This window comes from Marmota flaviventris, chromosome 2, assembly GCF_047511675.1.
Source record: "Marmota flaviventris isolate mMarFla1 chromosome 2, mMarFla1.hap1, whole genome shotgun sequence".
Taxonomy (NCBI): Eukaryota; Metazoa; Chordata; class Mammalia; order Rodentia; family Sciuridae; genus Marmota; species Marmota flaviventris.
In genome coordinates this window covers 60,219,386-60,637,708 of record NC_092499.1, presented here as the reverse complement: position 1 = coordinate 60,637,708, position 418,323 = coordinate 60,219,386, and the positions used below count along the sequence as shown (strand labels likewise).

Genomic DNA, 418,323 nt, shown 5'->3' with positions numbered 1-418,323 from the left:
AGTAAATTACAACAAAAAAACTTGGTATGCAACTATTGATCTGGTGAATTCTTTTTTTCTCCATATCTGCCCATAAAGCCCATTAGAAGCACTTGTTTTCATCTAGAAAGTCCAGCAATACATTTTTACTGTCCTCTCTCAGAGTATGTTAACTCTCCAGTCTTGTCAGAATTTAGTTCACAGGGATCTTGATCACTTTTCTCTTCAGTAAGATATCACACTGGTCCATTGCATTGGTGACATTATATTGATTAGACCTAGTGAGTGTGAAGGAGTAAATACTCTGGACTTACTGGGCAAGACATTTTTGTCTCAAAGAGTAGGAAAGAAATGCAACTAAAATTCAGTAGTCTTTTATATCACTGAAATTTCTAGACGTCCAATCTAGACCTATGGGGTAGATTGAGATATTCCTTCTAAAATAAAACATATATTATTGCATATAGATCCTTCTTTAATCAAGAAATACCTACTAGGGGCTGAGGATATAGCTCAGTTGGTAGAGTGCTTGCCTCACATGCTCAAAGCCCTAGCACCACACACACACACACACACACACACACACACACACACGCATTCATACACACAAACAAAACAAAAACAAAACAAAACAAAACCCAGAAACCTACTAGGATTTTAAGGCAACACAATCTTCATTTGACTGTGTTATTCTGGTCTATCTACTGAGTGACCTGAAGAGCTTGAGAACCTATACATTTCTCCCCTGAAAAATCACATACAGGGCTGGGGATATAGCTCAGTTGGTAGAGTGCTTGCCTTGCATGCCCCAGCAACACACACACACACACACACACACACACACACACACACACAATCACATATATTATCAGAAAGCTCAACCCTAAGTTTATCACTTGTCTTTTCTTCTGAGAGGCAAGTGTTGCCCATACTCTTTCTTTGAGGTTCACTCCTTTCTGTCCTGAAATAAATATTTTCTTGTGCCTCACCTTCTGATGCATGCTGAAATTCTTTTCCAAAGTAACCATCAAAAACCTGCCTGGGCTAAGTTGAGGTCTCTTTCTCCTTTGGAGGGAACTCCTCAGACCCTGTCCAGTGATGGGAAATTATAACAACCTGATCTAGGCAGGATAACCCAGACCCTTCAGAAATAAAGTTTTGGATCATCCTCCAAGTTAAAGAACCATGACCCACTGATGAAGGCAAAGGGACTACAGAATGGGTGATAGACAAAAATACTAGTTACGATCATGTGACTCATTACAGAACAAAGTACTATAATTATTAAGAACTCCTTTGTCTGTATATATACATATATTAAGCAAATATCTTTGTTTTTATTCCTCTCATCACTTTACCATGTATCATAAGTTATACTGACTTTATACCAGTATTTAAGTATTGTTAATTTATATCATAGTATTTAAGTTATGGGATCCTCAGAGAAGATTAACATAACTCAAGGACTTTACTTCCTCTTCTGGAAAGGGGATTAATGCATTTTAAGTTGTATGAAGGATAATTATGTTAGGTAGGGCTACTATCTTGGTATTTTCCTTATTTGAGACTAAGTATGGTTTTAGGAGATGCATGTGAGTGTCAGGTCAACAAAAGGTGAACTTGTGATGTTTAGTTTTAGGTGTCAGTTTGACTGGATTAAGGACAAACTAGAGCACTGTTAAAGCATTATTTCTGGACATTTCTGTGAAGGTATTTTTGAAAGAGATTGGCATGTGAGTTGTTGGGCTGAGTGGGGAAGATCTGTTCTTAATAATGGTAGGCATCATCTAATTAGCTGGGAGCCTGAACAGAACAAAAAAGGAGAGGAAAAGATTTTCTTTTTTTCCTCCTGGGGCTGGAACACTTTTTTCTTCTTCCCATGGACATCTGAACTCCAGGATTTCCAGCATTTGGACTTCAGGACTTACATCAGTGACTCCTTGGGTTCTCAGGCCTTCTTCCTCAGACTGAGAGTTGCACCATTAGCTTCCCTGGTTCTGAGGTCTTTGGACTTGACTTATATGTTACCAGAATCCCAGGGTCTCCAACTTGCGGATGGCATAAGTCACAAGTTTCTTAGCCTCCATAATTATGTGAACCAATTCTCCTAATAAATTCCCTCTCATAAACCCATCTATATAATGTCTATATATCCTACTGGTTTTGTCCCTCTGGAGAACCCTAATAAATTATGTGCATGTGTGTGTATGTACACACATATATGTATATGTACACACAAATATATATATATCTTTATTTATACATAAAGAAATAAGAATCTAGGATAGTGGTGAACAAAATAGCTTTGAAACAAATATGAAGGTCAAAGTTTTTTTCTTTTCTTGCATATAAACTACAGAATTAGCAAGCTATTAAGAGAGTGGGCTTTGGACTCAAAGAAGTTCCCAGATAAAGATATATGGCTGGCTTATAAACATAGGAAAACATTTTCTGCCTTATCAAAAATCAAATTGAAATAGTGCTTCCCATTTCTAGGCTATGAGAAAGACAAATATGAGAAGTTTGTTAGTTCACACTACTGGGAGACTACAGGAAAACAGGCACTCTATAGGTAGGAGTTTGATTTATTATAATTTCTATGGGGCAAGCTGTATATATATGCCTGTGTTCTTTGGCATCACTTCCAGAATTTTTACTTATAGACTTGAAAAATACAGAGGTGGTGATTTTTCTATATATTTATATCTAGATAGCTACTTTATAAGACATGATTTTACATACATTCTTTGTAAGTCTAATTTCAGGCTGGTACAGTGGCACAGACTTGTAATCCTAGTGACTCAGGAGGCTGAAGCAGGAGAATCCTAAGTCTGAGTGCAGCCTCAGTAACTTAAATAGGCCCTACGCAATTAGCAAGACCCTGTCTCAAAATAAAAAGGGCTGGGGATGTGGCTCAGTGGTAAAGTAAAAGCACACCTGATTTAAATTCCAGTACCAAAAAAAAAAAAAAAAAAAAGGAAAAGAAAGAAAAAGTCTTATGTTTAATAGTATTTCTGTATCTATATCCATTTCAGCAAATGTTAATATTTTAATCAACTATTTATTTTAAGTAAAACATACATACATTAGATATATTTTTAACCCTGGGCCCCTATTTCTACCTGCAAACTAAGAAACCATGTGTTTTAAGTATTCCACTGAATGACTGGGGGTGTGCCTCAGTGGTAGAGTGTTACCTAGCATGTATGAGACCCCAGGTGTGTGTGTGTGTATGTGTGTGTGTGTGTATTACTTGTAATTACATGTATATATTGCATTTCTTTTCATTTACATGGTATATCTAATGCTTCTCACAAACAAATAGACAAAGCATCAGAAAGACGTAAAAATTATGGAGAAATATAAGAAAAATGAAGGAATGAAGGTGAATTCAAACCTCCTTGGGTGAACATTTCTTTGCATACTTTAACTTATGTCCATATACACAAAAATTCAGTCAAGTGCATTTAGAGATCAGATACATTATGGGCCATAAACTTGAATAATATTTTCTGGAATGGTGTGGGTGTATTTCTTGGAGAAAGGTGTCAACGGCCCCCCCCCAAAAAAAAAACCCAAACCAAACATCAACCCAAAATTCAATAACTACCACCAAACAACTGAAAATGTATTCAGTTTATTAGAACTTAAAGAAGCTCCTATCTTTGAATCCTAGTTAGTCGAGTTTAAGTTGTTTTAAAAATTCACGCCAGTAGGTGTCAGTGCTGAGTCGAGGTAAAAATTCTTATTTTAAATGTAAAATGGTAATGAAGAAATGGAAAAGTTTCAATCAATAAAGTCAATAAAGATACTATAACGTAAAAAGTTTCTTAAGGACTGAAATTCTACTTCATGAAAATTTAAAAGAGACGGGGTCTCGCTATGTTGCCCAGGCTGGAGTGCAGTGGCTATTCACAGGCGCGATCCCACTACTGATCAGCACGGGAGTTTTGACCTGCTCCGTTTCCGACCTGGGCCGGTTCACCCCTCCTTAGGCAACCTGGTGGCCCCCCGCTCCCGGGAGGTCACCATATTGATGCCGAACTTAGTGCGGACACCCGATCGGCATAGCGCACTACAGCCCAGAACTCCTGGGCTCAAGCGATCCTCCTGCCTCAGCCTCCCGAGTAGCTGGGACTACAGGCGCGCGCCACCGCGCCCGGCGATCAGACGCGGCGCAAAAGGAGATTATAGAGTTTGAGCGGTGGTGACGTCATCAACCGCGCCCGCCTAGAATGTTTAAAGAGAAACTTTTGGCCAAACAGCATTGCCACACTGCGCACGCGTCACTTTCAACAATGCATTCTGGGTAAGCTGTGTCCTGCCAAAAAAAAAAAAAAAAAACCCTGAAGAGCGCATGCGTGCCCGAGCTCGCTCCTTTTGCCTCATTGCACCCTTGAAAGCAAGATGGGTCATCAACAGCTCTATTGGAGCCACCCGCGAAAATTTGGCCAGGGTTCTCGCTCTTGGTAAGAAATAGGTTGTGGTTTGAGGGACGGGTTGCTTTGGATCAGCAGGCTGCTGATAAACCCCAGGTAGAGGAATCCGCGAGCAGCGCTTGGGCTAGACCGACTCCGAGCTTCTGCCGACGCCATTATGTGCTGGCGATGCGGCCGCGCTGGTGGCGGAGCGGGTGGTGGCCCTCAGAGTGCGGAATCGTAACTTTTTTTGACCTACAAAAAATGCTCTTTTTTCTTTTATAGCCGCGTGTGTTCAAACCGGCACGGTCTGATCCGGAAATACGGCCTCAACATGTGCCGGCAGTGTTTCCGTCAGTACGCGAAGGATATAGGCTTCATTAAGGTACGCGTCCCCGGACGCCGACTCCATGTTTCTGAGCTGAGAATGTGGTGGTAGTTCCTTAGTGAGATGAGCCCTAGGCTCTGTTCCTGCTTTAGGTAGGAGGGTTTCTGGTGGAGTTTGGTGCTTATCGGCCATATAAAGTACCCAGACGTGTTTTAATCGAATGTGTGTTAATCACCCCGAATGCTTTATACCTTTTTACGCTGGACTGACTGACCCGTAAGGTTGGAGGCCAGACAGACTTTGTAAGAGTGAGCAAGCAACTACTGAAGGTCTCTCATTTAATAGTTGTATGGCCTTGATCAAGTTAAACATAGATTCTGTGTTGGTGTGTTTAGCGGATATAAGTTGTTGGTGTGAGATCTGTGGTGCAGCAGAGATATAAAGTTGTTTCTAAACTCAAGACTTACAGTGTTGACCAAATAGGTTATCACTCTATGCCTAGTGTTACAGTGTAGAAGTTCAGATAACTCAGTAGGACCACGTATGTCACCAGTGAAAATGAAGCGGGGGTTGGGGATGTAGCCCTGTGTTGAAACTTACCCAGCATGCTCAAGGCACTGGGTTCCATACTGTAAAAAAAACCAAAACGTAATGAGAGAATGAACTAGCTCACCTACTTGCTCTGTGACCAAGTTTATCAACAGCCAAAATGAGCTGTATATTTACAGTAATAATCGTCCGGATCATTTTTTTTTTTTTTGGTAGTGTTTTGTATTGGGAAATATTTCTTTGAGGGAAGGAATGAGAATACTAGTACTAAAAACCACAGTCTGAGGCAAAGTGTATGGAGTAGCTTGTAGTAAATATTTGGTAAAGTGATTGCTTAGATTAAACAAGGTAAATCTTGGTAATTCATTCAGGTAGGCTGTATTTCCAGTTAAGTATTCTGTGAGGAGCCATTTTTTTGTATCAGGTTAAGATTTAAAGCATTTAAAAATAATTTCCTGTGTGCTTTCTTTTCAGTTGGACTAAGTGATCTTCCTTGAATGGATTACCCAAGACAGCCATCCAGTGAAGGAGAACATGCTCACTCTTTGTACATAAAATAAAAGTTCTAAAAAACTTCCAAAAATGTGTTTTAATGTGATTAGTATTGTTAATTGGTTGTAGAAATCTCTTCCAAAATTTTTTAAGGTGTATTATTTTTTATGAGTTGTGTGAAAGCATACTGAACTTGATAAAAAGTTTGTTTTTATTCTTTGAAAAACATGTTTCATTGAGACAAATAGTCTCAAATAATTGACTTACTGCAGGGAGCTGGAAATGAAAAACTGAAAAGTGATTTTGGGAAAGAAGGTCACAAACCTGCATTTGCCACAGGTTTTAGTCCTATTTTTAAGGTCATTTCATAGATGAAAGCTTGTTAAATTATATATTTGTATGTTGAAAGGAGCAGTGAGTAATTTGTTAATGTGTACAGATACATGGTTGAAGAAAGGAATAATCTTGGAGAATTTTAATGGGTGAGGGTGCCCGTTGTAATGGTGTTGAAGGCATTTACTGAGGACTCAAAGATGAAGGGTAGAGATTGTGTAGGTGAGGATTCTGGGAATGAAAGTAGGCTCTTACTGAAAGTTGTCTTTGGACTTGGCAAAAGAAAGTGTCGGTACCTGGGATCTGATTAGAAATGGAAAGTCTTATCTACTTAATCTAAACTTGAACAGGAGCCTATATATGCTTGCCTGCATGGGGCTAGGCTAATAGCTTGTTAGTCATAAATTCAATGCATAGATCCTGTTGTGAAGAGAGTTTCCAGATGGGGCCTTGTAAGAATAGTAAAGTGAGTTGGAGGTAAAACTTTGTCCTTGGGTATCAATGGTATCTTATATTTTAGGGCCTAAGCCTCAAAGTCTAGAGAGCAGATATACATGAAAGAAGTCTGCCTCGATCACTTGGAGGCTTCACAAGTGGGATGAAGAGAATTTAGCAAGGCTCTGAGGAAGCCAAGCAAGGAATCAACTTGGAGCAGTTATGAAAAAATGTTAGAAGGCACAATTGAGGGTGTAGGGAAGTTTTCTAATAATGCAATGAGCTGGGTGTTATAGATTGTGAGAGTAGATGAGAAGCTGTCAGCTGAGCAAATGTAGGAGAACTTGGGAGACTCAGTTCTTTGACAGACAACATTTAGTGGTGATTTAGGATGTGAGATGTGTTTTGTTGTGAGTCTCTGTTCTCTGGTCCAGTGTAAAGGCCTTAAAAGTTGGGTAAATGTCAGGGTTATGCAGTGCCTTAGGGAACAAGTGGGAGGGAAACTAAAGTTTCCACTCTAGCCCTTTTGTGTATGTGTTTGTAGTGGGAGGGAAGGCTGGTATGGTTTGGTGGTCTGGCTTCTCTACTAGGGGTTGAATAATACCTGATAAAGATTCTCTTTTAATATTTGTCATGTGGGGAGCTGAGGCAGGGGGATCCAGAGTTCAAAGCCAGTCTCGGCAACAGTGAGGCACTAATCAACTCAGAGCTTTTCTCTAAATTAAATATAAAATAGGCCTAAGGATGTGGCTCAGTGGGCCAGTACCCCTGAGTTCAATCTCCAGTACCAAAAAATAAAATATATGTCGTGCCAGATCTTACACTATGCTTTATATGTATTTCCTAGAGTATTTTTCAGTAGATATCATCCTTGTCATCTGAGGAAACTAGAGCTTAGAGATTTAGTAATTTCCCCAAGGTTTTCCAAAGATAAAACTGGACTAGAACTTTGGTCTGACAATAATGCTCATGCTTTTATCACCCACAGTATTATAAGGACTGTCTACCTTTTGTAACCAAACGTTAGTTATTTGAGGATTGGAGCTTTATTTTCATATTTATTACAAAAGTTTAATAAATGTTGTGGCAAAATACAATAGATGCTATTAAGATGCCAAAAAACTATCAGCGGGAGCATAGACTATATACTCTTAGGTTTGGGACTTGACTCAAGTCTGTTTGGGCTTATGTAACAGAACACTAGGTGGCTTCAGCAGTAGAGTTCTAGAGGCTGGGAAATCCAAGATCAAGCTGATGATTCTGTGGAGAAGGATATTTCTGAAAATGGTGCTTTCTTGCTATATCCTCACATGATAGGTGAATGCAAATAAGTTTTGGGGGGCTTATAAAGCCATTAATTTTATAGGGGTGGTGCTAATCACATCCCAAAGGCCTCATCTAAATCCATCCTTATGATGTAGGATTTCAACATGAATTGGGAAGGGTGGGGGGTCCAAGCATTTATGCTGTAGCAGCTCTTTAATAAAACAATTGTGAGATATAGTTCCTATTACAAATGAGGTGACTGTGGCAGAAAAAATAATTTTACCAGGATTGCGTTGTCAAGTTTATAGAGAAGCTGGGTGCTGTGGGACATGCCTATAATCCCAGCAACTCAGAAGTCCAAAGCAGGAGGATCACAAGTTCAAGGCCAATCTTTAGTGAGAGGACTATCTTTAAAAAAAAAAAAAAAAATGCTGGGGATATAGCTCAGAGGTAAGGTGTCCCTGGATTAAATCCTGAGTCTCCCCCCCCCAAAAAAAAAAAAAAACAACCACCCACATTAGGAGGTAGTATCTTGAAAACTCTAAACTATAAAATGTCTAGAAATAAGGGAAAGCATTAGTAAATATTGGTAGTGGCAAAATAGCATAGAGAAATAATTTTCGATAAAAAGAAAATTGTATATGTGGTACGATTTCACTATGATAAAAGTGCACAGGAAAAAGTGAAAATACACGAGTATGTTAGTAGCGATTGCCTTTGGGTGATAAAATTATAGGTGATGAGTTTTGAAGCACTGTCAGATTCCTGAGGTATCTAGTGACTGCAGTAGAGAGTACCTGGAACAAATATTGCTAGTCAGGCTTTTTTTTCCCTCTCAGACCAGTTTATTGTGTTTTAGATTGCTCTGATAGTTCTTACTGTCACCATGATTTCCTTCTGCTGATTTCAATTGCTACCCAATAATATTAATTCTATGTGATCCTGTACAAAACAAATTTGACTTCTTCTCTGCAGGAAAAAAGGTTACATATTTGAGCTGAGGACTCTTATGTTTTCCTAGAATCTTCAAGTTTCAGGATAACCATTCGAGATTATTTCACCTGTCTCTACGACAGAAGAGATTAGTGTTCTCTTAATTTCATTCCATCTAGCTCCTGATAGTACCTGATACAGCATCTTTTACAGGACAACTAAGCAGTAAAGAATTGAATGAATGAATGACCGACCAGATTTGGTAATTCTTGAATTTGTTTGGATATCATTGCTTCACTTTTTGTGAATCCTCTTTCACCATTACAGAAAGACCAGTGACATTGGCCTTCAGACAACAGCTGACAGGATGGCTGATATCCCAACAGTTTTAAAGCAGTCAGCTTTGTGTAACTGCTGCTAAAACATATTTCTTGCTGAAAACTATTTTTAATAGTAATTGGTGCCTTAGGGATATGACTTGGAGTAGGCAGAACAAAGTTGTTCTAGTATGATTAAGAAGGTTATAGCAATGTTTGATTTTCTTCAATATACAAAAATTGAAAAAAAAAAAGGAAGACTGAATTTTTTTCTTAGAGTTAACCTAGGGTTAATCTAGAATATAAAAGGTTTAATTTGCTGGTAAACTGTGTGTGTGTGTGTGTGTGTGTGTGTGTGTGTGTGTAGGAATCAAAGCTATTTTGAGGCCAAAAGATTATTGTTTGTGCTAGTTCCAGGTGTCCTGTGTTTTAGAGTTGTAAAAGTAAATCGGAAGCAACAAACTTAATCTAGATGCGTAAATTATCATTCACTGTCTTGAACTTAAAAGTTATTTGGTTAGAAAATATATTTAAAAAGCTAGAGCCTTTCCGGTGGTGACAACCTCCCCACGAGAACATGCCTCTCGCAAAGGATCTCCTTCATCCCTCTCTGGAAGAGGAGAAGCGGAAACACAAGAAGCGCCTGATGCAGAGTCCCCAACTCCTATTTCATGGATGTGAATTGCCCAGGATGCTATAAAATCACCACAGTTTTTAGCCATGCACAAACAGTAAGTTTTGTGTGTTGGCTGCTCCACTGTCCTCTGCCAGCCTACGGGAGGAAAAGCAAGGCTTCAGGAGGAAACAGCACTAAAAGCAGCCTAAATCAAGATGAGTGGGAAAACATCCCAAGAAACACATTTTGGATATAAATAAATAAATAAATAAATAAATAAATAGCTATAACTGGTTTTGTTTATTGAAAATCCTTTTGTTAAATTCAGCCTATTATGTATGTCAGTAGTGACCAGTCCTTTGATTCCAGACTGTACCTTCTGACTGCCTTAAACCAGTGTTGGATTCCCTGACAGATGTGTTGAAGGCCTGAGAACCACAATTCTCACCTACACTATTGTTTCTGTTAGGCTCCTTAGCCCCTGGACAGCCCCCTAACTGCTTACAAAGGCATCCCTGCTTGCCTATATAGTTTGAAAACTACTGATCTTAGGACATGGACTCAAAGTCTCTGGCTCTGGAAGCAGAATGAGTGGATCTTAAGTGGACCCTATCCCAGGAGTCTAAAGGACACATTTCAGGAAGCTGTGCTCTTGGCTAAAATGATGAACATTTACTTCACCTTTGTACATACACCATCTGGTTATGTACCTTCTAGGATTCCTATTCTTTCCGCAGAACCTCCTATTTCTGTATGGGTAACTTCTCCTGACCCAGTTTTTTTTTTTTTTTTTTTTTTGGTCCTGGGGATTGAACTTAGGGACACTCAATCACTGAGCCATATCCCCAGCCCTATTTTGTATTTTATGTAGAGACAGGGTCTCCAAAGTTGCCTAGCACCTTGCCATTGCTGAGGCTGGCTTTGAACTCAAGATCCTCCTGCTTCAGTCTCCTGACTGATCAGTGTTTTTGATGTTCTTGGTCAACTTAGACCTGGTATGCTCCAACTAAGGCTTATTGGAAAACATTTACTAATTTAGATAAGTCTGAAATACATAACATTAATAAACAGGAAAAGGAGTAAATTTCCATTGAAAGAGACTATATGGAGTTGCTGAGGTCTGGAAGAAAGGGGGGAGAGTATAGAAGAATCTGGGAAAATGGGAGTCGAATGAGAATGGTGTTCCAAGAAAAATTGTACCTTCTTTTTGTTTTATATATACTTTTTAGTTGTAGATGGACACAATACATTTATTTTTAAAAATATTTTGTTGTAAATGGATACAATATCTTTATTTTGTTTATTTATTTGTATGTGGTGCTGAGGATCGAACCCAATGCCTCACACATATGAGGCAAGCGCTCTACCGCTGAGCCACAGCCCCAGCTCCTACCTTTATTTTGATGTGGTGCTGATGATTGAACCCAATCCAGTGCCTTGTATATGCCAGGCAAGTGCTATACCACTGAGCCACACCCCAGCCCCAAATTGAACCATCTTTCTGCTTGTAAATTATAATGGTTCTGTCGCCAGGAATGCAGGATCCCAATGATCTCTGAACATGTCTTAATGCAGGCCGGTAGTCAGGAACTAACTTTGTAACTTCTTACTTTATATAACCTGGGTTCAGAAGGAGAGCACCAAAAGTATATACATGATTTTAGCTGTTGCAGCAGTGAGAGAAAAGAAGAGGAAGACTTAGTTTAATAACATTGTAAGAATGGAAGTACAAGTAACGTGATGCACACTGTGTTACCCAATAGTAAGTATGCTGATCGTGTAAGCAGCTCCCCTGTGTAGACTAGCTAAGACTCCACTGCCAGACATGAAGCTTTAACAGCAAGCACTAGAAAAGTCAACAAGCTTTTCCCCAGGGAACCAAAGATATGTGGGTTACTAAAATCCTTAAAGTTGACCATAAAAAATAATATCTCATTATATTAATGGTAAAGAAGCTTTGTATTTTGTTTCCTAAATAATAACAAGATGGCAAATTAAAGGAGTAGTTGACAGACTGATAAACATTCATGGCAGCACAGACAAAAGAATAGAATAAAAGAAATGGAATCCATTTCTTGGCAATCTAGTTAGCTGAATTTCATAGACTGAGTCTGGTTCATCTTGTGTTTACGTTTCACATACCCACAAATCCCAGTGCATGGTGACACTTGTGCATCTGTTCTTCCTTTGATGGTAATTAACTCTTATTAACATTCATGAAGATTAAGTGTGGATATCTAGTGTTGGTGATGTATTCAGTCAACCACAAAAGGATAAGTTTTGGAAAAACAGATTCATTTTTAGAACTGCAGCCAAAAGGTAGAGCTGGTACACTCCAACAGGCTGACAGGCTTGAGATATGCATGGAGTGTTTCACCCAGGGCATGAAGGATACAGAAACCATTTTGGATTTTACCCTAATAGGACTTTGTCTTAGGCCAGTTCTGTCAAATATCTTAGTTTCTGAAATTCTGAATAGTCCTTGCCTAGGGTGGTTCTGTTAGTGTTCAGTCAGGACTCCGGGAAAAAAACATCTTTTATATCATGGACTGAAAGTGAAGCATCCTTCTTTTTTAGACATTGCTGTTTTTCAGCTTTCACATTCCTCTGTCTTCTTGCCTTCTGTTGTCAGGGCAGAGGCATGCAGAGGCATTCACAGCCCTTGGAAAAACCACTGCTATTGTATATCTGAATTGTTATCTTTTGGATACTGCATTTGAAAGATGTCTTCAGATCTGAAATTTTATAACTCCAGGATTTTATATTTAGTTAGATTTTTATAGAATAGTTTGATATACATCGTCTCCATTGATCTTCACAACAGCTTTGCCAGACAATCAGATCAATGATTGTTGTACATGTTTTATGGATCATAAAACTGAGAATTGTAGGGATTAAGAGTGACTTAGTCAGACACACAAACACAACTGATAAGTTGTGGAGCCATAATTTGATTGACTTCAAGGCTAAGGATTTCTCTTTCATACTGGGTTGTTGATGCTACTTACCCTATTTTTGGGGGAGGGTATTTTTTGTGTTTTCTTTTGGTAATCTATTTAAACACAGTTTCCTTTAAAGTTTTCTATGTGGTCAGGAGCCCTCATCATCTTATTCCTGAGTCTTACAGCTTCTTTATTACCAAGGGAGCAAAATGTGGTAAAAGTGACTGCTTCTCAATTGGACCTTCATTATCAGTTTTCTAAATATACTTGGTCCTTGTTAATGATTTTAATTGATTCCTAAAAACACTACCAATAAGTTAAAAGATATTAAATGAAAAAAGTTTCATTAATTCTATTAGAAAAAATGATGTGTTCCAACTCATCACAAAGTACTGAAGTAATTTTCAGAAACCGGAAACTATATCAATTAAACAGTGGGAAAAAAAGCTTCTAAAAATAATGTGCAATAATTTCAAAGTATTCTGAAACCAACTGGTGTACTGAAATTCATATCTTGCACTTCTAGAGTTAGCACAGACCTCACAGGTTAAGTTAAAGGGCAAGGTCTACAGGGAGGCTACCATCCTTGAGTAGTTTGGGAACCTCCAGTCTACCTGCAGTGTTCAACAACTAGCTACAAAACCCTAATGGTTTCCACAAATCCTCTCAGGTTTCACAATTTGTCAGAACAACTCAGTTTTTCCTGGGAAAACACTCTATTTATAGTTATAGTTTTATTATAAAGAATACAAATTAGCTGGGCACAGTGGTGCGTGCCTATAATCCCAGTAGTTTGGGAGGCTGAGGCAGGAGGATTGTGAGTTCAAACACAGCTTCAGCAACTTAGCAAGACCCTAAGCAACTCAAGTGAGACCGTCTCTAATAAAATATAAAAAGGGCTGGAGATGTGTCTCAGTGGTTAAGTGCCCCTAGGTTCAATTCCTGGTACCAAAATAAATAAATAAATAAATAAATAAATATTTTTAAAAAGATATAAATCAGGACAGCCAAAAGAAGAGACATACAAGGTGAGGTCTGACAGGGTCCCACACATAAAGCTTCCATATCCTCTCCTCATGGGTTCAGAGTGTATCATTCTTCCAACACATTGATATGTTTGTCCACCCAGAAGCTCCAACCTTCTTCAGTGTCTATAGAGTTTTTATTGGGGCCTCACTATGCAGGTATGATTGAATCATTGATCAAGTGATGGAACTGAAACTCACCTGCGTACCAACTCCCCCACTCTGGAGGTCAGTTTGCCTCAAAGGTCCAACCTTCTAATTATATGGTTGGTATTTCTGGTTAATGACACCCATCCTGAATCATCATGTTCACATAAACTGAGATACGATCCAAGGGGCTCCTGAATAACAAAGACACTTCTATAATTCAGAAAAATCCAAGAATTTTGTCTTTCTCCTAGGAACCAATAACAAAGACCAGTCAAATTCTTTTTTTCCTAATATTTTTTAGTTGTAGATGGACACAATATTTATTTAATTTATTATTTTTTTAATGTGGTGCTGAGGATTGAACCCAGTGCCTTACACAAGCTAGGCAAGCGCTCTATCACTGAGCTATAACCCCAGTCCCTCAAATTCTTTATTAGATAACAAAGCATATGAAAACATTGTAAAATTATATTCTTATAATTTATGCATGTGTGAATATGAAACAACAAATCCCACAACTATGTACAACTATAATGCATCAATAAAAGCATGGAACAAAGCAAACGTTGTATGCACTATGTAACACAATGAATACAAGTTTATTGGAGTGTCCTTTGGTAGAAGAGAGGTCTGAGGGGTTTTCTTTGGAAGGTATTTTTTCTGCATCATTTTTTTTTCAGCTTTTTCAAGGCTTATTACTGTTTTGCACTTGGAGTTCTTTTACAAATAAACTTGTGCTGGGCATGGTGGTGCATACCTCTCAGTGGCTCAAGAGGTTGAGGCAGGAGGATCATGAGTTCAAAGCCAGCCTCAGCAATTTAGTGAGACCCTAAGCAATTCAGCAAGACCCTGTCTCTAAATAAAATATAAAAGGACTGGTGATGTGGCTCAGTGATTAAGCATCCCTGGGTTCAATCCTTGGTACCTATCTACTTAACTAATTAAGTAAATAAAATAAAGTCACAGTTCAGAAAAATATCTTTAGGGCATAATAAATGCTAAATTAGTGGAAATAGCACTCACACCCTGACTCAAGTGTCTCAAGATGTTTCTCTCTACTCATTTGGGGTATATATACTCAAACCAAGATGTTTTGGGTTCATCCAAACTTTGATCACAATACATGCTTGTTCCATATGAAAGTCTTGCTTTGCTATATTTGTTGGTGAGTATGTCTTTGCCTGAAGTTATATTGTTGAAAGATCAGTGCTCACAGTGTATTTATTTAGAGTGTTTAGAATAAAAGAAAAAGTTATTGTGTTTTTATGTTGGGGGTTCCTAAGACCATCACCCTCAGGCTCAGTGATTCACTTACAAGGTTTCACAGGACTCAGAAAAGCTGTTACTATCATGGTTTAGTTTAGTACAGCATAGGGGTAAACAGAAAACTTCCCAATCTCAAGGTTCACTGGAATTAACTGACAACAGATTAAATAGGAGACAAGACACACAAATTTATCAATGTGCACAGGGGAGAATCACATAAGTGTTATTGCTCAATAACCCAATGAAATCCAGATGCTTATGATAAAAGAAACATTCTGAGATGTCTTAAATTTAATTATAATGGCCAGAGGGTGAAGGGAAGAAGAGAGAAGGGAATTTCATCAGTTAACAGTTGCAGATGGACCCAACAAAAAGACTCCTTGTTTCGATATGAGATTTTGCTATGTTGCCCAGGCTGGCCTTGAACTCCTGAGCTGAAGTGATCCTCCTGTCTCAGGCTCCCAAGTAGCTGGGGCTATGGATGTGTGCCACCATGTTCAGCTTCAAAAAGACTCTCACATTCCTGAATGTATGCTGAAACCTTGACTTCAATCAAACTCTTATGGCCCACCACCAGGCCCACCTACCCTCTTATTCATAAACTTTTTGATTGTTAACCCCAACCAATCCCCAAAGCAACAGTCACTTCTCCGTATGGACTACCCTTCTATTCTAAAGCTTTCCTTGCTTATCTATAGCAAGTGTAGGTTCAGGGTAAACAATTTTGTTGAGAGCCACAGCCAAGGGGCCCCAGCAAACTTCCAGCTGCCAGCAAACTTCCAGCTGCCAGCTGATGATTGGCTCACAGCGGCCCCAGCAAACTTCCAGCTGCCAGCTGATGATTGGCTCACAGCGGCCCCAGCAAACTTCCAGCTGCCAGTTGATGATTGGCTCACAGCGGCCCCAGCAAACTTCTAGCTGCCAGCTGATTGGCTCCTCTTCAGTGATGTTCATTGGGCTGTTTCCCCGCCCTTTCAGAGGACGGAGCTGCTCATTGGGGGACTATAGCAAGTGTAGGTTCAGGGTAAACAATTTATAATTTCCTTCCCTAAACTTTATAAGAATACTCTCAGCTCTAGGTCTGGAAGTCACTTTCTAACTGTTACCTAGCCCTGCTGCTAGTACTTCTGGAATCATGTCTTAGGACCTGGTCCCTTTTACATTTTTTTTTGCTAGCATCTGCAATGGCTCAATAAACTCCTTTATTTCAGTGCTTCCTTAGTGAAAGGACACTCTCAGAGTCCATGCAAAATCCAAAGACCATGCCACACACCAGAATCTCACACAAGAGATTTATTATTGTTAACACCAGGCAAACCAACAAGGCTGTCCCTCAGAGGACAATAGCAGTGTGTGGGCACTCAGAGCAGCTTTACAGCCCACAAGAGGAATTTCATAAGCTGTTTAGGAGTTGTGTCATAAACTGGGGTGGGACTGATTCTAAGCTGCTTAGGAGTTTAAGCTGGGATGGGGTTGATTGTTTAGCAGGCACGTGTTCTTACAGGAAGTTAAGCAGCATTGCTTCAGAATCAAAACTTTGGAGCCTCTAGATAAAATGGCGAATCTGACGTCAGTATTGATCTGATGCTAATATTGATCTGACGCCAATACTTAGTCTCAAAAATTTTGGTATAACATTTATATGCCCTTTTTCATAGGGGAGAGGGAAATTGAGAATGTGACTTTTTTTCCCCCCCCTGGTACTGGGGATTGAACTCAGAGGTATTCTATCACTGAGCTACATTCCCAGCCCTTTTTATTTTTGATTTTGAGTCAGGATCTTACTAAGGTGCTCAGGCTGACCTTGAACTTGTGATCCTTTTGCTCCATTCTCCGAAGTTGCTGGGATTATGACCACTGTACCTGGCTGCATGTGACCATTTTGAGTGATCATAATTTCATTTATAGGAGAATGAATGGACCTATAGACAGAAATTATCTTGTGAAATGATTCTCCTCAGATATGAATGAATCCAAGGGATGCATGTTATAACAGTTATCCAAGTGTGATTACATTCTTCCGGTATTTCTTTCTTGATAGATAATGAGACTTCAGGGAGGAGACCAAAAATTTCTATTGGCAAAGATTCTTTACTTGACTAAAATTTAGTCAGTCTCCTGAACCTTCTCCTAGGCCTATCTGTGTACTTACTTATAAAAGTGCTTTTAGCAAGCACTCTGTTAAGTCAATTTAGCAAGAGCCCATTCTCATTATCTGATCACCTTCAATGTCTAATCCTCCACTGTCCCCCTGATCACCCTGGCCTGTCTTCAGCAAGAAGTTACCCAGACTCCCTCTTGCCCTTAATATTTTCTCTTAGTGATTTCTACCCCGACCCCCACCCTGCTCCTTGGCTATAAATTCCCATTTGCACTTGCTGTGTTTGAGGTTGAGCCCCATCTCTCTCCTACATGCAAAATCCCATTGTAGTGGCCCTTTATGCTTATCTCAGTGGTCCTCAATGAAGTCTGCCTTACCTAGGCTTTAACAGTATCTTTGGTGGAGGCTCTGCCAATTACTGCTTGGGACATACACAGACTATTAGAAAAAGTTTTCTCTTTTCAACTCAATTCATAAGATTGCATCACATGACAGAGGGGTGATTGCACAGTATTTTTTTCTGTTGGCCTTTCATATTAACCTCACTCAAAATCTGCATTCCAGATTCTTGAAAAGAAAGAATGCTATATAGTTGACCTTTATTTAATAAGAAGACACCTCAACTGGTGCAGAGGGGTCTCTTACAACATTATAGATTGACCTTTCAAATAAGGACTGCTTCCTGTTGTGGAGGAGCCACTGTGCTTCCTGTTGTTCAAGTGTGTGTGTGTGTGTGTGTGTGTGTGTTTAGCATTACTGAACATTTGTTAAATGTCCAAAAAAATCCATTTTAAATCAAAGCAGTGCTTCATCCTAATATGCCCCAGGAGAATCTCCAAACAGCTATATAGGCTTACGAAGCTAGATGGCAGAGTAATCACATACTTAAAAGGCATCATATGCAGTTGTAGAGAAGCTAAGCTTTTCTTCAGTTTTAAAAAATGAAATTCCTTATTTGTAAAAAATAAAAAAATGGATTTGATTTCTGAATTTAAAATAAATGGTAAAATATTTGTAAAAAATGAAATCCCTTGGGGCTGGGTGACAAAGCACTTGCCTAGCATGTGTGAGGCACTGGGTTTGATTCTCAGCACCACATATAAAGAAATAAAATAAAGGTCCATCAGCAACTTAAAAAAAAAAGAAAGAAAGAAAAAGAAATCGCTGCTTACCTGAGTGGTAAAAATGAGGTAATTTAATGTAATGATTTAAGAGAAACAATTTTTAAGATTAAAAAAAATCAGGAACATTTTCCTTATGTTAGAGTTTTGCTAATTATAACCAACTTCATGCATTAAGCTTCTTAGAGTGGTGAGGTGTACTAGAAATGTGGACTTGGCAGCAGCCTTGGTAAAGAGTCTCTTTTAAGCCCTGCACTGACCAGCCTGGTACCCGAGTATCTATTCATAATATTTCTTTCTCTTCCTCATGCTTTCATCTGTTAAGTGCACATCAACTCCTTTACATTACATGATAAGTGACAAATGCAGATGACTTGGAAGCAACTAAGATATTTGATTAAAAAGTTCCACAACTGTGAGAATATGGAATAGGGTAATAGGTATCTAAAAATTTGGAGTCAGACTATCAAGCTTCAAAATCTCAGTCCTGTGATCTTGGCCAACTTTTATAACTTCTTTGAGTCTTGCTTTTCTTATGGATAAAAATGAGCGTTAGAATAGTACCATGTCATAGGGTTGCTATTGTTATTGTGAGAATGGACCACTGTGATACTGTGATATTATAAGAAATATAAATAGTTTATGCCCCCAATTCTTAAGACTCTTGGAATCTCTTGAGTGATGTGTTTTATAAGCTAATGAGATGACTGGTGACTGGGAGCTCCTGAATAGTCTCAGGATGGAAAGCCAGTTACTGCAATGAGAGAGTTGGGACATTCCACCCCATTTCTCATCCTCCAGGAGAGGAGGGAAACTGAAGTCCATCGATGATCAATGGCCAATGAGTTATTCAACCATACTTACGTAAGGAAGCCTCTATTTAGAACCTCAAAGGACTGGGTTCCAAGAGCTTCCAGACAGCTGAACACATGGAGGTGCCCAGATGGCGGTTGTGCTAAGAGAGGACATGAAATCTCCCCTTTTCTTACCCTATATGTTACCCCATGAATCTCCTACATCTGGCTGTTCATAACACATCTGGTGTCAGAAGTATTGTGCTGAGTAAAGTGTTTAGTAAAGTGTATAGTAAAGTGTTTCCCTGAGTTCTGTGAGCTACTCTAGCACATTTATTGAACTTGAAAAGGGGGTTGTGGAAACCGATTTTCAGCCTGTCAGAAGTACAGAGCATAACCTGGGGCTTGCCACTAGCATCTCAAGTGAGGGGAGTCTTGTGGGGTGTGGGGTTGAGTCCTGCCCTTACCCTATGGGTCCTGACACCATCTCTTAGTAGATAGAGTCAGAATTGAATTAAATTCTAGGATGCTCAGTTGCTATCTGCTTGGTGTGTGAAATCCTCACACATCTGGTGTCAGAAGTATTGTGTTGAGTGTGTGAGATTAAGAAAAACACTTTATCTCTATGAATCTGTATCTCTATGAATCAGTTTCTGTGCATAGCCATCTGTACCTGTTAGTTACTATCACTACCATCTTTTATGTTTGCAGTTTTGCACTTAAATATACACACACATTCTCCACACATTCTGATGGGTAGACGTTATTGTCTATTTATGACGGAGACTGGGCCAGAAGGGTCATCCATTTGAAATGGAGAGCTGGAAATAGAGTCAGACCCAACTCCATGTTTAGGGCTTTTCCCAGTTACATGCTACTTCCCCCAAATGAAAGCAACTTCAAATGAGGCCGGTTTAGGATCTTTTTGAAATGCCAGTAATTCTAAACACTCCTTATTATGGTTTGGTTAGTGTCCCCCAAAGGCCCAGATGTTGAAGGCTTAGTCCCCAGTCAATAGAATTATTAAGATGTAGTGACATTTTTAAGAGTTAAGACTCTGTGGGAGGTCTTAGGTCAGTAAGGATATTTCCTCGAAGAGGACTGTGGGATACTGATCTCTTTTTCTCTTTGCTCCCTGGCTGCCATGAGGTGAGCAGCTTTCTCTACCTCTTACTCCCCATCATGATAGGCTGCCTTACCATAGGTCCAAAAGCAATAGGTTCACCTGCCCAGGCACTGAAACCTACAAAATTATGAGCAAAAGTAAACCTTTTCTCTATTTTAGCTTGATTATCTCAGTTTTTTTGTTATAGTCATAGAAAGCTAACATACTCCTAGGTCAAATATCTTAAAAGCTAGGCAGGATAGGAAAAATTGTCCACTGTGAAGCCACACAGAGAGCTGGGGATCTGGAGGCATATCTAGAGTTTAGGAACACAGTCTGCATTCCCTTGAGAGGGTGCACAGAGGATGACTAGGAAGAAAGAAGCATGTGCCTGCAGTCCCAGGGCATGGTGAGCCTGCAGTGAGGTCCTTGAAGCTAGATGTCTTCTTTGTATCCCATGTCCTAGTGCTCTGCATGATGTGTTCCTAATAAGTATTTACTGACATGTACGTATTAACACCCTAGGAAGGAATTTCTTTCTTTTATAACTGTGTTGAGGTAAAAAAAAAATTACTAATGTGAGAATATGTATGGCTCCATGCTGGAGCTCATCAAAAGAATTCTGCAAGGGACAGCTCAGGTCCTCTATCCCCCTCTCCAGTAGGAGGTGTCCCTGTGTGTGAGAGTATCACAGTCATAAATTAGGACCCTGCATTAGAGTGTTCAGGCTGTTATTATAGAATACCATAAAAGGTGGCCTAACCAACAGGAATTTATCTTCTCACTGTTCTGGAAGCTACAAGTCCAAGATCAATGTGCCAGCTGGGTTGGTTTCTGATGAGGCCTCTCTTCCTGACTTGTAGCTGGCCGACTTCTCTCTGTGTCCTCATGTGGCTGTTCCTCTGGGTACCTTCTTCTTCTTATAGACACCAGTCCTATTGGATCACCCATCTACCCTTGTGGCCATATTAAACCTTATTTACTTCTTTAAAGGTCTTGTCTCTAAATATAGTCAGGCTGGCTGCTGGGGATTTAATATATAGATTTGAGGGCAAGTGGAAGGGGATAAGGGGTGTTTGGTGGTGCACTATTCAGTGTAACAATCCCCTTCATTATTAATTGAGAAGCATGGAGGAAGTCTCTTAAAATGATCTTTATGGGCTGGGATTGTGGCTCAGGGGAAGAGCGCTCGCTTAGCATGGCTTGGACCCGGGTTAGATCCTTAGCACCACATAAAAATAAAGGCATTGTGTTGTGTCCATCTATACCTAAAAAATAAATATTAAAAAAGAAAAAAAGATCTTTACTATTAACTACTGTACTCTGTGGCACAGCTCCAGGTCTGGATCACGTGGGTATATAATCTTTGTATAATCCCAGGGATTCATAGAGGCAGAGCTGCCTATAAACACACCAGGATAGCTGGAAGAAGCTATCCTGGAATGCAAATTCTCTTTGGCTTTGAAATTGAAAGCTGGTTGATTCACATTGTCTCATTCCTCACTGGTCTTTTTGATTTCTTCCCATCCAAATAAAACTCAAGCAGGATTACTTAGCACGGTTTGTCAGCTGTTCAATCTATGAATTCCATTCCATGTTAAGCCTTCAATCTCTATTTGCAGAGGAAAAGCCTTTTCAGAAATCAGCTAACTGGTGAGGGAAGATTTCTTTGGGTAGGCACCCTCAAAATCATCCCAGGCCTCTTTTTAATATTGACCTTGGCCTTGAGAATAGCCTTGATTTAGTGTCTTTGGAGGGGGCCAAGAAGCGAGGCTGAGGGATGTCTCTTCTTTGGTGGGCACCCACGTTTGTGAGGTATGTTGGAAGTCCATTTCTGTATGCTAGGAATCCTGTTCATGCACAGATTATATGGTGGATTCTCTTTCCTGGCTCTCCCTCTTTGATGCTTAATGTTGGCCCTCTTTTTCAACTTGACCGTCTTAGTTTATTTTCTGTGCTATAATGGAATAATCTAGGCTGGTAATTTATAAAAAATAAAGATTTTAAAATTGTTATTGTCATCATCATCATCATCATCATCATTTATGGCACTAGAGATGGAATCCAGGGATGCTCTATCAGCCCTTTTATTTTTTATTTTGAGATAGGTCTCTGGCCTTGAATTGGTGATCCTCCTGTTTCAGCCTTCCAAATAGCTGGGATTACAGGTGTGTAGCACCATACCTGGCAAAAATCCAGGTTTATTCAGCTCTCAATTCTGTAGGCTGGGAAGTTCAAGGTTGAGGACCTGTATCCAGTGAGGAACTTCTTACTGGTAAGAAGTCTGTAGAGGACCAAGATGGCTTAGGGCATCACATGGAGAGAGGCCACATTCCAGAGACAGAGAAAATATGGCTTTTATAACAGACCTACTTGTGAGAGAACCCATTAATCCATCTAACCATTAATACACAATTAAGTTCTCATGACCCAATGACCTCCTAAAAGTCCCACTTCCAAATACCATTAAAAAATGACTTTTTGGATTAAGTTTCTAACACATGAATTGTGGGGGACAAACCTTCAAACTATAGCACTAACCTTACTCTACCTTTCCGTATTTTAAAGATCAAGACTCTCAGGTGCTCATTTGGCAATTTCCAACCAGTTGATCTTACCTTAATTAGAATTTAATGATATTCATCTAGAATCATCTCCTCACAAAGCCTATATCTCTTATGTTATTTCCATTTCTTTATTTTTTTTAAAGAGACACACACACACACACACACAGAGAGAGAGAGAGAGAGAGAGAGAGAGAGAGAGAGAGAATTTTTTAATATTTATTTTTTAGTTATTGGCAGACACAACATCATTGTTTGTACGTGGTGCTGAGAATCGAACCCAGGCCGCACGCACGCCAGGCGAGCGCGCTACCGCTTGAGCCACATCCCCAGCCCCTGTTATTTCCATTTCTGATAGTTTTATTGACAAAGCAGTGTTGGAATTATATCCTCCACATTAATGGGAACATCTGGAAAATACAAAGAGAGCTACAAGGAAAGCCTGGCTTTCTGTTGGACCCCCAAAATGGCATATTTCTCTTTTCACTGTTGTTCATACATACTAACATTGTTTTAAAATTCAATACTCAAACTTTACTGCACCTGGAGGCAGGTTTGTTTGGTAAAATACTTATACAAATAGTAATATTAAAAAAAAAAAACACCCCAGGAAAGGAAGCTAGCTTGGACTGAATCACACTACATATAGAAAGGTAATGAACAGAGGCCCAGTGGAGTAGTGCACACCTGTAATCCCAGCAGCTTGGGAGGCTGAGATAGGAGGATCATGGGTTCAAAGCCAGCCTTTGCAAAAGCGAGGCACTAAGCAACTCAGTGAGACCCTGTCTCTAAAAAAAAAAAAAAAAAAAAAAAGTAAATAAAAAATAGGACTGGGGGTGTGGCTCAGTGTTTGAGTGTCCCTGAGTTCCATCCCCAGTACCACCCCCACCCCCCAAAAAAAGAAAGGTAATGAATAGAGGAGGAAGAATGTACCATCTTCTAAACGAGTGGCAGAGGCAAAGGCTTTGAGGGTTACAATGAGGCAGGAAGACCTTCCTGTAGGCTGCGGTAGCATGAATGACTTTGGGGAGGAGACAGGCCCTGATGGGGCCTATCAGCAGAAGGAGGTGAGAAAGGGGTCCAAGCAATTCTAGGAGAAGAAGGGGATGTGGGGGCAGGAGGCTAGGATAGCTTGAGAGAGGGACGGAAACCCTGTGAACAGTACTGATGGCTTACTAGTTGACAATTTTGGAGTCCTTTTCTGTTCCTTGTACATTTTAACACACTTTACTTATGTTAACCTTTCTAATGCTTATCCATGACCTTGGGAAGTAGTTGACATTATATTCATGGCACAACTGAAGCTCAGAAAGGCTAGGTCACTTTCCTAGGGTATCCCAATCAGTTTTGAAACCCATGTTCTCAATTACCAACTATTTCCTGTGGACAAGGTATGTAGGCCAGGCTGGCAGGAGGTAAGATCTCTTGGCACTTAGAACACTGGGCAACTTGGGGGCCCTAGGAGAGTGAGAAGGTGTTGGTCATCATTTAAGTTTCCCTGGCTTTCAGGCAGTCCGCACTGCACTGACCCTGATAATTGAGGGCTGACATTTAGGATTGTGGCACAATGAAGAATGAGTGCTCACTTGCCAAGTATCTCTTTCTCTGGAAAATAAAACCAGAGTAACTCCACTGTGGTTTCCTCAAGGAGAGGGTAGAAGGATTTTTAACCACTGGGAAATGTTTCCCAGGTAAAGGAAAGCAGGGAGGGAGTGGAAAGGTAGTCTGAGAGCAGCCTCAGAGAAGGCAGAAATAATAAAGTGCACAATAGGAGAGGAAGGGAGGAGGACGTGGTTAGAAGTGAAACTGGAGTTTCTCTGCTTCTACTGTATGTGGGGTGTGTGTAAGCTGCAGGCCTCTGCAGCCTAGAAAGCCTGTCGTAGTGTTTGCAGCTAATGAAGGCAGGGATGCCTGCCAGCAGTATCTCTGAGGGTTGCAGCTAGCAAAGCCCAATTCTTCTATGCTACCATTGAGTGGTTTGCTGCTGCTCTTAATGACAGGCTGTGCCCTCCAGTGTTGCAGCAGACCCCAGAAGCTTTCTGCCAACTTCTTTCCAGGTTCTTGTCTCATGGATTCAAAGAATGAAATCCACAGATGATGAAAATGAGTGCAAAGAGTAGGAAGAAAAGACAGAACCTCTCACAGGGTGAGAGGGACCTGATAGGGGTTGCTGCTTGAGTGTGCTAGTCTAGGGGTTTATATAGCACTTGGGTCATGCTATTTATGCTAATTAGGGTTTGGAAAAATACTAATGCTATTGGTTAATCCATAAGTCTGAATTTCCATTCAGGTCTACCCTACTTCTAATTCCTTGCCGCTTGTCTGCAATTAAAGCTTCCCAAGAAGTTGAGGTTAAGGATCATAGATGATTGGGGATTCAGAGTTACCGCTGTATGTGGAGCAGGCATCTGCACTGGGCTCAGCCAGGCTGCTGCAGTGTGACAGGTCAGTGTACCCTGGCTTGCCTCAGCCTGGGATTGCTGAGACTCAGGCAACTAGATGTAAGCCAGGTTTTAAAATGAACAATGTATAAAAGACAGCACCTATTGTTTCTGTTGCCTATATTAGACCTATGTAAGCTCTCATTTTACAAACTTAGTTAGACAAAGCTAAACCATTTAGTTCTCAGGCATATACACATCTCTAGCCACAAATATTTATGGTGTCTACCTAAAATAATAGTTGTATATTTAACCAGTTACAGAGCAATTGTTTAAAAGACCTTAAAACAGGTACAAACCTTAATTTTTTAAAAATATTTTTAGTTGTCAATGGACCTTTATTTTTATTTTTTAATATTTAGTTTTTAATTATAGGTGGATACAATATCTTTATTTTATTTTATGTGGTGCTTAAGATGGAACCCAGTGCCTCACACATGCTAGGCAAGCGCTCTACCACTGAGCCACCATCCCAGCCCCCAAACCTTAATTTTTTAAGACTTAGTTTTCTTAAGTAATAAAACCTAACAGACACAGGGATTATCTTGATAGGTAAGCATTGAATATCTCTTTTAACAAACATTTGTGAAGAAAAGTTTAGCTTAAAAACTTCAAGTTAGGGCTGGGGTTGTAGCTCAGTGGAAGAGCACCTGCCTCGCATGCGTGGGGCACTGAGTTCATTCCTCAACACCACGTAAATAAATAAAATAAAGGTATTAAAAAAAAACTTCACGTTACCTATGAAAACCAAGATTTCAGACAAGCCTAGTTAATATTTTAAGCCAGTTATTTCTGGGGCTGCATAGATTCTGTGGTACACAAGTGAGAAAGGTGTTTTTAGCATAGGAGTAGATAAAGAAATGCTTGGCTCATGTTTTGGGGGTAAATGGGTTGTCTCTTTCCCAAAGACCTTGGATCAGACTGAGACTTCATCTCAGGATCCAAGATACATCAGGTGAGGCACCTTCCACCATTGAACTGGGTCAGTCTGAAAGTGAAAGAAAGTAGACACTTCAACAAGTTGGGTCAAACTGTTCTAATGAGAGAAGCGCAAGCAGAACTGGACCTGCATCTCTCTGTCAGCGAGGAGATTGATCAAGCTTCCTTCAGCAAGACTGTGTCTAACTGCTTTTAACTGGCCTACAGGTGCCTGGTATTTCTTTTTTGTACAGAGGTAGATTTTTCTGGAAGGAGTATAGAACTCCAGAAAAACAATGAAGAGTTCCATTGGTCTGTTTCACTCACCCTTCCAAAGGGCCCCATGTTGGGCACCAAAAGATGAAACCAAAGTTTCTCTGCTTCTACTGACACGTGGGGTCTCTGTAAGCTGCAGGCCTCTGCAGCCAGGAAAGCCTGCTGTGGTGTCAGCAGCTAATCAAGGCAAGGGAGACCTGCCAGCCTCCTATCTGAGGGTTGCAGCTGGCAAAGCCCAATCCCTCTCCACTACTATAGGGACATTGTGATTGCTACCCCCAAAGGAGGACAGAGGCTGGAGAGAAACAATTCCTGCTATTAAAGATCTAAAATGACAGAGGGGTTGACAGTAGCCGAGAGCAGCCTTCTTTGAAAAATGTGGCTGCTGAAAGGAATTCCTCTGTCTGTTTGCAATGCACTTTACAGTTTGCCAAGTGCTTTTTTTTTTTTTTTGACATCGACCCTTTTGACAAATCATTTTTATTTAACAGGTTAAGAGGAACTCTAATAAACAGGCCTTGGGATGTGGTGGTAAGGTGTAGGAGAGTTGGGATCACTCTGCAGTCCTATGGCCAGGTCTGTCTCTTGGTTGAGCCTGAGTCCTGGGGCTGTGAACTTCACTAGTGCCTCCCATACCCTGTAGGTGGGACAGGGTGGCTGGGGGTGCTGGGATTGGGCATTTCCTTTCCCTGGTTTGGCCAGGCTCTGGAATGTTAGAGTCTGTAAACAAGTCAAAATAACACCTGGCATTTTGCCAGGGGAATGTTAGAGTTCGTAAACAAGTCTGGATGGTGCCTGGCAAAATGCCAGAGGGAGTGGTTTGAGAAGTAACAAAAGGGAGCCATTAAGTGTGGAGATTCCTTATTGGTTGACTGATGTATCTAGTTTATGTTAATTAGATAAGCTGTGTGGAGTGTATAAATACCGCTCCTGTCCTGCAATAAACGGCTTCCACTCCTGCTGTATCAATCTACACAAGTTGTTCGTCACACCCCCCCCCACCCCCCGGTTATTTTGCTGCAGCCGGACTGCGGCAAATGTGCTTTGGTGAAGCAGTCCAGAGACCCCCACCCAGAAGACTCTTACCATAATTAAGCAGAAACCCACATCATATTTGTCACATGTAAGTCTCTCTTCTTATCAGAGAGCTTTTTGCATAGCGCATTAGCTATCTGCAAAAATCTGCAGAAGGCTTGTCATTTCCTCTTTTTGTTAATTGCCAGTTTTGCAGGAAAACAAACACACTTGTGAAACATCTATTTAGAGGACGGAAAGAAAAGCACTTGCTATTGTAAAGGTTAAATTTAAGTTTTGCTTTTCTGTAAGTTTAAGTTCTGTTTTCCTGGAACCCGAAACTTATGTCAAAAACAGTTACTTATGTCAAAATGTACCCTGACCCAACACCCCCTGACAAAACGCATGATTATTCTGTAATGGTTATTTTGTAACAATCCCACCCTCGCACCCTAACTGCCATATGAACTTCCCTGTTTAAACACTGCATAAAAACTCTGCTTAAGCTGTGCTCAGGGCTCCAGCTTCTCTCAGGAGAGCTCTGAGCCCCAGCATGCTGGTCCAATAAACCCCTTTGCTTTTGCATGAGATAGTCTCTTGGTGGTCCTTTCCTCAGACGTTTGCCCAACCCTAACACTATGTGAACCTCCTAGCTCCCCCACTCACCCCCCACACTGGATATAAAATTCAAAGAATTTCTCTACTCATGGTCCAGGGGAGAATTTTTAGGCAAGAGCTTCTATGGACCCTGCAATTAAGAAACCTGCTTCTCGAAAATTCCTCAGGTGTCCAGCCTCTTCTGTCCTATTTCACTGAGTACTCACGAAGGATCTGGCTACACCAAGCCCCACCCTCCGAACTTGCAGGCAGATAGATGTGACTAATGTTGCTTCCTGGTGGTGTCTCAGGCTGGGAACCCAAGATCCAAAAGGGTACCCACCACAGCTCAGGGGGCCCAAGGGAACTAGGAGTGGACTTCCTGGGGGCTGATTTGAGCTGAACCTTCAAAGGTTTAAGTAGCACTTGGGTGTTTCCTGGAGCATTCAGTCCATCCTGACTCCAAGTGCTCCTCTTCCTGCCCTTCCTCAGCCTTCTTAAAATTCCAGTTAGCAGATGATTCTCCATCTTCTCTCTTTTCAACTCCAGGGCCCAGGGTTCCTAGGACCCCTGGAACCAGCTCAGAAGACCCTCTCTCCCCCCATGCACCGTAGAATTCAAGTGGACCTGGCTCAGGAGACAGTGGTCTATGGAACCTTGCTCAGAAAGACCCTCCAAAGAATCAGGCCCAACCAGATCTTGTGAGGCTGAAGAGAATGTGGAGCTTTGAACTAATGGGAAGGGAGCTGGGTTTAAATGGGTCTTTGTAGAACCCCATAGGTCTCTGGGGAGGCTCATAGCTGCTCAAGCACATGCAAATCCCTGCCCTGAGAGGAGGGTATTGCAGCCCTGCTTATTTCTGGCACTCAGGCAGTCACTTCCAGACATCCTGGGAAGATAAGAGCTCTGGCCAATTATTCAAGGCAGAGGGGAACAATGCATTTAAAAACTGAACCTTAGCCTTCTATAGTCATTTGAGGGGATTAGGGATCATTTTTTTTTTTTTTTTAGTGGTCAATGGACTTTTGTTTTTTTATTTATATGCGGTGCTGAGAATCGAACCCAGTACCTCGCACATGCGAGGCAAGTGCTCTACCACTGAGCTACACAGCCTCATAGGGATCAATTTTTAAATGCATTATCAAATAGCTAAGGTGTACAGAGAGCACAAAAATAATAAATTAATCACTCATGTATCATGAGTAGTGTATAAATCATTCCTGTGAGCTATGTGAAACCCTGGAATTTGGTGCTGCTTCTTGGAACTCTTCTGGGTACCTTGCAAATGGGGCATGACTCATTCAATGAGTCATCAATGAAAGATGACTCCTGTTCCTAGGGGAAATTTCATGCTTGTCATAGAATTCTCTAGTTCTTTTAGCCATGAATTTAAATCCCAGGTGCCCAGAGATGGGTGTAACCTGATAAGTCCCAACCATGTAAGTTTTTCCCTTTTTTGATATTCACACTGAAACCCTGTGATGTTCCTACCTATAAAATAAACATGCAGGATTTTGTTCCTTTGTTACATCCAGTTTCTACCAGAACTGGTCGCCCACCAGACCTCCCTATTTCATCTATTTTTGTGTCTTTTGTCCTATTACTTAATAATACTCTGGGGGCTAGGGCAGTGGTACAATGAATGCCTAGCACGTGTAAGACACTGTGTTCCAACCTCAGCACCACATAAAAATAAATAAAATAAAGGTATTTTATGGATGTGCACCTCAGGAACTTCCGGATCTGGGAGCCTAAACATGGATGCCTGAGGCATTCTAGATCCTGGGGCCTAAACATGGACGCCTGAGGCACTTCCGGATCTGAGGGCCCAAAGATGGACGTGCACCCGAGGAACTTTCAGATCTGGGGGCCTAAACATGGACATGCACCTGAAGAACTTCCAGATGCTATGGCCTAAACATGGAGGACTGAGGAACTTCCGGATTCAAGGGCCCAAAGATGGACGTGCACCTGAGGAACTTCCGGATCCGGGGGCCTAAACATGGACACCTAAGGAACTTCCGGATCCTAGAGCCTAAATATGGATGTGCACCTGAGGCACTTCTGGATGCTACTGCCTAAACATGGATGTGCGCCCGAGGAACTTCCGGATCCGGGCACCTAAACATGGACGTGCACCTTTGAAACTTATGGATCTGGATCTGGGGGCCTAAACATGGACGCTTGAGGCACTTCTGGATCCGAGGGCCTAAACATGGACGTGTCCCTGGAACTTCTGGGTCCTTGTGCCTATAAAGGGCAGGGCGTGACTCTCAGAAGGGACGTGGCCCATGAAGGGGAGCTGAGTATGGGGCCTGTTGGGGGCAGACTGAGCTGTCCCACCCTGAACTTGAATGTGATGGTGGCTTCACATCCCCCGCCTTCCCCTGGGTGTCACTTCCTCCCCTTCCAGGCGGTGCCGGGGAGGAAATGAGACCAGGCGCAGGGACCAGGCCACTGTCTTTCTCCTCACTTAGGCAGGCACCCAGACTGGCTGGGGATGGGGACATCTTATGACACTAGCTGCCTCCTATATCCCTGCCCCAGGACCTCAGGGACCACAGGCAGGGAGTCGTTGACATGATTCTTTCCTGGCCATTGGCCCTCAGCCCCAGGGTCTGCCCAGGGAGAGCTCTGTCTCCCAGAGGGTCAGGGGGCCCCTGTGACCTGCTGCTCCTTACCCACTGTCATCCTGGGCGAGCACAGGTCAGGACACTAGACTACTGAGAGTGACATCTCCTGGATGGGCGGCTGGGGACTTTGCCTCTATCCCCAGGCCTCAGACACTGGATGATCCCTCCCAGAGACAGAAAATAACCCCACACTGCCCAAGACTTATTTTTAAGCTTTGGATTCTGAAATTTTCTTGCTGCCACCTTCTTTGTGAAGCCAGTTTTTCAACAGAGACAATATTCCAGGGGGGGGGGGGGGCAAACAACATGGAGTCAATCAAACCAAGCTGACACATCTGGTCCTCCAAGAGAAATCTGGTTTGGAGGGAAAACAGCCATTCTCAACTGGCGAAATAGTGAAGTTCCCTTGTCCTTATTTTGTGTAAGCAAAATAAATAATCTGATGTTAACTCATCAAACTATTTTTGATGAGTGCTTGGCTCATAGGAAAACTGATTCTGTTTTATGGAATGAAGTGTTACCTGATTTTAACATTGAAAATGAAGCCAATTTCGTTAAATTACACTGTCATAATCCTGTTCTTTGATAGCAGAAATAAATAAACCTTAAAAAAAAAGAAAAAAGAAAAGAAAGAACAGGGATAGTAAGCTCACTTTTGTTTTGAACCTAGGAAAGCATTAATTCAAGGATGCAACTTATTCTTGAGGGATGGATGGTATACTGCTTTGACAAAAGGGTGTGCCCCCAAGTACATCTCCCCTCTTTCTGGTGTAGGAATGGCAGTAGGCTGTTTTCTGTGTGAACAAGCAAACTTAATCACATTTTAGTGCTAATGGACAATTCAAATGCTTTCAATCTGTGGACCCATTCATGTAGAGCTCTGTGGTCATCATGCTCCTCCTCACAGCCCTCCAAGGGAAGACCAAACTGAAAATGACCACAGCTCTCAGCCCGACAGTGGGTTGAGGTCTATGGGCCAACTAACTGCTCCTGATGTTGGGTCACTGGAAAGTCATACCTTTGGCCTTACTGAGCAGGGGACTCTGCTGGAGACTGTAGCTGGGTAGGAGAGTTGACACTGTCATTGGCATGTGGCTGGAGGGGCAGTGTATTCTACGAGACCCCAAGGGAAGAACTTGGAGCCCCTCACACTTTCACACATTTACCTCCAGTTAGCACACCAGCTTTTCAGAGAAAGCTTCCCTCGTGTTTCCAGTAGGGAGAGAGGAAACCGAGGTGTGGGCATCTATGTCCACCTGGCTCTATTCTCCTTTTCATGAAAAGAATATCTGCTCTCAGGAGAAACCGTCTGAGCAGAGCCTAACAAGTTTGGGTTCCAACAAGTCTTCCTGGCCTGGGGGAAGGGAAGACTCCAAATCTAGCCACCTCTGGCCTTTTACCAGGGAGAAGGGGAATATCTACTTCCAGTTCCCTCTGCACTTCCAGTCACACCTGAGGGGGAGGAATGAGAAGGACTTGAGGAAGTCACAGCTCAGGGTCTCATCCCTTAAGATAAATAGGTTCTCTCATCAGTAAACATAAAAACAACACTGAAACTACCAGAGTATAAACACAGGAGTGAATAAACTGGCCAGATTTCAACGTGGAAAACAAGGTAGAAAATCTTGGGGAGAATTAAGACCCTAAGCCTGTTACCTTAGCAAGATCATTGACACAAAAGACACATGCTAAAGAGTTTCTAGAACCCAGTTCTCTTACTCTTCAATGAACTGCTTTGTGTCCATCGGAAAGATGTTGCATCCTTAATGACTTGTTGCCTCAGTCCCTTCAAAAGCTGTAAGTGCACAGGACAAAACACCTGCAAAGCGTAAGCCTGATCTCAAAGTCCATAAAGTCACTGATGAGGGGGAAGAATAGCCTCCTAGACCCACCTGTGCAAACCATGGCTGGAAAGTGTCCTGCCCAAAGCAGAAACAGCCTACAGCAAGTTTTATAAGAGTGGTGACTTGGTGTGCAAAGGTGCTCATTGGCTGGCTTTCTAAATACCTGTCCTTGCTCCTCAGAATACACTAAGGAGTTTATTTTGCACCTAGAAAAAAATAAAACATTTATAATTGCTACCAAAAGAGAGAAGGGAAATGCAGTGCCAAGGAGCAGCTCTCTGTTGGGTCATCACGTCGAGGTTTTCCAGCTCTCATTTAGCATGACTGCCATCCCTTCCCACATCTACCAGGACACTTAATTTACAGAGAGCCACATAGCCTGCCCCGGAAGGCTGCCGCTGGGTAATAAGCCCAGCACTGGTGATCCTTTTAGTGACTCCTCGGACTTCATCATACAAACACCTGTGGCCAGCCTCTCATCTTAAAGGGTAGGCTGATTGACACCCCATAACAGCAGTTCAGGATGAAATCTGACACCTGTTGGATTTAACAGCTGTCCCATCCCCAGGATTGTGGTTAGGATCAAACTGAAATTTCCTGGAAATCCTTATCTTTTCCCCATATTTTCACTGGTGCAGTATAGTTATACACAATGGTGGGACATGTTGTTAAAGACTCATACGTGCATGCAATATAGTAATATAATTTGGCCAATATCACTCCAGAGCACCCCAGCTCCGCAGGCTCTGTGCTGGGAGCAGGTTGGGCAAAGCAGAGAAGAAGTTCTTACCTGATGGTCGTTGTTTCGGCAAGGGAACCTAGAGAAGTGTGTTACTTCCTTTTGCTTCTCTAACACCTCGCCACAAACACAGTGGCCTGAAAAACACATTCGTTATCTTACAGCTCTGGAGGCTGGAAGTCAGAGCATCTGTCCCCCTGGGCTGAAGTCCAGGGGTCTGCAGGGTTGGCTCCTTCTGGAGTCTCTAGGGGAGAATCTTATTCCTTGACTTTTTCAACTTCTAGAGGCCACCTACATTCTTTGGTTGGGACCTTGAATTATTTCAACCTTTTCTGTTTTCACACCTCCTAGTATTAACCCTGAGCTTACTGTGCTGTGGTGACATCATGATTATTTGGGGCCTACCTACATTATATAGGATTATCTCCCCTTCCCCAGTTTCTTCACTTGATCATCTTGGCAAAGTCCCTTTTGTCATGTGAGGTTACACATTCTCAGGTTCTAGGGATTGGGCTGTGGTCATCTGGGAGGGCCATTAGTGAGCCTACCCTAAGAAGTCAGAAACATACCATCTGAAGTTCCAGTACAGATCTGCCTGGTGCCCAGGCCCCTTCTCCATTGCCAACTCTCCCATCCCCCAGGACAAGAAGGACTTTGTGGACATGCGGGTGAAGAGGCTCCTGAAGGCAGGTGTCATCTCCACTCTCTCCTGCATGGTGAGAGCAGACAGTGCCATCCTCACTGACCAGACCAAGGAGCTACTGGCCAGGTGCCACTGCAGGGGGCCAGGGGCTGGGCCTGAGGGGACTGGAGGGCAGGAGGCTGGACAGGGAGATGGAAATGGTGGGGGCCTACATGAGGGACCGAGTGAGCCACTGGGTGTCCCAGAGACTGAAGGGGACCAACAATGAAAAGTGACATGATGGGGCAGATGTGACAGGTGGAAGCTTGTGTCAGAAGGTGTTCATTCTGGTTGCCTTGTTCCCAGAGATCAAAGGCACAAAGTGCAGCCTACTGGGCATGATCAGATCCAGTGCAACAGGTGCCCTGTGGGGAGACACAGCGGGTGGGGACATGAACAATGGCACCCAAGCAGCCAGACTGGAGGGCCAGGGCTCGGCAGCCAGGAAGGCCTGGTGGAGGTGACAGCTGAGCCCTGATGGAAGAAAAGGAGCCACTCTAATGCGGGGGAGGGAAAGGCTTCAGGCCAGGAAACAGCATCTGCAGAGACACCAAGGACAGAGGAGATTCCTCTAGAGCATGGAGGCCCAGGAGGGAATCTTGCTCACAGGGAATTAGGAGACCGTGGAGGTGGAGTTTCTCTTGGGTGGCGAGGGGCACCAAGGAGCCCCTGGCAGTGCCCATAAACAGGAGTGGGGTGGCTCTTTGCAGCCTTGCTTGGCCTCACTTTCTTCCGTGCCACTTAACATCATCACAGCGTCTTCCCAAGGTGGCTCATCGTGCATTGTGGGGCAGGAGCACACGGGGTGCACTCTCCGGGCTTTCCCTGTTCACCCTGGGGCTTCCTGGGCTCTGGCTGCTGGTCTGCGATGGGAGAGGCTGCTGGCAGTTCAAATGCTCTCCTTTATCCTTGGCCCTGCAGGGTGTTCCTGGCGCTGTGTGACAACCCAAAGGACTGAGGCACCATTGTGGCTCAAGGTGGTGGCAAGGTAATTGTCAGGATAAAGTCTTTGCTTTCCTAGAAGGTGATCTGCTTCACAGGAGCACACAGACTGTGTGTGTGTGTGTGTGTGTGTGTGTGTGTGTGTGTGTGTGTACTTGTGTGGGTGTGCTCATGTACCTCTAACCTGGCCCAAGAATCCTGTATCCCCAACTCAACCCAACCTCCTCGAATACGGCAACTCAGTTATTTGCACTGTTTGTGCTCATGGCCCCAAACCAATTTCTGCTTGATTGGCTGGTGCCATGGATGTCCTTTGGAATGTCTTTATCTTCCTTGCTATTGGAAGGAAGCCTGGTACAAAGATGGAGACTGTGGACTTTCCTGTAGAATAGAGTTGAGTCTTGCTGTGCAACCTGGGGCAGATGCTTACTCTCACTGAGCCACAATTTCTTCATCTGTAAAATGGAGACAGGAACCACACACTCACATTTCAGAATGTCACCAGGATTACATAAAATACATGTAAAGTGCACCGTAGGTGGTCAATAAGTGTCTGCTGTTATGATTAGGCATGGCTTAGACAGTAAGGAATCCATTTATTATTTCTCCCAAAATTGAAGGAACCTGTGGATGGGTGGGCAGAAGTGGAGTTGAAGACCTTGATGATTGGGACCCAGGGGAGTGAATCTATGGCTGAGTAGTTGCTTTCCATGATGCTCAAGCGCTGATTATGTTACAGAGTCTCCGTGAACCTTTGATGGGACAGAGAGACAGCAGCTGGGGTGGGAAGATGGGAGAGGACTCTGGATCTGTGGCCTAGGTGACTGTGCCCTTTCTTGCAGGCTCTGATCCCACTGGCTTTGGAGGGCACGGATATGGGCAAGGTGAAGGCGGGCCATGCTCTGGCCAAGATCGCAGCTGTCTCTAACCCGGACATCGCCTTCCCTGGCGAGCGGGTGGGTATTTGGGATGAGTGGGGTAGGGCTGTGGGAGGAGTCTCCTCTGCTCTCATCACCCCAACCTGGGAGAGGGACCTGGTGCTGTCTCAGGGTGGGTGATGATTCTCCTGGATGCCTGGCCTGGCTGTGCCTGTGACATTCAGGACTGTCCCCTCAGAAATTCAGTCATCTCATTTACAAAGTAAAGGCAACATTCCTGCCTCTGAGGATCACTGTGCAGATGAGGTCCGACAAGACGTGTGGGAAAGTGCTTTGGAAATTTAAGGCTGGCCACCTATAAAAGCAGAGAATGGAGGGAGATGTGGCCCTTGCCCCACCTGATCCGCAACCTCTCCCCACAGGTCTATGAGGTGGTGCGGCCCCTTGTGCGTCTCCTGGACACACAGAGGGATGGGCTGCAGAACTATGAAGCTCTCCTGGGCCTCACAAACCTGTCTGGGCGGAGTGACAAACTCCGGTGAGTGGGGTGGGGTGGAAAGGGCAGGGGTGGGGAGAGGTGCCCCAAAAAGTTGGGTTGGAATTTCACAGGTCATGTGCTCAAGCTGCTGTGCTCAGAGGACAGCATCAGAGGCACTGGGTAGAAACCACAGCGGGAGGGGTTTGAGTTGGAGGAAGGAAAGACCACACAGAGACTGTGCAAAGCCCAAGGACTAGCAAAAGGGATCTCCAGTGGGGTGGCGTGTTCCTCCCAGGGCGCGGCCGTGCCCAGGATGCTAGGCCATTTAGTTTATACCCACTGGTGCCCCTCCTGGAGCCAGAGCAGCAGGTTCCATGCCACCCAGCTGGCTGATGGTGTGGGAGGGACACCATTAGGATGGAGGAATGGCCCCGGCGTGGCCAAATCCCCGCATGTTCACTACCAAGCACTCAGGGCCTCTCTTCCTCCACCCTCTTGCCCCAGACAGAACATCTTCAAGGAGAAGGCCTTGCCGGACATCGAGAACTACATGTTTGAGAATCATGACCAGCTGTGGCAGGCAGCCACAGAGTGCATGTGCAACATGGTGGACAACAAGGAAGTGAGGACTGGGCTCGGGGCGGTGGGGGGAGACCCAGGCAGGGAGGGTCCAGCCAGCAGTCAGGCCTGGTGTGAGATCAGGGGCTCCTAGGATGAGACTAAATTAGCGTTTTGACCAGAGAACCCAGGAATATCTAAATCTTTCCTACATTACAGCCCCTCTCCCTGTAGACACCCTGAGAAAAACATATTCACAACATCCTGTCAATCTAGGCTGGGTTTTTCACTCCAAAGCTTGTGTGGGATGAGGTGCAAGGTACCATTTTCCCAGTCTTCTTAGGCCTGAATATCATCATAGCAAAGCAGGATATGAAACCAGGGCCTTTTAGCCATCCAGAGAGGACAGACATGGGACTTCATTGTGTAGCAAACCTGGAAGGCCCAGTCCTTGGGAGAATCATTCCAAGCTTTCCCAAGGGGAAATGAAGCAGGTTCCTTGGGCATCAGCCCCTCCAGCCGTCCTGCCTGCCTCTTTTGCTGGTGCCAAGTTGAATGCAGAGGTGGTGCAGCCTGCTGGGTGTGGGGGGGATCCCTTATTCTCTTTGATCTTTTAATTGGAGGAATTTCACCCAACCAGTCAAGGAAGGCTTCCAGGGGGAGGCGGCATGGGCAAGCTGATAGAAGAAGGAGGAAAACTCCCAGGAATCCTGGGTCAGAGAACTTAGATGCAAGCCCCCTTCCCTCTTCCTCTGCCTCACCCCAGGAGGCACAGGTGGGGGGCATTTGTCTCTGAACCCTGCAGCTGTCTCCCACAGGTTCAGGAGAGGTTCCTGGCGGATGGGAATGACCGGCTGAAGCTGGTGGTCCTGCTCTGTGGGGAGGATGATGACAAGGTACAGAATGCAGCCGCTGGACCCCTGGCCATGCTGACAGCAGCGCACAAGAAACTGTGCATCAAGATGACCCAAGTGGTAAGTGTGGGTCCTGGGACAGGAAGAGGCTGGGCATGCGCCAGAGAATCTCCCCACGCTGTCCCAGATGATCCTCTGGGGAGGCCATTCCACAGGGCAATCCCTACCAGTCCCCATTTCTATTCCTCCTGCCTTAGGAGAGGAGGTCTGTATCCTTTGCCTTCTTCTGGTCATTGTGTGGACCTCCTGAATATGCTGGCTTAAATCCCCTCTGTGTAGTTTCATCCATTATCTTCCATGGTACATACAAGTCATTACTTAAGAACACAACAATACAGCTGGGCACCATGGTGCACACCTAGAATCCCAGTGACCCAGGAGGCCTCAGCCTCCTGCCTCAGCAGGATGATCACAAGTTCAAGGTCAGCACTGGCAACTTTGTAAGACCCTGTCTCCAAATTAATAAAAATAAATGGACTGGCGGTATAGCTCAGCGTAGAGCACTCGCCCAGCATGCTTAAGGCCCTGGGTTAGATCCCCAGAACTGAAAAAAAATAACAATAATACCAGCAATGCTCACTGCTGCTGGGCTCCTGAGCTCCCCAGAGAAGCATGGGAGTGGTTGGGCTGCTGCAGGGAGCTTATGGTTTGGTGAAAAGGCTGCAGGTTCCCTAAAGTGGCTATGATGAGCAGCTCCTAAGATGGGACTGGGGCCACCACAGCAGGTGCGATGGGACTGATGTGGACATAAAGATGGGTGCAAAATGCAGCTCTCCTTGTTTGACCAAACTGAGCCTGTGCACTCATGCCCGCTGGTGGCGAAAAACGTGAACGTCTCATGTCAAGTGTACTCACGTCTGGGTGAGGCAGGCGTTTCAAATAGATGATTTAAGGTATGTGTGTATGTGTGTACGTGCATGGGTGCAGGTGTGTGTGTGTGTCTGTGTTTCTCTATGTTCTAAAGGGCTTAAGCTCTCATGGTACCAGAGGTTCTCTGCTGGCATGGTCTTTGGGTTTCAGCCTCTTTCCCTACAGCAAACCTCTCAAAAATGTAATGTGTGTCAAAATCACCTGGAGAGCTTGTGAAAACAGTTTCCCCAGGTGTTTTGATTCAGTCGATTGGGGTTTGGAAGCTTCTGGTCTGTGCACCACACTTCGAAGCCATTGCATCAGTGAAGCTTCTGCTGGAACACCTGTGGAATACCCATGGATGCTGTCTGTCTCCTGGCACTTACTGTATGCCAGGTGTTGCTCTAAGCCTTTACATAGATGCATCATTTATTCCTCCCAACAATTCTGTGAAGTGAGTATTATTATTACCTTTCATATCCAGATGAGGAAACTGAGGTACAGAACATAACGAGCCCAAGAGCACAATTAGTTAGGAAGGACTTGAGTCCTTGGGGATTGCCAGACTACCCCTGGCACTTCTTCATTCTTCCCGAGGGGCTCAGTATTCTTGGCCATCTTCTTGTCCCATCATGGACATGCTGGGGGACTCATGAGACTTCCCAGGCCCATCTTTGGTACAACTCTGGGGCCTATTGAATGCTGGGCATCTCTAAGGTCTCACAGCAGCTGGGCTGTGCCCAGGGAAGCCAGGCTGCAGATCCTCCTGCCTGGGATTCTGATTGAATTTCTGTCATCCTTTCCCTTGATCACCCAGCGACATCCCAGAGGGACCCATTAGCAGATGTTCATCAGCATAGAAACTGTCCTTGAACCTTCCACAGATAGAGGGTTTTCATTTTCTTTCCTGGGGCAGAAGACCTAGTGTAGTGTGTCAAAAAATGTGCTTAGAAGCTTGAAAGGCAGGTACTTGTCTTTTCCTCTCTCTGCTTCCATCTCCCTATCTGAGAGCAGCACATGCAGGAAGCGATCCCTGCAGATGAAGGGTGGATGAAGACATGAGGGAGCCCAGGGAGAAACCTCTGGATTGGTGTCAGGTCAACAGGGCTTGTTGAGCCCCTGTGCTAAGCTCTTTCCAAGAATCATCTCATTACTCAGCGTGATGTTAGAGGAAGGTGGAGCAGAAGACAGGGGAGGCTCCTGAAGCTTAGAGAAGGTGAATAGCCTAACCAAGGCCATGTGGATGGTATAAATGCTGAGCTAGGACCGGAACACCGATTCTCTGACTGCAGAACCCATGCCAATGTGATGCCTATTCTGCTCTGCTGCCTGGGGTGTGTCTATTGAAGGCTAAAGGAATCAGTCTCCTGGTTCTACTCTCGGCTTTATCACTGTCTCCTAGGGTGATCAGAGTGGTCTAGAGTCCTGCTCCCCCATGCACAGTAATTGGACATCTTCATTACTGTGGATGGTGGATTGAGGAAGAATGGAGGAGAGGATTCACTCCAGACTCTGGTGTTGATTCTAGGCAAAGCCAAGGCTGGTGCAGAGCATGCCTCCCTGCATGGAGCTGTAGTGTGAAAGGGCACTTGGCTTGGCAGAAACAGGCATTGCCCATGAACCCAGAGTGAGAATTCTGATTTCTTTACTTTCTTTCTTTTTCTTTTCTTTTTATCCTTTCCTTCCTTCCTTCCTTCCTTCCTTCCTTCCTTCCTTCCTTCCTTCCTTCCTTCCTTCCTTTCTTTCTTTCTTTTTTTCTGTGCTGGGAATTGAACCCAGGGCCTTGAGCTTGGAAGGCAACCCTTTACCAACAGAGCTATATCCCCAGCCCAAGAATTCTCATTTCTGAACACTCCACATCCCCATTCTGCTCAGACATGCAGTGGGCCTATCTCTTTACTCTCAAGTTGCTTAAGATGTGAATAGATGGAGGATGTTAATCCTCTGTATTTCCAGATGTGTGGCCATAGCTAAGTTACTTGGCTGTAAGTGTGGCCAATGCTTTCCACTTATCTTGTCCCCAAATCTCCTCTCTCTGTCTCCCTCCTGATTCCTCGACTCCTTCCTTCCCTTTTCGGCCCTCTCCAGACATCCCAGTGGTTGGAGATCCTGCAGCAGCTTTGCCTGCATGACCAGCTGTCAGTCCAACACCGGGGCCTGGTCATCGCCTATAACCTGCTGGCAGCCGATGCTGAGCTGGCCAAGAAGCTGGTGGAGAGCGAGCTGCTGGAGATCCTGACCGTGGTGGGCAAACAGGAGCCGGACAAGAAGAAGGCGGCTGTGGTTCAGACGGCCCGGGAGTGTCTCATCAAGTGCATGGATTATGGCTTCATTAAGCCAGTGTCATAGACAAGGGCCCCCAGGGGTGCTGAGGCTGGTTCTGTATTGTGTCAAGTCCTGTGCTGGGTACTCCCAGACTGTCAGTTCATCTGGGGATCGTAGCAGTGACAATTAATTTTCAACATAAAGGAAAATGTTTGTTTCCTGAGTTGTTACCACTTGTCCTAAGAAAGTCTGGGTGTTTCTGGCTCTCTTGATCCCTGCCTCCTTACGTGTGTCATGATCTAGAAGTTCCTGGAATAATCTCCATCTGTAAGTAGAAGACAGATTGGATAATTTTTTTTTCTGCACCCATTCTGAAGGTCAGGATAATGGGCTGAAGTTCTTTCTATTTTGGAAAATGAATTGTGCGGTAGGTAGGAACTAACAGACGTGTGACTATGAGGATTAATGCTGTTGTATTTGGATTCTGGCTTGTGCTGGTTTTTATATACTCTCCCCACACTGTTGGATCAGGCTGTCCAGAAGTGCTTTTTCACCTGCAGTGCCCTGTCCCAGCCCTGTGCCCCTTCCCTTCACCCCCCGTTGATGGAAGTGTAGTTTATGTCGGGCACAGGGGCATCATCCTTGAGATTTGCTTGGCAAAGTCTTCCAAGCAAGATAGACACAGTGAATATAAATAAAACTCAAAGTACTTTAAGCCAAAATTAAATTTATCTTGGCCACCCAGGGAAAGGCCTGACATGGTTGTTAGATCCAGTGGTTCAACGTTGTCACCAATATTATTCTCTGGGGGGGGGGTGTCTTTTTCTCCCTCTCATCTCCCCACCCCATATCTTGTCTTGAATCCTCTGGGGTTTGACCTCATTCTCTGAGAGGCTCTCTCCATGCGGGAGGAATAATAAGTCTCCAGCAGCTCCAGACTTACATAGTTGTTATGGTTCAATACAGTAGAGAAGAAAAGGACCATTTTCAGTAACCCAGCAAAATTCCCAGCAATGAGTAGGATGTCCAGCTTGGGTTGTATTTCCGTCCGTGAGCCAATCCTATCCAGAGGTGACTGCTCATTGCCAGGCTCAGGTCATATCAGTGAGTCTGGGATGAGAAGGAGCTTCATTCCTGTCCAATTGACATGGATGGATCAGGGTTCCTATAGAATGGGAAGAGACGTGTCACCACAGAAGAATGTTATGATCAAAGAACGTGCTCTGGATGTCAGGCCTAGCCACAGAAGAATGACACAAGCAGGGTGCTTGTAGATGTGACTTTCTCTATGAATATTGCCTTCCCAGCATGGCTGAGACCACTGTGATGGAGTGCTGTCTTCCAGTATGTCCCAGATCCATCCACATTTATTGAAAGGTCAATGTTTCTGATAATCAGCATTGGGTAGAAGGTAGGGCTTTGAGATTTATGGCTCTTGATGAAAATTAAAATTACTTTGGTACAATAAATATAATTGTAAACATCTTTGGAAAATCACCTGAAAAAGATACAGACAGATTGCTGGAAAGTTGCACCATTAGGATTGGGTCAAATGTTAACATAATTTCACCTCCTAGAGAACAGGTGCAAACATCAGGAGAACTGAGACCTTCAGATCTTCTCTGTACTAACAACCCTCATGTACACCTTCCCCAGCGCTTACGTGAGCTTGCACAGCAGAAACCATTCTCGTCATGTCCTTCTTATTCTGACAGAGAATGGCAGTCATTGAGGTGTGGTCCTTTTGAAAATATATACAACATTTTTTAGTAATAAATGGTGTGATTTGACCTGTCTATCTTCTCCTTTCCCCACATTTAGGACTGAGTGGGTGTATTAAGTGCTTTAGAAAAATCTCTCAGAGATAGGGCCAAAGTCTTATTCATTTTCACTTTTGTGAGATTATTACCTATTAGCATGGTGTTAGTGCACACCTGTAATCCCAGTGAGTAAGAAGTCCGAGGCAGGGGAATTACAAATTTGAGGCCAGCCTTGGGAAATTAGTGAGAACTTGTCTCAAAAATAAAATAAAATAAAAAATGAATAAAATAAAATATAAACTAAACAAATACAATAAAACAAAACAAGACAAAAATACCTAAAACAAAACAATAGAATAAAATACAATATAATAAAGCAAAGCAATAAAATAAAATAAAATGGACTGGGGATGTAGCTCAGTGTGGAGCACTTGCCTAGCAGGGCCTGGATTCAATCCTCAGTACTACAACAAACAAAACCCACTGTAAGAAACTGCCTTTGCTTCCCACTCCTTAGTTACAGAAGCCATTGGCTTTTCCAACCTGGACTCAGTCATTTTTCTTTGCAGGACACAGGTAAGCACGCCCTTCCTAGCAATTTTCTTTCTTTTCGCGTATGCCTACAAATAGACCAATGCTAGCTTGGGATCATCTATTTATTGTGGTACCTCACTAAAAAACATCAAGGAGCAGCCAGTGTGTGCCAACTTCTTAACCATTTTCCTTAGAGCAAACCCATGAGTACATCTGAGGTATGCTTCTTAAATTTCAAATACTGGAGAAAGTCAGTATTGTTTTCATTACTTTCTAATTGAAATACATTATTGTCAGAGAACTTACCTATATAATATTCATCCTTCACATTTGAGGAGCATGGAATTTTAAATTTTATATCTCCAAAGTTATATTTTGTAAGAATTGAACTGAACCTCTTTTCCCCTTTGTCTTCCTGTTTGTTAAAAGTGAATGGCAGGGCTGGGGCTGTGGCTCAGTGGTAGCGCACTTGCCTGGCATGTGTGAGGCACTGGGTTCGATTCTCAGCACCACGTATAAATAAATAAAATAAAGATCTATCAACAAGTAAGAAAAAAATTTTTTAAAAAAGTGAATGGAAAACAACTTCTGTTTCTAACACTAGTATCATGGCTGTTGCAGACTATATATATATATATATATATATATATATATATATATATATATATATATATATTCTCTCTCTCTCTATATATATATATATATTTTTAATTATTATTAGTTGTTCAAAACATTACAAAGCTCTTGACATATCATATTTCATACATTTGATTCAAGTGGGTTATGAACTCCCATTTTTACCCTGTATACAGATTGCAGAATCACATCAGTTACACATCCACGTTTTTACATACTGCCATACTAGTGTCTGTTATATTCTGTTGCCTTTCCTATCCTCTACTATCCCCCCTCCCTTCCCCTCCCCTCCCATCACCTCTCTCTACCCCATCTACTGTAATTCATTTCTCCCCCTTGTTTTTTTCCCTTTCCCCTCATTTCCTCTTATATGTAATTTGGTATAACAATGAGGGTCTCTCTATATATTTTTTCCAAGAGAAAAAATATATAGAAATGTAGGCAAAATTTAATCTGTTTAAAAGCATCAAGGAGCAATTGAGGCAGTGAGGACTTGAGAGGTGAAGATCAGGGAAAAAAAAAAAAGCAGAGAAGGAACTTGATTTTTTTTTTTTTTGGCACTAGGATTGGAATGAGGGCACCATGCATGCTAGGCAAATGCTCCACCGTTGAACTATAACCCCAGCCCCAGAGAAACTGATTTAGGTGTAGGCTTTTTCATCAAGAAAGTTGAAGATGTAAGTGGTAGAGACCATTGATTATCAAAGAAGAAATAGATCTGGGTGTAGTAGCACATGCCTGTAATCCCAGGGACTTGGGAGGCTGAGGCAGAACATTGCAAATCCAAAAGCCAGCCTCAGCAACTTAACAAGACCCTAAACAACTTAGCAAGGCTCTGAATAAAAATAAGAAATAAAAAGGGCTGGGGATGTGGCTCAGTGGTTAAGTGCCCCCAAGTATAATTCCTGGTACCAAAGAAAAGAAGAAGAAAGAGGAAGAGGAAGGGGGGAGGAGAAGAAGAAAGAAAAGAAATAGAAAATACAAATGCAGTAATCTATTAAAATCCAAACCCCAATCAATACATCTGAATGCCAAGGTGATAGATTTCCTTGCAGTTGATACACATGAAATCTTTTGGAGGTATTAGGATTGACTTAGGCCTGAGCCTAAGCAACTCCATTTTAAAAACTCCAGTTTGAAACCTGCAGTCTCACCAGGCACACCCACAGAGCCCTCCAGTATGGCCTCAAACAAGTTACTTCCCCTCACCCTGATAAACAGAGTGAAGCCTCTGGCAGGCTATCCCGAGGGAAAGGCAAGAAGATCAGGATAGAGCCCACCAGACCAGATGTTTCTGACCCCAGAGTAAATGATGTCATGGAGAAATCTGGTGGTAGCTGATCAAGACTGAAAGTGGGGTCAAAAGCCCCCAAATTCAGTATAAATAATAGAATGGATACATAGGGATTCAGCCAGCCGAAACAAGGATGCACTTGAGCTAGAGAGCCTGATGAAAACCTGGACTGACATCCCAACACTTGTCATCATTTCCTGATTCTCTGCGTGATCCTCACTGCTCTCAAACTCTACCTGGACCTTGGTGAGGGTCGCAGCTTCTCCCTATGACGCTCTGCTCAACCAGTCTTCGACTCCACACCAGGAAAAGCCTGCCTTGGTTCTGGACCTGGTCACTGCGGTCTAAGTGAGTTTGCATCTGCTGGACATAAATCCTGAGGCTTGAGACTTTTGAACTTAGCATGGAGAGGGAATGTCTGTCATAAGCCTGTCATAATTGTGTTTTGCAGTGCTTAGAATTAATCTAGAATTGTTTGCTGTGAATTAATAAATCTAGATTTGTTTACTGTGAATGGATTATGTCTATCACAGTGCCTAGCATTAAGGATTGTCGTTTTCTTGATTAAGAACCTACAGAGTGAAATTATATTGAGTAATTTGAGTGAATAAAGCATTGAAAGGGGCAGAAGCGTATGGACATTCTTCATTTCTCCTCTTGACTGCATATGTCACAATTTTGCCCCCTCGCGACAGGAGGTAACAATCACACTATGAGCCACGTTTCTGGGATCCTACCTACCACACAATTCATTTTTCAAAATAGAAAGAACTTCAGCCCATTATCCTGACCTTCAGAACAGGTGCAGAAAAAATTATCCAATCTGGATTTTCTGGCTTCCATTTTCTGTCTTCTAATCACAGACAGAGATTATTCCTTTAGTTCCCTCAGCTGTAGGATAGGTTCAGAGTTTAACATTTCTTTTTTGAAAGAAGAATGGATGAGGGAAAAAATTTTCTAACTGCTCAGCTACAGGGTGGGTAGAAACTGTCATTCTGCTTTCTGAAGGTGACAGTGTTAGTTGTTAACAACAGGGTGAGTTGTGTCTGGTTTTATTCAAGGTATACTTTCCTGGTCAGAGAGTCCAGAGACTGGGTTGGGCTGCGATGCAGGATCGGGCCCCTCACCACCCCCCATTCCCCTGCCTCCCAGCCCGTATTTTTCTTCCTCAGCAGAAATTCTGGCTCAGGCTCAGCTGAGCGGGTGGTGCTCAGTCAGCACCCTGCAGCCATACAGGTGGGCAGCAGCTCTGTGGTCAGCTGAGCCTGCAGACTCCCGCAGCTCCTGACCACAGCATCCTCGCCCAACTTTCCCCTGTGGCTGTCGGGTTGAAGCTGAGGCAGATGGCTCTGGTCTTTAGTGAAGGCGGCAGTGGCCGCTCAGAGTTCAGGCTCTCACAGCTCCTGGATGAGGAGCTGCTCCTTCTGGAAGCTAAGAGAGTCTTGGCGGCGACCTCTGCTGGGGGCCTGGTGGTGTGTCTGCTGCTCAGTCTGAATCCAGAGCACGTGAAACTGTCCTTAGAGGGGTGCAGTGGCGCCCTGTCCTGGCGCCCAGCAGGGTTTTCCTGAGCTCGAGGGCTGTTCCAAGGCGCCTGCTGACAGGCAGTATCAGGAGGTGCTGGCCAGGTTGTCTTGGGGGACAGCGCAGCCTCACGTTTGCTGCTGTGCTGTGTTATATGGTGCGGTGGCCAAGGGCCAGTCTAGCAGAGGAATGGGGTTTCCATGGCTTCTGCCCCTCTGGTGTGGAGGCGTCTGTACCAGCTGCTCACTGTCCCTCCTTCCTGACCTGCGGGTGGGGGGCTCGTCTGTGCTCCAAGGGAGAGGACACCCAGGTGGGGGGGGCAGCAGCCTCTGAGGACTTGTTCGGTCTTCTCAAGAAAGACTTGAGACAGGGAAAAGGTGTCGCTCTCCCATGGAAATTGTCAGGTGTGGCAGCCTGGTGGAAGTCCTGAACGTGGTTGGGAGCAAACCCTCATCGTTCTGAATCTCACCCTGAATCCCTGTTAATCTCACATAGAAAAAGGTGCTAGGAGACAGCCAGGACCCATGGTGTGAGTGGCAGGGGCAGTTCTGGGTCCTTGCACTCTCCGCCAGTTTACATGCGGGTAGTGGGCTCAGGGTGAGCACTCTGGTTCCCCCCTCCCCCCCTCTCTGGGGTACTAGTGCAAAATGTCGATGAATTATGTCGTTTTCAAGGCTTTGACTCAGATTTGTACTTTGATAAATGAAAGTGAATATCAAGCTTGTTTGTACGGAAATAAGACTGTATATAAAAATGAGTCTGTGTTGTGTCTGGTGACATATATTTTATGTTTACCCAACGCTGTGCTAAACTTTGTGCTTGGCTTTGAATTATATATTTACACCTGACTTTAGATAAAAAGGAAAATTTAAAGGTTAAAAAAAACCCCAAAATTCAAAGAAAGCAGCCCAAACATGGGATTTTCTGGCTTCCATATGGAGAGAAAACACTGTGTACACAGGGTACTTGTCCCTCCCAGCCTGCCCTGTTGAAGCCAGGGAGACACTGGATTTTCAGTGACTGTCCCCTCCAGTGTTCCCAGAGGAAGTGCAGGAAGACACACAGGCCTGAATCCCAAAGCTGCCACCGCCTGCAGAAGCCGCTCAGTGGGGAAACTTGCTCCCCAGTAGTTCCCCTTGTGTCTGGCCAGGCCCCTGACAGACAGCAGACAGCCCTCAGACAGCTCTGGGGAGGGCACGGGCGGAGGGATTCCTGCCATTGCAGGAGCTCCTAGTGGTCAAACTCTCCACCGCCTGCCCCCACCTGAGCAAGACTAGACACAAATGCTAGCTCACACTCTCACTGCGACAGGGGAGGACAGAGTGTCGAGTGCCAGGCCCAGTGAGCGAGATCTTGGCAAGACTCACAGCTGCACACCTGCAGGACCAGTCCTGTGCTGGCCCACAGCCTATCACCTGTCATCGCTTCCCCCTTCAGAGGCCTGGGGGTGATTCCCCTCCGCCCCCAGCCCTGCCGTTCTGGCTCCACCCTCTGCCCTTCTCCACCCTTGGTGGCACCTGGGGTGCTCTTATTGTGGCCCAAGCCACAGCCCACTTTGTCAGAGATTACTACACCCTCCCCCACCACCACCGCCAGGAGGCATGGGCAGCATGTCCCTGTACTGGAGGTGCAGGTACCGCCAGTTGAACACTGTATGTGTACCCTAGTCCCCAACTGCTCCGAGCCCCAAGACCAGCCCTCTACTTGCCAGCCAGAGGCTGCTCAGCCCTCCACTGTCCTCGCCCCCCACGTCCACTGGACTCCAGCCCACTTGTGCAGCTATTATGACGCCTCTGGAGAGGAGCACAGCGGGGATGAGGGGGTGCTGCACCAGCTCGACAGGAGGGATCCCTGCCACTGCCATAGCTGCTGACCCTCAAACCCAATTTCTACAACCCTTCCCAGATGATTGGGCAACCTCACTGGGTCAGCTGGTGGACCAGCGGGATTTAGCTCTGCAGCCCCAGTGCCAGGGCTTCACAGTCGCCCCAGGACCCAGGCACACACCAAGTTCACAGTTCAAGGGCCTATCCCGCCTGCATGGGGGGCGGGGTGCGCACACAGCCATTGCATGTGCGTGCATCCCTTTGTGATGCAACCCTTTGTTGACGGTTTTCTGCACCTTTAAAAGCTGGGTCCTGGCCAAGGGTCTGACATTGCCCTTTCGCCTCAAGCCGCGCTGGCAGCAGAAGAAGGACCCTTTGTGCTCAGCTCTGGAATCCCTGAATCCCGTCGTCTTCCCTAACCCTTACTGCTGCCATGGGTACTTCTCAGGGTAAGCTTTGTCCCTCAACCCTGCCCCGGCCCTGGCGGGCATGGACCTGCCAGAAGTGTCCCGAATGAAGTCCAGTCACAGAGTCCCCTGACCTTACCTACAGTGGTTGGCCACTCTGGCCAGCCCCGCGGCACAACTCCCAGGTTGTCCTGCTGCCATCCTGGAACTGCACATCAGCAGTTGAGCAAAGTGCCTCCTTGCTGCTGGTCCCAGGTCCTGGGAGACCTGGACATAACCTCCATCCTCCACATGCCTGGTCTCCTAAGAAGATGATGCTGTCAGCTGCACCTTTCACTAACTCCTGCAGCCTAGACCACCCACTCGGCAAACAGATGCCTTGTATGGCATAGGAGCAGAGAGCCACTGCTTGCCAGCTTGTAGCACCATGGTATACCCGAGAGCCCTGCCCAGGGAAGACTGTGCTCAGTGCCCTTGGAGGCAGTGGCCAAGGGTGGATAAGCAAGTGGAAGCCCTGCATATAGAGAACATCAGAGGGGGAGCCCATATCACTGGAGGAGCACAATATGACTTTAGGCTCCTGGTGGCCCATAGCCACCTGCCTTCCTTTGTGCCCAGGCAGGGAATCTTCCGCACCCAGAGTTCCCAAGTCAGAGCTGAGATATCCTGGGCCTTCTGTATGAGCTCCTGCTCCAAGAGAAAGGCCATCAGAGCTCCTATAGCTCCACTAGAGGTCTCCAAACCCTGGAGAGGAGGGCTCCAGGCCCACCCAACAGCAAGCTGCCCCAGGGTACTCTTCATCCCCAGGGATGGCAGCCATTATGAAGTCAAACAACAATGAGTGCTGGCGAGGATTCAGGGGAAAAAGGTACACTCAATGGAATATTACTCAGCACTAAAAAATAATAAAATCATGGCATTTGCAGGCAAATGGATGGCATTAGAGCAGATTATGCTAAGTGAAGTTAGCCAGTCCCTAAAAACAAATGCTGAATGTCTTCTCTAAGGGGGGTGACTCAAAATGGGATAGGGAGGAAGAGCATGAGAAGAAGACTACCACTAAATAGGGAAGAGAGGTGGGAGGGAAAAAGAGGGAGAAGGGGAGTTGCACAGAAGATGGAAGGAGAACCTCATTGTTATACAGAATACATATATGATGTTGTAATGAGAAAAAGAAAAAAAAGTGTCACATTAGATTGGATAGAGAGAAAGGATGGGAGAGGAGGGGAGGAGTAGGGGGGATAGGAAGGGCAGCAGAATAGAATAGACAATATGATTGATGTATGTGCATTCCATGTATGTATTATACATCAAATTGCATTCTACTGTCATGTATGACTAAAAAATATAAGTAAAAATTAAAAAAAAGGTGGCAGACTGGAGCTGTCTACTGCTGAGGCCCTGTGAGTACTGTTGGGCTTTGGGCCCTGGTGAGAGAGTAGGAAGTTCCTACTGGAGTCAGATGGAAGCCCCAGATGTGGGGGAAGGGGGACTGTGAAGTCATAATGGTGTTCATGAGGGTGGCCCCCAAGGGAGCCCCTGGCTGCAGAGCCAAGCCTGCCAAGGTGCTGGGAGAGGGCCTGGGAGGAAGGGCCAAGCAACAGTTGGCAGGCTGTGGAAGAGGGGGACACAAAGTTTGGAGGTGGGAGGGTGTCTCTGGGAGGAGAGAGCAGCGCCCACCCACTTTGGGTGGGGAGGCAGTGCTGGGGTGGTAAGGCAAGGTCTGGCTGAGGCCCACTGATGCCAGAGGCTTGGCCCCTCCCCAGGTAGAGGGGGCCCACATATGGGCTGGGGTTGGGGGGCATGGTATAGCTGTCCCAGATGGCCTGGGACTCACCCATCAGAAGGCAGTGGATGTGCTGTGGAGCTTTCTGTTTCTCCCAGTTGAGGTCCTCAGTGGTGACTGGACAGGCCAGTTCCAGAAGTGGTGGCAGCCTCAGAGGTCCCCCTATTGATGTGATGGCAAAGGAAACTTTCATTTCTGTGGCCTACCTGTATTCCCCATGGATGAGCATTTCTTCCTTGGCAATGGCTGTCCCTCTCTGCCTACAGCCACCTTCTCACACTGGGCCTTCTTTGCCATCCATTTCCCTGCAAATGCCATGATCTTGTTATTTTTTAGTGCTGAGTAATATTTCATTGTGTATAAATGCCACATTTTTTAAAATCCATTCATCTATTGAAGGGCATCTAGGTTGGTTCCCCATTCTAGCTATTGTGAATTGTGCTGCTATAAACATTGATGTGGCTGTGTCCCTGTAGTATGCTCTTCTTAGGTCTTTTTGGGTATAGTCCGAGAAGGGGAATAGCTGGGTCAAATGGTGGTTCCATTCCCAGCTTTCCAAGGAATCTCCATACTGCTTTCCAAATTGGCTGCACCAATTTGCAGTCCCACCAGCAATGTATGAGTGTACCTTCCCCCCCCCCCCCCCGCATCCTCGCCAGCACTTATTGTTGTTTGACTTCATAATGGCTGCCTTTCTGACTGGAGTGAGATGGTATCTTAGGGTGGTTTTGATTTGCATTTCTCTGATTGCTAGAGATGGTTGCTAAGAGCCAAGTATATGATGCATGGCATTTTTAGTCTAAAGGTGACGCCAGCTAGCCATTGAGATGATATGATTATGTTAAGATTTGCATTCATATGGATATTGGACTCCTGCTGTTCACCTAGGCCGGCTACGGGACTCCTGGAGAGTTCCCATTGGTTGGGGAAATACAGTAGGAGGGAGTTCCGGGGGAGGAGCTCTCTCGGCGGTCCCAGAGGAGGCCGCGTGTGTGGAAAAAATCTTCCCGGGCGGTACCGGACATTGGCGGCAGTTTCAAAAAATAAACTTTGTTCCTGCTTGAGTGGCTCGTGATTTTGTGCCCAGCCAGACTGCGGCAGATGGTGAGCATTTTTTCATGTATTTGTTAATTTATTGTATGTCCTCTTCTGAGAAGTTTCTGTCCAAGTCCTTGGCCCATTTGTTGATTGGGTTATCTGCTTTTTTGTTGTTTAACTTTTTGAGTTCTTTGTATACTCTAGAGATTAGAGCTCTATCTGATGTTTGAGGGGTAAAAATTGGTTCCTAGGATGTAGGCTCCCTATTCACCTCGCATATTATTTCTCTTGCTGAGAAAAAACTTTTTCAGTTTGAATTCGTCCCATTTGTTGATTCTTGGTTTTAACTCTTGTGCTATAGGAGTCTTATTAAGGAATTTGGGGCCTGCCCCCACGAGATGAAGATGAGGACCAACTTTATCTTCTATTAGACGCAGAGTCTCTGGTCTGATTCCTCAGTCGGCCATCTTGAAAGGTAAAGAAACACGCTCCCCGTGGGAAGCAGCCCCTCATCCCTGGAGCCACCATCCCACCTGGGGTTTCTGACAGGAAGAAGCCCAGAGCCCCCACCTCTGCCAGCTGTCAGTAGTTTGGACACCTGGGAGCTCCAGGTCCAGGGGTAGCTCCATTCCCACCATTGATAGCAGGCCCCCAGCCTGGGCAGCCCAACCCACTCAGCCCTTGGTGCTGACAGACGTAGAAATCCCACCATGGGGGCCCGTGCCAGCACCCACACACATTCTGCTGGCAGCCAGGCTGCAAGTCCACTGGAGCAACTAGTCCATCAGCCTCTGCAGCTGCTACTCAGAGGCCAGGGCCTGGGACCAGTGTTTGTCCCAAGAACAGGCAGTCCCAGTCAGCATGGGACAACCAAGTTTCATCCCCCTTAATGCTGCCAGTGTCAGTTGCCTCAATTGCAACTTGGAGGACAGATTTGTCCCCAGTTCTTCCGTCTCCCATGGCAGAAATGGGCATCTGCTAAAAAAGTAGAGGGACCCCCAAAACCAGAGAACACCATGGGGCAAGCTTGGGACAGAACAGCTCCAGGGCCTGCCCCTAGGCAGAGCACCACCATGAGGACCAAGGGAGAGAAGGCAAAATACAAACCAGGGCAAGCAACCACTGATGTTTGTGCAATTAATGCCGTCCCCCAAAGCCTGACCGTGCAGAACCCCTGAAGCTCTCCTGGGAGGAACCATCACCACCTTCAGAAAGGCCACCTTGACTTGTAAGTTTGTCCCCATGCAATCCAGGAACCTGGGAGCCCAAACTAGCTCCCGGAGCTCATATCTGTCTTTGGGGTTCTGTTCATCTCCTCCCCAAGTGAAGGAAAGAGAAGCATGAGACAGCATTTACAGGGTAAATGGGGCTTCGACATATTCAGCGCCACTAACTAGACCATCCCTATAGTGGTCACTTTACAGGGGACAAAAACCAACCCTGTTCTTGGAGCCACGAGGGCCACTCCTTTAAGTGCCAAAAGGCGCCCCCTTACAGGAACCCTGAATTCCACCTCGGAGCATCAATACCTCCATGAACCAGGCTGCATATATTTACAGAGGGAATCATATCACCCATTTCCCTGGTGGTAAAGGTGAGGCTCTGGGAAAGGACATGAATTATGAGTTAGTCAAGGTCCTGCCTGGAAGAGCTGGGACTAGAATTCTGGAAATCTGGCTCCAGAGCCTCATGTGCAGAACCCTGCAGGGGAGGCCTGATGCCGGGAGCTTGGGAGGGGGAGACCCATCAAGTTGGGGTGGGGGGCTCAGAGAAGAATGAAGAGATGGGTGTGGCTGGGGAATTCGTCCAGAGGGGGAGACCAATAGGAGAGGGAGGGGATCGAGTGAGGGGACTGCATGAGCAAGGCCAGGCAGCGGGAGTGTGTGGGTCAGGCAGAGGAATGACCTGTGAGCAGCTGGGGGTGCAGGGATGGAGGGGGACAGGATTCAGAAGGAAAAGAAGGTTGGGCCACACCATGGAAAGAGCCAGGTCTGGTAGGGAGACACCACCCCTCCCTGCTCCATCCTCCAACTGTCTTTGAGTCTGTGCCTTGAACTTCCCCAAACCCTCCCTTCTCACCACCTCCACTGGCCCTATTCCACCCCTCCCAGCTCTCACCTCCTCCCTGCCTCGCCCATAACAAGACAAAAAGCTCAAAGCTGCTGGCCATTTCCATGTAGTTCTTTTCCCTGCACCTTGTCCCCACATCTGTCTTAACTTGAACTCCAGGTCGGCTCTGTAGGGGCAGTGGTGGGTGACACACAGGATCTCCCTGCTTTAGAGCTGGAGAAACTGAGGCCCAGAGAAGTAATTTCTACTTCTATTTCAGATCTTGGGCCATCACCCCCTTGAGGAAGCCCTCCCTGCACTCTCTACTACCCTGTCAGGCCTGGTTTTTGGTTATTTGTTCTCAGAGGACCAAGGATTTTTGCTGTAGAGAACTGGCCTCAGGTTGTCACTGTCTATTCATTCACATGGATTAGTTTATGTCTTTCTATGTCACTTGGCATGCAGGGGACACTGGAGAAACACTGAGCGACTGAATGACAGTTTGGGTTCTTGTGACAAGTAACAAGAAGAGGTGTTAGTAGAACATGGATGGGGCACCACATGGTCCCCACTTGGGGTATAAAAAGTCTAGGAAGCTTCTATAAGGGGGTGATGACCTGGTTGGAGCTTGAAACCTGAGTTGCTGGTAGCAGCTGGAACATGCAGGATGGTACCTGGCAGGAGGTGAGCCCCTGGCTCCTGTCACCTTCAGGAATCTGGGTTCAAGGTCCAGTGGTCTAGGTAGCTGGGAATGTGGGCCTGTGAAGGCCTCTGCCCCAAGCTCCATAACCCCAGGCGACGTTGAGGCAGGCAGGGTGGCACACCCTTCCTCTGCTCACTCCCCTTTGTCCAGTGGTAGCCAAGGGGCATCTGACTCACCTCCTCTTTGCCCCACTTCCCCACAGTGAGATTTATTTTAAAGTTACCTGAAAATCCCTCCAGCCTTCCTGATTCAGCCACCCTGTCCTCTGTGATTCTCTTGTGAAGGTCAACTGAGGGTCCTTGAAGGACTGCAGCCCATGCACCTCACTGGCTCAGCTCACCCACCCCACCCTGTGGCTCTCCACTCTCCCCCACCAGGTGGCAGAGGCTTCTGGAGGTCTTCCCACCAGGAGTCTAGAACAGGCTTATTTATGTAGAATAAAAAAATTACGTATTTCATCCCATTTTCCTGGTCTTTGACAAAACAATTCTATTTGCATAAGACTAATAATTCAGTGACCTCCTTAAAGGCCATTTTTCTCTTGATTCTGGCCCATACAGAGGCCATGCTCTGTTAGAGTGGGAAAATAATTTTTTCTTGGTCACAGATTTATAGCTATAAGCAGAGCACTCTGTGAAAATTCTTTCTAGTGAGTAGTCTGGGCTTAATATTTCCTATACTTACATATTATGAAGGAGACCTTCCAAACATTGTGGTTCCTCTGTGCACCTCATATCCCTTCTCATTATCTGGACCACAAGCCAATTTCAAATTTCCCCATCCAAGCAAATGGCCTAAGGACAGAGAACTCCCAGATGCTCAAACAACAAGGAAACCAGAGAGCCAGGACAGGGCCTCTGTAGTAGTGAGGAGCCTGACCAGAGAGCCAAGTAAAATGAAAGCCTCCTGCTACCCAACTCTGAGGGCAAAGCTGCCAGGAAGTGAGAGGGAAGGGGACATCATGTCTCTGAGCCTCCACTTTGCCCCAGGATCACAGAGGTCAGGGTGAGACCTGTGCTATGCATCTAAGCAGTCTGCCACCAGGTCCCATGTGGGAGAAGGTGGATGTCATCTTAGCAAAAGAGTTTTCTCTTGGACCCCACAGGAGTGGGTCCTGACCTGGAAGAGGATGGTCTGGTGGCTGGTCCAGCTGAGCTGCCAGGTTGAGAGGCCAGCACAGATGTGCACCTAGATGCAGCCTTGCTCATGGTGGTGCTGGTGCCCTGAGGCAAACTTGGGCATTTCTGCTTGGGTGGGCCCTTTGGGGATGGCACTGAAAGGAGGGGCCTAGGTGGCTCCAAGATCATGGTTGCTGTTTGTCCTGTGTAACTTGGTCACCATGGAAATACTCTGGTGGTGGGGGCCACAGAGAGTCAGGCCCAAGCTTGCCTCATAGGTCTGTCTGGTGCTCGAGGGTCCCTCCTCTTAGAAAGGAGATGCTCATTACCCACAGGCTGCTCCCAGGTTCTCTGCTCTCAGGTTCCACTGAGGACACTGCCAAGGGCATAGTCATGCAAGTTGGTCTTTCTGGGGTGGTGCTGGCCCCTCGATTTCTGCTTGGGTGGCCTTTGTGTCAAGCATTAAATGGAGGGGCATTGGTGACTCCCTGCTCATGTTTGCTGCTTGTCTTTTGTCCCTTGGTCACTGGAGGTATTCTGGTTAGAGGTGCTGCAGGTTTTCATGCTCCAGGCTTGCTGTCTGGGCTTGGAGTTTCTCTTCTTTTGGAGCAGATGCTCAGTGCTCCAAAGGCCAGTATCACATCTGGAGGGAGGTCTGTAGTCGTAGAAGCCAGTGATTCCACAGCATGGACTTTCAAGTGCCTTTCTGGAAATGGTGTTGGTCCCCTGCATTGATCGTAGGGGTTTCTGCTTCAGATGACTTTGGAGATGGCAGTAAAATTAGAAGCACCCATAGCTAGGGTGTCTTAGCAGGTCCTAAGCTGGACCCATGGTGCCCAAGTCCTGGAAAGTCCCACAAAGGAGAATAAGCCAGGGCAGTCCCTGCCAGAACCTGGACTCTCCAGCCTTTGAACCCAAAGGTGCAGGATGCCAGCCTTGCCTGCCTTGAGTGTAGTAGTTGTCAAGTGCTTCACAGTCGTTGCACAGGAGCATTGCTGGCACAGTCAGGCATTTCATTGAGATGAATCCAAACCAGGGGAACAGGTTTTTGAGCAGTATTGGATGTGGGAATATATAATGTGATTGGCTTTCTAGAAGGTAACCTCATCGCCATGGTTCCTGATGGGCACTGCTGAAAATACAGAACCATCCGGAGGACTGAAAATTTGATGTCATTCATTTATTTATTTTTATACCAGATATTGAACCTGGGGTTCTTAACCACTAAGACACATCCTCAGACTTTTTTTTAAAAATATGTTTATTTAGAGACAGAGTCTAGCTAAGTTGCTTCAGACCTCTCTAGCTTGCTGAGGCTAGTTTTGAACTCCATATTTTCCTGTCCCATCTTCCCCAATGCTTGGACTACGGGTGTGTGCCTCCAAGCCCTGCTGGGCCTTTCATTTTGGCCAGATCTGAGCCTCTTAGTACTTTTGTTAGGAAATGGCCAGGAGGAGGGAGAGTGGATCTTAAATGGATGGTTTGTTATTGTAAAGGGCTGGGGATTATAGTTTGAATTAATCTAACAGTCTTCTTAATATTGTCCTGAGCATTGAATTTACCCATATTGACCCTACCTCTCCCCCTGCCCAATGCCACTGTGGATCACTGAGGGTTCTCTATGGTCCGAGTTCAGCCACAACCCTTTTCTTGGTTACTTCTCATAATGACATACCCATGAACTGCATATCTTGACTGGTAACTAAAGCTTTCGTTGGTGGTGCTTTCAAATATGAAACTATAAATTTGTTATCAAGTGACTTGTCTAGAAATCATTTTCTTCCAAATTGTTCCAAAGAGGTCAGACTGGAAGAGGACCTAGTCACTTGCCAGGCTGACCTTCTTCAGGTGTTCCAGCCCCTCAGTGATTTCCATCAGTTCCCCCTCTTTGTAAAATCATGCAATAGACTTGTGTTTGGGGAAGCAGCAGGCTTAGGATTGAAGCAGGAGTTCAATAGAGGTTTTCAGCAGGAGGCTATGATAGGAGTCCTCAGTGCTTCCCCAGTGAGCTTGCCTTTTAATAGCAGGTAACCCTGGGAATGGGACAGATATCAACAACTAATAGATATCAGTACTCACATGAAACAGCTGATGTGCTGTGTTCAGCAGCCTATTCTTTTTTTTTTTTTTTTTGATATTGTTTTTTAGTTGTCAATGGACCTTTATTTTATTTATTTATATGTGGTGCTGAAAATTGAGCCCAGTGCCTCACACATGCTAGGCAAGCACTCTACCACTGACCCAAACCCCAGCACCATCAGCCTATTCTTTAAGAAGAAAGGATGTTCATAACCTGTTAGTGTCAGGAAGGCCAAAGGAGCACATGTACTAGTCTCTGGGGAGTAGTAGCCTTCTAGGGCAGGCTCCCTGACTGTGTGTTAATTAAGTGTCCTGGTCCATGTGGGCAAGATGAAAGTCAACCTCAGTGTGAACTGGGAAGCGCAGAGCTGATGACCAAAGAGAGCTGTTCTTTGACATTGCATTTCCTTCATCTATCGTGTTTAGCATGAGGAAGATTTTTTTTTTCCTTGTGGAAATTGAGTTAATAGGTGGTAAATAAATATCTTAGTTGCTTCTGATGTGGCTGAGGAGCACTTTCAAGTGTTTAAAAAACTGGTTTCTGTATATCATTGTATAGCTAATTGCAATTCTTATGAAACCTTCTCATAGGCTGTTTCTGGTTTTATTGGGATTTTTTTCAGCTGCATTGTGAATTGGATGAAGGACATTTTCCCTTCTTATAAATGGTTTTGTGGAATTTTGAGATTTGGGTTTTTATTCACATTTGAAGGGAATAAATCAACCAGCCTTAAGAACATGGCATCTTTCTGATGGATAGAAGCAATTCAAGGAAGAATAAGGATGATGTCTTTTAGAAATGCTATAGGAATATTTGTTTGGGGGTCAATAAATAACATGCTTAGAGTTTAATAAATATTTTGTTATGTCATCGTAGTTTCTACATTTTTGTATTCTAGTAGAATTTTATCTAGTTTTAATATTTGTTTTTGAGCAGACATCTTTATCTTGAGAGATATCATTTAGTGTTACTTTTCAAAATTTGCAGCTGTGTAAATCCAGATGCTTGGTGAAGCTGCTCTAGTGTGAGGAAATCCTCTCCTGTTAGGACAGGAGCCTGTAAGGCACCATCAGCACATATGAAACCTGCTATGTATTATAAGCAACAGGAAATAGCACAGCAGCTGCAAGTGCATTCAGGTCATTTGGAAGTTGAATTCTTGTCATATCTTTACTTTGCTTAACATATCTTCTCCCCTTTAGTTCTTTCTTATAGTAATTTGAAGCTGATGAATTTACTGGTATTTTCAGGAGAGCATATACAATTAAAATATTTTTCAATTCAGTATCAGTTCAAAGAACTTAGCATCACCTGCCTCTCACCTTTGGTGGGAAGGTAATGAGCAGCCACTTAGCTCTGTGTGCACAAGGATGATGGTCCTGAGTCTCCTGGGATGGCTAGCTAAATCTGGAAGTTCCTTAGGAGATGGAAAGACATCAGCTCCTCATGTTCCATTCAACAGTGAGCACAGGGCGCTCAGTGAACATGCATTAGGTTTGTGAGTGTCCCCTGCAGGGACTGGTCTCCTATTCCCTTTCCAGACCTCAAAGCTGAATTGTCTGTCCTTCTCTCTGCTCCAGTAGCCTCAGCTATTGAGTACTATTGCCTCTGAGATGCTTCTTTGTTCATACTACTGGGATCTTGCCTCCAAAGTTTAGTTGGAAGAATAGGAGGAAACTGTTGCTTTAAACTGCACACAAAACAAAAGGAAGTGGCTTTGCCTTTCCCTAAAGACATGGAGATAGAGAAGTCCGTTTCCGTGGTCGTGGCCATGCTATGGAACAAATTCTTGGCCATTCCACACCATCCTTGCTTCTTATATATTTTGTGCATCAGTGAATTTTTTAGCCCTAGCATTTTCACCTATGGGAGGCGTGTAGAAACGGAGGCACAGAAATGCCACCTCCTTGCCATTTCATGGGGTCCTCAGGTCTCTGCCTGCTGCCCCACCAACTTTCCCCACAAACCTCTGGAATTTCAGCAGTGCCCTCTGCTGTGGGCCTGTGGAGCCAGACTAAGTTAGACTTCCCGTGACTCAAACTTGGAAGTGATACCCCATGAGGCTTGTTGATTTCTGTTTCTTAGAAACCAGATGCTGATGTGGATCCACTGAGAGAGGAGGGAGCTACAGGCTTTGGGCACAGGATGCTGTGGTGTTTGAAATCCCCTGTAGTGTACCCCATCATACGATCGGAAGAGACATTGGGGCAATTTGATTTCGCACAGGAATTAGAATTCTATGGCAAAGGGGAGGCTATCTCTGAAAATAACCCTCCAGTGGTACAGAGTGGGGACCATGGCCAAGAGAGGAGCTGACTTTCCCTCTGTCACTGTGGGACTCAGGTCATGGTAAAGTTGGATGTCATCCTTTGTCCCTTAACTTCCCATGTCATGTGATCTGTATATTTGTGCATTAGAGACGCATGACTCCTGGATTAGGGTCTCTCAGGGAGTCCATGTATGTGTGGGCACATGTCCCTGATGACAACCTCTAAAGCAGATGCTAGAATGACCCCTGGGAACATGTCGAGAAGCTATGGAGGCCCTGCAAGGCACAATGACTTCCTCAGGGCCACACACATACCCACAAGAAGGGGAAGGGTCTCAACCAAGCTCTGTCTCCCCAAACCAAGGGAGCTGGCTACACCCGGGCCTGTCTGAGGGCCTGATCCAGGGTGTGTTGGTGTAACTGGGTCCACCTGTGCCTATGTCATGGGAAGACTGCAGCCCAGTGGGCCATTGGAACCATCTTGTGTAAGAAAGGGACTCAGCAAAGGACTTCCTGAGACAGTGACCTCACTTCCTTGGCCATGGAACTCACAGAACTTGGAACCCTGGTAGCTAGGCACTCACAGTCCACAAACAGTCCCAGTCTGCTCACTGGTGTTGAGACAGCAAGCCCAGAGCCATGAGTTCTTGTTGTCTACAGATCTGTGGGTGCTTAAGCCTCAGGGCTTTTCCTGAGTGTGGAGGTGCTGGGTCAGCGCTGTGTCCCAACGACTCTGGCAATTTTTCCCAAGGAGACCAGAAGTGAGACAGGACAGGGCACCACAGGTGTCCATAGTTTAACCCACATTCAGATTCCCCTTTCAAAAGTGCCAGATCTCACCAGGTGTGTGTGTGTGTGTGTGTGTGTGTGTGTGTGTGTGTGATGTCTCCTGAGAATATGGAGGGAAAATATTTTGATTTCCCCTGACGTATGGCCGTGATTCCTTTTGCAAATGGCTACCGTTTTCCTGTTGAAATGTCCCTCTTTGATTGCCCATCCTAGGGAGAAGATGACCAAGGCTCATCAGTGGATGTGTCCTGTCTTGTGGAAACCCTCACAGTACTTCTCTGGGAGCTCGAGGATGGCCTGGTGCCTGCCCTGCAGCAGGGTAACACCCCCTATGTCCATGGGGTTTTGTATTTGTACCAAGATTTGGCCAGTACCCAGAAGGCTCTGGAGCTGCTGGGTAAAAGGTGTGTATCACCTCCAAGCCCTGGCCCATGGCCATCTCCTGGCCTGGTGTTGGGAATGCCGGGCATCACTCTGAAACTCCGTCAGCTCTGAGGAAAGTAGGGTTTTTCAGAGGAGAACTCTGCCTGGGTGTTTAGAAATCCAAGTAGGATGAGCCCTAGGAGTGTTTGCCTCAGAGTGGTCCTGGGACACAGGCTGGCGATGGCTCTGGCCTTTCCCTGGGGGCCTGTCCCCTCCCTGAGAGGAAGTTCTCTGCCTCAGACCTCACTCTTCTGAGGCCTCAGGAAAAGCAGTTTCCACATTTGGGAAGGAGTCTGTGGGTTGCATCTGGGAGGGTTCCAACCTGCCTGTAGACAGAACAGGGACCCCTGGGGTCAACTGAGAGGGTCCTGGCCCTGAGGTATCCAGGCAGCAGGTGGTTGGGTTCATTCATGGCTCAAATATATATGAAGCACCTACCTTTGGCAGGCACTTGGCCTATCATTTAGGAATCCGTGCAGACAAACTCTCCCAGCCCTCCTGAGCTCCCGTTATTGTCAGTAAGTTAGTCAAGTCCACCAGGCATCTCGACAGATGAGGGACACAGGATATTAGAGGTCACAGCCTCCTGGTATTCTCTAGGTATGGACGCCTCCAGCCATATGTTGAGGAGGAGTACCTTCAAGACAAGAAGTGAGTGGTCTTTGGGCCAAGAGGGAGGGCTGCTGTCTCGAGAGTGGTCACTTGGGGGGCTGTTGTAGAGGATGGCTGGGCAGACCTCAGGGTCTACCCTGTTGTTTCCCAGCAGAGGACAGAGGTCTGGGGCTTACTCTGTAGAAGGAACAAAGCAAGCTGTGGTGGGATTCTGGGTACCCAAGGAAGAGAGGCGTGGCTGGAGCCCAGAGCCAGGCCCTGTGAGGATCCCTCTCCAGCACAGCCAATCCCAGCCTGGATTGCCCATGCTTTTTTGTATAGAGACTGGAGAGAAAGTGAGGGGAGAATCCTACCCACACGTGTGCCTCACAGTTTTGCCCCCTTTGCTCTGCTGCATGTGACCTGCTTGGACACTCTCTGGGAAGCTCCCCATGCAGGGGGCCTTGGGAGGTTCCAGCTGAAGGAGAGGCCCTTTACATCATTATCTTCCAGTTGGTACAGGTGGTGACCCAAGCTGCCATCCCATTCTTTCAAAGTCAGCCATCTTCCCTGGCAGCTACATAAAATTCACACACACACACAAATGCCAGAGGCAGGGGGTCAAGAAACGATTAGACCAGAAGCCTCCACTTCTCCTAGAATGTTTTCTCGCTGCCCTAGTTCTAAAGTCCTTGAGGGCACCTCCCACGTGTGAGCACCTGCGCATTGTGCCAGATGCCCCACCACAGCTATCCGCCTCCTCCCACTAAAACTGTCTATTTTATTTTTTGTGATGGTGGTTTTTTTTTTTAAATGTCTGGGATGGCATTGTAAGTATTTTAGTAACAAACATTTATGTTGATACAATAGTGCTCAATCCATTCACCAGGCTGTGCCACCCCCAGCACTGAATAGCTGAAGATGGAGCCCCCTTAGAGCACAGGGGACCTGTGGGGCCCCTGTGCATGGAGCAGAGATGACTGCCTAAAGGGTGGTGAGGATTTCAGGGCATTTTATCCCCTACTGTGTTCTGTGACGTTAACTAGGTTAGATGTCATGTGACACTACAAACCCTGTTCATATAAGACAGCAAACTTAATATGTGTCTTCTTATTGCTCCACAGATCATGACTCACCTTCTTCTCATTCCCTAAGAAACAATATTGAAGTTAGACCAGTTAATTACTCTGTAATGGACTGAACAGTTGGAATAAAAGGAAGAGTTCCATGTTTTGCATTCCAAATAGAAAGCTGTGCCTTGGGCTGGGCTGTAGCTCAGTGGCAGAGTGCTTGCCTAGAATGTATGAGGCACTGAGTTCAATCCTTAGCACTACAAAAAACAAAACAAAACAAAAAAACAAAACAAAACAAAACAAAACAACTAAACAAAGAAAGGCATGCTGTTGATCTAAAACTATTTAAAAGAGAAAGAAAGAAAGAAAAGAAAAAAAAAAAAAAGCTGTGCCTCTTGAATAGTTAGTCCCAATGAGAATGCAAGGGAAATGTTCATAAAGAAAATTAAAGTGCTGCTCCAGGGCATATGTGAATGATAAGAAAGCAAAACAGCTGATAGGGATAAAGTTTTCATAGTCTGGAGAACAGATGAAACAAGCCACATTCCCTTAAGCCAAAACCGCATCCAGATAAGGCCAAAACATTAGATTTTTCTGATGCCAAGAGAAGGGAGAAAGCTCCAGAAGAAGTCTGAAGGTGGCAGAATTTGGTTCATGATGTTCGAGGCAAGCGGCCCATCTCCATATAAGACAAGTGCAGGGTGAAGCAGCAAGTGCTGATGTAGAAGCTACAGCAAGTCATGAAGAAGATCTTGCTAAGCTATCTGATGAAGACGCGATATGGTTGAGTTTCTCGGTGTCCCCCAAAAGCTCATGGGTGAGACAATGCAAGAAGGTTTAGAGGGGAAATGATCCTGTTATGAGAGCCTAAAGCCAATTTGTGAATTAATCCCCTGGCAGGATGAACAGGTGGCACAGATAAAATGGGGTGCCCACACCCTCCCCAAGCCTGGAGGTGTAGGCGCCACCTATGGAGGAGTCCAGTTGCAGGGTGGAAGCGAACAGCAGTCATCCTCAACGTTCCACATTAGGGTTCCACATTGGAGGTTCCCAGCAACCAGCGGCATCCCTCTGCGGGCAGGGCATTCATCAGCGAGCCTAGGCGCCCTAAGGCCCTTTGGGGAGTCCAGTTGAATCGGTGGCTGCATGGAAATAGGCGTCCAAATAGGAGCATCCTCATCCATTGGCGGTGGCGGGAGTCTGCTTCCAGTGCAGTGGAGGTGTTGGCAGCATTTCTGGTGGCCAGGTCGGGACTCCAGTGGCCACAGTGTGGAGCGCTGGCTGTGGCGACAGCGACAGCGTAGGACAGCGGGCCTCAGAGTCAGAGGGCGACCAGAGGATGGGGTGCCCTGTGCTGTGGCTTCCCCAGGCCACTTGTCTTGCTCCTGGCAGGGCCTGCCTGCTCAGGAAGCAGGACACGGCAGGCGGCGGTACCCACACAGCCTCTGAGGACCTTATGCTGCGCACGCAGGTGGCGCCTGGCACCGGCCCTGAGCCCCCCGGGTGGCAGCTCGCCCCACCCCGGGTTCGCCCTGCCCCTCCCTGGGTTGCGGCCTCTGCGGGGGGAGTAGGCCCGCTGCCAGCCGGGGCAGCCTTTGGAGAGGACACCCACCCTCCCCAGCGACTCTCTCCAGGGCTGTGGCCACTGAGAGCAGAGGCAGTGGGGGGTGGGGCTACAAATCCTCCCCCTCAAAGCGCATCCCTGGGGCGGGACAAGAGTGGAGGGCATAGATGGCAGAGGGAACCCCAAGACGTGCCGTCCTTGGTCTTGGTCTTCTGCCACCCTTAGACAAAGAAATGTACTTTAAAAAAATTAATTAGCTCTAATTAGTTGTACATAACAGCAGAATTCACTCTGGTTCATTGTACAGAAATGGAGCACAGCTTTTCATTTCTCTGGTAGAACACGATGTAGAGTTGCACCATATGTGCAGTCCTGCATGTACCTAGGGTAATGATATCCCTCTCATTCCACCCTCTTTCCTACCCCATGCCCGTCCCTCCTATCCTTCCCCTTTGCCCCAAGTTCCTCCATTCTTCCCTTGCCCCCCTCATTATGGATCAGCATCCACTTATCAGGGAGAACATTCAGCCTGTTGTTTTTGAGGATTAGCTTTTTTCACTTACATAATATTCTCCAACTCCATCCACTTACCTGCAAGTGTCATAATTTTATTCTCTTTTAAAGCTAAGATTCCATTGTGCACATATACCACATTTTCTTTATCAGTTTAGCTCTTGAAGGACTTCTAGGTTGGTTCCACAGTTTACCTACTGTGACTTGAGCTGCTATAAACATTGATGTGGCTGCATTACTCTAGTATGCTGATTTTAAGTCTTTTGGGTATAGATTGAGGAGTGGAATTTCTGGGTCAAATGGAGGTTCCATTCCATGTTTTTTGAGGAAGCTCCATACTGCTTTCCAGAGTGGTTGCACCAATTTGCAATGCCACTAGCAATGTATGAGTATACCTTTCCCCCCCACATCCTCACCAACACTTATTGTTGCTTGTATTCTTGTTAACTGCCATTCTGGCTGGAGTAAGATGGTCTTAGAGTAGTTTTGACTTGCATTTCTCTAATTTCTGGTGAAGTTGAACATATTTTCATATATTTGTTTATCGACTGTGTATCTTCTTCTGTGAAGTGTCTGTCCATTTCCTTAGCCCATTTATTGATTGGGTTATTTATTCTTTGGGTGTTGAAGTTTTTGAGTTTTTTATATATCCTGGAAATTAGTGTTTTATCTAATGTGTGTGTAGTAAAGATGTTCTCCCACTCTGTGAGCTCTCTCTTCATATTATTGTTTCCTTTGCTGAGCAGAAGCTTTTAAGTTTGAATCCATCCCATTATTAATTCTTGATTTTATTTCTTAAGTACAGGGTCTCTGGTCTAATTCCTAGGTCCTTGATCTACTTTGAGTTTTGTGCAAGGTGAGAGATCGTGGTTTAATTTCAGTCTGCTACATATGGATTTACAGTTTCCCCAGCACCATTGTTGAAGAGGCTATCGTTTAGCTAATGTATGTTTTTGGCACCTTTGGCAAGAATGAGATAACTACATTTATGTGGGTTTTTCTCTGTATCTTCTATTTTGGACCATTGGTCTACATGTGTATTTTGGTGCCAATAGCATGCCGTTTTTGTTACTACAGATCTGTAGTATAGTTTAAGGTTTGATATTGTGATGTCTCCTACTTCACTCTTCTTGCTAAGGATTGCTTTGTCAATAAGGATTTCTCTGTGTCTATTTTTCCAAATGAATTTCATGATTACTTTTTCTATTTCTATGAGGAATGTTATTGGGATTTTAATTGGAATCACATTAAATCTGTATAAGGTTTTTGATAGTGTGGCCATTTTGACAATATTAATTCCATGAGGGAGGAATTGGAATCAGGTACCTGCTCAAAAGGGGACGGATCCGATAGCCACGCCCACCTCAAAATGGCAAGGAATGCTTTCCAAGATGTAGTCGGTGTGCTTCCAGAGCCGGGGTGTCTGGTGATGTCAGGGGAACCGATGGCCTTGTGCTGTGGGGAGGTAGCAGCTGAGTGACCTGCATGGGAGTGGAGCGGAGTCTCGGTGGTCTGCAGATGTGTTGGTAGGTGGTTCTGCTAAGGCGCTGGCCGAGTCTTAAGTGAACTGCAACTTTGGCTTTGGGTCCTGCTCAGACACTGAGGCCCAGAGTCTTGCGCAAGGTCACAGCGCTGGTCATTTCTGTAGAGAGAAAGCTGTACAGGGGCCTCTAACACTCTCAAGAGATGCAGAATTCCTACTAGGAGAGATCTGGGTCACAGAGCAACACAGATGCTGCTTCCCTCTGGTCCGCCATCTTGAAAGTCTTTTCAATTTCTTTCTTTAGTTTTCATTGTATAGGTCTTTCATCTCTTTTGTTAAATTTATACCCAAATATTTCATTTTTGAGGCTATTGTGAATGGGATAGTTTTCCTAATTTCTCTTTCAGAGGGTTCATCACTAATAGATAGAAATGCATTTGATTTATGGATATTGATTTCATATCCTGTGACATTGCTGAATTTGTTAATATTAGAAGTTTTCTGGTGGAGTTTTTTTGGATCCTCTATGTGTAGAATCATGTCATCAGCAAATAGGGATAGTTTGAGTTCTTCTTCCCCTATTCCTATCCCTTTAATTTCTTTCATCTACAGCTCTGTCATGTAGTCTAAGCTGTAGTGGAGTTTAAACAGCAGTATAGTTTAAACTCTGGCTAGAGTATCAGGGACTATGTAGAGTAGAAGGTGAGAGAGGGCATCCTTGTCCTGTTCCAGTTCTGAGAGGAAATGCTTCCAATCAGAAATGCACTTTGAGGATGAAGAGGTCCTAGTTCCTCTGCTCTCCCCCCTACAGCCCAGGTGGGATGTCTCTTAGGAAGGTGGGGGTCCTCTCCCAAGGCTGCCCCACCTGGCAGATGGCCTAGTTCCCCTGCAGAGGCCACATCGGGGATGGGGCGAGCAGCCACCCGGCGGGCTCATGGCCAGTGCCAGGCGAGGCAGGTGTGGGCAGCCTAAGGTCCTCAGCAGCTGCCTGGGTATTGCCACCCCCCTCGTGCTGCTTCCTGAACAGGCCGCTCAGCCAGGACCAAGACCCAGGGCCTGGAACAGCCACTGCAGAGGCCATTCCAGCCTCTCGTCACCCTTCCACTCTGAGGCTCACTGCCCTGCGCCCTCGCTGCCGCCGCCAGCCTCGAGCTCTTCACTGTAGCCATTGGACTCCCCACATGGTCGCCAGATGCCACTGCAGCAGGATTCCTGTTACCCCAGCAGGATGAAGATGCTCACCACTGGACGCCTCTGTGTCCTCAGCCCCGTTTCCAGACTCTACTGGTGCTGCCGCCACCGTGCAGCAACCAAACTCCCAAACCCCAGCTGGACTATGATGCTGCCCACCAAGGGCCCAACGTCAATGCCCTTCACCCCCCGCCATGATGCCTTACTCCAGTGCCCCATGCCGGCTCCCGGATGAAGCTGCATGTTGTTGCTGCCACCACCAGACTCCATCATGGACGCATGACAGCGATACGCAGCACTGGATGCCCACTTCACCCACTGCAGCCAGACTCCTGTGGCACTGCAGGACAGAAATGATCATGGCAACATCCCTCTGTTGTCACCACAGCAGCTTCTGGACTCTTCTGCTGCCACCGCCACTGTGAGTATGCAGCAAGGGATCTCCCAAACTGCAGCTGGATGCCAACACCTCAGCTGTTGCCACCCCCACGCCAACTCTCAACTCCGGACCTCCCTCGCCTGATGCCCTACGCCTGAAGCAGCTACATGTTGCTGCTGCTGCCACCAGATGCTACCACTCCATGAGGCCTCTTCAGTGATTCCATCCCAAAGATGCTGCTGTGCTGCCCAAGACCACAGAAGCTGGGAAGTTGGGTAGTCTCCATCGCAGTCGCCTTATCAGTGCCCACCGGTTGCTTCCTGCCTTTCCTCCCCCAGGACCACCCACCAGTCCTTCTGGGCCCTTGAGCAGGAGTTGTGCTGACTCAGGGAACTCATCCAAGGAAAACAAGTGAGTACTTTAAACAAAGGTTGCAGTCCTCACAACAGGCAGTGGGCGGGGCTAGGTGGGTCCAGCCTGCTGGTGAGGGGGCAAGGGTGGAGCTACTGGCCTCCTCTGGACCTTGACCCTGTGGGGCAAGCTGGAGAGGGATCTCTGGCTGCTCTGGGAGCCCAGCCTGGAAGCAGCTTCCTAACTCGCCCTCACACTCCTCTCTGAAGGGGACTCTGGATTCCAGAGAAAGCCATCTGGGCTCTTGGGTTCTGGGCAGTGGTATGAGCCAGACTGGACAGACTCCACCCACCTGGACTAGGGGAAAAGCCCCCTCTTGGGAAAATACCCTCCTAGATCTACCAAACTTAGCCTGACATTGACTTCTTCCATGAGATTATCAAGAAAGGAAAAATATGTTACCTAGTTTTGTCTTGCAAAGGGTAGTGTGGGGAGAGAATGCCGCAGTCTGGCTGGGCACAATCAGGAGCCACTTGTCAAAAGAAACTAACTTTATTTTTAGAACCACACACGCCAAACAAAACAGCCTCTCAGGAAAACCCCTCAGAGCCTCAACTGCCACCACCGGCTTTCCACAAGCCTCTCTCTCCCACACAAGCTTCTCTTTACCTCCCACAATCCTCCTGCTCTTGAGGCCGATTGGCTGGGTCACGTGGGCAGAGCCAAAAAAGTCCCCCAATGAGCAGCTCCGTGGTCTGAAAGGGCAGGGAAACAGTCCAATGAGCATCACCGCAGAGGAGCCAATCAGCTAGATGTTGCTGGGGCCGAGGAGCCAATCAGCTAGATGTTGCTGGGGCCGCTGTGAGCCAATCATCAGCCGGCAGCTGGAAGTTTGCTGGCAGCTGGAAGTTTGCTGGGGCCCCTTCGGCTGTGGCTCTCAACAAGAGGCAAAGGCATCAGAGTTGGTAGAGCTGAATTCACATCCCTTTTAACTGGGTGACCTTGTCCAGGGTCCAGAACTAGGTACAACCTTGGTTTTGCATCTGGTAAAACAATGATGGTGAGGATGATAAGCTATCACCATCTGTAATAGCTGGAGACCTCATGCGTGGTTCATAAATCTGACTATTCCAATAACTTAAGAAAATGACAAAGAAGGCACACAACCACAAAGAAGTACCTTTTCAATAATCCGGGGATGGCTCTGTGAACGTAAGGGCCCATGGAAAGACATAGAGCCACTGGAATTCTTTATTCTTACATAGGAGACACACAAGGGGAGTTTCCATAGAACATTTTATCCCCAAAAGGGCAAAGGGGTCGGAATACAAGGGAACAGATGAGTGTAACTCAACCCCAGTGGGTGATGCCTACACCTGGAGCCATGCCTTGTTATCTGAGCTGGGGTGACGCCCACATTACTGCAACCTGGCACTGCCCTGCCAGACTGAATGCAATAATTGTTCAGAACCCGGTGCATCAGGGCTTAAAGGCGTCTGCATCCAAGGCAGCTCCCGACAATAAGCCATGGGCAAATCAAGTTGTTCTGCACTACCTCACCTTGGGAGCCAGGTAGGCATTCAGCAATATTTCCATGCAGAAATATATTCTCAGACTAAAGGTGACACACCTAGAAGTGCACCTTTGGATGATAACTGACCTGTGAGGTAGGGAGTTGAAATTTACATCATGTTTTTAGAAGAAATAATAATATATGGAAGATCATAAACCAAAGCATGAAATGTTGGGTCAAGCTCATGGAATTAAAAGCTCTTTTCAAATTTATTTAATGTTCCATTGAGATAAATCTATGTAGTTCAAGCCTCCCGGGATATCCCCGACTTCTGCTGCACACACAGGGAGCAGTGTCCACAACTTTTTTACTCCTCTACACAGTATCACCAAATGTATGTGTTTGTGTGTATACACACACACACACACACACACACACACACACACACACACACATACACATATATATACTCGCACACATATACATGATGTATTATGTAATATTTTGTTCTTTTTGGTTTGTTTTTAGACTGTCTGTAATAGAATCTCATATACATTCTTTTGCTCCCCTTCAGCTGACCATCAGGAAGAAGGAAACACCAGAGAAGCTTGAGGATCAGAAGGACACTAGCCCTGCTCTGGTCACCCTGGAAGCTGGCTAGCCTGCACACACCAAAGTTGTCGAAACAGTAGCCCTGCTTCAGCCACTTGAGGACTGGCTTATCAATGCAAGGAGGAAAATAAACTAAGCAACAGGATAAATGGACTGTTTCATCCTGTAAGAGGGCTCTCATACTGTGGTGCATTGCCACCCCTTACTTCTGTCATATACACAGTCCTTTCCTTGGTCTTTACTACAGGACTGACAACCACCAAACACATAGCTAACCCATAATGGGGGGCGGGGCAAGGGAAGATGGGAGGGACTTTGGATTGGGCAGAGGGGAGTGTGGGAGGGGAGGGGATATGGGAGTGGGAAGGATGGTGGAATGAGGTGGATTGTATTAATCTATGTACATGTATGATTGCAGGAATGGGGTGACTGTGCACTGTGTCTAACCAGAGAAATGAAAAGTTGCCTCCATTTGTGTTTAATAGTCAAAATGCATTCTGCTGTTATATATAACTAATTGAAAAAAATTCATAAAGGTCTAAGGCTTAAAAGGAAGTTTAGACACTTTAATGGTCATAAAAATATGTATACTTTTCTTATATAAAATTTAAACTTATTAATTAAATTGAAAAAAAAAAAAAAAAAAAAAAAAAAAAAAACAACTAGCACATGTACTAGTTCAAACCTGAAAGGGCATTAAGGCTTGGGAACCAAGCTCACTCTTTGGAGGATGGTTTTTCTATTCTTGGTGGATTGAAAAGTTTAATTGACATAGTATGGATTATGCTATTCTTTATTGCTTTCATATTTGTCTCCCCTTTACAATGAAACTATTGGGTCAACTATAGAAGCAGCTGTTAGAGAGAGAGGGGGGGCGGGAGGAGGGAAACATGGAGGGAGAAATTAAGATTATGGCATTATATAAAATTTTAAGCCTAGAAGATGATGTTTTTTGATTTAAAGGGTTAAATAATGAGCATAGAGGGGGTAACGATGTATCACAAATACTCCAAATAGTCCAAATGATGTAGTGTCCAAAAGATCCCCACCTTAATTGTAATATATAAGCCTTTCTCCTAGTAAACAAGATTTTTTTTTTTTTTTTTGAAGTCAACAGGATTTCTAGAGAACTCATTGTGGTTTAGCTCCTCTTCATTGTGAAGGTCAGGTTTCTCTTTCTTGTAAAAGTTAGGTCTGCAGGGCTGGGGTTGTGGCTCAGTGTTAGAACACTTACCTAGCAGGTGTGAGGCACTGGGTTTGATTCTTACACCACATAAAAATAAAATAAGGTATTGTGCCCATCTACAACTTAAAAAAAAGTTATGTCAGCAATCAAACTTGTTGATGTACAAAAGTTACTCTTTCTCTTTTCTTAGTAAAATCTTGTGAAACCTCTGTCCAATCTAAGAACATGGAAGAAAAAGTAACTATTATGTTAGCCATTGTGTTGTGTAACCATTCACTGAGTAGAAATCCCAGAGAACTTCCATACCTGGGGTCCAGGGATTTTTTGGCATTAGCCCCTCTGGATTACACCAGCTTAAATAAACCTTGTTCCTGCACATTTCTCAAGTGTCCAGCCTCCTCTGTCCTACATCAATACCTGCTTGAAATGCTAGAATGTCCCCATTCTTGAAGGACACTCAGAGACAGTCTCTCTGGCTCTGCCACAGTATGAATTCTATCCAAAGATATTAATCACAAAAAACTAAAGGGAGATTACACTATAGTGACCTCCTGGGGGGAGATTCAGTGTTGCATGATGAAACTTGTATACATATATTGAATTGCTATGATATACCCTGAAAAGTATAGAAATGATACATCTGAATAAACATGTTTTGTGAGAAATTGAATGTCATGTTTGCATTTGGGGTTGTTTCTAATATTATGCTGTAATAATATTTAATGATGTGATTACATTTTTTTAAATCTGAAAATAAATCAGAATTTTGTACAGTAACATTGTTAGTAAAGGGGATATTTTGGTGATTAGAATTTTTGCTTTCCTGTTAAAGCTAACTTGTTGAATTAAAGCTTTGCAGCAGACACCAACTCCATTAGAACCTCAGTCTGGTGAAGCCACAGCGTGGTGCCTGACCAGGGAAGTGCCCATGTGTGCCTGGTTCTTTGCCACCTAGTAGATAGGAGCCCTGACCCAGGGGGGTGGGACCTGCATTCCTGCCCCCTTACTTTCTCATGTTGGGGCACGTTGACTGCTGTGCTCTGCTTTAATCTCTCATCTGTGAGAATATTTGTCCAATGTGCCATGGGGCTGTTGAAGATCCGTGATGAAATTTATGAAGTTTAACGAAGTCTGGCTGGTTTATAGCTGAGGAGTGGCGCACCCTGCCAAAGCTGCCTATGTGACTTCCCTCTACCTGCTTTCCTGTGTGGTCCCTGTGGAAGGCAGGGGCACTCCTGTTCATCTGCCATGCAGCCTGCCAGTTTCAAAGGGTGAGAGATGTTAAGTAGCAGTGAATTGTGAGAAATGAAATGGAAGCCAATATCAGGGCAAGGTCATGGGTTTTCCTTAAGTTACTTTTAAGGTTTTCTTTAAATTAATTTTAAGGCAAGTGGGTACTCAGATAATGCAGGAAAACAACAAGTATACAAATAAAGAGAACAAAAGGAGCCAAATAAGAAATACATCAAAGGTTTAATGGGGGCTATTCCTAACTCTTGACAGGGTCAGTTGAGGTCATTGTAAAGCTAGAATTGATGGACACAGGTGTCCCAATTCTCACATTAACATAGGATTGACTCGTAAATAACACTCCCCTCCCTAGGTGGACACCATGACAGTTCTGGAAAGGACCAACTAGAGCCCAAAACTCTACCACCTGACATGAAGGAGTTGAACCCTGATTGTCAAATAGTGCTGAAGGTGGACCCCATCTCTCAGGGCACCCCTAAAACACTAATCCATTTGGAGACAGCATTGTTCCATTTGTCGTTCTCGGCTGGGAGAAGACCCACTCAGGAGTGCTCTTTGTTTGAGCCTTACTCTACTTTTACTTATAATGAAGCTCTCCTGCATGGCTTTTTGAGTCTGTAATTTCTCTTTTTTTGGAACACAAACACTGAGGTTTGGAGCTTCAACTCCCCACTCTCCTGGAGTCCCTTGTCAACCCTAGCAACCTGCATCTTGGTGTACCATTGCAGTAAGATGAGTTCCTTGTTTGGAGCTAAAGTTTTATGGCAATAAACAAGGCATCCTATGAATCCATGAGTGGTGATAGTAGCAGAAGCTTTATGAATAGGGAAAGAACATTTACATTTTGAATTTGTATTTACTCCTGTGAACCACCATGTTTCTGCTAGTGTTTGTGAGCAACTCTGCCATCTCCAGGACTCTGTGTCAGCTTGTTATTAGCAGGAGGAACATGCACCAGTGGAGTAGCTAGGTCAATCCAGGTAGGAAGGGGCCCATGTTCTGCCCAGGCATACACTTCCTTTCGGAAATGTGGGGTGATAACGGGATTCCAGAATGTGGGTCCCCAGTTCTAGACCATACTTCCAATGGGAACTTAAAAATCTCTTCACACAGAAATCATTAGGCTCAAATGGTTTCACCAGCAAGTTTTATCAAACGTCTAAGGAGCAAATAATTTCATTCTTACACAAAATTCTCCAGGGTACTGAAAAAGGACATTCCTTATTTCACATGAACATTAGGCCACTCTAATAAACATGGGTGCAAAATTCTTCACTAAACATTAGCAAATCAAGTGCAGTGTAGCAAATGTGTTTTTTATCACTGGTCCCAGAAATGCTATACATAATTGTATCAAGGGGAAAATACATACACACATACATTTATCTGAGAATGAAAGATTTAATATGTGAAAATCAATGTGATCCTCCATCTCAATAGAGTGAAGGAGGAACATGATATGATTTTCTCACTAGAGGCAGAAAAGCACTTCATGCTAAGTGACATGCAGGGCATTAGAATAAAGAGCTACTTCCCTTTTCTGTTCCAGAGCAGCTTCAAAAGTGCTAACCACTCTTTTGTAAGGCTGGTGGATATTTTAGGGATGCAGGTTGGGCAGTATGAAGGGTTCATTCTTACAAATCCATACTAAATCGATATCACTTTGACATCTGTTTAAATCTGTTCACATAACTTGGAGGGAATCTGGTGATGTAACAAAATGTAGAAAAAAGAAATGCTTTGGAAAGGAGAGGGGGAGCTAGTCCTGGGTAGGCATCGGCATCCACATTTTGAACTGCTACAGCCCATCAGTCCCCCTGACTATCTTCAGCCTTGGCCTTTGGACGGGGCCAGCTCAGCAGCATGGGCAGGTGGGCAGGTCGACAGGGCACTGAGGCCAGGAGAATCTTCTCGAAGAAGAAGAACTTGGTCACAGGTCTCCATGGACAGGAGCAAGACAGAGAAGAACCAAGACAGTTTCTTCTCCAATGCAAATCCCAGCAGCCACTTCCTCTCAGGCTTCTCAGACCAGATCTTAATTGGAATCCTCTCTTTGCTGAATCCATGGGAACCCACAGACTTCATTTGGGGCAGGCTGCAAGCTGGGCTGAGGAATAAATCTGAGCTCTGGGACACACATTGGTACTATTTCCTGGGCAGGGATGGCAGTGTCCCCTCTGTTACCCAAGGAAGGACTATGGTCCCTGTGGGGCAACAAGTTCCAGACAGGAGTGGGGTCTCTGTAAGCTCTTTACACATCAACTTTGCTCAATTTATCTTAACCCTAAATTAAAGAATATATTTAACTCCTTAAAAAAAGGGAAATTCTCTTCTAAGTACCTGGAGAAGACCAGGGAGGCTGTGGTATTTGGTCCAGTGAGACTGTTGGCTTCAGAATCCTGCCCCGGGTTTCACTGGGGCCATAGGATGGAAGTGAAGATGTCAAAGGCCAGAAGAAACCCTAATATACACTTCCTAAGTAACAGAGTGCTTAAGTTGTTTTTCCAGAATCCACTTAAAGAAAATTTATAACCAGCTATTCAAAAATGGACCTATGCAGAAAGGCCAGCCCCATCAGCCAGTGACTTTTTTGAGGTTTAAAGCTTAACTTCCCTGCTACCCCACAGAACTTGATAACTACCTGGAAAAGAAATATACAACCTGTGAAGAGGCAGCATGACCATCTAGGCCTGTGCCCAAAACCCTAACTTTTCCCCTTCTCACCACCCAGCCAACAAACACCTTCTCCCTTTCTATAAATTCCACTTATCCCAACTGATCCCAGAGGCAGATCTGAACTTACTGCTCTGACTTCTTGCTGGCTGACCTCACAATAAGCCTCATTCTTTTTGCAAAAACCGATGCCGTAGTATTGGCCTCTATGTGCCTATGTAGCGAGCCTTTGGGCTGGCATCATTAGGAACACCCTCCAGTGCCCCAGGGATAAGATTGCCTCTCTGCTCCCAAGATTCCAACAGTTGGTGTGTTGGGACAAAGGAGATTAAGTGCTCAGGAAATTGTCCCAGCTCCTTGGCCTCCTCAGAGCCCCACCTTCTCCCACCAGGTTCTGGTCAGGTTCTGAATTTGCCAGACACTGGGAGAATGGGAAGAGAGAAAAATCCCTTCCATCAGGTCTGTAGCTTCCAGAGCTTTCCTCTCCAGCCTGGGAATCTGTATGTGCAATGGTAGCTTCCACAGACACTCTGGGCTGTGAAGGCCTGGGGAACACTGGGACAGAGAGGACTAGGATGCTAGGCAAGAGGGTTGGGGCAGATGTCCTACTTTCATGGGTCAGAATCAGTCAAAAGGAACCAGGATCCAGACCTAGGCATTTTGAGGTGATGCCAAGGCAGGAGCTGACCAAAATTCTGCTTAGGGAAGTCCTGAGGCTAGGGGTTGCTCTGTCAGGACTTGTGTTCTGAGTCCCCATGGGTTCCTTGTAGCTGTAGGCTCTTGGATTCCTGCAGGAGCACTAGACATTGTGATGTGTAGTCTAATTTTAGGAGCCAGAGAAGACAACTGAATTCAATTTCTGGGTGCATAGGTGCAGCCTAAATCCTTTCCCAGACCTAATAGTACTCCCCTAGTTCAGAGACATGAAGACTCTGAGTACATAGGACCGACTGTGGACACGGCTGCAAGGGTCTGCATGAGGACACGGAATTGTCACTCTGAGTACAAGAAAGCTGTGCTCCAGATGATGGTGCATACGTCCTTAGCTTGAAACTTGTCACAGCTGCCCTATGTGACAGCTTTGGAACACACAGACAGCTCCAGCACACCTGAACTAGACCTCCTGCAGTTTGGTCCCCCATTGGTTGACCCATGACTGTTTGAAAAGCAGTTCTTCTTTCTATTATAGGTGTGGGAAATTATTTCAGGTAATGCAGCAGCTGCTGGGCTGCATACCCCACTGTGAGGAAAAAGGGTCTAAAATAGTTCCTTTCCCCTAAAAATGGTTGGATCCCAAATCTACAGACTCAGAATCTGCATTGCAACAAGATCTCTCGGGTGACTGATATGCATTCTTGAGAAGGGCTGGCTAGGTGCAGCCTTTCCTGGATCCGGGCTGTTAACCTGGTGTACACCTGGGTGGGGGAGATATCGAAGTTGACTGAGTCAAAATGGCGTCCCTTGTGTCAACCCTAACAACAGAAACAAAAAGTAAATGCAGCTGGGAGATTTCGAAGGAAGCCTTTTTAGGCGTGTTTGCCTGGTAGTAACCACCACAGAAGACTCTGCCAGAACCTGAGACCTGACAAGGCCACCACAACCTCATTCGAAAAGTACTTCTGCCAGGATGCCTGCTCAGCCACCATCTGTGCCACCTCAGACTGGAGCTGTCCTTGTTATTAATCATTTGTGATCAAAGATTATTATTTCAAAATGTTTGATATAATCCTCATTTTGTATTTAAAAGCTTCACCTTCCCTCAACCTCTTTGAATATGCTCATAGTTTGCCATGGTACAAGTACTCCCACTGCTATACTTTGTTATTCCCAAATAAATATTATTTTTCTTTTTTCTTTTTGGTACCAGGCATTGAACTCAGGGACACTTGACCACTGAGCCACATCCCCAATGTTATTTTGTATTTAGAAAGTGGGTTTCACTGAGTTACTTAGCAACTCGCTTTTGCTGAGGCTGACTTTGAACTCATGATCCTCCTGCCTCAGCTTCCTGAACTGCTGGGATTACAGGTATGCGCCACCACACCCGGCCCCTACAACAAAATCATTATTCTTTAAGTGTTGAGAGCCACAGCCCGAAGGGGCCCCAGCAAACTTCCAGCTGCCAGCTGATGATTGGCTAACAGCGGCCCCAGCAAACTTCTAGCTGCCAATTGATTGGCTCCTCTGCGGTGATGCTCATTGGGTTGTTTCCCCGCCCTTTCAGACCACGGAGCTGCTCATTGGGGGACTTTTTTTGGCTCTGCCCATGCGACCCAGCCAATTGGTCTCAAGAGCAGGAGGAGTGGGGGAGGTTGAGAGGCTTGTGGGAAGCTGGTGGTGGCAGTTGGGCTCTGAAGGTTTTCCTGAAGAGCTGTGTGGTTTGGTGTGTGTGTTCTAAAAATAAAGTTTGTTTCTTTTGACAAGTGGCTCCTGAATTGTGCCCAGCCAGACTGAGGCATTTGAGAATCTTTCTGTCTCTGATTTCTATAAGATTGATACCTGTTTTGAATGATACTCTTCAATGTTCTCCATAAATTTAGGTGGTTGCTCCTTTCCCAGAAAGCACCTGAAGCCCAGACAGAAGGGCATCATCTAGGAACCCATCTGCATGGGTCCTTTCAGGTCAGCCTCACCATCAGGGGTTGGCTTGCAGGCACAGTTCCAATGCCACAACTATAATGTGAAAATTCAATTTTTTTTTCTCTTTTACTTCTAGATCCTCAAGCTAGGCAGGGTGACCAGAGGAAGGTAAAGAGAAGTCCTCCCCTCCAGGTCTCACACAGCAACAGTAACTGCATGTACATGGGAAAGGATTTCCCCTATTTTAGGGTCTTTCAGGTGGAGTTACTTTCTGTTGGGTATACCAATCAACTCTGATGGTAAAGAAAGCTGCGCTGTATAGCACAAAGCTGGGATTAAAACAGAGCTCTACAGAGGGACTTCTTATCTATCTTGGTCACCCTAGGCAGCAGTCAGCTATGGAACTTTCCATAAGTCCGTAGAAGCCTAGGCTATTGGCCAAGGCCTAATCACTTGGACAAAAGCGATAATAAAAAGCCCATCCTACATATGGTAGTATACATTTTAAGGTAATGAGGATAAAAATGCCAGTGAACATGCGGAGGAAATTTAGAAACTGCCTCTCACTAGCCTCCCCAGCCCAGCTAGAGGCCTCCTCACCAATATATGTCTTAATTGTTCCGGAGCAGTTGTATCCTCTGGGATCACTCAGGCATTATGGATAGTGCGTAGTCCCAAAGAAAGTAACACATAGCAGCCCCATTTCAGCAATCTCACTGAGTTTGGGGTTCCTTCTTCTGAAACAATGCTTCTCAAATTCTAATGTGTGATGTGCATATGAATATATGGCAATCTTACTAACATTCTGATCCAGAACATCTGGTGGTGGAGTGCTTGCCTGGCGTGGGTGAGGCCCTGGGATTAATCCTCAGCACTGCATATAACTAACTAACTAACTAAATAAATAAATAGATAAATAAATAAAAGATCCGTCAACAACTAAAAACATTAAAAAAAGAGAAGAAGGTCTGGATTTTGCCTTGAGATTCTGCAATTTAATGTCTCTCCCAGTGATGCAGATGCTGCTGGTTCACAGGCTACATTTTGAGTAGTGAGGCTCTACCAAGTGCCAAGGAATTTAGGGCTTTCAAAACATTAACTATACAGTCTGAGGTGAGGCCAGGCCTCAATTAGCCAAACCTAGAAAGATATTAACACTCCCAAGACAACTCACTGAATCCCAGCTGAGTGCCAGTGATTTTAGCCAGACCAAGCCTTGATTTAACCCTCCCTCATTTAAGGTCTTTAGTACACATTGCCATGCTTGTTCCCCAGGATCTGCCAATGCACACTGATGATGTGTGCAGCTTTTTAATGTACAGACTCCCTCCTTGCAGATGGCTTTTGCTTCTGCATCTGGGCTACTTGGGATCTAACTTCCTTGTCTGTGCTGGGGATTGAACCTGGGACCCTGGGCATGCTATGTGTGCACTCTACCATTGAGCTATACCCCCAGTCCCCAGGGTCTAACTCTTATTATGAGGTAAGGCTCTGAGTTCTGAGGAGGATCAATACCAGGTTATGAGACATCTGGCCTAAATGTAGAGTCACTCAGTCAATGGGAGGCCAGTCCCCTTAGGCACAAGTGTGGCTTCCTATTTAAAGATGTTCAGGGAACCAAAGTTCTCAGCATCTGCCCAAATGTCCTTATTCCAGGCCTCAAGGTTCCACTGCTTCCACATCAGTGTCCTTCCCTTGGAGTTAGTGACCTGGTATTGTCGTAAATTTAATTGACATAAAACTCAGCAGTATTTACATTCAGGTCCTTGGCTTGGTACTCAGCCCTATCTGCCCTGCGACTAGAGGAGATGAGGGGTTCCTTCAAGACTGACACCAAGGCATTCTGGTTCCATGGAAGTTCTCAGCTGGATAGTTGCACCTTTGATCTCAATTTGTTTTTCACTGGATTTGTTTCTTAGAGCTCTCAGAAAAAGTTCAAGAATCTTTATAATTTATATTGTTGCCATAGAAACCAAACGTCGCAGTCACTTGAACTCCAAGAAACTTGCCTTCCATCTTCAGTTCATTCTGATGGTAATTGGTGTGATCTGATGCCACCACATAGGTGTGTAAACTGCTAACAAATGATGTAAAAGGAATCTACCAAAGTCATATAGACCTCTTCCTGGAGGGAAGAGGAGAGAAATTGGATGTGAAAGAAGGAAGTAGAATTCCATTTAAGATGCAATGTTTTATGACTTTTATTTTTTAAAAAAGTTTGAAGGCAATATGAAAACAGCATTTATAAATTCTATATGGTAAAGATTTATTATGATATGATTGCATTTTCCATTTTTTTTTTCAAATTTTGACATACTTCATTCCCAACACAGAACTATATAACATTATGATATTGAAGGGTTTATCCAAGGATTCAGGTTGATCGAAAAATGAGAAAGGAATTCATAAAACCACTACAACAAGTAAAATACACATAGCAAAATCACTTCAAAATTACTACATGGTACAGAACCCAAACTCATAAAAAGCAAAAGGTGTCTTTTTCTCCCTCTGGCACCTATTTGTATTTCCCAAAACACTTCCTAGTCTTTTAGGTATACTTCCAAAGACACTTAATGCATTCACAAGTGCAAACATATATCAATTCTATAAGCATAAGATGGATATTATTGGGCATGTTGCATGTTCACTATACAATATACCTTAAAGATGATCCCACATTAATACATATACAAATCCCCCTTTTATGGCTTCTTAGTATTGATTTGTCATAATCTATTAGGCACTCTGGGTAGTTATTTACTATTTTGCTACTTTCTGTTACTAGAAATCAAGTGAAATTCCATACTTCTCTACAGAAGTCATTTTACCCATATTTGAGTATCTATACAGAATAAATTCCCCAAAGAGAAATTACTAGGTAAAGGGATATATACATTTAAATTTCTGACAACCACTGCCAGATTGTTCTCTACAGAAGTGGTATTAATTTCTAAAAAAATATGAAGATGCTTTTCTTCCTGTCAAGTAGTATGCTATCATTCTTAATTATTTTGTCAATTGGTATTTCTGCCATCATGAATGACTGTCTCCATATGTTTAGGAACTATTCTAAATTCCTTTTCCACCTGTCATTTTCTTTGCCCATTTTTCTTTTCAGGATCTTAGAATTTTTCTCTTCCATTTATAGGGATATTTTTTGTTTTGGGGTGGTACTGGGGAATGGGACCCAGAGGCACTCTACCCCTGGGCTAGATTCCCCAGCCCTTTTAATTTTGAGACATAGTCTCACTGATTTTTCCAGGCTGGCCTTGAACCTGGGATCCTCCTGCCTCAGCTTTCTGAGTCACAGGGACTGCAGGCATGTACCACTGCCCCCAGCTTAAGAAGTTTAAAATCAACAAGGAATTAACTATTTGTGACACTTGCTGCTGATATTTTCCCAGTGCATTGCTTCTTGCACTTTTTAATGGTATTATTTCCTACAAAGATAATTTTCTACTTGAAATAGTTATTATTTCCTATTCTAGTTTCTGGTGGGAGCCACAGACTTTTCCTATGCTGAAATTCTGGAGCAAGAGGTTAGTAATATATTCCAACTTAGCTGTAATTCATTCCATAATCACCTAAGTCCGTGTTTTCTTGTGAATGTGTCTGAAAAAAAATATTTTGGGGGGTACCAGGGATGGAACTCATGAGCACTTGACCACTGAGATGCATCTCCAGCACTATTTTGTATTTCATTTAGAGACAAGGTCTCATTGAGTTGCTTTGTGCCTCAGTTTGGCTGAGGCTGACTTTGAACTCAAGATCCTCCTGTGTGAGCCTCCTGAGCTGCAGGGATTACAAGCATGTGCCACTGCGCCTGGCTGTGTCTAAAATTCTTCAAAGTAAAGTTCTTAATATTGTAACTAGCTGCCAGAAATGAACCAATTGTAGCTTTAAGTTTATACTCGTACAATGAGAAATTTAGGTTTCCTTATTAGGAAATAAAAAGGTCTTATTATTCTTAATAGAAAATTAACTGAATTTTTTAGTTACTGTCTCTGAAAAAAAATGTGGATTTATTTGCCTTTAAATATTGGGAGAGTTTCCTAGAGACCCAGGACAAATGAGGGATTCACATTTTGTAGTAGTGGCCTTTCAAAAAATAAGGATATTAAATTTACTCTATAATTTCATTGGTTATTAAATTAAGTGGAAAACAAAATATAACCTTTGAGTTCAGTACATTCATTCCCCTTTAGTCTTCAATCATCTTAAACAAACAGTGCTTCCCTAGAGGACTGTGGCAATCTTTTCTTTCTTTTTTTTAATTGTTTCTTTTTAGTTATACCGGCAGCAGAATTCATTTCGATTCTAGTTAGAATCCCATTGTTATGGAGGTGGGATTCACTGTGCTGCCTTTATATTTGTACATGGGAAATTATGTCAGATTCATTCCACTGTCTTTCCTTTTCCTGTCCTCCCTTCTTTTCCCTCCATTCCACATTGCCTAATCCACTGAACTTCTGTTCTTCCCCTAAACACCCCCCCTCTTATTGTGGATTTAGTTCCCACATACCAGAGAACACATTCAACCTTTGGTTTTTAGAGACTGGGTTATTTCGCTTAGCACGAGAGTCTCCAGATCCATCCATTTGCTGGCAAATGTCATAAAGTCATTCTTTTTTATAGCTGAGTAACACTCCATTGTGTATATATACCACGTTTTCTTTAACCACTCATCTATTGAAGGGCACCTAGGTTAATTTCATAGCTTAGCTACTGTGAATTGAGCTGCTGTAAACAGTGATGTGACAATCTTACCTTACGTAGCAACAGAAGATTCACCACAGGGATAATATTAAAGCACATCTAAAAAGCAGAGGTTTCAAATAACCAAAAGGCATAAAAAAATTAAGATATTTTAAAAGACCGAGATCACAAACACTAAAACCATTAAAAGACAAAGGGGAAAATAATAAAGTAATATAACGCAGTCAAAACTTATAATTTGTAGCTTGTGGTCTTACATGTGGAAACACCCTGCCGGTTCCCAGCCTCCACAATGCCAGACACATTACCCCTCTCCACCTTTCACTTTCCCTGCACACCGTACTCAAGCATTTCTGCACATGACTGGGCTAAAAATAATGAAAATATCTGAATCTGCCTGGCACATGTGGCTTCGAGATCTTCCCATGATTACTTTTTCTCTCACTGAGAACTTCCCTAACATAAATATCCAACCCCTCCCTACACACACACACACACACACACACAATCTCTGAGTCTCAGGGTGCTCTCTCTGATATCCCCTATTAATATCTAAAATGCCTGGTACCTGCATTTATTTAGTGTCTGCCCCCAGGAAGAATCTTAGGGGTCTTATTTGCCACATTATCCCCAGCCCCCAATGCTGACAAGAACACAAGACTTAATGAATGAGTGCTTACTAAAGGTCTGATGCTTACACATTTAGATCAAGTAATTTCATAGTTAACTAGAGTTGAGGTCTATCTTAACTTAAGACCGGCATGCTCCCATCAGTTAAAAACTCTCAAAATATACAAATGCTTCCTTGCCCTGGAAGCCAGACAGAATAGAAGACTGTATAAAATGGCTGGCTCATTCTCTGGGAAATGATCCCAAACAGGATGTTTCTTACCAGGCCTGAAAATTGACGGACACCGTTGAACACAATGTTACCAGTCAGAATATCCATTGCATCACTGATCTGCACGAATGGATCCAATTCCTCATTGAGCTGAGATATTGTTCTCCTCATTGCCTTTAGAAATTTATCTTTATTATTATTATTATTTTTTTTTTGCTTCAGTTGTTTTGGTGAAAAGCACAGCAATGTCCCTGGGGACACTTCTCTGACACTTCTCTGCTAGGTAGATCACTGTCTCCTTCAAGCCCAAGAACTCAACAGTTTCTACACTACCTGGAACACCCCAAGTCCAGTTAGGTTCATGGAGCATCACCAGGGATCCAAGGGGGACATTAGGAGGAGGATTTTTCTCTGACTGTCTGCATCACTTCTTGTAGCTATTGAGCTATTTCATCTTCATGGAGGACTGTTCCTGTGAGCTCTTCTCTTGGAAACTGGTCTGAGAGAGCAGGGAGGCCACTGCAGCTCAATTGGTTGGTCTGAGAGTAGTCTAGAAAAATCCAGAGAATTCCTGGACAATCCTTTCTTCTCTGAGTGATGGTTTTGGCCTTCTTATACCAATCCCCATCTTTGGTGCAGAAATTCTGAGCTTCATCCACGACAATGTGTTGAATCTCTGCAAAGTCATGTTTCATGAAGTATTTCCGGGTTACTGCCTTGCATATTTTTTTATCGCTGGAAGTGTGAAAAACAAAACAAAACAACAACAACAACAAAAAACAAAACAACAACAACAAAAAAACCACAGTCAGATTTCTTCAATCAAACACAAAGGAAGCCTACTCTATTCTTAAACTCTCCTGGACCTGGTAAATGCAATAGACATCTTATCACATAAACTTAAAGCCACACCAAAGTTACTCAAGAAAAGAAAGTGAACATAGTCAGACTGAGTACCTCACAAACTTCTTCAGGGGCTGGTTCTCACAGACGTAGAGGATTTCATGTGGTTCACAATGGAACACATTCCTGATCTTCTGCATGACCTTCAGGGCCACGGTGGTCTTCCCTGACCCAGGTAAGCCATGAACAAACAGCTGTCTGGTCTTGTGAAGGTTCTTTGAAAGCAACTCATACTGTTGATCTGTGAGCAGGTTCCAAGTCTCAGAGCCCAGCTCTTCACTTACAAAGGATTTGAAGCCAAACAAGACTCTCACAAGGGACCGTAACAGAGTTTCCATGTGCTGGATGGTGGTAAGATTATAGGACTCTGGGTAAATTTGTGCTACTGAACTATGTGGTGTCACTGGTGTTCCGACCGGATTCAGCTGGAAGAACAAGGGAACAATGCACACTCTCCCAGTGTAGCCTCCTGTGTCCACCAGCCTCTGCTTCAAAGAAGAGGCAACCTTCATAGAATCATCCTTGAACCTCTCATCCCACTTCCTGAAAACAGTGTAGAGGATTGGGGTGTTGTTCTGGGAAATCAGAAGGGCATCACAGATAACACCCTGATTCTCTTTCAGACCCAAGTCCACAGCCCAGCTTTGAGAAAAAATCAGTATTCTCAGGAGACAGGGCTCATTTCTCTATCTATTAAGTCTCTAAGTCCTTTATGTTCTGAGCAGAGTTCCTGGTAGAGGCTTTCTGGAGTATACGCAACTCTGTGTGATGATACTAGACAAGGAAAGAACTAGAATAAGTTAGAGAATCCCAGACAAGGAATAATCACCAGCATATGTACCAGATCCAGCCATCACTTGGGCTCCATCATGTGGCAGTACTAGGTTCTACACTGGGAAGAAAAAGATGAACAGGGCTTAGGAGCTGATAAGTGGCTCTCCTAAATAGAGACAGCAATATTTATGACACAAAGTCATAAAGGCTACTGGAAAAGAGTCCACCAAATATTATGTGAGCATCAAGGACAGGGATACTTTCATATGAAAGTCTTCATGAAGAGGAAGACAGTTAAACTGATTCTCAAAGGGTGACTTCAGGTAAGCCATTTGAAAGGTGGAGAGCAGTGAGATGGTCAAAATGAGGTTCATGAACAAAACACGGGTCCAAGAAAGGAGTGCTTGTTTCAGGTACCCCTGAGGTACCTCCAAGCAGTCTCCATGTCAAAGAGGAGCAGGCAAGGACCGGGAGAGAGAGGGGGAGGCAAAGGTGGGGAGGAAGTCCTTCATGTGCCATCTTAATACCTGGCAAGCGTTGTACGCTCTATGGCTTCATTTAAGGACCTTCCATAAAGCAAAACTAGGTATGGAGAACAGATCCATGGTTGCGTTGGGTTAGGGTTGGGAGACTGTGACCACAAGGGGGCAGTATGAGGGAGCTTTATTTGCGCGGGGGGGGGGGGGGGATGGAGATTTTTGTATATTAACTGTGCCGATGGTTACGAAAACCTATACATATGTTAAAACTTTTAGAACTTAGTAACAAAAAATCTACTTTGTGTACATACATTTTTAAAATATCTTTTGAAAGTGGTATTTAAAAACACTTTTCCATAGGGCTGGGTTGTAGCTCAGTGGCAGAGCATTTGCCTTGCCCATGTGAGGCACTGGGTTGGATCCTCAGCACCACATAAAAATAAAATAAAGGTATTGTGACCACCTACAACTAAAAAACCAATGTTTAAAAAAGACTTGGATATATATGTATATATGTATGTGTTTAAGATAATATATTATTAAATACATAATTAATTTCAGGGGGAGGGTCACGTGCCCTAATTTGGAATCTAATCAAAATTGTGAACTCTTTTTTTTCTCTTCCAAAAAAAAGAAATCAATACACTCAAAATTTGAAGTTCAAATTTAAGGTAGAAGGAAGAGTCAGGGGTGAGTTCAGATTTCTGTGCTTGGCTAGAAGAGGACTTTCCAACAGATCATTTGGAACAAATAATATAAAAATGATATGTAATAATATGGAGACTGTACAGGAGAAATAGAAATAGAGGATTGTCAGAATGAGAGATAAATTTTGGAACTGCTTAGTTGGAGATATCTATGAAGCTGTCCAGAAAGCAATTGGACACACCCATAAAGTGTGTCTGGTTCAGAGAAGGGCTGTAGACATTTTCTATAAACGTGGACTAGCAGGGTACTGGGGGCACATGCCTGTAGCCTCAGCTACTCTGGAAGCTGAGGCAGGAAGACTGCTTGAGCCCAGTAGTTCAAGGCCAGCCTTGGTAACATAATGAGACCTCATCTCAATAAACCAAAAACAACAACAACTCAAAAAAACAATTTGACTAAACTAAGGGTATTGCCTACTACTAATGTGATTTAACATTGTTCTAGAACAATTAATCAATGAACTCCAACAAGGACAAAAATGCATAAATATAGGAAGGTTAAATTCAAAATTATCTTTGCTTTCTGCCTTTATAAGACCATTAAGTAAAATGTTTAGGAAGTGGCATAATGCATACCTTACTTTTATCACACAGTAACAGGCAGGAGCTGATCAGAGAAAATGAGATAAGTAAGTTAAATGCACACTACACGGTCCCTCTCTGGAGAGAATGGCATAGCTGCTACAGAGTCTGGGGTTTTTAAGGGCTTTGAGCCCCCTTTTTCTAGTCTTGGTTTCATAATGTATACTTTAATACTCCGAATGTATCCTACACATCAATAATTAACAATCAGAAATTACTATAAAAAATTTCTAGTCTAAGCTGAGCACAGTGGTGCAGGCCTGTAATCCCAATAGCTTGAGAGGCGGAGGCAGAAGGATCATGAGTTCAAAGCCAGCCTCAGCAACTTAGCGAGGGCCTGACTGTAAATAAAATATAAAAAGGGCTGGGAATGTGGATCAGTGGTTAAGTGCCCCTGGGTTCAAACACTGGTACAAAAAAAAGAAAAAGAAAACCTAGTCTAAGAATATGATTTAATAAGTAACAAAATGATTCTAATCTTCTTCTAAAAGAGAAAAACTCTGATGTGATTCTATGTTGCTGAAAGCATAGCTGGAGGTATGTTTTGGGTTACAATATGGCAATGGAAGTCTACATTTATAAGCAATCGTTACTACTTGGAATCTATCCTTAAAGAACACTTGAATTATTTGTGGAAAAATATATATCGGAGAGAATGTTTTTTAAAACAGAAAAAAAGGCCAGGTGTGCTTGCTCAGCAACTCAGAGGCTGAGGCAGGAGGATCACAAGTTCAAGGCCAGAATTGTCAATTTAGCAAGACCCTCAGCAACTTGCTGAGACCCTAATTCAAAATGGAAAATAAAAGGGGTTGGGGATATAGCTCAGTGCTAAAGCACTCCTGGGTTAGATTCCTCAGAACCAAAACAAAACAACAAGGAAAAAGTTAGATATCATCCTTTAGACACCATTTGAAAATCCATCGAAAAAGGGACTGTGGGGCTGGGGTTGTGGCTCATTGGAAGAGTGCCGCAGTCTGGCTGGGCACAATCAGGAGCCACTTGTCAAAAGAAACTAACTTTATTTTTAGAACCACACACGCCAAACAAAACAGCCTCTCAGGAAAAACCCTCAGAGCCTCAACTGCCACCACTGGCTTTCCACAAGCCTCTCTCTCCCACACAAGCTTCTCTTTACCTCCCACAATCCTCCTGCTCTTGAGGCCGATTGGCTGGGTCATGTGGGCGGAGCCAAAAAAGTCCCCCAATGAGCAGCTCCATGGTCTGAAAGGGCAGGGAAACAGCCCAATGAGCATCACCGCAGAGGAGCCAATCAGCTAGATGTTGCTGGGGCCGCTGTGAGCCAATCATCAGCCGGCAGCTGGAAGTTTGCTGGCAGCTGGAAGTTTGCTGGGGCCCCTTCGGCTGTGGCTCTCAACATCTCCCCCTCTCTGTTTAAACAACAAGCATGTGGCTTAGGGACCGTGCCTGCCTTAGGTTGTCCAATAGTACATATGGTCCTTTGGTACCATTGCAATTGGATCTTACCCGTCACTGACTACCAGTCCAGTATACAGCCACACCTGTGGAGAGGTCTTTGTACCAGCGGGGGGGTGAGGTTCTTTGCCTCACCTCTGTTGGCCCCCAAATTTTAGCTGGACGATCATGACAAGCAGAAGGGAGGAAGATACACCAAGCCAATTGACGGCTCCTTTTGGAAAAATTGTACCACCAATGACATCATCAGCAAAAATACCCCAACACTACCACAAGTCGCTGCACCAACAGATAGTTCACAATGCATACAGGTGAGCTTACAATGTGTCCAGGCAAGTTCTGCAAGCAGTTCAGTGATGGCTATTGTAGAAGCTGTAGATTGGTTTTATCTTTGACTTCACCAGCACTGGGATGAAGATAGGAATTCTGGCAATAATGGCTAAAGAAAAAATTATGTAACATTACAGAAGGCACTAAAAGAAAACAATTTTCTTAACAATTTACATTGTCTTCACCGGCACTGGGATGAAGATAGGAATTCTGGCAATAATGGCTAAAGAAAAAATTATGTAACATTACAGAAGGCACTAAAAGAAAATAATTTTCTTAACAATTTACATTATCTTTAAGAGAATTATTAAATATAATGAAAAGGAAAGGTGAAAGTAAACAAACAGATCTGTTAACCTTCTTTTTTGTTTACATATTAAAACAATCCTCAACAGTTGTTTACCCAATTTAAATTAAATCATATAAATCACGTGAAAAAAAATTTGGATCCATTTTATCATGAGCGCTCATCATATATGATATATGGACATACGTACATTCAAACATATAACACAAAACACAAGTGTGCACACATAATAGAATACATACAACACATAACATTATAGTAAAGGCCTTATTACTTTTTACAGGTGAAATCTCCATTGCAATGTTTAAAAACTCTATAGTCAAAAAATAGAACTGATCAGCAAAACATTAACCTAGGTCTGTATGAGCTCAAAAAACAAAATAGAACTTCATGATATGGCAAAGGGCAATAATAAAATAGATATTGAAAAAAGCATCCTGGTTCTGTTGCAGATGTAAGAATAGCCAAACTGGAGTTTTGGATATCAGTTGTTATGGATTTGAGCCAAATCATCTTCTTTTTGGTCTGTAGAAATCGTTTTAGTTAATCTTTCTGGAATCCAAATCGGCTGCTGTTCTCCCTGTGGAAACACACAAACAGACCCCCGACTCCAGACAATTACTGGGTCAGGACCTTTCCATTGTCCTGTTAGAATATCCTTCCAAAGTACCTTGGGCTTATGCACATTTTTTGGACACATATGCCTTTCCGCAGCACTAAGTCCTGATGAATCCAAATTTAAAAAGTTTAGAGTAAAAAAGGTTATTTTAAGTTTATCTTTGGGGAATATATACCCCTTCCCAATTCCTTCTTTTTGCTTTAATAAGTACATTTTAATAGTTTGATGAGCTCTTTCAACTATGCCTTGTCCCTGTGGATTGTATGGGATTCCTGTTATATGAGTAATGCCAAATGTTGAGCAAAATTGTTTAAAAGAGGTAGAAGTATAACCAGGGGCATTATCTGTTTTTAACTGTTTTGGAACACCCACAGTGGCAAAATTTTGTAAGCAATGAGCTATAACATCTTTAGTTTTTTCTCCGGCATGAAGGGAGCCCATCAAAAATCCAGAAGAAGTATCAACTGTAACATGCAAATATTTTAATTTTCCAAATTCTGGCAAGTGTGTGACGTCCATCTGCCAAATATGGTTAGGTATCAATCCTCTAGGATTGACTCCAAGATAAACTTGTGGTAAAATGGTCACACAATTTTGACATTGTTTTATTATTTGTCTAGCTTGTTCCTTAGTTATTTTAAAACACTTTTGTAAAGTATTAGCATTGACATGGAACTTTTTATGAAAATTTATAGCTTCTTCTAGTGTAGAGAAAATATGTATGTCATGTGTAGTTTTATCTGCTAAATCATTGCCCAAACTAAGGGCTCCAGGCAATCCTGTATGTGCCCTGATATGTCCTATAAAGAATGGATCTTTTCTGTCCCAGATTAGACTTTGTATAGTGGAAAGCAAAGAGAAAACAGTAGAAGAAGGGGAAATCCTACCAGCATCTTCAAGAGATACTATAGCATTAACTACATACTGACTATCAGAAAATAAATTAAATACAGAATCTTTAAACATCACAAAAGCTTCTAAAACTGCATTAAGCTCTACCTTTTGAGCTGATTGTTTGGGTACTAAAAATGTAAAAGTTTGATCAGGGGTAACTACTGCTGCTGTACCATTATTTGACCCATCAGTGAATATATTTGGAGCATTCATGATAGGTGTTTTTCTTGTCATTTTTGGAAAAATTACAGGATGCAATGACCAAAAAGACAATAAAGGATTAGATGGTAAGTGGTTATCAAATGAAACATTAGATTTGCACATGATTATTGCCCAAGTATTTAACTCATTAGCTAACTCATCAATTTGATTCATAGTATATGGAGTAATAATTTTATTGGGAGAAATTCCAAACACTCCCTTTGCTGCTTTTATTCCTTTGAGTATTAATTGTCCTACAGCCTCAGGATACCTAGTAAGAATAGTGTTAGGAGAATAAGATAAATGTATCCATAATAATGAACCTTCTTGCCAAAATACTCCTGTAGGAATATTTTTTGTTGGTAGTACAATAAATAATAAAGGCAAACTTATATCAATTCTATCCAAATGCATATTTTCCATATATGTTTCAATGATTTTTAATGCCTTTCTTGCTTCAGGCGTTAACATTCGGGGTGAATTTGGATCTGATGGACCTTTTAGGATATCAAATAAAGGTCCCAACTCTCCTGTTGGTATACCTAAATAAGGCCTTATCCAATTTATGTCTCCTAATAACTTTTGAAAGTCATTAAGTGATTTGAGTTGATCTACTCGTATTTGAATTTTTGGTGGACGGACCATGGTTGAGGATAATAGAACTCCTAAATAATTAATTGGAAAATTTAATTGTACTTTATCTATTGCTATCTCTAGATTATAATTTTTTAATAAGTTTGTAAGTGTGGCATAACATTCTAGCAATGTGTTTTTATCTTTGTGTGCTAATAATACATCATCCATATAGTGAAATATTTGTAGTTCAGGATTTTGATTTCTAAGTGGCTGGATTACTTTGTTAACATAAATTTGACACATAGTTGGGCTGTTAGCCATCCCTTGAGGGAGTACTTTCCATTCATATCTCTGATCAGGACCTTCATGATTCAGTGCAGGGGTAGTAAATGCAAAACGTGGACTATCCTCAGGATGAATTGGAATTGAAAAAAAACAATCTTTAATATCTATAACTAAAACATACCAGGTTTTTGGCAAAGCAGACAACTGAGGAATCCCTGATTGAGCAGGTCCCATAATAACCATCTCATTATTAATGGCTCTTAAATCTTGCAATAATCTCCATTTACCAGATTTCTTTTTGATGACAAAAATGGGAGTATTATGGGGAGATACAGAAGGTTGTATATGTCCTTCTGCTAATTGTTGTACATGATGTAGAGTTACGCCAATTGTGTAATCATATATGCACATAGGGTAATAATGTCCCGTTCATTCTACTATCCTTCTTACCCCCATACTTGCTTCCTTCCCTTCACTCCCCTTTGTCTAATTCCAAGTACCTCTATTCTTCCCTACCTGTGCCCCCCTTCCTAAGCAATTTGAATAGGGATACCAAAACTATAAATCCTTAGCTCCCAGAAACTCTTCCCCCAAGTTATAGCACAACCCACGTTTTATAATAGCCGTTTGGGATTCCAGATTCTCCTTTATTTAAGAGGGGAGGAAAAAACCTTGTATATAATTTCTTTGACTAGATGGGCCTCATAGGGTCCATGAACTCCCAGAAATCACACAAAATTTTATGTATGCCTAACTTCATTATCTCAGAGGGGTCTCTGCCACCTACCTCCAGATTGAGGAAGCCCAATTTTTTATAGCTTTTAAACAATAAAAACTAGTATCAAAATAGTATAACTTAGAAACCTTTGAAGTTAGTAAAAGATACATAAACTTAGAAATAATAACATTAATGTTTTCAATTTTAGGAAAATGAAACTATAAATCTGTCATTAATTTCTAATTCAAAATTATTTATTGAAGAATACTGACAATCTTCTAACAATTACTAGCTTGCATGAACATGTACTCTTTTCTAGTGAAATAGAGCAAGTTGACAGCTTTTGCTTTTTGCTGAAGACTGTCATCCCAGAAAACAAGCTGTTTAGGCAAACTTAAATTTCCATGACTTTTTTTCCTCTGTATGGTTGTTGCATAAATATATCAGCATGATAAAAATTCAGAGGTAAGGAAAACCTAAAATTTCCTTTGCTGAATGAAGGAGAAAAATTCGAATTTTAAAATCGAATGAGTTTTGTAAGCTGTCTCCTAAATTGGCTCAAATTTATTTTCAGACATTTTTAAGTGTATTTTTTGTTCTAATAGAGCATGAATATTATAGTTTTTCAGGTGCGGTGGCTGTGTATGATGGAAGAGGTCATAGAAATGCAAATGGGGGGATTTATAGTTAATTTTGGTTTTGACCTCCAGTTGTGGTGTCACTTGTGTGAAGCCCATAAAGAAATTCAGCAGATACTGAATTTAAAATTTCTGACATTCTCATTTGATGAGGTTCACCTCATTTCTCTTCTTACGATTCCTGTTTTTACTGGATCTAGCAGAAGAGAGAAAACCACAATTTGTATTTTGACTTCCCTAAAAACATAATGTATCTTCTGACTTTTTTCTTATTGATCCTTTTTAGGACCATAAACCTGTAATGTTTTATGTCCCAGTAAAATGTCTTCTAAGAAGGCAAAAACCCACTGTCTTAGAAACCTCACAGTGCTCTTCTGGTTATGTCATAAATCTCTTAAAAAAAAAATCCCTAAATGATCAAGGGATATTTGGGTTCACCATAATGTCTTATCTCTAATTGATCATAAAATTTTAAAAATAATTGATCATGCTTCGTAATAGAATCAGAAGTTGTATATTCGAAAAATTTGTGGAATTATAAGGAAAAATAAGTTTTAAAACAACTTCATTTGTGTTTTCTCCTAGGTCAGCTGCCTATAATCTTCTGTGTGCCTTAACTTGTACCTTTAATTTAAAAATCGAGGGACAGTTACTAGAGACATCAGGTTTATGTATCCCTGCCAACAACACCCTCTTTATTGTCTCTATTAGTAAGACACTGGCAGCCAATGAGCCACACCTCAAGTTAGAATTTTTGGAAGAGTGTATTTCTGGATTTAGCAAATCTAGTAAGTAATTATAATTTTCTTTAATACTAACAATAATTATTTAAAAATTCAGAGAATCCCCTTTTGTTTCAGAATTTACCAGTGAATTCTTTCACTTATTATATTTTACTCTTTTAACCTTTTCTAAATTTTTATCTATGGTACTCTGTAACTGAAAGAACTTTGAAGAAAATTCCTGATAGGACACATTAAGAAATCCACCAAGCCACTAGGCATGGTGGCACATGCCTATAATCCCAGCAGCTGAGGCAGAGGATGCAAGTTCAAAGCCAGCCTCAGCAAAAGCAAGGCACTAAGCAACTCATTGAGACCCTAAATAAAACACAAAATAGATCTAGGGATGTGGCTTAGTGGTTGAGTGTCCCGTTCAATCCCTGGGACAACCCCCCACCAAAAAAAAAAAAAGAAAGAAAGAAAAGAAATCCACCAAGCCTGGTATAGTGGCTCTAGCTGGTAACCCCAGAGATTTGGGAAGCTAAAACAGAAGGATCAAAGTTCAAGGCAAGTGTGGGCAATTTAGTGAGACCCTGTCTCAAAATTTAAAAAATAAAAAGGTCTGGGGATGTGGCTCAGTGGTGAAGCACCCCTGGGTTAAATCCCTAGTACCACAAAAGAAAAAAAAAGGAGAAAAAAAGAAATCCATCAAAATTCTGACAGTATAAATGAGGTGGTGAGATTTTTGGTATCTTACATGTCTCTGGGCCTCTTTAAAGTATTTTCTTCATTGTTTTAATTTGATGAGCTTTGACATTTTTTTTCTTAGCAGATAATTCCACATGAATAAAATATCCATGTGTCTCCTTTTTCAGAAAAAAAAAAAGTGATTTTATGGACATGTATGGTTCATGGAGAACGCAGTGACACAGGTCCAGAGTTAGTCCTGGTGTTGCTTTAATAAGTGTCATGAATTTGACATCCATTTCTTTTGTCTGTCCATCTTCATAACCCATAAATGTTGACCTTTCCCAGCTTAGTTCCTGACATTTTCTTCCCATTTATTTATTTAGCCTGGGAAATTTACCGCTAAGACACATCCTCACCCCTTTTTTCAGTTTGAAATGAGGTCTCACTGAGTTGCTTAAGACTTACTAAATTGCTGAGGCCGGCCTTGAACTTGTGATCCTCCTTCCTCAGCCTCCTTCACAAGTCGATGGAATTACAAGCATATGTGACCATGCCGAACTTCTTCCCTTTCTCTTTTCCTCATGATACATACAACTTTTCTTTTTTCTGTGTTTAAACACATTTCTTGACTTTATTAGGTAATTGAAAACTTTAACAATTTAATCAAGGCTAGATCACTATGTATGTTTTTTCAAGCAAGAAATGTAGGAGTAACCCTGATAAGAAAATGTATAATATTAACTAAACAGAAAAAGGATAAAGGTTTATTGATTAATATTAATATAAGAAAATATTTGAGTGAATGTACAGGCATAATGTATTCCTGTATGAACAGTTCTTCCTAGATGATTACAAATTTATTGTAGTCCCATGAAATTTGAGGAATGAGAATGGAAATTAAACTGTAAATGATCTTAAATTCTACTTGAAGGTTTAAGAATACTATTTATGAGGCTGAGACAGGAAGATCACAAGTTTGAGGCCAGTCTGGGCAACTTAGCAAGATCCACTCTAAAAAAAAAAAAAAATGTTAAAGGGCTGGGGGACGTACCAGAGGGTTTGGCTGTGGCAAATTGTGATTCTCTTCTCTGCCTGTCTGTCTCCAATTTTGGAGGCAACTGTTTGCCCTGTTGCTTTGCCTCTTTGACAGATCTAAGAAGAGTTGTTGATTTTTCAATTTGTTCACCTTTTTACTTGTGAGGATGGAGTGGCAGCTCCCAAGCGCCTTTTCACAAGCGAGGGGCTTTATAACATCGATTGCAGTGATCATATTCCTTTCTTTCTGGTCCATTTTCTGCTCAGACTAACTGAGCCACTAACATGTGTCAGAAGCTGTTCTAAGCTCTCCACCTGCATTATTAATAACCCCACAAGGGTAATTCAGACTTAGATTGGTTGCCTAGAAGCAGAGTATACATTAGTGTTTTGTGTACATGAAACTTCTAAAAAATATCACTTTTAGGAAAATCTAATAAGGGGAGGAGGAAAACAGAATATAGAAAAAAAGGTTCTAAACAGGATGGAATTTCAGCTGTAGTCTTAGCCTGATGCACGGGAGCTCTGGAGTGTGAATTGCACTGTTTCTTGTTGAGAAAGGGACTAGGGCTTTTGTACCCCAGCTACATTATTTACAAACCATAGTGAGGGCCTTACTACTTGTTCCATTTTACAGATGAAAAAACTGAGGCACAGAGAAAGCTCTACGAGGTAGTTGGGGTACCAGCGATCATTCTTATTTTTCAGATGAGGAAATTGAAGGTCAGATACAGTACTCGTCCTCCCCCCCCACCCAAGCCGGGTCTTGCTCTTCTTTTTCCTAAAATGTCTTTCTCTGTTAAATTAAGCAGAAGTTTTTTTTCACTGACCGTATGATATATAGCAGGGGTTGGGGGCCAGGGAAGCAATCACCTGATTTAGGAAATGTATAGGGTACTTACCTGAATTCTTTATTTTATTTTTAGTTATACATGACAGTAGAATGCATTTTGGCAAAGTATACAAACATGGAGTATAATTTATTCTATTTAGGTTCCCACTTTCAGAGTTGTACATGTGGAATTACCCTGATTGTGTATACAAATACAAGGCTAGAAAAGTTATCACCACTTAATTCTACTGTTTTTCTTATTCCCCTATATCCCCTTTGTTTCCCTTTGTCTAATCCAATGGATTTCTATTACTCCCTTCCACAACCTCCCTTGTTTTGGGTTAGTATCCACAAATCAAAGAGAACATTCAGCCTTTGGTTTTTTGGGATTGGCTTATTTCACTCAGCATGATATTCTCCAATTCCACCCATTTACTGGCAAATGCCACAACTTCATTCTTCTTCATGACTGAGTAATATTCTGCTAGGTATATATATCACATTTTTTAATCCATTCATCTGTTAAAGGACATCTGGGTTGCTTCCATAGCTTGGCTACTGTGAGTTGAGCTGCTGTAAACATTGATGTGGATGTATCACTGTAGCATGTAGTGTTTTTAAGTCCTTTGGGTATAGACTAAGGAGTGGGATAGCTGGGTCAAATGGTGGTTCCATTCCAAGATCTCTAAGAAATCTCCATACTGCTTTCCAAAATGGTTGCACCAATTTGCAGCCCCACTAACAATGTACGATAGTACCTTTCTCCCCACATCCTCGCCAACATTTATTGTTACTTGTATTCTTCATAACTGCCATTCTGACTGGAGTGGGATGGAATCTCAGTGTAGTTTTAATTTGCATATCTCTAATTGCTGAAGATGTTGAACATTTTTTTCATATAGTTTTTGACTATTCATATTTTTTCTTCTGTGAAGTGTTGGTTCAGTTCCTTTGCCCATTTATTGATTTTTCTGGTGTTAAGATTTTTGTGTCTTTATATATCCTAGAAATTAATGCTTTATCTGAGGTACTGGTGGTGAAGATTTTCTCCCAATCTGTAGGATCTCTGTACACATTCATGAGTGTTTCCTTTGCTGTGAAGAAGCTTTTCAGTTTGATACCATCTCATTTATTGATTCTTGATTTTACTTCTTGTGCTTTAGGAGTCTGTTGAGGAATTCTGTTCCCAAGCTGACATGTTGGAGAGTTAGGCCTACTTTTTCTTCTAGTAAGTACAGGGTCTCTGGTCTAATGCCTAGGTCTTTGATCCACTTAGAAATGAGTTTCATGCATGGTGAGATATAGGGGCTCAATTTCAATTCTGCTACATATGGATTTCCAGTTTTCCCAGCACCATTTGTTGAAGAGGCTATCTTTTCTCCAATGTACATTTATGGTGTTTTGTCTAGGATGAGATAACTGTAGTTATGTGGGTGAGTCTTGAAGTGTCTTATATTCTGTTCCATTGGTCTTCAGGACTGTTTTGGTGCCAATATCATGCTGTTTTTGTTACTGTAACTCTGTAGTATAATTTAAAGTCTGGTATTATGATGCCTCCTGCATCACTTTTCATGCTAAAAATTGCTTTGGCTATTCTTGGACTCTTATTTTTCCACAAGAATTTCATGATAGTTTTTTTTTCTATTTCTGTGAAGAATGTCATTGAGATTTTTATAGAAATTGCATTAAATATGTATAGCACTTTTGGTAGTATGGCCATTTTGATAATATTGATTCTGCCTATCCAGGAACATGGGAGATCTTTTCATTTGTTGAGGTCTTCTTCAATTTATTTCCTTAGTGTTCTGTAGTTTTCATTATAGAGGACTTTAACTTCTTTTTTTTTAGGTTGATTTTCAAATATTTTATTTTTTTAAGCTATTTTAAAGGAGATAGTTTCCCTGATTTCTTTTTCAGCTGATATATCCTTGGTGTATAGAAATGCAATTGATTTGTTAATATTGATTTTAAACCCTCCTACTTTGCTGAATTTGTTTATGAGTTCTAGAAGCTTTCTAGTAGACTTTTTTTTTGGGTCTTGTAAATATAGAACCAGGTCATCAGCAAGTAGGGATAGTTTGAGCTCTTCTTTTCCTATTCATATCCCTTTAATTTCTTTATTTTGTCTGATTGTTTTGGCTAGGGTTGCAAGGACTGTGTTGAATAGGAGTGGTGAAAGAGGGCCTCTTTGTCTTGTTCCATTTTTAGAGGGAATGCTTTCAGTTTTTCTCCATTTGGAATGATGTGGGCATGTTGAGGTATATTCCTACTATCCCTAGTTTTTTTTTTAGTGTTTTGATGTTTTGAGCATGAATCGATGCTGATTTTTTTTTTTTAACTGAGAATTGAACCCAAAGACACTTAGCCACTGAGCCACATCCCCAGCCTTTTTAATATTTATTTAGAGACATGGACTTGCTGAGTTGCTTAGGGCCTTGCTAAATTGTTGAGGCTGGCTTTGAACTCATGATCCTCCTGCCTCAGCTTCCTGGGCTGCTGTGATTATACCATTATACCATTCCCCGCTTGAATGCTGAATTTTTTCAAATGCTTTTTCTGTGTCTATTGAGATAATCATATGATTATTGTCTTTAAACCTATTGATGTGGTGAATTGTGATTATTAATTTCTGTATGTTGAACCAACCTTGCATTCCTGGGTTGAACCCCACTTGATCATGGTGCTCTGTCTTTTTAATATATTTTTGTATGTGATTTGCCAGTATTTTATTGAGGATTTTTGTGTCAATTTTCATCAGGGATATTGGTCTGAAGTTTTCTTTATTTGAGGAGTCTTTGTCTGGTTTTGGTGTCAGGGTAATACTAGTCTCACTTATCTGAATTCTTAAAAAAATATCATATGTCAAAATGGGAAAACTTATCTTGTTAATAGGGGAGTGGTCCTAGCTTTTACTTAGATATACTTTAAGTTACTGGCTGCATTTCTCTCAAGTGAATAGATTTACTGTTTTTTTTTTTTTTAATTGCAAAGTTGTGATAACAACATCCTGCCACTGAATTCCTACTTACAGAACAGTTAAGAATTCTATAGGGAGAGCTTATACATGGAAAGAATTCAGGTTGTTATTATGAAAAATCAGGCAATTATTTATTACCTTTATTAACATTCTGGAAGAAGCTATGTAGGAGGCTGAGGCAGGAGGATCACAAGTTTGAGGACAGGTAGAACAGTTTAGGAAGATCCTGTCTCAAAAAAAAAAATGAAATAGCTGGGGGTATAGTTTGATGGTAGGACACTTGCCTAACATGTGTGAGGCAATGGGTTTAATTTTTAGATCCATTAAAAAGAAAAGGTTCTGGAAGAAAAGGAATTACAAGTTAATGAAGAGGTTATAAACTTCAGCAGGAAAAGAAGGAGAAATGTGGGAAAAGTTATTGTTTTTTTTGGGGAAAATAACTTGAAATGGGGTTATATTTATTTATTTTTTCAGAGTGGGATTTTTGGAATTAGTTTCTTGAAAACTTTGGGAATATACTATGAACACAAACAAAAAACGTTTGCGTCGAAGCGGAAAATAGCTCAGACTACTAAAACATGTGGTCTACATTTGATACTTTTGTTTCTTATTCCCCAATTTCTACTAAATCCTCCTAAACCCTCATCTCTACCTAGTCGTTTGCTGGTTGCTTTCAGATTCATTCTCTATTCTTCCCATGCTCTGTCTGCATCGAACCTGGATTTCTGTTTTGTTTTTGTTTTCCTTTTGCAGTGCAAAGGATGGAACCAGGCCCCGTGTACACAAGGCAACTGCTCTACCATGGAGCCAAACCCCAGCCCTCAAACCAGGATTTTTGAGTAGGCTTAGCCCATGGGAAGAGTGGGTGGAAATGCCAGGTGGTTTTTCGTGGTGGCTCCATGTATAATCCTTGGTCCTATAGACTATGCTCTCTTCCTAAAGGTCCCCACCTCTGCCTTTGGGGTCCTAGACTCTGCACTTGTCCAAGTACCCACTGGTAGTCTTGGTATGGGCTTTGGCTTTGCCTCACCTTTTTGTGTCTCATTATTCCTAGCAGAGGCAGAACCTCTGGTATTGCTAATCTCAAATCATTGTTCATTTGGTTTTTTAGTTCTTCCATTGCATGGCTAACCATTTCCCTGTATTAAATTCCTCCTGCTTAAATTGCCTCCCCTCGATTTTTAATTATTTGTTCTGTTTATTATTACAGCTCTGTTCTCACCCTGTTTTTTTCCCCCACACTCTTTTAATTAGATGAATTAATCTACTCCCATTTCTTTAGCCTTCATCTTTGCCTCACATATCCTTGTGTTTAGTACCATTTTTCTGCTGTTCTAATGGATGCTCCCACCTGCAATGTTGCAAAACTTTTGAGATTTTGATGCCCTAAATTATTTAGAGAACTGAGAGGACAAAGCAGATAGTGGGGATCTCTTTTGCTCAGAGAAATATGAAGATTTAAATCAGTGGCAGGAAACAGCAGTAAGTATAATAAATACTGCGGGTAAGTCACAGAAAATTTAGATGATTTTTCTGCTTTCCACCTGTGTGGTCCAGAATCTCAAGCTGAAATGCTATAGACATCCAGGCAGGTAACATAATTGAGTGAAGTGAGCTGGGTAAAAGAAAAATGGTCTCTTAATTTATGTTCTTTTGACATAGAAATGCTTTGTGTGACTATAAAAACACAGGATTTTTTTTTTTCTTTTTTCGTGAGGGAAAAAATGCTCTCTTTCATTTTTTTTCAGGAAAAGTTCTACCCCTTTGACCACTTTTTGTTTTCCCACTTAGTAAAGTCATAAATATAGACAAATACATTTCTCTTATGAGAAACCACTCCTGCAAACCTAATGGTGATGGACAATTCAAAAGTGAAAACATGCCCTTCACCTCAGTGTTAGACATGTGTGGGAGGTGGAAGGGCCTGGAGGGGGTGAGCCCTGTTCATAGGGGTGCAGGTTCTCAGCTCCAGATGAGTGTTGTCCTATGGAAATGGATCTGGTGTTGCTACATTTTTCAGGTTTTAAAAGAAGCCAGAAATACATATTTTATGTGGTGTTTTCTGATTTGAAAATATTTGGGAATATTCCAATATCTGATATGAAAACATATATTTACACCTGTGTTGTATGGGCCAAACAAAACATGTCTACCTGTTGAATTTGTCTTGTGGGCTTACAATTTGTTTTGTGACTTCTGTTCTTGTTCTAGCCTGCGTGGTAAGCCTCAATTCTGTTTCTTTGAATCAGCGCCTCTGAGCTGAAGGCTTGCTGGGGTATTACTTGCTATGGTCTAAGTGTGTCACCCTTGAAATTCATAGGTTTAAACCTAATCGCCAATGAGATAGCCTTACGAAGTAGGATTGTTGGGACATGATTAGGTTATAAGGGCTTCGCCCTCTTGAAAGCCATCAGTGCCCTTTTAAAAGAGGTCCCAGAGATCACCTTGCTGCAACCATGTGGCCAAGCTAGCAGGTTCCAGTGAGTGGTGAAGGAGATCTCCCCATCACCTTTTCTCTCACCACATTAGGACACAGTGAGAAGCCATCCATAAACCAGGAAGAAGTTTCTCATCTGATATCAAATCTCTGATGCCATGATCTTGGACTTCCCAGTCTCCAGTAGGAAATACATTTCTGTTGTTTATAAGCTACACAGTCTAAGGCATTTTGTTACAGAAGCCCAAATGCACCAAGACACTGCCAGGGATTTCCCTTAATCCTCCTTAACTCTGTAGGATATTTGTTGTTTCTTCTGCCACATCCACTCTTCAGCCTTCCTCCTAATCTCTGTCCTGGGAGTCTGATCGAGATTCACTGCACCAATAGCCTTTCTATCTGGCTTCATATAGGGTTCAGTCAGCCAGAGGCACAGGTAGGACACAGGGGGAGAGTGACATCTTGAAGTCCTCTGTTCTCATGGCTGAATGGTGAAGATCATTGCTCTTGGACCAGGGCTGTGGCTGTCACTGACAAAATTACAGATGGACAAAATTACACACTCCTGTTTCAACCTGCCTTCCAAAAAAAGCTAAATCTACATTTCTTTTTTTTTTTTAAAGCGAGAGAGAGAGAGAGAGAGAGAGAGAGAATTTTAATATTTATTTTTTAGTTTTCGGAGGACACAACATCTTTGTTTGTATGTGGTGCTGAGGATCGAACCTGGGCCGCACGCATGCCAGGCAAGCGTGCTACCGCTTGAGCCACATCCCCAGCCCATAAATGTACATTTCTTCAGCCACTGTTTCCCCCCCCCCCCCCTTTGGTACTGGGGATTGAACTTAGGGGCACTTTTACCCAGCCCTTTTTATTTTTCATTTTGAGACAGGGTCTTGCTAAGTTGATGAGGCTTGTCTTGAGCTTGCAATACTTCTGCCTCAGCCTTCCCAGTCTCTGGGATTATTTGTGTGCACTAGTATACCTGGTAGTGAGAAACTGATGTGACTCCGTTTTTGAGAAACCAGCCTCTACCTCAGAGCAAAGCCTGTCCAAGGAAGGCGGCTTGACCCTTGTCCTTGGAAAAACCCACAGAGCACTCCTAAGCACATACCCACCTTGCTGAGTTGTTTGTCTGTGGGAGGCCATCCTCGCACTTGATTTGAGTTACCTCCCTGCCTAGGTGAGAGGCGCTCAAACACAGTTGTGTCAGAGCCATTCCCCACCCTTTCCCAGGTCCGAGGGCTTGTCCGTGCAGAGGCGTGCCTGGCCACTGACCTGAAAACCCAATCATTGTCCTTGACCTTGGGATGCTGCCCCCCTTAACCTTCATTGGAAGGGATTTTCCCTGGATTTTTTGTTCCCAATAAAACTCACTCCCTCGCGTGCTCTCCTTCTCTCACTAGTCTCTCCTGTAAACCTCACTACCACATTAGGTGGCTGGAGGCAGGAGCTAGGAGAAGCCTTCTTGGAGCTGGTGTGAAAGGTAATTCTTTAATTTAAAACTCACTAGCAATTTCTTATGAACCAAACCTTCTTTCATGAAGCTCCCGCTGGTCACGTGGCAGATTTGTCTGCAAATAACAGGAGAGATCTGCAGTGCCAGGTGTCCCTGACTCAGTTAGGCTAGGTGAGGACCCATAGCAACCCCCTAGCAACTACCAATCAGCATGAGACAGGGAAAATACCTGGGATGCTAGATGACCCCCCAGTAGTTTATGGTGGTTGATAACATGTTGGGAAACCATGTAGTTTAGCATGTACACCCCTCGTGGCCTAAACCAATCAGTTCAAAGGAATCCCCCTCTTGTACTAACCAATCACCCCTACCCAACTTTTTCCTGCCAGTGAATGTGCTAATCAATGTTAAGAGTTGTTGTTTGATTTTCTCGCGGTATCAAATGATTTGCTGTGTGATGTTGTGACACATAGAGTATCCCCCAAACCTGTAAAATCTCACTGGACAAAGGACTGGGGCTCACTCCCTGGGACCGCTGCGTTGGGAACGGTTGTGAGTCCAGGCTTGAGCTTGCAATAAAGACTCTTGTGTGCTTGCATCGGATTCAGCTCCTGAAGGTCTATTGGGGTCCCATGAATCTGGCATTACATTCTCAACCAATCTTGGTATAGAGTCTTCTGGTTGCAATTATTGTCAAAAATACAATTTTTTTCTTTTCATTGATCTCTCTTGCCTAGGATTGTCACATCAGAAGAAAGGACCTTATGTCTCATTGTCTTCACTTCCTATAGCTTTTTAAAAATGTAACAATGGTAAAAACTGGCATATTTTTTGCAGTTAGAAGTTCTAGATGAGTAGAAGTTTACTTTTACATCTTTAAAGTAGTGTCTGCATTTCATAAACACACTTGGTCTTTCCCCCTATTCCTTCATTTTCCCAAGGCAGGATAATCACAATCACAACATTTTGATTATGCTATTATGAAGCATAAGATCTGCCTCTTAATTCCTGTCTGCTTTCTCTCTTTGTGGTCATCTCCACTATCTCATCCCTTATTCTTCTACCATCCATCAGCCTGTTCCTGGTATTTTTCTTTATCATTCCAGATGAAATGTCACTGTGTATTCATCCTTAAGTCTCTTGCTAATATCCTTACTTCCTCTGTCTCCTCATCTTGTAGTAACACCTGCCCTACAACCTTAATCTTATATCTTCTTCTTCTTTCTTTCTTTCTTTATTTTTTTGTACCAGGGATTGAACCCAGTGGTGCTTAACCAGTGAGCCACATCCCCAGCCCTTTTTAATATTTTATCTAGAGACAGGGTCTCACTGAGTTGCTTTAGGACCTCACTAAGTTGCTGAGGCTGGCTTTGAACTTGAGATCCTCCTGCCTCAGCCTCCTGTGCCACTGGGATTACAGGCATGTGCCACCGTGCCTGGCATAGTTCATATCTTCTTTACATCTAAGGTACTCCATCTCCAAAATCTGAGATTTTGAGAGGTGCTGGAGGTAGTCACAATTGGGGGTACTGTGTAGATGTAGGTTAATGGAGTGCATATTTTCTTCAGTCCTCTCCTGTTTTTCCCAGGTTCCCATCTGCATTCCAGCCACCTCACTGTCTACAGGCAATCTTTCCAGGGAAGAGACAGACAGCCATTGTTCCATATACACATCAGCCTGCGTTGGCACCAGGCTGCCATTCCATCCTTATGCTTTGATGGTGAGTCTCAAGGCACAGCTCATCCTTGAGCTGAAGTGCTACCTCTCCAGTCTCCTCCTTACCTGTCTCCCTGGAATTTCTACCACTCCTTATTTCAGTGAAGTGCATTGTCAAAGCCCAAGTTCTGTGGGTAAAAAATCTGGGCATCATTCTAAATTCCTCCTTTAACTTTTCTGAGACTCTTCCAATTAGTCTTTTCTATTCTATTTTTAAAAAAATATCTCTGGTACTGATCACCTCCTCTCCACAACTATTGCTTTTTCTCTCTGAATTGAGATCCTCCTGCTTTTTCCATTAGAAGATTTCTAAAGCTGTGTGACTTGCCTCCCTGGGACTGCCAGGCCTGCTCAAAGCTTCAGGATTCCCTGCTGGGCGGACACACCCGCCAAAGCACAGTGTTCAAGGCTCCCAAGAAACCAGCCATGGAAAGCTTTCAAGAAAAGAAAAAATCCCTTCCTTGACTTATTCAGAGATCAAAGAGGCCAGTACAACCACAGACTGGAGAAAAAAAACCTGGCTCCATTGCTATTAAAATCCATTCAAAGGCTTAGTCTCCTTAAGCTCCCTGCAGGGTAATATTAGAATTTCCCCAGAGGTAGATCCGACTAGAGTCTTTCTGATAGTTCAGACTTTTACATTTCCCTATTTTCCTTTTAGAGGGGGAAACAGCTCATGAACATAACTTCTTTACTGTTTTTTCCCCCGCCCCCGCAGGTGTGTTAAATATTTTCCTGTTTCCCACCCTCTTTCAGCTGTCAGTGAGATCATTCCTATATTTAATTGGATTCTTTCCCTCTCAACTCCCATAGGCAGCACTTGGCCAAGAACATAAAGAGGAGGTGTGGGCCCTGGGTCCAGGCAAAGTGTTATGTGTAGTTTCTCCTGTTCAGACTTGAGGGCTCTGTCTTACCCATCCTCGTGCCATTAGGCAGAGCTCTAAGCTTCAGGTTTTGGCTCATGTGTCTCTTCTGTGACCCCCAGGTAGGTGTGCCCTCCAGTGTCCCCAGATGTTGTACAAGCCTCCTCTGCCCTCCAGCAATCACTGAATTCTTTTTCTTCATTGCCTGTGTTTCCTCAAGGCAGTGTAAGCTCTGTGAGGGCGGGGGTATGTCTGTTTGTCTCTATGTTCTCAGGGTCAGGCATATCCTAGGCACTTTGTTAGTTGTCAAATGAACGAGTCAAACTTCACATCCCTATCCATTTGCAATGCAAAAAATAATCCAACCCCAAAACTGGTTTTCTCATTTGGATGTATCAACGTCTGCCTCATCACCTGATTAGAAATGTTCAAACTTTCTTTTTCTTCATTTCCCAAGACCGAAAACTCAAAAGTCTTTATTTCCCCCACCTCTTTCTTAAATAGACTGAGATCTGCTCCCTATTGTCTATTACAACACTACCACATTTGTCCAGGTTCCTGTTTTCTCTTTCCAGGAATGAATGAATGAATTAATTATTGGTTATGCCCTCCTGTCTTAATCAGTTCAGGTTGTCACAGATTGGATGGCTTAAATAATAGACATTTATTCTCACAGAGCTAGAGTCTGGGAAGTCTAAGATCATTCTTGGATCACCTCCCCAAGTCCCTCCTTCTTAATACCATCCTATTAGGGGATGTACTAGTCCTCAGGCCATTAGAACTTCAGCATATGAATTTTGGGGGGACACATACATTCAGTTCCTAACAACTATTTTAGTGACCATTTTATACCACGTGCTGATTGGTTTTAAAATTCTACTCCAGGAATTTTTAACCTGGAGTTCAGGGATGCTCAGAGAGTCTTATGGATGGTTTAAAGTCCTGAAATATTATGCAAATTACTTAATATTTTTTTCTGGACAAAAGGTCTACCTTTTCTTTTGCTTTTTTTTGCTATTTCAATGACTTTATTAAAAAATTTTTAAAAAGTATATATATATATAACATATATTAATATATATATGAAAATAATGGAAAAAAAGGACCTCTATCAGGTGTATTATTTGTAATGATGTATGTTATAATTGTGTATTATAAATTAGATATAACATGAAATTATAACAAAAACTTTGATTTGGAAAAATGTTTTATTCAAGAATCACATCAGGGGCTGGGATTGTATATCAGAGGTAGAGCGCTCACCTAGCACGTGCGGGGTGCTGGGTTAAATCCCCAGCACCACATAAAAATTACAACTAAAACAAAACATTAAGAAAAAAAGAATCACATCATTTCAAATACCTTCCAAAATAGTTTTCTAGATCACTTCAAAAGAAAGCAAATCAGTAAGGCATTTAAATCATTATATATGTTTCACTAGTGTATCCACATAGAATGCCAAGCAATAATATTTAGCTTTGGAATGGGTACCATGTCTTTTTTCCTCAGTATAGACTCAGCCCAGCATTTTGTATAAGCTATGTCAATAGGCAAAGTTCCATGTACATGGGTTTGACATTAGCTGCCTAAATTTATAGCCGTGGTAGTTAATCCACTGGGCTGTCTAATTGAAGTCTGGGGTTTGAGGATAGCTGTAAGATGGTCTGATTGTAACATCAGCAACACCAGCAACATCTCCAATTTCATTTTGGGTCCTCTTCTTGGCCGACACCTGTGAGGTCATGTAAATAGCTGTTGCAGCTGCAGAGGTCAGGTTCCTCCAAGAACCAAGACCAAATTCCACAGCCTTATTATAGCTGCCATCTGTACTTGCTTTGAAAGTTCTAGGAACCCTTTTTGTCTTCTGCAGTATAAAGGCAAGCAGAAGCTATGGCGTTATTAATTCTTCAGGAGCTCTTTTGTTCATAACTTGCTTGAATAAATAATTTGTTTGATCAAATGTATTTTGAAGGAGGTTGATTGTTTCTGCTATAGTAGTGATTTCCTTGAATGAATTCATTGCTGCTTTCTCAGAACTACTCATTTTACCTGGATTCTGGTACTTAAAATTGCCAAACTCATCCAGACATGCAGCTCTTGTACCTTTGCCAATCATGGTAGACAAATCTATCACTCAAAAGAGGATTCTGAGGATCTCCAACTTGAGATGGATCTTTTGTTGCTTTGTCATTACTGAAAGGTCTCCATTCAGATTCCACAAAAGTAACTTGATCACCAACAACCAGGTCACCTTCAGGACAGATCATTTTGCCAGCTCAGCCGTCTTCTACTAAAAATGCAACTGAATGGCTTGGACATACAAATCTTGGAGGAAAATCAGAAAGACTGGTAGACATCATCATCACAAAACTGTTGTGTTGAAAACAGGAAGAAATTATGATCTCTGTTGACTTTCAGAGGGGTCTAGGCTGCCCTTCATTGGTCTTATCACCTCTGAATTCTTCTCATCCCCAAACGAGTGTACCTGGGCTGGGGTCCCCTCCTGAAGGACACTGCCTTTATCATGCCAGTCTCTAGTCCAGATGCGCCTGTCTCCTTCAACCCTCCTTTATCAGGTCCCATCCTAATTTTCCAGCCTTATGTTATACTCCCCTCTAGTTATGAAATCTTTGGTCTAGGAAGCCCTGATCCCTTCTGTCATAGTCCCAACTGTTTTGCACTCAGCCAGCACTCTGGGTACTAGGGCAGGGTGAGAGAATTCTCTTTTGAACACTGATAGAGAGCTATAGAGGGCTGGGCAGAAAGTGGAGGAAGCTAGGTACATGTTAAGAAGTGTACCCAACCCAGGATCCTTGTCTGACCCTGCAGAGGCAGAGTTTTATAGCAGGGGAATTATGGAATGTGTTTTCTGGAGAAGAATTCCTAGAGATCTTGTTTAATCAGCTGAGAGGATGGAAGCAAGTAGTGTTTTGGCTGATGTTTTGGACCTATCTGTTCATGGAGGATGACAGGAGCACTCAGATGTGGACGGTGAAAAAGCTGACACTGAGTCCAGGTGGAGAGAGCTCCGATGAGAATGCACAGGGAGCACCATTCCAGGGCAGCATCAAGAAGACTAGTAGAAGGTAACTGGTCAGACAATCAAAAAGTATTTTTGAGTAGCTACTTCAGACCTGGCAGAACTCCATTCATTTTAGGAGCTGGACTTTAGTCACAAGAAGGAGACCAAAGGGATGGAGTTGATAGTAGAATAATTGGACAATGGGTGGATTATTAAGGTAGAGTTAGTTACCAGAGTCCAGCTAGGAATCTCATTTATGTAGAATAAGGCAGGAGTACAATTGGACTTGGAATATGCAAGGCCAGCTCTCCCATCTTAATCCCAAGGAATAGTGCTAGAATTTCAGGCATCATGGAAGATGGATAATACATTCTATTTATTGAGTGCTAAGTATTATTCAAAGCACTTCATGTTTTATTTCCTTTAATCCTCACAATGACCCTATGTACTATCATCCTTTAAATTTTTTTTTAAAAAAGATGTTTTTTCTTTCACATTTTGTTTTTATTGTGTATTATAGTCCCAGTCCTTTATTTATTTATTTATTTACCTACATACATGACAATAGTGGAATGTATTACACTCATTATTATCCATTTACAGCACAAGTTTTCTTAACTCTTTTATTTTGAGACAGGGTCTCACTAAATTGCTGAAGGTCTTGCTAAGTTGCCGAGGCTGGCCCTGAACCTGCAATCCTCCTGCCTCAGTCTCCCAAATTGATAGGATTACGGGCATTATCCACCACACCTGGCTTCATTCTTACTTTTTAGAGGAAGAGACTGAGGAATGAAATGATTAGGGAATAACATACTCAAGGTCTCACACACATATTTAGTTAGTGATGGAGCTGGCCTTTGAACCCCAGCTAGCCATTTTGAGCAGATGACCTTACTTCAGGCCCCCAATTCAACTCACAGGCAGTTTCCACCTCTGTGCATCTGACTCCAGGGTGTGCCACAGCCTATGGGACACAGTGAATGTTGCTGCCTTACTAAATGTTATTTGTTTCTATTGCCCTGACTCCTCCATTGCTGCAGTCCTCGGCCCCCCACCTCTTACCCTGTGGATGGCCCTGACATTAAGCATTGGTAAGGCAGAGACAAAGTGGGGAAGGTTCAGAGAAAAACAACAAAAATGATTCAGGAAAGAAAGGGGTTGATGTATGTGGAAAGATAAAAAGAGAGATTTTCATCTGACTGGGCTGGAAAGGATGTGAACACCCGAGAGGGCAAAGAATGGGCTGAATCTGTCTTTGTTTAGGTACTTTACAGCTCCACCATCAATACTTCTCTTTCTGTGGTCTCATGCTCAAATCCAACAAAGATTTATTGGGTGTAGGGGACTTTGCTTTTAGATTCAATGTGTTTCCAGAGGCTGCGTCTTAAGTGGATCAATCGAGAGGTAAAAACCCGGGGGCACTGTTGCTAGTGTCTTCATCTGAGCTGACACATTTTGGCATCCTTGTTGAAAGTCATCAAGTGAGTGGGATAAGATAGCAGGGTATGATTTTTATGCCCGAAAGAGAACTTAAAGATCATAAAAAGGGGCTGGGATTGTGGCTCAGCGGTAGCGTGCTCGCCTAGCATGGGCGGGACCCGGGTTCGATCCTCAGCACCACATAAAAAATAAAGGCATTGTGTTGTGTCCATCTACACCTAAAAAATAAATATAAAAAAATCATAAAAAGCTTCATTTTATAGGTGTGAAAACTAAAGCTCTAAGTAATAAAGTGATCTGTGCAAAGTCTTACACAGAAGTTGGTGACAGGGAGGCAGGAAGGCATCCTGATGGGAAAGAACAGCTGGAACCAAAGCTGTGGAAAAGAGCCAGGTTCAACCACAACACAGATGTATCGAGGGACCCCTTTATAGGGGACCCAGCTCTAATCTCCAAGATTTAGCCACCAATCAGACTGACAAGGGTCCTGCCCTCTTAGTGCTTACCTCCTCACAGAGGCCAGAGGAAGGGATGAATCCATGGTTGTCATCCCTCCTGGATGTGGACTCAGGCAGCCCCAAATCAATGGACAAAAACAGAACTCTGCCAACTGGTCTCTCTAATGCATGACCATTTATCTCCAGTGAACCCCCAATGGAGCCTTATGCTTTATTTATTTATCAATCTCTCTGTAAATTCTCTAACATTTCTCAGTTAAGTGATAGGGTCTACCTTCCCTTCCCTTGAATCTGGATGGGACCTTCTAGTCTTCTATGGGTAGAACACAAATAGAATGGACACCACATGAATTCTGAGGCCAGTTTAGAAAAGGCCATGAAGATTCTACTGGTTTCTCTTGGTATGCTGGGAACCTTCAGCTGCTATGTGATTACACACACACACACACACACACACACATTGCTATACAAACAAAAGTTATTTATCTGTATGCATGTATACACACATACACACATGCATGCATATTTGTATAAATATGAACCTTGAGGTTATGAGGTGTGTCAGAGAGTTAAGGCTATGTGACTACATATATATATATATATATATATATATATATATATATATATATATATATATATCTTATACAAATTTAATTTTAATATTTATTTTTCAGTTTTCGGCGGACACAACATCTTTGTTTGTATGTGGTGCTAAGGATTGAACCCGGGCCGCACGCATGCTAGGCGAGGGCGCTACCGCTTGAGCCACGTCCCCAGCCCACACACACAAATTTAAATAAATAAAAATAAAGAGAAATCAAGATATCTCTAAGGATTATCTTCTCATCCCAGGAACCAGACTTGTGTGTGAATAACCTTGCAGGATGACCCCAGCCCCATCTACCATCCGAGTGCAGTCTTATGAGGGACCCTGAGTGAAAGCTACCTAGCTGGGGCACACTTGACCCCCAGATTCATGGGCAAAAGAAGTTATTGTTACTTTTCCAAGTTACTATTTTGGGGTGATTTATTATATAGCAGTAGATAATGGAAATACCACCCTTCAGAAGTACTATTTCATACTTTGTCTTTTCTCAAATCTCTAATATTGTTTCTTACTTGTCCCTCAGCTGATAATTCTTTGTCATAATCCATTGAGAAAAGAGAAGCAAGTGATCAGAGATTCCTTTACCACCCCACCATCCAAACCCACATCCCTGCCAGCAACTGTACCCAAACTATCTACCCTTCTGTTGCAGGGAGTAAAGAGTGAGGTGTCCATTATCCTACCCAAGGCCAAAACCTCTGCTTGGGCAGGTGTCCTCATCTGGGTTGACTGACTGCTCCTGTCCTGAACTTTTTTTTTTAATATTTTTTTTCAGTTATAGAAGGACACAATATCTTTATTTTTATGTGTCACCGAGGACCAAATCCAGCACCTCACTTGCGAGGCAAACACTCACTGCTGAGCTACAGCCCCAGTCCCCTGTCCTGAACTTTGAACCTTGAGGTTATGAGATGTGTCAGAGAGTTAAGGCTATGTGACTAAGTAGCAATGTCTATGGCAATGTCTGGGTGGTGTGGTCACCATGCTAATTTCCTGGGGCACCATGCTGCTAGTGTTCAGGGCTGCCTTGCACCCTGCCCAGTTTTTGATGGCTCCCAGCCTCCCCATCTACTTTGTGAGCTGTTTGATGCCTTCAGATGAATTCCTCTTCTGTTCAAAGAAGCTAGAATTTTTTTTTTCTTTTGACCAAGAACCCTGACTTATGAGTGATTACTCATTCTACAAAAGGACTTAAAGGATTTGCCATAGGTCTTCCTGCCTACCTTTTCTTTCTTTCTTTTTTTCCTACCTTTTCTTTCTAATGAGGATTTCTCTTAAAATGTTTATACAGAAAGTATAAAGGAAAACACAAAACTGTTTATGCTTCCTGGTAGGTAACTTTATATAGCTAGTCTCTAACTATTGAATAACTAACACTATTAATATGGTTAGAAATCCAAACTGTTCTCGTAGGTAGGTTCACATTGAAAAGGCCACCTTCTGTTCTACTCTCTTTCTCTAAAGGAAATCACATTTATGTCACCACACACAGACACATTATGTATGATTTATATGACACTATTTGCATGATTCATTTATTCAATTTGGGAGCTTAGGGTCCATTCTGGGGATACACTGGTGAGCAAGACAGACATAATTCTTATCTTCAAGGAATTTATGTTTGTGGGGCATATGGTCGCCTTCATGAGGCCCCTCAAAAGCATCCCTTTCCTTGTCCAAGTTCTGATCAAATTGAAATATAAAAGGAATGATAGGCAGATGGAGACCATTATTACCTTTATCATTGCTAAAGGATATGTTCAAACACACAGCCATGTTCAAACCAGATGGACTTAATGCCCATGTCCAGAGCTGGGCAGCTGTACCCACTCAGCCACAGGCAAGGTTGATCATAGTGGACTTCCCCACTGTGAAGATGGGGAACAACCTAGTGAAGATATTGCAAGGAGGAAAGAGCTCCTGAACCCTGTGGGCTGCTTTCTCCCAAGAGGTAAAAAGAGCTTGCTGAGCTGAGTATAGTCAGTTATTCTTCTTCAATTTACAGATCACATAAGTCCTATACCTTCCTTGGCTTGTATGCATAAGGGGCTGAGAGGGGCCTGTGGTGTGTCACTATCCAGGCTCCCTCCATCCACAAGGGCATTTTTAGGAAGGGGACAAGTATTCTTTCCTCACAAAGAAAAACTATAATAATAATCCAATAACCAAACAAATAAGGGTAAAATTCCTATTGTGACAAGTTCCATAAATGGAAGTGTATGGTAATTTACTTAAGCGTTTATTGAACATTTAAGTTGTCCTTTTCTTTTCCTTTTCTTCTTCTTTCTTTCTTTCTTTTTTTTTGGGGGGGGGGTACTGGGGGTTGAACTCAGGGACACTTGACCACTGAGCCACATCCCCAGCCCTATTTTGTATTTTATTTAGAGACAGGGTCTCACTGAGTTGCTTAGTGCCTCACAGTTGCTGAGGCTGGCTTTGAACTCGTAATTCTTCTGTCTCAGCCTCTGAAGCCGCTGGGATTATAGGCATATGCCACTGTGCCTGGCTTGTCCTTTTATTTTCTATTACAAAAATGCAGGAGTGAACATCCTGGGACACTGATCTAGGAACATGCTTGTCAACTAGCTAGTGATAGGTAAATCCCCAGGAGCACAGTTGCTGGATCAAAGGAAATGTGTATTTACAATTTCAATAGCTATAGCCAAATTATTCTCAAGAATAGGAATCCAATATAAATCCCCATGACAGGGTGTGAAAGTAGTTACAGGCTAAAACAATGGATGCCCAAGTCTAATTTAAATGATTCAGATGGCATGTTCATTTTATTCGAAATCATATAAAGTGATAACAACAGATATGTTTGTAGAAAGTTTTCTGAGAACTTTATTCATGTCATCTTATTTAACCCTCATTCTTGTCGGGAGAGTATTATGGTTTCCATTTCACAGATGATGATGTTGAGGCTAAAGAAGATTATACTGGCCCTGGGAACAGGTTGTAAATGGTGGAGTGTCTGAGCCCTGGAAGTTCTAGATCCTTGGGCACCACAATGTTGCACCGTAAAAGGCTGTAAAGAAGGAAAAATTGTAATAAAACGGTGGTGCTGTATAAAGATGAATTCTCTTAAGAAAAGGTGCTGTTTTCATGCAAATTCTGCTTATAATAAGGAGCATGAAAGAATCATCAACAATGTGTAGTGTACATAAGAACTGCTAAATAAAATGTTTTCCAAAGATTTGCATGAAACATCAGCTGGGTTTTGATGCTTGCTGGTTGTTTAAAATGTTTATTCATGTTGAACAATGTTTATTTATTGAATGTACCATCTATTTAAATCAAATTATCTCCATAACTGAATATTTATATGAATGCTTTATTGAATATTCCTAAACATTTGCCCAAACCACAAACGATTTATTCACAGTTATAAATGTTCACTTCTTTAGAGTAAAAAATTGCTTAAAAGGAACTTAAAAGCAAATTGACACTTCTGTAGTTTGTGAACATCTGCAATGCTTTCTGCATGCTAGCTGTTAGATATTTCTGCCTTAGAAAATGGCTGGATATTCTAATTATTTATGTTCAATAAAATATTTAAAATTTACATAGCATCTCTTTTATTGTGTCATATAACAGCAGCAGCTCTTGGCTCTAGGACAGGCCAGTGGATGGATTTTGAGATTTTTTCAGATACCTCAGCTTTGCGCCAGCATTTAATTAGCTGAGACCCCATTTATTTTGCTGTACACTCCAGGGCGATGAACATTAGGTCTTAAATAACCCTGGGCTGAACAGATGCCAGTATGAGCTGTGAAAAAAGCAATAAACAAAGTGATGTAGTGCCTCACAGTTTTATTCACTGTACTGATGGTTCCAAGGAACCAGATTTGGAAACTTTACTGAGGTGTGTAAGGGATCATTGACCCCTAATTAATGGATATAACTGTGGACTTGCTCAGAGGAAGTCAAGCAGTTCAGAAATCTGAAGGCCAAGGTGAGGAGCCTCGATGTTCTCATCTGTGGGATGGGTTCCAGGGAAGAGTGAGACCTGAGCGGTGGTCCTCTGGATGTTGATCTCTAGGATCCCTTTGGCTGTCTATGATTCAATGATTTGAATGGTTGAGTCCTAATGCTGAGAGAGACTTCTGTGCTCCTTCTCTTTTGAGTGTGCCAGTGACTTGTCCCAATGAGCACTGTTTTATGATTTTTGAACAGGTGTGGGCCCCAGTTTTCCAGGATTACCCCCTGTGTCCTTTCTCCCTGAGCACATGCATCCAGTCAGTGTCAGCCTTGACAGTGCCCTGACTTGGTTTCTACTGTTAAAGTCATAAACACATTGGGAAGGCTGAGAGTGAGTCGTCTGGGGGCAAAATGTGTACATACCTGCTCGCAAGGCGGTTGGGAAGCCTGACTAGATAACCTAACTAGCCATCCTCTCCTCCCCACTCCATTGGAGGGGATGAAAATTCTTGAGGTAAGGGGGAAAGTTACCCCAAGGTGAGGTCTGTTGCAATGAGAAAATAAATCAGAAAACAGGGCTGGGGTTGTGTCTCAGTGGTAGAGCGCTCGCCTAGCATGTGCAAGGCCCTGGGTTCAATCCTCAACACCACATAAAAATAAATAAATTTCTCAACTCTTAATTCTCTCCAGCATCCTTCCTCAAGGCCCTCTTTCTTGTCTTAATACTTCTCCCAGTGCAAGAACAATAAATGAAAAAAGAAAAAAGAATGTGGAATAGTTAATGACGGGGGAGAAGTAAATTAGACGACGTGAATTATCCCCAGGCAGGAATGCAATAGGGGTAGACCGGTGAGCGTGGACCTGGGTGGGGCTGTCTCTTACTCCCAGCACTCACTCACCATCCTAACAGGGCCATATTTTAGGAAAGTAGGAAGAGAAGTACAGATTCTATCCAATGTTTCCCTTCTCCTTCAATTTGGCTTTAAACTGCTCATATTGCTTCTCCTCTACTGTAAGGAAAAAGAAGTCATCAAATGTCCCCACATTCGTTGGTGATGGTGGAGGTGGCAGGAGCGTCCTGTGTGAATGGAAGCCAGGAGCTGCTATTCTTTGCCTTTCTTTGGCCAGGCTTTTATTTGTTCCTATCCATGTTCATGATTGCTGTAGACTCAAGGACCTGGGCCCTCTGCTCCTCTCTGCTCTTGCCTGTCCCTGCATCCTGTTAAGGTGGCTGGCAACAGAGGTCAAGCTCACCTTGCTGGGATGCATGACTTGGCTTGACCCCCACTTCTCTTTCTGGGATTGAGAAGGTCAAGTTCAGAAGGCTGATTGACTGGCTTTCCTAAGAGGGAACTTTTGCCAAATCGTGCCTTAGTCATTTGTTTTTCTTAGCTATAAGGGGGTTGTTAACTGTGTGCCCAGAGAGATATTTCTAGTCTGGGTTGAGGTTTGGGGATTTAGATTAGATAGGAAAAGTCACCTAATTGGATATATCCTCTTGATTTTAGCTCATGTTTTCCTTTGTTGTTGTCTTATTTAATTAAATGTTCACAAAAATTATATTATATACAAAAGTATGTCTAGGGGGCTGGGATTGTAGCTCAGAGGTAGAGCACTTGCCTCACACTTATGAGCTACCAGTTTCGATCTTCAGCACCACATAAAAATAAATAAAATAGAGGTTATTGAGCCCATCTGTAACTAAAAAATAAAATATTTTTTTTAATAAGTACGTGTATTAACAATTAAGATTCCCCCTCCTCAATTGCCTCTCCATAGTTTGTCTTGTATCATGCCTTGCTTTTTCAGCATATCAATAATTAAAAGTGATTTTAAGAAAATGATGATGTTTAATTTACTACTACCTGCTCAGTGAGCTTGAAATTGATGGTGGATCAAAAATAATGAATGACACTTGGGACAGAGTTAATAAACCAACACAAAGCTGTTTTTTTTTTTTTTTTTTGGACTGAGGAGTGAACAAGTATTTTAATTTTATTTTTCAGCTTTATTCAAGACATGATTATTAACTATAATTACCATGCTGTACATTAGGTCTCCAGAGCTTATTCATTGAGTAACTACAAGACTGTACCTTCTGTTGGGGCTGAGCATCTGGGGGTTCAAGACCTCTGTAGTCCTTCAGAGTCACTATTAGGAGGGCCTCAGGAAGAATTGCCATTTTCAGTGTAAAACAAGTGGTGCTTACTGATTGTGATAACCTTACACATTGGATCAGGATTTGCTGTACCTATCTTTATAGTCAGATACCAACTGCTTAAGAAATAACTATGTTTTAATTGCTCCATTTAACAGATATGAAGACTGTTTTAACAGGTACAATCTCTTTGAAAATTGCATCAAACTCTTGGACTCATAGCAAAACTGGATATGTTTGTAAATAAACTAATGACATGAAAAAAATAAAAAGATTGTACCTTCTGATCAACATCTCCAACCTCCAGCCCTGCCTACTCTTTTATTCTCTGTTTATTACTGAAGATTTTTTTAAAAAAAATTTTCTTAGTTATACATGGACACAATATCTTTATTTTGTTTATTTATTTTTATGTGGTGCTGAGGATCGAACCTGGTGCCTCACAGGTGCAAGGCAAGCGCTCTGCTACTAAGCCACAATCCCAGCCCCTACTGAAGAAATTTTGAAACATTTTTCATGTCAGACATTCAAACCCACCTTATTCTTAAACACTTGCTTAGACTTCCCAGCTTATGGGTGTGTCTATATATGTGTGTGTGTCTGATACACAAATAAATAAATATGGTTATTTTCAACTTTTAACTTTCCCAAACAGTGCCGCATTGAAGATCCTTGTATATATATTCTCATGTACAATTCTAAATGTTTCTTTCTGTAGGATGGGATTCTTATCTAAGGAATATTTATTGCTGATCAAGTTTGTTAATGTTCTTTGTTAAGAAGTTCTTATTTCCAGTCTAAGCAGTATGGAGATTCCTTGGAAAACTGGGAATGGAAGAATCATTTGACCCACTATCCTCAGTCTATACCCAAAGGACTTAAAAACAGCATACTACAGGGACATAGCCACATGAATGTTTATAGTAGCACAATTCACAATAGCTAAACTGTGGAAACAAATGAGATGCCCTTCAGTAGATGAATGGATAAAGAAAATGCAGTATATATACATAATGGAATATTATTCAGCATTAAAAGAGAATAAAATCATGGCATTTGCAGGAAAATGGATGGAGTTAGAGAATATAATGCTAAGTGAAACTAGCCAATCCCAAAAAGCCAAATGCCAAATGTTTTCTCTGATATAAGGATGCTGATTCATAATGGGGTTAGGGGGGAAGCATGGGAGGATTAGATGAACTCTAGATAGAGCAAAGGGTGGGAGGGGAAGGAAGGGGTATGGGGGTAGAAAAGACAGTGGAATGAGATGGACATCATTACCTTAAGTACATGTATAAAGACACAAATGGTGTGACTATACTTTGTGCACAACCAGAGATATGAAAAATTGTATTCTATATGTGTAATATGAATTGAAATGCATTCTGCTGTCATATATAACAAATTAGAATAAAAAATAAATAAATAAATTAAAAAAACAACAAGAAGAAAACACACACACACACAAAGAAGTTCTTATTTCCAGTCTAGAACTCTTTTAATAACTTAAACACATTTTTTTTCCCCTGCAGGTTGGGTGGTTTTACCTCCCATCATAAGATTAAGTGATGGTATGTACAACTTCAATTATGTCCTAAGACTAGGAGAGTTTTCATAATTTAAGAAAGAAAGATTTTTTTTTGTTGTTGTATTCTTTTTTTTTTTTTTTTTGTACCAGGGAATGAACCCAGGTGCCCTTAACCACTGAGCCATACCCCAGGCCCTCTGCCATCGTTTTTATCTTTACTTTTTATTTTGAGACAGTGTCTTGCTATGTCACTGAGGCTGGCTTTGAACTCACAATCCTCTTACCTTAGCCTCCTGTGCCACTGGGATTACAGGTGTGTTCTATGGTGCCCAGCAAGAAAGAATATTTCTGGTTTTCCTATTTTATCCCTTTTGGCAGGTATTACTAAGAACCTCCTCCCTGGCAGCCTGGTATTACCCTTTTCCATATTTCTTAATAACAACCCAGAACTTGCCAGGACAAGTATAGAACAGGGTAAAACTGGATCTCCCAGTTTCCTATGTATAGCCAGTATGACTTAAGTCCAGGAAAGCTATTTCTTCCCTGACATAAGGGGCAGATTCAGTAGCACACATCTCTTTCTGCTAGCTTTTTGCCTTTCCTTCTTCTTGGTAGAAAGACTCAATGATTTCAGAATAAACAGCTGTCTTGTGACTGTGAGGACAAAAGCCACAAGTTAAGGATGGAGGAGCAGGAAGTTAGAGAGAGGAAGCCTGGATCCTTGGAGATTTCCTTGAAAAAGCTGCTTGGGCCACAGTCTTTCTGCTTCTGGATTTTTGGTTTTTGGTTCTTATGCAGCCAAATGGTCTTAACAGAGTCCTATCTTAGTTCCTGAATGGACATAACTCTGGGGATGTAACTAAGTGGTAGAGTGCATGCTTAGCACACATGAGACCTGGGTTCAATCACCAGCACCACAAACAAAACAACCCAACTCAAATTACTCTTACAACTTTTTTTTTTGTTTTAATTCTAATTTGTTATATATGACAGCAGAATGCATATCAATTCATAGTACACATATAGAAACATTTTTTTCATATCTCTGGTTGTATACAAAGTATAGTCACACCATTTGTGTCTTCATACATGTACTTAGGGTAATGATGTCCATCTCATTCCATTATCTTTCCTACCCCCATGTCCCCTACTTTCCTCTCCCTCCCCTTTTCCCAATCCAAATTTCCTTCATTCCTCCCATGCTCTCCTCCCATCCCCTTTATGGATCGGCATCCTCATATCAGAGAAAAAATTTGGTATTTGTTTTTTTTGGGATTGGCATAATATTCTCCAACTTCATCCATTTACCTGCAAATGCCATGATTTTATTCTCTTTTAATACTGAGTAATATTCCATTGTGTATACATACCACAGTTTCTTTATCCATTCATCTACTGGAGGGTTGATTTCACAATTTAGCTATTGTGACTTATGCTGCTATAAACACTGATATGGCTGTGTCGCTGTAGTATGATGTTTTTAAGTCCTTTGGGTATGAACCAAGGAGTGGGATAGCTGGGTCAAATGGTGGTTCCATTCCAAACTTTCCAGGGAATCTCCATACTGCTTTCCATATTGGCTGCACCAATTTGTAGTTCCACCAGCAATGTATGAATGTGCCTTTTTCCCCACGTCCTCATCGACACTTATTGTTGTTTGTATTCTTGATAATTGACATTCTAACTAGAGTGAGATGAAATCGTAGAGTAGTTTGATTTGCATTTCTTTAATTGCTAAAGATATTGAACATCTTTCATATATTTGTTGATTGATTGTATGTCCTCTTCTTCAAAGTGTCTGTTCAGTTCCTTGGCCCATTTATTGATTGTTTTTTTTTTGGGGGGGTTTTTTTGCTGTTAAGATTTTTGAGTTCTTTTTATATCCTGGAGATTAGTGCTTATCTGATGTGCGTGTGGTAAAAATTTGCTCCCATTCTGTAGGCTCTCTGTCCACCTCACTGATTGTTTCTTTTGCTGAGAAAAAGCTTTTTAGTTTGAATCCATACCATTTATTGATTATTGATTTTACTTCTTGTGCTATAGGAGTTTTATTAAGAAAGTTGGGGCCTAATCCAACATGATGGAGATTTGGGCCTACTTTTTCTTCTGTTAGGAGCAGGGTCTCTGGTTTAATTCCTAGGTCCTTGATCCACCTTGAGTTGAGTTTTGTGCATGGTGAGAGATAGGGGCTTAATTTCAATCTGTTGCACATCTGACAACTTCTTATTCCCAACTTTCAAAATAGTATGTCCTATGTCGAAGACTAACATTTTTTTCCTGATAAAGTACTCTTATTGCTCATTTTATTTGTCTTTTTTTAAATACCTTTATCTTATTGTTTATTTTTATGTGATGCCGGGGATTGAACCCAGTGTCTCACACATGCTAGGCAAGCACTCTACCACTGAGCCACAACCCTGGCCCCATATTTGTCATTTTTTTACTAGTGTTTTTTGAAACAATTTTTCAGTTGCCAATGGAACTTTATTTATTTATTTTTGTGTGGTGCTGAGAATTTGAACCCAGTGCCTCATAAGTGAGCTGAGTGCTCTACCACTGAGCTACAAACCCAGCCCTATTTATTAGTCTTTGATGTTATTAGTTTTTGAATCATTATACAAAAATAAAAATATCCCAAGGATTGAAACAAGAATTTGTGCTTGTTTAAATTTTTTTTTTGCCTTTCTTTGTCTTTCACATTGGTCTTCTGACTTATGAGAAGCTGCATATAAAACTTCTAACATGTGGGACATCTTTTTATGAGGAGCCCAGGAGGAAGACTGTGTCAAATCAAGATTTGTTGTCAGTTTATTGTCTTTAGAGAATATAGAGTTGATTCTTTCCTCTTGGTGCCAGGTTTGAAAGGGGGCTGTCAAACAGCAATAATGTAATTGTGTAAATATTTTGTCAAAGTAAAAGCTTATGGGAAAAACGTCTTTCATTTTGTTGATGAGTCAAGTTTACTTTTTTTTAAGTTTGAATTTTTTTTGTTTAAGTACTTATTTTTTAGTTGTAGTTGGACACAATATGTTTATTTTATTTATTTATATGTGGTTCTGAGGATCGAACCCAGGGTCTCACATGTGCTAGGTGAGTGCTCTATGGCTGAGCCACAACCCCAGCCCCAAGTTTGAAAGTTATTGATGCTATACTTCGAAAGAATGAATCCACAGGAGCCATTTCATTCCAAGTCATGGAGAGAGGGGCGAGAGTGTGTCTGGTGGGGTAGGCATTGCTGGACGATGCTGTGGGAGCTAAAATGAGTATGTCTGGAAAAGTCTGGCATTATCATACATTTGGAAAACAGGGTGATTGAGTTCCTAGGGCTGCTGTAACAACAGACAATTGTTGTCTTTTAGATTTGGAAGCAAGAAGTCCAAAATCAGGGTGTAAAGATGTCCCTGTTCCCACTGAAACCTGCAGGGGAGAATCTTCCGTTGCCTCTTTCTAGCTGGTGGTGGTTGACGGTTAATCTTGGGCATTCCTGGCTTACAGATGTATCACTGCAGTGCTCAGTCTTCACACAGCATTCTCCCTGTCTGCACGTCATCCTCTCTCTGTGTATATCTCTTTATGTTTTCAGATTTCTCCTTTTTTACTTCTACAAAGACCCTATTTCCAAAATGGGTCACAATGTACTGGACAATTAGGGTTGCCGTGTATCTTTTTTGGGGTGGAGGCACAATTAAACTCATAACACAAATGTGTTAGTTAATTTTATGGGTTAACTCGACTGTGTTATGGATGCCTCAATAGTTGGTAAAACAATATTTCTGGGTGTGTCTGTGAGGGTATTTCTGGAAGAGATAGCATTTGAATAGTCAGACTGGGTAAAGAAGACACCCTCACTGATGTGCATGGCATCACACAATTGATTGAGTGCCATACAGAAGAAGAAGGTGGAGAAAGGGTGAATTCATTCTCTTTGTGCAGGGACCTCTATCGGCTCCTGCCTTGGATGTTGATGCCCCAGGTTCTCAGGCCTTTGGGTTTAAACTGGAGCTACAACACCAGCTTTCCTGGGCCTGCTTGCAGACACTAGGTTGTAGGACTCCTCAGCTTCCACAATTGCATGAATCAGTACCTTATAATAAATCTGTTTCTACATGTCTATATTCTATTGGTTCTGTTTTTCTGGATAACTCTGATTAATACACAGATTTTCCAAATATAACATAAATAATCAGGAAAGAGTTCCTCTTACGTATATTCCCTTACTAGAATTTTGGAGTAGAGGGGCAAAATGGTGTGTAAGAGTTTGTTTTGAGAGTGGTTAAGACTCTTTGAGCGTCTTTTAGGATTCCTTTCCTTGCTGTCATGTTCCATTAGGACCATTGTCTGGTCCCAGTTAAGTTCCATTCAGGCTTCTGTGTCTATTGATGCCTCTGTGTTCTTAGCCTCTCTGACTCCCTCCTTCCCACCAAGAGTGCTAGATATAAAAAGGCTCCACCTCTCTCCCCTTGGGTTGGAGTTCCAAGGGACTAAAGACCCTTCCAGTCACCATCGTCCATTCTCATACGGGGTCTTGACATCAATGGAGAGTTACTTCAAACCGCCATCTGCAACTTCTGGTTTTTTCTCTTAAGGCAACAACTCTTTTTATTTGGGTCTTTTTTTACATACAGTTACTGTAATGAACTATTACAAACTTGGTGGCTTAAAACAATATCAGTTTATTCTCTTTCAGTTCCAGAGGTCAGAAGTCCAAAATTAGTGTCCAAAATTTGGGGGCCCAAGTCAAGGTGTTAGCAGGGCTGTATTCCCTTTGGAAGCTCTTTCTCCCAGCTTCTGGCATTCCCTGGCTTGTGGCCTTATTGCTTCAGCCTTTTTCTTTGGTTATATTACATTCTCCTCTAAGCATCAAACCTTCTATCTGCCTCTCCTTCTTTGTGGGTTGCTGGAAATCGAACCCAGGGCCTCATGCATGCTAGACAAGCAATTTATTGCTGAGCTATTCCCCAAATCTCCCTTTGCCTCTTTACAATGGTACTTATGATTGTATTTAAGTCCACCCATAATTGAGGATAATTTTCTCATCTCAGGATTCTTAATCACACCGGCCGAGTCTTTGTCATGTAAGATTATAGATTTCAGGGATTCTGGCCTTATATCTTTGAGCATCATCCTTCAGCCCATCATAGTAGTACATGTGACAGCTATGAAGCTCCTTCAGACATCAGGGATCCTCTCTACACTTGGCTGCAGGTCTTGGATAGGACTTTGTCCCAGTGGGTGAATCCTCTCCTTGTTACCAAGGACCCTAGCACTCTCCCTGGCCATGGGTGAGTCAGCAGACTATGGAGACTGAACTTCATGCTGCCAGAAGCCTCTGATCTTTAAGAGAACCACAGTTAACAATAAATGGAGGACCAGAAGATCTTAGTTAATTGTTTTGGCCACAGAGGTGCACAGAGGTGTGTGTGTGTGTGTGTGTGTGTGTGTGTGTGTGTGTGACATGGGTGTCACTGTGCCTCTGTTAAAGAGCAACATACTGTATTCTGCACTCTTGGCTGTTGCTCTGGACTCAGGAACAGTAGAGTACTGACTGTTTGCAGGGGTGCATATATAAACCTCATCCTGACTGTGAAGTCCTTCTTCTCAACAATGGAGGGAAGCATGCTTTTCTTAAGTTTCTGGTATCCTTGGGAACCCACTGCTTGGAAGCCACGAAAAGGAGACTGGAGCCATAGACAGGGCTCAAGGTTCTTGCTCTTCTCAGTGAGGGACCATTAGTTCAGTGCTATTCTGTGTAGGGCTTTGAGGGAGGTGTGGCTTGGCTCTGAAGTTTTCCTTCAGGCCTGTGATGTCTTGTAGAAAGCCCCAGTGAACATGTTTTCCCCCATCTTTATCCCTGGGATTTGGCAATGCTGTTTGCTATTGATAAGGTTTTGGGAGAATGGTATATTTTAATAAAGGTTATTGGTTTTACTCCCCTGGTGCTTCTTTAATTAGGCTGCTGACACCTAGCAAGGCAGAGTTTTGACATTGAGAACAAGGGTTAAAGCTGTAGTTAGATCCAAACTTTAAGTCGCTAAGGACCTAGGAGGTAACTTTGCTGTATCCAATTAGCATTTAAATTTGAATTAATCAATTTGGCTCTTGGTATGCAGAACTTTCCCTTCATTTTACTGTTTCCAATCAGTAACCACAGTGGCACTGAGAGTTATCTATATAGGAACAAACATAGGTAGTAAAATATATCCTCCTTCTTGTCTTGTGTTAGTTTTTTAAAAAAAATATTTATTTTTAGTTGTAGGTGGACACAATACCTTTATTTTATTTTTATGTGGTGCTGATGATGGAACCCAGTGCCTAATGCATGCTAGGTGAGCGCTCTACCCCAGCCTCTTGTGCTAGTTCTTAATCTCCACATATATTCTTCTGTCCCAACTGGTTTTTCTGTCTCTCCTCTATCCCAGGAGGCTATTCCTAGTCTATGCTTAGGGTGTAGCTAATACCCCTTGATTCACTATGGAGAGAACAGATGTAGCTAGCATCTTCATCTCCTTAGGTATATCCCATTTAGGTTAATTATGGTGGGTCATCATCTTACTGCATTCTGGACATGGTCCCTACATGGGAAATGTAACAAATGACACTGGGGATGGTATATAATATCAGCTACTCTCAGGCTGTGACCCTGTGAGACCCTGGCACTTTACCTCTGACAAAAGGCAATGAGCACAATAAATAACTGAATAGAGCTATCTGTGTTTTATCTCTGTTTAAAGTTCTCACCCAATAGCTTTTAAATCATTGGCACCTATTATTACAAGAAAACTCTAGTACACAGCAAATTACAGACCAAGGAGCAGGTGAATGTTGGTGGGAAACTCTGACCCTGCTGATCTGACTTGAGGTTGAGAGTTGATTTTCCTGTGGACCACGGTAACTCAACAGAAGTAATGTTGCTGGATCACAAACACCTGGTATTTCAGGTGATCTTTTTTTTCCCCCTGTTGATATGATGGAGTAAATACATCATGGTGTCAAAAGGATTTGAGTGACTGGAAGAGAGATAGTAATGAAAGACTTTACTCAGCTGATGTGCATCAGGGAGCACTTAAGGAACAGGTGACCACCCCACCCCACCTCCCAATCCGGCCCTAGTTGGAGCAGAGTCAGAATTCTGACTGGGTAGGGGAAAGTTTATCAGAAAAATAGAGTTGTTAAAACTTCAGGTTGTCTGGCAGTGGTTTTAACAGAAACTTACAGTTAGGGGCCATTCTTATTTTCATGTCCCTTGTTTCAGCACATAACTATTTCAATAGTATTTAAGTATTCTCTGAGGCCCCTTTTGGGTGAGCTTATAGTTTATTGGCTAGTTGAAGTTCATGGGGGGTGAAAGAGGTAGTTGGAAAGGAGAAAAGAGAGCCAAGGTGGAGGACCCCATACTGTATTTGGCATTGGTTTGCCTTGGTCCCTTCCCTTCGTGGTCTTTGAAGGGCATGGAAGCTTCCAGCACCCTGCCACTTTAGTGTTTTTGAGAATAAGGAGGATGCATGATTGGCTTCACGTGAATCCGTTTGTAGAAAGCTATAAAGAAACTTGTTAGATCCAACTGTTAGGATTTAATCACTGGTTTTTGTTTTGCAGAACTGAGAGCCTCACATATGCTATGCATAGAGCTCTATCATCGAACTTTATCCCTAGCCCAATAATTTCATAATTTTAGACATACCCAGTCTTCTTGTAGTACCGGGGATTGAACACAGGGATGCTCTATCACTAAGCTCTGCCCCAAACCATTTTGAGATGGAGATCTTGTCATGTTGTCTAGGCTGGCTGTGAACTTGTGATCCTTCTGCCTCAACCTCCTGAATTGCTGGAATTTCAAGTGTGCACCACCGTGCCAGGCCGACTACTCAGGCTTTCTTTTTTTTTTTTTTTAATTTTTTATTGTTGGCTGTTCAAAACATTACATAGTTCTTGATATATCATATTTCACAATTTGATTCAAGTGGGTTATGAGCTCCCATTTTTACCCCATATACAGATTGCAGAATCACGTCAGTTACACATCCATTGATTTACATATTGCCATACTAGTGTCTGTTGTATTCTGCTGTCTTTCCTATCCTCTACTATCCCCCCTCCCCTCCCCTCCCCTCCCCTCCCCTCTTCTCTCTCTGCCCCCTATACTGACATTCGTTTGTCCCCCTTGTATTATTTTTCCCCTTCCCCTCACTTCCTCTTGTATGTACTTTTGTATACCTCTGAGGGTCTCCTTCCATTTCCATGCATTTTCCCTTCTCTCTCCCTTTCCCTCCCACCTCTCATCCCTGTTTAATGTTAATCTTCTTCTCATGCTCTTCGACCCTACTCTGTTCTTAACTACTCTCCTTATATCAAAGAAGACATTAGACATTTGTTTTTTAGGGATTGGCTAGCTTCACTTAGCATAATCTGCTCTAATGCCATCCATTTCCCTGTAAATTCTATGATTTTGTCATTTTTTAATGCAGAGTAATACTCCATTGTGTATAAATGCCACATTTTTTTTATCCATTCATCCATTGAAGGGCATCTAGGTTGGTTCCACAGTCTAGCTATTGTGAATTGTGCTGCTATGAACATCGATGTAGCAGTGTCCCTGTAGCATGCTCTTTTTAGGTCTTTAGGGAATAGACCGAGAAGGGGAATAGCTGGGTCAAATGGTGGCTCCATTCCCAGCTTTCCAAGAAATCTCCATACTGCTTTCCAAATTGGCTGCACCAATTTGCAGTCCCACCAGCAATGTACAAGTGTACCCTTTTCCCCACATCCTCGCCAGCACTTGTTGTTGTTTGACTTCATAATGGCTGCCAATCTAACTGGAGTGAGATGGTATCTTAGGGTGGTTTTGATTTGCATTTCTCTGACTGCTAGAGATGGTGAGCATTTTTTCATGTACTTGTTGATTGACTGTATGTCCTCCTCTGAGAAGTGTCTGTTCAGGTCCTTGGCCCATTTGTTGATTGGGTTGTTTGTTCTCTTATTGTCTAATTTTTTGAGCTCTTTGTATACTCTGGATATTAGGGCTCTATCTGAGGTGTGAGGAGTAAAGATTTGTTCCCAGGATGTAGGCTCTCTATTTACCTCTCTTATTGTATCTTTTGCTGAGAAAAAACTTTTTAGTTTGAGTAAGTCCCATTTGTTGATTCTAGTTATTAACTTTTGTGCTATGGGTGTCCTATTGAGGAATTTGGAGCCCGACCCCACCGACTGTAGATCGTAGCCAACTTTCTCTTCTATCAGACGGCGCGTCTCTGATTTGATATCAAGCTCCTTGATCCATTTTGAATTAACTTTTGTGCATGGCGAGAGAAAGGGATTCAGTTTCATTTTGTTGCATATGGATTTCCAGTTTTCCCAGCACCATTTGTTGAAGATGCTATCCTTCCTCCATTGCATGCTTTTAGCCCCTTTATCAAATATAAGATAGTTGTAGTTTTGTGGATTGGTTTCTGTGTCCTCTATTCTGTACCATTGGTCCACCCGCCTGTTTTGGTACCAGTACCATGCTGTTTTTGTTACTATTGCTCTGTAATATAGTTTGAAGTCTGGTATCGCTATACCGCCTGATTCACACTTCCTGCTTAGCATTGTTTTTGCTATTCTGGGTCTTTTATTTTTCCATATGAATTTCATGATTGCTTTCTCTATTTCTACAAGAAATGCCGTTGGGATTTTGATTGGCATTGCATTAAACCTATAGAGAACTTTTGGTAATATCGCCATTTTGATGATGTTAGTTCTGCCTATCCATGAACAGGGTATATTTTTCCATCTTCTAAGATCTTCTTCTATTTCTCTCTTTAGGGTTCTGTAGTTTTCATTGTATAAGTCTTTCACCTCTTTTGTTAGGTTGATTCCCAAGTATTTTATTTTTTTGAAGATATTGTGAATGGAGTGGTTGTCCTCATTTCCATTTCAGAGGATTTGTCGCTGATATACAGGAATGCCTTTGATTTATGCGTGTTGATTTTATATCCTGCCACTTTGCTGAATTCATTTATTAGCTCTAATAGTTTCTTTGTAGACCCTTTTGGGTCTGCTAGGTATAGAATCATGTCATCTGCAAATAGTGATAATTTAAGTTCTTCTTTTCCTATTTTGATGCCTTTAATTTCTTTCGTCTGTCTAATTGCTCCGGCCAGTGTTTCGAGAACTATGTTGAACAGAAGTGGTGAGAGAGGGCATCCCTGTCTTGTTCCAGATTTTAGAGGGAATGCCTTCAATTTTTCTCCATTCAGAATGATGCTAGCCTGAGGCTTAGCATAGATTGCTTTTACAATATTGAGGTATGTTCCTGTTATCCCTAGTTTTTCTAGAGTTTTGAACATAAAGGGATGCTGTACTTTGTCGAATGCTTTTTCCGCATCTATCGAGATGATCATATGGTTCTTATTTTTAAGTCTATTGATGTGGTGAATAACATTTATTGATTTCCTTATATTGAACCAGCCTTGCATCCCAGGGATGAATCCTACTTGATCATGGTGCACAATTTTTTTGATGTGCCTTTGTATCCGAGTGGCCAGAATTTTATTGAGGATTTTTGCATCTAGGTTCATTAGAGATATTGGTCTGTAGTTTTCTTTCTTTGAAGTGTCTTTGTCTGGTTTAGGTATCAGGGTGATGTTGGCCTCGTAGAATGAATTTGGAAGTTCTCCCTCTTTTTCTATTTCCCGAAGTAGCTTGAAAAGTATTGGTATTAGTTCCTCTTTAAAGGTTTTGTAAAACTCTGCTGTATACCCATCCGGTCCTGGGCTTTTCTTAGTTGGTAGTCTTTTGATGGTTTCTTCTATTTCCTCAATTGATATTGGTCTGTTTAGGTTGTCTATATCCTCCTGACTCAATCTGGGCAGATCATATGACTTAAGAAATTTATCTATGCCTTCACTATCTTCTAATTTATTGGAGTATAAGGATTCAAAATAATTTTTGATTATCTTCTGTATTTCTGAAGTGTCTGTTGTGATATTGCCTCTTTCATCCCGTATGTTAGTGATTTGAGATCTCTCTCTTCTTCTCTTCGCTAGCATGGCTAAGGGTCTGTCGATTTTGTTTATTTTTTCAAAGAACCAACTTTTAGTTTTGTCAATTTTTTCAATTGTTTCTTTTGTTTCGATTTCATTGATTTCAGCTCTGATTTTAATTATTTCTTGCCTTCTACTTCTTTTGCTGTTGTTTTGCTCTTCTTTTTCTAGGATTTTGAGATGAAGTATGAGATCATTTATTTGTTGGTTTTTTCTTTTTTTAAGGAATGAACTCCAAGCAATGAATTTTCCTCTTAGAACTGCTTTCAATGAGTCCCATAGATTCCGATATGTTGTGTCTGTGTTTTCATTAATCTCTAAGAATTTTTTAATTTCCTCCTTGATGTCTTCTATAACCCATTGATCATTCAGTAACCTATTGTTCATTCTCCAAGTGATATATTCTTTTTCCTTCCTTCTTTTATCGTTGATTTTCAGTTCCATTCCATTATGATCAGATAGGATGCATGGTATTATCTCTACTCCTTTGTATTGTCTAAGAGTTTCCCTGTGACATAATATATGATCTATTTTTGAGAAGGATCCATGTGCTGCTGAGAAAAAAGTGTAACTGTTTGATGTTGGGTGGTATATTCTATATATGTCAATTAAATCTAGGTTATTAATTGTGTTATTGAGTTCTATAGTTTCCTTATTCAACTTTTGTTTGGAAGATCTGTCCAGTGGTGAGAGAGGTGTGTTGAAGTCTCCCATGATTATTGTATGGTGGTCTATTAGACTCTTGAACTTGAGAAGAGTTTGTTTGATGAACATAGCTGCACCATTGTTTGGGGCATATATATTTATGATTGTTATGTCTTGTTGGTGTATGGTTCCCTTGAGCAGTATGTAGTGTCCCTCTTTATCCCTTTTGATTAACTTTGGCTTAAAATCTATTTTATTTGATATGAGTATGGATACTCCTGCTTGTTTCCGAAGTCCATATGAGTGATATGATTTTTCCCAACCTTTCACCTTCAGCCTATGTATGTCTTTTCCTATCAAATGCGTCTCCTGTAGGCAGCATATTGTTGGGTCTTGTTTTGTGATCCATTCTACTAGCCTGTGTCTCTTAATTGGTGAGTTTAAGCCATTAACATTTAGGGTTATTATTGAGATATGGGTTGTTCTTCCAGCCATATTTGTTTATTTATGTTACTAAACATGGTTTGTTTTCCACTTTGATTATTTTCCCCCCTTTAGTGTCCTACCTCCCACTGTTGGTTTTCATTGTTATTTTCCATTTCCTCTTCCTGTAATGTTTTGCCAAGGATGTTTTGAAGAGATGGTTTTCTAGCTGCAAATTCTTTTAACTTTTGTTTATCGTGGAAGGTTTTAATTTCATCTTCCATCCTGAAGCTTAATTTCGCTGGAAACACAATTCTTGGTTGGAACCCATTTTCTTTCAGTGTTTGAAATATGTTATTCCAGGATCTTCTAGCTTTCAGAGTCTGTGTTGAAAGATCAGCTGTTATCCTGATTGGCTTACCCCTAAATGTGATCTGCTTCCTTTCTCTTGTAGCTTTTAAAATTCTCTCCTTGTTCTGTATGTTGGGCATCTTCATTATAATGTGTCTAGGTGTGGGTCTCTTATGATTTTGCACATTCGGCGTCCTGTAGGCTTCTAGGATTTGGGGTTCTGTCTCATTCTTCAAGTCTGGGAAGTTTTCTCGAATTATTTCATTGAATAGATTGCTCATTCCTTTGGTTTGAAACTCTGTTCCTTCCTGTATCCCAATGACTCTTAAATTTGGTCTCTTGATGTTATCCCATATTTCTTGGATGTTCTGCTCATGGTTTCTTAACAGTCTTGCTGAGCTGTCTATGTTCTTTTCAAGTTGATATACTTTATCTTCATTGTCTGATGTTCTGTCTTCTAAGTGTTCTACTCTGCTGGTAGTATTCTCAATTGAGTTTTTAAGTTGGCTTATTGCTTCCTGCATTTCTAGGATTTCTGTTTGTTTGTTTTTTATAATCTCTATTTCCCTGTATAGTTGATCTTTTGCTTCTTGGATTTGTTTATGTAATTCATTGTTGAAGTGATCTTTCATTGTCTGATTTTGTTGTCTGATGTCTTCCTTGAGACTCCAGATCATCTGAAGCATGTATATCCTGAATTCTTTATCTGACATTCCATCAGCTGCAGCTATTACCTCTTCTAAAGTTGAGTTGACCTGCAATGCTTGTGGTCCTTTCTTTCCTTGTCTCTTCATACTGTTCGCGTTCCTTTCTTCTTGGTGAAACTGTTGTGCTATTGAATTTTCCCCCTATATATTTATATTGGTCTTGTATAGTTGCAAAGTCTCCCTCGCAGGCACGGGCGGCGGCTCTGCCCCTCCGCCAATTGGGGCAATGTGCCTACCACGCCGGCAGGCCGCTGGGCCTGCTCTGCCAGTTGGTAGCAGGTCCGCCGTCCTTGCAGGCGCGGGCGGCGGCTCTGTCCCTCTGCGGGCCGCTAGGCTTGTTCTGTCGGTGGTCGCAGTTCTGCCTACTTTGCAGGCGCAGGCAGCGGCACTGCCCCTCTGCAGGCCTCTGGGGCTGTACTGCCAGTGGGTCGCAGGTCCGCCTACTTTGCAGGCGTGTGGGGGGGGGGCGGCTCTACCCTTCCTCAGGCCACTGGGCCTGTTCTGTCTCTCGGTTGCAGGTCTGACCTGTTCTGATGGTGGTCTCAGTTCCGACTACCTTGCAGGCGCGGGGGGGAGGGGGCGGCTCTGCCTCCCAGCAGGCCGCTGCTCCTCTTCTGCCGGTGGGTCGCAGGCCCGCCTACCTTGCAGGAGTGATCGGAAGCTCTGTCTCGCCGCGGGCCACTGGGCCTTTTCTGTCGGTGGTCACCCTTCCCCTACCTGGCAGGCGAGGGGGGTGGGGGGCGGCTCTGCCCCTCAGCAGGCCGCTGGGCCTGCTCTGTGTTTGGTCCCAGTTCCCTCTACTATGCCGGCGCAGGGGGAGGGGGCGGCTCAGCCTCTCAGCAGGCGGCTGCTCCTCTTCTGCCAGTGGGTCGCAGGCCCGCCTACCTTGCAGGAGTGATTGGAAGCTCTGTCCCGCCCTGGGCCACTGGGCCTTTTCTGTCGGTGGTCACCCTTCCCCTACCTGGCAGGCGAGGGGGGTGGGGGGCGGCTCTGCCCCTCAGCAGGCCGCTGGGCCTGCTCTGTCTTTGGTCCCAGTTCCCTCTACTATGCCGGCGCAGGGGGAGGGGGCGGCTCAACCTCTCAGCAGGCGACTGCTCCTCTTCTGCCGGTGGGTCGCAGGCCCGCCTACCTTGCAGGAGTGATTGGAAGCTCTGTCCCGCCCTGGGCCACTGGGCCTTTTCTGTCGGTGGTCACCCTTCCCCTACCTGGCAGGCGAGGGGGGTGGGGGGCGGCTCTGCCCCTCAGCAGGCCGCTGGGCCTGCTCTGTCTTTGGTCCCAGTTCCCTCTACTATGCCGGCGCAGGGGGAGGGGGCGGCTCAGCCTCTCAGCAGGCGACTGCTCCTCTTCTGCCGGTGGGTCGCAGGCCCGCCTACCTTGCAGGAGTGATCGGAAGCTCTGTCCCGCCCTGGGCCACTGGGCCTTTTCTGTCGGTGGTCACCCTTCCCCTACCTGGCAGGCGAGGGGGGTGGGGGGCGGCTCTGCCCCTCAGCAGGCCGCTGGGCCTGCTCTGTCTTTGGTCCCAGTTCCCTCTACTATGCTGGCGCAGGGGGAGGGGGCGGCTCAGCCTCTCAGCAGGTGGCTGCTCCTCTTCTGCCAGTGGGTCGCAGGCCCGCCTACCTTGCAGGAGTGATTGGAAGCTCTGTCCCGCCGCGGGCCACTGGGCCTTTTCTGTCGGTGGTCACCCTTCCCCTACCTGGCAGGCGAGGGGGGTGGGGGGCGGCTCTGCCCCTCAGCAGGCCGCTGGGCCTGCTCTGTGTTTGGTCCCAGTTCCCTCTACTATGCCGGCGCAGGGGGAGGGGGCGGCTCAACCTCTCAGCAGGCGACTGCTCCTCTTCTGCCGGTGGGTCGCAGGCCCGCCTACCTTGCAGGAGTGATTGGAAGCTCTGTCCCGCCCTGGGCCACTGGGCCTTTTCTGTCGGTGGTCACCCTTCCCCTACCTGGCAGGCGAGGGGGGTGGGGGGCGGCTCTGCCCCTCAGCAGGCCGCTGGGCCTGCTCTGTGTTTGGTCCCAGTTCCCTCTACTATGCCGGCGCAGGGGGAGGGGGCGGCTCAGCCTCTCAGCAGGCGACTGCTCCTCTTCTGCCGGTGGGTTGCAGGCCCGCCTACCTTGCAGGAGTGATTGGAAGCTCTGTCCCGCCCTGGGCCACTGGGCCTTTTCTGTCGGTGGTCACCCTTCCCCTACCTGGCAGGCGAGGGGGGTGGGGGGCGGCTCTGCCCCTCAGCAGGCCGCTGGGCCTGCTCTGTCTTTGGTCCCAGTTCCCTCTACTATGCCGGCGCAGGGGGAGGGGGCGGCTCAGCCTCTCAGCAGGCGACTGCTCCTCTTCTGCCGGTGGGTCGCAGGCCCGCCTACCTTGCAGGAGTGATTGGAAGCTCTGTCCCGCCCTGGGCCACTGGGCCTTTTCTGTCGGTGGTCACCCTTCCCCTACCTGGCAGGCGAGGGGGGTGGGGGGCGGCTCTGCCCCTCAGCAGGCTGCTGGGCCTGCTCTGTCTTTGGTCCCAGTTCCCTCTACTATGCCGGCGCAGGGGGAGGGGGCGGCTCAGCCTCTCAGCAGGCGACTGCTCCTCTTCTGCCGGTGGGTCGCAGGCCCGCCTACCTTGCAGGAGTGATTGGAAGCTCTGTCCCGCCCTGGGCCACTGGGCCTTTTCTGTCGGTGGTCACCCTTCCCCTACCTGGCAGGCGAGGGGGGCGGGGGGCGGCTCTGCCCCTCAGCAGGCCGCTGGGCCTGCTCTGTCTTTGGTCCCAGTTCCCTCTACCTACTCAGGCTTTCTTATAGAGAAAGACTAATCTTAAGAAGAGTCAAGTGTGAGTGATAAGAACTTTAACAATATTTATTGAACACCTTTTTATTCCTGGTACTTTACATATGTCTTAAAGATGACTTACATCTACAAAGTGAAAAGCCTGATTTAAAAAATTTTAGGCAAATAGTCTACTCAGGTGTAAATGGAACAGATTGTTTTGAGTGATTGTAAATGGTAGTTTTGCCTCAAGATGGCGCTCATGGTTCTCATGACCCTTGTTTAAATTTTCTGTATCGTACAATAATTTCTATTACTCTATAAATTATTTCACAATTTATAGACTTATTTAAATGTATTTTTGACAATTCTATTGTATGTCTTATGGTTTTAAAAGTTATATTTCTCCTGTGTTTGGCAGGACACTATTTGTTGGTGGTCTGGGGATATAAATTTGGGGCCCTGATTCCCTCTTTTTATAACCTATACTTCTGATGTTATGCATTTTCTGGAAATTATCTATCTATCAAAGTGATTGTTGTCTTCTAAAGAGAGCCCCATGGGAGAGATAGTGCACATTTATTCTACTGCTATTGTTGCCTAAGGCATAATGGGAATTCTTTTCAGAACTAGTATTATGGGCTACACATATTTAAAAATTCAGTCTCATTGCTTTATGGTCATTTTGTATGAAAAAGTGGTTTTAATAAGTGCTATTGTTCACATTATTTACCTACTTTAACTGTGAATCCTACTTAGCTGTTCTCAGTTATAGAATTCTTACTTGAAAGGAAAAAAAAAAAGATTCCACTACTTAGGATAGACAAAAGGACATGCTACAAACCTTGAAGGTAATTGTAAAAAAGAATTTCCCATACGTTTTGTGCATCAGCATGTACTATTGTTTCAATAAGCAGACGGGCACATAAGGAGGCTACTTGGAAGGTCATGTGTTTGTTAAAAATGCGTAACTGGGGCTGGGGATGTGGCTCAAGTGGTAGCGTGCTCGCCTAGCATGCGTGAGGCACTGGGTTCGAGTCTCAGCACCACATACAAATAAAATAAAGATATTGTGTCCACCTAAAACTAAAAAATAAATATTTAAAAAAAATGCATAACTCTGCTAATCAGAGCGGTTGGGTCATAGAACAGAATCTTAAGTCCAGGAAGAAAGTACAATGGGTGGAATTACTGTCTGGTTATAGTAAAACTCTTGCTTTAGGAGAGGAGACATAGTGGAGAGGGGTCATAGAGAAAATGGGACGAAGAAGCACAATCACCTCTTAGGATTAAGACCATCTGGGCCTAACTATCATGGTTCAACACTGTATCTGCAAATTTGTGCATATATGCAGTGCCTCTATTTGCAGTTAAGAATGAAAGGGGCTATTCTGCCTGTTACAGTTTAGATATTAGGTGTTTCCCAAAAGCTCACGTGTGAGACAATACAAGAAAATTGAGAGGTGAAATGATTAGGTTATGAAAGCTTTAACCTAATCAGTGCATTAACCCACTGATTGGGATTACCTGAGTGGTAACTGTAAGTAGATAGGGTGTGGCTGGAGGAGGTGGGTCCTTGGGGGGTGTGTGTCTTTGGGGTATATATTTTGTCTGTGGGGAAGAGGAAGTTCTCTTTCTGCTTCCTAGATGTCACGTTCTCAGCTGCTCTCCTCAGCCACACTCTTCTGCCATGACATTCTGCCTCACCATGGGCCCCAAAGAATGAAGTTGGCCATCTGTGGACTAAGACTTCTGAAACTGTGAGCCACCAAACTTTTCCTCCTGTAATTGTTCTTGTCAGGTCTATCGGGCACAGCAGTGAAAAAGCTGACTAAAACCCTGCTTCACAGCAAAATTGATAGAATTACTTTTATAAAGCCTTTGTTTTTATTTCTAGAGCTCCAAAAGAAGTGAATCTCAGGCATAAAATCTGAATTGAAAAAAGAAATGTAGTTCAACCTTCTCAGGATAGGTCGCTTCTCAGAAACTTCTAGTTACATAGATCATAAAGAATGCTGACCTCCTGGGATAACATGACGTATCTGAACCTGAGGAAAAACTTCACATTTAGGAACTATTTCTGACTAATTAAAAGCATTTCTTTTCCCCACTGTCTTCAGACACTATTAGAAAATTGTACAAAAACCCAGTCTTCTTGAAAATCTACAGCTGTTTAAAAAAAATTGAACTGTGCACTGAAATAATTGAATTCATTCGGGAAATAATAAAGAGAAAGAGCACACGCACACCTAGAGTGCAGTTTGTCTAGCTTCTATCAAAGGTAACATTTTGCAAAACAATGGCATGCTATCACAATCCAGTTATTGACACTGCTTCAATCTACCTGGTCTTATTCTGATTTCTCCAGCTCTGCTTTTGCTGTACTAATTTGTGTCTATGTGTATGTCTAGAACTAAGCATTTTTTTCCCCCCACAACTTTCACCATTTTAAAGCTTACAATTTAGTGATTTTCACATATTTACAATATTTTGCAACCATCCCACTCCAGTTCTATGAAATTTTAGCAAATATGTACATTAGTGTGTCAACTACTGTGGTCAAGATGCTGAACCTGTGCCCGTTAACCACGTGTATCTTCCTTTCCTTCCTAACTCCTGGCCCCACCAAGGATCATTAGAACATTTTCATTGTTAAGAAGTGAAATCTGAATGACTAATACTATTTAAGAAAAAAATTGTTTAAACACTGGCTTTGTGGTTCTTGGGCACACACCTATCTGGGAACTGAAAGCATTGGGTCTCAGGAAGGCAATTTTAATAGGAGCATTTGTTTTTCCTTGGGGTCTAATTATTCACACCTCTTGGCTTTCATTGTTTTCTAACCACCTGCTGAGTACCAGTGAAGCTGCAAACCACATCTCAAGTTTGTGCAGGCTGGAGGTTGGGGGAGTAAATTGCAAATCAACCTAAAGTCCGCTACATGGGAAAGTAGCTTGTTGGAGTCAGGTTTGGTATCCCTCCCAGGTAGTTGAGTAACACCATAAACAATTACTACAATGTGGTTGACCCCTTTAAAAAAAATAATATATATATTGCCTTGTAAACTATAAGTTTCAGGATGTTAGGCACTGTATCTTAACACTTAGAACATAAAGTTAATAATAATTAGATCAACACTATGCAACCTTTATTGAGTTCCTATCATATATCAGATAGTGGGCTACCTATCATTTACTCATTCCATCATTGAGACCTCCCCCATATTCTGTAAGCTCTGTTTCGCATTTGCTGATTTTATATATTAGTAAGAAAACTAGGGCTCGGAGACTGTCACTTGACCAAAGTTACTTGGCAAATCAGTAAACGAACTAGAGTTCTGATTTTATTATTATTCACATGAATTCTATATGAAATACTTTTCTTTGGGCGGGGAGAGGAATTCACAAATATTTCTCTGGGGAACTAAAATTGTTCTTTAGCAATTACTACTGTTTTGGACAGTTAAAGCATAGTGTGATTAAGTAACAGTTAAAAAATTCTGTCAGTATTTTGTTAGAAATCATTTTCCTATTTAATATGCAATTTGCTGATTTTTTTTTTTTGGTGGGGTGGGAACGGGGGGATTGAACCCCACGGCCTCACACAGGCAAGTGCCCTACCACTGCACTACCCTCTTTGGTAGTGATCCTCCTACTTAAGTGGCTGGGATCACAGGTGTGTGCCACTGTGCTGTGTAGGATTGCTGACTTTTAAAGTGAGAGTTTTATTTCTCAGAACATTTAAGTATAAAAATAAGTTTAAAATACTATTGTAAATCAATGGGAATATGATTTTACTTGAAAAAACATATCCACATACGTACAATAACCTTTCATAGAATAAGGCTCTTCTGTGCCTCAATGTGTCCTTATTTTCATGGAAGAAAAATTATATGCAGTTCCACAAATAGACACTAGGGGATGCTCTTGTAAGGCAAACTTGGGCTTTCCTACTAAAAATAAATTTTGGGTTTTGCTGGTAAAGTGTAGGCACTAAGTTGATTCTCTCTCTCATTTAGTAGTGAGATGTTCAACCTGCTAGGCTTGAGAAATAGAGAAGAAATGATTTATTCAGATACTCTAAAAGAGACATTACAAGGAGCAATCTTGAGACCCTTAGGAATGTAGGACTTAATGGGGCACCATATTATGTAGAGTGGGCCCAGAACACACGAAATCATCAAGTGCTTTGGAAGTGGATAGTATTCAATCCTATTTTGAACATTTTAAGCTCAATGCATATATCTATATCTTTAAAATAATATTTTCTTGTTTCCAGAATATTCTACTGATGCTATTTGGAGCAAATAAAGGGTGCAAGAAGCAGTGGGAGAGGGAACATTTAGCAGTACAGTCTGAGAAGCTTCATTTTCACCTACACACAATGCATGCCACAATCCCTGTTTTTTTTTTTTAATATTTATTTTTTGGTTAGACACAATACCTTTATTTTGTTTGTTTATTTTTATGTGGTATTGAGGATTGAACCCAGGGCCTCCCACATGCTAGGTGAATGCTCTACCGCTGAGCTACAACCCCAGCCCCCCACTTTTTTTTAAAGATTTATTTATTTTTTTAGTTGTAGGTGGACACAATACCTTTATTTTATGTGGTGCTGAAGATCGAACCCAGTGCCTCACTCATGCTAGGCTAGTGTTCTAGCTCTGAGACACTACCCCAGCCCCACAATCCCTGTTTTTGCAAAAGTTTAGTGCTGTATGTTGCAGAGTGCTGCATAGAGTCAGGGGATCTGGATCCTTGCCCAGGTGTCCTTTGAGTTGTGGGTTATCTCGGGGCAGATGAAGGAGGTATTCATTTCTCCTTCCCTTCTCCTTCCCACTGGTCATGGCTATTCGTCCCTCTCATTCTCTGCTACCTCTCACATGTGCCTTAGGAGCTGTCTTCTATAGTTAAAGGGATTTGACTTTGATTTTTGTTAATGGTCATGGAAAAATTGTCAAATATTCTAACGATGTGAAAAGAGAAGAGGGAACTCATCCTACAGTAATTAAACTAATTCTCAAGTTTCTTTAACAATGTTGTTCTTAGGATTTAATTTAGTATGAGAGAGACTTTGGGGAGTCATTTCTGATAGGTAAATTTGATATTCAAAAAGAATTTCTCTTGATGGTAGGGGGACATATTCTTTTTTCTCTCCTCACCCTTTCTTCACATCTTATGTAGTCTGCTGAGGATGCTAGATCTGTTTTTACTTTCATTGCTATTTATCATCTATCCATTCATCCAACCATCTCCCTCATTCTAGCTGCTTTATTTCAATGGATAGACATGCCTTAGCATACCTTATGCCCCACTGTTTCAGTGACAGTTTATTGAATCAATAAGCTGTCCTCTGATTCTTTTTAACTTTGTACTCTAGTTTCTGCCTGAGTACAAGAAGAATGTGTCCCTTCCTCACCAAGTTAGATACTAAGAGACAGGATACGCATCTTTCCAGAATCAAAAGGAAAAAAAAAATAAAAAATATAGATGTGTATGTTTTATAAAGAATAATTTCAGGGCTGGGGTTGTGGTGGTTCAGTGGTGCAGTGCTTCCCTAGCATGTGTGAGGCACTGGGTTTGATCCCTGGCACCACATAAAAAGAAAAACAAAATGTATTGTGTCCATCTACAACTAAAGAAATATAAAAAAAAAAAATAATTTCAGCCTGGGCATGGTGGTGTACCTGGTAATCTGGGTGACTTGGGAGGCTGAGGCAGGAGGATCACAATTGAGGCCAGCTGCAGCAATCGAGTTAGGCCCTAAGCAACTTAGTGAGACCCTGTCTCAAAAAATGAAAAGGGCTGGGGATAAAGGTCAGTGGTAAAGTGCCCCTGGGTTCAATCCCCATACAAAAATTAAAAGAAACAAAAAGAATAATTTTAGAATGTGGAATATTAGCTTTGAAACCCACTGGCCAAATTCCTGCTCTTTTTTAGCTTGGGACGATTGAAGTGGCCATGTGGACCTTGCTGTGTTTGCCTTCTCCCCACTTCTGAGCTAGATTTGAGTCTGTGGGGGAGTTCCCCTGCTTCCCAAATAGACACGCCACTTGGAAGACAGGACTTGGATTGGAGTGACCAGGTAGCTTTACCACTTTGCTGGTCATGGCTTCTGAACTGTTTCTACCTAGGTTGAACTCATGAATCTTTCATTTTTACATTCCACAAGGTTTTGATATTATTTAGCTGCCACAAGGAAATGGGACTCGGTGATGTTCAGGGGACAGAAAGAACTGTGATCCAGGTTTACATTGAATCTACGATTCTGGCGACTGAGGGCACTGGTGCCAGTTTTCTCACTGCTTAGTCCTAGTAGGTAATTGCAATGCCAAGCATTTGAGCCGCAGGTTTTGATTGAGGCATTGAATCTGGAAGACTCTGTTAATATACAAATCTCTGAATTGAGGAAGTTATCTTCAGTACCCTCAATATCACTGTTAATAGAGGTTAGTTGATCAGAAAAGTTCATTGTCTGCGAGAAATACTGTTCTAGGTGTAAATTTGAACAGAAAAGAGGAAAATCTTTGGACTTGGGGTCTTAGAAGAAGATGGGCTCAGAAGTGAACCTACATAAAGATACTGAGGGTCTGGGGTATGGAGAAGGCCAAGAGAATCTGACAGGGAGAATAGACTGGGATCAAAGGCAAATCATATCTCCCCCACAGGGTACTGTGGCTCAGTCCCAGGGATGCCTAAGTTCTGGGCCAGGGCTGGGCAAGTGCTTAGTCTGTCCACAACACAGGCTTCTGGATTCCTTTCCAGGTCCACATGCCCTGTAAAATTCATACTTATTTCTCTGGGTGTGGTGGTGTGCACTTGTAATCCAGGATACTTGGGAGGCTGAGGCAGGAGGATCACAAGTTTAAGGCCAGCCTCAGCAACTCGGTGAGACACTGTCACAAAATAAAAAGGGCTTGGAATATAGCTCTGTGGTAAGGCATCCTGGGTTCAATCCCCAGTTCTGAAAACAAAAATCAAACAAAACTCAGCACTTCCCAACACTTTTGTGTACATCATCTCATGACTGAGACACTGTGGCAAAACTGAGGCAGGGATGTCCTGGCTGAGCCTGGCCATCGTGGATCCTCCAGAAATGCCTTTGGGTGCACGTATCTGTCTCCATCTCGGACCTTCCAACTGAAGTCGTTTCACATGTGATCTTCCAAGGAGGAATAACCTCCCATTCTCGAGGTTATTTTTCTTTTGCAATTCTCTCTCAAAGCTCTGTGACTGATTTGGTCCTGGGGTTCTTGGCTGGGCGAGACTTCTCCTGGGAGGTAAGGGAGAGTTTGATTAGAAAAAGATCTCTTGCCTATGGTGGCGATTATCATGCTTTATCAAGGGACACAGTCTTCACCTTAGACTGCTCCCCAGTTTTAGTGCTTTGCCGGAGAAGCCAGTCATCAAATCCCCATTGCTGGCAAAGCTTCCTTACCGCTGCTCTGCGGTTTGAAATGGAAAATCACCTCTCTCTCCACCTCTAACCCTTCAGCTAAACTAAATGGTTCTGAGGGAGGCTTTGCACAGGGCTTTGAAACTACTCTAGAGTGCTTCAGGTCAGGTCAGGGAGAGAGTTTTTAGTGAGGATTTTATTAGCACAAATTTGGAGGCTTTGGTTGCATTTACTGGGAAATAGGGCCCTTAGGAGCACATCCTCTGTGGGTACCTCTTAAGATTGTGGATGCTGAAATGCATGGAGCCAGGGGCCCAGAATTCTTTCTTCTGATGAAATTGTTTAGCCCTCAGCTAACTCCATTTAAAGAGATGCAGCTTGCGTGCTTTAAGAGTGAGGTTGGGCTGAACAGGATAGAGGTAAGGTCTGGGGGCCTAGGGAACAGGAAGTTATAGGTTCCCACCTCAATATTACTTCAGTGACTTCGATGTCAAGCACTTTGGCTTTTTAAAACAAATCTGAGGCCATGTACAGGATTGTTGCCAAGGAAACTCCCTGGCTGCTCATTGGCTCAAGTGAACTCCTCAAAGGCGGCTTAACTTCTGCATATGCGTTCTCCCTGCTCCAGAGACTGGATTACTGGGCCAGGGCTCCCTGGGGAAGGCTACCCTGCTGGGCCAGAGGCTGCTGAGGAAAGATCTCTCACTGACCCTCTGTATCTCTCCCTAACCTGTATAACCCAGTTCTGTAGCAAATCTCTCCATAGCGTTGTCCTGTTTTGCCCACATAGTTCTCTTCCAAACGAGAGAAGTGAAGGTGGGATGTATGTGCAGGCTTCAGTTTGTTCAAAAGTTCCTGATGTTCTAGATATCAGGACCAGAACTTCAATTAAAGAAAAAAAATAAATCTCTGTCATCCCATGCTATAGCTAGGGTCTACCTTTTCAAGGAAAGCACTGGCAGCCATCATTATTTTTAGAAGGGAGCTCCTTGACTAAAAGCATCTGTTTATCCTCCTCCCCATATAGGATCTTTTATTTGGGCAAAGTGATGGTTCACCCCAGAGACCCTTTTTAAAAAATTCTTACACCTCTAAGAGGTAAAAGACATACAGCTATTGTATTCCTTAACACTTTAGTCTGAAATAGTTTGGCTAATAACTTCCTAATGTAGCTAGCTGAGGGATAACAGGGTGAGGGGGTTGTAGGTGTATGTGTGTGTTGGGGGCATGGCAGTAGATGAAGAGCATCCTGGCATCTGAGCTGGTGAATGGGATGCTCCAAAAATAATTTCTTCCTTTGCTGCAGTTTTCCTCAAAGCACTGTTTCAATGACCTCCTCCCTTCCCATCTTTTTCTCTCTGCTGGTAATGCCAATCCAATTATTGAGCAATGTAGGCAAGTGGGCAAGTAATTAGAGAGAGGTCCAATGGGAAGCATTTCACTGTGCCTACTGTTTGTACTTTAAAGTGACCTTTAACGTTACTAATTATATTGTCTTCTCATAGCTTTTAATCTTTTTTCCCCTTGCTTGTAAATGAATCGGCTATTTTTTTTTTGGAGTTTTTTTTTTTTTTGGGGGGGGGGAGAAGACAGAAAAAAAACCCTCATATCTAGGAAAGACTTGAATATTTCTCTTCCTTGGGATGGTGCCTTAATTCTGGAATTCAGGTTGTAGATAGGCTGCTAACTGGTAACCACCAGCCTGGCTTTCCAGTTGTTAAAATACTGATGAACTCTTCATCCTGGTTGGAGCTAGCTGCTGTCTTGGAGCTCCTGGATGACCACTAGTACCTTTTCTGAAGGCCCCACCTCTCCACAATATAATTTAGTACTCAAAAAGACAGTCATCACTGGAAGCCTCCCCACTTGCTTTAGTTCCTTGGTCAGTAGAAGGCTTCTAGGGGCAGTGTGTGTGACCCTACTTTTCTTTGCCAAGCTCTATTTAAAGCCACCCATATCATAACCCAGGGGACTGTGGGACTCATCTGACACCTTTCCCATTTTTATAAAAAAGTTTTATTTGAACTTAGCCTCACTCGCACGGTGTGACATGGTGTTATGGCTGTGTCCATATGAAGAAAGGTGGAGCTGAGTATTTGCAACAGGGACCTGGTTGCTCCAAAGGCTTGAAAGATGTATTATCTGGCCCTCTGCTGAAGAGTTGACTGACCTCTGTTAATCCACTGTCCACACTGACATTGAGGAGATGTCTTGCTGAATATTCTGTAAACATGGCAACTGTAACTTTGGCTTCTCCCTTGACCCTCCTAGCATCTTGCATCCTCCCTACTTCTGATAATAAATGAAAAAGGCAACAAAGAAAGGGGGCTAGTTTTTTTTTTTTTTTTTAAACAAATGCCAAAAAAAAACCCCTATGAGTATTTCTGACATTTCAAAAAAAAAAAAAAATGTTGTTCGTTCCTTATTTGCATGGAGCTTTATGTGGTTCAGAAAGCCCATCTGTAATCCATTTGAGTTAAAGTCCCATTTGTCACTGCTGTCATGATGGTAAAATATATTTGAAACCTTTTTGCTTCAAGGAAAATAGAAGGCTTCACTGCACTTGACATTGAGCTGAGACTTTGCCACTCTCAGAGAAATGTCAATTCTGAGAAAGACTTGTGCAAAATGAGAGTCGGACAAAATAATTATCCTTGAGAAAGGGTTTTGCTTTTTGCTTAAACAGGATTCATTTTCATGAAAGCCTATAGGTTCCTAAAACAACAAGAAGCTGTGAGAGGGTTAGTGTTGGGGTCACCTCTACAGGCGGCCTGGACTTCACTCACCCGCTTAATGGCAGGATCAGTAGCACGGACAATGAGAGATGGCAGAGAAGTTCAGCTGCAGGTCCATATTTGTAGTCACTTTTAGAATAAAGACTTTATTTAGGTAAAAGATGGTGAGTGTTTTCTGGGGGCAGGGGACATCAGTAAAGCAAAATACAATGAAGAAACTTTTTTTAAAAGAGCATTTAAAATCCCTGTTTCACTTTTGAGAAAGTGTTTGGTGTTTTTGTGTTCTCCTAAATTGAAGCCCTTTTGAAGGTCTATGTTAGGAGGGTCAGGAACCTGGCCACTTTACCCAAGATCTCCTTGGCCACCGTCTGTGACTGTCACAGAAGTGGATTGAGCAGAAAAGGTGTCTCTCTTTACACTCTGGCTTTCCCTGAATCAGAGGAATGGTGTTTTCAACCTTTCTGTTTTAACAATTAAGACAAGTTCCCATTTAGGTCTGTTCAGAGGTTTAGTTACCCCAATCAGAAGATAATTAAAAGTAACCAGGTGACTTAGCAGTCATTTCCCACAGGGTTTACACTAGTGGCCAGCTTAGGCTGTCCAGGTGAAAATGCAAAGTTGACAAGGCCTTATGTGAGCTTGCTTTCAATTTACAGATGATCTGCATGTGCCTAAAACCCCCAGAGACTCTTCTCGGGCAGTTATCACATTATCATGTTATTGCTTCTCTAATGTTCCATGTCAGTCTCTTTCCCTCTTGCTCCCATCCACCCGCTCTTCTCCACTCCCATTTTCTACTCATATGTTAGAAAGAGAAGAAAATCAAGAAAAGATGGGTAGGAAAAACTAGGACACAAAAGAGAAGAAAGGAACAGTGACCGTAGAAACCTGAGTAGAAAAAGAACAAAGACAACACAACCACTGTCATTTCAAGAGGCAAAGGGAACATTAGAAATGCGTGTAATAGGACGTAATAGGCTTATGTCCTATTCTGAGAGAGTTCCACAGGGGCTGTCTCAAAGGGGATTGTTGAAGGCCTAAAGAGTCTTCAGGGAAATGTCAGAAATAGGCAATTTTTACAGGTCATTTTGTTTTGAATGGGTTTTTACATAGAAAAGAGTTTGCTTTTTTTTTTTCTTTTTTAGGTTGAGAGTATAAAAAGAGAATAAGGACTAGGTGTGTATGTACATGGTGTGCATGTGGGCTGTGTGTGTGTGTTTGTGTGTGTGAGGTGTGTCGGGGAGCAGAGGGTGGAGGCAGAGGAAAGGAAATAGAAATCATACTTCTATATAAGAGCAAGGCCTCAGGAAGAACAGGTCTGGATTCACATCCTGGCTTTTTTTTTTTTTTTTTTTTAACTGTATCATCGTTGAGTCTTAATTCTTTCACCTATGATATGGGACTAATAATAAACATCCCCTTAGCACAGGACATTGTACAGCTGTAATGAAATAAAACACTTAAAGTGCTTTAAAGTATCAGATCTGACAAATAATGTGTGTTTCCTCCCTTTTCTGTTTCCACCTAGGAATTCTGCTTGTTTTCCTTTCTTGTTCTCTCTCTCAGCACAGAGCAGACTGGCTCAGACCTCATTCATATCGCAGATCAAGTAAAACTTTCTCCGACACAGACAGAGCATATATTCTGTCTTTAGAAGAGATACCCAAAAAAGGAACTGGTGCTCTCCTTTTGATGAGAAGCCAGGAATACGCCTGGGGCACACAACCAGAACTGTGGAAAAGATGATTAGTTATCTGAGTGTGGGAAGAAAGCAGAAGCCGGGCTATCAGCTTTGAGCTGAGTTTAGTTGTGTGTTTAGTACTCCTGTGAGCTGGTTAGTTTTGCTTATAAACTCCCCTGAGGCTCTACTCTCTGGAAGTACAAACTAGTGAATAGGCCAGGCCAGTCTCTGCCCAGATAGGCCCTGGAGAGTGGGAGGCAATGGGGGGTGAGCCCACTAGGACCACTCCCATTTGCTGTCCTTGTCCCAGGGACCTCCTCTGGGCTTTGAAATCTACGGGAAAGAGCACACTTGGAAAAGGCAGTCTCCTTAGCTGATAATTCACCAGCTCTGGTGTTTGGAGGGGAAGGTGAATGCTTGTGGCAGCATAGTACTTGTTCTCTCCCTCCCAACCCCCCAATGGAGGCAACACCAATTTGTTAGAGGCCGTTAAAAAGCATCGTTGAGCCTGCACCATCATCTTTTGAAAAATGTGCTCTTTGCAGTGTTGATTTTAGGCTGAGTGGAAACAACTTGCCTTTTTGACTGAAGATTTGGAAGTTTATGAAATTGGGAGCGTAGAGGAGGCTGAAGAAATTATATCAGTTGAAAATGTGTTTGGTTGAAGGCAAGAAAACCCCAGCTCATAAGTGGCTTGAACAAATGGATGTTTGTTTATTTACCAGGGATTGAATTTAGAGTCACTCAACCACTGAACCACATCCCCAGACCTATTTTGTATTTTATTTAGTGACAGGGTCTCACTGAGTTGCTTAGCATCTCACCCTTGCTGGGTTGGCTTTGAACTCACGATCCTCCTGCCTCAGCCTCTCAAACTATTGGGATTAGAGGCGTGCACCACTGAGCCCAGCTGGGTGTTTATTTTTTTCACATAGGAGGTTTAAAAGTTGATGACTGCCATTTTTTTTTTTTCAAACATTTTTTAAACTTTATTTAATTTAATGTGGTGCTGAGGATCGAACCCAGGCCCTTGCACATGTGAGGTGAGTGCTCTACCACTGAGCCATAACCCCAGCCCCATGACTGCCACTCTTATTTCATGGACTCAGCAATGTCAGGCATCTCTGAGGGTCTCATAGCCCCCTTTTTTTTTAATTGTTTTTTGGGAGCAAGATTGGCCACCCCAACTCCAGAAACAATCAAGCAGAAAATAGAGTAAAGGGATAACGCCAGCTAGGCCTGTTGTATTTACCAGGGGAGCAGAACCCTTCCCTGCAGATGTCTTCTTGTATTTGATTGACTGGGCTGTGTTACACGGTTATCTCTAACACCCTAAGAGGCTAGGAAGGAAAGTAGAGGCAGGTGTCAAAACATAATTTTTGAAGAAATTAAAACATGACTTTCATACTGATAAAGAGTGAATATGTGCCAACATTTATATTAATCTATTAATGGGGCACTAGCAGGCTAGGTTGAGGTAGTTCAAAGGAGAGTTTGAGGAATAATTTGATGAAATAACTTTGCTAGATGGAGACAAAGTGTTTGCGTCCAAGAGGAGAGTAAAATATAACCGTTGGGGTCAACTTTTCAAATAGAAAAAAATCATTGGCTTCTGGACTGGACGCAAATACCTAAGTTAATGTGTAACATCACAGAACAGGGTCCTAATCAGCAATATAGCAAATCAAACAAAGATGTATTCTCCTAGAGAATTAAATAATCTAAGTGGTGCCCATTAGGCAATGCTCCACGGTGATATTACAAGAACAGGCAACCATCTTCCTATTTCAAGTTTTGGAAAAGTTTTCTCGAGACTAGTAAGGGTGTTGGTAATGGGTTTGTTGACTCACTGTAGGAGTAGCTATGCAGGGGGCATGGCAAAGACTCAAATTTGCCATTTGGATTTTTATGGTTAATTTTGGGTCATGAAACACTTTTGATAAGGTAGGACAGATACTTTAAATTCTATATATCCTTAAATTCCACAGATACTTTAAATTCCTCAGTACTTTAGATTCCACATATGCATGTTGCGCTTTTGGAAAACTGAGCATCCAAATCCAAACTTAAAACCATTAAATTGAAAGGTATATATTTTCATTAGAAATGGATCCTGTGCTTCACAGGAGGATTTGCCACCAGTATTACATCTATTAGTAACCACTTCTCTGAATTTATTTAACATGTTTGATTTAAAAAATTTTTGATTTACAGCAGCTTTGCAGAAATACATTGCTTGCATGGAGTATGCTTGAGATCCGAATTTTATTGTTGTCCAAAGATGCTTTTCTTTCTGTTGTAATTATGAAATTCTTTAAATTGCATTTGGAAAGCTTGTTTTGAAACCTCTGCAAATCTCTCAACCACAAAGGTCTTATGGAAAGAATTTCCCAGTGAAAGAAAGTGTCTTCATCTGATGTCTGCTGGTCTTTTTACATTGTTAAAATTTCAGTGAGAAATGGAAAGGCCTCCTCCCATCTAGGGGGAATAAAATAAATTGATTTATGATTTTTAACAAGCATGACTGAGTAAGGAATCATGCCTATATAATTTCAAAGTCATGAAAAGATATTAATCATAATTAAATTTCCTCTAAGCAGACATTTGAAACAGAGATCAGATGCCCAGCTAATTGATTACACAACTATAGGATAGTCAGCCAACAGAGGCAGGGTGGGACAGTTTAGACTCAGTGTCTAAAGATTTAATACCTGGTGGGAAGCAGGGAATTGGAACAAAGGTGGTAATGAGGGATAATAGAAATCAGCTAGAAAGGGCAATGGACATGTCCCTATTGATTATGTAGTATGTAAAGAGAAAAAGTGATTAATAGAAATGAGAAAAAGGAATGGCATCTTTTCCCCCCCCTTTTAGCTGTAGGTAGAAGCCACTCTCTTTTTTTTTTAATTTTTAAATATTTACTTATTTTTTAGTTTTTGGCGGACACAACGTTTTTGTTTGTATGTGGTAATGAGGATCGAACCCGGGCCGCGCACAAGCCAGGCAAGCGCGCTACCACTTGAGCCACATCCCCAGCCAGAAGCCACACTCTGGTAAAGGAAAGTCCATCCAGTTAGAAATAATACATAAAAAATAATAATACATAAAAAAGGCACAGTTGCTTTACAATGGAAATGCAAAAGTCTTAACGTTTGTTCTGCCAGATTTCTAAATTCATGTGTTCCTTTTAGTTATAAGTAAAATAACTTAAAATTCAGGCAGCTAAACTTTTCAGGATTAATACCAGGCTAGTTTTTTAGTATATCTAGCTTGGAATTGCTTAAAGGGAATAGTGGTTTTGATTTTTCTAGGTTATGTTTTAAGGCTCTTATGTGGAAATTCAGTGCCCACAGACTGGAGAGGAAATAGACAAAAGAAAGTGTTTTTTTTTTTTTTTCAGTTGGTGAGATGTCTGGATGGTCTGTAATGGGTGTCGAGGCAACTGAGAATTAACTCTAATTTACTTGAAGCTGGCTGAAGGACTTTTTTTTTTTTTTTTTGAGTGGTCTTCGTGTGCTGCCCACGTGGTTGGCATTTCCTTCTTTGATCTTTGTCCCACCATATTACACGCAGCATTATAAACGTGGGCGGGAAGGACAGGGGAGAGACTGCCCCGGCAGAGCCATCTGTTCCTGTTACACAGACCATCCATTTCTGCTGGTCGATGAATACTGCATTCATCTTTGGCAGTGACCTCTCTTGCACTCCATTACTGGATGGTGTGTTTAAAAGCTCTGGTACCTCGAACGGATGTTTCTGGAGAGATACACTTCTTAAACTAGCTCTCAGGGAGAGACTTTTGTTCCTGCCCAGTGTCCTTTTTTTTTTTTTTAACTTTCTCATTTCCTTTTTCTCTTTCCCATTCCTCTCTGGAGAGCTCGGAGCACATTTTTTTTTTTTCTCCTAAGGGCTTAATTATTCTGTCTTGTACTCCATGGCTGCTCTGTAGGTGGCTGTTGATTGTAGGATACCCCATTTGTCTTTTGTAGGCACTAGGCTGCCATTATTTCTTTATTACAGCTTAGGACTCTGAAATGCCCAAAGTCATGAGGCCAGACCAGAGCCTGAGGCCCCACAGAACTCATGTCTTTAGACTTAATTGACTGCATTTATGTTTCTATTGCTTCTGCAGAGAACACATACACATGTTGGATAATAGCACTTTGCTACCAACTCCCATGCCTGTCCAAAAAGAGAAGTTCTGAAAATAAATGAGGTGCTTACTGTGGATGCACGAAGGGCTCACTGTTTTGGTGGGAAGACATCACAGAGAAAGCCAAGTATGTAGAGGCTGCTAGTCAGTTCCTTAACATACAGTAGACAAAACTGGGGTTTATAATCTGTTTTAAAATGTGGACTTTTTCTGCGTTCTCTTCCAAACAAAAGGGTGGACTACACACACATCACACATTAAAACCACTTAAACACATATTGCTCCTTCAGGTGATGGCTTTAAATACTTAGGAACCTTAGCAGAGCAAGGGATCTGACCAAACTATGTGAACTGAGGAGTGTGAAAAGTAGTGAAAATATCTCTCAATTCAGGTATTCTACTTCAGTTACTATATTTTAAATTGTGGCTCCTTTGATTATCATGAGAATCACCATGAATGTAACGTCCATCAAGACCCATAGCTTATTTTCTCATAGATGAATACAAGTCCAGTTTCCCCTTGTCTTACTTTTTAAATTTATTTTTTATTTTTTAAATTTACAGTTGAAATGTTAAGCCCAAGGGCTGTATTTGCATATCCTTATTGCCTTTCATTTTTCTGAATATTACAGGTAATTTTGAATTCCTATTCTGTCATCCACGAAAATCTTGGGGTCATTCTTACAGATGGCTAACTTCTCACATTTATACCCATTCTTGGTTACCTCAGCCTTAAAAATATATTGAATGTGGAAATTGCTTCTCATGTGTTTGCTACTATCACTCTAGTGTAAGCCACTGTCATCTCTTGCTAGTGCTAATGTATAAACTGTACCTGGCCTTTTGGCTTCTACTCTTATTCCCTTCCTCTCCTGTTCTAGGTTAAGTACTTTCCTTCTGCGAGGAAGAGAAAGGACATAGACAGACAAAGAACTAGCAATTTCAGTCGTAGGTCAAAAATAAATACAAAGTCCAATTTGCCAGGTCTCAGCAACAACTCCCCAGTCAGCTGCACATGCCACTGGTGGAAGGAAGGGGCTCAGTGCATGTCAAGGTGTCCTCCTGGGGCTACTCCTTGCTCCAGACCTGGCTCTCTGTTTAGGAGGCACAGGAGTTCTTTTTTTTTCTTTTTTAATATTTTGAGTGATTTGAGCTCAAATAGCATGGGGATTTTACTGATAGAAATAATAATGGGTAAGCAGTGGTCAAGCTTGTGACTTGGGTGAGTTTTCAACACTGCCATTGAGACTGGACTATTATCTTACCAAATGATAGTTTGGTGACTTGGAGGTAAAGAGACCTTATTCAAATGCCAGGATGTGTCAGAAGGAGAAATGATCAATAACAAGGAGAAATATAAGGAAGCAGTCGGATTTCCTGGTGTCTAATGCCCAATGAAAATCCAGAGTTCAGAGCATATAACTGAGGGGATATAGCTCAGTTGGTAGAGTGAAACCTGTCTAGACTGAAACCTGTCTCCTGATTGTCACTGCTACCTACAGAGGGGGTAAAATAGCAGTTATGTGTAAAACAGAATCAGACCTGGCCAAGAACCAGGCTTAATCTGGAAACCCAAAGACAAACAGAAATCCAAATTGAGTTACCCATGGTAAAAGCTATAGATTTTATTCCAGGAGCTGAGAAAGGCAAATGAGGGTGGAAGAGATCTGAGTGGGTATTTCTCAGATAACATAACTTATTTAGCTCCAGTGGGTGAAAGAAAAACAGATAAAAGTAGTAAGAAACAAAAGAATTTTATTTTGCAAGGGAAGAACAGTGTGCAGAATTGGCTCTCCCAGTTAAAAAGCATGTGTTTAAGAAAAAACAAAATCCCAATTCCTCCAGGGTTACCACTAATTAGCTCTTCGTGATGGAGAACAACAGCAGTTTTCTGTGTAATTATTCCATTTGTAGGGTCATCACATATCTGTAGATGTTGGTGTTATAAAAGTCAAGGGTAAACACATCCTCGAGTTAGCCCTTTCTGGCAAAGGGCTGGAGGTCTTGTTTATTTTTGAGGATTAATGCTGAATAGGACATTCCTGTTTTTAAAGTTTATCTCAAGTTATAAAGTGTTTTCTTTTTTCTCCCGACTGTGTTATGTGGTGTATTGATAACAATGGTGGCAAGGCAAAGTTTTGGTTTTGCTTATTTATTATATTTATTAGTTTTTTGTTTAATGTTTATCTTCTGCCTTTAGAATGAAAACTCTATGACATAAAAACATTTTCTTTGGTATGTTTTTGTTCTCTGTTGTGTCTTAGTATTTAGAACAATGTCCTGGCACATAGTAGGTAATTATGTAATAAATATTGTTTGCGGTAGATGATCTTCATTTCACCTTTGGGTCATCCATAAATTTGAGAAACCTACTTTCTGAGTCTTTATTCCAGTTGTCGATAATGCCATTGAACCTCAAGGGCAAAGTCTTTGAATAGATCATCATTAATCCAATAATTGACAGCTCTTGGGGACAGTTAATGGAGCGATTTCTTTTACACCAATGTCCCCACATTCTTTGAATATTGAAAGCTTCACGGTAGATGAATTGGTCGAAGAGACATCACTTAGGGCTGTGAGACAATACGGAATGGTAATATCTGTTCAAGAAAAATCCCTACAAGGCAAGAGTTGATTCCCTCTCCTCCCACACATGGCAGTCTAGACAGCACTGTTCATTGTAGTGACAGTTACCAATATCTTATTAGAAAGTCAGATTAATGGAATTAATTTTTTTTAGAAAAACTTTCTAGAACATTTCTTTAACCACTGAAATTGGTGTATTCAATAATGAATCACCTATTATTCATAAACTATTAGGCTGGACATTAGGGATTATGGTTCTTGCCATGAAAGAACTACAGAGCACTATGGAAATAATCATGATATGTTGAAGGTGTCTACCATGTGCTATGAGAGTACGTGACAAGACTGGTTGAGAAACAAGGAAGGCCTCTGCTTAAATTACCCACATCCCTTGCAATAGGGGCTCTTATGAAGTCAGAGGTGGTAGGTAATGGAAGAGACAGAGATGCCAAATATTCAATATTTCCTGTCATTATTGAGCAGGTAAATAATCTTCTATATACTGGATTATAGAGATGAATGAAGTATAATCTTAAACTTTGAGGGACTTCAGTCTTTGTGGTAGATGGACATAAAAATAAGTGCTAAAATGGAGGTATATATACACATATAAATGCTATGAGATCAAAGGGGAGAGTGAGGCAGAAGGTGGTTAAATCTTGAGTTAAAGCTTTTTTTTTTTTTTTGTACTAGGGATCAAACCCAAGCACACTTAACCACTGATCCACATCCCCAGCACTTTTTTTTTTTGTATTTTATTTAGAGACAGGGTTGCTTAGGGTCTCCCTAAATTGCTGATGATGGCTTTGAACTCTCCATCCTCCTGTCTCAGCGTCCTCGAGTCTCTGGGATTACAGGCATGGGCCATCACACCCAGCCTGAGCTAAATCTTATTGTGTTTCCTAGGTAGACCAGGTGGGGAAGGCATCTCAGGAAGAGAATGTGCTTAGAGAAGGGTGTCTTTGTAAAAGCTAAAACGTGACTATGTGAGATGAGAATGAAGGCAATAAGCACAGGGAAAGATTTAGATGGGTCGATCATTTACTATTTCCTCTGTAACATCCCAACACAGAACTTAGTGACTTTAAAACAACTATTTCTCTCATGATTCTGTAGACCAGCATTTTAGGTTGGGCTCAGATGGATGGTTCTTTGGGTCTTAGCTGGGCTCCTTTATGTATATGCCATTGCTCATGGAGGGATGGGGTGCTGGCTAAGGGCTGAGCTAAGGTAGTCTTAGCTGGGATGACTTCTGCTCTATGTGGTATCCCATCATCCAGGGGGCTAGAGCTGGCTTGTTCATGTAGCAACCAAGCAGGATGCTGGGAAAGTGGACAGTATGTGCTTAATTAACCTTCTGAGCTTAGGATCTGAACTGGGATAGTATCATTTCTGCTGTATTTTGATAGATAAAGCAAGTCACAAGATTAGCCCAGGTTTATGGAGTGGGGAAATAGACTTCTTAATGGGAGAACCTCAAAAATTCACATTGCAAAGAATGTGGATTCAGGGAGCTTTGAACTGCTGTGAATTTTTTTTTCCTATTAACTACATTTGAAAATGGAGGAAAATCTGACAATTTCACTTCTTTGCAAATGAGGAATGGGGTAGAAAACTTAAGGAAAGCAATATGTTTGAAATATCAAGTATTAAATATTAGAATAGGGGCATGATCAGGCAAAAATGAATGAGGGTCCAGGTGAGAATAAAAAACATTGAGTTATAACCACACATTCTAAACCAATCCTGTTTAGGCTGATTTCCGCCCCCCCCCCATCAGTCTGTTGACTGTGAATAATAGAAAAGATTTGCCTACAATGCCATGACTAATAGTTTTTCTCATGACACACACAATACTGGCAAAGACTAGAGTTGTCTCTCGTAGCATTATTTATTGATTCATAAAAGACTTGACAGGAGATTTTGAATTTAAGTAATTTTATATCCAAGTATTATAGGAATGATTTTCACTTTTATTCATTCATTCACTCATTCAATAAATATTTATAGCATACCTACTCTATACCAGGTACTATTTAAATTATAGGAAACACTAGTAATCTGTTATGTGGATGTGAGGTGTTCCCCAAAACTCACGTGTGAGACAATGCAAAAAAGTTCAGAGAAGAAATGATTGGGTTGCGAGAGCCTTAACCCACTCAGTGATTTAATGTTTTGATGGAATTAACTGAGTGGTGATTGGAGGAGGTGGGGCATAGGGGGCGTGGCTTTGGGGTATATATTTGTATCTGGTGAGTGGAGTCTCTCTCTCTCTGCTTCCTGATCACCATGTGAGCTGCTTCCATCTGCCACACTTTTCTGCCATGTTGTTTAGCCTCACCTCAGCCCCAGGAATGGAGCCTGCTGTCCATGGGCTGAGACCTCTGAAACCGTAAGCCCCTCAAATTTTCCTCCTTTACAATTGTTCTGGTTGGGTCCTTTAGTCACAGCAGTGAAAAAAGCTGCCTAAAACATGATCCAAATGGAAGATGGCTTTTGTGGAGATTACATTTTAGTGAGAGGGGACATAGACTAATCAAGATAAATGAGAAAAACATGGTATGCTCATGAGAAGCATGAAAGAGACAAAGCAAGAAGTGGGAATATAAAAAAAAATTCAAATTGTTACTGTTTTAGAGGGAATGTCAAGGATGCCTTATTGTGAATATGCCATTTGAGTGAAAATCAGAAGGGAGTTGTGGAGTGGTGGGGACAGATCATAGGCGCCAGTGGTCGAGTAAGGGCTTGGTCTTTTCTCAGAGTTGAAGTAAAAGAGTGAAGTGAGCTGACAGAATATTTGAAGTCTTATGTGGCCGCTGTCTTGAGAATAACTTCACCCTTGAGATGTGGGTTAAGGGTTAAGAACATGGAGGACTGTTAGGAGCTGTGTCAGTAGTGCAGGAGAGAGATGTTGGAGGTGGCAATTGAATGGTGAGAAATGGTCAGATTCTGGACACACATTGATCACAAAGTCTGCGGTTTCTTTTTTCTCCAAGGGCTTTTTTTAAATTTTTGGTGGTGATGGGGATCAAACCCTGGGCCTCAAGCACAATAGGCATGTGTGCTACATCCTTACCTTCCTGTCTCTGTGACAAAATACCTCAGATAAACAAAAAGGAGGAAACATTTATTTTGGCTCATAGTTTCAGAGGTTTCAGTTCATGGTCACTTGGCTCCATGGCTTTGGCCTGTGGTGAGGCAGAACTTCATGTAAGAAAGCATGTGGTGGAGCAAAGCTGTTGACCTCAGGGCAGCCAGGAGGCAGAGGGAGAAGGAGAGGAAGAGGAGCCTAACTTCCTTCTGCAAGACTCTACCTCCTAAAGGCTGCTCCACTTTCACTAGGGCTACAAGCTGGCCGGTGATGCCTTTGGCATGGGGCCTTTGGAGGGACACTTTAGATCCAAACCATAGCACCAGCCCTTCCCATGAGCTATAAATACTTTGACCAAATTATTTTCAGGGCTCATCCACAAATGGTACCACCTTTTCCTTGATTTTTCTCAACAAACTTTTTTTTTTGGCAAGTATTTTAGGAGAGTATATTGAACAGGGTAAACGAATGATCCCTGAAGTTTTCATGGGATAAACAAGTCTATGAGGAAAGGAGTGAGGTGAGGATGAAGTGAAAAGGCAAGAGGGACATTCTTGAGCTGCTGACTTTGGGCCAGACCTTTGCCATTAGTTAAGGAAAATGGAACCTCTTGCCAAAAATATTGTTTTAGCAGTATGGAGATTCCTTAGATAAACTTGGAATGGAACCACCTTTTGACCCAGCTATCCCACTCCTCAGTCTATACCCAAAGGTCAGCATGGTATACTAACGCAGCCACATCAATGTTTACAGCAGCTCAATTCACAAAAGCTAAACTGTGGAAGCAACCTAGATGCCCTTCAACAGATGAACAGATAAAGAAACTGTGGTATATATACACAATGGAATATTACTCAGCATTAAATGAGAATAAAATTATGGCATTTGCAGGTAAATAAATGGATGGATTTGGAGAATATTATGCTAAGTGAAGTAAGCAATCCCATAAAACCAAAGGCCAAATGTTCTCTCTGATAAGTGAATGCTGATCCATAATGGGGGGGGCATGGGAAAAATGGGGGAATTTTGATTGGGTAAAGGGGAGGGGCTTGGGGAGGAGAGGGGAGATGGGGGCAGGAAAGATGGTGGAATGAGATGGACATCATTACCCTAGGTACATGTATGACTGCACATATGGTGCGATGCTTCATTGTGTACAAGCAGAGAAATGAAATTTTTGTGCAGCAATTGTGTACAATGAATCAAAACGCATTCTGCTGTCATATATACCCAATTAAAATAAATAAATTAGCCTAAAAAGCAAAGCAATATATTTTTTTATTATTTGGTTTTATCTTAGAGAAAGAAATAGGCAGTTTGGGAGACCACATCCTAAGATTTTCATGATTAGATTTTCATGAGAGTGGGCTGGTACTATTCATTGGCTAAGAGTAACTGAGTGTCATGTGCCTGGTACATTGTAGGTGCTGGGAATATAAGACACAGTAACAACCCTCGATGCCTTCATGCAGGTCATGCAGATGAGCATAGAGACGATTTTAATTACAGGGTTATGGGTGCATGTGGAATGAGCATTTAACTTGGCACCGAAATGCCAGAGAGGGCTCCCTGGAGAAAGAAAGTCAGAAAGATGAGTAGGAATTAAATATACATCTCAGAAAATAGTATTTTAGGCTGAGAACAGAACATGCAAAGGTTGGGAGAGGAGAAGGAAATGAATTCAGAGTGCCTCAGTGAAGGATGCTGGGAAGTGGTGCAAAATGAGGCCAGATTAGATAAATAGATCTTCATCAGGCACAGGATACACAATATAGCACTTCCATCGAGTTCCTATCCATTGGCCTGTTTTATTTAGTTTGAGCTGCTTGGTTTTTCCTGTTTTCTATTAATAAGGGTTTTAGAGATGAATTGAGAGTGAACCCGAGTGAATCCAGGTTTGCTAACAGTCACTGCAGATTTATTATTGATCTTAACAACCTCTCCTCTTTTTTTATTTATTAATTTTTAATTTATATATAACAATGGAATGCATTACAATTCATATTACACATATAGAGCACAATTTTTCATATCTCTGATTGTAAACAAAGTATATTCACACCAATTCCTGTCTTTGTACTTGGATAATAAGGTCCATCACATTCCACCATCATTTCTAACCCCATGCCCCCTCCCTTCCCCTCCCACCCCTCTGTCATATGTAGAGTTCATCTATTCCTCCCATGTTCCCTCTCTGTACCCCACTATGAATCAGCCTCCTTATATCAGAGAAAACATTCGGCATTTGTTTTTTTTGGGATTGGCTAACTTCACTTAGCATTATTTTCTCTAATTCCATCCATTTACCTGCAAATTCCATGATTTTATTCTCTTTTATTGCTGAGTAGTATTCCATTGTGTATATATGCCAATTTTTTTTTTCATCCATCTATTGAAGGGCATCTAGTTTGGTTGGTTTCACAGTTTAGCTCTTGTGAATTGTGCTGCTATAAACATTGACAATCTCCCCTCTTGCCTACTTTCGTGTTTGCTTCTGTTGTCTATTCTCTGAGCATGTAAAAATCTCCCAGAAACAAGGTCCTGCCACGGAGCTTCCACCTCGTAGTAGATAACAGGAAAACAAGACACATTTACACATTATTGGGGAGTATATTTTCTTGCCTTTTTTCTCTATTGTCTTATTCTTATTTTATCGGACTCCCTCTCTGGTGATCCGGGAAGAAATTATGCCTCCTGTCAGCCCCAGAAGCAAGAAAAGCCTGCTTCTAAAGACTCGTTCGGACTTGGAGAAGGAGGAAATGCAAGTATCAGTCAGGGAAACTTCTGCTGGAAGAAGTTTACTTTAATAACAGCACACTGTCTCCTCTCTGCAGAAAGCCTGTCCATCCTCTTGCTACCCTGTAGTGAGAATAGAGGTTTTAAATTACTTGTTTATTCCTAGAATTTTTGCATCTGAAAGCCATTTTAAAGATCATCTAAATCATTATTCCTCATCTCCAATTGTTCCTCATTCCCCAACTTCTATAAGGTAACAGCCCCAGGGAGGTTAAAGAACTTGCCTGAGAACAGAAGCCCCGTCCAGCATGGAGTCCAGGTGAACCCCAGGCTGACTTGGAGTTGAGGGTCCTTTCCTTTCATGTGTTGACACTCACCAGAGGCAGAAATCAAATGATAAAAAACAGCAGCCTCAAGATCCTGTGGGTTCTCACTTGACACAACTACTGGATTACTTGTTCATAGCACTTAGGCAGTTATGTGCCTTTGTTAAGGCAATTGTCTCTAGACACTTATGCAAGTTTACCAAATGGGGCAGTGGTATAAATCCTGACATTTACACAGGGATATTGGAAAATGATTAGTTACTGGGTGAAGTATTTTGCTATAAAAACTTGCTATTAAAAACAACAACAACAAATTATATAAGAAATATATTAGAAAACATGATATATATTATTTAAAATATCATTACATTATGAGTATAAATATTAGAAAGTATATAAATAAATCTATCTATGGATATCTATCATCTAACCATCCATCAATCATCTGTCTAGATTTACCTGCAATTTTTCTAGGAGCCTATTTCATCAAGCGAAGCCTGTTCATAGACTGGGATTTTATAACTCACTCTAGCTGTGTTAAAAGGCTCAATGAAAGTTTTTGATTTTCATGCTGAACTCCACAGCAATTTATGGCAGGTCAATTATGGCTTATCCCATAGAGTTCCAGCTGAGCGTTATGACTGAGCCAGCAAACATGGGACTTAGGTAGGAAATAGGAGATGCTCTGTTTTGTGGGGGTGAGAGTAGATATGACTTATTCCGTCATTATTGCACTCTGGCGAGCCTTTCTTATGAAAGGTTGCTTTGAATCTTTAGGCCAGGACCTATTCTGTGATCATTATAGCGTTTCAAGTCCTGATATCTACTTATCTCTTCAGTAGGCTCCTATGTGTTTTAGAATTTTTAACTCTTTATGATGCTGTGATAAGTAGATGAGCAGAGGGAGCTGCCATACTTTTTTTTTTTTTTTTTCTTGGAGAGTCAAAAAGATAAAGGCTTTTAGGTTATCCAGATAACCTAGACCCATTGCTAACAGGTAGAGATGATCTTAATGGTCAGATAACATCAAGTGTTCATACTGAAAGGTTATTAAACATGTCCAGCAGATTTTCAAGCCTGTAAAAATAAAGCGATGTTTCCAAAATAGGTTTTGATATTATTTACTATCAAAGAAATAGGAAGCCCCTAAAATTTGAATAAATAGATTCAGAGGCAGCTACTTACTGAAGAGTAGACTAGTGATATAAGCCAATCATATTTGTTATTTCTGACACTTAGCAGTTAAGTTGTTGAATTTCCATTCTGTGGGATTGGTGAGTTGAGTCAGTCTATAGCATAAACTCATTTTCTCTAAAACTTATCCTATTATTCTGTTAGGATAGGCCAAGTGAAGCAATAGTAACAAATAACCCTTACATTTCAGTAGCTAGAATAACTATTTTTTGCTCATGCTACAAGACCAGTGAGAATCGGCAGGAAGGCTCTGCTTTTTGTCCCTCAGAAATTTGGACTCATGGGGATTCCAACTCAATGTGAGCTTCTATGATCCCCAGGAAGGGGGACTGGAGTTGGGCAAGAGTCTCCCACTGGAAACTAAATGCTTCTGCGTGGAAGAGACACATAACACTTCTGCTTGTTCTTTTGGCCAAAGCAAGCCGCAGGTCCATACCAGCCAAGGGATCAGAGAAACACAATCTGTCAGGGCCTGAAAGAAGAAAACTACCAATGATACAAGTACACTACAGAACATATCAAGTTGGTAGGATGTAGTCTGTAACACTTTGTGTACTCTTCTGCATTTTCAATAAATAAGAGAATAATGTTTTTCTAGTGATGAGATTTTTATATAAAAGGCCAAGTAGTTATTTAAAAGAATGCTCAGTTATTGCTTCTATTAAGTTAAAATGCATGCTCTTTGGAACCCATGACCATTTAATTTATGTCATGCTCAGAAAACTGACTTACATATTGAATTGTTTTATAATTTCTGCAGTTTGAATTACTCTTTGTGCATTAGGTTTCTCTAGAATTTTTGTAGATTTAATACTTGAGTCTCTCACAGAAAAAAAAATATCCCCCCCCCACTTTTTAATGGGGATTGAACAAAGGGACTCTTTACTATTGAGGTGTATTCCAGTGTTTATTTTTTTGAGACAGGGTCTTGCTAAATGGCTGAGGGTCTCACTATCTTGCTGAGACTGGACTGGAACTTGGAAATCTCTTGCCTCAATTTCCCAAGTTACTGGGATTATAGGTGTGCGCCACCAACCAGCCAAGAAAAATACCTGTGTACAAAAAAAAAAAGTTACAGCCTTAAATCATGAAGGCTATGTTTGAATACTTACTATGTGAGAGACACATTACTAGGTACTTTACCTAAATTATCTCATTTAATCTCACCAGTAATTCTATGAAATAGGTCTCATGATTCCTGTTTTACAGATGTGGAAACAGAGACTCGTATTTAATCAACTAACCGAGGGACATAAAATTTATGGAGCTGAGATTTGATACAAGTCAGTTTTATTCTACATCCCAGCATCTATCTACTCAGTGTACTTTGCAGCTTCTATGTTCCCGTATCAATTCTATAGCAGAGCAACTTTTTTTCATCTATATGGGTCTATAAATTTGCTGATATGATTGTTCTTAATAACATACACAGAAACACCTTCTAGAACATCATAACTCTAATTAGGGCTCTTGAGTGATAAGGGAAGGCAGCATGACTTGACAGTTAAGAAAACAGACTAGGGAACTAGCCGGCTTGACAATTAACCTCTCCCAGCCTCAGTTTCCTTTTCTGTTAGATGGGGATCATAAAAGTGCCTTACTTATCTAATCACTTATGAGGATCATAAATTAACTGCTTAGAACAGTGCCTAGAACAGAGTAGATGAACTATTGTTTTACGTAAGTAAAATCGGTGGCTGTTGTCAAGGGGCACAAAGATGTAAAATGCTTAGTTTCTTCCTCTGTAAAATAGATATTACAACGGTACCTTATCAATCACTTATGAGGGTTAAATGAACTGTTATTTGTAAGTATGCTTAGAATGGTGCTTGGAACAGAGCAGGTGCTGTACAGTTTTATGTAAGTGAAATCTGATGCTCTTTGTCTTGGGGCACACAGAGATGCTGAGGTTCTTCTGGTTAAGGGTGCAGCCACAGAGGTTTGTGAATATGCTTTTCCTAGACTGGAGAAATGTTTTTTTTTTTTTTTTTCTGAGGAATCATATGGGTTCTTTGGGAGCATGGAAAGGGGCAGTGGCATGTGGTGGAGGCCATCTCTTTTGAAGAGGTTGAGTTTTGATTTGGGAGCTTCATTATTTCTTTTTGCTGAGGGAAAATTAAACAGCATTTCAGGGAGTGGGCAGGTGGCTCTCTGTTGCTGGGTGTCCTATGGTACAGGTGCTCCTTGGGCAGCAGGCCCCGCCAAGGTAGCATCTTCTCCAGTAAGCTCCTGGCCTCTGTTCTTTGTGTCTTTTCCCTTAAGGGCCACTACATGGATAAGTAATAAAAATGTGAACTTCTATACAAGGGAGGGTATGAACTTTTCTTATGCCAACTGGTAATTTTTTTTATAATTTATTTTACAGTAGAGTGCATTTTGACACATTGTACACAAATGGAGCACAGCTTCTCATTCCTCTGGCTGTACATGGTGCAGTCACTCCAGTAGTGTCCTCATATTTGTCTCTTTCTACCGTCCTCCACATCCCACAGCTTCACCCCTCGCTCCCCTCTATACAAACCAAAGTTCCTTTATTCTCAACTGGTAATTTTGAAAACAGTGAATGCTGGGCTGGTTTTGAGTACATGAGGATGATGGACATTTTGGAAATTGGGTTATGGTTTAGGCCAAGCTGCTGACAGCTTGGTATCCTCAGGGAAGGGAACTGGCGTTAAGTGATGACTTTGAGCAGACATGGTGCCGTTTACATACATTAGCTCTTCTATGAATCATCCTGTGGAATGTATCGATTTCCTCCATTTTTAGTGTGAAGAGTCTGAGATTGGGTGGTCAATGACTTGCTCTGGGTCACCTAGCTAGCAAGGAGAGCACAGGAGATAGTTTGAGCTCCTGTTCACCTTCCCACAGGAGAATGTGCGATTAAGCCTGGTTCATTTTTTTTGTATGTTTTTAAATCAGGTGTTGGAAAGTCAAAAACTTCCCTGAATTTAGAGTATGAGTCTCAGTAATGTGGAGGTGGTGAGATAGTTGCTACTTATTATTTTTTAAGCCAAAGAGTTAGAATCAATGAATAGGTTCTGTGATTATAAAACATTAAGATCCCGAATGAAGATTCACAAGAGAATATGGGCAGAAAATCAGGAGTATATCTTTTAGGTAGATGAAAGTGATGCAGGTTTTGACAAGATGAGGGCAAAATCTCCAACCTCCAGTTATACTTTGTAGAAGAGGTGATCTGTGGAAGGCCCCATGTATTTTTAGGTGGTTGGTTGGCCTTTCTCTTACTCATTTTCTTAAACTATTCTTTGGAAAAGGTGCTATCGAGTTCAAGATTAGTACCTAATCTAGACACTCATAGCTTGGAAGAAGGCTGGGCATGAACTCCTTGATAGCAGAACTCCTCGGGTCTCGTCCATCTAGTATAGACCTCATATGTAGCTGGGTCTTTTGAACAGATGGAACTGAAGGGGTGTCAAGCAATTCTTGATGGTCTGTGTTGAGTATTTCTCTAGATAAAACAGGATGTACCCTCATGTTTAAACTTATAACTTTTCTGTCTTTTTTTTTAAAAAATCATGGACAGGACAGATGTTAGGTAAAACTCATAGCTAAGCATATTCAGCAATGCAGTTTGAAAAATTTTTATTTAGTAGGGATGTTCTGATTTATGTTTTCATCTTTATATAGTGAAACTGAAGTCAATCTCTATATATGTACAAAAATAAATATAAATAAATATACATACATACAAAATTAGCATATGTATACACACATGTATATATACTTTTTATATATACTATTTTATTTATTTATTTTGGTGCTGGGGATCAGACCAAGGACATGGAGCATGAGTGTGTAAATACCTTACCACTGAACCACACCCCCAGCCCCTAAGTTTCTATATTTGATCTGTATTTGAACCTTTTCTTGCACTTTGTTTATATGATGATCACCCAGATTTTTGCTATTTTATTACAGTGGCTTAAACTGAAACATAACAGCCATTGTGAAGCTAAGTCACTAAGTAACAATGAAGACAGTGATAACACATAAGCTTTTCATTCTTCATTGTTTTATTTTTGTGCTAATGGAAACAATATCTGTTTTTTTTTTTTTTTTCAAAAAAAAATTTTTTTTTTCAAGTTGGGAATGACATTTCAGTATAATTGGTGAAATTTAATGTCCATTGCTAAATAATTGCCATTTTGTCCATTAAATTTTTATTTTTTATTTCTGAATTTAAATTTTATACCTGTTAAAGCATTATACAAACCCTTTCATTTTTTTAAAGTGTTAAATTTTTTTTTTAAATTTTAAAAAGTTGTGGCAAAATACACACAACTAAAATTTTGCCATCTTTTTTTTTAACTACACACTATTCCTGCTAAGTACATTCACATTGTTGTGCAGTTAATCTGCAAACCTCTTTTCAGCTGGCAAATAGTAACTCTGTACCCATTAAACAACTCCCAACTACTCCCCACTGCTCTGACCCAAGCACCATTCTACTTTGTTTCCATTAATTTGATTACTCCAAGTCCCTTGTATAGGTGGAATAATACAATATTTTTCCCTTTGTGACTGGCTTATTTCCTTTAAGCATAATGTCCTCAGGTTGGTCCATATTTTGGCCCATGTCAGAATTTCCTTCCTTTTTAAGACTGAGTAATATTCAATTATATGATATACCACATTTTATTTATCCATTCATGAGTGGACAGGTGAGTTGTTTCTACCTTTTGGCTGTTGCAAATAAAGCTGTTATAAACATGGGGATACACATCTTTCTAAAGCTCTCCTTTCATTTATTTTTGGTAGTGTTGGGAATTGAACCCAGGGCCTTGTGCATGCTATGCAAATACTTTACCATTGAGCTTCAGCCCCAGCACCTGCTCTCAGTTCTGTTGGATATATACCCAGAAGTATGATTGTTGGATTATATAATGATTCCATTTTTAATTGTTTTTAGGAAGCACCATTCTGTTTTCTATACCTTGCATTCACTTTTAAACTTTTACTTTTATCAAAATAGCTTGCACACATAAATAAACAGATAATACCGAAAGGATTTAGTTACCCTGCCCATTTGCCTAAAATAGTTATATCACAATTTTGAGTTAAATGATTAGCATTTACATTATTATGACTATTGTAAAATGTTTTACGTTGCTGAGCCAATATGAACCAAACCTAGTATGATAAGTTTCCTTTCTTCCACTAATTTTTCTTTTCAAGCTGACTATATCATTTCAGGATAATCAGTGAAATTTAAAGTCAATCATTAAATGTTGGAGATTTTTGAATGGTTCTTTTAATTATTCCTAGAATTATTCATATCTCACTTTTTATTTGTCTAAAGTCCCTAGAGCCATATTTCCCAAATGCTTCAATAGAGCTGTTCAATGCCCATTACTAATTTTTCTCCCTATGCTGAAACACTTCATCATTCTTAGTTCTCTTTCCCTCACTAGATCTCCTTTTTCAACTCCGTCGTCTTATTTCTTTCTGGCCTGGTTGGGTTCTAGGTTATAAGTACAGCTGATATCCTGGGCTTGCTCCTACCTGTCTTGTGTAGTAGATTCTGTGTGTCTGAGGTTTCCTGTCCTATGTAGACTTCTCCTGCCCTGCTTTTTCTTCCTGTAAACTTCCATAATTTTTATTCTAGGAGTGAGTCTTTCTTCATTATGCTTTAGACTCAGTGGGTTTTTAAAAATTTTTCATTGATAGTTCCCTCCGTGTTTATCTTTGTTCTCTCTTTTGGTGAAAGAGAGAAACTTATTAAATTTAATATTATTTAAAAAATTTTTAATTGACACATTTGCATACGTGAGTATGATACATGTGTGCAAGGTATGAGATCTCTGTTCTGTCATCTCTATTCTGTTGTAATGGAACTTAAATCATTTTTTTAAAAATTTTTGTTTTAGTTGTTGATGAACCTTTATTTTATTCATTTATTTATGTGGTGCTTAGAATCAAACCCAGTACCTCACACATGTGAGGCAAGCGCTTAACCACTAAGCCACAACCCCAGCCCCTTAAATCATTTTAATGTTATAACTCTAGAATGAATTCTATTTTCTTATTTGCCTCCTATTTTCCATTTTTTTTTGTCTTTTTGTTTTACTTGGAGAGATTCCTTGGCTGAGATCATATTCCAAACCTCACTGTTTTTCTTTTTGCTTTCATGTATATTTAAAAAATCCCAATAATGCCTCTTAACTCTAATTGCTATATAAAAAAAAGAGCCCTCATTTCTGTTTCATGGATGTACTATTTTCTTTTTACTCTCTGAGGACTTTAATGTGGATTTAAAAAGTTTCTTTTTTCCTTTCCTTGCAGTTTATTTCCTCCAAGTTCTTTATTTGCTTTTATAATCTCACTCTTTGGGGCTGAAATTTCCCCTAGATTTCTAGTGATCTGTAGTGGTCAATTCACACTTAAATATGAGGCACAAAAATGATGATAAAAAGCTCTCTGTAAACACAAGGTGGGCTTCTGGCAGGTGGTCAGATTGTTAGCAGACCTTCTTATCAGGGAGATCTTAAAGATTAGAGTCTGTTTTAGTCAGCTTTTTCATTAACTAAAGAGTAATTTTAGAGGAGGAAAAGTTTATTTGGCACCAATAGTTTCAGAGGTCCTGGTCCTTAGACAGCCCATGACATTTGCCCAAGATGAGGCGGAACATCATGGCAGAAGAAGGCTCAGGACATGGTAATCAGGAAGCAGAGAGGGAGCTCCAGTCATCAAGGACAAAATACAAACCCCAAAGTCACACTCCCAGTGACCCACCTCCTCTAGCTACACCCCTCCTGCCTACAGTTACCACTGAGTTAATCCATATCGGGGGTTAATGTACTGATTAGGTTAAAAAGCCTCATAACACAATCATTTCGTCTCTAAACTTTCTTGAATTGCCTTACACAATTTTTTGGGGATACCTCATATCTAAACCAAAAGAGCATCTCCAGGGCTTTTCTTTGGGTCACTGTCTTCTTCCCATAGAATCCCCCAGCCTCTTGCTTGAGAGGTATGTGGTGGACTATCAGCATCCTGGATGCGGGGTGGGGTATCTCTGTGGAAGCAGATTTGCACTTAATGCCTGGTTTTAGTTTGGCATCTCACCCCTGCCCACTATTTTCAATGACTGAGTCTTATGATTGTAATGCTGAATAAAATGTCTTTCTAGATAAATCCCACTTTTTCTTTATTTGGTGCATTATAATTATAAGTAATAGAAGGGAGACCAATAGAATAGAGGAAGGGGATTGGGGGAGGGAAGTAGGGAAAAGGGGGGGTACTGAGGAATGGAACAAATTGTATCTCATGTATATATTATATTCATATAATATGTTAAAAAATAAAACCTTTCTAAATCTTATATATTTTTTTTACAGGTGATATTTGAGGTCCTATAACTGATAAAGTTAAAGAATTAGAACAAATAAACACTTTTAACATTTTGGGAAGGCAAAAAATTATTTTACAAAGTTAGATGCAAGGAGAAAAACTAATTATAGAGAGAGGAAGGAGCCTTTTCTCAAGACAATGATGCTTCTGAGAGATGTATTTTTGGATCTGATAAATACAGCTGATGAAATAAGGAAAGGTAAGTTGCTAAGCTGCTGTTACCTGTACTCTATCGGTGAGTACATGGCTGCCTATATCTGGGCATAGGACAGCCCACGTATGGGCAGCCATGGTGAAGGCAGAGTTTGTAGTTTGAAATCAGAGCAGAGATGTGTTACAGGGCAAAGGACTGCTGCAAAACTGAGGCAGCATGGAGACTCCCTCTCCAGGCCCTGATTCTTGCAAGCATGCCTGAAACATTTCAGACATGTTGCTAAGAGTAATAAGCATAAGTTTATTAGAAGGGTGGGAAACGGGTAAAGGGGACATTTTCAAGGGAAAAAGTGGGTCCTCTCAGAAGAGAAGGACAGTGTGCCTTTCCTGTCCTCCAATTTTACTGGGGTTCCCAGGGAAATTTCCAGAGAGTCCTGCCCAGGTTCAGATCTTGGTTTTTGACTGACAGCAGAATGACATCAAACTTCCAAGTTCCTATTGCATGTGATATCTTTAGAACACTTTGATCGACGTTGACCAGTTCTAATTGGAACCTGTTCTTACAGATTTTATGGTTAGGGAGAAGTATCCTTACCTCTCTGAGACCTGGTCTGTAAAAGGGTCACAAAAGTCTACTCCCACTATCCTTGGCATGGTAACCTATGTTGTTCTTATTGGAGTTTTGGACCTGCATTTCTCCTGTAGATAGCAGGTTGTTTGCTGAGGAATGTAGCATATCCTGTGGACTTTAATCATTCAGTGCTGCAGGCAAATTGCTTTTTTTTCCCCCCACATTTTTTAATTGGTGCATTATCGTTGTATATAATGATGGGATTTACTGTCACATTCATACATGTGCACATTATGACAATATAATTTGGCCAATATCACTCCACAGTATCTTTCTTCCCCACGTCCCATCCCTAGTTCCCTTTTCTCAACTGATCTCCTTTTGCCTTTGGTTTTTCATGAGATCCTCACATACCTTTCTTCTACATATGGGAGAAAACATGACCTTTTACCTCATGAATTTGACTTGTTTTGCTTAACCTAATGGTCTCTAGTTCCATTCATTTTCCTGTAAATAACATAATTTCATTTTTCTTTATGTCTGAATAAAACTCCATTTTGTGTATACTTCCATATTTTATTTATCCATTCATCTGCTGATGGACACCTAGGCTGGTTCCACAGTTTGCCTATTGTGAATTGTGCTGCTATAAACATGGGTATGCATGTATCACTATAGTATGCTGACTTTAATTCTTTAGGATAAATACTGTGGAGTGGTATAGATGAGTCATATGGTGTTCCATGCCTAGTCTTTTGAGGAACCTCCACACTGATTTCCATAGTAGTTGTACTAATTTACCATCCCACCAACAGTGTAAAATGTTCCTTTTTTCTCCACATCCTCTCCAGTAGGTAAATTGCTTTTTAAAAGACAAAATATGTAGGGGTTAGCCCCCAGTGGGCTCCATTTATAGAATTATCCCCTAGCCTTGTGTGCCCACCATTCACTACTATCTGTTCCCTATCAGATGAAACTTAGAACTCATGATGCAGACCCTGAAACCTAGAGGTCAGAAAGGGCCCACAAGAAAAAAGCAGAAGTCCTTCCTAAGAGCAGGAAGAAATTATGAGGAAGAGGGAGGTTAGAGCATGTAGCATGGTCAGGAACACCACCAAGGGAAGCGGCTAGGCTCTTTTGCTTGCTGCTCCACAAATATTTGGAGTCAAATTGGTAGTGTTATTGTTGGGGTGTTTAGTTGGGGTTCAGGTCCTTGGTGTCCTGCACAAAGAATTGAGCACAACACCGAAGTAACAGGCAAAGTACAGATTTATTTACACTCTGTAAGGTAGAGAGTAGTGGGCTGAGCAAGAGAGAGCAGCTCAAGGCCCCAATGTCTGGGAATTAGTATCTAAATGCTGAGCCATGAGGTATTCTTTTCCTTATAGGGACCACATTTGTTCCCATTGGTTACTTAGAAAACCTAATTAGAATACTGTCCAATTTGCCCCCATTGGTCATTTAAAAATACTGAAGCTGTGGCAGGAGTTGTCATGGTGATGGGGCTCATCTCTGTGACATGACTCATTCCCTATCTTGTCTTCCAGCAGCATCGGTCTTATACCCTGTTTCCACCATCTCTGAGTCCCCAAACCTCTACTGAACCTTTCCTACTGTTAAGGAAAATAGGTTATACCTAAAGCCAGCTTTAAAGAAGATAGGATTTTTGAAACAAAAAGTTTCTTCTATCTTTGGAGCCACTGAGGGTGAGGAAAGCTTTTAAAAGAGAAGAGGGGACAAAATGGGACAAAAGGCAGGAAATACACATATGTGGACTTAGTTAGCCTGTGATAGACAGTTCTGGGTAGGGGGCCATCTCCACTCCCAGCTTTCTAGGCATCTGTCAGGTTAGGAGCAGCCTTTTTTCTCAGCATGAGGAGGTTGCTCTCAATTGTAGAGGGGCAAACTTCAGTCTGTTTCAATATTTTTAATGTAGAAGTGGGTCTTAGAAGCTGAGAACAAGAGATGCTAAGTGATTATGATAGCATTGACCCATAACCATGAACCATCTCCTTCTTGCTAAGAGATCAGTGAAACAAACCAGTGTCAGTGATACTGGTCTTAAAGATCAGGAACGGGTCCTTGTTCCCTGGTATTGAAGATTAAATACCTGAGAAACACCAAAGCAAGGGTAGAAAGCAAGTTTTATTTAATAAAGTGATAGCAACAGATTTCTCCAAAGAGAAGGGGTCTTAGAGCAGGGTCTCCAATGGAGGGGCTGTGTCTTGCTCCTTTATAGACCCCCAAACCCCTCTTTTAATCATTGCCTTCTCTTTCTTCTCTGTGTACATGCCTGGGAACAGGGATGTAGGGGTTAATTGTTAGCAACTCATAGTGCCCAGGAGTATGATCACAGAGGTTAACAACCCATTGTCCTCTGTTTGATAACTGGTGATAAGCAGTCAACATCCTCTCTTGAGGATCATCCATTACCTACAGGACTGCCTGACCTTTGTCCCTGCCTCAGTTTGCTGAGGAATGTGACATATCCTGTCCACTCAGGCCAGGCAGGGCTCAGGCAGATTGCTTTTTGGCAAAGAAGGCTTGGTGGTGGTGGTGGCGGGGTGTTAGGCACAGTGGGCTCGTTTAATAGAATTGTTTTCTAAACCTCATGTTCCCACCACTCTCATCTGTCCCCTTACATTGGTCTCCGTGTTCTGGGACATTGTCTCTTATACTAAATTGCTAAATCACAATTCTGTGAGGCCTTTGGAGGAGGGCTCTTCTGTTCCTTGGTATTGGCCACATGGCTGAGACTTGGGACTTCTGCAAGCCCAGTGGTGGTGTGAGTCTTTCTTTGCCATTAAGAGCAAGCACAAAGGGGGCTGGGGTTGTGGCTCAGTGGTGTTGCACTTGCCTAGCATGCATGAGGCACTGGGTTCAATTCTCAGCACCACATACAAATGAATAAAATAAAGGTCCATCAACAACTAAAAAAATATTAAAAAAAAAAAAAAAGCAAGCCTAAGGCCTTTAGAACTAGAATGCTGGACAATATTCCTCTTCTCAATATTAACACCTCTGACAGGCTGGCTCTTCTTTCTGAAGAATGAGTAGTTGTTTTGTAGTTCTCCCAAAGGGTTCCTCTCCTACTTCCTCTGCTTCTCCCACAAGTTAGCCTTGTTTCTTTTCATTCCTCTGGAGAAGGATGAGCCAGTCCCTGGGACTAGACCCATCTAAAAGTTAACCTTTCCCAGCCCACACCTTAGGCTCTGCAGGGTCAGACCCAGTCTGCAGGAGGCTGGGTAAGAAGAGCTTGCTCCAACCTGATAGATACATGTATGGTATGTCACAGTGAAACCTACCAATTTTACCATTAATGTGTTTAAAAGTATGATAAAGAAAAGCTGGCTTCACTTTCATGGAGGTGCCGTTGGTAGGGGCAGGCAGACATGAGCAGTGAGAATATGAGGTTAAGTGGAATAATTCTACAAAGTGGGCCCACTGTGCTGATTCCCACATTCTTTCTTTTCTACAAGGCAATTTACCTGAAGCCTGGCCTGGCTTAAGTGGGCAGGATATGCTACATTCCTCAGAAAACAATCTGTTATCTGCAGGGGAAATGCAGGTCCAAAATGCCAATAAGAAGAACACAGTTACCCTGAAGGGAGGCACTTTTGTGACCCTTAGACAGACCAGATCCCAGAACTTGGGGAAATAAGTATAATTCCTCATAACCACAAAAGCTGTAAGAACAAGTCACAAATAGAATTGGTCAGCATGGGTCAAAGTGACTTAGTCTGATGTCACCTGCTGTCAAAAGTCAAGAGGTAGTCCTGGATGAGACCCTCTGGAAATTTCCCTGAGACCCCAGTAAAACTAGAGGACAGAGAAACACTGTACCTCTCCACTGTAAGAGACCCCATTCTCTCCCTTTCCTCTTTCCTTTGAATAGACTCACACCTGTTATTCTCAGTGACGTGTCTGAAATCTTTTAGCTTATTCACAAGAATACAGGTTTGAAAGGGGGGGAGATCTCTGAGCTGCCTCAGTTTGAATGGGAGACGCAGCCCTGTAACACTGATTTCCTGTAGCAGGTTCTGGTGTCTCCTAGCGGCAAGAGTAGTACTTCTCTGGTCCCCTGGGCAATCTGAGCGCAGACCAAGGGGCTTCTCCAAGCCCAGCTTTACTTTGGTTTCCTGGAAATTTTTTGAGTAAATTAATACAATTAAAAAATTCAAAATTTCTACTATTTTCTAATTGGTCTTATACTTAAATAGTAGAATGATATAATGATAACATAAATAATATTATTTCCCCTCTAATCTTCATGTATATGATACTCAAGTTTTATCCTATGAATATGAACCCTTCATGGCTCTTTTCCATGAACTTTTTGGGGTTATATATAAACTAGTTTGAGAAATGAAGAATTTGAAAAAAGGATGTCAAACTGTGGCTAAGTTCTTTGGTCTCCACTCATGGGCAATGAAATTTAAGGTCACCAGCCTATTGTCTGAATTTCTGCTAATTTATAAAATAGGGAAGTTGGAATAAATCTTTTTTTTTCTCTCATTAGCACTTTTCTCTCCTGAATTACTCAGAATTTGTCTCAACATTCTGCTTCATTTATGCAAAATCATAGCCTCCCCCCTGCAATCTCCATTGATCTTCTTTTATTTGCAATAACTATGACCAAATGATACTAGGCCTTCCTGTGGGGTTGTTCGGAGCCATCAAAAATAAAAGTTACTGCAAAGCTCTCTGCATTAAAGAGAGAATGACACAAAGTCATATTAATTAATTTTATGCCCATTTGGTTCTGGTTCCAACCTAGCCTTTTCATTTTAACATATAAATGTATTTATGTATGAATGTGAGTGTAATTAGGTTTGTCAAATTATTTCCTTGACTTAAAGTTTCTTCCAGGCATAATGCTTAAGAAAAATCAAAACAATTAATTAAAAAAGCAGCATTATTTTGACTAGTGGGTACCATCAGAAGAGAAATGTGAAGACCCACAGTGGCTGCAGGTATTTTGAAGACATGTATATGTGGGTCTGAAACACTGCCCTGGGTTTTCTATGTGCTAGGAGTTGATTCGATGTCTCAATGATTGTGCTGGGATTTAGGAGTTTATTTTTCTCCTTCCTAGAGACTTATTTTTCAGAGAGGCAGAAGTCCTGAGGTAGAGTAGTTAGTCTTCCTACAAGACATTACTCCATGCTACATGGGATAATCTATAATGTACTCACAAGATCTGGATGCCAGCTCCATGGGAAAGGAACTTGGAGGACATTGTGGTTTCAAAACTGGACTCTCAGGCAAAGGCCCAGGCCCTGGAGAGAAAGATTTTAGCAAAGATCTCTGTCCAAGGAAACTCGTTCATCCACAGAGACATTTGCACCCTTGTTTTATGAGTGTCCTTATTATCCAATCAGTAGTATGAACAGAAAATGCGCTTTTCAAAAATTTGATTGTTTTCTGAGGGTTTGTTAGGGAAGAGTCCTACTCTGCTGAGCCTCCTACAGCCTACTTCTCCAGTCCCAGCCCCTCCAGTCCCAAGGACTCCCCAGTCTCCTGTCAAGTTGAATGAATTGCTGTTTCCTAACCAAAGCCATTAAACACTTTAGCATTCCTTCTTTCTTTCCCCAGCTGTTCAAATTCTATTTATTCACTGTAACTCTATCATCATCCTCTGCAGGAATCCTCCTCTGGTGGCTTTGGGCGCCACAGGGCATGAGATGTTCACCATGTGCTAATACCCTCGCTCATCACTCCTCTCACATGGATTGTGATCTGGGGTTATAGTCTACTTTGTTGATAGGCTGGCATTCCAGGGAGGGAGTGGTTGGACCATATTCATTGCTGTATCCGCAACTTGATCCAGGCTCCATTAAGTGTTTGCTGAAATGACTATTGTATGTTGTGCTCAGTTAAACCTCTGCTTTTTCTGGACCATTTTGTCTTTAGTCTCTCAAAAATTTGTTGGGCTATATCTGATATTGGTTTGAGTGCATGTGGTATGAAGCCAGTATGCTTAGAGTAGTCATGTGTCTGCTGCTAACTAGCTGAGTGAGTGCTCAGTCTGTTTCCCCATCAGTAAAATGGGGATGATAATAGAATTTAGCTCAAAGTTGAGAATTAAATGAGTTAATAATTGTGATACTAAAGGTAGATTTAATTTTATTTCATGCTGGGATTGAACCCAGAGCTTTGCTCCACGGTAAACATGTGCTCTTAGGCTATACCAATGTTCCCTAAAGATTTTTTTTTTAATAAATAAAATGATTTTGGGGAATCTGAATGAACACAATGAAGGGTTCTGTACTCATATTGTACACAATGATTATATAGGATGCAAATTTACGTCCTATATAATGATTATTAAAGATGATTTTAGAATAGCTCTTAGAAGGAGTGAAAACTTTTTTATTATCAGTTGAAAGACACCACAGGCCTTCAACTTCAGGAAAATAAAGCATAATTTTAATGAACTCTTTACCTATTTTTTTTTTAAAAATTTGCAGTTCTCATTTGATTATATCATAATCCAGTTAAAACTTGAATTATTTTCCTAAACCCCCTCCTATGCTTTACAAGGCCCTATGATCTGACCCTGCTCAACCCTGACAGCCTCAGTTCTTGCTCCCACTCCTGCTATCTTGCCTGTGCCAGCATGCAGTTTCAGATATGAACTCTTCTCAGTTGCTAAACCCTCCCCTGTGTTTCCTTAGTGCATCCTTCTCATCTGTATAAACCCACCTCCTCACAGTGCTCTGGTTTTCAATTCAGTTTAAGTATCACCTCTGGATTACTGTGGGGTTCCTTTGCTGCCCTAGCATGCTGCTCTCCCTCTATCAAACCATTGATCACACTTAGTGCCTTTTATTGCTTATCAGCCTTCCCCATCGAATTATAAACTCCAGCCAGGCAGAGACCAAGTCACTCTTGCTTACTGTTGTATCTGGAATATCTTGAACTAGGCTTGGCATGAAGTAGGTACTCAATACATACTTATTGAATGAATGTGTACTTTTAGAAATCAAAGACTTTTAACTCTAACCTAACACAGATTTCAACTATATGGGTGTCCCTGAGTCCTACCTTGTTGCATTGCAATAGTCTCTTAAGGCAGTGAGAAATTGACTTGATCTCCCATCCTGTTTATGGTGGGCAATCTAATCTCTAGCTCATTGGAGGGTGGTTTCATTTGGGCATCTCTGCGGACTTCTTTTTGCAATTCACTTCCTCTGCCTGCTGGCCCTTTTCTTTACTGCAACCTTCTTGGATGCCATCCCAATTCCATTGTTACTCAGGGTATTCCAACTCAGGACAGCACAGTGACCAGTTTGAAATAAAATGACACATCCTAGTGTTCTTATTTTTGGGATTTTTCTTGTTCAGCTTTGGACTTAGACAGCAGGTTCCTATCATGATTCTGGGCCCTTCTTTGTCTTCTAAATCCTCAAATTCCTGTTAATTTCTTTTTTTTTTTAAATTTTTTATTGTTGGTTGTTCAAAACATTACATAGTTCCTGTTAATTTCTTATGCAGATCCAGCCCAGCAGTTTCATTGTGTAGCTTTTACTCATCCAGGCTCTGTTCCTAGAATCTTTTTTTTTTTTTTAATGACCAAACATGTCCATAATCGCAAAGAGAAGGCGGGAGGGTCATGTTGACAGGATGGGCCTTACCATTCATTCTCAACTGTCTTCATCCTTAAGGCTGTGTGGCCTTTCCCATGTTGCTTCACTACCACCTGCTTCAAACTCATTTGTAATATGGTCATTGTAATGAGGGTCAAATGAGTTAATGCAAACAAACACCTAGAAAATTCCATTGCATATAGTGAGTACCTATTAAATCTGAAATTTTTTTCTCATTAAGATATTTTCACAGTAGAGAATTCTCTTCCTGAGAGGAATTCTTCAGAAGGCTCTTTAAGGAACAGTTCTTTTTTTCACTGTAGTACCAGTTCTGGGTCGCCTATTCTAGGACACCTTCTGATGATTGTCCCCACGTGGGGCCTAGCTAAAAGGGCCAGGACAGGAGTAGACTGGGCTTAGTGCTTGATTCTACTTGCTTTCCCTGTGTGATCTTTTGAAATTAGTTAACTTTAAAAAAAATTTTTGTTTGTATGTAAGGAACATAATATTATGAACACATATAGATACTAAGAAGGTTGCCATTGTGAAGCAAATTAACATATTCATCATCTCACATAGTTACCCATTTTAAAAAATTTTTTAAAAAAGTATTTAAGGGCTGGAGTTGTGGCTCAGTGGTAGAGTGCTCGCCTAGCATGTTCAAGACCCTGGGTTTGATCCTCAGCACCACATAAAAATAAATAAAATAAAGATATTGTTTTCAACTAAAAGATTTTTTAAATACTTATTTTTATTTAAAAAATGTGCATTATGGAAACAGAAAATCACAAGAAGCAAAGAAGTCAACCAATCACAAGCAGCTTGGTTGGGTGTGTCCACCTAAGTCCTGTATGTTCATACACAATATCCCATTTCCTGTGAGTGAAATCTGGTATGCATCATGCTTTCCTATACATCATGAATATTCACTAATATTCATCATGAATATTTACCACCCCCAAAACTACATGAATATTGTTGATAACCAAGAATATACTACACCAACCCAATCTGTTAGCAAAAATTGTAATCCTGCCTTTATTGGGCACAGAAATTTTACTGATGGCAGAAATGGCAACAGGCCTCTAGACAGATGTATTGGCAGAGTTACAATGAAATACTGCATTCCCTTAATGCTCAATTGAAACCAAGACACAAAGCAACAGAGTACACCAAGAATAATGTTTCTAAGAGTTCATCATCAGATTTTTACTATTAAAATATTAGAAAGAAAGCATGTTGCCAGTGGAATAAAATATTTCAGAAAGTACAGCCAGAAGATGCACACCCGTCAGTGACTCTCAACAAGATGTAAATCTGAATGTTCCTGCTCCCATCCCTCCCTGTGAGCCTCCTCCCGCCCCTCTGCTGCCAGCCTAAAGAACAAGTCCTGATACACACTGCCCAAGGGCATCAAAACTCCATGTCTAAGATGCATCTTTTCTATCAGTTATAGTCAAAAATATATTTTCAAGTTGGCTAATTCAGTAGCTCTATTTTTTTACCATATACTGTCACCTCAGAACTTCTATGGGACTTAGATGTTGTGAAATAAACTATGAACTTTGTACACAATAAACACAAGTATTTTAACAAAAATGCACATATAGAGTGATTATAATATAAAATTGTATACCAGAAATGGAGATACTAGCAAAGAGCACTTCCTCTTGTCCCCTTTTATCATTAATTATTCAAATGACTAAGTTCAGGACTGCCCCTTGACTAACACAGGTTACTCCCAGAATACAGTTCTTCCCCCCAAAAAAGGACATTTACAAAGATTATTTTGCTACTTCTAACATACTTTGGACATGAGAACTCATCCTTTAATATCGAGCAACATTAATTAAAATGCACATCTAGAACAATGTCTGGACAATCTGAACTAATCTAGGGGGCACAGGATGCTTTTCTCTGCATGCTTTCTCCTTCCCCTCCCCCCACCACACACAGAACTGACAACATGCTCTTAAAGACATTGAGTTCAACAATTCCATTCCCCAAAAGCAACCTTTCCTATGTGGTAACAAAAGACCCTTATTACTTTAGTCCTCTACTTTTACCATGTGCAGTGCAATTTTAGAATGCATTTTGACACATTATACACAAATGGAGCACAACTTCTTCCTCTGGATGAACATGGGGCATAGTCACTCCCATGATGTAATCATACATGTATATAGGGTAAGAGTGTTCATCTTATTCCACCTTCTTCCCATCCCCATGGTCCCTCCCCTCCCCCACTTCCCTCTAAAGAATCCAAAGTTCCTTCAGTCTCCACTTCCCCATTATGGATTAGTAGTGAACTTATCAGAGAAAACATTTGGCCTTTGTTTTTTTGGGATTGGCTTATTTTGTAGCATGATATTCTCTAGCTCCATACATTTACCTGAAAATGCCATAATTCCATTCTTCTTAAAGACTGAGTAATATTCCATTGTGTATATATACCACAGTTTCTTTATCCATTCATCTGTTGAAGGGTATCTAGGTTGGTTCCAAAGTTTAGCTATTGTGAATTGAGCTGCTATAGACACTTGATGTGGCTGTGTCACCGTAGTATGCTGTTTTTTAAGTCCTTTGGGTATAAACCGAGGAGTGGGATAGCTGGGTCAAATAGTGGTTCCATTCCCAGTTTTCTGAGGAATCTCCATACTGCTTTCCATATTGGCTGAACCAATTTGCAGTCCCACCAACAAGGTATGAATGTGCTTTTCTCTCCACATCCTTGCCAACACTTACTGTTTGTATTCTTGATAATTGGCATTCTGACTGGAGTGAGATGAAATCTTAAGTAGTTTTGATTTGCATTTATTTCTCTAATTGCTAGAGATGAACATTTTTTTCATGGTTGTTGGTTGATTGTATTTCTTCTTCTGTGAAGTGTCTGTTTGGTTCCTTAGCTCATTTATTGACTGGGTAAATTTTCTTTTGGTGTTAAGTTTTTTGAGTTCTTAATATATCCTGGAAATTAGTGCTCTATCTGAGGTGCATGTGGTAAAGAATTTCTCCCATTCTGTTGGCTTTCTCTTCATGCTATTGTTTCCTTTGCTGAGAAGCTTTTTAGTTTGAGTCCATCCCATTTATGAATTCTTGATTTTACCTCTTGTGCTTTAAAAGTCTTGTTAAGGAAGTTGGTTCCTAAGCCAGCATGGTGGAAATTTGGTCCTACTTTTCCTTCCATTAGGCACAGCCTCTCTGTTCTAGTGCCTAAGTCTTTGATCTACTTTGAGTTGATTTTTGTGCAGGATGATAGAAATTTAATTTCATTTTGCTACATATGGATTTCCAGTTTTCTCAGCACCATTTGTTGAAGTGGCAAGACAAAGTTTTCTTGCTATATACATAATAGTGTTGAGGAAACTGCATATATGTAGCAATGGTTATGTCTGAAAGCATCACTCTGGCCTAGAATCTTCTATTTCTTCCACTTCCTTCGCTTCTACATCACAAATGATATAGGTACATGTGGCACTTAGGTTATGTTACAGTTTCACATCCAAAAGTCCTTTTCAGAAAACTGCCTTTCTCCAAATTTTAACGTAAAGTGTACAAAATATGTTAGCTTACTAACTTTTGACATCTTTTGGCAACCTCTTTAATACCTAGAGACTAGGTATTATAAAACTAGGACTTCTTTGTCCAGCATGTACACATATATACAGTGCAACAAAGATAGATAAAATGCACATAACATAGAGGGCAGTGGATAAGCTGAAAATTCTATTACAACAAAGCACCTTTTGCTGTTTCTTCCCTTCTACCTCCCTTAACCCATGGAACAAGTACAGACAGTATACTGTCAGAGATATTTAAATGATTTCATTTCCAAATGCAGTACTTCCTGTCAGCTTAAATCTATTTAGCATGAATCCCACATATAGTAAAATTCTTTAAGACTCAATTTCTTCATCAGTAAAATGAGCACCATGCTGCCCTCTGGGGTGTGTGTGTGTGTGTGTGTGTGTGTATGTATGTAGGCATTAAATGAGCAAATGTTTGTAAAGCACTTAGGACAGTATCTGGCATGTAATAAGTACTTCATAGCTGTGATTAATACATTAATTTATGTTTTTAAAATAAATGGCTATGGCAGATCAAACAGCTTCTAGAAGAATTAACTAGCTCACAGCACATGACGAAGTGAGGTGCTATCTTTTGTTTATTTGAGGAGGCTGTTAATCTTGAAGTTCAATGAAGCCCTTACAAAGGAGGTATGGGAAGAGGCATGAGGTCCTTTATGTGAAAGGAATGGCAAAACTGTTCCATACAGTATTTCCACAGAAAGCTGCCCTTTTCTCAAGGGGCCACGGCTCCTGACTAGAGCTTTCCCATCTTCTTTGGTTAGTGCATGGATGAATGTCTCTTGCTATCCAGCAGGGAGGCTGAGTGAGACCCTAATGGAGCCATTGGCAGAGGATAAACCAAGACAGAAACAAAGCTGCATTCCAAATAATGCTCAGTGCCTTTTTTTTTTTTTGATAGTTTCCATTATAATTCATTCCCATTAGAGGTACTTTGGACCATTTTAAAGCTATCACATTGTAATTTCAGAGCTGACTATAATCTTAAAAGAACACACACAGTTTCTTAACAATTCAAAGAAAATCGGGAAAAAAAAAAGGTAAGATTTTTCCATCCAGAATCCAAATTCCAAAACCAGTGAGGTGTTGAAATACTGCTCTGCATTTCATTTGAACACCAGAGACAACACAGCTCATAAAAACCACATGCTGATTGTATAAACATGTATATCAAAGAGGGTAGAGAATCAAAAATCGAAAGGAGGAAAAGACCTTTTGAGAAACAAATGGTCCTGAATTTAGTTTGACTCTTCAGTTAAGTTGTGTAAAATTTGAACAGTTGCCTCCTTGTCCAGGTGGCAGTTAGGTTGTACGACAAAGCATTAGAAGAAGAGCAGCGTGCAGACTACTAAAGGCAAGTGCCTCACATGCTTTTCACTTCACTGATTATTCCATGTCTGGGCCAAGATAAAAACAATTCCAAGTTTGTCAAATAAAGTCTCTTGCCAAGAGTCTTTGGACACAATTTTTACTATGTAGTAAAGCCTATGTGGCTACACCACATGGGCCACTTTGCAGATGATCTTGTAGTTCAGGCACACTGCAGAATTTATTCTTTTGAATCAGGCTTGTTGATAGTTTTAACTGAAATAGCTTTGGCTTCTAGAGTTTCTTTGTCATAACTACCTTAGGCAGCTCTGGACTAGAGAGGCAACAAGGACAAGGAATTTGATAGAATGACATTTTTTTTTTCTTCTGCCTGCCACATGGTCTTTCTGCACTTCCCTAAGCTAGAGAAAAGGACTGGGTATAGACTGGAGCCTGTTTCCCCAGATGTACGTAGTAGGCTTCATGGTAGGTGTGGCTTGAATTTTTTCATTTATATGCTTCTACAAATGACCCAGTTACATCTACCCAATGAGAGCCCAAAGGTCCTGGTAATCATCTCACATGGACTGACCCTGAAATTCTGCCTCAGACCTCAATACCTCCTCATGTCAATCATAGTTCAAGGATTCCTGGGACATGTAGGGTTAGACAGTGAAGCTTTATTACTTTAGTCTATCTTCTTTTAACCTCTCTTGCTTATCTTTCAAACATGGAGATTTAGTGGACCATATGTTTATAAAATCCTTTTTTTTTTAAGAGAGAGAGAGAATTTTTTAATATTTATTTTTTAGTTCTTGGCGGACACAACATCTTTGTATGTGGTGCTGAGGATCGAACCCGGGCCGCACGCATGCCAGGCGAGCGCGCTACCGCTTGAGCCACACCCCCAGCCCTAAAATGCTTTTTAATTTACTGTTTCTATATTCAACCTAATCAACTCTTGGATTGGGTTCAAATAGTGGAGATGACTCTAGATCTTCTAACAACTACATGTTACTATTCTCCTTATATTCAGCTTGCTATGGTCATACCTTAGACTTCCACTAAAACACTGATTTTGTCTTCTCCTCATTCTGGGGGGATCCTTTATCATGTTTGGTGAAGATACTGGAGTTCTTCTCCCAATTCTGTTACCCTGCCTCCCTCATGTTTCACATGAACTCTACTTTAACTTCCAATATAAACCTGAGGACTTGTATAATGTGTTTATCCTCAACTGTACCATGAGATAGATTCTATTATCTCCATTTAATTGATGAGGAAACACATTTAAGAGATTAAAATAATGGCTAGGAAGTGGAAGATGTGGGGTGTAGAACCTAGGCTCTCAACTTGTATATTATACTAGTCCCACTCTGCTGGGAGCCATTAGCCAAGTAGGTATGACAATTTCCTTGCCAGCGTACCCCATGTTGCTTAGTGGAAGGACTCGTGGAAATAGGACATTTTGCAGTGACATTGCATCTAAGGTGACCTTGCTCAAGGACCAGGGCGGATCCGGGTTTAGGGTGTTCCCGGTTTAGGTTTAGGATGATCCGGGTTTAGGGCGTTCCCGGTTTAGGACTATCTGGGTTTAGGGTGGTTCCAGGTTTAAGGTTATTCCTGCTGGGAATAGGGCGTATCCTGCTGCCTGAGTTCCCCTTGAGTTCTCACGGGATTCAGACAGTATATTTTGGAGATAGAAGCCCAGTGGAGGTGGATTTGGGCAGAGAACGTGGATTTCCCTAGAACGTGATTGTAGACGGCTGGTGTGAGTTCGGGAATAAAGAGTTGCTGTTTGAATCTACAAGCTGTGTGGTGGCTCGTGATTGTGTGCCCAGCCAGACTGCGGCATTTGTGCCCAGCCAGACTGTGGCAGTGGATGAAGACACCAGGTAATTTATAAAGAACAGAAATTTATTCTCTCACATTTCTGGAGGTTGGGAATCCAAGATCAAGGCACTGGTTATCAGGTCTGGGTTCTCTTACTGTGTCTATACATGGTAGAAGGTGGAAAAGAAAAAGAGGGGTAAACTCTGTTCTCATGTCACAGAAAAGTGAAGACCAACTCTCACAATCCTTTTTTTATAATAGCATTTAATCCATTAGGGTCTCCCCAAAGGCCTCACCTCCCAACACTCTTGTTTTAGAGATTAACTTACCAACACATGAATTTTGGGGGGGGACACATTCAAACCACAGCAAGGGGTTTCTTTAATATTCTTTTAAAAGTCTTCAAGAATAGATTTTCTGTAATTTGAGAGTAATATTTTCTAGAACAGAAGTAGAAAATTTTTTCCATTGACATTTTTAAATCTTAATTTATAGCTAATATCGCGTATGGCTCGTCTTTGATTTGAAAATCTGTTTTGAAGGGGCTTCAAAGACTGAAGGAGTCAAGTTGATGTGAAATATGATGATACTATTTTATTCATTAGAAAAGATCAGCATCTGCAAATGCCATAATTTTATTCTCTTTTAATGCTGAGTAATATTCCATTGTGTATATATGCCACAGTTTCTTCCTCCATTCATCTATTGGAGGCCATTTAGGTTGCTTCCACAGTTTAGCTATTGTGAATTGAGCTGCTATAAATATTGATGTGGCCATGTCACTATAGAATGCTGATTTTAAGTCCTTTGTGAATAGACTGAGAAGTGGGATAGCTGGTTTGCAGGTAAATGGATGAAGTTGGAGAATATCATGCTAAGCGAAGTAAGCCAATCTCAAAAAACCAAGGGCTGAATGTTCTCTCTGATAAGTGGATGCTGATCCATAACCAGGAGTGGGGTGGGGGGTGGGGTGGGAAGAATGGAGGAACTTTGATTGGGCAAAGGAGAGAGAGGAAAGGGGGCATGGGGGCAGGAAAGATGGTGGAATGAGATAGACATCATTACCCTAGGTACATGTATGACTGAAAATATGGTGTGACTCTACATTGTGTGCAGCCAGCGAAATGAAAAGTTGTGCTTCATTTGTGTAAAATGATTCAAGCTGCATTCTGCTTTCTATAACTAGTTAGAATAAATAAATAATAATAAAAAAATCACCTGTAGCAAGATTTTTGTGTTGCTTTGGGTGTGTGAAATTGTGTAGTAGGTATTTTTAGATACAAAAATACTAGAGTTTTATTGGCTTTGGGAATAGTAAAACAAAGTTTGGCACTCGGAATAGTTCCTGGGTGTCTGAGCCCTATAGTAGCAATATTCAAACAACTCTCTAATTTTATTTGAGACAAATCAGATGAACTGAGTACAAGTTTTCCCTGACATTTGTGTCTTAATAAAAATTATGGTTACTGAGATAATACATGCACCACCAAACTACTATTTTATCCTAAATAAACAGAGCAAGTGTGCAATCACACAGTACTGACTCTGAAATCTCCAGATGTGCGTGTGGTCTGATTTCTCTGGTGCATGTTCTGATTATATTTAGTCAAAATCCCCCAAAATTAGCCTTTCTGTTTTGCCTCTATTTAATGAGAATGCTTGGCTGTACTTGTTGAAGGAAGGCTAAGATTAGATGCACATTAATTTACTTCGAATGGCAATTGGAAGATCTATCACTATTATGATCCTAGGCTCTGTCATCTGTCAATTTGCCAAATTTGAAAAAATAAAGTGTGACTACTGCATAGTCTCCCATGAAAAAAATTAAATTTGCCTCAAATTTGTAGCATTTAAAAATATGTATCATGAATACTGAAGGGGGGTTGCTACATGTAATCCTCTTAGTTCAGATGGTTTTTGAGGAAAACAAATCCAACCAGGAATTTTCACATTACGCAGTCAATTATGCAGAAACTTCACTACATCTAAAATCCAACTGTGACTGCTTCTGTTTATCCCTCTACCACGCAAGTCCACAATTTTGGAAGTGCACAACATATACTAATAGTTTGAGGGATTTTCTGGAAAGAAGATCTATCACACAGCAATGTTAAAAAGACTAAACCTCAAACTTCTATAAATTATGCAACCCTGAGCTTGAGTTTATACCATTTCAAGAAATAAATAAACCCAGTGTCTAGGTGCTTTTGTCTAATCAATGGTGACTGTCTTTGTGAGGCTGGACTTCAGCATCCCATCTTTCCATCCCACTTCAACCATTCCTCCTTCCATTGGAAGCTGGAGAAGATCTGAGATCAACCACTTAGGTTTGGTCAGTGTATTTTCACTGTAAGCCTATCTCAACCAGACATATGCACATTAATCCTTTAATCGGGGAATACTTTACATCCTATTCCAAACAAGTTTCTGACAAAGAATTATGCTTGGGAATTCATGCTCTTTAGTAATGGAAGCAAGGTTATTCTACCACAGTAAACCATGACATGATAACTATCTGGCATCCTTAGCAAAATAAAATCAGTCCCTCTATTGCCTTCATAGTTATTGTTACAATCTCTCCAGATGAAGAAATAGTGATTCTCATTTTTGAGGAGATTGGTTTGATAGTGGCTTGATATTTCTTAAGGATCATACAATTCATAACCTGTATAGTCCAAAACACTGGAAACCTTTTTTAACCTCCAACCATTTTTGAGCATCTGTTTGGAATTTCTAGCCACTAGACATTCATTTGTTCATGCTGCTCTGTATCAGCAACTAAGCACTATGTGCATGAACAGCTGCTATTGCAACACAGTAGGTAGCTATTGGCTACCCTCTAACTTGCCCCAGAACTCACATTCTGATTGACTTTGAAGTCAAAGTGGTAGTTCTGAGTTTGCGTATTTATTTTCTATTACTGATATAACAAATTATCACAAAACTAATGGGCTGAATAATGGACATTTATGACTTTACAGTACTTCAGGAGTCCAACCTGAGTTTCACTGGAGTAAGATCAAGAAATCTTCAGGGCTGCCTTCCTTTCTGGGGATTTGAGAGGAGAATCCATTTCTCTGCCTTTTCCAGATTCTAGAGGCTGCCTGCACTACCTAGCCCTACTCCCTTCCTCCAAGGTCAGAGCCAGTAATTGCAGGTGTCTGCACATTGTCTCTCTGTGTCTGTCATCTGTCTCTCCCTCTTTCTCTAACCACTGTTGGAAAAGATTCTCCCCCTTTAAGGACTCAGATGATTAGACTGAGACCACACTAATAATTCAGCATAATCTCTTTATGGTCCATAATCAGTGTTTTTTTTTTTTTTTTTTGCCATGTGAGGTAGCATCTGTACATGTTCTGGGGTGTAGGATAAAGAGATCTGTGGGGTAATTATTTCATCTACCACAGCAGGGTAGAAAGCGGTTATTCAATCCTTGTACAGTCTTTTCAAGTACATTTTAAATGAAAAACACTATGTATGAAAGTAGTCTCATTATTTAATAAATAAAAGATAAAGCCACATTCTTTGCTAATTTACTGATAGGCATATTAATAGATCTATTTGATATAGCATTTGGCTCCTAGAGGGCAAAATACTTTTCAATCATCACAAAAGAAACAAACTGAGAGACTAAAATATTAATAACAATAGATTCAATAAATGGGAACTAAAGCCAGATCTATAGGCATGCCAAATTCTAGGAAAATGTAGACAATAATAATGTTCTGTATTGTATTTTGCTTCTTAGAAGGCAAACCCAAAAGGTCTTAACACAAAGAATTTACATGAATAAAATATAAGTGTATGTTTTTTGAGTACACATACACATACACATACTCTTTTTCTAAATAGTTTACTTTTTGACTGAATCTTGATCAAAATGGAAGATACTGGAATGCTTCAATATCCTAAAACAAACTAGATGAGAACATTTCTTATAGTTTGCTAGTTGGCACATAAGGAAAATGTCTAAAACAACACCCTGTTTTCCGAGCAGTTAAAGTGTTTCTGGTACAGAGATAACAATGATGGAATGTGGGTAAGTAATATTTTGACTATTACTTAGGGGATGAGGCTGCAGTGGGTGTATGTGTTGGGGTGCCAGACTTAACATGGGACATTACTTCCTTTTGTTTTAAATGTAATCACAGGCAAGCCCAGTACTTTCCTGGTTGTAAGAAAGGATAAGAGTGGAGGGAAAGGGGGAAAAAGGGAAAAAAATACCCAAGTTGGGTGAGTAGGAAGGGAAGAGAATAAATTCTTGTAAACACTTGCAATTTCCATTTAGGAAAAGAGAAAAAGTGCAATCTTGGATTTCAGCAATAATAGCTAATGACAAGAATCAGAAAGCATTATGGAGTGACAAGCACCATGTTTTAAGTATGTTGTTTTGCTCACTGGATTCTCCATTTTCAGTGAGATAGGTATTATTGTGATTACCATTTTACAGATGAGGAAATTGAGAGGAAAATTTAAAAACTTGCCTAAGGCCACACAGCTATTGGAGCCAGGATTTTAAATTCCATTTGTTTTATTTATTGTCTCCTGTCACCCCCAAGCTGGCTTGGATGGGAGGTGGGGGCATCTCGGTGGTAAAGATCTGCTGCCCACTTGGCCTCTCAAGGTTGTCCTGTGGGATAATGCTGTCATGAAGTTGCTCCATGTGACCACTTTTGGGAATTCCTGTCCTCAGGGTGGAATGCTGCTGTGTGTGTGTTTGGATGGGAGTACTTGGGGCTACGGAGCAGAAGCTTGGGGTGAGGAACTGGAGGAGAGCCTTCCCTATGTGGCTTACATGGGAGGCTGGGCTGTCACTGCAGTTTCTGGGGGCACCACAAAAGGAAACGGGAACTGTAGAAGCTCTATGGGTGTGACAATGCTTCTTTCATGCAATGTCCCCAACCTGGCTCTGCATTTCAGCAAATGCAATGGGCATGTCCTGAGAGAGAGGCTGAAGTTTAAACTCTCCCTGGAGGGGGATGATGGTGTTGGACTGTTCTCTCCATCATGGCTGGGTGCACCAAGTTCAGGGCTTAAAATGATGCCATCCCTGATCATGTAGAGGTAGCATTCAGTGTGTTAAAAATACACATAGTAGATGTATATGTATTTATTAGGCTTTTCCTTCACACATACACACACACAAAACCCCACAACTATGGAACCCAAATGAGCCCATTGGGTTCTGAGTTTATTTATTAAGCTAACAATTGTTTATTCATTTATTCAGTACATGGTCTATGGTAAGCACATTTTTTTCCATCCTTTGAGAGACAGCATGAGTGGCACATGGTTGGCATGAGATGAAATGTGAAACACATCCACCTAAGAGAAGTGAAAGACATGGTTTCCATAGATTTTAAATCCCTGTGGGAACTATATACATTCGAAGCCAAAGAAGTAAATTGTATTTTCAAATGGGGCAAATCCCGGAAAGGACAGAGTATTGAGAGTAGCAGTTCTTGGCAAAGATTTGGTTTAAATCCTGAGGTGCACTTGGAAGGAAATGTGGAAATAATTTGGAAGTGAGATTATTCCAGGCAGAGATTTCTGGGAAGGTGTGGGGTTGGGAATGAATGTCACTTGGCATGAACATGTCACTCGGGACAGCCAGAGGAACTGCAGAGCAGTTAGGAAGTTGGTGGCTGCCTGATGTGATGAAGCTGGTGAGGGACAACCTTCCCACAGGGTGTCTCATACAGAGTGGGAAAGGGTGTGGGTGGGCACAGTCAGAGTGGGGCTGGCTCACAGATAGCCTTGACCCCCTGAGGAAGGGGCTTGTGTTCAATTTAGGGAGAATGAGAAGCTGTAGATTTAGGAAGACACCCAGTACCTACTTGTTGAACTAAGACAAATCTGGAAACAGTTTAAGAAAGGAATCAAAAGGGTGTTTAATCTGTAGTTCTTATTTGAGAATATTAACTCAGATACTACTGAAAACCAGAGAAGATTTTTTTCTGGGGCCTTGGGTTGTGGGGCGAGATACAGCATGAAAACTGACTGACTCTGTTCTTCCTCTTGTTTTGGTGGGAGCAATGTGGCAATGGGGGCACAATTTGCTGTGGGATTCTGGAATTCCCTGGGCCCCTGCTTGGGCTGATGTGGCTGCCTCATGTGTGGCTTTCATGAGAAGCATTTTGCTGACTTCCTGGAGTAAGAGGGTAAGCAGACAGGCTGTGGGAACCAACCCAGGACCTGGCAGAAGCCTGCACATCTCCTCTGGTGCAGAGAAGCTTTTGTTCTCCCAAGAGCACTGGGCCGTGTGTTTACTTCCTCTGGTACCCCCTCAGCCCAGATATTACAGACACCCTGCAAGGAAGCCACTCTAAAGACCCGTGTGGGGCCCATTAGAGCCTCAGCAGCAGTTCCTGGCGACTGCTGGAACAGCAAGACATCATTTCAGAGGCTCCAGTCTGTATCCGCAGTGTGAGAGCCGTTTTAATCTTGACTTTGCCTCCCTCATGCTTCATTGTATTTAGAACCGGGGTGTTTTTCTGCCATTATTGGGCGATTTTCTTGCAAGGAAGCCATTTTATGAAAAATGCCTGATTATTGCTGCCAGAAAAATAATATCCAACAATTTGCTTTAAATGACATAGTCTTAAAAGTTAGTGTTATTCAGATAAATGCAAATAATTTCAACAATTACTCTGCATTTAATCACCATAAAATTAGGTCCTCCCCATGTCCCTTCTTTCACTCGGTGTGCGATAATGGAGTGTTTTAACGAAGTAAACACTGAATGGAGTCTTGGAGGTATTTACCCCTTTTCTATCACGTCTTTTTGGAAACCCGATCCATTTCAGCAGAAACCAGTTGACTATTAAAGTGGCCCTGAGCAAATATTTATGCTGTTATATCCCAAGAGCCAATGGAGGGACATCACACATTCCTTCCAAGGGGTGAAGCTGTGACAGTCAAAACACTGTGACCAAAATACTTGACAAGAACAATGTTGAAGAAGAAAAGTTTCATTTTGGGCACACAGTCTCAGAGGTTTGGTCCATGGTCCACTGGCTCCATCGCTGTGGGCTGAGATGAAGCAGAACATCATGGAGGAAGGGCATGGTGGAGAAAAGCTACTCATCTCATGGCAGTCAGGACACAGAGATGAGAGCTAGGGGCAAAAGTAATTCCCAAGGACATGTCCCCAGTGATCTACCTCTTTCAGCCATGTGCCACCTGCCTACAGTTACCATCTAGTAATCCATTCAAATTTTTTGTCCATGAAATGGATTAATCCACTGATGAGGTGACAGCTATCACAATCTAATCATTTCACCTCTGAACATTGCTTCATTAGCACATGAGCTTTTCAGGGGACACCTTATATCTAAACCATAACACCAGGGATCCCAAACCAAGAGAACTGAGCACAGAGGTGGGCTGTAGTAGGGGTCTTTGAGAGCTGAATTTTTCCTTTGCAAAGATGAAAGGTTCAATTAATGAAACCTTTTTAATTTTAAAAACTGGGTCTCGCTTTGTTGCCTAGGCTGCCCCTGAACTCTTGGACTAAAGTGATCCTCCTGCCTCAGCCTTCTGAGTAGTTGGGACCTCAGGTGTGTGCCATCATGCCTGGCTATGAAACCTTTCCAATGGGAGCAGGTCTCCGAGAACACAAAAGTGGGTTATACTTTGCTCACTTAAAGACTTCTGGGTGCCTCTGAAGGTTTAAATGGATCCTGTGCTCATAGGAAATGTGTGACACAAAGGTTTTCAACAGCTCACTGAAAGGGCTCAGTGAATGTTTCTGATCTGCTGGTATCCCAAAGGGTAAATCCAAGCCTTTCAGGTACTCAGCTCAGACTCTCACTAAAGTTTGTGGGTCATGGAATCACAGCTAAGTATAAAGATCCAGGCAATGTTTTCCCATATTAGCCAGAAGCAGCTAGGAGCTCTGTTATAAGCTTACGAAGATTTTGCCATTGTACACAACTTCTTTCCCAAGAACTTCCCAAACCCTCTTTATACAGCAAGGGTTAATATACCTATAGATACCTAGGACTGTTCTTTGATCTTCATTGTCTCTGGGAGAAATGATAATCTTTGATAACAAAAATACCAGTTGCATGTTATATCCATGAGCTTTCTGAATTGCTTTTCAGAAAAGAAATCCCATTCACAATATTTATTGAGCACCTTCTAAAGTTAGGCATCATGCCTGGCACTTTTCATGGGTGAGTCCTCCCAGGTGTGGGCCCTGTGTGTGTTGTCTTGGCTGTTTCTGACCCCTATCTCTGGTGTGAGGGCAAGGTTATCTTTGGATGAAACTGTAGCATGCAAGGAATCACTGGGTGTGGCCACACTGTCCTCCTTGCAGTGGGTATAAAGTTTCCCTGTTAGCAAACCATTTAATTTGCTAGCATTCCTCCCATTACCTTCAGTACCCCCACCCTCACCCCAATATAATCTACACACCACTTGCATTAGACTAACCTGCTTGTCAAATATGCATCTATTAATTCAGAAGCTCTGGGAGCAGGGCCTGGGGATTTGCACTTTCGACAAACACTGAGGTCACTTGTTGGTATGTATTCTAAAGTTTGAGAACCAATAGCTTAAAGTGTAAGATTTAAATTGCTTGGCCCACTGTAGGTGCCCTTTCACAGTATGGTCCTAGTTGATCTTTCTGGCTTCCTCTCCAGAATTTCTCACATCTTCTCCCTCCACAATGTGCTATTGTTCCTGCTATTCATTCCACCTCTCATGCCTTTTTTCCTTTCTCTATTGACCAATTCCTATTTATCCATCAAGACCCTGATCAAATACCAGTGTCCTTGTGAAGCCTTCCCCAGGCCTGGTGGGATGAGTTTGTTCCTCTATCTGGTCTTCTTCCTTCATGGCTCTTCCAGGCTGTGAGCCCTTCTAGGTAGGGAATGGATTTTTGGCACACTGCATGTAAAATCTACTGACTAGCATGAGTGTTCTATAAATACTGACAGATAGGATAACTCTAGTCTCTTGCATTGAAATACCTGTGTTGTCCTTATATGAAGAAGAGTCTTTGGCAGACAGTAATCAGTTCTATTTCCACTTTTCTTTCTTACTCCTAATCAATGACGCCTTGTGTTCTTTGGGGATGTGCTCTGCATCAATAATAGTTTGCATAATTTTGCATTTTCTGCATAATTCTATTTTGCTGCATAACAATGTGTCAGTTCATTTCCCCCTCTCTGTACCCTGGAAAGAAAGTCATCTGAAATGGCTGGCAATCTCACAAGTGTTTGCTCGTTAACATTACATCTTGGAAAGATTCCCCAGAGGTATGCTAATAGGTGACAAGCAAAACAACAATAAAGAAAATCAAGGGAGGAAAAAAATATACACGCCTGCAAAACAGATTTGTAGCTTTCGGTGCTTACCAGTCACTCTGCTGCTCTGCCTCTGAGCTGTTAATTGTATGTAATTATGAAGTGCTGAACTATGAATGGTCCCGACTTAAAGCTGGGAACACTGAACCGAGGCTGTATTCAAATGATGCATTGATCTGTGAGGAGTGATATGCTGTTTACCATCTCAATGAGTTATTTACACCATAGTTTTATGATTCTTCAGATATTATTTTTAGTGGTGGAGAAACTTCAAGAAAAATGGTGCAGACTAGAGCATGTTCCACACCAGGAGTTTAGGGAATTGAATAAAAATAATATCTGTTTTCATTAGTGTATGCCTCAAGACAGAGGATTTTCATTGTGATAATTTGGGCCTAAATCTTACCACAAATATTATGCAAATACTCTTAAAGCAAATGAAGAGAGTGTCTGGGAGCTGTAAGAAGAACCAACATCTCTAAGAGTGAGAGGCTGCGAGGTCCTAGAGGGCAGAGGAGGTTTTGAGTTGCCCTTTAAACCTGTCTTGAGTAGTTTGTGTAGCATGGGAGGTTTTGAAAAATGCCTTGATGGTTTCTTTTGAAAGTAATTTAGGGAAAGCCAAATTCTAGAAAAATGATAATTATTATCAGTTTCATTTTGCTATATTTTTATTATCTAACCCTCGGAGAAAAGAAATTATTTTTTAAAATTTTATTTTAGTTGTTGATGAACACAATATCTTTACTCACTTATTTTTATGTGGTGCTGAGGATTGAACCCAGTGCCTCACACGTGTGTGGGCAGGTGCTCTATCACTGAGCTACAGCCCTAGTGCAAGGAATTCTTGTTAGAGAACATTGCCCATCATAAGATGACTATAGGAGGTCTCTGGGAGACTGAGTCTTTGTTTACTGGGTTCAAAGACACAAGTTCAAGGTCTACCACCTACTAGCTATGTAACTTTATAGTCTTGGTGAAGCTTCAGTTTTTGTAAATTTGTAAAAGGAGCATGATACCAATACGTTTTCTATCTCAGAGTAATGTTCAGAGGATGAAATAAGATATTGCCTGAGAAAACGGTTTGTAAACTGGGATGTTTTATAATTGTAAGCTGTTACTATGGATCTATTTCTCCTCTTCCTCATACGTTTTCAGCTTACTGATCTAACAATTGCCATTTTTGTTGTTGTTGTTACCCAAAATTGTGTTAGACACTTAAAATATACAGTTGATCCTTTGAATGATTCTTTGAGACAGATACCATGACTTCCCCCCTTTATAAACAGAAAATGGAGGTGGCAAGTCCCTTGTCAAAGTCACATGACTAGAGAAGGGGATGGTGTGGGAGGAGAGGTGGCATGTCTATCTGACTCTGTGTGGATGAAATCCATGCTCAATAGGAATGATAACACTTCATGTTCAGTAGACACTGGTCATACTTCTCACGAAGGATTTCTACTTTTTGTTTAACCATTCTTTGTAAAACAGATTGCAAACCACATGCTTTGGTAAAGAAGATATACCTTAGCATTGTGATTCTCAGATAATCACTTCAGAAATTTGTGAAATGGGTAGATTCTAGGACCAGCCATTTGAAATTCAAAGGCAGTGTGAGGAGGGCCTCAGAAGCTGCCTTTTGAAGAAGTTCTCCCAGGGAATCAGGAGGTTGGGGAACTGTGGTAAGGACATTGAGAGTCTGCTTTTCGGAAGCGGAAATTTTTCCTTTGCACAGAGTTCTTCACTATTACTTTCTGTTTATTCAGATAAATAACAGATGATGAGCCTTTCTAGAATAGTGTAGGCTGATTCAGGTGTGGTTACTGCTGGAAGTCATTAAAAAATCAAACCTATGCTAGTTTTTTTTTTCTTTCTGCTGGTCTTGCACAAAAGCAAGTAATAATTGCCTTAAATCAAAAGTAATGAAAAATTAGGACATGTTCAAATTTTTGAGACTCAAAGATGTGTTAAAGAAGTTTCTAGCTGCTCTAAGAATCATTAACTAGCATAAATCATAAAGAGCATTATTAGGGAGATTTTAAAAAGTTCTCCTTTTTCTGAGCAAGTAAATCAATAGAGACTTCAAAAAAGAAGAAATATTTATGGAAGTGTCTTCAATCCCAATAATAAATAAATATAAATTAAAGCAATAATTAACAAAAATTAAAGCAATAATATATTATTTTTTAGTTAAAAATTGGTATATATATATATATATATATATATATATATATATATATATAAAATAAAGATTATAGGTGCTAAGAGTATAGGCACATTTTAAACATTTTATATTGACTAGTTTAATCTCAACAATGACCTTATTAGAAACATACTATTATTCCAATTTTTCAGATAAGGAAATTAAAGTACATAGGTGACGGTCTTTTATGTACTGCAGATGGGAGTAAAAATTGATAGTATTTTTTCATTGGAAGTTGGCAATATGTTCAAGAGTTTTGAAAACATTAACCTGATTTGAGTTTGTAATTCTATTTCTAGAAATTTACTCTACGAAAGTGATTTATCATTTTACAAGGATGTTCTGATAGCTTTATATGTAGAACAAAAAATGGAAACATTCTCATTGTTCAACAAGAGACAAATTGCCAAATAATGGCTTATCTTTGGGGTGTAATATAAGCAACCATTAAAAATCTTGTTTTTGCTGGATGTGGTAATGAACATCTGTAACCCCAGTGACTCAGGATGCTGAGGCAGGAGGATCACAAGCCTTGGCAACTTAGGGTTCAGTGACAGAACACTTGTGCTTCAGTGATAGAACACTTGTCTAGCATTATGAGCTGTTGGGTTCAATCCCCAGAAAGCAGGGGAAGAAAAACAATGGTTTTAAAAATCATCTAAAGCCATGGGAGTATGTTTACAGTAGAATAAGTTATAAAAAAGAAGACTCAAAATTCCATGCACAGAATTCTTCCACTATTATAAAATGCTAATATAAAACATGCATGGCTGTCATTCTAAGACCTTGGTAGGAATCACATAAAATATACATAAAGCTTTCACCTTTGTCATTTTTTAAAGCCATTAATCACTACTTAATCTTTTAAATTAAAGAGACATGGCATCAAGTTAAGGCACTGGGCCAGATCAGTTATTTTAAGCATCTCTCGACTACCCTATAACTCTGCTGGTGGGCTGGCCTGGCATGGGGATGTATGTCTCTCTTGTTTAGATGACTTGGCTGGGAGGGGCCCGAGGCTCAGGGACAGGAGCTGCCTTTCTGTAGATGTGGCAAAAGGCTTCTGTGGCTTTGGGTTGGCTTTCAAGGAGGGCTGGGTGAGATGCACCTTCAAGTAAAGATGGGCTCATGCCTGTCATTACTGTCAGGTTTTGCTGTAACTTTATGGATCCAGAATTGTGGAGTGTGTAGAGCTGGCTTGGTGCAAAGAACAAATGAAAAAACCCAGAACAAAAGCTGTGGCCCAAGACCACAGCTCGGCACACCTGGGGCTGGGATCAGTTTTTTGATTCTCAGAGTAGGATACTTTGAATGACATTAAATGGCCTTCCTTGCCCTAAGATAAGAGGAAGCAGTCCAGTGCTTTTTCGTGGGAAAAGCACTGCTGTCTGTCTAGGAAAACTGTCTAAAGCACAATCTCCTGGTGTTTGAAGGAGTGATATATATGGTTTTGGAAATGGAAGTCAGGAGAATATTGTATCCCTGATGGGCATTTAATTGGGTAGTATTGGTTGGAGTTATTCAGAGGTATCTTGTGAGCTTCATGGTATGATGGAGGACACACAGACAGAAAATGACATATTTTGGTGTCTTGAAGACCTGGTCTTCAATCCCAGTTCTGCCTTTACCAATGCTATGCACTTGGGCCACTTATTTTTATGTCAGTCTGAAGACATGTGTCTTCTTTGTTAAAATATACATTATAATACTTATAAAACCATATAATAGTTATTTATAGGGTTTGTATTTGCTAATAAAACAGCAACCACTTTCATAGTGCTAGGCACTATTTTAAACACTTATGTTAACTAATTTAATTGTCATAAAACCTTATTAAGTAGATACTATAATTGTCCCCATTTTACTGATTGAATTTAATTATCCCAAAATCAATCCTCTAGGAAATGCTATGTTTGGATTTCTTTCTTTTTTATTTTGGTACTTTATGTGTTACCATTTAATTACATCCAAGTCCTTTTTATTTATTTTTGAGACAGTGTCTTGCTAAGTTGCTGAGGTTGGCTTTGAACTTGCAATCCTCTTGCTTCAGTCTCTGCAGTCACTGGGATTATAGGCATGTGCTACGACACCCAGCTTGTGCTTGGATTTCAGTCCAGGAGGTTTGGCTCAGATTTATACTTAAATCATGACAGTGCTGCCTCACGTCAAATTAAATGGATAATACAGAGCATTTAGTATATGCATTTTCAATAAGTGTGGGGAAAACTAGTTATTGACAGGTAAAAAATATTTTTTTCATGTATAAAGCACAGATATTCATATAGTACAAACTCAAATGTTCAGTATATCGGTGACACTAAAAATTAATGGGGGATGAGAGTAATCAGGAAAAAATGCGTAGAAAGGCTCCTTGGGAGGGTAATAATGAATAACACAGAAATACTGGTGTAGGGCAAGGCTAGGTACACAGCAGGTATTTTATGAACCTTCTTTCCTCTTGTCATGCCATTTGGTTTGAGAAGTGGAAGGTGGCTGCATCCATGCAGTCCAAGTACTCCTAGGCCTAAGGAAGAAATTTTTGTTTTAAATTTAACACAATGGGCTGAGAGGCAGAGCTGATCCAGCCACAGGATCTACACTGGAGCAGGAAACAAGGCAGAGAGGAATGAACTAGTGCTCTGAGATGCTGTTCCAAGTGCACGTTCAGCTTAGTTATTAAGCAGAATCATTGAAAAAATTATGCAAGATCTCAATGTCACAATCAGTCTGCTATTCAAGAACAGATGAATATTCAAACCTAACAAATACATGGGATAAATAATTTCTGCAGTAAGCATTACATATATCTTAGGCCCCAGGATAAATGCAAAACAAGTATAGATCTAAAGGGTATGGGGAAAATATCCCAGACAATTTATTTACATATAACATGTATCTGTGTACATATAAAATCTTATCTTTAAAAGAAAAAATTGTTACTGAAGTAGCACAATTAAGTACCTCCCACTTTTCTCCTCTGTTTGGAGTGGATTTTTTAATTCTTTTATTCTGGAGGTAGAATTAGTTATTCTATATTTTGCCTATCTGAACATTTTCATCCTGTGAATGTTCTATATGATGAGGATAAAATATCTTCTGTTATATTTGAGAAACTTTATAGAGCATACAGCAAACCTCTTCATGGATGTTTTAAATGAAATAAGACCTGCAGAGATCTCTTGGTAGATGGCAGATCTACCTACTTTACCTTTCTTTCTATTCTGCTAATGCACCTCTTGAGCCAAGCACATCTCTTACCAGGTATCTGTAGAGTCTCAAGATGGCTATTAGGGAGCTGAAAATAGTTATTTGTCAATAGATAGCTTTCTTAGCTAACTTTGCCAGAGGGAGCTTGAACCCCCCCCCCCCTCCCTTTTTTATAGAAAATGAGCCTTGATTCAGGGTCAAGAGGACACAAACCCTCTTTAACCACTTGTTTCCTTATGAGCTGAGGACCAGGAGAAACTCAAGAGAGTTCTCTTTGGAAAGTGCAGTCGTGATGAGTGCTATCATGAAGGATGCAATCCTCTTCTGCCCCATGTCTAGGTAGATACTTGGAAATGTTGTAAAATAGGAAAGAAAGAATACTTCCAACTTCCCAGCTTATCTCCCGCATCCCAGGCAGCCCACCCTAATCTTGATCTCTCTATAACAGCCTCAGGCACCATGCCTTTTTCCTATCCTGGGCTTAAAGCTGCTCTTGAAGGAGAAGGGAGAGTGCTACAGTTTGGATCTGTAATGTCTCCCCAATGCTCTTATGTTGAAACCCTGGTCTTCAGTGCAGCAATGTTCAGAAGTAGGGCTTTTGGGAATTGCTTGGATCATGAGGGCTTTAACCTCATTAGTGGATTAATACATTGATACATTCATAGCTGATGGCATTATTGGGAGGTGGGAGAAACTGGAGGAGGTGGGATCTAGTTGAAGGGAGTGGGTCCTTGGGGGCATGCTCTTGGGGGACTATATCTCATTCCCTGGACCCTGCCATGTGTGCACACACATTCTTTCTGCCACACCCACCCCTCCCCCCCTTTGGTTCTTGGCTACCATGAAGTGAGCAGCTTTCTCCCACCATGCCATGCTCTTCCGTCACTGTGTTTCTGCCTTGCTGCAGGTCTAAAAGCAATGGAGCCAGCTGACGGAAACCTCTGAAACTGTGAGCCAAAAATAATTATTTTCTCTTTTTAAGTTGTTTTTCTCAGGCATTTTGTCAGTGAGGAAAAGTAGACTAAAAGACTAGGGACTGCTGTCATGAAATTTTCCTGCTATAAAATCACTTGATTTGGAGTAGATTTCTGAGTCATCAGCCAAACAAAAAATGACTAAGGATTGAGGAAGGTGGTTTGGCCCAGCGTGTCTTCATGGATTTTTATGGAATTATAGCAAGTTCTGATGGCTCTCTGTGAACTGCTGAGGGATGCTACAAACAGCTGCCTCATGTTGATGCTGGCAGGGCTGGTTCTGGTTCAACAGGAGACCATGCTTTTTTTTTTTTTTTTTAAACCAACTCTCAGCTTCCATTTATATGGTAGCTGGGGGATTTGCCTTTTAGATCTGACTGTAGGTAATGTGTTGGCAGAAGACCCTAGTCCTGTACTCTGAAAAACCAGGAACACATTTCTGCCAAGGCTGTGCTTCTCATAGGTGGCTTCCAGCCAATGGCTGAATGAGGCAGCAACAGGAAGGCAGGCCTATCTGGGAGATGTGGGACTCTCTGACAGGTGACTTTGCCTAAGGGACTTCCTGAAGGCCTTGTTGGTACACAGGTGCACTGCAGTGTAAGGTCCTTCTATCCAGTCTTTCCTTCCTTCATTCTCTTTCACATGGGGTCAGAACTTCATTGCACTCTGGCAGCTTCTTAGGTCTGTTGTGTCTCCCTCCTCATTTCTGTTCTGGGGAATTTCCCCTGATCAATTTCTAGAACACTCATTCTGTTTGGCTCTCCTTCTTAGAGAACATACCCTCATGGTGCTCCAATTCCCAGTTGGTCATTTCCCACCTTCTTTCTTCTGTCAACTCACTTTACATCCACTCCTTAAAAACTTTTAGGAAAGATGATGGGAGATCAGCTATTTGGGGGTTACTTCCTCCAGTCATATTTGCATAATGAAATTTCCATATTTGTGGATTAAAAGTCTTTTCAGACTCTCAAAAGCCTTTTGGGTTCTCCAGAAACTGGGTCCTGTGAGTGACTGCTTAATCTGCATATATGGAAGGCTGGCCCTGGAGGAGGTGCTCTCATGGAAATGTCAGTGGTTTTGCAATTTGCTCCTTGAAAAATATTATGGGAACGTGAGATAGTTACTGTTCTGTGTAGCTGAGCCCTGGCCTTCTTTGGTCCAGAGTTTGGGGAGTTCTTTCATTTCCATTCAGGAATCTGGACTTACCGGGAATGGTTTTGGTTTGGGATTTGATACCCAGAGCTCTTCTCTAATTGTGGTCTGCCTTTCTCAGACCCCATTGGACTTCTGGGTGTTGTTCAGTAAAGTGTGATTGCTCTGAGGGACAGTAAGTGGATGACTACAGGGTGCTGAAAAGCAGGGAAGTGTGAAGAATAGGGAAATGTATCCCTCGTTCACAGGTAGGTGGCTGTTCTAAAAATGGTAATGCCTAACATCAAATACAGGCTGTAGTCCAGGCACTACTTAGTGCTTTACCCATAATGCTTCATTTAAATCTCCTTGTAACCTTGGGGGGTGGGGGTGGGGTGGGGATTAGCCTATCATCCCATTTTATAGCCAGAAACCTGAAGCTTGAAGAGATTAAGTGACTTGCTGAGGGTCACAAACCCAAGAAATGGCTAAGCCATGATTCAAAGCCAGGCTGTCTAATGACTCAACTATACTGCTTCTACTTCTTGCCAAATGTTTGAGCGCTGATGTGTGTCACTCCCTTAATGCAATGGCTTGGAACTAAACATCAGCACACAAAGCTGAGTGTTCTTTTGATGCATTTGTTGTCTATTTCCCTTCCCTATCCCTTCTTCCCCTTGCCCCCTTATTTCCTCCTTTTTTTTTTTTTTAAATTTTTAGTTGTAGACAAACACAATGCCTTTGTTTTTTTGTGGTGCTGAGGATCAAACCAGTGCCCTTCATATGTGAGGTAAGTGCTCTACCACTGAGCTACACCCCCAGCCCTTATTTCCTCCTTTTTATCTTTAAAGTCTGCATTGTGAATGTCCAGGCAACCCCTCAGGGATTGGTATCTAGGTTGGAGCTTAGCCACCAGGTCCTTGACAGTTGGCCCACACTTACTGGTGACCTGGAAAGAGGTACTGGTTGCCTACTAAATGTCAGTCTCCTGGGGAGGGAGGAAGGAGTCTTTTATACAACAAGTGCAAAAGGAGAAGACGCAGGAGGCCAGGAGGTAGGCAGACATTTCTCAGGCCTCCTTCAGAGGGAAGCAGCCTTAAAGGGTAAATCAGAGGAGAGAACCTGTTCCGTCCACGGCCTGAGAGTCAGTACCCAAGATGAGATTCTCTAACCAGCTGCCAGGTCATCTGTGCCATCTGCAGACACCGGTGTTTGTTCCCTCCCTCTTTGTGAGTCTTGGATCTTGATCTCAATTGTTAATAAGGAGCCAGGGAGACAAAACACTGGGTATAAGCAGACACCAGGAATATTTTTATGTGCCCTCTTAGCTAAAAACTGTGTTGTGCTGCCAATAAAATCGGGTGACAGCTTTCTTCCGAGAATTTGTTTTCCTTGTCTGTTGTTTGAAAACGTTGCCATGTTTCAGTTGTACTTGAAAGGCAACAAATATGGCATAGTGTCAGACTCGGAAGACACCCATGATAATGGCATGACTTGTTTTTAAGTGACAAACAAAAGTCTTCCCAGAATGAAGAAATGAGTGGGTGGGAAAAACCTGTTTCTCAAAATGTGCTTGGTTGATAGTCCGAATGAAAGCTCCTGTTTCAAAACTTTCCTTCAATATCCATGAATGTCATGTGAAGAAAAAGGATGACATATTCAGAAAGGATGCTGTACACATCTTCATGGGCCAAATGCACGTATCTTGCACAGGGTAGTTGCCCAATAAGTTTTTCTTCATAATGATAACTGTATTAGTTTTCTATTGCTGTGTAACAAATTACTCCCAAACTCTGTGACTTACAACTATAACATTTATTATCTCACACAGTTTCAGTGGGCCAGAAGTTGAAGAGAGGTTTTGCTGGGTGATTTTGGCTTAGGAGCTCTCCTGAAGTTACTGTTGGCCAGGTCTGCTGTCCTCTGATAGCTTGAATAAAACTAGAGGATCTACTTATATGGTGTCTCACCCACATACCTGGCCAATTTGCACAGTTGTAAGAGGTCTTTGTTTCCTTGCCATGTAGACCCCATCCTCGAGGCTGGTTGAATGTTTTTACAACATAGCAGCTGGTTTCCCCACAGACCGATGGGAGAGGGTGGAAGATGGAAGCCTCACTGTTTCATGACTGACCTTTGGAGGTCATTCTTCATTTCTGCCATGGTTTGTATATTTAGAAGAGAGTCACCAAGTACAGTCCACACTCAAGGGAAAGGGAATTGAGTTCCACCAAAGGGAGGCATATCAAATAATTTGTGAACATATTTGAAAACAACGATAATGAACTTTAATTGCACAAAAGGGATGGATTTAGAATAAATTCCTCACAAGAGTAGTTGCTTTCATTTGAGGATAAAAATGTTAGCCCGGTGTGGTGGCACACGCCTGTAATCCCAGAGGCTCAGGATGCTGAGGCAGGAGGATTGAGAGTTCAAAGCCAGCCTCAGCAACTTGGGTCTTATCTCAAAATATAAAAAGGGCTGGGGAAGGGCTTCAGTTGGTAAGCACCTCTGGGTTTAATACCTAGCACTGAAAAAGAAAAAAAAAACATTTCTGCCATCAACCCAAATAACATAACTCTGTGTTATTATCACAGAACAAGTGAACATGAAGAGTGATGTATAATTATATTTTCATGGAAATGGATGAGAAGAGAATTTTTAAAAAAATCATGTATTAAAAAAATCGATGCATATTAATTGTGTTCATGAGGTACAATGTGGCATTTCAATACATGTCTACAATAGGTAACAATCAGATCTGAGTGATTTTGGCATATTTATCACTTTAGACATCATTTGTATTAACTATTTTGAAATATTCAGTAAGTTGTTCTCAACCATATTATTCGATTGTACTGTAGAACCTTTGGAGTTATTCCTCCTGTCCAACTGTACTCATTAACCTTTCTCTCTCTCTCCTTTCCCTCACCCCCTTTCCAGGTTCTGATAACCACTCTTCTATAGAGAAACTTTCTAATGTTAAAGGTGAGACGGATTTGCTCTTTAAGTTTTGGATGATGGTAGTCTTAGTTCGTTCAGGCTGCTATAACAAAATACCATATACTGGGTGTCTTATAAACAATACAAATTTGTTACTCACAGTTCTGGAATGTGGCAGGTCCAAGATCAGAGCACTAGCAGATGCAGTGTGGGGTGAGGGTTTGCTTGCTGATTCACACATGGTACCTTCTAGCTGAGTCTTCACCTGGTGGCGGTGTGGTAAGCTAGTTCTCTGGGATCTCTTTTGTAAAGGCTCTCCCTCATGATCTGATCATCTCCACAGATCCCACCTCCTAATACCAACACATTGAGGGTTAGGATTTTAACATGAATTTTGAGGAGACGGAAACATTTGGACTGTAGCATTTCACTATTGGACTTCCCAAATTCATGTGTTTCTCACAGGCAGAAAGACAATTTTCCCTCTGTATCCATGGTTTCTGTATCCATGGATTCTACTAACTGCAGATGGAAAATGTTCTTAGGCCTACAAATGTTGTGTCTGCACCGAATATGTATAGACCTTCCCCCTGTCATTATTCCCGAAACAATACAGTATAACAGCTATTTACATAGTATTTGCATCATATTAGGTAGATATGATTTAAAATATGTGGAGACTGTGTGTAGGTTACATGTGGACATTATGCCATTTTATATAAGGGACTTGAGCACCTGCAGATTTTGTTACCTGTATGAGTACTGGAACCAATCCCCCATGTATACTGGAGATGACTCTACATTCATTCCATCCTTATGGCTCTCAAATTCTTAAAGCATTCCAGCATCATGTCTAAAGTTCCATAAAAACATTGTTTAAATCAGATATGGATGAGACTCAAGATATGATTCAATGGTGAGTTTTATTTTGAATTGAGTAGTAGAGACAAATTTGAGGCACTTCATTCATATAGATGTTTGGGTATGGGCTTTGGCCTCTTTATTTGCTCCCTGCCTTAGTATCAGAGTCCTAATTTGAATTTATTCCTCTTATTTCAAACTTTCTTTTAAAACAATCTTTGCTTTTGCTACAGCATGACGCTTAGCCTTCTCTAGAATTGATATTGGATACAAATGTGATTGGAAATATGAGATGCTGGCACATTGTCAGAGGTTGGCAGAGAGAGCCTATTTCTTTGTGATGTGGGTCCTTTTTCAATTTGAATTTTTTTTTAAATCCCAAAATGCTATATCTGATTTTGATCAAAGGCTAATTCTGACCTTGGGAGCATGAGAGCTTTACTTTATCTATTTAGGACTCTTTTTTTCAGCCCTAAAGATAGATCCGATAGTTCTTAGGATACTTTAACATCCTTGGCAAAAATAATTAGCACATTTCAAAGTCAAGCAGAAGATAGTAATTATTAGAGTTTTTTTTTTAATGAGTGGTAAATTAGTCATGGCAATGGATTTCTGGATGAGAGACTATCTTGATGGTCAGATGAAATGAATCAATGTGTGTGAAAGCATCATGGAAATATAAAGGGATATTAATTGCCACTCCCAAATTCCTCACGGCTGGCAAAGATTTTTCAATAAAATGGCTTTCTTTTTTAAAAAAAACATTTATTTTTTAGTTTTAGGTGGACACAATATCTTTATTTTATTTTTTATGTGGTGTTGAGGATTGAACCCAATGCCTCATGCATGCTAGGCAACTGCTCTATCTTTGAGCCGCAACCCCAGTCCCTAAAACAGCTTTCCTTGATAGAATTTGAAAGAAAAGGCATTTTTCTCCAAATGAAGAAGGAGGTGGTGATCCTGTATCCAACCTGGGTCTCATTTTGGGTCTATTTTAATTTCAGTGGAAACCAGGTGTGGCTATATCAGGGTAGCACAAATCCTCTGGTTGGCTGTTTCTCACATCTTTATTTGAGCTTTTGGGCTGAGCATTGGTAATGGCCCTTTAGTTATACCAGGCTGGTAATAACATGTTTACATGTGAGTGTTTCTAGTGATTCCTGGTGTGTTCAGGTCCTGGCCTATTGCTGACTTTCCCATGGTAGAGAATTTCCTTTTTGATATTGATTGTGGAACATCCCCCTTAGCTAATAAATCATGTACATATGCTGTATATATATAAACCTAATGAAAAGTCAATTTTAGCATCTCAGGGAAAGCATCCAGTACGAGCAAGCATGCGCTTCATCATGGAGAATCTAATGCCAATAGAAATTGACTCATAGGGTTTCCTTTACTGCATGTCACCAGGGCATCTGAGTAATTATTCCACACATCACATATGCCCTTAGATTTATTTGCCCTCAGACATGTTCCCTGGGCACTTCTGGGACAAGATCCATGAAGAAGAATGAATAATGTCTTGTGTGGGTACTGCTGAGCTAAATCCAAGGTTGGCATTAGATTTAAAGTAGATGCCCCCATTGCATAATTAGACTAATCAAGATGGAGATTTAGGGGGCTTAACCAGAATTTGAAAGAACAGCTGTTCCATGATAAACTAAAATTTAGGTTTTTTTTTTTTTTAATGTAAAGGAATCTGTAGTTTACTTTTTTTTTTTTTTTTTAAAGCAAAGCACCTGTGAACTGAAATGGAGGGAGGATTTCTGAGGGTTTTTTTTTTTTTTTTAATGATAATGCTTACCACTCTGATCCACAGCCTGAGCTGAAGTCTTTCTCTTCCTGCCATCCTTTCTGCCTCCCTCTTGCTTTTAATCTGTGCTCAGTGCTCAGTGCATGTTGATTTGCATGTTTGAATAGTAACACCTACTGACGGGCTGGGCTCAGGAGACGCAATTTGGTTGCCGGTTTTTCCTACTGCGGAGCCCTGTCAGCATCTCGCATTGATTTGGAGTGTAATCAATGTTTCTCGTTACTGCTGTGCCTGCTCCTCCTGGGCGCTGATTTTCCTCCTCCAGCTCCGTTCTCTGGCATTGGTGTTGCAGCAGATTGCTGGGAAAAGCTCGATTTCACCCTGTGTAGATACCAGAGGGATCAGCTGGGGGGCTATTAATATGTTCTAGAGGGAAATAGCTCACACTGTCTTTTTAAATCGAATAATTTCTTGCCTGTTTTGTAATTTATCATATCTTTTGTTTGAAATATTACAGTTCTCCAGCTAGGAATGACATATCTCTGTAACGGTACCCTTTGAACACTGGCTTGGTATTAGGAAAGCGATGATATGAACTTCTAATCAAAATTCACTGCGTGAGGTTCTGTCTTTTCAATAAGGACATTTCAAAACCTTGGTGAGGGGAAAAGCAATACACATCACCATAACAGGCAAGTCCCTGATAATAGTGCTGAAGTCTACTGGAGGAATATTTTATTTTCATTGAGAAAGCAGCCCATTTTTTCAGTGCAAGGCCCCCTATAGTCTTTAATGACTGAAGCTAAGTTCTGTATTAGCTTTCTATGGAGGAATGCATTTGAGCAGTTCCCAGTGACTGATTGTGAGGCTAATGGCCTCATCTCTTTGAGAGGGCTGAAGCCCTTGGAAATCTGCATCCCAGATGCTTCTTCCTTGGACACTTCTCTTCCAATCCATCTGCTGCCAGCCATAGTAGCATAATGGATGATTCTTTGGGAGGTTCTCTGTAGTCTCAGGGCAAACTTCCTATGAACTTTAAATACTTGTCTACCTTTGGACACAGGGGAATATGATTGGGTCATGAAAGCTCCTAGTGAGACTGGAAAAGTGGCATGAATAACACTTTTCCCCATTATCACATCTTTTCATCTTTTTACTCCTTATTTTGTTTCCCACATAATGTTTTCAAAATAGCTATAGGAGCATTGTTTGAGGTTTCAACAGCTATAGGGTAATTCATACAAAGTAACTTTCTTTCCCCCTCAGATATTCTAGGTTGTGTATTTTTAAACCTGTCCATAGTTATTTCACATGAGTGGCTGTGTCTATTAGCTCCCCACTCCTACACTTTGGTTGGTTCTGTGTGTATAAGAACCTCTTTAAAGATATAAAAGTGCCCCGTGAGTGCTTTTGCCTGTGAAACCTTTTGTACAGGCTTTGGGTCCCTTTGTTGTGTGAACACTACAAGCTGAATATTCCCTATAAAATAGGCCTTGGACTTAAAAAAAAAAAAAAAAAAAAAAAGGCTAGTTTGTCAATCTATTGATTGCCCCAGGCTAAGAAAGCTAATTCCTCAGCACTACCACTGCATGTATTGAGCAGGTTGATCCTTCTAGGTCAAATAACTCACATTGCTAAAATAATATTAAGGTTTGTTGTGGCATGAGCCAAATAGCTGAGAAAATCCATCATTATCACCTGATGCCTCTGCCTTTTAATTTATATCATAATAGAAAGACAGAGGAAGGAGCGAAGAAAAGTACAGGGAAATGTATTCAAAGTGATCTACAATGTTCTTAATAAAAATGCCCTTCCTTTATGAGCACCTGAATGGGCATATAAATATAACCAGCAATGGGAATTTTAATCAAAGCTTTACAGCCTTTTCTTTTTCGAGACTTTGACTTTCTAACCAAGTGAACTTCCTGAGAGAGTGTCTGGCTTCCCAACTCATCTTGAGAAGACAACTCATACTCTATTTTCATGTTGGCCCTGTACCAGTTTAGTTGGTCTTCTTTTGTATACCTCCCCAAGTGTTTTTTCTCATGACTATGATGAACGTTTCTTGAAACTTTTGAAAATTACTCAGAAAATGAAAGCAAGAGATTGGAAATGATCTTGCTTATGAATAGACGTACAGGGAATAGTACTCTTCATGTGATGCTCCTGGGCGCCTGTGGACTATGACCTACAGGCAGATTGTGTTCTTCTCAGCCTTCCTGGCTGTGCTGGATCATCTTTAGACTTGCTCCTTTTCTATTTAGAATGCACAGTTCAGGATTCGACCAGATAGCATCTGTGCAACATTCACAAGTTTGGTGCTGGGAGGTATGTATCTGAAAATGGGGCAAAGTGTTCAAGGATCACAGTGGTGTTTCTCCTTTGAAGTAAAAACAGGCTGTGAATAAATGGAGAAAGAAACAGGGACCTCCAAGGGAGAAAAAAATGTCGAGAGAGATTTGGAGGTGTCATTAATAACTAAGTCCAGCACAAGCACTTTGTAAAGATGTCCCCCCCCAAAAAAAGGTGGGGGCGGTTATGAAAAGAACAAAAGATATAGGTAGGAAGATAAGATGAATGAAAATAATAAGAAACAGACATGGCCATAAGCTATAGAGGCAAGTAGTTGCAGGTTAATTTTCTGATGAGTTGCTTTCTCATCTTTACTTCCTACAATAGCAGAGACCTCAGTTTGAGAAATTGAGCTGTGTTTATCCCTAGATTTATTTGTTCTATCTGGGCAGGTAATTGGGTGATACTGTCACCATTTCAGAACTGAACCTACTCTCTGACTTCAGAAGCTACCCTGCAGTAAGATGTCACAATGGCAAACACATTTTAAAACATGTTTTAAAGGTATCATGCATTAAAATAGAACAGTGTAAATCCTGTCAGCTACCAAGAACATTCTGATAGGCAAAATGATTGGAATGTGTAGGCACTGGCACCTAGAGTTTTCTTCTGGCCTAATGGTTCTCAAAATTATATCTGGGTAAGAATTCTGACTGCACAACTGAACACAAAATCATCATCACTGTACTTTGCAAGTACTTCTGTATTTGTTTTGTTTATATATGAATGATTTATTAATAACATTTATATATGTATATATGTAAATATAACATTTTTTTGTATATATGTATACAATTTTAAGGGTAATGTTTATATTATTTAACTTGCTGATTTTAGAACCCAAGTGCCTGTAAACTGTGACTCCACTGCCGACCCTCACGTTATCCAGGAGACATTTTGCAAGAGGATTGAAAAGTGTCCTCAGAGAATGAGTGTGGAGAAAGGAGCAATTTGGGACAGCAAAGTGTCCTTGACACAGTTTACTTGTTGTTGTGCCTGCCTTACAGCAGTTAAGGGAACAGAATGAGAGGAAATGAGGACTCTTTTTGCTTGCTTTTTTGAGTGTATGGGAACTGAGAATTGGGTATGAAGGCCAAGCATTGGGATGCACCCACTAATCTCTGTAAATGAAAGGAAGAAGATGAGCATGTTACGATTGGGTAGAACTGGAAGCTTTGGCAGTATTCTTGGCAACAAGTAGATATGGCATTATAGCAATCCATGATAAGAGATTTAAAAAATGTGGTGGTTATATGGTAGGTGAGAGATCTCTTTGAGCAAACTTCCCAAGCTGTGATAGTAATAGCTACCATATGGCAGGTGCTTCAGAGATAATTTACCAAAGTGGTTAAGAGTTCTGAGTCTGGAGACCAACAGACTGGGTTTATATCCCAGTTCTGGCATTTCATAATTTTGAATTCTTGGACAAGGTAGTTACCTATTGGCTTTAAGTCTCAATTCCCCATGAGTAAAATAAGTAATAATTTTACTTACCTTGTGAGGTGGTGGTTAGGATTGGATATAATAAAAGCACCTGCCACATATGAAAATTGTCAGTATTATTTCTCATATTTAGGGCAGTTCTCAGAAGGTGGCACAAATGATAATTTTGAGGTGTTCATTCATCCACTCATAATTTATTGAGTGAGTTCTTTGAGTTGAGCACCAGGCCAGGTTCTCTGGGGATTTAGGAAGACAGTGAGCTGGAAAGTAGGTATGGCTGAAGAAAAGCTATTTCATGGAAGATGTGGCATCAGAATACTTGAATTGGATTGGGTTGTGACTGTGATTTGGGATAAAAAATTGCCACTATAAAATTGGACCTCAGTGTTCAAGTGGATATTACACTTGAGCAGGATTCAGCAACATTAAACCTTCTGTCATAAAGACAGAGGTAATGGCTTTTTGCAGGCAGAGTGGTAGAAATGCTTCAATTGTTAAGTATTTATATAACCCTTTATATTTGCAATGTATGCACTTTATCATTTTCCAGAAATTAATGTCTAGAAATATTTCCTTGTGGGAAGAGAATGTTTCTTGTAGGTTCTGTGCTGTACCTAACATACTTGGCAAATATTAAAGGGCCCTCGAGAAGGCTATCTGACAGAAAGGGAGCAAATTAGCTTTAAAGTAGAAGGAGAAGAGCTGCAGTGTCTCCCTTATTCTTTGAGTTGTCTTCCTCCAGTCCCCTCTCTGGGTGCCTTGGAGAGTAACAGTCTCTTGCCAAGGCAGTGCCTTTCTCTTTGTGTGTTGCCCCAAGAGCTTGTTCCTGGGGTATGCGTGTCTAGGTTCCACTCCATTTCTTTCCCAATGTGATGACTCTTCCAGGGCTTTCTTCTTTGTTGGGCAAAGGTGTGGAGACATGGAGTGGCTAACAGGGCTCATAATGTGATGTGAGCAAGGTCAAGAGCTTGGTGCTCATGAGACTATGCAAGGATGAAGAGATTAAGAATATTGAGACTGCTTATATTTTCCCATGTGAAACTTGTATTTAATGAATACCATTACTCTATTTTTAACTAAAAGCCGGTTATATTTCCTTAGTCCTCCATTCGAATCATGATTTCTTTTCTGGGAGGTTATTTTGTTGTCTAGGTGTTATTTTTCTCCCTTCCTTCATTATATGTGCATAGTATTATTACTGTGGTATCTCTGTTTTTTCAGCTTGTGGACACTCCAATGTGACAAGTTTAACCCTCTCAACCAAGTAAAAGTGTAGGACTACTACTAGGTTTCTAGTTGGTGAGATAAAAGAATTAAGAGTTTTACCTGCAGGGGCTGGGGTTGTGGCTCACTGGTGAAGTGCTTGCCTTGTATGGGTCAGGCACTGCATTCTATCCTTAGCATCACATAAAAATAAGGTATAGCTAGGCATAGTGGCGTATGCTTCTGATCCCAGCAGCTCAGGAGGCAGAGGCAGGAGGATGGTGAGTTCAAAGCCAGCCTCAGCAGCAGCAAGTGCTAAGCAACTTGGTGAGACCCTATCTCTAAATAAAATACAAAATAGGGCTGGGGATGTGGCTTAGTGGTTGAGTGCCCCCGAGTTTAATCCCTGGTAATGAAAAAAAAAAAAGTCTGTTTTTTTTTTAATCTGCAGAAAAGGACATGCAGGATTGTGAGATGTGGTTGATAATGAAAAGAAAAAATACAATTTTATTTACTGTTTGAATAATTATCGTAGACATGGAGTTATGCATTTTACATATTTTCCCACATTTCAACCTCAAAACAACATTATGGGGAGAGTGTTTGTTATTTTTTAATTTGCAGGAAACTGAGGTGTGGATAGAATAACTAACTTGCTCAAGATCACATGACTAGAAAAGATTGGAGATAGAATTTGAACTCACAACTGACTCCCAGGTATGCATTTTGGACCACTATGTAATGGGACCTCCTATAATGTGATGAGATCTCAAAACAAATCCACCAGGGTATGTTCATCCAAGTGGGGGCTGTTTCCTTCCAGAAGGCCACACACTTGCAACAGTGAAGCAGCTACTGCTGTTCTAAATAGTTTTGAAACTTTTTTGGGAGAAATTCTTTGGAATGTTGACAAATCTTTATCCTTTGAGGGGAGATTTGGCTTTTGTAAATGTCTAAAAGTCACTTGGAGTTTAGTCTGAAAAAGGTAGGTCATTAAGTTGGAGATTCCTAATTTTCCATTTAAATAAGATGTGATTACAAAGAATGTGAACTTCCTGTGTGATTTACACGCTGCTCTGATGGCAGCTCCAGAAACATTTTGGGCAATGGAAGCACAGCCGATGGAACATGCACATCATTCTGAGGTGGTTATGCTGAGGGACATTATTGGGAAGTCCACATAGAGTCTAATCTCTTGGTTCTCACACAGTGCATATACACAGTTACACGCATGCAGATTGAGTTGACGAGCCTGTGAAACTATCTTGAAACATACTTTCTGGTTTTTTAAAAAAATGTCTATTTGATAGTGATGTGTTGTTTCAACAGCTATTTAGGCAGATTCCTTGCAAAATGTCCTATCAAGATGTCCCAAATTGCCATGTATTGAATTCCCTTTTGACTCCTCCATTCACATTACTTACAGTTTATTCATTATGTAAATAAAGAAAAATGATCTTGTACATGCTTCCCGCTCTTTCCATTTCATAGTTATGAGATAGAGAAAAGGTTCGAAAGGAAGTGCTGAATGAGTGAACATTAATAGACTCACATATCAACCTATATAAAAAATGTATTTTTATGAAAATTGAAGCTACATGCTTTGAAGCACAGTACATTGAGGATAATGAAGCTTAAAGTAAAGTTTGAGTTCTGAAATATATGAAATAAGAACACAATAATACACAGTAGTACAAAAGTGAGAGGTACAATATATTGAAGCCCAGAAGAGTTTGAGTTTTTCCTTTTGGCAAAAACTTAATGTTTTTATGCTTTCAGAAAGTACTACAGTTGCCATGTAAGGGTGGTTTGGAGCCTGCTCATACAGGTGCACAAGAGCCTATTAAATTTGCAGGAATTTTGTGAGCCAGTTGAGGTAGTTTGAGAATTTTGAAATGGTATGAGTATTAACACCACAGAAACTGGCAAATGCTATAGTAATTTTTTCCCCTCCCTGAGAGTTGGTTGTTACCCATTCCTAGAGCACTAGAAGTATTAAGTATGTCTGCTTATATTTTATTTACCTTCACCTTCTGTTTGGAGAAATTTAAGTTTAATGCCATTAGAACATGCTAATTTGCTGGGCATGATGGTGTACACCAATAATCTCGGCAGTTTGGGAGGCTGAAGCAAGAGGATTCCAAGTTTGAGGCCAGCCTCAGCAACTTAGCAAGACCCTGTCTCAAAATGTAGCTCAGTGGTAAAGTTCTCCTAGGTTCAATCCCCAGGTTTTTTTTTTTTTTTTTTAAAGAACATGCATAATTTCCAGAACTATGCTTTATCTTTTCTACCAATAATCATTGGAAACACATATTGGAAACTATGAGGTTTTTTTTTTGTTAATAAAGAAGCAATATGATTACTTCCCTGAACAACATGCCAGGTGACACATTGTGTTCTGTGACATTGTGAGTGTGATTGTGTGCAAGGCCTGAGAATCTCTGGAATTCTTGTACTTGGGAGGGAAGAAATATACTTGCTATCTTCCACTCTAGGAAGTTATGAGGATTCATAAGGATAAAAGAAAAGATGGGCTAAAAAGTAATGATGTTAATTTGCATAAACTGAACAATACCAAGAAACCTCATAATCTGATCTTTGTATCTCACATGTAGTGTCACTATGTTGCCATAAGAATTATTTAATATACAGAGCAGATCTTCTACCTTTGACTGAATGTCATCTCCTTCAACAGCGTTCATTCCTTTGGGAGACAGGGCATTTATTTGAATAATGCTACTGTTGCTGAAAATAGGTTTGGACCTCCTTTTGAAGCTAAGTTCAGAATCACTTTGCAAACCAAACAAGGAGCCTCATCTAATTACTTTTGAGTCACAATTTATCTTGAACTCAGTATGATGTTACCTAACAAGGCCAAGCTTTTATTCATCAGACTTGACTTTAAATGACTTGGGGCGATTTTCAGAAATTAAACCTATTCTCAAAAGACAACTGCTATCACCAATGATCATTTAAACAAGAGGATGGGGAGGAAGAGAGAGTCTAGACTCTCTCATGCATTGTTTAAGAGTGTCATTTATACAATCTCTTTGGAGATAATTTAGATGTATTTATCAATTATAAATGAGTTTACCCTTTGACCCAGAAATAACACTTTTTGCAATTTATCTCACAGACACATTCATAAAAATGCAGAGAGAATCTTGCACAGAATATTTATTGCAAGAGGAAAAGATTAGAGAAAACAAATATCCAATGATAGAAGATAATTAAAGAGCATCCACAAATTAGAACACTATTCCATCATTAGTAAGAGTGAGGCAGAGCTATGCATTAAGTAAACTAGGTACAGAACAGTGTACTACTGCTTTAAGAGTATAGGTACATATTCATTTACACATACATGTGGGTATACTTGTATTCTCTGGAAGGGCTTGAAGGAATGAATAGCACCTTACGTCTAGGAAAGAAAACTAGGAAACACAGGCAAAAGCTTGAGAAGATAAATTTTCATCTTATAATATTTGAATATATAAATACACATTTTTCAAAAGACACATATGTGCCAGATGCAAGGCGATCCTCAGTTTCTAAAAGTTTTAAATAGTAGTAGTACCAGTATAGTAAATGTGTGTGACCTGTGATTGCTCCCTGAAGAGGTCCTAAGATGTTGTGTTAGTCCGCTTTTTGTCACTATGACAAAATACCTGAGAAAATCAACTCGGAGGAGGAAAGATTTATTTTGGTTCATGGTTTCAGAAATCTCAATCCATGGTTGGCTGGCTCCCTTGTTTCTGGGCTGGTGGCTAGGTGAACATGAGGCAAAAGGGTATGGAGAAAAGTTGCTCAACTTGTGGTAGCCAGGCAGTAGAGTGAAAGGGCAGGAGGACAGACAGACAGACAGACATAGGAACATAGGAAAGATCTGGGAATAAGATATAGTCCCCAAGACTATACCCCTAAGGACCTACTTCTGTTACTGCCACTTCTCAATTGTCTTTTCAGCTATGAATACGTCAGTGGATTACTCCATTGATGAAATCAGAGCCTTCATGAGCCAATCACTTCTCCAAAACTCACCTCTGAATATTGTTTTGCTGGAGACCAAGTCTTTAACATAAGAGTCATTGGGGGACATTCCAGATCCCAACTATGGCAGATGTATAAAATGTCCTGACATGTTTACTAAAGAAATGTGTCGTTACTTTAACCTCACCTTATATGGAGCTTCCGCATTGGGAGGTAGTTGCTAAAGAAAAAAAACAAAAACGAAAAACAAAACAAACAAAAAAAAAACAACTGTAAACTTGGACTTTGAAGATGTCCCAGGGCAGGGCCCTTATGTTTATTCACACAGAGAGCCTAGAATGCTGTCTGAGTCTTAGAGTTTATGTTGCTTGCAACTGAAAACTCTAAGTTAAGTAGGAATGGAGCTTATAAAAAGACTATGAGACATTTCACAGAATCCTGGGAAGGAGGAAGAACCAGGCTCATCACTATGTATCCAGGATGACATCCCAAACACTGCAGAGTGAAAATGCTACTATCCCCTTCAAGGGGATATTTTGCTGCATTCAAAATGCCAATATGCCCTTCAAGGGCACGCCGTTGATGCCTCACATCCTTCCACTAGGCACCACCTCCCAATAGCACTATCAGCTGGGGACCAAGTCTTCAACGCAGGGGCTTTTGAGAGACATTTAAGATCCAAACTGTAACAGGCTCCAAAGTGTAAACCCCTCAACTGGAGAAGGTTGCCTTTCTTCATTTATAGGAAACTGCCACCTTCTGGAATAAGTTCAGTAGCCAGGTGATACTCTGGCTTGCAGGAAACTCAGAGTAGCTGTTGCAAATGTGTGTGTGTGTGTTTTTCTCCTGAGTATTTGAATTTCCCTCTTTTTCCTTGAAGAAAACGAGTACTGGATAGTACTTGTTTGGGTTACCCAATAATTCAATAAGATTTTAATCATTTGAGTGTGAGAATGTTTTCACATGTGGAAGTCCATGTACATTGATAAATGGAAGGTGTGGATCCAGGAGGATACTGAAATCCCAGTGGAGACTCTAGTGTTTCAGATGCTCAACAGTGGAATTGTAGCAGTCTGTGGGAGGACAGGTATAAAATATCAAGGATGAATCTCGAAGGTGCCTTTAAGTTAGGGAGTCCACCATCAGAAGGAATTAAAAATAAAGGTTATAACTTCTCTCAAATTTAGTGGCACTCCTGTTTTGACTGGTTTCAAGAAGCTATTGAACAGTTATGGGAGTTTTTGAGACCTTTCAATTTTGTATAAGAAAAGAAATTACGCCAATACTTTTAATGTGTTAGCTCTTCAAGAGGAGCTCTTCAAACATTTGCAATGAGACCTAAACTGTAAATTGTATCTTTAACTTGCAAAAATACATTACATAGGTTGAACAAAATGGTGTATGTACTTGTGAAAAATGTCTTTGATCATTTCCACTGGAGTCTGAGATTTGAAAGTACTCCTGTCCTATTTCAGATCCCAAAGGGTCTTACTGACTCATGTTTGATTTATTTCTTAATTTTTCTCAAAGTACATACAAAACGCTGGTTTTCAATAGCTGTTCTTAAGGACAACCCTACCTGCTGGGTTTTCCTTCTTTTGCCAGTTGGTCTTGCCTCCTCCTTCCCCTTTGCTCATTGGGAATGTGGTCTTTTCACTGAAAAGACCCCTTTCTTGCCATTGTACTTACTGCTTGCTCCTTGGGGCTGTGGGTGCTTACAGAATTTGCCTCTGTATCCTGTCATCCAGTATCTCCTCCAGGGTGTTCTCAAGATGATGATTGTGTTAACTGGTTTGTGCCAATGGATTTTTCTATGTTTGGGGGGAAGACATTACAATTACTCCTTCAGTCTCTTTGTCCATGACTATCTTTGTGCAGTACTGAATTGTGATTTAACAACAGAATACGTATCATAATTGAACTTCTCTCTAGGCCAGAGTGACCTTGTACAGCGCCTACAATTAACTAGAGCCAGCGTACAAATGTGGCTGTAAATGACCAGGCTGAAGGTTAATTTAAATACATGAGCAGTTAAAAATGGAACAGTTTGTCTTTTAGCCAAGCTAGGGCATTTTATGATTCATAAATGCTTCTAAAAATAGAGATGTGCAATATATAGATACCAACTGAAAAAACAGCCCTTTCCCTTATGTCACCAGAAGCTTGGCAATACTCAGGGCAAGCTCGTCATCTGTCCCTATGCTCGTGTTTCTTCTCTCAATATTTTTTATTTCTGTAAATGACCTCATCAATATCCAACTGACCTAGGCTCAAGATCTGAGTCATTTTAGGAATTTTCTTGTTTGTCCCCTATTTCTGGTCATATTCCAGATCTTGTCCATTCTTCTGTTCAAAACATGTCATCTTGGTATAGGACCTGTGCTTTCTTCTCACTACTCACTTTCACAGCCCTGGTTCAAGGCCTGTTGCAGTATTGCATTAGCCATCTGCCTCATCTATGCTTCAGTCTCCATTGCTTCAATACACCTTGTGTTCAACTTTATCAGTGGGTCCCATTCTCCTAGCATATTGTTGTTCTTCAAAATTCTGATTCCAGCTTCAAAAACTTCTATTGATTCTGCATAGGTAAATCTCACCCAGGACCTGCGCAGATGAGATGAACTGGGTTTTAAAGAGCTGGTTGCAACATTAAGCTAAGAAATCCGTGAAAAATCATGCAACACAGACATAAGTTTTTCAAATTGAGGGCGTGATGGCTCTATGACTTTAAGGGTCAGCTTCCATGCTAGAAAAAGAATGTGAGCCTAGGTTTCCTTTGTTTTATAGTAGGGACATCAGAGGCAGGGATAAGGTTTCAAGGGTGGAGTCTTGCTTCCTGATGTCTTGTGGTCAGCAGATCGATTGACATCTTGGCAAGTCACACCCATCTCGGGTGTTGTGTGGGATCTTAGGTAGAGCTAGAGGAGGGAAGCACACCTGCATCATGTGATCACTCCCTGACAGGGAGCCTGCCTATCCCCTCATTTGGCTATTATGCTCAATATTTCACACATATAGCCCATGGACGGCTCGTGATAGGTAAATTTCTGCATTAGTCAGTTTTTCATCATTGTGACCAAAATACTTGACAAGAACAACTTAGAGGACAAAAATTTATTTGGCTCACTGTTCCAGAGGTTTTGGCCTTGGTTGGTGGGGTCTATTGCTTTGGGACCAAAGTAAGGTGGATCATCGTGGTGGAAGGGCACAGTGGAGGAAAGCTGCTCCATTCGAGGCAGCCAGGCAGCAGAGAAAGAAAGAGGGAGAGCCCTACAGGGAAGATGCACCCTTCCAGGGCATGCATGAAATGACCCACCTCCTCCAGCCATGCCCCATCTGTCTGTAGTTACTACTCAGTTAATGCACTCAAACTAGGATGGGCTAATTGGATTACAGCTCTCACAATCCAATAATTTCACCAGTGAACATTTTTGCATTTACACAGGAGTGTTTTGGGGATACTCATGTCCAAACCACAACAAACTCCAAATGTGTTGATCTAGCTTTTAAGGTTTTGCTTAATTGCACCCACATTTGTCTCTTACCCCTCTTCATGAATCCAGTCTCCAGGAAGAGGATAATTTTCTTCTTCATTGGCTTCTGTTCACATTGTCCCCTAATTGCCCCCATTCCCATGGCCTGATATTCAAGTCATACTTGTTCCTCAAGGCACACCTCCAGAATCATACCCTGATGAAGTCGTCCTTGTCCATTTCTGTCCATATTGGCTGGACCATTCTTTGAGCTCAAAGGCTCTGTAGTATGTGGAAACTGTCAGACGCTGATCTGGGGCAGTTTCACAAGGTATCTGGTGCACAATGAAAATAAAAAGAAGCTGAGACATGGTTGTTGGTAGGCCTGGACCAGGACTTCAGGATTTTTTGAGTCCTGACAGTATAACTCTCGTATACAGCACTGGGTAACGTCCTTGTATGGCTATTTAATAATGTATAAGTTCAATTCTTCAATAATCTTATAAGCTCTTCATGATAAGGACCACTCTGTTCTTTTCATTCTTACTTTCTCAACCACCAAGTTAAAACAATTCAACCGTTGAGAGCTAAATTGATGGACAGTTTTCTGTACCTTGGTAGTATCTCAACAAGAGCACAAGCTTTGGAGGAGGGAGCAAACCTTTACTGAAGGCTGCTTATAGCTGAGCACTGGCTCAGGGAAACAGGTTTTTTCCTTTCAGTTTCCATTTCTGGTGCTCTTTTATCTCAGATTTCACAGTCAAAAGTGATTTTCGAGTGTGTCTGACTTACATTTTTCTAGTGAGGGGGCTAGTGCTCTCGTTTCTCTTTCCTCTTGAAGTGGTTAAATTTCTTCTGTCTCCCTCCGAGTTTGGGTAAGTAGCCACAGTGGTAGTTAGACAAGAATCCCATGTGAGAATAGGATTGACGTTTGGACTTTATAGAATTAAAAGTCATCTAAAGATTTAGAAATGAGTCATGTTTCAGCTGGCATAGCTATGGAATACATGTTTTGCATATTTTCTTGTAGAAAAGGCATTTCCCCCCATGTTGAATCAGGAGGCAGATCTGTGGGATTCAATTTAAAACTTTTAATAGGCAATCAGTATCATCCTACATTCAATGCATAACCACAGGATGTTCAGCACTGCCAGGGACGCTGTAAATAATGGGCCCTTAACAATTGCACCTAAAATATCCTTAGCTAATTTACTGGAGTGACAACTGCCATCTGTGTGGTGTTAGAGCACTTTAAAGTGGCCAAAGTTCTGATTTGTTTGACTTGTTTAAAAGCACAGATCATTGTTTTTACTCTAAGCAGGTGAAAGGGGCAATATTTCAGTCACTCTTAAATTATTTCAGGAGTCCATTTCTGAAGGGAAGGCATTTAAATCCCATGTCCCAAATGAACACACAGAGATCGTACATTTCCATCCTCACCCTGGAAACACCTCTTAAGTGCCACTCCCTCTTTGTCCTCTTGCTTTCCTGCTCACAAACCTACTTACTAAGTGACCACAAAATCCCAATCCCCCTTGGTTGCCTTTTATGATTGTAGCCTCTGCTCTCCATTCTGTGGAGTGTCTCCCTGCAACATTCATCTCTCATAAACCTCATTCATCACATAAGTGATGGTGGTTCCTGATAAAAAGTCAGAATTCTAGGCCTGCTAGAATGGGGAGTAGTAGGGTTGGCATCTCTCTGCTTCTGAGTCAGGTCTTGGGAGTGTGGTGGGCCCTGCGCCCTTTCTGACATCTCTTGCAGTCCAGGAAAACTGAGGAACTGAGAAGAGATGGTAAGCGAGATACCTCACAGTATTGAGTTAACAATCTTTCCTTGGAATCTAGTAGACCTCTGCATGGCCTCCACAGGGGAGTTGAGACCTCATCTGCCGCTGAATCTTCCTTCTCACACCTTTCCATTTCATAAATGAGTGAGCTTGACCACCAGAGCCCATGGACACTTGCCCCAGTCATCCAGCTATTAAATGCAAGATGTCCTGACCCCAATCTATCCTTCTTCCTTTTATTACTCTTCTGGGCTATAAAGGCTCTTCATAGCCTGATCTCTCCGCTCAGCTTTAGCTCTTACAACTCTCAGACCCAGTCTGCATTCTGATCAGAGCAGACTTTTTATTGCCATGTGAAAATGAAACTGCTCTCTGGGACTGTATTCCTAGCCTCTTTGGCCTGTGATGCTATCCTGTCTTCCTGTCAGGTAAGTTCTACTCATTTGTGTTGGAAAGGATGTGGATTTTAGGACTGGGTATTTAATCAGCCACTACCTGAGGAGTTTTTTTTTTTTTTCTTCTCACAGGATGCTTGGGTTAACTGAGGCAGTAGGTAAAATTAAGTTGTTCACTTCCTGGAACATCAAATATCATAAACAGTATCAATATCCTTTCTTTATTACCATCTCAATGTTCACATAGTTGGCAGTGTTTTTCTGGACCCCTCTCTCACTTCAGATTCCCACCTTCTTGGTTCAACCCATAGTTATGTTTTCTGATGTTTAGTCTGGGTGGTAATTATTAGTATTTTCTCTCTCTCCTTGTAAGAGGGCTATCCATCTCCACCTAATTGATGTTGGGCTCGATCATGTGGCTGATGGAGTGTGAACAAATGTGACACATGCTGGATACTTAGAGAAACCTGTGTTTCTTTCCACTCTCTCCCATTCCTTCTGCCACAAGAATGGCTTGCAGCAAACTGGGGCTGCTCCTTCAGCTTGAGTGCTAGGTGAGAAAATATGTGTCGTGGTAGTTGACCTAAACCATGAGCATAAAACCAATTTTATTGTTATGAATCTGTGAAATTGTGGGGATGGTCTCCTGTGAAGATTTACCAATAAGCTCCTGTTTCCTCTGTTAGTGTTATTTCCCAAAGTAGATTTAAACACCTTTAGATAGTAAATTTATGTATTCAAGGAATTTAACAGGATTTAGTTCTACAAAAATGGCCTCCAAGTCTCTATTCTGCTGGGTTAAGTGGGACAGAGTATGGTGAACTTTGGCCAGTTTTGAAATTCCTCTCTCCATATAATGCCCTAAGACCATACTACGGTTTTTAGTGGTGCTCAGGGCTCTGGAGCCATGGGTTTTGCTCAGATGACCATCATGCCTGTAGACATGACATCTCTAGGTCTGGTGGTTCTCTCTGGCTATACTAGGGGCACAAGCCTTCAGGGCTGCCATGATGTAGGTGTGATCCATGACTGTTCCTTTCTCTCTTGCTCCTGGGTTGTCAGGAAGCCAAGACTAGATGCCTCTACTTGGGACACACAGACCCTCTCCCTCTATCCATTCTCTTCTTAATATAGAAGTGTTTCCTTCCAGTCTTGGAGCAATCCTTCCACTTTCCCTTCCAAGTTTCTATAAAAAATTCAGTCTTTGCCACCAAGCCCTTTTCCTACAGAAGTTGAAAAGGCTTGTTTTCCTGCTGGACACCTGTTTGCCCCAAGGCAAGGGACATAGGGCTGCCAGCACCTGATTGACCTAGGTGGACAGGACAGGGAAGAATCAGGAAACTAAAGCAAGTTGTATTTCAAATTGTTATTTCACTATTTTTTTTCCCACTTTAGAGCAGAGTTTCCCAACCTTTGGCACTGTTGACATTTGGGCTGGATGAATCTTTGTTGTGGGAGACTGTCCTGTTCAGTGTATATTGCCAGGCAGCATGCCTGGCCTCTACCTGCTGGTGCCAGGAGAATTCTCCTCCTACCTGTGACACCCCCAAATGTCCCCAGACATTGCTAAGTGTGTGTGTGTGTGTGTGTGTGCGCGCGCGCGCACGCCTGTGTGTTGTTTTAGTCAGCTTTTTTGCTTCTATGACTAACTATGACTAAAAGACCTGACTAGGACAGATTTTGAGGAGGAAAATTTATTTGGGAGCTCATGGTTTCAGAGTTCTCAGTCCATGGACAGCAGGCTCCATTCCTCAGGGCTCAAGGTGAGGCTGAACATCATGGCGGAAGGGTGTGGTGGAGGGAAATGACTTACATGATGATCAGAAAGCAGAGAGACTCCACTCACCAGATACAAAATATACACCCCAAAGGCATGTTTTCAATGCCCACCTCCTCCAGCTACATTCTGCAGGCCTTTAGTTACCACTCAAGTCAGTTCAGTCAGGGGATTAATTCACTGATTGGGTTAAGACTCTCATAACCCAATCAGTTCTTTTCTAAACCTTCTTGCATCATCTCACACATGAGCTTTTGCGGGAAACCTCACATCCAAACCTTAACAGCAGGGCACCAAATCATATCCAGTTGAGAACTACTAATTTAGTGAATGAACTGAGCTGTTACCTTTGATGTTCCCAAGACTTAGCAGAATATTTAACTCTTAGTAGGTACCTAATATATATTTTCCGATTGAAGGAATTTTTTTTTCTTCCCTACCCCTTTGTAGATAGCCAAGGTATATGGGTTAATTCTCAATCTAGTTACTGCTACTGAGCAATCCTAATGAAATTATGAAATCAGCTACTCAAAAAATGTGGTGATTAACACAAAATTGGTTGCAGAAGAACATTTATGAAAAGGAGTAACAAATACTTTATATGCCAAAGGCTATAACTCCCAGGAGTGCATAAGTCAATTGCAGAGTTCTGCCACGGGCCCACTCCCAGAGTTCAGTGCTTGAGGGATTTGCAAGGAGGAAGAAGCTGGAAAGGTGAGTTGAAGTTCCCCCATGCTAAGAAAGCTGCATATGCTGTCATGGATCTAGTTCCTTGGAAGACCTTTCTGCATCGAAAGGAGCATTTCCCTTGAAAGATGTGTGCTTCAACTTGAAGTTTTCTTAGCAGGACAGAAGATTCCACATTGGGCAAGAAAAGAGATTAAACATTCTTCGAGTAGGGGAGGTGACTCTTGTACTTATGCAGGTTACAGTTGAGAAAGGAATTACTGAAAAATTGTTATTTATATTTCACAGGAAATTTTCCTACCTCTCTCCTTGGGCACAATGGCAACCCAATTATGAAGGCAAACAAACTAGCTGGGGATTGGCATTGCTCATGTTCCATGCTGCTCCCTGCCTGGTTAATATGAATGCAGGTGCTTTTATCTTTAGATACACAACAGATAGTCTGTCATCTCAAGCTTTTAGAAATTTAAATATGTAAGCACTAGACAGAGCAGGTATCTTTGCAAACTTTCTTAATAATAGACTGCTGTTCAGTGCCTGGGGTACAATTTAGTGGGTACATCTCATTTTGGCATGTGTGTGAAAAGGAAAGCCCTATGTAGTAGGATTACTTTACCAATCTGATGTTTCAGAAATAGCTGAGATTTAAATTACCATGGGGCTACATTATTAAAGTAAGAGATTTATTCAGTTTACACTACAAATCCCTGGAGAGATAAATGTGCTTATATTATGGGTAAAACCAGAAAGGTAAATGGCCAGTCTGGACGCCATTTTCTTTTAAGTGGTATTTTAGTTGTATGAAGATTTCTTAAGGGCAAAAGCAGATAGAGGAATGTTTAATCAGAATGTGAAAAATTAGACTCAGAGGGAGACAAGAATTTTAAAAGAGGCTTATTTTTTAGACAATAAACTATGACTACTAATCCTTGAATAGATTTTTTTTTTAACCTTTTAGAGGACTCAACCAGGGAGTGGTATGCTGATAATTTGGTGACTTACTGTTTCTTTTTCTTCCTGATTGTTATCACTGTCAGCAGGGATCCCACCCTGCCTGGAATATTCTCCTCCCAAAGGGTGCTTGAGGACTCAACATATCCCATGACCTTCCTCCTTTCCAACCTTTACTGCCAACTTGAAGACATTTCAGACTTACCTTTCCTGGGTCTTGCCATCCTGATGGTGCTTCTTGTTTTCTTCTCTCCTAGTTATATGAATTGCTTTCTGGAGATCAAGCACCAGACTCCTCTTGTTCACAAATTCTTCTTTCTTCACATAAACTGATCAATATATCGACTCTCTTGCTAGTGTGTCCTCAAATATATTTAATTTCAGAATTTGCTTTCAGAATGCAGTTGTATCCATATATTCCAGAGCATGTTGTAGGGAATATAGCTAAATGGGATGTTAATAGAAATCACGTGGCAAACGGACCCTTGTTAAAATATTTAGAAGTCTTGTGTAGACCAAGTTTTGCCATCTCTTGAATCCCTTTCACCAGAACTTCTCAATGATGTGAGTATTAAAGATGGAAAAATAATACATGGTATTTCCACATATTACTTACAGGTTGTTTTTCTTGTAACAACTATTAACATCCCACAGAATTAATATTTCATAAATCAAAATGGACTTTGGGAATGCTAAGTTAGATTACGTGTGTGGATGACGCTGGCTATGCAAATGCTTGGAATGAAGTGAGTAATGGCGTTTAGAGGTGGAGAATAAAGGCACTAATGACAAGTTAGTACCTTCTTGGTAATGCTCCCTTACTATCTAGCAAATCTGACCAAGTTCCATGTAGGCACTGAGATCTTATTAGACAGGGTAAAGAATTCAGGGGATGTGAAATGAGGAAATAGCTTTGACAGTGCTGTGCTAAATTTTTAGAAAACAAGAAGAGATGGAAATATAATTATTTGAAAATTTAACAAATATTTATTGAGTACTCAGTATGAACTGAAGATAGAGTTTATAGGAATGAAGTCACCAAATAGAACCTAGTCAGCTAGCTGAAGTTCAGAGTTCGGTGTGGTATGGCTTGGATCTGGAATGTCCCCCCAAAGGCTCATGTCTTGAAAGCAAAATCTTTGTTGCTTCAAGGTTCAGAGGCGGATTTTTTAGGCAATGATTGGCTGACAAGGGCTCTGACCTCACAGGTGGATTAATCCATTGACAGCTGAATGGATTACTGGGAGGTGGGACCTGGTTGGAGGAAGCAGGTCACTGGGGGTGTGCCCTGGAAGGTTTTATCTTGTCCCTGGCCTCTTTCTTTCTCTTTCTGCTTCCTAGCTACCATGAGCTGGGCAGCTTTTCTCCATCATGCCTTTCTGTGAGCATAGGTAGTTAGCTAGAGATGAGCAGGAATGGGAGAAGGGGAGAATGAGAGAAGGGGGTAGCTGTCAAAGGGCCCCTGACCAGCAACTGACCCAGAAGATGCAATACCCATCATGTATTGGACAAATTTCCTCTTCCCTGGTGGGCAGACTTTTCACTCTTGAAGATTGTGGACATATATTGTGTTCACAAGGTCACATATGCACCCAGAAGCTGCTCTGTGAGTCAATTATTACATGACCTTCTGCTAGTGACAGTAGGCCAGAGGGCAAAGTGACCCAAGTGCACATGCCTTCAGTTTTCACAGTGCAGGCACATGACTTCCCCCCAGATAGGCAGCAGCTGTTGTAAGGGCTGTTCCCAGAAAGGTGGAGTCACCTGCTCTTCCAAGGTTTTGTGCTACTGCAAGCTCCCACCTTGAATCCTGACAAAAGCCTAAAGCCTAATCATTGCAGCACATTTTGGTTTATAACTGATCTGTCCCCACCCCCCAGGGTGTATCTCACTTTCACATCTTTCTTTTACTTTGCAACAAACCTGCTCTAAAAAACATCCCTTACTTGCTGTACTTCTGTTTTTGTGCTGGGGTAATTGCCCTCATTTCAGGCCTTACACCCAAGGACCAAGATCACTTCACGGTTGACTCTCACTCTCTGATAACATTCTTACCATGATGTTCTGCCTCACTTCAGGTCCAGGGTAATGGAGCTGTCTGACCATGGATTGAGGCCTCTGAAAACATGAGACAAAATGAACTTTTCCTTTTTTTTTTTTGTTCTCAGGTATTTTGGACACAGTGATGAAAAGCTGATTAGCATATGTGAAGAGAAAGAGAATAGAAAACCAGACACTTAGGATTTGTGCAGATCTGAGAAGAATGGAGAGGGGATGTCTTGCCAGAGTGGAACCGCTCAGGAGTAGCCTAGTGATTTTGCCCTGGGGGCAAAAACAGTCTCTAGAATTTGCAAACCCTGTTGCTCAGCAGGATGTGGGCTTTGACAAAATCCTGGCATCTCAGTGAGAGCACAAACAGCTGGAGGCGGCTGAGGGCTGACATTACTGTCCACGCCTTGATGGAAAGGAGCAAACTCCTTATTGCATAGTGACTTCTGGGATTTCAAGAGCAGAGAACCCCATCATAGATGAACTTCCCTTCTTATTTGCTCTTGAGAAACACCTATCACATTTCTATGATCTTTTCTGTCCTTTACCTTCTTCTTGAATTAACTCCCACTCACATTATTTTATTTCTAATCACTCTTCAAAGACAGGCATATTGAAGTACTTGGGGGGAAAAAAAGGCAATTTGAATTCTCTGGAACAGTTCCTTATTCTTCCTGCCAAGTATGTCCTATGTCCACAGCAGGAAGTTAAATTAGCAAATCCATGAATCAGGGTTTTAATTATACATTTATCTGAAAGGAAAATGCTAGCTTCCCTCCAACCTATACCTTATTTGTGGGAATCACAGCATGATTTTGACTGAATTTGGGTCCCTGTAGTGAAATGTGAGATGGTGGAATGAAAACATGTTGGTGGGAATTCATTCAACATTTTTTCATGGATATTTCTGTATTTAGAAAGTAGCAAGAATTCTTGATTGTATGGGAAAAAAATTAGAATCCACTCAAGAAAGTTAAGAAGCATCCAATTAAAAGATTTGCTAATTGTCATCCCCTGCTGGGTCTGTAGAGTATATTTGCTTTTAAGTCATGACTAAGCATTGAACAGTATCTTTTACTTAAACACATTTTCTATTATTATCTTGCCTTTCCAGCTAGTCAGTGTGTTCTTTAAGGCTGGGGACATGTCTTCTGTCCTCCTCCTCCTTTCTTCCATATTTTCCACTGTAGCTTTTGGACCTAAAGGCCCCCCCCCCCCCCCCAAAAAAAAAAAACAAAAAACAAAACAAAAAAAAAAAAAAACGCTCAATGAGTGTTTCCCATAAATATCTTTAGGAGAACTTTTCTTTCAAAGACTCTGTTATTATATATCCTGAGTGGGAACATTGACAAGAGGACTAGGTATTGGGGTAACCAGGCACTTCTTCTGTCCAGGCTGTGGCCAACACTGTCTTGGGTGAGTAAAGAGCAATACCTTTTGTCTGACAGGATCTTAGGAGACTTTGTTGACCATATGAGCTCAGCCAGTTCTCAGAAGCTTGAGGTGATTGAGAGGGGGGGTAGAGGGTGGGAGTTGTTTTGAGAAAAATCTACACTCCAGACTTACAATATTTCTTCAAGTCTTCTGCAGCAATCAACAGGTCCATTCTTACAAAATTGCTAGAATGCAGTCACTATCAATATCTATGGATGGGTGGATGGCAACCTTGCAGTATAATTCCATTTTTGAAGAATCCAAAGCCATGCCTGGAATAAAATTTTAATTATTGATTTTATTGACTGGCACTCCCAAGAAGGGAATTTATCCCTTATTTCTTGTTTACAGAGAGAGATCACTGGGCTAAATGTTTGTGGACTTATTTGTTTGCTCAAGTAACAGCAGGGACAAAGGAAAGCTAGGAAGAGATATCTGGTGACCCCAAGCCATCCTTTCTTAAGGTGTTCATTAGTGCTGTGTGGGGAAAGGACCACAGAGTTGTTTGCTTTTCTAGGTTCACTGTTAATTTTATCTTAATATGACAAATAACATGCCTATGACAGAAAGGGATTTGTGGGCCACTGAGGAATTAGAACGATCACTTATAAAATGTGAGTCTGAGATGTTTAAGTAGGAATAAAAAGGATAGGAACCACAAAGTAATTCTCCTAGATTCAGCATGGGGATAAGATTTAATCAAGACATCATAAACTTTCAGGATATTTCTACTAAAGTTCCTTTAATCTAGGTTATAGGAATAATACTAAGAAGGAAAACAAAAGAGCTTTGGAGTTGGTTCATAGAAACTGTCTTCTATTTTTTTCCTTGTGCACCCATGAAGAATTTTGAAAAATGAAATATTCCTTTTCACATTTCAATTTAACTTCTGAATTTATATATACAAGTTTAAGCAGATGTAAATGATGTATGTCTTAGTCAGTTTGAGCTGCTATAACAAAACACCAGAGACTGAATAATGGCTTAAATAAGAAACATTTATTTCTTATAGTGTTGGAGTCTGGGAAGTCCAAGATCAAGGTGCTGGCAGGTTCCATGTCTGGTAATACTCTTTCTGGTTTGCAGATACCTACCTTCTTTCTGAATCCTTACATGGTAGAGAGAGGGCTCTGTTCTCTTGTTGTTCTTATAAAGGCACTAATCCTATCATGAGGGCTCCAATCACATAGCCTCATCTAAACCTAATTATTTCCCAGAATCTGTATCTCCAAATAGCATTACATTAGGGATTAGGGTTTCAGCATCTGAATTTTGGGGTGGCCAATATTTAGTCCATAGCAGTGTAACTTACCACATATATAAATATGGGAGTTTCAAAATAAAACTGTTATGTTTAGTCAGGTGTGGTGGCACATGCCTGTAATCCCAGAGACTTGGGAAGCTGAGGCAGGAGGATTGTGAGTTCAAACCAAGTCCTAGCAACTTAGGGAGGCCCTAAGCAACTCAGTGAGACCCTGTCTCTCATAAATTATACAAAGGACTGGAGATGTGGCTGAGTGGTTAAGTGCCCCTGGGTTCAATCCCTGGTGGGGAAAAAAAAAACCAAACAAACCAAAAAAACCTCACAAAACAAAATGAAAACAAAACTATTATGTTCCTCTTTTAAAATTATTTTGCTAAAATTCTTATATCTAGTACATTTATGAGTTTAAATATCATAACAATTTATATTAAGGTTAAATTTTTCATACCATATTATTATAAGTTTCAAAATGTTAATGTTTTCTATATAGATTATTATTATGAGGTTGTATAATTATAAAATATAAAAAGTAAAATTAATTAGAAATCTATGTCTTAAAGAGATAGAAGTTTCATGGTGCTGTGGATTGAACCCAGGGCCTGGTACATACTAAGCAAACTCCGTACCACTGAGCCATTCCTGACCTAGAATAAAGCAGAGTTAGCATCAGTATCAAATCTATTTTTTTATTCTTTATATTTGCAAGCACTGGGAAATCCCATTGATAAGTGAATAAATGAGATGTTTTATTATTTCAGTGCCTGTCAATTCTTTGGGCTCCTTTCAGTCAGATGCCAAAAAATTATATAGTGATCTTTCATTATGACTAGAAAAAAGTTGTTTCTCTTTCTTTTTTAAATCAATGAGTTGACTCAGTTTTTATTTAACTAGATTAAAAGCAATATATTGGAAACAACTGACTAATAAAATGATATATAACCCAGTATGAAACTCTCTTTCCCAGCAGGAAGGGCGATAGCAGTGTTTGAATTGTCTCTTTTCTGCCTGTGGGGTTTCTGCTTTGCATCCTGGTGTGGGATCCAGTCTGCCTTTTGTTCATAAAATAGGAACAGGGTTATTGTAAAGGGGAAAGAGGGAACAGAGAACTAGTATATTGCCCTGAGTATATTTGTTCTCAGAAGTATCATTTTAAGAAAGAAAATAAATGGCATCTGAGGATCTGGAAATTGGCTCCCCTAGGTCTGTCAGAGAACCTAAGGGAAAGTTTTACATGTACATACCCTAGTTGGAAGGCCTTTCATTTAGGAAATATGAGTAGATAAACTATTAAAAATGGGCCTTTTGAATAAAACCCCAAGAATTTGAAGGTTTTTTTTTTTTTTTTTTGTACCAGGGAGTAAACCCAAGAGTGTTTAACCACAGAGCCACATCCCCAGCCCTTTTTAAATTTTGAGACCGGGTCTTGCTGAGTTGCTTAGGGCCTTGCTAAATTGCTGAGGATGGCTTTAAACTTGCAATCCTCCTGCCTCAGCTTTCCGAGTCTCTGAGATTACTGGTGTGCATTACCATTCCTGGTGATTTGGAGTTATTTAACATGAGAGAAAAGTAAGAGAAGGAAGCGAATAGAAATGGATACAGTCTGCAGGGTAGGTTCTTTTATTGAAAATATAATAAGAATCAGTGTATTAACTTTAGGCTAGAATTTTAAAAGGCTCAACCCTTTAAAGATTGAACCATCAATCTTTTTGAGGAGTTTTTAGGAAATTCATAACCTGGTTTTATGATAACATTTTTAAGTATTAGGAGAATGCTAGTAACATATTTTTTTTTGATCAAAAATAGGCTAGCATAAAAGGCATGAATAGGGTGAAAATTATTGTCAATGAATTTTTCTCAGTTTGACTGTATGGAGGAGGAGTTACTGCTGTTAGTAAGTAGCATAGTGGGTTCTGCTTTCAAATAAAATTCTGCCATGGTTGTTTATTGACTGTGTGACCCTAGAAGATTTATTGGTTCCATAACTTTATCTCCTTATCTGTAAAGCAAAATTTATTTCATAGGAGGGTGAGGAGTAAGATAATATGAATTAAGTGTAAAGTGCTTTGTATGCAAGCGGTGTATACTAATTAATCAGTAAATAATAACTATTAGCCAAAGACTGGAGGAAGTTTTAGTAAGAGAGTTTCAATCTCCCAGTTTTTTCGAGATTGGTTTAATCGTGAATGGGGAGGGAGAGGGCATTAAATTCTCACTTAATTTACAGTAATTTTGTGCACCCATGAAGAAGTAAACTTTTAACTGATGTTACTGTAGTGAAAATATTTCTTTAGGGTCTAACCTTGACAACTTTGGTCTTTGACAGCATCTACATTTCCCAGTTTTTATTCAACTGTTAACTATCTGGCAATTTCTCTGTGTGTAGGAGTGGATGTCAGGGCCTCCATATGAGAAGCAATGCTGAAGTGTATAATAACCATCCATTGAAATTTTAGTCATTTAGATGTGGCTAAGGATACTGAATAGTGGAGAGAATAGAGGCTTGGTGGTTAAGACTCTCTGGTTCTAGTCCTTGGTACTGCCACTAAACAGAAATGGGTCACAGGTAGGTTATTGATCTTTTTTAGACTTCAGTACTATTTACTAAGAAATGAAGCTGTTATTCAAACCCACCTGTGTACAAGAGGCATAGGGTTAGTGCAAATAGGCGAGGTTGCAGGGTCATGATATTAGAAGTACAAAATTGCCTGGACTGGGGCCAAAGATGTTACCTATTCTAGGACATAGAATAGGTAACATCTTAAAAAAAATCTTATAAAGCCTGTGCTGGCTTCGCAGAGCAGCCAAACCAAAGTTTCTCTGGAGAATGTGGTCTGAGCAGGACTTCCAATATGTGCTCTTGATGTAGAAGGATCGTAAAGCTCCTTTTCTGCTCTTTAAATCTGATTCTCTGGATACATTTCATCCTTAAAAATAAAGTAATAAAACTGATTTGATGTCCCCTTGAATTTTCAGTTATCAGTACTTGAAAGGAGATTCTTTCATATAATAGACCAAATAATGCAAAAAAAGGAAGAAAATGCAAATATAAAAACATAAAAAGATGTGTCAGAAAAAGAATTAAAATTATGTTGACAGCTTTCTTTTTTCATTTTAGGAACAGATGAAACTTTCTAAAAGATGAAAATGGCTGGTGATATGAAGGCAGTGTTCAATAAAACGACTATAGGCAGAAGGTATTTGTAGTGCCGTCAGATTCAAATGAGAATATATTTAAGACACAAATTTTCTGCCTGCAAATTTACATTTGTCAGAGAAGCACTTCTGTAAGGATTCCAAAGCACTTTGGTCCTATCGGTCTCCTTTGTCTTTTTATAGCTTATGCTCTCAAACTGAAGTAGGAACTGCTAATTAGCACGGGCCCACATCTTCACAGTCCACCTTGGCTTAAACCTTCAAAGAAAAAACTCAGGTATGGGAAGGCTACAGAGCAAAGGTAATTGTCCATTTTTCTTAAATAAAAAAAAAAGTGAAAAGCGACTTAACCTTAACTTTCTGTTTCCTGGAAATCCCTAAGTAGGAGTCTTGAGACATCTACATACCATTTGAACGCAGAGTGGGATAAGATCGATGCTCGGGCTGCTTTCAGGATGTTCTGTTTTATAATTTAGAACACTGCAAAAGCATCATAGCTCATCTAAATACCACTTTAGAAATCTGCTGTTTTTCCTCATGAGGGCAAGAGAGGCAAAGATGTGCTCATTATCACTACACAAGGCTTCTGACAATTAGCCATATTCCAGAAGCAGGGTAGGTCTTTCCACAGGGCAAATTGGGGGTTCCATACGCCTCATTAGCCAGGATTAAATTATTCAACATCAAATGGGAAACCAGTCAGGACTTCCAATTATAATTCAAAAATGTTTTCTGTTTTACACTGCAATAAAAATAACACTCTGGGGTGAAAGCATCAGATAAGGCACAGTTACAGGAAATGCTGGGGGAACAATTACCATGAAGCCAAATTAGAAAGTTTTAAATGGATGGGTGAAACCTGCCTGGAATAAACACAGCCTTCCTTTCAATAGATTGCTGGTGAAATGGCCTTCATGAAGACAGTGACACTTAGCCTTATAAGTCATGGGCATTCCAGGAATGGCCCAGTTTTTACGAGATTGGTTTAATCGTGAATGGGGGCGGGGAGAGGGCATTAAATTCTCACTTAATTTACAGTATTAGAGGAAGTAAACTTTTAACTGATGTTACTGTAGTGAAAATATTTCTTTAGGGTCTAACCTTGTATAATAAAAGCTGATGGTTTAGGATTCAGGACAGAAATAGAAAATTGCACACACTGGACTTTGTATTGCCCGAAGCTAGTCAGAAAAATTATGAGGATGTCTGAGGTTTTAGCTAGTAGTGTGGAAGAATCCAGCATATTGAATATATTATAAAAGGAGAGTGATTGAAAAAAAAAAAAAAGGTTGTATTACAAATAGCTAAGTTCTATGGAATATTCACCATGCGTGGCCAGTGTGCTTACAGCTTTAGGTGTGTGTTTAATCATGTAGACCAGTAGCTAAGAGTGTGGCCTTTGAACTGACCACCAGGTTCAAAACTTACTATGAGGCTGTGAAGTTACATAACCTCTCTGTGTTTGCTTCTCAGGATGGGTTGAGCCTGTTTGACAGAAATATAACGTGAACCATGTATGTAATTTTATATATGCCAAGCTCATGCAGCCACATTAAAAAAACAATAAGAAACAGGTGAATTTAAGTTTAAAAAGATATCTTTGAAAATCGAATATATCAAAAATATTAGTATGTAGATCAAAATATTATCATTTATATATGAAATAAATGACTGTTATTTCAACATATGATTAATAAACAAATTGTTAATAACCACATTCTTTATCATCTTTAGAATCAAGTATGTATATTGTACTTAGAGTGCTCCTTGTGCTCCATAGATCACCCTGGCTAACGGCTACTACACTGGATGGCACAGTTCTTCATCTAGCTTGCCAAGGTCACCTGCCTCCTCCTGTATGATTTGTTTATAGCACTTGAAGTTCTGTTTCCTGAGGTACTAACAACAACAACAACAACAAACAAAACAAACCTAGAATTTGCTTGTCAGATGGGAGGAATTCTATCTAGAAATTCTCAAATTTTCAGAAATGTTTTAGCCCCTTCTAGAAGATTTACTCAAGAAATATTAATCCAGTTTTTTAATTTTGTGAGGTTTTGGTACCTGCAGCTGGTTCTCTTTATGGGCTTGGCCTTTGGTTGGCATCCTGATCTCAGGCTTAATGTCTTTAGTGTAAAGCAAACAACTAGAGGGCCTACTTCTCATTTCTCTGCTGCCTCCCGTAGGACTCAGAATTTCCTCCCTTTAGGAAGCTGCTAATTTTTAAAGGGGCATTAGGAATATTTGATTAGTTCAACATACTATTTATTTATTTATTTTTCTTTTTCTTTTTTTGGTACCAGGGACTGAAATCAGGAGTACTTAATCACTGAGCCACATCCCCAGCCCTAGTTTGTATTTTATTTTGCTTAGCATCTCGCTTTGCTGAGGCTGGCTTTGAACTCGAAATCCTCTTGCTTGAGCCTCCTCAGCCTCTGGGAATACAGGTGGGCACTACCTCACCCTGTGTAGTTCAACATACTTTTATTCCACTGGGCATAAAGGCAGTCCCTGTGCTTAAGAAGCATACCGCCTACTGGTGGAGGTTGTAGTAATCATAGGAAGTGAGTGGTCCTGAGAAAAGTGCAGGAGCCATCATCCCTGGTTGCAATGAGAATAGGAAGCACGAATTTCCCTCAGGCAGTGGGGGAGCTTTGCTGTCCTGGGAGCACCTCTAAGAGTTCTAATCTCTAGTGAGACTTGGGGAATACAGGGCTTACGGGTGTCCTGGCAAATCACATTGTGTGTTCATGAATGGCAGTGCTGAATTTATTAAACTAAGGATATTTCAGTATGAGCCTACTAATGACTATAGTTGATAGTGAAAGTGTGCCCTTCCCTAATTAGTGAAAATATAACCACTCTCTTTGCATTAATGAAACTATTAACCATCTCTTTGCATTCTTAGTTTTTTTTTTTTTTTTAATTAATGACAGAGCTTCTCAGCAAAGAATATAAAAATCCCTCCCTTCTAGGGGATAAAAAGGAGGTGGTCAGTAATTCCATGATTATTTAGAATAACTGGCATCTGCAGTTATTGAACTCTGGTCTTCAGAATTAATTCAATTGTTTCCTATCCAGATACAGCAAGTTGGTGAGAGAGAAATGACTTTGGAACTTAGAAAATATTTAATAATATTGACATTATCTTAAGTAACAGTGTCTAAAATTGCATAGTCTTTCCATTTACAATAGCTACATTTGAGTATATTTATCATAATTTATGAAGTTATATATTAAAGTGCTGCCTGAGCCAAGGACATTGAGCCAGTCAGGCATCCTTCTCCTACATGGATGAAAGAAGACTCATGAATGGTCTGGCATGTGTGAAGAACTTCTGATTTTCTCCTTCTAGAGCCAAATGGCAATAGTGTATTAGCTTCTTATTGCTGTTATAACATATTATCACACATTCTGTGGCTTAAAAATGGCACACATTTACTTATCTTCCAGTTCCAGAGGTCAAAATTCCAAAATGGGTCCTGCTAAAACTCAAAATGTTGGTGGGTCTGTGTTCCTCTGGAGACTGTGGGGGATGAGCATTCTTGCTTTTTCTAGTTTCTAGATGCTGCCTGTCTTCATGGCTCTTGATCTTCTTCCATCTTCAAAGCTAGTAGCTGGTTGAGTTGTTCTCAAGCTATATCACTCTGACATTGACTTTTCTACTCACCTCTTCTGAGTTTAATGACCTTTGTGATTTCATTGAGCCCACCCAGATAATTCAGGATAACTTCCTATTTTTAAATTCATCTGATTATAACCTTAATTGTGCCTGCAACCTTAGTGTACCCTTACCATGTAAAATATGTTTACAGGTTCTAGGGATAGCATGTGGACCTATGTACTTGGGGAGCTGTTATTCTGTCTACCATAATAAGTATTACTATTATTGAATTTTACAGGTTATAAAGCACAGGTGTTTAGTAACTTGCACAAAGTCACATAGCTAGGAAGGATCAGATGTAGGATTTGAACCTGGCATCAAAGTCTATTTTCTTAATCATCACATTCTATCTCTTCTGATGTTTTAGAAACGGGATTGAATGATCCAAGATCAATGGTATCAACATTCCTCTTCACTAGAACCTGCACATGCTCCACATCATGGTACTGAGTCTCCTGCTAGCAGAGTGACCAGGATGACCCCAACTCTTTTCAGGATGGTGACTCCTGCTTTGCTCTTTCACAGTCCCACCTTACCCCTTCAGAATTAACTGCATCTTTCCTATCTCACCAACAGGTGTTTATCAAATACTATTGAGAACTTCTCAGGCACCTGGTTAGCCTATGAGGAGACATCACTTTTGCATCTAGAAAGGTTACGGTTATATGAGAAGTGGTAACAACTATGACAGAATTGCATGGAAGGTCGAGTTCTTCTTATTCTGCTTCTGAAGTGTGTCTTGACTGTTTTTTCTTCATGACCATCCTGTTTCTCAGGTCAACATTATTTCTGATTACTGGACACTAGTTTCCTAATTTATCTACCTGTTTCCCCTTTTGAATCCCCCAAATTCACTCTTAAACATCCACTAGAGTACATTTTAAAAAATACAAATCAGATCTTTTACTTTCCTGCTCAATACTCATTAGGAGCTTCCACTATAGAACTTAAAACATACCTAAGCTCTAATATAAATTCTGAAACCTCCTATGTGTTCTGACCCTTATTCATCTCTGCAAATCGACCTCATGCTCCCCTCCCCATCCTCACCATCCTCTGTGCTAGCTGTGATAGCTACTTTCTGTGCTAGCCTACCTTCCTAAACTGCAAATACACAAAGTTCTTCCTATTCTGAGGCCCTTGCTCAGGCTGTGCCTTCTGTGAGGTGTGAAGAGCACAGAGCTGGTTCTTTCTCATCTTTCAGGTCTTAGTTGACCTTGTCACTTAAGTAGGTTCTTTCTTCCCTCAATATTTTCTACTATACCCCTCTTTATTCCGCCCCCCCCCCCCCCCGAATCTGTACTTTTTGAAGGCAGTGGCCATACCTACAGCTTGACACAGTGCCTGTACAACACATGTACACAATAAATATTTTAAGGAAAATTCAAATAACTGTAAAGGGACCAGTTAATTTGGAGATAATACCAGTACTTTCCTCCAGGTTTGTCTTGTGGACCACGGGAGAGAATTCATAATACATTTCCTATGGCAACTGGCAGAGATGATGTGTTAGCTATTCTTATTTTTATATGGATCAGGTAGTGTTTAACTGTAACATTTCTTAGTAATTTGTCTCTTTCAAATGCTTTTTAATTTTTTTTTAAAGGGGGAACGAAACTGAGAATTTGTTTCAAACAAAGGTGTGTTGAATCCCACTTTTGGGTCTTTGCATTGAAAGCCTGACCTGAGGATTCTTTCATCCTCCTTACTATGAGGCCTGTTTCACTCTGGTTCCATCTTTTCCCAGAGGGCCATCCACCCTAATGGGACACAGACTGCTGCTTGCTTGGCTTTTATGATACCACTTCTTGTTAATAAACAGAATTAATCTTGATTAAGCCAATTTATTCAAATAATATTCTATTCCATTTCCTTAGGCCTTTTTGCTTCTGTTCTAAATTCACATTTGTTTTTGGTCTCTCAAAGGGCATTTTCTTCCTCACTTTACTTCCAAAGAACATGCTGTAAGTATTTAAAGAGGTTATAGAAGGAAATAAATGGGCGGCTCCATTACCTTGAATTTGTTCTCTTGAATCTGGCTGATTATATTTCCTTTTGCTTGCTATCTTCACTAAGAGATGTATTACTGGCAAAGACAGACTTGTTTCATTGTCTGGAAAGTGGTTTGCCAGCTTAGAAAAGGCCTGGTTGGTTTGTTTTTACTACCAGATGGCTCTGGCTCACCAATCTATAGTTAAAGCAGGGTTTGTAAGTCATCGGTTTTCCTGCTGGAGGCAGTGGGGATCAATTTTCCAGGCTCTGGAAACATCATCCACAAATCTCTGAACGTACTTTGTAGAAAAAACACTCTGGCCCAATTCAATTCAACACTTCCAAAGTTTATCATCAGTCTTCACACCTGAAGGCACTCTTGTTCATACACTGAGCAGCTCTGGCAGCTGTTGCCTGGAGAACATTCCCTGGAGATGGGCTCCCACCCAGGGGGCTAGACCGTGCTAATCTGTTCACACTCTGTTCCCTGGTCCCCATCCAATTAGATAAGAGGCTTCAATAGGCATACAGTCTGAAGTCCTTTGCTACATGGAAACCTAGATGATTTAACTTTAAGACATTGTTCTTATTAAGATTGATACCTAAAAATGGAGCATTGCTTCTGGACAATTGGTCCTAGGTTATTTGGTCCTAGGTTAATTGGTCCTAGGTTATTTCTTTAGAGGATTCCTTGATTTGACTGATATTTTGTCCTAATTGTTCAAAGTAAATGAAATGGGAGTTTTGAGATGAGATTTGGTTCTCTGATTGACCAATTTCTTTCTGGGTTCTTGTCTTATAACTATGAAGAATAAAACCCAAATAAAACAATATCAGAAGGGAAGAGTAAATGGAGTAGGATTTATCTAAATGAGAAGAGAAGGAAGGAGATAGAACTCCCACAAAGTGAGAGAGAACCTGAAAGCAGGAAAATCTGTTTGTGCTAGCCAAGGGGCTTCTTATGGTGGTGGTAGGGTGTCATGAGCAGTTATTATTGACTCAGTCTGAGGTGCAGTTAGATTCAATCAAATCTATTTTATTGATGCTCATCACACTTCAGATGAACATCCTAATTCTAAGTCCTAACTGAGTCTACCCAAGGGTTCCATACTCTCACCTGTGACATGTCTTAAGTCTGGGTCGCTGGAACTCCATCCGGGCTGGAGGAGTCTGGCTCAGGGGGGACAACAGCAACAGAGGCCTCAGTCTCCCTATCCAGGTCCTATTAGTCCTATTGCCCCTGCAAAAGTCTAGGTTTTTAAGTCCTAGTTCAGTTGTGCTTGCAGCTGATGACTGGGTGAGGTTGGTGTGTACGCCCTGGGTGCAGACTCTTACATTGCTAACTTAAGTCTATCTAAGTTCTGCGGTTTATCTAAGTTTTGCAGTTCACATGACATCATGGGAACATTGCTTATAGTCTTTTACTCAGCATGCACACTAATTAATATAATCAATAGTCAATAATCCTATAATATTTCTGGTACTCATATCAGTAGGGCAACTGAGAATTGATCAAAATCTATGTTAAACAGGCATTGAAAAAGTCCCAAAGTCATTGGCTGTGTCCTTTAACATTTGAGTTTTCATCTTTCTTGTAACTCCCATCTGGGTTCATCTCCACCTTCTACCCCACCTCCCTCCATAGGAGTTAGGAGGAATGTTCCCACAGGTAGGACTCCTGGCCTTTACATTTGAAAAATAACTTGATGAGGCCGATTGCCTAACCTTATCTATTCTTATTCAGAAATACTTGTTTCAGATAGAGTTGTTCCACACAGTTAGATTTTTCCTTTTTGGTACTGGGGATTGAACCTGGGACCTTGTGTATGCTATGCTCACACACACCCTAAGCTAGGCCCCTCAACCAACTTTCCATAAGAAATGGAAGCCCTGATGTCCTAGGGCATTTGTTGTATATAATGGATTATCTTATCTTATCTTGCTGCCTGTGCATCTAGAATGGTACCACCTTTGTGCCATTCTCAGAAGAATTGAAAAAATAGTCACTCAAATCTTTTTTCAAGGGCTCAATTCTTTAGCAGGACTCTGATTGAGAAAGACTCTAGGAAATCTAATGTCTACTTTAGAATCAAGGTTTTATGGAATCTTCACTTTGAGAGGCACTCAAAGGCCAGAGTTAGAGATAAACCACCAGTGTTTGTACTCAAGGCTCCTCTTAATTTTTAAGAGGTCCATCACTTCAACTCACCTTCAGTTTGATTCTGTTGGATCAGCATAATCTCAGGCCTTTTCTTCCTCTTTCTTAGTTTCAGTACCCTACATCTATACCAAAAATTCTTGTTCTAGTCTTAGCTCTGATAGTGGCTGCCCTGCTGACTTTTTAAAAATCTCTTCTGGTTCATATTTGGAATAATAATATGAGTTCTATTCATTTCATGGAAGGATCAAATAAGTGTTCTTGAAAGCACTTTAAAAAGTATAATGCCATATACTGTTATGAGTTAGCAATTTTAATTGTGAGAATGTGGCACCATATCTAGATGGATCCACATAAACAAAGGATTCAACCCCAGAATAGCAGAGGGTTACAAATTCCACTCAGGTAGCCAGGAATTGGCACGAGGAATCAGTGTCTGGAACACTTGTACTGAAAAATGGAGTTCTGTTGTCCACATCAAGAGGCAGAACACGGAGCAGAGGAAGCATACCTGAAAGAATGTGGGTGACAGCACCTAGCAGACAGAGTTAGAGAGCTATGGTGAGGGGAGCTCCTGTCAGCCTGAAGGAAACTGGAGGGGCAACATTTTTGGCTGTCATTTATTATATTAGTAAAATTCCAAGGTGGAACAAGTTCAAAAGTAGGGCACTGAAACAATTTAAATTAGCAGATGCCTAAATGTACTAGGATCTGAAGAACTGCCCTGTGTATTTATTCAACTTATATTGATGGCTGTGTTTGGGAGTCTCCATGAGCCTGAAAGAGATGAATGAGTCATGGATTGACATATAGGAATTTGCTGTGAAGGAGGACAAATAGCAAATATATATATATATATATATATATATCCTATATTCTACAAGTTGAAGAAAGTAGTAGTAGTAGTAGTAGTAGTTGTTTTTGTTGTAGCTTAAAATTATTTAACACTTTATGTGCCAGGAAGCATTTTAGACACTTTTTCTATTTAATCCCTGTAATAAGTCCATCAGAAACTCTTATAGGTATGATTATTTCTTTTCTGCATTGCAATAAGGAAATTGAGCCCTCAAAAGTACAAGTTATTTGCCCAAGGTGACACAGGTAGTGATTGGCACAGGCATGGTTTGACTCTGGAGTGAATATTCCTATCCTGTATTCCAGGCTGCTTTACAGCAGATACTGATAAAGCGCTTGTCAGTAGAATGGAATGACCTTAGCTGCTGGATGACAGTGTCAGATAAGGCCATGAGAAATAATAATATATTTATGGGCTATAAGGTTCTATCAGATATGAAGAATATGAAAAAAGGGCAGGATTCTGTCATATTCAAAGATATTTAGAGCTAGACAAAAGGATATTTAAAATCTTAAAAGCCAAAGAAATTCAAATGCGGACAGGTAATGTAGCTGCCTGAGTGGTTTAGGAGGAACTCAAGAGCCACTTGTGTTTTGCCATGAAGCTTTCATTATGGACTGTTAGTGGGCCCCACCAGGAAATCACTGGGACTAGAAAATAATAAAGCTGAAGATGAAAAAAGGGGGTGGAGGATTAGAGATGACCTGGATAAATATTGAGAAATTAAAAATTTGAGATATATGGTGACTATAACATCTTATTTTAGGGAACAGAGTGTGGTGAACTAAATGCTTTGAGAAATATAAATAGTTTGAGCTAATCTTAACCACATTTCTTTCTTTTTTTTATTAGTTGTTTCTTGATGTTAAACTATACATTAAAGACTGACATTTAATTCAGCAGATTTAATGTCACATGATATTGGTAGAATCAACTATTTATTGAGCCCATACATATTCAATATTTTGGTGAGATGTTGTGCACTTCTCATTTAATAAAATAGCTCTGTGTCTTCTATACTACAGTACTAGTATTTCCATTTTACAGATAAAAAATGAGGCCTGAGGGGTTAAGTCATTTACTCAAATTTACATGCCAATTATTAGTAAGTGATGGAGTTTGGATTGGACTAAAGTCCATCTGAAGCCATGGGCATAGCTAACATCAACAGCAACATGCCCAAACTGGGGCTATGAACGTGGTCTACCCCAGCAGGAAGGAACATTTTATCACTGATTTTTTTCTTTAGAATTCTTGGCAGTAGAAAGCAGACTAACTTTAATTTGGTTTACTTATTGTTTTAAAATTCTCCATAGCATACCATCTTATTACCTATATAGAAGACAGTTAAGAAGTGGGGAAAATGAGGAAAGGAGAAGACAGAAACCAGTGAACATTTAACTGCTATGGGCAACTGGGGTCCTTCCTACTGGGAACCCTATGGGAAAACTGTGGACCAGCTTTAGAACTGCCTCAGTGGAGACACACAGGCGGGAACAGTTTTCCACCAATTACTGTTCCCCACTGACTGGAGACTTGAGGTCTATTCCATACATTTCTAGGTTGAACCTGCTTGCTGTCCTCCAGGAAGAGAGGTGGAGATACATACAGGTACCTGACTTGGGATGCTCTCAGTTTCATGAGAACAGTTAACTTTAAGGGAACTTAAGAGACTGGGGGTTCAATGATATCCACTATTGAGTTCAAGGAACATGCTTCGGATATTTATCCAAGCAAATTATTGTAAGTAACTCAACTGTATTTTAATTAAAGATGTAGACTGCTTGGGTGTATACAAGCATCTTGGTGAGGTCATTTTGAAACTGGCTTAAGGAAGTCAGTCTTTTGTGTTTGGGTTATTGATGAGGAGGGAGAGATTTTCTCAGTAGTGACCTAATCAAAATGTCAGAGGCCATTTCTCCGTTCAATCTTAGACCTCTTTATTGCTGCTCTCATGGTTATCCAGACCTTCCTCTCCTGCCCTTCCTTCCCCTCTGTCCTCTCCTCTCCTGCCATCTTCATTTCCCTTTTCAATCTCTCCCTCCCCTGCCCCTCCTTCCCTCCCTTCCTCCCTCTCAGCTTTTACTTTGTTTCCAGGTCAAGGATGATTGTTAAGTTACAAGACAAGCTTCTGGGTGGAAAAAAAAATCATTGCAGTAATGTGGCTTGAGTTAACATTGCTTTTTGCAGAGTGTGACTAGAGATGTTCATGGGACCAAGATGAAATTTTACCTGATCCTATGGATAAGGCTTGTACTAAGTTAAAGATCTTGGTCCCAGAAGCAGTAAGACCTCACTTGACAGTGGAGAGCAGATAGTAGCTGAAGGGAGCAGACTTCCATGGCTACTTTGTAAAATCCTAGGTACAGAGCAGGAATGACTGCATTCAAAGAAGTGGAAGCTGTTACCCAGACATTTAGAAAGGGATTTGACTATCAAATAAGATGCTATAAAAATCTCTTTAGAGGAAATCTGAATTTGTACTAAATCAGATTTTCTAAGAAAAGAAAATGAAAAAGGAAACAAAGTTTACAGTTTGACAGGCTATTTGCTACTCTTGAGTTCTGTAGAATTTTATTTGCAACATTGATTTTAACTGATTATTTTTTTCCTTTTTAACCTTGAGTTTTGATATTAGTTTTTCTGCTCTCTGAAACAGAAAAGTGAGACACCATGACAAAATGTACTTTAAGTTTATATTGTACCAGATGGGTTGATTGGTAGGAGCCAGTACCTGTATACGTACCTGCTGAAGTTACTGATTTACTGTGTCAAAGTTTCAGAATATTCATTGAAACATCCTAGGTATCTGGAGTAGGAGAAAATGTCACCTATTCTGGGCAGTTTTCTTAGAACTCTAAAGACCCAAAGTGAGAGATGGTGATTTGTTAGTCTGGAGTGGCAGCAGTAGAGAAGGAAAGAAAAATAGTTTGAGAGAGAGATTTTGGAGGCAGAGTAAGTAGAACTAGATGGAATTGATGTGAAGGTTGAGTGAATGAGAAATTATAGATGGATCTTTGGGTTTTAACTGGGGCAAGTGAAATGGGTGTTTTAGTCAGCTTTTACACTGCTGTGACCAAAAAACCCCGACAAGAACAAGGAGAAGAGACAAAGTTTGTTAGGGCTCATGTTGCAGAGGTCTCAGTCCATAGAAGACTGGCTCCATTCTTCAGGGCTCCAGGTGAGACAGAACATCATGGCGGAAGAGTGTGGCTGAGGAAAGCAGCTGGGGACATGGCACCAGGAAGCAGAGAAAGCTCTGCTCACCAAAGACAAAATATATACCCCAAAGGCCTGCCCCTAGTGACCCACCTCTAGCCACACCCTACTTGCTTACAGTTATCACCCAATTATCCCTATCAGGATATTAATGCACTGATTAGGTTAAGGGCTTTGTAACCCAATCATTTCATCTCTAAACTTTTTTTTTGCATTGTCCCACACAGGAGCTTTTGGAGGACACCTAATCTAAACCATAACAGTGGGGAAGATTAGAAAAGCAAGAGTTTTCCCACTTCCTACCTGGTCAAGTTTCCATGAGGACAGGGCTTGGTTTTGTTTACTGATATTCTGAAACTTTGAATGTATGCTTGCATGTAACAGATTCTCAATAAAAATTTAGTGAATGAATGGAAAATGTGGGTGAACATTGTTGGTGGAACAGAAAATGCTAGGTGAATTTGTGTCAGATCATTCTGAAGAAATGATAAAGTTATGATGGATCCTCTTAGGAAAAATCCACCCCCACAACACATACAATGTTGCCTACTACAAGAAGAGATTGATGGATTTCTGTGATTGATCATGGACTCCCAGATTAATAAACTTTGTCACAAAGGTAGACAGAGATTTAAAGCTTATGGTAGTTAATGAAATAGAGCTAGATGATCATCGGAATCATAATCAAACATTTTGTGCAGTTGCTTAGCACTTAACCAACAGTAGTAGTAGTAGTTCTTCTTCCTTTTCCCTTCCTCTTCCATTACTTGTAAAGCTTCTGAAGTAATATGGCCAGGTCCCACTTTGTTTAGAGTCATAATCCATAAGATGGTATTTCAGATATGTATATTTTTAGAAAGACCCTCAAATGATTTAGATATATGACTGTGTAAGAGACATTAGTCCTTGTGAACACTGAGCTCACTTGGCAAAGATCATTGAAGGTCATGTTGAAGGAGGCAAAAAATTTATTATACTTATTTGAATTTGAATGTTATGCCTAATTGAGGGTCATTGTTAGTGCTTTTGGAGTAGTACAGTGACTTTGATAATTTGGATTAATATGTAGACAAGAGATGCTGATGTTCAATAGAGAAAATAGAGAGGAAGAAAAAGTAGAGAACCACAGTGCAGTCTGAATAAAGAGAAACCGTAGGAGCAATTGAACAACAAAGGCAATGCCCAACAACTTATTATAACGATTTTATTTTACTCCCCTCCCCACTTTTTTTTGTGGTAAAATGTATATAACACAAAATTTACCATCTGAACCTGTTTTTTTTTTTTGTTACCAGGGATTAAACCCAGCAGAAAGTCTAATTTCTCTTTTCTCTTATTCTCTCCAGATTGCCCTTTCTGCTGGGAAAGCCACATCTTCAACCTTTTTGATACTTTATTTTGAGACAGGGTCTTGCTAAATGGCTTAGGGCCTCGCTAAGTTGCTGAGGCTGGCTTTGAACTAGTGATCCTCCTACCTCAGCCTCTGGAGCTGCTGGGATTACAAGTGTGTATCACCGAGCCCAGCCCATCTTAACCATTTTTGATGGACAATTCAGTAGTATTCATAATATTTTGCAACCATTGCTGCCATCCATCTTCATAAATTTTTATCTTGTAAAAGAAATTCCATATCTCTTACAAAGTAATTCTCCCCATACCCTAACAGCTGCCATTCTGCTGTTTGATCTGTAAAAATTATTTGTCTTTTTGTGACTGGCTTATTTTACTTAACACAGTGTCTCAAATCTCATTCATGTAGTGTTTGTCACAATTTCCTCCCTTCTTAAATTCAAATGACATTCTACTGGGTATGTACACTACACTCTGCTTATGTGATGATTAATTAATTAATTTAAACTCTTTAAAAAAATTTAGTTGTAAATGGACACAACACCTTTATTTTGTTTATTTATTTTTATGTGGTGCTGAGGATTGAACCCAGTGCCTCACACGTGCGAGGCAAGCACTCTACTCAGAGCCACAACTCCAGCCTTATGATTATTATTTTTATGCCTGATCTCTGCCACTATTGTGAGCATTGATGAGCAATATTGCCTGTGCTTTGGTCTTCTAATTTTAAGAGAGAATGAACATGTTGATGACATGCTCTGAAAGTTAGCAAATTGCCTGATATACTGGTTTCTCAGAAAGTTAGGGCCCAAAGGAGATGTGTAGACATTTAAATCATTTAAAGTAAGAAATACATCTTGTTACCCATTGTCTGTCTACAACAAATTACTGTATAAGAAATGCAGGATAGAAGAAACTTCTGGTAATGTTAAAACACTGGATTAAGATGTAAGAATAGATAAGATTCACTTACTCCTGCCAGTAAAATAAAAGTAGTATCTTCCACAAAGATTTCAGTTTTATTTTAGGCAGATTAAAATTCCCCTATGAGTCCTTCAGTGGGTGGGTGAAACCATTTGAATGACTGCTTATTTTACAGGAGGAGGGAGAGGAGTTTGGTCTGTAATCTTCCCATGATGGAGCTACTGATAGGACAGGCCTTCAAATAATCAGGGTTGCTGTGCCAGAGTAGTGAGGCTATTGAGCTGTAAGTCCAAATGCTCATGTAACATTGGTTATACAATATGATTACAGAAAGAACAGATCATCCTAATGTTTTATTTAGAGGGTCTTACATTGAATAAGTCACTCTGAAAAATAATTATAGATGTACCCTCCTAGACTCACTATAGAAGCTGTGCTGTTTCTTATTTAAATACTTAACAATTTCTATTCTTATTACTTTAAAATACAATGTGAATTGTGAAACAGTAGTAAGCAAATTTTAGTTTTTGCAGAATCCATTCAGTATGCTGGGTTTTTGACTGAGTTCCCTAAAGCAGCGCTTGAGAGGGGGCCTTAGTAAAACAAGTGATGTATTCTTGGTAGAAGGGGAGAGAGAAAGATTGGATAAAGCAGGGGTCAGGGGAAAGAATGTGACTTCAGCTCTAGACCAGCTTCTGAGCCTACAAGGAAGCCCTAGAGTGCAAACCATACTGTGGAATCCATCCCACCTTTAGGCATGTTCTATTTAGTTATTGGCTGAAATCTGCATCCTTGTGGTGGTGGTGAGGCTTCCAGGCAAAGTAACTCCTGTTTCACCAAAGTCGGTTCCCAGAAGCCAATGGTGAATGGTCTTCAGTCAACAGTCACAGCTGGGGAAGGGTGTGCTAGTCAAGGGGATTTGGGTGAACACCAGTAGCATCCTCTAACTCATGCTCCATGGCGCTGTTAAGATCTTTCTTCTTATGCTAAGCTCACTCTATTTAGACATCTTAAGGATTGTGATGGTCATAATTTCTAAGAAGACCTACAAAATGAAGGTGAGTGGAATAAACCACAGCCTGCCTCCCATCCTATAGTTTGTCCCAGTGCCATCCCTGGAAAGTCTAATTTCTTTTTTCTCCTATTCTCTCCAGATTTCCCTTTCTGACCAAGGTGCCTGGCTTGATGAAATAATCCAGACCCTTCTTTGAAGGGTCTGAACCCTTGGCTCCTTGCTCTTATTAATCCATAGTTTCTATAGCTTGTCCATTTACTTGGGAATAGTCAGCTATATGCATTGGATTACTTAATGCCTATGAAATTTCTTCCTACCCTCAATGTGTTGTTGCAGTAACCCTTTATTCTGATGATGATTTTGGCAATTGCCCTTCAAGTATGGCAGCTCTTTTCTTTGCTTCTGGTCTATTCTATGTGAATTCCAAAGTGACCAGGTAGTAGTTTTCCGTTTAGTGGGACTTATACTTTTTCCTCTTGTGAAAGGGTACCTCTTTGGATACAAAGATCTTTTGACTCACAAAGCCTAAAGTTGTGGGGCAGAGAAGCAAACATTCCTTGAGTGGGTCAGTAGGGGTGTCTATGAACAGGATCTTTCTTATTACATCGCTTGATTCCTGGCAACTGAGATGCAACACCATATGTTGGCCATTGCATTAAGTGTTTGCTGTGTCCTGAAGAATATCGTTTATTTCTCCAGAGTTTCACCTCTAGCTTGGCATATTATCTATGGCTTGAAAAGTTTTAAAAAGATTTTTATCACAAAATTTCTGAATGGTGTGATACATTATAGGCCCAGTGAATCCATGGTCATCTGCCTGTACCACCTTAGCTCCTTTGTAGTAAAGTAGGAAAGTGAGTTTCTTAGTCTGAGGATCTTGTGTTGGTATATCAGACTCTCTGCGAGTCCTCAGATAGTGGTGCTGGATGAGGCACTGTGGATACTAAAGGCAAACCCATTCCTGCAATATGTGTTTCTAATATTATAAGAAATTTGTTTTCTGTTCCTGGTTATAGGCACATAGCTCCCCAGAGCCTGGACTCTTCTGGGAAGAGTGTCTTTTTTATGTTGATGAGGCAATTGGTGGCTGAGGGCCCCTAGTTTCAGGATGGGGGCTGGTCACCAGAAAAACCCAGGCATGATTAGATGGTTGGAAATTTTATTCCCCCTCTCCTAACCTCTGGGGAGAAGAGAGGAGCACTGGGCTCAAAGTCAAATTGACTTCCAGTGGCCAATGATTTAATCAATCATGCTTACATAATGAAACCTCCAGAAAATACCATAAGCTCCTGGGTTCAGGGAGCTTCCAGATCACTGAACACTTGAGGTGCCTGGAAGGCGTGAAGGCTCCACCACTCCCATACCTTGCCCTATTCATTTCTTGCATCTGGCTGTTCATCTGCACACTTTACTATGTTCTACCATTTATTATAAAGAATATTACAAAGTGTTTCCCTGATTTCTAAGAGTTGCTTTATCAAATTAGCAGAAGCTGTGTGTGTGTGTGTGTGTGTGTGTGTGTGTGTGTGTGTTGGGGAGGGGATTGTGGGAAGCCTTGATTTATAGACAACTAGTTAGAAGTATAAATGACAACCTACTACATGTGATTCATGTTTGAAGTAGGGAGGAATCTCGTGGGACTGATCCTTCAACCTGTTGGAGCTGATGCTACTTCCAGGTAGGTAATATTAGAATGAAGTTAAATTATAGGACACTTGGTCTCTGCTGGAGAATTGTTTGGTGTGTGAGGTTTACACACTCGATATTGTCTTGAGTGACTGTGCGAGTAGAGGAAAAACAATTTCATTTCCAAACAGCATGAAATGTTGCCCTTTCTTGGATGGAAGGGAGGCCTATGTAATCAATGTGCCACTAAGTGGCTGGTTGGTGAGAGTTGATGATATCTTTTAAAAAAAATTTTTTTTATAGTTGTAGATGGACAGAATGCCTTTATTTTGTTGGCTCATTTATATGTGGTATTAAGGATCGAACCCAGTGCCCCACACATGCCAGGCAAGTGCTCTGCCACTGAGCTACAGCCACAGCCCCCGAGTTGGTGCTATCTTAAGGGTGCAATATTGGTTTCCTTGGATTGTAAGTCAGATATTTTGAAGCAGCAGTAACTGGATGAGTCTTGGTAGAGGAACCTCATCGTGTGGACCCAAGAATAGCCTCCAGCTCTGTAGGTCACTACTCTCTTCATGAAAACATTTTAGACATAGTGAGGTGTTTGAAGACAGAGGTAGCTGACATCTGTTGGTTGAATCTTCCAGTTTACTTGTTTGTTCCATGTCTTCTGAGGTGTATTCTATTTGGTCATTCAAAGATCCTCATGCTTTCTGCCCACTCCTATAGGCCTATTGATTTACCTATTTTCCAGACCTCCTGGTCCCTGATCTTCTACTCTTGCTTATTTAAGGCCTCTGACTAGGTACCTACAAGTCTATGCATATTCTTGCAATAGGCTCCTTCGGTATCCACTCAAAATGGGTGACTGGGTGCTCTGTCCATTGGAAGAGCTTTCCTTTCCTGCTATCTGTCATGACTGCCTGGATAGGCTGCAGTGTAGCCACATGCAGCCGCAGTCCATGTCTGAACCAAATCCTCTGTTACACAAGCTGGGTCACACACTAAGCCAACCCATCTGTCACTCAAACTTGAGCATCTTCCCCTTTCCATTAAGAGGCAATGTAAGAATTCTCTGCAAGGTGAGGGGAAGGCTTCAGAGCAACAGTGGTAGGTGACATGGAGATCTGGGGGCACTTGTCAGTAGCTGAAGCCTTATCTTAAATGCATGCTACTTCCTTTTATTGAGGATTATTGCTGGGCCCACTGGACCTTATGGTAAGTTGAACAGAGTGAATTTGGAGAGAGTAATTGAGTATACCATGTGGCTATCTAGGAGAAAATAATTGAAGCTGTGGAGGAAAAAAAAAAAAAAAAGGGGAACAGATACTGGACAAATCTGCAAGATGTTAAAGAAAAATAGGAAGGAGTAAATATGAACTGTTTAAAACTGATACATGAGAAAATAGGCATAATTTACCATGTAGACATATGGGGACAATGACCAAAGGAACTAAAAGAAGAAACTGATAAAGTGGATTTATCTGAGAAGAGAGATTGGCAGATCAGAAAAGGACCAGGACCTGCTACTTTTCATTTAGGAACTTTCTGTATTCTTTCAATTTTGTTTTTTCTTTTTCTATTTACTGTAGACAAGGAGGAAAGTAAGAGGAATGTGTAACAGGGACTGAGGGAGAGACAGAGGAGATGAGAGCGTTGTGAAGAATGCCAAGTCAGAAGCCTGATCGGCTTCTCTGATCCTCATGCTAGATTACTGGTCTCATTCCCGTATTTTGGATTGGCTATTCTTTCAGTGTCCCATCATGGCAGTTAGGATCAATGGTAATTCTTGGTGCTCCTTCCCAATCCATTCCTCACAGAGGAGCCTGCCTATTAGCAGACTCAGGTCTCAGTACAGCTGCCTCCATTGGTTTGCTCTGTTGGGAGAGCAAGCAACCATGCATTCACAAATCCTTTCATGGTGCCTAAGGAAGTGTGGAAGCATTATTGCAGTATAGTGTATTGGCAGGAATGTGGAGGGGGCACTTTCAGTTTCTCAGTGTTAAAGCATTGTCCATGTATTCTAGTGAGCTTTTTGCTGCTGTGATTAAAAGACTGACAAGAACAATGTTAGAGGAGAAAAAGTTTATATGGGGGCTCACAGTTTCAGAGGTCTCCTTTCATAGAGAGTTGCTCCTTTCCTTGGGGCTCTAGGTGAAGCAGAATATCATGGTGGAAAAGTGTGGCAGAGGGATGCAGCTCACATGATGACTAGGAAGGAGAGAGAGAGAGAGGGGGGGGGCGGGGGGAGAGGGAGGGAGGGAGGGGCAGGCTCTACTAGCTAGATCTAAAATATATATCCCAAAGGCATGCCTCCAATGACCCACTTCCTCCAGCCACAATTTACCTGCCTTCAGTTTCCACTCAGTTATTCCTTATCAGGGATTAATCCCCATAGGGGATTAATTCACCAATTGGGATAAGACTCTTATAACCCAATCATTTCGCCTCTAAACTTTCTTGTATTGTCTCATACATGAGCTTTTGGGAGACACCTAATATCCCAACCATAATACCCTGTATTTGAATCTTTTGCCTACAATGTGGTTTCCTTGAGCCTTTGCTAGGCTATCTCTGTATTACCCTTAAGGCTTCAGCCTTCCATGACCACTGACCTAAAGTTGGTTTATCATTCTCCTTCATCTTCCTGCTAGTCCTCATCTCAATCTTTCTTTGTGCCTCTATTTATATTTATTTTTCCCATTCACTTATTTTTGTTTTTCTCCTCCAATAGAATCTAAATTTCACTTAGAGATTATAATTTACTTAATATTTGTTGAATGCAAATCTGAGCAAATTACTTGTTTTTCTTGTGCCTTCCTTTACCCGTTAATGAAATGCAAGAATCTTAAAAGCATTGGAAATATTTGCAAGAAATGATTAAATGCTGAGCTCAATTTGTATTACTTGTGTATATATTTGATACAATTCATTCACAACAATAATGCTTCAAACAATCCAGAATGAATGTGTTCTGAAAAGATATAGATTTGAAACACTGAAACTCAAGCAATTTGAAGAGTTGTTAGAAGGAACAAATTATACATGAGGTTGAAAACACGTATGCATGCATTAGGTTTAGGTTTGGATGACAATTATTGTAAACCTCCAATAATGGCTTAAACAGGATAGAAATTTCTTTCTTTTTCATGTTAATGTCTAAAGGAAAGTGCTTCAGAGTTGATACTCCGTGGTTTCAAACACCCAGGCCTCTTCTGTTTTGTTCCTCTGCAATGCATTTGGCTTCCTTTATTTTTTATTTTTTTTATTTTTTGGTACCAGGGAATTGAACCCAGGGGTGCTTTATTACTGAACTTTATCCCCAGCCCTTTTTATTTTTTATTTGGAGATGGTCTTGCTGAGTTGCTCAGGGCCTTGATAAATTGCTAAGGCTGGCTTTGAACTTGCAATCCTCTTGCTTCAGCCTCCTGCGCTGCTGGGATGGCAGGTGTGCACTACTGTGGCTGGCTTGGCTCTCTTCTCAAGGCTATCTCATGGTCTAGGATGGTGCTCTTGTTCCACCCAACATGTTTTCTTTTCAGCTAGCAGGAAGGAGAAAGAGAAAGGGAAGATTGTGCTTCCTTTCTTTAAAGGCACTTGCTGGAAGTTTCATCTGATAGCTTTCCATTCAGTACTTAAGTCATGTTGGTGCTCTTCTCTTCAATGATGGCTCAGAAATAGTCTTTATTCTAAATTGCTGTATACTGAATTAAAAATAGGGGGTCCTATCATTCTGAAAGCAATGGAAATTGCTTGTACTCTATTGCATGTCTACCATCATCTTTTTAGCAGTCTCCTTTATTTTTTTGAATAGTCTTGGGTACATTGGAAATGATTTGACTGCTACTTAAAAAAAAAAACTCTTGAAGAACACTGAAATTTCCATGTACCTATGGTGTTGCTCTCCTACATTTCTTGGTTTGTGATTTTTATTTTAGTCATCTTTTACATATTGTTTGGCAATGTTCACTGTATATGTAATATCTGTAAAAGTAGTTGAATCATTTTTAGTCCTGGAATTTAACATTATAGGAAAGATATTTTCCTGTGTATTTGCAAGGTGAAGAATGATCGGGATAGGCTTACGTTGCCCCATACCATTTTTTTTTTAAATTATAAGAATCACATTACTATTTTAATTTCTAGTACAAACTATAGGTTGTTCTGTTAGTTCAAACTAGCTCTTCTTTATTAAAATAAGAATTAAAATTATTTAGTTTAATTGTATTTCTGTACAATTCATCTTTATTGTAGCAAGTTAACTATAGTTTCTTTTCTAACTGCATTTCACTATCATTGAGAAAATTTAAACAGTCTGAAGTAATTATAGCAAGCCCATGTAGGGAGTAATGAATAATGTCTTGGGTGCTGAGAGCAGCTTCTACTTTTCATAATGGTAATGTAGACAGTAGTTTCCAAATGCTTACATGACTCTGAAAAGGGTGTGTCTTAGGGAATCTCCAAAATGAGTGGAGTATATAAAAGCCATCAGGATGTAGTTTCAAGTATGTGTATAAGACATCCTATAAAAATACAAACACTACAGGATGTGGTGGCACACACCTGTAATCCCAATGACGATCCGGGGTTGGTGATCCTGAGAGATGTCAGAGACAGGGCTGAGAAACTGTTGAATACTGACAGTTCGACTTTCCAGCAAGATTTATTTTATTTTTTGATTCACTAATCTCTCTACCATATTTGGAATAGGATGCTTTTTATGCTTCGTTGTGTGGAAGACAATGATATATGAATGGTATTTTGCATATTTATATATTCTTTTGTCTTTAATTTTTTCCCTTTGTTTGTATTCTTTCTCTCTTGTCTATTTTCTTGGATTTTCTTTCCAACTTTTCTCCAACAGCCAATCTCTGTTGGATCCTCTTCCATTCTTCCTGTGAATTTTTACTTCTAGCTTCTCTCTTCCTCCCTTGAAAATATTGCATACTACACTACCTCTGTTCTCTCATCTACCATTTGAAATTGTAAATCATTTTAACAAATTTTCTGTTTGTACTATAGATAATTATTGAACTCATCATTGCAGTAGATGACTTAGTGGGAGCTATTAGTTTTAGGCTATATAGTGTGTATGCTGGGTGCTGTTGATATTGGTCTTACCAGTAAAGGTGAAGGACTGGAAATCTTTAGGAACACTATGGGTCTACAGGGTAGGATTTATCCTGCCTTAGATCCATACTTTTTGATATGTGAAGTAAAGGATAGTATAAGGAGTGAAATCAAAGAAAAAATAGAGGAAGTGAAAGACCACTTCAATATAGAGATGGAGATCATGAAAACAAACAAGCAGAAATCCTCAAAATTAAGGAATCAGTAAACCAAATTATAAATTCAATAAAAAACATTACTAACAGACTAGACCACTAGAAGACAGAACCACAGACAATAAAGACAAAATTATAATCTTGAAAGTAGAGTTGAACATGCAGAGAATATGATAAGAAACCAAGAACAGAATATCCCAGGATTATGGGATAATATTAAAAGACCAAATTTAAGACTTAATGGAATAGATGAAGGAGCAGAGATAGAAACTAAAGGAATGCACAATTTTTCAATGATATAATAGCAGAAAATTTCTCCAAACCTAAAGAATGGAATGGAAAATCAAATATAAGAGGCTTACAGGACCCCAAATGTACAAAATAACAGCAGACCCACACCAAGGCACATTAAAATGAGAATGATTAACACAGAGAATAAAGATAAAATCTTAAAGGCTCTGAGAAAAAAAATCAAATTATGTATAGGTGGAAACCAATTTGGATACCAACTGATTTCTCAAACCACACCCTCAAAGCTAGGAGGTTCTGGGATAATATATTTCAAGCTCTGAAAGAAAACAGATGCTAACCAAGAATTTCATATCCAGCAAAATTTAAGTTTCAGATTTGAAGATGAAATTAAAACATTCAATGATAAACAAAAGTTAAAAGAATTCATAACTAGAAAGCCTATACTACAGAGCATCCTCAACAAAATATATCATGAGGATGAAGTGAAAAAAAAAAAAAAAAAAAAAAGCAAAAACCAGCAAAGGGAGGATCTACACTAAAGTGACATTTAACCCAGTGAGAAACTAAGACAAATCAAAAACCAGAAATAAGTCAAAATGACAGGGAATACAAATCATATCTCAATAATCACCTTGAATGTTAACGGCCTAAACTCATCAATCAAAAGACAAACACTAGAAGGTTGGATTTAAAAAAAAGACCCAACAATATACTGCCTTCAAGAGACTCATCTCATAGAAAAAGCCGTCCACAGGCTGAAGGTGAAAGGATGGGAAAAACCTTCTCTCATATGGATTGTGTAAACAAGCAGGGGTTTCCATTCTCATTTCAGATAAAGTAGACTTCAAACCAAAGTCAATTAGAAGAGACAAAGGAGGGCATTTCATACTTCTTAAGGGAAGTATATATAAGCAGGACATAACAATTACAAATATTTATGCCCTCCAAAATAGAGCATCCATGTATATCAAACAAACCCTTCTCAATTTCAAGAGTCAAATAGACCACAATACAATAATACTGGGTGACTTTAACACACCTCTCTCACCACTGGACAGATCTTTCAAACAAAAACTAAATAAGGAAAAAAATAGAACTAAATAATACAATCAACAATTTAGACATATATATATATAAAATATTTCATCCATCAATGAGCAAATATAGTTTTTTCTCAGCAGCACATGGCTCCTTCTCTAAAATAGACCATCTCTTATGCCACAAAGCAACTCTTAGAATGCAGGGTATTATCTCTGATTTTTTGTATTTTCTATAAGACCACAATGGAATGAAGTTAGAAATCAACAATTAAATAAAAAATAGAGGGCTGTTGTTGTGGCTCAGTAGTAGAGTGCTGGCTTAGCATGCAAGAGGCACCAGGTTCAATCCTCAGCACCACATTAAAAAAAAAAGATATTATATCCACCTAAAACTTAAAAAAAAGAAGCTGCTGTAACAAATGGAGACTAAATAAAACACAATTGAATGAGGAATGGATAGTAGAAAAAAATCAAGGATGAAATAAAAAAATTCTTAGAGGTAAATAAGAACACTGATACAACATATCAAAATCTCTGGGATATTATGAAGGCAGTACTGTGAGGAAAGTTTATTGCATTGAGTGCATTCATTAAAAGAATAAAAAGTCAACAAATAAATCACCTAACACTACATCTCAAAGCCCTAGAAAAAGAAGAACAAATCAACATCAAAAACAGTAGAGGAAGAGGAAATAAATAAAATCAGAGCTGAAATAGATGAACTCAAAACAAAAGAAATCATTGAAAAAACTGACAAAACAAAAAGTTGTTTTTTTAAAAAAATAGATAAGTCCCTGGTCATGCTAATGAACAGGAAAAGAGAAAACTCGAATTACTAAAATACAAGATGAAGAAGAAAATATCACAATGGACATGTCTAAAGTACAGAAGATAATTAGAAATTATTTTGAAAATTTATACTCTAATAAAATAGAAAAGATCAAGGACATAAACAAATTTCTAGGGACATATGACCACCCAAATGGAATGAGGAGGTTATATACAATTTAAACACATCAATTTCAAGTAATGAAATAGAAAATGCCATCAAAAGCCTACCAACCAAGAAAAGCCCAGCACCAGATGAATTCTCAGCCAAGTTCTAGAAGACGTTTAAGAAGGATTAACACCAATGCTCCTCACAGTATTCCATGAAATAGAAAAGGAGGGAACCCTTCCAAACTCATTCTCTAGACAAAGTCATTCTCCAGTCACCAAAGACACACCAAAGAAAGAAAGCTTTGGACCAATATCCCTTATGAACATAGATGCAAAAATTCTCAATAAAATTCTGGCAAATTGCATACAAAAACATATTAAACAGATAGTGCACCATGATCAAGTGGAGTTCATCCCAGGAATGTAGGGTTGTTTCAACAAATGGAAATCAATAAACGCAATTCATTTAATAGACTTAAAAACAAGAACCATGATCATCTCAATAGATGCAGAAAAAGCATTTGACAAAACACAGCACACCTTCATGTTCAAAACACTAGAAAAACTAGGGATTGTAGGAACATACCTCAACATTGTCAAAGCTATATATGCTAAACCCAAGGCCAGCATCATTCTAAATGGAGAAAAATTGAAAGCATTCCCTCTAAAAACTGGAACAAGACAAGGATGTCCTCTTTCACCACTTCTATTCAACATCATCCTTGAAACTCTAGCCAGAGTAATTAGACATAAGAAATTAAAGGGATACAAATAGGTAAAGAAGAACTCAAATTATCACTATTTGCTGATGACATGATTCTATATCTAGTAGATTAAAAAAATTCCACCAGAAAACTTCTAGAACTAATAAATGAAGTCAGCAAAGTAGCAGGATATAAACACCCATAAATTAAATGCATTCCTATATATCAGTGATGAATCCACTGAAAGAGAAATTAGGAAAACTACTCCATTCATAATAGTCTCAAACAACAACAACAAAAACAAAACCGGGAATCAATCTAACGAAAGAGGTAAAAAACCTTTACAATGAAAACTACACAACACTAAAGAAAAAAATTGAAAAAAAAAAAACCTCAGAAGATGGAAAGATCTCCCATGCTCCTGGATAAGCAGAATAATTATGTCAAAATGGTCATACTACCCAAAGCGCTATACATATTTAATGCAATTTCTATTAAAATCCCAATGTCATTCCTTATAGAAATAGAAAAGCAATCATGAAATTCATTTGGAAAAATAAGAGATCCAGAATAGCCAAGGCAATTCTTTAGCAAAAAGAGTGAAGGAGGAGGCATCACAATACCAGAACATAAACTATACTACAGAGCTATAGTAACATTAATGTTATGGTATTGGCACCAAAATAGACTTGTAGACCAATGGTACAGAATAGAGGACACAGACATACCCACATAAATATGGTAATATCATACTAGGCAAAGGTGCCAAAAGCATTCACTGGAAAAAAGATAGCCCATTCAACAAATGGTGCTAGCAAAACTGGAAATCCATATGTCACAAAATGAAATTAAACCTCTATCTCTCACCCTGCACAAAATCAACTCAAAGTGGATCAAAGACTTAGGCACTAGAACAGAGACCCTGCACCTAATAGAAGAAAAAATAGGCCCAAATTTTCACCACGTCAGCTTAGGATCTGACCACTTTAACCAGACTCCTAAAGTGCAAGAAGTAAAATCAAGAATCAATAAATGGGATGGATTCAGATTTAAAAGCTTCTTCTCAGCAAAGGAAACAATAACATGAAGAAAGAGCCTACAGACTGGGAGAAAATCTTTACCATATGCACCTTCAATAAAGTATTAATCTCTAGGATACATAAAGAGCTCAAAAAACTTAACACCAAAAAAGCAAATAACCCAATCAATAAATGGGCTAAGGAGCTGAACAGACGCTTTACAGAAGAAATACAAATATATGAAAAAGTGTTCAATATCTCTAGCAATTAGAGAAATGCAATTAAATCTATTCTAAGATTTCCTCTTACTCCTGTCAGAATGGCAATCATCAAGAAAACAGGCAAGAATAAATGTTGGCAAGGATGTGGTGAAAAAAGTACACTCATACATCGCTGGTGGGACTGCAACTTGGTGCAATCACTCTAGAAAGCAGTACAGAGATTCCTCAGAAAACTTGGAATGGAACTACCATTTGACCCAGCTTATCCCACTCCTTGGTTTATACCCAAAGGACTTAAAATCAGCATACTACAGTGACACAGCAACATCAATGTTTATAGCAACTTGTTTCACAATAGCTAGACTATATGGAACCAACCTAGGTGTCCCTCAATAGATGAATGGATGAAGAAAACATGGTATATATACTCAATGGAATATTACTCAGCTTTAAAGAGTGAAATTGTGGCATTTGCCAGTAAATGGTTGGAGTTGGAGAATATCATGCTCAGCGAAATAAGCCAATCCCCTAAGACCAAGGACCGAATATTTTCTCTAAAATGCGGATGCTAATTCACAATAAGGCGAGGGGCACTAGGGAAGAACAGAGTTACCTTAGATTAGATAGAGGGAAGTAATGGGAGGGGAGGGGAAGCAATGTGGGGATAAGAAAGATAGTAGAATGAAACAGACACTATTACTGTATGTATATATGTGACTACATGACCAATATGATTCTGCACCATGTATACTCAGAAAAATGAGGAATTACATCCCAACAATGTATGAAATATCAAAGTACATAAATGCGTTCTACTGTCATGTATAACTAATTGAAACAAAACAAAAAAAGCCACCCTAAGCAACTTGGTGAGCCCTGTCTCAAAATGAAATATAAAAAGGACTGGGGATGTTGTGGCTCAATGGTTAAGTGACTCTAAGTTCAATTCCTGGTACTCGTCCCCAAACAAGCAAAAAAAAAAAAAAAAAAAAAAAAAAAAAAAAAAAACCAACCAAACAAAAACACCAAAAAGCAAAGCACTACAAAATATTTCTTTGGCTAACGAGGATGGTTTCTTCTTTTACCCACTAGTGGTTCTCCTTGGGAAGCTGGAGATGTTACATTATGTGGTGAGGATTGAGTGAAACTGTTTAAAAGGGATTCATCTAGTCTTCTGTTACTTTAGTGTTCATTTAAAAAATTACTCATCTGGGTTAGAGATTTTTTGTACTATCAAAACAATAACAACAACAACAAAAACCCAAATGGTTTTGAATATGTTAGTTTTATTCAAGTTTTCTGGAGCGATATTCTTTGTGGTTGTCTGCTTATGTGTCTCAGATCTTAGAATTGGCAGTGGCAAAAGTGTGGGTTGTTGACCTTCTGTGGAAGGGTGTTCACCACCATACAGAGCTTTTCTCTAACACAGTATTTCCAAAACATGTCTTTCACACCACCTCCAAGATTTTTCTGTCACCTGTACGTGCTTACTATTTTTTCTTTAAGTACACGCCACCATTTAAAAATTTTATACCTAAAGAGGAAACATACCATTACTAAAAATAATATCACAAATAGAAGATAGCTGTACTAACAAGATGAAAAGATCCCACTATGATGTTATTAAATAAAGTACAAAGAAAAGCAATAACATCAAGTTGCAAATGTTAGATCTTTATTTATTTTGCAGTACTGGGGATTGAACCCAGGACCTTGTGCATGCTAGGCAAGTGCTATACCATTGATTTAACAAAATTCATATCTAAAAAATGATTTTTAGGAGCAGAATGGAATTATTTGAGCAGCCAATAAGAAGGGTTTTTATATCATCTAGTTTAAGAGAAAGAGCAAATTTTACTTTAATGGTATTTTTTCAATTTTAATACTACTTCATACCTAGTCTTACATGTCAGAAAGGGTCAGAAATGGCCAAGGACAACTAGTGGCCTTATTTGATAAAAGTATGAATGCTTATACATACATAACAAGAACTCAATGGCATGTGTGTAAAGTGGTATATGGAGATCTGTTTTAGAGATTTAGGTTGTCACTATCAGTAATGCTTTCAAAGAGTGAGAAAGTTCAGTGACTAAAGACTTGAAATGTTCATGCTTCTGCTGGGGCACAATTGGTTCATTGTAGTTACAACTATTGTCTCCTAAGTTGCAATGCCCTTGGATGTGTTATATTAATTACATAGTTCTTCTAAGATACAGCAAAATAAACAGAAGAATTAGTCATAAAAAATGTTTGCTGGTGTAACGCATAAGGAATATCCATCTTGTCATTATGACTTATGAAGGAAAAGACCCACATACATTTGGCTCAGGTAACAATCTGTAGAAAAGCATTGGGTTAAGAAACTATTAAGAGCTTTTCACCTGCAGTCCAAGGTATCTATTTGCATTTTTCAAATTTCAAAGAATATATGTGTTTAAGGATATATCTGAAAATTAAAATTCTGGATCCTATTCCTAATGTGCTGCTTCTAAGCTTCATTGGTCCTAAATGCAGAGGCAGATCCCACACTGATGTTTGCTAAAGCAGTGGAAGTGATTCCTGAAAGTACTTAGAAGCCTCTGTAATTGAACATTACTTTTGGTACACTTTGAACCCAGAATTAGGGATCTAGCAGATTTCCTGAAGTGATAACAGTGCTTTGAGGGCACAAAAAGGCTTCAAAACTCTCCAATTTGCAACCCATTTTGCTCTTGATATAAAAACAGGGGCTTAGGAACACTGTTGTAAAGGTTAGAAATGAGAGCCTGTCCTTGAACTCTATTCTTGTAAGAAATCATTTCTATCAATAAATGACTTTCCAGTACTTATAATTTAAGCACAGAATTAAATCTAAAAGCTAGAAGGCATTGATTTAATAGATTTCATGTTTGGAAGTATTTCAGTCTGAAAAGAGCCTCAAGTTTTTTTTTTCTTTTTTTTTTCCCCATCAGTATGATGTATATTGGACCAAGTCTACAAAGTTGTCTTTGTGCACTACAGTTCCTATAATTTAGGATTTGGAGATCTCAGCTGCTTCTACTGCCACTTCTCCCAATGGATGAGAGGACAGAAATGATTAAAGATGCTTATCTTCAATTTACCAGGTAGGGATTTAAAAATTCTCTCTTAAATCAATTTAGCTTTCACTTATTGGGTTGATGTTTACTAGCACTTGGTCTTTGCCTTGGAGATGCTCACTGTCCACAGAGGGAAGTAGGCATTTACATAATGCAAACCAAATTGTGATGTGGCCTATAGCTATTAAAGTGTGAAAACCTGGAAAGAGGAGGCTGTGATTAATTCTTGGTGGGGGACAGCTTCACAGAGGTAATACTTTAGTGGAATTTTTAAAAATAAGGAGTTTGCCTGATGAAAAATGAGAATGAGCCATTTCAGGAAGAATCACGGTGGCTTGAACAGAGATAAAGTCAACCCGTGGGTTTAGAGGTGGGTGATGTTAGGAGTGATGGGGACAGGAATGTAGGGTAAGTTGGTACCATTCTGAAAGGTCTTTGAACTCCAGAATGGAGACTTTAGACATCTTTCTGAAGAAGTTGATGTGCAATCAGGAAATTGAACTGTGGAAGGATGCCATTCAATTGGTTTTAAAAAGACAACTAGGAGCAATTTGAAGTGGGATGGGGAGCAGAAAAGCTAATAAGGAGCTTATGCAGCCGCCTGGGTGAGAGAGAATGGAAAGCCAGGGTGGGGAGTGAGGAGACGGACACAAGAGACAGCCTGGGCACAGAATCAATAGGACTTGGCAATTGATGGACATGTAAATAAATAATTGTCATTAATCTAGGTTAATTCTGCAGTAAAGGTGTGTTCAGGCTATTGTGAAAGCTCAGACTAAGCTTCACTGAAGAGGGGTCTTTAAAGGAAAATTGAGGTTCACCAGGCCTCAAGACCATACAAGAGAAGAAACAGAATAGCATGATATTGTGGATCTGGCAACTGTGTTTCAGCATCTCTCACCTGGATTTCACTTTAAAGTCACCTGAGAAGCTTTAAAAAAATCTATGAAAGCTTAAATATCCGCCCCCAGAGAGCAAGGTTTTATTAGTCTGGTATGGAGCCCAATCACAGATGCTTTTACAAAGCTTTCCATGGTTTTACTGTGTAGTCAGGGTTGAGGGTCACTTCATAACAGCTCGTCATGACTGAAGTGTGATATGTGTAGAACAGCAGTGGAAGGTGAGGTTGGAGTTTAGCTCTTAGGTACCAAACTGAGGTGGTGTTATCTTCCAAACAGGGACATGTTTAGAGTAGAAGGAAGCTGTTAATAAATCTGACACAATACGTGTAAACCAAGAATGTCTTGGAGAAGTCTGGGTGCGTGGTCACATCATCATAGTGGAACATGTGATTTAAATTTTGTTTTTGCAACTATTTTGGCTACAACAGTGCCAGAAAGGGATTGGAAGGGAGGAAGACTGAAATTAGGGAGGCTGGGTAGGAAATAATTGTAATCATCCAGATGTGTGAGACAACTGCCTCTTTAGTAAAGATTTGGCCCTGGAATGAGAGAAGATAAAGAGCGATATTAAGAAGTTAGGTTGGCTGGTATCATGGCAAAAACCGCACCAAAGTCCAACAGCCAAGGATGACTTTATGCAAATCTATTGCAATAGGAGAGAGAACCGAACTGGGTTTGAACTCAGTTCCTCTGGAGAAAGAGCAGGGAGGATTTTTAACAGTAGATGGGAGAACAGAGGACAACTGGCTTTCCCTAAAGGCAAAGTAAACTCTTTGTGCCAGTCCTTAGTTTTACAACTTGGAGCAAGCTGCTCTCTGGAGTTAGACTGCTACTTCTGGACAAGCCGAAAGAGATCAGGGAAACTATCTTCCTTGTATTTACATTTCAAAAAAAGGGGTCCCAGGTCCTTGAACAAGACATTTCAGGGTTGTAAAACTGAACAGATACTTTAAAAAAGACTTACATACATTTCAAAAAAGGCAGAGAAAGAATTAACATATTTTCTAAAGTAAAAGTTCTGAGAAAAGGAGGGTCAAAGCCTATAATTGGGAAGAAGGCTGTCTGAAGTTTAGTTAAGTTGGGAGGAGTTTTAAGACTGTCTTAGTCAGTAGACTTGGATTGGGAGGGTCAGGGAAGGGAAGAGTTGAGAATTATTCCTTGGTATCTGGTTTTGGTCTTGGGAGGACGTTGATTCCATTGACCACCACTGCAGAGTGCTGCGACCTCCACCACTGTTAATTCATGTTCCTCGACTGAGGGAGAAAAGACAAACAGATATATAAGTAGAGAAAAAGCTGGTCTCAGTGGTTGAGTACAGCCTTGGTAGGGAGATAGTGACCCACAACAAGCTCAGCATGTTTGTTATATAGGTATAAACATTAAAAGGATTTATTGTGAGAAAGTTTCTTCAAAGTAAGCAGAACCAAGGTCATGAATATGATCAGCCTGATTATGATTATCAGGTTGCTCCCATAAATTTCTACCCCCAGCAGCTGGCACCTGAACCTCAAGGTCAAGAACGGAATAGCTCTGTGGCTAGCATAGAAACTCCTATTGAATAGGGTGTCACCATTGCAAATGGGCAGTCTCAAATGGATGCCTTTGCACCTGAGAGTTTCCAAGAGAGACATCACCTCTTTCATAGGACAGTTCAAGACCTATAATTCAGTTGCTGCTCCTGACAGTAGAGAACACAGGAGGAAAAGAAGATTGGTTTAAAAAAAAAAAAAAAAAAGACAAGCTGAGTTGGAAGTGTGGGCCTGTGACCAGGAGAGGTGTGATTGGGAGCTGGGGTTGACAGTTGTCACTTGCAGAACTAACAACAGCTCCTAATTGAGTTATTTGTACAATTTATGTTTAAGAGGAATTAGCATTGTATTCCTCCTCTCTGGGATGGTGGTGAATTAAATATAATTTTAAATTATATGGAATTTTGTGGAATAGTAAGAGGCATGTCTAGTACATTTGGCTAGTTCTATTGTCATGGTGAGCAAGAAGCCAAGGTAAATCAGAATAGGAGAATCAAATGGTCAAGTGGTGAATATTTTTTTTTAATATTTTTTAGTTGTAGATGGACACAATATCTTTATTTTTATTTATTTTTATGTGGTGCTGAGGATCAAACCCAGTGCCTCACGCATGTGAGGCAAGTGCTCCACCACTGAGCTACAACCCTAGGCCAAGTGGTGAATGTTTTTGAAAAGTTTAAGTTTTCTATGTGGCTGTGACCTCTCAGGGATAAGTGATTATTTACCAAAAATTTATTTTCCTTAGAATGAGCAGACAAACAGAAATAAATGAGAGAAAGAAAGCGCTCTTTTAGAGCTCCTTAGCGTTTACTTTCTGAATTTTTGGCAGAACTTCTTGCAGTCAACTGAGGATAAGGAATTTCCCTAAAAAGTCAGAAGAAAAGAAAAACAAAGAAAGAAGGAAAATCTCCAAATAAAACCCAAACCAAAAATGGTTTTGCTTTTCAGACCTTTATCAGATGGTGGAAATGTGGAATACCTCACCAACTGGTCTGTTTTCTTTAACACAGTTACTGTCTACTTTTCCTAGGGTTTTAAGGTCTGTTCCTGTGCTGGGAAGTATTTCAAGAAGCAAATAGGGAGAAGGTTGCAAGCATTGGTTTTGACTTCCGCTGTGTGCTTATGCGATCTTGTGGGCATATTGGGAGGCCAGAATTGTGGCTTTAATTGTAGGATGTTTTGAAAGATGGGAAGTAGGATATTTCTTGCACCTTTTTGATATGCTTGGCAGTGGCTGCAGCAGAGAATTGATTTAGCTGTGACAACCTGACAGTTACCTTTTGTCCAATAGAAGCTGTTTGTGCAGTTTAAATGAATGGTGAAGGACTGATGTAAGTCAATGGTCAAACCTGTCCTTGGCTTCGTGATGATGACATCAATTCTTACTACTTGGACTTTGGCATCAGAGTTTGTTTACAGCAAATGAAACTTTCCTGTTACTAAGACCCACATTTAGATTGGTGTTCCAAGAATTCTCCAAAGGCTGTTCACATGCATTTTGAAGAGTCTTTTGAACATCAAATGGCTCTCATGAAAGAAGACTTTTTATCAACTGAATGTGAAGGAGAACTGGATTCAAAGGCAAACAATACCTCCCACAGACTTTTTTTTGAGGTAAACCACCAAAGAGAGCTCTGGTCAGAAAATTGCTTTCACTTAAGCCTTTTTTCCCCCCTTAAACCCCAGGTAATCAATTCAGTTTTTATTGTAGACTGTTTTGGGGGTTGACTAATTGGGGACTTGAACTCACCAGATGGTTATTTCTCCAGGAACTTCCATTTTATCTTTTCTGTAATAATAGCTTTTATTTTATTTAATCTTATAATCAGACGAAGACTGAAGGATTCTTATCTGCCTCCCTCCTACGTGCTGGGATCCTTGAGAAAGGAAGGTTTTATTTATTTATTTTTCTGTCCCTGAAACATTTTTACTCTATTTTGGATTTTTGGCATATTTTTTGGTATATTTTTGTGCCCTTTCTGGAACAAATGGTCATTGACCAGAAGTTAGTTTTCTTTAGAGTCAGTGAACAAACAAATACAAAGAGACAGAAGAGTTCTCCAGAGTTACTTTATGAATTTTGCAAGCTACAAGCTGAATCTGGTGAGGAATGGTGTAACTAGGAAAAGGAGAAGATGGGAAAAGGAAAAAAAAAATCCCAAACAACTGGAGGGGGGAAAAATCAGCTGTGTGGAGGGTACTGTGATTTCCAGTGGGAGGGGAGTAGCAGCAGGAGTCCAGCTGAGGCAGAAAACAGGCAAGGCTGCTATTCACACTGCTGGGTCTCAGTGGGAAGGAAGCTGTCAGACAGCAACATGACACATTATCCTTTGCAGACAAAACAAAATATGTAAAAACAAATACTGATCAACATTAGGATCCCACAATTCAAAGCTCACAAAGGGATTCATTTGCCTGGCTTCTTGGCTTCTCTCTCTTGCAAAGATGAGAGGGAGGGCCTGGGAGGGGAAGGTACGAAGAGATGTCATTTTCTAGTCATGCAGATGTGGTGGGCAAAGAAATTCATAGTCAAATATCAGGTGTGTTTGGAAAGTAGAGTCTATTTTAAAACGATTGACTCAGGGGATGTTGTTTTGAAGTTAAGTTGGAGTGCCTGGGACTAGAAATCAAGCTTCCACAGTTGTTTTCTTTTAAAACAAAATGGTGCAGTTATTTTATACCACGACATTAAGTAGTGGTCCTGTAAACTGAGGTCTAAGTAAAATTGTTGAGAAAGAAAAGCCATTTTTAGTCGAGTCTTTCATTTTTGCCCTATGGTCTACCCCCAGTGATTTTTTTTTTTTTTTGTTCAATATCATCTTGTTGTTACACTCAAAAATCTGACCTCAAGAGATCCCTTAATGTGTGAATTTTCAAGATATACCTTACTGTGGATGGCTGGGTTAATCTCCAAAATTGTGAGGGTCAGTTCTTTGCTCCTTGAATTTCTAAAAAGCAGAAATCTGTCTCCCTCTTTCAACAATGTAATTTGTAAATTCACTGCAGATGATCAATTATACAGGCTTCTTTTTTTGGTCCCACAATATCATTTATGTTTAATGCCTAAGATCAGATGCAGCAGTGTTAGATTCCAAGGTGTGCTTTTAGAAAGTGATTACAGCACACCGATTTAAATAAAGCATTACCATACATCTGCAGAGATTGCAGAGTCCATGAAAAGGAGAAATGGTTCCAGAAATGAGATTTTTTCCAGAACAAGATAAAGTTTATCCTTATCTGTGTGAAATAAACTCATCCTTGCTGTTGATCCAATGCAGCTTCTACAATAATGCCTGCAAATGTCCATGTCATGTCAATGGCTTTCAACATTTTGAACCATGATGACAGTAAGAAACACCACTAGCTAGTGTACAAAAAATACAGGCCATCCTCTTTGATGTTCACCCCACCCCACCCTACTGCCTACTCTGCTCTCTTCCACCCTATCCTCAATCCTGGCCTGGATTCACAGCCGATTAAGAGTTGCCACCTGTTGTTTGAACCTCAGAGCTATGGCCTGTTGCTTTGGCTTGCCAATCACACCAACATGGGTGAACTATTTATTTTCTCTTTTTGTTTCACAGCTCCTAGAAGCAAGAAGGACCCTGTGCTTGGAGAGGGGATTATCACTTAGGAATTTGTGACCAGACTCCGGAGCCTGGAGGACCCTGACCAACTGTGGAAATTGCCACCACTACTGAGATATGACAGGGCCCTGCTGCTTTAATACCACCTCCCAAAATACTGAGGTTCACTTGGCATATTGTCCTCTCACTGAGGTTGCCAGATTTATCAAAGCAACAACAAAAATAGGATACCCAGGTAAATCTGAACATGAGAGCAGTTTTTTAGTATCACACACAGAATGGATTTCCAAGGGGGAAAAAACCTTTTTTCCTCCATTTTTTGATTTGCAATCTAAAGAATATCAGTGTGTATGGAATGGTTATAGGTCACACACACACACACACACACACACACACACACACACACACATTCTGTGGACAGACCGGTTTGATATTCTGAGTAAACAAACCACTTGGTTTTGTGTGCATGTGTGTAGGTGTGTGTAAACTGCAGGACATTTCAGAATCCTGTCAGGATTTTGTCATTATGCATCGAACTTTTGGGGGAAACAGCAACACAGTGCTTTCCAAACTGATTAGACCACAAAGCTTCCAAGGAATCCAGTTTGGGAAATATTACATATAGGTCTACTTTCATCATGGATTTTTTTTTTTTACAGAAAAATTACTTGATCACAAATTTCTACTGCCTTGACCTATTTATGCCTGTAATATTACCAATGTTTTTAATAAAAGTAAGGAATTTCTAAAATATGTAAAGGAATCTTTTTATACCTTTATTATTTTTTAAAAAAATTTATTTTGATGTAGTGCTGAGGATGGAACCCAGTGCCTTGCATGTGCTAGTTGAGCCACAACCCCAGCACCAGAAAATTTTTATTCTCAGCTCCAAGGACAAAGAAGGATATATACTAATTTTCTAATGTTTCCTATTGCCACTATAATGTACATATTAGGTTACACTTTTTCTTTATTTCTAGCCTAAATTCTAGATGTCAACTTTTCTATTTTCAGTGGCAATGGTGAGTTATCAACTGAACTCTTGAAATTCCAACAAAATGTGTTTTTATTAAAATGATTTACTTTTCATTATAGAAAATATAGTAAGGCATAAAAACCAAAAAGAAAAAAAAATCACCTGAAATCCTGACACCAAGATAACCACTATTGACATACTGCATAAATCAGTGCTAGCAGTACTTTACAGATGTTTGATTTGTGCAATTTTTGGATTAGAATGCCAGCATTTAAAAGTGGAATGATTTCTTACAAGCGCATATATTTCTAGTTTCTTCAGAAGTATTGAAGATTGGCACCACGCAACCAGTGTTCTGGTATGACAAAGCTCAGAGTGAAGTAGCATATGCTCTGTTAGTCAGCTTTTGCATTGCTGTGAACAAAATATCTGACAAGAATAACTTAAAGGAGGAAAAGGTCATTTTGGCTCATGGTTTCAGGATTTTAGTCCATGGTGGGCTGATTCCATAGCTCTGGGCCCAGTGTGAGGCAGAACGTCATGGCGGAAGGGCATGGTGAAGTAAGGCAGCTCAGGACATGACAGCTGAGAAGCAGAGATCTCTGCTTACCAAGAACAAAATATGAAACTTAAAAGCATGCCCCCAGTGACTGACTTCCTCCATCCACACCCTAGGTGCCTACAGTTACCACCCAGTTAATACTAGTGGATTAATCAGTTCGCCTCTAAACATTCTTATATTATGCATGAGACTTTGGGGACACTTCATATAGAAACCATAACGTGTTCTCATTAGGAAAGACCATTCCCCTTTGTGCTAGTTTATCTATCTATCTATCTATCTATCTATCTATCTATCTATCATCCATCCCCTGAGGTATTTGGGTTTGAAATCTCAGTTGTAAGTCTGGGTCTTTTATTTCTCAGATAATATGTAATTTTAAAAAGGGAGTTATTTCAGGTTCAGTTATGTAGCTTTTCCTCTATTTTGAAAACATTTTTTCATGTCATGAAATGTTCTTATCTGCATAATATTCTATTATATGGCTATGCTATACTTTATAGAAGCAATTCCCTGCTATTAGGCTTTTATATAACTCCTCATTTAATCTATTAAATATACAACATAGGGGAATATTGAAAAAAAAAATATATATATATATACTTTTAGGAAAATCTGTGCATGTGTCTATGAGTTTTAGAATAAAGTTTTATATTTAAAATTGCTGGGTCAAACAATCCATTGCTATGTATATTCAACTGTACTTATATATACTTGACAATGGAATAGTTTCTTGAGCACTCTAATAGGTTAGTTTGTCCTCCTACGAGCTCAGCTCTGCTATTTCCCAACACAGAACACTTTTTTCACACACCTCCTCATAACTCATGAGAGTTGTATTCTGCGGAGGAAAGTATGAGAGATTTCCAGCTGAATTGGTGGTTATGAAGAAGGGCTGAAAGGTGGAGGTCATTCAAAGCAAGCTATATTTACATCACAGTTCTGTTGAGCTGTTGACTAGGTGTAATGCTTAACTATGTTATGAATTCCTACCCAAAGAATTCTCTTGACAACCTTGCGGGTATACCCGTATCCTTCTGGATTATTATTATTGTATGTGAAGAAAACAGTAACTGCTGCAAATTCTTTTTAGAACCCAGTTCTTTTTACCAGGTGAGCCAGTTGGTGGACTCAACTGTGGAAATGAAGGAGCGGCTCCCTTTGCAGTGTGGAGCTATCCTCAGGGCAGCATCCAGAATGCGTGAGGGTAAAGTTGTAGAGGGTGACCTGTGGCCTTGTGGAGAGTGGATTTGAGGGGCCAGAGATTTTAAGTCTGGCAGTGAGGGTCTTGAACTAGAACTGTGGTGGTATAAAGACATGTGCTAAGATTGGTGAGGGAGAAGAGGGCACCAAGGATACATTTTAAGGTATTTCTCATCAATAATATATGAGTATTTGTGTGTATACAGACATTTTAATATCTAGAACATGTGACAAAAGAATCAAACAACTTTAAGCAAAAAAAAATATTTAGGGATAAGAGGTTCTTGTGTATGTAGTGATCTTAATTTTTTCAAAGTTAAAAATAGCTTGTCTTTTTAATAAAAAATAGCCAACATGGGGAAAGGAGGAAAAATAGCAGAAACCACAATTAATATGTGGAGAGAACTATAGCAAATATTGCAAATATTTTGTGTCTGTTCTTTTAGAACTTCTGACCCAAGGCCTTATTAAATTGTTAGTGAGTCCTTATTTACTTCTCACTTTAGTGTTTCTGCACAATGGGAAATTACTTTGCCTTCTCATTATGTTCCCTTGGGTTTAACGCTCTTTCTAGAGCAGGAATGGTAACATCGTGGTAACTAGCTGTCTCTAGTTTAAAAGGGGTTCTGCTAACTTACACGTGAAATATGAATGAAATAACTTCTCTTCATCTTTTAGTCTAAAGTAATTCAAGACTGCTGCTATTTCTTCCTAAGTTTATTCATTGTTATTCATGCTTAAAAGTTAGCTTTGGCAACTTGGAATGTGAAGAGCTGAGTTGGTGTTTCTTGAGGGGCAGAAGGAAGGAAGGAGGTGGGATGAGGTTTCTTTCAGGAACAAACTATGAAATGCAGATTTGCATGTAGAAAGTTTATTGAGGAATGTTTTGGAGTACAACTCCCAAGAGGCGAGAAGAAAGCAGGTTCTTGCAAAGGTAATAAACTATGCAATTGTCAGGAAAGCCTCAGCCCAACTCTGGAGCTAGGAGAGTCTGTTCCAAAGTCTTCTCAACAGACTGGGGGCCTGGACTTTGCATTGACCAGTACTTTGATGAGGGCTGCTCTGGGATAAGGCATAACTTGGAAGTTAAGCAGTTCCCGTCAGCTGAGGGCATTCCTGGGGACCCTGCTAGGAGTAGCCAGCATACATATATCATCTAGAAGAATGAGTGCTTTGGTTGGGGGGGGGGGTGCATATGGGTGGTATAGAGCGGATGTCTAATTTCCATCTTCTGTGCTGCTTGGGTCCACCTGCTGTGTATGAATTTATTCCTTCTGGAGATGGCACTTCTATTATTCTCTTTGGTTCCTTTCTCCTGGGGAAAGTGAAAGGCTAGTGACATAATTTACCTCATCCGTTGTTGCAGCTGTTCTTAGGGCTGCTACTGGTGCTCATCCTCTCCCTCCTCTAGGACCGCCTCACTCTCAGTGTGTTTCTGGTCTAGATGGCTTACCTAGTAGGGTGACTCAGACCTTCAGTTCTTAGGGATATGAACCCCTGGTCACCATGCCCTTCTTAGGTTATAGTGGCAATACTTGTCCATTTATCATCAAAATTAGGTTAGAGAGTACCAAAATACCCAGTCGATCTCTTACAGGTTGGACATATTCTTCCCTGTCTCTCCCATCTAACAGTACCCCATGCTTGTCCTGCTGACCAGGGTTCAGAATCCCAGCCAGAATGATGCCTTTCCTTGCCTTCTGGTCTGGTCTTTTGGCATGAGACACCTGAAGAAACTGCGTGGCCCTGAATGATTAAAGATTAATATGATTTTTTCTGTGTTTCCTGGTGAAAATATTAATATTTTTTTCTCTAAACCTGTGAGACTCAGAGATCCAGGGATAGGAGGCACACACTTCAAAGGGTGGGATGGTTAATTTTGTGTCCAGTTGGCTGCCTCATGGTGCCACAATACTGTTCTAACATTATCCTGGATGTTTCTGTGAGGATCCTTTGGGGGTAAGATTAACATTTAATCTAGGAACTTTGAGTAAAACAGATTACCAATAAGCTGAAGGCCTGAATAGAACAAAGACTAATATCTTCAGAACAAAAGGAAATCCTGCCAGTTTGGGTTGGGTGTCCCTAGAGACTCCCCTTTCGTCTTCACAATTATGACATCTCTTATTCTTGAGGCCAAGAAATCAGTGTGGGAATTCTGCAAATGATTATGTTTTGGTGAAACTAGGAAATGACAACTTGGTGGGTCCCTGGACCTAATGTACTCATTGTGAGATGGTTGTGGAATAGAATTATTTATTATCTGACCCTTTGACATTCCTGCTGTAATCGTGGGACCAATGTGACAGTTCAAGTCTCCAAATACTAAGGGCAACTTGGAGTCTGTTTCCAGCAATCCTGAAAATCTTTGGTATTTCCCTTCTTCTAGTGTATGGTTACCTGGGAAACACCACCATTGGCCCTTTTGGCAAAGAACCAAAATACTCATTACCACATACACTTGTCTTGGTATTCCAGGGTTCCTGCTGGGGACCTTCCATCATTGGGTTCTGGGATTGAAAAACAGGCTAAGATCCAGAATTAGTCAAGGGACCACAAGTTTTTAACAGGACAACTTGGCTCATCCTCTTGACTAGCCTTTCTTGATACCCACCTCCTGATTAAGAAATCCCTCTGCCAGCTGCTGATCTGTCTTGTGCTAGGGACTCAGTGTTCCCTAGGAGCCATTTCCATTGTTCTCATTGGATTAGGTTTCTCTAGATCCCATTCTGTTTCTGATGGTTTAAGGGCATCTCCTAGCTCTGTTTATTCTTGGGATTCTACCATCCTCTATGCTACTAGGGAGCCTGGTTCCACAGTGGTATCTCTTTCTGCTACTTTGGTTCATGGAGGATGTCCATTATGAATCTTCTCAATAACACTGATTTTCTCTCATTGGCATTTTTACTGAATTCCTTATTGCTTTAAGGAGACTATCCTTTTTGTACTCAAGTAGAACATAGTTGACTGTTTTAATCAGCTTTTTCACTGCTGTGACCAAAACACCCGACAAGAACAATTTTAGGGGAGGAAGAGTTTATTTTGGGGCTCACAGTTTCAGAGGTCTCATCCATAGATATCCAACTCCATTGCTTGGGGCCTGAGGGGAAGCAGAGTATCATGGTGAAAGTGTGTGACAGAGGAAAACAGCTGACATGGCACCAGAAGCAGAGAGAGAGAGAGACAGACAGACAGACAGACAGAAAGATTGACTGAACAAGCTAGCTCTGCTCAACAAGGACAAAATATATACCCCAAAGGCACAACCCCATGACCCACCTCTTCCAGCCATACCCCATCTGCCTACAGTCACCACTCAGTTAATCCCTATCAGGAGATTAACACCTGATTAGGTTAAGGCTCACATAACCCAATCATTTCACCTCTAAACTTTCTTGCCTGGTCTCCCATGAGCTTTTGGGGGACACTTAATACTCAGATCATAACACAGGCTGATATATTTCCTGGCCTGCACGGTATATCCACTCTAGCACGTTCATCTCTTTCCGTCTTTGGATGCCATTCTCTATCATCTACCATGGTGACAGTTCTAACATTTCAGTGGCATGCTTACTTGAGCCTTTGTAGCACGTTAATCCTGTATCTCTGCTACGCATTTATGTTCTACTCTTCAATCTGTCCCAATCAAGCTCCCTCCGGATCCAGCCTCAGACTGGTAAATGTTGACTATATCCGGAAGCTCCTTTGAGATATTACAACTTTTCTTTTGACAGAAGCAGTACTTTCTTTCTGGGTCATGTTTTGATTTGATGACTGATTTTCATTGCTGACTAGGAAGGAAGGTCAGTTATGACTAATCCCTGTATTCTCAGCCCACTTCATTGCTGGACAGATGCATGGGGGTGTTTATGAATTATTTAAGGCCAATAATGCCAAATAGAATTTTGCTAGAGGGTTTCTATAAAAAGTGTTTTCTCTTTCCTATTGAAAGGAGATCATGTACTTAGCACTGGCCCTTCTCTCTTGTTCTGCCATGAAGGAACCATAATGTCTGGAACCACTGCAGTCATCTTGTGACCTTGAAGAAAACACCCAAAGAATTGCAGAGATGTTGACTCTAAAATTACTGACAGAAATAAGCAGTTTCTTATTTCTGTTCCTTAAACACCAAACTCTTTTTCATCCCAGAACAGGCTGATGTACTTGCTCTTCCCTGCCTGAAGCTCTTTTCTCATTTATCCTTGCACAGCCAATTCCTTCATCCAACTCTCAGCTCACTTCTTCAAAGAGGTCTTCTGTGATTACCTGATCTCAAGTAGCACTATCCCCCCAACTTTTCTCCAGGCATTCTATCATTGTGTGTGTGTATAAAATAATTGTAGCACTTAGTATTTTGTGAAAATATCTTACTGATCAATGACTACTTTTAATAACCTGTATTTCTCTACTGGAAAGTAAATTTAAGGAGAGTGGGAATATGGTTTGCCTTGTCCAATGAACATCTAGACCAGAGTCTTCCATACAGTAGGTGTTAATGAATGTTTGTGGAATAAGTTCCTCCAAATAGCATTATACTTTCCATTTTTTTAAAATTTATTTTTTAGTTATAGGTGGGCACAACATCTTTATTTTACTGTTTTATTTTTATGTGGTGCTGAGGATTGAACTCAATGCCCATGCACGCCAGGTGAGCGCTCTACCACTGAGCCACGGCCCCAGCCCCTATACTTTCCATTTTTAAATGGAGGTCAAGTGATGCCCTTTAGACATACCACACAGTGCTGTAAACATAAATGTGTGTGGAGATTCATGAGAACACAGAAAGCACTGGACAGTGTGGGCTCTGAGATTGTTGAGTGATAACTAACCTTTTTTTTTTTTTTGCTTCTTAGTATCTCCGCTGTAGGAATTGTAAATTTCCCTCTTTTATAGACTCTTGTATATGCAGAAGAGAGTTATTCACTTAGGAACCTGGGAAAGTAAAATCAAATGACTTGATTACAGCGTTTGTTGCAGCAGGCACCTGGGAACACTCTGGTTGCTCTGTCTGAATGTGGCTTGGTCTGGGGACTCCAGAGGAATGAGTTTGAATTTAGTGTATCAAGGGTAAAGTCAACATATAGGCTGTTGCTAACAGAGTGGAATGATAAAGGCATGATTATCTGAGGAAAGTGATTGGGGATTTAAAAACCAGACTAAACATAATAATAAAATCAGAAATTGGGCTTTATCAAAAGGAAAGAAAAAAATAGAAGGAGAATCATTAGGGAATGATGCTATTTAGTCGGTAGAAACAAGTGTCTGGAGGTATTTGGGGCTACTGTATATAGAGGTGATGATAGGGAGAAATGATATTAAGGTAGCGAGGGAGGTTATTTCTTGAAAATTCAAAAAATGGAAATAGGTCAAATTATATCTTTCTTTTCCTTATTCCCCAAAATAGATGAACTTAATAGGGAAGGAAGAAATTTAATTATTAGCCTGATATGAACTGATGGAAATTCCAAAACAGAAGAAGTAGACACAAAATAGTAAGAATAAAAAGGTTCTACTCCGATAATAGTCTTCATTTATTAGAGAGATGATATTTAAGAGCGGAAAGAGCCCTGGACTTGAAATCAGAAGAAATACATTAAATAATGGGTATATTCACTAACTCATATTGGTGCTATTCCATAGACTTTGCTGGATGCTGAGGATACAATGTGGTCCTGTCCATGAGAGTAACTCGAGGAGGTTACAGGCAAGCTGGCCAGGAATTTCAAGAGTGTGATAATACCATAGCAAAGGAAGAACAGCGCAGTATAGTAAGGTGTTGAGAATACAAAATCGAGTCTCGTGTGTGTGTGTGTGTGTGTGTGAGAGAGAGAGAGAGAGAGAGAGAGAGAGAGAGAGAAAGAAACTGGGAATATGCACTGGAGGAGGTGATGTCTAAGCTGAGTTGCAAACATCCCAAGCTGGTGTGTGCGCCACGGGGCCCTTTTATCGCCTGTTTCCTCTGCCTGGAATGCTGCTCCCTCTAACCTCTCCATAGCTGGCTCTGCAATATTCAGTTTAAAGATCACCTCCTCAGAGAGGTCTTTCCTGGACAGCCACACTAAGGAAATTTCAGAGGCAATCTCTACCAAGTCATTTTTCTTTTTAGAACATTTATCATTATCTGGTGTTTTCTTTTCATTTTGTGGTTTGTCTCCCCATTAGCATATTTGCTCTGTGAGATCCTGGACCTTGTCTACCTGTTCCTCACTGTGTCCTCGGTGACTAGAACAGTCCCTGGTTCAGAAAAAGTTCTCAACAAATATTTGTTGAATATTAGTGATAATAGTTGTTGGGGGAGTACAAGGGGCGTGAAAAGAGAGGAGGAAAATGTTCTGTTGGAGGACCCAGGAGTTGTGGTTCTGTTTTATTGCCAAGGCCTTATTAGGGTTTGTTGGAAAAATTGATTCATTTCTCCCAGGGGCCTCTTCGCTGTGTAAAGAGTTGGCTGTCCCCTGTTGAAGGATTTTTATTTCGATCTGATTCTACTTTGCTGTATATTTCAGAAATGCCATTTTAACTCTGTATTGGCAACCTTCCCTGTATTTCAACTCTGCCTGAGAAGTCTTCATTTTTAGATTTCCTTGGCCTTTTTAATGGGAGTTAGGGAGTGCAAGGTCAATCTGTGGGCTCAAGATACCACCTCAATTCTAAAAATCTGAAGGGAAAATCTTATTCTTAGGTATGTTTGAGACCAGGTCATATTTCCCATAGACCTGCTGGTGTGTGTTCAGGAAAAAAAAAACACACTTCAAATTACTCTAAGCAAAGCAGAATTTGGGAGGAAAATTTGCTCTAGAAGCAGTTATAATACGTCTAACACAAATTCACATGTTTTGGATTAAGTCCATTTGGATCTCCATTTTATTACTGTGGGTAATTAAGTCCAAAAACTATGCTCAAATAAGGTTCATGAATACTGCCACCACTGTGGAACTGGCCTGGTGGTGACTGGTGCTAAGCTCTCCTTCATCTCCCATTGGCCCTGAGGAGTTTAATAGTTCACGATGCTGTGAAATGCTGTCCAACCAGGTAAAGGAAATGGTGTCCGTGGAAGCATATTTTGAGGCAGCTGCATCTCAGTGGACTCCCATGCTCTAGAGTTGGATTTTCAGGCTCAGAAATGTCACTTTATTGCTGTCCTCTTGGGTGGTGGCCAAGCTTCCTGGATTCTGATTCCCCCACCTGAAGTGCTAGTTGATATTGTTCTGCCCAGGACAGTCCCCGCTGGAAAGCATGCTTAGTAAACATAGGAATAGAGTAGAATAAAAATTCAGTTTCAGGATAAATTTATATGGAAGTATGATTAAAAGCTGAAGAAAAGCTAAATCAGCTTTTAAAAGTAGAATGACTTTGAGGGGTGGGGGGGCTTGCCCCACCAGAAGTGAAAGCATATTACAACGTCATGATGATAAAAAAACAGGAAGGTTCTGGTTCCAGAGCAGAGAATTCTCAGAGGATCCAGGTATAGGGAGGCCAGGCTTTTGATACAGTTGGCGTCAAAATAAATGGGGGAGAAGAAAGGTGTGAAGTTTAAAGTTCTTCCTTCCTCTGTTCACTTCCTATCTGAATGGCTTTATTTTGTTCTTGGGCCTGTGCTCTGGAAGACCAGGCTCATTCCACTTCCCTGTCTTTGAGTGCCAAGTGGAAATGAGGCAAAGGTGGTAGTGTGCCGGTGACTGGGACCTCCTTCTGATCTAGGTGCTAATCCAGTGTTACAGGAGACTACAGAGGGTTGTACTGTCAAACCCTGATTAGTATAACCCTATATAATTGGGCTGCTTTGGACAGCCTGTGCTTCTGCCCCATACCTTAATGAAGCCCTTCAACCCCAAATACCCAAAGCATCGGAGAATAAGGTGGGTTTACCGAAGGCTTTAAGGAAAGGGAAGAAGATTCATGTGATCTTAAAAATCCCGTCTGACACCTCAGCTCTGCCTGCCTCACCTCTCCTGTTATTCCCACTCCACATCCAGAGTCTGTCCATTATCCTGGTCATTTCAGTTCCCCTCTTAGCTTATTTAGGTTTCTCAGAAAAGCCACAGAAAGCTCCCTTCTTTGTCTACGATCTACTTCATGTTGTATCACCCTTTGTTGCTCTGGGAAAATGATAGGTGGCTCTTCCAAATTCATGGTCCCCAGACAGGATAGTCCTTCCTGGGAGGCACAGCTACTGTTAGTTTTGGTTATAAAGGGTGATGTAGCCTTCCTAGATTTTTTTGGGTATGACTCCTATTTTTGGCTTTTATCTTACTCTGTGCATTCTTTATAGACTATTTCTAGTGTTAATTATCTTCAGTGGTAGTTCTTCTGTCACTTTTGAGGAGAATGGGCTTATTGTTTGAAGCTGTGGTACAAGAATAGACGAGGATAATGACTTTTTCTTGCTTCATGAACTTTAAAATATTCATTTTGTATTTGTTTGATGGAGATGGCAGACACTCTCTCTTTTGTGTGCTTAAGATAGAAAACAAAGTTTTAGCAGAGAACAGGAAAAAAACCCCTTTATTTTGAAAGTAAAAAAATGAGTGGGAATAAGATTTTGATTCCAAGTCTTATTATCTAGCATTTCAGTAATGCCTACCTCTTCTAGATACATGGAATAGATATTCTATACAGGTAGTCTCTACCCTACTCCCTGTCCTCTTCTTTCTTGGCTGTCATTGACATGGGAGTCATTGTCAATACATTAGTGCTTAAAATTAATTTGTGGGTCTATAATTGGGGGGTGAGATGGGTGAAAATCAGAAGCATCTTAGAGGAAGCGACCACTCTGTCCCTCCTTGGGCTAGCTCCCAGGTAGGACTGGCCTATCTAATGTTAATCCTTTACTTCTCATATTTCACCTTTTTATTTTAATTTTTTCATTTATATATGACAGCAGAATGCATTACAATTCTTATTACACATATGGAGCACAATTTTTCATATCTCTGGTTGCATACAAAGTATATTCACACCAATTCATGACTTCATACACGTACTTTGGATAATAATGATCATCACATTCCACCATTATTTATAACTAATCCCATTCCCCCTCCCTTCCCCTCCAACCCCTCTGCCCTATCTAGAGTTCATCTATTCCTCCCATGCCCCCTCTCCCTATCCCACTATGAATCAGCCTCTTTATATCAAAGAAGACATTTGGCATTTGGTTATTTGGGATTGGCTAACTTCACTTTGCATTATCTTTTCTAGCTCCATCCATTTACCTGAAAATGCCATGATTTTATTCTCTTTTATTGCTGAGTAATATTCCATTGTGTATATATGCCACATTTTTTTTTTATCCATTCATCTCTCGAAGGGTATGGCATCTAGGTTGGTTCTATAGTTTAGCTATTGTGAATTGTGTGGCTATAAACATTGATGTGGCTGTGTCCCTGTAGTATGCTGTTTTTAAGTCCTTTGAGTATAGACCGAGGTGAGGGATAGCTGGGTCAAATGGTGGTTCCATTCCCAATTTTCCAGGAAATCTCTATACTGCTTTTCATATTGGCTGCACCAGTTTGCAGTCCCACCAGCAATGTATGAGTGTGCCTTTCTCCCCACATCCTCGCCAACACTCATTGTCATTTGTCTTCATAATAGCTGCCATTCTGACTGGAGTGAGATGAAATCTTCAAGTAGTTTTGATTTGCATTTCTCTAATTGCTAGTGATGATGAACATTTTTTCATGTATTTGATTGATTGTATATCCTCTTCTGAGAAGTGTCTGTTCAGGTCCTTGGCCCATTTATTGATTATTTGTTTTTTTGATGTTTAACTTTTTGAGTTTTTTACATACCCTAGAGATTAGTGCTCTATCTCATGTGTAAGGGGTAAATATTTGCTCCCAAGATGTAGGCTCTCTATTCACCTCACAGATTGTTTCTTTTGCTGAGAATAAACTTTTTAGTTTGAGTCCATCCTATTTATTGATTCTTGATTTTAATTCTTACACCACAGGAGTCTTATTAAGGAAGTTGGGGCCTAATCCCACATGATGGGGATTAGAGCCTATTTTTTCTTCTATTAGATGAAAGGTCTCTGGTTGTATTCCTAAGTCCTTGATTGATTTGAGGTTGAGTTTTGTGCGTGTTTAGAGAGAGGGGTTTAATTTCATTTTGTTGTATATGGATTTCCAGTTTTCCCAGCACCATTTGTTGAAGAGGCTATCTTTTCTCCAATGCATGTTTTTGGCACCTTTGTCTAATATAAGATAATTGTAATTTTGTGGATTAGTCTCTGTGTCCTCTATTCTGTACCATTAGTCTACCAGTCTGTTTTGGTGCCAATACCATGCTATTCTTGTTACTATTGCTCTGTAGTATAGTGATACCGCCTGCTTCACTCTTCCTGCTAAGGATGCTTTAGCTATTCTGGGTCTCTTATTTTTTCAGATGAATTCCATGATTGCTTTTTCTATTTCTATGAGGAATGGCATTGGGATTTTGATCGGAATTGCATTAAATCTGTACAGTGCTTTTGGAAGTATAGTCATTTTGATAATATTAATTCTGCCTATACAGGAGCAAGGTAGATCTTTCCATCCTCTAAAGTCTTCTTCAACTTCTTTCTTTAGGGTTCTATAATTTTCATTATATAGATATTTCTACTCTTTTGTTAGGTTGATTTCCAAATATTTTATATTATTTCACTTTTTAATTAAGCCTAAATCCTACCACTCAGAAACTCACTTGGGTAAATAACCTGTTAAAAACACAATTATGCATGGAAACTGTATAATGTTCTCACTGGAAAAATTAATCCCTTCTTCTTTCTATGTTAGTTACCTCTTGCTGTGTAATAAACTACCCAAAATTTAGTGGTTTAAAACCAATAACCATTCCATTTGCTCATTATTCTGTATTCATGTAACTGGACTGGTATCAGGCTGATAGGCTTCTGCTGGACTTGCCTGGAGTCACTTGTGTCTCTCTGTTGATATCTGGGGGTGTAAGTTGGAATGTCCCATCTCTGTTACACATGGATTTGTCCTCCAGCAGGCCAGCCTGGGCCTCCTCACATGGTAGGACCACCTTCCAAAGGGCAAGAAGAAAATCTGCAAGGTCTCCTGACATTGTGGCTCCAATATCATGCAACACCATTTCCAAGTAAGTCACAGGTCAGCCAAAATTCAAGAGTAGAGAAGTATCTCTTGTGCTAGAGATCTTCCAATGGATGCATGCCTACAGTGTGGAAGGAATTATTGCAGCCATCTTTGCAAATAATCTACCACAGCTGCTATAGAAAATGTATGGCTCTGTTCCTAAGCTGCTAGAGGGAGGGAACTCTCACTCGATCATTCTGTACCACAAGGACTAGTGTTTTTCACAAGTTAGTGTTTGATAGTCATTGGTTTAAACTGAATTCACATGTAGAGAAGAAAAGGGGCTACCACGAGTCGCATAGAAAGACAATCTGGCCATGAGGCCAAATCAGGGGACTTAGGGTAGGTTCAGAAGCTGGAGGTCTAAGCCCTATTGGGACATCTGTTGAGACAATTGCTTGTGGGTATTATAGAGGGCAGGAAGGATTGGGCAGGGTTGAAGCCAGGTACTAACAAGTGAATTGGAGAGGAGCTCAGAAGGCCTGAGAAGGAATTTTTGGGCCTGGGTGGGTTGATGGGTGGTTTTGCTCAGCAGCACCATCCAGGTATGCCTATAAAAGACCGTATATGCCAGGGGTCCTCTGATAAATCCAAGCTGGGTTTAATACACCTCAGAAAGGTGCAGAGTTCTGACTGTTGTGGCAGAGATTAGATCCCTTTGAGCCCCATCTGTTGTGCTGTTCACCTGTTTTACCCATTCCTCCTTCCTCACCTCACTTCCACGGTTCACCATGCCTTTCTGTTCAAATAGCTCAAACCTCACTTCCTCCATGAGGTCTTTCCTGATATCCTGCCCTTCTGTTTTCTTAAACCATCTGATACCTGTTCAACTGTGGACACCTTTCTATTTCATGTATTCTTAGTTCTCTTGAATTTTTTTTTCTTTCTAAATTTAAGTTGTATAAACTTCTGGAGAACAGAGATTGTATCTTATACTTTCCATTTTCCTTCTGTAAACACATAGACCTCCATATAGTAAATGCTCAGTACGCATTTCTTGTTTGGTGTATAGGTAAGCCTTTGTTGCATAATTGATCTCTAAAATTAGATGATTTTAAAACCCACATTTATCAGCTCACAGTGCATCAGAATGGCTGTGGATGGAGCCCAGCTAGATGGTGGTTCTGGTGGGGTCAGTTGGGGTGGGGGGTGACTGGTACCAGGTGTGCCAAGATGGATTCAGTAGTCATGTGTCTGCTGTTTGGCAGGCTAGCAGCTGAGGGTAGCTGACTGTGTTCTCCCTCACATGACTTCTTATCCTCCAGAAGACTTGCTTGAGTCATCACATGTCAATTTCAGGATTCTAACACAGCAAGAAAGAGAGAGAGCACCAGTGACAAGTGCTTTCAAGTCTTAGCTGTGTCACATTTGCTAATGTTCTATTTGCTAAAACAAGTCACATGCCAAGCCCAGACTTGAGCATGAAGAAATATATTATATGTCTTAATGGAAATAGCTATGCAGCCTTGTGACAAAGGACCATGCATATCGAGATGAAAAGAATTGGTAACCATTACTTCAATCAACTATATCCTTCTAACCATGAGTTATTCACATCCCTCCCACATGCAAAATATTCCCACCTCAGGAAACCCAAAAGCTCATCCTATCTATGGCATCAGTAATCTGTGTCAGGTTCACATGAGTCTTTTCTGGTAGGGATCCTTTTGACCCAAAGACCTATAATTAGAATGACCAGTTGTATGACTGACTGGTGAGATAGAACCAGATAACCACAATGGACATTTCTGTTCAAGAAGGAAAAGAAAAAAATCCCATCAGGTGTTGTGACACACAACTAAACCAGTCAGGGTCACTCCAGGTGAACTGGGCTGGCACGAAATAATCACAAAGACAGATCATACCTTTTTCTTTGGGTTCTGTGATGGCTCCTCTGACCCAGCTCCCACAAAGGAGGCAAGGCAGGCAAGAAAGAGAACCCGGTTTTATTGGGGAGAAGTCATTCAAACGAGGCAAGGGGTAGGATTACAAAGGAACAGGTGAGTGTAACCCAACCCCACCTACTCCTAGAGCCATACTTCATTATCTGAGCGGAGGTAAAGCCCAAGTGATTACAGGCACAATAATTGTTAATATCTCTTTCTCGGGATTTAAGGGCATGTATTTCCAGAGCCACCCCTGACAATTAGGAATTCCATAGAACTGAGTAATCCACAGCAATTCTGAAATCTAGTTCACTGCCAGGGAGCATTTTCTTTGGAATCCTGGCTAGGTTCTACTTCCTGGGAGTGGATACCCAGTCTATTATTCCTCATGGCTCTTAGCTTAACTTTCTAAGGTGTCTTTGATTTCCACAAGAAATGGTTGGTCTTTGCAACTAAGTAACTTTCCCAGCTTGTTTCTATCTCGCAGAAAGTTGGAAGTCCAGAGTTGCCTTTTAATTTTTAAATGTTTCAGTCCATTTTAGCCTAAGTTGGCATTATTTCATCAATATAACTCTCTTAAAAATCTCTGTGGGCTTCTCTAGGAATAGGATGCAGATCTATTCCACTTAATAAAAGTTCTACATACATTTCTGAGATGGGCCTCTTTTCTTTATAGGAGCCATGTATATTAGCGTTCTCTGAAAGTACAAAATCAACAGGAAGTATGATTATAAAAAGGGGATTTATTAGGTTGGCTTACGTGACCAGAAGCTGGATTGTCCACAATGGCCATCTGCAGACTGGAGCTGGAAGAACCAGTAGCTGCACAGTTCAAGAGTCTGAAGCCCCAGAACAAGAGGGATCAATGGTGCTACACTAGTCTAAGACCAAAGGCTTCTGGAAACTTCCTGGAGAATCACTGGCAGAGTCTGCTTGGAAAGAGTGTAGAAGTGAAAGTCCAACATCCTTAGACAATAGCAGCAGCAGCAGCAGCAGCAATCAAGAACCTGTCCAAGAAGAATCAAGCTTGCATCTGCTGCTGCTGCTTTGTGCTTCCAAAGGTTATTTCATCCAAGCCATCATCCTATTGGACGGTGCTGACCACATTTAGGGAGGGTCTCCACTTCAGTTGGCTATCCCACATGCCAATCATTCCTAGACACACCTTCATTGACACCCCCAGAAGCCTCTTAATCATCAGTATCTGTTTATCCAATCAAGTTGACAATTCAAATTAACCATTGCACCATGCTAGGCCACTGTAGAACAAAAATCTTGTTTAAGTTTTTTCTTCTTCAAATTGTGGTAATGGGAATTGAACTCAAGGACACTACAATACTGAGCTACATCTCAGACCTTTTTATTTTTTATTTTGAGGCAAGGTCTTTCTAAGTTGCTGGTGTTGACCTAGAACTTGTGATCTTCCTGCTTCAGCCTCCTGAGGAGCTGGGATTATATGTATGCACCACCACACCTGGCTAGAATAATAATCTTAGTGAAAATGCTTGGTATAGTTGAGAGGGCCTATTAGTCACTGCCTTAAATCTTTCAAAATATTAAGTTGGCTTGGAGGTTACCTTGATTTGATCTTTATCCTTAGGCTGTTTCTTCCTTTGAGTATTTTTTTACTGGCTTAGAAGTGTGGAAATGAGAATTTTATTATCTAATCTAGCAAGTTCTGACTCCTCCAAGTATCCCCTAAATTCTACTTGCAAACAGAAATGCTCTTCCATTAGCTCACCTCTCTTCCCCTACCTTATCATAATTAGCTAAAATAAGCCAACTGACACTTTCAACACTCTACCTGGAAATCATCTTGCCAAGGCCCATGATTTCATTATATTGTATTCTATCTTTCAAGTTTGCCAGAGGAAATAGTTTTGTCAATTGTCTTTTTTTCTTTGTTATTAGACTTTATTTTCACCTTTAAATCTTTCAGTTTTTCAATTTTTTTTGCACCAAAAAGATATCAGTACTTTTCATTCCACTCTGGTCAATTTGAGAAAGAGCCTTGTGGGCTGTGGTATTTTGCTGGCTTTATTTTGGGTCTTCAGATATTCAGTGTTTAACTTGGTGAATCTTATTTTGCTTCTATTGGCTCATCTGATAACTTTGCTTTCTTTGATGGAGGGTTTGGCAATGAAGCTGAAGGTTCTGGAAGCTTTAAATATTTAGATAAGTAATTATTTAATTCTTTAGGGATATAATCAGATATCAGACCATGGGCATAATGAATAGAATCCTCCTCCTTGTTACTAGAAACCTGGTCATCAGAGAAATGCAGCTGACTGCACCTGGGTACCAACATTTACATTCTTTTTCAGGGCTGCCATAGTATGATTAGACTTCTTCCCCAGCCACTTTAATATCTTCTCTTTGTTTAATATCTTCTCTTTTAATATTTCTTGTGTCTATTTCTTCCTCCTCTGTCACATGGGGAAATAATGTGTCAAGTTCAGGAAGTTTTTAGCAACAAGTTGCTTGATCTAGGACTGAACCTCCTCCTCTTTTTTGGCCTTTAGGAGATAGAGGAGGAGCAGAAATAGAGGTCCATGGAGTGGCAGAATGGAGATGACCTCTAGATTGAACTCAGTGACTGGTTAGCCAAGAATGGTGTTTTCCTTGGGAACTTTGATTTGAAACCGCTTCATTGAACAAGTAAATGGCTCCTTCCCCTGAACATGGGTGTTTTAGCCAGCTTTTCCTCTGTTGTGACTAAAAGACCTGACAGGAACAATTTCAGAGGAGGACAAGTTGATTTGGGGTTTGTGGTTTCAGAGGTCTCAGTTCATGGACAACAGGCTTCATTCCTCAGGCTCCAGGCGAGGCTGAACATAATGATGGAAGAGTGTGGTGGAGGGAAGCAATTCACATGATAATCAGAAAGCAGAGAGAGGAGCAAGAGAGCGCTTCCATTCACCAGGTACAAAATATGTACCCTAAAGGCATGCCCCCAATGTCCACCTTTTCCAGCCACATCCTATCTGCAACTACCACTCAGTTAATCCCATCAGGAAATCAATTCACTGATTGGGTTAAAGCTCTTATGATCCAATCATTTCACTTCTAAACCTTCTTGCATTGTTTCACACATGAGCTTTTGGGGGATATCTCACATCTAAACCATAACAGTGGGCTGAGTTTTACAAACATAAGGCCACTTTTCATCTTCTCTGATGCACATTTTAAATATTCTAGAATCAGGAACACATGCTGCTAGGCTTGCCTGGTCCCCACATAGTCCACATCCTGGCTACTCCTCCCACTTCTCCAGATGCTCTTGCCCTGGTGACCTCAGCTCAAGCAAAAATGGCCACAGAATGGTTTGTTCCAGGCAGCACAGCACTCTAGGGAACTGGCAGAGCCCCAGAAGCCTCTAGCTTACATTCCCATACATCTTTTAAAATTTGCCAGACTGAGATGCCTGGATTACCAGCTCATGGTCCTGGTAGGGGAAGAACCCACAACTGCTCCCCTCTGCTTCTTCACCAGTGGGAGGAGATGCTAACTCTGCACCCCAGGGCACCTCTGTCAGTTATTTCTTATTTCTAACATGGGGTGTCATTTTTCCAGACTGCTAGAGCAGGTTCATTATTGCTTCCCCAACATCTGCTAATTTTTTGCTTGCCATTTTTCAGAGTTAGTTGACGTTTTCTTTGCTGCTTTTGCAGGCTCTGGTTATTTGGTCTTAGAACCAATGCTATTTAATTTTAATTTTGTTATATCTGCACTCTCATCCTGGAACCTCTTTCTTTCTTAGATTTTGCTTGGTCATAGACTACCCCTAATTCTGATGGTCTAAAGCAACAGCATTATTTTCACAATTTCTAATTTGAGTTGGCTAGTCTGGGCTGAAAGTGTGGGATAGCCTCACTTCTGTGCCTGACAGTTGCCTTGAGGTCAATAGGGTGCCAGAGATGACTCAGCTGAGTGTCTCCTACCATTTTCAAGATGGCCCAAGTTTCTTACATTGTGATGATTGAGAATTCTTAAAAGTAGCAAGTAAGGCAGGTGCTTTTTGTGTTTCTGCTTGTATCATATCTCAATGGTCAAAGCAAGTCAAAGTGTGGAACTGAGTCAGTGTGGGATGGGGACTATGGAGGGTAATGGAGATGGAGGAGAATCAGTTCGATCAGTTTTGCAAAGAATCTAACAATTTTGGTTCAACTGATACCCATTGCAGGAGTTTTATTTCTCCTCAGTATTCCATTCCACAGAGGGAAGTTCCCAAGAACTTTGCAGGCTCTGGTTGTTATTTGGTCTTAGAATCAAGGCTATTTATTTTTAATTTTGTCATATCAGCACTCTCATCCTGGAACCTCTTTCTTAGATTTTGCTTGGTCAAAGGCCACCCCTAATTCTAGTGTTCTAAAGCAACAAACATTATTTTTTCACAATGTTTTGACTGACATTTTATAACATTTATCAAATTAATATGTCCATACAATATTTATAAACCACAGGTAAATTTCTTATCTGTAGAGGTGAACATAATTTCTTATCTGTACACAAACATGGTATGATTAAAAGAATGTTTCTTTTCTCATTTTCTTAGTAAAGATCATATTCGTGAGAAATTGTGCATATTTTTATTTCTTTTTTAGGGAAGTAGGCTTTTAGTTCTTTGAAAACAGTTTACATGAAATATATAATTTTTGACTAAGAAGTAAAAAAAGTTTTAAAGATACTTTTACTGCTTTGAGGTATTAATGGTAATAGCTGTGACTACTTAAAAACCAAAACAACTTTTATATGGATAGCACCCCATTAAGAATTTAAGGATTTTAGAGGAGAAACTCATAGTGGTAATTTCTAAGTGAAGAAAAAGAAAAGAAAAAGGCGGCAGGGCAAGAGAAATGGGAAGCAATAAGTATACAGTTTGGCAAATAACATAGTCTGGTGAGGAAGAAGTAAATCAAAAGAGCTATTTCAATAAATCAGCCTTAGGCTACAAGATTAATTGAAAAGAAAAACCAGCATTGAAAAGATGTTTCAGTTTATGATGAAGATGTATTTTAATGAAGAAATTAGCAAAGCTCTGTTAGAAAGATTTTGCTTCTACCTCTTCAAACCTCTTCTATCCCAGAATTATAGAGAGGAAGAGAAGAATTGGTATGGCTTGAATGTTTGTGTTTCTCCAAAATCTATATGTTGAAACTAGTCACCAACGTGATGGTATCAGGAGAGAAGCTTTGGAGAGATTATGAGGGCAGCACACTCAGGATTGGGATTTGAGGACCCAGAGAGATGCCTTTTGTTTTCTACCATGTGAAGATGCCTCTAGAAGTCTTTGCTCATGAACCAGAAAGCAGGCACCAAAGCCACTGACACCTTGATCTTGGATTTCCCATTCTCTAGAACTGTGAGACATAAATATCTGTTGTTTTTAAGCTACCTGATCTATGGAATTTTGTTAAAGAGACCAAATGGACTTAAACAAGATGGAATGTGTGTTAGTCATTGCTTGGTTCACTATTTTATATGACAATAAGTTTTAGAGTGGGGATAGAAGATTGGGACAAAGATAACAGCAAGCAACAGGTTGGGTGGTAGGGAGATAGGTGCAGGACAGGTAAGCACATATTCAGAATCAACTTCTGCCCAAATGGCAGTTGGCACAATAGTAGAAACCTCTGCATATTTCAAACAAAATATTAACTACTCTGGAAGCCAGGCTCACTCTTAGGCTTGGAGAAATTAGAAGATATAAAGAGAGTAGAATTAAGAAGTCCCTTTAAAGGTGATTTAGGGGTGAGTGTTATCTCAAAAATAGTAACTTAAGTGTTTCCGTGTCACTAATGTACAAATTAGAAAGTGCCTTGAAAAATAGGAAACAATTACAAAGCCCATTAGAATTTTACAGTGGCTATGGGAAAAATAGGGGAAATATCCTCTTCAGATTTAATGAGGGAGAGCATTTAAAGGCATTTTGATAGAGCAAACATGCACTTATGACAGAGGGATATTTTATTTAATTATCTTGTTCACAGATAATATTTGTGCTTATATGTAAGGTGAACAGGTTATTTCCTTTAATAGGATGTTAAAATAAAGAATGTTGGAGGGTAATGATTATGAGAAATTTAAAAGAACTTGTAAAATAGAATGGAGCTTGGAATTTTTGTAATTAAAAATTACATAAGAAACTTATTCATATTATAAAAACTTGGAAAATTGCCAACAGTCTCAAGACTCATCACAATTACTATTGTTATCATTATTATTATTATTATTTGTATTAAAGTGCATTTTAAACATGATTTTAGTCATAGTCAATGCACATTTTTCAACTGACTTGTCATTCAGTATTCTATTTTGAACGTACAACAAGGATTATAATTTAAAAATGTTTAATGTCCATTTTTCCTTTAGTGATGATCCAACTTTTGTATCTAACTTTTTCAGGCACATGAAAATGTGAGGTTGTTACAGAATAAAACCAAGCCCCAAACCTGAAAGCCAGATACTTGTCAACTCCCTACTCTATACCTGTTTCACTGGTCTTCTTTGCTAACAGTATTCTGATTTCTTTGAGGTATTTTCCTCTTGGAGGAAAATTCAGGGGAGAATGATCTTATCTGTGACATAAGGGTCAATGTTTGGTCTGCTCAATAGAATGGAAGATAGGTGGAAGATTTCTCTTTGCTCTTGAGGAAAGAAGGAAAGAGATGGTTCTTTTGCTTCTCTGCACTAGTGCATGGGAGAACCAAGTTATGAAAGGAACCTAAAATCATATTGATGAGACACTAATTTTACTAACTTGGAAACCTCTGGTCTCATTTCTGTTGAAGCACATATGAGTTGGGTTCTCTATATTAATTGTTAAAGGATTCTGACTGAAAGACAAAGTCATATTTATTTTGACATTCAAAATAGGATTAAGCCAAGAGTTTCAAGTGAGGCTTGAGAGAAGATTTACTCAGTTCTCTAACTTCTTCTTAACCCTAGCATATTAACAGCTGAATCTGATTTAGCCCCTGGTGTTCTCTGATTGTGTTGGGGAGACACTATGTCTTAAGGGAAATAAAGGAACAGCTCCACCATCTGGGCTCAGAAGCTGGTGGGACTGAAGGAAGGTTGAAGAGGAGTGAAAGAGAAAGGGAGAGAGGGGAGAACAAAGCAGTAAGAGATGAGTTCTAAGCTCTCTTTTTCTAGTTTTTACTCAGAAGTGTGAGGTAACCATTGGGGACAGTTCTGAGCAGAAAGATTATTACGTACTCTCTCCTTAGCCACAGCCAGAAAAATAGTAGTGCAAGGTGGTCAGGCACAGGATAGGGTGCTAATATTCATTTTTTTTGAGTACTTCCTATGCAGCACAGATGCTAAAACCAGCCAGTGGGCTTGCTGCAGTCCTACTTAAGGCAGAGGCAGGGATGGATGCTGGGCCAGTGCACTGGGTGGGGACCTGGCTCCATCTCAGAGTTCTGCTGTGGAAGCTTAAAAGACAGGGAGGAGTTACCCAGGGAGGAGTTATCTACAGAGTCCTAATGTGTCCAAACAGGAGGGACAAGACCATATATTGTAACAGCTGTGAAACTCATCTTGAATGTCTAATGGCTCACTCCAGAGATCAGGAATGCCAACCATTAGTGCTAAGTTAGTCTAGTTAAACTCTGGCTGAGCCTAGGCAACCTCAGCTCTACCCTAGGCTGCCATGTGTGTATATCTCCTTACAAAGGGAGGCAGACTGCCAAGAGGATATGCAAGTACCTGCAGGGATTGTTATTATTATTAAATTATTGAATTGGACCGATTCTCAAACTGCACAGAGCTGAAAAAGTTATTTTTTCCCCATTTAACCAGTGGGGCTCAGTGGTATGACTAAATTAATTATGGACAAAATAAGGATAGTTTTCTATATCTGAAAGCTAAAGTGTGGGTTAAATTATATTTTGTCTTATTCAGCATAGCCTTCATAACTATAGTTTATAAGGGTGGCACAGTAGTTTTTTTTTTTTTTAATTTTTATTGTTGGTGGCACAGTAGTTTTTGATGTTGTATTTTTTGATTTAGTTTAATGGTTCCTTTATGTTTAGGCTAATATCAACAAACTTCTTTGGATATACAAATATTTTTGCACTTTGAATTATCTTGAATTAGATTTCTGCAATGAGTTTGCTGATCATTTTGTTTTTATACCAAATCTCTCTCCAAAAAAGATGGTTTTAATTTACATGGCCACTAGCACCAGAACATTTGTTTTAGTTTCATATCTCTTTCTGTGACACTTAATATTGTTATATATGTTTCTAATATAGTAAATGAAAAATGCTCTGTATTGTTTTAGTTTGTACTTCTTTGATTATCAGGCCCGTGGAATATTTAAAAAAGTTTACTTGCCACTTATAATGATTATGTATTTTGATGTTTATTATGTATTACTCTTTATATACAATATAAAATTTTCTTACCTTTAGATGACAAAATGAAAATATTTGTTTATTACAGAATAAACTAGTCCATTAGATTTCATACTCAGTACCCTGCACCTGCCGAAGGACACTAAGGAGAATGGCAAATGGATGGAGCTGTTCTGAACCCCATGGCATGTGTCTTTTGGGAATGCTCACTTTGGGTAAGTTCCATCCATTAAACCCCAGAAAATTTCTCTTATGTTGTATTTACTGGGTGGTGGGTATCATATTCTCACTAACAAGTTTCCTGGCCACAACCTATAAGAAAGCTTTATAAAATAAATGAACATTATAACCTCCCACACTGAAAATCAATATTGCCAATACTGTAAAGTTTCATTGTTTTAGTCACTTTTCCTCTGCTTGTTCACCTTCCGGGAATGTGTCCCAGCAGGTGTGGATGGCTGGTTTGACCTGCTCAAGGGGTGTTGAGGTTCCTGCTCTTCTCATTATATCACAGCACACTGAGAATGAGTTACTCTGGCATCTTCCAGGGTGTCACCCTCTTCTTTGGAAGCTGGCTTCTAAGGAGCCTATAGGAAGGTCAGAGGAGGGCTGGGGTTGTGGCTCAGTGAAAGAGCACTTGTCTTGCACATGTGAGGCCCTGGATTTGATCCTCAGCACCACATAAAAATAAACAAATAAAATAAAGATATTGTGTCCATCTACAACTTAAAAAAAAAATTCAGAAGGATGACCAAGACCTTTCCCTAACTGTGCTATTTTTTTTCCATTTTCCACAAATAGTATGTGTCCCCACTTATCTCAGCAACCTTAAGTTTACTCTTACTATATATTAGAAAAGTAAACTTGTTGTCAGTTCTCAATGGAGAGCCTGTCTCCAGCTGCTCTTAGAGGTCAAAGTCTTTTGTTTAAACTGGTCTATGTATGTAAGTATTAATGTTCATCTGATTTTTTAAAAAAAATTTATTTATTTTTTTTAGTCATACATGACAGTAGAATGCATTTTGATATATAATACATACATGGAATGTACATACATCAATCATATTGTCTATTCTATTCTGCTGCCCTTCCTATCCTCCCTAGGGGGATTTTTTTTTTTTTTTTTTTACAAAATTCTAAAAGCAATCTGACAATATTAAGGAAGAAATTGACAACAGAAGAAAAAGCTTTGTTTCACAAAATATTTCAGGTTTTTTGTTTACATGTCTGTCATATAAACAAACTTCCAGGTTAATGCATATAGTGTTACATAGATGTTGTTGGTGACTTCATAAAATCAGACATGATGACTCCACATCTTTTAACAGTAATTGGTCCAGAGGAACACACTTGATCTAGAATCAGTTCTTCTCTGTATGACATTGTGAGTGATACTAATTCCTCAGCAGCCATCTTGTTAACATAAGGTCAAGTACAAAGGTGGAAGACACAACGAGGGTGGCAAGTATTTATTCAGCCCTGCTATGTGCAAGATGTGCTGCTAAGAGTAAAAGGAACATACCATAGTCCTTATTCTTCAGAACATTTATATTGGGGAAAGACAAATAGTCCTAAAAGATTATAATGTAAAGCCAATGTGATGCTCCCGTTGGCCCTGTTATTACTGACGTATGCATATAAATAAACTCTCAAATGCATCCTCAGGTTGAAGTCCTGGGTTTGAGCCACTGTTAGTATACCCTACTAGGTTGCCATATATTACTAGGCTTCATTTTTTCCTCATTTGTAGAATTAGATGGTTGAACCTTTTGGGCTCTAAGTTGACTCTAATTATTAATCAAATCATATTTCATATTTCTCCCAGACTGAGTCATAATAGCTTTGTATGTGAACAATTGAATGAATGACTCATAAGAGATTTTGTTGTTTGTTTTCAAGAGGACTAGGAAAAAAATATAAATGTTGGAATAGATGTTCGAATTATAGAAAAATGTGAAGTGCACAGCTGTTTGGCAGGCAAAAGAAAGGTGCAAATGAAAGCAGCAAATTAGAGACATTTTGTAAATTGATAAAACAAAGAAATAGCCCCTTCTATTTTGAATTTGAAAGGTAAAAGAGACAAAGTGGTCTGGAACAGAAAAAAATTTGTGTCCAGGAATAGATATGAATCAAAGGGTGACCTGGCTGAAAACATACGACTGCAAGGGGCACAGAGCTAATAGATCATCTTTCTCTTCATTTTGTGTTCCCTCACCTCAGCTCACAGGTCCCGGCACTGATTGGATTGGGAGTCAGAACAAACAAAAGGAAGCCTCTTTTCATTCTGGGTTCTCAGTGTATAGATTCACTGCCCTTGTATTTCAGTCACAAATATAGAACCCAGACACAGAATGACAAGTTTACAAGCAAAGCAGAATCTGTAGTTTAACACAAACCACCAAATAATGAAATTTCCTCCTTGGAAGCCAGCTGTGGCCCTGGAGGTTAGGGAAGAAAATTTTCTTGTGCTGCATTGTTCGGTTAGCTAGATACACACACTGGATGTATAAACATGTCTAATATTGACTTCGGCATACTATGGCCTCAGATCTTTAATTTACTAGTTATTGTAGAACGACCCCAAGTTGTCTGACCCTACTTTGAAAACATTGCATTCCCCTGATTGCTTATTAGTAACTTATTAGAACTAAGAAAGCAAATTAATCAAATGATCACCATAAAAGCAAATTTAGAAGGAAGATACTTTAAACTTTGATTTGAAGATAACCTTCCATCTGTGGTTCTTCTCAAAGTCATAGTATACTTTGTACCAAAGAATATTTCTTTAGTGGGAAGATAGGACTTTATGATTGAATTTTGAAAGATTTTCCTTACTGGATGTTTTATAATGAGCCCTAATTCTCTGGCAAAGATGGAGGGTCTTTCCCTCTGTAGAGCTATTTGAATGCTTAAGACTTTTAGGCCACGCTTTGACCAATTAAATGTGAGCTCCTGTCATGATTGACTTAAGAGCACTTCTTTTTGGTACAATGTTTTGTATGGTTGTACTCATTAAAAAATAAAACCAACTTATTTTTCTTAATTGTGAAAATAATTCATACCTGTGTAAAATTTGTATACAAACACAATGCAGGAAATGAAAACACTTCATAATCCCATGCTTATAGTTAATTGCTATTATCAATTTGCTATGTATTCCTTCATAACTTCTTATTATGTATTTTTTCCTAAGAATACATAATGTTGGTTTTCAATGCTTTTTTTCAACATATATATTAATTGTCAATTTTCTTTGTTTTATTTTTATTTTTCAACTTCTTTCACATTTAACTACATACCTTGTTTATCTGCATGCCAAAATATATCTATATCTGTATCTATTTTATTCTTTTCAATGGCTGAAATTCTTTCAATTTGTTAATTTTGTGGCACATGTAAAATGTTTTTTTGTATGTTTTATAGAATCAAATAGAATTTATGGAAAAAATGAAGGTGCAAATATACTTTTATTGAAAGAGCTGTCTACAATGTAATCTCTGTTTTCCAATGGTCATTACTGTTCCAATCTGGTTTCTGTTAGAATTGCTTGTCATAGTCAAAATAACTTACTCTTGCTGAATCCAGTGGAACATTCTCTACCTTTTTTCTTACTGGACCTCTGCCTAGTTATTTGTTCCTTCTTTGTAACATTTTCCCACTTTGTGACAATACCATCCTCACCTGATTTTCTGCCTTCCAAGACTCTGGGCTCTAGCTGACTCTTTCATCTTGGAGTTCCCCAGGGCCGGGTCCTGGACCCTCTTCAAGGTCATGCTCTCTTCTTTGCTGGTCTAATTATTTCTGTAATTTAAGTACCACATCTATGCCGATGATTCCAAGCTTTTTATCTCTAGTTAGATATTTCTTTTGGGCTCAGGACTCATATCCAACTGCCTTCTTCTCTTTAGAAATGCCCCACATGTATCTTGAACTTAAAACAACAAAACTTAGCATTCAAACATCTTGGATCCATCAACCTGTCATTTCCCTTACTAGCACCACTCTTGCCCACGCCACCATCATCTTTCTCCTGCACTATTGTTCTAGCATCCTACTTGTCTTTTATATGCCACTTTATTCTTTTTTTAAAAATTGATTTTATTCTTTTAAATACAGGACATTGGAATGAATTATAATTCTTATTACACATATAGAGCACAATTTTTCATATCTTTGTATATAAAGTATGTTCATGCCAATTCATGTACTTTTTTTGCATTACAATTTTTTAATTGATTTTATTATTTTTTTTAATTTATTTTTTAAATTATTTTATTTTATTGGTTGGTCAAAACATTAAAAAGCTCTTGATATATCATATTTCATACATTTGATTCAAGTGGGTTATGAACTCCCATTTTTACCCCGTATAAAGATTGCAGAATCACATTGGTTACACATCCACGTTTTTACATATTGCCATACTAGTGACTATTGTATTCTGCTATCTTTCCTATCCTCTACTATCCCCCCTCCCCTCCCCTCCCATCTTCTCTCTCTACCCCATCTACTGTAATTCATTTCTCTCCCTTGATATTTTTTCCCTTTCCCCTCACATCCTCTTATATGTAATTTTGTATAACAATGAGGGTCTCCTTCCATTTCCATGCAATTTCCCTTCTCTCTCCCTTTCCTTCCCACTTCTCGTCCCTGTTTAATGTTAATCTTTTTCTCATGGTCTTCCTCCCTGCTCTGTTTTTAGTTGCTCTCCTTATATCAAAGAAGACATTTGGCATTTGTTTTTTAGGGATTGGCTAGCTTCACTTAGCATAATCTGCTCTAATGCCATCCATTTCCCTGCAAATTCCATGATTTTGTCATTTTTTAGTGCTGAGTAATACTCCATTGTGTATAAATGCCATATTTTTTTAATCCATTCATCTATTGAAGGGCATATAAGTTGGTTCCACAGTCTAGCTATTGTGAATTGTGCTGCTATGAACATCGATGTAGCAGTATCCCTACAGTACGCTCTTTTAAGGTCTTCAGGGAATAGTCCGAGAAGGGCAATAGCTGGGTCAAATGGTGGTTCCATTCCCAGCTTTCCCAGGAATCTCCATACTGCTTTCCAAATTGGCCGCACCAATTTGCAGTCCCACCAGCAATGTACAAGTGTACCCTTTTCCCCACATCCTCGCCAGCACTTGTTGTTGTTTGACTTCATAATGGCTGCCAATCTTACTGGAGTGAGATGGTATCTTAGGGTGGTTTTGATTTGCATTTCTCTGACTGCTAGAGATGTTGAACATTTTTTCATGTACTTGTTGATTGATTGTATGTCCCCCTCTGAGAAGTGTCTGTTCAGGTCCTTGGCCCATTTGTTGATTGGGTTATTTGTTAACTTATCGTCTAATTTTTTGAGTTCTTTGTATACTCTGGATATTAGGGCTCTATCTGAAGTGTGAGGAGTAAAGATTTGTTCCCAGGATGTAGGCTCCCTATTGACCTCTCTTATTGTTTCTCTTGCTGAGAAAAACCTTTTTAGTCTGAGTAAGTCCCATTTGTTGATTCTTGTTTTTAACTCTTGTGCTATGGGTGTCCTATTAAGGAATTTGGAGCCCGACCCCACAATATGTAGATCGGAGCCAACTTTTTCTTCTATCAGACGCCGTGTCTCTGATTTGATATCAAGCTCCTTGATCCATTTTGAGTTAAGTTTTGTGCATGGTGAGAGAAAGGGATTCAGTTTCATTTTGTTGCATATGGATTTCCAGTTTTCCCAGCACCATTTGTTGAAGATGCTATCCTTCCTCCATTGCATGCTTTTAGCCCCTTTGTCAAATATAAGATAGTTGTAGTTTTGTGGATTGGTTTCTGTGTCCTCTATTCTGTACCATTGGTCCACCCACCTGTTTTGGTACCAGTACCATGCTGTTTTTGTTACTATTGCTCTGTAGTATAGTTTGAAGTCTGGTATCGCTATACCGCCTGATTCACACTTCCTGCTTAGCATTGTTTTTGCTATTCTGGGTCTTTTATTATTCCATATGAATTTCATGATTGCTTTCTCTATTTCTACAAGAAATGCCGTTGGGATTTTGATTGGCATTGCATTGAACCTATAGAGAAATTTTGGTAATATTGCCATTTTGATGATGTTAGTTCTGCCTATCCATGAACAGGGTATATTTTTCCATCTTCTAAGATCTTCTTCTACTTCTCTCTTTAGGGTTCTGTAGTTTTCATTGTATAAATCTTTCACCTCTTTTGTTAGGTTGATTCCCAAGTATTTTATTTTTTTTTGAGGATATTGTGAATGGGGTGGTTTTCCTCATTTCCAGTTCAGAAGATTTGTCGCTGATATACAGGAATGCCTTTGATTTATGCGTGTTGATTTTATATCCTGCCACTTTGCTAAATTCATTTATCAGCTCTAGTAGTTTCTCTGTAGACCCTTTTGGGTCTTCTAGGTATAGGATCATACCATCCGCAAATAGTGATAATTTAAGTTCTTCTTTTCCTGTCTTAATGCCTTTAATTTCTTTTGTCTGTCTAATTGCTCTGGCCAGTATTTAGAGAACTATATTGAATAGAAGTGGTGAGAGAGGGCATCCCTGTCTTGTTTCAGATTTTAGAGGGAATGCCTTCAGTTTTTCTCCATTTAGAATGATGCTAGCCTGAGGCTTAGCATATATAGCTTTTATAATGTTGAGGTAAGTTCCTGTTATCCCTAGTTTTTCTAGTGTTTTGAACATAAAGGGATGCTGTACTTTGTCAAATGCTTTTTCTGCGTCTATCAAGATGATCATATGGTTCTTATCTTTAAGTCTATTGATGTGGTGAATAACGTTTATTGATTTCTGTATATTGAACCAGCCTTGCATCCCAGGGATGAATCCTACTTGATCATGGTGCACGATCTTTTTGATATGTTTTTGTATCCGATTTGCCAGAATTTTATTGAGGATTTTTGCATCTAAATTCATTAGGGATATTGGTCTGTAGTTTTCTTTGTTTGAGGTGTCTTTATCTGGTTTGGGAATCAGGGTGATATTGGCCTCATAGAACGAATTTGGATGTTCTCCCTCTTTTTCTATCTCCTGAAATAGATTGTAGAGTATTGGTATTAGTTCTTCTTTAAAGTTCTTGTAAAACTCTGCTGTATATCCATCTGGTCCTGGGCTTTTCTTGGTTGGTAGTCTTTTGATGGCTTCTTCTATTTCCTCACTTGATATTGGTCTGTTTAGGTTGTTTATATCATCCTGACTCAATCTGGGTAGTTCATATGTCTTAAGGAATTTATCAATGCCTTTACTATCTTCTATTTTATTAGAGTATAGGGTTTCAAAATAATTTCTAATTATCTTCTGTATTTCTGAATTGTCTGTTGTGATGTTGCCTTTTTCATCCCGTAAGCTAGTAATTTGGGTTCTCTCTCTTCTTCTCTTTGTTAGCGTGGCTAGTGGTCTATCAATCTTATTTATTTTTTCAAAGAACCAACTTTTAGTTTTGTCAGTTTTTTCGATTGTTTCTTTTGTTTCGATTTCATTGATTTCAGCTCTAATTTTAATTATTTCTTTCTTTTTTTTTAAGAGGAGGGAGGGAGGGAGAGAGAGATAGAGAGAATTTTTAATATTTATCTTTAGTTTTCAGTGGACACAACATCTTTGTATGTGGTGCTGAGGATCAGACCCGGGCCGCACGCATGCCAGGCGAGCGTGCTACCACTTGAGCCACATCCCCAGCCCAATTTTAATTATTTCTTGCCTTCTACTGTATTTGCTGCTGATTTGTTCTTCTTTTTCTAAGGCTTCGAGGTGTAGTGTGAAGTCATTTATTTGTTGGCTTTTCCTTCTTTTAAGGAATGAACTCCATGAAATGAATTCTCCTCTTAGTACTGCTTTCATAGTGTCCCAGAGATTTCGATATGTTGTGTCTGAGTTTTCATTTACCTCTAAGAATTTTTAAATTTCCTCTTTGATGTCTTCTGTAACCCTTTGTTCATTCAGTAGCATATTGTTTAATCTCCATGTGATGTAGGATTTTTCCTTTCTCATTTTGTTATTGATTTCCAATTTCATTCCATTATGATCTGATAAAATGCATGGTAGAATCTCTGCTCCTTTGTAATTGCTAAGATTTGCCTTGTGACATAATATATGGTCTATTTTTGAGAAGGATCCTTGTGCTGCTGAGAAGAAAGTGTATCCGCTTGATGTTGGGTGGTATATTCTGTACATATCAATTAAGTCTAAATTATTAATTGTATTATTGAACTCTATGGTTTCTTTATTCAGCTTTTGTTTGGAGGATCTGTCCAGTGGTGAGAGAGGTGTGTTAAAATCCCATGATTATTGTGTTGTGGTCTGTTTGACTCTTGAACTTGAGAAGAGTTTGTTTGGTGAACGTAGCTGCACCATTGTTTGGGGCATATATATTAATGATTGTCAAGTCTTGTTGGTGTATGGTTCCCTTGAGCAGTATGTAGTGTCCTTGTTTATCCCTTTTGATTACCTTTGGCTTGAAGTCTATTTTATTTGATACAAGTATGGACACCCCTGCTTGCTTCCAGGGTCCGTATGAGTGATATGATTTTTCCCAACCTTTCCCTTTCAGTCTGTGTATGTGTTTTCCTATCAGATGAGTCTCCTGTAGGCAGCATATTGTTGGATCTTTTTTTTTTAGTCCATTCTACTAGCCTATGTCTTTTGATTGGTGCATTTAAGCCATTAACATTTAGGGTTACTATTGAGATATGGTTTGTATTTCCAGCCATATTTGATTATGTATGTTACTTAACATGATTTGTTTTTCCTCTATGATTAGTTTTTCCTTTACTATACTACCTCCTGCTGTTGGTTTTCATTGTTATTTTTCATTTCCTCTTCCTGTAATGTTTTGCCAAGGATGTTTTGAAGAGCTGGTTTTCTAGCTACAAATTCTTTTAACTTTTGTTTATTGTGGAAGATTTTTATTTCATCTTCAATCCTGAAGCTTAATTTCGCTGGATACATGATTCTTGGTTGGAACCCTTTTTCTTTCAGCGTTTGAAATATGTTGTTCCAGGATCTTCTAGCTTTCAGAGTCTGTGTTGAAAGATCAGCCGTTATCCTGATTGATTTACCCCTAAATGTAATCTGCTTTCTCTCTCTTGTGGCTTTTAAGATTCTCTCCTTATTCTGTATGTTGGGCATCTTCATTATTATGTGTCTTGGTGTGGATCTCTTATGATTCTGTACATTCGGTGTCCTGTAGGCTTCTAGTATTTGGATTTCTTTTTCATTCTTTAAGTCTGGGAAGTTTTCTAGTATTATTTCATTGAATAGATTGCTCATTCCCTTGGTTTGGACCTCTATACCCTCTTGTATCCCAATAACTCTTAGGTTTGGTTTCTTTATGTTATCCCATAATTCTTGGATGTTCTTCTCATGATTTCTTAACATTCTTGCTGAGCTGTCTATGTTCTTTTCAAGTTGAAAAACTTTGTCTTTGTTGTCTGAAGTTCTATCTTCTAAGTGTTCTACTCTGCTGGTAATACTCTCATTTGAGTTTTTAATTTGGTTTATTGTTTCCTGCATTTCCAGGATTTCTGTTTGTTTTTTATATCCTCTATCTCCGTATAGAGTTGATCTTTTGCTTCTTGGATTTGTTTATGTAATTCATTGTCTAAGTGATTTTTCATTGTCTGAATTTGCTGTATAATGTCTTCCTTGAAACTCCAGATCATCTGAAGAATGTATATCCTGAACTCTTTGTCTGACATTCCATCAGCTGCAGATATTGCCTCATCCAATGTTGAATTGACCTGTATTGTTTGTGGTCCTTTCTTTCCTTGTCTTTTCATCCTGCTCATGATTCTTTCTAGCTTTGTGAAACTGTTGTGTTAATGTTTTTCCCCTTATATATTTGTATTGTTCTTGTATAGCTCCAAAATCCCTCTTTTGTGGAGAAAGACAATGTTAACAGTTCCCAATATCAACAGTACATTATCTAAGCACAAGTTTTCATTATTAATACATTTATAGTTAGATTCTAAGTCTATAGATATTGGTTTTAATTATTACTTAAGAATATACTCATTAATTTCATAAAAGGCATACCATATCTGGTGGCATATAGAAAACTTAATTTCAGACGAAGGATGTTATACTTAGAGGGAAAAGAGTGAGGGTATGAGGTTAAACTAACTTAGCACCTTTGGAGAACTCTAACCAATAGACTGGTAATTTATGGAAGAATGTATAGACTCAACCTCCTATCTGTATTTAGATAGTTACCCTATGTATAGATAGCAAAAGTTAGGAGATTGAAAGTGGGATAGAGAGAATATGAATGAAAAAAAAGGAAAAAAATAACAAGGAAGAAAAGAGAAATAAGAGAGAAGGAAAAGTAAAGTAAGATAGAAATAAAGAAAAAAAATGGGGGGGAGGTGGGGTATATGCAATTCCTCTATATTATATTACTTTGGTAATTTGGTTGTTCATGCACAGTTCTTGGTTTCACATATGTTGAAATTGTGGAAGAGAGAGAAGAAAAGAGAGAAAGAAAGAGAAAAAAGAAAAAAAAAGTCTCTCAGAACACTGTTTTCCTTGCTTCCAGTAGGTGGTGTTGTCTATTCCTAGCTTGAGCCTCTGTATTCAGGGTGGTGGGTATAGCCAGTGTGAAAGGAAATGAGCTTCCACCTGTATCTTCCCTACTCTAGTCTCTGAGGTAGAAACCAGGTGCCTGTACAGTTGTTGTTTTGCGTTGATAGCTACAACCCCCAAAAGCTTGTGGGAAATATTTTGAGTTATGGCAGCTAAGGGTGGGGGAGTTGGAAACTGGGTACCTGGATCAGCCGCAGAACCGTGCTCGTAGCCACACCCCCTTTGATGGGTTTTAAGGGTTGATGGGCTTCCTCCGGACTAGCACACGGGGCAGGGCCGGGCTTCCTCCTCCATCTGGCTTGGCGCGTGCCGGCTGTCGGAGAAGGCGGGAAAGCGACCTAATTTTATTATTTTTAAATACAAAACAACAGTGGGATGCATTACAATTCTTATTACATGTATAGATCACAATTTTTCATATCTCTGTTTATATACTTTATTTTATTCTAAATGCAGAAATCAGACTTAAAGCACACAGCAAGTTATCTTACTGCTAAAAATCCATCAGAAGTTTCCCAGTTTTACCAACTGAACCCTGTCCAGTTCCTTACATGCATGCAGGATGCTGAGTTTTCTGGCCCTGTTTTCATTTCCATCCTTGTCTCACGGTGCTCTGCTCTTGGTGAAAAGAATCTCTGGAGCTCCTTTCATTCAAATGGCCTTTGCAGTCACCCATTTACTTATTCATTCACACAATCATCCATTCATTCAGCCAATATCAACTCAGCCCCAACTAAGAGGGCCAACCACTGTGATAATTTGTCTAGGAAGATTGCTCAAATGTCTTTCTGGCACATTATTTATACCTCTATTTTAAAGATAGAACCTTGGCCATGAGGCTTCCATATCAGCCAAGACAAAATTTCCCTGGAGGCTGCTGCTGAATGGGTGGTGGATAGACTGGATAATGATCAACCCACTCATCTGGCTTCAGGCAGTTTTTAATTATCTTATTTTTTGTATTATTTTATGTTTCTACCCAAAAATAACTTTCAGAAGTGAATGGGCATTACTCTAAATGGGATCCTAGGTCACATATCCACAATTTTCCCATTAAAGTGGGCATTAATTTTTTTTTTCCTGTGCTGTACCTGAGAAGCGTACCTCCTAATCTGAGTTTAGAGGTGTTGGTTCTGATTATATCACATCCTTCTCAAAGGTTTTAATCTCTAGTGTGACACCATAAATGGCTATTCCCTAGCACCCTGCTTCCAGTAATCAAGTCAGGATACCACTCCAGAGGCAAAGTAGACCTGTACTTTGTGTCACCTCATCACCGGTGTGCATAGTGATCTTAACAAATATGAACACTTTGCCTTGCTGTGAAATAGGAAGCTCCAGGCCTGCTCTGGTTTGCATTGACTTCTACACTTTCCTGTGTGAATGAGGGAAGAGAGCTAGCCTTTTTGTTAATTCCATCTCTAGTCTCACGAGAGGACAGGTTCTGCTCTCATGCTTCCTACTTTGCACTGACTGAAGGAAAGAAGTCTGAGAGAGATTTCCCCAATCTGGAACTGAAGCTTAACTATTTCTAGTTCTCCTGAAGTTGAATGAGGTTGTTTCATTGTAGCAGAATGATATATTGAGATATTGATTGTGTTTTTGTTGTTGTTTTTTCCCCCTCTCCTTCCAAGTAGCTGGGCTCTTCTGCTCACTTGCCATAGAGGAGAATTATTGATGTTTGGAAGAAAAAAATGAACCATTTGTCTTTCTGGCTTTTCCTCCCCTGGAAATCTGAGCTCTTTGAGGGGGAATATGCTAGTCAAGGGTCAGGGGAGGGAGGAAAGGAAGATGGATCTGAGAGCACCAGGGATCGCTGCCCTCGCCCCACCTGCGGAGGTAACCAGACCTCAGGGAAAAGGGTCCCACAGAGAATCAGGGAAGCTGACCCAGCTCCAGGATTCCCAGGCACTCACAAAGACTCCTGTGCCCCAGGCAAAGCATAGAAGCAGAGAGCTGCTGACCTCAGATTAAGTGGGCATAGAATTGGCAGTCTCAGATGTTGCTGCTGTGGACTGAAGGTAGAGGGCTGTCCTCAAATGTGCAAGTTCTTCCTGTAGTCATACAATGTAAGGCCTTTGAATGACTCCCAGGGTGGGAGTGTGTCACAAGCTCCAGGAATGCTTGGGGGTGGCTCTCCTAATCGGGTCAGAAATTGCTCCTGCTTTAAGCACACTCATTTTAAGACAAAAAATAATTTGGTATATCCTTTCATGCTTGAATTTATGGTATAACATTTCTAATTATTTATTGTGGGAAAACAAACAAACCTGCTTTATCCCAAACTGTGATGATAAAAAGTAATCTTTTATCTTTATTTGTAAGAGTTTTGCAGTGGTGTGGGTGCATCTTCTGTTTATCCTCTGGGGGACATCTTGACCCTGTGCTTCACCATCCCCTTCCTAAAGTTATTATGACACCAGAAAAACAAATGAACCTCAGACTAAAGAGCAGGGCAAAAAAAACCATATGGAAAATGACAGCATTTTACAATGCAGAATCTCGGCAGAGTGTAAGAATATAAATACAATAATTACACATTCCAACCTTATCGGCTGCCGAGGTATCATCTAATAATGTCCCAAAATTGCCTCCCCAGCAGGTGCACTCCAAATGTAATGATGTTCTTGAAGCTTTTCTTTACAGAATCATTTCTCAAATGTGTACAAATTGCTTTGTGCCAGCATGGAGAGCCCTCTTAGCATCTCAACCCAGATTCCAGAGGAAGACTCATTAATTAGGACTTTTTCAGACAAATTCCCTCACTGACAAGGAAAACCACCATCACATTACTGAGATGATACTGAAGTTCAAACCTTGTGTGTGTGATCCCTTTGACAACCTTCAAAGTCAAAATTTTCATTCCAAAGTTTATAAATCTTTCACTTTTGTTGATTTTATGTCGGGGAAAACATCTTGAGGATAGAACATCTTGGTGTTTGGTTTTGCATCCCCAACTAATTACACCTACTGTTTCAGCTTGCCATAGTTCAAAGCAGATACTCAATGTCATTTTCCCTGCTAGACTTTAGCTTGTACTGCCTAACTCATTCTTACATCTTCAGTGTCCACTGCTTGGACCATGAGAGGTACTTACTAAACTTTCTGAATAAACAAATTAATTGCATTGGTCAGTTGGTTGATTCACTGATTATCATCAATTGAAAAGACTTACTAAAATCTCTAGAAACCTCAGAAAACCCCAAAGCAGGGGATGCCGAATACATAAAATTAGCTATAATGTTTTGCAGTGAAAATAGATTTATGGTTCAGTTTAAAAATTACATTAAGACAATTGGATATGACTCAACTATTTACACAGAACTTTTCTAAAGAGAGTCATGCTATGACTGGTGTGAGGTTTACTCAGTTTCCCTGAGCTAGGGTGGTGAGTCAGATTATAAACATTAAGGTATGAGAAATTTAAGAAATAAGACACGAAAATAAGTGAAAATTGTGGTCTGGGGTTGTGTATCAGTGATAGAGTGCTTGCCTGGCATGTGGGAAGCACTGGGTTCAAGACTCAGCACCACATGAAAATAAATAAAGGTCCCTCAACAACTAATAAAAATATTTAAAGAAAAATAAGTGAAAAGTGGATACAATGGGGACCAGTTCTGATGGAAACTGGGTCTAATTCCTCAAAATGGAGTCTGTGGGCTTTATTTAAATGAGTGGGAAACCCAATGGGATTCAGTGAAAAGCTTCTTCAGGAAATGGGATGAAAACAGGGAAAACAAGTTGTTTGAGGCTTAGCAGGTTATGCCCACCTCCAGGTGACTGGGCTGTATTTGAACCTAGGACTGTGAACTAAGGCAGGGTGAATGCATAATTTGGGCATTCTTGAACCCAGGAATTTCACCCAGGAGTTCTCAGAAAAGCAACCTCCCTGCCTGGGATGGCTCAAACAAACCCATAATGAATACACGCCTCTGATAGAGTCAAAAGAGAATATGGTTGTGTTTGGAAAACGGTTTTTACCCTGATATCCTTTTTGACTCTAGTGCTAAAATTCCCTGTGCTGTGATTCTCTACTAGAGCCCGTCCTGAGCTTTCAGTTCTAGCCTCCAGTTGCCTTGGGCATATAGATCTGGTCTAAATCTGTACTCATCATTGATGTGGTGGGACCTATTGCCCCAATGAATTGCCTTGTAAGAAAGCCAAATGAGATGGCTTTTTCATAGTAGCACTTTTGTGTCAAGCTACTCCTGGTTATTTTCCTGAGGTCAACTTATTTATCTTAACTGAAACTTTGCAATCTAAACTTAGTTAGCTGAGTCAATAGAGTCAACTATTTAAAAACATATAATTTGGTGAACTCAAGGAGACTAGAATTAACCACATATCCTACATGGATATTAAAGGCTTACTGAGCATGTGTTTGTTTAGTTTGTCCAAATTTTAAAAAGTCTTTGATCAACTGAGCTTTTTTTTTTTTTTTTTTAATATTTTTTAGTTGTCGGTGGACCTTTACTTAATTTATTTATATACGGTGCTGAGAATTGAACCCAGTGCCTCACACATGCTAGGCAAGTGCTCTACCCCTGAGCCACAATCCCGGCTCCCATCAACTAAGCTTTTTTTATATCCATAATATTTATGTATTTATTTACTTTTAAAACAGTCTTGACTAAGAGTAAAAAACTTAAACCAACCAACCAAACAAAAATCAAAGTAAAACACGGGGAAGAAGTCCTCCAAGAAGCTCACAGGGGTAAAGCAGCAGGTTACTCAAGTAAACCTGACTAAAGTGTATTACTTTGCATAGGGCCCATTATTTTTATTTTATTATTTCATTTTGTTCTTTCCCCTTAGGTTTATTAAAGTATATTGACATAAATTGTATATATTTCTGGTATACAGTGTGATGTTTGACATATGCATACACTGTGAAGTGGTAAAATCAAGAGCAAATTAACGTGTCTATCACCTCACTTTTTTGTGTGCGTATGTGTGTTAAGAATATTTCAGATACATTATTTTACCAATTTACAAGCATATAATACGTTGTTATTATTAACTCTAGTTAACATGCAGTACAGTAGATCTCCAGAACTTATTTCACTTGCCTAGCTGAAACTTTGTGCCCTTTGACCAACATCTCCCCCACCATATTTTTTTTAATTAACATATATAGAATGTGGTTAGGGGTACAGAAGTTTAGTTCTGGTTGTATTCCTCAGCCATGGCCTATAGAATGATGTCCTGATTTCTTATTTAAAATAACACCAACAACAAAACAACTGTGTTCCTTAATATTGGGTCCAAATCTACCTTTAGAAACTTGTTTCTCATAAATCTTGCTAATGTTCTTATCATGTAAGCCCAAATCTTTATTTTGATAAATATACCTTGGGTCATGTTATTTCCCTTGCCTGTTTTTATCTTTTTTTTTTTTTTTTTTTTTGGTGCCATTCTCTTCTCTTATTCCTGGGTCTGTAGACTGTCTTATCTTTTCAATTTCTCTTTTGCTGTCTGTGTCTTCTTACCTTTGTTCAATTCTTCTGATTATCTTATTCCTTCTAAGCTGTAATGCATATCTGCAAGGCATTGTGCATACCTAGATCTTAATTTGGCATTTTGTACTTAGAAGGTTCTCAATTCATGCTTATAAATGGATTAACTTTTTGAACACCTAGAATTATGGAATGTGTACGAAGGTTTTAGGGTGCTGGCTGAGCCCAAGGAACTTGACTAGAAATAATAGGGCAAATTATATACACTTCTAAATATTCAAGTACCAAAGTATAGTTAGCTCTGAAATGGTGAGAAGTTTTCCTTATTCATGAATTCACTGTTAGGATAAGATATTTGGTATAGAGTTTGGTGTCAGAAAGACCAAAGTTAGCCTCATGATCTTGTGAAAATTTCATAAATAGCAATCACTACATTTGCAAAATAGGAAAATAATGGTTCCCACTTGATGGAGTTGTTGAGAGGACTCAGTGAATATGTAAAGCTTTTCACAGAGTCTGGCATGGTAAACACTCCATAAATGCTAATTAGTCAAGACTTGGTTTAATGATTTGGTCTGAGAGACACAGGGGCTTCCATATAAGAGTTTGAGCTTCAACTGTAGACTTCATAGGTAAACCCATGAAGAGTTTCATGGACTACTCTTTTTTTAAGTAAAATTCTGGTTTATTGTTGGACAACATTGTTTCACACATACATTAAACAGGCCAAAAAAAACCCAAAAAAAAAAAACAGCAACTTCATAGACAAAAAAAGGAAAAAACAAAAGAAATCTTTTTATCTTTGGCTTTTTTAATCATCTCATACAAACCAACTACTTATTGTACAGCTAAAGTACATACATTAAAAAAAAGTTACTGGAATGCTTGAAATAAGATTTTTTTTGTTGCTTTTACTTTTTTTTTTTTATAAGGTTTTTAAATTTTTTTTTTCTCCTTTGAGATTATAATGAACATGGTCACACCACAAGTAAAGTCAGAAGCAGGACAGAGAACGCTCCAAAGGCTGGTTTGGTCATCTGAGATCATTAAAAATGGCTGATCCCTAACAATATGTACAAAAATATAACATGTAAATAAAAAATACAAACAAATTTTTCTTTTTAAAAGTATTTTTAAGAAAAAAAGCAGGCCCTTGGAAGTTTGGTTCTTTTTTCCTCCCCTGTTGCAAATTCACGTTGTGGTTTTGGTTGGGTGGTGAAGAGCGTGTGTCATCTGCAGGTGGCACTGCCAGCAATGGGCAGGCAGGCGGGCCTCTCTACTTGAAGGTGACCACGTTTAGATTCTGAACGGGAAGTGGAGGGTGAATAGGTCAGGGTGGCCTTTTATTTTTAGTTTAACTTTTCCTTTTTTGCTGTCTAGTCTCCTCATCGGTCTTCTGCTTCTTGGTATCAACATCATCATCCTCGTCATCTTCAGCTGCCCGTTTGCCCGTAGCTGCCTCAGCCTCCTCATCTTCATCTCCATCCTCTTCCTCACCACCACCTTCCTCCTCCTCTTCCTCACCACCCTCTTCCTCTTCTTCATCTACCTCATTGTCAGCCTCCTGTTCCCAATTTTCCTCATTAGCATTCCCATTAGCAGGGGCGACTCTTCCATTCTCTGCCTCCTCCACAACTTCCTTCTTCTCCTTTAAGTCCTTGGTGGTGATTTCAGAGCTAGTGTCCACGGCCGCGTCTGACATGGTGGGGCATGCAGGTGATCTGATGCAGTGGGTTAAAAAGGAAACTAGGGTTCAGGGACTCTGGCCATAAAGCTGCCGGAGTCCGCGGCGGTGGAGGTGGTTGCAGCGAGTGGGGAGCTGGACCCAGGAACAATGCAAAGATGGCTTTTCAGAGCAGCCAGTGGGGCTCATGGACTACTCTTACCTTGCTTTGGGATGGGCATCAATCTGATGATCAGCTCTATTTTCACTTTGATATTACCTTTTATCACTTCTTTAAGACCAGTGTTCCAGGAAACCATTGCTGTCTTTCTCATTGAGCATCCAAATCTCTCTAGGCTGGTGCTTCTGTCTGATGGGACCATGGAACTTGGACTTTGAGCCATTCTACCTGCTTGTCCTCCCAATACTGCTCACAAGAACTCAAGGTGCCGGAAACTCTTCCTTTGGAACAAATTCTACTTCACTAGGGGACTCTGAATTGTGTGAATGGGTCAGTTTCATGAGGGACCATTATATAACAATTACACATTTACAAGAAACAACTATAGGTCTGAGGTTTAATTCCTATGGTGAATGTGTCTTATATTAAATAATATTTTCTATTTTTAAGGTTATTTGTTATACTAATGGAAGGTGCTTTATTATAACTTACATGTATTTTAGATAAATCATAATCTATGAGATAAGTAAGTAGTTCACTTATTTTTAGCAGATGAAACAGGTTCATAATAGTGAGAATTTTTGTGTGTGAGGAAAACTTTTTATGAAAGGATTACTGCTATGAGACTTCTCATTTGAAGGATTATACAGTTACCCAAATCTCCCGTGTTCATTTTGATAAACCAGGCCTGGAATATGGACAAGAAGCTTTTACTACTGCAATGTGGAAGTAATGACATAATCCCAACTTTAAGTGACATTCTCCTCTTGTACACTTAGCATTTTTGTAACAATTTCTCCAAACTACAGAAAAAAAAAGTGCTGAAATATGAATGCTCTGAATGAGTCATGTTTCACTCAAGGGAATTAAGTTATCCTTATTTCCATGGGCTGTTGAACCCAAGCATTTGATTTATTTCCTGTCGTCTGTTTTGTAGATGGTATTTTGAAGGATGCAAGAATGGAAGTGAATTTTTGTAACACTGTGGAGCTGCAAAGAATATTAGGGATCATCCCCAATACAAGAAGCCCCACTACATCCACAAGACACTGATGAATGATAACTAAATAGTGGAAAGATCAGTAGAGTAGAGGAGAGGGAACAGGAGGTGGTAGTAGGAGGAGGGGAAGGGGAAGTATTGGGGACTGAATTAGAACAAGATATATTCCATGCTTTTACAGTTGTGTCAAAATAAATTCTATTGTACAGTTGAAAATAATCAATAAAAAAAGAAGCCCCACTGTATTGAAAGGAAGAGTCTGACAGTGGGCTTGAACATACATTTTTAATAAATATTTTCTTTCTTTATTTTTATGTGGTGCTGGGGATCGAACCCAGTACCTCACATGTACGAGGCAAGGGCTCTACCCCTGAGCTATAACCCCAGCCCCTGAACATGCATTTTGCACAGTTTCAATGATGTATTAACTAACTCACCACTTTGGCCTATTTAGTTTTCAAACAGTTTGAATTATTACAAAATTCCTTCCCTTCGTCTCTTTCTCTACCTTTCCTCCTCTTGTTGTAAGTGAAAATCTGATTTTTATCTTTTTATCCAAAAGCTATATAAAATGATCCAGATCTTTTTTCACACAGAATCCCTTTTGTGATTGACACCAACTCTCAGTGTAGCCCCGGGGTGTGGTGTCAAAGATAGACATTCAGTGTCATCAGCCCTTTTTCAACAACAAGTGTCTTGGCCTTTTGCTCTTCTGGGGACACTTCTCTGAGGCTGTTTATTTTATCATTGTCGCTCTCAATAAGGGGAATCCAGGCTGAAAGGAAGAGTCTGGATGTGGTCTGACTAGTGTTGGGAAGAGTAAATTGTGCTTCCCAAGTCCTAAACAATCAAATGTATGATATGTCAAGGTCATTATACTGTCATGTGTAACTAATTAAAACAAATTAAAAAAATAAAATTCTATCAACTATTAATAGAGCTATTAAATGCATGCTTCTACCAAATTTGTATTTATATCACATATTATTAATTTGGATCATGATGGCAGCTGAAACTCATGATTCTTTTTTCTTATAACAGGAATATAATATTGTTTCTAATATATATATATATATATAGACAGATAAGAAAATGGAAAAAAAATCACTTAGGTAAGATCTTCATACATTAAAAGTTTATGAATTAGTCATATGTCAATGATGGGGACACATTCTGAGAAATGTATAGTTAGGTGATTTTGTCGGTGTGTGAATGTCAGAGGATCCTTGAACTACAGCAGATACAATTTCACTAAGTGATAAATCATGCAGGACCATGCATTATTTGTTATCAACCAACACATTATTATGTGGCACATGACTCCACTTAAATACATATATATTGCTTATATGTTTTATAAAAGTGAATAATATCAGACATAGTACTTTATGGTCTGCTTTTTCAACATTTTTTACATTGTAAAAAATCTTTCCATGCTAGTAAATATGAAATGACTTTATTATATTTAGAGTTTTCACAGTATTCCTTTGTATGGATATACCATGGTCTATTTAACCATTTTTCTATTGATGGTTAAAGTTGTCAAACTTTTTTTTTTCTATAATAAACATGCTGTGATGAATAGTTTTGTTCATACTTATTTGCATACAGATTTGACAATTCCCAGTAGGAATTTATATCAGAATATGCATAGCTCCAGAAAGTGTTGGCCAGTTTCAGTTACTGTAGTAGCTTACTAGATCCTCTGTATCAAAAGTCTTATCCATCTTCAGGTGTGTGTTTGATGTTAAGAGTTTAGAATAATTAATTAATATAAACTTTCATTCTTTTATTATTTTTTTAACCTATCAATATCTTTTTGAATCATCTTAAAACTTTGGGTATTTCATTCTGTTTTTTTGTCATATACAAACCTACCCAATGTGTTCTGTCTTCAAATTTTGGATAAAAATGTCTTTAGGATAATGACAGAGCTTCACCATATCTTAGTCTGGTTTTCCGTAAAGAGAGCCAAGGATTGGCGTGTAGGTGATTTGTCTGGACGATGATTGTAAGAGGAATGATGAAGTGGGAAGAGTGAGGCAGGAAAGGAGGAAAACCATGTGGGATTTTATAGGCATCCAGCACTCTGCTCCAAAGAGTCCCAAGAGGTGCCAGGAATATCTCCTAGAATTGTCTGTAAGGATAGAACTATGTAGCATATATCCACTGGTATATATTATCCCCAGAGGAAATGATATAACTTCCCTTCCTCAAGAAAGAGAAGTCCCCAAGTGTGGGGAGCCACCCCTGAGCTATTTGAGTGTCTTCACTTGGCCTTGGAGCCAAGGAGATTTAGGTTTGGCATTGCAAGCTATTTTGTGGCTCCTCCCACTTACCATTAAGTGCATGCTCGTGACTTCTGTCTTTACTGAGTTAGAAAGACTGATCTTGTAGCTCCAGAGTTGGGTGTGACCCACTGGGAACTGGGCAGCCCACCTCCTACCTAAATTGGCTAAGAACATTCTGTAGAAAGCCTTTGAAGTTACCCCATATAAATAAGACAAATGTTGGCTCTCATGTGCTCTTTCCAGCGTGGAAGCTCCACCCTTAAGGTCGAAGAGCCATCCTGCCCCCACTCTTTAAAACTATGTTCTTTTTTGCCATATTTCTCAGCCAGCCCACTTCACAAAGGGGAACCCAGTTTCTGTTGCCTACATGGGCTCTAGTCAAGACCCAAGAAAGAAAATGAAGGACTCATAAGGCTCACTGGCTTGGGTAAGATTTTACAGTGAAGAGAAGCTATCCTGCAGATTTTCTGCTGATCTAGCTGTGTATAGATCAGAGAGGCCTGGAGGATGCTACTACTGTGGTGTACTACAAAACCACAAAAGCTTATGTCCGGGTTGGCATTAGTCCCCAAATCAATGTTTAATTAGCATGCATTTCTCCATCTTTTCTATGAGGCTTTATAGGAGATTTAAACAAGCGTGTTGTAGAAATCAAACCCACAGCTGATAATCTCTGCTTCACTATCAGTTTAATGGCTATAGAAATAGGGCAAGGTGAGGCTGAGGCAGGAGGATCACGAGGTCAAAGCCAGCCTCAGCAAAAGTGAGGTGCTAAGCCACTGAGATCCTGTCTCTAAATAAAATACAAAATAGGGCTGGGGATGTAGCTCAGTGGTTGAGTGCTCCGGAGTTCAATCCCTGGTACGGCCCCTGATCCCCACCCACCCCCCCCCCCCCCGCCCCCGGCAAAAAAAAAAAAAAAAAGTGACATTTATATGACTTAGTGAACTCAGGCAGGCTCCTGAGAACAGTGTTTTTCCTAAGTGTTTATAACCAGCTGTTTATTAATGTGTTTTAGAGTTTTACTAGTGATTAATATCCATGGTCTAATGCATAGGTGTGTGAGATATGATTCCCTGCCGTATGCCCTTCACTCTAAATTGCATGGTATTTGCCTACCTGTTCTGGTCCCTGGAGAATTCACTATGAACCTTCCAGGATTGTGATGGTGGTTTTTGATAACTAAAAATGTGTTCAATTTTTGGTTCCTGATTTATCTTAGCCTGAATTTTGAATTTCTTTGGTTTAACAAGCTTCTCTCATTGTGAGTACTTGTTGGTCTATGTGCTTCTAAAATATCTGATCCTCACAGTTGGGAAACTTGAACTTCCCTTACAAGGGCAGGTGATTTGCTGACTTAGCATCAAGTTCTTAGTATTTCAGGAAACTTGGAGATGCAACACGAAGTTAGATTCAGTAGTATTCTTACTCTGACCTGGGTTACCCCCAAGGTTTCATTTGTAGTCTCCTTTACTTGTACTTGATTTCCTATCTTACTAAATGGTTCAGCACTTTAATCCATTAATTATTTTGGCTCTACCTTACTTTTATCCTGTTTCACAACCCCAGTAGTGTTGGGCCTGAAAACCTTCTGTCAGACCATTCTGAGGCTGGACTGACCACCTGATTTCATCTCCCTATATCCTGTATTTACCATAGCTAGATGTCAGTTGTTTGTGTGTATATTGTTATGATGTGGTAAGGGGATTGAGGAAGCCATTTTTGTGAAAGGGATATTGGATACATTGGGATAAGAGAGGAAGGATGTCATGGGGTGTTTTTAACATTGTGTTTCACCATCTGAGCTCATGCTTGAACTGATGTTGCTGAGAGGTTGGAAACTGGTTTACCATTAAAAAATCACCATTATGAGGCCCCTGATTGGTTATGATGATAAATGGGTGGTTGAGAGCCAAGTGTGTTTCAGGAATTAGGAAATGTGGAGGTGGTAACAACATCCTTGACAGGTGCTCAGGTACGTTATTGCTGGTGTGTGTGTGTGTGTGTATCTGGCAGATTTCCATCCGATTGGAAATTACTAAACACCCAGATGAGCCTATGCAACTTAAAAGTGAACCAATTTGTAGAGGAGTTGGTGATGCTGAATGAAGAACATAGATTTAAAAAAAAAAAAACCACTTTGAGGGGATTCTTTTAGGTGTAGGCAAGAGTCCTATAAGATCTAGTTTGTGCAACCAGATCCCTTGATCTTCCACTTATCCCTGTAAATGGAGACTGGAGGGAAAGAGATTTTCTGAGATACTACAGTCCCTGCTTAGTTCCTCATGCTGGAGACCACCTGCCACACCTTCATGCTGTTCACCAATGCACCTTGCTGGTGGACCTCCTCCTGTCTTCAATACCATGTAATGGCCTCCTGGATTTCTGCTAGATGGCGACCTTATTTCCTTTATGTGAAATTTTATCCTGTGTTCCTTTAGAACTATGTCTATTGTCATAGTCCTGAAAGTAATATGGTGCCTGTATCATGTATTCTCTGAGATGTTATCAATAATTTGAAAAAAGAGTGATTAAATATGACTTATTTTTTATAGATCTCTTTTATGTCATATGATTAAGAAATTAGGAAAAATGCTTCATCAAGTTGTCTAACAGCTAATCCTTTATCAGGCTAACTGCAGCGTAAGTCAGATCTTGTCTTTCTTTAACACTCTCGGCAGCATCTCATCCCGTGCCTCTTAGGATAGTGCACATTGCTCAGCGCCCTCTGTAGTCCTGTGTCCCAGCAAGCCCTGCCCTGTTCTTTATGTGCTGTCATTCCACACTCCCTTTAGATCATATATTAACTTCTCATTTCTCCTTCTGTGCTTTTGCTTCTTCTGTCTGGAGTATCTGATCCCTTTCCTCTACCTGCTAATTATACTACTTAAACCTCAATATTAGGTTCCCCACTTTCTTCAGGCCAAATGACCTGGGGTATCCAGTGAGTCTGAACTGAACACACACTCCCCTGGTATATGGTTTCCTTTCTCCACTACGATGGTTAAGAAAAGCCCCAAGTAAGTAAATAGTAATTGAAGAACAGCCTATAGTTTAGTTATTAGTTAGCATATTATTATTATTACAAAGTATCTTAGGCAGGCCAACTTATAAAGACAGGCTTATTTTGGCTTACAGTTCTGGAAATGCAGATGATGATGGCCTTCTTGCTGGCATATTGTAGAGGCAGCACGACGTATCACATGGCAAGAGAGAGGGAATGTGCCTGTCTATGTGTGGTGTCTCTCCCTCTTTTATTTTTTCAATTTTTATTTTTTTAAATTTCTTTTAAAATTTATCTTTTATTAATTTATTTTAATTAGGCATATATGACAGCAGAATACATTTGATTCATTGTATACAATTGCAGCATAACTTTGAATTTCTCTAGTTGTACATGATGTAGTATCACACTATATGTGCAGTCATACATGTACCTAGGGTAATGATGTCCATCTCATTCCACCATCTTTCCTGCCCCTATCCCCCCTTCCCTCCCCTCCCCTCCCCTGCCTTTGCCCAAAGTTCCTCCATTTTCCCCACCTCACCGTTATGGATTGCCATCCATCTATCAGAGAGAACATTCGGCCTTTGTTTTTTTGGGATTGGCTTACTTCGCTTAGCATGATGTTCTCCAACTACATTTATTTACCTGAAAATGCCATAATTTTATTCTCTTTTAATGCTGAGTAATATTCCTTTGTGTATATATAACACAGTTTCTTTATCCATTCATCTATTGAAGGGCATCTAGATTGCTTCCACAGTTTAGCTATTGTGAATTGAGATGCTATGAACATTGATGTGGCTGTGTTACTATAGTATGCTGATTTAGTCCTTTGGGTATAAACTGAGGAGTGGGATAGCTGGGTCAAATGGTGATTCCATTCCAAGTTTTCTAAGGAATCTCCATACTGCTTTCCAAATTGGTTGCAGCAATTTGCAGTCCCACCAGCAATGTATGAGTGTGCCTTTTCCTCTACTTCCTTGTCAACATTTATTGTTGACTGTGTTCTTGATAACTGCCATTCTGACTGGAGTGAGATGAAATCTTAGAGTAGTTTTGATTTGCATTTCTCTAATAACTAGAGATATTGAACATTTTTCATGTATTTATTGATAAAATGGATATCTTCTGAGGAGTGTCTGTTTAGCCCCTTAGCCCATTTATTGATTGGGTTGTTTGTTTTTTTGGTGTTAAGTTTTTTGAGTTCTTTACATATCTTGGAGATTAATGCTCTATCTGATGTGTGTGTGTCAAAAATTTGCTCCAAAAAGTAGGCTCTATCTTTACCTCATGGATTGTTTCTTTTTGTTGAGAAGAAGATTTTTAGTTTGAGTCCATTCCATTTATTAATTCTTGATTTTATTTCTTGTGCTTTAGGAGTCTTGTTAAGGAATCCAGGGCCTAGGAATAGTAGGAACATACCTCAACATTGTAAAAGTTATCTATGCTAAACCCAAGGCCAACATCATTCTAAATGTAGAAAAGTTGGAGGCATTCCCTCTAAAAGCTGGAACAACACAGGGATGCCCTCTTTCACCACTTCTATTCAACATAGTCCTTGAAACTCTAGCCTGAGCAATTAGACAAAAGGGATATGGATAGGAAAAGAAGAATTCAAACTATCATTATTTGCTTATGACCTGGTTCTATACTTAGAGGATACAAAAACAAAACAAAACAAAACAAAAAACAAAACAAAAAACAAACTCCACCAGAAAACTTCTAGAATTAATGAATTTAGTAAAGTAGCAGGATATAAAATCAAAAAGAGTGAAGCAGGAGGCATCCCAATACCAGACTTTACACTATACTATAAAGCTATAGTAACAAAAATGGCATGGTATTGGCAACAAAATAGACATGTAGACCAATGATACAGAATAGAAGACACAGAGACAAACCCACATAAATAGAGTTATCTCATACTAGATAAAGGCATCATAAATATACATTGGAGAAAAGATAGCCTCTTCAACAAATGGTGCTGGGAAAACTGGAAATACGTATGCAGCAAAATGAAAATAAACCCCTATCTCTCACTCAACTTAAAGTGAATCAAGGACCTGGGAATTAGTCCAGAGACCCTGTGCCTAATAGAGGAAAAAGTAGGCCCAAATCTTCATCCCTCTCTCTTTTAAAGACACCAGATTTTCATTGTGGGACTTCTACTCCAATGACTTTATCTAATCCTAATTACTTTCCAGAGACCTCACCTCTAAACACTATAGTTGGACTAAAGTACCATCTTTTTAATGCCTCACAATGGGCATTACATTTCAATACATGAAACCTTGGGGGATACTACAACCATAGCAATTAGCTACTCCATCCACAGGTAGAGACTGGGGAAGGATCTTGAAGGGAGTTGAACAGGGGACCGATTAAATCACAAGGGAAAGTATATCAGTTGTACATACAGGATAAATGAATCTGGCCAGACTTACTGTGGTCAGTCTAGACAATAAGCTGAATGTGTGTGTCCATGATGCCTCTCATGCCTGCCTGATGGTAGGGAATCTGTCACGAGAAATGCTATTGAGGTCTGCCTCTGATACATGGCAGACACTCCTGGAGAATTGGGGGTACTGGAGGCCAGAGAGAAGAGAATGGAAAGGTCACCCCATATGGGTTTCAAATGTCTGTCTTAAATGTGTCATTGTCACTCCACTCTTTCTAGCAAGTTCTTGCTTGGGCTCCGCACATGTGGCCCTGGACCCCTTCATTCATCCCATGCCATTTCCCCTTGCTTTTGTTCTTGAAATCTGGGCACTTCACTTCCTTTCACTCCTTTTAACTTGTCAGTGAATGAAGCTTAAAATTCCTCTCAATTTGGATTCCAGATGAGGGCCCTACCTTTGCATAACCATGTCTGTCTCATTCCTCCATCTTTCCTACCCCCATGCCCCCTCCCCTCATTCCTTCCCTGTCTAATTCAAATCTCTAATAAAATTTTCCAAACAAAGGGGTTGGTTCTACTGTTAATTTATGCAGCTACTTGAGAAGCAATTGTGGCAATTTATTTCTAAAAGCAAACTTTCTTCCTTAGGCTTACTAGAGGTTTCTCGGGGTGGGTGGTGTGTAGGATGGTTTGTAGGGAGAATGGGAGAGGACTCAGTGGTACAGTAGGAAAGACCTTGGTCTGTGAATTTGAAGACATTGGTTTAAATGCTCTTTTAACTTCCACATTGTGACTGAAGGCAAGCCCTCAATCACTCTAAGCTGTGGTTTCCTACCCTGGTTGTAAAGTGAGAAGAGTAACTGTTGTTATGAAGATTAAAGAAGACAAGTCATGTTAAAGCAACTAAGACAGGGATTGACTCAGAGTAGGTGCTCAAAAATGTAGGTTTTATTTTTTTAAGGTGCTTTTAATTTCTGTGGTATTATTTGTCATTATTGTGGCAATGGTCTTATCTCTTTTTTTCTTTGGCTCTTAAGGTATCAAACCACAGCCAATACTTTGCATTATTCAGGTTTCTAAATTTTGGCAGCCTAACTGCAAAGATACATTTCATTGTTGTCTTGATTTTTATTTAATTACTTTGGATTTAAATGTCTATTCCCTATGTTCCTTAGTCTTCTGGGGTTTTCTTCACTGTCATTTGCATTTGGTAATCCTTTTCCTATTTTTCTTTTGAGATTGCTATCTTTTTGCTTTGGATTTAGAAGTTAGATTAATATCCAAGATAAGGCCTTGTTCATCTTTCCCCATTCTCTGTTGGTGCTCTATTAATTTGGCCAGTGTTATCCTTTGTTGAACTGAAAAGCTAATTTTTTTATTTGTCCTAATTAGTTATACATGACAGGAGAATGCATTTCAATTCATTATACACAAATGGAGCACAACTTTCCATTTCTCTGGTTGTACATGATGTAGAGTTACACCATTTGTGCAATCATACATGAACCTAGGCTAATGATGTCTATCTCGGTCCACCATCTTTCCTACCCCCATGCCCTCTCCCCTCATTCCTCCTCTGTCTAATTAAAAGTTCTGCCCTTCTTCCGATGCCCTCCAGTTTTGGATCAGTATTCATTTATCAGAGAAAACATTTGCCTTTGTTTTTTTGGGATTGGCTTACTTCGCTTAGCATGATGTTCTCCAACTACATTTATTTACCTGCAAATGCCATAATTTAATTCTCTTTTAATGCTGAGTAATATTCCATTGTGTATATATACCACAGTTTTTTTTATCCATTTATCCATTGAAGGGCATCTAGGTTGCTTCCACAGTTTAGCTATTGTGAATTGAGGTGCTATGAACATTGAAGTGGCTGCATCACTGTAGCATGCTGTTTTTAAGTCCTTTGAGTATAGACTGAGTAGTCGGATAGCTGGGTCAAGTAGTGGTTTCATTCCAGGTTTTCTAAGGAATCTACATACTGCAGAAAGCAGTATGGAGAATGGTTGCACCAATTTGCAGTCCCACCAGCAATGTATTAGTGTACCTTTTCCCCTACATTCTTTTCTATACTTATTGTTACTTATTGATAACTGCCATTCTGACTGGAGTGGGATTAAATCTTAGCTTTAATTTGCATTTCTCTAATTACTAGAGATGTTGAACATTTTTTCATATATTTGTTGATCAATTGTATGTCTTCTTCTGATAAGTGTCTGTTCAGTTCCTTAACCCATTTATTGATTGGGTTATTTTATTTTATTTTTTTGGTGTTAAGTTTTTTTAGTTCTTTATCTATCCTGGAGATTAGTGCTCTATCTGATGTGTGTGTGGTAAAGATTTTCTCCTACTCTGTAGGCTCTCTCTTCACGTTATTGATTGTTTTCTTTGCTAAGAAGAAGCTTTTTAGTTTGAGTCCATCCCATTTATTGAATCTTGATTTTATTTCTTGTGCTTTAGGTGTCATGTTAAGGAAGTCCGGGCCTAATCCAACATGGTGAAGATTTGGACTTACTTTCTCTTCTGTTAGGCATAGGGGCTCTGGTCTAATTCCTTGTCCTTGATCCACTTTGAGTTAAGTCTTGTGCATGGTGAGAGATAGGGGTTTAATTTCACTTTGCTGCATATGAATTTCTGATTGAAGAGCTAAATTTTTATGAAGTCTTGTCAGTCAATGTTTTGCTTTTTCTTTTTCAGTTTGTTTAAGAAATATTTCCCTATCCTTAGGTCATGTAGACATTCCACATTTCCTTCCATTAGCTTTGCCTTTTGCATTTAGGTAATTGATCCAGTTAAATTCCATACAGACCTTTGAATGTGGTATGGGGCAGCATTCCAGGTTTATTTTCCTCCTTATCAATCTCCTTTGTATTTCTAGAACTTTAATCAGTACACTAGTGCTCAGTACTCAACTGAACAAAGACATTGAATTTTCTTCAGAGTTAGGGAAAATAAATGCAAAAAAATGTAAATGTGTGTAAATCCTATGAAAGATATTTCTCTCTGACTGTGGAGAAGCAGCTTAGAACTGAGGGACAGAGACCCTGCTTCCTCCACAGTTCAAACACTGATTTGTGGTGTGGGTAGGAGGGGTGGTGGGAGGGCAAATTTAAGACAATGCTTATCTGTTGGTTGAAACTTACTTAAATATTCTCTTTGATTCAGTTTTATTTAAATCAGGTTGTGATAAAGTTAAAAGCTTTTTAAAAATATCTAACAGCTGGTATTGAACAGGCAGTCAGCAATTAGAACAAATACTTTAAACACGTAAGACTGTTTTGGTTGGGTATTAACCATAGAAATGGTTGCTGCTGTTTAAATGATAATATAAGTGGAAGAACTTTGTGAACTAAAAATTTACACAAATGGTGCGTATTATTAGGTCTGCTTGGCCTCATAGAAATGCAATAAAGAATTACCCATTTTTCTATATATTATTGATTGTGGCTATAGTACAACTCTATGAATCAGTGGTAGTAAGAGTCAATTAATTAAAAAAAATTCCTTTGACTTTTTTTTTTTTTGTACTGGGGATTGAACTTGGGGCACTCAACCACTGAGTAACATCCCCAGCCCTATTTTGTAGTTTATTTAGAGACAGGTCTCATTGAGTTGCTTAGTGCCTCACTTTTGTTGAGGCTGGCTTTGAACTTGCGATCCTCCTGCCTCAGTGTCCTGAACTTCTGGGATTACAGGCATGCACCACCGCTCCCAGCTTGACTTTTCTGAAAGATTTTTACTCTATGTGTACCCTGAAATCAGAAAGTCAACCATCTTTAAAGAATGTTACCTGTTACTTGACCTATGCCCTGACTGAAGTTTTACTTCAGAAAAGTTTGAGGGCACCTTTGTGCTTCAGTTTGTTTTCCTCTTTTTAGCTGGATGTAGCAAAACAAATTCCAGTAGGTGGAGCTCTTTCTCAATATTTGTTCATTTTTTAACTAAGGTGGGGCCTCATTTCTTTTTTACCTTTCTTTTCTAGGATAGCTTAGTCATAACTTAGTACAGATACTTTCAACAGCAAATGAAATTAGCATCAAATGTAGGATATATGTTGCTTTAAAATGAGTTTTTTTTTCTTCAAGACATTTAATGGAACAGCCATGGTGATCTGATCAAATACAAAACCCTTCCCCCTTTTATTATCTGCATCAAAGACTGCAAACACCTACCTTTTACTATGAAGCTATGTCCATGTCCTAGATCAAATACTGCATCTTTTGATCTTAAGTCCAGTAATGCATATTAATTAACTGGCTCTTGTATTATATGATCTATATTGCTGCACAACTCCTGTATATTAACAGTTTTAAGTATGGGTGTAGAAACTACATATGTATTTGGTGATATAAATGCATATTGCAAGAGAGTTCTTTCTGGTATGAATAATCCATTTAGTGACATATCTATAGGCCTTTCTGTCAACCTGGAATTATGTATAGGAAATAGAATTAAAGGGAAGAAGTCTATATAGAGGGTCACTGTAGACACAGTAGCTCAAATTATAAACTAGACATTTGTGAAATAATGAGTCAATTCCTGGGTTTAGTAGGATTTTAATTTTTTGAAAAATGAGTAACGTATTTTGGAAATGTCATCCTAACTCTGCTATACTTTGTTGTATGGTTTGGATTGAATCATTAGTAAATATTTAAAAATCCTTAAATACTACATAGTAAATGCATAGAAAAGTTATGACATTGTTCCTTCAGTCTTCCCTCAATATTGTGCAGGAATAAAAAAAAAATGTAGCTGAAGTAACTAGCAGCTGTGCTCACAGGTGTGAGAGTAAAAAGAAAAAAAAAGCCAAAACCCAAACCCCAAAACAACAATACATTTTTTTTCTTTTTTTCTGTTCTATTCTTCCCCCAACACTTCTGCTGTTTGACTTATGGGCCATACAAAAAAAATATATCTAACATATTTTTCTACTATTGGCCTAGAAGCATTGTGAGTGGAGAGTAGTAATATAGAGTGTGAGGGACCAGGTACATCAGGCAGTCTGCAAATGCCAAAGAGATATTTAAGGAGATGGTAGATAGTGAGGAATAGCTGCTGTTATAATCCACAGAAGTTTCTAGGTACACACAGGAAGACTGGAGACCACCCTGACAATTGTATTGCTACTGTCCACTCCTCATGTCCAGTAGCAGAAAATGGAAAAAATAAACTTAATTCAACAGATAGTAAGTACTCAATTAACATTATGATAAGAGCACAGGAATTTAAATAAACATGGATTTTCTCTTCATGGAGTCACACAAATGGACGATTATAACATTTATAAAATGTTGTGATAAGTGTCATAATAAAGGCATATACAAAGTGCAGATCACCCATTTCTCTGACTCTTGGTTTCCTCATTTGTTCTTCCCTATGTAAAAAGCACCCACTGTTTTCCAATGAATATGCCAAAGACATATTTTAAAAATAATTTAATCCTCACAACTATGAGAGGGTATTATTATCCAATAGTTTATAGGTGAAGTTTGGAGCAGTTATAAAAACAATGGTCCATTAACCAGGTCTTGCTATCTGGAGTGTTCTTTTACATCATCACACATTGGGACCTAGGGAATCAAAGGCTTGAGTTAATATACTCAAGATGTAGTAGGTCCTGCAGAAAGGTTTGCAGTCTGTTATCTCAGTGAAATTATTCAATGTAAAACTGTCATTTCCTTTAGGTGAATTTATCAGAAGATCTTCAACAAACAAAAGAACATATCTTTTGTTTCTGTTTGGATGTTGCAATATCCAATATCATTGCATTGGTGTGGCAGGGAGGGCAGAGATCCTTCAGGAATGAGCTTTTCTGCTTAGCGTGAAACTGCTGCTTCTCTCTGTAGGATCTCCCTCCTGAGGGTTCTGCTTGCTGATTCATTGGCACTTATTTTCAGCAACCTCAGCTCACAGGTGAGTGGTGGTGGCACTCTTTGATGGTGGCTCCTTTTGGAAACCTCTAGAGTATAAAGACAGCTCCTCATCATTGTCTCCCAGTTCCTTCAACATTGCCTTCGCACCTTGGCAGGCAGCTTTCATATTTCAGCACCACCAGCGGAGGACAGCTCACAGCCAGTTCCCTATGGAAATTTTCAGGGGCAGGTCTGTGAGTTCACCAGAGCCTGGCAAAGAGGTCTACTCTGAGGTTTCCTTCTAGCAGGTTTGAACCTCTGAAGCAGGACATAGGTCTTGAAACTTTCTTGGCCAGACTGAGCTCCTGTGCTCCTTAAGGATTACCATGACGTGCCTGTAATTTCCTCCAGGCAATGTTGAACTGAAATCTTTCATATTCCTACCTCAATAAGTCATGACACCTGGAAGCCCCTTTAGGGATTGCATTTTTCTCCAAACTGTGTACAGAGAATTAATCTTCTGTAGGGTCCCTAGGTTAGGTATATGGCAGTGGCTACTTTTTGATTCTTGATGTGTGACATCTGAGGTGTCTGCTTTCACTGACTTAGAGAAGAAGAATAGAACTGGTCTTCTTCTGTTACAGCTGTGGATTATCCTCCTGTCTCCCCCTCCCCATCAGCTCAAAGATGTGAAAGAAATGGCCTTTTCTTAGGAATTTATCTGAATCATCCTTAGTCCCTCTCCCCTTTGTCCTGGACCCCTCCCCTTTTTAAATGTATCTCAATTTAGCTGAGGAAATTAGTTTTCATGTTATTATTTTCTTGCATAATATTGGCAGATCCAACTTAGCTAATTGCAGGTAGCTATTTCACAAATTTAACCATTTCATGTCAAGAACTACTTAACTATGCAACTATTTCAGGTTAAGAAAACCCCTAAAAGTAAAAATTGGCAGTTTTACACAATGTTAGTTATAGATCTCTATATAATTATACTCTGTAAATATTGAATGAACAGGGAGATATGTATGATGTTGCAGAGGAACATTGGTCCTGAGGAAATGCCACTATTCTGCTTCTATAGGCCATTAAAGACAGAGACTGTTGATAGGGTTAAAGAAACACCCTTACAAATACAATCTTTTGGAGAGCCTAGTAAGTCTGAGGCTCTATGGCTCCAAAATCTACTTTTTCAAACTTTGGTTTTAAATAGAAGATGCATGTGCATCTGTTGGAAGGCAGAAAATAGACTGTAGGAGAGGAGGAGTTTACTAGAGTCTCTTTTGTCTGAGAAAAAGTGACCCCCATGGTCCCAACTGCATTCACTCATGTAGCCTTTCAGTGATTTTCTCTTTTTGGTTAAGTGGAGAATTAGTGCCTCTGAGATCTTTGGGACAGAACCCAATACACACTTGTCTGTCCTCTGATGTTGCCTCAGTTTTAAAAGCTTCTCTCTCTCTCTCTTTTTTAAGGAATTATTGAATTTTTTTATTCTACTGTATAGTATATCTGGATAGTTTTAAAGTGAAAATAGTGTTTAAGTTACTCACTTAAACACTATTAAGAGACTCCATATGCCATGGAGTCTCTTGGGGTTTTGTGCATTCTTTGGCATTCTCAGCACACAACAGAACTGGGAGCACTACCCTAGGTCAATCCTGAACTTCATCCCTTGGTCTAAGCATCTGGGGTGAATACCCAATGAGCCTGATTACTGTGAGCTGCTTCCTCATTCTATAGTTGGATCATCTGAAGGTAGCAGTGTGTGGTTACTGAGCTTTTACTTTTAAATTTTATTTTCTTTATCTTTTTGGCACTGGAGATTGAATCCAGGAGCTCTTTACCACTGAGCTACATCTCCATGTCTGTTTTATTTTTTTTAAAGTTGCTGAGGGTCATACTGAATTGCTGAGGCTGGCTTGAGATCCTTCTGCCTCAGCCTGCTGAGTTGCTGATTACTGGCATGTGCCACAAAGACCTACCTGAGCTTTGTTTTAAATAAATTCCTTTGGCCCATGTCAAACTGTAATTACTGATTTGCTCTCATTGCTGCTGGCTTTTGTTGTGTTATTTAACTGCCCCTTTAGGTCTTGCCTCTCTTCCCTCCTTGGTCCTTTCAATCTTTCCTTTGCCTTCTATTCCTTGACTACTTGGGTGTTTCACCCCTGCCTCCAGAATGCTCCCTTTTAGCACAGCTTACTCTCAGTAACATCCCTCCATATTGGCTGATGCCTTTTAAAGAAGACCAAGGATGGATCCTGTTTGCTCAACAAGAAGCTGGACATAGAGGTAAGAATGATTGTGTGATTGAGTAATGTTTTTTAGGCACAATTTCTTTCAATATGTCTTGGAGCATTGAACTCGACTAACTTTTTATCATGTTTCCAATTAGAATACTGTTCTCAACCAAACATTAGTCTGCAATAGTTTTACATTACCATGCATGATTCACAGTGATTTAATATTCACAAAATTCCTGCCATCTTACTATGCTCTGGAATGGGAGCTTGATTGGGAGTCATTTCATGAGTGGAGAAGATCAATTTAAAATTGTTAGAATATTTCACGTATCTTAGCACTTGGTTTGGAATGGTTTGGTGCCTGCTTAATACAGAAGAATATGAAATTGCTGGGCAATGAAATTTCAATAAAATTTTCTGTCTCTGAGAGAAGCTCTCCAACAAACCGGCAACGAGTTTCCTTATCATTTTCTCCCGTTGGGAAATCTCTGGCCCTCCCTTTCACCTTGTTTGGATATTTTGTGCACATTCCAGCCAACATTTAAGTAGGCTTAGAGTTGCAACAAACTGCACAGTGATCTGGTCTCTCAATTTCATACCTCAGTTCCCTCTATATTTCAGTTCTTCCAGAAACAGGAAAGGTCATAATCTACAGCAGTTTTGACAAAAACAAACTCTTGTTTCTCAAACTGCTGAATAATTATTTGTTTCTCTGAAAATTTGACCCTTATTTTGGTATGTTGAGCATTCATAGAGTTGTTCACAATTCTCTTGGGGATCAAAGTGCAGGCAAGTTTGTGAGGTTTTCTTTGCCCTGCACATTACAAAATATTCTGATTACAGTTTTATATTAGGTTTACCCCTAGTGATTTTAAGATTCCCATTTAGTGGTATTCTATGTGAAGGGTTGGTTCCCATGTACCTGAATACCAAATGGGGAACAGCCTTTGAGAAATGAACCCCTAACTTAAAAAATAGTTACCCATTTTTCAGTTTGTTCATCTGGTATGTGAAGACTTAATCTTTAGTAAAACTGTGGAAGAGATGGGGATGCTTTTGAGATGTTTTTACTCCCTTATATTTTTCTTCCCCTCCATTCTTAATGATCCTTTTAACCAAGTTCCCAGTACTTCAAAATGCCCTCTTGTTTTTCAAACACAGCCTCTCCATCTTCTCTGCCCTCTCTGTCTTTTCTGAGATGAACTGTCATCTCAGTCTTTTCTACACTCAGCTCCTGGGGCCCTGCTTCCTGTGCTGCACTGATGAGTGCTAATGGGTCAGCATCCATCACAATCAGAGGGTACTTATTTCATTTGCAGTTGCATTCAATTGGGAATAAAATTATGGCCACTCCAGCTAACATGCTTATTTTTAACAACTTTTGGAAGCAAGGAGTTAATGCCTGGGAGTGACATGGAACCTGGTTGTGGGTAGTCCAGGTGCACAGTGAAGAGCAGTGGTTCTTTTTTTCTGCCTTCCAGAACCTTCAAGAACAGCTTTGCCTCTGCTTATCCTTCACCACTGACCTAAAATAAAGCCTACATGGACCCTTGCTGTTGTTTACTGGAGGACAAATCTCAGAGTACATTTAATTCCAAAGACAGATAAATAAATAAATAAATAAATAAATAAATAAAATAAAATAAAAAACCCAAAAAAACTTTGTAATAGGGCAGGCACAGTTTAACGAAGCTCAAATCTGATTTAATGATACGAAATGATATTTCTGGAGAAAATATCTCAGTTCCTTAATTTTTAAAAATCTTTGGCCCATCCCCCATCTTTCTAGCTGTGATGCTCTTTATTATATTATTATTTATTTTTGCAAAGAGATGTTTTGAAGTCTTTGAATTTTCCTCTTGGGTAAATTTGACTCCTATTTTGTTCCCTTAACAGTGTTTTCCAAATGTTTAGCATTTAGAAGTGCTAAATGTCTTTCCTGGGATAGAATTTTTATTCCTAATATCTGATGAATGCAAATAAAATATGTATCATGTGACTGTGATGAAAATATATAACCCCCAAACTCTTCCTGAAGAATATTTTTGATTTTTTTGCCTGTTTCTGGGCAATAATGAAGTGCTTTATCTTTATACATATATATGTGCTTACATACATATGCATACATACACAGATATATTATTATTGTCATTTTTAGTGATTTCTCTTTAAATTCCAGGAAGCTATATCAAGGTTTCCTCATTTCATTGTTGAAGAAAATTATAAGGGACTTGAGGTCATCCCACCTGCCTCCTGGGGATGCTATGGGAATTAAATGGTGACCACACTTGGAATGCTAAGCACAGGGCTTACATGTGGAGTCAAAACTGCCTTGTCCCCATTAGACTTCTGCTCCTCTTTGTTTCTTTCAAGCAAACATGTACTATGTTTTCCCTGAGCTGCCTTTGGTCCAACATCCACTCCTGCCCTTGGTCTTCTCCACAGCTTCATCTACACTTGCATGCACTCACCTTTATTTCCTTCAGGAGCCACCAGCAGCCTCCCTGTCCCACACCTAAAGCCAGGATGGCTCCTGGTAGTGCACTGTAGCCCTCTGAGCTTCTGGGTCTCTCCATTGGGAAGACCTGGGGCAGTTCTCAAACACCAGCTAACTGTTATAACTAATCTGGTTATACACATTCCTAAAACTATTTTTCCCTGATAGAATGCCTTTCCTCTCATACCTCTTTATGCTTTGAGATGGTCACACATGTTGACCAGCTCTTCTTAGCCATAGACTCTTCCACAGCACTTTTCTCATTTCTTTCATCATGATGCAGATTTCAGATGACTTGACCCAAGTTGCTCCTCATTCAGATTCCAGGGGGAGGAGCCACCCGTCTGTGGACAGCACCCACTTGGCAGGACCTCTGGGTGGCTTCCAGAAAGAGAGGAATGTAGAGGAGAGAGAGCGCCTCAGAAACAATAGTCATTCCCCTGAAGGTGCAGGGAGGTGGAGTGAGGAGGTCCCGCATGTGTTGTCCTGTGACTAGCCGAGATTCCCCTACAGCTGCTTTCTCCCCAGGTTGCTGTTTCCTGCATTGGGCTGGTGCCATGGAAAGCCAGCTTGCACCTGCAGCTCTTGAAGGGGGTGAGGCTCTCAATGAGGTGGGGCAGACAGGGTGGGTTCAGCCAGTCTGGCTCCAGATCCATTAGGCTGCTGGCAGCTGCAGGCTCTCCACTGCTACTGGTGTTCTGCCATCAGAGCTCCCTGGAGAGAGAAGGAGTAGGGGAGAGAGAGCAACTGATGTCCTAACCAATTCTAGTCTTGCTGTTTCTCTGTTTGGGATACCATTTGGAAATTCACTAGGGGATGAACATGTTCAGAGGTGTACCTGTTCTTCTAGAGGGGTGGTTTCAATTCTGTGGTTGCTACCACTTCATCATGGGCTTCTATCCTCTCCAAGAGCTAACTTTCTGGAGTTTGTTGTTTGTGAATGTAGTAATATCAGCGTAGGGCTTGAGATGTACTTCTGTATCCTCAGTGCCTGGGTTATTGTCAGGCAAATGTAAGAGTCATGCAGAATAGTAAGTTTTTGTTAAATGAATCAGTCAATAATAAATGGCAAAAGTCACTCATTAGAATTTATTAGAAGCGGTCTTGGCAAGAAACCACTGTGGAATAGTTTGAAAGTTGAACAGGGAAGGGAGGGAAAGTCACATAAGTGTGCAAAAGCAAAGTCCCATTGTAGCTAACTTTGGCTCAGTCCCACAGAAGAGCTCTTGAGATAGCATTGATCACACTTCAGAGTTGTCTAGATCAGGGTGAGGTCACTGAGGTATTTATACCCTCGCCATCTAGCATTGATTAAGAGCTGCCCTAGGAGCGTAAATCCTCATGCTCTCCAGCTCTCAATATTTGATGGTAGACACGCTCCTGCAGCCTGCGAGTAGCCTGCTGGAAAAGAGACACAGGCGCTGGCTGTGTGAAAATGCACTAGCGTTTGACGTGCACAGGAGCCTTGATCCTTGAAGTGTGTTCCGTGGATTAGCAACATCAGCACCACCTGGGAGTATGTTAGAAATTCAGAACCTCAAGCCCCATTCTAGAACTACAGAATCATAAGAAGCAGTATAATTAGATACTTTTAAAAAGTGTTTTTAAAAGCACAATGAGGTTTGAGAAATGCTGTGGCTGGAGTGCTAAGATTAGTTATGGGTAAGACTTAGCAGTTCTCCAAACTTTGAGAAACTGCCTGCCGACTCCTTATGTGTAGAAAATGTGCTCAGCGTGTGCCTCCTTCTAGGGGTGCTAGTAGAAGAGGGGTTGATGTCTCAAAAACAAGCGACAATATTCTCATCCTTGAAATTGCAGCCAGTGTTTGAGCATTTGGAATACTAATATTTCAAGTTTGACTTGTGCCCAGACCATAAGCTCTTTATGTAGATGAACGCCCCCCCCCCCTTCATAGGCACTTTTATAATCACAAATTCCATTTTACAGATAGGAAAGTAAAAATACAGAGAAGTAACTTGCTATAGTCACCCAATATGTGGTGGAACTCAGAATCAACTTTGAGTCCTCTGGCCACTTTTCTGTGTGGCCTTTTGGATGGGCTGGGGGGGCTTATGGTGACCCCTTTTGTAATTATTTAATTACCTGCACTGACTACTTTGACTGCCAATGCCAATTTTACTGTTTCCTTTAAATGGCTTGATTTCCGGAGGTATTGCTCTACCTTTAAATATTTTCAAAAGTCTCTGAGATGAAAAATCATTCAAGGTCAAGGCTACACTAATGCAGTTACGGCTGGAGTCTCTTTGCAGTAGGCCTGGAGGCAGCTTTGTAGATCCTTGGGTCAGATGCTTATGGCAGGCTGATACGGGGAGAAGTGACCTGGCTTCCAGTCTTGGAGGCTCCCAGGGGAAACTGGTCATGGAGTTGTGCATGTGTTTGCAGAGAGGAGGGCTCCCTTTCCCCCTCCCTTCTTGCCAGCTCTCAAATAGCTTCACTACTCTGTCCCCCAGAGGCAGAGAATGCTGATGCAGATGTTCTTCAAAACACCCAGGGAAAAGGCCCCTGAGTGTGTCCGCCTCAGTGATTTCCACATGAGCCAAATTGTTTTACAGCTGGTCTGTGTGGCTGGGAGCCTGACACAGGAAATAAAGATGAGGGAATTGGAACACTGGCTCCCCCTGCACTGGCTGAAGGGGGTTGGGGGGGGGGCCTCTCCTGTCACCTTGGTTTAATTAACCGTGTTTGGAGGAAGATTTTCCTGAGAAAATGCCATGAGTGTCTAAGGGGTTTTTGAAGTAGGCAGCTCATTTGCAGCATTAGGAAGAGTGATTTCATTCCATTGAGCAAATAGGCAGGGAGATGAAGAGCAGGGTGACTTTTAATTTCACTTTAAGGAGATTATGGAAAGCAATATGGTAATGATCCCTGAGAGGAGCAGCGAGCCAGTGGGCTTGTTCTTAATGTCAGGGGCTTTGACTTATACTTAAATCTTAATATTTGTCTCTGTTCTCCTACCAGTTGGTTTGGTTGTGTGGTCTTGATCCCAATCCATTGCCTAGATGCTTTGGTGAGGAAAATGGGATTATTTCCTTTTCTGGTGATTGGTGATTCCTGGGCCTCATCTGGGGAAGGGACTGGAGAGCCTCCCTTCACAAGCATTTCATGAACTCTAGCATGGTGCCTTTGCATTCCAGGTACTTTGGGCCCAGGAATGACCACCTGGTTAGCTTTGAAGACAAACAACAAATGAATTTGATTAGGTTTGCCCTCCCCACTATATTTCCACTGATGGACTAAAGGGTCCATCCTGTTGCTGGGAATCTCTTTTTCTTTTTACTTGTGACACACTGGATTCATCTCCTTCAGGTTATGTGAACATGCTGGGGATGCTTTGAATGGGGAGAAGAGATTCTGTTGCCTGCTTATTTTTCTGTCATTTAGATACCCTCTCCCAGAGGTGAAGGAAGGTGGAAGGGCTCTGCTTTCATAGCTTTTTCTCCCCACTACCCTGCCAAGGGTTTGCCTTGGGTAAGGTATTGCTCCTTGTTTTCCTCATTTCCAAGTTTACTTGATGGAGAATAATGCAGTGAATTCATGTAAACCTGGTCTCTTCAGGCACTTTCTCACAATTAATTCCTTCCCTGTCCCCAAAGTGATAGGAAGAATGTATGGGCTTGCCATACAGATGTCTGAGGCCTCTCTGTTATATCCTGTTCCAGGGGACATGCAAAGTCCATTCAGGAAAACAGGCATCATTCTAAGTATTTAAAAGTATTTAAGGCAGAGTAAGTTTAATACAAGGAGCAGTCATTATGGATCAAGGAAGAGCTGGGGATTCAGTGAAGTAGAAGATGGTAGGTGTTCTGGAAACAATAAGAAGCAGCTGCCATCCCTATTTGGAGAGACAAAGGGAGAGGTGGTGTCATTGGAGCCCATGAGTTTGGGTCACCCATAGCCGTCTGTTCACTGGGAGCTGGGGTAAATAGTGTCTGCTATAGCTGCTGTGTAACACAGATAGGGCATGGCAGAAACCCTCTGGTATCTCCCTTCTTCTTGCTTTCTAGTTTCTTATCAGTGTTCCTGTTGGCTGAATACAGTTAGAAGTTGCTGATAAGGAAGCTTATGTATTACAAAGGAAGATTGGGAAGAATTTAGGAACAAAGGAGTCTAGTGCACAGAACTAGTATGGACCTCACCCATAAGGTCTCCTGAAAGTCCCTAAGCACTTCCTGCTCTCAGGAATATGCGCACCCTTGTTTGTATGTATTTGTGAACCCAATATAAATGCCTATATGTGGTCTTGATTGCTCACTTAGGGAAGATGCAGAGCCTGTCACCTCTCTTGGTCTCCTGTGACCTTTGTGTTCTAGTTCCTATTCACTCTTGTGTTCTACATTGCATTCTTGTCTTCTAGCTAATTTTGGCTGCACCTTTCCTACTAACTGGCTCAGATCTGACCTGCCAATCTGCAGATGGTTCAATTTCATCACCACTAATTTGGCCCTGATTTCTTTCTGCACTTCCTTTCCCCCTCCTTGGTCATTAGGAATCATTTTCTTTGATAAGGTAATTGAGATGCTGGGCATAATTTATCAGCTAACATGGCTATATTAGGATTTTATATTAATGAAGATGCAGTGGTAAGACTGATTCCAGTTTCTGTTAAATCCAAACTCATCCACTGCATTGACACTGAATGGCAGTAAACTACCATTCATTAAACTCACCACGCTTATATTATTCTCTGTAGAGACAGCTGGAAAATTATCCTTGGGTGCCACAACACTAATTTTAATTTTAAAGAAATGAGCCATGAACTGCTGAAAATAATAATTCCCAATGATGACACCTGAGAGGCTGTTGTGGGTATCAACCAATATATTAATTTTATCTTTGAGTTCCAAGCTGCAGAAATCCTCTTGCTAGTTATACAAGAAATGTGTTAAGGCATGGCCCATACAACTACAAACACTAAACGATTTTTTTCAAAAATGACTCTCCACTTTGCTGAACAGGTCTCAGCTGATCTCTTCCAGGCTGTTCCCTTTAGAGCAGTAGGGAGTTAGTTGACCAGTTGTCTGTCTTCCTGATAAGCACGTCCCAGTAACAGAGCTAATATTCTTATTTTAGTACAGCTATAGTTTAAAAAGATACCATTCTTATTTTGAAGAACTTTCTTTTTGGTAGAATTGAGCAGTTGTGTTCCTTGGGATTGAAAAAATGTCTATTTGGCAACCAAAGCAAATATTCTACAATACACTCCTGCAAAGTAATAGCCATGGTTGCTCTCTGAAAGAGTTTGCAATATAAAAGCTAAAAAGAAAATCACTTCTGAATTCCAAAGGAAAATGAACCAGCATTACATTTTAATGGTAACTTATTGTTACCATGACCATTAAAACATGGTTGTCTTTCTGTTTATAAATTTTATAATTTACTTTTGTTTTCATGCTCACTTAACATCTTGGAGAGGATTCTTGATCTTCATAGTGATAAACTCTGGTTCCAACTCCCATAGCTTCCTGTTCAACTGTACCATAAAGGACATGATAGATCATATTAGGGAATCTGTGCGAGGCCAGAACAGCGTGAATCTGGCTCTAAATGGTTGTCGTTTAGTGTGCGCCATGTGAGTGCTTCAGAATCAGGGATGTTGAAAATCTTATAATAAACTAAGTTCTTCTTTGAAGGAGATGATGTTGCAGTATCTTATTCTCAATTATTTAAATTTTCTTCTTTTTGAATTTTGGAATCACTCTCAGTGGGACTAACAGTCTAACCACTGAGAAGATTTATTTCTCTTCACAAGGACCAGGTGGTTCATGCAGAAGCAAGTGGCCACTGAAGATTTGGATGAATTTGGGATACAGCTCTCTTTTGAAATCAGCACTTTGTCCCTGCTCCCTGCCCCACACCAAAGTTGCACTGCGTTCTTTAAGGAGAAGGTATTTTGCATGGAAAGTTTGATTTGCTTCAGAAATTATGCCTTTGCAGCTATAGAGAATCTAGTAATATTTAGTCCTTTTGATTGCCCTTTCGTTAGATTTGCAAATAGTTCTAGGATCATTACTAATTTTTTTAAAAAAAATTTGTTCTAATTAGTTATATATGATAGTAGAATGCATTTTGACACATCATACATAAATTGAGTGTGAATTCTCATTTTTCTGGTTGTACATGATGTAGTTTCCTGTCCATATAACGAGGCTGAAAATCTAAGCCAATGCCCGGGAGAATCATTCTTAAAAAATTTCCCCCAAACATAGTTTTTATATCTTTGAAACTAGACAAAAGAAAATATATTATTAGCATACTAACTCATTTCAAATCTATTATGCTCTGTTTTTTCTAGATTGTATAGATAAGAAACTTATAAACTTATAGTTCATAAGTTTCTTGAGGACACAGAGGGTCTTGCAATTATTACTATCCCCTGTGGTACCAGGACAGTGTGAGCATGGAGTAGACACTCAGGGTTTGTTGATTAGCTAGTTACATCTCATTTGATTGCAATGACTCATACTAGTGGGCCTCATTCTGGGAGAATCTATTAGTTAGGGTGCTACAATTAACAAATTAGAAAAGACCCAATATAGGTTAATGTAGAGAAGAATGAGCATTTTATTATTCTTGCACCTGAAAAGTTTCAGTGAGAGCTCTAGTTCTGTGATTCTTTCTGCTCTGTTTCCAGTGCTTTATAAGATGGCCTCAATCACTGAGTCACCAAGTTCACTCAAATCTTCATCCCCAGAAATTGCTTCAGTTGTTTTAAAGTGAGGCTCAAGAGCTGGTATTCTTTAAAAGCTTCCTAGGGGATTCTAACTCACAACCAGGGATTAGAACCACTCCTTGAGATATGGTCTCAGTGGTCCAGTATGATTTTGACTCCTTGGAATTAAAAATCCAGAAGGGAAATATTCAGAAACAGTGTTCCTGGGCTTGAGTCATACTGATGATAGTGGGTTATAAATAGAATCTCTAAACTTTGCTATTGAAGTCTCTGGGTTTATCTTGGTCCCAATTCTTCCTGCTTCTTGGCCATTTGATGCTTTCTTTGATTCTTAGAGATACATTAGTGTTCACTTGTCCGTCCATCCATTCACCCATCCGTCAATCCTCTCGCCTTCTTCTCTCACTCTCTCTTTCTTGTCTTTTGTGTAAGGAATCTATGAAAAGTGTTTAAAAAGTTTGACTTAGGTAAAAATTTACAGCCTGCTGTTTTAGCTCTGCTATTGATAACTCCAAGTCCTTTCTCATTTTTTGGTCCTATTTTCTCCAGTTTAAACAGAAAAATGACATTTTCTGTTTTGTTTTGTACTGTTCTAATGTTGTTCAGTTTCTTTCCTGCCAGAGCAGTAGCTTCCCCAGATCTAGAGCCAGTTTGGAACAGGAATTAGCAGAATGAGCTCTCAAGCCAGACTGTCTGGATTTACTTTGGCTCTTTTTATGAGATACCTAGTTTCTTTCTTTTTTTCTTTTTCTTTTAGTTTCTTTTTTTTTTTTTAATTTTTTATTGTTGGTTGTTCAAACCATTACAAATTTCTTGACATATCATATTCCACACTTTGATTCAAGTGGGTTATGAACTCCCACCTTCACCCCATACACAGATTGCAGAATCACATCAGTTACACATCCATTGATTTACATATTGCCATACTAGTGTCTGTTGTGCTCCGCTGCCTTTCCCATCCTCCACCCTCCCCCCTCCCCACCTCTCCCCTCCCCTCCTCTCCTCTCTCTCTACCCCCTCCACTGTATAACCCTGAGGGTCTCCTTCCATTTCCATGCAATTTCCCTTCTCTCTCCCTTTCCCTCCCACCTCTCATTCCTGTTAAATGTTAATCTTCTTCTCCTGCTCTTCGTCCCTACTCTGATCATAGTTACTCTCCTTATATCAAAGAAGACATTTGACATTTGTTTTTTAGGGATTGGCTAGCTTCACTTAGCATAATCTGCTCTAATGCCATCCATTTCCCTGCAAATTCTATGATTTTGTCATTTTTTAATGCAGAGTAATACTCCATTGTGTATAAATGCCACATTTTTTTTATCCATTCGTCTATTGAAGGGCATCTAGGTTGGTTCCACAGTCTTGCTATTGTGAATTGTGCTGCTATGAACATCGATGTAGCAGTGTCCCTGTAGCATGCTCTTTTTAGGTCTTTAGGGAATAGACCAAGAAGGGGAATAGCTGGGTCAAATGGTGGCTCCATTCCCAGCTTTCCAAGAAATCTCCATACTACTTTCCAAATTGGCTGCACCAATCTGCAGTCCCACCAGCAATGTACAAGTGTACCCTTTTCCCCACATCCTCGCCAGCACTTGTTGTTGTTTGACTTCATAATGGCTGCCAATCTTACTGGAGTGAGATGATATCTTATGGTGGTTTTGATTTGCATTTCTCTGACAGCTAGAGATGGTGAGCATTTTTTCATGTACTTGTTGATTGACTGTATGTCCTCCTCTGAGAAGTGTCTGTTCAGGTCCTTGGCCCATTTGTTGATTGGGTTGTTTGTTCTCTTATTGTCTAATTTTTTGAGTTCTTTGTATACTCTGGATATTAGGGCTCTATCTGAAGTGTGAGGAGTAAAGATTTGTTCCCAGGGTGTAGGCTCCCTATTTACCTCTCTTATTGTTTCTTTTGCTGAGAAAAAACTTTTTAGTTTGAGTAAGTCCCATTTGTTGATTCTAGTTATTAACTTTTGTGCTATGGGTGTCCTATTGAGGAATTTGGAGCCCGACCCCACCGACTGTAGATCGTAGCCAACTTTTTCTTCTATCAGACGCCGTGTCTCTGATTTGATATCAAGCTCCTTGATCCATTTTGAATTCACTTTTGTGCATGGCGAGAGAAAGGGATTCAGTTTCATTTTGTTGCATATGGATTTCCAGTTTTCCCAGCACCATTTGTTGAAGATGCTATCCTTCCTCCATTGCATGCTTTTAGCCCCTTTATCAAATATAAGATAGTTGTAGTTTTGTGGATTGGTTTCTGTGTCCTCTATTCTGTACCATTGGTCCACCCGCCTGTTTTGGTACCAGTACCATGCTGTTTTGTTACTATTGCTCTGTAGTATAGTTTGAAGTCTGGTATCGCTATACCGCCTGATTCACACTTCCTGCTTAGCATTGTTTTTGCTATTCTGGGTCTTTTATTTTTCCATATGAATTTCATGATTGTTTTCTCTATTTCTACAAGAAATGCCGTTGGGATTTTGATTGGCATTGCATTAAACCTATAGAGAACTTTTGGTAATATCGCCATTTTGATGATGTTAGTTCTGCCTATCCATGAACAGGGTATATTTTTCCATCTTCTAAGATCTTCTTCTATTTCTCTCTTTAGGGTTCTGTAGTTTTCATTGTATAAATCTTTCACCTCTTTTGTTAGGTTGATTCCCAAGTATTTTATTTTTTTTGAAGATATTGTGAATGGAGTGGTTGTCCTCATTTCCATTTCAGAGGATTTGTCGCTGATATACAGGAATGCCTTTGATTTATGCGTGTTGATTTTATATCCTGCCACTTTGCTGAATTCATTTATTAGCTCTAATAGTTTCTTTGTAGAGCCTTTTGGGTCTGCTAGGTATAGAATCATATCATCTGCAAATAGTGATAATTTAAGTTCTTCTTTTCCTATTTTTATGCCTTTAATTTCTTTCGTCTGTCTAATTGCTCTGGCCAGTGTTTCGAGAACTATGTTGAACAGAAGTGGAGAGAGAGGGCATCCCTGTCTTGTTCCAGATTTTAGAGGGAATGCCTTCAGTTTTTCTCCATTCAGAATGATGCTAGCCTGAGGCTTAGCATAGATTGCTTTTACAATATTGAGGTATGTTCCTGTTATCCCTAGTTTTTCTAGAGTTTTGAACATAAAGGGATGCTGTACTTTGTCGAATGCTTTTTCCGCATCTATCGAGATGATCATATGGTTCTTATTTTAAGTCTATTGATGTGGTGAATAACATTTATTGATTTCCGTATATTGAACCAGCCTTGCATCCCAGGGATGAATCCTACTTGATCATGGTGGACAATTTTTTTGATATGTTTTTGTATCCGATTCGCCAGAATTTTATTGAGGATTTTTGCATCTAGGTTCATTAGAGATATTGGTCTGTAGTTTTCTTTCTTTGAAGTGTCTTTGTCTGGTTTAGGAATCAGGGTGATGTTGGCCTCATAGAATGAATTTGGAAGTTCTTCCTCTTTTTCTATTTCCTGAAGTAGCTTGAAAAGTATTGGTATTAGTTCCTCTTTAAAGGTTTTGTAAAACTCTGCTGTATACCCATCCGGTCCTGGGCTTTTCTTAGTTGGTAGTCTTTTGATGGTTTCTTCTATTTCCTCAATTGATATTGGTCTGTTTAGGTTGTCTATATCCTCCTGACTCAATCTGGGCAGATCATATGACTTAAGAAATTTATCGATGCCTTCACTATCTTCTAATTTATTGGAGTATAAGGATTCAAAATAATTTCTGATTATCTTCTGTATTTCTGAAGTGTCTGTTGTGATATTGCCTTTTTCATCCCATATGCTAGTAATTTGAGTTCTCTCTCTTCTTCTCTTCGCTAGCATCGCTAAGGGTCTGTCGATTTTGTTTATTTTTTCAAAGAACCAACTTTTAGTTTTGTCAATTTTTTCAATTGTTTCTATTTCATTAATTTCAGCTCTGATTTTAATTATTTCTTGCCTTCTACTTCTTTTGCTGTTGTTTTGCTCTTCTTTTTCAAGGATTTTGAGATGAAGTATGAGATCATTTATTTGTTGGTTTTTTCTTTTTTTAAGGAATGAACTCCAAGCAATGAATTTTCCTCTTAGAACTGCTTTCAATGTGTCCCATAGATTCCGATATGTTATGTCTGTGTTTTCATTTATCTCTAAGAATTTTTTAATTTCCTCCTTGATGTCTTCTATAACCCATTGATCATTCAGTAACCTATTGTTCATTCTCCAAGTGATGCATGATTTTTCCTTCCTTCTTTTATCGTTGATTTTCAGTTTCATTCCATTATGATCAGATAAGATGCATGGTATTATCTCTACTCCTTTATATTGTCTAAGAGTTGCACTGTGACATAATATATGATCTATTTTTGAGAAGGATCCATGTGCTGCTGAGAAAAAAGTGTAACTGCTTGATGTTGGGTAGTATATTCTATATATGTCAATTAAGTCTAGGTTATTAATTGTGTTATTAGTTCTATAGTTTCCTTATTCAACTTTTGTTTGGAAGATCTGTCCAGTGGTGAGAGAGGTGTGTTGAAGTCTCCCATGATTATTGTATGGTGGTCTATTAGACTCTTGAACTTGAGAAGAGTTTGTTTGATGAACATAGCTGCACCATTGTTTGGGGCATATATATTTATGATTGTTATGTCTTGTTGGTGTATGGTTCCTTTGAGCAGTATGTAGTGTCCCTCTTTATCCCTTTTGATTAACTTGGGCTTGAAATCTATTTTATTTGATATGAGTATGGACACTCCTGGTTGTTTCCAAAGTCCATATGAGTGATATGATTTTTCCCAACTTTTCACCTTCAGCCTATGTATGTCTTTTCCTATCAAATGCGTCTCCTGTAGGCAGCATATTGTTGGGTCTTGTTTTGTGATCCATTCTACTAGCCTGTGTCTCTTAATTGGTGAGTTTAAGCCATTAACATTTAGGGTTGTTATTGAGATATGGGTTGTTCTTCCAGCCATATTTGTTTATTTCTGTTACTAAACATGGTTTGTTTTCCTCTTTGATTATTTTCCCGCCTTTAGTGTCCTACCTCCCACTGTTGGTTTTCATTGTTATTTTCCATTTCCTCTTCCTGTAATGTTTTGGCGAGGATGTTTTGAAGAGATGGTTTTCTAGCTGCAAATTCTTTTAACTTTTGTTTATCGTGGAAGGTTTTAATTTCATCTTCCATCCTGAAGCTTAATTTCGCTGGATACACAATTCTTGGTTGGAACCCATTTTCTTTCAGTGTTTGAAATATGTTATTCCAGGATCTTCTAGCTTTCAGAGTCTATGTTGAAAGATCAGCTGTTATCCTGATTGGCTTACCCCTAAATGTAATCTGCTTCCTTTCTCTTGTAGCTTTTAAAATTCTCTCCTTATTCTGTATGTTGGGCATCTTCATTATAATGTGTCTAGGTGTGGATCTCTTATGATTTTGCACATTCGGCGTCCTGTAGGCTTCTAGGATTTGGGATTCTGTCTCATTCTTCAAGTCTGGGAAGTTTTCTCGTATTATTTCATTGAATAGACTGCTCATTCCTTTGGGTTGGAGCTCTGTACCTTCCTGTATCCCAATGACTCTTAAGTTTGGTCTCTTAATGTTATCCCATATTTCTTGGATGTTCTGCTCATGGTTTCTTAACAGTCTTGCTGAGCTGTCTATGTTCTTTTCAAGTTGAAATACTTTGTCTTCATTGTCTGATGTTCTATCTTCTAAGTGTTCTACTCTGCTGGTAGTGTTCTCCATTGAGTTTTTAAGTTGGTTTATTGCTTCCTGCATTTCTAGGATTTCTGTTTGTTTGTTTTTTATAACCTCTATCTCCCTGTATAGTTGATCCTTTGCTTCCTGGATTTGTTTGCGTAATTCGTTGTCGAAGTGATCTTTCATTGTCTGATTTTGCTCTCTAATGTCTTCCTTGATACTCCAGATCATCTGAAGCATGTATATCCTGAATTCTTTATCTGACATTCAATCTGCTGCAGCTGTTACCTCTTCTAAAGTTGCGTTGACCTGCATTGCTTGTGGTCCTTTCTTTCCTTGTCTTTTCATACTGGTTGCGTATCTTTCCTGCAGGCGTGGGCGGCGGCTCTGCTCTCTCCTTATTCCAATTGGGGTGTCGTGGCTACCACGCCGGCAGGTCACTGGGCCTGTTCTGGGCGCTGGTGGCGGCTCTGTTCTGCCCCTACTCCAATTGGGGTGACGAGTGTACCACGCCGGCAGGCCACCGTGACTGATCCGCCGGTCGGTTGCAGGTTTGCCTACCCTGCAGGCACGGGCGGCAGCTCTACTCTGCCCCTACTCCAAATGGGGTGACGTGTCTGTCATACCGGCAGGCCACTGGGCCTGTCCCGCTGGTCGGTCGCAGATCTGCCCACCTTTCGGGCACGGGTGGCGGCTCTGCTCTGCCCCTACTCCAATTGGGGTGTCATGACTACCCCGCCTGCAGGTCGCTGGGCCTGTTCCTGGCATGGGCGGCGACTCTGCTCTGCCCCTACTCCAATTAGGGTGGTGTGTGTACCACGCCGGCAGGCTCCTGGGCCTGATCCGCAGGTCTGTCGCAGGTCTGCCTACCTTGGAGGCACGGGCGGCGGATCTGCCCTGCCCCTCCTACCATGCCTGCGGACCCCTGGGCCTGATCTGCAGGTTGGTCACAGGTCTGCTCACCCTGCGGGCACGGGTGGCGGTTCCGCTCCGCCCCCACTCCAATTGGGGTCACGTGGCCACCACACCGGCAGGGCCTGATCCGGGCGTGGGAGAAGGATCTGCTCTGCCCCTACTCCAGTTGGGGTGACGTGTGTACCACACTGGCAGGCCACTGGGCCTGACCCGCCAGTCTGTGACAGGTCTGTTTACCTTGCAAGCGCGGGCAGCGGCTCTGCCCTGCCCCTCCTACCACGCCCATGTACCACTGGGTCACGGGTCTGCCCACCTTGCGGGTGCGGGTGGCGGCTCTGCTCCGCCCCCTCTCCAATTGGGGTCACATGGTCACCACGCTGGCGAGCCGCTGGGCCTGCTCTGGGCGCTGGCGGCGGCCCGGCTCCTCCCCTCTGGCTTGTCGACAAATTGAGGAGACTCGGGTGTCTGTGCCTCACCCCCCCTACCAGGAGACCAACCGTTTCTGTCGCCGCTGGTATTGATGAAGTTCTCTCCTCCGCCGCTTTCTGATGACATCAGATCTCTGCCATGTTGGTATCCTATGCGAATGGCAGCATTTCGTTCCCCTTGCCGGGCAACCAAAGCAACGGGTGAGTCCTGACCGGCCCTCAGCAGGACCCGGACCGAGAAGCAGTTTCCGTGGGCTCCTAGCCCTGGGCCAGTGCAGTTCCGGGAGCCGGAACTCGGCCGCTCCGTGCTTGGTGTAAGCTCCGATAAGAGTAGGCTCCAAGAAGCAGTCCCCGCGGGCTCTGTTCCGGGAGCCGGAATTCGGCCGCTTAGTGCTTGGTGTATGCTCTGATAGGAGCAGGGTCCAAGAAGCAGCCTCCACAGGCTCTCCAGCCCTGGGCCAGGGCGGTTCCGGGAGCCGGAACTCGGCCGCCCCACGCTCGGTGTTCGCTCCGATAAGATCAGGTTCTAAGAAGCCCCCAGGCACTGAACCCTAGCAATCTGTCTGCAAGCCGCAGGCGAATGGCAGCCTGAAATTACCTGTTCTATGGCTGAATGAGCTGCGGTCAGTCGAAAACAGGGATGGTGACGTCAGCTTTCCAACATGGTGGCTGCTGGCCTCCTCTGTGGTCTGACCGGTGTGGAGAACCGAGATGGACCGCTTCCTTCCCCCGTCTCAAACCCAGAATTCAGCCCTGAGTACGGTGCTTGCACGGCTGGCAGAAACTGCAGCGCTGTATCCCTGCGTCGCTATCTCCTCGTTTCCCAGCGCGCTCTGCAGACTCTAGCCGCGGGGCGATTTGCTGAATAAGCAGTGTTACCCTCCGTGCGACAAACCTCTCGCATTTGAGTCCCCGTAGCCGATCCTCGTGCGATGGAAATCCTTCCTCCAGGTTCCTGAGCACCCCACTATTGCTGGAAATTCCTAACAAGATAGCCTTTAGCCGTCCTGACTTGTCATACTCCCACACAGTGAAGCAGCACACGGGGGCAATGCACTCCCCTTGCCGCCATCTTCCAAAGTCCCCTAGTTTCTTTCTTAAAATGGTGATGCTCTCCATTCTTTTAGGCCTCTGTAACAGAATACTATAGACTGGGTGGCTTATAAACAACACGACTTTATTTCTCACTGTTCTCGAGGCTGGAAAGTCCAAGATCAACATGTCAGCATTTTTGATATTGGGTGAGGCTTGTTTCCTGATTGGTGGCTGTTTTCTTGTAATGTCTTCATATAGCAGCAGGGGTAAGGGTGCTCTCTGAGGCCTTTTTTTGTTTGTTTGTTTTTATTTAATAAAGGCACTAATCTGGTTCATGAGGGCTCCACCTAATCATTTTTCAAAGGCCCCATTTCCTAACACCATCTCCTAGGGTATTAGGATTTTAACATAAAAAAAATTATATTTAACACATAAATTTGGGACACAAACATTTAGTCTATAGTAATTAATAATGAAAATGCCTAACTCATAAGATTGTTGTGACAATTAACTCATGTGAAAAGGCTTTCTCATGGTAAATACTCAGTAAGTAATAGCATTTATTGGCACATTTAACAGGTGTTTCCATTGCTTAGTGCAGTTATGTCTGTCTTTCTGCAAAGGGTCCGCATTCCCTATGGTAATTACTCAATGCTGCCATTGTAGTACACCATAGGTAAGCAAATAGGTGTGGCTGTGTTAGTGTAACACTTTTTTAAAAGCAGATTCTTGGCAGAATAAGGCCCTGTGGGTCATAGTTTTTTAGCCTCTGGCTCAGAGAACTAGGATCCACAAGTATGAATTAATAGAGTTGTGGAGGGAGGCTTGTGTTCTTGAAAGTGGTGGCTTATTGCAAACTCAGAAAACAGCTATTATTTTCAGAACTAATAAAATTCTGAGAAGAGAAAGGATGGGTCAGAATTCTAGTCTTGGCAGGACATTAGGTCATAAAACATAGGCCTCGTCATTACCAATATGCATTTATTGTTCCTGCTGTCCTAGCCATGGGGACTATGAAGGCCTGTAGGGCTCAGTCCTTATTGAGAAGGACTTCTTATCTTTTTCTCTTGATATGCTTATATGACAGGTGTGGGTTTTAATGTCAGTGTTATAACCTGGAGTTTTGGAAAAGGTAGTTACAGAGCCAAAGTTGTCTTATGGGAAATCATTTTATAAGGATGAATATTCTTTCTTTGAAGCACTTGTTTAGCTATGTAGAAGCCACTCAGGGGCTATGCCTAGGAAGGAATTCTTTAAGGACCTTCCAGCATGTAGTTATAGTTTCATTTTTCAGTGCAGTGGAGTAAGGCTGTGAAAGTTTACTCTTCATTTAGAGGGGAAAAATGTGACATCTTGCTGTCCCATTTGTCAGGAGCTTGGCACTTTTGTGGGCAGCAGGGAGACTTGTAAAGAAGACAAATAAAACCACTGGGAACAATAGTGATTCACTCCCAGAGAAGTTCTTGCCCAACTGTATTCTCTCATTTCCAGCAGTGTAAAATCAGCACTGTTCCTTGCAAAACAAGAAAACTCAAATTGAAATACCAAAGTGACAAAGGGAGAGAGGAGATGGAGAGAGGGAAGCAGACCCGAGGAAGAGATGCTGAGGGATAGACAGGGGGAGAGAGACTAGGGGAAGGGGACAGAAGGCAAAAGATAGAATTCTCCCTTTCCCCCAAGTCTTTTTCCTCCACAGATGAAGGCAGAAAGAATGAAAGGCAGAGACCTAGAGAGAAGTTACTCAGAAAGAAAAGTAAGGGAAAGAAGATACTATTGGTGTTCAGAGGTGGGATAAAACAGGACATAGTTCACTGTGACACTCAAAACTAATTTTCATCATTTAAAGCCCCATCTCATAGGGCTGCAGTTTGTTTTGTCACCTGGTGTCTCAGAGGGAGATGCACAGACAGGTAATGAGCACAGGATGGCATCGCTAATGTACCTATGCATTCATCCATCCTGTTCAAAAAGCTAGCTTATTGGGAAAATCATGGTCCCCTTGAGGCCCTGAAGTTCATAAAGTAATATTTATTCATTATTCATATTCTTCTCTCTGGCTAGCAGGTATCATCATTTCTTAAGGAAAATATATAGGATTAAAACTTAAAATACCTTGCACTTCTCTCACAGCAGGTGAGAACCATGGGTATGTGCTACTTAGGAAGAATAGACTTTATCAAAAAAACCTTAAGTAAAGGGTGGGTTATTTTCTTTGGTCTAAGCTTGGTTTCTCTACTTGTACATTTACTTCCGGAAGAAAATTTTGTGTTGTTTTTCTTAACCTACAGAAATTTATTGAGTGTTTTTTTTTCCTCTTATTGATCATAACATTTAGTCTGAGCTAGCTGTTTAACTTTTGCATAGGGAAAGGGTAAGAAATAGGATGATAAGAAATAAGAATTTGATCATATACAAGGAAGAAAAATCCGATATAATAAGCACTGCATTGTTTTTCAGGTACACTTCGGGAATTCCAAAAAGCTTCTGATGAAAATTTTTGGATTGACAATTTTGAAGGTCAGAAATTTTTGTTTACCCATGCACTAGATAAGTCACAATAGTGGCAAAGGTTCATAGGCCATAGAACTTGAAAGACATTACCTAAACCTGAAAGAAGCCAGACTCTAGCTAACAAAGGATTTCAATAAAAATCGACTTCATTGTTTCCTTGGGCTACAGACTTTACTTGTGTTACAGCTGTGTTGCACATAGGATTCTAAATGGTGGCTGAAGTCTGTCTTTCAGAGTGGAATGAATTATACAAGAGATGCTGAACAACTCACTTAGGTCAGTCCACTGCATTTCCTGTGCCTTGAGGTGTGTCAAAAGCCATTTCTGTGAGGTGGCAAGAGTTTAAAGAGCATAAGAGTGGAAACAAGTTTCCATGGACACTGTGCCCAGAAGCCAAATTCAGATGCTTGGAGCTACAATGGCTGCTCCTGGTTGGAATTATTGCTATGTACTAACACAAAGAGGAGTGGTCAGGGAGAGGAGAGGAACATTGTCATATTTGGAAAAATGGCATAAAAACTCTTAGAAATAAGAAAATAAGAGCAGGTTTGAATCTCCTCGTCTGCAGTGTCTCAGAATATTTCAAATTTCCGCTGTGAGCGGTGTTGCCTCATTAGACTGCCACAGAATATCTATAAAGGATATTCATTTCATCAACAGTGAAATGAAGATCAGATCTTTCGTCTGCCTCCCATTATTCTCATGGACTGTTGAAGAGATGTCTATCTCCACCTGGAAATGAAATGCACACTACCTGTTTAATAATTAACTGCTTGAGTGTCATGTAAAATACCCCCAGAAGTAACTTCTTGGCTCTAGAAATCAGCTTGTCCAAAAGTACATCCTGGTCTGAGCAATAAACTATTTGATGATTTGCAAGCAACAAGAAATTACAAACATGAGCCAGGATACAAAACGAAGTGTTGGCAAACAAAATTAATTTCTTTTGAGCTTTGTAGTGATCTATATAGCAAACGTCTCTGCCTTTTCTTCTGAAGGATATGTGTAGATAAGTGACACTCATGACCGTGATAAATATCCTTGTCTCATAATCCAAGCATTACCTTGAGACATTTTTCTTCAATGATTTGCATATTTTAATTTCTTAGGAAAACCATTCAAGCATGAGATAGTATTTTACACTTGATTAAAAGCAGTGTTTTTTTTTTTTTTGGTATAACAGGAAGAGTTTTGTGTCTTTTATTATTTCAGATTCATATGCCACTTCAAAGTTTTATTTATAAATATTTGTGTATGGAATCTAATATTCATATCTCTCCCTTTGGTCCTTATGGAGATAATCCCAGTGTTCTCTATTCTTAGAGAAAACTGCTTATATTATTGTAAAGAAATGATCCCATGCAGACTCCTGGGAGGTCCTATTGTGATGCCCCGACTGGTGCTATCCATCAGCAATGAAGGATGCAGTTATAACCTAAAAGTGCCTATGAGTTGCAAGCCTGTCTACCATTGGCCCTCCTCACCCTGTTGCTGACTTGTTGTGCATTTCTTAATGTGTGGATTATGGTTTTTTGCTCTATTCTTTTGATATTTCTTCTGTCCAGATACATATTTTAGTCTAGCAACTAAACAGTCATAGAGCTCGTGAACCTTATCTTTTTTAGTGCTTCTGAACCAGTAGGTGCTACATCACAGACATATATAGTAGAATGAGATAAAAATGTTAGCAAGTATACAGCTGGTCATCCTGGGTGCCTATCTCTTCTTCCTATTTAGTATAAAAGGACTTGAGTACTCAGGGGGAAAAATTGGAAAGATGTCATGTCTGAAGTCTTGATCCTCAAGGTGATGTTTGAAGTAAAGATTAATAGAAATTCTTGGGACTTTGATTTTTTCCTGTTATTCTCTTCAAGTGGTAAAATGGCATAATAAGAAACATAAACCTGCCAGAAATGTGGCATTGGCTGAAAGAACACATTGGTGCTAAAAATAATCAAACACATTGTTTCCCCTCATCCAGATCAGGGACCCCAGTCCTATTGGCTCATACTTATTCTCCTCTAATGTGACCATAACCCCTGCTATGCTGGGCCAAATTTCACTGTTTTGGAATTCAAGAACCTTTATTCATATAATAGTTCCTATACTTATAAGAAGCTCTAAGCTCCTTAAGTGTCAATAAGTTTATTAATTCATTTTCTTTACCTCTTTGTAAATTGGGAAGAGGGAAAAACTGAAAAAAAATATATATAATATACACACACGCACACACACATACTATATAATTCACGGCTTGCTTGAAGATATGAACAAAATTTTATCTTTAAGGTTTAATTCAAATACTTCCTTCTCTGAGATCATCCCTGACATTACCCTTTCTTTCTTTAATTAGACAAAAATGGATTCTCTCTCCCTGACACTTTCTCATGCTAGGAACTTCCCTATACCTGTAGGGTACTGGAATGATTTGTTTGTATCTCATAGTGAATCATGAACTTCTTGAAATTTGGTTCATTTTTTTTTATTTTCTCAAATGATCCAAAATAGTGCCTCATGTACACATAGTAAGTTTGCAATAGATGTTGATTAACACAGGTGATTTCTTTTTGTCCTTTTGAGCATTTTGAGACAATTCTTAAGATGTTGAACAACTCACTGAGGTAAATATTTAATCAAAAGATGTTTCCAACACTATGTGTCAGGCACTATTCTAAGTTCTGAGGATACAAAGTGAATAAAACACAAAATCGTCCCTTATGGCTAGGAGAAAAAAAAAATTTAAAAGGTTAGAGAACAGGCGCAGCGGCCTGCTGAGTGGCAGAGCCGCCCCCTCCCCCCGCGCCTGCAAGGTAGGTGGAACTGTGACCACCGACCGAAAAGGCCCAGTGGCCCGCGGAGGGGCAGAGCTGCCAACCACGCCTGCAAGGTAGGCGGGCCTGCGACCCACCAGCAGAACAGGCACAGTGGCCTGCTGAGGGGCAGAGCCGCCCCCTCCCCCAGTGCCTGCAAGGTAGGCGGAACTGTGACCACCGGCAGAACAGGCCCAGCGGCCTGCTGAGGGGCAGAGCCGCCCCCTCCCCCCGTGCCTGCAAGGTGGGCGGACTGTGACCACTGACAGAACAGGCCCAGCATTCCGCGGAAGGGCAGAGCTGCCCCACGCGCCTGCAAGGTAGGCGGACCTGCGACCACCAACAGAACAGGCCAGACCTGCAACCGACAGAACAGGCCCAGCGGCCTGCGGAAGGGTAGAGCCGCCCCCCCCCGCGCCTGCAAGGTAGGCGGACCTGCGACCCACCGGCAGAACAGGCCCAGCGGCCTGCAGAGGGGCAGTGCCGCTGCCGGCGCCTGCAAAGTAGGCAGAACTGCGACCACCGACAGAACAAGCCTAGTGGCCCGCAGAGGGGCAGAGCCGCCGCCCGCGCCTGCAAGGTAGGCAGATCTGCTACCGACCGGCAGAACAGGCCCAGTGGCCTGCCGGCAGGGTAGGCACATTGCCACAAATGGAGGAGGGGCAGAGCCGCCGCCCGCGCCTGCGAGGGAAACTTTGCAACTATACAAGAGCAATATAAATATATAGGGGGAAAATTCAATAGCACAACAGTTTCACCAAGGAGAAAGAAACGCGAACAGTATGAAGAGATAAGGAAAGAAAGGACCACAAGCAATGCAGGTCAACTCAACATTAGAAGAGGTAATATCTGCAGCAGATGGAATGTCAGATAAAGAATTCAGGATATACATGCTTCAGATGATCTGGAGTCTCAAGGAAGACATCAGACAGCAAAATCAGACAATGAAAGATCACTTCAACAATGAATTACATAAACAAATCCAAGAAGCAAAAGATCAACTATACAGGGAGATAGAGGTTATAAAAAACAAACGGAAATCCTAGAAATGCAGGAAGCAATAAACCAACTTAAAAACTCAACTGAGAATACTATCAGCAAAGTAGAACACTTAGAAGATAGAACATCAGACAATGAAGACAAAGTATTTCAACTTGAAAAGAACATAGACAGCTCAGCAAAACTGTTAAGAAACCATGAGCAGAACATCCAAGAAATATGGGATAACATTAAGAGACCAAACTTAAGAGTCATTGGGATACAGGAAGGTACAGAGCTCCAACCCAAAGGAATGAGCAGTCTATTCAATGAAATAATACGAGAAAACTTCCCAGACTTGAAGAATGAGACAGAATCCCAAATCCTAGAAGCCTACAGGACGCCGAATGTGCAAAATCATAAGAGATCCACACCTAGACACATTATAATGAAGATGCCCAACATACAGAATAAGGAGAGAATTTTAAAAGCTACAAGAGAAAGGAAGCAGATTACATTTAGGGGTAAGCCAATCAGGATAACAGCTGATCTTTCAACATAGACTCTGAAAGCTAGAAGATCCTGGAATAACATATTTCAAACACTGAAAGAAAATGGGTTCCAACCAAGAATTGTGTATCCAGCGAAATTAAGCTTCAGGATGGAAGATGAAATTAAAACCTTCCACGATAAACAAAAGTTAAAAGAATTTGCAGCTAGAAAACCATCTCTTCAAAACATCCTCGCCAAAACATTACAGGAAGAGGAAATGGAAAATAACAATGAAAACCAACAGTGGGAGGTAGGACACTAAAGGCGGGAAAATAATCAAAGAGGAAAACAAACCATGTTTAGTAACAGAAATAAACAAATATGGCTGGAAGAACAACCCATATCTCAATAACAACCCTAAATGTTAATGGCTTAAACTCACCAATTAAGAGACACAGGCTAGTAGAATGGATCACAAAACAAGACCCAACAATATGCTGCCTACAGGAGACGCATTTGATAGGAAAAGACATACATAGGCTGAAGGTGAAAGGTTGGGAAAAATCATATCACTCATATGGACTTTGGAAACAACCAGGAGTGTCCATACTCATATCAAATAAAATAGATTTCAAGCCCAAGTTAATCAAAAGGGATAAAGAGGGACACTACATACTGCTCAAAGGAACCATACACCAACAAGACATAACAATCATAAATATATATGCCCCAAACAATGGTGCAGCTATGTTCATCAAACAAACTCTTCTCAAGTTCAAGAGTCTAATAGACCACCATACAATAATCATGGGAGACTTCAACACACCTCTCTCACCACTGGACAGATCTTCCAAACAAAAGTTGAATAAGGAAACTATAGAACTAATAACACAATTAATAACCTAGACTTAATTGACATATATAGAATATACTACCCAACATCAAGCAGTTACACTTTTTTCTCAGCAGCACATGGATCCTTCTCAAAAATAGATCATATATTATGTCACAGTGCAACTCTTAGACAATATAAAGGAGTAGAGATAATACCATGCATCTTATCTGATCATAATGGAATGAAACTGAAAATCAACGATAAAAGAAGGAAGGAAAAATCATGCATCACTTGGAGAATGAACAATAGGTTACTGAATGATCAATGGGTTATAGAAGACATCAAGGAGGAAATTAAAAAATTCTTAGAGATAAATGAAAACACAGACATAACATATCGGAATCTATGGGACACATTGAAAGCAGTTCTAAGAGGAAAATTCATTGCTTGGAGTTCATTCCTTAAAAAAAGAAAAAACCAACAAATAAATGATCTCATACTTCATCTCAAAATCCTTGAAAAAGAAGAGCAAAACAACAGCAAAAGAAGTAGAAGGCAAGAAATAATTAAAATCAGAGCTGAAATTAATGAAATAGAAACAATTGAAAAAATTGACAAAACTAAAAGTTGGTTCTTTGAAAAAATAAACAAAATCGACAGACCCTTAGCGATGCTAGCGAAGAGAAGAAGAGAGAGAACTCAAATTACTAGCATATGGGATGAAAAAGGCAATATCACAACAGACACTTCAGAAATACAGAAGATAATCAGAAATTATTTTGAATCCTTATACTCCAATAAATTAGAAGATAGTGAAGGCATCGATAAATTTCTTAAGTCATATGATCTGCCCAGATTGAGTCAGGAGGATATAGACAACCTAAACAGACCAATATCAATTGAGGAAATAGAAGAAACCATCAAAAGACTACCAACTAAGAAAAGCCCAGGACCGGATGGGTATACAGCAGAGTTTTACAAAACCTTTAAAGAGGAACTAATACCAATACTTTTCAAGCTACTTCAGGAAATAGAAAAAGAGGAAGAACTTCCAAATTCATTCTATGAGGCCAACATCACCCTGATTCCTAAACCAGACAAAGACACTTCAAAGAAAGAAAACTACAGACCAATATCTCTAATGAACCTAGATGCAAAAATCCTCAATAAAATTCTGGCGAATCGGATACAAAAACATATCAAAAAAATTGTCCACCATGATCAAGTAGGATTCATCCCTGGGATGCAAGGCTGGTTCAATATACGGAAATCAATAAATGTTATTCACCACATCAATAGACTTAAAATAAGAACCATATGATCATCTCGATAGATGCGGAAAAAGCATTCGACAAAGTACAGCATCCCTTTATGTTCAAAACTCTAGAAAAACTAGGGATAACAGGAACATACCTCAATATTGTAAAAGCAATCTATGCTAAGCCTCAGGCTAGCATCATTCTGAATGGAGAAAAACTGAAGGCATTCCCTCTAAAATCTGGAACAAGACAGGGATGCCCTCTCTCTCCACTTCTGTTCAACATAGTTCTCGAAACACTGGCCAGAGCAATTAGACAGACGAAAGAAATTAAAGGCATAAAAATAGGAAAAGAAGAACTTAAATTATCACTATTTGCAGATGATATGATTCTATACCTAGCAGACCCAAAAGGCTCTACAAAGAAACTATTAGAGCTAATAAATGAATTCAGCAAAGTGGCAGGATATAAAATCAACACGCATAAATCAAAGGCATTCCTGTATATCAGCGACAAATCCTCTGAAATGGAAATGAGGACAACCACTCCATTCACAATATCTTCAAAAAAAATAAAATACTTGGGAATCAACCTAACAAAAGAGGTGAAAGACTTATACAATGAAAACTACAGAACCCTAAAGAGAGAAATAGAAGAAGATCTTAGAAGATGGAAAAATATACCCTGTTCATGGCTAGGCAGAACTAACATCATCAAAATGGCGATATTACCAAAAGTTCTCTATAGGTTTAATGCAATGCCAATCAAAATCCCAACGGCATTTCTTGTAGAAATAGAGAAAGCAATCATGAAATTCATATGGAAAAATAAAAGACCCAGAATAGCAAAAACAATGCTAAGCAGGAAGTGTGAATCAGGCGGTATAGCGATACCAGACTTCAAACTATACTACAGAGCAATAGTAACAAAAACAGCATGGTACTGGTACCAAAACAGGCGGGTGGACCAATGGTACAGAATAGAGGACACAGAAACCAATCCACAAAACTACAACTATCTTATATTTGATAAAGGGGCTAAAGGCATGCAATGGAGGAAGGATAGCATCTTCAACAAATGGTGTTGTGAAAACTGGAAATCCATATGCAACAAAATGAAACTGAATCCCTTTCTCTCGCCGTGCACAAAAGTGAATTCAAAATGGATCAAGGAGCTTGATATCAAATCAGAGACACGCCATCTGATAGAAGAAAAAGTTGGCTACGATCTACATACTGTGGGGTCGGGCTCCAAATTCCTCAATAGGACACCCATAGCACAAAAGTTAATAACTAGAATCAACAAATGGGACTTACTCAAACTAAAAAGTTTTTTCTCAGCAAAAGAAACAATAAGAGAGGTAAATAGTGAGCCTACATCCTGGGAACAAATATTTACTCCTCACATTTCAGATAGAGCCCTAATATCTAGAGTATACAAAGAACTCAAAAAATTAGACAATAAGATAACAAATAACCCAATCAACAAATGGGCCAAGGACCTGAACAGACACTTCTCAGAGGGGGCATACAATCAATCAACAAGTACATGAAAAAATGCTCACCATCTCTAGCAGTCAGAGAAATGCAAGTCAAAACCACCCTAAGATACCATCTCACTCCAGTAAGATTGGCAGCCATTATGAAGTCAAACAACAAGTACTGGCGAGGATGTGGGGAAAAGGGTACACTTGTACATTGCTTGTGGGACTGCAAATTGGTGCAGCCAATTTGGAAAGCAGTATGGAGATTTCTTGGAAATCTGGGAATGGAACCACCATTTGACCCAGCTATTCCCCTTCTTGGTCTATTCCCTAAAGACCTAAAAAGAGCATGCTACAGGGACACTGCTACATCGATGTTCATAGCAGCACAATTCACAATAGCAGGACTGTGGAACCAACCTAGATGCCCTTCAATAGACGAATGGATAAAAAAAAATGTGGCATTTATACGCAATGGAGTATTACTCTGCATTAAAAAATGACAAAATCATAGAATTTGCAGGGAAATGGATGGCATTAGAACAGATTATGCTAAGTGAAGCTAGCCAATCCCTACAAAACAAATGTCAAATGTCTTCTTTGATATAAGGAGAGTAACTAAGAACAGAGTAGGGACGAATAGCATGGGAAGAAGATTAACATTAATCTGGGATGAGAGGTGGGAGGGAAAGGGAGAGAGAAGGGAAATTGCATGGAAATGGAAGGAGACACTCAGGGTTATCCAAAATTTCATACAAGAGGAAGTGAGGGGAAAGGGGAAAATAATACAAGGGGGAGAAATTAATGACAGTAGAGGGGGTAGAGAGAGAAGAGGGGAGGGGAGGGGAGTGGGGATAGTAGAGGATAGGAAAGGCAGCAGAATACAACAGACACTAGTATGGCAATATGTAAATCAATGGATGTGTAACTGATGTGATTCTGCAATTTGTATATGGGGTAAAAATGGGAGTTCATAACCCACTTGAATCAAAGTGTGAAATATGATATATCAAGAACTATGTAATGTTTTGAACAACCAACAATAAAAAATTAAAAAAAAACTAAAAGGTTAAGTATAAGAAGAAAAAATAAGTATGTAAGGAGATAAAATGAACTGCCATGGGGGAGGGTCAGAGGTTACAGGACAGAGTTCAGGGAAGGCTTCCTGCTGAGGTGACACCAGAGGGAAGCTGAGGCAGCAAGATGTCCTCTGAGGTGGTAGAGGGCCTGGAATGTCCAAGAGGAGCAAAGGAACTGGAATGCAGCTGTGGCCAAGTGACTCAGGCTGGAAGGATTAAGAGCTGAGGCCAGAGAAGCAGCAAGGGGTGGGATCCGAGGACTTGGTAGATGGTTCCAGGAATTGGGGCTTTTCTCCAAGATGAAGCCCGTTGGACTGTGTTGAAGGTAGGAGAGACATGATTTGTCATATAAAGTTAGGAAAACTTTTCATCAGTGGTAAAAGTTATGTTTTCATTATTAGAAAATTTGATATCATCTGTGAATATGAAATTTCTTTCAAAGGTGGGAAATGGTTTAATGATTTTAGAAACCTTGAGTATAAAGTATACTTGGGTCAAATCCAGTATTACTAAATGAATTTAAAGCAGATTACCAACATGGGCATATTTTTGAGATTCTGAGATGAATTTAGACTTAAAACCAGTATTTTGTGGTCTCAGTATATTCTCTTTTTCTTTAAATTTTTTTTTAGTTGTAGGACACAATACCTTTATTTTATTTTTTTATGTGGTGCTGAGGATTGAGCCCAGTGCCCCATGCATGCAAGGCAAGCACACTACCACTGAGTCACAACCCAGTCCCTCCTGTTTTTCTTAATTGAAGCTTTACTGATGCACTACTCTGAATATGTTTTCATTGCACCAAGAGAGCTTTAGCTCTCTGAGTACACAGCAGACACCATCAGATGCTGGAAGTAAACTCTTACCAGGCCAGAAGTCATCACAGACCACTGTAGCCATTATTAAAAGGCACGAGATCCAAAGAAACTTTCTATCAGTAAAATATTTTTGAACATGTACCCATAAGCTACATATATTTATCACTTAATATAGATGTACCACAATAGCCATATATATTTATTATAAAACATACATTTAAAGAAATTAAAGGATAACACAAATATAAATACTTTAAAATGATAATTTATTTTGTTTATGATTATAAAATATTGTTGCTTTCATCAAAATATTATCTTTTAAATAAGAACAATGTACTTGAGTATTTACTAGTTTTTTAACTATTAGAGGAGAATTTTGTACTGAAGCAAATAGAAGACGTTTTTCTAATTCAAGTTTATTTTTAGATGTGGTTTTCAATTATCATAGTTGAAGACTATTTCTCAAAAATTGAAGGAGTGCATCATGGACTTCACTTAACATGTAAGTTGATTTGTAATCTAAAATTCATCCTGCAGTGGTTTTTGTTGAAATATGGCTATCAAATTTCCATCTTCTGTGATCTCAATCAGATGTTCTTGCAAAACTAATTTGAAGATAATGCATTTTAATGTCTTTAACAAAGGCATTCAAAACCCACTGAAACTCTCCATTTGGAAGATTTAAAAATAGTGTTCAGATAGGCGTGTTTATAGTGATATACTTACAGTGTTTTCTTCAACACAATCATATAATGATGGAAACATTTCCAAACATTCATTTTCACAATGCTCTTTCCATAACATGGATTTCTTTTGAATCAAAGTTGCTTTCTTGCTTATTGTTAAAACATCTAATTTACCTTGAAGGGACTGATTAAGTGAGTAGCTGGCAGAGCTTGCACTGAAAGTAGAAGTGTCAGTGTGGCCGTTGTTCTCCTCTTGTTTTTCCTTTTTCATTTGTATTTGCATTATTAGTATGTTGGTTACTTTTCAGAAGTATCTTCAAGCCCTCAGAGCATTTGGTTAGGATTAGCTTGGTTAACACAAGATATTATGATCCATTCGTCTACTTAGTTGTACTCAAACTATGACACTGAGCAAAATGCTGAAAACAAACAAGGGCAGGGCTGTCAGCTCCCTAACTCCCCTGCAGGATGTATCTAGATCTGTGACATCTGACTGCCTGGTAATCACACATGTGCCCTGGCACCAGGGCTGATCCATAAGGTATCAGATACCTTATAGAACTTGATTTCTTTCTCTTTATAAATATCTAATATTTTTTCAACACTTCAAAGAACCATCTGGTACACACCTATGGATTTGTGCACCTCACAAATGGGAGACCACTATAATGTGGGAGGCTACTGTATTAGATGCTGCAATTATTTTGGGGGGCTTGAAAGTCCTCATAATCACAAAGGGTTAAAAAAATCTTGCTGCTTCACAGTTTGTAAGATCCTATCAACAAATAATCATATATATGTATATATATATATTTTTTTTTGATATAATTAATTATATCACAGTAGTAATCAAAAGCAGAGTTAATTAAACCTACTTTGGCTGCTCATTGTTTACCTTCAAATGCAAATGAGTGACTACAGCAGACTAAAAAGTACCCTGTAATCAATGCTTTCTAATAGCTTGGCACAATGAGGATGGGTTCCTGTAGGACTACTTCTTTGTTTCCCACTAGTCTCTGAACTGACTCTCCTTTTACTTTCCCAGACTGGGTATGCCATTGCCTGGGGAGATGATGGGTTCATCTGTTCTCTCCTGACTTTTGGTATCAAGCTATCATTATCATCTCAGGAAGGAAAAGTGGTTGGAGCTGAATGTTCTACTCGTTTTGAATTAATGAAATATTTCTTAGTGACATCTAATCCTGTGACACTTCTCCCACCTTTTTAAAAAAAGGATTTCTCAGAAAAAGAATATATTTTTGTTTATTTGCTAGTTTAATGGCGTGAACACACCTTCCAGTTTAAAAATTCCCAAAGCTGCAGCAGAGCAAAAATTTTCTTAATCTTTTCCTTTTTCCCTTTCCTACAAAATATCTTGGGAGAAGAATAAATTGAAAATCATAGAGGAATTCCAAATGGTGTGAGGTTACAGTGTTGATGGGTGTTGCCACAGCTGAACAATGTTGGTAATTCAGGAAGATGAAGAGACAGTAGAAAAAAAATATTTAGTTTTTTCTACATCATGTGTGATTAGAAAAATTCTTGGACATTTCCTCTCTCCTTTTCTCCTTTCCTTCCTTTTACTCCCTCCTCCCTCCCTTTCTCTCTCATTTTCTGCTTCCCTCCCCTATTTTTTTCATGGAGCATAGTAACATTTGTAGAAAATTATGTAGGGAAAAAAAGGGAGAGATAACCTGTTCCAGATAAGAGGAGTTCTTGAGTAAAAGGCTCAAGAACCCAAGGCTGCTGAGCCCAAGTAAGGTGGGAAGGGGGAACTTTAGGGCAGCCCAAAGTGGGGTGTCAGAGCCTGATTGGGTTATGAAAGGTGTTTCTGTGTGAGCAGTCAGCACAGGGTATCAGAGTCCAGGCAAGCTAAGGAAAGTATTCTCTTGAACAGAGTGTGACTGCCTTTTGAGAAACCTGATTTTCTACCTTTATGCCTCATAAGGGATGGGACACATTTCTCCCCTCTCCAAGCCAAGGGAAGCATTGCTAAATCAATGAAAGCTTGACCTGCTGCACCTTCACTTTAGACTGTCACAGAAAAGGATGTGAAAGATTAGGAGGGAAGCACTGGACACATAAAGCATCTTCCTGGGAGAGAAACAGGAAACCTCCGTTTCAACGTGTTTAGATAAAAACATGAACAGAAACCTACCAGTCAGGACTCACAGTAATTTTGTGTTTATGCTTACAAAGCATGAACAAAAATAGAAAATCTCTTACCTTGAACTTCACCTTCAGAATGAGAAATAAGCAACTGCTTTCTTTCTCTCCTCAGTATGACTTTGATATAACAGAGAAGAAAAGCTTTGGAATCAAATTTTGTACTTAAACTTCATGTGGGACATCATTGTGGGGATGTAGGAAGGAAAAGACATTCTGGCCTATGAAGGTGGGTAAATAAAAGGACCCAGGTCTCTTAGGAATCCTGCCCGTGGTGGGTGGTGCTCTTACTAGGGTGACTGGTCTCTTGTACCCTCACCACAATTTCTCTGGAATTCCTCCAGGGTGCCTGCCTCTTTCTTCATTGTAGCTTTATTTGTGCTTTTCCTGTTTAAAGGTAAATCTATTTTGAACTGAGATTCAGAGTGGTTTTTTTTTTTCTTCAAAGTGTATCAATGTGGTAGGAAAAAAATTTGTGTTCTCTGTGTTCTTTTCTTTTTTAGTAGAAGCTTCTGTTTTTCTGCTTTAGAATTGACTTAAAATCATATCTGATTCTTTTTACATATTCAAGATGGTTGGTGACACAGAACATACAGGTGGGGTTCTGGTAAATGTTTAATAATCAGCTTCTGTATATCAAAGGAAAGAATTAACAGAGTGAAGAGACAACCCTGGATTGGATGAAAATATTTGTGAACCATATATTTGACAGGGATTAATATCTAAATGTAATGAACTCAAGGAATTCAATAGCAACAAAATAATTGATTAAAATATGTGAAGACCTGAATATACATTTCCCAAAAGAAGACATACAAATGGCCATAGGTGCATATGTGAAAAAAAAATTGCTCAGTATCATCAGGGAAATGCAACTAAAAACTATAATGGAATATCACCTTACACCTGTTAGGAGACTATTACCATAAAGATAAAAAACAATAAGTGTTGGTGAAGAATGTAAACTGTTGATGGCTGTATTAGAGTTTGCTAGAAGAACAGAATCAACAGGAACCATAATTATAAAAGGAGATTTATTAGGTTGCCTCGCATGACCAGAAGCTGGATAGTCAACAAGGACCATCTGCCAGCTGGAGCTGGAAGAACCAGTAGCTGCACAGTCCAAGAGGCTGAAGTCCTAGAACAAGAGGGATCAATGGTGCTACCCTAGTCCAAGACCAAAGACTTCTGGAAACTCCCTGGAGAATCACTGGTAGAGTCCACTTTGGAAGAATGAAGAAGCAAAATCTGAGATGATCACAGCAGCAAGAACCAGTTCAAGAAGAGTCAAGCTTGCATCAGCTGCTGCTGTTTTGTGCTTCCAACTTTTATTTCATTCAAACCATCATCCTATTGGATGGTGCTGACCACACTTAGGGAGAGTCTCCACTGCAGTTGGCTATCCCAAATGCCAATCATTCCTAGACACACCCTCACTGCCACAGCCAAAGTCTCTCAATCATTGGCATCTCTTAATCCAATCAAGTTGACAATTCAAATTAACTATTACAGTGGGTATGTAAATTTGTATAGCTATTATGGAAAACAGTGTGAAGGTTCCTCAAAAAAGTAAAAATAGAATTACCATAAGATCCAGAAATCCCATTTCTGGGTATGTATCCAAAGGAAATCAATATATTGAAGAGGTATCTGCCTTCTTATGTACATTGTGGTATTATTTACAATATTCGAGATATGAAAGTAACCTAAATATTCATCAACAGGTGAATGAATAAAGAAATGCACAATGGTATACTATTTGACCTTAACAAAGAAAGAGATCCTGTCATTTGTAACAACATATATGAAACTGAGGGTATTTAAGTGATGTAAGCTGGGCACAGAAAGACAAATAGTTCCTGATGTTACTTATATGTGGAATCTAAAAAGTCAGAATCATATGAGTTGAGTAGAATGACTGATGGGGGATGGGGTTAGAAAATGGAGAAATTTACAAAGGTTACAGAATTTCAGTTAGACACAAGGAATTAGTTTTTGAGATCTGTTATACAAATAATAAGTATGTTGGTGGTGGATATGCCAATTTGCTTGATTTACTTTCTATAATGTATAGATATATCAAAACATCATATTGTATCCCATAAATATATACAATTATTTCTTTTCAATAAAAAGAGCTCTGCTGAATAAGATAGGATCTGTAGTAAAAGAGGCAGACAGTTAAGAAAATACTCCCCCTTCCCAAAGAGCCTTCTCTAAATGAGCAGGCTACTCCATAAAATTGACCTGTAGAAACATTCCAAACATAGACAACTAAAAATTCTTTTTAGTTATAATATAATAAGAACATGACAGTAGTTCACTCTGTTTTTATAAGAGACTGAGGGAGTGGGGAGAATGAAAACGGGGAGAGAGTGAGAGGAAGAGAAAATAAATTGAACTTAAATGTTCTCAGATATCTTGAAGATTGAAATGTGGTGATTAGCTATACTCTTGTTTTCTGGAATGAAATTAAAATAGGGGAAAAGGGACAGCTATTGTAAGCAACTTTCTGATTAGATTTAAAAATTGTGAAATGAGCCTATAATTACCTTTTCTGGAGAATTATAATAATTACATATATAAACCTATTCCAAAATGGCCATATTAAGTTTATCTGATGGCTGAGAATGTTCTAGAATGAATGCTAGAATTTTCTATTTTTTTTCCTGAATGTTTGATTTTATGAAAAGTGTGGCACAGAAAGACAAATAGGAATCATAATTATGTTACTTATATGTGGAATCTAAAAAGTCAGAATCATATCAGTTAAGTAGAATGACTTTTTAATTCTTAAAAAGTTCTAAGATAACCTTTCTCCTCGTTTCTACGTCTTATTTAATGTTCCTTGACCTATCAGTCCACCATGTATGCTATACTTATGTTTTGCTTTTGTTAAGTGAGTTATACAAGAAAGAGTTATTCATAATATAATAAGCACTAATTCCAAAATGGAGACAAATTATCAGAGAAAAATAGCTTCCCTTAGCTCAGATGCACTCTGTACTTTATAATGTTCATTGACCTTGGATTTTCTGGGATCATTAAATGATTCTGAATCAGTTCCTCTGTCCTGATTTTTTTTTTTTTGGCACTGGGGATTGAACTCAGGAGCACTTGACCACTGAGGCACATCTCTGGCCCTATTTTGTATTTTATTTAGAGACAGGGTCTCACTGAGTTGCTTCGCGCCTCGCTTTTGTTGAGGCTGGCTTTGAACTCGAGATCCTCCTGCCTCAGCCTACCATGCTGCTGGGGTTACAGGTATGCACCACTGCACCTGGCTCTCTGTCCTGATTTTTAAACTTTCAGAATAAAACATGTTATTCTGTTTAGTTATAGTGATAGAAGAAGAAATATGCTCTTAAAAATGTATGGAAGTTTTTGTCTTTGTCTTTTTTTACCATCAACATTTTTATTTTAAGCAGATATGTGCCATATTTTCCAATAAAGTTTAAGGGTTATTATATAGAATCTGCAAATTTATTCTCCTGGCCTACTTTTTAACGCATCCCTTCATTGTCCTCTTATGTTTTGAGGTCCTCTCCTTTTTCTTGTTTGGCTGTTATAGTGCTGGCACGTTGTGAACATCCTGAATGTGGGCTTGTCTTCTTATTCCTTCTTGATCCATAGCATTTGCAGCTGGGCATGTAATTTAATAGGCATCTGATCGATGTTAATTGAGATCCACTTTACACCTGTTTTCAGGTTTCCTTTGCCTATGGGTTAATATCTCCTAGGTCTTAGACATTTTATCGCCGGGTCCTTGGAAGGGAAATAAGATGCGGAATAAAGAATGTTTATAGTATAGGTGAAAAATAGCAGATTTTGATTTGAGATCATTTGATAATGGAGAGTATAAAGTGGTTAACAAGAGCCTTCCAGTTGGTAGGGTTGATAGGTAGCTGTTGAAAAATTGTAGTTTAGCATCAGGTTGACCAACTGGTATTTGTATTTTGTGTGGAACTGAAGGGATACCTGAGATGTTGGTCTTTCAGTGCTGAAACTGGGAAAGTCCTGGACAAACTGGGATGGAGTGGTTATCTAGTACTGAACTCATATATTAGGGCAGGAAGATACTCTGCAGCACTGTTCTCAACATTGGGGTATACTTTAGAATCACCTAGGGGTACCTGAAAAGCAGTGATACACCCAGAAGTTCAGACTTAGCATGTTGACTAAGTATCTGGAATTTAAGAGCTCTCCAGGGGATCCTACTGTGTAGCCAAAGTTGAGAACCACTTTTGTCAGGCAGTGTTTAGGACAATGTTATTTTCATGCTTTGGTGATGTCTGAACTGTCCTGACTTAGTGAACCAGGCTTGATGACGATTTGGTTTAAAGATGGGTGAAAATGATAACTGTGCTAAAGCATGCTTTTACTTTTGCTGTCCTTTACTGCTGAATTAACAAATAAGCAGTCAAAAGGTAAACTCCAGATTAGGAGATGGGCAAGTGGACATAGTTCACTGGCTTTCCACCTGCTCCTCTCCAGAGGCATCTTGATCAGGTCCATGGGAAGTTCTAATCAGAAGAGCTCAGAGCTGTGTGTTACTCACTTTGGGTACCATGAGGATAGATGAACAGATACCTACAATATAAGGATTTTATTGCTAAGTCTGGTAACTAACTTCTGCATTCTTTTTTCTACAGAATTGTTATCTGTCAGGAATGGCTGTGTCCACTGTTAGCACAACATAAAAATTCAGCTTTGGATTCTATAGGCACATTTTCCTTATAATACACACCAACATCATTAATCCTGACAAAAACTCTCTGTGAAAGATGCTTTGTTGTGAAGGGTGTTTCTATTTTACAACTACAGAAATGGAAGTGTGTCAAGGTTAAATTTGCCAAAGCCAACCAGGGCCGATGAAGTTAGAATCTGCTTTCCCTGATGATCTGGAAAATTCTACCCAGCTCTTTCTTCACAAAAGCTTTATAAAGTTTAGCCACTCTGTGCTGTGTTTGTAAGGGACCAGTCCCTTCCTAATGAGAGATGGATAGAGATAACAAACTCATTATCCATAGACTACCAGAGAGTCATTATGTGAAAATGACTTTCACTCACTTTTGATCTGGGTGGTATGAGGATATATAAGTGTAGTAATAAAAGGCCTTAGCTCTTGTGGAGAAGCCCCGGGGTGTTTAGCTCCCCAATGGCTTACCTTTTTAAATTAAATTAGAATGATTCCTTTATCATTTAGGCAGCAACATGGCTTTCTGGTCAAGCTCTGTGAATTCTTCTGGAGCTGTGGGGCATAAAAGCCTGTCTTCAACTCTGCCCTCTTTCAATTTATTGGAGAATAATGTAATAGCTGAATGTTGAAAGGTGGTTGTGATGTCTTGTAGCACTTTAAATTGTACTCTTTGAGAAGAATGGCAGGAAGAAGGAGCATGGTCATCTCTGTACAGTCTGCCTTCTCTCCACTGGTCCGTCTTCTACCCAGTGATATCAGGTGTGGGGATTGGCTGCTTTGTCATTGGTAAATGGGAGCATGACTAACTCTTTATGTGGATAATGCTCTAGTGTAAATACAATCCTGTTAGGTTCAATTTGTGATTAAAATATGAACCTGAAAGCTACTAACACTTTGTCAATATTTTATGCCCTTTGAAGGTCTAGGCTTATTTGTCTGCCATCTATTTTTTTTTTTTTAAATATTGGAAACACAGATTTCCCAAATTGTAGGATTTAATTGAATATCAAACAGCTGTTCCTGAACTTTGACCTCTCCAGAGTTGACAACCCTTCCCTTTTAAATATGTCCAGCAGCAGTCCCCCATTCCCTCAAATCTCCTTAGTAGAGGTCCAAACTGTCTTCCTCTGCACGTCTTTGTCTTTACCCATGCAGCTGGGGCCCTGTCTCTGATGTGGCAGAGGGTGTGTTGTCAGAAGAATCCCAAATGATCTGATTGGCTTTCATTTTTTCATAGAGGAGCACAGAGTCCCCTCTACTCTTAAAAATCACCAAAACTAATAATAAAAGAACTGCATAAAGGCAGAAGGAGGGTACTTAGCTTTAGCAGTCTTCAAAAGCGATGGAGGAAAGTGTGTCTCAGGAAGAAAAATGTCTCCCAGAGTGAGAGTGACAGGGGCTCAAACTGAGGAATGATTACACACGACGTCAGTCCTGGCACTTTAAAGCCCTCCCCTCCTCATTGGGAGGTTTTCCGAAAGCTCCTCTTTTAGATACAGTCACCTAAAGCCTCCAGTGTCTAAAAAATAGGGTATCTTTCTGATGAGATGGTAGGTAGCAGGCCAAGTGCTCTGTGACTTGGATGTCAGCTATGTAGGAGGGAGGGCATTTTCTCATGATATATAAGTGTTTACTAGATGGTTGTAAAAAATTTTTCAAAACCTAAGCGACCAGCCTGTAGGCTGAAAAACAAATTTCCATTCCAATTGTGAGTCCTGATTATGAAGTGTCGTTTCAAAGGAAGATTGGCTTCTCTGAGGGGCTCATCTGGGTTTAGAGTGAAAGCCAAAATGAATATAGCATGATGACTGGAAGGAAAACTAGAGTGTGGTGAGTGGTACCAAAAAGTTGGGAAACTAATTAAAAGGTCCCTGGCTCTGTCATCCTTTCGCACAGCCCTTGAATGGCAGGCAAAATGCAAATGAGGACACATGTGATGTCAAGCATTTGCTAAGACTTTTTCAAACACAGATTATGATTTGTTGAACATTTACCATTTGTAAATAATTATTACAGTATCTGAGCATGATCTTTGCCTTCAGGTAACTTACAGGCCAGTAGGCTAGATTACAATTAGAGCTTTACATAAGTATGATTAAATTTAGGAGGTGTAAATCTCTAGGGGCCTATAGTCTGAGTGCTATGGCTGTTTAATGGCTGTGTTGATCTGGACATTTCACAGAGGAGGAGGCATTTCAACTGGATTTGGAAGGATAGAAGATCTGGGTAGGTGGAGATGGAAAGCAGTCAGTCCAGACAGAGGTGACAGTGTTAATAGCAAAGTGCAAGATGAGAAGGAATTAAGAGGTACACTGGGGAAATAGCTGATAGCTAAAGTCAATAAGAGTTTGATGTTTATATGGGGGAGATGTGGAAGATAAGATGGGCTACATTGTGGGAAACCTGGACTTCAACATGTAATTTGTTCTTAATTTAGGAGTTGTCATCCAGATTTCTGACTGGTATGGCTCATGACAAAAATGGCTCTTTAAAATGGCAAGTCTCTGCTTGCTCTTGGTACTAAGATTAGCTTGGTTGTGAGGGAAGTAAAATATAATTTGTAAAGAATATAGAAGCACTCACTGATTTACTATAAAAAAAAAGTGCATTATGTTTCATTAAATATTTAACCCTGAAATAATGCATTTTACAAATTCTGTGGAGGGGATAGTGGGAAGTTTTCAACACCTTGGAAAAGGTCAGTGACTATCTCTGACTGCCTGCTACAGAGAAAAGGAAGATCAGGATTGCCTTAGGAAATGCTCCTTGAAATACAGGAGAGCTCTATTTCAGAGCACTTTAGCTGACCCTGAGATTTAGAGAACTGATGTGCAGCTCAAAATCTAGGATAATGGATACAGAAGTGGAATACAGGCCTACTAATCTCCAAATCATCAAACCAAATAAAAATTTGAAAATTGTTTTCTATAATGTTAATTCCTCCCACCTCCTCCAACTAGTCATTTAACTTGTACTTATAAAATTGGGCATGCAGAAGTAGAAGACTCCCTTTGAGTCTTCCTATGTTAAGAAAGATATTGACAAAACAATCTTTTTGTATGGGGAGGGTATGGCACTGGAGGGTACTATATCTCCTCTGTTGGGAAGACTGGAATGATAGTGTCATGAGCTGTTTCATTCACTCATCTGTCAGATAATAATCACTGGGGTGATTTCAGGATTGCTCTTATTAAAAATGTGTTGACATGTAAACTTGCTTTGTTACTGCATTTATTCTAATTTTCACATGGCTTTTTAAATTCTTTTTCCTGAAGTGTTAAGTGCTAGCACACACCTCCTATTCATGCTATTTAAGGAGCATTTAAAGGGCATTTTGACCAAAGCGTCAGAAGGATAAGAAACCTCTTGTGGGAGAAAATGAAAATTTATTAAATACCAGACAGCCCAATGAGAAATTTTCATCCTAAGCATTACCCTATTTAATTTCTACCATGAAACTATAAGGGAGATAATATTAGACTTTTTTGTTTTGTATAAGAAACTAAGGCTTAGCTTGTGGAAGTGACTTGCGCAGGGACAAGCATCAATAACACCAGTAAGATTTAAATCCAGGAGTACCTGAGATCCAGCTCCCCACCCCGGAAATCCCCACCCCATGATGGCTTTTGAGGTCTTTGAAACCCATAAAAACTGCATCTTTCTGATCATAATCTCTTTAAAACTAGAAAAGAATTGACAGGTTGGCCTTTGGCTCAACCTACTGATTCAGTTTTATTACATCTCTCTTTCTCCATTTTCTGCATCTCATTGGCCTGCCCATGGATGTTTTTCTCCACATTGGTTCTGAATATAGAAAGATAGAGAACAATAAAGATTACCACAAGCCAGGAATAGACCATGTGTGCAATTGTGTGGACTGGAAGTTCCTTAATAATGGGAGGATGTCTTAGGAAAAACTCCTGACCTCTGTGACAATTCTTTTTTTTTTTTTTTTCTCTTGGGATTGCCTCAAAAAGGAAGCATCTTTTGATGATGACAATCACCTCATGGTGTTTAATCTCCATTCATGCTGTGGCTATTGTTTGCTTACCTTTTGCTGCAGATAGATCTTTAGTGTGTGTCAGGGAAGATTTTTTTGGTGGTTCAGACGTTGACAGATAGAAGCAGGATAACAGGGAGGGGAGAATGGAGGTGAGGTTAATGCTCTGATTCTCATCTTCCTGCCATAACCAGATTTTCAGAATGGCCCCTATGTGTTGGTTCCACTTCCTGGTTCAGTTGCGTCTACTACTCCATTGAAATGGCTCTGCAGAGTTGTCCTGTTTGCAAGTGTTGTTTCTAATCTTCCTTGACTTTTTACGAGCTTTCAACACATTCACTAATACTCTCTTATTAGAAAAAAAACTCTGCTTGACTTTCCTGCCTCGTCACTGGTCTATACTTTTGGTCTGTGACTCCCTGGCTACTTCTCAGCTACCTTATGGTTCTTCACAGATCGTTCTTTTCACAGTGAAGATTCTCAATCTCAGCCATGTGCCCTCTGTTCTTTTCACCTGACATTTGGACTCACGAGATTCCATCTGTTCCTGTGGCTTCAGATAAACTTCCTTCTGTTACTGACCGATGAAGTTAAAATTTTAGCTTCAACCTCTCTTCTAGCTCCAGGGACATGTCTATCTAAATGACCTTCCTTCGATATATGACAGCCACCTCAAAATGAACATGTTCAAAGTGGAATTCATACTCTTCATGTTTGTCCATTACATCTCCTATCAAATGACTCCACCATTTTCTTGGCTGCTGATATCAGAAACTTGGCTGCATCCTTGACAACAACTTCTTCCCTTCTGCTCACATTGAACCGAGTCATTGGTGTAGACTCAATAAGATATTGATGGTTTTTTAAAATTAATTAATTTGTTTTTATGCAGTGCTAAGGATTGAACCCAGTGCCTCCCACATGCTAGATAAGTGCTCTGCCACTGAGCTACAGCCCCAGCCCTACCTCCAGATATTTCTTACATGTTTCTCTGCCACCCTATTTTGTGACTCTATAGTGGGAAAGAATAACCACCATCTTTCTTCTGAACTACTCCTGTCAAATATTCCTATTTGGTCTGCAAACATTCACTCAATATCATTTCAGATACATTTTACATTCAGCAACAAGATTTATCTTCTTAATATGCAATCCAATCACTTCATACCTCCCTGTAATGTTCTCCAAGCTTCCCTTTGCTCTTGTGATAAAGTCCAAATTCTTGATGGATTCTTCCTGCCTACCTCTTTGATCTCATCCCACCCCCCACTGTCCTCCTTACTTAATATGCTCCCAGCTGAGGGACTTTCTTTCAGTCCTTTGTCCTCATCAGGATGCTCTCTACCGGGGGTGACTACATGACTTTTCCTTCTGTTTCCATCCCTCTTCTAGTCCCCGAACTTGAACAACTTCTATTCATCCTTCCAACCTCAGAATAGATGGCCATTATTTTGTGATCTCTTCCTCCCTTACTGTTAGGCTGACTGGATTGTATATATTGGAGCATTGCATGTATTTTCTTTATTATGCTTTGTCATAAACATTTAGATAATTATTTTCTTAATATCTGTGTTCCTGCCAAAATGACAAACTCTACACTGCTTACTAAAGTACCCTTAGTGCCTGCACAGTGGCACAGAGTAGGCACTTGTTATATATTAATTGAATGAATGAGTCGATATTCTTTCGGTCCCTTTGGAGCTATAATGTATAATAGACACTGAATACTTGAACTATTACTAGTCCAAATTGATCTGTACTGGAAGTATAAAACACAAACTAGATTTCAGACTTAGTATGAAAAAACAAACCCCAAATATCTCATTAATAGATTTTCTATTTACTTCATGTTGAAAGATAATATGTTGGCTATATGGGGTTAATTAATTGTAATATTAAAATTAATTTTACCTGTTTCCTTTTACCTTTTTAAATATGGCTTCTAGAAAGTATAAATTTCATATGTGGCTTTCATTATATTTTTGTTGGGCAGAGCTATTGTAGAGCATCACTTTGAACTGAAATTGAACATCAAAACTTTTAAATTTCCTCATATTAATAAGAAATGTTTGAAACCATCACTTAAAAACTTTTGCATTCTTCACAGTGGAACCTTGTCCTTTCTCTCTCTAGTGCATGTAGCTACAAGGCTTGTAGGGTCATCAATCTCTCTGTCTTGTACCTCTCTGCTCAGTTGCTAATTTCTCTGGGGTCACAGAGATGCTTGAGAAAGACCTGTAATTGGCAGTCTCCTTAACACTCACTGTGGGAAAACTTTGCCCTTGGTGCAGTGATAGTTTCCACTTGTCAAGGGATCTCTGTATTTACAAGTCCAAAAACTATGTAATTGGTATGGGAGTGAGAACTACGGTTGGTGTTTATCCTTGAAATATTTCCTTCTCTGAGTCTATGTTCTCTCCAACAAACCACATAGGAATGGTTTTGGCATCTGATAAAAACACTGCCCACCAATTCCTTCTCAGATTTAAAAAAATTATTTGGAAATACCCGTTTCATTTTTTTCTTAAAAACATGATAATCTCTATTGAAACACTTTAAATTTATTCAACAGATTCTATTGTTTTTGCTTTTGCTTCATCTAGTTATCTATTTTGAACATATTTGCCACATACTTTTTTCTTAATGAGACAGTCCAGTGAAATTGACTTAATTTGAACATTGCAGGGAAAAAACACAATTTTCCACTTGTTTGTTACCTCAGTTTTGTTATTTTATATGTTTGAACACTATGAATGTTCTCTACCATTCAAGAATTTAAAAAGAAATGCTCCAAGGAATTTATATTAGATTCATTACACCATCAGTCATCCACATTGCATACCACCCTGGACTGGCTTGGCTTGGCACAACGGAAGCAAACCAGACTATAAGTGTTTGAGTTTCATCTGGCTTTGTGTTTGTGCCAAGCAACCTCTGATTAAGCTCATCAGTAATACTGGAATTTTTACTCTGACCATATTCATACAAAGTCATTCTTGTTCCCTAGTAATTGCCCTCTATTACAAGGGCCGTCTTTCAGTCTTAGGGAAATCAAAATCCAGGGGATAATCAAATTGTTTCTCTTCTGTGACTATTGTAAGCATGAGGTCATCAGAAAGCATCATGATTAGTGTGGCTTCTGCGTCCCAAATGATGCAAAAGAGACTTTACAGGTCTTCTTGGTCTTTCATTATATTTTTGTGAGAATCTCTTTGAGTGGCTTTTAACTTTGTGGGTATTGCCCTAACTGGGTGGGCTGTTTTCCTGAGGAATCTTATGTTCATGCCTCCTGGGTGGTGCCCAGGTAAAGTATGGGCCAGAGATTCAGGTTTATCATTATTATTCAGGACTCACTAGCCCATCTGGATTGTCACTGACTGAAGAAGGATCTTTGATCTTTCAGCCCCTCTCTGCATATCTTATCTGTTACTGGGGACTCAAGAAACTAAATGCCACTTGGGAATTTACACACTTCAGGGTCTAGTGATGCTTGTCAGGTTTGGGCTCCATAGAACTGGGCAGAGAGGAAGCCCATATAGCTTTTTGTGGGTTGAGATGTTGGTAGTTGTTTTAGACCATTTTCTGCTAATATAATTAATACCATAACAGGGTTATTTATAAATAATAAAAGCTTATTCAATTCTCAGTTCTGGAGGCTGGAGAGTCCAAGGTTGAGAGGTTATTTCTTGCTGTGGAAACTTCAGGATTCCAAGGCAACACAGGACATTATATGGTTAGAGAGGCACGTTCAAAAGACAAAACCAAAGTGACTTGTGTAACAGACCCACTCTCAAGATAAATCTATAAATTCACTAATGCATGAAGATTAATTCTTTCATGAGAGCAGAGCCCTCATGACCAATTACCTCTTAAAGTTTTTACCTGGCACCACCTTTTACTACCTTACAATGTAAACTAAAGAGTTTTGGTGAGGACATTCGAACCATAGCATTAGGTAAGTGGAATCCAGCTCTTGAGGAGGGAAGCATGATCTCAGAGAAGAGAATTTTCTTTACTAAAAGTAAAAGTTTCTGACTTTCTACAAACTTCTAAAATGACCACTTCAAAGACAAACTATTCTAAGTCACACATGTGTATGTTTACCTTTGAAAGCTTTGAAGTGTGTGTCCTCTTGGAGGGTATTTGTTGAGTTAGGTGAGTGTGGGGGAGAATGTCTACACTACCATGTAGTTATTGTTAGTGATGTAGAATCAATTCTATAAAATATATGTGGGAATGTATGCAATGAATTACTAAAATTGGTATAGAAAACCAATTCAGGTATATTTAACAAGTAAATAAGGAGAGTTATTTTTATTGGAATATTTTTATTGAATAAACAGGGTACACAGGAGTTTTCAGTTGCAGAGTTTTCCTTTGTGTATTTGGTCTGCCTTGGAAGAGAGTGAAGTGTAATTCTGACAGAGAAGAACTGAGCAAGCATATAAACCCACTGATTTGTGGGCTAGTTGACTGGGATTTTAGAGCATCTGTTGACCCACTTTGCCTTATAATGATATTCCATAGAAAGATACTGAATTTTTTTAAAAAGGTATTTTAACTGTACTTTTTTCCTGCTTTATTTAAAAAGCATAAAACATGCCAGTTTCTGGAAGTATATTTGTTTATTCTTCTTAAAATTTCTTTGAAATAGCGATTTTTCTAATGTTCCAAATAAAGCAGCAATTGTGATTTCAAGCAGGTCAAAATAGAATAACTTCTATTTAAAAAATGCTAATTTGATTTAATTTAACCCATACAACTAAGGACAAAGAGATGTCAATGATTTGGAATCACAGCTGAGGAAATTAAAATAAAGCAATTAAAATATCAGGTCATATCAGATGCAAATACTCTTTTTAAAAAAATATCATGAAATTGAGAAAAAGAATTTGAATGCTTGTATCAAAGCTTTTTTGATCTTTACCCATAATGGAATGAGATCCTAACAAATGTGTATCTTTTAGTCTTAGTTACTTCTCTTCCCTTGGGACTCCTTTTTTTCCCCCCCAAACAAAAATCATGTAGTAGCTGTGAGGTGCTTTCAAAATTCCTGGCTAGAAGTAGCTTTCTGGCCTAAACCTTGACCATATAGACCTTCCTGGGATTTTTAAATTTGCAAAGTATGAGCTGGTGAGTTGATGCATCTCTCTTTCCAGTGGTGGAACTCATAAGATGTAAACCATGATTGCAGTTTGGAGCATGCTCTGTGTGGAAGGACTGCTGCAAGCAAGAGAATATTAAAAAGGGAGGGAGGGAGGGAAGGAAGGAGAGGACACACAGAGAGAAACAGAGATAGACATATAGGCAGGCAGACCCACTGGAGAAAGAGGTCAAGCTGTTATGGTTTCTGCGTAACCAACTGTATGGTCAATGATCCTGGATTTTATGAGTTGTGTTACTTAACCTGGTCTGACCTATCTTTTGCTCTTGCAACAAAAAGAGCCCTGAGTAATAAACAGAATAAAGTTATTTCAGAAGAAAATAGAGATTTGACCATATATATTTCAAATTGCTAGAAAAGGCTTGTTAATTTAACTTTCTCTGGGAATAATTTCTGGTACTCATGTGGTCTCACTTCAACATAGTAAGTTATGGAAAATTAGTCTCTTGTGTATATTTTGGCATGGTGTTGAGCATACACTGCCAACTTGTGTAGATAAAAAATGTGTTTCACGTAAAGCCTAATTTCATGAGTGGCCTTACTGTTTACATGAGTTCAAGCTGGCTCCACCCTTTCTTTTAAAATGAGAAAGTTTCTGTTTTTTGAAGCTTTCTGTTGAATTTGGTACAGGCAGGATGAAGAGTACTTTGGCATTGCTGTGTTGAGTGTGGTGGCACAGAGTGATGTCCAAGTATGGCCTCAGAGAATAGAATTCCAGAAGCAATTGTAGTTCTGCATCTAAGAACCTTGGACTCACTGTCCTTGTGACCTAGCAGGAAGGATCGATCCACTCCCCTGACAGGGATATCTTGGTTTAGAGGAATAAGCACCTTCAGTAGCTAATGGAGAATTAATGTCAGGGTTGTTTCTTGATTTTTATTTCTTCTGAAAGAAAATGGCTCTGATCCCAAATTTAAAAAGATGTCTTCATTTCAAGTGAAGCAAGGAAGCATCATCAGTTTGACTGAAATCAAGATGTGTAATATATAATTTATAATATCTGAAAATAAAGTTTTTTTTGTAGTAACTTCTTGGAGGTGAAGGAAGTCACTGTTCAGAGATGGCATATATTTTATTAGCATTCAGATCTTCACCCCAAGATGAGTATAAGCATAACAGTTCTGTCATATATTGTCAACACATTAAACCAGTGTCAAAAGACTTTTAAAAAATGCTATTAATTAACTTTGCTGAAAGTTGTTTTTGGACATGGAAGCACATTCAGTCAAAATCTTCCTGGTTCAAACAGTGTTCCTGAAGAGTTCTTGACTGGGCTTGCCCAGCTTTGAGAGACAGTAGTCAGGGCCTGTCTACTGTAAGATGGTGATGTCTGGAGGGGTTCTTTAAATCAACAGATTAAACATTTGCAGAGATCTACTGAATTAGTGCATTTACTACATACATTTACATATGATATTGTATAAGGGAATGTTTTTGACACAAATTTCCTGCTCCTTTTTTTATAAAGTGGTGATGATAAGCTAAAGCAATGCATTTAAGATGACAGTTTCTGTCACATTGTTCATATCCCTTTCCTGTGTCCCACTGCCTGTGTGTAGGGCCCTAAACTCTCCTAAAGTCCCAGACTTTCCTTAAACATCAATTAATTGCTTATTAATTGATTCCTGTGGAAGATTTTCGCTTCTCACAAATAGGCGATGGAATCCCTAATGGCTTCCCTGGTTAATGAAAATGGCTCACTGAGGTTCAGTGTGTTGTGTCTGCATTTTCTCTGGGGTCTTTTTTCTCTTTGTGGCAAACAAGAGTTTTCTGTGCTGAGGGACAGAGAGAGGCAATTATAGATCTTCATTGCTGAGAGGAATTTTCTTCTTCCTGGGGTCTGGGTAGGAAATGGATTTGCTCCACTTTGTGTACTACTCTTGAGAGGTTTTATAATGCTCCAGAAATTCTTTTCTCAATAGCAACACATTAAAAGCATTGCTTAGTTACTTCATATTCCATATCAGATATGCTTTTTTTTTGAGGGGGAGAGGGAGTTTCTTACACACACACACACACACACACACATCCCAGAAATTTTCTATTTAGTATATGATGACATTTGTTTATGCTGTTATTTTCAGCTATTAAACATTAAAAAAACTCATTGAGAGTCAATTATGCCTTTTGATGGAGTCGTGTTTTATTTATCCATAATATATTTTAAATGGGAGTGCTTGCAGGAAGTTTTCAGAAGGCTTGACTGAAGTGTGGCAGTGATGGGGACTTTAAGGAGGTTTCAGAGCACATACCAGAAATGGTGGTGACTGCAGTGAGGGTTCAGCTGTTTCCAAGTTAACGACTGCAGGCGCTGGCAGCGCTCTGCCTGCATAATGTGTGCAGACAGTGATGCACAATAAATGATTCCTTCTGAGGCCAGTGGCATGTGGTGATGCCCTTAGGATACTGGAAAGGGATGCAAAGGTAAGGCTGAGTGGCTTTCTGTGTCTTTTTGAATTTGCTTAAGCAACTGAGGTTTCCTGCCTGAGATGTCTTGTCAGAAGAGTATTGGGGGGATGAGGAAAACGGGGTAATTCAGAGGAGTCTGATGGATCTAAATTTAGATGATAATAGATGATAACTTTGGACAGGGTCCTTGTACTAGAGCAGATGACCAAGGACATATTGGATAGGCTGGTGGAAAGCTTGAACAGAGAGTCTATTAGAGTGAACTGGGAGAGTGACCCAAAGTGTACTGAGTTGGGATTCTGTTAGCTGAGAAATGGATTTCTAATTATTCATTTTTTTGAGAAAAAAATAAGACAAATTGGGAAGGATAGTAAGTAATGAAAGTAAATAAGAAATATGGAGATGTAATTGAGGACAGTACCATAGATCATCACTGTGTTTTCTATGGACTGTTTTTGGAAAGTATAAAGATTAGATGGGATGATGGACTCTAGGACTGAATTCATTTGGAGGTTGTTTTTCATGTACTTGGTGTTCTTGTTGTTTTGATCTGAAGAAATCTTGTGACTGCCTTTTCTTTACACAACCCTCAATATTAGTATTTCATATACATTATATATGAGATGTAAATTACGTTGTACAAATATTTAACATGCCAATGGGCACTGGCATCTTTTCTTGGTATAGATTTCACATGTCATACATCGAGAAATGAATGAGATGACAGATGGGGGGCACCACAATTCAGTGCCCTCATGCTTATTTTCAGTCTGCATGTTGCAATATTTTCAGTTCATGTGTACCTGGATAAGTAGATCTGTGGGTTATAATCTAGATTAAATTTTTAAAAATTTATTATATTTTGCAATGCTGTGAATTGAACCCAGGACCTCCTGCATACTAGGAAAGTGCTCTCCCATGGAGTGACATACCTAATTCCTATATTCTAGATTTAAATAACAACACTCACAAAATTAACAAGTGGTTTAAAAAGAATCTTGCTATAGAATTTTGGTTTCAAGATAAACCAATAATGCAGAAAAACTACAAGGAAATTGCAAAACTGATACTCCTTTATCAATCACAATCACAAAAAAAATCAAAATCATTAAGAAGACTTTAAAAACACAAACTATGAATCTACAATCATTAATGATCAATCTCATTTTTTTAATAAAATAAAATAAAAATAGATCTACCACTTGATCTAGCAATCCCCTTACTGTGTTTTTATCCAAAGGAAATTAAAATCAGTATGCCAAAGAGTTATCTACACTCCTGTTTGTTGCAGCATTATTTACGATAGCCATGAAATGAATTCAACCTAGATAGCTGTTGATGGAAGAGTAAAGAAAATATGGTATATATACACAATGGAATACTATTCAGCCATAAAAGGAAGGGAATTCTACCATTTGAGACAATGTGGGTTCCCCTAGAAGACATAAAGTGAAATAAAGCAGGCACAGAAAGGCAAATGTTATATGATCTCACTTATTATGGAATCTAACATGTTGAATTTATAGTAGAGAATAGAATGGTGGTGGTCACCACGGACTAGAAGAGGAGCAGATGATTGAGATATGTTGGTCACAGAATTCTGAAATTGAGCTAAATAGAAGAAAGTTTCAGAAAGTTATTATACAAAATGGTAACCATAGTTAATAACAACATACTATATTCCTAAAAACTGCTAACATAATAGATGTTAAGTCTTCTGATTACAAAAAGTGATAAGTACATGAGTTAATGCATGTTAATGGACTGGATTTAGGCATTCTCTTATGTCTGCATATTTTAAAACAGCATATTATACATGAAATATATATATATATATATATATATATATATATATATATATATATATATATATATAATGTTTTTCAATTAAAATAAAAAATTCAAATATTTTCAACATATTTGAGACAGATTTCTCAAGTAGATAATCCAAAAGTATCAGAAACTAGTATACAATGTAATCAGAGTTGTACATTCTTCTTCTTCTTTTTTTTTTTTGAAAGAAATCTGGTACCATTTTAATCAATAAGTCACAAAGGCCCTGATTCTACAGATGATGATGGCTAAACCTGCTGCCCAGGTCCACTCGGACACTGACTGCTTTTGCACTTGTCCATTGTGGTGTGCTCCAAGTGCTTCCATTGAGCAAATGTGAGATAAAGGCTAGGGATCTGTTGTGAGTGTGCTTTGATTTACTTTCCATTGCTACAATAAAAAGCAATGAGATTTTTCCTTTCAAAAAGCTTAGTATAAAACCATATATTGAATATCAAGTTTGAAGAGTAAAAACTGGATCAAAAGAAACAGAAAAGGATGGTGGGAAAGACAGGCATTTGCACAATTGCTGTCCTGAATGGGGCTGGCTTCAGTGATAGGGCTCACTCTCCATCACCTGGCCCAGTGTCACTGCCAGCACATGCATGATTACAGTCTGTCAATTTTGGTCTCAGAAGTCCCTAAGTCTAGACCCCTCCTCCACTCCACCTGAGGTCCTTGAGCCCCAGATGGGTCTGTCTTCCTGGAATCTCTCATCTCCATCTCATCTTCTGCTCAGCCATAGTGTTTTATTTTTTTTTATTGGTTGTTCAAAACATTACAACGCTCTTGACATATCATATTTCATACATTAGATTCAAGTGGGTTATGAACTCCCATTTTTACCCCAAATACAGATTGCAGAATCACATCGGTTACACATCCACATTTTTACATAATGCCATATTAGTAACTGTTGTATTCTGCTACCTTTCCTATCCTCAACTATCCCCCCGCCCCTCCCCTCCCATCTTCTCTCTCTACCCCAACTACTGTAATTCATTTCTCTCCTTGTTTTTTTTCCCATTCCCCTCACAACCTCTTATATGTAATTTTGTATAACAATGAGGGTCTCCTTCCATTTCCATGCAATTTCCCTTTTCTCTCCCTTTCCCTCCCACCTCATGTCTCTGTTTAATGTTAATCTTATCCTTCTGCTCTTCCTCCCTGCTCTGTTCTTAGTTGCTCTCATTATATCAAAGAAGACATTTGACATTTGTTTTTTAGGGATTGGCTAGCTTCACTTAGCATAATCTGCTCTAGTGCCATCCATTTCCCTGCAAATTCCATGATTTTGTCATTTTTTAGTGCTGCGTAATACTCCATGGTGTATAAATGCCACATTATTTTTATCCATTCATCTATTGAAGGGCATCTGGGTTGGTTCCACAGTCTAGCAATTGTGAATTGTGCTTCTATGAACATCAATGTGGCAGTATCTCTGTAGTACACTCTTTTAAGGTCTTCAGGGAATAGTCCGAGAAGGGCAATAGCTGGGTCAAATGGTGGTTCCATTCCCAGCTTTCCCAGGAATCTCCATACTGCTTTCCAAATTGGCCGCACCAATTTGCAGTCCCACCAGCAATGTACAAGTGTACCCTTTTCCCCACATCCTCACCAGCACTTGTTGTTGTTTGACTTCATAATGGCTGCCAATCTTACTGGAGTGAGATGGTATCTTAGGGTGGTTTTGATTTGCATTTCTCTGACTGCTAGAGATGGTGAGTATTTTTTCATGTACTTGTTGATTGATTGTATGTCCTCCTCTGAGAAATGTCTGTTCAGGTCCTTGGACCATTTGTTGATTGGGTTATTTGTTAACTTATTGTCTAATTTTTTGAGTTCATTGTATACTCTGGATATTAGGGCTCTATCTGAAGTGTGAGGAGTAAAAATTTGTTCCCAGGATGTAGGCTCCCTATTTACCTCTCTTATTGTTTCTCTTGCTGAGAAAAAACTTTTTTGTTTAAGTAAGTCCCATTTGTTGATTCTTGTTATTAACTCTTGTGCTATGGGTGTCCTATTGAGGAATTTGGAGCCCGACCCCACAATATGTAGATCGGAGCCAACTTTTTCTTCTATCAGACGGCGTGTCTCTGATTTGATATCAAGCTCCTTGATCCATTTTGAGTTAACTTTTGTGCATGGCGAGAGGAGGGGATTCAGTTTCATTTTGTTGCATATGGAATTCCAGTTTTCCCAACACCATTTGTTGAAGATACTATCCTTCCTCCATTGCATGCTTTTAGCTGCTTTATCAAATATAAGATAGTTGTAACTTTGTGGATTAGTCTCTGTGTCCTCTATTCTGTACCATTCGTCCACCCGCCTGCTTTGGTACCAGTACCATGCTGTTTTTGTTACTATTGATCTGTAATATAGTTTGAAATCCGGTATCGTTATACCTCCTGATTCACACTTCCTGCTTAGAATTGCTTTTGCTATTCTGGGTCTTTTATTTTTCCATATGAATTTCATGATTGCTTTATCTATTTCTACAAGAAATGCTGTTGGGATTTTGATTGGCATTGCATTAAACCTATAGAGAACTTTTGGTAATATCGCCATCTTGATGATGTTAGTTCTGCCTATCCATGAGCAGGGTATATTTTTCCGTCTTCTAAAATCTTCTTCTACTTCTCTCTTTAGGGTTCTGTAGTCTTCATTGTATAAATCTTTCACCTCTTTTGTTAGGTTGATTCCCAAGTATTTTATTTTTTTTGAGGATATTGTGAATGGAGTGTTTTTCCTCATTTCCGTTTCAGAAGTTTTGTCGCTGATATACAGAAATGCCTTTGATTTATGTGTGTTGATTTTATATCCTGCCACTTTGCTGAATTCATTTATTAGTTCTAGTAGTTTTTTTGTAGACCCTTTTGGGTCTTCTAGGTGTAGAATCATGTCTTCCACAAATAGTGATAATTTAAATTTTTCTTTTCCTATTTTTATGCCTTTAATTTCTTTCGTCTAATTGCTCTGGCCAGTGTTTCGAGAACTATATTGAATAGAAGTGGTGATAGAGGGCATCCCTGTCTTGTTCCAGATTTTAGAGGGAATGCCTTCAATTTTTCTCCATTCAGAATGATGTTAGCCTTAGGCTTAGCATAGATAGCTTTTACAATGTTGAGGTAAGTTCCTGTTATCCCTAGTTTTTCTAATGTTTTGAACATAAAGGGATGCTGTACTTTGTCGAATGCTTTTTCTGCGTCTGTCGAGATGATCATATGGTTCTTATCTTTAATTCTATTGATGTGGTGAATAACATTTATTGATTTCTGTATATTGAACCATCCTTGCATCCCAGGGATGAATCCTACTTGATCATGGTGCACAATTTTTTTGATGTGTTTTTGTATCCGATTCGCCAGAATTTTATTGAGGATTTTTGCATCTAGTTTCATTAGAGATATTGGTCTATAGTTTTCTTTCTTTGAGGTGTCTTTGTCTGGTTTCGGAATCAGGGTGATGTTGGCCTGATAGAATGAATTTGGAAGAGCTCCCTCTTTTTCTATTTCCTGAAATAACTTGAAAAGTATTGGTATTAATTCTTCCTTAAAGGTTTTGTAAAACTCCACTGTATACCCATCCGGTCCTGGGCTTTTCTTGGTTGGTAGTCTTTTGATTGCTTCTTCTATTTCATCCATTGATATTGGTCTGTTCAAATTGTGCGTATCCTCCTGACTCAGTCTGGGCAAATCATATGACTTAAGAAATTTATCGATATCTTCACTATCTTCTATTTTATTGGAATATAGGTTTTCAAAATAATTTCTAATTGTCTTCTGTATTTCTGTAGCATCTGTTGTGATATTGCCTTTTTCATCCCGTATGTTAGCAATTTGAGTTCTGTCTCTTCTCTTCATTAGCATGGCTAAGGGTCTGTCGATCTTATTTATTTTTTTGAAGAACCAACTTTTAGTTTTGTTAATTTTTTCAATAGTTTCTTTTGTTTCTATTTCATTGATTTCCACTCTGATTTTAATTATTTCTTGCCTTCTGCTACATTTGCTGTTGTTTTGCTCTTCTTTTTCTAGGGCTTTGAGATGAAGTGTGAGCTCATTTATTTGTTGGTTTTTTCTTTTTTTGAGGAATGACCTCCAGGCGATGAATTTCCCTCTTAAAACTGCTTTCATTGTGTCCCATAGATTCCGATATGTTGTGTCTGTATTTTCATTTATCTCTAAGAATTTTTTGATTTCCTCCTTTATGTCTTCTGTAAACCATTGATCTCTCAGTAACATATTGTTCATTTTCCATGTGATGTAGGATTTTTCCTTCCTTCTTTTATCATTGATTTCCAGTTTCATTCCATTATGATCAGATTAAATCCATGGTATTATCTCCACCCCTTTATATTTACTGAGGGTTGCCCTATGGCATAATATATGGTCTATTTTTGAGAAGGATCCATGTGCTGCTGAGAAAAAAGTATATCCACTTGATGATGGTTGATATATTCTATATATGTCATTTAAGTCTAGGTTATTGATTGTGATATTGAGTTCTATAATTTCTTTATTCAACTTTTGTTTGGAGGATCTGTCCAATGGTGAGAGAGGTGTGTTGAAGTCACCCATAATTATTGTGTTGTGGTCTATTTGATTCTTGAACTTGAGGAGAATTTGTTTTATGAACGTCGCAGCACCATTATTTGGTGCATAAATATTGATAATTGTTATGTCTTGTTGGTGAATGGTTCCTTTTAACAGTATATAATGTCCTTCTTTATCCCTTTTGATTAACTTAGTCTTGAAGTCGATTTTATTCGATATGAGGATGGCCACCCCTGCTTGCTTACGAGGACCGTGTGCGTGGTATATTTTTTCCCCCTTTCACCTTCAGCCTATTTATGTCTTTTCCAATCAGATGTGTCTCCTGGAGGCAGCATATTGTTGGATTTGTTTTTTTTAATCCATGTTACCAGCCTATGTCGCTTTATTGGAGAGTTTAAGCCATTAATGTTTAGAATTACTATTGATATATGGTTTGTACTTCCAGCCATGTTTGATTATTTATCTTTTTTTTTTTAATTTAGTTTGTTTCTCCATGATTAGCTTTCCCCCCGCTCTCTGTCTTTACTGAGGCATTTCCCACTGATGGTTTTGGTTATTGTTTTTCATTTCTTCCTCGTGTAGTGTTTTGCTCAAGATGCTTTGCAATGCTGGTTTTCTGGCTGCAAATTCCTTTAACTTTTGTTTATCATGAAAGATTTTTATTTCGTTGTCATACCTGAAGCTTAATTTTGCTGGATACAGAATTCTTGGTTGGCATCCATTGTCTTTCAGTGTTTGAAATACGTTGTTCCAGGATCTTCTCACTTTCATCATCTGTGATGAAAAATCCATGTTAACCTTATTGGTTTACCCCTGAATGTAATCTTCCTCCTTTCTCTTGTAGCTTTTAATATTTTCTCTTTGTTCTGTATATTGGATATCTTCATAACAATGTGTCTTTGCGTTGGTCTACTGTGATTTTGTATGCTTGGTGTCCTGTATGCATCTACAATTTGTATATCCGTTTCCTTTTTTATTTCTGGAAAGTTTTCTGTAATTATTTCATTCAGCAGGTTACTCATTCCCTTGGTTTGAATCGCTATACCTTCCTCTATCCCAATGACTCTTAAGTTTGGTTTTTTTATGTTATCCCATATCTCTTGAATGTTTTTCTTGTGATTTTTTACCAGCCTTTCTGAGTTGGCTAGACTCTTTTCAAGATGATATATTTTGTCTTCATTATCTGACGTTCTGGCTTCTACTTGCTCCACTCTGTTAGTGATACTCTCAATTGAGTTTTTAATTTGGTTTATAGTTTCCTTCATTTCTAGAATTATTGTTTGATTTTTTTATAATCTCTATCTCCTGGTAAAGATGTTTAACAACTTCTTTTATCTGTTTATGTAATTCATTTTCAATGTGTTCTTTCACTGTTTGAATTTGCTGTCTCATATCCTCTTTAAGGTTCCATTTCATCTGTCTAAGGTATTCCTTGAGTTTTTTATATGACCATTTTTCTGCTGACTCTAGGTCCTCCTGAATATTTAGGCTGTCCTGCATTGTTTGTACTCCTTTTCTTCCTTGCTTTTTCATGCTGCTCATGTTACTTCTTTTTCTGTTTGACTGCTGAGTTACTGTTTACTCCTATAAATTTATTTGATGCTTGGGAGGAAAGTTATTAGAAGGGAAGGGAAGAAGTCACTAAAGAGAATGAGAGTAGGCAGGTAGAATTCAAGGAAGGGGGAATAAGAAAATTGAAAAGAAATGAGAAGACAAAAGAAAAAAAATAGAAAATAAAAAAAGAAAAAAATTAAAAACAACAATAAAAATATAAAAATTAAAATTAAAAAAAATAAAAAAAATTAAAAAAAAAATTAAAAACAACAACAAAAAAATGAAAATGAAAAAAAACCCAAATTAAAAAAGATTAATAATTGCAGTCTTAGAGTTTGATTAACTTCTCTTCCAGGAGGTGGAGCTGTGCCCAGCGGGCCAAGCGTCTCCTCTCAATACGCGGGAACCAATCACTGTGCAGCAGCTCCTCTTCCCAGACTGGACGGGTCTCCAATCCTGAGTGCCTAGGGCCTTCTCTTGTGTCTAGTCACTTCCCCACTTTTCCTCAAGCCAGGCCCTGCTCACCAGTGACGCTCACCACGATACTGGGTACACGCCAGGTCTGCTGCTCCCGGGAGCCCTGTTTTAATGAACGACTGGGCACACTCTCCCTGTTTGCCATTCCCTTAGACCCTAAGTTTGTAGAGCTTGAGGCTGAGAACCCTCAGCGAAATTTGCTTGCTCTCCGGTAGCCACGCCCCCGGTAGCTGGTGCAAGAGACCTCAGTTATCAGCACTGGTGGGAGCGGTAGCCGGGAGTTCCGTGCCGCGACCCGCGCCACTCCTGATTCCCTCGGTCTGGCTATCGAGCTCACGGGAGAGCTGGGAGGGGCCCTTAAGGTTTCCCCGCTGTGTGGAGAGGGAAGGCTAGGTGGTTACACACCTGTCGCCGCTGGTTTCAATGAAGTTATCTCCTCCGCCGCATTCTGATGACGTCAGTCCTCTGCCATGGTGGTATCCCATGCAAATGGCGACAGTTCGTTTCCCTTTGCCAGGTAACCAATGCAATGTGTGGGTCCTGACTGGCTCTCACAAGCCCCATTTCAATCCTGTGGCCACTGCCTATGAAGGCTCGGTTGGCATTTACCTCCGTAGGTACAGAAGGGCCGACCAGTTTTTTCAGCGGGATTGTTTAGTGCTGAGTCACAGCAGTTTGTCTGCGAGAAGCAGGCGAACGGGAGCTTGAATTCAGCCGATCCGGGCTCAGTGTGTGTTCTGAGAGGCCCAGACTGTTCGCCCCAGATCCACGTTAGCTCAGCATTGCCTAGTGATCCTGAGCAAACAGCATTTAGACGGTTTACGACTCCCTATGCCCACGCAACTGAAGAGGTCAGAGACTTGATCTCTCCGCGCCTGCCGCCATGTTGGATCTTCGATCAGTCTCATTTAAAGTAAATATTGTGTTAAATGTAGTATTGTACTTAGATACTATTATTTATGTATGTATTAGTAAATAATGATACACATATTGGGGTGAGTGCTCCACCTGTTTGCTATGTGTGTTTAAAAATTTGAGCTGGCCATGGTGGTTCACACTCATAATCTTAGTAATTTGGGAGGCTGAAGCAGGAGGATCACAAGTTCAAAGCCAGCCTCAGTAATTTAGAGAGGTCCTAAGCCACTCAGACCTTGTCTCTAAATAAAATGCAAACAAAAGTTTGGAGACCACTGCTTTGTATTATTTCTATTATATTACCACTACAAGGGTGATTCTCAACCTTTGTATCTACTTAAAGTTATTAAGATATGTATATACACAATTCTCATTTCTATTGAAGAAGTCACATGTATGTTTTGAATCCTTGACTACGTTGAAACCAGGATAATTATAATTCTCTAGCTTCTGATGTAGGACAGAAGAGGCTGGACACTCAAGAAATTTTCAGGAAGTAGGTTTATTGACTGCAGGGTCCAGAGAGGCTATTGCCTAAAACATTCTCTGGATGAAGAATCCAGAAATGCTTTGAACTTTACATCCAGTGGGAGAAGGGGCTTGAAGATTTGCATTTTTGTAGGAGTCTACATAAATATATATATGTATGTGTGTGTGTGTGTGTGTGTGTGTGTGTGTGTGTGTATATATATACACACACACATATACACACACACATATATATATTTTTTTCTTGAGTTCACAGAAAGTACTTTTGTCCTATTTTTTTTAGATAAGTCAGAGGTTTTACAATAAAAGCAGAAGTGACATCATCAAGTCTGTGGCCAAACTTAGTTTTTGTAAGACATAATAACTTAGTCCTCACAAGAAATGGGAAGTCATATCTCACATTGAGTTTTTTTGTAGAAATTTTTGCTGATATTCTGTTATAAAACTTTCTGACAAGAAGAGGAACTTGTATGTTACAAATATGGTGGGGGTTTCTGCTTAATTATGATAAGGGTCTTCTGGGTGGGGGTCTCTGGTCTGCTTCACCTCCAGGTACTGTGCCACTTAACTTTTACCTCTTTGCCACCTTATACAGCTTAACCATTTGTTTCCCCAGCAACTTTCTTGCTGGCAACGGGCCTCTCTTTTATGTTCTCTATGGCTAGAAAAACTATTTTTCCATCTTAAAAGCAAGGCAGGTGGCATAGCAGTAAAATATGTAAAATCACATGTTTTGAAAATTGAAGACATGCACCTGCTCAAGTGTATGCAGAATGAATGCTAGGCACATAGAAGTCCAGAATTACCTTGCTGACTGAGGCAAAGACTCTTCAAGTCCTAGTCCAGGTATCAGTGTTGTCTTTGCTGAGCACTGTGTTCTAAAGCTGAAGTAATCACTATTTTCCAGGGTTTGTGTACAGTCAGAATATGAGTCATAATATGCAAATGAGGCATAATCATGGTTGCACTTCTAAAGGTACTGGAACTGAGATCAAGACAAATTTGGCATGTTTTACGTCCTATGTTCTTAATTATCTGATTAGAGCTGATTACTCTTCAGTCCCCCTAGGAAATGTAATTGAGTAGGCATCTGCAAATTGGTTTTGTGTGTTTGTTTGGGTGTATGTGTTTTTATGTGGATGTTTGTATATTTTCAGTTTCCCTTCCAATACTTAGTGTGTCAGCAGGCACTAAAAAAAAGATAACTTCCATTAAGCAGTTGCTTCCATTTTTCAATAGATTTATGTGGTCTTTTTATTAGCTTTTTGGTTGCTTATTTTATAATCAGTTTTCCACATCTACTTTTAAAACCATGCTTTGCCTTTAGGGTGGTTTAAAAAGAGTATTATTTAAAATTTATTTTCTCCAGAGATTGTACTTTACAGAATTATTTTTATTAAACAAATTTTGTATAACTTAGTAAATTTTACAATAGAAAATATAATTCACTTTAACAGATAGGTAATAAGCCTGAGGCATATCTTTGAAAGAACTCAGAATTCTTAGTTCAAAGAGCAGTGCCAATTTTAATTTAATGTGGACTTTCTACCTTATAGCCAACAGATTCTCTTTCTTATTTTGTTATAAATATATTATAGATTCACTAAATAGGTTAACTTTTTCTTCTTTTTTTAACAAATGGAAATTGACTGAATTAATAAATGTCAATTATAGTAGACTCAGAATGACTGGACACAGATTGCATTTGGGTAAATCAAAGGAGGTTTATCTAAAGGTTACAGTAAGAGGCGATAGCAATAACAAATGGAGCTTCAAGTTTCCAGGTCACTCTGAAAGGACCTCATCAGCAGATTCACTCCTATGCTCCTGATGAGAAGTCTGAGAAGTCAGTCTTTCCTCTAGTTCCAAGCACATAAGACTAGAGCAGTAGTTTGGATGTGAGCTGGGGATGCATCCACCTTGATGCTAAAAAACAGGCAGAAGTTCTGTGTGTGATTCAGTAAAGCACCCAACTCATTTTTTTACTGTGTTTCCCTGGGCCTTCATGATGAGGTCCTCCTTTTTTCCTGTACTGAGAGCTACAGGACAAGATAGTACCTCGACAACTACAGAACTCAGGCTACCAGGTCTTGAGATGAGGAACAGTCTTAGCCTACCCATGTCTATTCTTAAAAATTCAGAAAATGAAGGAAAAAAAAGCCAAGGGGAGAATATAGACTACCTATAACGACCCCACCAACAGATATACAGACCCCACCAACAGATATACAGCATTTATATTGTGGGGGATATTTGCCCAGGCACTTCTAATACAAGAATGTTCATTCTAGGAATACTATCTACTAATCTGTTTTTACTTTAACAAAAAACGCAGATACCTTGTTATATTAATAAATACTGACCTACAATTATTTTAATGGCTAATAGTGTTCTATGATACAGTTTTATGATTACTTATATAACCAATCAACTATAGACCAGCATTTGTTATTTCTCTCTCTCTTCTCCCCCCACCCACCACCTGTGATTGAACCCAGCTAAACCACTGAACTACAACCCTTTTTTTGTTTTATTTTGAGACAGGGTGTCACTAAGTTGCTGAGGCTAGCCTTGAACTTGGTGATCCTCTTGCCTCAGCCTCCTGAGCTGCTGGGATTACAGGCATGTGCTACCATGTCTGGCTGTTATTTCTCTCTTTTGGTTACCATGCTGCATTAGAAGCTTCTTGTAGTTATACCTTTTAGTTAGGTACTTTGTCAAATTAATATTTTTATTCTTACTTATCAAATTCTTTTTACATATTTGTGTGAAGAGAACTCATGATAGAGGGGCATTTTTAGATGCTTAAGGAAGGAGAATTTTAATGCTGGGTAGTCTGCTGAACAAATTGTGATTAGAAAATTACTAAGGGTAGTCTTATATTAAACTAATTCAACCAAGAAAAATTATATTTAGAGCAGGTTTTTTCCATTTGATTAAATTTGTTGTAAATGTTAATTCACATGCAATAAAAATTACCTTTTTAGATGGCTTTTTGAATATTGATAAATGCACATAGTCAGGTAACTTTTTCCTGAGTCTTTCCTTCATCCCTGAATGTTCCCTCAGACCTCTTTGTTTTATTTTGAGACAGGGTGTCACTAAAGTTTTCAATCCTTTCTCCCAGGTCTTGGCAACTATTAATCTATTTCCTTTTTATATAGTTTTGCTTCTTCCAGAATATCACATAAATGGAAGCCTTTTGAGTCTAGCTTCATTTGTGTGATCCATTTAATATTCATCTGTATTGCTGTTGGCATTAGTAATTTGTTCCTTTCTATTTTACTCATCAGATGATGAACATTGGGTTGTTTCTGGTTTTTTGATGATCACGAATAAAGCTGTTATAAACAATTGCATTCAGGCCTAATATAGATATATTTCTATTTTTCTTGGATAAATACTTAGGAATAAGATTGCTGGGCTCTATGATAAAGGGTATGCTTAACTTTCTAAGAAACTGTCAAGCTTTTGGGTTGCACCAAAATTTGATCCATTTTATACAGTCGCTGGATGCATGTGAGTTTCAATTGCTCTGCATCTTCACTAGCATTTGGCATTGTCAGGTATTTGTTCTTCTTCTTTTCTTTTAAAATCCTATCTATTTTAGTAGTGTTTCATGGTATTTTATTGTGATTTAAACTTTTACTTCTCTTATAAGTACAGATGTTGAACACGTTTTTCATATTTATTTTTGCTTTCCACATATCTCCTTTGATAACATGTCTGTTTGATTTTCTTCCCACTTATAAAAATTCAATTTTAAAAATCATTGAGTTGGGCTGGGATTGTGGCTCAGTGGTAGAGTGCTTGCCTAGCATGCACGAGGCACTGGGTTTGATCCTCAGAAACCACATAAATGTAAAATAAAGATATTGTGTCCACCAAAACCTAAAAAATAAATATTTAAAAAAAATCATTGAGTATGAGAGTTATTTATATATTTAGGATACAAGTCCTTCTGATACCATCAGTTACTGATGGTGAGTTCTGCTTCCTCACATGTTGAAGTATTATTAGAGAAGCATATCGAGGCAAGCATATAAAGCAGGGTTTACAGACTTCTCCCAGGTATTCCAAGAAGTGAGGTGTTCTGCTTTACGCTTCCTTTGTTCTCCTGTTCTCTTCCCCTTATCTCTCTCCTTCCTGACTAGGCCCAGGAGATGCTCCAGCGAGATGGCCAAAAGATGAGAAGCAGGTGGGCTGGAGGGGCCAAAGTGGAGTGATCCAGGCAGGAAGGGGTCCCTGGTGCATTAATTACAATTTTTACAACTCCTTGTAGGAAGGGATAATTCCTGGGACAGGTTATCTTAGCAACAGGTTGGGGCAGGGACAGGTCATCTGAATTAGGGTGGATGAAGGGCTCTGAAGGCATTAACATTTGGGGTGGCCTCCAACCTGTCTTTGATTCTGGCTTCACTTCCAAGCACCATGTGTTAAGAAGACTTCCAGAGAGAAGCACTTTGGGAATAGTGTAATAAGACTTTTAATAGCCTTCTTGTCTATAAAAGCAACACAAACACTTGAAAAACTTGTAGAGAACAAGAACTTTGAAAATTAACCAAACATTTGCAACAATCTATTGGGCACTTATTTATAGGGAAATGGCTGAATCTCTGTAAGAACAGTGAGCTTTGTGGCATTTTAATTTGCCCTACTTCCATCCCTTTCCCAATCTTGGCCATGGTCTTGACAACCAGCTGATTTACTTCTTAAAAAGCCCCATTCCCAGAGAACCACCACTCACTATTTGACCTGTTTGACAGATCCTTGTAAAAGACTTTCAAAGGCATTGTCTGTATTTGACCTAACTAAGAGATCAGTTAGTGGGAAAAACTATGGCCCTAGGATGTTTATCAAAAGCAAAATAATGAGACCTTTATGTATATTTCTAAAGCATCAATTAAGAAAAACTAGTAAACAAATAGAAGGAAGAACATTAGAACAAAGGAAGAAAAAGGGAAGGGAAAGAGGAAATAGTAGAGATTGAAATGGAGCAAATTATATTCCGTACATGTACGATTTTATCCAAATGAGCCCTACTATTATGTATTAGTATATATATAAAAAAATAGTAGCATTGTTAGGGCCTAGCTGCTCAAGGCAGTAATACCAAGTGTGGCGTACAAGAGGCTGAAAAATCCTAACAGTCAAAAATCTGGGATATGAGATGTCCCTAGAGAGCTTTGGAAAGCTCTGGTTCCTGGAGTTGTAGAAGGCTATGTGCATGTGCAGAGTTGCGAAGCACTGGAGAGAGATCTGGGAACATTCTGACCTCTCACCTCTGGGATGACCCTGAGGCTCTGCACAAGCAGAAAGCAAGGCTAAGGCAGATTGTTAAATTGCCAGAGTGTTTAAATCATGCCCTCGAAGAAACACAAAGTCCTTCAGGAAAAGTTCCTTGAACTTACTGGTTCAAGGAACTCAAGTAAATTAATGTTCAATCAGCAGCTGATTGCAAAGCTGGCCAAGCAGAGACTTGACAAAGAACACAGACTTTATAGAATTAGACCAGGAAAGTTACTAAACAAACAGTAGCAGCAACAACAACAAACAGCAAAAACATACCCTGGGGAAGGGGAAGATCATCTCTCTAGAGTTACCACTAACTCTAAACTGTATCTTCTAAACTGTTCAATTTTCAATAAAAATTATGAGACACATAGGAAACTATAAATCATACACAGGAAAAAGGCAATCAATAGAAATTATCCCTGAAGACTTGAATGACACTATAAACTAACTAGACCCAAAGACAGACACACTAACTAGACACATAGAACTCCCCAGCCCAAAGCAGCAGAACACAAATTCTTCCCCAGTGCACCAGAAATATTTCAGGATAGACCATAAGTTTGTAATGAAACATGTCTCAATAAGTCCCCAACGACTTTACTGGTGAAGACTACAAATATTAAAGAAGAATGAATACCCATCTTTCACAATCTTCAAAAAAAATAGAAGAGGAAGGATTACTTCTCAACTCAATCTTCAAGGCAAGTGTTACTCTGATGCTAAAATCATGATTTTAGTTGGAAGAAATCCTCCATAAAATATTAGCAAACCAAATCCACCAGCATAAAAAATAGGATAATATACCCTGACAAAATGGGATTTATTCCAGGATTGCAAAGCTCTTCAACATAGGAAAATCAATCAGTCATGTGATGTTAATAAAGGGCAAAACCACTATATCATCTAGTAGATGCAGAAAATACATTTGATGAAATCTAGCACCTTTTTATGATTAAAAGCACTGAAAAAACCAGAACAGAAGAGACTTCCTTGGACTTATTAAAGGGAATCTCTGAACAACCCACAGATAATGTTAGAGTCAATAGTGAGAGACTAAAAACTTGAACCCTAAGCTCAGGAACAATTCAAGGATCTCCACCCACTTTTATCCCATCTTGTACCAGAGTTTCTAGTCAGGGCAACTAGGAGGGTAAAATAAATAAAAGATTTTCAGTTTGACAAGAAAGACATAAAACTATCTCTAGAGACAGATGTCATAGATGACTCGACCTTCACAGAAATTCCTGTGGAATGTGAACTTTAAAAATTTGGAACTAAAAAGAGAGTTCAACAAGGTTGAAGGATACACGAACAATATATACAAGTGAACTGTATTTCTGTATACTTACTAGCAATGAACAGCTCAAAAATAAAATTGAGAAGATGAACAGTTCAAAAATAAAATTGAGAAAACCATTCCATTGACAATAGCCTAGAAGAAAATAAACTGCCAGTAACAAATTTAACAAAGGAAGTGTGAGATGTGCACACAAAAAACCATAAAACATCATTAAAAGAAAGTAAAGACCTAAATAAATGGAATGACAGCCTGTGTTCACTGATAGGAAGATTTAATTTTGTTATGATGGAAACAGTACTCATATTGACTTATAGATTAAATGCAATCCCTTTCAAAAATCTAGCTGCTTTTATTGTGGTTGATAAGCTGACGCTAAATACCGTATAGGAATGCAAGGCACCCAGAATAGCCAAAATAATCATAAAGAAGAAGAGCAAATTTGGATGAAATACTTCCCTATTTAAAAACCTATTAAGCTACAATAATCAAAGCAGTGTAATGCTGGAACAACAATAGATAGATAAATTAAATAGGATTAGGTGTCCAGGAATTTACCCTTTATTTATAGAGAATTGATTTTTGACAATTGTGCTAAGAACATTCAATGAGTAAAGAATGATCTTTTTAATATGTGATGTTGTAACAACTGGGTCTTCACAAGCATGAGAGTAGGGCGGACCACTAATAATACTGTAGAAAAAAATTAAAATGGATCATAGATCTCAATGTAAGCACTAAAAGCACAAACTCTTAGGAGAAAGCATAGGAGCAAATGATCAGAACTCTGAGTTGGGCAATGTTTCCTTATATATGAAAAATAGATAAATTGTACTTCATCAAAATATTTATTTATTTATTTTTGCTTCAAAGAATACCATAAAGAAAGAAAAAGGATAACCTACAGAGTTGGAAAAGCTATTTGCAAATAATCTGATTAGAGACTTATACCCAGAAAATACAAAGAACTCTTACAACAGAACATTAAAAAGACAATCCAATTAAAATACAGGCAAGTATTGAAGAGATATTTCTCTGAAATATATACAAATGTCTAATAAGCATATGAAATCAAAATGATAGATACCTCTTTACATCCAGAGGATGGCTAGAAAAAAAGAAAAGAAAATAACAAGTGTTGAAGTTTGGAGAAGTTAGAATCTTTATTGTTGGTGAAATTAAACTGGTGAACCCAATTTAGACAAAAGTTTTTGTAGTTCTTCAAATTGTTAAATACAGTTACCACATTACCCAGTACTTCCACTCCTACCCGTATATGCAAGAAAAATGAAAGCATACAACCAGAATAAAATTTTGTGTACACAGGTTCATAGTAGCATTATTCATAAGAGCCAAAATGTAGGATGACCTAAATGTCTATCCATTTTATGTATACATAAAAGGTACATATATATATATATATATACAATGAACTATTATTCAAAAACAAAAAGAAAAAACTGATTCATACTACAACATGGGTGAACCTTGAGAACAAGTGAAAGAAACTAGTTGCAAAAGATCACATTGTATATTTCAAGTTGTATTAATTGTCTCTAATAGGCAAATTCATACACGTTTCTGGATATTGGTGCGAGGAATGCGTCGTCACTGTTAATTGGTATAAACTCTCTTTCTGGTGTGATAAAAATCATTCTAAAATTACATAGTGGTGCTCTTTGCACCAGTCTATGAATGTATTAAAAACGTTGACTTGGATGGGCGAGGATGGCGGAGTGGAGAAAAGAAGCACGTCCCAGCAGCTGCTCAGCACCAGACTTACAGAGTGGGAGGACTGCTGCTCAGCAAGGTGAGTAATGAAGGAACCTCACCAAAATTTAATACTGATTTATAAAAAATAATCGTAGAGCTACAGAAAGTCGGTAACTTGAACATAAGGAATAATGCTTTAGAAATGCGCCAAGTCTGCCCACTAGGGAGCGCAGACAAAAGAGACGTGTGGCTGGTGGGTAGAAAAATTAAAAAAATAAAGAAAAATTGGCTGGGAGAAACCTTGCAGTTTACAGAAGAAGGCAGAGTCGAGAAGGAAGCCTCTTGGTGAAAACAAATCTAAATCTTCCATGGGGGACAAAGTGTTCCACTGGGGTGGAAAGCCCTCTGGGGGTGTGGTATGTAACCCCCTTTGTGGCAGGGAACATGCTGGCAGTGAGGAGAATGTTTCCTGTGCTGAAAGATGCCCTGCCAGCCTGTGCAACTGCCGAGAAGGGGGGTTGAGAACACATTAAGGAAGTTATCAGAAGTTGATGAAAAAAACTCCCAGAAAGTGCCTGAACCAGAGAGAATGAAATAGGCCCAAAGAAAATGTTACCTGAACCATTCAGCCTCTGGATCCCAAGGGAGAAAATGTCCATAATTGCTGGCACCTTACGAGAGCTATTGTGAAGATGCTTACTGTGGCCACACAAGCTTGGCGTCTGCACTCTGAGGTGGTTAGCCGGTGAAGGTGAACCCTGTGGAGGGTTAGTACCAATGCCCTAAAAGTGGATTTTATCAGAAGCCCAGAGATCCAGAAGTCCAGCAGAGATCAGCAGTTCCACATCAGTAGAGGATGTGGACCAAACCTCAAATACAACAGAGTTCTGAAACTCATGGATGTCCAAACCCCAACAACTGGAAATGCCAATCAGAACTCTACATCACCCACACTACCAGATTAAACAATTCATCACACTCCACATTCTAACCCACCCAGTAATCGGAGATTGGAAGCTGAGAGCTACTAGACCTGGCTGGCAGCTAGGGAGGAACACAAAGATAGTGGTCACAAAACAGAGCCAACATTCCTGTCATTCTAGTCCATCCCTGCCAACAGATTTGACCATTGCAACAGAAACAAGCGCTCTATTTTAAGATTTTTTCTTCTTTATTCCTCTATGTCCCCATTTTTAACTTGTTTTAAAATTTAATTTTTAAAAAATATTTCATCATATTGTATTTTTCACTTCTTTTTCATTATGTATGCTTTTGTGTGTATGTGAGTGTGCAGGTATTATGTGTGCTCTTACTGCATGGATAGATTTGAATATATATATATTTATATGTATAAAATTTTACACACACACATAAATTTTTACACATTAATAGCTCTTTCCTGAACTTGTTCATTATTTAGCCTTTATTAGATTTAGGTGGGGGTATAGTTACACAAGTATTCAAGTTGTTTTGACCTTATAGTTTCTGGTTTGTTCATATGTGGGCTCTGGGTCCTCCTATCTCCCCTTCTTCACTCTCTTCCCCCAGAAATAGCCAAAAGTTCCTGTTCCCTCCTCCTTTCTTTTTTTCAGTATTTTCAGTTAATTTGTAAAATTCCCTCTTCTTTAGAGCGACATCTGTTATCTCCTGCCTCTCCTCTGATTACTTTACCAAATACCTTGAACATTCTCTTTTCTTCCCATTTTCTTTTACTTAAGAAACTGTAATCCCACTAAATAAAAGAAATTATATAGTTTATATAATTCCTACCCCTGTGCAAGTTGTTGCGATTATTAATATATTAGACAACATAGTAGACACCTGATGTCAAATGTCTGATCTAGTTCATTTTTTAAAAAAATTTTGGTAGTGTTGTTAAAATGCTGACCCCACTATTCCTATTTAAGAAACAATTAAGTGTTAGAGATGTCAAAGTAGACATTGGACATTTATCTTAAGACTATACATCTGTTGCTGACATTAGTGCAATTCCTGGCTCTCCCCTCCCTTTAAGAGGGGCTGGAACTCTTTCTACGGGGACACTTCAAGATCACAGAATAGAGATCCTGCTACAGAGAAATTCATCTCAACCAAGCAACAAAGAATTTAACTCCACATATTATGTAGCCCCACCAGAGCCTTAACATTACTCCAACTCAAAAAATTGAGAAGACAAAATCCCCCAATTAACAACCAGGACCTACAGAAGAACAATCAGAGGGAGACCCTTTGACATCTACTCATATATCAAAAACAGAAGTCCCAGAACAAATAAGATAATTATGTACAAAAGGTCACACATGAAAAAGAGGAAGGGATTCCATCTTAATTGATGAACAAGACCAAGGCTTCTAAAAACATGAGAAAACAGACACCCCTCTTCCCCTATTCATAATCCCCCAACAAAGGATCCCACTGGTATAGAATGGGTGAAGTCCTAGAGAATGATTATAAAAAACTGATTATTAAAATATTAAATGAATGAAAAGAAGATCTAAGGAATAAAGAGAGCAAATATAGTAGGTGAAAGGTCATTTCAATAAATAAATACAAGCATTGAAAAGAAACCAATCAGAACTCCTAGAAATGAAAGATACAATCAAATTAAAAATTCACTTGATAGCATCACTAACAGTTTAGATGGAATAGAATATAGAACTTTAGTCCTTGATAGATAGATTTGAGATAGAACTTAAGACCCTGAAGACAGGATATATGAACTTGAGTATACAGAATGTAGTAAAGGAAAAAAAGTGATAAAACATGATCAGAATATACATGAACTCTGGGACAATATCAAGAGACCAAACCTGAGAATCATTGGGATAGAAGAGAACATGGAGATATGTTAAAGGCATTAAGAACATTACAGACTAGACAAAGGCACCAAAAATGTATATTGGAGAAAAGATAGCCTCTTCAACAAATGGTGCTAGGAAAACTGGAAATCCGTATGCAGCAAAATGAAATTAAGCCCCTATCTCTCAACATATAAAAAACTCAAAGTGGATCAAGGACATAGGAATTATACATATAAATATATATGTATAATATATACATATATATTTCTTGGCCTAATCAAAGAAAAAGTAGGCCCAAATCATCATCATGTTGGATTAGTCCCCAACTTCCTTAACCATACTCCTATAGTGCAAGAAATAAAATCAGGAATCAATAAATTGGATGGATTCAAATTGAAAATCTTCTCAGCAAAAGAAACAATCAATGAGGTGAAGAGAGAGCCTATAGAATGGGAGCAAATTTTTACCACACATACATCAGATAGAACACTAATCTCTAGGATATATAAGGTACTCAAAAAACTTAACACCAAAAAAAAAAAAAAGACCAAATAACCCAATCAATAAGTGGGTTAAAAAACTGAACAGACACTTCTCAGAAGATTACATACAATCAATCAATAGATATATTAAAAATGTTCAACATCTCTAGCAATTAGAGAAATGCAAATCAAAACTACTCTAAGTTTTCATCTCACTCCAGTCAGAATGGCAGCTATGAAGAATACAAACAACAATAAGTGTCAGTGAGGATGTGGGGAAAAAGGTACAATCGTGCATTGCTGGTGGAACTGCAAATTGGTGCAACCACTCTGGAAAGCAGTAAAGAGATTTCTTAGAAAACTTGGAATGGAACCACCATTTGACCCAGCTATCCCACTCCTTGGTTCATACCCAGAGGATTTAAAAACAGCAAACTATAGTGATACAGCCACATCAATGTTTATAGCATCACAATTCACAACAGCTAAATTGTGGAACCAACATAGATCCCCTTCAGTAGATGAATGGATAAAAAAACTGTGATATATATATATATATATATATATATATATATATATATATATATATATATAATGGAATATTACTCAGAATTAAAAGAGAATAAAATCATGGCACATGCAGGTAAATGGTGAAGCAAGCCAATCCTCCAAAACCAAAGTCCAAATGTTTTCTCTAATATGTAGATGCTGATCCATAATGGGGATTGGTGGTGGGGGGAGCATGGGAGGAATGGAGGAACTTTAGATAGGGCAAAGGGGAGGGAGAGGGAGGGAGGAGTCATGGGGGTAGGAAAGATGGTGTCATGAGATGGACATCATTACCCTAAGTACATGTATGAATACACAAAAGGTGTGACTCTACATTGCATACAACCAGAGACATGAAAAATTGCGCTCTATATGTGTATTCTGAATTGAAATGCATTCTGCTGTCATGTATAACAAATTACAAGAAATAAATTTAAAAAAGAACATTACAGAAAACTTTCCCCATATCAGAAAGTAGATAGACAATCACATACACAAGGCATACAGAACCCCAAGTAGACCTTATCAAAAGATAAATTCTCCAAGACACATCATAACCCAAATGCCTAACAGAAAATAATGAAAGTATTTTGAAAGCTGTAAGAGAGAAACATCAGGTCACATTTTGAGGCAAACCAATAAGGCTCAAATATGATTTCTCAATTCAGATCCTAAAATTCAGGAGGGTCTAAAATGAGATATTCCAAGCTCTAAAAGAAAATAACTTCCAACCAAGGTTGCTTTACCCAGCAAAGCTCAGTTTCAAATTCGGGGGTGCAGGGGGCATAAAAACTTTCCCTGAGAAGAATAAAAGAATTTATGACCATCAAGCCAGCACTACAAAGAATACTCAAAAATAAACTGCACACAAAGGAATCCAAAAATAAACCCCAAATCTGCCAAACAGAGGAAGCTCAATAGAAGAGTAATCCACTAAAGGAGACTCAAGACAGTATTAAATATAGCAAAAAATCAAAATGGCAAGAAACCACAAACATATTTTTACCAGTAGTGAATGTTAATAGTCTCAACTCCCCAATAAGAGACATAACAGAATGGGTTAAAAATAAGATCCAGAGTTCTGGCACAGAGCGTGGTGAGAAATGGAGCACGGCCTGCTTTCCCGGGCCTCTGTCCCCCACCCACAGGTCAGTGGCTAAGCTGGGTGGCCACAGACAGGCTGCAAACTCCCATGCAGATCCCTAGAGCTCCTGCTGCGACTGCCCATGGCTGACCCTGGCTGTGAAGGACCCCTGAGCCTATCACTCAGGCTGGATGACCTGATGGCAGCAGCGACCTGTGGGATCCCAGACCCTGAGGGCTGCAGGGTCTCCTGGCCCAATCCTGTCCATCCCAGCTGAAGTTGCCACAGAGGCGGTGGCACCGGGTGTGGCATGGTGAGAAGGATAGCGGCCAGCTGAACGAGGCCGGCAGGGGCTTTGTGGTCCCGAGAACGTCTGAAGGCTTGGCCACGCGTTGACAGCAGAGCCATACAGACCAGGGGCCCTCTGTGAGCTCTCAGTGCTGGCTCCTCCTGATGGCACCTGTCCTGGCAAGGTAAAGACGGAACTTTCCTCAAAGGCGAGCAAAGAGCCCCAAGAGGACAATGGATGGAACGGTTAACGGCCTCGGTTGGTTGGTGTTCATTCTACCAAAGAGAGAAACGGTAGAGTGACATGCTACAGCTGACCAGTTGGAAATGCCCACCACCCTCTGGGAAGATTTACTGGCCATCTGTAGAAGGCCTGTGTATATAATATGAAAAAGCTGCTCTCAACTTGTCCCCTGTCCCCCATCCTTTTAAAACTTGTGCTACATCTGGACATTCTAAATGTAAAGAGGATGCCCAACATGTGGTAGAGTTAGAAAATAACGTCTTGTAATGCCCATTTGTTTGAAAAATTCAGAAGTGCCTTCTGGAAGTGACTTTGAAATGGGATTGTTAGACCACCTCTAGGAGGGGCACTTGTCCATGTTTGTTCATTGTCTCTTAAATTTGTGAGTTTTGTTTTACTATTCTGTGTAAATAGTGTATATAAAGGACAAATGAATCCTAATTTACATCTTAGTCTATCTAGATGTTAAAGAGGTTGTCAGTGTATGACAAAAGTAGAGTTAGTAAACTAACACATTGAGTACTGTTATGTTAGATTCATAGGAAAGACTGTTCTTAAAACCAGGTAGGAAGTGAAATTGTTAACTCTAAGCATTACAGATGCATATATCTGACCTGTGGGTTGATAAGACTAGAAAGGGAAGGGTTATAGACCAGAATGTTATTGTTTGGAAGACACTTTCAAATTCTAGCCTTTAAAAAAGAGGGGAGATTTGCTTCATAGTATAGCCTTTGTTAAGTAAGTGTTGCAGTTCATTCAGTGCTACTGTATGTATAAACTAGATGTTGGAAACAACTAATGTTTCTAGATATTTAAAAGTGCACAACACATGGTAAAAGTAGAGAGCTAAAGTAATGCCCTTTCAGTATGTTTTGTTACTACATAAGAATGGTTGCCATTTAGGGGAATGGAATTGTTGAACTTGATGTCTTGGAGGGTAGGTTGAAGGTTCATTGGGTAATGGGTAGGAGAAGGAGAAAGTATGCATAGAGAAGCAATCTGTGCCACTTAGATTAGTTCAGATTGTCTAGCCATTGTTATTGTGCATTTTAATTAATCTTGCTGGGTATTAAAGATAAGTACTGGGTTGGGGATGTGGCTCAAGCGGTAACGTGCTCGCCTGGCATGTGCGGGGTACTAGGTTCGATCCTCAGCACCACATACAAATAAAATAAATATGTTGTGTCCACCGAAAAACTAAAAAAAATAAATATTAAAAAATTCTCTCTCTCTCTATTTAAAAAAATTCTTAAAAAAAGATAAGTACTAATTGCCAAAGTTTATTTAGAAGTAGCATAATAATCCCTATATAAATATCCTTTTGTTAGTTTATAAGGAAGAACTGTCTTCTGGGAATGACCCTTGTTAATCCACCTCTTAGAGCTTGGGGTAGTCCTGAATTTAGTCACTGGAATGGTGAAGAATGAGAAAAGAAAGGGTAAGGGGAAGTGCTCTTTGCTAGTGTCTCCATGTCTAGAAGACAGCTTTAGATTATAACCATAGACCTATATGTGCATTTTTGGTAAATTGTGTTTATTGTGCACAAAGTTCATACTTTATTTTACAACATCTAAGCTTTCTAGATGTCCAGAGGTGACAGTGAATCATAAAAAGTAGTGCTAGTGAATTAGCCAATTTGTAAATATATTTTTGTTATAGTTGATAGAAAAGATACATCTTGGACATGGAATTGCTTTATCTCTGGGCATTGTGTATCAGGACTTGTTCATTAGACTAGTAGCAGAGGGGCATAAGGAAAGATGGGAGCAAGTGCTCAAAGATTTACATATTTACATATGAGCCACTGGTGTGTGCAATCTTCTGGCTGTACTATAGGAATACTTTAATTCACTGGGAACATGCATTCTTTTTTTTTTATTGTTGGTTGTTCAAAACATTACATAGTTCTTGATATATCATCTTTCACACTTTGCTTCAAGTGGGTTATGAACTCCCATTTTTAGCCCATATACAGATTGCAGAATCACATCAATTACACATCCATTGATTTACATATTGCCATACTAGTGACTGTCGTGTTCTGCTACCTTTCCTATCCTCTACTATCCCCCCTCCCCTCTCCTCCCCTCCCCTCTTCTCTCTCTACCCCCTCTACTGACCTTCATTTCTCCCCCTTGTATTATTTTTCCCTTTCCCCTCATTTCCTCTTGTATGTTCTTTTGTATAACTCTGAGGGTCTCCTTCCATTTCCATGCAATTTCCCTTTTCTCTCCCTTTCCCTCCCACCTCTCATCTCTGTTTAATGTTAATCTTCTTCTCATGCTCTTCGTCCCTACTCTGTTCTTAGTTACTCTCCTTATATCAAAGAAGACATTTGGCATTTGTTTTTTTAGGGATTGGCTAGCTTCACTTAGCATAATCTGCTCTAGTGCCATCCATTTCCCTGCAAATTCTATGATTTTGTCATTTTTTAATGCAGAGTAATACTCCATTGTGTATAAATGCCACATTTTTTTAATCCATTCGTCTATTGAAGGGCATCTGGGTTGGTTCCAAAGTCTTGCTATTGTGAATTGAGCTGCTATGAACATCGATGTAGCAGTGTCCCTGTAGCATGCTCTTTTTAGGTCTTTAGGGAATAGACCAAGAAGGGGAATAGCTGGGTCAAATGGTGGCTCCATTCCCAGCTTTCCAAGAAATCTCCATACTGCTTTCCAAATTGGCTGCACCAATTTGCAGTCCCACCAGCAATGTACAAGTGTACCCTTTTCCCCACATCCTCGCCAGCACTTGTTGTTGTTTGACTTCATAATGGCTGCCAATCTTACTGGAGTGAGATGGTATCTTAGGGTGGTTTTGATTTGCATTTCTCTGACTGCTAGAGATGGTGAGTATTTTTTCATGTACTTGTTGATTGATTGTATGTCCTCCTCTGAGAAGTGTCTGTTCAGGTCCTTGGCCCATTTGTTGATTGGGTTGTTTGTTATCTTATTGTCTAATTTTTGGAGTTCTTTGTATACTCTGGATATTAGGGCTCTATCTGAAGTGTGAGGAGTAAAGATTTGTTCCCAGGATGTAGGCTCTCTATTTACCTCTCTTATTGTTTCTTTAGCTGAGAAAAAACTTTTTAGTTTGAGTAAGTCCCATTTGTTGATTCTAGTTATTAACTTTTGTGCTAGGGAACATGCATTCTTGATAATATTTTAGTAGTAGAAATCTGATAATGAAACAAGCTTGGTACATTCTATTGCTGTCTCATTTTATATTGAGCATTAAGGGAATGCATTATTTTATTACTATTTTAGTGCATTATTATTAATTATTTTAGTTGTAACTCTGCCAATATGTCTATCTAGAGGCCTGTTGCCATTTCTGTCTTCAGTGAAATTTTTGTCCCTAAGAAAGGATAACAGATTGAGTTGGTGTAGTGTATTCTTAGTTATCAAAAAATACTCATGTAGCTTTGGGATTTTGAATTGGTGAATATTTATGATGTGTGGAAAAGCATGATACACACTACAATCTCAGTCACACAAAATGGATATTGTATATATATGTGCACAACCTTGAGGGACATGTTCAACTAAGCTGCTTGTGACTGGTTGACTTTGTTCTTTGCTTGTGTTTTTATTTTTCCTGTGATGCACAATTAACTTTGAAAAAAGAAAAACTATTTTTAAAACCCATTAAAAAAAAGATCCAAATATGTGCTGTTTACAAGAGACCCATCTCATTGGCAAAAATACAGGCTGAAGGTAAAAGGATGGATAAAAATATTCCATGCAGTGAGTCTGACAACAACCAAGAATAGCTATTCTCATATGTGACAAAGCATATTTCAAGCAAATTAATCAGAAGAGACAAAGAAGGCCACTGTATCCTGGTGCAGAAAATAATCCAACAAAAGATATAATGATAATAAACATTTATGTCCCAACTGTCAGCATGCCCAATTACATTACAACAATAAATACTCCTTGACATTTTAGATCCCAACATAATAATACTGGGTTATTTCAACATATCTTTATCATCAATAGATCGTAAGACAATCAATAACGATATTCCCAACCTAAATAAAATTATAAATCAAATGGACCTAAGATATCTACAAAATATTTCACCCTGAAACAGCTTATGGAAAATTTTCCAAAATATATTATATTTTAGGTCACAATGTAAATCTTAGCAATGTAAAACAATTGGCATATCCCCTGTATCCTATCATATCATAATGAAATTAAACTAGAAATCAACTGCAAGAAAAATAATAAATCCATATAAACACATGGAGATTGAACAATACTCTTTTAAATTAAGAATAGATTAAAGAAAAAATGAAAGTAGAATTCAAATTCTTAGAGACAAACAGGAATACAGGTATAAGATATCAAAATCTCTGGTACGGTATGAAACTTGTTCTAAGAGGAAATTTTATAGCATTGAGTGCCTACATTAAAAAATAGATCCAGTAAGCCTATGCTGCACCTCAAGTCCTTATAAAAAGAACAAACTAATTCTAAAATTAATAGAATACAGGAAATAAAATAAGAGCTAAAATTAAATGAAATTGAGAATAAAAAATACACAGTACCAATTAATGAAGAGTTGATTCTTTGAAAAGGCAAATAAGATCAATAAATCCTTAGACAAACTAATGAAAAGAATGAGAGAGAAGACCTAAATCAACAAAATTAGAGATAAAAAAATGAAATATCACCACAGACACTTCTGAAATTCAGAAGATCATTAAAAACCACTCCACCAAACTGGAAGATCTAGAAGATGTTGACAAATTCCTAGACACACATGGCCCACTTAAATCAGGAAGATATAGAAACCTAAACAGAAAAATGTTAAGGAATAAATTAAAACAGCAATTAAAAGCCTTTCATCAAAGAAAAGCCCAGGACCAGGTTGATTCTTGTGTGAGTTCTACCAGACATTTAAAGAAGAATTAAAACCAGTCTTTCTTTAATCATTCCATGAAATTTAAAGTGAGGGAACATTTCCAAATTCATTCTTTGAAACCAGTACAACCCCGATACCAAAACCAGGCAAAGATACATCAAGGAAAGAAAACTTCAGGCCAATATCCTTCATGAACATAGATGCAAAAATCCTTAATAAAATATTATCAAACTGTATTCAAAAAGACATCAGAAGACAATACACCACAATCAAGCCAGTTTCATCCCAGGGATGCAAAGTTGATTTGACATATGCAAATCAATAAATATAATTCACCACTTGAACATAATTAAGGACAAGAATCACAGGATCATCTCAGTAGATACAAAAAAGGCCTTTGATAAAATCCAGCACCCATTCATGTTGAAAATGCTACAGAAGATAGGGATGGAAGGAACTTTCTTCAACATCATAAAGGCTATTTATGACAATCCCAAAGCCACCATAATGCTGAATGGAAAAAAATTGAAAGTATATCCTCTAAAATCAGAAATAAGACAAGGTTGTCCACTCTTGCCACTTCTATTCAATATAATTTTCAAGACATTATCCAGAGAAATCATACAAGAAAAAGTCATCAAAGGGGGTAAACAGAAAAAAATAAGTCAAAATATCTCTGTTGATGACATGAACCTATATCTAGAAGTCTCAAAAACTTTACCAGAAGACTAGTAGAGTTTATACATGAGTTCAGCAAAGTAGCTGGATATAAGATCAACACCCATAAATGAATAGCTTCCAAAAGTGATTTGGGTGAAGAAGAAATAAAATATTCCCATTCACAATAAACACGTGTGTGTGCACATGCACACACACACACACACACACCAAGAAAACCCTTGGAAATTAATTTTACAAAGGAAGGAAAATAACTCTACAAAGAAAATTCTAGAAAATTGAAGAACTTAGAAGATGGAGAGACCTAGGTTCCTGAATAGGCAGAATTAATATTGTCAAAATGGCCACACTATCAAAAAGCAATATATAGATTCAATGTACTCCCCTCAGAATACCAATGACATTATTCATAGAATTTTAAAAAATCCTTAAAATCATTTGGAAGAATATGAGACCAGAATAGCTAAATCAATACTAAGCAAGAAAAGTAAAGCAAAGCGTAAAGCATCATAATTCCTGATCTGAAACCATAGTAACAAAAATAGCATGGTATTGGTATCAAAATAGACATGAAGACCAATGGAACAGAAGACACAGGGACAAATCACATACTTATAGCCATCTGATATTTGACAAAGGTGCCAAAAAGACAACCTCTTCAACAAATGGTATTGGCAAAACTGGATAGCTATATGTAGAAAAATGAAACTAGATCCATATCTCTCACTCTGCACAAAATTTAAATCAAAATGAAATAAAAGACTTAGGAATTAAACCAGAAGCTCTTCAACTGCTAGAAGAAAACACATAGTTTAACACTCCATCATATTAGTGCTGGCACTGACTTCCTTAACAAGATCCCCAAAGTATAAGAAATAAAACCAAGAATCAAGGGCTGGGGTTGTCGCTCAGTGGCAGAGTGCTTGCCTCACACATGTGAGACGCTGGGTTCAATCCTCATCACCACATAAATATAAATAAACAAAATAAAGATATTGTGTCCATGTATAACTAAAAAATATTTAAAAAACCCTCAAGAATCAATAAGTGGTATGCCATCAAATAAAAAGCTTCTGCACAGCAAACATAATGATTAAGAGCTTGAATGGAGAGCTTACAGAGTGGGACAAAATCTTTGCTGTCTACTCCTCTGATAGGGGATTAATATCCAGAATATATAAACAACAACAACAACAACAAACACCCAATACCAGATAACCCAATCAATAAATGGGCAAAAGAACTAAATAGAAACTTCTTAAACAGAAATGGGCAACAAATACATGAAAAAATGTTTGACATCTTTACTAATCAGAGAAATGCAAATCAAAACTACCCTAAGATTTCATCTCACCCCAGTCAGAATGGCAATGATCAAGAATACAAACGACTGCTGCCTCTGATTCCACTGCCGCCAGCCTGAGGTCACCTGGAGGTCTTATTTCTGGGCTACTGCAGATGCAATTTCTGTGCCTGGAGGTCTCTTCTCTGGGCATGGCCTCAATTATCTTGGACATGAATTCTGTCACTATCTCTGTGGTCGCTGCAGCTGAACCAGAGGTCTCTGGTCAATCATCCGCCACCTGCACTGCTGCTGCCATGGCTGCTGTCTCTGATTCTACTGCTGCCAGCCTGAGATTGCCTGGAGGTCTTCTTTCTGCCACAGAAGAAACCACTGCCCTTGATGCAACTGATGCCAAGGCACTGCTGCGGATCCCTGGAGATCGCCTGTGACGCTGCCCTGCAGGCTGCAGTTGCAGCTACTGCTGCAGCCGTTGCTATTGCTGACCTGCTGCCTGCTGTCAACTACCACTGCCACTACCGCTGCTACCATAACCTAGAAGACTGCTTTGGGGCAGATTTCAGCTTTGGTTGCATGTGGCTGCACCCATTTTGAAACATCAGCCAGGGCTTGAGGCCTGGGTGCCAGCAGGTTTACCACCACAAATGCCTCTGTCTGGGTACTCCAGCTGGGACCTGCAGATCCAGTGTCGGGGTGCCTGCAGGTCTGGAGAATCCTGGGGTCTTCCTGCTAAGAGTGCTGGTGGCCCTTGTCTTGCTGCTGCATCTTGGGGTTACTCCTTTGCCTGAGTATATCCCTGGTGGTCTCTCTGCAACTAGGAGCAGCACTGAGATCTTGGGACTGCAGGGTGACTGAGTCTGAGGTATCCGAAGCCCAGAAAGGTAGAATAGAGACTGGGTTTGTGAGGGCTGATCTGGGTTTGGTGACCCCAGGAGATGTCAGAGACAGGGCTGAGAAACTGTTGAACACTGACAGAGACAGTTCAACTTTCCAGCAAGATTTATTTTATTTTATTTTTTGATTCACTCATCTCTCTACCATATTTGGAACAGGATTTTTTTTATGCATCAGTGTGTGGAGGACAATGATATATGATGGGTGTTTTGCATTTTTGTTGTATTCTTTTATATAATGAGAATAACTAACATGTAGAATAAAGATAAAACTCTTAAATACTGTGAGAGGAAAAAAAATCAAATTATGTATAGGGGGACACCAATTCAGACCTCAACTGATTTCTCAGCCTAGACCCTCAAAGCTAGGAGGTCCTAGAATAATATATTTCAAGCTCTGAAAGAAAACAAATGTCAACCAAGAATTTATATCCAGGAATATTAAGTTTCAGATTTGAAGATGAAATTAAAATATTCCATGATAAACAAAAATTAAAAGAATTCACAACTAGAAAGCCTACACTACAGAGCATTCTCAACAAAATATTCCATGAGGTTGAAGTGAAAAAAAAAAAGTGAAAACCAGCAAAGAGAATCGACACTAGAGGGACATTCAACCAAATGAGAAACTAAGACAAATCAAAAACCAGAAATAAATCAAAATGACAGGGAATACAAATCATATCTCAATAATAACCTTGAATGTTAATGGCCCAAACTTAATCAAAAGACATAGACTGGCAGATTGGATTAAAAAGCTAGATCCAACAATATTCTGTCTTTAAGAGACTTGCCTCATGGGCAAAGACATCCACAGGCTGAAGGTGAAAGGATGGGAAAAACTTATCACTCATATGTATTGTATAAACAAGCAGGGGTTTCCATTCTCATCTTAGATAGAAGACTTCAAACCAAAGTTAATCAGAAGAGACAACGAAGGACATTTCATACTTCTTAAGGGAGTATCTATTAGCAGGACATAACGATTATAAATATTCATGCCCCAAACAATGGAGCATCTATGTGCATCAAACAAACCCTTCTCAATTTCAAGAATCAAATAGACCACAATACAATAATACTGGGTGACTTTAATACACCTCTGTCACTACTAGACAGATTTTCCAAACAAAAACTAAATAAGAAAAAAAAAATAGAACTAAATAATGCAATCAATAATTTAGACTTAACAGACATATATAGAATATTTCATCCATCAATGAGCAAATATACTTTCTTCTCAGCAGCACATGGCTCCTTCTCTAAATAGACCATATCTTATACCACAAAGCAACTCTTAGTAAATACAAAAACAAACAAACAAACAAACAAAAAAACAGAGATAATACCCTGAATTCTATCAGACCACAATGGAATGAAATTAGAAATCAATGATAAAATAAGAAATAGAAGCTACTGTAACAAATGGAGACTAAATAATGCACAGTTGAATGATGAATGGATAGTAAAAGAAATCAAGGATGAAATAAAAAAAAATTCTTAGAGGTAAATGAGAACACTGATATAACATATCAAAATCTCTGGTACAGTATGAAGGCAGTACTAAGAGGAAAGTTTATTGCATTGAGTGCATTCATTAAAAGAATAAAAAGTCAACAAATAAATGACCCAACACTACATCTCAAAGCCCTAGGAAAAAAGAACAAATCAATACCAAAAGCAGTAGAAGTTAGGAAATAATTAAAATCAGAGCTGAAATTAATGAAATCGAAAGAAACAATTGAAAAAATTGAAAAAAACAAAAAGTTGGTTCTTTGAAAAAATAAATAAATAGATAAATCCCTGGCCATGCTAATTAAGAGAAAAAAGAGAGAAAACCCAAATTACTAAAATACAAGATGAAGAAGGAAATATCTAAATGGACACATCTGAAATAGAAAGTGCCATCAAAAGCCTACCAACTAAGAAAAGCCCAGACCAGATAGATTCTCAGCCGAGTTCTACAAGACTTTCAAAGAAGAATTAACACCAATACTCCTCAAAGTATTTCATAAAATAGAAAAGGAGGAAACCTTTCCAAACTCATTCTATGAGGCTAATATCTCCCTGATACCAAAACCAGACAAAGACATCAAGGAAAGAAAACTTCAGACCAATATTCCTGATGAACATAGATGCAAAAATTCACAATAAAATTCTGGCAAATCACATACAAAAACATATTAAAAATATAGTGCACCATGATTAAGTGTGGTTCATCCCAGGGATGCAAGGTTAGTTCAACATACAGAAATAAATAAACGTAATTTATCATATTAATAGACTTAAAAACAAGAATCATATGATCATCTCAATAGACGCAGAAAAAGTACTTGACAAAATATAGCACACCTTCATGTTCAAAACACTAGAAAAACTAGGTCAGTAGGAACATACCTCAACATTTTCAAAGCTATATATGTTAAACCCAAGGCCAGCATTATTCTCAATGGAGAAAAATAGAAAGAATTCCCACTAAAAACTAAAACAAGACAAGGATGTCCTCTTTCACCACTTGTATTCAACATCATCCTTGAAACTCTAGCCAGAGCAATAGACAAAAGAAAGAAATTAAGGGGATACAAATTGGTAAAAAAAAAAAACAAAAAAACCTCAAACTATCACTATTTGCTGATGACATGATTCTATATCTAGAAGATCCAAAAAATTCCACCAGAACACTTCTAGAACTAATAAATGAATTCAGCAAAGTATCAGGATATAAGCACCCATAAATCAAATGTATTTCTATATATCAGCGATGAATCCACTAAAAGAGAAATTAGGAATACTTCTCTATTCACAATAGCCTCAAAACAAATAAAATATCTGGGAATCAATCTATCAAAAAAGCTGAAAGACCTCTACAATGAAAACTACACAACACTAAAGAAAGAGATTGAAGAAAGCCTCAGAAAATGAAAAGATCTCCCATGCTCCTGGATAGGCAGAATTAATATTGTCAAAATGGCCATACTACCAAAAAAGCATTATACTGATTTAATGCAATTCCTATTAAAATCCCAATGATATTCTTCATAGTAATAGAAAAAGCAATCATGAAATTTATTTGGAAAAATAAGAGACCCAAAATAGCTAAAGCAATCCTTAGCAAGAAATGTGAAGCAGGAGGCATCACAATACCAGACTTTAAACTATACTACAGAGCTATAGTAATAATAATTGATGGTATTGGCACCAAAATAGACTTATAGACCAATGGAACAGAATAGAGGACACAGAGACAAATCTATGTAAATATGATTATATCACAAAGGTGCCAGAAACATTCACTGGAGAAATGATAGCCTATTCAACAAATGGTGCTGGCAAAACTGGAAATCCATATGTAGCAAAATGAAATTAAACCTCTCTCTTTCAAACTGCACAAAAATCAACTCAAAGTGGATCAAAGACTGAGGAACTAGAACAGAGACCCTGCGCCTAATAGAAGAAAAAAATAGGCCCAGATCTTCACCACATTGGCCCAGGATCTGACTTCCTTAACAAGACTCCTAAAGTGCAAGAAGTAAAATCAAGAATTAATAAATGGGATGGATTCAAATTAAAAAGCTTTTTCTCAGCAAAAGAAACAAGTAAGGAGAGAACTTATAGACTGGGAGAAAATCTTTACCATATGCACCTCAGATAAAGCATTAATCTCTAGGATATATAAAGAACTCAAAAAACTTAACACCAAAAATACAAATAACCCAACCAATAAATGGGCTAAGGAACTGAACAGACACTTCAGAGAAGAAGAAAACAGTTGATCAACAAATATATGAAAAAATGTTCAACACTTCTAACAATTAGAGAAATGCAAATCAAAACTACTCTAAGATTTCATCTCACTACTGTCAGAATGGCTATCATCAAGAAGATAGGTAGCAATACATGTTGGCAAGGATGTGGTGAAAAAGGTACACTCATACATTGCTGGTGGGACTGCAAATTGGTGCAACCACTATAGAAAGCAGTATGGAGATTCCTCTGAAAACTTGGAATGGGACCACCATTTGACCCAGCTATCCCATTTCTTTTGTTTATACCCAAAGACTTAAAATTTGCATACTCTAGTGACACAGCCACATCAATGTTTATAGCAGCTAGTGTCACAATAGCTAGACTATGGAACCAACCTAGGTGTCCCTCAATAGATGAATGGATAAAAAAAAAAACATGGTATATATACTCAATGGAATGTTACTCAGCTTTAAAGAAAAGTAAAATTATGGCATTTGCCAGTAAATGGTTGGAGTTGGAGAATATCATGGTAAGCGAAATAAGTGAATCCGAGAAATTCAAAGGCTGAATGTTTTCTCTAATACATAGATGTTAATTCACAATAAGGCCGGGAGCACTGGGGAAGAATAGTGTTACCTTAGATTAGGTAGAGAGAATTGATGAAAGGGCCGGGGAGGGGATGTGGGGATAGGAAAGATAGTACAATGAAACAGACATTATTACTGTGTGTGTGTGTGTGTGTGTGTGTGTGTGTGTGTGTGTGTGTATCTACATGACCAATATGATTCTGTAACATTTATACTCAGAAAAATTAGAAATTGTATCCCATCTATGTATGATATATCAAAGTACATGAATGCATTTTACTGCCATGTATAACTAATTAAATCAAATAAAGAAATTAAAATAAAAAAGAATACCAACAATAATAAATGTTGGCAAGGATGTGTGTGGGGGAAAGTGAACTTGAACATTGCTGGTGGGACTGCAGACTAGTATGACCACTCTGGAAAGCAATATGGAGTTTCTTAAAAAACTAGGAATATAATCACCATATGATTTAGCTATCTCCTTCCTTGGTCTTTTTTGAAAAGATCTAAAATCAGCATATTAGAATGATATATAGGTACCTTAATGTTTATAGCAGCACAATTCACAATAGCTAAATTATGGAATCAACCCAGATACCTATCAATAGATGAATGAATGAAGAAACTGTGGTATTTATAGCACAGTCAAAAATAAATGAATAGATGAGTGAAAGGAAATCTAGTAGTGTTGAGTAAGGAGAATGGCAGGGGTTGGGGGGAGGAGAAAGGAGGGTTATTGTAAACTGAAACTAATTTCCATGCATATATGATTTTATTGGATGAACCAACTATTATGTATACCTATAATGCTATAATAAAAAAACTGTAAAAAATTGATTTGTACACTCTACAAGTTTGAATTTTATTATATGTGAATTTATTTCAAGAAAAATGTTATTGGTATAGAAAGATTTTTAAAAATAGCTCCATGAAAAGAAATCCTGCCCTTTAGATGTATAAAAAAGAAGAATATAGTCTTTGTGAATGAATTACAAGACAACATATAATCGTGGGTTTTGGTTGCCTTTTATTCATTTTTAATTTATTTAATTAAATTTTAAAATGTGGAGCCTCATAGGTAGCATTCTTCGGTGTTGTGCCCAACAAACTCTGATCCTCAGAGAATTTTAACCAGGGCATAAGCCATGACAAAATAATGATGGGATAAAGAAACTCAATCCAGAAATCACATTTGGAATGAAGAAAAAAAGAAACTTGACAAATGATTATAGGAAATAGTGGGGCTGTAGGCCCCATTAAAAGTATAGTGGAATTTGTTTATCTTTCTCATCTTTCCATATGAATTTCAAAAAAGTGTACAAGAAAGAGTTATCCCCCAGCAAACTGTTTTATGAAAGGTCATAAAGAGACCAGTTAAATCTTTCAGAGTGCATATCTCCTTGAACATTCACTTCAGTAGAATAATAGCTGAGGTGAATAGAGGGAAGAGAAGCTTTGAACTGGGTGAGGTTTGGGGTCTAGACCTCTGAGAAGATGCACTGTTCAAAATCTCTCATGTGGAAATTACAAGATGAGAACTTATATTCTCCTGTTGGGATAATGACAGGGCCTACCTTGAGACCGGCTGGTAAAATCTCCAGACGGAGGTAGAGTCTCGGTTCTTGAGATGGGTTATAGGTTAGACAAGAATTGCCCAATGTGCGTTAGCTCTAGAACCCTAGGGTACACTGTACGTACTGGAGTAAAACACTGATTATTGGAGATCTCTACAGTGGTTCAGTATTGGATCCTTCTAAATTTGGAACCCTTTCTTACATGTCTAATAGGGTTTTTTGGTTTTGTTTTTTGGTCTGCTATTTCATGTACAGGGCAGCTCTGTACTATGAGGGAGATGAAAAAACCAAAGAACCCAAAGAAGAGTTTGTGGTTAGTCTTTTTTACATTTTGTGTTTTATTTACCCAACTAGAATGACAGGACTTGTGTTCTGAATTATTGGTAATTATGAATTATGACTAACATTTCTTAGAATACTCTGTCCTTTCTATGAATTATTTCATGCAGTCCTCAAAGTAGTCCTATAATGTAAGTAGCATTATGATTCCATTTTATAGAAGGGAAAGTGGACTATGGAGAGAGTAAGCAAGTAGGCCAAGATCATGTTAGGAATAAGTGCCAGAGCAGGGATTTGAATGGAGGCAGGCTAATTCTAGGGGCTTATTCTTTTTTTTTTTCTGAGAGAGAGAGAGAGAGAGAGAATTTTTTTAATATTTATTTTTTTTTTTAGTTTTTGGCGGACCCAACATCTTTGTTTGTATGTGGTGCTGAGGATCGAACCCGGGCCGCACGCATGCCAGACGAGCACGCTACCACTTGAGCCATATCCCCAGCCCTCTAGGGGCTTATTCTTTACTCTTGGTCTGTATGTGTCTTATGTAAGATTTTCTTTATTATCCTGCAAAGTATTCAAAGCTCATACTGATTATAATTATAAATGAAATAAAAATGAAATAAAAATAAGACAAAAGTGACTAAGGTCTCAAAGCAGCAATATCAAGCCTCCAGTAAAGACTCACATTATTGGGTTTCTAGGGGATATGAGGTTTAAAACCCATCCTCAGCATTCCTGTGGAAAACAAAAACTTGCGAGTGCTGGCAGAAATGAAGATTCTTGGGTTCAGTCTCCCAAAGATTATAGTTCAGGTCTGGAAACAACCAGGGAATCTGCATTTTGACAAATGACCCAGATTCTTTTGATTCAAGTGGATGGTGGCGTATATTTTGAGAGTCACAGTCTTAAAGACTGTGTAGAGCTTGACTAGTAAAGGTGAGACAAAGGAGGGCATTCAGTCAATGGTAATGATATGAGTCATGCCAGGGAAGTAGAAAAATGTGGCATAAATAAAGGGAATAACAGACAGACACATTTGTTCCAATGTGTCAGTTTTAATTGTTGTGATTTCACTTACTTTTTCATCTGAACATTTTTATGCATCAATTTTTGTACCACTTACTGGAAGCAGTCTGGGAATACAAAGATGAGTAATGGCCGAGTCATCTTCCTTAGGGAGCTTTCACATCATAGAGGGGAGGCAGATGCACACAAACATCAGTCTAACAAATGCAGCTATAGATACATCTACTTGCTATGGCCATGCTGTAGAAAAAGCTCATGAGTGAAACTCAGATGAGCTTTGAAGGATGAATGGGGTTTGAACACAGACATGAATCCAGGGCAGTCCAGAGTAAGGGTACTATGTGAACATAGTACGTTAAAATGCAAAGCATCTGTGTGGGGAAGTTGAGGAAAAGCTTTAGAAATGACAGTATATTTGTGGCATAAGGTTTACAAGAAGCAATAATGGGGAAGATGACTGGAGGACACTCATATAGACTAGACTGTGGAGCACCTTAAATGTCAAGCCAGTAATTTGGGCCTGGTTTTACCAGCAATGGGAACTGTGAAAAATTTTGGTCAATGGCTGTGTATTACGTCATTCTGGTAGCACTTGATAGGCTATACTGATCTTATTACAGAAATCATCTAGGAATAATTAGAAAATACACGTTCTCAAGCCCTTCTCGTACAGATTCTTAGTAGATCTGGGGCAAGGCACAGAAACCTCTACTAAAACATATAAAAAGGTGATTCTTAAGATCAGGATTGAATGAGTAATGGATATAATACTGGAATAAGGAAAGTGTAGAAGCAAGCAGAGCCACTGTGTACCTGTTGTTGTTATTTATATGAGAATCAATGGACAGTTCAGACTTGGTGTGGTCCATATTGATTGTACTGGACCAGATAGACTTTATAGCTATTGCAGAGGTAGACTTAACAGGGTGTAGGGCCTGGACGTGAGAGAAAAAGAGGAGACGATGACTAAAATGATTTTTTTTTTTGCCTGAATTTCTAGCAAATGTTGGTGCCATTAACCTCATTGGAGAATCCAGGAAGAGGAACAGGAGTCTTTCATCTTGAATACAGGTGGGCTGATTTTGAGATACCACTGGAGGTGCCAGTGGAGATTTCTTCATGCAGTTGGTATGTAGGGTCTGCATGCTAGGAGAAGGTTTGGGAGTCCATCAGTCAAAAGGTGACAATTGAGGATGTTTGGTTAGATACCAGAGGAATGGGTAACCATCCACAAAACCTTGGGAAAAACCAGAAAAAGAGAGAAATAATCTGAGAAGAAGGAAGGTTATAAATGAATGAAGCATTAAGAAATCAAAGGATTCTGCAACATGTACACTCAGAAAAATAAGAAATTATATCTCACCTATGTATGATATTTCAAAGTGCATAAATGCATTCTACTGTCATGTACAACTAATTAAAATAAATAAAAAATTTAAAAAAAAGAAATCAAGGGAGAGAAAATTTTTAAGGGAACAAGAACAGTCAATAGCATCATGTGGTAAACACAAACACTTCTGGTTTATGCTATTGGCTATGTAATGTAATTGTGACTGACTGAATTATTAGCACTGTGGTAGACATGGAAACATTTAACACCAATGCAGCTGGATCAGACTGATTGACAAGTAACTTTACGGAGGTGCCAATGGTGAGTAATCCCTCACTCATGGTCTCTTGAGGATGTACCTGTCTGTAATTGTCTGATTGATCTAAGGTGGTTTATTTGTGTGGTATACTTAATTCTTTCAATTGGCCAGTCATTTTTATATATGTAGCTTTGAACGGTTTCTTGTAATAATTCAAATTTAAGTAATTTTAAAAGCTTGTCCTAAGAATTGCTAGACCATTTTCTATCTTGCTGTTGTCATAGCAACTGGTTATATTCACCTCCCTTTCACCTGAATCTTTCAGTCTGGTCACTGAAAATTACATGCAAATGTGAGCTTCCACATTTTATAGAAAGGGTAGGATGAATGGGGAACTTCAGATTTGCTCTTTCTCTGATAAGAAGGTTAAAATGCAGAAGTCTAGAGACTAGCTCCTGTTTTGCAGAAGGTTAGAGAAGGGAAAAACCTTGATTGGAAGCAACAAACAGTGGTATTGGAAAGGAAGGAGACAGACCAATCCCTGGAGTCTGAGAAGGAAAAGTAAGGGAGTAACAGGGAGCATCTCAGATGAAGAAGTGATATGGGGTCTTCATGTGACAGGAAGCTATGGATCTCCAGGGTCACCTACTCTGAGTCCTGAATACATCTATCACTAGCCCTGCCTCAGCCTGTGGTGGCAATAATCAGCACAGACTTGAAGCTAGAGGAGTCTCCTTCTTTCCTGGAGGTAGGCTTCAGGGAGAGGCTTTGTACTTATCCCCTGAAGGACTGTAGAATCGGGTGAGAGGCTTTTGCCCCAAAGTGAAACTTGGAAACCATTTTTCCATTGTACCATTTTGAAAGTTATAGGTACGGCTACAATATAGCATTCAGCTACATTCTGGGTTTAATAGGCTTTTGTAGACCTGTCTGAGTGGTATAGTATTGGGATTCCAAGCATGATCTTTGGAACCACATAGATCTGAGTTTAAGTCCTTGAAGGACCACTTACTCATGTGACCTTGGGCAAATTACTCAACCTTTCAGCATCTTAGTTCTCTCATTAATAAAGTGGGCATCACATATTCTTTATTCTTTCCATGATTTTCTGAGATTATAAATAAAAAGTACTAAGCATAATGTCTAGTATATAATAAATGGCTAAAATAGTAGTTAATGTGGTAAAATATATTCTAAATCCTAACAAACAACTCACAGGGACTTCTGTTGTCAGATGCAATCACGAGCAGTGTGTGAGATGAGACTGAGGTACATAGTGCCCTGACCTAGCTTCCACCTTGACAGCCATTTCAATGGGCATTCTTTATTTCATTTGGTAGGAAAAGGGAAATCTTTTTCTTTTAGCAAAAGTTACATACTTTGTCCTTTATGTTCAAAAGAAATTATTATATTATACAACATTATACAACATTTTATACTTAAGATGGTCTTATATGTTTTAAATTATTTATAAGGGATAGCATTAATCATATTTTCTATTACTAGAGATAACTAATAAGTATTTAATTATAAAAATCTGTATGAAAATATGTGCAACGCATCCAAATGATTTTTCATTACATATGTCTTGGGGACATGTGGACAAAATATGTATCCTTCCTTTATTTTGACTCTGATTAATCCGACCTCTCTCATGATCTCCAACCAACTTTAAAAAAAGTTTAAAAGATTAACTGTTAACTCTGATGCTTTTAAACTCTGCTCTCATGCTTTAAGTGGTTTAGGAAAGCTCAATCTCTAGAGGTAAAAATGGTCAACCTCCCTGACTTTGAGTCTGTTTCCCCTTCCTTAATCTTCTTTGGAAATTGTGTCTAGATGTTTGAGGAGAGGAATGTGAAGTGTGACCTTGTGGTGGAGTGTCACATGGCTCCCATGCTCTCTGGGATGATGATACAATCTTTACCTGGTTGCTGTATACCCCACTTTTTTTTTTCTGGTTAGAACCCAATATGGAGAACAGAGTAGAGGGACCTAGGAATTTCAGTGTTCACCCCTTTGTGTGATCCCCTCTCTTTTAGTTGGGATAAGTCCTGTACTTTGCTTCTAAACCAGTTGAATGTGGCAAAGGTGATAGGTGGTCATGCTTGCGACTAAATTACCTTACATGGAAAAGGTGAAGTGATTTTTGCTGATATAATGAAGGTCCCAAACTGGTAGATTTTAGCAAATCAAAAAAGAAGATTATTCTGGTGGGGCCGATTTAATCAGATGAAAACACTTAAAAGGAGGCCTGACCCTCTGGAGATGAGAGACTTTAAGCAGGAGAGATGTGGTAAGAGATGCTGCGGTGGGGGGAGGGAGGGTCTCTAGAACCAGAGGGTTGGCCTCAAACCAACACCCAGAAAAAGTTTAAGATACTCAGCTCTATGGCTGCAATGAAAGTAATTCTGCCAGCAACTTTAATGAGCTCAGAAGCAGATTATTTAGCCTCCCAATGAGAATGCCTCCTGTCAACACCTGGTGAGAACCTGAGCAGAGGACCCAGCTAACCTGTGCCTGGACTCCTGACCACAGAAACTGTGGTATATAAAATGGGTGGTGCTTTAAGCTGCTAGATTTGTGGTCATCTGTTGTGCAGCAAAACCAGCCTGCTTGGAAAGATCTGTGTTTCCACTAATAGTCTTACAAATCTGAAGTTAGCTTTGACTGTCATTCAGCTGGAACCTGAGCTTGTGCTTCTACTGCCCACCACCAAAGTGCCTCCTTCTGCCAGTCTCCTTGGCTGGTCCTTCATCTACTTGTGTTGTCTCATCAGTGCCATAGGAGAGTCAGCATCTCTCTTTATCTGATCCAACTCTCTTGACAAATTAATGTGGCAAATCCATAGGTGGGCTTGAGGGCCACCCAAGGGATGATGCTTTTAAGAAGTGCTGAACAGAAAATGTTTTAAGTTGTTTCTTCTGTGTTTAGTGTTATCCTTACTTTTCTAAAGCACAGAAATCAGGGCATGCACTTCCTGTTGGTCTGCTTCCTCCTTTTTCTTCTTCCACAAGCTCTTTGGGAAGACAATGGTGGGACCTCTCTGCTGCCCTCCAGAATCTCATTCTCTTTCTTTGATAGAACAGCCAGCTACAGGCCTTCATTATTAGGGAATGTTGTACTTTCTGCCCTGTGGGAGAATTCTTTAAGTTTGAGAACTCTAGGCTGAATTGGAAACTCAGGTTTGGTTGCTGACATGCTAAAGGAGGAGATAAAAGAAGATATAAAACTCTTATTCATTTATTAGTTTATTCACGCACTATTTCTTGGATGTCTACTATGTACCAAGCTTGTTCATAGGAGTTGTAGCAGTGAACAAAATTATATATATAAAAAAACCCTGTTCTTTTGAGCTTAAAATGACAGTCTGACATGTAAGGTGGTTTCTTGCTGCAGGATTTTGTTGCATAGCAGAAGCTGCATGCAAACCTCCTTCTTTCTCTTTGCATTCTATCAATGAAAAATCCTTTTCTGCCCCTAGTCAGAGCCAATTAAAGTGCTGGTCTTATACGCTAAGGCTGAAGAAAAAGCACATTAATAATTTTCACAATGTTGCTATCAGTTTAAAAATTTAAAACATTGATTTTTCTGAATTTAGTGATAGAAGGTGTTTTTCCCCCTATTTTTTTTCCTGCAGTTCTTTTTCACTCTACAGTTTTTTTCTGAGTAATTTTCCAAGTCAGGCATTGGAAATACATTGGGGGTATACTAAAATATTTAAAATTTGGATAATAAAACAAGTAATGTGGTTTTTAGGAAACTATACCATGTCATTTAGCATTTTCTGAGTTTTGGCTGATTGAGAGCATTGGTCTATAGTAATTGTCAGCTGGAAGGTCTCAGGGTTGCTGATATGGCTTTTGGTTTACCATGAGTCTTGTTTTTTGGTACCTGGTATTGAACTCAGGGACACTTGACCACTGAACCACATCCCCAGCCCTATTTTTGTATTTTATTTAGGGACAGGGTCCCACTGAGTTGCTTAGTACTTTGCTTTTGCTGAGGCTGGCTTTGAACTCATGATTCTCTTGCCTCAGCCTCCCTAGCTGCTGGGATTACAGGCATGCACCACTGTAC

At 40.2% G+C, this 418,323-nt stretch overlaps 2 protein-coding genes, 3 long non-coding RNA genes and 4 pseudogenes across 7 annotated transcripts; 5 read left to right on the top strand and 4 right to left on the bottom strand.

The window, feature by feature from the left end:
• The first annotated feature begins 4,336 nt into the window (after positions 1 to 4,336).
• Rps29 (ribosomal protein S29) lies at positions 4,337 to 5,857 on the top strand. Its single transcript, XM_027929503.1, has 3 exons — positions 4,337 to 4,448; positions 4,683 to 4,782; positions 5,749 to 5,857. The coding sequence occupies exons 1-3, from the start codon at positions 4,387 to 4,389 to the stop codon at positions 5,755 to 5,757; spliced, it is 171 nt and encodes a 56-aa protein (XP_027785304.1). The 5' UTR covers positions 4,337 to 4,386; the 3' UTR covers positions 5,758 to 5,857.
• Positions 5,858 to 48,663: 42,806 nt separating this feature from the next.
• Positions 48,664 to 279,425, top strand: LOC139703718 (uncharacterized). The gene is made up of 3 exons (XR_011705820.1): positions 48,664 to 48,782; positions 51,926 to 52,039; positions 279,409 to 279,425. It is a non-coding gene; the product is annotated as an uncharacterized lncRNA (long non-coding RNA).
• On the top strand, positions 52,714 to 62,920 carry LOC114102044 (uncharacterized). 3 transcript variants are annotated; one of them, XR_011706608.1, is made up of 5 exons: positions 52,717 to 52,792; positions 53,062 to 53,158; positions 60,786 to 60,976; positions 61,596 to 61,646; positions 62,711 to 62,920. It is a non-coding gene; the product is annotated as an uncharacterized lncRNA (long non-coding RNA). The 3 variants fall into 3 exon arrangements; XR_011706607.1 differs by having other exon boundaries at positions 52,975 to 53,158; XR_011706606.1 differs by lacking the exon at positions 53,062 to 53,158 and having other exon boundaries at positions 52,714 to 52,792.
• LOC139704692 (uncharacterized) lies at positions 68,099 to 71,832 on the top strand. Its single transcript, XR_011706605.1, has 2 exons — positions 68,099 to 68,200; positions 70,228 to 71,832. It is a non-coding gene; the product is annotated as an uncharacterized lncRNA (long non-coding RNA).
• On the bottom strand, positions 83,172 to 85,797 carry LOC139704802 (schlafen family member 5-like; annotated as a pseudogene).
• On the bottom strand, positions 107,316 to 108,051 carry LOC114088090 (transcription initiation factor IIB pseudogene; annotated as a pseudogene).
• On the top strand, positions 115,113 to 117,428 carry LOC114088089 (cytochrome c oxidase subunit 7C, mitochondrial pseudogene; annotated as a pseudogene).
• Positions 279,426 to 284,373: 4,948 nt separating the features above from the next.
• LOC114088088 (ribonuclease H2 subunit B pseudogene) lies at positions 284,374 to 285,835 on the bottom strand (annotated as a pseudogene).
• Positions 285,836 to 308,179: 22,344 nt separating this feature from the next.
• LOC114088214 (prothymosin alpha-like) lies at positions 308,180 to 308,579 on the bottom strand. Its single transcript, XM_027929800.3, has one exon. It carries the CDS (start codon positions 308,540 to 308,542, stop codon positions 308,195 to 308,197), a length of 348 nt encoding a protein of 115 aa, XP_027785601.2. The 5' UTR covers positions 308,543 to 308,579; the 3' UTR covers positions 308,180 to 308,194.
• Positions 308,580 to 418,323: the final 109,744 nt, after the last annotated feature.

What these genes read in the sequence shown, in the direction of transcription:
- LOC114088214 (XM_027929800.3), bottom strand. Translation starts at nt 308,542, where the DNA reads ATGTCAGACGCGGCCGTGGACACTAGCTCTGAAATCACCACCAAGGAC.
- Rps29 (XM_027929503.1), top strand. Translation starts at nt 4,387, where the DNA reads ATGGGTCATCAACAGCTCTATTGGAGCCACCCGCGAAAATTTGGCCAG. An exon ending in GGCCAGGGTTCTCGCTCTTG is followed by an intron (nt 4,449 to 4,682) that starts GTAAGAAATAGG and finishes TTTCTTTTATAG; the next exon opens with CCGCGTGTGTTCAAACCGGC.